Genomic DNA, 463,020 nt, shown 5'->3' on the forward strand with positions numbered 1-463,020 from the left:
TCCTCACCAAAATCCATCAAGGAAGCTCAGAGAAACGTCAGTAATTATTCCAAACTTTTAGAGCTAATAAATAGTGGAGCCAAAACTCGAAACCTAGGTTTTGCACTAAGTCAGAGTTGCTTTAATTATCCTCTACTGCTTAAACTGAGAAAATCGTTTTAGATCCTTATAATTTAAAAATTATAGCTGCCAATTCTCTTTTCATCAGATTCCTATCTCCTACCACGTGGCAGCCTTGAGGTATAGGTGATTATTGAACTTTAGTAGTTAAATAGAAACAAAATTAGGTCATCAAGTGACAGTGAGAAACTTGGGGCCGATTTGGGTTTTTTTTTTTTTTAAAAACGACACGCAGGCCGCCATCATATGCAAAGCACATTGGGAATTGTAGTCTTGGGCGTAGAGCGCTGTGGGCGGAGGAACTGGGACCCAATCAGCAGAAAGCCAACTTCCTTTCCAGCAAGCGATTGGCTGGAAGTCAGCAGCGCCCGCCCCGGGGCGCAGTCGCGCCGGCGCTGGTGAAAAGCACTTAGAAGCTGGCGGAGTGTGGGTACCTCTTGCGTTCCCGGGGACCGTCGTCCGTGATACAGCAGTGCGGCCATGGCAGAACCACAGCCCGCGTCCGGTGGCCTCACCGACGAGGCTGCCCTCAGCTGTTGCTCCGACCCGGACCCCAGCACCAAGGTGGGTGTAGAACCTAATTTTCCCGAGTCGGGGCCCCCTCTGCGTGGCGCGGCTGGGGCCCCCAGAGGGAGCAGTTCCCGGGCTCAACCAGGCCCGGCTTGGGCTGGATGATTCGAACTCTGTACTTGAATCTCATCCGGCCACCGCTGCAGCTCCGCCCGCGGCCGGGAAGAGGGCCAGGGGTGTCCCAACAGGAGATCAGAGAAAGGATCCGTTTAAGTTGTTTGAAAGACTGTGACCCTGCTTGCTTTGATTTGTTTGACTTGGGACAGTTACCTGAAACGTTGGCTCAGCCAGGATCAGAGACCTTGTCTGTGGTTTATGAGTGTTCCCCAGCCCCAGGTCAATAGCCCTGGCGGGTAAGGGCAGTTTCAGAACTCAAGTCTTGGTCGAAGGTTTCTACGTGCCGGCTCCTCCCAGCCTGGATGATTTTTCTTTTTCTTTTTTCTTTTTAAAAAATTATTTATTTTTATCTATTTGCGCCGTGTCTTAGATGTTGGCAGGCGAACTCCTAGTTGTGGCGTGTGGGATCCAGTTCTCTGACCAGGGATCTGTCGGGAGCCTGTTACGTTGAGAGTGCAGAATCTTAGCTACTGGATCACCAGGGAAGTCCCGGTCATTTTTCTGTAACTGCCTTGGCTCTGGGTTTAACTCCTCCAAATCAATCTGATGGCTCCTGACTTTAACCGCGCCCAGAATTTCGCTTTGGGTTGGCCTTTACAGTTGTTCACAGTGACAGTCCTCTGCCTGGGCTTAATGCCCCACAGGAGGGATGTTAGAATCCTGAAAGGGAATCATGGAAATTCCTTCACTAATCCTCTTATTGCAGCTGAGACCCATTGAGAGGAATGACTGGTTGCATAGGAAGGCTTTTCAGCTTGCTTAACGTGTTTGTACTGAGTCAGTGTAACTCACGCAGGTGTGGTGCCTACAGGCGTTATCAAGATCAGACAGGGCAGCCACTCCAGGGTTTGCTCCAGCATACTCAACACTGTCTGCAAATGCCTTTGTATGCATTCATTTGACTGGAAAAGCTCCAATTCCTTGAGGATTGAGTGTTTGCTTTGTACAGACCTTTAAGACAGTTGCTGACTTTATTCCCTGCTTGCTTTTTACATTCAGGGTGAAGAGTCAAACACTTCTAATTGCTCAAGCCTTTGACTAGCGCCTGATAATACTTAGCTTAGGAAAAATGTTAGTCACTGCAAGACTAAGGGGGAAGAAATAAATATATACATTTCCTCTCACACTTATCTTATTTTTATACTCTTTAATGCTAAATACCATGTTATTTCACATAATACCGATTGAGTTATTCAGTGTAAATTAATTATCCAGATAACTGGACATTTTATATACTGGACTGTTTAAAAAAAAAAGATTCCAAAGAGAGCTTGATGAAATTGATTGATACAATCCCTTGTGATCTTAATTGATGCATTCTCAATTTAAGTAGATTTCTCTTGATTTGAAGGAATTATTTTGGGGAATTAGTCATTTTCACTCTTGAAATGCCATATGGGGGACATAAAATGGACTGTGTAATATTAATAGTAGCTGGTATGTGTTGAGTTGTGCCAGGCCCTGGTTTGTTAAGTGTGTGTACTTAGTTGCTCAGTCATGTCCAACTCTTTGCGACCCCATGGACTGTAGCCCACCAGACTCCTCTATCCATGGGATTCTCAAGGCAATAATACTGAAGTGGATTGCCATCCCCTTCTCTGTTGTTAAGTACATTACTTCATTTAATCCTCACAACTGCGAGGAAGGCATACTCATTTCCATGTTACATATAAGTAGACAGTGGTACTGAGTAAATTGCCTAAGGAGAGCCCACACTCTAGTCCCCACCCTGTTCTGCGTCTAGATACTGACTATAGTGTTTTGAAACTTGGCACAAGGAAAGCGTAAATTCAGTGATGATTGATCATCTGACATATGTAAAGAGCATGATAGGTACCTTGGGGGATATTGAGATGAACAAAAAGATGAAGTTCCTTCCTGCACCAAACATACACCAACTGTAACATAAGGTGGAACTGGGATTATATATATTGGAATTATAAAGCACTGCGGGAGCACAGAAGATAGAGATTTTCAAGGGTTGCGTCTCTTGTTGTTCAGTTGCCAAATTGTATCTGACTCTTTCCAACCCCATGGACTATTGCACACCAGGCTTCCTTATCCTCTGCTATCTCCCAGAGATTGCCCAAATTTATGTTCATTTAGTTGTTGATGCTATCTAATTATCTTATCCTCTGCCACACACTTCTCCTTTGCATTCAGTCTTTCCCAGCATCAAGGTCTTTTCCAGAGAGTCAGCTCCTCCCATCACGTGGCCAAAGTATTGGAGCATGAGCTTCAGCATCAGTCCTTCCAATGAATAGTAAGGATTGGTTTCCTTTAGCATTGACTAATTTGATCTCCTTGCTGTCCAAGGAACTCTTACGTCTTCTCCAGCACCACAGTTTGAAAACATCAATTCTTCAACACTCAGCCTTCTTTAGAGTCCAACTCTCACAGCCGTATGTGACTACTATGGAAAAACCACAGCTTTGACTATACAGACCTTTGTTGGCAAAGTGATGTCTCTGCTATTTAATACGGTGTCTAGGTTTGTGGCACTAGTGGCAAAGAATCCGCCTGCCAGTGCAGGAGTCATAAAAAGACATGCGTTCATTCCCTGGGTCAGGAAGGTGCCTGCAGAAGGGCATGGCAACCCACTCCAGTATTCTTGCCTGGAGAATCCCATGGACAGAGGAGCCTGGTGGGCTACCGTCCATAGGATTGAAAAGAGTTGGACATGTTGAAGTGACTTAGCACGCACTAGGTTCATCATAGCTTTCCTTCCAAGGAAATGTCTTAATTTCATGGCTGCAGTCACTGTCCAGAGTGATTTTGGAGCCCAAGAAAATAAAATCTGTCACTGCTTCCACTTTGTCACCTTCTATTTGCCAAGAAGTAAGAAAGCTGAGCGCTGAAGAACTGATGCTTTTGAACTGTGGTGTTGGAAAAGACTCTTGAGAGTCCCTGGACTGCAAGGAGATCCAGCCAGTCCATTCTAAAGGAGATCAGCCCTGGGTGTTCTTTAGAAGGAATGATGCTAAAGCTGCAACTCCAGTACTTTGGCCACCTCATGGGAAGAGTTGACTCATTGGAAAAGACTTTGATGCTGGGAGGGATTGGGGGCAGGAGGAGAAGGGGATGACAGAGGATGAGATGGTTGGATGGCATCACTGACTCGATGGACTTGAGTTTGAGTGAACTCCAGGAGTTGGTGATGGACAGGGAGGTCTGGCGTGCTGTGACTCATGGGGTCGCAAAGAGTCAGACACAACTGAGCAACTGAACTGAACTGAACTGAACTGAACTGAACTGAACTGATGGGACCAGATTCCATGATGTTAGTTTTTTGAACGTTGAGTTTCAAGTCAGCTTTTTCACTCTCCTCTTTTTCATCCTCATCAAGAGGCTCTTTAGTTCTTTTTCACTTTCTGCCACTAGAATGGTATCATCTGCATATCTGAGTTTGTTAATATTTCTCCCAGCAATCTTGATTCCAACTTGGGATTCATCTAGCTTGGCATTTGACATGATGTACTCTGCATATAAGTCAACTAGGCAGAGTGACAATATACAGCCTTGTTTTACTCCTTTCCCAATTTGGAACCAGTCTGTTTTTCCATGTTCCATTCTAACGGTTGCTTCTTGACCCACACACAGGTTCCCCAAGAGTCAGGTAAGGTGGTCTGGTATTCCTATCTCTAAGAATTTTCCACAGTTTTTTGTGATCCACATAGTGAAAGGCTTTAGTGTAGTCAATGAAGCAGAAGTGGATGGATTTTTTTCTGGAATTCCCTTGCTTTTTCCATGATCCAGCGATTGTTGGCAATTTGATCTCTGGTTTCTCTGCCTTTTCTAAACCCAGCTGGTATGTCTCAAAGTTCTTGGGTTCCTGCTGAAGCCTATCTTGAAGGATTTTGAGCATAACTTTGCTAGCATGTGAAATGAGTGCAGTTGTATGGTGGTTTGAACATTCTTTGGCATTGCCCTTCTTGGGGATTGGAATGAAAACTCAGCTTTTCCAGTTCTGTGGCCACTGCTGAGTTTTCCAGATTTGCTGACATTTTGAGTGCATCATTTTAACAGCATCATCTTTTTGGATTTGTAATAGCTCAGCTAGAGTTCCATTGCTGCCACCTGCTTTGTTTGTAATAATGCCTCCTAAGGCCCACTTGACTTCACGCTCCAGGATGTCGGGCTGCAGGTGAGTAGCATCTCTAGTATGATGTATAACCAGGGTATTCGAGGCTGAAGACCTATATTTGAATCTCTAATTCTATCATTGGCCATAATCTTAGCAGGACACTTGGGCCGAGTTTGTAAAAGCAGCAGAAACAAAGCTGCTATAAGGATAAAATGTATCTATAATCTCTAAACTATGAAAAGCAATACAATTCAAGGTTGTATTTCAACTGTGGATATCAGGGAGTGAGTCAAGCAGAAGGTGGGGGTGAGCCTAGACCTTGAAAGGTAGATGGGATCCCAGCATCACACAGGAGATGGTTGCATGGGAGGGCTTCTAGGTGGAGGAGACATCTGAGCAAAACTGGTAAGGTGACAGAAAGATGCAGTGTGAAATGTGTTCTGGAGAAATGAGTTATGTGTTTTTGGTTCAAGTTATTTAAGCGGTGGTAGAGAAGACTGGAATGGTAGGTTGAAGCCAGATCTTGGAGAGAACCTAGAGTGTCACTTCTAAGAAAATTGGATTTCATATAGTTAGTGGGGAACCAGTGAGGGATTCAAATCTTTCTATAGAATAGATTGGAGAGATCTAAGTGTAGAGATGATGAGGACCCCTAAAAGGTGAGAAAAGTGACGAGGAGCTGGTTTGGAAAGGAGAGAGCCATGGTAGAAGGTCAGCTTGTTTGTTGATCATTTGCATCTTTGTCATAGAGGCAGACCAGAGAATACACAGCTACACCACATCCCGGGCAGACTTACTAACTTGCTTCAAAAAGCTGGTGCTTCTTCTATCCCCAAGTAGTGATCTCCTGACGTTCTTTTTACTGTCTCTGTCAGTCCTCTTTGATATAGTTACTTGATGTCCCTTCCCATCTGAGTGGAAGATGAGGAGGTCAGGGAATACTTTTAGTGTTGGTGACGCTTCACTTTAGTTCAGTTGCTCAGTTGTGTCCAACTCTTTGCAAACCCCATAGGCTGCAGCATGACAGGCCTCCCTGTCCATCACCAACTCCCAGAGTTGACTCAAACTCATGTCCATCGAGTCAGTGATGCCATCCAACCACCTCATCCTCTGTCGTTCCCTTCTTCTCCCACCTTCAATCTTTCCCAGCATCAGGGTCTTTTCCAATGAATCAGTTCTTCGCATCAGATGGCCAAAGTATTGGAGTTTCAGCTTCAGCATCAGTCCTTCCAAAGAATATTCAGGACTGATTTCCTTTAGGATGGACCTGTTGGATCTCCTTGCAGTCCAAGAGACGCTCAAGAGTCTTCTCCAACACCACAGTTCAAAAGCATCAATTCTTCGGCGCTCAGCTTTCTTTATAGTCCAACTCTCATATCCATACATGACTACTGGGAAAACCATAGCTTTGACTAGACAGACCTTTGTTGGCAAAGTAATGGCTCTCCTTTTTAGTATGCTGTCTAAGTTGGTCATAACTTTTCTTCCAAGGAGCAAGCGTCTTTTAATTTCATGGCTGCAGTCACCATCTGCAGTGATTTTGGAGCCCCCCAAAATAAAGTCTCTCACTGTTTCCATTGTTTCCCCATCTATTTGTCATGAAGTGATCGGGCCAGGTGCCATGAGCTTAGTTTTCTGAATGTTGAATTTTAAGCTAACTTTTTCACTCTCCTCTTTCACTTTCATCAAGAGGCTCTTTAGTTCTTCTTCGCTTTCTGCCATAAGGGTGGTGTCATCTGCATATCTGAGGTTATTGATATTTCTCCTGGCAGTCCTGATTCCAGCTTGTGCTTCATCCAGCCCACCGTTTCTCATGATGTATTCTGCATATAAGTTAAATAAGCAGGGTGACAATACACAGCCTTGATGTACTCCTTTCCTGATTTGGAACCAGTCTGTTGTTCCATGTCCAGTTCTAACTGTTGCTTCCTGACCTTCATACAGATTTCTCAAAAGGCAGGTCAAGTGGTCTGGTATTCCTTATCTCTTTAAGAGTTTTCCAGTTTGTTGTGATCCACGCAATCAAAGACTTTGGCATAGTCAATAAAGCAAAAGTAGATGTTTGTTCTGGAACTCTCTTGCTTTTTTGATGATCAAACGGATGTTGGCAATTTGATCTCTGGTTCCTCTGCCTTTTCTAAATCCATCTTGAACATCTGGAAGTTCATGGTTCATGTACTGCTGAAGCCTGACTTGGAGAATTTTGAGCATTGCTTTACTAGCATGTGAGATGAGTGCAATTGTGCGGTAGTTTGAGCATTCTTTGGCATTGCCTTTCTTTGGGATTAGAATGAAAACTGACCTTTTCCAGTCCTGTGGCCACTGCTGAGTTTTCCAAATTTGCTGGCATATTGAGTGCAGCACTTTGACAGCATCATCTTTTAGGATTTCAAATAGCTCAACTGAAATTTCATCACCTCCACTAGCTTTGTTTGTAGTGATGCTTCCTAAGGCCCACCTGACTTTGCAATCCAGGATGTCTGGCTCTAGGGGAATGATCATACATACCATCATGATTATCTGAGTCAGGAAGATCTTTTTTGCATAGTTCTTTGTATTCTTGCCACCTCTTCTTAATATCTTCTGCTTCTGTTAGGTCCATACCATTTCTGTTTTTTATTGATCCCATCTTTGCATGAAATGTTCCCTTGGTATCTCTAATTTTCTTGAAGAGATCTCTAGTCTTTCCCACTCTATTGTTTTCCTCTGTTTCTTTGCATTGATCACTGAGGAAGGCTTTCTTATGTCTCCTTGCTATTCTTTGGAACTCTGCACTCAAATGGGTATATCTTTCCTTTTCTCCTTTGCCTTTCGCTTCTCTTCTTTTCACAGCTATTTGTAATGCATAGTCAGACAACCATTTTGCTTTTTTGCATTTCTTTTCCATGGGGATGGTCTCTATCCCTGTCTCCTGTGCAATGTCACAAACCTCTGTCCTTAGTTCTTCAGGCACTCTGCTGTCAGATCTAATCCCTTGAATCTATTTGTCACTTTCACTGTATAATCTTAAGGGCTTTGATTTAGGTCATACCTGAATGGTCTAGTGGTTTTCCCTACTTTCTTTAAGTCTGAATTTTGCAATAAGGAGTTCATGATCTGAGCCACAGTCAGCTCCTGGTCTTGTTTTTGCTGACTGTGTAGAGCTTCTCCATCTTTGGCTGCAAAGAATTTAATCAATCTGATTTTGGTATTGACCATGTGTAGAGTCTTCTCTTGTTTTGTTGGAAGAGGGTGTTTGCTGTGAGCAGTGCTTTCTCTTGGCAAAACTTTATTAGCCTTTGCCCTGCTTCATTCTGTACTCCAAGGCCAAATTTGCCTGTTACTCCAGGTAATTCTTGACTTCCTACTTTCGCATTCCATTCCTGGCACCCCACTCCAGTACTCTTGCCTGGGAAATCCCATGGGCGGAGGAGCCTGGTACGCTGCAGTCCATGGGGTTGCGAAGAGTTGGACACAACTGAGCGACTTCCCCTTCTCTTTTCCCTTTCATGCGCTGGAGAAGGAAATGGCAACCCAGTCCAGTGTTCTTGCCTGGAGAATCCCAGGGACTGGGGAGCCTGGTGGGCTGCTGTCTGTGGGGTCGCACAGAGTCGGACATGACTGAAGTGACTTAACAGCAGCAGCCCCTATGATGAAAAGGATATCTTTTGGGGGTGTTAGTTCTAGAAGGTCTTGTAGGTCTTCATAGAACTGTTCAACTTCAGCTTCTTCAGCATTACTGGTCGGGGCATAAACTTGGATTACTGTGATATTGAATGGTTTGCTTTGGAAACGAACAGAGATCATTCTGTCATTTTTGTTGAGATTGCATCCAAGTACTGCATTTCAGACTGTTTGTTGACTGTGATGGCTACTCCATTTCTTCTAAGGGATTCTTGCCCACAGTAATCTCCTGTTTGACCACTTCCAATTTGCCATGATTCATGGACCTAACATTCCAGGTTCCTATGCGATATTGTTCTTTACAGCATTGGACTTAACTTCCATCACCAGTCATATCCACAACTGGGTGTTATTTTTGCTTTGGTTCTGTCTCTTCATTCTTTCTGGAGTTATTTCTCCCTTGACCTCCAGTGGCATATTGGGCATCTACCGACCTGGAGAGTTCATCTTTCAGTGTCCTATCTTTTTGCGTTTTCTTACTGTTCATGGGGTTCTCAAGGCAAACATACTGGTGACATTTATGTTGGGTTTTACTGAATACAAAGGAGGTAGCTAGGTAGAACTGGGTGCAGGGATTGAGGGAAGAAAAGCGGAAAGGAAAGAATAAGGACAGTGGCTAGATGGATGAATGGCTTTTCTCAGCAGAGAGAACTGTAGTTTATATAAAAACACAGTGACAATAGAGAACCAATGCGGGGACCTGCAAGTATACAATGAGACTGAAGTTATAAGGCAGTGGGAGTTAATGGTGAGGGACACAAAGCAATCATTGGGATTCTCAGAGAAAATATGAACATTCCCACTTGGTTCGTTTTTCTCATCCTGCGAAGATTTTTGTTTGGCAAATATATTTTAAATATATTTGTTTTTTCAAGTATATTTCTGTGTATAATTAAAAAGAAATATATATATACATTTATGGTGGGTGCATGCTCTCTTTTTTTTAACTGCCAAGAGTATGAAATCAGAACCATTTAAGATGACCAGTTTAGTGGAGTAATGACAAAAAATGAAGTTAGAGAAGTATGCAACAACTGTATGCGCTTGCTTTGGGGATTTTCTTCTTAAAGCTGTAAGGCACCATTGAAATTCTGATCTTTATCCCAGAAATGACACAACTGGGTTTTTATTATAGAAAGCTCAGTCTGGTAGCATTATCAGAATTCTGGATTGCATCACTCTGGATTGCATTTGGGTTTGAACTGTGGTGTTGGAGAAGACTCTTGAGAGTCCCTTGGACTGCAAGGAGATCCAACCAGTCCATTCTAAAGGAGATCAGCCCTGGGTATTCTTTGGAAGGAATGATGCTAAAGCTGCAACTCCAGTACTTTGACCACCTCATGGGAAGAGTTGACTCATTGGAAAAGACTCTGATGCTGGGAGGGATTGGGGGCAGGAGGAAAAGGTGATGAAAGAGGATGAGATGGCTGGATAGCATCACCGACTCGATGGAGATGAGTTTGAGTGAACTCCGGGAGATGGTGATAGACAGGGAGGCCTGGCATGGTGCGATTCATGGAGTCACAAAGAGTCGGACATGACTGAGCGACTGGACTGAACTGAACTGAAGCTCACAAGAAGCAGACAGACCTGGGAGGCTTCTCTTACTTTCAAAGTCTTTATTGAATTTGTTACAATGTTGGTTCTGTGTTTATGTTTTGGTTCTTTTGGCTGCAAGGCATGTGTAGTCCTAGCTTCCCAACCAGGAATCAAACTGTACCACCTGCACTGGAAAGCGAGCTCCTGACCAACTTGACCAGCAGGGAAGCCCCTCCAGGAGGTTTGGACAATCGTCCAGGCAGGAAGTAGTGAAGACAAGAACAAGGTGGTAGTGATCATTGGAGAGGCAAGGAGAAAGATTCCAGAGGGACTTGAGCAGTCAGGTGATCCAATCCAATCCAACGCTTGGATTGGGTTACAGAAGAAGTGGCAGAAAGAAACTAGGAAGATTCCATATGTCTGTCTTGGGCTAACAAGGGATTCTAGAGACATTCCCTGAGGGGGATGTATTAATAGTAGGAGTGTTTATCGGGGCTGTGATTAATTTGATATTTGACTCAGGTGGAAATGTTGAGTAGACAGATGAAGATGTACATCCAGAGCTGAGGTTAGAGGTATGGGCTGGGGAATACAGACTTGGGAATCGAAAGCAATCGTTGGTAGTAGAATAGTTGGGGTATATTTTATAATAATAACAAGAGCAATAGTAAGTGGAGTAACTTACTCTGAGACAGAACTCTGCTAAGCACTTACATGCATTTTCCCATTTATTTTCCAACTCAGCCCTAAGAGCTGAAAACCATTATTATTTCCATTCTAAAGATGTGAAAACTGGTGTTCAAGAAAAGTAATGATTTACTCAGGGTAACAGTGATAGAGCCAGCATTTGAACCACATTGCCTCTGAAGAATTTTTAATAATTCTTTCATACTTGTGTATGTTTTTCTCCCTTTGCATGAGATTGGAAAGGCCTCGTGATACTGAGGGCTTCCAGGATATTCCTGTTTCTCTTATTTGTTGTAAGAGTAGTTGGGTGCAGGTATGTTTACAAATACCATAGGCAATTTTAAAAATAAAACGAATTTCCTTTGTGTCTCCTAGCTGTTTTTGTCTTCCTTATTTGTAGATTAAATATACTTGCAGTATGTTGTTAGCTGTTGAGTGGGAAGAAGGAAAGAACCACATGAAATCAATTTAGATATGACAACTAGTGTAGAGGAAGTGGCTGAATGATCTTCCGGAACAACTGTTACTTTCTGACATAGGTTGAATCAGAGAAGTAATAGCAGGAAAAAGGTAGTAAAGAAAAAAATGTATCAGACCATACTGTATATCAACCATGTGCTCCAGCTGTCGCATAGTAAATAACCTTCCCCTCAAATACATTTCTTTTTCCAAAATGAACTTTCACAGAAGGCGATTGTGATTTTTTTTTTTTAAAGTCCGGAAAAAGCAAAACTTGATCCATTTCTAATTCATAGGCGATGTGACACCTAGGAGTCAAGTTAGGCTTTTTCCCTTGACAAGAATCTGACCTTTGGTTATCTCTAGCTCTGTTTCCCACGAAAATGCTATTTGCTACTTGGCAATATTGCTTTTGGTAGAAATAACTTGACTGGAAGGTTGCATCTGCAAAGGGAGAATGGTAAATATCTAATATAGCTTTGGGTTTGCCTGAATTCAGTGCCTCTTAAAACTGTCCCATGTGAAAATCCTGAAAGCTGTGCCTGTGGAGTTGCTACCAGAGATAGTGGCCTTTTGTGGCACACGGGGCTTCTACACCAGGGTGGCTCCCACCCCTGCCCTAATGTGGATCTTCTCCCTGCACCTGAGTGGTATAGATTCTTTTCCAAACTCTTGCTGCAAGAGACACCTAACACCGCTCTGTTGGTAAACTGTGTTTTCCTGACTGATAGCCTTCTAGCCTATAGTTGTCTTGTGACTCTGAATGCTTAGTTGAACCTGAAGAAGACCCTTTGCTGGGGGTGATGCATCACATTTGAAAATTCACTGGGAGAGAGAGTTGATAGGCTCCATGGAGAGTTGGCCTCGCTGTTACTAAGACCAGAACACACAGTTCAGACAAAAGTATAAAAATTTCTGAAAGTTTAGCTGATGCAAGATTGAAGCTTTTATCCTGAGGTTGCACCTGTTCGGTCACATCTTCAGGATCCACTTCTAATTTTAGTTCTCTTGTTATTTCCACCACATCTGCAGTTATTTCCTCCACTGAAGCCTTGAACCTCTCAAAGTCATCCGTGAGGGTTGCAATCAGCTTCTTTCAAACTCCTATTATTAATGTTGATATTCTGACCTCTTCCCATGAATCACAAATGTTCTAGATGGCATCTAGAATGGTGAAGCCTTTCCAGAAGTTTTTCAATTTACTTTGCCCAAATTCGTTAGAGGAATCATCTATGACAGCTATCGCCTTACAAAATGTATTTCTTAAAGAGTAAGTCTTGAGAATCAGAATTACTCCTTGATGTATGGACTGCAAGGATGGATGCTATGTTAGCAGGGATGGAAACAAAATTAATCTCATTGTTCACCTCTGTCAGAGCTCTTAGACGGCCAAGTGCATTTTCAATGAATGTATTAAAGGAATCTTATTTTTTTTTCCGAGCAGTAAGTCTCAACTGTGGGCTTAAAATATTCAGTAAACCATGTTGTAACCAGATATGCTATCATCCAGGCTTTATTGTTCATTTATAAAGACCACAGGCAGAGGAGATTCAGCATGATTCTTAAGAACCCTAGGATTTTCAGAATGATAATGAGCATTGGCTTCAACTTAAAGTAACTAGCTGTTTTTGCTCCTACAAGAGAATGAGCCTATCCTTTGAAACTTCAAACGCATTGACTTTTCTCCAATTGTGAACGTCCTAGATGGCATCTTCTTCCAATAGAAAGCTGTTTCATCCACATTGAAAGTCTGTTTAGTGCAGCCACCTTCGTTCATTATTTTAGTTAGATCTTCTGGATAACTCACTGCAGCTTCTACCTCAGCACTTGCTACTTTACCTTGTACTTTTATGTTATGGAACTAACTTCTTTACTTAAATTTCATAAACCAACCACTGATAGCTTCAGACTTTGCTTCTGTAGCTTCCTCACCTCTCTCTGCCCTCTAGAATGGGAGAGAGAGCCTTGCTCTGGATCAGGCTTTGGCTTGAGGGAATGTCGTGACTGGTTTGATCTTCTATCCAGATCTCTAAAACTTTCTCCATATCAGCGATAAGGCTGTTTTACTTTCTTATCATTTGTGTATTCACCGGAGTAGCACTATTAACTTCCTGAAAGAACTTTGTCTTCACAACTTAACTAATGCAGTGCAGGAGGCCTAGCTTTCAGTCTGTCTTAGGTTTTGACACACCTTCCTTGCTCAGCTTAATCATTTCTAGCTTTTGGTTTAAAATAAGAGGCGTGGAACTCTTCCTTTCATTTGAACTCTTAGAGACCATAGCACAGATATTAATTGATCTAATTTCAGTATCGTGTCTCAGGGAATAGGGAGCTGACTGTGGCTCAGATCATGAACTCCTTATTGCCAAATTCAGACTTAAATTGAGGAAAGTAAGGAAAACCGCTAGACCATTTAGGTATGACCTAAATCAGATCCCTTATGATTATACAGTGGAAGTGAGAAAGGGCCTAGATCTGATAGATAGAGTGCCTGATGAACTATGGAATGAGGTTCGTGACATTGTACAGGAGACAGGGATCAAGACCATCCCCATGGAAAAGAAATGTAAAAAACCAAAATGGCTGTCTGAGGAGGCCTTACAAATAGCTGTGAAAAGAAGAGAGGCAAAAAGCAAAGGAGAAAAGGAAAGATAAAAGCATCTGAATGCAGAGTTCCAAAGAATAGCAAGAAGAGATAAGAAAGCCTTCTTCAGCGATCAATGCAAAGAAATAGGGGAAAACAACAGAATGGGAAAGACTAGAGATCTCTTCAAGAATATTAGAGATACCAAGGGAACATTTCATGCAAAGATGGGCTTGATAAAGGACAGAAATGGTCTGGACCTAACAGCAGCAGAAGATATTAAGAAGAGGTGGCAAGAAAACACAGAATAACTGTACAAAAAAGATCTTCACTACCCGGATAATCACGATGGTGTGATCACTCATCTAGAGCCAGACATCCTGGAATGTGAAGTCAAGTGGGCCTTAGAAAGCATCACTACAAACAAAGCTAGTGGAGGTGATGGAATTCCAGTTGAGCTGTTTCAAATCCTGAAAGATGATGCTGTGAAAGTGCGGCACTCAATATGCCAGCAAATTTGGAAAACTCAGCAGTGGCCACAGGACTGGAAAAGGTCAGTTTTCATTCTAATCCCAAAGAAAGGCAATGCCAAAGAATGCTCAAACTACCGAACAGTTGCACTCATCTCACACACTAGTAAAGTAATGCTCAAAATTCTCCAAGCCAGGCTTCAACAGTATGTGAACTGTGAACTTCCAGATGTTCAAGCTGGATTTAGAAAAGGCAGAGGAACCAGAGATCAAATTGCCAACATCTGCTGGATCATGGAAAAAGCAAGTGAGTTCCAGAACAAACATCTATTTCTGCTTTATTGACTATGTCAAAGCCTTTGACTGTGTGGATCACAATAAACTGTGGAAAATTCTTCAAGAGATGGGAATACCAGACCACCTGACCTGCCTCTTGAGAAATCTGTATGCAGGTCAGGAAGCAACAGTTAGAACTGGACATGGAACAACAGACTGGTTCCAAATAGGAAAAGGAGTACATCAAAGCTGTATATTGTCACCCTGCTTATTTAACTTCTATGCAGAGTACATCATGAGAAACGCTGGACTGGAAGAAGCACAAGCTGGAACCAAGATTGCCAGGAGAAATATCAATAACCTCAGATATGCAGATGACACCACCCTTATGGCAGAAAGTGAAGAGGAACTAAAGAGCCTCTTGATGAAAGTGAAAGAGGAGAGTGAAAAAGCTGGCTTAAAGCTCAACATTCAGAAAATGAAGATCATGGCATCCGGTCCCATCACTTCATGGGAAATAGATGGGGAAACAGTGGAAACAATGTTAGACTTTATTTTTCTGGGCTCCAAAATCACTGCAGATGGTGACTGCAGCCATGAAATTAAAAGATGCTTACTCCTTGGAAGAGAAGTTATGACCAACCTAGATAGCATATTCAAAAGCAGAGACATTACTTTGCTGACTAAGGTCCGTCTAGTCAAAGCTGTGGTTTTTCCAGTGGTCATGTATGGATGTAAGAGTTGGGACTGTGAAGAAAGCTGAGCACCGAAGAATTGATGCTTTTGAACTGTGGTGTTGGAGAAGACTCTTGAGAGTCCCTTGGACTGCAAGGAGATCCAACCAGTCCATTCTGAAGGAGATCAGCCCTGGGTATTCTTTGGAAGGAATGATGCTAAAGCTGAAACTCCAGTACTTTGGCCACCTCATGGGAAGAGTTGACTCATTGGAAAAGACTGATGCTGGGAGGGATTGGGGGCAGGAGGAAAAGGGGATGGCAGAGGATGACATGGCTGGATGGTATCACTGACTTGATGGACGTGAGTCTGAGTGAAACCCGGGAGTTGGTGATGGACAGGGAGGCCTGGTGTGCTATGATTCATGGAGTCACAAAGAGTCGGACACGACTGAGCGACTGAACTGGACTGAACTGAGGATGGGGAAAGAGATGGGGCAGTGGTCTGTCAGTGGAGTAGTCAGAACACACAAATTTTTTCAGTTAAGTTTGTCATCTAATGTGGATGTGGTTCATGGCACCCCAAAACAGTCACAATAATAGCATCAAAGATCATTGATCACAGATCATCATAACAAATGTAATGAAAAAGTTTGAAGTATTATGAGAATTATCAAAATGTGATGAGGGATACAAAGTGAGCAAATGCTGTTGGAAAAGTATCACTGATAGACTTGTTGGACACAGGGTTGTTACAGACCTTCAATTTGAGGGGGAAAAAAAAACCAACCAGTATCTGTGAACCATAACAAAGTGGTGTGCAATAATACAAGATATGCTTATATGAAACAAAAATAGGAAGACTCTGAAAAGCAGAGAGAAGAAGGCAGACTGGGTAGGGACTTTGAAACCCTAGGAACATCATGACAGTAAGTTTCCTGGGTTTTCTCTCTGCCTCATATAGCCCAGACTTAGAGCTAAAGAAGCTAGTGATCTGGAAGTGCCAGTGGATGCACACACACAAGAAAGCCGAATGAATGCCTTCTCTCTCTACCCACAGGACCAGGAGATACACAGTATTTCCTGATAAGTCAGAAAACTTTTAGACCACAAGTGCTCTACTACAACCAAACCCCATAGAGAAAACAGTGGCCTCAGCCACACCTCTGCCAGCAGAGGCTGAGTGGGGAGTTTAGTCTTCCAGCCAACTGGCTATAATAAGGTGCTCAACCTCCCCGTGCTACGGTAGTATCAGAGAAGACTAAGTAGGGAGCGATGATTTCGTCTTGCCAGGCAGTAACAGTCTTTCCCCTCGTGCTGTTATCAGTGGAGAAATAGGGAAAACCTAGTATTCCACCCTGGCCCAGCAGTGGAAATATTTTAAGACAGTTATAAATCGGAGAGAGTAAAGGGATATAAGGAGAGATAAGGTTTCTATACCTCACTCAAACCATTATATGATGATGCCAAATGCTGTGGTAAGTTACAACTGATACAGATCAGTGGAAAAGAGTAGAACCCAGAAATAAACTCACTAATAAAAACCCAACAGATTTTTCACAGAGATGCCAAAGTAATTCAGTGGAGAAAGGATAGATTTTTTGAACAAATGGTACCGGAGCCATTGGACATTCATAGGTAAAAAGTGAAGCCCTATGTTTACGTCTTATGCCAAATAAAAGTCCGTTTAGAAGTGCTCAAAGGGACCTTGACCTTGATCCTTTGGTTCACTCCAGGCTCCACTTTTTATAGTTTTGTCAGGATTATATTGTAGGCACATAGTACATGTACTAGAAACATCCCTGATTGTACCTTTAACGTTTTTGCACAGTAGTTTTAAATTAATTAAATTTGGAGATTGCCCTCTCCCACTCCTGCAAAAGACTGATTATTTGTATTATTCTTTTTGTAAGGCAAAGGAGCAAATCTTTGTTGCTTAGCAGTCAAGCCAGAAAGCCTGAAACTTTTTGAGCATAAAGGACATCTTTTACTGTTCTGAGTTTAGAGCATAATGAGGGAAAGACATCCCTGAGGGCTCAGTGGTAAAGAATCCACCTGCAATGGAAGCAATTAGGATTCGCTCCCTAGGTCAGGAAGATCCCCTGGAGAAGGAGATGGCAACCTACTCCGGTATTCTTGCCTGGGAAATCCAAAAGACAGAGGAGCCTGTCAGGCTGTAGTCCATGGAGTTGCAAAAGGGTTGGACACGACTTAGCAACTGAACAACCAAAGGGAGAGACAAAGTTAAAAACTGTCCCATGAGATAATACATCAACTTTTAGGCTTAAGTCTTTTTTAGACACAAGATATATTTATTTCGAACAGTATTTTAGAACAATAGCAATAAACAGTGATTTTTAGTAACTTTTAAAGAAACTTTTTTCCAGAATCATTTGAGTGTTTATCAGAAGTAACAGAGTGGTTTAACATTCTGTTACAGAGAGTTAACAGAATGTTTTGGTGATAAAAAGAAAACTGTTACCTTGGCATAGAATAACTAAATCATTTTATAAAAAGCAAACCCTGCTTGTTTTTTTAAAATATCATCCAAATAATACTTTGGCAGCAAAGGATTTATATGCCTTTATTTTTATGAATAAATCCACTAACATTGCTGGGAGAAATATCAATAACCTCAGATATGCAGATGACACCACCCTTATGGCAGAAAGTGAAGAGGAACTAAAAAGCCTCTTGATGAAAGTGAAAGAGGAGGGTGAAAAAGTTGGCTTAAAGCTCAGCATTCAGAAAAATGGCATCCAGTCCCATCACTTCATGGCAAATAGATGGGGAAACAGTGTCAGACTTAATATTTTTGGGCTCCAGAATCACTGCAGATGGTGATTGCAGCCATGAAATTAAAAGACGCTTACTCCTTGGAAGAAAAGTTATGACCAACCTAGATAGCATATTCAAAAGCAGAGACATTACTTTGCCAACAAAGGTCCATCTAGTCAAGGTTATGGTTTTTCCAGTGGTCATGTATGGATGTGAGAGTTGGACTGTGAAGAAAGCTGAGCGCCAAAGAATTGATGCTTTTGAACTGTGGTGTTGGAGTGGACTCTTGAGAGTCCCTTGGACTGCAAGGAGATCCAAGCAGTCCATTCTGAAGGAGATCAGCCCTGGGTGTTCTTTGGGAGGAATGATGCTAAAGCTGAAACTCCAGTACTTTGGCCACCTGATGCGAAGAGTTGACTCATTGGAAAAGACTTTGATGCTGGGAGGGATTGGGGGCAGGAGGAGAAGGGGACGACAGAGGATGAGATGGCTGGATGGCATCACCAACTTGATGGACATGAGTTTGGGTGAACTCCGGGATTTGGTGATAGACAGGGAGGCCTGGCGTGCTGTGATTCATGGGGTCACAAAGAGTCGGGCATGACAGCGACTGAACTGAACTGAACATTGAATATATTCAATGTTAGTCTTTGTTTTTGTTAATCTTTTTGCCATATATAGACTTTTGTTTAAGGTTAAATGATTTTGGAATTTATATTACTCTGTGTTTTCTTAGAAATAATGTATTTATCTTATTAAGTCTTCTCAATCAGAAAAGTGGTGTTATCTTTCCATTTTCTAAACTGTTTTTGCCATCTTTATTGAGATAAAATTGACATAACATGGATGTCATAATATCATATGTATGTCCACATACTTCTAAAACAGCATTTTAAATGTCTTCATAAATTCTATTATGCCTGTGTTAAAGAAGGAGATGCAAGTTCAGTCCCTGGGTTGGGAAGATCCCCTAGAGAAGGAAATGGCAGCCCACTGCAGTATTTTTGCCTGGGAAACCCCACGGACAGAGTGGCCTGGTGGGCTACAGTCCATGGGGTTGCAGAGAGTCTAACACGACTTCGCTGCTAAGCAACAACAACTGGTGTATTTAACTATCGCTTCATTGTTAGAGGCACTTTAGCAAGATGGCTGAAAGCAAGGAATTTGGAACCAAACTGTTTGCCAGTTACTTTCTCAATAGTAAAATGGAGATGGTATAATATATATATATATTATATATATAATATATATATATCATAAGGAGGGTTATGAAGATCATATAAGTTAATTTCTGTAAATCATTTAGAACAGTATTTGGCACACAGTTACTATGTAAATGCTGTGATGAATGTCTTTATACATAAATCTTTGTCAAAGTTTCTAATTATTTCCTTTGATAGATTTTTAGAAGGGCAATATCTTGATCAATGAGTATGAACTCTTTAGGATTCTTGAGATCCAGATTGCTGCTTAAAAAGATTTTAGATAGAATACAAATAGGGATAGGATAAACAGGGTTGTTGAACTTGTTTTACAGAACTTGGCACAAAATCTATAGAAAAGAAAAAAATTTAAAAAACCCGACTCTTTGACCGAGCTACACAAATTTGAGCCTAGCTTTTATGGACTGAACAGAAGCAATAATAAAGCCGTGATGGACTAAGGGATTGCAGTGGTGGACTGTTGGTATCTTGTTACAGAAAGCAAAGCTAATGTTGGTAACAAGTAGTAAAAATTAAAGGTGTTTAATACATACTGTTTCCCCTTAGGATTTTCTCTTGCAGCAGACTATGCTGCGAATTAAGGATCCTAAGAAGTCACTGGATTTTTATACGAGAATTCTTGGAATGACGTAAGTAAACTGTTGGTACCTGTGATGTTTAAATACATAGCTTTGCAAATATAGGCAGTGTTTTCAGATCTATTTTAAAAATAGATTAAAGTTTGCTTCAAAGGTCACCAAAGTGTTTTGGCCAGGAGTCTGGGACTAGGCTTGACTGGCCAGGGCTTTCGTCAGGTTCCTCTCCTCTCTCCCAGCCAGGTTCACTGGGCAGCAAGACGCCAATGCTTGCATTTTCTCTTAACTCCCTTCTCAGTGAGAGCTGCCAGTTTAATCCTTAATGTGCACAGACCATTTTGATGTTATGGCCACTCTTAGCCTCTTGTTTTCTTCAGAAAAGATATAGCTATAAAGACACATTATTTAGAAAATTTAGTGAGTTTACCTAAAGTTGACCATCTGTCCCATTTTATAGAATATGTTCTCTTTTTCCAAATAAGTAATATTCACTGATAAGATACCTTTAACATATTTGCTTTTCTCGATTTGTTTCCTTAAATAATATGAAGGTTTTTATTTATTTCTGGTAGTATAGATACATGCAGAATAAAATAATCTTTAATTTACTGCCTATATAACCTTCATTAAGAGAAAACATCAAGTAATACAGTATATGTCTATATTTAGAAAATCTGACTGCTTCCGAGAAATACAAAGTGAAAAATGACAGCCTCCCTCTCCTAGTTCTCTTCAAAGATAACTGCTGTTAACAGTTTCTTGTCATTCTTTCCAGAAAAAGTGGTTTTGCACATAGCTGTCAGTAAAGAATCTGCCTGCAATGCAGGAGACCTGGGTTAGATTCCTGGGTCGGGAAGATCCCCTGGAGAAGGAAATGGCAACCCACTTCAGTATACCTGCCTGGAGAATGCCATGGACAGAGGAGCCTGGCAGTCTGCTGTTCATGGGGTCACAAGAGTCGGACACAACTTAGCTACTAAAGCACCATGACAGGTTTAAAGGACATAATGAAACAAATGTATCGAATGTCTGCTATTTGCCAGGCCCTTTATATGTTCTTTTCATTCAGTCTTCACAATAGGCTTATGAGATAGCTTATATTTCCATTTTTCATGGAAAGGAAGAAACCAAAGCTTAAAGGCATTAACTTACGGCACCAAATCCCACAGTGGGAACTTTGGCAGATTTGGAATTTGAATCCAGGTCCAAACAACTCCAATGTTGATATTATTTTTAAAGAGTCCCAAATAGAGGACTCAGATGGTGAAGAATCTGCCTGCAATGCAGGAGACCCAGGTTCAATCCCTGGGTTGGGAAGATCCCCTGGAGAAGGAAATGGCAATCCATTCCAGCATTCTTGCCTGGAGAATTTCCTGGACAGAGGAGGCTGGTGGCTACAGTCCATGGGGTTGCAAAGAGTTGGACACTACTGAGCGACTAACACAAGTACAACTTGATGTTATAGTGAAAGAATGCTGTGCTGGGGAAAGCAGTGTACAACATATTCAAGTGTTCCATTTGATTGGTCTGTAAGAGCTTAGGCAGTCTGCTTTGGTAGGTGCAGAGATAGTTTTTTGTGATTGGAGTATTTGAGTTGTTTGACACTTCATCATAAACATGTTTGAGCAAGAGTTATTTGTGATGAGTCATTGGGTAGATCTCAGTGAACCAAGGCATATTACATAGCAGTAATAAGTAGAAGATTTGGAACAGAACTCTAGAAACTTTTTATTTGCTATGCTTCAGTCATTCCTTCTTATTGGTGTTGAATGAGGTCATCTTTGAGCGTTTAGTAAGTAAGTGAAGTCGCTCAGTCGTGTTCGACTCTTTGCGACCCCGTGGACTGTAGCCTGCCAGGCTCCTCCCTCCATGGGATTCTCCAGGCAAGAGTACTGGAGTGGGTTGCCATTTCCTTCTCCAGGGGATCTTCCCGACCCAGGGATCGAACCCGGGTCTCCTGCATTCCCGGCAGACGCTTTAACCTCTGAGCCACCAGGGAAGCCCATTTAATCCTCTGTAATCTAAAGAAAACTATACTGTGTGTATCCTCGTTCCACCCTACTCCTTGCAAAATAGCGTCACACTCTAAGTTCATTTTAGAAGCCACGGCTTTGTTGGATCTTCTTCAGAACCTCAGGATGTAGAATTCATGCACTGACTGTCACAATCAGTCTCTCCTTTTCCACTGCTCTTTTCAACCTACGAAAGAATCTTAAGTCTTCTCTGTTGTAGGATAATTGTCACCCTCCGTTCTCTTGCGGTCCATCCCATCATTGTGACTGTACAGATAGACCCCAGTTGCTAACCTCCCATTCTCCAGCTTCTGCTGTGCGTGCCGGTGAAACTGCCCTCACAGGACCTTTCTGTATCTACTCACCTCTCCTCAAACTTAATCCTGTCTGACCTTTCTGCAGTATTTGATACTGTCAACCACTGTGTTATTGACATTCATGTCTTCTGTGGTATTAATCTGTTCTCTCTTAACACCTATCCTCAACTTATCTTCCTAGGAGTTTTGGCACAGTAAGAACTCAATAAATTTATTTTTTTAACCGAATGCCGTATATCTGAAAGGTGTGAGACATTATATTTTTCACTGAAAAAATTTTCTTTTGAAGATGTCTTTTGACACTTATAAACAGGTACCATAAATCCAGCTGATTTTCACTGTATTTGAAGAACTGATGAATTACAAGTTTACATTTAATTTTTTTAATTTCATTGATATTTACAGATAAGTTTTTTAATTAGACCTTTTTATTGATTTTCCTTGCTTTTTCTATTAAAACAGGATCACTGTGTACTGTTCTTATTCTCAGTAGAACTTGAATATTGTCACGTTGATTTTAGTATTAATCGACTTTTCCTGTAAGTTGAGTCAGGCTTGTGTAATTTCAGACTACTCCAGAAACTTGATTTCCCCACTATGAAATTTTCACTCTACTTCTTGGCTTATGAGGATAAAAATGACATCCCGAAAGATAAAGATGAAAAAGTAGCATGGGTATTCTCCAGAAAAGCTACACTTGAACTGACACAGTAAGTATGAGTCTTTATTTTGTTTATATATTCTACATTTTTTTTAGAAGCTTTTTTTTTTAACTTTTCCCTCTTACCAGTTTAATTCAGACTGGGTCTTATCTAACCACTTTCCATTTGTAACGATATCTTTGAGTATTTTTTCATGGATCTTTGTATTGTTCTTGTGGCACAAGTAGGGCAAATGAGATCATTTGCAGAGACTGTAATAATGAAATGGCAAGATGTTTGTCAAACTGTAGCTAATGAATGTTTGGATACTACAGCTGAGATTGTCATATTTCTGTTCGATTCTTTATGCTGCTTTTGTGCAGTCTTGAAAAATTAACACAACAGATTTGTTTCAGGGTGTGCTATTTCCCGTGTCTCCTGAATCGGAACAGCCCTGGAGTCAGACAGACCTGGCCTGAGTCTTGCCTCTGAAGATAGCTCTGTGACCCTGATCAAGTTATACCACCTCCCTGCGTGGCAGTCTCATTTGTAAAATGGAGATACTCAGATCTAACCCACGTAGCTGTTTTGAGGGCTTCATGAAATAGAAAGTGCATAGCACAATGAATGGTAGTTGCTATTATTATCATTTTATTCATATCCAGATGCCTAGTTTTATTGTCTCCTTAGTCTAGTTTATCATTCTTTGCCTATTTGCTCTTTCTGTTGTTGAAAACTTAACGTATACAGTAGCAAGAGATTAGACCAAATATATTAAGTAGCATATATACATGGAAAGATTTCAAAGATTGTTGCAGCTTTCTTTTCAGAATTTCTGTTCTCCAGGTCACTTAGAATTATGTTTTCTCTCCATCTGTAGCAATTGGGGCACGGAAGATGATGAGACCCAGAGTTACCACAGTGGCAATTCAGACCCTCGAGGATTTGGTATGTTTGCCTATTTGTGTGTAATACACTTTTATGGTTTTGTGATTTTGCATTGGGTACCTATTTATGGTTATAAGCAATCTAAAACATTACTTTTTAGATTTTTGTTAGTATGGCTATTTTTATTTTCCACATGTAAGTTGTGTCCAGCTCTTTGCAACTCTGTGGACTAGAACCCTATGGAATTAGAGGACTAATTCCTCTGTCTGTGGAATTCTCCAGGCAAGAATACTGGAGTAGGTAACCATTCCCTTCTCCAGGGCATCTTCCCAACCCAAGGATTGAACTTGTGTCCCTGCATTAACAGGCAGATTCTTTATCATCTGAGCCACCAGGGAAGCCTACTTTTATTTAGGAGTATAATTTCATCATGTCAGTCTAAACTTTACGTTTACTCTCTCACCATGGTTTCATTTTTCAGTCTCAGTACTATATTTCCAGTAGACTTTTAAATTAAAGAAACAAAACAAAAAATGATGGTTAATAATAATCCTAATTTCCGCTAGCATACACTTCTGCCTTAATCTAAAATCTCTCAATCAAATGCCAGGATTATCAGTTTAAATGGACTGGTATATAGTCATTATCAACAATTAGCTTATTAAGCATGAATAAATGGATATATATATTTTTTTAACTTTATTTTACTTTACAATACTGTATTGGTTTTGCCATACATTGACATGAATCCACCACGGGTGTATACAAGCTCCCAATCCTGAATCCCCCTCCCACCTCCCACTGAATATTGTTTTTTTAAGTAGGTTATTCTTAACAGATTGAACTATTTATGAGCAAATATTGGGCTTATGTCAAATAATTTATAATTCAGAGCAACTAATTATTATACCCAGCCACTTAGATTCTTGTTCTTTAATATTTTATAGGTTTTTATAGGTTTTGAACCAACTTGATTCAGTCTGTTTACAGATGCCTTGTGTTTTGAAATTAACCAGTTTTGGAAGCCACCTGTGGCACACGGATACCCTGTTGTAATTTTTCCTTCTTTCTCTCTGCCTTGTTTTGGGGGCGGTTTTACCTAAGGTCACATTGGAATTGCTGTTCCCGACGTTCACGGTGCTTGTAAAAGATTTGAAGAGCTGGGAGTCAGATTTGTGAAGAAGCCTAATGACGGTGAGTCTGCTGCTTGTTTTCCCAGGCCTCTTTAGCTCTCTAACACCTACTAAGCACTCACAGAGGATCCTGCTGCAGTTAAACCTTTTGGTTGCAAGTGACTCTGAATCCTACTCCAACCAGCTTAAGGAAAGAAGAGAAATGATTGGAAGCACACCGAGTTATCTTAGGAAACTGAAAGGCAAACTCGAGGGTGGCTTCACATGGGACTAATTGCAGGATCTGGAGAGCCATCCAAGACCGAGGCCGCCTCTCCACTCTTCAACCCTGCCCTTTTCTCGGTGACCACCGGCTTTTACTATCTCAGGTCTAGTTAGCCACCCAAAACCTAAGTTCCTTAAAGTCTGTTTCTTCTGCTGTTAATGTAACTACAGCAAGTCTGTTCAGTTCATAATTGTCTGGTGTTTCTTTTTCATCCTTGTATAACTTTTGCCTGTCCTTATGATTTAGGTATGTCTCTTGACAATAGTATGTATCTGGATTTTGTTGGGTTTACATGTATTATAATTATTTTATTTAGATCTATTTTTGCCATCCTAATTTATTTTTTAAATTTTTCATTTGGAATATTTCACTGTTTCATTTCCATCCTTTTTTTTTTTTTCCAACTAGATTTGATATCCAAAAATCATTCTCCCCAGTAAGACAAGAACTTGTTCCCTTCTACCTCCATTATCTTACTGTACCCAGGCTGGGATAGTATTGATTTATTTTTCTTTTTTCTTTGGCTTGTTTTTTAAGATAATAAATATGTAAAGGTGTATATTTTTTCTCCATGTATCTTGCTGTAACATCTTTTGGATCTTTCTGTCCCTTTATTAAGAACCTCAACCAAAACTGCTTTCAAAGGGTTTGTGAGGCAGAACTCTTGAGGCATTCCATGTACCCCAGAACCACGCCTTTATATATATAAATGACAGTTTTGTTGTCTATAAAACCTTAGGTTTATTTTCCTTCAGTCTTGAAAATACAACTCTGTTGCCTTATTTTTCCCATCCAGTGTTGCTGCTGAAAAATCTGCTGATTTATGTTCCTTTGTATACTTTCTTCTGTTTTGTCCTAGAAGCTTTTTATATTTGTTTTCTTTGTCCTTAATTTCCTTCTGAGATTTCTTCAAACTGGCATACCAATTAGCTAAGTTTTCTTCAGATGTATCTGTTCTTATATTCGTCTTTGGTATTCTCATCTATTGTATTATTTCAGCTATTATAATTTTGATTTCTAATTTTTGCTGACTTCCTTTTATATTGTTCAGCTGGTAAAGAACCCAGCTGCAGTGCAGGAGACCCCAGTTCGATTCCTGTGTCTGGAAGATCCCCTGGAGAAGGGATAGGCTACCCACTCCAGTATTCTTGGGCTCCCCTGGTGGCTCAGAGAGTAAAGAATACGCCTGCAGTGCGGGAGACCTGGGTTCGACTCCTGAGTTGGGAAGATCCCCTGGAGAAGGGAATGGCTACCCAATCCAATATTCTTGCCTGGAGAATTCCATGGACAGAGGAGCCTCGAAGGCTACAGTCCATGGGGTCACAAAAAGTCGGACACGACTGAGCAACTTTCACTTCACTTCATTATAATTTTGACTTCTAATTTTTGCTGACTTTCTTTAATATTTTCTTATTCTTATTTCATATTGGTTATATTTAATATTCCTCATTGCTTTTACATATTTCAATAGTTCTTGGTCCATTGATCTCATATTTGTTCTTCAGTTAGAATTTATAATCCATTGTTTGTTAAATAGTCATATTCCTCAAATTCTTATTATTTTGATCTCAGAGATTTGGGGGGGTTTGTTTTTGTTTTTGTTTTTTACTGAAACTATTAGCTATTCCAGCCATCAGTTCAGTTCAGTTCAGTTCAGTCGCTCTGTCGTCCCCTTTTCCTCCTGCCATCAGGCAGTGTGAATGGGGGGAGACCAGACCTTGGTTCTTAAAATTCCAAATGATCTCAGGGACATGTGCAGGGCAGAGAGAGAAAATAAGAGTTAAGACAAATACTTCACATTCTGTAGTCATATCCTTTTCCCCCTTTGTCCCTGATGTAGTATTTGTAGGAGATGCTTCTGGTATTGTTTTTCCCTAACCCTGGTTGTGTGGCAAGTGTAACTTCTGGGAGATCAGTTGCTCCCCACCTGTTTTTCTGCCCTTACCCACTCCTGAGGACATCTGAACCAGTCGTTCGAACCCCCCGCACTGTGGGAGTAGGTGCTGAGGCCCAAGGCACTGGGAGCAACTAATTCAGCATCTTGGTACCAAAATAAATTTCTGAGGTCACACTTTTTCCATTTAGGCAAACAGCTCTACCACTAGACCTGTTAACCTCTCAGTCGCAGTTATGAGGTCCTGGGAGAAAGAATCTGATTGGCACAGCTTGGGTTATACAGAATAGTGTATGGCCAAGCATCTGGGTCCCTTGGCTGGCTAGATGCGCCATGCTACCGCCTTCCTTGAGCATCTATTTACTTTTTCCTCTTTAAGACAGTTTCTGTGACTACTCAACTAGTTGCATGAAGTTACATTGTGCAGGTGAAGTAGATACCTGATACCTACAAGATACAGCCAGTCCCACTGTTTATTTCAGGATAGTTGGTTTACAGCTACGTGTAGAAGATAAAATGTATCATTCTGAAAATCATGCATCTGGGCCACACCAATAGATTTTTTGAAGTTAAAACTATAAATGAAATAATGTAATTAACTAAAATGCAAAATAAAATTTGAATTAATAAATGTTATTTAAAATTTTTAAGTATATATATATTTTAGGTCTCTCAAATAATGAAAATTATTTTGTTTTACAGGTAAAATGAAAGGCCTGGCATTTATTCAAGATCCTGATGGTTACTGGATTGAAATTTTGAATCCAAACACAATGATAACTATTATTTAGTTCTGTGAGAATGTGGATTTGAAATTTCAGTGGAGACATTGTAGAAGGTAAAACAGGAAATCATGTGATTCAAGATATTCAGATAACAGAAGCATCCAGGACTGATGGATCCTTGTCCCAACTCAGATTATTCTCAAATCTATCTCCCTTTCCTTTTTCAGCTGTTTCCCACTAACTGTTCAGTCATCCTAGTTTTAATGTAGTGCCTTGTCTTATGTCCTTGAATATAGTTGTATAACTTTACTTTTTTAGGCAATAATTAGAACAGTTCCCTTCAGAGGCTGCATTTGCCTTCCATCTCCTGAAGAGATACAAGTCTACAAGTCTGCCTTTGAACCATCATTTAAAATAAAAAAAACACTGAACATGTTTTTGTTATGGTTACCTTCTGGGGTTTCAGTTCCTCAGAAGTAACTTTTGACAATGAGAAGTTAAAATCCCTGAGCAAAAATGAAGCTTCACGTATATTTCAAATAGTATAAAGTTTGTTTTACAAAAGAGAAGTGACTCTCGGGAGAAATTTAGAATCATGCTGACACGGATGCAGATAGAAACACTAATTTCTTCTTTAGAGAGTACTCTGAAAGTTCAAGGACTAGCCTCTTTGGGGATGGGGAGGAGGATGGGAGTATTAAATACTGGTCATGCAGACACAAACTAGACTGTCACGTACTTTATCTCACTTAATCCTCCACAGTGTCCTGTGAGATAGAAAGTAGGCTAACATGCAAAATTAATGGATCCAAGGCAATATAAATGGATTCAAGTACTCAAGATCTCATCACCATCATCATCATCACTTTTAGTATTTCGCTGTACCTCACATCTCCTTCATTAGTCTTCTTTGTAAAAACCTTTGGTGAGTTTGAGCATTGCCCTCTCAGCTCTGGAGCCTTGAGTACCATGGTGAGGAGGAAGCAGAGGAGGAAGTCAGGAGCGCACGGCTGCTCTGGGAATGCCCGGCTGTCCCTGTGCAGGTGGTGCTTGTGTTACTTGTGAAGAGCCCCTACCCCAAGGTCTTCCGCAAGCCAGTAATCATGTAGGACACATTACGTTCAGTGATAACATAACTTAGTTATCGGAAATCAGCTCAGTGGTCTTCCTTGCCATGACTGATGGGTTTTTAAAACCAAACTGATGTTGAAAATTTCTTATGGCACAGATAATAAGAACATCCAGTTTGTGGCTTAACTCCATTTGGATTTTTTGTGTGTGTGCAGACACTGTTGGAAGACCTTTGGATAGGCCATGCCAACTGTGCTTACGCTGTTGGAAGCATTTTATATTTCCTTTTTTGGATGGAATTGGTTTATGTGAGCTATTTGAACAAGTGGCAATACTCACAGACTGAAATAAAATAAAAATCTAGATAAGACTATGCTTAATTTGTAAACTTCTATCTTGTACATTCTTTCTTAAAAAAAAAAGAAAAACTGCCCTTGAGAAGTACTACAAGGATTTGAAGGGGCTTGCAGACTCATCGAGAACTGGGAATAGTTTGTAATTCTCTACATCCAGCAAAGCACACAGTTTCTATGAATAATGAAGAGTGAGGAAGATGAGAAGAGGAAAGGAGATAAGGGTGAAGGATTTTGATAGAAAAAATGCAGAGGAGGAGAAAGGTGAAATGTCAAAAGTGAGTTGTGGTTAAGCAATGCTAGTACATTTTGGGTTAATGGGTTATTAGATTCATAAATAAGCCTCTAGTGGGAGGGTTATTAGATTCATAAATTTAATCATTTAAACCTTACTCCCACTGAAAGAAGCCTTCTCTGCCTGCTAAGTAAAACTTGCCAAAAAGATAGCCCTTGCTTATTCTTGAAGTCCATCCTTAGATGTGTTGAAAAAATATGTGTTGTATCACCAGGCTTTGCTAGGGATTAGGAAAACTCACTTCTAAATTAATTTACCTGAGCAGTGGTGACATGAAAGGATGAATTAGAGCACAAGAAATGTTCTTGCTTTCCATGATTGGACAGCAAGACTGTATAGCTCACTGTCAATGTGAAATAAATCAGTCTCTCAGGAACCCTACACAGCTAAGTCTGGGACTCAGTTATAACACAGATGGTCTGAATAGGAGCTGATGGCTGAGAGAAAATCACTTAGAGCTTCCCCATGTAGCATTCTCACCAGGACTGTGTACAGTGTATGTAACTATTCCTTAGCAACACCACTGCTTATGAAGAGGTCTGTATCAGTAGACATGCATACTGCTGACAATAAGAAAAGACCCAACTCTGTTGGATGTAACAAACACTTCAGAGGTACTGGAATGAGTTGAGAGAGGGTTCAGAAATAACAAGTATCGTGGTTTTCTCCTATCTTTCCCAAACTGTCATTCTCAGCAATTTAGGGAGGGGGGGATGTGAATAATACTTGTGATCAAAAAACCCCTTCTGTGATTCCAGGTGTCATTGTATAAATAATGTTCAGTGAAAGAAAATAACCTTTTCTTCTTGGTGTCTGTAATGAGTGTAAAACCTTTCTCAAAGCTCATCAACAGAATCATCTTGTCTCAAAACTGGGATCAGGTCACTCGCCTGGCTCTGATGATTGGCAGAGGGAATGAAGCCATTCTGACTTGGATTAGTCATATTTATCTGAGTTACCTGCATTAGGGTGGACACTGCATCAAACTGAGACTTCAGAATGCAGGAGCAAATGGGGGCTTCTGAAGAGGCAAACAGAAACTGCAACAGGGTGAGATTTCATATTCAGAACTTGGTGCAAGGGTGCTCATAGAAATCATAAGGCATGTTCTGCCCTCAAAGAACTTGTTCTGAGATTACAGTTCTCAACTATATCAGACTTAGCAGATCCTCATTATAACATGGGAACATTTATAACATCTATTACACCACTATCCTGAAACAAAATGCATATATAATGTAAACCTATATACACAATTTCAGAAAGGATTAAGCCAGTGCCTTTATTGTAATAAAAAATAAATCAATTTGTAATAAAATGTGCATTTCGGAGTGTAAATGCCCAGATACTACCACACTAAGAAACAATGGAGGAGTCAAGTGCTTTCTCTTATGTATACAAGTGTATGTGTGCTCAGTTGCTCAGTCGTGTCCTCCTCTACAGCCCCATGGACTGTAGCCCACCAGCTCCTCTATCCATGAAACTTTCCAGGTGACAATACTGGAGTGGGTTACCATTTCCTACTGCAGGGGATCTTCCCAACCCAGGGATGGAACCCATGTCTCTTGCATCTCCTGTATTGGCAGGTGGATTCTTTACCACTACTACATAGAAGAAGTAAAATGGTTTAATAGCGCACTGGTAACTCTATTGGTACTTTAAAATAGAGACTGAATTCATGACTTCTGAAGAGCTCTGTTACAACTTTTAAATGCATATTTATAACAGGTATGTTTTATTGGTCACTCAAATTGAGTGATGGTAACTGTTGGAAACATCATTTTCCAAAATGGTGATCAATTCTTGTGGAAGTTTTGAATAAAAGAATAATATTCCTTCTGTTTATGAGATAGTTTTGTCTCTAGTGAATATTAAGATTAGGTATACAAGTAAGAAATTCTAGGCTCAGATGATAAAAGCAGGTGTTATAATTTTTTAGTTGACGTAAGTTTAAGGTGTGCAGTATGTTGATTTGATATTTATGTTTGCAATATTACCACCACAGGCTTAGCTGACACTTCTGTCGTCACATAATTACCTCTTCTTTTTTGTGATGGGAATAATTAAGATCTAGCCTCTGCCTAGAAATAAACAAGAAAGAAAAACCTGCAAGAAAACAGAAACACTGAGGCTGAACAATATGCTACTCAGTAACCAGTGAGTCACTAAAGAAATCAAAGAGGTAGACATTTGGAGACAAGTGAAAATGGAAACAACAATAACAGCAAAAGCAGTTCTAAGAGGGAAGTTGATGGTGATACAAGCCAGCCTACCTCAGGAAACTAGAACTCTCCGTCTTAACCTTACACCTAAAGGAATGAGAAGAAAGAACAAGCAAAACCATCCTTGGCTAGCACTTCTGCTGGTACAGGTGGCAAACTTGGTGGAGTGACCCATACTGTCACCTCTGAGAGGTCTGAGCACCTGGACAACATGTTCTTTTCAGACCAGCCAGGGTTGCTGCACTTGTCCATCTACCCTTAAACCTGGGCATGCAAATACCAGCAGGCACCTAAGGGGGTCACGGGGATGCTAAGGAGCAGTACTCCCATTGTATAGCAGCAGCCCTACTTCGTAATGATAAGGGTCACTTACTAACACCAGAATGCTAATGATTCTTCTTGCCCAAAGTAACAGGGCAGCAGCCACAACTTAAAATTAATGGGATTAATCCCAAAGCAATCTACAGATTCAATTAAAAATCTATCAAAATTTTAATGACTTTCTTTTTTCAGAAATAGAAAAATTCAAACTAAAATTCACATGGAATCTCAAGGAAACCCGAATAGCCAAAACAATTTTGAAAAAGAATAAAATTGGAGGACTCATACATTCTGATTTCAAAACTTACCACACAGCTTCAGTGATCAAAACAGCATGGTACTGGCATGAAGACAGACACAGACCAATGAGTTTGTTCCTGGGCATTGAGCCTCACACATATGTTCAGATGATTTTTGATGAGGATACCAAGACAATTCAATGGGGAAAGGAAAATGTTTTCAACAAATAGTGCTGGTAAAACTGGGTATCCACACAAAAGAGGGACGTGTAGTGTAGGTGGATCTTTATCTTACACCATCTATAAAAATTAACTCAAAATGGATCAAAGGTCTAAATGTAAAAGCTGAAAGTATAAAACTCAGAAGAAAACATGAGAAAAGGCTGCATGACCTTGGATTTAGCAATAATTTCTTAGCTATGACACCAAGAAACACAGGCAACAAAAGGAAAAAAGTCAACAAATTGTTACTTCACTAAAATTTAAAACATTTAAATTTAAATTTTAAAGGATGCTATCGACAGAGTCTAAAGGCAACCCATAGAATGGGAAAACATACTTGCAAATCAGATTTGATATAATATTCAGAACATATGAAGAACCACATGCAACAACAACAAAAACAACCCAGCTTTAAAATGAGCAGAGGATTGCAAGTCAAAAGGGCAGTGAGATACCATCCATACCCATTAAGATGGCTGTTGTTTACTGGCTAAGTTGTGCCTGACTCTTTCGATCCCATGGCCTGTAGCCCGCCAGGTCCCTCTGTCCATGGAATTTCACAGGTAACAGTTCCGGAGTGAGTTGCCATTTCTTTCTCCAAGGGATCTTCCCTACCCAGGGATTGAACCTGAGTCTCCTGCATTGGCAGGTGAATTCTTTACTGCTGAGCCACCAGGGAAGTATGTAAAATTAAAAACAAAAACAGAAAATAACAAATGTTTTAGGGAAAGCCTGAATGTTTACATTTTGGATTAATACTTTTATTACAAGTAACTTCATTTGTACATGCAGTTTATCCTAATAGGTCACTAGTTATCATATTTAAATTCTATAAATGTTAACATTATGGATTAATATAAAGGTGAAGGTTGCTCAGTTGTGTCTGACGCTTTGCGACCCCATGGACTATACAATCCTTGGAATTCTCCAGGCCAGGATACTGGAGTGGGTAGCCTTTCCCTTCTCCAGTGGATCTTCCCAACCCAGGGATCAAACCCAGGTCTCCCGCATTGTAGGCGGATTCTTTACCAACAAAGCTATCAGGGAAGCCCTAATATAATATATACTATAAGAATTCAGAAGCTTTTTTTCTCACTAAATCAGAATCAGGAATGAACACTGAGCTTTCAGGCTCTGCAGGTGATTTTTATGTGTCATTGAGTAAATAAAAATCAGTTTTAAAGATGTTTGGGAGTTCCCTGGTGGCCTTGTGGTTAGGATTCTGGCTTTCACTGCCACAGGCCAGGTATTGCTGGCGGGAATGTAAAACAGTGCAGCTGCTGTGGAAATTAACTAAACAATTACCATATGTTCAGCAATTCTGCTTTTGGATATATATATACCCAAAAGAACTGAAAACAGACTCAAACTGATACTTGTACACCAAGGCTTGTTGGCAGCATTATTCATGATGAGTTTGAGCAGACTATAGGAGACAGTGAAGGACAGGGAAGCCTGGCATGCTTCAGTCCATGGGGCCGCGGAGCTGGACACGACTGAGCAAGTGAACAACAAGAGGTGGAAACAACCCAAATGTCCACTGATGGATGAATAAGTAAAATGTGATATAGGCATACAATGGAATGTTATTCAGACTTGAAAAGGAACGAAATTCTGAAACATGATACAATATGGATGAACCTTGAAGACACTGGACTGAGAAAAGTCAGGCAAAAAGAAAAGTACAGTGTGATTCCATTTATATGAGATACCTAGAATAAATTCACAGAGACTGAAAGAATGGTGGTTTCCAAGGACTGGCGGGCAGAGGAAATGGGGAGTGATTGTTTAATTGATGGAGAGTTTGGGAAGAAGGAAAAGTTTTGGAGATGGATGATGGTAATGGTTTTACAACAGTGGAAATGCACTTAAAGCCATTGAACTGTATACTTAAAAATGGTTAAAAGGAAAGACTTTGTTTTCGTATATTTTACCACAATAAAAGAAATGAATGTGTGCTCTGGTGAAAGTGTCCCACTTTTTAGAAGAAGGACCTCTAGACAAGCAGAACCTGGAGTTATCCAAGTGAATAACTGGGAGCAATGATGCTAAGAGGGGCTGCTCATATTTCCCCCCTTGGTTCCTGAACCCATATGATACCTTTTGGGAGTAGAGTGCTAGTAATGATAATTGACAGGGTATATCATGTGTCCTGGCAGTTGGCATCTCATCATTACAGGGTATCATCTCCAAGCTGGTACCTCAGCTGCACCTTCAGAAGACCATTTCATCACTGTCTCAGAGCAGCATCTTCTGATGGTGCAGTAAGTGACAGGTCCAGTGGGTCCCATGGTCATGTGCCTACTGCCGTACTTACTATGCTCTAAAACAGGCCCCTTGGGCTGCCATCACCAGGAGAAGGACATGCTCCAGAGAACCATCGACCTTCCAGTGGGGATCTTAGAATGGGACAGTTAGAGCAGAGAGAGTGTCATCCCAGTTGTTCCACAGCCTGAAGCAGAGTGATCTGCTTACGCAGCTGATTGCGTAAGCTAGAAATAAATCCTTATTGTATGCAACTGAGACTTACTTCATGTGTGTTACACAGAATTTTGTGGCAATAGCTGGTTGACACACTTCTATCTATCCTCCCCAAATTTCTTAGTTTATCTTGTTCTTTGTTCTAACTTCTTAACTGGAATGACTGGTTTGCTTATTGAAACTATTTTTAAAGCTCAAAAGTGCATTTTAAAATGTTATTTTTTCCCTCAGAATTGTTTTGGCAGCATGCCCCACAGTTCTTGCTATGTAGGCTCTCATTGTTATTATTTTGCTATCTTTTGATGTGAATTTTGTGTCCAGTGAATGTGAACTGTATTGTTCCTTTTTGAAGTTTACTATAATTTTCTTTGTGAACAAGCATGCGCTTGATTTTGTGAATATTCCTTGGACAAGAACAGTATCTTCTGTTGTGGGATATTCAGTACAGTTCAGTCACTCAGTCGTGTCTGACTCTTTGCAACCCCATGAACCGCAGCACGCCAGGCCTCCCGGTCCATCACCGACTCCCAGAGTCCACCCAAACCCATGTCCATTGAGTCGGTGATGCCATCCAACCATCTTATCCTCCATCGTCCCCTTCTCCTCCTGCCCCCAATCCCTCCCAGCATCAGGTCTTTTCAAATGAGTCAGCTCTTCACATCAGGTGGCCAAAGTACTGGAGTTTCAGCTTCAACATCAGTCCTTCCAATGAACACCCAGGACTGATATCCTTTAGGATGGACTGGTTGGATCTCCTTGCAGTCCAAGAGACTCTCAACAGTCTTCTCCAACACCACAGTTCAAAAGCATCAATGCTTCGGCGCTCAGCTTTCCTCACAGTCCAACTCTCACATCCATACATGACCACTGGAAAAACCATAGCCTTGACTAGATGGACCTTTGTTGGCAAAGTAATGTCTCTGCTTTTCAATATGCTATCTAGGTTGGTCATAACTTTCCTTCCACGGAGTAAGCGTCTTTTAATTTCATGGCTGCAATCACCATCTGCAGTGATTTTGGAGCCCCAAAAATAAAGTCAGCCACTGTTTCCCCGTCTATTTCCCATGAAGTGATGGGACCAGATGCCATGATCTTAGTTTTCTGAATGTTGAGCTTCAAGCCAACTTTAAAGTTCTGTTTAAAATTGTTGAGATCAAACTCACAGAGTTTCAGCTAAAAATCCTCCACAGCAGCTGTTATCTGTTCCTCTTTTTCCCTTCTTCTCCCTCTTCTCTCTCCTGCTCCCCCTTTCTGAATTCCATTATAGGAAAATTAATATTGCTACCTCTGCTTTCTTTTTGTTTGCATTTACCTGAAAATTTTGCTCTTCTGTTTTTTTTCAAATTTTTCAATTTTATTATCTTTAGCAAGTCAAACAATATATATACAAAAACGTTTCCTTCCCCAGCCACATCCATTTGAAAGAAATTTGTGTTAAAAAGTTGGTGATATTTATCCTTCAACCTTAGCCTCTAAGTTCATAAATCTGTATAAATATGTTGTAGTAGACCAAATAATGGCCCTCAACATGTCCAGATACTAATCTCTGGAGCCTGTGAATGTCACCTTATATGGGAAAAGGGTCACAGTACCGGTGATTCAGTTAGGAATCTTGAGATGAGGTTATCTTGGATTATCTGGATGTGCCCTAAATGCAACCATACGTGTCCTAAGAAGGAGACCGATGGAAATTTACTACAGAAGTGAAAAAGATGATGTGAAAATGACTGTGGGGATTGGTGTGATGTGACTGTAAGCCAAGGAATGCTGTCTGCCACCAGAAGTGGAAAATATAAGGAACATTTTCCTCTAACTATTCAAGTGAGTGTGGCTCTACCCATATGTTGATTTTAACTCAGCAGCACTGATTTTGGACTTCTGGCCTCCAGAAGTCTAAGAGAATAGAATAAACATGTACTGTTTTAAGCCATCTTTCTGCTGCTGTAATTTTTACAGCAGCAATAGAAAGCTAATATGTAAGTTTAAAAAATTTCCCCCTTTTTAATATTTTTGATAAATATGACATCATATTCTTATGGTGCTCTAGAATAACTTTTTATCCCTCTTAATAATTATATAAAAATAATGTATCAATTATATCTTCAAAGGTCAATATCTATAGATGCCATTCTTTTCAATAACCAAGTAATAGTCCATAGTATGCTCAGTGGTAAAGAATCTGCCTGCCAATGCAGGAGACGTAGGTTCAGTCAAGATCCCCTGGAGAAGGAAATGGCAATCCTCTTCAGTATTTTTGCTTGGGCAATGCCATGGACAAAGGAGCCTGGTGGGCAATAGTGTGTGAGGTCACAAAGAGTTGGATACAACTTAGTGATCAAACAACAACAACAGTCCATAGTATAGATGTTTTATAATTCATTCAAACGTTCTAGACTTTCTAGTTTCCAGTTTCCCATTGTAAATAGTGCTGCAGGAAATGTATGTATGTGTTTTATATGTTGGAATTTTTCTTGAGGGGAGAGGACAGTAGACTCCTATGAGGATCTATAGATAAGTATTAAATTTTAATAGGAGTCAACAGTTTACTTTCCAGGAAGGTTGTAACACTTCCCATCTGATCTGAATTTTCCTTTTTATGAGTGACGATGACTGTTTTTTTCATATTTTTTGGCAATTTGTATTTCCTATTTTATGCAATGCTTGTTTAGTTCCTTTGCTCCTGTTTCCTTTGGATTATTTTCCTGAACTCATGTGTCATGAGTTTTAGAAATATTTCTCTTTTGATTGAACTGTGATTTTTACTCCCCTTTCATTATATTGGGGGAGTGTTCCATTCTTGCCCACTCACATCTAAAGAAGCCTGAGAACCTAAAATACTTTCCTCTCTATGCTTTAATCAAGAAATCACCTGTAAGTTCCTCTAGTATTTTAGAACAGATACCTCTCCCTTATCTCTCATTCTAAATTTATCATTGTCTGCCTGATGGCTCTCAATGGCTTCATCTGCACAGACACTGAAAGAATATACATACTATCAGTTAGTATGGGTGAGGTTACACTGCAGAAGCAAATGATCCCCCAAATCTCAGTGGCTTATAAGATTTATCTCGCCCTCTCACTGCATATCCACCGATTCTCTCAGGCTCAGCTAATGGTGCAGCTGCACAACAGGCAACTTCTGGTGTCAGTGGAATCAATGGCTTCTCCAAGAGCTGCCTTTATTGAGAGGTACACAAGGGGCCTTTCAGGCAGCTGCCAGACTGAACATTCTTCTCCCCAGATTCAGAAAGAGGCACATTTCCTTCAAGGCCACTGGCTTCCTAGTCTTTCTCTGGCATAGTAACATCATACACAGATGTGACTCTGTGTCTATGTCGTAATGCCCTACACCAGCCTCTAAAGAAAGAACCTTAAGCCTTGGATGAGATCTGTTTCAGGAAGAAGAGAAGGATGTTTAATTCTCTCTGCAGGATCAAACGTCCAGGTAATTAAGGATGTTTGTCCAGAAAACGCTAACTCAGCATTCTGTTCTTGGTCATTTTACCTTGGCTTCTTTCTCCAAACCAAGTAAATTTTCCCCAAAAGTTCATCCTAGTCCTTTACGTCTTTGCCATTCGCCACCCTGCTGTGTGTTTCTGGAGGTCTCATCTCGCTCGTAGTTTGATCACCGTGCTTCCTTTACCATCACGGGGTAATCATTAGTGCGGCTCATGAGTGTCTGGTTCTCTGCTCTGGTCACACAGTAGCATGCATGTCCAGACTTCCGTAAGGTTTGGTTCTGTGACTAATTCGGACATGAATTGTCAGTAGAAGTGGTGACTGTCACTTTGAGGGTAAAGAATTTAATTGCTAGTGTAAGCCTTATGCTGCTGCTGCTGCTGCTGCTGCTGCTAAGTCGCTTCAGTCGTGTCTGACTCTGTGCGACCCCATAGACGGCAGCCCACCAGGCTCCCCCATCCCTGGGATTCTCTAGGCAAGAATACTGGAGTGGGTTGCCATTTCCTTCTCCAATGCATGAAAGTGAAAAGTCAAAGTGAAGTCGCCCAGTCGTGTCCTGAACTCTTCGCGACCCCATGGACTGCAGCCCACCAGGCTCCTCCGTCCATGGGATTTTCCAGGCAAGAGTACTGGAGTGGGGTGCCATTGCCTTCTCCAAGCCTTATATTTCAGGGTTATTTTTTGCTGTTGCATAGGATAGCCTATCTTGACTGAAACTATTACATACCTTTTTAGGTATTTAAAATATACATGACAAATTAGAGGCATTTAAAATAATATAAGTCTTCAGACACATAATGGGTAGAAAATGCTCCGTAACTCAAGGTACAAATGTAGTCCCGACACTCGTGTTGCTCTAACTCAAATTTAAATTGTTTCAAGCACCCAGATGCCGATTAGGTAGGAAGTTCAGAATCACTCTGTTGAGCTATTCCCACTTACCCTACATTGACTTTTCTCAGTGTAGTTTATACACCCTCTGTATCAAATCACCTGGGTTATTCGTTAAAAATAGACTCCCACATTACCCATCAAATTGGAATCTGGCAGGACTCAAGGTGCCCCCATGTCATTCTTTTGTCTATTTGTTGGTTGCACGGGGTCTCGGCTGCTGCATACGGGCTTTCTCTAGCTGCAGCAAGAAGGGGCTGCACTCTAATTGCAGTGCATGGGCTTCTCACGGCAGTGGCTTCTCTTGTTGCCAAGCAGGGGCTCACATGCGCTTCATTAGTTGTGGTGTGTGGGCTCAATAGTTGTGGCCCACTGGGCTGAGTTGCCCTGTGGTATACAGGATGTTAGTTCCTGGACCAGGGATCAAGCCAGTGTTCCCTGCGTTGGCAGGCCGATTCTTATCCACTGGATTACCAGGGAAGTCCCTCTTAATGCACTCTTAATGCATACTTCACACATGATCTTTCTTAGGCTGAAATCACCTTGCTCTACCTCATGGTTCCCACACAACTTCTGCTGCTGCTGCTAAGTTGCTTCAGTCGTGGCCGACTCTGTGCGACCCCATAGACGGTAGCCCACCAGGCTCTCCCGTCCCTGGGATTCTCCAGGCACACAACTTCTAGAGCAGCATTATCCAATAGGACCTTCTTCATTGATAGAAATGTACTTTACACGTACTATCCAATATAGTAACCACTAACCTCACTCAGCTCCTCAGGGGTGACTAGTATGACTGAGAAACTGATGTTTTAATTCAACTTAAATAGCCACATGTAGCTACAAGCTACCGCATTAGACAGCACAGTTCTGGACTGTTAGCCCTTGAGAGCAGGAACTGTATCTTCAGTCTCTGCATCTTCTTTTTGCCTGACACAGGATAACCCAGTAAAGAAAAACTGAAATACGGCTACACTACTCCCATTTATTTTTTGAGTTTCCTGGTATATTAAGAAAAGAAATGCCAAAACAGGATTACAAAAGTGTTTTCTGGACATTCTAAATCTTTACTTACAAAGCAGCTTTATTGTCCTTTCTCAAGATAAACACAGGATTAAAATACTAAATCATAGACACATTGGTGTCTGAGAACAATACCCAATAGTCATGGGGGTACTCAATTACCTTTCTACCTTTGATTTAGCAAATATAAAATATGTATTAAGACAATGATGAATCTTGCTTAGGATCTTTCCATGTACCTTCAGTTGAAGTGTATGTATACAAATATGTATACCAGTGTATACAAATCAGATCGCTAATACATTAGATAGAAAAGGGTTTAAAACAAAGAATATGCTTTAGATATAGGACAGCGAGTTCTTTACATCATGGCCTACTAGAACACTGTACTGAGAAAGGCTATGAGAAAAGTGTTTGGAGATTTGGGGACTTGAAGTATCTCATTTATGATTGTCAGCCATTCCTTTATCTGTTAATACCTCCCTCAGAAGAACAAAAGCAGAGTTAAAAGTGACATTCTTTAGATTTATAATAATATTAAAACTTCTTTGAAAATAATGTATTGTTCTGGTTGTTTAGTTAGTGTAAAACCCTGGACACGTTATAAACAAAATATTCTTATCAGCATGGAAGGGTTCATAGTTTTTATTTACTTTTTATTGGAGGGTAATTGCTTTACAATGGTCTATTGGTTTCTGCCAGACAACAACATGAATCAGCAATAAGTATACATACATCCCTTCCCTCTAGTCTCGCTCCCCCCGCCCCCATCCCACCCCTCTAGGTTATCACAGAGGCCAGGCTGAGCTCCCTTTGTGGTACAGCAGCTCCTCACTAGTTATCTGTTTTACACATGGTAGTACACATAGTCCCAGCCTCTCCTCCCCCGGCTGTGCCCACAAGTCTGTTCTCTATGTCTGCATCTCTATTCCTGCCCTGAAAACATGCCTATAAGCACCATTTTCTAGATGCCATATATATGCGTTAACATATGATATTTGTTTTTCTATTTCTGACTTCCCTCTGTATAACAGGCTCTAGAGTCTTCCTAATTCAAAAAGACACATGTACCCCTGTGTTCACTGCAGCACCGTTTATAAGCGAGGACATGGAAGCAACCTAGATATCCATTGACAGGCGAGTGGATAAAGATGTAGCGCATACATACAATGGAATGTTACTCAGCATAAAAAGGAACAAATTTGGGTCCATAAGTTTTAACTCTTGCCTGAAGTAAGGATTCAGTTCAGTTCAGTCGCTCAGTCGTGTCCAACTCTTGGTGACCCCATGGACTGCAGTACGCCAGCATTCCCTGTCCATCACCAACTCCCAGAGCTTACTCAAACTCATGTCCATTGAATTGGTGATGCCATCCAACCATCTAAAAGGTAGTCTTTATTAAGCATAAGTATCACTCATTTCCCTAGCTTTTCTATGATCCACCTGAGTTGCCCAGGGCAATTATACACACAATCCAGAAAATTACAGATAAATCTGAGTAAGAGAAAACCCAAATTTAAACAGAAGATAAGGACCAGGGAGTAAATTAGAACGCAGATGTGTAGGCCACAGTTCCTATGCAAGCACTAAAGCTGAGCTAAGAATGGACTTGGAGCTTCATGACAGGGAAAGTGAAGAGAAACATATCTAGTTATATTACCTACTTGCCTGTGAGGAAAACACATCACTTACTCAAGGGTTACCAGCATTTCCTGACACTTGGCTCTGAAAGAAAATTCTCCTGTGGGGTTTTCCATAAGGGACATAAATACTGAGTGCACGATAGCTCTGCAGCAAATGCAACAGTGCGCTTTGCAGAACTGTTTCTTTTAGAAGTCCTTAATGTATGCAGAAGCCGCAGTATTCAAAAGATAAGTCCGTAAAACACTCCTGGTAAGGGGGTGAGAAATATTTCTGTGTGTATGACCTCAGGACAACATGGTCAGGGATGCAGTTTTCTGATGGACCAGCTAATACCCAGGCTGACTAAAAGCAAATACATATTGTTCAGTAATCTGATCAGCAGATGGTGGGTGGGTGACAGCATTTTGTGCACAGTGAGTCATCCCCTTGAGATTCTCACCTAAATAAGAACATTCCTTTCTTCATGGGGATGGACAGAGGGAGCACCTGAAGGCAGTCTAGAATTTTCTTTAAAAAACACACAAAAAATACAAACCCAGTTCTTCAAAATAAGAAGAATGAAGGATTCAAGTTTGTGAAGTTCTATCTAACAGAGCAGAGGGTCTGCAAACTCACAGACAAGTCATTTGTTCTTTTAACCCATGTTCACATTAGTTACCAATATTAAGAGATGAATAAATTAAAAACCTGGCAACCCAAGATGTTCACATACCACTCAGCAACAATCTGCCGGCTGGGGGTAGAGCGTTTGCCCACTCTTTAGGCATCTGAACTGTTGGAGGATGAAGATTTGGATTGAAAAATGTTCAAAGAAGAAATTATCAGCTGTTCACTCTGGCTATAGAAAAATCTGAATAATACTCCCATGAAATGTGTGGCTTTTAGCAAAGTATCAATAACTGGTCAGTAAATCTACCTGGAAGAATTCCTTGTAAAACACACCTTTAAGTAAAGAAATGAATCTGGAATTGAGTTACTGGATCTAAGTCAGTTAAATTGCAAGACATGTACCAAAATACCTACTTTAGTTTTAGAATAAGTGATCTTCATCCATTTCTGATAAATGCTAAACCACAAAATCAGCTGTACATTAAAGTTAATTATAATAAGATGTCAGCATTAAGGAAGATGACTGACTTCCTTATCTCTAAAGCAAGGCAGAATATGTTCAAATAATCCAAAAGTGGTTTCAAGTTATTTAGATATGTTAAAAATAAGGAGGGTCACAACTTGAAATACTTTCTGATTTGTCTGAACACCAATTCTATTGATCTGGACTTTCAAGATCACAGAAGTCCTGGTTTCATAGGGACTAGGATTCTACATTGAATTCATGGAAGTTAATCTGAAACTACTTCTTATCCACAGATTCAAAGTCTGAGAAAGCATGCAAAGATGCAACCTTTCTTTTAAAAACAAGGTTTACTTTTTCTAATTATAAAATAAATGTATAATATCAATAATCTAGAAAATGCAGAAGAATTTAGATTTCCCCCAGCTTTTAATTTTGAAAAATTTCAAACCAACAGAATGTAGACATGCAAGCCAAGAGTCTTTCCAGTTACTAATGCTGAGCCACAAATTTCTCAGAGCTTCTTGGCAGTCAGAGTGAAATAAGGAAACAGCCAGTTATGTAATACACATCACCTATAATCAGAAAACATATCAGTTCCTCAAGGGTAGTCAATCGTTTCATGGCATTTGGCTGAGAGTGAAAAATTCTCTTATGGTCTTTTAATGAGGGATACACAGCAATATCACACACAATAAGCCTATAATTACTGCACTAGAGAGTTCTTTAAAGTATATCTAGAACCTCTCAATGTTAGCAGAGGATGCATGATATGAAGGAAGGCAGCAATCTGGGGGTTAAGAGCATGGACTCTAGAACCCAACTATCTCGGTTTGCATCCGTCTCCATCACTATTGTGTTACCTTGAGTAAATTACTTAATCTTTCTATGCCTTAGTTTCCTGATTATAAAGCACTGTGATTAATAATATCACCTGCCTCAAAGGGTTATTATGAAACTTAAGTGATTTAATGCCCAGAACTACCTAAAACTACCTGGCCCACAGGAAGCCAGGTCATCATCAGTATTACAGTAAATGCTAAAATAAAGGAGTGCATACTGTGTAACAGTGGGCTTCCCTGGTGGCTCAGTGGTGAAGAACCTGCCTGCCAATGCAGGAACTGTGGGTTTGATCCCTGGGTCGGGAAGATCCCCTGGAATAGGAAATGGCAACCCACTCCAGTATTCTGGCCTGGGAAATCCCATGGACAGAGGAGCCTGGTGGGTTACAGTCCATGCGGTCACAAAGAGTCAGACACAACTTAGCAACCAAACAACAACACCATGATGTAATAATACAGAGAAAGGACACTTAGACTAAATAATGGCCAGAGGGAAGGTTTCCTAAAGAGAGGATGCCTGGTCGATTACATAACTGCTGTTAGCAAGACCCTGGCCCAGTTACTTAAACTTTGTATCCTTGCCTGCTAAAACAGAGATATAATATCAGTTTTGATACAATAAGCTGAAGTTTGTGAGAGTTAAATGAGATAGTATATGAGGATTAGATGAGCAAATGGAACAGTGTGGCATGTATAACAGATAAATATTTTCACTTAAATCTGGTGGAAAAGTAAATAAATTACTCTTGCATTCAATTTTTACACGTCTGTTTCTCCAATTAAACGGTATACCTAAGTTCAGAAGTAATTGTACATAAATATTCATTCCAATCACAACAAAGCTATCTAGAAGTAATGTTAAATGATCAGTGATGGATTAGCACAATTCCTCTTTCTTTTTTTTTTTTAATCACCATGGAAATGTCTTATGGTTCTGGTTATGTCATTTCTGAGGGACACTGTCCACCTGAGAGTAGGTAAATGTAACACCTTGATTTCCATTTGGCAAAAATTATTGCTCCCTCATCTGTATTACTTTATATATCCCTCATGTCACTTCATACAGAATTCTAATATAGTATGTAGTATACTGTGTCACAACCCAGATAATCACGATGGTGTGATCACTCACCTAGAGCCAGACATCCTGGAATGTGAAGTCAAGTGGGCCTTAGAAAGCATCACTACGAACAAAACTAGTGGAGGTGATGGAATTCCAGTTGAGCTATTTTGAATCCTGAGAGATGATGCTGTGAAAGTGCTGCACTCAATATGCCAGCAAATTTGGAAAACTCAGCAGTGGCCACAGGACTGGAAAAGGTCAGTTTTCATTCCAGTCCCAAAGAAAGGCAATGCCAAAGACTGCTCGAAGTACCACACAATTGCACCCATCTCACACACTAGTAAAAGTAATGCTCAAAATTCTCCAAGCCAGGCTTCAGCAATACGCGAACCGTGAACTTCCAGATGTTCAAGCTGGTTTTAGAAAAGGCAGAGGAGCAAATTGCCAACATCCGCTGGATCGTGGAAAAAGCAAGAGAGTTCAGAACAAACATCTATTTCTGCTTTATTGACTATGCCAAAGCTTCTGATTGTGCAGATCACAATAAACTGTGGAAAATTCTGAAAGAGATGGGAATAGCAGACTACCTGACCTGCCTCTTGAGAAACCTATATGCAGGTCAGGAGGCAACAGTTAGAACTGGACATGGAACAACAGACTGGTTCCAAATAGGAAAAGGAGTACATCAAGGCTGTATACTGTCACCCTGCTTATTTAACTTCTATGCAGAGTACATCATGAGAAACGCTGGACTGGAAGAAGCACGAGCTAGAACTAAGATTGGCGGGAGAAATATCAATAACCTCGGATATGCAGGTGACACCACCCTTATGGCAGAAAGTGAAGAGGAACTCAAAAGCCTCTTGATGAAAGTGAAAGAGGAGAGTGAAAAAGTTGGCTTAAAGCTCAACATTCAGAAAATGAAGATCATGGCATCCGGTCCCATTACTTCATGGCAAATAGATGGGGAAACAGTGGAAACAGTGTCAGACTTTATTTTTTTGAGCTCCAAAATCACTGCAGATGGTGATTGCAGCCATGAAATTAAAAGACACTTACTCATTGGAAGGAAAGTTATGACCAACCTAGATAGCATATTCAAAAGCAGAGACATTACTTTGCCAACAAAGGTCTGTCTAGTCAAGGCTATGGTTTTTCCAGTGGTCATGTATGGATGTGAGAGTTGGACTGTGAAGAAGGCTGAGCGATGAAGAATTGATGCTTTCGAACTGTGATGTTGGAGAAGACTCTTGAGAGTCCCTTGGACTGCAAGGAGATCCAACCAGTCCATTCTAAAGGAGATCAACCCTGGGATTTCTTTGGAAGGACTGATGCTAAAGCTCAAACTCGAACACTTTGGCCACCTGATGCGAAGAGTTGACTCACTGGAAAAGACTGTGATGCTGGGAGGGATTGGGGGCAGGAGGAGAAGGGGATGACAGAGGATGAGATGGCTGGATGGCATCACTGACTCGATGCACATGAGTTTGGATGAACTCCAGGAGTTGGTGATGGACAGGGAGGCCTGGCGTGCTGCAATTCATGGGGTTGCAAAGAGTCAGACATGACTGAGCAACTGAACTGAACTGAACTTACTGATACTGTGTTAGAGTCACAGTTCATTCAATTTATACCTTGATTTGTTTTAAAAAGAACTATGGCAATTCGTTACCTACTTTTATGTTTATCTTCCTTCCAAAACTGTGAGTTTCTTGAGTAACTGTATCATATCCATATCCATAGTTTCTGGTCATAAGCTGAAAGATAACATACTGATTCTCACTGTGTGGTGAAATGAGGATTTGAAGTGTGCTGTTATAAGCAAATAAGTCTAATATGAAGTTAAGGGGACTCTCTGGGAATCTATGTGAAGATCACAGACATCTCCTTTGGTATATGGGAAACCAAAGTGTGGAATAGTTAAGTGATTTGCCAAAGGTTACTTAGCTAGTTAACGGCCAGAACCAAGACTGGAATCTCAAACTCCCATCAACTAGTCCAGATGGCAACCCACTATACTGACCTGCCTTTCAGACCCCAACAATTTAGGACATATATCTCTACTACCTCACTCAGCTGCAGTTGTTGCTCACCAATCACTCTTGTGTTGCTAATCCAGTCAGTGCTTTCCAGCCCTTCATATGCTTGCCCTGTTTGTGGTCTCTGACTCTGCTGAAACCATCTTGCAATTCTTTCCCACCTGAGCTTCAGAGGCACTACACTCACCTAGTTCTTTTATCTCTCTGGCCATTCTTCCTCAGACTTTGTGCGCTTCCATTCATCTGCCACAGCCTTAGTGCTTCCTGGGGATCTATCCTTGGTCCTCTTTATCGTTTCTTCTCTGTTTTGATTGATCTCATCCAACCCCTGGACTTAAATTACCAAATTATAAATTAACATCCTGTAAATTTATTTTAACTCAGCTTGTCTCCTCACTCACAAATCTGTGTAATAAACTGTTGATTGGATTTTTATTTCCCTCTGGATGTGAAGGTTCCCTCCATTAAGTCACAGTCACATTGCAGTCATCTCTGAAAGAACCTAATCAATTGCATTCTTTAAATGAAAGAGAATGTAGCAGGGGACCAACTGTCTATCTTTATTATGGAATGTATTCATTTCCTATTGCTGTTTTAACAACTTACTACAGAGTTGGTGGCTTAAAACAACATAAATTTATTATCTTACAGTTCTGGAGATCAGAAATCTAAAAATCGAGGCATTGGGAGGGCTGTGTTCTCTCTGAGGGCTCTGGGGAAGAATCTTTCCTTGCCTCTTCCAGCTTCCAGAGGCCGCCTGCATTCCTTGGCTCCATCTTCAAAGCTGGCAGTGCAGATTCTTATCCTCTTTCTCTCTGACCTCTGCTTCCATCCTCATCTCTCACTCTCTGACTCTGACCCTCCTGCCTCCAGCCCAGCCAGATAATCCAAGATAATCTCCCCATCACAGATCCTTAATATAACCCATCTGCAGGACTTCCCTGGGTGGTCCAGTGGTTAAGACTTCATGCTCCCAGTGCAGGGGGAGCAGGTTTAATCCCTGGAACTAAATCCTGAGTGATGTGTGGTGCAGCCAAAACAAACAAAAACCCAAGCCAAAATAGCAAAACAAACAAAAAGCAACTAAACAAACAAACAAAACCCTTCAAAGTCCCTTTTGGCACGTAAGGTAACATTCACAGCTTCTGGAGATAAGGGCATGAAAATCTTTCAGGACCTGTAATTCTGTACACTACAACTGAAAAAACTGGAATTGAATATTACCTGTGGACAGAGAGCTTCATAATGCTAAACTCTTGAATTAACTCTGCGGCTCTGGACCAAGCACCCTCAACCCCACCCCCAGGCTTCACTCCTGATGAATCAGAGAAGTACACAAAGATAGTTCCCTGATGGAAGCTTTCCTTAAAGAGGGGGAAAAAAATGGATGGGCTACACATATCCAGTTTCTCCTTTTAAATTCACCAATCAGGAAGCCACTGCTCCAGTGAGGAGTGAGCTAAGGCAGGTGCAGTGACATCTGTTAATAAAATATGTAATATGTGTATGAGTGTAGAATATTTCCCCAACAAACATGCCCATTTTTTAATACATCATTGTGCATGCCTGCATGCTAAGTCACTTCAGTCGTGTTGGACTCTTTGTGACCCAATACACCATAGCCTGCTAGGCTCCTGGAGAATCCCACAGAATACATCATCATACCCTACAAATCCGATCTTCCTACTGGCGGTGTCATCAGCATTATATGATTTCCTGGATTACAAACTGGTGGATGACCCAGATTCATTTTTCTTCACTTCTTGTTAAATGTTTCCACCACCTACCCCAGACATTCTAGAAACTTGGCCTACTCATTTATCCCACAGTCAGTGCTGTCAATGCTACCACCTTAACAGTGCTCACATCTGTCCCTTCCTTTACATTTCCTCTGCCAAAACTTTGGTTAAGGCTCTGATCACTTCTTATCTGGGGTACAGCAATGGCCTCATAACTGATCTCCCTGCCTCCAGTCTACTTTCACTTCCATACCTTTACTCAGGAAGCTTCCTTTGGCTGGAATTATGTCCTTTCTAGTCACTCTCTCCAAAGCCCCACACCCCAGACCTCCAGTAAGCCCAAGGGTCAAGCAGAACTGACCGTCCATCATTCCCGATAAGACTTGATACTAGGTTTCCCTGACTCCACAGTCTAGGCTCTTAACTGCTCTTGGTTGACTGCCTTCCTTATAATAAAGATACTTTAAAGTCTAGTGAGCTTTATACTTTAAAACGCACTTTTGCATGCATTATTTTGTTTTGGCCGCACAATTCTACAACGTAGGTAAGACAAGTATTGTTATCCTCACTTATAAAACGAAGAAACAAGAGTCGGAGGAATTCAAGGCCGGGTCCATCGCACGTTGCTGCGGAGTTAACGAGTGTCACTAGGCATTCTTTCACATTAACCTGCACTCAGACCCAAAGGTCCCGGTTCCTGGAAAAGCCTTCCTGTACTTATCAAAAGTAGCCGATGGGATCAGCTCCAGACGTGACAGCAGTCTGGAGACCCTGCCGTCTACCCTACAGGCGCCCGGGCGACCACGACGGGGACCACCCCGTTTGTAGTGACGCGATCGGTGACGCCATACAGTGACGTGAAGTGACGTAACGCACCGGGAGCCAGGTGCCGGCAGGGCAGCCACACCCTGGAGCCCTTTGATCCGGAAAGGCAGCGTGTCGGGCGGCTGCGGGAAAACCGCAAAAGCCGCGGGACGCGACCTCCCGGCCCTGAACCAGTGTAACCAGCCGGCCAGCCGCCGATCGGTTGCTACGTGACGCAAGCGCGCAGAGGCGCGTGCGCGGCCACGGCGGTGTGCGTGAGAGCGGACGCGCGCCGCGGCGGCGGCGGCGGCGGCGGCGGCGAGGACGGCGGCGACGGCAGCGGCCGAGGGGGCGGTGGCTACGAGGAGGGTGCGGAGCGGGCGGAAGAGGTGTCCGTGTGGGCCGTGAGGTCGCAGAGGAACATCGTGGGGGTGAGTAGCCGCGGCCTCGCGGGGGAGGTGGGGCCCGGCCGCACCTGCTGCGCGGGCCCGGGGCGCGGGGACGCGCGCCCCTCCGCGCTCCTCAGCCGCCTACTCCGGGGCGCGGGGAAGGGGCGCCGACGGGGGCTGATGAGGGTCAGTTCCTGGGCGCGGGCGCTCCGGAAACCGGCAGCCTGCGGCCGGCGGAGGCTTTAGTTCTGGAAGCGTCTGGGGCGTCTGGGGGGCCTCAGGGCGGCACTGCCAGGCTCCCGGGCCGAGGAATCTGAAGCCCGAGAAGTCCGGCTCCCTGAGCAGCCTCGCATCCTGTCTGAGACGAGGCTGCGCGAGACTGAAGGCGAGGAGGAACCGGGAACGCAGTGGTTGGTGTTCGGATAAGTTGGGCCCTGCTGGGGCCCCTCAACGCCCCTGCCCTGGCCGGGCTCCGAGGAGGAGCCGGTTGTTATGGAGAGAGTTGTGAATCAGTGCCCGCCCGCCGCGTCAGACACACCCACGACCGGGGGCAGGAGATCTGTCACTGTGGAGAGGGGGCGGGCAACTTGTTGCCTGGTGTTTCCAACTTCAGGAGTTGTGTGCACGTGTTTGATGCACGCTGAAAGCTTTGTCGGCGCTTAGCATTTTATCACGCTGTTGCTACAGATTTTGAGGCCAAGGGGTGGATAGACATCCTTAGTTCTTCCTCCAAATAAATCAGCTGTTTTATTTCCCTCAACCGTGTTGTACTTCTGTCATTATTAGGGCCAAGTAACTGTGGAGGCGCTGCCTTTTATTTTCTTTAAAAGAAGTACAGGCTTGGTATTTACTAGGCAGAAAACACAGATTCTGTTCAGCGTGTGGCCTGGAAATGTTGATGGTCGGATAAGCCTGATTGGGTGCCGCTTATCATCAGCCCAGTGCTTTCTTAGTGCCTTGGACTCCCTCGCCTAGTGACCATGCTCAGGAGAAAGTATTGGAGGTAGGGAGGAAGTCAGTCTTTTCTGATCGTTGATGAAGGCAGTGCCTAGAAACGGTGGAAAGGTAGGCTGTACTGAAATTTAATCATGATTTGTGCAAGAAAATTGAAGACAATAACTTGTAACTTCTCATTCAGTTCGAAAAGTCTGTGATTCAGTTTCGCAACTGAGGATCTGTAATGTTTGTCACTTGAAGTTCTTATCTTGGAGCCAGTGATAACCTTGCTCTGTAGCTCTTCAAGTACTGAGACTTCAATATTTTTTGTGCTCTGGACAATAGTAGCTTTTAGGACAGGATCACATTTGTTTCCTTCAGGGCCATGTCTCCAGCACCTGCAAAAGTGCTTGCCACAGAGAGTAGACACAGTAGATATTTATTATATGTGACGCTGTGGAAAAGTTGTGTATCAGTGCTTAGCAAGCGTTTAGCTCAGTCCTTCAAGTAGTTAATACATATGCTGCCTGTGCCCAATATTATGCTATATGTGGGAGGAGGATTGTGGGATTACAAATGACATTGAAAGACCTGGCTTTTTCCCCTTAAGAGTGAAAACAGTATAGCTGGGAAAATAAAGCATATTATATAAAATAATTATGAAACCAGATGAGGCAGTCTGTAAACAGGTACTCTGTGAGGTGCTATACTTTAAGTACAGTACAAACTTAGAAAAGATTGATCTCATCTTTGGAAAAAGTGGAAACTTTCTTTTAGAGATAAGTCATATGTTTGAGAAAATAGTGTGAATTTGGTCACCGGGGGAATATATTGCAGCGACTTATATGTCCCATGATAGGGGATAATTGGAGAGAGAAGGTTTAGCAGGTTCGGGAGGGAAAGTGTTAAGACTCAGGCAGGCTTATCAGCATCCCACTGATAAACAGAGCCTGCTTCCTGGGAGGGATGGGAGTTGTGTTACTCAGAGTAGAGTCTTAGACAAGAATAAGTGTTATCCTTACTTAAAATGAAAGGATATTATAGTTGAACCAAAAGCAGGTATACCTCTGATTTCAGTACTAATTTGAATAAATGCCTCACTACTGTGCGCTTACCTTATGTATTTAGTCAGCAGTGCATGCCCTCGTTTCTAAAATCTACCTGATGTTGCTGGGGCCGTTCTATTGGAAATGTACTGAAATGATGTACCCAAAGCAATTATCCAGCTACTCTCAGTGACACAGTTTTCCTTGGGATTATCTCTTATAGCGGTCTGTGATGTTTGTAGTTCCTGCTGATCCTGTAAAATATACAAATCATGTTAGCTGGGAAAGGAGTCTATTTGAAGGATACTCAAAAATATTGACAAAAAGATTTTGAGAAAATTGCAGATGCTGCTGCTAAATATTGAACCTTCACTCTTTATCTTTTGTTGTAATGTGAGCTTTCTTTTGAGTGTTGCATAAACCTGAACTTGAATTGCTAACCTGTGTAATGTTGCAACACCAAATGTTGCATTATTTAACAACTCAGCAAATACTTATCGGGTAATGGCTATGGCTGGGCACTGTGTTGGGTGCAGGGACAGTGAAGGAAACACAGTATACCTGAAATATCAAGTGTTATCAGAGGAGACAGACATTAGCCATGACATGTCACAATAAGAGCTCACTGTTTTTGGAATAAATAAAATGCTGAAGGAATAGATTACTTTGGCTGGGGAAATAAATTGATAGAGTCAGGGAAAACTTTAAAAATGATGGAACTTAGCCCTGAAGGTTAATTAATATTTTGCCACATGGAAAAGGAAAAACAATCATTCCGGGCAGAGGGGAGAGTATAAGCAGAATTGCCAAAGATTAAAATTAAGTGGTAAAACTTTGAGTTCTTTTTTGTAGGCTTCTTGTATGACAGAAGTGATGAGACAGGAAAGGTATGGTTGGAGCCAAATCATGAGGAAGTCTTTTATTCAAAAAAGCCTAGGCCTGCCAGCACTAATCCTGTGTTGGTGATAAGAGAATGGTGGAAGATAGAATAATCAGATCAGAAAGTGAAGAGGCAGTTCATGTGCAGAGTTGCTTTAGAGTGGAGAGGCAGGGAAACCAATTAGGATGTAGGTCAGAGGTGCCCATATCTTGAAGAGGGACAGTGGGAATGGACAGCTTGTAAAGATATTTTAGATGTTAAAATCTGTGAATGTTATGGACAGCTAGAGGTGAGAGAGACTGAGAGGTCAAAAGTGGCACTGATGATTATGAGGACATTAGATTAGAAAACACAGGAGGAGGAACAGATTTACAATGGAGGGAAGAAATGATGGCATGTTAATTTTAAGGCCTCTGTGTGGAGTTTAGAGAGGTCCATTAGCTAACTGGAAGTTCTACTCCAGAGTTTATCAGACTTTAGAAGTAATTGTCATATAACTGACAGCTTCCAAGGCTACCGTGTAGTAGCATTCTAGGACTTAATATAGTCTTTGGAGTTAGGAAAACCCAAAGTCAAATGCTTATGCCTCTGTTGATTAGATTGAGTAACCTTAGACGACTTACTTAGCATCTCTAAACCTATGTTTTTTTTTTCCCCCTGAAAAGTGGGGTTAATAATACTTGAATTGTTTTGGCAATTAAGATAGTATGTACACAACAGGACAGTGCTTGGACAATAAATGCTTAATAAATGACAGCTGTTGCTGTTAGTTGTTGTAATAGTTACAGCTGCAGAGATAGTGGAAGAAGATAATCCTACCCAGAAAAGTTGAGAATGAGAACTGGAAAGAACATGGAGTGGAACTTTTGGATGGTTTCTCAAACTTGAGCATTCATCAGAAATACCTGGAGGCTTTGGTAAAACACAGATTTCTTGGTGTCCCACCTCCACAGTTTCTGATTCAGTAAATCTGGCAGGGGCTCTTGAATTTGCGTTTTGAATAAGTTCCCATGTGATGGTAATATTGTTATTCCCGAGAACCACTGATTTAGAGGATTGGTGAAGGAAGAGGGGCCAGCATAGAGGCTAACGAATAGATTGAGGTTGATGGAGGATTCAGAGAAAGTTTAGAGCAAAATAAGGAAGTAAGAGCCTGGAGAACCACCATTCTGCTTTCCAGTTCCATGAACTTCAACTCATTCTTATTTCTGTTTCATCCAGAGTTTGGTATCATGCTTGGCACATAACATTGTTTGAACGAACCTTTGAAGCGTCTTAACAATGTCCTTGTGGGTGATTGCAAGTACTAACATTCCTTCATCCTCTTATATCTCTGCAGTTTCACTGAGAAGATACTGTTTCTAATTTTATAGAGACACATAAACACAATAGCTGCAGAAAATTTCTTTCAGATAGATGAGGCATAACTAGGTGCTTTTGACTCTGAATTAGATGCCCCCGCCCTCTTCTAAATGTCAGAGAGCCCAGTTAGAAAATAATTGTCAATAACAAGTGCCAAGACTCTGCTCAATGTTATGGGGCATCCTGGGGGGGAGGGAAGTTTGGGGGAGAATGGATACAAGATATGTACGGCTGAGCTCCCATCACTGTTCACCTAAACTGTGACAACATTGTTAATCAGCTATACCCCAATACAAAATAAAAATTTTATTTTAAAAAGTCTGAACATTCTGTCTTAAAAATATGCCAAGATTATAATCTGTATCTTTTATTAGGTACTTTGAAGGTTTATAGAATAAGAAAATAATATACTTTGTGTACCTGGGATGTTTACAATAGGATGGGCAAAACTCAAAGGAAAGAAACAGAATGAAATAAAATCACAGAAATGTGGATGGAGGGGTACAGGAACATAAGGACTTCTTTCTTTGCTGATGTACTTTGGGCCTTACATGTCTTGTGTACTCATCTAGCACAAATGTTAGTGCTAATACCATAGATGTTAGTCCTACATCTATGATAGGAAGTTATGAGGGAGTTCTTCTGTTTTGCTGTTGTCATTTGGTTGCTCACTTGTGTCCAACTCTTTGCGACCCCATGAGCTATACTATGCCAGGCCTCCCTGTCCTTCTCCGTCTCCCGGAGTTTGCTCAAACTCATGTCCATTGAGTTGGTGATAGCATCTAGCCATCTCATCCTCTGTTGTCCCCTTCTCCTTCTGCCTGCAATCTTTTCCAGCATCATGGTCTTCTCTAGTGACTCGGTTCTTCGCATGAGGTGGCCAAAGTATTGGAGCTTTAGCAGCAGTACTTCCAATATTCAGGGTAGATTTCCATTGATTGACTGGTTTGATCTCCTTGCTGTCCAAGGGACTCTCAAGAGTCTCCTCCAACACCACAGTTCAAAAGCATCAATTCTTCAGTGCTCAGCCTTCTTTATGGTCCAACTCTCACATCCATACATGACTACTGGAAAAAATATAGCTTTGGCTATATGGAACTTTGTTGGCAAAATGATGTCTCTGCTTTTGACTATGTTGTCTAGGTTTGTTATTGCTTTTCTTCCAAGGCGCAAGTGTCTTGTAATTTCATTGCTGCAGTCACCATTCATAGTGATTTTTAGCCCAAGAAAATAAAGTCTGTCACTGTTTCCACTGTTTCCCCATCTATTTGCCATGAAGTGATGGGACCGGATGCCATGATATTCATTTTTTAAATATTGAGTTTCAAGCCAGCTTTTTCATTCTCCTCTTTCACTTTCATCAAGAGGCTCTTTAGTTCCTCTTCACTTTCTGCCATTAGCATGGTGTCATCTGCATATCTGAAGTTATTGATATTTCTCCCAGCAGTCTTGATTCCAGGTTGTGCTTCATCCAGCCTGGTGTTTCGCATGATGTATTCTGCATAGAAGTTAAATAAGCAGGGTGACAATATACAGCCTTGATGTACTCCTTCCCCAATTTTGAACCAGTTCATTGTCCCATGTCTGGTTCTAACTGTTGCTTGACCTGCATACAGGTTTCTCAGGAGGCAGGTAAGGTGGTCTGGTATTCTCATCTGCGTTCCAAGATATGCAGATGATACCACCCTAATGGCAGAAAGTGAAGAAGAACTAAAGAGCCTCTTGATGAGATGGCTGGATGGCATCACTGACTCAATGGACATGAATTTGGGCAAACTCTGGGAGGTAGTGAAGGACAGGGAAGCCTGGTGTGCTGCAGTCCATGGGGTCACAAAGAGTCAGACATGACTGAGTGACTGAACAACAACAAATCTGCATGTCTGAAGTTGTTGATATTTCTCCTGACAATCTTGATTCCAACTTGTGATTCATCCAGCCCAGCATTTTGCCTGGTGTACTCTGCACAGAAGTTAAATACACAGGGTGACAATATACAGCCTTGCTATACTACTTTCCTAATTTTGAACCAGTCCATTGTTCCATGTGTGGTTCTAACTGTTGGTTCTTGATCTGCATACAGGTTTCTCAGGAAGCAGGTAAGATGGTCTGGTATTTCCATCTCTATAATAATTTTCTAGAGTTTATTGTGATCCACACAGTCAAAGGCTTTAACATAGTCAATGAGGAAGAAGTAGATGTTTTTCTGGAGTGCGCTTGCTTTTTCTATGATCCAACAGATGTTGGCAATTTGATCTCTGGTTCCTCTATGTTTTCTAAATCTAGCTTATATGTCTGGAAGTTCTCAGTTCACATACTGTTGAATCCTAGCTTGAAGGATTTTGAGCATTACCTTGCTAGCATGTGAAATGAGTACAATTGTATGGTAGTTTGAACATTCTTTGACATTGCCCTTCTTTGGGATTGGAATGAAAACTGCTGTATAAGGAAATCAGACAATAGTTGTGCAAAGATAGAAACACATTGAAAAGAGATTTCAGGAGTTAAATTGTAGCTAGACCTGTTAGCTACTCAGCATGCCTCATTTGGCTCTTGTTCACTCAATTTATTCTTTCTACTAACATTCATTCATTAAGTATATACTACGTGCCAGAGACTGTGCAGAGTGCTACACATAGAGTAATGCTAATTGCTCTGGTTATCCAACACTGGCTTCTGTTAGGGATCTGGTGGCTCCGCGGTAAAGAATCTGCCTGCAATGTGGGAGACTTGCATTTGATCCCTTAGTTGGGAAGAACCCCTGGAGGAGGAAATGGCAACCCACTCCAGTATTCTTGCCTGGAGAATCCCATGGACAGAGGAACCTGGCAGGCTACAGTCCACAGGGTCACAAAGAGTCCAACGTGACTGAAGCGACTTGTCAGGGCATGATATATACCTTTGTGAAAGGAAGATCTGATGCCTGAATTTTACAATCTTAAGACTATATTGTTATGAGTAGACATTAAGAATATCCGTTGGAAGGACTGATGCTGAAGCAGAAACTCCAACACTTTTGCTACCTGATGCAAAGAGCTGACTCATTGGAAAAGACCCCAATGCTGGGAAAGATTGAGGGCAAGAGTAGAAGGGGCTGACAGAGGATGAGATGGTTGGATGGCATCACCAGCTCAATGGACATGAGTTTGAGCAAACTCCAGGAGATAGTGAAGGACAGGGAAGCCTGGCATGCTGCAGTCCATGGGATTGCAAAGAGTTGGACATGACTGAGTGACTGAACAACAGCAAATATTAATATGAGTAGACACTGAGGACTTGAAGATAAATTTTTTCAGCCCTATGTATGCTAGAGCCATGAGAGAATATAGAGATATACAGAAAATTTTTAAAATTTTATTTATTTTTATTTTTGGCTGCGCTGGGTTTCATTGCTTTGTGCGGGCTTTCTCTACTACTGTGTTGTAGTATGCCGGCTTCTCATTGCGGTGGCCTCTCTTGTTGTGAAGCATGGGCTTTGGTCGTTACAGCACACAGGCTTAGTAGTTGCAGCGTGCAGGCTCTAGGGCATGCAGACTTAAGTGGTTTTGGCACAGGGTCTCATTAGTTGGGGCTCTTGGGCTCTTGAGTGCTGGCTCAGTACTGTGGTGCTCAGGCTTGGTTGCTCTGCGGCATGTGGAATTTTCCCAGAGCAGGGATTGAACCTGTGTCCCCTGCGTTGTCAGGCAGATTCTTACCACTGTGCCACCTGGGAAGTCCAGAAAATTTTTTTAAAGCAATCAAATAATATATAATTTGGTAGAGGAGAAAAACATTTCTCTCAGTTCATGAACTGAGAATTCCAGATGTTCAAGCTAAATTTACAAAAGGCAGAAGAACCAGAGATCAAATTGCCAGTGTCCGTTGGATCATTGAAAAAGCAAGAGAATACCAGAAAAACATCTGTTTCATTGACTATGCTAAAGCCTTTGACTACTTCCTGGCGGCGGCGGCGCGGGGCCTTGCTTCCGATTTCCGCTGCGGCGCGCGCTCGGCTCTCAGGCGGTTCGGTATCATGGCGGCTACGGCCACGATGGCGACCTCGGGTTCGGCGCGGAAGCGGCTGCTCAAAGAAGAAGACATGACCAAAGTGGAATTCGAGACTAGCGAGGAGGTGGACGTGACCCCCACGTTCGACACCATGGGCCTGCGAGAGGACTTGCTGCGCGGCATCTATGCCTACGGTTTTGAAAAACCATCAGCAATCCAGCAGCGAGCTATTAAGCAGATAATTAAAGGAAGAGATGTCATTGCGCAATCCCAGTCTGGTACAGGCAAAACAGCCACCTTCAGTATTTCTGTCCTCCAGTGTTTGGATATTCAGGTTCGTGAAACCCAAGCTTTGATCTTGGCTCCAACAAGAGAGTTAGCTGTACAGATCCAGAAGGGCCTGCTTGCTTTGGGTGACTACATGAATGTCCAGTGCCATGCCTGCATCGGGGGCACCAATGTGGGGGAGGACATCAGGAAATTGGACTACGGACAGCACGTTGTCGCCGGCACACCTGGGCGTGTCCTTGATATGATTCGTCGCAGGAGTTTGAGGACACGTGCTATCAAGATGTTGGTTTTGGATGAGGCTGATGAAATGTTGGATAAAGGTTTCAAAGAGCAGATCTACGACGTGTACAGGTGCTTGCCCCCAGCCACACAGGTGGTGCTCATCAGCGCCACACTGCCCCATGAGATCCTCGAGATGACCAACAAGTTCATGACCGACCCCATCCGCATCTTGGCAAAACGTGATGAACTGACTCTTGAAGGCATCAAGCAGTTTTTTGTGGCTGTGGAACGGGAAGAGTGGAAGTTTGACACCCTGTGTGACCTCTACGACACGCTGACCATCACACAGGCTGTCATCTTCTGTAACACCAAGAGGAAGGTTGACTGGCTGACGGAGAAGATGAGGGAAGCTAACTTTACAGTGTCGTCCATGCACGGGGACATGCCCCAGAAGGAGCGAGAGTCCATCATGAAGGAGTTCCGGTCAGGTGCCAGCCGAGTGCTCATTTCTACAGACGTCTGGGCCCGGGGGCTGGACGTGCCCCAGGTGTCCCTTATCATTAACTATGACCTGCCCAACAACAGAGAGCTGTACATACACAGAATTGGGCGATCCGGTCGATATGGCCGAAAGGGTGTGGCCATTAATTTTGTAAAGAATGATGATATCCGCATCCTCAGAGACATCGAGCAGTACTACTCCACTCAGATTGATGAGATGCCCATGAACGTTGCTGATCTGATCTGAAAAATCTGCTCACTGGAGCCTCTTCATCTATTTTGTATCACTTTGGAAATATTTAGAGGCGGTTTCTATTTAACGGGGTTTGTGCGAACTCTATTCTTAAACCACCTCTCTCCCCACCACCTCACCCCAGAACGAACTCTGGAGATGGGGCTACCTTTTCTTACCCACGTGTAAATAATGCATTGCTTTCTTTTTCATTAAAAATTTAAAACTTTTTTCCCATTAAAAAAAAAAAAATAAAGCCTTTGACTGTGTGGATTACAACAAACTGTGAAAAATTTTTAGAGATGGGACTACCAGACCACCTTACCTGTCTCCTGAGAGACCTGTATGCAGGTCAAGAAGGAACAGTTAGAATCAAACATGGAACAACAGACTGGTTCAAAATTGGGTAAGGAGTACCTCAAGGCTGTATGTTGTCACCCTGCTTATTTAACTTATATGCAGAGTACATCATGCGAAATGCCAGGCTGGATGAAGCACAAGCTGGAATCAAGATTGCTGGGAGAAATATCAATAACCTCAGATATGCAGATGACACCATGCTAATGGCAGAAAGTGAAGAGGAACTAAAGAGATTCTTAATGAAAGTGAAAGAGGAAAGTGAAAAAGCTGGCTTGAAACTCAACATTCAAAAAATGACTAGTGGCATTCGTTCCCATCAAGTGAGTGAAAGTTGCTCAGTTGTGTCCGACTCTTTGAGACCCCATGGACTACACAATCCATACAATTCTCTAGGCCAGAAAACTGGAGTGGGTGGCCTTTCTTTTCTCCAGGGGATCTTCCCAACCCAGGGATCGAACTCAGGTCTCCCGGATTGCAAGCAGATTCTTTACCAATTGAGCCACAGGGGGAGCCTTGTCGGTCCCATCACTTCATGGCAAATAGATGGGGAAACAGTGACAGACTTTATTTGTCCACAGCCATGAAATTTAAAAGGCGTTCATTGGAAGAAGAACAATGACAAACCTAGACAGTATATTAAAAAGCAGAGACATTACTTTGCCAACAAAGGTCTGTCTAGTTTTTTCAGTTTTTCCAGTAGTCATGTATGGATGTGAGAGTTGGATCATAAAGAAGGCTGAGTGCTGAAGAATTGATGCGTTTGAACCGTGGTGCTGGAGAAGACTCTTGAGAGTCCCTTGGAGATCCAACCAGACCATCCTAAAGGAGATCAGTCCTAGGTGTTCATTGGAAGGACTGATGTTGAAGCTGAAACTCCAATACTTTGGCCACCTGATGGAAGAACTGACTCATTGGAAAAGACTCTGATGCTGGGAAAGACTGAAGGCAGGAGGAGAAGGGGACGACAGAGGATGAGGGCTGGATGGTATCATCAACTCGATGGACGTGGATTTAAGCAAGCTCCCTGTACCTCCCTGGTGGCTCAGATGGTAAAGTGTCTGCCTACAATGTGGGAGACCTGGGTTCAATCCCTGGGTCGGGACGATCTCCTGGAGGAGGAAACGGTAATCCACTCCAGTATTCTTGCCTGGAAAATCCCATAGATGGAGGAGCCTGATAGGCTACAGTCCATGGGGTTGGGAAGAGTCAAACATGACTAAGCGACTGAACAACAAAATAGAATATGATATGTTATATAAATATTGATCACAGTCTAGGTTCTCTAATATTTGAACACCCGAGTGTTCAGTTTCAATTTCAGCTTGTAAGCTTTTATAATATTCCAGAAACTATAGTGTGTCATAAATCCTTATTAATCTCCTGGGCTACCTTTTGGGTCTTTATGTGACACAGGAAATATTCTGGCAGTCTGTGTCCTTGTTTTCTTGGTTTGGAAATATAGTTGCTTCTGCTGCTGCTGCTAAGTCACTTCAGTCACATCTGACTCTGTGTGACCCCATAGATGGCAGCCCACCAGGCTCCCCCGTCCCTGGGATTCTCCAGGCAAGAACACTGGAGTGGGTTGCCATTTCCTTCTCCAGTGCATGAAAGTGAAGAGTGAAAGTGAAGTCGCTCAGTCGTGTCCGACTGTTTACGACCCCAGTGTAGCCACCAGGCTCCTCCATCCATGGGATTTTCCAGGCAAGAATACTGGAGTGGGGTGCCATTGCCTTCTCCGTTGGAAATGTAGTGCATATAAGCAAGAACAGTCAGCCACTGTTTATCAAGTGGTTGCATTATGCTAGGCCTTTTCTACTCATAATTGGATATTATCCTCATTTTATTAATTAGGCAGCTGAGTTTCAGAATGGGGAGAACAGTTTGCCTGTGTTTGTTACCAGTGAGGTGGGACAAGTTTGCAGCCCCATGCTTGGTCTCCACAGCCGCGCTTTTCAGTGCCGTCAGCGTGGGACCCTAGCAGGGAAATAACTAGACGAAGAAATCCAATCTTGTGTCTGCTGATTTGGGGGAAGTTGTTTGAGAAGTAAGACTTTAAATAACTGCCTGAATGATTGAAGCAATTTGATAATATTGTTAGAAATGGAGAGGAAAATGAGGTAGACAATTAAAGGCCCCCATGCGGATTTTCCTGTGTAGACCTGCTTTATTTGACCCAAAAGTTTTTGGTTGACTGACAGGTTATTTTACATAAACATTCAGATTTCCCATTCTCTATGCATAGGTGCAGTCTTCTGGAGGAAGAGTTGTACTTTTCCAAGCTAATGACATTTAAAGTAAATTCAGAACTCCTTTTTTATCACTTAGTGAAAAATGTCTTGGTGCTTCACCCCAAATTGAAATTTCTCAGCTAATCGTCTTTCTTTCCACACCACTTATTCCTTTCACTCACTCAAGTGTTTATTTTTTAAATCTATTTACAAGCTAGATACTTGTGTATATATTCTACTTCTGGTTTGATGTTCTTATTCTGATACCTTTTGAGTCCAATTTTATACATTCCTGGGAATAGTGACTATAATTATCTTTGTAAAGCATAGTTGATTTCCACCAATGTCATAATAAACTTTTAAGTAAAGTTAAAATTATAAAAATGGACAAATATTAAACCCTGTATTTGTTATCTATTGCTGTGTGACAAACTGGGGCTTTCCTGGTGGCTCAGCTGTAAAGAATCTGCCTGCAGTACAGGAGATGCAGGTTTGATCCCTGGGTCTGGAAGGCCCCGAGGAGGAGGAAATGGCAATACATGCCAGTATTTGTGCCTGAAAAATCCCAAGTATTCGTGCCTGAAAAATTCCATGGAGAGGAGCCTGGGGTTGCACAGTTGGACAGGACTGAAGCGACTGAACATGACATGTAACAAATTACCTCTAAATTTAGCAGCTTAAAATGACAAATATTTCTTATCTAACAGTACCTATGGGTGAGAAATTTAGCTGGCTGGATTCTGACTCAATTGTAGACATTCTGTGACAGGTCATCTAAAGACTTGAAAGGGGCTGGAGGATCTGCCTCCATGATGGCTGCAGCCTCAGGTCTTTGTAGGGCTGCTTGATTATCCTCACAGCATATCAGCTGGCTTTACCCAGAGTAAGTGATACAAGAGGAAACCACATGCCTTATATACCCTATCTTGACGACACAGTGCCACAACATTCTCTTTGTTGTAAGTGGGTCACTGAGTCCAACCCACATTCAAGGAAAGCCTTTTAGGCTCCACCGTTTTGGGGAGGATGTAAAAAGTTTGTAGACATGTTTTGAAACAACCATGGATCTGTCATATGAAGTCGTTTTCTCAGCTGAAATTGATTACCTTTGTTGTAGCACGTGCTGTAGTGTTTCTGACTTGTGTATTCACGGTATTTTCTGGAAGGATGCTTTGGAGAAAAGGTATTTTTTGAAATGTGAAGCAAGGTTTTATAAATTAAGTTTCGTTGGTGATTTTTCTTTTTTTTTCCCCTGAATTTCTTTTTTTTAAGTTAATTTATCTATTTGACTGTGCTGCATCTTAGTTGTGGCATGTGGAATCTAATTCCCTGAGCAGGGGTTGAACCCAGGCCCCCTGCATTGGGAGTGTGGAGCCTTAGCCACTGGACCACCAAGGAAGTCCCTACAGTAGCCATTTGACTTTCAGAAGGCCTTCCTGGCCTTTCAGCTTATGAATTGCCCTATGTGAAGCATGGGGGCTGCTGCTTGGGGAGGCCCAGGCCCCATGGGCATAAGTTGTAGGTAGCAAGGTGACCCATCTGTATCATCCAGAACTGAGCTGGCACCATTGTGCCCCAGGCCAGGACAGTGTCCCCTGCCCACTGTTGGATATTTTCAAAATTTTTGCATCTTATTAGCTTTATTTCTAACATAGCTGGAATCTATTCCAATTAAGAGGTTATTAATGGCTTTGATAAGAACGGTTTCAGTGGAGCAGTGGGCTGACAATGAGACTTTAGTGGATTCAGGAGTGAATTGCAGGTTAGGAAGAGGTGACCGCGGGTAAAGATAATCTTATGAAAAGTTGAGTAAATACTGGAAAAGGAATTAGAAACTATGTGTAAAGTACAGTATTGAAAAACTGACATAAGATTTCCCTGGTGGTGCCGTAGATGGGAATCCACCTGCCAGTGCAGTAGACGTGGGTTTCACCCCTGGTCTGGGGAGATTCCACATGCTGCAGGCAGCTAAAACCTGTGTACCACCACTACTGAAGCCCAAGTGCCCAGAGCCTGTGCTCTGCCTCGGGAGAAGCCACCACAGCACGCAGCCCGTGCACCACGACCAGAGAGGAGCCCCTGCTCACCGCAGCTAGAGAAAGCCCGTGTGCAGCAATGAAGACCCAGCACAACCAAAAAATAATTTCAAAAAACTGGCCTATATGCTGTCCACCTTTGCTAAGCTGATATGGGCTCAGTCCAGCAAGCTGAAAGTATTTTAAACCGTTGAGGGGTATAGGCTTAACTCCTGAGGCTTGGAGTCAGCTGCTTCCTCTGCAGCCTCCTAGTGAGTCCTTCTGTTCATGAATGAAATATACAGTTTGCTCTAATTTGTATATCAATGCAGTATACCTTGGAGAAGGCAGTGGCACCCCACTCCAGTACTCTTGCCTGGAAAATCCCATGGACGGAGGAGCCTGGTGGGCTACAGTCCATGGGGTCACTAAGAGTCAGACACGGCTGAGTGACTCCACTTTCACTTTTCACTTTCATGCATTGGAGAAGGAAATGGCAACCCACTCCAGTGTTCCTGCCTGGAGAATCCCAGGGACGGGGGAGCCTGGTGGGCTGCCGTCTATGGTAGGCTGCCGTCTATGGGGTTGCACAGAGTTGGACGCAACTGAAGCGACTTAGCAGCAGCAGCAGTATACCTGTCAGAAGATCATTGCCAAATGTACATCATCCTAAATGATGTTTTGGTTAAAAAAAATAAAAAATGTGATAGGGCAAATTAGTGGAGGAAGCCCAGGGCAAGAAAAGGATAGTTATGGGGTATTACATGTCAAGCATATACTGTATCCTTCATGTGTTTTATATTATTTCACTGCATCTTCGTACTACCAGGGTTGTGGTTATCCCCATTTTCTGGTTGAGGAGATTTAGAACCCATAGCCTTATCTCCCCTTACCTTATCCTAGTTTCTGCCACTGGTGGCTGTAAGCTTGGACAGTTTCCTCAGTTTCCTCATTTGTAAAAAACCATGGTTATGATCCTTAAGTCCTTTCTAGCTCTAGGCTCCTGGGAATCTGTAAATGGTTACTAAATAGTGTTGCTATTGGTTATGAAAAAAGGCTATGCAGGGTATTTCCCCCTCTCAGTGAATTAATAACTTAGTGGTAACACTGTCCGGTTGTCCAGACTAAAAAATTTATTTTCCCATCACACAGTGTGTACCCATTATGTATGTGGCCTTAGAAGGCTACTGTAAAATAAATTAAGTAAATGGGCTCGGTGACAGGCTCTCCATCAGTTGTTACTAGCCCTGGGCACAGAGGCTCAGAGCTACCTGCGAGACTGTGACGATTTTAAAGTGTGTTATAGGTTAAGTACTAAGTATTTTTATTAATTTAGAGAGTATTTGGCATGTGGCCTTTAAAAATTACATTATTATGTTATCATAAATCTTGATTAAGGCAACAAAATGTATTTACTATGGCCAGCTTCACAGCTGGGGTGAAATATTTTATAGTGTGTATAATGAGCCGCTAGATGATGGTGAGTCTCTGTTCACATCTGAAAAACGAGAGTTGGGAAATTAATTAGAAGCTTTAAAAGTCTATTTAAGTGTGAAAATTAATTTCAAATAACAGTATCACGTGCCCAGTGAGTACTAAATAATTGAGAAGGAGGAGGGATAAAAGGAAATTTTGAGGCTTTCAAACCTTCTTAAGTCCGTTTTGGGAAAAGGTTAGAACAACGATATTATGCTACTGTGATTTTCAGAGACATCCTTTACAACATGATGTGTAAAGAAACAAAATTAGCAAGTAGTAAGCATTTTAAGATTAAATATCCTAATTTTGAGTCAGTGTGTTCTAGATACAGTGTCCTGGCAAGCAGAAGCTATGGTTATGGACTCTCTCCTCAGAAGGCATTATGAAAATTTATAGAGACAGTTTGGTTTTCTAATTTGGTTGAAATGCATATTATTTTATTATAAATTATTAAAAAATCTCTCCTTTGTAGCTAATGTATTTTTTATAAGTAACTAGTAGGTTCTCAATCTATGAATTTTATTACAGAACAGTAGGCAATATAGCAAAATTTTTATTATAAAAAGTGGGTGTTGAGTCTGATAGGGTTGATGGCCACTGCATTAGTTTTCTGTTGATGTGCCACGAACTTAGAGCTTGAAACTGCAGCCCCTCATGATAATTTCTGTAGTCAGAAGTCCAGGCATGGGATAGCTATATTCTCTGCTCTGGGTCTTACCAGGCTGAATTTGAGGGGACTGCAGGGGCTGTGGTCTCATCTGAGATTCGGGGTCCTCCACCAGGCTCTTTGGTTGTTCGCAGAATGACTGAGGTCCTCATTTTCTTACTGGCTGTCTGCTGGGGGTCCCTCTCAGCTCCTAGAGGCCACTTTCAGGTCTTAACTACAGGGCTCTCTCACAACCTGACAACTTCTTCAAAGCCAGCAGGAGAACCTCTCCAGTTGACTGGAGTGTCTCATATAAGGTTGCCTGATTACAGGATTGACTATAACTATGCCAAAGCCCTGTGGTCTGAGGGAGCTTATCGTGTGCCAAGGAACGTTAGGGAAATGACTGTGGAGTCAGAAGGGAGCCAAACTCCATAAGCCTCCAAGGCCTAGTTAAGTGTTTTTCCTTCTCTTGTATTTAGAGGCTTGGGAAGCCACTGAAGGTATTTAAGTGGGGATGAGAGTCATGGAGGGGTTGAGGGAAAGAGTTCATAATCAGTTTTAGAATGTGACATTCAGTCTGGTTGCTGTATGGAGACAGTTTGGAGTAAAAACAGAGAGATGGGTTAGAAAGATGGTCTGAGTGAGAGGCAGGGTGGTATGGACTAGAATGAAGTTGCCAAGAAGTAAATGAGTTTGAGAGCTCATTTAGGAGGTAAAATTAAAAGGCTTGCTGAGATTAGGTATGGGAGGTAAGGTTGAAGTAGATGTCATTCTAGTTTCCATAATTGGGTTCACAGAGCTGGGGAACATTGTAGGGCAGGTTTTTTAGTGGCAGAGATGTGTAGGGAGGACAAAGTGAATTTTGAAGTACTTTTGAGGTAACCAAGTAGAGAGATAAACTAGGCAGTGGGCTGTTGAGATCTGGAATTCAGGGAAGAGAGATGTTAATATCTATATGGCCTTTTTTTGTTAATTTTGAGGGCTTAAATATGCTAGAAACTGTATTAGCTACTGGGAATGTAAAGAGGACTAAGACATTAATTCAGTATTTGTTGCATGAATTCGTTATTACTCTCTGGAAGTTTGCTTACTAATAAGACAAATCACTAACAAGATCACTGGATGCTGTTGATGGGGCAGTGATGGAGGAAAACAAGCTGATTTCAAAGCACATAAGAGAGACACCTGACGCAGACTGGCAGTATCAGTGGAGGCTGTTGCTGAAGGGTGTGAGGTCTCTTCCTGAACCTCGAAGAGCAGGCGAATTTAGCCAGATGAGGAGAATATAAGAATTTCCAGTAGTAAAAGCTTGATTGTATGAGAGAAGACAATGAAATCTCAGAAGAGCCAACAGTTCCAAATCCCTGGTTTTCACTATAGGCTGGACAAGTGGTGGTAAGGCAGCGTCTGTGCTTAAGTTGGGTGTTTATGTGGTGGTCTGGACCTCTGATGTAGCTGGCTTTGCTCTGCAACCATTTTGGGAAGAGAGAAGAGTGTTCAGTAGTTGGAACAGACTTCAGAGAACTTTAACCCTTTCTTCTCATTTACGAGTGAGGTTACCAGTAGCCAAGGAGTATACTTGGCTGCTACCTTGTTAGCAAATCTGTCTCCCGGTGTCCAAGCTGAGCTTCATCAAACTGCTGCAGTAATGGCCATGCCCTTTTAATTGTGTGTTTCCATGTCCTCTGACACATTCATGTGGAAGAAAGTGTACTGGAAATACTCAGATGTGGCCGCTGAGTAGTGTGGGTCTCTATGGGTGCTGTGTCTTTGGAAGAGAAACGTGAAATTCTCTCTGGACTGTCTGTGTTTGTGCCCTCTTTCCATTTTTTTATCCACTTGTCTCTGTCCTTTTCCCCCCTCATGTATTAGCGAATAATAATAATAGTATAGTGGAGTGATAATAGTGGTTAATACTGAACATTTATTATGTGTCAGGCACCATAGTGATTGTTTTACCTTACTTAATTCTACCAGCAGTCCTGTAAGATATAGTACTTTAGTACCACCACATTTTATAGAAGAAAACATGGAGGCTTAGAAAAACAAGGCTTAGAAACCCACTGTGTCAAGGGTTATACAGTAATAAGTATAACTGGTGCCACGATTTGAATTCGGGCAGTGTGACTCTGGATACTTTTTACTCCCTTTTCTAATACAATTTATAAGCAGTTCTGCCAGGAGAAACATGATGGGAGCTACAAATGCAAGCTATGTTTGTAATTGAAGCTTTTTAATAGTCATGATGAAGGAAAGAAAAACAGGTCAAATTAATTTAGAGATATTTTTATTAAGCCTAGTATATCTAAAGTATTGTCATTTCAACATCTCAGTGTGAAAAAATAAGTAAGATGTTTTCATAAGTCTTTGAAATACAGTGTTTATTTTATAGCATGTCTCAACTTGGACTAGCCATGAATTCAAGGGTTCAGTGACTAGGTACCATTTTGGCTAGTGCAACTCCAAGGGGGCAGGAGAGTGCATGAAAATTCTGTCCTGCTGAGTGGAGAGAGGGAGAACCTGCTGAAAAATCTGCAGATGAAACCAATGAAGAAGGCAGAGTGGTAATTCCTGAGTCTTATCCAGCAAGCACAGGCAAGTGGAGAAAAATTTTCTCTCCTATCGCCCTGAAGCTAAATGAGGTATCTTTTTTCTTCCCACATTGAGACTCAGCATTTTTGTATAGTGTTATGGGTAGTTTCCAGAGTGGTCTGATCCTTAAGTACTTTTGGGAATAAAGATGCATTTGTGACTGGCCACCAGATGTTGGAATGTTGTTTCTGTGGGAAACACTTAAGAATTCTAAAACCTATACATTACTTGTTTTTGGAATGTCATCTTCTGTTAATTGTGAAAGGGGTAAGATTGGAGAACAAACGGTAGTGATCACTTGCTGTGTGATTGCTTTAAGTTACAGGTGTTACAGCACAGGAGAAAAGCAATTAGCTCTTCAAGTTTGTATTTATGGGTAATGCTCATCACCTGTTACTTTCTTGACCCTGTAGCTAGGCGACACCCAATTGCTTGTTGAGTTGAATATTAGCTGAGAAGCAAATATACCTGGAACTGAGCTGTGTGAATCATTTCCTTTGTGAACTTTTCATTCTTAAACACTTGCTTTCCTTCAGTCCTTCCCCTTAGAAAAAGCAACACGGGCTTATCCCAACAAGCTAAATAATACTGGCATGTAGAAAGAACAGTCCTATCCTTCCTCTGTTCTGAGAGTGCAGACCTGTGCACTACAAAGCACGTCAGCTGGTGTTCTACGTTTTTGTGGATGGAAAAATAAAATAGTGATATAGCAAAGATTTTTTACCGGAATGTTAACTCTCAGGACTATACTGTTGTTAATGCTTGTTTACATTCTTGAAGTATCTATAGAGTTTGCAATAGAAAAACCATAAATCACAAGACGCTTAGGAAGAGAACACCAAGAAAGGTGCTGCATAATAATTGTGTTTTAAGTTTTAAAATACTTGAAAAATATGAGAAACATCATGCAAAGTGTGATACGGAATATAGCCTTGATTAGCGAAGTGGAAATTTGGAAACCAAACACCTGTTGAATATTAGAGGGGGGCAGAACGTCTTAATGAAAACATTTGGTTGTAAACTGTTGAGAGAGATTTTTAAGATGAGCACATGTATTTTTATAATCAGCTCCTGAGAGTGACTTGGAGTCCCAAGTTTCTGTCTCCAACCTGTGTGGTTCATTTCATTCCAGTGTGACATTTGTTTGTTGAATACTGTCCTTGTGGGATGCGAGAAAGACCCAGTCACTGCCCTCCAGGATTTTGTTTCGGCTTATTTTAGCTATTAAAAATCTCTTATGTACTAAAAATCTGTTCCATCAGTGTTTGCTCTTTTCTTCTCAAGTTACCTCTCAGAAAATATAGCAGGTCAGAGATCATCTATATCAGTGTTTTCATCCTTTTGTTTGGTGGTGGGGGAAGGGGGGAGGCTTCCTTTAGATAAACAGATATTTCATCAGTTTTTAAAGGTTCCACTTCTTAAAATTTTTTGAAATATTTAAATAAAAGGTAAATTGATTCTTATTTTAAAAGAAGGAAATACCACAACAATGTAAAGCTGTTGTACTCCAATAAAAAAAAAAAAGGCTACTCTTCAGAAGTGCATTGAGTTTAAACATAAACTTTCCTATTTATTCCCTTCCGTCCCCTAAGTCCCACCCCATCCTGGGAGGTTACTTACTGCTGTTAGTAGTTGGTGTGTGGCCTTACAGTTCTTTTTTCCAGTATGTGTATTTACTTAATTCATTCAGTAGATATTTAAGTGCCTTATTAAATGTATACATACACTTACATATGTTTATGTAGTTGAATCCTATTGAACTAAAGCCTGTCCTCTTTACTTACTGTGTTATGGAGTTCCGGTCAGAACCTTTGATTTGTTCCCTTCTTCTTAATGGCTGTATTGTATGAATGCATTGCAATTTATCACCCTTCCTTCCCCTCACCTGTCTGCTATTGCAAGCAATGCTGAATTAAATATTCTAGAAGCACAGTTGCTGGATTATAGGAAATATATATTTAAAAATTTGACAGATTGTGCTAAGCTAACCTCTAAAAAGCTGAACCAGTTATCCTTCCAATAGTCACGTGAGGTCACTGATCCTACACATATGATTTAGTTACATAGAGATTTAAGACTTGAAGGGACCACAGGATGTGGCCTAACTCCATCCGCTCCTTTTCTAAGACAGAAGATGAACCTCAGAAACTCGAAATGATTTGCCCAGATTTTACCCAGCAGAACTGTGTCCCAGTCCCTGATCTGTGTTCTCTTGAAGGCCTCTTAGTTTAGACAGATTTTATAGTGCGAGATTCTACCATGCTGCTTGTCTGTTTCTGTTTCTTTTCTGTTGTTACTCAAAGCACGCTTCCTTTTCAGGTTCACAGCCTTTGCCATCTTGTCTACATGGAACAGCTTTCATTTAATATCCTTAAAAAGCTGCCTTCTTCCATTATTTAAAGCCCTCCTTCTCCACAGGGCATATGGGTTACTTTAGATTTACCCATAGGCATAGCACAATGAAGGAAGTATTTTATGAACATTCCTTATCAGCAGCTGACGCCACCCTGTTAGCCAAGTAAAACATAAGCTTCTTTTATAAACTTGGAGAAGGAAATAGATTGCAGGCATTTGTCTATTGCAGGATTTCTGCTACATTTGATCATTTTATGTTTTTCAGATAATATGATGGCATTAAACTAAATGAACTCCATCTTAACATTATAAGTTTTATTAATTGCAGTTTATTTTTTCTCTTAGAAATAGCAATAAGAAAGTAGTCTATTTATATAAAGTATAACTAGCATCTCCTCCTCTTGTGTTAATATAATTATTTCTGATTATATTCCTAAACATGCCTACATTGGAGGCTTGCTTCTCTTATAAAGGCATGGTCCTGGTAGCTTTTCTTGATGGTCTATGAAAATTTGTGTCAGTGACATCCCAAGTTGGTACTGTGGTTGAGCTGGTCACATACCAAGATTATGACTTTAGGTAAAAAATCAACTGATAGAATTCTAAGAAACAGAGAAGAGCCTTGATGCATATTTTGATGACGATAAAAGAGGCAGAATTCAGTATTAGATGTGAATTAAATTTGGCCTATGAATATTGTTCAGAACTGAGAATAGCAGTCTAATCATAAGCTTATCAATTATTCAGTAGCATCTTGGGGGTATTAGTGCACAGAATACAGAAAGCTACTACCCTTTAGAGTTTTTGTTCTGAGACAGAAGGGGAGAAGCAGGCATTATTCTCTTCTAATGCATTTTATTCTTCCACAGGTGGGTGGAGTTTACATGTGCACCAGAGGAGTGCACATACAGGCAGGCCACATGGTTGTATTTTCACGGGGGTTTGTGGAAGATCTGGGGTGGGATTAAGTTTGGATCATGAAAGATGACAGTTTTACAGGAGAAGTCCATTTTTCCCCTAATTGTAAGAGATGTGGATTTCTTGAACTCTCTGCCTAAATTTTTTGTTCCTAAAATGAGTCGTTTTCTTGATGTGTGCTGTTCATCCCCTTATTCTGTGTATATGCTATACATTTGGCTTTGGCTGTAGAAGGGCTTCCCTGGTGGCTCAGCTGGCAGAGAATGCGCCTGCAATGTGGGAGACCTGGATTCGGTCCCTGGGTTGGGAAGGTCTGCTGGAGAAGGGAATGGCTACCCACTCCAGTATTCTGGCCAGGAGAATTCCATGGACTGTATAGTTCATGGGGTCACAAAGAGTTGGACAGGACTGAGTAACTTTCACTTTGACTTGGCCTAAGCCATAGATTTGGGTCAGTGGGTCTTATTTTGGACAGTAACTACTAGACTACATGAGGATAGTTATCTCTGAGTTTTATTCTTTCTTTTCATTGCAGTAGAGAATGGTATGTTGGAGGAACAAAGACAATGCTCATAAAACCAAAGGGAAGGAATTATTTGTGGGGAGGGGGGAGGGCAAAAGGAAGACTAGTATAATTTGTGAACGTGTCCTTTAGATTATGTGCTAGAATGGCAACAAATAAATTTGTAAATCAAGATTTGTAGGTGGACTGATTTCTCAGTTGATCTTTTTTTATTTCAGTTTTCTCAGAAGATAGCCAGGATAGCAGGGTTTAACAAACTGCATCAGAGTATGCACAGCAGAACATTTTTATAACATCTACAATGAAAAGCCAATTTCCTTTACCCAGATGATAATCCAAATGTTCACAGTAGCTTCACTACAAGGAAATTAAATTGTTGCAATTGATGATTCCACTGCTTTAATGGGAGTTCATGCTATAATAACCTTTATTAATTAGGAAAATATCATATAATTTAAATCTGAGCAAGAATATTACAGACCCATAAAGTGCCACTGAAGAAATTTAAAAGAAATGGCTGTCCTGTATTTTCAAATATTATTACAACTAATAACCTCTGTACTCATTATGACTTTTTCATTTTTTTTTTTTAGGCTCTTGGTGCATTTATTTTTCTGTTCCTAGCGTACAGTTCATATAATTTTCAATAGACTTGAGATCAGTAAGACTGATAACCCCAAAAATGATAATTATATAAACTCTGAGATCTATAAATGATAGCCAGTTGGAGTCTGTGACTTGTCATTTCTATCTTACAGAGGGTTGTCTTATAGGGAGTTACACAGCGGCACGAACAAGAGCTGAGAGACCAAGGGTAGGTTGGTGACTGAATAATGTAGGTCTTTGGGTAATAGGTTAATAAAATCTGGTGGTGAGTTTCTGTACCTTTGAAGCATAAACTCAAGAAGGTACTCTGTAGGGAAGAAAGAAGAAACAAGCTTCAATATTTGGGGAAATATAATATAATAATATTAATGGAATGAAACTCACTTGGGTCACTTGTTATTTTGTTTTAGGATACCTGATTTGAATGCTTTTGTTTGAAGGTGTTGGGGAAAGATTGTTTTAATTAGAGACTGGATTTAGAGAAACTGAAGTACTGAATAGAAAATAATAATACTGCAAATTATTGTATATATTGGGCCATATTTGCTTTGGGAGTCTCAGATATTTTGTGATTGAATAATAGAGTAGCTTCTCGCAGCCACCACAGAATTAGATGTCATTGCCAAACTAAGCCAGGAGCATTGCCCAGTCGAGGAAAATGCTTCTTAAAATATGGCCCAAGGTCACTGGTAGGCCTTGATGAGAAAATACTGGCAAATGTCAGGAGATCTCATAGTCTTTTGTCTATATATCCTTTGGCACCTTGTTAATGACCATACAAGGGAAGCATTAAGAATATGCACAATGTGGCATTCATAAATCCATGTTAGCATAATACTAGAGTTCATAAAAGATTCTGATTTGGTGTTCTACTAAGAAGTCTAACTTAAGCAGTCTGTAGCAGCATTATAGAACTCCTTTTCCACATGTGAACATGCATAAGTTAGTTATTTTATATTTTTGAAAAGATACATATCACTGTTGAGTTGGTTGTATTTTTCAAGTTATTTCTGTTCTTCCCCTATAAGTTACTGTTTAGTCTTGTTATTATCAATTTAATTTGTTACAAGTTGTTTAGCTAGTTAACTATAGTGTATATTGATGCATATTTGTATTAATATTCTTGGTCTGTAATTTTTCAGTAGAGTTTTAAAACATTGTAGTTAAAAAAGTTGGATTAAAAAATGACACTGCCTTTTTTTTTTTTTTTAACACCATAGCATATTTTACCTGTCTGAATAGAGTATTTAAAAAAAAAAATTCGAGAACTGCTAGTCTGAGGAGCTAATTAGCAGGCCTAGTAGTCAGAGAGAGAATTATTTCTGACTTCTTTGGTATTACTACAGCATAGCTCTAGTAAGTTCAGAACTTTGACAGACTTTGGTTTAAATATGTTATTTATTGTCTGTGTCCTTGGACTTGTTGCCTAATCTTGTCTGTCCTTCAGTTTTTCCTGTTAAATAAAAGAACAGTATGTGCTTAATCCACTTATTTCAATACTGGGTAGCATGGTATGTGTAAAATGCTAAGGACTCTGCCTAGCTTATACTTAAGTCCTCAGTATTATTTGTTATTGTTCAGTCCTGTCCTACTTTTTTGTGACCACAGTGACTATAACCAGCCAGGCTCCTCTGTCCTTGGGATTTCCCCAGCAAGAATACTGGAGTAGATTGCCATTTCCTTTTCTAAGGGATCTTCCCGACCCGGGGATGGAACCTATATCTCCTGCATTGCAGGTAGATTTTTTTCTTTTTAACCACTGAGCTACCTGGTATAGATAACCATTATTATTAGGTAAGAAGTACTTTCTGTGTCCCTTGGGAGAAAAACTGTGACCAACCTAGATAGTATATTGAAAAGCAGAGACATTACTTTGCCAACAAAGGTCCGCCTAGTCAAGGCTATGGTTTTTCCAGTGGTCATGTATGGATGTGAGAGTTGGACTGTGAAGAAGGCTGAGCACCAAAGAATTGATGCGTTTGAACTGTGGTGTTGGAGAAGACTCTTGAGAGTCTCTTGGACTGCAAGGAGATCCAAGCAGTCCATTCTGAAGGAGATCAGCCCTGGGTGTTGTTTGGAAGGAATGATGCTAAAGCTGAAACTCCAGTACTTTGGCCACCTGATGTGAAGAGTTGACTCATTGGAAAAGACTGTGATGCTGGGATGGATTGGGGGCAGGAGGAGAAGGGGACGACAGAGGATGAGATGGCTGGATGGCATCACTGACTCCATCTACTTGAGTCTGAGTGAACTCCGGGAGTTGGTGATAGACAGGGGGCCTGGCGTGCCTGTGATTCGTGGGGTCGCAAAGAGTCAGACACGACTGAGCAACTGAACTGAACTTTCTGTGTCCCTACTACAAAATTGTTAATTTGTTACTATTTAATGGATTGTTACTTTGCTTTAATTTTCTGCCTTTAAAATATATACCTATATACATATATCAGAGTATGCCTGATTTACTATATGTTGTGTTAGTTTCAGGTGTACAGCAAAGTGATTCAGCTGTATATTTACATATATTTATTATTTTTCAGATTCTTTACCCTATAGGTTATTACAGAATATGGAGTAGGGTTCCCTGTGCTCTACAATAGGTCCTTGTTGGTTATCTATTTTATGTATAGTAGTGTGTGTGTGTGTATGTTAATCTCAAGTTCCTAATTTATCCCTTCTCCCTCACATTTCTGCTTTGATAACCATAAGTTTGCTTTCAGAATCTGGGAGTCTTTTTGTAAATAGGTTCATTTGTAAAAATTAAATTGCACGATACCAGATGATATTTGTTTCTCTCTGACTTACTCTTAGTGTGATCATCTCTAGGTCCACCCATGTTGCTGCAAATGGCATTATTTTGTCCTTATGGCTGAATAATGTTCCATTGTGTATATGTACCACATCTTCTTCATCCATTCCTCTGTCAATGGACATTTCGTTGCTTCCATGACTTGACTAGCTTCCCTGGTGGCTCAGAGGTTAAAGCGTCTATCTCCAATGCGGGAGACCTGGGTTCAATCCCTGGGTTGGGAAGATCCCCTGGAGAAGGAAATGGCAACCCACTCCAGTATTCTTGCCTGGAGAATCCCATGGACGGAGGAGCATGGTAGGCTACAGTCCACGGGGTCACAAAGAGTCGGACACGACTGAGCGACTTCACCTTCACCTTCATGTCTTGACTAATGAAAATAGTGCTTCAGTGAACTTTGGGATGCATATATGTTTCCAAAGTATGGTTTTCTCCAGATATATGCCCAGTAGTGGGATTGCTGGATCATTTGGTAGTTCTGTTTTTAGCTTTTCCTTTATTTTTAAGGAACCTCTGTACTGTTCTCCAAGGTGGTTGTACCAATTTGCATTGCCACCAGCAGTGTAGGAGGGTTCTCTTTTCTCTACCCCCTCTCTAACATTTATTGTTTGTAGACTTTTTGATGATGGTCATTCTGACTGATGTGAGGTTAATGCCTCACTTTTGCATTTCTGTAAAAATTAATGGTGTTGAACATCTTTTCATATACTTGGGCCATCTGTATGTTGTCTTTGGAGAAATGCCTATTCTTCTGTCCTTTTTTTTAGATTGAGTTGTTTTTTGACAAAGAGCTGCATGAACTGTTTATATAGTTTGGAGGTTAATCCCTTGTTGGTTGCTTCGTTTACAGATATGTTCTCCTAGTCTGTTGGTTGTCTTTTTTTTTTGTTCATGATTTCCTTTGCTCTGCAAAAGCTATAAAATTTAATTAGGTCCCATTTGTTTGTTTCTGTTTTTATTTTCATTACTCTGAAAGGTGAATCAGAAAAGACATTGCTACCATTTATGTCAAAGAGTGTTCTGCCTGTTTTCCTCTAAGAGTTGTATAGTGTCCAGCCTTAACATTTACGTCTTTGATCAATTTTGAGTATATTTTTGTGTATAATGTTAGAGAATTTTCTAATTTCATTCTTTTACCTGTAACTGTCTAGTTTTTTAAGCATTGCTTATCTTATTGAAGAGACCACCTTTTCTCCACTGTATATTCTTGCCTCTTTTGTCATAGATTAATTGACCTTAGGTGCATGGGTTTATTTCTGGGCTTTCTATGCTGTTTCATTGATCTATATTTCTGTTTTTATTCCAGTACTGTACTGTTTTGGTTACTGTAGCTTTGTAGTATAGTCTGAAGTCATTTTAATGCCTTTAATATGAAAGTTTGTTGTTAATAATAGAATATGTTTCAAATGATCTTGCTAATTTCAAAATTGATGGCTACTTTTATTGAAATATATTTGACATATAACTATAAATTCAAGATGTACAACATGTTGATTTGCTATATTTATAAATTATAATTTGATTGCCATGATACAATAATTAGGACCTCTGTCATGTTACGTAATTATTTCTTTTTAGTGGTTAGAATAATTAAGCTTTAGTTTCTTAGCAAGTTTGACTATAATACAACATTGTTGTCTGTGTTCACTATACTGTGTATTAGCTGTCTAGGACTTATTGGGAGACAGGTCACCTTATAAAATCTGATTACTAGGAGTAGAGTTGTCATAATGGCTATTTTCTTGTTGTCTGCTTGTGTTGGCAATGTTATATTATCTTCAATCAGTGGTTTCCTTGTAGGAACCTTTTAAAATTCACTTGTCATTTTGTAAGCAATAACTTAAACTATATAATTTTTGGTAAATTCAAGTAGCCGGCCCAGGCAAACCTGATATTTCCCTTGAACAAAGGAGGACAGTTCCTTTTAGCTCATTTTTCTAGGTTAAAAATATATATCAGTGTAAGTGTTAAGAGGGGCTTCCCAGGTGCCTTAGTGGATAAAGAATCCGCCTGCAATGCAGGAGATGCAGGCAGATGTGAGTTCAGTCCCTGGGTTGGAAGCTCCCTTGGAAGAGGGAATAACAACCCACTCCAGTGTTCCTCCCTGGAGAATCCCATGGACAGAGGAGCCTGGTGGACTACAGTCCATGGGGTTGCAAAGAGTGGACACGACTGAAGTGACTGAGCACGCATGCAAGTGTTAAGATTTTTCCCCAATTTCCGTGGTTTGTATTCCACTCCCCCTAGGGTGTGAATGCCCCATTTTAGAGAGCAGTTAGCTCGTTATTTGAATATTAACCCTTATTCTGATACGAGTATAACAATTTTTTGTATATGTTTTGGTACGGTACCTATGGAAGATAACTGTCTTTGACTTTCTACAGATCATAAACTCACGGCTAGTTCTAGTGTTGACTTTACTTGTCATCTGGTCCTACTTTCCTCAGTGGACAGTGAGTTCTTCAAAGGTAGCAACTTTCTTTTATTAATCTTTGTGTTTGTATCACCTAGCACTGTATTGTAGTGAGAGCTCAATAAATCTCTTGTGGAATGAATCATATATAGCTCCAGAAACTAGTTTGTCCTTTGGCAAACAAGTGGTAAATACATGTGGTAATTGGTAAATGGAATTACATACACTCTCCATAAAATGATCTCATCAAATATTTTATGATACAGTTCCTTAGTGTTCCAAGCTGAGAATATCTATAAATATTTATTTACAAACATATAAAATGATAGAGTGACAAGAATTTGGAGCTGGACTGGATGTTAAAAACCATTTAATTTTTCCCAAAGAAAGACATGTCAGGAATCCCAAGACAAGAAGATGCCCATGAACTCCAGTCATATTTCTCACTGTAGCACTTTACTGCCTGATGCTGCTCTTCTGCAAGGTTTAGAAATGGATCTGCAGAATATCAGAATCAAGGTTACACCTACCAGGATTGCCAGTCTACACCTGTTTATTCAGACTGTTGAATGACAAGGGTAGAGTATATATCAAAAGAAGTGGGGCCTCCTTCCCATGAGAAACGAGAATGTGATTTTTTGTGAGTGTTTTAAGATGCAGACAGGACATCGTTTATCTCCCCAAGCGATATTAATTTAAAGTTTAAGGATTACTACTTCAAATTACACACCACATGGGTACTAAGCACAGAAAGAAATTGCTAAACCATATGCTTGTAAATACCATCTCTTTCCTCAAGAGAAAAATCATTTATATTTTGCAATTAAAGAACAGGTCTCTTTTCTCATAAAATTCTTTCAGTCAAGAAATACATGGGCACAGAGGGCTTCCCAGGGGAGATTTATACAGCAGTTCAAGGACTCTTTGGCGTCTCCACCTGGTGGAACTTTGGTCTTTGTCTATTTCCTGACTAGACTCTGGAGAGTAAACTTTAAGTTCAAAAATTATAGTAAACCCTTGTTAAAGAGAAGTTTGTAAACAGTTCTGTTGGAAGTGACTTTAAGTAACGAAGTTGATATTTAGGTCAGTTTAGTTTTTTCACAATTACAGCATTACAACATTGGGAACTACATATGGTGCTCTTGCTTTATTGGCGGACATTGTTTCCTATTTTGGTGACAACAAATGCATGTGGGTTTTTTATTGCATAATAAATAGTCAATAACCCTGAGAATTTTAATACTGCAGCTTTAGCAGTTTGTTTTTTTTTTTAATTCTGATGTGTTTGAATCCAGGAAAGTTTAACCAATCACACAAAATACGATAGTTTCTATACCACCATCCCTGGTACATGAATTCATATGAAGTCTCAGAACCCTCAACTAGTAATTGATCATGATATCACGAATGGTACCATTTCCTCTCTTAGAGTAAGTCTGTTCCCCTTGCCTTCCTACTCGTCTCTTTCCTCTTACCTTGAAGGAACAGCTTGAGTGAATAGATTACCCTCCTCTATTCCTGTGAACGTAAGCAAGTTTAGACTCTGGGACTGTTAACCGGAACAAATTTCAGGCCACTTTGTTTACATCCAAGAAAATATGCTGTAAATTGAGAAAAGTCATACTGAAAATCTCTGAAGGTGAAGATGTTTATAGTAGGCTATGCTACCCAGGTATCTGATATTCATTACTTTTTACCTATCTTAGTGTAAATGAACTTTTTGTCCTTGACTTCAAATTGTTAATTATTTTTTACTTGTAGTGTAATATATAATCCTTCTGTTGACCATTCTGTCTTAGTCATTAAGTCGGGTACTACTGGATTTAGCAAACTAAAACACTTGCTGTCTTATTAAAAAAACCAGTTTAATTTGTGATTTTAGTGGCTAAATTTATTGAAATATTTGTGTATAGTTTTATTACAATAGAACATGCTTGTTATAAAAATTTTAAACATTACAGAAATAGGTTTTATGCTGTGTACAATTTTCTCCATAGCCCAATGGTTAATCCATTGGGTTAACCCTTGTTAACCCTTGTTTGGTGTGTGCTTTTTATGTGTTTAACAAAATAAGGTTATATTATTGTTTTGCAGCTTGCCTTTTTGCATGTAAACATATATTTGATTTTTCAATGTCAATAAGGTATTTAACTTTATTTTTAAAAATCATTGTACAGTATTCCATTGTATAGGCTTATCATTGTTTATCCAGTTCCCACTAAATGGGCATTTAAGGGTTGTTTTTTTTTTTGGTTTTACTGTTACAGAAAACCCACACACCCACCCACCCACCCCCCCCCCACACACACCCACCCACCCACCCCCCCCCCACACACACACACCCACCCACCCACCCACCCACCACCTGTGTCTGTTGTTGGTATCGTTCACTTGCTAAGCGGTGTCTGACTCTTTGCAGCCCTGCAGACTGTAGCACATCGGGCTCCTCTGTCTTCTACTGTCTCCCTGAGTTTGCTCCAATTCATGGCCATTGAGTCAGTGCTGCTGTCTAACCGTCTCATCCTCTGCTTCCCCCTTCTGCTTTTGCCTTCAGTCTTTCCTGGGATACTGAATACCTCTGTATATTTGGGTTTATTTCTGGACTAATGTTTTAGTGTTTAATTTTATGTTTAAATTTAATGTTTAATGTTTTAATGTGTTAATTACATTGCTTAATTGTTCTAATTTATGATTTGCTTTCTCATCCAGTACCCTGGCCTCCTTTTATTGCTCTTCTTTTTTAGAGTATATGTGAAATCACATATTTATTCTTTCAGATTAACTTCTTTACCCCAATTTACTTTAAAAACTCAGTTGTGGTTCTGATCATTATTACTTTTAATTCCTGTATTAATTAGAACATTCTCTCAGCTTTAAAAATCTCTTGTAAATATAAAATTATCGTTTTCCTTCTCAGTTTACTAATATGTGTGCCCATTTGTCAAATTATTGTTTTTAACTGTATCCCTACCAAGAACATTTTGGTGAATTCTGTTTTCTGCTGCTAAAGCTTTGTTTTTGTTAACAATATGAAGGACAAGAAAATATCAAATATTCTTTTCTATAGGGTGAGTTAGAGATGAAGTAAAAGAAAGTGAAGTCACTCAGTCATGTCCGACTCTTTGTGACCCCATGGACTATAGCCCACCAGTCTCCTCCGTCCATGGGATTCTCCAGGCACAAATACTGGAGTGGGTTGCCATTTCCTTCTCCAGGGGATCTTCCCGACCCAGGGATCGAACCCAGGTCTTCCGCATTGCGAGTAGACACTTTAACCTCTGAGCCACATCTCCAAACATTGTATGCCTTTTCATTTATTTTTCTTAAATCCCTCAGAAGAGTTTTATAACTTCCTTTACATGTTCTATGAGTTTATTCCTAGATATTACAGTTATAGATTGCAGATCTTTCCCTTCATATTTTCTATCTGGTTGTCTCATATTTTCTATCTGGTTGTTTTGGACATGAAAGACTACTATATATTTTCATATGCAGTCGCCTATTGAACAATACAATGGTTGGGGTGCCTACCCTCCGCACAGTGCAAAATTCAAATGTGGTTAGTCTTCCATGTGTGAGGTTCCTCTGTATCCTCTGTTCCTATCCATCTGTTGGGACTCATGCAGTTGTGGCTCATGTAGTACTGTGGCATTTTATTGAAAAAATCCAAGTATAAGTGGACTCATGCAGTTTAAACACATGTTCAGGGGTCAGCTATAATAATTTATGTGGTCACCTTGGTGAACCTTGCTTATTTTCTCACATCTTTTTCAGTTGATCTCACAGATTTTTTTCATGTAGGCAATGAGATTATCAGCAAATAGTGATTACTTTGCTTATTTGTTTCCTAATCCATTTACCTTTAACTTTCTTAATTGCATTGTCTTTTGCCTCTGAAAAATATTAATAATGGTGAATAGATATCCTTGTCTTATTTCCAAACTTTCTAAGGATGTTTCTAGTGTTTTTATTATTAATAGTTTCTTATATCTATTATCCCTGGAGAAGCAATGGCTACCCACTCCAGTATTCTAACCTGGAGAGTCCCATGGACAAAAGAGCCTGGTGGGCTACAGTCCATGGGGTCACAAAGAGTTAGACACGACTGAGTGACTAAACACACATATCTATTATAGTTAGGATGTGTGTGTATAAGGTTAAGAAAATACTCATTTGTCCCTATTCAATTAAGACTTTAAAAATAAACTTCTTAATGATTGTTTAAAAGGGGATTTTAGCTTTTATTGAGCTAATACATGATTTTTTCTCCTTTAATCTTTTGATGACAGTTATTTTTGCTAATATTCATATCTTTCTTGGAATTGACCAACTTTGTAATGGCTCATTTTGCTTAATTCTGTTTTCCAATATTATACATAGGATTTTTTCATTTTTACTAATTTCTGAGAGTGTGATGTGATCACATCTTCGTGTCAGGGTTAAATTGGCTTCATAAGAAGAGGTAGAAAACTCATGTGCACAGGAATAGGTTAAATAACACTGTAATCATCTGATCCTTAAAGTTTTGAAGAAACCTGTCTATGAAACGGTTCGGATCTAGCATATTGGGAGGTCAGGGGTCAGGGATTAATTTAGGCAGATGGGGTAGGTTATTTACTTAGTATCGCTTGCTCCTATCCAAATCTGAGGTTCAGTCAGTCTATCAGATAGGTTTTAGGCTCCTTGTTTTCAGTGCTCGTCTATACCAACACCTCTCATTTAGCACCCTGAGTGCTGCGTCTCTCGGAAGCTCCTCGGTGGGCAATGTGCTGTCATAGCTTCCTGGGGGAATTTAATTTAGCACATGCAGTGTAACTCCATTGGGAGAGGGGCCTTGAAAGTTTGCGTCTAGGTTCCCCCGGACTTTGCCATGTGTACTTTTTCAAAACCTTTGCTGATTTTGCTTTGCCTTTTTTTTTTTTTTTTTGCTGTAATAAATCACAGTCATAAGTCCATCCATATGCTGAGTCATGAGAGTCATTTCATATGACAGGACAAAACAGTGGTATTAAAATGTGGTGGCAGAGTTCTAAAATACAACTTTAAAAAAATGTACTATATCTTTGTCCTTATAGGTATGGAAATAATCTCATGGAAGTTAGAACACTTGTCAAAGACCACATATGTTGTTAGTAGCAGAATAAGTATTAGCATTAAAGTATAAGAAATATGTCAGTAAATAGTTTTACTCCATGAGCTTTAATTTTTTATTTATTTATCAAATTTAAATTGATGTTTTAAAATGCTAACTTTATTGATATGTGGCTTTTAAAACATGCTTTTTTTAAATAGTTTTTTATTTTTTTAATTTTAAAATCTTTAATTCTTACATGCGTTCCCAAACATGAACCCCCCTCCCACCTCCCTCCCCACAACATCCCTTTATGGCAAGTGGATGGACCCAAGCTGTCACTTCATGGATAAGCTAGGGCATTGGGTGACAATATTTTCTGCATACAAGCTGTGGCACTTGTAACTGGGTTAGCATCATTTGCCTCTTTGCAGTAAGATTAAAAATGGAATCGTATCCTAAATAAATTTTCTTAGCAGAAATATTGTTTGCGTATTTATGTACCTGAGAAGGGATGTTAACCTAGAACAGTAGAGTCTAAATAAATGAGTGTTTTCTAGGCTGAGCATTAGAATCACTTCAGATAGTGGCCAACTGCATCAGAATTTCTGGTGAGTGGAGCTCAAGCATCTTTGTGTTTTAAGCTCCTCAGTGATTCCTGTTGTGGCAAGCTTCATTGAGAATCACTGGTCTAATTAAAATTATTTCTGTATGCCAATGAAAATTATTGTTCTGTTAAAATTTCTTTACTAAGTGTCTGTTTCGTATACACGACGGTCTTTGCTTCATGCCTCCAGTTGGAAAAGCATAATTAGAATGTAAATTTAGCAAAAGGAAATTTTACATATTAAGAAGTACAAATCTGGAGAACTTATTAAAATAGATATTTATATATGTAGCATTAAAGTTTATTATGTATCAATTGAGGAATTATAAATTTACCTTTGAGCTAGTTAACCAAGAATCTATCATTGTCCATCAGGAGTTATTAATCATTTGAGTCTCACAGATAACCTAGATAAAATTTTAAGATAATATACCAGAGAACATACTCATTGGGTATGTACATGGCATCCTTTCTGGTAGGGAAAACATCTGTTTTGTTTGGAGTCGTGCATCATCATTGAACTACTGGATAGTGTTGTGACAGTTCTGGTTGAAGGAGAATGGGATTTTGAAATCAGGTATCAGTGAGTTTTAGAATTTCATGACTGACATAGGAAATGATCGTGATATTTTGAACATTGTTTGGATAACCAAGCCAGAAATCAAAGCAAAGAGCAAAAACAGTCTGATCCTTTATGTAGAATATAGCCAGTTGTTGATCATTTCTTAGAGCAGGGATGGCAAACTGTAATCTGAGGGTTAAATCCAGCCCTTCTCTGTAAATAGTTTTATTGGAGCAAAGCCATGTTCATTCATTTACTTGCTGTCTATGGCTACTCATGATAGGGTTGAATGGTTGTGACAGAGGCTATTTGGCCTGCAAAGCCTAAAATGTTTACTCTCTGACCCTTTGCAAAAAGTTTGCCAACTTCTGTGTTAGACTGTTGTATCATATATTAAGGGATTGAATTCCACATGTTCTGGGGACACTCCTAAATGGATCCTTTTAAGCCGAATTTGGTCCTAAAAACAGAGGTGACTGGAGATGATCCACTTTTTAGGGCTTTCAAATGCAGGTTGCGGTTGAGGGAGAGGGATTTGCCCTGAGAATGAGTATGCTGCTAGCCCTCTGATAGTCCTACGAGGGGCCAGGAGCTTCTTTTACTTATCTGGGGTGGGTGTTTCCTTGCCTAACTCAACCTCTGTGTTCTTCTACGTCACATTCCTTGCTGCCGTTGCCTCGGTTGGGAGTGGGCATGGAGTAGCAGGTAGCTGGGAAAACTGGACTGTGAGGGTGTTCCACTACAGTCTCTGGGGATAAAGGCAATTTTTTCACATAGCTTGTTTTATCTTTTAGTTTTAAAAATATTTTTATTTATTCTTGGCTGTGCTGGGTCTTCGGTGCTGTGTGGGCTTTTTTCTAGCTGCAGTGAGTGGGGCTGCTCTCTAGTTGTGGTGCTCGGGCTTCTCACTGTGGTGGCTTCCCTTGGTGCGGGGCACAGGCTCTAGGGCACGTGTGCTTCAGTAGTTGTGGTGCTTGGGCTCTAGAGCACAGGCGCAGTAGTCATGGGCACGGGCTCACGTTGCCCTGTGGCAAGTGGGATCTTCCAGGACCAGGGATCGAACAAGCGTCTCCCGCACCAGCAGGTGGATTCTTTACCTCTGAGCCACCAGGAAAGCATCACATACCGTGTTGACAATGAACCTGAATGTGGAAGTGTAAAGGTTAGGAGTGGCTTAATCTTTAATCCTGTTACAAGCGGAGAGTTCAAGAAGGTGTGGAGGAGGGTCTAGTGGAGACAGAATATCTGACTCAATTCTAGTTTCAGGTACGACACCTCTGAGCTGTCTCACCTCCGAGCTGTCAGCCACATCGTCACTTCAGACACCTGCACTCTAGTGAGGGCTTTCATCCACTTGCTGGGTTACTTATATCTGGGAAATACAGTAGATATTTAAGAATATATCCATTTTTAGCTTTCGAAGATAATTACTCCCCTTTCTAATATGTAAAGCTGTTAAACAAGTTTTAAGCTTTTGATTTTCAGTTGCATTTGTAGGAAAGAAAAGCAAGGAAGTGAGATTAAATGTAGTGATGTTGTGATAAACACAGGCTACCTGCTTATCAGGGATAAAAGTTTGAACTGGAAGTTAACAATCTTCAGAAAAATACTGGAATTTTTCTTTCTTAGAGGGAAATTACATGTTTACTACAAGCTTCCATTAATAAATGTCCATTTATTTTTGTGGCTTCAGAAGATTATAATCTTTTAATAAAATACTTAAGATGGTTTCAGATCAAAACTTCTGTAATTATTTGAAATTGGATTTAGTTTATTCTGTTTGTGATTTAGGTCTAGATCTATGCCTGAATGAGTTTTCCACTGGGTCTAGCTAGTTATACCCACCTTAGTAAATACAGCTATGCTAAAAGAAGAACTCTTCTGGTTGTTGATTTTCTTTTTCCTGAGATACTGAGAAATAACGGACCTAAACGCAGTTTGAACACAGTTTTCTAGATTGTGATGGATCCAAGTGCTGTTAATGTTTGAAGATCCTGAGTTTTAGTGTGATAAGGTGGTGAGGATAGTGGAGTTAATGGAAATAGGCTGAACTACTTCCCAGAATAGATGGGTTAATAGAGATACCAATGATGATGATAAAATCACTCTCTTTTGTGATTTTTTAGAAAATACATTTTTACCCATCTGTGTTTATAGTATGTGGTTTTTGAAGTGTACTCCTCGTCTCTCACTAACTCTCATCCCTTCTTTGTATAATAGATCAACGACTATCACCTCTTCTACAAGATGAGTAACAGCCACCCTCTTCGCCCCTTTACTGCAGTGGGGGAGATTGACCATGTGCACATTTTGTCTGAACATATTGGTGCCTTGTTGATTGGGGAAGAATATGGTGACGTCACATTTGTTGTGGAAAAGAAACGTTTTCCTGCCCACAGGGTAATTTTAGCAGCAAGGTGCCAATATTTTCGGTAAGTGTATATTACTTTTTGAAGATACAAGCCACTTGTAGAAAACACTGGTATTTTCCACTCTATGAAAAATATGTAACAAAACAACAAATTCTAGCAGTCATTCAGTTGAACATCTATAAGCATTTCATCTTTGTTGACTTTTTGTTATATTTTTGAAAATACCTTTTCCTTTCAGGAGTCATCATCTTAGGGTTGGAAGGCTTCTCAGGCTGGACTGTACCCCATCAACCATCTTCCAGGTTCTCAACAATATTTCTCAGGCTGAGTCTTTTTTTCCCTTACCCTCTCCTCACAGTTGATGACTAATGGAACTTAAACTGATTTATTGGCAGACAGTCCTCTTGTTGTATAGGCAGAATGACCTTTGGACTTGCCAATGAACATGTATACCTCTTAGTTTCAGATCACTGAGGTCCAGGACCTATATGTAACCAAACAGATCTATCTCTGAGACATGTAATTTGACAACCCCAAAGTAAAGGAAACTTAAATATTTACTGAGACCAAGTTTCATAGTTATATTAGCGCTAAAACTAAACAAAATGTTAATTTATGTAGAAAGCATGCTTGTACTTATACGTAGCTATTGTATGTTACTTAGACCCCTAATTTCCAGGGTTATAAATATTAAACTGAGGTCTAATTACTCTCTGTGTTACCTAATGTTAGTTAAAAGGGAATCATTACTGAATTATTGACTGATGATATATCCTTGAAAAAAGCTGTAGAGTCCATATCCATGAGATCGTGGATTTGTCTGTGAAACTTGATATCTAAAAATTGAGATGTGGAAGGCATGAAGAAAATTTCACTTACCTTTTAGTGAAAACTGCAGTCTGATATTATTTATGATTATAATTAATTGAGAAGCAAAATGTACACCTGGAGTCACACACATTGTAGTAGAGTATATTTCTTGGCAATATTTACTATTTAGCTAGAACTCTTACTACAGTGCTTTATAAACATGTTTAGAACATTCTATCTTGTACATATAAAATGCCAACATAGAGGGAGCCAGGAGCTTAGAGATGAGAGGAATGTGTTAAGAGTTCTAGCTAACATGGTCCCGTCGCGGTGAGGCAGCTCGCCTTGGTCTGGTCATTATTTTTGCCAGTCTGTCCTCTGTATACTTTTGTTTTCCCTTTTCTTTCTTCCATTTGTTACTGTTAAAGTGTCTTATGAGAGTCCAGTCTTTATTAACTTAGAACTTTTCAGCCTTAGGTTTGGTATTTATTACTATTATATATCTTTCCTCTTTCAAAAGAATTTGAGACAACTGTATCTGGGCATCTTTTAGGTGATCAGTATATTCTTAAACTCAAGTATCCTTAGACATTTGAAGAGCATATTGAATGAATGGAATATACTCCCCTCACTTACTGACCTTGTTCTTGCAGTCTCTTTGTGGGTATTGGACCTTTATAATATCTGGTGGCTCGCTGGGTTAAACTCAGTCATTACCAATGCCAGCTTAGACTGATTCTCATTGCTGATACTGTTCTTGTGCAAAGGAAGGTTAACTGTTAGCCATCTGGAGAGGTCTTATGAGTGTGGTCATAGAGCCTATCAATTTCCAGATAAGGACAAGCTAACTGTACCAGAGGGACCCTTCTACAGTTTGGGGGTTCATATTTGAGACTTCCCAGGAGTCCGTGTCAAAACCACTTTTAAAGCATTGAGAATTCAAGTAAGTACCATGGATCACACTGGAGTGAGAATAGGTCTTGGCAAGATCTCCCCAGGAAGGTGTTCTTTAATCTGTTAATAGTAACTTTAAGGTCATTGATTGGATGTGTTCTGGATTAATGGAAACCTTCACAGGTGTTTATAGGCAGAGTATAACCCAGTGAAGAAGTATGCTCAAAATATCCATGAATCTTTTGGTGGGTAGTTTCAGCTGTTTCTTTGAGACAAACAAGAATGTCCTGTCCTGCTTGTCTGGGGGAGGGAGGGAGGAGTTCTAGGCAAGCTTGAGGGGACACTTGGAAATGCTCATCCTGCCCTGAGAATCACAGGAGTGAGGGGATCTCTCTTTGCCCCTTACTCTCTTGCTCTCGCTTTGTCACATTTTCTTTCTCACCCATTTCATTACTCTTCCTTTTCTGCGCTGTTTCTTTGTTCTTTGCTGATGGATTGGAAGCTTTAATTGGTTCATATTATTTCCCCTAGAGTAATAGAGGTAGAAGTTCAAATTTATTACCTGACTGGATTGTCTGCTTTTTTATTATTTAGATGAACAGATAAACAATAATGTGGGGATTTTGTCTTAATCTGAAAAATACTGAAAGACAAAATAGAAAAGTCAGATCATCTATAATCCCATCATGAATTTCATTTTAAATTTATAAACTGACAAATGAAGACCCTTTCCTCCCAGACATCTTTTTCCATTCCCTAGAGACAACCACTGTTAACAGTTTAATATGTATCTCTTCTCAATATAAATAGATGTATCTATATATACCTTTGTGCATACAAATGTAAGTATGTGGTATACACTTTTTTTCTGTGCTACACGTAAGGATTGCAACCTGACTTACCAGCTATGTCCTAACATCTTTCCAAGACGGTATATATTACTGTCCCTTGATCTTTCTAATGGCTGCATAGAACATATATATCATAGTTTTTTCCAACCATGTTCCACTTAATGGACATTTAAGGTTTTTTCCATTGTTTCAAGATACCTTGTTATACATTTATTTTTATCTTGCTGTGTTATTGAGTCCTAAAAGTGAGATTACTCAGCTGAAGGGTATGCACATTTTAGATTTGAATAGATATTACTTAAATTCTTTTCCAAAAAGGGGTCTCCATTTATACTCTTAAAATAGTGCACGAGAAAACCTCTTTTCCCTCTAGAGTAATAGAGGTAGAAATTCAAATGTATTACCTGACTGGATTGTCTGCTTTTTTATTACTTAGATGAACAGATAAGCAATAATGTGGGGATTTTGTTTTATTCTTAAAAATACTGAAAGTATTAACAGGTTTCTAATTTCTGCCAGTCTGATGGGAAGAATAGCACCTGATTATATTTAATTGTTTTCTTCTGATTATATCTTTTCCTATGGAGCTTTACTTTTTTAAACTACCTTCTTGACCTTTAACAGGTTTATGTTGATTTCACTGTTCCTCTCAAAAGAGCACTTTCATCTTTCTAATTAATGAATGTCTATTTTATTTCTTGAGCTCTTAAGATTGTTCATTAGTTGTGTATAGAATTAATTCAAAATAGTTTTAAAATTATTTCTCTTGCTTTATAGATCTATTTTAAGTGATTACTATGTATTTCTTCACCTGAATGTTTGTCACTAAACACATTTATGGTTTTTTTTTTATTATGCTGATAACCTTTATTTCATAATTTTGTAGCAAATCCTACTTGAAGTTTTCCTTATGCATTTCTCCTCTGATGTGCAGAGCATTACTGTATGGTGGAATGCGAGAATCTCAGCCTGAAGCCGAAATCCCTCTTCAAGACACCACTGCAGAAGCATTCACAATGCTGCTTAAGTACATCTACACTGGGCGGGCGACGCTGACAGATGAGAAGGAGGAGGTGCTGCTGGACTTTTTGAGCCTGGCTCATAAATACGGATTTCCGGAGCTGGAGGATTCCACCTCTGAGTACCTCTGCACCATACTTAACATTCAGAATGTCTGTATGACTTTTGATGTTGCCAGTCTCTACTCACTTCCCAAGTTAACTTGCATGTGCTGCATGTTTATGGACAGAAATGCTCAGGAGGTACTCTTAAGCGAAGGCTTCCTCTCCCTTTCTAAGGTGTGTCATTGTCTCCAAGTAATTTACAGGCAATATGCATTGTTTTATTTGTATCTATAGAGAAAAAATATAGCAGTGGACTAAGAATAAAAAGAAAAGCTACTAGTGTGGAAGAGGTGGTCTGTCTAGCTATCTGCCTCTGACTACTGAGACTCTAGATCACATAAGAGGGAGGCAGATTGCTGCTGCTTTCTTTTAAGGTTCTTCTGGTAAGTTCTGTGTGCAAGAGACTCTGCCGCGGGGTGGTGGTTCTCAATGTAATGATGTCAAATAGACTCTCTCGTGGCTTTGCATACTGTTTTTTGGTTTTGTATCAGTATTTCTCTGACAGAGAGTGCAACTGATGATTCCTTATTTATGAGGGGGGAAGTTCATAAAGGAGATAATGATGTATTGTTGTTCAGTTGCTGAGTCATGTCTGACTCTTTGTGACCCCATGGACTGCAGCACACCAGGCTTACCTGTCCTTCACTGTCTCCTGGAATTTGCACAGACACATGTCCATTGACATGAGTGATGCCATCCAACCATGTTGCCCCTTTTTCTTCCTTCCCTTAATCTTTTCCAGTATCAGGGTCTTTTCTAATGAGTTGGCTCTTGGCATCATGTGGCCAAAGTATTGGAGGTTCGGCATCAGGCCTTCCAATGAATATTCAGGGTTGGTTTCCTTTAGGATTGACTGGTTTGATCTTGCAGTCCAAGAGACTCTCAAGAATCTTCTCTAGCACCACAGTTCAAAAGCATCAGTTCTTTGGTGCTCAGCCTTCTTATGATCTTTAAGTCACTGTTTTTTTGTTTGTTTGTTTGTTTTCCTCTTTTGGCACAGAATTCACTATTGTGCAATGTTTTATACCATATAATAGCTAGAATAAAACTGTTTTTCCCCAGTCTTCCTTTGAACCCTGGTGGTTGTCTTTCCTTTCCCTTTCTGTGTCGCCCCTAGGACCTGAACATTTTGAATGGGAAAACCTATTTGAAAAACTACATGTCTTGTTTTGTGTGTAACTATGATTTTTACTTAATTTTTAGAGGCAAGGATCTTATAGGGTTACACCAGTGTTGCTGGAAGTAATTTTAGGAACATGAGAACTGAAAATATGGTAGAGCAGTAATACTGTGGAACAAAAGATTTTGAATTTTTTAATTGTTAATAACTTTAATATTTATTGAATATTTTCTAGAAGAAAAGTCTTTTGCTGAGTCCTGAGTTATTTCATTTTTTTTTTTCTTTGTTTTACTTTACAATACCGTATTGGTTTTGCCATACATCAACATGAATCCACCATGGGTGTACACGTGTTCCCAATCTTGAACCCCCCTCCTACCTCCCTCCCTATACCATCCTTCTGGGTTATCCCAGTGCACCAGCCCCAAGCATCCTGTATCCTGCATCGAACCTAGATTTTGAATTTTAAATAGCTAGATGTATCTTACTGACTTAGAGAAGTAAATTCTGCTAAAGAACGTGTACAGAGCAACAGCTTCTCACATTGCCATTTTTCTTGTTATTTTATTAAAGATAGGTGCACATGTGTTGAAAAGACTAGGTACCAGTGCCTATAGCTGTTCACACAGCCATAATGGGCAAGAGCATATGGCACAAAGAATAAGGAAAGAAGATGGTCAAGAAGAGTTAATTGCTTAAATATAAGTGATACTTGCAGTTCAGTAAAGTTTTACTTATTGATCATACACATGGTTGAGCTCCATAATAACTGGAAATTTTTCCTTTTTATCCTTTTCAGACAGCACTTTTGAACATCGTATTAAGAGATTCATTTGCAGCTCCTGAAAAAGATATTTTCCTAGCCTTGTTAAATTGGTGTAAGCATAATTCAAATGAGAATCATGCTGAAATCATGCAGGCTGTGCGTTTGCCTCTGATGAGCCTCACTGAACTTCTGAATGTCGTGAGGCCTTCGGGACTGTTGTCTCCTGATGCCATCCTGGATGCTATTAAAGTTCGATCAGAGAGCCGGGACATGGACCTCAATTATAGAGGCATGCTCAGTAAGTACCTGTTTATGCCAATCTCACCACAAAGTTTTGTTTGTATCCTATGATAGTCTCAGCGACAAACTCTAGCTACCAAACCGTAGTTCAGGTGTACGTGTGTCGGTCTGAGGATTAGTGCCCTGCTTCCTGTGGATTGCCTTCCTGTCCTTCTCCTGCTAACTCCTCCTCACATTGCTTGGCCTTTGTAGACCACAAAATATGTATTTCTTGCCATTTCTGGACAGACTTCTCTAGTGCTCCCTAGAATGTCAGAAGTTTTATACTTTTTGTGAGGAGTTTCTTCTCATGTTAAGATCTTTCCTCCTTTCCTCCATCGAATCAGTACCGAATACATGCTGTATACTTATTATTTCAGGAACATGGAGATTTTAAATATTAATAACTAATAATGGCTAACATTTATATAGCATTTCCAATACTTACATGGTTTTTTCCTGATAAATAAAAATAATAGCAGTGAACACAACATTTAAAACTAACATTTCTCAACATTCAACACACTTGAGTAGTCTGTAGCAGATGCTTGATGAATTAATGCAAGAAGAACTGACTAGAAGCAGTGGAAACATATTACTGCTGTATAGAAAGCAGTCAAAGCCGGTGATAAAAGAATTGAAACCTGGGCTAGAGTGTAGAGAAAGAAATGAAAATCTAAAGTCTAAGACTCGGAGAAGACCTTTGGCCAGGGGTCCAAAGGTACAGAGGGAAGAATTAAAGGTAGGAAGAAAACTGGGGTAGAGTTACAGAAGAGAGAGCATTTCTATGGAGAAGGGTGGTCAGTGGTATCTGGTGGTGCTGGGAGGACAAGAAGAAGAAGAATTGAAAGAAAATTTTTGGATATCAATTGTGTGGATATAAATTGGTAGTAGTCTGGACAGAAGCTTAACTATACAGAGAATTAGGCCATAGGTTTGAAAATATAGTAAATACCATGTATGACTACCCGGTGTGTATGTTGGAGTAAAGGTAGTAGAGAAATAGTATGGCAGCTAGAGGGAGCAGGCCAGGAAAGATCGGGTAAGAAATTAGAGGTGCTGGAAGATGGTACTGGTGAAGGGTCAGCCTTTGATAAAGGATGGGAGGAGGGAGAGGGGAGAAGTAACAAGAGGAGTAATATAGTTTTAGCCTTTATAAATCTTCATGGTTGGATCCTTTCTTATATAAGCACCTTTTCCCCCCTTTTTGTCCTAGTTTTGACTGAGGTGTTGATAGGGCCCCAGGCCCAGTTTCATTATTGCTGTAGGTAGACTTGGGACATGGCTGCAGAAGTGAGGAAATGCCTTGGACGTTTCATGTAGTTACTGGAAGCCTGGAATTGATCAGCTGGTCAGTATAGGTGTCAGACCTGGGTTACAATAGGCCCATGAAATTACCAAGAAAGAGGGTGACCAACCAGTTGAGGAGCATTCAGTTTCAAAATGATATACTGCTTATAAATGTTAAATTCTTCATTTTGGAATAATTCAGTGGGAGCTCAGGGAGGAGATTATTCAAATGCTTAGGAATCTTCTAACTTATAAACTTGAAAAATGACTTAAGTAGCAGACTCTTTTTCTGATTTTTTCATTATATGAATAGTAAAATTAATAATAGAAATACTGAGCATTTCACTTTCCTCTCAGATCCTAAAATATAGGTTAGTTATTTTCTAAGTAAATGTTATTCAGACATTCATTTTATTTTTTAAAAATCCAGTTTCTTCACTGTTTGGGGAAAAGAGGTCTAAAAATTCAGGACTGTTCCTGAGCTGATGATCTAGAAAGACAATTCTGCTTATTTTGAAATTATTGTTGAGGTTTGTTTGTTTCTTTGTTCTTCCCTGGGTATAGGTTCGGAGTCTTCGAGGACTTCCCATGAAACATTGAGAGGTTCTATCTTGGGGCTAGGGAATTAGTATCTAGGGGCACAAATACTAACTCGTTTTTTTAGTTCATTAATATTGGTTACTGCATGGTTTAATGCTTATGGTTGCATATCAAATTAAAGCAATTTCCACCCACCCCTTCCAAAACAAAGGATCCAAAGGATGTTTTTTTTAACTTACCAGTGATCTGTCTTTTTGAGAATGTGCTGTAGATGTAGTTGTGTACATATGTAATGATGAGCATCAGTCTGTATATCTGCGGAAAGGAAATTTTTTTTTGGAAATTAACTTTCTAATTAATTTTTTTCCTTAGGATATTTAAACTACTTGTGCTCAGACCATTCCTTAATACTTAGTTTTGTCCTAGCTGTGGAGCTATTTCTTCCTTGAAAGTTAGTGCTTTTTCTCTTCCGACTGAGTTATTCTTTGTTTTGTGTATCTCAGGTTTTAGGCTTTGGGAAATAGAACAGTAATTTCTTGTTTCTTCATGCTTATAACAGATAGCACATCACAACTTCTGTCCTTAAGATGTTTTTTATTGGCTAAAAGTCGATGTGCTTTCTTGGCCTGCTAATTTATGGTATTGGTTTGTGTTTGGGTGTGTGTGTGTTTAAATCTGTGCTGTAGGTACATGGTACCACACACCTATGCCCATAGTTTTCAATAACTAGACTGAGGGGGCTTGTCACTGTGAAACTATAATTGTTGCTTTTCTTGCCTACATTCCTATTCAGAGTGAGCTTCTTGAGGAGTGTAATTATATTTTTCCTCCTGTCTTCTCCCAGCACCTAGCACAGTGTCTGAATCTAGACTTTTCCAAATAAATGAATGGCTGAATCCATCAGTTGTTTCTAAACTAGAATTTAAAATTTCTCTCATCTATCACATAAAGACAGTAATAAAAATGAACCTTTAATAGTTTGAAAATTCTTTGACTCTGTTAGTATTGCCTTCCCAGTTGTCGTTTTCAGTATCTTCATCTGTAAACTAGGGGGTTCACGAGTCATCTACTGAGGTTCCTCCACAGATGCATTTCGTGTCTGTTAGGCACTCTTGTCTCCAGTAGATGGTGCACTGCTGAAGGGCTGGAGGGCTGAGTCCAGCACAGTGAACAGCACCCAGAAAGCAGCTTAGGAATTTATTTTTTCCTTTAAATTAATTGGACAACGATCCCTTTCAGTTCTTGAGTGTTTTTATTCTGTGATCTTTGTAAGTAACTTGCCTAGAGTTCGAGGGAAAACAATGCCTGAGCTAGAACCAAAGTGCTCATCTGACTCATGAGGCCAGTACTCCTTGACAGTCACCTGCTGGGTTATTTTCTGTTCCTGTTTGGTGTGTTTGAATATAAGTACTGTTAGATGTGAAGACAGGCCTGCAGGAAGTGTAGATAATGAGGAAGGTTAAGGTAAGGAGTGATCAGGAAAGTCATCTGTAATGCTTCGCTTGCTGGCAGGGAGGGTCTATACATTTTTCAGGGAAGTCAGGTAGGGGAGTAGAGTGTGATTTAGGGGACAGAACTGGGTAAAGAGATTGCAGGGTGCAGAGAACTAAATGTGGATCCAAATGATCCATCAGGGGTTAACAGCCATCTCAGCCTAGATGCAACAGAGAGTTCAATAAAGGATGATTAAGAACATGAAGCAATTAAAGAAAAACACACAAGATAATTAACCTAGTACCATTCAGATTTTGGCACTGTGTAGCTAGGGGCTGGTCCTGCTCCATTTCTTCTTAGTTTTTCTTTCTAATAATTGACTTTTTTCTGCTTAACTGTGGAACTTTAGAGTTTCATTTTCTTTCCTTATTATTTGTAAAATGCATCAAAAATTAGAAATGTAAAGAGAACGATTATTGTTGTCTACCACTTACTCCTTGGAAGAAAAGTTATGACAAACCTAGATAGCATATTCAAAAGCAGAGACATTACTTTGCCAACAAAGGTCTGTCTAGTCAAGGCTATGGTTTTTCCAGTGGTCATGTATGGATGTGAGAGTTGGACTGTGAAGAAAGCTGAGTGCCAAAGAATTGATGCTTTTGAACTGTGGTGTTGGAGAAAACTCTTGAGAGTCCCTTGGACTGCAAGGAGATCCAACCAGTCCATTCTAAAGGAGATCAGCCCTGGGATTTCTTTGGAAGGAATGATGCTAAAGCTGAAACTCCAGTACTTTGGCCACCTGATGCGAAGAGTTGACTCATTGGAAAAGACTCTGATGCTGGGAAGGACTGGGGGCAGGAGGGAAAGGGGACGACAGAGGATGAGATGGTTGGATGGCATCACCGACTCGATGGACCTGAGCCTGAGTTTGAGTGAACTCCGGGAGATGGTGATGGACAAGGAGGCCTGGCGTGCTGCAATTCAGTTCAGTTCAGTTCAGTTGCTCAGTCATGTCCGACTCTGAACTGAACTGTCTTATTTAATCTCTACTACCCTAGTTTTTTGAGAGCTCTTTTATCTACTGATAGGCAAATAATAGGCAGTAAGAGTATTTGTGGCTTGAATTATTTTGTTATGACTTGAACTTTTTTTGGTGATCATTTTCCCTTTTAAATTCATCATTTAACTATGGATTCTGGGGAAAAAAATAATTGGAGTTGTATTTTTAATCCTGTGAGATACTCAGCTTATAGTTACCATGAGAGAATTTCCATTTTTGTAAATGTCCCCAATTTTGAAGTGAAAGATACAGGGAATCTATATCAAGAACAGTTAGGTAAGTTCTCAAGTCCTCTTGAAATAAACCTCAGAAGAGAACTTAGAATTGTGGTCGAAATTTTATTTCCATTTTAGACATTCAGCTATGGCCACTCAAAACTCTTGTGCCTTATATGTTATTCTTTGCTTGATAAATTTTAGAAGTGAAAAGCTTATGTTTAGAGAAAATCAAAGGATAGCAGCAGGCTCTACATCTGAAGCTTGAGTGGCCCCTTTGTCTTGGTCTTGACTAGTGGTGGAAATAGATGGGGAAACAGTGGAAACAGTGTCAGACTTTATTTTTTGGGCTCCAAAAACACTGCAGATGGTGATTGCAGCCATGAAATTAAAAGACGCTTACTCCTTGGAAGAAAAGTTATGACCAACCTAGATAGCATATTCAAAACCAGAGACATTACTTTGCCGACTAAAGTCGGTCTAGTCAAGGCTATGGTTTTTCCTGTGGTCACGTATGGATGTGAGAGTTGGACTGTGAAGAAGGCTGAGCGCCAAAGAATTGATGCTTTTGAACTATGGTGTTGGAGAAGACTCTTGAGAGTCCCTTGGACTGCAAGGAGATCCAAGCAGTCCATTCTGAAGGAGATCAGCCCTGGGATTTCTTTGGAAGGAATGATGCTAAAGCTGACACTCCAGTACTTTGGCCACCTGATGTGAAGAGTTGACTCATTGGAAAAGACTCTGATGCTGGGAGGGATTGGGGGCAGGAGGAGAAGGGGATGACAGAGGATGAGATGGCTGGATGGCATCACTGACTCAATGGACGTGAGTCTGAGTGTACTCTAGGAGTTGGTGATGGACAGGGAGGCCTGGCGTGCTGTGATTCTTGGGGTCGCAAAGAGTCGAACACGACTGAGCGACTGAACTGAACTGAGTGGTGTCAGAGCTGGAGGATATGCTTCCAGTGGTCAGCAGCCGCAGACTTTGGACACCCACAGTAAGTAAGGGAACAGAAGTTTGTTTTCACCAAGTAATGACACATCAGTGATACCTGAAAATCACAGATTTGAAGGCTTTGTTTGCTTGCTTTATAAAATGCTTCATCTCAAGATTGGAGGCCTCAGCTTCTCTCTGTTTGGTTCACTGAGGGACCCCCAGTGTCTCACATGGTACAGAATGGGTCCTTAGTAAATGTTTTTTGACTAATTGAATGCTTATACTTATATAGTACTTTAGTATATATTTGCAGTATGATTTTTAGAGTAGCTCTGTGGGTGGGTTGGGTAAAATTTTTATTGGTTTTAGATGAGAAAACAGATTCAGAGAGACTGAGAGACCTCATCAGGGATAGTAAGTGGTAGAGCCTGAGTCTCAAACTTAGATTTTCTCATTTTAAGTCCAACTTTAAAAAAACAACAAAGTTTTATCAGACTGTTTCTTTCCTTTGGGACTAAGTAACCTTAGAAGGAAGAGCTAGTAAGGGGGGGCGGGGAAATATGGTCTTCCTGTGAGAAACCCTTTATGATGGTAGTAGCAGGGCAGGGGCCCTGGTAAACAGACCACCTGTGTTCCAGTAACACCTCTGCTCCTTGCTGACTGTATAGCCTTGGGCAACAAAGTCCACCTAACCCTTCTCTGCTCTACTTCCCCATGTGCGAAATGAATGTAATAGGAGTCCTACACTCAAAGGATTATTATGAGAACTAGGTCAAAGGAATTGATAATGTTTGTTAGATAAATGAAAAATAAATATGAACACTATGTGTGATTTCCATGAGCTAATAGAACTTTTTTGTTGTTCAGTCATTAAGTTGTGTCCAACTCTTTGTGACCCCATGGATTGCAGCATACCAGGCTCCTCTGTCCTCCACTAATAGAATTTAGGAAGTTATAAACTGAAACTGTCTCTTGGACAGGGAGATCAAACTAGTCAATACTAAGGGAGTGCAACCCTGAATATTCACTGGAAGGACTGATGTTGAAGCTCTAGTATTTTGGTCATCTGATGCAAACAGATGACTCCTTGTAACAGTCCCTGATGCTGGGAAAGATTGAGGACAGAAGGAGAAGAGGGCATTTAGAGGATGAGATGGCTGGATGGCAGCACCGATGCAATGAGCATGAACTTAGGCAAGCTCATGGTGAGGGACAGGGAGGCCTGGCATGCTGCAGTCCATGGGGTCACAGAGAGTCAGACACGACTGGGCAACTGAACAACAACAAACTGAAACTGAGCACATAAGCCTCTGGTGGTAAGAAGTTGATCATGACTAGGTTTTATTTTCATTTGGTTTGGTTTCTGAGTTGCCTTAGTCTTTTGCAGGTTAACTAAATTCAACCCAAACCCTATTTTTCAGGTGCATTTTTTATCAGCTGGAGCCACTCTCTTTACCTGTCTTCATTTGAAAAAAAAAGTTTTTAAATCTGCATTTTCCTAGAAATCTGCGATGATAAATTGCTCCTTTTCCCTAAGAGCCTAATTATAGCTCATACTTTCACCTAGTCAGATATATATATTCTGTGAGAATTCAGCATTTATTTATACCATCTGTAAACTTGGCCAGTGCTCTTATTGTGTGCTTTTTTACACGTTTTGTAAAAATAATGGCAGTTTTTTAGAGTTTAGTCTGTGCTTTGCAAAGATCTTCTCATTTAATTCTTAAAACACCTGTGGGATAGATGATGCCCTATTGAGAAACTGAAGTTCAGAGAATGTGACTTCCCCAAAGTGACACATCTGGTGAAAGATGGCAGCATTATTTAAACCCTGACTTTGAAGCTCAAGATCTTAACATCTATTTTATGTTGCCTCTTATCACTCCATGGAGAGAGTGTCAGTATTAGAATGTTAGTACCTGGAAGACTAGTTTCCAGATCTGTGAAGCAAAATTCACATAGAAAACTTCAGAGTCTTAGGAACAATTGACTCTTAGTACATCTAGTGTTGGAGAGGGGAAGAGGAGGGTTAGTTATAATCATAATATTAATTTTGATGACAGACTGAATTTTTATTTTTGAAAGTATATCTTCTTTTAAACATAGTTTTGTTTTTTAAATAATTGATTCAGCACGTCCTTGTATGACCAACAGCTCTGCTGTATTGGAAATGTTCTCTTTCTGTTTTGTCAGAAATTGAACCTATTTGCTTTGCTTTTATATTTTGTGCTCAGGTCCAGGTGGCAGGTATAGGTCATTTTACATGCTGTTTTTATGAAGTAGATATTAAAGCTTCTAATCGAATGAATTCAGCAGAGCTGATTTGTTTGTCCTAGAACACAGTTTCTCCTAGTATTTACCACTTTTTCTTAGTCAGAACTAGTCCCAGGCACTTAGTGGCTACGGTGGTGTCATTAAATTTCAACTATGATGGTATCTTAAACCTCACAGACATTCCATATCTCCTGTCTCTTGTTACATTAAATGCATATACTAGAATCAACTAGAATTTTAATCCTTTCCCTCCAAAATGGAAAATTTAACAAGTAACTGTTGTGCTTTTTCTATTTTTCACTTAGTACCAGAAGAAAACATTGCAACTATGAAGTATGGAGCCCAGGTTGTGAAAGGGGAGCTGAAATCTGCCTTATTAGATGGTGACACTCAGAACTATGATTTGGATCATGGATTTTCTAGGCACCCAATTGATGATGACTGTCGTTCTGGCATTGAGATTAAGCTAGGTCAGCCGTCCATTATCAATCATATACGGATCCTCCTGTGGGACCGAGATAGCCGGTAAGTCATTAGCATGACTTGGAGAGAAACTGACATATTTGATTGAGATGGCCTAACTTTGTGGTCATCAGCTTTGGTTTTACAAATTTGATGTTTTATATCTTTGTCATCATTTTGCTGTTTCTCTTGAAGTTCAGTTTTAGGGGAGGAATTAAGTGCATTTCTTTAAAACAACATTTTTTGTTTCTTTTCTGCATATAAAAGTAATGAACATGTGTTTATTGTGGAAAACAGAAAATACAGAAAAGCCCAAAGAAGAAAATAAAAATTACTAGTAATCTCACTGCCTATTATTAATCTTTGTACTAATCTAACTAGCATTTTTTGTTATGCATAGTGATATAAACACACATAAACACACACAAAAAGAAACCTGTAAAACCACACATAGTTTTACAAAATAAAGATCAGATATATACAAAAAGTAACTTCACTTTTTAATGAAAACATTGTGAATATTCTATGCTTTTAAAATGTTACTTAAAAAAATTTTTTTTTAGGGACTTCCCTGGTTTTCCAGTGGCTAGGACTCTGAGCTCCCAATACAGGGGACCTGGGTACAGTCTCTGGTCAGGGAACTAGATCCCACATGTTGCCACTATAAGTTTGCATGCCACACTGAAGATCCTACATGCTGCAATAGAGATTGAAGATCCTGTTTGCTGCAGCTAAGATCCAGCGCAGCCAAAATAAATAAATAAATTAAAAAATTTTATTGAAGTATAGTTTATTTACAATATTGTTTTTAATTTCTGCTGTACAGCAAAGTGATTCAGTTATATATATATACACACATACACACACATATATTTTTTTTCATATTCTTTTCCATTACAGTTTATCATAGGATATTGACTATAATTCCCTGTACTATACAGTAGGTCCTTATTTATCCATGTAAAATGTTACTTTTAATGATTGTTTGGTATTTCCCACCATTTGGGTTACCACTATTTATTTACTTGATTGATTACTTTTAGATATTAGAAAAACTTTAAAAATCTATTTTATACTATGGATAAAGAAAAAATTGTCTTTTAGTGTGGATAAATATCATTATCAAAACAAAATTGTGAAAAAGATTTGGTGGGGTCCAGCCTAGAAACTCACCAGTTTCGAAAGTTGACCTTTCTTTCTAGCCACTCTGGTTTTCACGCACTGTGGTGTCTGGGTTCAGCTATGATGGCAGAAGTACCAGAGCAGTAGGGTGACTAAGAACTGAACGGTCTCCCTCATTACTGCTTATCTTTAACCTAAACGCTACATACCCAGATACTGGTGTGCAGTCTCTGAGGCCCTACTCATGTTTTTTACGTCTAGGCAAGAAGGACTTAATAGTAAGGATGATGAAACCCTGCAGATCTTGCTGGTTAATTCATTTTTCTTGTTAGCACCACTGACCACCACACTGGGCTTTCAGGCCATTTGAACCAAGTGTGAGGGAAGCTTTATGAAGGGAGAGCCAGCATTTCCCATGTGTGTGGATATTGGAGGTTATCTCTTGGTTATCTGTTCCCTTTATATTAAGAATATATTTCCTGATATGTATCTTATTGGATATAATATGATGTTTATTTGGCAAAATGGAACACATTCATGTATTATTTCCATGAATCTCTGATTAATAATAGTAGTAGGTACTGTTCTAGAAGTTTTACATATATTCATTCATTTAATTAATAATTAAATTAGTATAAAAATAATAGAAAAAGGTTAGCACATTTGAAGGTAGTTATCATCATTTCCAGGATGTTAAATATTTATAGGCCACTTTGTTTTAGTATGTGCGTTACATTCACAGGGGACTTTACCATGTACCAGTTGTTATCTCACAGAAGTTGTTATCATTCTAAGCAAAGGTGAAAAATTCAGAATCTTAAGCCAAAAAGATTCTGACATGTGTTGTAAAATTATATCCTACATTGCTGATAACCCAGAGAGGTTCAATAAAAGGTTATAACCAGTTTGAGACTGAGCGATAAAATGAATGGGAGTGAGGGGAGCAGAAAATGAGGGGATGACACCAAATAAGCTGAGCTTTTCTGGTCACAACTGTTGGTTGCAGGCTGACATTTATGGTCACCTAAATCTTCCGAGATTGTTCCCGTTGATATTACAGTACAAGTAATAACTGCATCTCAAATTTAAATTTGGCTTATGACAGGGGAATATAGATTTGTCCAGGATGGGACCAGCATGTAATGGTCCAGGGTAGCTGACCAGGGGAGGATGATAGGCTGTTTTCATTACTGGCAGATTATTAGCTGCCAAATTTTAAGTTGTATGGAAAAGAAACACGTAATATCTCTTCACCCATGTCATTTATTGTTCTGCAGGCTGTGTTTGTGTGTGGGATGGTAGGAGGCTGGGAGGGATCAGGAGATAAGCTGGCCTCAGTGAGGAAATGTTCAGAGTTGCCTTTCCTCCTGAGAGAGTAGGGCTGAGCACGCAGGCCGATGAAGGCAGAAGGAGAAAGCACCCTTCTCTATTTTCTGTCCTCTCTCTGTCATGGCTTTATTAATCTGCAAATATGGTGTGTGCAGGGCATCCTGGTTCTGTTATGTCTTCTATACCTGATAACATGCCAAGCACCATGCTAGACCCTGAAAATATGCAGATAAATATGGCATGGTACATGTTCTTAAGCAACTTGAGACTTTCCCTGGTGGCTCAGCAATAAAGAATCTGCCTGCGATGCAGGAGACTCAAGTTCAGTCCCTTTGTCAGGAAGATCTTCTGAAGAAGGAAATGGCAACCCACTCCAGTATTCTTGCCTGGGAAATCCTATGGACAGCGGAGCCTGGTGAGCTACAGTCCATGAGTCACAAAAGAGTTGGACATGACTTGGTGACTAAGCAACATGTTCTTAAGCAGCTTGAGACCTAGTAAGGCAGACAGACACGCAAAGAGGTAACTTCAATACATATTGTAAATGCTGTGTTAGGGAAATCTATATAAATTTCATCATGAGAGTTTGGTCATTGTTCAGAAAACCTAATTCATGAGTAGTATATTTTTTGTACCTTTTAACATTTTATTAAAATACCACTTGTTATTTTAATATGGTCCTTTTTTTTTCTGCCTTTTTCCTTTTGATTCATAGGTCTTATTCATACTTCATTGAAGTGTCAATGGATGAACTTGACTGGATCAGAGTGATTGATCATTCGCAGTATTTGTGTCGTTCCTGGCAAAAGTTATATTTTCCAGCCCGTGTCTGCAGGTAGTTCTCATGGCTTATAAATGATACTGATGTTTGTCTAAAGAGATATGAATGTTGAGAAACAGATTTTGTTTTCTGTCTCATAGAAGAAAAGTTTTTCAGGGTATCAGCTACCAAATGCATTCCAACTAAAACACTTAGGAAAACTGTGGAAAATTAACATCTTAATATTTATAGTGTCCTGTGAAACTGTTTTGTACCATGTTTATGTAGTAGACCTGTAAATGGATAAGAAGGGACACTGAGATGTGGAAATGCTTTTTAAATTCCATGCTATACCTTGAAAGCAGAGCTATTGTTAGTGGGTGCGTTCTTTCCACAAAAGCCAGGAAAGATATTTTTGGAGGCTTCCCTGGCAGTCCTCAGGGCCAGGAGATTTTTGGATGCCTTCGTGTATGTTCTGAGTATCTTTGTTCTTTTTCTAGGTCAGTGAATATCAGTGGGATTTGACAGAGCAGGTGTTTCTAAGTGGGGTTGTGTCTGGGGCAAAGGTGGCTGAGCTGGTGGGGTTCTAGACTCACACCCTCCCTTCAACCAGAGCACCTTAAGTATTATTGTTGTTATGTATTTTAGCTCCATGTAAGTTTGTTTTTTTAAAAAGTATTGATAAACTATTCTAATGTTTCATATTCTTACTTTAGGTATGAGCCATCTTTAAAGCTTTCTTTCTGAAATTCTGTAAAACCAGGATGAATGATGAATTGAGGAATTGGGAAAAGCGGTTAAAGACCCCTGAAATTCTATTGTTGTTGTTTTTTTCTGTTGTGCTTTTCCCCTTGGAAATTGCCCTTCAGATATCACCCTAACTCAAGAGATCAAAGGCAGAAAGTGATTGGTTTATTTAGTTAGGTGTGACAAGAAGAGAAGGGAAGGGATATGGTGGGTATAAGCCAGGGAGCATGTGGAGCAGGCCTCCTTACCCCCAACCCTAACTCCCCTCCACACTCTTACTCATGTTCCCGACTGACATCCAGTGTGGCTGAGTTGGGGCAGATGGGGCTGCCCCACAGCATTTACTCTCTTGGTCAGAAGATACCCTTATACTTATTTAATGTATGATCTAACAGCATCAGGCTGAATTCTTACTCCCACCACAGGAACACCACAAAACCTTTCAGCCTCTGGTACTGTAACAAATGTTGCCTACTTTTTTTTTTTTTCCTTAATGGGTATGACCAGACACATTATTGTTACCCAAGAATCCTCTTGTGTGGAAATGAAGAAAATCAATTTCATTTCCCCAAAGAGGAAGTAAAGTGTCTCAGGTCTGGCAGTTGCTCTTTTATCAGAGGGGTTTTGAATGTATTAAAATGAGAGGGACAAGAAATTGAGTGAAGATTCTGTGTCTCAGAACTGCCTAGGGATACTTTGAGAGTGACAGAGGTGCCCCGAAGTGGAGGACGGGATTGAGTCTGCATCAACTCACATTATTATGGTTGTATCAGGTTAAAAAATAAGCAGTGTAACAACCAGAATGTCTGATGTGATCCAAAGGACTCTGTGTTTGTATTTAATTTGAAACCCTAGAAACATGACTCCCAGGACGAATTGCTGTGCCTGTGATAGCAGCTGGGACAAAGGCATGTGCTTTACTCACCTGAAAACTCCTGCCTTGAGGAGGGAGACATGTGCCCTCAGTCATGATCTGTGGCTTTTAGAAAATGTCATTCTCTTGTTCACTAATGGACATTATTTATACTCCCTTTTCCTTATTTTGTCTCTTCTCTGTGGCCTTGCCTTTGTTTTGGTTTTGTGTGCTATAGAGCCTGGCTGTATTTGCGATGCTAATTTTTGTCCTGTTATAGCCACCTCCCAATGCTGGTAGAGAAAACCTGAGCAAAGGTGGTGTTAGAGATAGTGATAACAAGAAAAGGAGGGAGTCCTGTATGCATTTTAGTGAGAAAAATATTTTAATATTTATAACCACTTTAACTTATTATATATTTTTAAAATATTTATTTATTTGGTTGTGCTGAGTCTTGGTTGCAGCACATGGGATCTTTAGTTGCAGCATGTGGGATCCAAGTCCCTGAGCAGGGATCAAACCTGGGCCCCCTGCATTGGGAATGCAGAATCTTAGCCGGTGGAAGAAGTCCCCTAACTTACCATATTACTTAATACATTCCATCATAAGCTCTGCCTTTTGTGACAGTTTGGAATTTTGGTAGTATTTTAAAATGAACTTAGGGAGCCCCTATTGATTATCCAAAGATGCCTTGTGCTTGGTGTTTCTTATCTTCACAACCATTTATTGACTACCTAACTTCACAATCATTTATTGTTCTTGCCTGGAGAATCCCGGGGACAGAGGAGCCTGGTAGGAGGCTGTCTCTGGGGTCGCACAGAGTCAGACATGACTGAACTGACTTAGCAGCAGCAGCAGCAGCAAGCAATGTTCTAAATACACTTCTTCCAGAGACTTTACTGGGCACATATACATTCTTTCTTTAGCACGTAAGTGTTCAGTTTGCATTATGTTAGTTAATTTGCACATTTGTATGTCACCTTTGTTCTTCAGCATCTTTTACATGTTTGTCTTATTTCTGATACCAAATTATAAGCTCTTGGGAGTAAGGACTATGGATTCTAATCTTTTAGTATTCTTGTATGGTATTCAGGCTATGTAGGTATGCAGTAGGTACTCTGCAAATGCTAGCACGAGTTTGGGGTCAAGACACTGACCAGGTAATGACAAGAGATTAATTCAATATTAATATGTATATATTTTCATTGGTGTTTTTTACCCATGTCTTTGTTAAAATGTATATCTGTGCTGGAAAACTTTGGATTGGTAAATGCTATGACAGCAATGTAAGGAAGTGGTCTGCTCTTTCTTTCTGGGCCCTTTTCAGGAATGCATGGTTGGGATAAGTGGACTGCTCAATGTAGCCAAAAGCTTAGACTAAGCACAGTCCCACTAGCCCCCAGCTGGAGATGAAGAAAAGTGACTTGTCAGTTCTCGTACAGTTTTCCATATGGTTCAGTTCAGTTGCTCAGTTGTGTCTGCCTCTTTGTGACCCCATGGACTGAAGCACTCCAGGCTTCCCTGTCTTTCACCAACCCTCAGAGCTTGCTCAAACTCATGTCCATCAAGTCGGTGATGCCATCCAACCATCTCATCCTCTGTTGTCCCCTTCTCCTTCTGCCTTCAATCTTGCCCAGCATCAGGGTCTTTTCCAATGAGTCAGCTCTTCGCATCAGGTGGCCAAAGTATTGGAATTTCAGCTTCAACATTGGTCCTTCCAATGAAACTCAGGACTGGTCTCCTTTAGGATGGGCTGGTTGGATCTCCTTGCAGTTCAAGGGACTCTCAAGAGTCTTCTCCAACACCACAGTTCAAAAGCATCAATTCTTCGGCGCTCAGCTTTCTTCACAGTCCAACTCTCACATCCATACATGACTACTGGAAAATCCATAGCCTAGACTAGACAGACCTTTGTTGCCAAAGTAATGTCTCTGCTTTTTAATATGCTGTCTAAGTTTGTCATAGCTTTTCTTCCTAGGAGCAAGTGTCTTTTAATTTCATGGCTACAGTCACCATCTGCATTGATTCTGGAGCCCCAAAAAAGTCAGTCACTGTTTCCCCATCTATTTGCCATGAAGTGATGGGACCAGATACCATGATCTTAGTTTTTGAATGTTGAATTTTAAGCCAACTTTTTCACTCTTCTCTCTCATTTTCATCAAGAGGCTCTTTAGTTCCTCTTCACTTTCTGCCATAAGGGTGGTATCATCTGCCTATCTGAGGTTATTGATATTTTTCCCAACAATCTTGATTTTATCTTGTGCTTCATCCAGCCCAGCATTTCACATGATGTACTCTGCATATAAGTTAAATAAGCAGGGTGACAATATACAGCCTTGATGTACTACTTTCCTGATCTGGAACCAGTCCATTGTTCCATGTCCAGTTCTAACTGTTGCTTCTTGACCTGCATACAGATTTCTCAGGAGGCAGGTATGGTGGTCTGGTATTCCCATCTCTTTAAGAATTTTCCACAGTTTGTTGTGATCCACACGGTCAAAAGCTTTGGCATAGTCAATAAAGCAGAAGTATATGTTTTTCTGGAATTCTCTTGCTTTTTCTATGATCCAGCGGGTGTTGCCAATTTGATATCTGGCTCCTCTGCCTTTTCTAAATCCGGCTTGAGCATCTGGAAGTTCTCGGTTCACGTACTATCATTACTTTGCTAGCATGTGAGATAAGTGCAATTGTGCGGTAGTTTGAACATTCTTTGGCATTGCCTTTCTTTGGGATTGGCATGAAAACTGACCTTTTCCAGTCCTGTGGCCACTGCTGAGTTTTCCAAATTTGCTGGCATATTGAGTGCAGCACTGTAACAGCATCATCTTTTAGGATTTGAAATAGCTCAGCTGGAATTCCATCACCTCCACCTGCTTTGTTTGCAGTGATGCTTCCTAAGGCCCACTTGACCTGTTACTCCCAGGATGTCTGGCGCTAGGTGAGTGATCACACCATCATGGTTATCTGGGTCATGAAGATCTTTTTTGTGTAGTTCTGTGTACTTTTGCCACCTCTTCTTAACATTTTTTGCTTCTGTTAGGTCCATACCATTTCTGTCTTTTATTGTGCCCATCTTTGCATGCAATTTTACCTGATATCTCTAATTTTCTTGAAGAGATCTCTAGTCTTTTCCATTCTGTTTTTTTCCTCTGTTTCTTTGCACTGATCGCTGAGGAAGGCTTTCTTATTTCTCCTTGCTATTCATTGGAACTCTCCATTCAGATGGATATATCTTTCTTTTTCTCCTTTGCCTTTTGCTTCTCTTTTTTTCTCAGCTATTTATAAGGCCTCCTCAGACAACCTTTTGCCTTTTTGCATCTTTTTTTTCTTGGAGATGGTTATGATCACACCCTCCTGTACCATGTCATGAACCTCCGTCCATAGTTCTTCAGGCACTCTTATCTGTTTTATATGGTACTCAGAACCATCTTCTATCTTATCAGCTTTGTCTTTTTCAGGAAAAGACAATTTCTGCCATACCCATAAATTTCCCTACCTTTGCATTGTCTTCTTGGCTTCCTAGGAAACTCTCTTCAAGCCCTTGCATAGAGTTTTTAGATGGTGGAGCCTGGAACTGAACAAAAAACACTATTAAGAAGTGGAAATACTGAGTGCCCTGGAGATGCTTTAAAATTTTTTTTCTGGCTATTTCTCAACATGGTGCTAGTATATTGGCAGCTGTGTAATGTTGCTGAAATATGAGAAGACTTGGAAACATGGATGTGAATGTGTGTAGAGGTAGCCTGCATGTGGCTGGTAGCTAAAATTACTAGAGCCATTTTGGGGTAAAACCTGAGAGTTGAAGGAGAAGAATTAGTTGGCTTGAAAGCCAAGTTCTTAACAATGTACCTGTTGAAAGAGGAAAGGAAAGAATGGGTGGCAGATAGGTTTATTGCTGGTGCTGATTAGAGAAGTGAGAGGAGAATGCAGAGGAGCCAGAAAGGGTATTGAACAGGGTGCAACCTGACAGTTCAGAACATGACAGGAGGGTTGAACCCAGTTAACACTAAACTGGGCTTCTTCCTTTCCTTTTGTTTTTAACTATCAAAATGGAAATGTCATTTTATGACATTTTAATTATTAAATTATAATATACTGTTAGTTGCTCAGTTGTGCCTGATTCTTTGCAACCCCATTGACTGTAGCCCACCAGACTCCTCTGCCCGTGGAATTCTTCAGGCAAGAATACTGGAATAGGTAGCCATCCCCTTCTCTTTGACCTTCCTGCCCCAGGGATCGAACCTGCGTCTCTTGCAGGTGGATTCTTTACTGTCTGAGCCACTAGAGAAGCCCAAATTATAGTATAGTATACATTTCAAATATTGATGAAGCCTGCCCTCTGATAAGGCTGTACTCAGTTTCTACCAATAGCACATAGACATGCCCCTTCTCTGAGCCCTCACCAATGCAAGCATTGTCAACATTTGCCAATGTGATTTAAGATTTGTAAAAAAATTGCCTTATTTTAATTTGGATTACCTTTATCATCAGTGAAGTAGGATATCTTATAGTACTTGACATTGATTATTTCTCATTTATGAAAAGCCTATTTTTGTCTTCTGTATATTTTTCTTCCGGTGTAATTATCTTTTTGTTTTTGGCTTGTGAGAACTTTATGTTGATACATACATCTTGATATATATGTATAATATAATGTATATGTGTGGTATATATAGTTATACTTATTTGTATATGTATGTTTTATATGATTATACTTTTGCCTATCATGTATATTTTATTAGTTTTTACTATTTTATTAGTACTTTTTATCACATGGAATTTTATGTTTAAAAAAAGTAATCAACTCTGTCCCATCTTTTTTTATGGTTTCTGGTAATCTGATATTATGTTTAGAAGGGTGTTCCTCACTCCAGCGTTAGAATGTTATATTTTTAGGTTTTCTGCTTGTTATTTTTATCCTTATATCTAAATATTTAGTCCAGCCAGAATATTTTTCATGTATATTTTCAGATAGGGAAAGTCAGCTGACTAAGACCATTTATTCAATAATTGTTCTTACCACACTGGTATGAACAGCCATATTTGTCATGTGCTAAATTCTAACATATACTCTACTCCGTTCATTGATTTCTTTGACTGTTAATGGAAGTGTTTTAATCATTGTGGTTTTCCCTTCCCTCCTTTTTCTTCTTTTCTTAGAACTAGAGATAATAATGTGCCAAATGTGTCATGGAAAAAAGGGTGTCGTAGAGCATCTGCTGGCCTTGTCTCTTAGTCTCACTGGTCAGAGTAGAGGTCACAAATGATGAAAAACATCTCACTAGAATGGTTCTGCTTTCACATACAATAAGACATTTAGGTGTGCTTCACCAGCTAAGAAAATAGATTTTTCTTTATTTATTCATCTGTATTTTCATCCATTACTTACTCATTTCATAAATAACCTCCTACTTTGGGCTGTGCATTGTAGTAAGAACTGAGGCTGTAACACTGATGAAGACTGCCAAGGTTTCTACTCTCATAGAACTTGGGAGGAACAGATATATACTGTAAGAAAACATCTGGTAATTTTAAGTGTTGTTAAAATGGTACTGTGATGTTGACCAGGGTCTAGGAAGTGAGTGGTTATTTAAAATAGGAGATTGTTGAAAGCCCAAGAGGGGAGCTGGGTGTTTCAAGCAGAGATTTAAGAGGATGATATTCTCTGGTTTTTGTTGTAGATGTTTGGGCTTTCTTTGGTGTGCACTGAATGTTATTCAGGAGTAACTGGTCTACTGTAGGAGACCTCATTAGATGAATACTAAAACTGTGCTGCTTCTTGGTTTAGGGCACTTTAATCTCTTTTATTGCTACCATACATTCCGAGTCCCCTCTCATCCCTGCCATCATTAGATGCAGCATAATTTTTTCTACCCATTTTCATTAGATTATAGTACCTAACAGTGCTATAGATCTACAAGACATAAAATAAATTAGAAAATAAACATTGCTATTTATGGAAGCGTCCTTTCCCTACCATATTAGCATTGTACAAAAGCATGTGCGTCTTCCATTTTTCTCTTTTGTTCTCCCCCAACCTCATACCTGGGCACTGGTGTATTTATTTACTTTTAAAGGCAGACAAGTTTACATTAATCAGTGGTTCTCATCAGGATGCTTTAAAATCATACCTAGAATTATGCTGAGCCTTTATTTATATGATTCATGTCTTCAGAATTCAAGAAATGCCTTATTCAGATGTAAAGGAAGAAGGAACAGTTTCAGTTTTTAAAGGTAATCATTTTAGTTCATGCTTTAATAATAATTTAGTTTGAATTGTACCTCCACCTACAACTCTGATATCATAAATGAACTAATACAGAGTGACCTGCAAGCAGAGGAACATTCTAAGAGTGCAAAGCAAAATGTAGCCACATGGTGTCACTAAATCATAACAGTTTTACTTGGGGCTGAAGAGAGATTAAAATTGCTTTTTTTAAAAACCGTATTTAAATATAAATTGTTCTGAAGTCTGTGATTTGTGAAATAACATGTGAAGCTATTTGTACTATTTAAGTCTCTCTACTCATGTGGAGCATTAATTATGCCTGAAGTCCGCAGAGGTACATTCAGGTGCTAGCCAGCCCTTGACTCGTCATCTGCCAAATATAGCAGATATGTGGGCTTCTGTAGTACATCTATTCAGTTTCATACAAATAAGTTCTTTTTTTATCTTCCTTTCAAATTTTGAAATAAATAGAAGAATAACTCAAAGGAAATAGATCCATTAAATATTTATAAGGAATCAGGGAGCAGAAGAAAGAAGTGAAGGAAAGAGAGAGAGGGTTACAGGACCTCAGAGGAGAGACAGGAGAACAGTCTGACATTTATTGAGTGTCTGTTGTGGGCCAGACACGTACTGCTCCTTTATCACTGATTCTCATGATAGCTTGAGGAGAGGAACACCACTAACTACCATAATTGTACGAATGTGGAAACTGAGCCTCAGAGAAGTTTAATATGCAGGTCTGCCGGATTACTGTTAACCTCCCAGTCTAACATTGCCTCTGCGGACTGGGGTGGAGAAGTAGCCCTGCTTAAGGGTAGGGGAGACACGGAGCCCTGGACAAGCTCTTGCTGCCTGTTTGGCAGGAGCAGTGTCCAGGAGTGCTGGAATAGAGGGCCTGGGGTGGCCATAGTCCCCGTCATGACAAGGGTACTGAGGAGGAGGAGGAGGAGGCAGAACAATTTCCTTAAAATGCCCTAAAGGGAGTGTGGCAATCCTTTATGTATGTTTTGTCAGTTTTTCAATAGACCTTTGAATTTTCCTGCCCCTTAGTTCTCCACGAGATGATTTTAGGCTTTATTATTATGGAGTGCAGCTGATGTTCTTAACTCTTGTTTGCTTCAGCTGTGTTTAGAAACAAGTTTCGTATATTACAGAATTTCTCTTCACAAGATCTTTTTACATCTTGAACTGTTTCTTTTTTAGTAGATTAATTTTATGTTATTTTCACTTAGGATCCTCTTATTAGGCCAAAAATATTTCCCACCGTGTTTTGTATTCAGTAAGACCTTTGAGACATGGCTATTTGTGCTTAAGTTTTTCAATTGAATCTAGGCTTTTTGTTTTTGTTTTATTTAGTTTAAAGGATAATAACATGTTGAGCTGCTTTTGTGTATAGTGGAGCAGTTGAAACATGAGAAAATAGAACAGGAAAGTACTGAATTTTCCTTTGAATTTTATCTTATAATTTTAGAGTATAAATTAGCATCTTTTGATAAGTGTGAGATGATGTTAATAACACCAATGACCTGTCATTACTACCGCAAACAGCCATTGTCTGTGTTTTATTCTGGAAGGGCAAGAACTATATTTGGTAGTACTACAGTTGCTTCCCAAGCAATTTCAGGATTAAGTTCAGATAGTACCTCCCTAGCTGATCATTAAACATCTTTTTCTCCCCTTGTTTTCCCTCTGCTTGTTGTACTGTGCTTAGTCGCTCAGTCGTGTCTGACTCTCCACGACCGCATGGACTTTAACAGCCCGCCAGGCTCCTCTGTCCATGGGGATTCTCTAGGCAAGAATACTCGAGTGGGTTCTATGCCCTCTTCCAGGGGATCATCCCAACCCAGGGATTGAACTCAGGTCTTCCACATTGCAGGTGGATTCTTTACCATGTGAGCCACCAGGGAAGTCCTTCCCTCTTCTTAATTATACTCTATTACTTATAGGACTTACTCATCAGACATTCATCCAGCAAACATATTTATTGAATACCTGTTATATCACAGGCACTTAGTTTGGGTTCCAGCATAAAAGGGTGAACAAGACACAGTTGCTGCTCTCACAAACTTCATGATATAATAAGAGTGACAACTTTCTGATGAAGGATAAAGTAAAATGTGATTGGTACAATAATAGGTGTGTGTATATATATGTGTGTGTATATATATATATATATATGTTATTCTAGAACATAGTCATGGGAGGTCCTACAGAAAAGAGAATTTGGACAAAGGGATCAAGAAATTGAACAGGAAAAAGTATGGGAGAAAGGATGCTCTTTGTTCTTTTGCCAAAGGCAGAGTCTTCAGTGGACTTGGTCAAATCTAAACTCTTCACCCGTAGCTCTGCATCGCTGGGCCCTTCTGCCTCTCTAGCTTCTTTTTGGTTCTTAGTATAAATTCCGATTTTGGTCTCACCAGTCTAAATCATCTATTTAATGGGAGTTCCCTGGCAGTCCAGTGGTTTGGACTCTGAACTTTCACTGTTGAGGGCCTGGGTTCAGTCCCTGGTTGGGGAACTAAGATCCCACAAGTCATGCAGTAAGGCCAAAAAAAAAAAATTATGAATATGCCATCTGCTTATGCCTTCTGCCTATACATGAGACTATACATGACTGACACTTCTCTTTTCATGTGACCCTGTATAACTGTTTCAGGTATCTGGAACTTGGTTTCATTTAGTTTTTGTTTTGTTTTTTATTTCTTTCAATAAGACTAGAAGATTCCCTATGAAGAACCATAAACTAGATTAATTTTCACAAAGAATATTCAAAGAATAGTAAAAATCCCCAAGAAGTGAAGGAAAAAGAATCCCTCTTTTGGAGCCAGGATTTGAGTCAGTGTGTCTTTTACTTAGAAAAATAAGGCACTTTTGTAGGTACTTTGTGTTGGGTATATGCTGTCTATAAGGAAGTTGACATGAGTATACCAGTTTTCCAATTTGAGATCTCCTTTTGGAATATACTGGGCTTGGCCAGAAAGTTCGTTTGTTTGTAAAAACCTGAGCAAACCTTTTGGCCAACCCAGTATTTTGGCACTGTACTTTGCCCACACTTATTTATGGGACTTAGGAAATCCTGAGTCAGGAACGCAGGTATTGAACTGTTGCGCATGGGACTGGGGGTCTGTCAAGGAGAAAACAAGGAAGGAATAGAAGACAAAGTTATCTGGGACTTTGCTGCTACTGCTGCTAAGTCGCTTCAGTCGTGTCTGACTCTGTGCGACCCCAGAGACGGCAGCCCACCAGGCTCCCCCGTCCCTGGGATTCTCCAGGCAAGAACACTGGGGTGGGTTGCCATTTCCTTCTCCAAAGCATGAAAGTGAAAAGTGAAAGTGAAGTTGCTCAGTCGTGTCCAACTCCTAGCGACCCCATGGACTGCAGCCTACCAGGCTCCTCCATCCATGGGATTTTCCAGGCAAGAGTACTGGAGTGGGGTGCCATTGCCTTCTCCACATCTGGGACTTTAGTCTCCTTTATATGAGCCGGGTGCCTCCAGCATAGGAAACAGAGGCAAAGGTGAGCTATAGAAATGAGAGCAGAACCCCAGTAATTAATGGAAATGGTGGGGAAGTGGTTCTAGGACCTCCATCCCAGCGTCTGGAGTGAATGAGGAAATAGTGAACTTTCACTCACTTTTCTTTTTGGAAGTTCGAGAAGAAGGAAGGACTGCTAGATCTTAGAGGTTAAAAACAAACAAACATGGGCATGGGCTTATTTGTGAATTACATAGTTGTTTTCCAATCCTATTTACTTTGGAAATGGTCATCTAAAGAAGATACTGGTTAAGTAGTTAATAATTCTCTCAGTGGAGAATTATCCCTATGTATATTTAAATTTTACTCCACATTGCCTAGCATTGATTGCTCTGACCTTTCATAACATTTATAGCTTGAATCACCTAATTTTGCCATTAATTACATAGTAGATCTTATATGCCCCTCTAATTTTTTTTTTTTACGGTTCCTGGACCTCACTGTATATTCCTTTGGTAGTATTTGCTTATCAGATATCTTGTTGAATCCTTTTAGCCCTCTAACATCCCTGAATTTAGGTGGCTGGAAAATAGTCATTTTTTTTCTGGAGAAATCCTTGTAACATTTTTTCCCCAGTGTTAGAAGGAGATACTAGGAAATGAAAATATTTTATTCTTTTTGCAGAAAATATGCTTAAAGAGAACTGTATGTACATGTCTCATGGTTAATAAAATCATCAGAGCTTTATCAGTCATCATTATAAATGGTACAGGTTCTCTGGATCAGGGTGCTTTCTGTGGATACAAGGTTAGCTCAAGGGACACTGGACCAGAAGTGAAACCAGATTGCTTGTCGGCTGCCAGAAATTCTGGGCAGAGTGCCAGACTTGGTTCACCTTTAAAAATTCATCTCCCAGTATGAAAATAGAGGGCTTGATCCCTGCAAGGAGTAGTGGTAGCATGAATACTTGGACTTCCTTTGGCCCAAAGTACTTTCATTGATGCTAGGAAAGGTGGGGGGACTGATTGGTGTGGACCAGCAGCTTTGACCTCATTTAAGAGCTGCAATATTTTCTCTAGCAGCCTTACTTCATTATGTTTCAAATTATAATTTCATAAGTTATAATTGTACTTCCAAATAATGTGGGTCATATATACACATTGAATGTGTTCTGCCTGATAGGAAGCTGTAGGTTTAACTTCTAATAGTCATAGAAATTCTATGCACATTATGAAGCTATTAGGTTGTAACAGCTGTTTTAGTTCATTTCACCCTGCAAAAGAAATGTGATGCAGGCTAAAATGATCAGTAATTATGTATTTTGAAAGCGAAACCTCCAGTTACAGAAAGAGCTAATTTACACATTAGATACTGATAAAACTAGAGTAAGCTATGAGTTTCAAAGTTAGTGTTATCTCCTGCCTAGGACTATGAAAGAGAATCTGTACCAAAAGACAGTTTTTTCCTCTTTGAAATGCTCTTTTACATTGCCTATTGTAATTTTGAAGTTGCAAATCAACTGTAATGAAGAACTGTTTGATATCTTTCTAAAGAAAAAAATTAGAGGAATGTTAGAGGGAGTAGGATTTAGAAGGATTTCACTTTATTTCTGTTGATCAGGGCCTACCATCTGCCTTCCATTTAATGTTGTAGAAGCATGCATGCGTTTCCCAGTTCTGAACAGATGATGTGCATGATTTGTTGAGATATATGTGTATTCTGGATGTGTGTGTGTATATATACCTACGGTGCTTAAAATCACACTTGAAGTGTAAAACAGATAATGAGTCTCCATTTTGGCCTAATTTGCATATTCATCTCTTATACACAAAACAAAAGTCTACAATGATACTGATTTTCTTTTCTACTTTAGAATCAGCACTAACCAGCTGTCAACAAATATTTTGATTAAACAGTCTTCTTTATTGGGGAATTTTGGGGCACATTCTTTATATAAACACATTGTTTTCTTTGATTTCAAGGGACTTATTTTCAGTATGATTCATAGATGCATCACACCGGTAAGCTGTCATGCACAAAAATGTATTTTTCTCTGTAAACTTCCTTTTTACCATTGATTTCTCTAGGGCAAAAATATGGCTCAGAACAGAATATTCTACCTTAGGATATTTGCCCATAATAAAGGTGGTAAATAAATGTATAGGCCTGCTTTAAGTAAACTGAAAAATTTAAAGTAAAAGCTTCACAAACTGGACTTCTCCAGGAGATTAAATTTTAAAGATAATTTAACAGTTCCTGTTATACATCTAAGACGTGATTGGACTACAGAAATTTTGTTCGTATTTTGACATGTATTCTAGTCTTTCTTCTCTGTGTAACCATACATAAATATGTTATTTATAAAAATGGTATCATGTAGCACATATTATTTTGAAACCCGGCACATATGTACATTCATTGTGGCTATTGTTCTATGTCAGGACATAAGTATCTGCTTTATTCTTTTTAACAATAGCACAGTATTCTAAATAAACTATTGTTTACCTAAAGTCCACTATTGAGGGACTGTAAGAATTTTTTTGGTTTTACTATTATAGAATAATATAGTCTCTGCATGCATTATCTCTTAACATAAGCAGAGTCAGAAGATATTACCATCTTAAAATATGACACATATTGGTAAATGACATACAAAGCATTATACCAGTTTATCTTGACCAGTCGTTTGATAGTACCTATTTCCCTACATCTTTGTCAACAATGAGTATTATTATTTTAAAGTTTTTTATCAAACTGACAAGTAAATGATAGTCTCACATTTATTTTATGGTACAGATTTTTGATGATTTATAAAATTAAACAACTGTGCATCTGTTTGACAAGCGTACATATTTTCATAGAAAAGATGAGATTTGAGTTGATCTGAAGGTGAAAGTGAAGTCGCTCAGTCATGTCTGACTCTTTGCGACTCCATGGACTGTCACCTACCAGGCTCCTCAGGCGACAGTTCATGGAGTTTTTCAGGCAAGAGTACTGGAATGGGTTGCCATTTCATTCTCCAGGGGATCTTCCTGACCCAGGGATCGAACCTGGGTCTCCCACATTGCAGGCAGACGCTTTACCATCTGAGCCACAGGGAAGCCTGAAAGGATGAGTTTTATTAATTTTTTTCCTCTGGCTGCGGTGAGCAGGGTCTACTGTTTGTTGTGATGCACGGGCTTCTCATTGTGGTGGCTTCTCTTGTTGCCAAGCACAGGCTCTAGGCATGCAGGCTCAGTAGTTGTGGAGCATGGGCTTGCTTGCTCTGAGGCATGTGGAATCTTCCTGGACCAGGGATTGAGTCTGTGTCCCTGCATTGGCAGGCGGATTCTTAACCACTCTGCCACCAAGAAAGTCCCATGAGTTGAGTTTTGATTGGGTACTTTTAGAGGATTTTTCTCATGAGATCATCTGGGAAAGTGATTCTCAGTGAGGGGTGATTTTTGTTCCTCAGAGGACATTTGGTAATGTCTGGAGACATTTTTCTGGAAGAAAAATGGAAATAGTGACAGAAACAGTTCTTGGGCTCCACAATCACTGCAGATGGTGAGGACAGCCATGAAATTAAAAGACACTAGCTCCTTGAAAGAAAAGCTATGACCAACCTAGACAACATATTAAATAAAAAGCAGAGACATCACTTTGCCAACAAAGGTCTGTCTAGTCAAAGCTATGGTTTTTCCAGTGGTCATGTATGGTTGTGAGAGTTGGACCATAAAGAAAGCTGAGCACTGAAGAATTGATGTTTTTGAACTGTGGTGTTGCAGAAGACTCTTGAGAGTCCCTTGGACTGCAAGGAGATCCAACCAGTCCATCTTAAAGAAAATCAGTCCTGAGTATTCGTTGGTAGGACTGATGCTGAAGCTGAAGCTCCAATACTTTGGCCACGTGATACAAAGAACTGACTCATTGGAAAAGACCCTGATGCTGGGCAAGATTGAAGGCAGGAGGAGAAGGGGACGACAGAGGACGAGATGGTTGGATGGCGTCACCGACTCTATGGACATGAGTTGGGGCAAGCTCTGAGGGTTGGTAATGGATAGGGAAGCCTGGCGGGGTGCATGCAGTCCATGGGGTCGCAAAGAGTTGGACACAACTGAGCGACTGAGCTGACTGACTGACCAGTATTCTTGCCTGGAAAATCCCATGGACAGAGGAACCTGGCGGGCTCCAGTTCATAGGGTCTCAAAGAATTGGACATTACTGAGCTGCTGCTGGCATTGGTAGCCTGTCAGGGTCCTCTGTCCATGGTATTCTCCAGGCAAGAATACTGGAGTGTGTTGTCATTCCCCTCTCCAGGGGATCTTCCCAACCCAGAGATCAAACCTGGGTTTCCTGCATTGCAGGCAGATTCTTTACCATCTGAGCCACCAGAGAAGCCCAGGATAAAGTCAAGGATGCTGCTAAACATCCTACAATGTACATAACAGCCTCCTACAGCAATGAGTTATCCAGGTGAAAATGTCAGTAGTGTCAAGGGTGAGAAACCCTGATTTAAGAGAAGGTTGTAGTAATTTTATATGTAAAGAGGGCTTGAATTGTTTTTGGTTAAAATGGAGAAAAAGAATCACTGTGAAAGACATTTAAAAGGAAAAATAGTCAAATTGATGCCTGATTGGATACAGAGAGGGAAAACAAGAAATTGAGTCACAAAGTTTAGAAGCTAGATGGCTGGGATGTGGGATGGCATTAGTGGAGAGAAGTTGTGAGAGAGCCAGTTTGAACTAGTTACTTAGGAAGTAAATGGTGACACTCTGCTATTTCATCTACTTTGCTTTCATACAGTGAGATTTTTAGTTTACACTTGGTGCCAGGATTGTTTTGGATTTTTGAATTAAAAAATCACTAACTAGTACCAAACATTTCGTTGCGAACAATTTCTTCTTTCTGAAATGTGCTTCTTTCATCTGTCCTACTATTTTGTCCCTTTCTAAAGTGCTGTTTCCTCCAGGAAATCTTTGATCTCTCCAAATGAAATAAAAATGCTTTTTCTTTATTTATTCAAAAAATACTTACCAAGTGCCTGCTATGTGCTAGGCAGGCAATGTGCTAGGCACTGGAATTGCAGTGGAAAGCTTTAACCACATGTCCTCTTCCCTTATGGAGTTTAAAGCATACTAGAAGAGTCAGATATTAAACAAAATAATTACAAGTAAAGGAAGAATCATAGGTTCTAATATTAAAAAATGCAAAGAAGGAAAAATACAAGTGAGCATTAGTGCCAAAGCAGAAGAATACAATTTCAACTGGACAGTCAGGGAAGACCTTTTAGGGAGGTGATGTTTAAGTAAAGACCTGAGTGATGACTAGGAATTAATCAGATAAAGGCAAGAGGGGAATGCGGGAAAAGTAATTGGAGTAGAGACAAATAGAAAACCCTTGAGGAGAGAAATACCTTGGTCTGAATAAGGATATGAAAAGAAATTTGTATGGCCGAAGAGCAGTGGTGAGATAGAGGGGAGGGTGGGTAATGACCAGATTGTTTAGGCCTGGAGGACCCTGTTAAAGAGGTTGATCTCTGGGTTAGGGTGGATGGTAATAAAGGCAGGGAGATGAGTAGGAGGCCTTTGTTATAGTTCAGGAGGTAAGGTGGTTACTTGTATAAGGATGGTGCCAGGAGAATTAGAAGTGGATGAATTTAAGATATGTTTTCCAGCTTGTGAGACTTCCAAGGAGTGATGTATAGATACAGGCTTGGAACTAAAAAGGAGGTCTAGATTGGGAATAGAAACATGAGAGTTGTCTTAGAGGATGGTATTTGAAGTTGCGGGCGGAGTTGGTTAGATTCAAATGAGATAGAATGTAGTTGTATGAAGAAGGAGAAGAAAAGAGGACCTCGAACTGAGTCCAAGGTGCCCTTGAATTTGATCAAGTAGAAGTCAATGAAGTAAATGGGGAAGGAGCAGCCAGCAAGAGAAGGACAAGCAGGAAAGTGTGGTTTCAAGAAGGAGGGGACAGGTCAGTAATGCCAGATGTTGCTGCAAGACCAAGTGGATGAGGAATGGAAAGTATCAATTGGCCTTGGCAGCATAGAGTGCACAGTTTACCTTAGAGAAAGCAGTTTTACAGACATAGTATGATGCAGTAGGGGCAGAAACAAGATTAGGATTGTAATTTATAGTAAAATTAAAATGCATATATGTGTTCTAGCAGCAATCATCTTTTTGGTAAAATTTATTCAGAGGAAGGATGTACATAAGGAAAGTTAGTGCAGAGTTATCTGTAAATTTTAAAAGTTGTAAACTACCAAAATGTCCATCAAAAGGGGAGTTCAGTAAAATTAGAAATTAAAATCCTTCTATGAATTATCCTAGAAAGATTTCCATAAACATTGTTAGATGAAAACATGATTGAGATAATGCTTTTTTTTGTCAGTGAACTACCATATATACATAGATATGTAAATATAAATGTTTATATGAATTTGTATGAGTATAGAGAATGGTATGGAAGGATGCACATCAAACTTCAATATTGATTCTTCAGGAAAATGAAGTTGGAGTAAGGAAAGTAGAAAGATCTATTCAATTTTTATTTATCTTTTGTTATACTTGCTGTAATGCCATTTTTTTTTTTAAATTAAAAAGATTGAGGATTAAACTTTTTAAAGAAGAACTCCAGGAGATGAGGAAATGGAGAAAGAAAATTGAGTAACTTAAGAAACTTTGCTGGGAAGGTATATAAAGATACAGGATGGTGTGTTTTTAAGAATGAGAGGTGCTAAAGCTTGTTTAAATGTTGAATAAAAGGATCCAGGAGAGAGAAATTGAAGAGGCAGAGAAAAAGATAGTCTATGAAATGGGACACCTTAATTATGTGTGATGGGAGGAAAGAAAAAAGACTAATCTGGTTTTATACTGTGAGTGCCAGTGGGGTGGCTTCTGTTTTCTTTAGGATGAATGAAACAGAGTCATCAGCTGAGAGTGAGAGGGAAGTTGGGAGTCTGAATAGAGTGGAGAAAAGTGGGAACTAGGTGTTGCAGCAGTGGGAGAGTAAGCTTTCTAGGGAAGTACTGTGCCATGCGAGGTCTGGTTGACTGCCTATTTGAGATTGGGCAGCGTGAGTCCATCTGCCTTGTTGTGTGGTTTTCTCTGGTGCAGTTCAGCTTCTTAAGTTCAGAGAAGTAAGTAGTCGAGGAATAGGTGGGAGTTTGGCTAGTCCAGCGCGTTGGAAGATGGGAGGGGCAGGAAAGTGGAGAGGATTTGCAAAGACCCAAAAGAAAAGTCTAGAGGTAATTACCCCTGGGACACTAGTAATAATTGCCCACATCCAGGTACTGTTTTCTGTTTTTGTCTTATGTTGACCGCACTGCCTTGACCACCACTGGCTGGTGGGCTGTAGTTTGTGAGGTCGAAGAGAGCCGAACGTGACTGAGCATGTGAGTGGGCACAGTCCCATGCGCACGCCTGCGCGTGCACACACACACACACACACACACACACAACCCCTCTTTTGCCGTGACTGTTAACTATGAACAAGATGTAGCTATTTTCTAGTTTTCTTGAAAACAGATCCTGGGGCTTATCTTAAAATATAAAACTTATGTAAACCTGTGTGTGTGCCCAGGATCTGGAAAGAAAGCAAACTAAGAAAAAGCAGTAGGTTTAATTGAAGCTGAGAATGTGACCTAGATGGTTCTTGTTGCCATTGCCCACATCATACCTAGAAAGATGGTGTGTTTTTTTACAAACTTTTCTATGGCTTGGTCAATTGAGAGATTATTTTGAACCTTGTCATTGGACAGTACTCATTATGTGACTGTCATCCCATTGGTTTTTATCAGTTTGTTATTTGTGTTGTCATCTTAGAGAAGACATGACCAGTAGATGTGACATCCTAGGAACAGATCTCAGGAATGTGTTTTATGGCTACCATAACAAAATGTACCCTGCAGAATCTGAGTCTGAAGGACTCTGACTTACATATTGATCTTTGGAGGTTTGTGGTTTGTTTTCTTTTCAAATACAAATTGTAGATGTCTTATTTTTAAAATGACATTATCTGAGAAGTGTTGGCGATCAGATGGCTGCCTTCTGAGTACTGAGTGCTTTTACATAAATTATTTTATGTCCTTAAACAACTTAAAGAAAAAATTAAATTCTTAAAACATCTCTTGGAGATAGGTTTGATTATTCTCATTTTACAGAGCCTCAGAAAGGTTAAGTACTTTTCCAAAGATCTCAAAACCAGAAAGGCCTAGAATTCTAGCTAGATATGTCTAGCTTTAAAGACAGTTATATCGTATCATATAATGTCACTGAGAAAGAACCCATTCATGTATCTAAATAACGTCTTCCCTCTTCCCTTGTAAGGCTTAGCAGATGTGTGCTCGGGGCTGGGACCTCACTGTTTCTGAGAAGCCTTGTTTATCATACTGCCTTTATCAAGTGTTTCTGACAAAGTCCACATGATGATATCCTAACCTTGTCTTTGCAGACAGCTAGAGCATCATCAGAGACTTTTTGGAGGCTGTATACTGTCATGCTGTCAAATGCGTGGAAAAAGAAGGGAAGTTATTGTTTATTAGCTTAGATATGGTTTACAGCACAGGCAATACCCACAGTTTTCCACACATTTTGCATATTTCATTTGGTCTTATTTGGAAGCTAAGCATTTATTGCCCAGCTATTGTATTTCACAAATGAGGAAAGTAAGACTTGGATAGCGTAATGAACTTAGAGTTACGCAACATCTGGGATTGAAATCCAAGTCTGTTTGACTCTGAAGTTTTGTGCTTTTTTAAAAACACACAGTGCTGTCTTTTCCAACTCTGCTTATCATCTTGTGGCATTATCTTTATTTTTTTGTGAGGTTTCAAAGATATTTAAAAATTGTTTTATTCTGGACTTCAGGATTCTGAAGTAATAGCTCTTACTGAAGGGTGATAAAAACACATACACATACACTTTATAGGATAAGGAAAATATTCATATGTTATATATATTTTAATCTTATAAAAACACTTGGTAGCCTCAGTAGATCTAGATTCTGGCAGCTGCCAGATATACATTTGGATGCTTAAATTGATAAGTCAAGATTTTAATTTTGCTCCTATGGTTAGTGAATGGTGTCAGATTAAACTTATTTCCAGAGAGTGAGATGCATCCTGGTATCATTTTATCTAGTCTGTTTATACTGTGATTACAGGGTATGCAGACAGGCAATATTAAAATGTTAGGATGTGCTTCTAGTCCCCTGAGAAACATTTCTAGTTCCCAAACATTTCTATGATGGCCGTGGTCCTTCATATATGGGATGCCCTTATTATCTGAATATTTTTTATTTCATGCTGTGTAGTCACAAAGATTGCATAGGGAAGCAGAAGTTACCATAATGTAAAAATATTTCCTGATTAATTGTCCACATGTAAATTTAGTTCCCACTCAAACACTCATCCTGGATAAATACTATCCCTTGCCCATCCTATTAGTTATAATGTGTCACCTATTGTTAAAAAGATGTAAAATTATTGTATTCAACTGTAAAGTCAATGGCAGATTTTGCAAAAATTCTGGAGATAAAAATTTAATGAAACCAAGAAGAGTGATGTCGAAGAATTATTGCCAAACTTGCAGGCAGAGCCAGTGGCAATGCAATTCTGACAGCATTAGCCAGTGAACAACTGAGGTAGAGAAAATCCACCGGAATAATGACATGTTATTTCAAAAGAAGGATCTGATTATTAAAAATTAGAGGAAACTTGATGATGTCCGGGTATTTTTGGAAGAATCTCTCTCACTGTAATTGTGCTAGTGCTAATTAGATAAATAGAGTGTCTGATGTCAGATCAGTATTACTCACCTGCTACTGCTGCTGTGACTACTACTTTGGTTATTACAGTAGTTGCATTTATTATTCAAATTTTATTAAATTGAAGATAAAATACACTAATATTTGATATTTCAATTTTTTACCTTAATGAAAACATTTCCCTCCCCACATTCACTGTGAGACTTTGGTCCCTATTGTAAGTGAATAGATTAACAATCCTTTTCAGATAATTGCTATCCTCACATAATGAGACCTTTCTGTAATGGTTATATACTTTATGTGTTTGTGTGTTGTTCCTCTCTTAGTTATGCTGTTAGTGAGCAGCAGTTACAAAAACTGTTGTGGTGAGTTAGCTGTGGGGTTGACTCATCCTGAGTAATATTGTCTTTTAACCAGTAATTCAAAGAAACAGAACTCAGGTGAGCAGTTGTCTCTTCTAAGCAGAATGGCCAACAAGCAGATTACAGTTCTATCTTGGAGAAAGGATTTCAGGTCACTCATTGAATTGAAAAGCATTACATAAATAAAAACTTCCAGTTGGGGATGGTTGAGGGGAATGCAGTAGTATTGTTTTTGAAGTCTTTTTTTTTTTTTCTGTTCAGTAACATTGCCCATAGCTTTAATGTTCCTCAGATTTGAAGATGAATACATTTTGCAGCTTCCTAATCCGTATGAAAAGGAAAACGTGCTTGTAATAACTTTACCAGCCTTAATTTGGCCCATTGGTAAACTTGGCAGGCTCAGCTGCAGCAGCCAGAGTGGAATCTAATGTCCCCTCTGGCTGCTTTCACCACAGCCAAGGTTCTAGATGCCCATTATTTCTGGAGATGATGTTCCTTCTTGGTGTTTTTTTAATCTTGGAGTCTGCAGAATACCTCAAGGTAGTGTCAGTGTCAGAGAATTAAGTATTTTCTGGATTCTGAAACATGTAAACAACATATATTAGTTTAAATTATAATGCATAGTTGGTTTTCTGGTAACCTCTAACAACGTGCAGACCCTTTTCTAAGCAGAATCAGAAGGCTGGTTTTTTTTTTTTTTTGAGACCTATAAAGTAATGATACCTTACAGCCATTCTCCAAATAGAGCTCATTCATTATGACCCCCATTTACATTCCTGCTTCCCTTGAACTTAGGCCAGAATATTTATCTGTGCAATTTAAGTAGCAACATGTTAGTTAAGTGCTTGATTTAAAGTAGCTGCCATTTCAATTTATTTTTCCTTTATTGGGAAATTTCTTCCCTTTGAAGAGGGGTTGAATTCATCATTGTGTGATTTAGATAAGTTACTTGATCTGGGGACAAAACGTTGCAGGATTTGTGGAGTTGTCTATGGTACCTGTGTGAGAGACACGTCATGAATCTCTTAATAGTTGTGAAATTGCTTTTCATGAAATGTGTGATGTGTGACTGGCTCCTTCTCCTTTTTATGGCAAATCATGTAGCTCATATATCATGCCAGCCATAAATCTCAATTCATATTTGTCCAAGGATTTTACTCTGAGATTCACCTTCTTAGAGCTGAAAAGGTTCAATACCATATGGTTTCTTTTTATTAGTATGATTAAGAATGTATTTTCATCAAACTATACTGTCTGTTATGAAGAGAAAACAGGTAGATACATTGATATATTCTCCTCATTTTTTTTCTTCTTAACCTCCATCCAATTAGCTTATAAGCATAAATCTCTTAGATTGAGTTATTTAGAAAATAAAAAAATTTATGTATTGAAAGACTGGCTCCTTCAGGGCAGAATTTAGCCTTCTTTTTGTCCCACATATAGCTTGTATTATATCACATATATAGTAATGCTTCAGAAAATGTGTTGAAGTTATCTGTAACTACAGTGTTGTATGTAATATAAAATTACAGAAATATATTATCTGGTTGAAATTACATTTAGCAGACTGAATAATTGATGGTTTCTCATTCCTGGTCCAGTGCCTGGCCCAGAGTTGACATTCAGTGACTGTTTGTTGACTTAGCTCGTTAATTAATTGATTGATTCTTGGGATAATTTAGTCTGATGACTAAATGAGATTTATGAACAGTCATGTAACCTTTATTATGATAATGTATTTTAATAATCCTGCAAGAACAGAATTTGAAGCAAGTTTCCTTTGTAGTAACTTTACAGTATTTATAAGGGTATGAAATATTTTTAAACACAATTTTTTAAAAATTACTATTTGTTTATTCTTAAATATTTATTTATTTATTTGGCTGCACTGGGTCTTCGTTGCAGCATGTGAACTTTTAGCTGTGGCATGTGGGAAATATTCCCTGACCAGGGATCAAACCCAGACGCTCTGCATTGGGAGCACAGTCTTACCAACTGGACCACCAGGAAAGTCCCTAAAATTTGCTATTTAAACTTCTACTGAGTTTTGCTTTTTTTTTTTTTTCTCTCGTTCTTTCCAGTGAAGCTCATGGGTGATATTCTTCCTACTTAGATCTCTTTGTTTTTAAGTGACCCTTCAAGTTTACATATGTATAATCCAGAGGTCTTTTGAAGTTCCTTCTGGTTCTTGCAGTTTAGGTAAGGGTGCTCAACCCCCACTCAGTTCTATGGTCTTGAAGAGTCCAAAACTTCTGTGCTATTTGGGAAATCTGAGTCCCAGGACTTAATTCTTTATAGCTCCTCTGCCTCTCATTTCTTTTCTTCTTATGTGCTAATTTTGTGTTATATCATGGTGTCCCAGATATAAAACTCAAGACAGCTTCCAGTTCCTCCAGAAGAGTCCTTTCCAACCGGAGCTTTAGAGACTAATGTGGACTTTCTGGGAGAGAGAAGGAAGGGCTTAACATTATCCATCCCATTATCAATGCCTTAAAAAAATCTGTATTAGACGTTATTTTTCATTTGTTCACTGACACATATTCAACAAGCCAGGCACTGTGCCAGGCACTGGGTAGTCAGAGATGAGTGAAAAATAGACAGGTTCCTGTTTTCATGGGCCGAAGATCCCCCAGAGAAGGAGGCGGCAACCCACTTGCCTGGAAAATTCCATGGACAGAGGAGCCTGGCAGGCTGTAGTGCATGGGGTTGCAAAGATTCAGACACAGCTGAGCAACAGAGTGCACGCGTAGACCAGTAGGGGTGCCAGGTAATCAAGCAGGCATACAAATTGATGTAGAATTCTAACTGTGATAAGTACTATGTAAAAGAGGTACACAGTCCTGGAGAGAACATTTAACGGAGAGCTTTGACCTTTTGGGGAATGGGGGTGGGTGAAGATTAGAAGGAGGCATGTGGCCAAGTAGGGTGTAGGAGTGAGGAGAGGCACAGGTGAGTTTCTAGAGTATCTTCTCCATAGGGCTGCCATCTGTATTTCCTCTTGGTCACTTCTGTCTCTAGGAGCCCAGTCTGGTTGGCTGTCTTCTCCTCCAGGATTTTCCCTTAGAATTTCCAAGTTCTTCTCCCACTCTTAGGCACAGAACTTCTTCTAATCTTCAGATCCTATTAAAAACTTCAATAATTTTTATACATTAACACTCCATGTTCCTGCCAAGATTTCACCTCTGTCTAGATAAGGGAACTATTCTTTTTTAAAATTTTTATTTATTTTTTAATTGAAGGATAGTTGCTTTACAGAATTTTGTTTGTTTCTGCCAACCATCAACATGAATCAACATATGCAACCAATACATATGTACTGTCCCTCTTGAACCTCCCTCCCCTCTCCCTCCTCATCCCACCCCTGTAGGTTGTTATAGAGCCCCAGTTTGAGTTTAGATTGAGGGAACTGTTCTTAAACTATATGTTGGCAGCATCATTATTCATTCATTTTTTCATTCATTCAGCAAATATTTACTGGACACCTGTCCTCTGAAAGCAAGAGAACTTCACCACACCTGACTGATGATGGAGCATTCCCCTTCCCTTTGAAACTTTTCTGGACTAGTTTGAACAACCTGAGCATTGTAAACATTAAGGATTCAGCAAAGTGCAGATTGCACAAAAATGTCTGTCTTAATGGAGATTATATTCTAATGGGGAGAGACAGACAATAAACAAAATAAATAAAGCAGGGAAGAGGGACTAGGATATTTATGGGGTGGGATTTGCAGCTTCAAACAGGCGAGGCCTCATTATACAGGTGACATGTAAGTAATGACCTGAAGAAGATTAGGGAACAAACCAGTGTGGTTGGAGTGCTCCTGGCTGAAGGAATGATAACTGACCCTGACGTGGGGACATGCCTGGCGTGCTCCACAGATGGGAAGGAGGCCACTTGAACTGTAGCAGAATGGAAAGTAGTCTATGGGATCGGATTGTTTGGGCTTGGAGTGAGATGGGGGAGCCATTGGAGGGTGGTGAGCTGAGCAGCCATGTGGCCTGATTGGCCTAACTGCTGATTGGGGAGGGTGGTGAGCTGAGCAGCCATGTGATCTGATTGATCTAACTGCTGAGTGGGGCGTAGGCGGAAGAGGTGTAACAGAATGTAGGCAAGAGGTGGTGGCAGTCTCTTGGATGAGAGTAGAAGCAGTGAAATGAGGGAAAATGCTTGAAGTTCTGATATATTTGAAGGGAGAGCTAATGGCATTGGCTGGAAGATACGCATGGGATAAGAAAGGAGTCACAGGTGGCACCAAGGTTTTTGGCCTGAAGAACTAAAGGGATGGAATTGCAGTGACTGAGATAGGACCGTGCAAGATAGGTTTTAGAGTAGCTCTAAAACATTTTAGATATGAGATGCCTATTAGATGTCTTAAGTGGAAATGCTGAAGAGGCAGTTGAATATGTGTCTGAAGTCTAAGGTAGAAATCCTGGCCAGATATATTAAACTAGGAGTTACCAGCATGAGATGTGTCTCAAAGCTGTGAGACTGGATGAAACCCCAGCATTGAGGCTGAGGTTAGGAGAAGGGTCTGGTACCTCAGACCAAGGAGGAGCTGCCAGTGATGGGGGAGCAAAGTCAGGGGAAGGTGGTGACTCGGAAGCCAAGGAATAGAGTGACCCATTGTGTGGTGCTGCCAAGGGTTCACGTTTGATCAGGCCTGATAATTGACAGTTTAGCAACATGGAGATCGTGAATGCCCTTGTGGAGCAGTCTTAGATGAGTGGTGGGGTGGAAACCTGATTGGATTAGAGAAGGAAGAATTGAAAACAGGATATATCAACATTTTTGAGAAGCTTAGCTGTGAAAGAAAGAAGTAAGGCAGTGGTTCCCTACTTTCTGGAGGCTTCGCTACACAGTCACTTCTGGTATCATCTGTCTGGGGAAGTTACTTTTGCAGAAACCTACTTACTACCAGTAAGGTTTTTTTCCCTCCTGACAGCTGTCATTTTGAGTTGCTTTCCTTCTTTGCTCTGACAGTGCCTAAGTTAGGACCTACTAAAATCTTGCTTTCTTTCTGATCCTCAAATATGATGCAAAAGTATTGAGCCAGCCTCTGTTTGAGGACACATACTGTCCTCCATAGCAGGTTAACAGGAGGGTGAGTTTGGAGACACATTTCCTAAGACTTGAGGCAGGCAGTGCTGTGTGCACAAAGAAGGCTAGCTCGTATTTCTCGAGTGCTTCTTCCGTGGCAGCACAGCCTTCCTGTTTTACATCATTATCCGTTTAACTGTAATAGCTACTTGGGGTGATAGAGCTTCATAAAGAAAATCTTATAGGTAAATAACTGGGATTTGTGACAACCCTCTTAGTATTGTGTTTTATCTTACCAACTTTGATAGCTCATTGGAATATCCATGGATGTTTTATGAATGACTATGAAGTGCTAGGCACATTTATGGAACCAGGCATTAAAAGAAGTCACACTGTAGGTTGCTTTTAAAAAAATATTATGAACTTCTGGTTGAGAAGATAACTTTTTTCTTTTTCTTAACTGAGAGGCTAGATTTTGGGAAAAACAGCCTAATCCAATGAAAATCCTCCAAAAGATCTTAAATCCTTAGAATTTACACATCCCTTTTACCCATGGGTTCTGTTGTCCTTTTCTGCAGTTATTGATTTTTCCTGGTGCCTTTTCTATAACGTCTGCCTGGCCATATCCATTCCTTATGGATTTATTGCTCATCTTTTTACCCTGCTCTCTTTAGAGGAATACTATATCAAACTTTTATCCCTTCCATCAGATTACAACAATTTAAAGGTAGATTGTGCTCCTGGCCTAAACATGTTGACAATGACCCTTAACAATATTTGAATTATGGTGTGGTTTTCAGGTAAGCATTTTAGTTGACTGTTTTCTTTTTATGTGTGGACCTTCTTCTTTTCTCATTTACATATCTCTAGGGAAAGATAAATGCCTGAATTGGGCAAAAAAGAAATTTTGCTTTGAAATTGCTCTTTTTTAAGATGTCATCTAGGAATGCACTATTTAAAAATTTTGAACTTTATAGGCACATTTTCAAAGAAGAAGGGAAATACTTTTAAAAAATGTGTTGGCAAAACCTGAAAAGAAAGCTCTTAAAAAAGGACTCCAGCCTGACAAGAGGAAAGGAAGAAATGATTACTGATTATTTCAATTTCCAGTAAATTACAAAGCATACATAATAGGCTTCGAAGAGAGAGGATTCCTATGGCATACTTCATGATGCCTTTACAGATAAGTGTGAAAATGAAAGGGAAATTAATTGTTTCAGCTTGGCAAATCTATACCATTTTGGTGGAGTGAAAATGAATGAAATTAATTCTGTCACTCTTTACTGAAAATAACACATATTTTTGATGTGTTTCTGAAGGAGTGTACTTATAGATTTGCTACAAGGAAACTTAATACTGAGTCAGAGGTAACTAAATAATTATCAGAAAGTAAGAGGGATAATAGTATTTCATATAATTTACACTACAAAATTTGGAAATTACCTGTGGCTAGGAATGATTTTTTTAAACTCCTTAGACCTTCCCCCCATAATATTATTAATAAAACAAAAAGTCCTTGCCATTAGGAGCTTATATTCTGGAGGAGGAGATGTAAAATGGTGCAACTGCCACAGAAAACAGTCTGGCTGTTCCTCAAAAAGTTAAACATACTTAAACATATAAAGCTTTTTATTTAAAAACTTTGGTTTAAAAATATATATAAAAGTTAAACATAAACCCAAAAAGTTAAACCATATGATCCAGCAGTTCTGCTGGATCGGTTCATCTGCTGGTGGACAAATAAACAAACTATGGTCTGTACATACAGTAGACTACTATTAAGCCTTAAAAAGGGATGAAATTCTGATACATGTTACAACATGGATGAACTTTAAAAACAATATGTTTAGTGAAATAAGCCAGATACAACAGGAAAATGTTGTATTATTCACTTACATGAATACCTGGAATAGGCAAATTCTTAGAGATAAAAGCAGCATAGAGGTTATGAAAGCCTCAATTGGTGGAGTATGGGGAGTTATTGTTTAATGGTTCACTATGTTAAGAATGGGTTGCTATTAGTTAAGAATGCGTTTTAGTGCAAATCATAGGAAACCCTGTGAACCACAACTTAAATAATTGGGGTGCTTATTCTCTTTAATAGTGAATCTTGAGGTTGGCAGTCCTGTGTACAGTTCAGTAATGCCTTCTGGAGCCAGGCTGTTTCTTCCTTTCCATTCTGATATCCTTAGAATGTTGGCATCATCCTCATGCTCATCTCTGCTGGACACCAAGGCCCTTGTCTGTATTCTAGGCAGGAAGGAGGAGGAAGATGAGCAGGAAGGAGTAGCATCTATGTTACCTGTATCAGGAAAGCTCACTGGCTAGAGCCTTTGTGTCACCCTACACTTCTTTTTCTTATATGCCACATCTAATCCATCAGCAAATCCTTTTGGTCCTCCCCTTAAAATATATCCAGAATTGGAACCACTTTTTGCCATATCTGCTGTATGTACCATGATCCAGGCTATCACCGTCTCCTAGATTGTTATACTGGTCTAATACCTCATCTCCCTGCCTCCGCTCTTATAGTTCTATAATCTGTTCTCAGTCCCTGGAATGCCTTTTTTTTTTTTTTAAACGCATAATTCACATACCCCCCAATTCACCCTTTTACAGTATACAGTTCAGTGACTTTTAGTCCACAGCATCATGTAAGCCCAAAGAAATATTTACTGTTGAAATATAAGTCAAAATCTTCTCAAAACCTTCTAATAAATCGTCATCTCATTCAGGATAAAAGTCAAAGTTCTTGAGCAGTCTGCAAGGCCCTGCATGATCTAGGTCCCCATGCTTATCAGACCTAATCCCCTACAGCTCTCTGCCCTCATCTTTCTGCCTCACCCACATGGGCCTTCTTGCTCTTCCACACCAGACAAGCTCCTGCTTTGAGATCCTGTGCGCTTGCTGTTCCCTCTGCCTGGAATGCTTCCTTTCTCACCTCCTTCTGCTCTTTCCTCAAATGTTACCCTTTCAGCAGGCCCTTTCCTGACCATTTTGTTTAACATTGCAGCTCACCTCTCTGTACACACACAGACACACTCACATACTTACTGACACATGGTCACCACATTCCTTATGGCCCTTTCCCACTGTTTTTCTTTAGTCTTCATCACCTTCTAATACAATGTATAATTTACTGACATATTTGTTTATTTTCTGTCTTTCCCTACTTAATTATAAACTCCTTGAGGGCAGGATTTTTTCCACTGTTTGATCTCAGCACCTTGAATAATTGTAGTATATGCTTGTTGAATGACTGAACCGTGATATATGGCACCCCAAGCTGCAAAAGAAGCTAGCCTTTAGATTAGTAGACGGTTGGGGATGGGTGTTGACTGAGCCCATTTAAAGTTGCGAGAGCTATTATAGTATTATTTATTTGATGTATATTTACTATTAATGCTAAGCAGTGTGGTTACAATGGCAAATAAGACATTTGTGGTTCCTGTTGTGATGGCGTTTACATTCTAGAAGGGTGATATATATAATAGGTAAATGAACAAGATAATATTAAAAAAAAAGTAGTGGTTGCTGTGAAGAAAATAAGACTGCCTTGTAGAAAATGAAGGTGTGTTGTGGGGAGACACTGCTTTATATTCTGTGGTCAGAGAAGACTTTTTTAGTAGGTGACATTGAGCTGAAACCTGAATGACAAGGAGGAAGCAGCCAGGTAGATATCTATGAGAAGTGTCTTCCAAGCTTGGGAATAGGAAAGTGAAAGAGAATAGTGCAGATGAAACCTGGTGAGTGAGGGGAGTGGCAGGAGATGAAATTGGACAGGTTAGATCATATAGGGCCTTTTAGGTGATGGTAAGCTTTTAGGTTTTTAAGTCAGTTGGAAGTCATGAGAAAGTTTAACCAGGCAAGAGATATGATCTGATTCACATTTTGAAATGGGTTCACATACTCATTTGCCTTCAGTGGTGGTATAAAAGTATATAGCAGACCCATATAAGCAAAAATACTAAAGCTATGTTGATAAATGTCAGTTTTCCTTTGGCCTCAGTGTTGGGAGACCGTGAAGAGGGGACCAGCAAAGAAACTAGAGGGCAGAGTTGTTCCTTTCCTGAGCCCACCTAATGTAGACCAAGTGGAATTATGTACCTACCCAGTGTTGTTGCCAGATTTTTTAGTTTTCCAAGAGAAGCTAGGAATCCAAATTGTTTTGTTAAATATTAAAATTTGTAAATGTTAACAGCTGATCCAAATAGCTTATGAAAATACAGCAAGCCAAACAGAGCAGTCTTGCAGGTAGGATAGGATTCTGTAGATGACAGTTGGCAGTCTCTAGATTAGGATGATGACAGTGGAGATGCTGAAGAGCAGGCCTGATTGAGATGTTTTGAAGGTAGTATCATTAAACATGATGATAGAGTGGCTGTGGAAGATGCAGGAAAGAGGAAGGCCTCGTTTTAGCACTGTATTTCTGCATGAATAGCTGGGTGAGTGGTGCTCCATCTGCCAAGGTAGGGAAATCTGAGGAAAGGCAGATTGTGCATGCAGTGAAGAGCGAACATTCAGTATTGAGTCTTTTCAGGTTTGAGACGCCTGTGAGTCATCCAAATGGAGATTTCCAGAAAAAGCTGGATGCAGAGGACTGGCACATGGAACACAGATTTGGATTGGAGATAAATTGGTAATTACTGACACATAAAAGCTATGGGAGCCAATGAGCTCTGCTGGGGTGAAGGATTGAGACAGAGCAGAGAAGAGGGCATGTGTCCGGCCTTAGAGCCATAACTATTCTCTTGTTAATCGTCTCTGTGCTCCCTTTCTGTATACGCTATGTATAAACTTATGGGTTAAACATGTAGTTAAATTTATATGTCTCCTACTTGAGAAAATAAATTCTGCTTTTATCTGTTTTAGTGATAGTGATCCTAGGAACCCCAGGAATTCTAGGAGGAATTACTCATATACAACTAGAAGAAATGTTTGGTTTTATATTAAACTTGCTAGAAGAGAAAGAAAGCAGGGCTTTGGCTAGTTTCAAGTGGAGGTTTCAGGGTTGGGGTCAATTCCAGAATGAAAATTTTACAGTTGGCCTTTATGTCTATGCTCCACTTACAAAATTCCCCTTCTTGAGTTCTTCCTTCTTTCCTGTTCTTCCTCCCACCTTCCTCAGATATTTGAGCACCTACTATATGCAAAGCATTGTACAAGCATAGGTAATATAATAGTAAAAGCAAACCAAAAAACTGTGAAACTATCTAATGTATGTTCAGGCATTCTATTATTCTGACATCCATTTTGTGACTTTTCCTGCTTTTTATATGGGAGGGGTAGTCTGGGAAGTCTGAAAATAAAAATCAGAATAAATATGAATAATTCACCAGAGGCTACCAGAAACATTGTCATTAAGTTTCTATTTACCACTTCACCTTTGCCCAACATTAAGGCAGGTATTGTATTTTATTGGTTTGCTGTCCTTCTGATCCAGCTGTGAATGTATGTGAAAGAGAAGGGCCTGCTCGGTAAAGGCCAGGTGAGGGCGATGCTGTGTGCAGTGTTGCCGCTCCGGCATTGGGCATCATCGGTCACAGCAGGAGACACATCGCAGCGCTGCTTTGCTTTGGAGTTAAATTCAGAGAAGTGAGTTTTATTTTTAAAAAATCTGTGCTTTAATCCTTTAGGTATCTTAAAACTTGCTTCCAGTGAGGCACCACCAAAGCTCTCTTGCTAGTGGGCCTGTCTTTGGTGTCCAGAGAGAGCAGTGTTTTCTTGAGGTAGACTTTTTTATTTTATAAATCTTTATAAAGTTAGCCCTTTGGGTTGACCTTCAGGTATAAGCCATATGGCTTTTGTTTAGTGCTTTAAAAAAGAACAAAAGCAAATCTGAACAGAGCCTGGCTTTTCTTCTTGTTAGAATTTTGTATCTGCTTTTATATCATATGAACGCCTGGAGGCATCTTAAGATGGACATGATTTTATAAATCTTAAATAAAAAATAAATGCTTTATAGGTTTGGGATTTGAAAGTGTGCAACATGCTGTAAGTCAGTGAATCTGTTGTAATACAATAAGGTTTATTGTAATACAAATCTATTTTTCAAAAATACGGCCCCTGGATTACTAGCATAATCCATAAAATGGGCCCCACTGTGGAGCATTTCATGTTAATTTATTATGCCTCCAGTGTATGTCTTATTACTTAGCTCTTATTAAATGCTAGAAATTTCTTAGGCATTGAACAAAATCAGAAGATGGAATTTGACCCAAGTCAAAAGGTTTCTAGACACACAGGCCCAGGAGAGAAACAGTGGAGGGAGAAGGCCTTCTTTTCCGTGCACCTCCTGTTCTGGTGCTGACACCCCAGCTACACTAGTGGCTTCTGAGGGATTTCAGGTCCATTTTGAACTTTGGAGCACGCATAGCAGTGCACATGGTCCATGTGTCCTGGTCTTTGTTGGTATTAATAACCTGTAAGAGTAAAGCACTTGTTGGCATGTCTCATTGCTTGTGATGTTAATTTGATCTCTTGTATTATACGCTGTCTGCCAGGTTTCTTACATTGTAAAGTTATTATTTTTTCTTACTAATTGATAAATATCTTGTACTGAAATACTTTAAAAAATAGAACAAAGCACTAATAGTATTAACATCTTTGTCCTTCAGTCTGTGAGAAACCTTTAAGGCTGGTAGTCCAACCACCAAGGGGTGTCTAGAAATATTTATTTCCCTGAGCTTGTGAACTCTAATATAGCACAGATTTTCTCTTTAGCTATATCTCTATAAGTCTAATTCCATACAGAGCCTAATACAGAATCGTGTTTTAAAATATCTTATTTTTAATATCTGTAGTCAAGTCTCATTTATCTCTTATAATTGGTCTGCTTTCCATTTTATTTGTGGTGTGTTTTTATACCCACATTGAATTGGTCCAACCACCCGTTATGCTCCTGTCATTTGGCTCATACCCAGAGAATGTAAGTCATTTTTCATATTATCCTGAGAAAAAGATAATCAAATAAATCTCTTTAAAAAAATTAATAGATATTTCAAAGCCAACTAGAAGTGATTTGCAGAATGTTTTTGATCATCTGTTCTTCTGCCTTCAGTTAACATAAATAATCAAAGTTGGCTGTGGCACAGTATAATTTTTGAATGGAACAGTCGTCATGTGGTTGTAAATTCTTTGAAGACCAGCCATCTGTCCTAAAGGAATTCAGGCACCAGAGTCTCAGATTCTTCACTTCTACCCATCTTGGAAATTAGTGTTAACCCTGAGTTCATTTGGTTAGAGGAATACATATTTTAAATAAGGATGATGTTGGTAATATTCAGTTAAGATGTGAACAGTTAGAAGTACATTAGTTGTTGACATTAATAGTTGATATCAGTTAAATGTGATACAAATGATTAGAGAGTTGGTAAACAAAAGCCCCTAAAGTTAGTAAATTTAGATTAAAAAGTGATATAGCTAATAACTATGGATATTAAAATTACTCCTGCTTATATATAAGAAATGTTAAAAAAAAATGTGATGTAGATAATACTTGTCACTCCTAAAATGGACTTGGATTTCAGAGTTAAAATCAGAATGAATACTTTATCATCTCTCGACTCCTCCCACTCTCATTTATTTTTTACATTAGCGTTGACAATACATGTGCTCCTCAGAAACCCCTTAATTTCCCTGAAGTATTTATAGTTTTCTTGTGTTTTGAGTTTAATACTATGGACTCAGTCATTGCTTTTTTTAATCTTAAGAAACCAATGAATTCCTTGGCATCAAGTATGTGGGAGTAGATACATACTGGGTGACATTCTCTGCTAAAGGTGTACCTAAGTGCTATGAATTTACATAGAGTGGTTATATGGTCTAATATGCAGTTCTGATGTTTAATTTTGTCCATATCTCTATCAATAAGAGTGCAGATTAAGCTGTTGTATCAGAGAGACCCAGTGACTTTGATAAATTTTGTTCTATCACTTAACAGTCCAGGGCTGATAGGCGCTATTCCTTATGGCCTCATGGGATGCAAGCTGGCAAAGTGGCTCTGCCAGCCTTTGGATGTGACTTCTGTGATTCCTCTGGTGAACTCCATGGTAGCAGAGGAGTGTACACCCAGTGTATAAAGACCAAAGCTTTGAAGTATAATTCATTGCTTTCATTCACATTCTGTTGGTGAGAACTTAGCTACTGATTGTACCTACCGGCAAGGGAAGCTGGAAAATGTAGTCTCAATTAGGTTGCTGTGTATCAGCTAAAATTTGCTGAAGGATGAAGAACAAGTTTTGAAGGTGTACTACTTCATTTTATTTTTTTAATTTATTTAAAATTATATTTACTGACTGGCTGATTTCTGGCTGTGCTGGGTATTCATTGCTGCACAGGCTTTTCTCTAGTTGTAGTGAGTGGGGGCTACTCTCTAGTTGAGGTGCACAGGCTTCTCATTGTGGAGCACAGGCTCTAGGTACACCCAGGCTCAGTCGTTGGGGTACATGGGCTTAATTGCTCCGCAGCATCTGGGTTCTTTCCTGACTAGGGATCAAACCCATGTCTCCTGAATTGGCAGGTGGATTCCTAACTACTGGGCCAACAGGAAAGTCCTGCCACTTCATTTTATATCTAATGTTTTCTTTGTTCATAACATAAAATTCAGTGTCAGTTTAAAGTGAAGCACTTTCCCTCACCTCTCACCCATTCCCACCTCTCAAAAAGAATAAAGAAAGAGATCTGCTTGCCCTTTTGTTGAGATGGAAGATTAACTTGATACATTAGATCTGCAAAATCAGAAGATATTGATAGAATCACTCTTGGCCCTGCAGAAGTCTTTGATAATATTTATATATTTTTTAAAAATACGTCTATCAGAAGGCCTGTTGACCACTTGCGAAAGGATAATAAAAATAAATTTACTGAAGTGAGCATGTCTAAGCCCTTTTAGGTGAGTGGTTGTTTCTAGTGCCAGTAGTAAGACTGGTATAGTTTGATGCTTTTGTTCATTTGAATCCTGCCTCTCTGTTTTGGAGCACAGACTCATTAAACACCTTTCTGATTTCCAGGCAGGTCTCCATACATAGAGAAAATGCACCAGTCATGCAGTCCGTAGATATTTCTGATTGCTATAAAAATGATTTCTCATGATTAAAAAAAGTAGTTGGAAATCATAGTGATATATTCCCTCCTTCTCTAGGAAATTAGTTTCTGATTATGATTTTGACTTATATTGAAGTGGCTTATCTACAGGGATGGGAATGTGCTTATTGTGCCACCATATATTATTTCACCCGTGTGACAAAATACTTTTATTGTAAATGAGTAAATCATTCTGGACTTCCCTGGTGGCTCAGGCAGCCTGCAATGCAGGAGACCCAGGTTCAGTTCCTGGGTTGGGAAGATTCCCTGGAGAAGGGAATAGCAACCCACTCCAGGATTCTGGCCTGGAGAATCCCATGGACAGAGGAGCCTGGTGGGCTGTAGTCCATGGAATCAGAAAGAGTGGGACAGGACTGAGCGACTAACACACAAAAATCATTCTGGTGACTACTTCAGTCTTAATTTCACAAAGGATGAGTTGATTTCTAAGTACTTGGTTTCCTGGACAGTGACAAGATACAGGTTTAGCTGGCTTGCTCTTGTTTGATACCTACTGCCACTCCATATAGAGACAGGAAAGGAGGGATGAATTGTTCTGATCTCTGTTGATTCATGTCTTCATTACGAGTCTTGAAAATTTTAGCTAGAGGGCAGAAACTACCTCTTTGTGGTTTATTTTATCATATTTATCAAGCAAGAGTGGCTTTAAGAAATAGCTGAAAAATTTGCCTAAATACTATCAAAACGAATATCAGCTCTGCCAAAACTAGTTTCCGAATGGGTGGAACTTCTGAAAATGTGTACATTTTTCAGAAGACTCATAATGTTGGACTTAATGGAATGTAGCTCTGCATAAAAATTATGTTCTGTAGGAGACAACTTAGATAATTTTGTGGTCAAGGTAGCTAATCCATTTATTAAATAAACATTGATTTAAGCATTGTTATGTGCTCACTATTCTAATAAGAATCTGTTTCTCTAGTTTCAGGCAAGACTATATAATTTTTCCTAGGCATTTTTTATTCTTGGAAATCCTAAAGAGAAGAAAATTTTCAGCCTGTCTTATAACATTTCATGATGTATAATCATTTAGAAGTTTTTTCCTGACATTCTATCTTTATGATTTTGTTTTACCATAGGGAAATGAAAAACCCCCTAACAGCCAGCTTAAAAAAAATAATAAACCCTCTATTCTTGGAAATAGTTTAAAGTTACTTCTCAGACTTTAAAATCTCGGCTAGATACTCTTATTTCTGTCCATTCTTATATTTTTCATTTAACAAATCTATAAGCTAATATTTATTGATAGTGATTAGTAGCTGGAGAAACCTCAGTAGTGAAGGTTTACCTAAGTGATTAATCTAGCTGAAGGAAAAGACTTAAATATGTCTTGTCATCTCCTCATAATTGAATAGATGTCTCAAAGTAGCTTATTGATAAATGAGCAGTACAGACAAAACTGCTAAGGAATTCCAGATAGGCAGCAGAACACAGACTTTGAAACCACGAGGCCTGGATGTCATTTGTGGGCCTGCCGCTCACGAGCTGTAAGTCTAGACGATTGCCTAGTTTTCCTGTGCCCCAGTTTCCCCATATGTTAGATACAGATAATAATGGTATCCATCTTACAGCATTATTGTAAGATTTGGATTAATTCGTATATATAAAGTGTTTAGAACAGTGCCTGGTACATAGAAAGCATGATGTAATAATAATAGTAAAAAACACTGTATACCTAAGTGCTGTTGGAAGATTGTGTGGGAGGTTAAGCTAAGATTTGAGGCAGAGATGGAATTTGGGTAATTTATAGGAGTGAAGGGGCTTGTGCAGGCAAGCTGGGAGAGTATGAGATGTGTAGCAGACGCTGACCAGAATGGCTGTGAGTTCAGAGTCGTCTGAAACATAAGGGTTTCAGTGCTGGGAAGAGAGGCAGTCTTAGGCCCAGCTCTCAGAGACTTTCAGTGTTATTGTCAGGAATTTGGATTTAATCTTTGTAGGTGGTAGGTGCATGAGTGGTAACAGGCATTTTAAAACCTTTTTATGAAGTAGTTTGCTGGGTTGGTGGAGACAGATGGAGAGTGGTGGCAGGTGACATTGTAGCCAGTGCACGGGCCTGAAGTGGGGCGGATACAGAAAAATGGTGCGAGAGAGATGTTTCTAAGAGACGTCACTGTGGAAAATTGAAAGGCTTTGCCTGCCCTTATTTTTTGAGAAGTTTTCTCTTATCTAGTATGTATTCTCCCTTCATTTGTTATCTTTAACTACAGAGGGAAAGTCAGATTAAGAAGTAGTCTATGGGTAAAAAATCACATTTTTCAGGTGGCATGCTTAGATTGAAAGTCCAATTGGAAATGCCTGACAGGCAGTTGGAAATGGACTGAAACTCAGGGGAGAAGTCGAAACTGGAGTTAGAAATACAACAGTCATCTCATTAGAGCTAGTGTTTGAGCAACGGGGAAAGTCAAGATCTTTGAGACAGAGAATAGGAAGAGCTGGACCTCCTGCTTGAGGAACATCTGCCGTAAGGGAATTTGATGGAACAGCCAAAGAACTGTGAGAAAACCACGATGGTGTTAACAACTTGCATTAAAGAAGAGAAGAGAGTTTGCAAGCTGACTGCATAGTCAGCAGTGTTAGAAGTTGCAGAACAAACGGAAGGAGGCCTAAAACAGTTATTGTATGGCAGTAAGAAGGCCATTAGGAATCATGGTAAGTAACGTTTCGGTGGAGTTTAAGAAATCAGATTTTAGGACTTTTCTTTGAGAAGTATGGATGTTAAAGGAAGAAGAAATATATGGTGACTCTACCCAATGGCTCAGCTGGTAAAGAATGAAGAACCTGCCTGCTAGTTCAGGAGACACAAGAGACGGGGATTCAATCCCCAGGTTGGGAAGATCCCCTGGAGAAGGAAATGGCAACCCACTCCAATATTCTTGCCTGGAAAATTCCATGGACAGAATAGCCCATGGGGTTGCAAAGAGTCAGACCCCGAGTAGGTACGAATGAAGATTTTCAGGCAGAGCAAGAAACCAGTGGAGAGGGAAAGATTAAAGATTTGGGGGAAGAAGGTGGAGTGGACTGGTGGGGAGGTGGAATGAGCTGGCGAGGAGCTGGAGCCAGTGGGAAAGATCAGGTGAAGCCTGTGGCTTAGCTTCAGAAAAGAGGAGGCCCGCATTCTTGGGCAGTGGCGTCTTGTGCCTGGGGCAGTGCTAGACACTTAGAAGGTATTTGGAAATATATATAAAGGTGTGACTGAAAGGAAGAAGGCAGAGGCAGTGAAAACGGGTTAGTCTGTGCGAAGTAAAGTGAAGTGAAGTCGCTCAGTCGTGTCCGACTCTTTGAGATCCCATGAACTGTAGTCTACCAGGCTTCTCTGTCCATGGAATTTTCCAGGCAAGAGTACTGGAGTGGGTTGCCATTTACTGCCTGATGAGTAAAATTCTGTTATTAACGTAGGGAACAAGATCATCAGACAAGGTGTTGATGAGGATGATAACCATATGGTTCAAGCTCCATTTTAAGTGTTTTGCATGTGTTATCTGATTTATTTTTCAAATAAACCTCTATGTACTATTTTCCCGCTTACTAGGTGGAGAAATTAAGACAAGAAAGATTAATTTGTCCAAAAACATACATTTTGTAAGGGCATATTGGGGGTTTGAACGAACATCGCCTGACTTCATAGGTCATGATCTTAACTATTGGGCTCCCGCTTCCCAAGCCTTGAGGAATGAATGGAAGAGTTCAAACATTCATGAGATTCAGAACATTTATGATAGAAATGGTGCCTGGGAAGCAAGTCATAAGATATAGTTTAAAAAATCTTTTTTAATAGCAATGAATTTTTTAAAAATTACTTGTTGGTTGTTCTAAAAGTAACATATGCTAATTAAAACCTGGAAAATAAAGTATATTTTAACATTAATAGTCCCAAACCGAGAGATAACCAATGTTGACAATTTTTAATATTTTCTTGTAGCTTTTTTCTAAGATTATATTATGTATGTATGTAGGTATTATATATATATGTTATATTATTCTAACATATTATATATAATTTTGTGGGATTTTCATTTAAATTTTTATTATTACTTCATAGTATCAAATATACCATAACTTTCACCATTTCTCTTTTGTTGATGATCAAGTCATTTTTGTATTTTGTCCTGGTTCTTCCTGCATGTTTGTTTTCTGAACAGTTTTCCTCCATGCCTTGGGAAATATGACCACAGATATCTCCTGCGGTATAGCTCACAGCATTGCCAGCATTGGGACTTTGGTTTTTCTCCCCCCCAAAAATTTTCAAACAAAAGGCTTTGCTATATAAGTATGTTATTACGTTTGCTTTATCACATATCTGTTTATCAGTCCTGCTATGCATCTTTTAAAAATCCATTTCAAAGTAAATTGCAGACATTAGTAGACTTCCCCGTAAATACTTCAGCATGCTTATTATCAACTTAGAATTCACCATTTTAAAAAGCGTGTTTCCTTTTGATGTAAAATCTACATTCAAAGAAATATACAAATCTTTAAGTTTACATTTGCTGACTTTTGATAAATCCATACAACCTGGAATGCTCAACCGTTTATCACTTTTTATGATCTTAAGATTTAAAGATATCCCAGGAAATTGCTCTGACTAGCCCACCTTGGGTTTGACACTCTGACATCACAAAATGAGGGGAGCAACATTTTGAAGATATAAGAGGATGCTGGGCAGATAGAACTAAAGATACCTACTGGAGAGAGCTTACACTAATGGAATTTAGACAGCATGTCTTTATGCTGGGCAAAAAGCATGTAGGTTGGTTTTGTTTCCTTTAGAATGCTGCCTCTAATCTCTCACAGTAATGATTTTTTGTTCTATGTACTTGTGGTTCATCATTTTTTTCTTTAATTGATGTATCACATGTTTTGCATGTCTTAAAAAAAAAAACAGATCATAAACTCCTGAGGGCAAAGACCACTTTTTTTTTTTCAAATCTCAGTTTATTCCTTATATAATGGCATTGATGGTAGATACTCAAATTCTTCTCCAACCAGCCATATTCTCTATGCACCAGTGAAGGTGCTTTTAGCTGCAAGTAATAGTAACCTTCACTCAAAGAGGCTAAATAATCAGGAAGTATACTTCCGTATGTAAAACTAGATATTGGTCAGCTTCAGAGTTGGTTAATTTGTGGCTTAATGACATTGTCAAGAACCTAGAATTTTTCTGTCTGGGCTCTGCATCATTTCTGTGTCAGTTTTGTCCTTAGACTATATTCTTTCACAGTCCTAGGGTGACTGTTACGTGTCCATGTCCAGGCATTAAATCTAAATGCAATAATAATATTTGTTCCCTTCTGTCCCTCAAGAGTCAAGAAACCTTTCCTAAAATCCCTCTAGTTGACCTCCATATTTTACTGGCTAGAACTCATTGATGGTAACAAACTCAAATCAGTCACTTGTGAAGATAATGGAATCATGGTGACTTCTGATCAAAATTTACCCATTTATAGGTCATCTCTCCCCTTTCACATGGGAGAGGAGTGGACACTGATGCAATCAGGACTCTTAGAAAGAAAGAAGGAAGGAAAGGAAAGAAGGTGGATTGATTGTGTAGGCAACAGGTAGCACCTATTACACAGCATTATTACTTAATGAAAATGCCTGATCTTGTCCTCTGAAGTTGGTGGTCGTTGGACACAGTGGGAAAAAAACAACAACCTGTATTTGATTCTCGTTGCTGTCTGAATGCTTTCTCTGTTGGTGACATTTGATACTATATATTGACCCCAATCTTTTACATTTTAGGCACTTCAGTTTTTTTCCACTTCTTCCTGGGATCCTGGGATTTATCAGTCTTTATCTCTTACTGTATTTTGAAAATGTGCATTTTCACTGTTGCATCTTAATTTCATCTGACATTAGTTTCTATAAGACTAATATCTAAGCCTGGGTTCTCTGACATACAGACCCTGAGACAAGGATTAAAGTGCAGATTAGATCTGAAAGCTGCAGGTCAGATCTTTTGCAGGGCAAAAGGAAAAGAAACAAGGAATGATGCAAAGAAATTGATTTGATACAGAACTAGCTCTTGCTTCACAACAAGCTGTGAAAAGAAATAGCAGGTCTTTCAGCAGGTGTGTTCACTTGCCTACAGGATTTCTCTGTAATGGTTGCAGTGAGGAATTACATTTGAGTAGTCGGAGAAGGCAATGGCACCCCACTCCAGTACTCTTGCCTGGAAAATCCATGGACGGAGGAGCCTGGGGGGCTGCGGTCCATGGGGTCACTAAGAGTCCGACACGACTGAGCTACTTCACTTTCGCTTTTTACTTTCAAGCATTGGAGAAGGAAATGGCAACCCACTCCAATATTCTTGCCTGGAGAATCCCAGGGACGGTGGAGCCTGGCAGGCTGCCGTCTATGGGGTCGCACAGAGTTGGACACGACTGAAGCGACTTAGCAGCAGCAGCAGCAGTCCTTAGAAAAGAGAAAGAAAAGGGCGGGGCAGGGGGCGGGGATTTATCTGCCTGGTTTCTTCCTGTCTCCTGTCCTGGCTGATGGAGATTTATCCCATGGGGAGCTAACTCCTCTGTGCTCCCAAGCATCATCCAGACCCTTTGCAGACACTCAGGATGCTAGATCCATGCCCTCAGTGTGCATTTCATCTAAGTCCAAAGTGACTTGGATGAGGTACCAACGGAGAAAGAAAAAGACACACATAGAGGTGGTTGCAGATATCTGAGAAAGTATACAAGTTTGTGTCCCATTATACCTAAGAAGGTTGAACTTTTTTGTCATAACATTACTTTGGTATTTAGTAACTTGGAAACATTAGTTTCAGAAAATAAGCCAGAGACTCCTTTTACTATTCAAGGGGCTATAAAGCTTAAGATCATCACCTTATGAAATGTTTTACTTTTCTCTGGTCTGGGAATCTCTTGTAGGAAGTGTTGGCAGTGTTTCAAAGCCAACCATTTGGCTTTGAACACATGGTATTGGTGGTTGTGGATCTAGGTCAACATTGACATCTCTGTAGTCATCTCGAAATATGATATGGCTGAGTGGAATGGCTCTGGGCACTCTTGGATTGTCCAGTCTTTCCAAGTTTATCGAGATTGATGGGTTCTTTGGATCTCCAGACACTTGGACATCATTCGAGTATTGGCTTTGAGTTCTAGGTGTTCTTACCAGGGCAGCTTCTTTTCAAAGAGAGCAATTTTTGCTTTTTGTTCAGGGTGCAGAGAAAAAAAAATCCTGTTGAATTGGTGGCAGAAGAGGCACAATCTGATGGGATGAAGGAAAGAGTATCTTTCCTGGGTTGCTTTGGTCTCTGCATTCTTCATGTGTTTCTTTTGTTTTATTGGGTTAAGATCTCTTTGTTTTTTCCCATTAATATGCTTTACTTAAATCACTATGATTGCTTAACAGGTATTATAGAGTAATGGTAGCTGTTTTGGTGTGGGAGCTTACAGGATGAGTTTGTCAGAGATGAATGTAATTGGATGCATCTAATAAGCCTGAGGATAGTTCCTGCTTCTGTGTCGTCATAGGAACTGAGGCAAGCATTTGGCCATTCCCGGCATGTCGCTAGCTGAGTGCTCTTGATCCATTCTGAATTGCCTAAAGTGAGTGGCACTGGCATGAAACTGTGGCACAACATAGCGCATTGAACTGCACTGAAAGCATGAGAATGTTTCACCAGTCTTTGGTTTGTGCTGAGGGCTTCCCAGGTGGCACTAGTGGTAAAGAGCCTGCCTGCTGATGCAGGAGACGCAGTAGATGCGGGCTCAGTCCCTCTGTTGGGAAGACACCCTGGAGGAGGGCATGGCAGTCCACTCCCGTATTCTTGCCTGGAGAACCCCATGGGCAGAGGAGCCCGGCAGGTTCCACAGGATTGAAAAGACTGAGCAAGTAACACTTTCATCCAGATTTTTGAAAGTGTTCTGAAAGGATCTGTGTTCTTTCATCAGACTTCAGTGTCTTGACTTAACCTAGGGACTTAAAGTGACCTTAAAACACACAGGTCTACATATATCTACTTGACCCTCTTCTTCCTGTTTTAAAAATTAATGAAATGACTACCATGTGCCTTATTTAAGATAACCTGAAAATAAAAACTCCGCAGCCCCGCTCACCACCATTTCCTAGTCCAGAGGAGATGATGGTCTCTCTTCCATTCACCTCGGATACTTCTTACTTGCTGTGAGTTGTGAGGCTACTTGTAAGGCTGATGTAAGGTGGGATATTTTCTCCTTTTTGATGCTCTGCTTATGAGCTAGAGTCATAAAAATTCAAGAATTGTGCCAAATGTTCTTTTGTTGATGACTGTGATTTAGTCTGTTATGTAACTGTAATGTATAATTTACACATCCTGAAGATCATCAGTCTCTGTGCAGAGCGACTATATTTAACCCTCACTTCTTTGGAAAAAGAGAACATTACCAATTATCTTTGAAACTATATTTGTGAGACAATGCACATTGATCCACCCTCTGTCTCCATTTTTAATTTTTGGTGTGTTAAGTAGTACTTTATGGTTTATTCTGTGCTTTAATGTATAAAGGCTCAGAGGAGAAAGAGAGAACTTAGTGCTAGTGACTGTATCTTGAGGCTTCCATGGCTTCTATTGTCTAAGACAACGGACAGTAATATCCCTGTCATCTCTATTAATATGCAGGTCCAGAAAGAACAAAAGGGTACATTTCTTTCCACTATTATCTTTTTGTTGCAGAAGGGGAGTGGAAAGAGAGGATTTTGAAATATTTAATAGTGAATAGTTAGTAGTAAGAAAAAAACACTTCCTTTTCCAATAATGTGATGCTAGTAGTGCTTGTATCATTTGAAGAGTTTTTGAGAAAGAAAATGGTTAATTTTGGTTTTCTTTTATCTTAACCTCTGTAAGTTAAGTCCAGTTTTAAGCTCAAATCCCATAACAGTGTCTTTTAAATAAATTCGTGTATTTACCACCAAACATTTTGCCTCATTGCCCTGCCTCAGGCTCTGTTTATATGAAGTTGTCGATGTGAAAGGAAATGTTGACTGTGTTCACACAGGACTGTGTTCCCTTAAGAAAGAAAGCCTTGAATGAGAAAATGATGTTCTCATTAAATCAGCTCTTTAAGAGTAGGTGGGAGGAATTGCTATCGATCTAATGGATTTAATAGTTCATATACAAAGTCTGTGGAATAGAAGTAATATTCTGCAGCTGAGTAACTGTAGATTAATCCATCTTCAGACAGAATTCTGGAAGCATCTGTAAAACTGGAAAATTACATTTCTCTTCCCTTTTTCAGGTACAACTGGACTAAATGTATTTCCCAAATAATTTAGAATCAAATTATATCCACATAAGTAGGTCTACAAAAAATTATATGAAAAATTGAAATAAAATCATAAAGTATAAATGTTAGATTCTTCTTGGCTACATTTATTTTGGTGCCAGTTTGTTTGGAAGGGCTGCAGTGTTGAAGGGTAACCAGAGGTCACTTGTAGAAAGTCTTTGTTCCTTGGGTGATTCTCTAATAAGTTAGTGGTGGTCAGTTTTATGAAGTAGCCCTTTTAAGAGGGGTGGTGAAGTCAGACATTTAAGCTTCTCTTCATGCTCTCCCTTTGACCCTTTTAAAACCCCTTTCTTTTATTCTACTCACTGAAAACACATCACTGAGCCCTCCTTCTTTGTCAGAAAAGGCCAGTCCATCCTTTCCCCCTTCCTGCCCTAACCTTTAATGAGTAGTTTGTTCTGTGAAGATATGTGGGCTCCCAAGACATGTGAGAATTTTGATAGATATAAGTGACATTCTATGGATGGAAATGAGGAAGACTTTGTTCATGTTTCATTCTCATATGAAGTACATGTTCCTTTTATGTTTTACACCTACAAGATATTCAGTTTAGGTAGCATATACTGTTTGCAGGTTCTTGAGGAAATAAAAAGTAAAGTAATAACAATAATCATAATAGTAACAACTACATCTCTGCTTATTAGCAGTGAAACCAATGCAGAAGGAATTGGGACTTTTAGTAAATTTACAAGTAAAAGAAGAAGAGACTCATTATTAAGAATAACAGCAGTACCATGTGTTTCTGTAGAACATTGCCATTTACTCTTCACCTGAGTTTAGTATGACCTTATATGATAGCAGAGGAGTGCATTGCTTGGACTCCCATTGTTTCTTTAGCTTTAAGATCTCTGGATCTAAATCTTCACACCAGCAATTTTAATTAGCATTGTTGCTGTGCTGTGTTATCAAACTGCTTGAGTAGTCAGATAGTCTATTAGTGGCAGCTGTTCTTCACGTTTAATCTTTTCCCTCTTCTGCTTCTTTCATCACTGTCAACTTTCCAGCTTGCATACTAGAGCATATGTAGCCATCTTTATTTACTTTTGTTCCATGCTAGCATTTGCCTTCTACTAAATGAGGTTGTCCTTTATGAGACAGCTGGTAATTTATTTCTACAGTCAAGGCTCATATACTGCATTTCAGAACTTGGGATATGTTAGTAAGGCTTCAAAAATGAAAATATCATCTGAATGAACATTGCACTGATGGTGAGCTACAGACAACACTCCCCCACCCCCGCCAAAAAAAAAGCCGATACCTGAATGTCTAGTACTTGTGTTTGTCTGTCCCATCTCTCCTGATAGTTTTACAATTAATAGTAGACTGTGAGAATGGCTATAAGCAGATACATATGTGTGTGTCTTCATATTAATCTCTTTCTCCAAAGCAGAATCATTCCTTAGGGTCATTTTTATGAGCAGTACTCCTAATTTGATTTTACATCAGTCCAAGGTGCATTTTTTCTCTTCCATCTACATCAGAGTTGTTGAAAGCATCATTGAACTTTTAAACCAAGTTAGGAGCACTGCTTAAAACATGCTTTTATTAAATCAACCTGATAAGAGAAATTCTATAAGCCAGATAAACTCTAAGGTTCCCAGGGCTCTAATGGGGTCCACAGTTAGCTATTAGGTTAAGGGTGGGATAGTTTGACTTCCTCAGAGTTTATACTTGGAGTGTATAATTCAACCTAGTCAGAAACCACTGCAGTTAATAATGTAGCTTTTTGACTGGCTCTTTGTTATATTTTTGTAATTTGGGGGTTTTAGACTATGCACACTCTAAAATCTTATCTTTACATGTATAATAATGCTAAACTTCAGCATTAGGGTACATGGAAATACTTAAATTCTATCAGTATAGTAGCTAATTAAATGTATTTCTATAAAGAATAGTTTACAATGGCATGGGTTCATTTTTAAAATCCACCCCTTCAGAGTTAAAAATTTACTTGTTAAAGGTAATGACGATGTCTCCTAACATTTATTGAACGGTTGATGATTGCCTCTAAAAGGATTATGTTTGTTTCTGGCAAAGGGTCAGGTAACTCTCAACAGCACCTCTGATAGAGAATCTGGTGAAGATTTTGCGGAGCATATTACATGCAGCTGTTAAAGAGGATTAATTTCAGTGTAGTAAGCAGACTCCCAGCTTTCGCTTTGCTCTGGAGGCGGTGGAGAGGGAGCTTGCATCCCTCTTCTTCAGCTGGCCACAGTGCTCTGGAAGAGTGAACTCCGTCTGCTCATCTCATTTGATGGCAGCTAACTGAGAGTTGCCATGTGGTGTTTGGTGTGCACACGTTCTACAGACACTCTGCAATGGAAAGGGTGATGGGATCCACATCGTCTCTTGCCTTCTATAAAACTTAGTGGTAGTTTTCCATTGCCCTGTGGATCAAGTGCCAAACGTCCACTCTGAGCTTTGAAAAGGACCTTAGACCATTTCCTTTACCTTCCCTCTGTGTGCCCACGTTTAGGTTAATTTTTTTCCAGAATTGCACCTTATGCCCTTCCTGTACTCTTTACTCTTCCATGTGAAAATGTTCCAGATGTGACAAGTGAATGGTTTCCCTTCATACTTTGAATTGTGTGTAATGAATATGTAATTAATCATCATCATTCAAATGGGATTCAAATTCAACCAGTCCATTCTGAAGGAGATCAGCCCTGGGATTTCTTTGGAAGGAATGATGCTAAAGCTGAAACTCCAGTACTTTGGCCACCTGATGCGAAGAGTTGACTCATTGGAAAAGACTGTGATGCTGGGAGGGATTGGGGGCAGGAGGAGAAGGGGACGACAGAGGATGAGATGGCTGGATGGCATCACTGACTTGATGGACGTGAGTCTGAGTAAACTCCGGGAGTTGGTAATGGACAGGGAGGCCTGGCGTGCTGCGATTCATGGGGTCGCAAAGAGTCGGACATGACTGAGTGACTGAACTGAACTGATGGAAGAAGAACACAGGGAAGGAAATTCACAGAATATTTTACAAAGAAGATAATGCGTATCTAGGTCTTCATGGATGAGTAGGAATTTTCCAGGTGTATTTTGGGCAGAGGGGGTAGTATACATGAAAAGTTTTGACATCTTACATTTGCAGCAACATGGATGGACCTAGAGATGATCCATACTAAGCAAAGTAAGTCAGAAAGAAAAAGGAAACACCATGTGATATCACTTACATGTGAAATCTATAATAGCAATGAACATATTTATGAAACAGAAACAGACTCACAGGCATAGAGAACAACCTATGGTTGCCACGGGGTCGAGGAGGGAAGGATTGAGAGTTGGGGACTAGCCAACTATCATACATGGTGGATAAACAACAAGGTCCTAAGGTCATACTCCATAGCAGAGGCAACCACATTCCATATCATGTGATAAACCATAATGCAAAAGAATATGAAAAAGTCTATATGTATAACTGAGTCACTTTGCTATACAGCAGAAATTAACATAACATTGTAAATCAACTACACTAAAATTTTAAAACAAGAAAAAAAATTTATGGCCTCATAAAGCAACATGACATGTTTAGGAAACATTGCTGGCCTCTACTGTATGCATGCTTGTTAGGTGCTGGTGCTGGGAGGCTATATCACCGATAGGATTTATATGACAGGCTTTGAGCTGCAGAGGCCAAGCCCATGTGGTTCTTTTAGAATGCTCAATACTAGCACATTACCAGCTGGTTTAGGCACTTGGTAAATATTTTTTTCTGATGAAACATGAGGCTCAGAGTAGCTGGCTTTCTTTGATCAGGGGAAGAAGAAAATGTGAGTAATTCCTTTAAGGGCCATATTCATTCATCATTCATCAGGCATTCATTCAGCAAATATATACTGAGGCTGCTGCACTCAGAGCAACAAGGGAGATATAAAGATGTTTCTACCCTGTTTGTGCAGTGCTTCTTCTCCAAATTCAGGATTTTATTAGATTTTTCTTTTGAGAAGTGTTAATTCTATGCCATTTTATTGTGTTTTATGCATACTTGCTACTAAAGCACTGTGTAGTTATTGCTTTCTCTGGAAGGTTCAGCACTATTTTAACCTACTCCACTGCTATATTTCAGGAGTTCTCACTGCATTTTGAGGAAAGTGCAGGTGCTCAAATAGCTGGCATTTTTCTACATTTTTGTGCCTTTCTAGCCAGTATTTATAAGGTCAAGAGGGCAGATCATGTGGTGTTAGAGATATGAAAGCTGATTTGTACAGAACTTTTTAGGTCTAATGTATCTTAGCTGCCATTCTTTACAGTTGATGCAAAGAGGACATAGTTTAACTGTAGCGAAGTAAAGCAGAAAAAACTTGAAAGCAGAGTAGAAGCTTTACTGTTTCTTTTTCTTGGGCTGTATGGTTTGTGGGATCAAAGTTCCCTGACCAGATGTTCAACCTGGGCCTACAGCAGTAAAAAGCACTGAGTCTTAACCACTAGACCACAGGGAATTCCTGAGACTTTGTTTTTAAAGATTGCACTCTTGCTAATATGTCATTTTTACTAGTGTGGGGAAGGTTCTTGAGGATTCCTTTAAATTCATTCAGTCCTTCTCTTCCTTCCACCCACTGCCCTGTTCCTTTCTCTGCTTTATCGCGTATTTGAGTAACTTCGGTGTGTCAGCAGTGTGCCAGGAATTACACACTAGTTTACAGTGCATCCTGGGCATTGGTTTACAACAGCACACACTGTGTTCTGTTTCCTCAGGGAGAGCTCTTGACAGCAGTCCTTCTCAATGCCGGCTGTATATTAGCCATACACGGAAGCCCTGAAGTACAGATGCTGGGGTCCCTGCCCTGGAGATTCTGATTCAGTGGTTCTCAGATGAGTAGGTAGGATTGCAGACAGGTTAATACATATACATACATGCACACATACATACATATATGTATTCAGGGCTTTGTCAGCCAGGTTAAGAAACTTGAATTTTATCCTAAAGACAGTTGAAGCCATTGATATATTTTAAATAGTGGATATCGTATTGAGTTTATTTTATATAGGCACTCCTGCTGCTCTCTGGAGAGTGCCTTTGAAGGAGTTAAGAACAGAATTTGAAGACTTTTACAGCAGTCTATGCAAGAAATGCCATGGGTTGAATCAAGGTAGTGGCAGTGGAGATTCAGAGAAGTGGGCAATTTAAAGAAATGTTCAGTTGTTAGAATATTCTGACCTTGGTTTAAAGTATATGTGTTGAGAGAGTAAGGTGAGAGATATCAGTGTGTAAAGACTCTGCTCTTGGCTTAGAGTCTTGGATACCATTCACTAAGATGGGAATACAGGAGAATGGGCAGATAGAGCAGGGAAAGATCATCAGTTTAGTTTAAATATACTGAGTTTGAGGTGCCATTTGATATCTCTACTTGGGTATATCTAGGCATTTACGAGTAGAATCTGGGCTAAAGATACAGATTTGGAAGCCGTTTGCATTTGTAAGAAGGTAACTGAAATCATATGAGTGCATGAGATGATTCAGTGTTTGTAGAGAGGGTTGGGCATCTGGGTTAGAACTCTTATGGATAGCAACATTTTAGGAAAGAGGGGGAAGGGACTCCTTAGAAGGATATTGAAAACGCATATATGTGGAATTTAGAAAGATGGTAGTGATAACCCTGTGTGTGAGACAGCAAAAGAGACACAGATGTATAGAACACTCTTTTGGACTCTGTGGGAGAGGGTGAGGGTGGGATGATTTGGGAGAATGGCATTGAAACATGTATATTATCATATGTGAAAGAAATCGTCAATCCAGGTTCGACGCAGGACACAGGATGCTTGGGGCTGGTGCACTGGGATGACCCAGAGGGATGGTGTGAGGAGGAAGGCAGGAGAGGGATTCAGGATGGGGAACACGTGTACACCCGTGGTGGATTCATGTCGATGTATGGCAAAACCAATACAATATTGTAAAGTAATTAGCCTCCAATTAATAAATTTATATTAAAAGAAGGATATTGAAAAGGAGTGGTAAAGGTGGGAGGAATAGCAAGAGGGTGAATTGTCATACAAGCCAGGAGAACTTTTTAAGAAGGAAGGAGTGATCAACAAGGTTTAATGTCATAAGATCAATAAGAAATTTTTATTTGCTTTAACAACAAGAGTGTTCTGTCAGAAGGAAGAGCAGTCTCATGGCATGGAGAGAAGCGGGTTGAAGGGTGTGAGGTCAAAGAATCACGGGGAAAATAAAACCATGCTGCACACTGTAAACTAGTATAGTGTTGTATATCAGTTATATCTCAATGAAACTAAAGAAAAATCATGAGTTGACAGTTGTTTTAAGAAGTTTGAGACAATCGAGATAGGATGGACAGATTGTAACCAGGGGCATAGGGGTTGAAGGAGAATTGTTGAGACAGGAGAAATTTAATTATCCTGTTGATTCCCTCCTAGAGTGATCATTTATTAAAGACCTTCTGTGAGCCAAACTCTGCTCTATGCTGAGAATAGCTCTTAATTCTAGCGGAATAGCTACTTAATAATTGAATAACAAATAATAATGGGAAGCACTACGAAGGAAATAAGCAGGATACTGTGGCTGAAAGTAACAGTGAGACCTATATAAGATAGTGTGGTCAGGAAAGGGCTCTTTGAGGAGGTGTCATTTTAAATTTAAATCTTGAGCCTTAGAGACAAGATGATGGAGAAAGGCTTGAGCTCACTCCCTCTCATGAAATCACACAACTAACTGCTAAACAACCATGGACAAAAAATTGAGATCTGAAGAATGAGAAGACAAGGAGTAAAGAGCCTAGGAAACAGTATTTCATTCAGAGAGAGCATTATGTGTGTAGGTCCTAGGATAGAAGCACCTTGGTGTGTTCTAGAAACCATCAGGGACAGAAAGTTTTTGTGGCCACAGTGAGGTGAGCTGGAACAGAGCATGGGTGTGGTCATGTATACATGGTTCTAGTGTGTGTTTTATTCAAGAACAGTGGGTAGCCACTGGAAGATTTTAAGCAAAATAACACCATCTGATTTAAATTCTAAGAACTTCACAATGGTTGTTTCGTGGATAATGGGTTACTAATGAGGGTGGGACAAGAACAGAAGCAGGGAAGTAACTTAGTGGCTACTTGGCTCAGGAGGGAGAGAGAAGCGGGTAGCTAGTGAAATATAGTGTGAAGATAGAATCAACATGTTGTGGCTAATGATTGCTAAAAAGTTCGAGGAATGGTGAAGAGGGGCTGCTTTGGTATCTGGTTAGTATCTGCATAAATGTAACACAGTTGACTCAGGTGGGAGACTGGAAAGGTCCCCAGATTTTCAGCGTGGGTTGGAGCTGGGAGGACATGCAGAATCAAAATCTCCTATTTTATACATGCTTAAATGTGTTTGTTTGCATAAGAGAGATTTTAACTGAGCAACTGAATTAGATTATGTGGAGGTTAGAGGAGAGGTTTGGTCTAATGTTTAAAATTATTTGGTGTATAGGTGTGTTTCAGGCCACAAGAGTGGACATATTCACCTGAGAGAGGATGTAGAGCCAAACTCTGAGCAATGACAGTATTTAGAAGTCAAAAAGAGGAGACAGAGCTTGCAAAGAGAATTGAGACAACAGCCAGTGAAGTAGGAACTTGGGAGAAGGTGGTATCGTGGCGGCTAGGAAGGGTTCAGGGAATGAAGGCAGTAAGCAACTCTGTTAAGTGGTTTGAGTAAGGTCAGGAAAGGGGCTATGGCTTTGGCATCACCTAGGTTAATGGTTATCACTGCAGGATCATGTTCAGTATTGTGGTAGCGTTAGAAGATGAGTGAAAGCAAGTGAGGAAGTAGAGCTCTCCTGATTGCACTAAATCTGTTAGAATCTCTGTAATTCATTCTTTAAGGGCTCTGTGATGGCCCATGGTATGTTCTATCATAATTTATTCAAGCTTTCACTATTGATGAGTATTTGCTTTGTTTTCTCTTTTGCCTTTGAAAATAGGCTATAATGAACATTCTGTACTTCCCCAACCTACATGGTGTGTGTGTGTGTGTCCATCTTTGGTTGTTTAGTAGCTAAGTTGTGTCTGACTCTTTGCCAACCCCATAGACAGTAGCCTACTGCCAGGCTCCTCTGTCCATGAGATTTCCCAGGCAAGAATATTGAAGTGGGTTGTCATTTTCTTCTCCAGGGGATCTTCCCCACTCAGGGACAGAACTTGTGTCTCCTACACTGGCAGGCGAATTCTTTACCACTGAGCCACCAGGGAAGTTGTATCCATCTTTATATGTTGGTATTTTATGTAATTTTTGCTGGTATTGCTAATTTCTCAAAAGACTGTAAAAATTCACATTTCACCTGTTCTTTCTGAGAGAGTGATAATGCAGTGAGAGGGAAGATGCACAGTCCTTGAATAGGGAAGAGGAGGTGGGGTCTAAGGTGCACATAAAAGGACTGGACTTTGATAAGGAAAGGAATACTTTTTCCACTGTAACAGGGAGGAAGGAGAAGATTACTTAGTTGTCCATAATTTTGTAGTTTTGGTGGTAATAACATGAGACATTCTGTAGTCTCAGTGAAATAGGATATAAAATCATCAGTTGAAAGGAGGAACTTGGAAAGCTCAAAGTGTGAAATCAATGCTAGAAAGTCAAAAAGGGTGTAGGATTGCTGGGCCATGTTGAATTTAAAATGCAGTCACAATGTGTGATTTTCTCTAGCTGTATACTGTGATGTGGGTTTGTACTCAGATAAAGTGGATACTTTGCATCACTAGGGCTAGAGTTTGCTAATAAACAAGTGTGACTGGGCAGAGGGCAAAGGGAGTAAGAGAACTCTGCAAGGGAATGATTGTATTATACATAGACTGCAAATCTAAGCTGAACAAAGAGGGACAGAAAGAGGCTGTAGGATTGTGACAGCATCATTAGGTTAGAAGGTTCAATGAGGAGTGAAGTGAAGTGAAGTCGCTCAGTCGTGTCCGACTCTTTTGCGACCCCATGGACTGTAGCCTACCAGGCTCCTCTGTCCATGGGATATTCCAGGCAATAGTCCTGGAGTGGATTGCCATTTCCTTCTCCAGAGGATCTTCCCGACCCAGGGATCGAACCCGGGTCTCCTGCATGGTAGACAGACGCTTTACCGTCTGAGCCACCAGGGAAGTCAGGAGGAAGAATTTTTAACAACAGAGATACTAAAACTAATAACGGGAAGGATGGGGTGGAGTGTTGGAATGTGGGATGTGTGAATTTAGAATTTTGGCATGGATAAGGGTTTCTGTTGACCAATTCAAGGAGTTGCCCGTGGATTTGGATCACTGAGATACAGTGGAAGAAGGGTTCATGAAAGAAGTTACCAAGGATCTGGGAGGCCAAGTTATGTTTGCATAGTGTGCATTTTTGTTGGCAAATGATGACAGGAGTGGGAGTGGAAGGGAAGAATCGGGAGTGCAGGTTTCCATGCGGGTGGAATGAGGGTGGAGACGGTAGATGATGGTGCAGCCAACGAGCGGGTGGGCTTGAGGTCTGCAAGAACATGGAGATTTGGAGACATGGGCAGAGTGCAAGAGGCCTGCTGGGAGGGTACTGGGGAGCAGACATAACTGCCTCCGCTACTCCTGGCCTTGGCATTTATGGGACAGCGGAATTGAGAGAAAAATAGTCACTTCTTGAGAGGGCTGCTGGGGAAGCATATTTATATGCTGGTGTTAAGGGAGTGAGGGAGAGGTTGGAAAGGGAAAGGCTGGCTAGTAGAGCTTCCTGACAGGGGAGACTCGATTGGCTGTAGAGTCTTAGTGGAGGGTTACCCTTGGCTGCCTCATAAAGGGAAGAAGGATGGGCAGCCCAGCTAGAATTGGGTGGCCAGAGGCCGGTCCTCCTCTCTCTCCTGTGCAGAAGGCAGCAAGAACAGCTGCTGAGGAGATGGAAGAGGAATGGAGAAGATTTCAAATAACAGCTGTGGAGAGAAGAAGTGACATGGAGAAGGGTCGTCAAGAGATGTTTGAGGGCTCAACTGGAGATGGAGATCATTAGGCATAAACTTCTCCCTTCCTGCCTCTCCCATTGCATATGCAATATCTATTTTCTTTTATTCCCACCAGCCTGAATTCATTACTTTCTCATCTGTGTTTCAATAGTATTAAACACCTGCTTTGATATCTCTTATCACAGTGTGTTACATTGCTTTACTTGTTTTACCTTTTAGAGTGTAAGTTCGTAGACTGTGTCCTAGGTTGTCTCATTTATCTCCTCTTCATGTCATCTGGAATATAATAAGTGGTCAGTTAATGTCATTGAATTGAATCAAATTACAAAAATATGGTTATTTTATTTTCTAAAAGTTCTTTTTCACTGATATGACACTGAATATTCTAAACAACTGGCTGGTTTTTTTGGGTACAGTGTGCTCACTAAGGGTAAACTGTCCTGTTTCCATTTCATGCAAGAGCAATACTTGTGCAGAAGATTACTGTATCCCACTCATCTCTACAGATTTGGCATGAACTTATTTGCCTTTGGAATTTCTGTCAGCAGAATCTTTGTTTGCCTCATTATTGACCTGACCAGTTGGCTGTTAGGGTGTTCTTTGAGAATGCAGTGAATGGCATAGTCTTCTGAGTCAATGGTGCTGTGCTAACATTCTTTCCCTTCGGAGTAAATGGTATTATGTTGTGTTAATTAAAAGCTGTGGCTTGACATGGAGAAGAGAGCTTTTCTTATAAAAAGAACTTAATAAGCAAAATAAAAAAGTCACCTTGCTTTCAAAATATTGGAAATACTGTACTGACATAAAGACTATACAACCATAGAAGAAGTGAAGTCGCTCAGTCGTGTCCGACTCTTTGTGACCCCATGGACTGTAGCCTACAAAGCTCCTCTACAAAATTCCATGGAATTTTCCAGGCAAGAGTACTGGAGTGGGTTGCCATTTCCTTCTCCAGGGGATCTTCCCCACCCAGGGATTAAACCTGGGTCTCCTGCATGGCAGGCAGACGCTTTACTGTCTGAGCCATCAGGAAAAATATTAATTTGCGCATTAATGTGCTCATATTATTTTGTGGGTAGGAAAATGAAGGTACATAAAGTATTATTCATATTCCATGTCAGTAGTAACAACTATGGAAGGAGGCTTCCTTAGGTTCCCTCTAAGATAGAATTATAGAATCTCATATTAGACAGTAACATGGAGAGCAGATGGTCCAGACACCCTGAACATTTGAATCCTCCTTCAATATCCTCAATGGTTAGATGTTGAGTGTCTGCTTGTATACCTGTAGGGATCAGCAGTTTTCCTGAGAGCAGAAACTAGGTTCTGCATTGACACCACAGCATTGCTAACTCTGTAACAGTAGTTCTCAAACTTTTCTTTCCAAGAGCCCTTTATACTCTTAAAAATTATTAAGGATTTCAAAGAGCTTTTGCATGTGCAGAGTATACACACCAGTGATTATTTACTATTTAAAAATTTAATATTGAATGCCTTACATGTCAGTGTAAATGCCATTTTTATTGAAAAATAACTCTTTTCCAAAACAGAACAAATTTGATGAGGAAAGCGGCCTTGCAAATGTTCCTAATAGCTGCCACAGTAAATAAAAATGGCGGGGTCCTCATATGTATCACTCATTCAATCTGTTGTAATCTCACAGGTCATGTAGCCTCTGTACATACATGGGAGGCAAATAACTGCTTAGAATTAACAAGTTTTGACCTCAGGGACCCCTACGAGTCTCCAGACCGTACTTAGAGGACCACTGCTGTCTTGTACACCAAGAGATGGGACAGATCGATGAACTAAACTAGAGACTGGAATGAAAGGAAAAAATACATACAAAAGGGGCTAAAAAATACCATCAAATGTTGAGTGCCTACCATGTGCCTGATTGTAAAACACTGAAAATTCTAACACTTAGATCAGTTGTTCCCTGTCTTTTTCAATATGAAGATACTCTTTGACTTCAAAAAATATTTCAGGATTGTAAATTAGCCATTTTACTTATAGAATCCATTCTTTGAGAAAATGACAAAAAGCTACTTTGAATTTAGTTACCCTTTGTAAGTAAGAAATTGCTGTTTTCATCATCACGCCAGTGTCTGTGGACATTTGAAAGCCAGTACTGTGTCTGTGTTCCTATATAGTTGATCCTCAGGTCCATGAGGATTTAAAAAGCCTTGTGCCTGGCCTATGTAGCTGCGCCCGCCACATATGATCCATGGGCTGGGAGCCACGGTTCTCTGTGGTATTTTTCCCCCTGAGAAATCGTTCATTAGTTCTTGTTGAAGCCACTAAGACTTGGTACCTCAGTTAAGATAACTGGGTGTCATTAAAAAAAAAAAAAGCCAAGACAAATAGATGTGTGTGCTTCTGGGGCCTGCGGTTCTTTTCACCTGTACTTTTCTTGCTAAGAGCAATAGATGGGCAGTGGCAGCCTGAGCCCATCTCCCCTGTCCTGTAAGATGGTGCTGGGAGCTAGTGGAAGAGAATTGTGTTGAGAGAGTTAATACTGAGTTAGAGAAAAGTGGAAGAGTGGTAATAGTGCAATGGGAGGAGTGAGAAATTAAATGGTATCTTTTTAGAAGTCTGCCTTATTGCGGTCTGCATTGCTCCTTGGGGATTTTTCTACTGAGTACAAGAAAATCAGCAAGCACTTCCTGAAAAACCCAGATGAAATTACTGCCATAAATTTTTATTTTTTTTTCATGGCATAAAACCCTTAATTTAGATGGGGAGGGTTTATTACCCGTGTTTTCTTGGCATGGCTAAGTTCAATTAATTTCAGATGACAAGCTCACCCCCACCCTTTGCCTTTTTCTGCACCCCACCCCCCTTCATATGTGGAAAGTACAATTTGTTATTGGTTTGCCTTTGGCTCTAGAGACCTCATTAAGGGCCCGAGAAAGGGATTTTATCTCTCTGTCTTTGACACCTTTCTGTTTTCTGCAGGATTCAGACCATTTGCATTGTCACATGGAAAGTATGTATGGTGTATGTGTGAAGGGGAGGTTAGTGGATAAAACTGGCAGTGTTTATACCTTTTAAATATTGCAAGTTACGAAACTTGTTACCAGTGTTCAACTAAGATAGGGACCTCAGCCTTAGACGTGGTCTCCGAAAGGAATGTGGGCACATTTAGACAGGAAAACTTACTTAGCTGTCCTGACAGTTCATATGTGACATACCTGGCTGCTTGAAAGCAGGAACAGGATGTCGACAGAATACTGTATTTACTCACACTGCCTGCTGCACCTTCTTGTTCCTATCAGAATACTGTGAGCATATCTTGCAAACAAGGGAAATAATCTGTGGTGTTTTGTTTTGTCTTTCTCTGCATGGTAATATAGAGTCTATTGTAGTGTGAATAAAAGGAGTCACAGGAGATTCATTACTGTTTGTGAAGTGTACTGTCTGTGTCTTTTGGTGTGTGATTCTTTATTTTACTTACAAAGCAGATATAAAAATTAGAATTGAGGTGATAGAGAATATATCCTGCATAAATAATCAATTCAAACAAAAGTTTTACCATTATAACACATGAATACCCTGTTTCAGAGGTTGGAGATTAGAATCCTGTTACATTAAATGCTTGACAATTAATTAGCTATTGTCTATAAAGTTCCCAGGATGACAAGTTACTTAAATACTATTATTAGGAGTAGCTGAATTAGTAATAATAATGCTCAAGTGCCACTGGTAACAATGAGGAGAATTTAAAAATAAAGATAAAGGCGTGTGATCATAGCCGAAGTGATTTGTGTGCTGAATGCAGAGCAGGCAGTCCCTGTGCGCAGTGTTTTCTGAGACTGCAGCGTGGAATGTGCAGCACTTGGCACAGTGTTCTGAGGAGGGTGAGACAAAAGTGCTTAATTTGTTAATATTTTTTCTCTGCTTTTTGTGTATTGCTTAACCCCTTGTCAAAATAGTGTTCACGTAGGAAAATGAAAGAGAAGAAAGCTGACAGAAAAGAGGCTCGGCAGAAGGCCAAATGTAAAAGATGAACCCCGTGTCGTTGCTGACAGGCATTGTTTAGATTCCAAATATGCTAGATCATTCATTAGTGTGTGTGTATGTTTCAAAATATGGTACATAATTGGTATGAGAAAAACGTGTGGGGACTTCACTTGCTTGTACAGGTTTTTGTTCTGTGGAGCTTATATCCTTAGGGTCCCATCCGTTTTGGATGTAATTTTGTGAGAAAATCAACATGGAACCAAGAACTGGCCCAAGCTAGTAATGGGAGAAAATTACCAAAGGTAGTAGTGATAGGCACGAATCCTTATTATGTAGAGTGAAGCTTACAAGAGGGAAAGGTGTGGGGCTTCTTGATTTTTGGAATCAAAGATTTAAAAAATCGGGTGGTGTGCAGGAGCAGTGGTGCTCGTCAGCTGATTCCCAGTATTGGCCTCTGCTGCTGGCTCTGAGCAGAAAGGATATGTGGCCCTTCCTGGCCAGTGCGCTTGGTCCAGCCCTTTGTGGTCTGCTTCCTGCTTGCTCTGTTGTTGTTTTTTGGTGCTTGGGGGGCAGGTGCTAGATAACAGAGCAAAATAGAAAGCATTTAAAAATATATGTGTACTTCTAAATAGTGACAGAAATTCAGCTTATGTTCCACAGACCTGTTTAGCACGATCTGCTATTTAGAAGTATGTGTTGCATTCTCTTCTGCATGAGTATGGAGTGTGGATGACTAACTAGTCCTGGTGTTCTGCTGCTGCTGCTGCTGCTGCTAAGTCGCTTCAGTTGTGTCCGACTCTGTGCAACTTCATAGACGGCAGCCCACCAGGCTCCCCCATCCATGGGATTCTCCAGGCAAGAACACTGGAGTGGCTTGCCATTTCCTTCTCCAGTGCAGGAAAGTGAAAAGTGAAAGTGAAGTCACTCAGTTGTGTCCGACTCTTCGTGACCCCATGGACTGCAGCCTACCAGGCTCCTCCGTCCATGAAATTTTCCAGGCAAGAGTACTGGAGTGGCTTTCCATTGCCTTCTCCTCTGGTGTTCTGACCAATCCTTAATACTTCATATGAGTCCTGGGAAAACTTCATTGTGGAAGAAACTGGGATAGGTTGAATTTGGTTTTAGATCTTATAGACAGGTGCCTTTGGCAGCCAAATTCATACAGATGACCAGATTTCATGCTCTTATATTTAATACTTTGTTGGGAGTAACTCCATTGTTTATCTTACTGAAGATTTTTATTAATTTGAAAGTAACTTTATAGTCAATGTTTCTGTAAGGCCAACAAAATTTCGGAAAAACGGTGTTAAAACTAAGGGACACCTCAGCCTTAAATCTGTTTGTTATCAGCATATCTGATGCGTGTTATCCTCGTTGGCTGCCTCTTTCTGTAAACCTAGCTGTTGCCACCTCGCTTGGTTGCTTAGTTTGACTCTAGTCAAGCTTGTTTAATTAAGACTTGAAAAAACACCTCCATCCTGCTCAGACTTGGAAGAATAGCCAAGTCTGGAGCTTTTGCTTGCTGTCACGGTTGCTCAGCTAGTTGGTTGGAGCAACAAGGTTTGGAGAGCCTCTAGTGCGTGATGATTTTCATTGTAATAGGTCTGATTGTAAGCAGTAGTCGTAGTACAGACGATAGTTCTTTCCTACTGAATATCTCATTGTTTTCACTCTTCCCCCCTCTCCCCTTCCCTCTTTTTCTTTCCCTCCTCTTTTCTGAGAAACCTGAAGAAAGGAACCCCATGCTGCTGCCATGTTTGGGGTCCAGGAATCTGAGTCATTTTGAAGAGCTAGCTAGTTCTAACACTATCCTTAGGAATTATCTTGCTGAATATAGCATCTTTTGTGATGGGTGAAATGATAAAAGAGGGAATGTAACTTGGAAAAAAAAAATTTGGGGGGCCTCCATTAGAGAATATAAATCTCAAATCACTATAAAGTTCAGATAATATTTCATCCAGAAATTGTGACAGCAATGGGAGGTGGGAAAAGTTCCCTCCTTGTGTCCGTTTTGAGAAATACAGTGTTTTTTATTTGGTACAGTTGCATATTCATTTCTAACAGACTGCATCTTAAAAGGATTGGACTTTTATAGATTCTATGAATATTCAGAGAGTCACCAAAACCAATTCTGTCCTTTACCTTCAGCATCCAGACCCATCTGTCATTTGCTTGTTAGAGAGTCCTAGCTCTGCACTGTGAGATTTCCCTGTTAAGAAAATGATATTTCCCACGTGAATGGGAAGAACACACTGGTACCTTTACTGCCATGATTGAAAGTTTCCACCCACAGGGTAATTGTTGGAGTGTGTGTGTATCTGTATTGCCAGGCCCTGCCCACTCTGGGATCTGGCATCAACTCTCCTAAGCTTTTAGGCATTGTTTAGGACATTGATGCAGAAGTGGAAGGCATAATAGCTATTGCCACTAGTAAGTCATCAGGGTATTTGGCAAGCTGGCAAAAGCTAGAAGCCTTATCCATTTGCATTTTAATTGGCGTGACCAGTAGCCTAAAGCCTGAATTTTAAAAATTGTCCCTTGGGCCCTTTCTCCCTTTCACCCTCTCATTTTCCTGAAGCTGATTTGCATCTTTAAAAAGAAAATCTCACCATTTAAAAACTCATGCCCTTTTTGATAAACTCAGAACTCATGCACCTCTGTTAATAGTATTTTAAATATCCATTAAAAGGTAAGGATTTTAACAAAAGATCCGGGACAATGGCAGTCTTAGAAGGATGCCCCCCCCCCCCCCGCCTTTTTTTTTTTTTTTTTTTACTGCAGTCTTGTGAGATCAGTGTGAAAGTGGGGTCTGTTTGCTTGCCACAAGCATTTTTCCTCTTCTTGCTAGTGACAGAGCACAGCACAGATCACTCACATCAGGCTTATTTTCATGATCACAAAGGGCAAGAGAGCCTTCTTCGCAAATATAGTCTATTTTATTGTAATTCTTTTTTTATTATAATTCTGAAAGTGCATGTTCAGACTACACACAGGCCCATCTTCCCTGGAAAAGATTTGGTATCACTCTCATACCATCTCCCACCACCTTACTGCTTAAAGTACTTAACTATGAAGAGAGAAACAGATGAAAGTAATTAAGATGGGATAAGTAAGACATTCTTATTCATGAGCACATCCCCGTCTCTCAGCTACCAGCCCCGTGGGGGCTCTGTTATCGCTCCCCATCTTTGCTGCCCTAACCACGCCCAGATCTGCCTGCATGGTCATCAGTGTGACTCCACATCTCCTAACCCTGGTTCTGGTTCTCCTGGACCTAAGGAAACGACCTAGGGAGAAAGGTCTTCTGTGTTCTTTCCGTGGAGGGAAGGGCATTCCTCGAGGATCTCTTAGAGTCCTGGGCACTGGGCTGACTGTTCTACTTGCATCATGACACTGAATCCTCAGAAGGTCCCTGTGAAATGGAAACAATTGTCCCCATTTAGCAGATAAACCAAGGCACGGGGATGTTTCCCTGCACTGCTGCATGATGATGGAGTGGAAAATCCCAAACCCAAAGTCGGCTCTGCTTACATTATACAGAGTTGCTTTCTTGGTTCCAATGAAATGAATGATCCTTTCAAAAAGATGTTCAAACTTTTCTGGTCTTTGGGTAAGCAGAAGAAGAAAAAAATTTAATTAGATAAGCATTATCATTTTTTAAAAATAACTACCTTATTCCACCTAGTAACTATTAATATTTGCTATAGGATCTAAGGCAATGCTATTGAAAAACAAGAAAATTATGATCATTTAACTCATTTTCAGTTGTTATAAATAGAAGTAAGCCTTTTCATATGAGAGATCAATGTTTTCAAGAATGGAAGTATTATAGATTGGCCTAAGGAAGCCTTTTTTGATAACCCTTAGATATTCTTTCCCCAGTTTTTCAGAATAGTATTTGGAGCCCTTAATTTTGGATTCTAATAGGAGTTGTAGTGATAAAAAAAAACTAATTTATATATAGAGAATCTTTTATACTGTTATTAAAAACAAAAGTATTTCCATGTAGAAAAAAATGAGTTAAAAGGCATTTCAAAATTGGCGAGTTCAAAATTAAAATTTCCATATGTACTCATTGTATTGTGTAACAGGCAAAAAGAGAGTTCATTGTTCATAATGTCACTCCAGAGCTTAGATTATAACATAAAAATTAATACTACTCTAGTGCTGACATTCCTGCCATTATTCTAGACTTACAGGAAACCATTTCGTTCATCACTGCAGCCATGTCTGCCATGTAAGGTTTTGCTGTGTTTTCCTTTTTTTTTTTTTTAACTCTACAGAATGTTTCTTAGGAACAAATTAGATTAAAAAAAAACAACAACAACACTTCAAATTAGGTGAGGAGAATTATCAGTGGATAAATGACTTGGTGTTGAAAATATGTTTAGATTAACAGTTGCATTTAAAAGAAGAAGAAGGAACAAAAGTTATATTATTGTTCAAAAATGAAAAGATTGGCTACTGAACTTTGGCCTTTGGAAATGGCATTTTGAACCCTGGACCACTAGAGGGCGCTGTGCTACTGCAAACCACTTAATTTAAGCCCAAAGTCATCAAATCTCTTCATTTGTTCTTCTCACTAAAAAGATAAAGGATTTATATTCTTGTAATGCCAAGTCAGTTCATACTTAACATTCAGCCTTTAGCTGTAGAAACTTGTTTGAATGACAGTAATGGCTTCATTTCAAGTTATTTAAATGTTTAATGCTGTGTAATTTACTCAAATGTGTATAATCCTTTATTTAACTAGATGAAAATAATATACTGTTAACATTGTTTTAAGCATTAATTAATGTGACTAATTGAAGTTAAAAACACTGAAACCAATTTCCGTGTTTTTTTGCATGATCAAACTGTAGAGAGGCTTCCCTCTGGCCCAGGCTGACCTGGGTTCAGTGCTCTTCTCCCCTCAGCCCAGCTCCTGGCCCCCTGCGTACTTCACCGTCTCCCTGCTGTTTCTGTAGTTCATCTGATGTTAGTATACGGACTACTACAGTTGGTAGCAAAACTGGTGAACTGTAGATTAGTTTTCCTCCACAAACTTGTCATGCATTATGATAGGAGCTTCTTAGCATTGTTTCATTGTTCCAAAATGAATGTAATAATGATTAAAATCACTAAATTTCTTAAAAGAAGGGGGAAAATGAAAGTAGGTGTTGTTGACATCACTAATCCTGGCATTAGGTGGGAACTCATTTTTATCAGGAAATGGTGGAACCGCAGAATTCCTGCCTGAAGACCCCATCAGCATAGCTATTGTTGCCACTGACTCTTAATAATAACGAAAAAGGAAACCAAGAGCCCCTGCTGTTTTCAAAGCTTTAGTCTGGTCTCTGAAATCAGATGAGTATGAGTCAAAACCAGGTAACACCTTTATGGCAGCTTGCTTGTACTGCTGTGATGTGTTATATTAAAACAGCCCATTACAGTTCTCTGTTTGTAGGCATAAATAATTCTTTCTCATTAAACATTGCTCCTCCAGGGTGACTGAGAAAGGAACAATTTCATCCATTGTAATTGTTGATACATGTCCTTTATTCAAAGTAATTGTTAGGTCACAGAATGCTTTGTTATTATTTCTGTACTCTGAAAGTTTTGTCTATAACCTGGGCAGTATTTTAAGAGTTAAAATGCAGAAGTATTTCATTCTTTTTAGATTAAATTTTAGATGAGAATTGTTGCCTTGGGGGGAAAAATGTCTTGGTTTTAAAAACACATCTATAAAAGAATTTATCAGCTCCTTCTCATAGTATTTATATCATCATGTAATGCTTCATATGCAGTGGCACTATTTTATTTTATATATAAAGTCTTAAATTGAAAGCTTAAATTTAATTTCATGAACAAAATGCAATCATATTTAATTTTATCAGCAAAGTGCAAAGTGCACATTGGCTCTGGTTTATTTGTTTACTAACAATTTTTTAAAGAATTTATATGTTTCTGAGATACCATAATTTTCCTTATCATAATTACATGTATGTAAATATCAATATATGTCTGTATGTGTTTTAAATATTTGTATTTGTATACACATGCATGATCGTTATCTCAGTTGGGCTAAACAAAATAATTGAGACAAAAATTCTTCTTAAATATATGTTATATAGCAATTTTAAGAGATAGCTTATGAAATCAGTGAATAACAGTAATGTAAGTTTTTGAATTATTATTTTATTTGCATCATTCTTTCCTTAAATCCATGAGTGACTAGAACGTTCAGTACTTTATAAAGACCTCTTCATTTGATCCTTACAAACATTGTATTAGGGAGTGGATGTAAATATCAGCCCCACTTTACACTGAAGGAAATGGAGCCATCAGAACATTAAAGTTCCTTTCCCAAGATCACTGCAGTGGCATGGCCTAAAGCTAGGGTCGAGCTCAGTTTCTTGCTCTTTCCGTCCTCTGTCCTTCATCTGAAGGCCACTATGAACCCTGAACAGAGAGACTTGTGCAGGAAGGCTGGCCTTGTTTCCCTGAGTGTTCTAGACTGGCTTAAGGCAGTTTTTGTGTGTCTATTTTCTCATCTCTAAAATGGGATCTAATTAGTCTTTTTTCAGTCTTGTTCAAGACAGGGTAAAGACTAATGGAGTTTTAATTTACTGAGAATTTTGAACCTGGGGTTAAAATGCTATTTACAGTGTAGTTCTTACTGTTCTGTGTTTTTAGAAGGGCGAAATGGCCCTTTTCCTTTACAGGAAAGACAATAGACAAGCTTGAAGAGCGAAGGAAACAGATGGTGAGGCATCCCCCATCATTGAAACACAAGGAAGTATCTCTTAAATTATTCTTTTTTAATTTCTTATTTACCGCCAAAAGCATCTATCCTGAGTGTTAACTTTTTTTATTTTTGGAGGCCTTTGTTTGTTTGTTTTAAAGCAGTTTTAATTTTACAACAAAATTGACAAGGAGGTGCAGAAATTCCCCTTCCCTCACGTGCACAGCTCTTGTCAAGAGTGGTACCTTTCTTTTTTTTTAAACCAAGGATGAACTGCATAACATATCATAATCACCAAGGTCCCCGGTTCATCTTAGGGTTCACTTGAATGAAGTGAGTAGTGTTGCATGTTCAGTGGGTTTGGACAAAAGTATAATGACATGTATCTATCCTTACAATGTCATTCAAAGTATCTTCACTGCTCATACAAACTTCTGTATTCTGTGTATTCATCTCCCCACAAACTCCTGGAAGTCATTGATCTTTTTATTGTCTCCATAGTTTTGCTTTTTCCAGAATGGAAATAATAGTTTTTGATATAAGAATAGTAGCCAAAATTTTATTTACTTTGTAAAGTAGGTAAGATCTCTTAGAACTATTATTCCAAATAGTTGGAATCTATTTTTCTTTTTTTTCCCTTTCTCCTTGAAAAGAGAGGTTCAAAGCCTTTATAATACCACTCATAGTTCACCCACGTGTGGACCGGACAGGCTCTAGGTTGCAAGCCCCTTCCCACAAATAAATACTGTAGCTTTTCTTTAATTATTCCTAATAAACCTTTTTGGGCTGGGTTCAGGACTTGGAATTTGTTTTTCTTCTTCATTGCCTCCTAGCTTTGCCATTTCTTCTCTTCCCACTTGAGGATGAGATGACTTCTTTTTTTTTTAATGTACTTATTGGTATATGATAATAGATAGGCTCATTTCTTTAAGAGATGCAGTGTTATCAGTGTTTGACTGCTAAGATTAAATTAAACCATAAATTAGGACATAGCATTTCCTAAAGACATTTTATGTTTTAATCAGTACTAAGATGAGAAAGATAAATAACTACTAAAGTAGCAATAAAGTAAAGAAGATGAACCAGTGTTATTACTTAATATTATGCAAGAAAAAAATTATTATTTGTTAGGTACATGTGAGTAAATACTAGTTACCAAAAGAAGGTAAGGACTTCATTGTGTCTTGTGTGACAGACTCAGGACTTGGTTGGCAGCACCCACAACACTGCTCCTGTTATTTAACCAATCTTCTTCCTTTCCTGCCAGCATCACAGCATTTCAGGGCATGTATTGTTTTTCACAGTATTGCATTTGCAGGGACTTCGAGAAACGAGATAATACGTTGATATCCACTATACCCCTGCCCATGGGCTTCCCAGGTGGCTCAGTGGTAAAGAATCTGTCTGTAGTGCAAGAGATGCAGGTTCAATCCCTGGATCGGGAAGAACCCCTGAAGTAGGAAGTGACAGCCCACTCCAGTATTCTTGCCTGGGAAATCCTATGGATGGAGCAGCCTCATGGGCTACAGTCCAGGGGATCACCAAGAGTTGAAGAGGACTTAGCAACTAAACAACAACAGCCCTGCCTGCCTGTTCTTGAGGCCATTTCCTCTCATTGCTTGAGTTTCACACTCTTGTTCCTTCTCCTTTCTGTGATCCCATTCATACCTGGCCTTGAAGAGCTCTGCTAGCAGTGACCTTCATAATACCTTCTCCTTTACCTTGAAACTTTCACCACCACTTTTTCTCATCCAAGTCCCTTTTAGGGTTTTGTCTTCTGGCTTTTCTGCTCTCACCCAACATTTACAGTCCCCAGCTAGCTCAGAGGAAGCAACAGTGAGGTCACTTGGTGCCTTCTCTGGGAAAGATCTGTGCACTAGTGGTAAGCCCTGAATTTTCAGCTTTGGTTCCCTCTGCCTTTGACCCTGAAGATCATGCTGAATTCCTGAAAGAATTTCTGTAACCGACAGGACATGCCAACTATTAATATCTTTCACCTTTTCACTCTCCTCATGGACAGCTCTCTCTGGGCTGTGGCTCCTAGCTAGCCCTCTACATCTAATGCCATGTGTCAAATGAGCGTGAACCTTAGAACTGGTCTTCTGAAATTGTAGTGTCCTTTCATTTTGCAGGAGAGGTGCATGCTGCTCAGAGAGACTGAGTTTTGTCTAAGGACGCAGCAGGTGTGGAGCAGACTCAGGCCTAGCATCCTGGCCTCCTGAGTCTTCGTCCATCCTGTAGTGTTTCCACTACATGTCCCTTCCTTTTGGCCACCAACAGGCAGAACTTCTGCTGGCTCACACTGGCTGCTTTTCAGAGACTAATGAATCACTAGCCAGCTCCAGGAGATCATCTCTTGTATGACCCACATTGGCTTTGGACTATTACTGATCTTTTTCAAAATCACAAGAAAAGCAGGGGGGTTTATTAGATAAAAATGTTATATTTCTGAAATTAAAACGACAAAATTAAAAGGTAAATGGAAAAATTGAAAAAATACAAAATTTATATCAGGGAAAACGTTTAGAATCTTTGCTATTTGATTCTCAAAAGGCTCAGATGAGCACCTCAGAAGAAAAGTGGAAATAGGATATATGAAAATGGGAATAGATCATTCACAAAAACTGGCCAAAAATTTTATATATATGTCCTGGTGAAAAAAGGTCAATCTCATTGTGAAGCAAAGAGAAACCACTTGTGTTTATCAAATGGGAAGGTATTTTGAATTATGCTCATGGACATGTTGATAAGGGTGAGGTTAAATATTCTCTCATACATGTTGGTTCTGAAAGGATTAATTAGTTACAGCAATACATACATACATATGTACAGTGGAATTGTACAATAATTAAAACTGTTTTAGGAGAATTTTATATGACACAAAAATGCTCACAGGTTGACTTGTAACAAGTTAAGTGGAAAAAAGGTACTAAAATAAACTATATTCTAATTTTTTAAGTGACATATATGTATATGCATTTTTTAAAAGCTATAAGAAAATACACCAAATGTTAAAAGTATTTATCATCAAATGGAAGGATTATGAGTGATTATTCTTTTCTTTAAGTTTTTTGCATATTCTGTAATTTGTACTATTTTTGAAATTAAAATTTTTAATTAAAATAGAAATTAAAAGATTTTTTAATTAAAAAAAAGAAACATTTTTTGTAAGAGGGATGGGGGCCTCACCTTCAGATCACACATTCTTTGCAGATCTGCTGGTTCTCATCTGACCTTTTAAAAAGCTGTCTCCAGCTCCTTGCCTGGCAAAGAATGTGTCTGTAGTGAAGTAAAGGCCATGTGGCATGGAGAGACTAGACCCAGCCTCAGAACCAGGACAAACCACTCTGTTTTGTATGCACAGCATGGCCTGAGGAAGCCACTGCCCCATCCCTTCCCCTGGGGCCTTCTTCATTTACAGGGTGAAGGTATTGGCTCCTGGTATCTGTAAGACCCCATCCTGTTGTAAAATGGGATCATTCTTCAGCACTCTCCTTTCCTTCTTGTTATTGTTGTTTAGTCACTAAGTCATGTCCAACTCTTTGTGACCCCATGGACTGTAGCCCGCCAGACTCTTCTGTCCATGGAATTTCCCAGGCAAGAATACTGGAGTGAGTTGCTGTTTCCTTCTCCAGGGGATCTTCCTCCTTAGTCCTCTTATATCATTACATTGATCTTAGGCTGAGATGCCAGACCCACTTTACGATCTGACTCTGGGAAGTTTTATTATCTCTGGTAAAACAAACAAACAAGCAAACCCTCCAAAGATACTTTCTAAAACCTTTAGGTAGTTGCTTTTTCTTAGCAGGTATTTTATTGTCTATTACAGCTATTTCACACTTGTGCATCCATTTTTAGGCTCTAGACCAGCAGTCAGCAAGCATTTTGCTAAAGGACCAGAGAGTATTTTAGGCTTTGTGGGCCACACAGTCTCTGTGACATGTTCTTCTTCTCCCCCGCCCCACTTTTTTTTTCTTTTAAACAACCCTTTTAAAAGATGTAAAATTCATTCTTTGCTCACAGGCCATAATCTGCTGACCTCTGTTCATAACTGTAGAGGAACAAAAAATTATTTTGTCATACCTTGTCATACAAGCATACTTGTAAACTTATTTTTCTCTCTTCATTTTCTAAGACAGTTCTTCAGACTGTAAATAAAGTAATCCTTCAGGATGACAAAAGTGAATTTATGTAATGGGTGACCAAAAGCACATTATTTTGTCTAGTTCATCAAATGTTGATGTAACCAAAAGCTCTAAGATGGAATCTTCATTGTTTTAAGTTGTTCTTTATATTATTCCTGAAAATATCTTCAAATGCTCGATTTGGGTGAAGATTTTAAGAAAACCAATCCTCATACTTTTAGCAGAGCTGCATCCAGTACTTTAAACTCTCCCTTATGAACACAGTGGTCACACACAGGCATTGGGAAAAGAAAATTTTCATTCTCCCTGGAGAATGAAAATAGAATGTTTCCTCATTAATTCTAGTTCTGTTAACCTTTTGCCATAAGTCTGATTTCCCTGTGCACTAGTAATTTTTATGTTTCAACTTTCCCCTTCCCGTGATTTTCTGTAGTTGAGGAGCTGCACACCATATCCTAACTGAGGACTGCCTCATCGTTTCACTCCTCCATTTAATAAAGTTTACAGAGTACCTATCATGTGCTAAACACTGTGCCTGGAGCTAGACATGCAGCTTGAGTAAGACCAGGTCCTTGTCCTTGTCAAGCATAAGTTCTATCAGGAGAGGTAAATAAATGAGATGTAAAGAAATAAATATGACACTTGCTGGTAGTATTTGAAGAAATTGGTGAGGAGTGGTGAGCTAGCAGCTGACTGAGTTGATGAAGGGAAATTTGGGTAGGAGGATCAGGGAAGGTCTCTGAGAAAGTCAGTTGAGCTGAGACTTGATGTAACAGAAGTTTACCATGTGGAGAGCTACGAGAAGAGTCCTCTAGGCTAATGAACAGCACTAGTAAATTCTATGAAGTGGGAGCTAGCTTGGGGTGTTTGAGGAACAGAGGAAAAGGCAATGTAAGTTTAAAATCTGGTGATGGGTAGTCTGAGGGTATTGGGAGAAGGTATGGCTATCCGTGAGGGCAGAGAGGTAGACAGGAGCCAGAACCACAGACCCAGGTGATACAGAACTTATTCTAACAATGATGGAAAGCCATTGAAGGGTTTAAGTCAGGGGTGAAATAACCTGGATATATGTATGTTCTGTGAGAATGGGCTGTGGGGGGACAGGGATGAGGCAGGCAAGGAGAAGCAAACAGAGAAAACTGTGAAGGAGCTGCCAGTATAGCAGGAGGAAAACAAGGAGAGAGTTTCCATGGAAGCCTGAAGAAGACAGCCTCTCAGTATGGGCAGCGGGGAGATGAGAGTGGGCAGTAGATGCTACGCAAGACAGATAAGAGCAGAAAAGTGACCAGACCTACTGGTCTGGAGCTTACTGGTGACCTTACTGGGAGCCAGTTTGGTGGAGTAGTGGGAGGAGAGTATGGAGGGTGAGTTCATAGGGATGGCAGTAAATGTACAAGATGAGAAGTGTGTCACTGGGAAGAGAGGCAGAGAAATGGCAAAAAGGCTAGGGGGACTCAAGGTCAAGGGAGGATGATATTAAGGTATGTTTGTATGCACATTGGAATGACTCCACAGGAAAGGAGGATTTGATAATGCCGGAGAGTGGGTCATTACAGGACTGTGTTCCTGATGTGAGAGAGGCTGGGCCCTGGGGCTCAAGTGGAAGGTTAGCTTTAAGTAGGAACAAGGTTACTTCATTTGCTGCAGAGTATGTAGACTGACTGGGACAAAATGGAAATATTACCTTCATGTTCACAGTCCTTGCATTTCATTTGATCTTTGTGGTATATTATGGCCCTCTAGTTCTTTTTGTGTTACTATGCTGATTGATTTGTGCAATATATTTTTTCTCTCTCTCCAGGCCATGTATCTCACATACAGATCTGTTTACATGTCTGTCTCTTCCACTAAACTGGCATCTCTTCAACAAGGGTGGTTATCTTTGTATCTCCAGACACAGCTCAGTGTTTGGCAAGAACTGAGTTGAAGGAATGACAGCTACATCAGTACAAAGGACTCGTGTAACAGCTACACAAACATGCAGTAGAAAGGAAAGTAATTTGAGAGCATGAATAAAATTAGATGTTTGCATTACTTAGAAGAATTAAGATGGGTTCTCTTATTTAAGTTGAATAGTTACTGATTACCAGAACTAAGGAGTAGCTAAGGGTAAAAAAAAGACCTTCTCACTACCACATGGAAGAAGGTAGGATTTTTTAAAAATTCTTTTTAGAATGTTTTTAAGAATTTAAAGTATAGTTGATTTACAATGTTGTGTTAATTGCTGCTGTACTGCAAAGTGAATCAGTTACACATACATATATATATATACACACACTCTTTTTTGTATTTGTTTCCATTATGGTTTATTATGAGATATTGAGTTATAGTTCCCTGTGTTATAGTGTAGGACCTTGCTGTTTATCCGTCCTATATATAATTGTTTGCATCTGCTAATCCCAGACTCCCAGTCCCTCCCCCTTTACCCGTCCTCCCCTTGGCAACTCACTCTCTATATCTGTCATTCTGTTTCATACATAAGTTCATTTGTGTCATATTTTAGAGTCTATATATAAACAGTATCATATGATGTTTGTCTTTCTGACTTCACTTAGTATGACCATCTCTGGGTCCATCCCTGTTGCTGCAAATGGCATTATTCCATTCTTTTCTATGGCTCAGTAGTGTTTCATCCCATTGTGCTGCATCAGGAAGTGGTGTTTTAACAAACATCCCTTTGAGCAGGGATGATTTAGTGTCTGGCATGCTGTGGTAGAAAGCACAGTTCCAGCTTCAAGAGAAAGTGATATTCAGTATCATTTATATGAGAAAGGCAAATTCCAGAATGGTCAGCATTCTTGTGGGGATGCCAGTAGCAGGGGATGTTTTGTGTTTAGAACAAGAGTAAATGTGCAAGAGGTGAGACCTAAGCAGATTTATGCTCAGATGAGTGAGAAAAACCTTACAGAAAATTTCAGTTTAGCATGTGTAGCTCTTTCCCAAATGCTTTCTACTTGGATTGGGGAAAAAGACACAACAAAACAAAATAGTTAACTTTCCCCTTCAGCATTATACAGCACATCCTAAATGAAACATGACTTTCTGAGTTACAAGCTGCCCCTGGCAAAGAGGCTGGTTGTAAGAGCATAATCTCAATGTGTGCCCTGAAATTAATGTTCTGTGGGCGCTCCAGATTTGTGTGACGTACTGTAAGTTATATCCAACCCAACTGTTCTTCTCACTGCCTGCATTAAGTATCATGAAATGAGTTGGCCTGAAAGGAACCATCTGAATAAAGAAGCTTTTATGCCTTTGTAACTCCTTACTGCATGACCCCAGGTCCCCGCTGTTGGTATTAGGAGCTTTCTCTTCCACTTTTCACTCTCTTGTCTTTAATGGACGGACAGAATCCACATCAGGTGCTCTCCCTCGCTGTCAGCTTCCAGGTGCTGCTCTTTCCATTGTGGGGGGAGGAGGCAGGCACTGGCTTCTCTGTCATGTCTCTTCTCTTCCCAGGATGTCAGCTGGAGAAAGGTCACAGTCAGAGCTGCCCACCCCACAGAGTTCATTTTCTGCAGATTCATTAAAATGCTGCCTTCATCTTTCCCCTGGATTTTTACTTTTCAAAACGCTTTTTGTGGCACAGCCTCATTTTATTTTATGTTGAGCTGACAACCTAACATCTCGACAAGTATCAGCTGGGAATACAGTTCTTCCCTCACTGTGCTGTGCCATCTTGCCAAGTTCTGTCTTTGTTACTCAGCTTTCATTCAGAAAGGAATTTGAATGATACGCACTATGGTTGTCTCCTTAAAGAAAGCTAGATTCTTGCACACCTTGGGAAAGTATTTATGTGTGAATGGTGCCATTCCTATTCTCTCTTCTTTCCCTTTCACATGTCATCATGGGGTCATCTCATGTTAGAATTAAATCTTCCAGCTCTGCCTCTCCCTACTCAGTGGGATTTTACCCAAGGGGCCCTTGGCTTCTGTCTTTATTTCTTCTTACCTGAGAGAAGCTGATAGTTTTGAGTCTAGGCATAAGGCTACTGATGTAAGAGAAGAGAATTTTTACACTGCAGAAGATGCTTAGATGCTGGTTTACTTCTCCAGCGGGATTTTGAACAAGCATGGATTCGGAAATGAAAGTTCTTTTCTGGGCTGAGTTGATGGAGCAGTCATGGTGGCATCAGTGGCCCCCCACTACACCCATGTGGTTCAGAAAAGGTGTTTCCTTTTATAGCAGTGATTCAAGTCTCAATTTGATTTTTTAAATGGTGGAAAGCTGAAGAAATGGGATTTTTTTCTCTAAAAGATTTTAATAGCTTTGCGATTGAACTTACAGCTTAATCATTGCTTCACATTTGTCACATAAACAATTTATGTTTTTACAAATACGAAGGACAGTATTTGCCTTATGTTTTCTGCTTTCTGTCCTTTTGATTTTTTCCCCATTATGTTGTGAATTATCAGATAAACTTAAATAGGCAAGTCAATGCTAGGCTAACCATAGTTTGAGTAACCCTGCGTGTGTGGCGGCCTGGGGGTGGGTGAGGCAGGACCGAATGGGTTGTGTGTCTGAAATGTGATTTTGTTGATGTGTTGCACACTGGCCCCCTGTCAGCCTCTGCTTACTTTTCATTGCACATTTAGAAACTGTCTTATAGCCAGAACAAAGCCCAAGGAAAGCTCCACTCTTACAGTTTTGGTCGTGTTCTTGTAGTTTCCATCTGATAACAACATGGTTTAGAGAGAACTTTTTGAGCTTCTTGAGAACTCCTGAGACTCCTGTTTTGTCTTTGCCTGCAGCCAAGATAATTGAAGCATTGTCAGTCTATTTCAGGGGCACAACTTCAGGTGGAATGTGATACTATTTGGGATGCTCAGATAGACCAAAGGGAACATACCTTGTAACTCTTCTTGCAGCGGTAATTCCAGTTCTATGTATGATGAAAAAATGAAATGGAATTTCAGCCCATGAGACATATACAAAGGCAACTTAGTCATTAACAGTAGCAGCATCTCATAATTTCCAAAGTTTTCTCTGATTTTTAGTGTGTTGATTGTTCATTCCCTTCTTCAGGGAAATCAGGAAATCAGCCTTTCCCTGCAGTGGCTAAATAGATTCACACAGAGTTTGAAGGTGAATAAGGAAGATCTGAGCCCATCCAGAAGATTAAGGACCCACATTTCTTCCCTCCTTTATTCTTCTGCTTTGTCTGCTTGTCTACCTTTCTTCTCAGTGAAGAGACACCAGAGGTGGTCCTCTACGCAGAGTATGGGAATAAACAGAGTCAGATTCAGTGATGCAGAAAGGGGAGAAAGTGGGTGTAAATCAAAGATGAAACTTGGTGCCATCCTCACTGCCAGCCACGTAATTCTCTTAAAAAAATGGGAGACAGAATAGAGCGCGTCAAATCATGCTAATAGACTACTTATCAAGCATCCACATGCCCAGAGATGCCTAAAAGACCAGTAAATGGAGGTGTCAGATGATATATGTGGGTAAATTAATATGATATTCAAATCAAAAAGTAGACAAAATATTTTAGAGTGGTCAGCCTCACAAAAGCAAAGCACTTACAAATACATAACCTTCCTCTGCACACAGCCCCTCTCTCACACATACACAGGCACAAGCAGAGGCTGGGGGTAAACTTTTTGAACTTCTGACCCCTACTTAGCAGAACGCATTTGAGGGAACAGAGAGGAAACAGTTTATTGAGCACATGGTACTTCCTGTTAGGCACTTGCATGCACTTCTCATTTAGTCCTGTGTAGTGTTCCTGTGCAGCAAGGGTGTTCTCATTTTTAAAGATGAAGAAATTGAAGCTCAGAAAGGTCACACCGTTAAAAAAAAAAAAGAAATTGTGGGACTAGGTTTCCAAACCAGGTCTGTGTGACTCCAAAGACCTTGAGTGGATGGATTCTCTTTCTGCTAAATCAGGCTGCCTCACTGGAAAATTACTGATGTCTTTACTCCATGTATTTATATCATCTTTGCTGGGTTTGAGTCAGGTTAGTGCTTCTGAAATGACTCTGGGATGAGGACCTCCTGTCGAGGCTTTACAAAAAAACCAAATATCCCCAGTTAGTATTGCTTTCTTCCTCACTTTCTTAACTATAATCAGCATTGATTCTTTCTTATTCCCTGATAGTATTAAGTTATGATAACATTAAGGGGACAGAAAATAAAATCAGCAAATATAGATACTGCTTAGTAGATCAGTAAAATGTGACAGTTGGCAGCAGTTAAAGAAAATCTTATCTAAAAAGTATGGACATAAATACAAAGCACAGGATTAAAGGCATTTCAGATAAAGATAACTTTGTTTGCTAAACAAGCTTTTTAGGTGTAAGTGAAAATACAGTCTTGCTTCTGAGCATCTTATTATAAGCATGAGTCTGCCCTTGGCGTGACTATCCGATTTTATTCAGATCTTACATCTAGCACCTAGTTGGTACTAGGTAAAGGTTATGTTGGAGAAGACTCTTGAGAGTCCCTTGGACTGCAAAGAGATCCAACCAGTTCATTCTGAAGGAGATCAGCCCTGGGATTTCTTTGGAAGGGATGATGCTGAAGCCAAAACTCCAGTACTTTGGCCACTTCATGCAAAGAGTTGACTCATTGGAAAAGACTCTGATGCTGGGAGGGATTGGGGGCAGGAGGAGAAGGGGACAACAGAGGATGAGATGGCTGGATGGCATCACTGACTCGATGGACGTGAATCTGAGTGAACTCCAGGAGTTGGTGATGGACAGGGAGGCCTGACATGCTGCGATTCATGGGGTTGCAAAGAGTCGGACACGACTGAGTGACTGAACTGAACTGAAAGGTTATGTTTTGGACTGAATGTTATGTCTTCGTAAAATTCATATGTTGAAGCCATGCCCCCTTATGTGCTGGTATTTGGAAATGGGACCTTTGGAGGTATTAGGTTTAGATGAGGTCCTGAGGGTGGAATCAGTGTCTGGATAAGAAAAAGAGAAGAGATCAGCACCCCCGACTCCTTACCCTGCAACTTGAGGACACAGTGAGCCAGGAACCAAACTGACTAGCACCTTGATCTTGGGCTTCCTGGCCCCCAGAACTGTGAGAAATAAATATTTGTTCAAGCCACCCAGTCTATAACTTGTTATGGCAGCTGAGCTAAGACAGGCTAGACGAAATGAGTCTATCTCTGTAATAAAGAGACCATTCGACGACTTCATTTTGCTGCTGTTCCTTTTTACCTGTGATTTGCTGTACTCTCCTCTAATTTTGACTGTCATCCTCAGTGATTAGAGGACAAAAGCACAGATTAAGATTTCTCTTTTCCTTCCTCCAACTTCTGCCTCAGTGGAATTCATGCCATTTCAGGAACTCTTCCATTTTAGGAAAGACATCTGTCTTTGTGTGTATCCCTGGTCCTCACCCGTCCCAGGGGTCCTCTCACCTAAGCCTGGAGGTCGTTGGCAGCACCCTTCATAGTGGTATTCCTGCCCTTCCCTCCCTGGGCACATGTTAAAAATCAGTTAACAAAAGTTTCCATTTAAAAGCTCCAAGGGAAAATTAGGTAGAGTAATAACATTTTCATATGATTATTTGCCATATTGGCATTGAGGTAGAGAAATCTGTTAGAAAAACTGCTTGCTCTTTTCCCATGTGTCCATATTGAATAATATAGAGCTAGATACGCTCTCTCTATTCTGAAGCTGTCATGAGCTGTAATAACTGGTTTGACACTTATTATCTTTTTTAATGCAAAGAGGAAATTGTCAGAGTTTGCAACAGTAAAATAGATCCTTTGTTATTTGTATTATTTTCACTTGAAAGTACTTTTTACTCTCTTTGTCTTGATAAAACTGAAGTTTATGTGGTAAAAGATGCTGGTATGACATGAAACGCCAGAATTTGGACAGTATCAGAGCAGAGCAGAAGTCAAATGAATCACTAATTGGTATTTTTTAGAACCAGTGTTTATAAGCAAAGCTGTCAGCTTAAATCACAGCCTAACCTCATAGGATCTTAGTGCTTCATCAGAATAATTATTCATCAGTGCCTTTAATATTTCTCTCTGGAATGGTTAAAAGCATCCTCTCCATGCTGGTTCATGAGCACATATCACACAGCCTGGTTTCATTCAGGCCTGTGTTCATTCATCGTAGGAAGAAAGATGTACACTGAATCATGCTTTTAATTTTATATCCCTGGGAGGAATTAATGATCAGATTATTCTGGCCTTTGTGCTGTGCTGCCTTGAAAACAATTCTGAAGTGCCTAATGGTTAAGCTTAAAAGCTACCTTCATTTACTTTCAATGAACCTTTGATATTCAACAGTTATATTAAACAGAGTGAAAAACACAATGGCAGTCCCAAATTCATTTTCTCTAGCCAGTCAAATGAACATTCAGAAACTCAGATGGACAGTTCCAAACTTGTTTGCCGGTTTACATTCTTTGAAGAGTTAAAGGGCTCTTGATGGTCACTGCCCTAGGATGGTCTGGGGAGATGGCCACTGAACGTGAGCCATTGCATTGCCAGGCCTGACTCTGCCACTGCCCCTGCCTCTCCCACAGAGCTGCAGATAGTCTCTCGGTACTTTTAGAAGTCATTTTTATCTTTTATTAATTTCGGTGGTTGAGTTAGACCTTACCGTAGGTCTCTTCTCTGCCCTAGACATGTGTGATTTACAGGAGAAAGTATGGTGGCAGCTTTTGGCCAAGAAGCAGCAGGGACTCAGGAGATCACAGCCATACTGGTCTTCTGAGAGCCGAGTAATGAGCCAAGTAATATATAGAATAACTTCATTCTGAGCAATCAGCAAATATTAAATGCCTCTGTTGATGATGCTGCACTTGGTGCTAGGGGAAGGACAAGGAAATGAAATCATAGTCAGTTTGACAGATAAGTGAGAGCTAAAGGCACAGAAAATAAATTGATGCGTCAAGGCAGCATACGTCCTGTCAGTTGAGTGCCTTGTGCGGTAAGTGTGGAGAGCAGGAGTGGAAGTAGTCAGGGAGGTGCTCACAGCCTCAGCTGCAGCGTGTAAGTGTGCTGTGTGTAGACCGCACATGAGGACTGGATGGCAGCAGGGAGCTAGCTGAAGTGTCTTCCTGTAAGTGTAGCCATTACTAGGAGATTTTTCTGAGAATAAACGTATTATTATTGTAGAAAATTTGGAAACTAGAAAAACATATTAAGATCACCTATAACTTCCCAATCCACAGATCACTACTTTGATCTTTGATCTATTTCTTTCTAGTCATGTGTGTTATGACCTGAGGTTTATTTTTTAAAAGAAATATTACACGTGTTTTATATCCTGCTTTCTTTGCATGTTGCATTGCTTTCCCCCACATTATTAAATATTCCTTGAAAACATTTTCAAGGCTGCGTGTTATTTCATTACACAGATGTTCCAACATCTAGGTACATGTAGCTTGTTTTGTTTTAATATTGTAAATAGTACTTTGATGAATACTTTTATATAAAATTTTGCTCGATCTTATATATAAATTATCTGATTATTTGAGATTTCAGAAAGTTATATTTCAACTTTTATAGAATTTTCTGTGGCAGTTGAGTTTGAACTTTAGATAGTATCCAGTTTCTTTCTTTCTTTTTTTTTTTATGTTGACTGAAAAATCTGACTCTAGAAAAGAAATGTAATTATATCTTAGAAAAAGACTGGAGGATGCCTCTGTCCTGGGACAGGTAGAAATATCATACAAGAAGACTATACGAACTGGTGCTTATATCTGTTGATTCATTCATTCATTCATGTATACGAACAGGGGGCTTTGCCAGACTCTGGGAATGAGGATGGCTTGGATTAGTTTGAGTCACTGTTGGCTCTCTCTGGAACTACTGCAGTACTTTCCTAACTAGTTTCCCCATTTATATTTTTGTTCCTCTTTATTTCCCCACCCAGCAGCTACAGGGTTCTTTGCAAGACCATAAATCAGGTTATGCACATAACCCTGTACAGCTCCGATTATACCCAAGATAAAGTCCAACATCTTAATATGGCAGCTGTACTGCCCATTTATTACCTCCAGCCTTACCGGCTCTTTTTGCATTTTCTAAAATGTGCTGAGCTCTGTCCTCTCTGAGGATTTTGCCCCCATTGTGCCTCTCTTCCCAGAGTCCTCTTACCCCGGTCTTCCCTTGCCTACCTCAGACTTACACTTTAGTCTCACCTCAATTTTCACTGACTGAGAAAACCCTTTTGACAGCCACTCACCCTTATCTTAACTAAGTCATCCACAGAACCCAGGTCTTTTTCTTTAAAGCACTTGTCACAATTTGTAATGAGACCTTTATTTGTGTATTTATTTCATGTACGACTTCACTGAACTGTAAGCTCCGTAAGGGCAGGGACCACGACTTTCTTGCTCACTTTTACCCAGTACCTGTCACTGTCCTTGTCTTGTGGTAGAGGTGAAAGAATAAATGAAAAGTAGAGCTTATAATCTTTCTCAGCTTCCATATTAGCTCTGAAGGGAAGAGAAGAGGAGGAAGCAGAAGTGATGCATGAGGACTTTGGGTGGTCGGTAGGTTAAAGATGTGATTGACAGAAATGGCTAGGCTAAGTCAAATTAGGAGAGAAATGATGGAGCCAATATTAGGGATGTGTAACTTAAGGATGAAAGTGGAATATGTGAGGTAATCCACTGGAAAAATCCAGCAGGTCAGCACCAGTCTTTGTGTCTTAATAAAGTAAAGCCTTATTCCATACCTATTGTTTATTTTTTATTTTGAGATATTATTTGTGAATCAGATAACTCTTTTCTTTTTATAATTGATGCCTTTAAAAAAAAAACCCTTCTAAATTGTAGAGGGAAAAATAGGGTAAAGCCATCATTTTGTCTTATTTGTGCCATCCCTGTTACTGAAGCCCTGACACTTAACCTGTTCTGTTTAGAGGAGAAAACGAGATTGGAACTTTACTCCTTGTTCCTTGCACCAGCCATTACTATCAACTCCCACCTCAGTTATTTTGGAAAAAATAAACCTAAATTACAAATTTGGGGAGTTTCAACATTGTTCACATACTTACTGGGATCTAACCATAGTATCAGGCTTGTAATGTTAGATTTTGAATATAGTGTTTAAAGTCTTGGTATTTTGCAGAATTGCAAGATAAATTTAAGTTGGAAGCTGCTTTTTCTTAAATAATAGACATATTCTTAGCCCTGTGAAATGTGAGTAATGCAAGAATGGGCTTGATTATATGACTTGAGCAGGATTATCGATCTTGGAAAGCGAAACCTAGATGTAATCTCATTTGTTCACATTACAGATCTAGCATATTTTTAGAAAATGAAAAGACGAACCAGACCCCATCTCATATAGGTGCCTTTTGGTCTTGTGTCTGTAGAGGTTGTAAAACTTGTTCTTGGGCTGGATGGTTATTTTTTGTTTTCAAGGTTGAGGCTACCCTTCAGATAATAGTCAGGTACAATCTTGAGGTCATACATAATTTTTTAAAAGTTGTTTAAAAGACCATGCACTGTCTTGCTGCTTGGGCGCCTCTCTATGACGGTGCCGAGCTCTCCTTTTCAGTAACCAACTCAGCCTGACACAGTTGTACTGGCTGCTTAATGCTCTGTAAAATGTTATTTAAATATTTCTAACTTATTGTTTCATGCTGGGTTTTATGGAACATAAATTTCTATTTAGGCCACTAATTTACAGTAGAAGTTTGTTACTAATATCACTGCAGGCTCCATCCATCTAAAAATATTGCTCATAACCTACGCTAAAAATATGTTATATATTTGCACTGTATGTAAACAGCGTTGTGTTTTATTAGTGTGCAGAGCTTTGTCTGTGGAAATGTTGATATTGCAGCATATATTTAGAAGGGATAGGAACTCAAGTGCGGTAGAAAGAGTATAGAAAAGTGAAATCCCTGCAGGATGGGATTTATGGAATTTTCAAGGCGCTTTGCAGAATATCTGCATACACTACCTATGTTTTGTTTTGTTTTGTTTTTTATAAGGCATCACCATCCTATATAATTGACTTTTTTATTAAGATTATAAATTTAAACAAGTAATCTGAATGGTTTTACCAGGTGATATACAGTTCAGTCTGTACAAAAATACAGGGAAATGAAGGAGAAGGGCCCAGAAAAGAAGGGTTGGCAACTCGTTTTGGAGTCTCGGTGGTGCTGAAGGCAGAGAACTAGAGGGGCTGTGGAAAAGTGCCACCTTTTTAAAGTAAAAGGCTTTAAATTAAAATCTGTTGAGCTAAACACACAGGACGGGGTTCTCAGAGGCTCAAACAATGCTAGTTTCATGAAGAATAACCAAAGGCTGCACCAGGACAGTGCAATTTAGGAGCGCACGCACAGACACCACATCTGACCAGGAACTTCGTGAAACATCTCCAGCCACGAGATCTACCTTTTCTACAAAGATAAAGTGAAATCTTGCAGAATGTTCCGGGAAGCTCTGTTTGTTTCATGTGTTCTCCATATTGCTAAGTGGTTTATAGAGGGTTGAAACCGCAAATATATTCAGTTCCAGAGAGGCTTTAATGACCATGTTTTTACCTTCAAAAATATTTATTAAATGGACTAGAAATAATATGTTGGATCCTCTTTCTGGTAGTGGAGAAATGTAATTCCAAAGAATAACATTTTTGTTTTCTTAAGTGTCCTTGAGCTGGAGGAGATGATTTGGGGAATAAGAGGTTTAAGACTTTGGAAGAGTTCATTTGGATCATTTTGAGGAACCTTTAGTTCGTACAAGTCCTGTAGAGTGGTTACCTGAAAGAATTCAGCCTGAGCTCTAATCCAGTTCTTCCCTAGAAATATTGAGGGAGAGAAAGTAGGTTCATTATGACTGAATCCCAGTTAAACAAGTTAGTTTTGTTCCTGATATCCTGATGGGTCTGATTCTCCTGGTGAGACAACCTGTGTGCCATCTTCACTCATCTTCCTCCCTTTGATAGCAGCAGAGCAACTGGGCATCATCTGGGGAACTCAGAGTTGGCACTTGGTGTCCAGTTGAAAAGATGGTTGTGTCTCAAAACTAGACTGATGTAAGTGCCCACTAAGCCACAAGAACTGAAGTTTTTTAAAATCATCTTTCAAGGGTATGTGAGATTTGATAACCAGGTTAATTATTGGGAAATCTTTCAACTTGTTTAAAGTACATTTGCAGAAAACTAAGGCCATTGGTTTTGCCTCTAAAATAGTGATGCTGTGGTGAGAAGTTTAGCATCGTGTACTTACATGGCTCCCCAGAGTGTCAAACGCCATCATCTGTGATGGAGAATTTTTACAAACAACTCCCAAAGAGTTTTAATGTAGCAAATGAATCTTGGAAAACTGCTGTTTCTAATTTACTACCTTGTTCAGTGCATGTTAAAGAAGAAGCAGTGAATCATATAATTAAATATGATTTTTAAGGCCTCTGAGGTGGCACTTACTAATTGATACTCACTGGCATTTTGCTTGGCCTGTTGGACTGAGGCAGGAGGTCTTCAAAAGCTCATCTCTTATCTCTTACGAAGCAGACTGAGTGTGAAGGATGCTGTATTAGCAGCCGGCTGCTCACCATGCTTTCAAATGGCTCAGGCTGCCCTGCTGTCACCACTTGTCTCTACATGGACGCAGACTCCACCCATTCCCCTCCTGTTGGTTGTGTTTTATTTAGAAACTTCAAAAATGTTCACATTAAAATGACAAAGCTTTTTTCAAGAGCTGACCACTAGGTTATTAAGAAAAAATGAGATAGAATCTGAGTAATAAAAGTTTTTCAAAAAGGACCCTTTTCCTGAGTTCACAATAAAATGAACACTCCCTAACCAACATTTATATCCATAGACATGGCATTGCCTGCAACTCCCTGAGCTATAATCCACCCGATCTTCAACCTGTGCTTTCATTTTCAAGACCAAGACATCCTTTGGGTACATGGAGATTCTGTGGCCAGGACCATGGCTGCCCTCCCATCTAAGCTTAGGCCTGCGCTTGGCAGGTTGATAAATGTGAAAATTGAACTGCATTTCGTGGCCAGGTTCTTCACTTTGTCATTTTTTTTCCGCCCCTGGTTATTTCTTCTGTTCTTACAGAAAGGAAAGCAAAGCCCATTTAACAACTGTAAAGCACACAGTCCATAGAGACCTTAAAGATTACTGGCAACAAAACATATTTATGTCTTTAATAAGGAATTGAAATTTACCACTCACTAGATAAATTTTCCCTCTCTGTTCTTTCTCTTGAAATCATTGGTATGGGGTGAAACAATTTGCTTTCCGGCTATTAAATTAATGTTCTTTGATTTCTGAGGTAATGCTGCAGTATTTCCTGCCAATAATAAAATTTTGAGGTAATTCTAAGTTCTGGTGTATATGGACAGCTTTGAGTTAAATATTAAATTATTTTGTGTGATTTCCAAGTGTCTGAAGACTAAAAGACTACATCATATGTGTTGAACGTAACTGGGTATGAGAGTTTGTTGAAAGGGCAAAGATGTGGCTGTAGAGAACAGGTGATATAGTTGAAGGTAAAAACTGAGTGATTATTTGTCAATTCTAAATTAAAATCACTGATGAAATGATCATGTTGCTTGGCTGATGGTCTTCTAGCAAAGTCTTTCTTAAAAGATGAGGTAGTTGTGATGCCACAAATCAGACAGGATATTTAAAGAGTGGGCTTCGTGACACCTCCTGATCACCCTTTTCCATAATCCTCGGGATACATGGTCAAGCAGGTCTCAGAGCCTTTGTTTGGAGATGAGAGATCATGAAGCACTGTTGAAAGTCAGTGGAGCATGATGAGCTGCGCCATCCACTCCTTTGCCTTATACTTCTGGCTCCTCATCAAGCATTTCTGAATAAGCTGCCTTTTTTTTTTTTAATGCAGCTTTGGTTTTCTAAAAGTGTACAAGCAGGAATAGTAGTAAAAAATGATATTTTATTTTATCAAAAAGAATGATACTTTATTTCCTTATTAAGGGGTGGGTGTTTTTTTTGTTTGTTTGTTTGTTTGTTTTGCTTTGATAATCTTCTGAGTCTCAAATTCATCCTTGGGATTTCTCCTGTAGAGTAAGATGTAGTTAAATCTTTTGGATGGTTACAAGGTAGGAGATAAAGAATCTGCCTGAAATGCAAGAGACCTGGGTTCAATCCCTGGGTCAGGAAGATCCCCTGGACAAGGGAATGGCAACCCACTCCAATATTCTTGCCTGGAGAGTTCCATGGATAGAGGAACCTGGTGGGGTATAGTCCATAGGGTCGCAAAGCATTGGACACTTTCACTTACTCAAAGCTCGGAGAAGTTTTGGTTCTGAGAGATAGTCAAATAATCTTTGAAGAAGAATATAGAAACTACCTGAAGAAGAATATAGAAACTACCTATAAACTCTTCTTACAAATGCTCTTTTATTAAAATTTTACATACAAAGGTGCTACTCATTCATTGGTCATTCTCCAAATGTTTGGGTACTTCTCTGGGCTTACAGTGGTATACTGCCGTGGTACAGTATTCAATCTCTTCAAGACAAATTTTAAAATACTATCCTAGGGAAACTGAATTGCAGAGGAGAATGAAACATGATTCCTGCCTTTAAGGAGCTTACAATTTGATAGGTACAAAATAACTCTAATAAAGGTAGTATGTGTTAAGTGAGAAATAAGTATGGAATACTGTAGGAACCCAGTATTTGTAGGGATCATCAGAGAAGGCTTCCGAAAATATATTTATACTAGGTCTCTGTCTGAAAAGTCCTGGGCATCTTTAAAGGCTTAATATAAATATTAGGAAGCCTTCCCTAATTATCCCTGCACTTGTCCTTTTCTACCAATGTGAAACTCTCTAAATGGAAGATCATGGAGAGTGGATACATAGGAGTCAAAGATGATCAAGTTAAGCTTGGGAAATTTAGGAAAATTGTGGAGCCACACCAGAGAAGTCAAGAGAAGGGAGAATAAGGCTTTTCTGATGAGTTGCTGAATCTCTTGGATATGCTGGCGCTGAAGTACAAGCTATCAAAGTGGCTTTGTCCAGCAGGCGAGTGAGTGTGGAGTGGAATTTCATAGGGTAGATTAGGTTTTCAGTTGACCCTGCACAAGCTGTGGATGTGGATGGAAGAGACTGCCTGTCAAATTCTTGTAACTCTAACCTTCCAATGTTTAAGTTAAACTGTCCCAAACATTCTTGACTAATATCTGAGTTGGTGTTATGGCCTGATATTCTGTTGATAGGTTGGAGGTAATTTCTGTGATTTCTGCCTTGGGTTTATAACTGGGGAATTTGTAAACAGAGATGCTAATTGGAGCTACATAAATTTAGAAACAGATAAATAGTTTTATATTTGTTCTTGTGAAAAAGACAGGCATTTTCTTCCCTAGGTCTAGGGGAAGAAACTTTGAGGTGTAAGAAGGGCCTGATGGTTTCTGGAAACCAAAGCTAAAACGGACAAAAATAAAATGAGATCCTTGTTTTCTGTAGCTTTCTTTCTTTGTGTGGTTTTGGGAAACTATCTTAATAACTTTTTCTGACTCTGTAATCTTTCTTTTTTTCTTAATTCAAGACCACAAATAGGGAAAACTGTTCTTTGCATTTTGATTTAATTAGCCGTCTCATCAGCACATTCTAATGGAAGTGTTCCCTGATTTATTGACTGAAATTTATGGATTCTATATGTATGTTTGGTTATGCATAAATTTGTTGCTGTTCTTGAACTTTGGTGTTTTTATTTATCAGTAATACAGCTCACCTACATATTAGGAGTGTTACAGATTTCCAGGATATTTTCATTTCTTTAAAATATGATTGACAGGAATTTCTTCCTATCTCTGTTCATTCAGTGTGACCTTTCTTTTCGGTCTTAGTACTACCCTACCACACACCTTTGCCTTTGGCTTTTGGAGAGTGAGTTTTGTGGTTTTAAAATACTAAGCCATTTATGAAGAGAGTATATACCCTCAATTAAAATACTTTATCCATTTTCATAACTGAATTGTATCTATAGAAAAATATTTTGAAGTTATAATTCAGGATCATAAACAGACCAACAAAAAGTAAAAAAAAACACTTTGCCTTATTCAAGAATGAAAAGAAAGTGTAGAACTCAGAGTTTTAATCAACTTGAAAGAGGCTGACATTGCTATAGATTCCACAGATGTTACAAGAATAAAAGCAGGGTTTTATTCACAGTTTTGTGCTAAAAAATAGGCAATTTAGTTGAAATGGACAAATTTATTGAAAGAAAGAATCTACCTGTATCTCTCAGGAAGAAATAAATGATCAGAATAGCCACTGAAATGCTAGGCCCAAATGGCTTTACTGGTGATTTCTACCACATTTTTTGAGGAAGAAATGATACAGATTCTACATAAACTTTTCTAGAAAAACTGGAACAAATGGAATATATCCCAATTCATTCTGTGAGGCCTATTACCAAAATAGATGAAGATACTGCATAAACATAATAAGAAAACTACAAACCAATATCTAGTTTTCCCATATAGAACACAGATAAAAAGTTCTTAACATTTTAGCAAATTGAGTCCAACAATCCATTAGAAGAATAATATAACATAATCAAGTAAGGAATGCAAGCCTAGTGTAACATTCAGAAATCGATTAAATATAATTCACCATGTTAACAAACTAAAATTGAAAAATCATCTGATCATTTCCATAGAGGCAGAAAAGATTTTGCAAAGTCTTAACATCCATTCCTAATACTTCTAGCAAACTAGGACTAGAAGAAAACTTTTTCAAACTGATGAAGGACTGCTATGGAAAGTCAAGAGCTAACATGATACTTAATGGTGAAAGACTGAATGCTTTCTCCTGACATCAGGAATAAGTCAGCGATGTCCATTCTCATGATTCCCATTTAGCACTGTGCTGGAAGTTCTACCTAGTACAGTAAGGCAAAAAGAGAAACAAAAGGCATTCAGAATGGAAAAGAAGAAGTAAAACCATTTTTATTCTCAGATGACATCATCATCTATGTTGGCATCATCTGGCACCACCAACTCAGTGAACATGAGTTTGAGCAAACTCTGGGAGATAGTGAAGGAAAAGGAAGCCTGACTTGCTGCATTTCATGGAGTTGCAAAGAGTCAGACAAGACTTAGCAACTGAACAACAACATGTGGAAAAATCCAATGAAATCTACAAAAGAAGTCACTAAAACTGAATTTAGCAAGGGTGCAAGATACAATATCATTGTACAAAAGTCAACTGTATTTCTATATAATATCTACAAATAGAAAACTGTGTTTCTATATAAAATCTATTTCTATAATTGGCAATAACAAATTTAAAACAATACCATTTACAATAGCATCAAAATTTCAAATACTTAGTGGGGAAATGACAAAAGATATATAAGACACTGAAAACTACAAAACATTGCTGAAAAAAATTAAAGACCTAAATAAATGGAGAGATAATACTGTGTTTACAGGTCAGAAGATTCAATATTGTTAGGATGTCAGTTTTCAAATTGATCAGTAGACTCAAACACAATCCCAATTAAAACCCCAGCAGGACTTTTGAAGAAATTCTAAAATTCATATGGAAATGTGAAGCTATATTAATCAAAACAGCTTTGAAAAAGAGCAAAATTGGAGACCTAACACTACCTGATTTGAAGACTTACTGTAAATTGAGAGAGTATGATATTGGTGTAAAAACTGACAGACCAAATCTGTCAAAAGAGAAAGTCTGGAAGTAAACCCATGTAATTATGGATAGCTTATTTTCAACAGAGCTGCAAAAGCAGTTCAGTGGAGAGGGGAAAGTCTTTTCAACAAATGATGTTGAAACAAATGGATATCCATATGCAAGAAAAAGCCCCAACACTTCATTTCATACCTTGTATAACAGAAAAAAATTGACTCAAAGGATCATTGATCTAACTAGAAAACTTCTAGAAGAAATCATAACCATTGTGATCTTGGCTCAGGCAAAGGTTTTTATTAATGAATTAGACTTTTTTTAAATGTAAAAACTTTGGCTCCTCTAAAGACACTGCTTAGACAATGAAAAGATGAGCCATAAACTCAAAGTTGCAAATTGTGTATCTGATTTGCATTCAGAGTATATAAAAAATGCTTGTAACTCAATAACTGAAACAAACAAAAAACCTTAGTGTAAAAGGACAAAGATTTCAATAGGTAGTTCACCAAGCAGGATTTGCGAATGGCAGATAAGCCCATGGAAAAAATGCTTACTATCATTAATCATTAGGAAAGTGCAAATTAAAACCAAAATGAGATTGAAAAGATTGATCATAATGAGTGCTGATGAAAATGTGAAGGAACTGTAACTCTTACACTGTCCTACTCTGCTGCTAAGAGTATAAGTTGGTATAACTATAATGGAAAAGTTTGGCAATTCCTAAATTGGCAGCCTTTAAAAGTGTTAACCATGCACCAACCATATGATTCAAACATTCCACAAATAGATATTTACCCAAGAAAAATGAAAGCATATTTCCATACAAAGACTACAAGCGAATTTTCGTAGAGGCTTCATTTGTATTATCAAAACTTGGAAACTACCCTAATGTTTATCAACAGATAAATGGAGAAATAAATTATAATGCATCTGTGCAGTGGAGTACTACTCAGGGATAAAAAAGAATGAACTGTTGTTACATGTAACAACAAGGATGGACCTAAGAATAATTATGTTGAGTGTGTTAAAAGATAAACTGAGGTACATTAAAATTTGAAAAGTTATTGAGCAAACATAAGGTCCAGTTGAGTAGTGTCAAACCAAAAGTGGTTAGGATTGCTCCACCAGCAGGAGCTGGGGCAAGGTTTTTCTAGAGGATACATGGAAGCAGAGCAAGGAAATGATTTGATTGGCTCTAGCTTAAGTGGCTATATTTTCTGGGAAAGCCTAGTACACTCTTTGTAATTGGTGGTTGTTCTTTGGGACATGAACAAGCAAAATAAGCCAAATAAAAGTACATATTGTATAATTCCATTTATATAAAATTTAGAAAACTCAAAATAATCGATGGTATCAAAAAGAAATATAGTTTGGGAACAGAACTATGAGGGGAGAAATGGAACAGTAGGATTACAAAGGGGTCCAAGAAAACTTTGTGGGACAGTGTTCATTATCTTGATTATAGTGATGGTTTCATACATCAAATTATCAATTTTACACTGCAGAAGTATGCAATTTGTTTCCATTAAACTTCAGTCAAGCTGTTAAAAGTAAAACTTATTTTCCTTTAAAAGGGGAATGGAATTATGAAGCTCAGAGTTTTTACTAACCTGGATGAGATTTTTAGGACTTGAGTGTGACTTCAGCTTGCCTGAGGTATTCAACAACCCAAAACCTGTGGGACACTATAAAAGCAGTGCCAAGAGGAAAGTTCATAGCACTACAGGCATACCTCAAGAAACAAGAAAAAAGTCAAATAAATAACCTAACTCTACACCTAAAGCAACTAGAAAAGGAAGAATTGGAGAACCCCAGAGTTAGTAGAAGGAAAGAAATCTTAAAAATTAGGGCAGAAATAATTGCAAAAGAAGCAAAAGAGACCATAGCAAAAATCAACAAAGCCAAAAGCTGGTTCTTTGAAAGGATAAATAAAATTGACAGACCATTAGCCAGACTCATCAAGAAGCAAAGAGAAAAATCAAATCAATAAAATTAGAAATGAAAATGGAGAGATCACAACACACAATGGAGACAATGAGATATGTGGCTGTAAAGCTTCCTGTGTTATTTGCTTTACTCCAGAAGGTGAGCAGAGAGAGCGTGAAGGACCCAGTCAGGGATAGGGAAGTGATTTCCGAAAGCACCAAATTTAATTACTTTTATAGTTAGGTGACAAAAATGAAAGGTTTCATTCATAACCAACATCCAGCTTTAAACAAACAAAAAAAAAAGCCTCAACTATGAAATAATTAGTAACTAATTCCAAGGATTGGCTTGGTGTCTATATGTATATGAGGAAGCAGTTCTTGTTTGTTATAAATTCACTAGCTATTAGTTTAAAGTGCCCCATTGGTTTTATGTTACACTAGTAAATTCTTTTTCTTTTCTCTTAGAAGGAGAAATAAAGACGCAACTGCAGTGTGCATAATGATGTTCAGACTAATGTTGTTACCAGCCAAAAAACAAATACCAATGTGTTGTCAGCTTCCTGGGTAGAAATGACATAAGGGGCAGACTGGTTTTATCATCTCTCAGATCCAACTGTTTGATGATTGCTGAGATATTACTAAGCTGGAAAGGAAGAAGACACAAAACTTAAACATACAGGGTAAAGCATGTAGAAATGAGATCGTTTTCATTTTCTTGCTGGATAAAATTTAGATGCAGACCCTTGGAAGTTGAGTGTTTTAATGAGAAGTCTCTTAACTATATTTTAAAAGTGTAACCAAACAGATCATCTCTCTGAAGATTATCTCTCTGACTATCTCTCTGAATCACGTTAGCATTTACTCTATTAAATAGGCTATTTCGGTAGTTGGGACTTTTAGCTGATACCTATTATCATAAGCTAGCTTGAAATGATCTCCTAAAGATGATGAAACAAATGAGACCATGCAAAGCTATAACTCTGTCCATGGAGTGCTTCAAGCTGCAATATGCAAAGCAACTCAGGAGGAAACAATAGCAAATAAAATGGCTCTTTTAAGATCAAAGACAACATGCGAACCTCTACTTTTAAAGAATTCATCTTTGCAAGTAACTATACTTTCAAGTTAAATATATATCTGCACAATGTGAAATGGATTCTGTGACCAAAATTAGCCACTGAACTTACCTCCTCCAGATTGTCTATAATTTTAAATGTGATTTTCAACCATGAAGGTGTATTAATAAGAGTAGGCTCAGCTATGTGGCAACAACAAAATCGGTCTCAGTAACAGTACATATGGGGAAGCCTGGCACGCTGCAGTCCAGACCTTTTTTCAGGTCACAAAGAGTTGGACACGACTGAGTGACTGAACTGAACTGTGCATCACAAATATCTGGTTTTTGTTGATGTTACACATCCACCATAGCTCAGATATCCTGTCTCACATAGCGTCTCCCTTGGTGGCTCAGATGGATAAGACTCCGCCCACAGTGCGGGAGCCCTGGGTTTGATCCCTGGATGGGGAAGATCCCCTGAAGAAGGGAACGGCGACCTGCTCTGGTATTCTGGCCTGAAGAATTCCATGGACCTGGCGGGCTACAGTCCATGGGGTCGCAAAGAGTCAGACATGACTGAGCAACTTTTCACTTTCACTTTAGTGTCTCCAGTACTGAGACTGATGGGAGCTCCACTCTTGTAACTGTACCAGCTGGAACATGTGGCCTCCTTGGTCATTGCAGAGGGAAGGGAGAGCTGGAGAGCCACACACAATAGCCTTTTTTTAGCATAAAAGTGACATGCTCTTTCAGTCACAGTACATTGACCAGAGCAGGGGTATGGCTCCATTTAACTGCACAGTAGTTGGAGAATTGGTGGGGAGTCCATGGATATTGAGTCAAATGTCCTTGCCTCGGAAGGATGATCAAATTTTTACATAACATGAGTTCCACTTGGCCTGGCACCTTTGAAATAATACCCTTAATAGAACATTTAATGTTAAATAATTAAAGTATCCAACTGATAAAGATGCTTGTAAGAAGGCCTTTTTATCTCACATAAATTTTTTATGCATTCTCATTTGTTAATAAGGAAGGGGGAGAGAGAATCAATAAATTCTTTAGTTTACCATTATTCATATAAATAGTAAATTGCCAGTTTCTGCTTTCTAAATAATCAAAATGACCTTACTTCCAGACCACAAAGTGAGATTGGGAATATGTGGCTACAGTAAAAACTTGAAATGTATTTTGAAAACAGCTAGAGTGATTGCAGGCATCTTTAGTTAGGAGTTTCTCGTGCTAGGGATCTCTCAGTCCCAGTTTTTGCTGAGTTGTAATGACAACAGACTGGTTCCAAATAGGAAAAGGAGTATGTCAGGCTATATATTGTCACCCTGCTTATTTAACTTTTATGCAGAGTACATCATGAGAAACGCTGGGCTGGAAGAAACACAAGCTGGAATCAAGATTGCCGGGAGAAATATCAATAACCTCAGATATGCAGATGACACCACCCTTATGGCAGAAAGTGAAGAGGAACTCAAAAGCTTCTTGATGAAAGTGAAAGTGGAGAGTGAAAAAGTTGGCTTAAAGTTCAGCATTCAGAAAACGAAGATCATGGCATCCGGTCCCATCACTTCATGGGAAATAGATGGGGAAACAGTGTCAGACTTTATTTTGGGGGGCTCCAAAATCACTGCAGATGTTTACTGCAGCCATGAAATTAAAAGACGCTTACTCCTTGGAAGAAAAGTTATGACCAACCTAGATAGCATATTGAAGAGCAGAGACATTACTTTGCCAACAAAGGTCTGTCTAGTCAAGGCTGTGGTTTTTCCAGTGGTCATGTATGGATGTGAGAGTTGGACTGTGAAGAAAGCTGAGCACCAAAGAATTGATGCGTTTGAACTGTGGTGTTGGAGAAGACTCTTGAGAGTCCCTTGGACTGCAAGGAGATCCAACCAGTCCATTCTAAAGGAGATCAGTTCTGGGTGTTCTTTGGAAGGAATGATGCTAAAGCTGAAATTCCAGTACTTTGACCACCTCATGCGAAGAGTTGATTCATTGGAAAAGACTCTGATGCTGGGAGGGACTGGGGGCAGGAGGAAAAGGGGACAACAGAGGATGAGATGGCTGGATGGCATCACCGACTCGATGGACGTGAGTTTGAGTGAACTCCGGGAGATGGTGATAGACAGGGAGGCCTGGCGTGTTGCAATTCATGAGGTCGCAAAGAGTCGGACATGACTGAGCAACTGAACTGAATGTGCCTTTTACCTCTAATGAAGTTAAACCGTTGAGGAAGATAATGTTTATCATGATAGAATTATCTTGACCTTTTATTTAGGCTGTTCCCTGAGTCTTTTGAGGGGACAAATCAAATATGAGAGGAATCTAGGGTAGCAGCAACAGGTACTGTTAGAGTCTCTTTGCATTCATAGGAATGCCAAGAAGATTATTTATATCAGGCCATCAAATCCAAAGATACTCAGTATCAGTATCAGTATCAGCCCAGTCATCTGACCTATTAACTTGTTAACTCAAAGGGAAAGAGCTCATTATTATTTTGCAGATAGGAAACAAAACAAAACAAAACAGTGGAAAAGAGAATCCTCACAAAAATTCCTATTAAAAATCAGTATCTTTTACTTGAAAACAAGTATTTTAATCTGCTGTTCTGAAGAGCCCCTTTTTGCTTGAGATGCTGGTTGTCCATCATGTACACGGCAAAACCTGGTACTTGAAGCTTCCACTCTGGGACTACAATCTCCTTGCTGCTTAGCTTCTTCAGTCATGTTCTCTGTGTGACCCTGAGGACTGCAGCCGGCCGGGCTCCTCTGTCCATGGGATTCTCTAGGTAAGAGTACTAGAGTGGGTTGCCATGCTCTCCTCCAGAAGATCTTCCCAACCCAGGGATTAAACCGTGGTCTCCTGCATTTGCAGGAGCCACTGGGGAATCTGCCACAATCTCCTTAGAGTTGCTCATCTTGCCTACCCCAGTATACCTTAGACATCCTGATGTCATCTTCCCTCATATATTATGAGCTCCACAAACACTTACTAAGCACTTGGTAAGTTTCAGGCAGCAGGATTTATTGAATATAGTTTTGAAGAAGACATGGCCTGTGTACTTGAGGAACTTATAGACCAGTTAGGGGAGAGAGATTGGTAAACTGATATTTCATTATGATGTGGAAGTACTTAAGGGCTTTATTCCAAATGCCCCTCTTTACCTATACTCTCCTTTCTCATACAAGTACATGCTCCTAACAAATTTATCACTATGGTCTCTTTATTGTGCGCCAGCTGTTGACTTGAAGTCTCTGTGTAGGTATCTTTTAGATATCTCAACTTGGTATGTCCCACATAGAACTCCTGATTTTCACGCCTATAATCAGTGCATCTCTGCCAGTAAATGGCACTGTTATCCATCTATCATCTTATCTTGGATCTAAAGCCTTGGAGTCATCTTTGATTCTTCCCCTATTCTTATTCTTCATATTTCAGCCCATTGGAGAATCCTGTTTGTTTCAACTCTAAAATATATCTTGAATCTTATCTACTGTGGTCATTTTGCACCGCCACCACCCTAGTTAATGCCAACATCATTTCTTACCTGGACTGTAGTGACCTATAACTGGTTTCCTTGTTATCCCTCCAATTAATTCTTCGTGCAGTAGCCAGACAAATCTTAAAATGGAGGAAGATTGAATTGCCTTCTTTGCTTAAAACCTTTCAGTGGTATCTTACCATAAAACTTCTCTGAGGCCTGTAAGACTTCACATGGTTTGGTCTCTGCCTCTGCTTCTTCATCTTCATGTTATGCTCCATTCTGCCTCCCTCAGTGGGTTTTTAGCCATGATGGTCTACCTTCTTTTCCTTGAACTTGCCAAGCTCCTTCTCACCAAAGGATGCTGGCCTTGGTTTTCTCTCTGCCTGTTTGTTCTTTACTTTGGCTTCTTATTTGGATCTCAGGTCAAATGTCACACATTCTCAGAAAGCCTTTCCTGATAACCCACTCTTTATCATATCACTTTATTTATTTCCTTCAAAGTGGTTATTATAATACCATGTCAGATAATTTAATGAAAGATTATGACAAACCGAATGAGGGGAATGATAAATAAAACAACTGATATTGTTTTACACATCTGAGAAGATGTGTGGGAAAAAAAACTATACAGAGGGGAGAAAAAAAATGTACAAGTCATGTATGTGGCACAGGACCTGTATCCAGAATATATAAAGAATTCTAAAAGCTCAACAATAAGGAAACAGACAACCCAATAAAAAAAAAACATGAAAATTTAAATAAGTGCTTCATCAGAGAAAATATCCTGATGACAGATAAGCACATGAAAAGATGCTCAGCATCATTAGTCATTAAGAAAATGCAATTTAACAAAAACCAAAATAAGATATCTTTACACACCTATTAAAATGATTTTTTTTAAAGCAACAAATGAAAAAAATGGACACTAGGAAATCCTGGAAAGGGTGGGGAGCATCTGGAATTCTCATTCATTACTGGTTGGAATGCAAAATGGCATGATCATTTTGGAGAAAGAGTTTGGCAGTTCCTTATAAAGTTAAATATACACTTACATATGACCTTGCCATTCCACACAAAAATCTGAATAAGAATTTTTATGCCAACTTTATTAATAATTTATAAAGCTTGTATATAACCCACCAATCCCTTCAGTTGGTGAATGAATAGATAAATCAGGGTGCATCCATGTTATGGTCTGCTATTTGGCAGTGAAAAAGGAACAGGTTAAAATAGACACAGCAGCATGGATAAATCTCAGATGCATTTTGCTAAGTGAAAGAAACAAGATTCAGAAGGCTACTTACTGTGCGGTTGCATTCATATGTCATTCTATAGGCAGCAAAGCTATATGGCGATGGAAAACAGATCAATGGTTGGGGAAGGGTTTCACTGCAGAGTCAGCACAAGGGCATGCGTTGGGGGTGAGAGAACTATTCTGTGATTGCTGTGGTGGCAGTTTTTTTATTTTTTATCTCAGTTTTATTTATTTATTTTACGTTACAATATTGTATTGATTTGCCGTACATTGACATGAATCTGCCATGGGTGTGCATGTGTTTCCCATCCTGACCTCCCTCCCCATCCCATCCCTCTGGGTCATCCCAGTGCACCAGCCCCGAGTACCCTGTATCATGCATCAAACCTGGACTGGCGATTCGTTTCACATATGATAATATACATGTTTCAGTGCCATTCTCCCATATCATCCTGCTCTCGCCCTCTCCCACAGAGTCCAAAAGAGTGTTCTATACATCTGTGTCTCTTTTGCTGTCTCACATACAGGGTTATCGTTACCATCTTTCTAAATCCCATATATATGCATTAGTATACTGTATTGGTGTTTCTCTTTCTGACTTACTTCACTAAATTCATAGAACAGCACACCAAAACCACTGAATTTAATTGTCTCTGAACTTCAAAATAAACTTAGGAAAGATCATGGACTTTACTCTGTAAGTACTGGGTAAACCCTGATTTTGTGTTTTGTTTCATCATGCTGGTTCTTTTACTACCAGACCAACAATATTCAGTTTTTATCTTTTTTCCAGAAAAGAGGTATCTGGTTCCAGGAAGTGTTGGTTTCCCTCAGGCAGCCTGTTTGACAGTGACATTCTTTGAGCTGGTGGTGCTGTATTGATTCTTCGCATTTTCAATTAGCTTTTGTTAAATAAATGAGGTTTTTATTTTCTTACCATGAATTTGCATTATTTCCAGGATTTAATTTTCAATTTTATAGAAATGATGCTTTTTAAAACTGCTTGTGGAAAGATATTGTTTACACATATTTTTCTAAGAGTGGCATGGTTTTCAGTGCTTTATGATAAACCCAGCATTCTGTATGTGAACTGTAAACTCTTTCACTTCAAAAGTAGATTAAGAAGGTACATAATACAGTGTTTTCCCCAATTTTTAACACTCTGTGCTCATCTCTAATAAAACAGCTGTGTCCACCAGAGGATAAGAACATTGAGTTAACATTTATCAGACCATGTTTTGTATGCTAACTTCATTATATGTTGTCACAATCCATTGTGTAAATGTTAGGTTAATTACTTGAAACCAGACCTACTTGCTTGAAGAATTTCCATTTTGAAGTACATTGGAGTCATAAGTCACTGCACCTTTTGATCTCCTTTGAAAACTTCCCAGCATTTATTTTTTTATTATCTCCCTCAACAAAGGGAAACCACTTTTTAAAAAAAATTATAAATTTATTTATTTTAATTGGAGGCTAATTACTTTACAATATTGTATTGGTTTTGCCATACATCAACATGAATCCGCCACGGTTATACAAGTGTTCCCCATCCTGAACCCGCCTCCCACTTCCCTCCCCGTACCATCCCTCTGGGTCATCCCAGTGCACCAGCCCCAAGCATCCTGTATCATGCATCGAACCTGGACTGGCGATTCAGGAAAACCACTTTTTGTCCTGCTGATGTGTGACGTGGTGTGTATAGCCCTGTTTGATGAGTCTGTAGAATACAGGATTGAATTTGGAATGCATCCCCAACATTCCTGCACCGTTTGAAACTTACCCCATTTTCTGATGTCTTCTCTTTTCCAAAAAGCAACTTGATTTATTTATGTGACAGTTACTGCAGTCGTAGCATTTTAATTTCCTCTATCATCTTCTCTCTCCATTTGGGATGATATGCAATATGCAGGGGGACATTTGATGTTCCAGTGGATATCATAAGAGAATGTTGAAGAGCTAAGTAGTGAACATTCTTCATGCAGAACCTATTCATCTGACTGTCCTCAATCACAGGGTGGTACTGTAGCTACATCCTCATCTACATCATAGCATTTCTTTTAAAACTCGTCATTTAAAACCCATAAAACCAAATATTTAAAAGCACTCTGGATGTTTACTTTGCTGAGCCTTACTGTTGATTTTGTTGTTTTATGGAATGCTATAGAGGACTCCATTGTTAATCACGTCCTAACCCTATAAAATATGTAACAAGCTGCTGAACAGAATGATGACAGCAGACAGAGAAGGGAGTTTCATTTGAATTCATGCAAATGTAGAGGTTTCCCAGAAAGCCATTTTTAAAGTATGAGCCACATTTTTAAAATAAAACAAAGAATAACGCTTTGGAGTAGAAATCTGTAATGAAACCCATAATAGCTGAAAGGGTACAATAAATTCTGCGGGGAGAGCCTTCCATTTTCTGTTCCTTTTCAAATTCTAATACTAAACTCTATTAGCAGTCAGTATAAAATAATGAGACATGAAGCCCTGCTGGTATAAAACTATTACTAATCTGTTACTTTGCATAAATTTTCACTCAGATGATTGTCTGTGGTCGTTTTAGGAAGGACCTGCTATACGCTTTCCAGCTAAACAGATGAGACCTATTAACCATCTCCTTTGAATGAATGGTGTTGGAATTTGCCGGCATTGCACTTTTTACAAGTTGGGAAAAGAAAGGGATTACAAGCAAGGAACACAAGGGTATTTACTCCAATCAGAGATCGATGTTCTTATGTGAATATGTTAATTGAAGTCCTTTTCATTAGTTTTAGTGCTACATTAAGGAAAAGCAGAAAGACCTTTTTACTCTTATTTTAAAGATCTGTATATTGTAAAGTGTTTACCTTCCTCTATCTCGGTCACATCATTGTTTTATTTCTAATAATTACAAAAAGAAATTTATCATTTCCTCTCCCACAGACTCTGATCTTTCTCTGGTTTTTCCTGTTTCAGGTCATGTTGTTTCTTGGTCAGACAGACTAATAATTTAAATGAGCTTTGATTCTTTTTCTCTTATTTCACATGTTTAAACAGAGGCCAAGTTCTTTTGATTCATCTTTCATAATTTCTCTCATATCTGTCTCTCTTTCATTCCCACTGCCGGCATCCTAGCGCAGGCCATTATGGACTCATGACTAAATTATTACATCTTTAATTGGTTTCCCAACCTCTAGTTAATTCCCTTCCAATTCATCCTGTATGTTACCAGTAGATTTATCTTACTGGAACGTGGCTTTTCTTACCCTTATTAATTTGGAAGTTTAGAAGTGATTGTAAAAATAATTGAAATAGTATTATGAAGAGATGGCATAGTGTAGGTATGTTGGCTTTGGAACCAAACAAACTTTGGTTGGAATCTCAAATTAATTCCTTAGCAGTGTATGACCTTAGAGATTTTTTGGGTCTCAAGGCCTTCAACTAAAAATAGTGAAAATAGTATCATGGTTATTGATGTTATACGTGAAGTACCTAGATTAGTGGGCTCAATTAGTGATAGTTATTGTTAGTAGTAGTAGTATTGTTATCTTTAGGACAAAATGGAGAAAGGGAACAGGGTTTATAAGATGGAACTGACAGTGATGCTCCCGATTAGAAGGCATAAAGGGACAAGAGCCCTTTTACAGTGGCAGATGCTTCTGAAAGTAAGAAAAATTAAAAACCTTTTATTTCTTAAAATGTTTACATTCTTATATGTATTTAGGGCTCCACTCCTTAAATAGACCACAGAATGTAAATTTTCAGATACATGAACTAAGACTTTGCAAACCCAAGGATTGAAGGCCATTGGTTTTCGTGATTAAAAGCTTAATGCTCTCTTTCCAGATGGCAGCTTCATAGAGAGCAATCAGTGCCAAACGGGAACAAAAAAGAGAGATAGATGTGAGGAAAATTATCAAAGATGAATCAGGAGAACTTTACGGCCAATGTCAGGAGTAAACTATGGCAGAAAAATGGAGACAGAGGGTAGTAGACCTTTTATCTAGTAAGTTTAGGCTGAGAAGAAGGAATAAAATAGGCCTCTGGCTGTAGTGTCCCTGGCAACAGGGATAAGGGACGGCTTTTCCACCACAAGCTGGTGACATAAAGTGTTAAGAAGATAGAAGGGTCAATCCCATTCACCATTGCAACAAAAAGAATTAAATATCTAGCAATAAACTTACCTAAGGAGACAAAAGAACTGTATACAGAAAATTATAAGACACTAATGAAAGAAATCAAAGATGATATGAACAGAGAGATATTCCACGTTCCTGGGTAGGAAGAATCAATATTGTGAAAATGACTATACTGCGAAACGCAGTCTACAGATTAAATGCGATCCCTATCAAATTACCAAGGACATTTTTCACAGAATTAAAACAAAAAATTTCACAATTCATGTGGAAATACAAAAGACCCCAAATAGCAAAAGCAGTCTTGAGAAAGAAGAATGGAGCTGGAGGAATCAACCTTCCTTACTTCAGATTATACTACAAAGCTACAGTCATCAAGACAGTATGGTACTGGCACAAAAACAGATATATAGACCAATGGAACAAACCAATAGACTCAGAAATAAACCCATACACCTACCTTATTTTTGACAGAGGAGACAATAGTGTACAGTGGGGCAAAGACAGTCTCTTCATTAAATAGTGCTGGGAAAACTGGACAGCTACATGGAAAAGTATGAAAGAAAGAACACTTCCTAATACCATACACAAAGATAAGCTCAAAATGGATTAAAGACCTAAATGAAAGACCAGGAACTATAAAACTCTTAGAGGAAAATGTAGGCAATACACTCAGTGACATAAATCAAAGCAAGATCCTCTATGACCCACCTCCTAGAGTAACAGAAATAAAGACAAAAGTAAACAAGTGGGATCTGATTAAGCTTAAAAGCTTTTGCACAGCAAAGGAAACTATAAGCAAGGTGAAAAGACAACCCTCAGAATGGGAGAAAATAATAGCAAATGAAACAACTGACAAAGGATTAATATTCAGAATATACAAGCAGCTCATACAGCTCAATACCAGAAAAACAACCCAATCAAAAAGTGGGGAAAAGACCTGAACAGAGTTCTCCAAAGATGACATACAGATGGCTAACAAACACATGAAAAGATGTTCAACGTTGCTGATTATTAGAGAAATGCAGATCAAAACTACAATGAGATATCACCTCACACCAGTCAGAATGGCCATCATTAAAAAGTCTACAAACAGTAAATGCTGGAGAAGGTGTGGAGAAAAAGAATGCTCTTGCACTGTTGGTGGAAATATAAATTGATACAGTCACTCTAGAAGATGGTAGGGACATTCCTTAAAAAACTAGGAATAAAACCACCATATGACCCAGCAATCCCACTCCTAGGCATATACTCTGAGGAAACCAACATTGAAAAAGACACATGTATCCCAGTGTTCATTGCAGCACTATTTACAAGAGCTACAATATGGAAGCAACCTAGATGTCCATCGACAGATGAATGGATAAGGAAGTTGTGGTACATACACACAATGGAATATTACTCAGCCATAAAAAGGAATGCATTTGAGTCAGTTCTGATGAGGTGGATGAACCTAGAACCTATTACACAGAGTGAAGTGAGTCAGAAGAGAAAGATAAATATTGTGTTCTAAGGCATATATACAGAATCTAGAAAAATGGTACTGAAGAATTTATTTACAGGGCAGCAATGGAGAAACAGACATGGAGAATAGACTTATGGACATGGGGAGAGGAGGGGAGGAGAGGGTGAGATGTATCGAAGGAGTAACATGGAAATTTACATTACCATATGCAAAATAGATAGCCAACGGGAATTCGCTGTATGGCTCAGGAAACTCATATAGGGCTCTGTATCAACCTAGAGGGATAGGATATATATATAGCTATGGCTGATTCATGTTGAGGTTTGATAGAAAACAACAAAATTCTGTCAAGCAATGATCCTTCAATAAAAAAATTTAAATAAAAATAATGTCTCTACATATTCACTAATTTTTTACAAAAAGGGAACCAGTGTGGAGGATAAGTGTGGAAATAGGACCTCTATGAGCTGGAAAGATTAATGATACTGTTCTTTACATTGTTTTTTTGCATGACACTTGTGCTGCTTTGGGGGCACTTCATGTGTGGTCATCATCCTTGTATCACACAAATGGAGCTGGCTTCTTCCTTTGCCTCTCTTCTGCATCTCTTTATTGTTGTCATCTTTGAGGAATCTCACAGTGCTTGCCACTTTCAAACATTTGAGAAAACACATTTTAAGGCCAGTCGGAGTTAAAAGAAATGGTAGCAGTTGCTAAATGAGACAACTTTTTTTTTTTAATAATCCCTTGTTACTTAAACACCCAGAAAGAAAATGGCAATCATCAATTAGTTCACTTCAAGGTTTATCAGACCTTTTGGTCTGTTTAAGCACTGGGCTAGGAAGGACCATGATCTCCAGAAGCATGTGTCTGCCTTCACAGAGCTACACTTAAGTAAACACAATATACCCACAATACAAGACATTCATTCAGCAGATGTCTGTTAAATTTATGGTTATAACACTGTGTGCCAATTTCTGTGCTAGGTAATGAGGGTGAAAGAGGGAATGAGACAGAGGCTGTGTTTATAGTGTATAGATATATATTAACTCCAGTTTATATCAGGTTCCTTTGGTACAGTACAAAGCAGCCATATAGTTTAGAGTTATCAGGGATCACACATGTGGTTGGAAACTCAGAAAAGAAATCATTTATCATTTATTCAAGCTGGATCTTGAAAAGGTGGGTAGGCTTTCAATAAAGTAAAAGGAGGAGTTAGTGAAACTTGAGTGAGATATTAACAAAAATAAATGATCAAAACAGGGAAACCATTTGCAGGGCCCAAGTGTTATTAGAGAATAAGTGATGGATGAAGCTTCAGCAGTCACCTAGTTTAGTTCTCAGTCTTGAGTGCACCTCACAGTTATCTGGAGAGCTTGTTAAAATGCATATTCCCAGGTACTTCCCCCTCTGAGTCATGAAACAAAAACAGTGGTTCTAGAGAATGCATTGTTTCCTGAAATCCTATTATTTTCTGTTTAATAATTATCTCAGGTGGTTCTGATTCTGTTTGTACTTGAAATACACTTGGAGAAACACTGACTTGGTCCTGAACATTCAATCACTGCTTAAACTCCTCTCTAAGCATCTAAGTGTTATCCACTCTGCATGAATTGGGACTCTGTCTTCTCCCACTGCCTGGTCTGTCTTTGAATAGCTCTGCTAAGAAAGCTCTTGCCTTTTTTATTTTTTTTTAAGCTTTTGCTTTTAATTGAGGTGAAATTTCTTCATATGTTCTGTTGCTTTTAGCCCCTCCTGCATCAGGCCACAGAAGACAGTCATAGGCCTTTTCCTAAATGAGAGCCCTTCAAGCATTGGAAGATTCTCTTCTGCGGGCTGAACACATCCAGGTCCTCATTGGTTTGGTTTTGAGTCCTTTCTCTGTTCTGGATGCTTGCCTCTGAATGCATTCCAGTATCTCTGTGACCTTTGTAAAGTGTTGCGCCCAGAACTAAACATTATTACTGCACGGTCTCTGAGTTGTGAGTGAATAGTACCCAAATGAGCCATGTGGTTTTATCAATTATTTCCTCATATGGTCCTCATAAATATTGTAATGGAAACATGGAGACAAAGAGTTGATTGGAATAACCTTTATGAAGAGCTTATGTACCGCTGAGAAAAGGAAGGGACTGGAACTGCTTGTGTGCTTGGTAGTTGATAGCTTCTAAATTAGGGGACATAGAGTGAGGGAGCCCTTTTATCCTCCCGTGCTTAATTTTACCCTCCACCTTGGCTTATAAAAATATGCATCTCTTATCTTCTTCTCTTATGTTTTTCTCTCTCCCCTTCTCTTTTTTTTCTTTCCTTTACTTGTGTGTTAAAAATTTTGATATGTCAGGTTAGAGAGTTTATCTGAGCATTTATTCCCTCCAGGTTTTTTTGGGTAGGGCAAATGCAGTACAGTCCTGGAGAATCTGGGCAGCAGAGGCGGAACTTTGGCTGAGGGACAGAGTAAAGTCAGCCGTTTCCACCCCTTGTCTTCCTCTTGTGGGGCCCTTGACACTCCTCTGGTTGCTACAGAACATTCTTAGGCTTGGGCTCTGGGGTTAAGTTAACCAGAGCTGAAGCTGAACAAGCTGAATTTAAATCATAAATCACCTTTTAGAGGGTTGTGTAAATGTAGGTCTCTGGGTCTCTCCTAAAGCTATTGAACCAGGACTGAAGAGTGTTCATGTATCTTCCTGTGGGTTTCATTCTCCAGTGGCTACAGTTTTAACTTGAATTTTTTGAAAATCCACCAACTACTTTGAGTTTACCCCCAGAAAAACTTAACTGTGATTTTTTTCAAGATAAGGCATATTCCTAATATGACAAAGTATACCATATAGCCTTCTTCTAATAAGAGGCTGATGGGTAGGGCAAAGAGAAGGGGGAGATGTGTTTTTGTCTTTTTCTGTAGGAAGTCTTGTAATAATTTTTCTTGTTTTGTAATCTTACTTATTCAGAAAAGATGTCTAGTCATTAGGTCCTTTGGGTCAAAGTTCAGTGTGTGACTGGGCAAGATCATACGTTGATGTCCTTGAACTTTTCCACTTTCTTGCCATTTAACAACATGCGGAATTGTTGATGACCACTAGAACACTTGTTTCTTCTCCTGCTGGTATTTTTCTTCTAGAATAAGGATGCCAGTGGGCTTTACATGAACCCAAGCCACTTTCCAAATACTACGAGCGTTTTAGTTTCTTTTTTACTTTGCTGAATAATTTGCAACATCTTTTGTTTGTTGCTTGTTATACCAGATGATTGAAAAGTCCCTGGAGTCTCCTATTTTTCTCATCCCAAAATTGACAGCTGAGTCGTGACAAATGGCTATATACACTGACCCAAATTCCTTGTCTCTAATTGATGGGTCATATATACTTCCATTAACAAAGCAGCAGGCCTTTTCGGAGTCTTTACTGCAGCATTTCCTCTTAGTGCTAATCGACTTTTATAGAGCTTGATATATTTTCATTTACTTAAAAAAAAAAAACTGCGGTTCTCTTGGCAAAAATTCGAGCAATGACAGTTCTTTTAACGAGTTGTAAAATTGCCATTAATAAAGAAGAAAAATATGAATTACATGGGGAAGAGTTATTGTTGTTGTTGTTTTTTAAAGAAGGATTTTTTTTTTTTTTTTTTTTTTTTTAAGGATAATTCAGTACTCTTGCTTGGCAAATCCCATGGATGGTGGAGCCTGGTAGGCTGCGGTCCATTGGGGTCACTAGAAGTCGGTGACTTCACTTTCACTTTTCACTTTCATGCACTGGAGAAGGAAATGGCAACCCACTCCAGTGTTCTTGCCTGGAGAATCCCAGGGACGGGGGAGCCTGGTGGGCTGCCATCTATGGGGTCGCACAGAGTTGGACACAACTGAAGTGACTTAGCAGCAGCAAGCTTTCTAATTGTCCTGGTGCTCAGGAATTTTTGCCGTCCCTATTTTAATTTGCCTAAATTGGTACGCAGGATTTGACCTACGACTTGTCAGAATGTGTTGGGGAGATTGATTCTGCCCTGCCTAGCTATTTAGTATAGTGAACATTTGCTATGGCATCAAACAGATCTGGGTTCATATTCAACTGTGTGACTTTGAGTACTACTCTGAGCCTCAGTTTCCTTATCTGTAACATAAAATGGCTAATACTAGGCCTACCTCATAGAGTCCAGGATTAATTGAAATCATACATGCAAAGATGTGCTCAGTGCCTGGTGTACATGTGGCAGTCAGTGAATGCAGGTGTCAGAGGTGAGCAAGAGTGTCCCATGAAGAGTCCACCTCACCTCTTGCTGAGAAGACAGGTAGTAAGCAAATTCTTATAAGAGCAGTCATGAAATGTTAATTACCTAAGCAGTGGGTGAAGAACAGGATGCATTTTTAAGGAGGATGTGTTTCTGTGGTCAGTCTCTGGTGCAGGTTCACTATGACTGAGCATGTTGTATCTTCTGCTAGATAGATGATGCCCAGGTACCTGATTCATGTGGGTGAGGTCCTCACCATTCAGGTGTCTTGCTTTTGTTTTGCTCTAATGTTCTACCCTTGGCTTCAGTGAGAGCTTTCCTGGGAGGACCAGTAAGTCCTCTGTCAGGCGGGAGAGGAGTTTTATTACTGACATTTAAATATACTTTCTCAACTACTACCTAGATTGTGTGCTTCTAGAACAGTTTTTCAGTTTTTTTTTCCTCTTCAGCAATACACATATATAAATATGTATGTGTATGTATGTCTATATATCCATACACATACTTAATAAATTTTATTAGCTGAAAGGCAGCACATGGTCTTTTGTCCCTCCTGATATATCCATCTCACCAGATTATATGGTAACTATGTCAATACAAATGTCTTCTGGAATTATAAATTCCATGCATTCATTTCAAGATCTGCTGATGATAGAATTTATTTCAATATGTAGTCATTCAGTGTGCTTTTTCTGTTCAAGTGTGTATATTTAAAGAAAAATAAAAACTTTGATGTGGATAACCCCCAAAGAAGATTTTTTAAAATATCTAGTTTAAGAAAGTTTTTTTAATAGGCAGACACATTCTCACTCCTTCCACATAGATGCAAGACCAGCCTAGACTCAGCTAAAGTGCTTTATGTATTTGCTTTTTGGTTCATAGAGGATATTTGTCTGTAATGTCAGGCCTTCAGTCTCTGTTGGTATTCCTCATGGAGACTTGAATCTATTTTTCTCTGATTAAGTCAGTATAGGAGTGTTGTCCAGTCTTGTTTGGGAAATTGTTTATGTCGCCCTCTGTGTCACAAGGTCCTATCACCACAATCCATTTGCCTGCTAAATAAATATTTGCTTGACATACAAAGCAGAAATCAAGATGATTCTGTCTGGCTTGAGCTCCTTACAATGTTCTGTTTGTTTTTTTTAAAGCCTTGCTACTTCTGTTTCTACATCTCAAGTGAGACTGTTCTGTGTTACTCCCTCCACCTTTCCTTCAGGAAAGGTGCGTCTGTTGCTGAGCAGAGCACATAGGGTGAAAATTCTGACGGCATCATATTAGCATGGGTATCTTTTCTCTAGGAACTCAGTACTTTTTTCTTTTATACATACAGCAAGACTCTTACTGTATGAGTTCAGGTCTATTACAGACTAAATCCTGCCCCAACAGAAAAAGAGAGTCTAACAAAAAAAGCCTGCTCTCCAACCAGCTTTATGAAAGGGCCATGGTTTTGTAATATATATTTCTGTACATTCTAATACAGAGAAGCCATTCTTTCTTGCCATGATTTTGCTTGGGCCCTTCAAATAGGAACTTTGGCCTTCTCTGAGGAATTTTGTAGATGAAGCTTCATGCTTAAAGGAGTGTCTGGTTTACCTCTTAGCTATAATTTTGGGCTGTGTGATTGTATGTCTTATTTTAGTTCATGCCATATGTAAAATTGAACTGTTGATAACATCTACTTCCTAGGTTGTTGTCAGGAATAACAAGACACTACATGGAAATCATTCTGAATAGTATCTGGCATATAGTAAAAACTCAGTAAATGTTAGCTGTTGTTTTCTTCCCTGGATCCCCCAGGATGGACATGATAGGTTTTCCTCTCTGTAACTCTCTATAACATCTAAGATAGGATTCTCTGTTCAGAAGCCTCTGGCAACCACCTTTTCCCCTAAAAAAAATTGTGAGAATTGGTAAAGAAATGGGGAGGAGCTAGATACATCCAAAGGAACCATTAGCACCCAAGAAAAATGGAAACCAACCTCTAACCTGACCCCTTTAGAGTTGTGGGCAGTGCCACAGCACTTTGGGCCTGGGGTCACATCACCAAGAGTAATGCTCCCCAAGAGGTTTTTCTTTTACTGTAGTGTTAGTTCTGAGTTCTGCAGAATAGTGGTTTTTAACCCTCAGGGTTATAATTCTCTTTATTGCCTTCATAGGCAGTCACTAAGCTTCTCCACTTCTCCACAGGGTGTTTCTGGGGATCATATGATAAAAAGGATTATAGTTTTCTATAGGAAAAATATATGTGTAAATTACTTTGCTAATTTAGACCAGCATCAAAAAATTCTAGATTTGGTCAAAGCTATTGGTAAATTGAAAAAGCAAAGCACATCAAATAAAACATTTTTAGGCTCTTGAAATTGCTGAAAGTCATGATTTTGAGGTTGCAGAAGGGCTTATAAATGATCTAGTCTAACCCACTCATTTTACATTTAATAAAGAAGTCCAGAGATGCTGATGGTTTTCAGAATTTATACAGCTGGTTAAGGGAAGAACCAGGAGTGGAACCCAGATCTCCTGGCTCCCTGATCAGTGTTCTATTATATCACATTATCCTTTAAAAGTTTATAAAATATGCATAAATGTTTGATTAGTATGTGTGGTATGGAGACCCTGATGCACTATAAAGCAGACATTCTACACATTAAACATGTGTCTACTATGCCATAAATTTGACACAACCTAATACTGATATGTTAGCTATAATATTCAATAAACATATCATTAACACTAATGGTGCTTGTCTTTTTATAATTTAGAAGGGACTTGATGGGAGGAATTTAGATAGCTTGTTCAACAAAGTTTGTCACTTTACAGAAATATTAAGAAAGTCGTCCAGAAGTTTTCCTAGTCTCTTTTAAACTTCTTCCTCCTGTCATACCGCACCTGCAACCTGCCCTTGTCAAGATCACCGATTATGTCTACAGTGCCGAGCCCAGTGGTCTGTTCTGAGTCCCTGTCCGTGTCACCAGTTCCTCCTGTCTCCCTGACCTCTAAAATTGAAGTGCCCTGGACTCTGTCCATGACCCTCTGTTCTTCTCTGTTTGCCATACTCACACTCATCCGTGCTTCAGGGGTGTAAACCATTTCTAGGCTCCCAAATTTATATATTGAGCCCAGAGTTCTCTGTTGAACTCCAGACTCATAAATTCAACTGCTCACCTGACACCTTTACTTGAATGTCTAATAGACATCTGAAATGTAACATAAACAAAGTCACAGTCCTGGGCTGGCTGCTAGAGTCCCCCTTCTGCAGTCTTTCGTGTTTCAGTAGATAGCAGGTCCATCCTTTGGCTCAGGCCAAAAACCTTGACATCATCTAGTCCGTTAGTGAGTCCTATTAGTTCTACTTTCAGAGTAATTCCTGAACTGATCTTTGCTCACTATTTAGACAGCCCTCACTCCGTAGAGTAGCCCCAAGGCCCCACAGATATGGTGCTCATTACCTCTTGGGCTTTGTTTTTGGGTTTTTTTTGGAGGGGGGTGCTTTGTTTTTTCCTATTCTTTTCCTTATTTTCTCTACTCCAGCCACACTGACCTCTCTTCTGTCCTTGAACACACAGGCGCTCTTGCCTCAGGACCTTTGAATTTGTTCTTCCCTCTGCTAGAAACTTTTTCCTCCAGATATCTGCATGGCTCATTTCTTTACCCCGAGTCTTCACTCATATGCCATTTTTTTCAGTTAGACCTTCTCTGACTACCCGATTTTGTAAATTGCCAAATGCCTACGTACTTTACTGTTTTGTTTTTTTCCATAGCTTTCATCACCACATACTGTGTATGTTTACTAGTTTATTTTGTCTTTTTAAAATTTGTTATATGTTTCCCACTAAAATGAAGCTTCCCAAGATCTATACTATATAGGACACAGAGTTGGTGCTCAGTAAACACATTTGGACTGTTGAAATAATGAAGGCCCACTCTTCCTTTGTAGGTTTCAGAGGAAAGAATCTGTTTATCTAATTGAGGCTTAAATGACCCAAAGACTTATTTCCTAGTAGTATTTCTACTTGAAAATATTGTCTTATTGGTAGTTTGTGGGAGATGTTTTGAGTAGTGCTTTTCACTTGCTCTGCTCTGAACTTGTGGCCTGTCATTCTCATAGCCCTGCTGAAGAAGTGGAGTTATATACTAGCCATCTTAGTTCTGAAGGGTTGCTAGCTGCCAGTCTGTACCTTATAGTGAGATGGTGACCATCATCTCCCTACTTCAACCTTTTCTCTCGGAACACAGGTTTTATACGTACTAACTTGCTCTAGAGTGATGAGACAGTAGTAGCACTCGTGTGTGTTTGGGGGGGGTGGGCCACGCTTGCAGAATCTTAGATCCCCCACCAGAGACTGAACCTAGGCCCTGGCAGTGAAAGCACCGAGTCCTTACACTGGACCTCCAGGGAATTCCTAGTGGTAGCATTCTTAAAGTCACGTCTTTCTACAATTTTAGAACATCAGGATCAGTGCTGTGGACGTAGGTGAAAATATCCTCCCTTCTCTGTCCCCAGAGACTACTGGGCTTTGAAGCTGGTGGGTTTTGTTTATATTAGAATTTCAGCTCTAACATTCATCCAGCTGTGTGGCTTTGAAAAGATTTCTTAAAATCTGAGACTGGGTCTGACATATCACCCTTTAACGCGGGTTGCTTCCCTTTGCCTTTTCTGCTTCCCTCTTTTCTTTGTATCCCTCTCCAGAGAAGAGACTTAATTGCTTGATTTTTCAAATCTTATATACAGAGATCCCTATTTGAAAACTGTCCCATGCTTTAAATTTGTATTCAGGGTTAATCTTGTACGTTTCAGTATGATCTTTCTCCCTTAATTGTTATTAATGAAACCATCTTCTGTATGTGAACTATGTACTGAACAAAAGCCTAGAATCTTCACTTCACAAGCATTGCAAAGTAAGACAGATATGTCTTGGATATAAGATTAAAGATGACTGCATCAGAAAACATGTGGAAAGAGTAACAGCTTTCATAGTCCTTCTCAAAATGTCTTTCTTTTTCAATGAAATAACAGTAAACCCAGAAAAGGACAGATATTATTTTCATACTTCTTTTCAGTGACTAGTAGTAAAAATTAATAACAATGGGAAAAGAACATGAATCCAAATAAGATATTTGCATCTTTCTATATTTCTTCTTCTTCAAGCTGTTGGGAGCTGACAAATACAACGGTTGATAAACCTCAGAGTCTGGAAACCAGGGGCAAGATAACTGATTAGAACCCCCTTCCCTCTTGGAAGGACTGACTAGTTGCTGTCACCCTCCCACGGCTACTCTAGGGCAGTGGGGCACATCCAGGGGCACCTTGTCATTAATGTCCTTGTTCTTCCCCCTTTATCTGTGTGTCACCGTGACCTTTCAGTCTTAAAACATACACAGGTTGTCATTATAGACTCTGCATTTATATACTCCTAGTCCTTAAACCTTGGATTTATTGTAATTTGTTTTAACTGATACGTTACTGTGGTATACATTATCAGCTGTATGATGTACTATCGTTTTTTAAAATTCTAATTTATTTTAGGCTGTGCTGGGTCTTGGTTGCTGCTTATACTTTTCTCTAGTTGTGCGAGCAGGGGTTACTCCTTGTTGAAGTGTGTAGGCTTCTCATTGTGGTGGCTTCTCTTGTTGCAGAGCACGGGCTCCAGGACACGTGGGTTTCAGAAGTTGCGGCACGTGGGCTCAGTAGTTGCAGCTCCTCGGCTCTAGGGCACAGGCTTAATAGTTGTGGCACGTGGACTTAGTTGCTTCATGGCATGTGGGAGCAAATCACTGATCAGGGATCGAACCCACTTCCCCATAGGTGAACTGTTTACCACTGAGCCACTAGGGAAGCTCCCATCAGCTGCTTTTGATACCATGTTTGAGTCTGCATCTTTAGGAGGATAGAAGAAACTGGCATGCTTTAGGTATCATAGGAAGTTAAGAGAAAAGCTAGATGCTTGAGGAGGGTGCCACATGTGTATTCCTATGACTGCAGCTATCGCTGTAGACTTATAATTCATAGCACTTCCTGTTTACAGCTACTGCAAGGGGTTCACTCTGTGACTTGAATAATGCCAACAGCTGACTCTCACAGAGAGGTTTTGGTTCTTGCCAAGGGAAGAGTACAGGGCTAGGGAGCAAGGCATACAAAACTGTCTTGCTCGCTTTTCTTAAGTGAAAACTCCATGAATGAAAATGTTGATGTTAAAATATATACAAATTAGAATTTGGATGGCTATTGCCTCATTAGTTTCATTTATAAGATTCTGTAGCCTTTCCTTGAAGTCTTGGACAGTAAAATATTAGCGGGGTGGGGGATGAGTGGGAGATTTGGATTAAGGTGGAAAATTGGAGTTTGTCGTTTTGAATGTTCCTCACTCTGCTACTTCTGTTAGCTATAGCAGGAATCCTTAACTCTTAGCTTCATTTTTTTAAACCTTTTAATAAAATTGAGTCTCTTATTTATCTACTTTTTAATCTTATTTCTCAGTACTAGGAAGAGATTCTGTATAACTTTCGGGTTTAAGATATCTAAAAGATGTATGGCATTAAATGATTTTGTTCCAAATTGTTAACTTTATAATTGGAATGTTAATATTGAAAGTTCTCTTAGATTTGTGTTTTTAACAGAATATTCTTATGCCTCAATATCTTATTAGAAAGACAGAGATCTATGGGGTGCTTCTGTTCTAAAGGTCAGTTGTTTTTGTTTGTTACAGTGTTCAAGATTTTTTTCTTTCTGTAAGATAAAATTTAGCAATCTTCTGTGTCTCATTCTTGTTAAAGGCTTAGAGGAAAACTGTGAACAACCTGAGTGTTTGTCTGGGCTCACAGAGAGCCAAAGGAACATATCTCTTGGGTTGTAACAAAACAAGTCAAACCTGTATTAAGCGTTATATGTATTCCTAGAAACTGGGACACAGAATTACAGCATATTTCCTATTCTCTGAGAGTTTTCTATGTAGATGTGTGGATATTGTTTCTATGTGTTAGTTGCTCAGTCATGTCCAACTCTATGACCCCATGGACTGTAGCCCACCAGGCTCCTCTGTCTGTGGGATTCTCCAGACAAGAATACTGGAGTGGGTTGCCGTTGCCTTCTCCAGAGGATCTTCCTGACCCAGTTATTGAACCCAGGTCTCCCACATTGCCTCTATATCCTTATCTTTTATCTATATTGTGTTATCTGTATATATGTATCTATCTATACATACACACATATGCATATATACATCCATGAAACAACTGAAATGAAATTTGATGTGTAATCACACACTGTCTCAATACAGACTATTACTAGAGAGAGTTCTTTGAATTTGGATGCACTCATTGTGCTTGAGTGCCAAGTACTCTCTGTTCCAGTCACTGAGGATACACAGCAGTGAACCAACAGAGATGGTCCCCGTTGTTGTGGAGCATATATTTTCTGGTGGAGGAAAGACAGACAATACAAGTAAATATGACAGTTTCATATATGAACACTGCAAGAAAATATTGGTAAAACATGGTAGAGAAGTGGGAAACTTTAAATTGGGTAGTCAGAGAAGATAAAATTTGAGCTGAGGCTTGAGTGACAGGAAGGGATCAGTAAGTAAAAATCTCAGGGTGAGGCATTTCAGGCAGGAGTACCCTTGAAAAGTCACAATGTTAGGATGAGCTCGGTGTGTTCAGAACCAGAAAGAAGGCCATGTGGCGAGACGGAGGGTGGTAGTACGTGAAGTTGGAGATATGGCAAGTTGTCCGCCCGATCATGCAGAGTCCCAGAGTGAGATGGATGGCTATTAGAATATTTTAAAGACCCCGCCCCCCAAAAGTTTTTTCTTTTGTTGTAGTGGACATAGAGACAAGAGTAGAAGCAGAGAGACCGTAGCCTGGAGGAGAAGTGATGGCAGTGGGGCCTTGGGTGCTAGTTATGGAAATAGAATGCTATGACTAGTCTGATTCAAGATATATTCAGAATTCGTTAATAGAGTAGATACAGAGAAGGGAGAAGAGAAGTTTTTGGTTTGAGCATGTGGATAAATGATAGTGAGAAGGACCATGGGGAGAAGCAGGTTTGAAGAATGGAAATCAGAAGGTTTTGTTTTAGTCAAGTTGATTTGGAAATATGTGGTTCTGACACTTTCTAGTTGTGATGGCTATTGAACAAATGGTTTCAGTGTCCTCATCTGTAAAATGGTGATGGTAACCAAACCTATGCCATATGACTGATGTAAAATTTTAATTAATTAATATCCCTGAGGCACTTAAAATAGGATTCAGTTCAGCTCAGTTCAGTCACTCAGTCGTGTCCGACTCTTTCTGACCCCATGAACTGCAGCACGCCAGGCCTCCCTGTCCATCACCAACTCCTGGAGTCCACCCACACCCATGTCCATTGTGTCGGTGATGCCACCCAACTATCTCATCCTCTATCGTCCCCTTCTCCTCCTGCCCTCAATCTTTCCCAGCATCAGGGTCTTTTCCAATGAGTCAACTCTTTGCATGAGGTGGCCAAAGTACTGGAGTTTCAGCTTTAGCATCATTCCTTCCAAAGAACACCCAGAACTGATCTCCTTTAGAATGGACTGGTTGGATCTCCTTGCAGTCCAAGGGACTCTCAAGAGTCTTCTCCAACACCACAGTTCAAAAGCATCAATTCTTTGGCACTCAGCTTTCTTCACAGTCCAAATCTCACATCCATACATGACCACTGGAAAAACCATAGCCTTGACTAGATGGACCTTTGTTGATAAAGTAATGTCTCTGCTTTTTAATATGCTGTCTAGGTTGGTCATAGCTTGCCTTCCAAGGAGTAAGTGTCTTTTAATTTCATGGCTGCAGTCACCATCTGCAGTGATTTTGGAGCCCAGAAAAATAAAGTCAGCCACTGTTTCTACTGTTTCCCCATCTATTTGCCATGAAGTGATGGGACCAGATGTCATGATCTTAGTTTCCTGAATGTAGAGCTTTAAGCCAACTTTTTCACTCTCCTCTTTCACTTTCATCAAGAGGCTCTTTAGTTCTTCTTCGCTTTCTGCCGTAAGGGTGGTGTCATCTGCATATCTGAGGTTATTGTTTTTTCTCCCGGCAATCTTGATTCCAGATTGTGCTTCTTCAGCCCAGCGTTTCTCATGATGTACTCTGCGTATAAGTTAAATAAGCAGGGTGACAATATACAACCTTGATGTACTCCTTTTCCTATTTGGAACCAGTCTGTTGTTCCATGTCCATTTCTAACTGTTGCTTCCTGACCTGCATATAGGTTTCTTAAGAGGCAGGTCAGGTGGTCTGGTATTCCCGTCTCTCTCAGGATTGGATACACACTAATTTCTCAGTCAGTGTTAGTTAGCTATTGCTACTGTTGCTGCTGCTGCTTAGTTGCTTCAGTCATGTCCAACTCTCTGTGACCCCATGGACTGTAGGCTGCCACGCTCCTCTGTCCATGGGATTCCCCAGGCAAGAATACTAGAATGAGTTTCCATTCCCTTCTCCAGGGATCTTCCCATCTGAGGAATTGAACCAGGGTCTTGCAGGCAGATTCTTTACCGCTGAGCCATCAGGGAAGCTGTTATTAATATTATTATCAATAATATTAGTAATAGTATATATCCAAGTGAGATTTTGAATAGGTAATGGGATATATAAGTCTGGAGCTCAGGATAGAAGCAAGGATTAGATATTAACTTTGGTAGTTACAAGCATATTGGTGGATATATAAAACCATTGGACTAGATGAGGCTGCTGATGGAGAGAGGGGGAAAAAAGGGTAGAAACTGAAGAATGGGCCCTCTGGTATTTAGAGGTCAAGAAGAGGCTGAGTCTGCAGAGAACAAAGAAGGAGCTGTTGAGACTGGAGAGAAACCTGAAGAGTGTGGCATCTTGGAAGCAAAGTATAGAAAACATTAAAAGAGAAAAAGTTGACCATACCAAATGATGCTGAAAGTAAAATAGGAGTAAAAAGGAGGACAAACCTGACCATTGGATTTGATAAAGGTAAATTGATGGTAACCTTGACAAGCCATTTCAGTGGAAAGGTGGAAATGAAGCCCCAATTGGAGTGGTTAGAAAGAATGGGGAGGGAAGAAATGGGGCAGTAACCAGAGAGGGATAGGGGGTGGGGGATGTCTTGGGAAGGTTATTTTAATATGGGAGTATTAAGGTACATTTGTATGCTAATTGGAATGATTCAGTAGAGAGGGAGAATTTTATGATATAAGAGAGAAAGGGAATAATTATAAGAACAAAGTCCTTGAATATTCAAAAAAGGGTATGATCCAACAGAGTCACTGAAAGAGAGCAGAGATACTTCTTCCATTGTAAATGGCCAGAAGTCAGAGTATGGACACAAAAGTCAGATGGCAGATTTTGAGATGGAGTGGTGGTAATTTTTAATTTTCATACTTTGTAAAACAAAGAATAAGGTGAAGTCATTAGAGAATAAGATATGTAGGAGGACTTGAAGTATTTATTCATAGTGAGTTGAAAAGTGAAAGTGAAAGTAGCTCAGTCTTTGCAACCCCGTGAAATATACAGCTCATGGACTTCTCCAGGCCAGAATACTGGAGTGGGTAGCTGTTCCCTTCTCCAGGGGATCTTCCCAACCCAGGGATCAAACCCAGGTGAGAGGATCTAAACAAATGCTATAGGCAACACAAATCAGTTTTTAAAAAATTCAGAACCACATTCTGAACTATAAGGAAAAGAGAAGGAAGAGAGAGTCCTCATATAGCAAAGAAGGTATGACACTGTTTGCTACCAGTGATAAAACAGAATTGTTAAACTTTTATCTTTTTTCTTTAGTTTTATTTTAAACTCCTTTGGTAAGGAGTTTGGCCTTTAAACAGGAAAGGGAAAAAAACAAACATTTTTGAGAAGAAGTTGAAGCTCAGGGTGGGTAAGAGAGTCAAAGGAAAAGCAAGGATATAGCTACTGCTTTAAAATAGTTGTACACTCAGGCTCTTGCTAAATTACATCCCTGGGAACCCAGAGGACTTTCAGATCTGATTTTGGAATTTTCACTCACCATGATTGCTAGCTTGATGGCTAATACTACAGGTGATTTTTTTTTCCTTCCAAAAGGAGCAATTCTATATACAAATAGCAATAGGCCTGATTTTTATCCTTGGCAAAACTCTAGAACTAGCAATTAACCTGATGGTTTATGAGCATTTAGGGAAAAATGCATAGTTCTAATAGCCAGTTTGAGTTGTGTAAAAATAAGTCATTCCCAACTAAATGGATTTTCTGTTAGAGTTTGTAAGAAAATCAGGGTAGGCTATAAAAAACAGTGTATCTGGAGTTCGGCAAAATTTTGGTGGTGTTTTTATGACATTTTTCAGATAAAACAAAGGATGAGTTAACATTTAAGACCGTATTTGTGCAAGGCACTTGATAAAAGGGTGCAATTACATTCAGAGTGCTGGCTTCTGAATCAGTGACCCCCACTTGATGCTGGTTTCTGGTGACAGAAATATCACAGGATTCTGCTCGAAGCTTTGTCCTTAATAAAGGTCTTCAGAAACCTAGGTGGAAACACAGTGGACTCATGGAGAGGACTCATGCAGTAGATGACAGAGTCAGAGGACTGTATCACCTATGACTAGATATGCTCAGCCACTAAGTCGTGTCCAACTCTCTGTGTGGCTCCCCTGTCCATGGGATGCTTCAGGCAAGAAGAGTGCGTTGTCATTTCCTTCTCCCGGGGATCTTCCCAACCCAGGGGTCAAACCCAGGTCTCCTGCATTGGAGGCAGATTCTTTCCTGACTGAGCTATGAGGGATTTGTGTTATTTAAGTCATATAGTAAGCATTCGTAAATTCATTCATTTATTGGTAATTGTTGAGATCTTTGTGTCAAATATTTCTCTTGGTGGTAGAAATACATAGGAAAGCAAAGAGAAGTGAGTCATAGCTTTCAAAGAGCTTCAGTTTAGTTCAGTTGCTCAGTTCAGTGTCTTGACTCTGCTACCCCATGGAATGTGCCTTAAATGTGTTAATAAAGCAGGTTTTAACACAGAGGAGCATACAGAAGTTTGGGGCCTAAGGAAGGGAGTGTCAGTTCAACGAAGGGCTGTTCCAGGCTGTGTAGAAGAGCTGTCACTTCAAGTTCCTCCACCCCTTTTTAAAAGTCCTCTATAGAAGTACCTCTTGATAGTTAAATATCAGAAATTTATCTCAGCAATTTTTGCAACCCCATCTGTCCTTTTCTGCCCATCCTCACCCCCACTACCCTCACCAAAGCACCATTCCTAGAACCTCTAACCTTGAGAGCAACTGTGCTTTGTTCCTCACAACTTTGAAGAGAGCTAGTTACCTCTTTTTATGCAAATATGGAAAAGTACCTTCACTTATGCAAATATTGAACATTAGCACTTGCTAGTGCCTAGGAACAGCATTCCCTCAGTTACATTCACTCTTCTGGAGTAACAAGCTATGAAGGTTAAGTGAACAGGAACAGTTTAATCTTGTAATAAAATAAAACTTACTCTAGTTAATGCAAAACACGCATTAGTTATAATAATAATAACATACCTTATCATTACTGTGTTGCATTGTAATTAGTCAAATAGAGAGTGGTTGACCTAAGAGAATGCAATTAGCATTTCTTTTATACATAAAAGTAGGTCTTTGTGGGTTTTCTCTTCTTTTTGTTAGTCTTCTATACCTACAATTATCTTTACTGTTGACAGTTTTTCTTGAGACCAATATAATGTAATCTTTTTGTACACTCATAAACATGCACACAAATACTTTGACACAAAGGTTAGAAAAACAAAGTTTTGGTGCTGCTAGCAGTCTAGAATTCCCTCTGCTCACTTCTAGAGAGTGTATTCTGCTTGGACAATCCGTGCATGTATGACTGTTCTTGCTTTCCTAGTGTGCACTTTTCCCAACTCTGACTGTACACTAATAATTTAGGGAGCTTTTACAAAATTCTGATGTCTAGATCTTACCACCTCTCACCTCACTGAGAGTCTGACTAAATTGGCGGGGGGGTTGGGGGGGGCTGCCATCAGTATTTTTTTCACAGTTCTTCAGGTAATTTTAATATGCAGCTTGAGCTGAGCATCAACTGTGCATAAAGGTACAGTGTTCCAGGAGCATCATTGTGACCTTCGTGGGGCTGCTGTAGAGAGGGCATGCTAGGCTAGCCTGGCAGGTGTAGGAGGCAAAGAGGAGAGAGACTTCACCCAGCAATCTGGGAATACCAGGAACTGTGACATTAAGGGAGTGCTGCCTAGTTCAGGCATTGTACCACATCTGACATTTTTCATTATTTACTGCTACACCTGGAAATAGGCTTGTAGCAGCTTCAGAAAACTCCTTCCAGAGGTCCATCCTGACCCTGCTTTTATAAAGGCGCCATGAATAATACTAGATACAGCTTCTGGTTTGGACTTGCCATTAAATACAATGTGATTGCAAGGAGCAGTCTGGAATTCCCTCTCCCATTCACCAGCTTGGATATACCTTTCACGTAGAATCTCAGAGCTTAGAAGAAGCTTGAAGGGATGATAAGTCATCCTCATTTTTAGATGAAAGAGTGAAACCTCTAGAAATTTAGTGTACTGCCTAATGTCATACTAATGTTGCGTTAGAATGAAAATGAAAACCCACTTCTCTTGGCTGCAGGTTCATTGCTTTTTCTAGATATCATGTTGTCTTCTAGTATATACTTTTGAATATTTCCAGTAGAAAATATCTCTATATCTTGAAGATGGATTAACCTTTTGTAACTCATTCTGATTCAAGCCCAGGAGGATGGGAAACCTATCTAATACTTGTGGTCCATAATTGACAGAAAATTTACAGTGAGCTGGAACTTTGTCATTGAACCAATTGTTGGGCAATATTACATTTTTTTCATGTATTGCAGAGAATTTCTCAACTGCTTCAGAATTTCTTGCTTATAAACTGAACAGTATGACCTTGTGGGATGAATTTTGAATGGACTATGCCATCTGCTTGCTGATGCCTGAAGTTCCTTTAAAGGAGTCAAAGATTTTCATTCCACAATTAGAAGTAAAAGCCTTAAAATGCAAATGCCTTTGAGACATAATCCATTGAAATTCATTCACTCATTCACAAGTCAATCAGTGAGTATAAAAATAATACTAATGGCTCTCACTTACTTAGTTCCTCTTAAGTGTCTAGCTCCTAGATGCTTTGCATACTCAACATCAGTAATTTATACAAAAAGTTGTGTTATTTTTCTGTAAGGAAACCAAGCTTCTGAAAGATCAAGTAACTTGTCCAAGGTCATGCAGCCAGTAAATGAAAGTGCTGAACACGGCATAGACCCTGTCATGAACAATTGAAAAATATATTCATTTACTCATCTTAGATGTATAAGCCAACAGGTCTGGATTAAATTTTTAAGATTCCAAAAACATTCTTTTAACCCTTTGATTATCAGATTTATACTTTCTTATTATATGATTAAATACAGAATCCAAATACTAATTTTTATCCTTTGATTTCAAGTATTCTAAGTGTTGTTAACCAGGTTGGCTTTAATTGCCGAAATGAACATGGGGAGTTAATGTATGATAACTTGTTTGGCATTAGTGTGTGTGTCCTTTGGTCATCTTCTGGTAATTGACAAAAGAAATAATGGATTTTGATAAAATTACTTAAACCCCTAAAGGATATCAAGGCATATTTATGCCTAGAAAACCCTGTGTAAAATAATTAGGTGGGCAAGTCATGATGTCTTAGAAAGGTTTGCATATGAGTATTATCATCTTAAATGCATTTTTTTAAAACTGAAGCTCTAGTCTTAGAATATTGAATCCCTATTCAACAAGGGATAGTAGTGCCACATTCTTATTTCATTTAGAACATTTGTTCTTAGCAATAACAGGCGTGATATTCACTTTTTAGAAGAAATATTTTGTGATGGCTCTTACCATCTTGAAATAAAATTTTTAGAAAACATAACCTACCCACATAAAAAAATTTTAACTATATTAATATAAACATAACCTACCCACATAAAAAAGTTTTACCAAGTTAATATAAACCCAGCTGTTTTTTTAGTGGAATTTAATAGGTTGATTCCAAAGTTAATAAAGTAATATAAAGAGCCAAAAATAACCAAGTCACCTATGAGGGAGATCAGGGTGGAAAAACTTGCTTTACTAACAGTCATATCTCGAAGGGGCATATGAGTGGTTTCTGGGATGCTGGATAGGGGTTGTTTTACAGCTGTCTTCTGGAAGATAAAAGTACTCCCGCCAATTTCTAGAATGCCTTCTAGAGTGGTACCAACCCCCACTGAAAACCTCTGATTTAGAAAATTAACTTGATGGAAAGGTTTTACAGCTGTATTTTATAGCACTGGTGTTTTCTTTAACCAATTGAGTTGTTTCTTAATTAGTTATTGTAAGTCCCTCAGACCGCATTCTGAGACCATTGCCTCCAATCCCTAATAGAAACTGAGAGCAACTGATCATTATTTACAGAGGCAAACATGCATATTTTGGGCCAACCTTTTCTGTATCTTAATGTACTTTATTTCTTTTGCTTTTTGGACATAATCTGCACCTGCTATAATGAACTTAATTATTTATTCTGTTGGGAGTTTAGCTTTAGTCAGACCTTCTAGCATCTAGCTAATGCCTTACTGTTTGGTGTCATCTCTGAATTCAGTGGAGTCTACTTGTCTTCCATTTACATGGTCATGATGCAAATGTTGAACATGTAAAATTTTATAACTGACCATATTACTATGAACCACTTAAATCCTTTGCCTCCATCCTGAGGCCAACATACAGAAGCAGACATCTTTGAGATGGACTGTCCTATCTATAATGCTGCTAGGAGATACATGTGTGTGTGTGTGTGTGTGTGTGTGTATGTATTGTTAAAGAGATAAAGTTTAAAAACAAGATATATGTTCAAAACTGAGTGAATAAAATAATCTTGCAATCTAAATAATCCTTTATGACATAATAAAAGGAAATAGTAATCTTAAAACTTTCATTGATCTTATCACTGCTTTACTATATTCAACAGTTATAAGATCTTTTTAAAATTTTGTGCTTTTCTTGTGTAACATTTTCTTAAACCTTTTCCTGTAGGGGTCGCTGGTACCAGTTCTAATGGTTGCATGGTACTCCATCTTTTTGATAAAACCCTACTGTTGACCTCTTGGTAATTTTGGATTTAACAAGTCAGAAGCGTTCACAAAGACCTGTGATCCAGGAATTTTTCTGAGACTGAGTTTGGGTCCCTGCTAGTGTTGTTTCACAGGCGACCAGGGAGCTTCTAGCTGGTCAGTGAGCAGAGTCCTCCTCCCAACATTGCACTGGCGTGCAACCTGTTGTTTTCTTCTGATCCTCTTGTGCAGGGTTGCTCTTATAAAGTGATTAAAGAAAAAAGCCCTCAGAGAGTCATATAAGTTTCTGGATACTGTCAGCCTAGTCATGGTGTTCCCGGAATCATGTTCACCTTAGTGGCAAAACTGGTTGTATTAGTCTTAAAATAGTTACCTTCTACTTATAGAATAATTAAAAACTTAGAAAGATTAGTTTTTTTCCCCACATTTTGCTGGGGAAATGAGATGTTGTCATTGGTTTTTCAGAATGTGTAAACTTATGAATATCTTGGGATGAAGCAATTTTTACTATTTCGATTCTACTGTGCTTTATTTATATTCCCTTATTGTTTGGTATTTAATTTGTAGAGAAGGAAAATTGCTTTGAGCATCTTGAAAAGTGTTCAAATGTTTTCTCTTAATATTTTCTAAGCCAGTATTTTGGAGTCTTCCAAAATAAGCATTTTCTCTCCTTTGCTGAACTAGATCATTCTCTTTATTATTTTAATCACCATTAATTTGAAATTTCAGACCAAGTAAAAGGGACTAATCAGGGGGTCTCATAAATGTGAAGCATTTCCCAATTATAAGCACTTCCTTTTTTGGTAACAGTTTTATTGAGATGTAATTCACATACCATACAACTCACCCATTTAAAGTGTACAATTCATTGATTTAAATAAATTCACAGAGTTGTGCAGCCATCACCACAGTTAATTTTAGAACATTTTCATTGTCTCCCAAAGAACCATATGCTCTTTAGCTGTCTTCTTCCCCATTTTTGCATCCCTTCCGGCTTTAGGCACCACTAATTTTCTGTCTCTAAAGCTTTGCCTATCCTGAATGTTTTATATAAATGGAATCATAAAATATGTGTTATTTTGTGATTGACTTCTTTCACTTAGCATAACTTTTTCAAGGTTCATCCATATTGTACATGATACATGTATGAATAGTACTTCATTCCTTTTTATGGTCAAAGAATATTCCATTATATAGTTAAACATATAGCCACATTTTGTCTACGTATTCATCATTTGAAAGTAGAGTTCTTCAAGAACTTGAAATCCCTAGAATTGACCAGTAATTACTTGGTAATAAGAATGGATATGGGAAGCTTTGTCCATAACAAGCCTCCAACAAGAGTAATCAATAAATGGAAAGGGTGTCCTGACCATTTTCTGTAGCCCTTCTTGGAATAGAGATTGCAGGTAAAAATTAAATCTACTCAGAACCCACCCCAAACAGAATCCCTCTTGGGCCATCAAGATGGTGGGTGGGGGGAGAGAACATGGGGCTTTATCATGTTGGAACTCAACCAGGTATAATCTCAGTAGATCTTAAATAAAAGGCAGGGTCACCACCTAAAAATATTATGAAATACATATATTAAAAGGGTAACAGTATTTTGTTGTTTAGTCGCTATGTTGTGTCTGGTTCTTTTGCAACCCCGTGGACTGTAGCTCGCCAGGCTCTTCTGTCCATGGGATTTTCCAGGCAAGAATACTGGAGTAGGTTGCCATTTCTTTCCCCAGGGGATCTTCCCGACCCCATGAATAGAACCCACGTTTCCTGCTTGGCAGGTGGATTCTTCTTTACCACTGAGCCACCAGGGAAGTCCTAACAGTGGTTTTAAAATAGATAAATGTCTGTCTTCTTCCCACTCTTTTCCCTACTGCTCTTTAGGGGTGGGAGTGGGAGGTGTTAGGAGTGATGGAGATGGAGAAGAGAAAAGGACCAAAATACACTTGGGAAGATAAGTCCAGACTGTCTGATTTATATGTGGATAGTCTTATATACAATTAGGCCAATTTCTGCATCTGGGCCTTAACATATTTACATGGTAGTTGTGCAACCCTGAACATATTTCTCCCTATACTTAGAGTCAGAAAGAGTGATTTTGTGTAATTTATTTCCCTTGGAAGACTCATCTCATACCAACACTTTTGTTTCATCAAGATCCTTTAAATTTTTCCCTTAAATTTTCAGTGCAGTTAAATCTGACTCTTTATGGGCCATAAGCAAAGACATAAATGATAATAGAAAAAAACATCCTTCAATTATAGCAGGCAAGAGTTCTAGGGTACGTTGTTCAGCTGCTTTCTTTTCCCATGGTAGAAAGCTGATAAATGTCTTAAAAGGTTTTCCATTTTTTTCATCTTCCCCTGTGGGAGAAAAAACGTAAGCTGTGATGATCAGTTACCCAAAACAAATGTTACTCATTGTGGGAAAATGAAAAAGTCAACTAAAACTAATATTTGCATACTTATTTATTCAACAAATGTTTGAATACCACTTATTTGTCAATACCTTTCAGATGCTCAGGGACAAAGACAAAGTTTTACCCTCAAAGAGGTTCCATTCTTTGCAGAGTGTATAGATTAAAAACCAGTCAATCTTTACATTTCAATGAGATACGTACAACAAGAGTGTCCCAGGCAGTGTGAGAGACCAGAGGGGATGCCTAACTCAGCTCGGTGAGGCTAACTCAGACACTGCCTCCTAGGAGCTGCCCTTATGTAGAGATGAGGTGCTTGATCAAAGGGCAGAACCTGGGTGTTACAGAGTAACAGGGGGTGAGAGAACATGGCTCCTAAGTCTTGGGCAGACCAGTTATTTGATACCGTTTCAGAAATAAATTGTTTAATGGTACTTTAGAGATGCTGAGGGGTATGGAGGAAAAGGGCTTAGTTCTCTAGTGATGAGGTCCTAGGTTGCAGAGGCTCCCTCCACTCCTACCCCCTCCCCCCAGCAACGTACTAAGTCCTATAGTTAAAGGCGCAGACCTTTCTTAAATGGCAGTTCAACACCTACCCATGCCACCCAGGAATCTTGACTTTTATTTCTCCTCAGTCTCCCCACATGCCAGGGTTTTCCTTCCAACCTCACGTATTACTTGGTACTTTGAAATACTGTTCAGCGTAGTTTCCTCCGTCTCTTTACATTCCTAGCAATGTTTTGTTGTTGTTCAGTTTTAAGTCGTGCCCGACTCTTTGTGACCCCGTGAACTCCAGCACACCACACTTTCCTGTCCTTCACTATCTGCCGGAGTTTGCTCAAACTCTTGTCCATTGAGTCAGTGATGCCGTCCAACCATTTTATCCTCTGTCACCCCTTCACCTCTTGCCTTCCATCTTTGTAGCAATGTTTAGCTTTCAGCAATGTTTCATATAGTCAATCTCAGGGCTTCCCAGGAGGCACAGTGGTAAAAAAAAAATCCACCTGCCGATGCAGGAGATGCAAGAGATGTGGGTTTAATCCCTGGATTGGGAAGATCCCCTAGAATAGGAAATGGCAACTCGCTCCAGTATTCTTGCCTGGAAAATTCCATGGACAGAGGAGCCTGGGGGGCTACAGTCCATGGGGTCTCAAAGAGCCGGACACGTTTGAGCAATAGAACACAGCACACACACAGTCAATCTCTGTTCTGATAGTGCTTTAGAGGCTTTGCTAGGGGTGTTTGAACTTGTTCCTGAAGTCATTGAGGAGAAGTTTGAAGAAATACGATCAGGAGAGTATGCTTTTTTTATTTTTATTTTTTGAGAACTCCACTGGTAGATAGCAAGTATCAATGGACAGGTGTGAAGTTGATGAAGGTACCACACTAAAAGCAAAAAAACCAGTGGACACTGTGATCATAGTCTAGATAAAATGGGATGAGTTTGTGGTAATGGGGATGAAAAAGATGAACTGAAAGTTGTTTAGGTGATAAATTCAGTAATACTTAGAGAATGATTGGCTAGAAGTGGAGAGTAATTCTCCACCTCCTGCCTTGGGTGCTGGATCAATTTCCTGTTGCTGCTATAACAAGTTATCACAAATTTAGTGGCTCAAAAGCAGCACAGATTTATTGTCTCACAGTTTCAGAAGTCAGAAATCTGAAGTGGGTCTCACTGAGGTAAGTCACCACTACTGCATTCCTTCCTGGAGGCTCTATGCGAAAAAACTTTTGGTTTTTTTTTTGGTCTTTTTCCAGATTCTAGACTGCCCACATTCCTTGACTCATGGTCTCCTTCAAGTTCAATGCCAGCAATGGCTGGTGGATTCTTTCTTATATTATTAATCTATCCCTCTGACTCCAGATCTCTGCTTTCCTCTTCCACACTTAAAAATCTTGTAATTACTCTTATATATAAAGTAGATAATCAGCAGACCTACTGTATAGAACAAGGAACTCTATTAAATACTTTGTAATAACCTGTGTGGGAAAAGAATCTGAAAAAGAATCGATATATATATAGCTAAATCACTTTGCTGTACACCTGAAACTAACACATTATAAATCAGTTATAACCCAATATAAAAAATGAAAAAAAAGTCTTGTAATTACATTGGTCCCATCCAGATAATCCAGAGTCATGGCCTCACCTCAAGGTCAGTTTTTGTAGCACCGTTAATTCCCCTTTGCCAGCAACGTTGTCTATTTTCAGGTTCTGGGGATTAGGACACGGACATCTTTGGCGTGGGGGTCTCTGCTCTGCTTACCACATAGAGTCTATGAAGATAGTGGTGCCATTGCCATGTTAAGAAAAGGAAAAATTTGGAGTGGGAGCATTGAATTTATCATTTCTATCTTGGATGTTTGGATTTTAAAGTACCTGTGGAACCTTCCAGAAGATATATCCAGTGGGCAGTTGAAAGTGTGGGTCTTCATGAAACTTAGTAGTTACTAATTTCAGTGTTGTTCATTTAAGGAAGCTAACTGAAGTAATGATTACAGATAAGATTGCCTGGGATAAGTACACAGAGTAAAAACAAGAGAAGGCCAGGTGGGACTCTTGAGTAACACCTGTGTTTAAGGGACAAAATAAAGGAAAAGGATCATACACGGAATGGAAAGGTACAACAAAGTGGAGGAAGAAACAAGAAGAATGAAAGGAAAGAATGGTGTCACAGAAGCATGCACAGCAGTCAGCAGGACTAAAAACTCTGAACAGATCTAGTGGCGTGGTGAGGGCAGCAGGCCGTGGCAGCACACTGAGGAATAACTGGGGAGACGGAAAGTGGAGACTGATGGGAAGGTAAGGAAAGAGAAAGGGCAGTAGCCAGAGGTTATAAGCTTGAGAAAAGGTTTTTTAAAATAATAATAATAATAAATGGTTGGGGGGAAATGATGAGTTCAGATCAGCAGGGCCCTGTGACTTGTATCCTTTGTTATTCAAAGAATTAGTAAAATGTATTGATAGAGCAACTATTACTTACTATTTTTGAGATGCTGTGAAGTACAAAAGACAGCTGTAGAAAACTAGACAATAGCTTCTGGATGACCCTGGTAATTACAGATGTCTTCCTATTCCAGATAGCAAGGAAGATATTAAAACATATCATCAAACAATTCACTTAAAATGAGCACCTAGACAAACACTAGGCCCTGAATAGCAATGACTGTGTTTTTGCAAATGGTAAATTTTGTCAGTTGTTAAGTCTCCTTTAGTGATAGACAGGCCATGAATAAAAAGAGGAGATAATAAATGTAACACCTAAACCTTGATGAAACTTGGGGGGTATTCTGTATTGTATAAATGTTAAATATACATATTTTTGGCTTAGCAGCTACATTAATAATATTAGTTTCTTTGTCTGGTAAGTTTGTCTATGAGACAGGCATTGTGCAGAACACTACAAATATCACATTGTTCAATCTTCACAACAGCCCCATCAAGTAAATACTGTAGCATTATTCCCAGTTTATGAATGGGGAACTTCTAAAAGGTCACATAGTAAGTCAGTGGGACAGAGAGACTGAATCAGCCATCAAAGGAGCTGGCTTTTAATCTGAATTCTAATTTTAAAAAATTCCAGTTCCAGAGCAAGTTCCAGAATAAGATGGTGTACTACTCTTTTTCTTTACTTTTTTTAAAAAGAGAATGAGATTCCAGAATGCCTATACAGGAAAATGACATGTAAAACTAAGATATCACACTGTGCACCAATCACCGTCACATTCTCAGAAAATTATGTCCCTTTGGATTGCTGTGTTTTGACAAATGATGATCTAGAGAAGAACAAACCAGACCATTAGTTAGTTAAAAAGTAACCCCCCTGGGGATTTCCCTGGTGTTCCAGTGGTTAAAGGATCTGCCTTGTAGTGCTGGGGACTCCGGTTCGATCCCTGGTTGGAGAACAAAGTGCCGCAGAGCAACGAAGCTGTCACACTGTAACGAGAATCTGTGCAGTGCCATGAACGATCCCTCACGATGCAACAGAGATCCTGTGTGCTGCAACTAAGACCGAACGCAGCCAAATAAATACTTTTTTTCTTTATTAAAAAGCAACCCTCCTGAAAAATCCAGAATAGCGCTTACAAACTACAGGTCTAAACAGTGGAATTTTTCCTTGCCTGTATAGTAGAAAGAAATCTTAATTGGATTTCAGCTCTCAGAGATTGGAGAATTTCCCATAAAAGTACAAATCATCAGCTGCTCTTGAGAAATAGGAAGCCTTACTGACACCAGCTCCACATTTGCCCTTGGTTCGGTGGGTATAAGCGCATGGTCTCCAATATGCCCTCGTGCTCCATCCATGCAACCCATGTGGAAATCTCAGTTTGCCATTCTTACTTTAAGCCATGTGGCTGGAGAGGAGTGGGGAGAAAAAAATGCTTTTTAAAAGAGGGATGTTGTTGTCCTCCTGGTGAGTTTAGTTAAGGAAAAAAAAGTGCGGGGAAGGGAAGGAGAGAGAGAGGATTGAGGAGGGAAGGTAGAAACTTAATTCAAATCAAAATAAGAGTTTGGTAGGAAGATATCATTTTGTTAGGACTAGGATTAGCAGCAGGGCTATACATCGAACAGCTCTGATTTGTATAGCCCATGGGAAAGTTGCCCCTTGGGGTTGTACACACCCATCATATACAACTATATGCAGTGGGCTGGATTGGTGATTTCTAAGGCAAGTCACAGAATTGCCAACTGAGAAGTTTTTGATATAGCTTGTTTATATATATTATATATATATATATTTATATGCTGCTGAATCCATAATACACTGTCACATAGTAGGAGGTCCTCATCCCCGCCATCAAATGACCCTTCAAATGCAGTACTTAACTGCAACACATGAGAGGCCTGTTTCCCCACAACTGTGCCAGTTGAGGATGTTTTTCAGACTTTTGGAAATTTAGCTGATGAGAGATCTTTATTTTTCTTATTGTGGTGGAGGGGAAATTGAACATATTTTTCATGTTCTGGGGAGGCTTGGCGATTCTTTTTTTTGCAGACTCTGCTCAATTCTGTCTCCCAGTTTTCTACATGAGTTTTAGTCTTTATTTTTAGAACTTCTTTGAATATTAGGAATATTAACATCTGTGTATAATAGCTGTAGATATTTTTTCTCAGTTTGTTATTTGGACTTTTGGTTTGCGTATGGAATTTTTTTATTATGTAGAATTTTGTTTACTTTTTATATAGTCAAATTTGCCAGTATTTTTCCTTTATACTTCTGGATTGTAGTTACATTTCTTCTCACCCAAATGTAGAGGCATTTATCTGTTTTTCCCCCTGGTTCTTCCTGTCTTTTCATTTTTTAAATATTTAAATCTGATTCATTAGGATTTGTACTTGTGTATGTGGTGAAGAATGTTAACTCAATGCCACTTACTAAAAAGTGAGTCTTTTCCAACTCCTGATCTGTTAACTATACTGTATAATATACATATATTTTCATATGCAAAATTTATTTTTTATTTTGGATTTTCTACTCTGTTCCATTGAGCTATTTATTCATGTGCCGATATCATATTATTTTAAAGAAGCTTTATAATACGTTTGAATATCTGCTCTTCTATTTCAAGATTTTCCTGGCTGTATTTTCTTGATTACCCTTCCAAATTCACCTAATAATCAACTTGTCTAAGTTGAGGGTTGGAGAGAGGGTGAGAAGGGTTGAGATGTTGTTAAGAATTCGGAGTGTGCTTAGTTGCTCAGTCATGTCGGACTTTTTACTACCCTCTGGACAGTAGCCTACCAGGCTCCTCTGTCCATGGGATTTTTCAGGCAAGAATACCAGAATGGGTTGCCATTTCCTTCTCTAGGGGATCTTCTCCACACAGGGATTGAACCAGCATCTCTCCTGTGTCCTCTGCATTGCAGGTGGATTCCTTACCTGCTGAGCCATCGGGGAAGCTCAAGAATTGGGAGTAGTGGTACCCTATAATTTTGAGTCTTCATCTCTAAAAATAGAGTATGTCTTAACATTTGTTCAGGGCTCCCCAGGTGGCGCTAGTGGTAAAGAACCTGCCTGCCATTGCAGAAGACATAGGAGACGCTAGTTGAATCCCTGGGTGGGGAAGATCCCCTGGAGAAGGAAATGGCAACCCATTCCAGTATTCTTGCCTAGAGAATCACATGAACAGAGAATCACATGGCAGGCTACAGTACATGGGGTTGCAAACGAGAGACACGACTAAAGCAACTTAGCATGCACACATTTGTCTACAGTAAAGTCTACTTTAGTTCCATGTTCTTTCTTACACATGTTGCTCCTCCATTCGGGCCAGGCTGAATTTGAAGAACTTAGGTGGCCAACAGTTAGGATGTAGGCAGAGAGAGGTTAACTGAAGAACTCTGCTGGGAACCATATTCATTAATCATATATGATTTCATGAAATGACCTTTTCATTGTTGATTACTATTGGATCTTTAAGTTAGTCAATCAAAGACATTTTCTGAAGAACTTCCTCGTTGAAAACATTTAATTTGTAGTGGATATATGACCAGGTAACATTTTAATGTTTTCTTAGCAATTAAAAAATGAGGACTATATGTTTTTAAATCCTTTCTAGCACAATTTTTCATTTTCATGGAATATAGTGGTTCATTTTTGAGAGTGTTTCACTGATTAAATTTTTATTTTTAATTCCGAGATAAGAATATAGTTGCTTTGGACTTTATCAAGAATACAAAAATATTAAAATAAAACCATTTTTTTTTTAACTCATCAGTTTCATAGAGCAAAGAAAGTAACAGTGTTTGTTAATAAAAACTCATTAATGTGCTATAGCCCAGAAAATGTAATAGTTTAGCCTGAGAACTTAATAATTATGAAACTGGACTCACTATAAGGAGATAACTAGATGAATTAACCTGAGTTATGTCTTGCTTTGAGTTTTATTCTCAGGAAATCATGCATACATATAACCACCTGTAATGTTACATATTCTAGAAATTCTTAATCAAAAAAAGTAAGCAGGATTTATGAGCATCTTTTTCTAAATTTAAGGGATGTTTTTTATATATAGTTTTTAAAAAGCCTGCTGACTATACTGTCTTATGCATTGTTTTTTTTTCAAAGTTAGCTAACTTGTATAAAACCTTTATGGACAGTTTCAGGAAAGTGATGCCATAGTGTTGCAGATTAAGCTTGCTTAAGGAATTAAGGTAATTCACTTTACTCTATAGGCCACCAGCTCTTTTTCTATTGTATGGTTGTCTAGATATCTATTTTTCTTTAGTACCAGTACCTATAGTATTGAGAGTACCAGAAAGAATAGAATTTCATATCATTTTCCCTTTTGATACTGCTTTGGGCTGTGTGTGTGCTGAGAATGAACTGCAGATAGTGGGTGGTAGTAGAAATGCTCCTACCTTTAGCTTTAGCTTCAGTGAGAGAGCAGTAAAGACAGAAGTAATTTGGAAGTCCTATTGTCAGCAAGACTTAGGAAATAAACCTGTTGCTTCGTTTCCACATATGTCTCTCCTTATGGATTCTACACAGAAGCTGCTTTCTTTGGAGTATTTATAGCTTGTGTGTTAAATGGTTTTTCAGAAAATTTTCTTGTTAACCCAATAGGAAGACATAATGGTCCTCCATGACTGTGTCTCTTAACACAGGACAAAAATGTGAGTGCAGTTGTCTTAGAATTATTTCATCCAAGTGGAAGAAAAAAAAAACAAAACTTTGGTGGGCTCATGTCCCTGTCTGTATTACAAAGCTTTGGATTCTTTAACCTTCAATGCATTGAACCTTTGAGCATTATAATAAGTGGGCAAAAGGAATAAGAGGATGTGAGAACATTAAAAAAAAAAGTTGGAAAATGTATAGGATGTTGCATTGTCACTCAGATGACATCACTACCTTGACTAAACAGAATGCGTTAGAAGGAACGGCCTTCAGAGAGAGATGTTCCTGTTGGCAGCAACATAGTTGACTCCTATCTATGGGCTACCACAGGGAAACATGTTCACTCACTATTGAGATGTCAGAATTTTAGATCATGGTGCAAGTGTAAATAAGTAAAAAAGACTGACTTTTAGGTTATATATTAGCTTTTTTATTGGGACTCCTTTCCTGGGGTGTAAAAATCTGTTGTCTCCAAAAAGAAAACAGAAAGCAGCTTTTCTTTGATCATGCATCTGAGTGGGCCCATTCAGGTCTTTGAATGCAAGGATTCTTGAATCAATACAGATGGGTAGGCAAGCATCAGGGAATTTGTTAGTCTTCTAATTGAATCTAGTTTTGATAATTATTTGCATAGTTTTTTTTAAAATTTTTTTATTGAAGGATAATTGCTATACAGAATTTTGTTGTTTTCTGTCAGACCTCAACATGAATCAGCCACAGGTATACATATATCCCCTCCCTTTTGAACCTGCCTCCCATCTCCCTCCCCATCCTACCCCTCTAGGTTGATACAGAGCCCCTGTTTGAGTTTCCTGAGCCATAGATATGCCAAATTCCTGTTGGCTATCTGTTTTACATAACAGTAACAGTTTCCATGTTACTCTTTCCATACATCTCACCCTCTCCTCCCCTCTCCCCATGTCCATAAGTCTATTCTCCATGTCTTGTTTCTCCATTGCTGCCTTGTAAATAAATTCTTTAGTACCATTTTTCTAGATTCCATATATATACCTTAGAAGATGATATTTATCTTTCTCTTCTAACTTACTTCACTCTGTATAATAGGTTCTAGGTTCATCCACCTCATCAGAACTGACTCAAATATGTTCCTTTTTATGACTGAGTAATATTCCATTGTGTATATGTACCACAACTTCCTTATCCATTCGTCTGTCGATGGACATCTAGGTTGCTTCCATGTTCTAGCTCGTGTAAATAATGCTGCAATGAACTTGGGATACATATGTCTTTTTCAATGTTGGTTTCCTCCAGGTATATGCCTAGGAGTGGGATTGCTGGGTCATATGGTAGTTTTATTCCTAGTTTTTTAGGGAATCTCCATACTGTCTTCCAGAGTGGCTGTATCAATTTACATTCCCACCAACAGTGCAAGAGCATTCCCTTTTCTCCACACTCTCTCCAGCATTTATTATTTGTAGACTTTTTGATGATGGCCATTCTGACTGGGGTGAAGTGATATCTCATTGTAGTTTTGATTTGCATTTCTCTAATACTGAACACCACCCTTATGGCAGAAAGTGAAGAGGAACTCAAAAGCCTCTTGATGAAAGTGAAAGAGGAGAGGGAAAAAGTTGGCCTAAAGCCCAGCATTCAGAAAATGAAGATCATGGCATCCGGTCCCATCACTTCATGGGAAATAGATGGGGAAACAGTGGAAACAGTGTCAGACTTTATTTGGGGGGCTCCAAAATCACTGCAGATGGTGATTGCAGCCATGAAATTAAAAGACGATTACTCCTTGGAAGAAAAGTTATGACCAACCTAGATAGTATATTCAAAAGCAGAGACGTTACTGTGCCGACTAAGGTCCATCTAGAGAAGGCTATGGTTTTTCCAGTGGTCATGTATGGATGTGAGAGTTGGACTGTGAAGAAGGCTGAGCACCAAAGAATTGATGCTTTTGAACTGTGGTGTTAGAGAAGACTCTTGAGCGTCCCTTGGACTGCAAGGAGACCAACCAGTCCATTCTGAAGGAGATCAGCCCTGGATGTTCTTTGGAAGGAATGATGCCAAAGCTGAAACTCCAGTACTTTGGCCACCTCATGCAAAGAGTTGACTCATTGGAAAAGACTCTGATACTGGGAGGGATGGGGGACAGGAGGAGAAGGGGACGACCGAGGATGAGATGGCTGGATGGCATCACTGACTCGATGGACGTGAATCTGAGTGAACTCCGGGAGTTGGTGATGGACAGGGAGGCCTGGTGTGCTGCAATTCATGGGGTCACAAAGAGTCAGACATGACCGAGCAACTGAACTGAACTGAATACTCAACAGTGTTGAACATCTTTTCATGTGTTTGTTAGCCATCAGTATGTCTTCTTTGGAGAAATGTCTGTTTAGGTCTTTTTCCCACTTTTTGATTGGGTTGTTTGCTTTTCTGGCATTGAGTTGTATGAGCTGCTTGTATATTTTGGAAATTAATCCTTTGTCAGTTGTTTCATTTGCTGTTATTTTCTCCCATTCTGAGGGTTGTCTTTTGACCTTGCTTATAGTTTCCTTTGCTGTGGCAAAAGCTTTTAAGCTTAATCAGGTCCCACTTGTTTACTTTTGTTTTTATTTCCATTACTCCAGGAGGTGGGTCATAGAGGATCTTGCTTTGATTTATGTCATCGAGTGTTCTGCCTATGTTTCCTCTAAGAATTTTATAGTTTCTGGTCTTATATTTAGGTCTTTAATCCATTTTGAGTTTATCTTTGTGTATGGTGTTAGGAAGTGTTCTAATTTCATACTTTTTCATACTTTTACATTCTTTCTTCCTTTTGGTTTCTGCCCTCCTAAGGTTGGTCCAGTGGGTTGTGTAAGCTTCATATATGATGAGATTTGTGCTGAGTTTTTGTTTGTTTGTTTTTCCTCTGATGGGCAAGGCTGAGTGAGGTGGTAATCCTGTCTGCTGATGATTGGGTTTGTATTTTTGTTTTGTTTGTTGTTTAGATGAGGTGTCCTGCACAGGGTGCTACTGGTGGTTGGTTGATGCTGGGTCTTGTATTCAAGTGGTTTCGTTTGTGTGAGTTCTCACTGTTTGACACTCTCTAGGGTTAGTTCTCTGGTAGTCTGGGGTCTTGGAGTCAGTGCTCCCACTCCAAAGACTCGGGGGTTGATCTCTGGTCAGGAACAAAGGTTCCACAAGTGAGATTAAAACAAATATCCAAAAAGGAGAAATTCAAAGATGAACCCCAGACAAATGGCAGTTACAAAATCAAGCAAATAATAATTAAAATAATGGAATATACATATACATCCATGAGCAAAGTCAAAACAGTCCATCAAAAGTAAAGTACAGTAGATTGACCTGATGAAGAAAGGAAATGAAAAATTATCTTTACCAGTTAAGAACAAAACTAAAGCACAAACTGGAGAACAAAACTAAAGCACAAACTGGAAAACAAAACTAAGGCAAGGTGCCAACTGGGGACCAAAGCAATGAAAATAAAACTAACAAATATGTTGAGAGGAAAGAAAGAAAAGAAAGAAAGAATAGCTACGCAAAGTTAAATAGAGGTAGATAAAGATTATGCTAAAGATTAACTGCAAGGGGAAAAGAACAGTAGGAAAAGCAAACAAAAGAATAAATGTAGAAAAAAATAATAGGTTTAAAAAATTAAAATTTAAAAAGAGAAAAGAAAAAAAAAAGGAAAACTCCACAGAACTGCAAAGGCCCAGTGTAGAGGCAAAGGTTTATAACAATATAAAAAATGTGACTGAGGGGGAAAAAGAAAAGCTCAAAAGCTTAATTGGATTTCATAGTGTCAATAAAATCAACAACTACAACATAGGGGAAAGAAGGAAAAAAAAAATCCAGATGATTCTACAGAACAAATCAGAAAATAAGAAAAATAAATGTTTTTCTTGAGTCATTACTGTCAGAGTCCTTTCCCTTGATGGGAGTCACAGTCCAGCTTACCTCCCTGATGCCCTCCAATACTGTGCTGATCTCTGGACCTGCTGTGGGGGCAGCTAAGATTCTGATCTGGTCCTACTCCTATGTGTTCTTGCCTCCAATGTCCACAGCTATCAGAACCAGTGCATTTTCTTTTGTGGGAGCTCTCCATGACCTTTTATGTATTCCATAGACATAGAGTCTGTCTAGTTGATCCTGGGGATTTAATCTGCAGCTTGTACAGCTGGTGGGAAGGTTTTGGGGTCTTCTTCCTTAGCCACACTGCTCCTGGGTTTCAACTGTGGTTTTATTTCCACCTCTGCATGCGGGTCATCCACTATGGTTTGCTCCTGAGGCTGCCCTGCAGGACTTGGGTTTGCCCCTGTGAGGGCCAGGTGTGGAGGTGGCACAGCTGCTTGGGTCACAGGGGTTCTGGCAGCACCAGGTACTCAGGGGAGTTGGCGGCTAGGGCAGCAGGAAATACAGTGCTCTAGAAGGGTATGGCAACCAGCATTGGCCAATACCCTCCAGTATTCTTGCCTGGAGAATCCCCCCTCCCTGCCAGAGAATCCTGGCAGCCCACAGTCTACAGGGTCACAAAGAGTCAGACAGGACTGAAGAGACCCTGTGCACATAGATGCAAGACTTTTTTGCCTGTGGCACCTCTGCCCCAGTGAGAGTTGAGTGTGAAGGTGGCACAGTTCCTTGGCTTATGGGGGACCCTGGTGGTGCCAAGTGTGTAGGGCCGTGACTGCCTCCGCCTCAGGAGTTATGGCCCTATCGGAGTCTTTTTTCAAGCCTCTCGTAGCTGGTGATCAGAAGGCCTCTTTGGCCAGTCTTTCTCCATAGCTCTGCCTGTTCAGGCACATAGAGGGTTCCCTTGCCTGGGGTCCTTCACTGTTCTATTTGCATAGTTTTTTAAGGTTTCCTATTAATTATCTTTGTAACCATGAAGATAGGAAAGCCTGTTTGTGCAGAGATCCTGGGAAAATAAAACATTATTTTGCTTTTTGTTGAAAATACTCCTTTTACTGATTTCATCCTGCATATTTCCCCAATTTAGCCACCCAGACTACCTCCCTTTGTTTAAAGCAAGCACATTGAGAAAATGACTTTTAAGTTCATGGCCAGAATTGTTCAAAACCTCCACCAGGTGACCCAAGGGGACAGTGCAGATTGCACACAGAAAGAACTGAGGTTTGTCTGCTCCTTGTACTGAGTCATGCACAGCCAGGCTGGTGCACTAGCATCAGAAAGGGTAAACATACCAGATAATTAATTGATCTTGAACACAAAATTTTGAAGAACCAGAATTCAGAATTGATCCCCCACCAAAGGAACTTCCTCTCTTACTGCTCAGAAATTTTTTGGGCTCATTCTGAAAGCTGCCATTTGAATTGGACTGGGAACAAATGTGGAAATGTACTGAAAACAACTCATTGCCTAATCTCTAGCAATTTCATTTTATTATGTGATCAACAGATGTGTTGCAAGTTAGATTCAAAATGAAAATAAAAGTTTAAACAGTCAAAGTGTGGTCACTAAATCATTTTCCAGACCTGTAGGGAAATAAAATTAAAATCTGAGAAATATTCAGATGCAACATAAATTTTTTTCACTTTATTCCAAACAAATGGGTTTTATTTTTTAATTAATTTTTATTGGAGTGTGTGTGTGTGTGTACCACATCATCTTTATGCCTTCCTCTGTTGATGGACGTTTAGGTTGTTTCCATGTCCTGGCTATTGTCAGTAGTGCTGCAGTGAACATTGGGGTGGATGTATCTTTTTGAATTATGGTTTTATCTGGGCAATATAGATTATTATTCTGTTCTTTGTTCACTCTCATCTCTGTCACCTCAGTTATCTTCACATGGTTATTTACAAAAGTAGTCAGATAGCAGGAATAATACAGAGAATTTGGACTCTGAAGACTTCATTTCTGGATCTGGCTCTGCCACTTAACTAGTTGCGTGAATCTTTCTCAGACTGTTCCTTGAGCTTCCTTGGGCAAGGTGATAAAAGTACCTGTCCTGCCTCCCTGGCCAGGATGATTATTATCTTCAGATGATACAATACATTTAGAAACTTTAACTTCCACCAGTGTCATTTCTTTTAATGAGATCACACATCCAGCATCAGCCCTTTAACCTTTTGACAGCGTTTCTGAGGGTGAGTATATCAGAAAATTGTTTTCCTAGTCCTTCTTCGACCACTAAATTCTCTGGAATGGGTGTGCCAAGTCCTTACTGTAAGAAAACTTAATTCCCTGATCTAAGCAGCCTTTCCAAGTGCCAATTCTGACAAGAAATGGAATGGAATGGTAATGTATGTATATTCCTATACAGTGTGATGTAGGGCTTGCTTATACTTGTTCGTAGCCAGTAGAGTTTGGAGATTATTTTAAAAATCAATTCTCAGACTGCAGATCAAAATTTCAACAGGGTACTTATAACTTGGCAAAGAATCTGCCTTTAGGCTGTGCCGATGCTCTTTACAGTTACTCTTTTCTGGGGCTCTGAAATGGTAGAGCTGTGTTGAAGCCAGTGATTTGTAAGAGGATGCTACATCCCCCACCCACAGAGACACAAAGAATTTCTTTCCCTGTCTTCCCAGCCCTTAACCTAAGGACCTGTGAACACCCAGTGCATGTAATTTCAGATTCTGGGTTAAGAGGCCTAAAATTTAGCACACTTGACAGATAGTTTACTAGTATTTCTCTCTGCTGGACCCATAACCCTGTGGCATTCTTGCCACTATTACTGAACTATGAAACACCCACACTGCATCCCACTCCCCAAAATCTTTGCCAAGCTCTTAACTCCCCACAAGAGGGTTTAAAATTTTTTAATTTACAACTGTTGCACATATGTGGCATGTAAAATTAGTCTAAATGTTGAATTGCTTAGTAGGTTAAAAATCACTAAAATATTTATGATTAAAATGGAAACGCAAGTAGGCTTTATGGCTACTTTTCCTGATAATATTGGCTTCTATTTATATGAAGATATTCAGCTTTTAGAAATTATAGACAAATCTTGATAAAATAATTGAAGTTGTCAAAACAATGTCTCATTCACCCTGGAAATACAACCTATCTGTGTTTTCTTTCTTTTTTTAACATCAGAATCAGTAACATAATTAATGTGTTTTTAGTTTACTTCTCTTTATAGCTTCAATATTGGATCAGAGGTTAAGCTTCTGGATTTGAATCTGATTTTTCAGACTTCTGGCTTCTGGAAAGTTTTTATGTGCTGATGCAGGTTTGCTGTTTTTAGGTCATGGTGATTTGGCTTTTCTAGAAGCTATTCTTTTTCTAAGTGACTGACAGGAATCATTACTCTCTATGGCAAGAAACCAGAAGTTGGCAGGAGCCCTACAACGACTGTCCAATTGGATTTATTTTTTTAACTATTGTGCCAATTTCCAAATTATCTTCAGTTATAGGGCATCTGTTTTCTTCAAAAGGTTCAAAGTGGGTAATACACATCTAGTGACAGCCCTGCCCAGGTCAGTTGAGAGGGGCTAGGCCCTTCTTCTGACAAAGACTTTCTCTTTAGCACTCTGGACAGAAGCCAGAGATCACAGTACAATTTAGAATTGCACAAACCAAAGCCTCAACTATCAGGCAGTTTTGTATTTGTTCCTGAAACTCTCACATTATGACTTTGATTCCTCTTGATTGTTTAGAGGTATGAATCTGACAAGGATCACTTGGTAACGATGGACAGTAAGCACTCAAAGCCTTGGTGATTATAGCCATGTTTCCTGCCTGAGCTGCTTCCTAGTATGAACTTTAAAATACTGAAAAGAAAAGGGCCAGAGCTTTAATCTGAAGGGATTTCTGAATTTGCCTCTTTTCTGAGAGAATTGATTGAGGTAGAAAGTGTCTCAAGTGAGGGCTGCTCTGAAGCTGAGCTCTACCTTTTCACCTCTGTGGGGCACTTTAAACCATCCCCCATCTCTCCCCTGCTTTGCTGGCCAGGGCCAATTTGATAATAGCTAGCCCAGAATGAAACACATCTGTTTATTTTCTCATATTGGCTGGTAACAACCAGAAATGCTTTTGCTTGTTTGAGCTTTGCCCTCCCCAGAATCTTGGTATTTGTTTTGAATTTGGTTTTTGGCAGAATGAGATCCCATGCATGCCAGGCAGGCTCAGGAGTGTGTGTTTAGTAGTGTAGGATTTTGTTTTCTTTTTTTATTGACTTGCTTTGGGCTAAAGCTTTCTGTTTTTAAATATCTGACTCTTCTTCCATTGTCCTAGCTGTGCTGTAAGTAATGAATGCATCCTCTGCTTTGGAACTCTGCCGGAGAAGATGCAAATTTGTCTACCCTGTTTCTTTATCGAGTTTACCCAACTGGGCCTACTGCTGCTTTAAAATATTCAGTTCAGTTCAGTCACTCAGTCGTGTCCGACTCTTTGCGACCCCACGAATTGCAGCATGCCAGGCCTCCCTGTCCATCACCAACTCCTGGAGTTTACCCAAACTCCTGTGCATCGAGTCAGTGATGCGATCCGGCCATCTCATCCTCTGTCGTCCCCTTCTCCTCCTGCCCCCAATCCCTCCCATCATCAGGGTCTTTTCCAGTGAGTCAACTCTTTGCATGAGGTGGCCAAAGTATTGGAGTTTCAGCTTCAGCATCAGTCCTTCCAATGAACACCCAGGACTGGTCTCCTTTAAGATGGACTGGTTGGATCTCCTTGCAGTCCAAGGGACTCTCAAGAGTCTTCTCCAACACCACAGTTCAAAAGCATCAATTCTTCGGCGCTCAGCTTTCTTCACAGTCCAACTCTCACATCCATACATGACCACAGGAAAAACCATAGCCTTGACTAGACGGACCTTTGTTTGCAAAGTAATATCTCTGCTTTTGAATATGCTGTCTAGGTTGGTCATAACTTTTCTTCCAAGGAGTAAGTGTCTTTTAATTTCATGGCTGCAGTCACCATCTGTGATTTTGGAGCCCAAAAATGGTCACAGAGTTAGCAAATATTAGAGCCAGGATTTACATCCAGGCACCTTAGCCCTTAGAGTCTGTGCTTTGTGAGACTATGCTACTTCTCACAAGATGTAGTACAAGGTAGCTTATGGCAAGAACCTCATTGATGAAAAGACCGTGTAATTGCCTAAAGGATGCATACTCGGCTACAAACAACCCTATCTAGAATTTGTTTCCTGTTGGAAGGATTTGGCTTGCTTGATGTTAGAGGGAGTCCATATTTGATGTTTATCAATGAAATGAAAATGAATCTTGTTGATGTTCATTTGAGCTTTGGCAAACTAATTTATTGTTTCATTTAAGTGGGGTTCACTTTAGAAAATAAGCTGGATTCATCCTAAAGTCTTAAAAAAATAAAACACACTTAGACTATTTCTTTTCACTTTTTCATTTAATTAATTTCAGACAGGAAGCAAAAGGTTTCTCAAGAGGCAGGTCAGGTGGTCTGGTATTCCCATCTCTTTCAGAACTTTCCAGTTTATTGTGATCCACACAGTCAAAGGCTTTGGCATAGTCAATAAAGCAGAAATAGATGTTTTTCTGGACCTCTCTTGCTTTTTTGATGATCCAGCAGATGTTGGCAATTTGATCTGTGGTTCCTCTGCGTTTTCTAAAACCAGCTTGAACATTAGCTACCTTTTTAAAAAATATCTTCTTGTTGAGATATGATTCGCGCACCATGAAGCTCGTCATTTTCATAAGGTTGTGCAGCCTTTACTACTGTCTAACGTGGCGTTTTCATCACTCCCAAGACAAACCCCCCAACCGTAAGCAGTCACTCCCTTCTACCCCTCCACCCAATCCCTGGCAACAACTGTACCACTCTAAATCTCTATGTGTTTGTTTTTTCTAGACATGTCATACAAATGCAATCATGTAATATATGGCTTTTGTGTTTGATTTCTTTTATTTGACGTAATGTGTTTGTGGTTCATCTGTGTTATGTTATGTTTCAGTACTTTGTTCTTTTTTACATATGAATAATGTTCCATGGTATAGATATACAGTATTTTGTTTGTCCGTTCATCAATTTTTGGATATCTGGTTTCTTTTCATCATTTAACTATTATAAATAATGCTACTCTCAGTTTTTATGTACAACTTTTTGTGTGCACATATGAACTGCACAGTCATACACTGACTCTGTGTTTAACTTTTTAAGGAACTTCCAGACTATTTTTCACCATTGTACCATTTTGTATTTCTACCTTCGGTGTGTAGTGGTTCTGATTTTTCTACATTCATGGTTTTAGAATTTTTGATTTTAGATATGCTTGTAGGCATGAAGTGGTATATTGTAGTTTGATTTGCAGTTATGATGTTGAGCGTCTTTTCATATGCTTCTTGGGTACTTGTATATCTTCTTTGGCGAAGTATCTTATTCAGATCCTTTGCCCATTTTTTAATTGAGTTATTTGTTGTTTATCTGTCCACTGGGTTATTTGTCTTTTATTATTTAATTATGAGAGCTGTTTACATATTCTAGATACTACGCCCTAATCTGAGAGATGATATAGAAATATTTTCTTCCATTCTGTAGGTTGTCCTTTACTTTTTTGATAATGTCCTTCGAAATACTAAAGCGTATTTTGCTAAAGTCCAAATTGTCAATTCTTTTTTGGTTGCTTGTGCTTCAGATTTCATATCTAAGAAACTATTGCCTAATCCAAGGCCACCAATATATATACCTTGGTTTTCTTCCAAGACTTTTATAGTTACAGCTCTTATGTTTAGGCTTTTGATCCATTTTGAGTTTTTTTTTTTTGTGGTGTGAGGTAGGATTCTAAATTCATTTTCCTGCATGTGGATATTAGTTGTCCCAGCACCATTTGTTGAAAAGATTATTCTTTCCTCCACTGAACTGTCTTGGCACCCTTGTTGAAAATCAATTGACTGTAGATGCATGGGTTTATTTTTGGATTGTATTCTACTACATTGGTATATTTGTCTATCCTTATGCCAGAACCACACCATCTTGACTACTGTGGTTTTATAGTAAGTTTTAAAATCGGGAAGTTGGAGTCCTCTACTCCACCCACCCCCTAAGATTCTTTTGGCTATTTTGAATCCTTTCCATATGAATTTTAGAATCAGATTGTTAGTTTCTACAAAGAAGCCAGCTAGGATTTTGAAAGAGATTGCACTGAATCTGTAAATCTCTTTAGAGAGTATTGTCATCAAAACAATATCAAATCATCTATTTCATGAACACAGGATATTTTTCCATTTATTTAGATCATCTTTAATTTCTTTAGATAATATCTTGTGGTTTTCAGTGTATAAATCTTAAGATCAGTTTCAATGGAGCAAGGGAGGAAAAGGGTAGATTAGAGAAGCTAAGTCTGAAACGAAGTGGAAAGAGTGTGTATGAACTGTGAATTTAAGAAAAATAAGGAGGGGGGATGATTGCTTACAAAGTGAATAGGGTAACAACAGATGTGTGGTTTCAGGATCTGATCTGAGAAGAAGTGGCTTGTGGAGAGAGAGCTGTTAAAGATTCTCGTTGTTGTTGTGCAGTCACTTAGTCGTGTCGGACTCTTTGCAACCCCCTGGACTGCAGCACACTAGGCTTCCCTTTCCTTCTCCATTTCCTGGAGCTTGCTCAAACTCACATCCATTGAGTCGGTAATGCCATCTGACCATCTCATCCTCTATTGTCCCCATCTCTTCCTGCCTTCAATCTTTCCCAGCATCAGGGTCTTTACCAGTGAGTTGGCACTTCACATCAGGTGACCAACATATTGGAGCTTCAGCATCAGTCCTTCCAATGAATATTCAGGATTGATTTCCTTTAGGATTGACTGGTTTGATCTCCTTGCAATCCAAGGGACTTTCGAGAGTCTCCTCCAATACCACATTCAAAAGCATCAGTTCTTTGACACACAGCCTTCTTTATGGTCCAACTTTCACATCCATACATGACTACTGGAAAAACCAGAGCTTTGACTAGATGGACTTTTGTTGTCTAAATAATGTCTCTGCTTTTTAATATGCTGTTTAGGTTTATCATAGCTTTTCTTGCGAGGAGCAAGCATCTTTTAATTTCATGGCTACAGTCACCAGCTTCAGTGATTTTGGAGCCCATGAAAATGAAGTCTGTCACTGTTTCCATTGTTTCCTCATCTATTTGCCATGAAGTGGTTGGGACCAAATGCCATGATCTAAAGATTCTAGAGAGAAGTAGTATCTGATAGGACAGATGGAGAAAAGAATTGGTGAAGGAAGCAGGACAGTGTGGGATCAGGAACAGAAGTGGAGAGGTAGTCATTGAAAAGGAAAAGTGACAGGAATTGGGAAATACAGTGCAAAGGAGGAGAATTAGAAGACACAGTGTCTGATGGCCCCCATTTTCCTCATAAACTAGGAGGTAGAGTCACCTCTGAGAGTGAATTGGGCAAGTGTTGGGTAGAGTGCTTTAGGAGAGGGTTAAAGGGTTGGAATGGTCCCTACAATGGAGAAAAACCTAGGGGGAAGAGGAGCTGCTGAATAACTCTAATGGCCTCAGTATAACTAAGAGGTACAGTAATATATTTTTTCTCACTTATATACAATTAATCCACATGTGTGATATACTTTATAATTTATAGTGCTTTTACATATGCTGAATTATTCTGTCTTCCAGTAACTCTGTGAAACAGACAGATGCCTTAATGCATTGATTATCACACCTTCCTTTGTCTTTTCTTCTTTCTCCTTTTTCTTGCGGAGAAAGTTGTCAATCATTGTACGGGTATTTATTATCCACGATATGCCAGGCACTGTGGATTCAACAGCAGATGACATAGATGCAGTGCTACCCTCACCAGAATTAAAGTCTAGTTGGGGAAGCAGACAAAAAGCAATTACTGTACAAGTATGATAAGTATCAAAATGAGGGAAATGTAGGGTTTTATGAGATCGCATGGGAAGGGTACTGTATCAGCTAGAACTCAGTTGCATATAGCAAAAAAACAAAAATGTTACGGATTTAACCACACTGACTCTTTTGTGACCCCATGCACTGTAGCCCACCAGTCTTCTCTGTCCATGAGATTTTATAGGCACAAATGCTGGAGTGGGTTACCATTTCCTTCTCCGGGGGACCTTCCCGATCCAGGGATTCAACCTGTATCTCGTTTATTGGCATGTGAATTCTTTACCACTGAGCCACCAGGGAAGCCCACACAAGAGTAATATCCTCATGTAAAGACAGGTTGAATATAGGCCTGGGACTATATAGTAGTCCCTGGGAACTGCTATGGTAATTCCACAAAAATGTGAAAATTGGTTCCTTTTTTCTGTTCTGCCATCATTCATACTAGCTTCTGTTTTCAAGATTGCCTCCTTGTCCAAGATGGCTTCTGGAACTTCCAACTATCATGACAGAATTCCAGATAGCAGGATGAAAGAAGAGAATAAGTGCAAAAGAATGTATTTCTTAGCTGAGTCAGCAACTTTTAAGAAACCTTCTTGAGTATCTGGCACAATCCTCCTTCCTTACATCTCTTTGGTCAGAACATATTCAAATGGCTACTCCTTGCTACCTGCAAGGGAGTTTGGAAATTGTGTTTTGTTTTTTTTTTCCCCCCAGGTAGGCAGCTATGTGCAAAGCTTAAAAAATAAAATGAAGGTTATTTTACTAAGAAGAGAAAATAGACTCTGGGGTGGGCAGTTCAGTTTTTGCTGTAGGTAATCAAACACATCCAGAGTGGTTGGTGAACATATAATAGGGAATTAAAGTTATTTACTAGCTCACTGGTAACCTCACTTTACTAACGGGAACTCACACTCAGGAAGGTTAAGTATTAGGTTGGTGCAAAAGTAATTGCAGTTTCGGGTTGTGAATTTTAAAGCATTATAACTAGGCTCAAACACATCTTTATTGATCAAAATAAGAACCATTACAATCAACACATTTTTGCCAACAAGAAATAAGTTTGTTTATTTCTGTAGCTTAAAAATCCATGCTTTGGGTTTCGATGAACTCTTGGAAAGCATTTTCTGCATCGTGCAGGTTGTGGAGGTGTGTTCCCTGCAAATAGTTGTCGAGATGCTTGAAGAAGTGGTAGTCATTTGGCGAGAGGCCAGGTGAATATGGCAGATGAGGCAAAACTTCATAGCCAAATTTGTTTAACTCTTGAAGTGTTGATTGTGCAACGTGTGGTCAGGCGTTGTCATGGAGAAGGATAGGGCCTTTTCTGTTATCCAGTGCCAGCTGCAGGCATTGCAGTTTTTGTTATATCCCATCAGTTTGTTGAGTATACCTCTCAGATTTAATGGTTTTGCCAAGATTCAGAAAGCTGTAGTGGATCAGATGGGCAACCAGATCACCAAAAAGTGACCATGAGCTTTTTTTGGTGCAAATTAGGCTTTGGGAAGTGCTTTGGAGCTTCTTCTTGGTCCAGCCACTCAGCTGGTCATTGCTTATTGTTGTATAAAATCCACTTTTTGTTGCATATCACAATCCAACTGAGAAATAGTTTCTTGATGTTTCATAGAAGAAGAGAAAACAAAACTTGAAAATTACTTTTTATTAAAAAAAATTTTCAGTCAGCTCATGAGATACCCACTTATCAAGCTTTTTCACCTTTCCAGTTTGCTGCAAATGCTGAACAACTACAGAATGGTCAATGATGAGTTCTTGGGCAATTTCTTGTGTAGTTGTAAGAGGATCAGCTTCTATGATTGTTCTCATTTGGTCGTTGTCAGCTTCTGATGGCCAGCCAGTACTACGCTGTTCATCTTCAAGGCTCTTGTTTTCATTGCAAAACTTCTTGAACCACCACTGCACTCTCTATTCATTAGCAGTTCCTGGGCCAAATGCGTTGTTGATGTTGTGAGTTGTCTCCATGTTTTAGGACCCATTTTGAACTCAAATAAGGAAATCACTTGAATTTGCTTTTTGTCTTATGTCATTTCCACAGTCCAAAATACCTATAAAATAAACAAGTAGTAAGTCATTAGCAAAAAATACATAAAGCAAGAAATGTGCATTAAAATGATGTATAGCAGACCACATTTATTAAGAATGTATTCCAAAATCAAATGGCAAATTTCAACAATACAAAAACTGCAGTTATGTTTGCACCAACCTAATTGTACAGTCCACAGAATCAGTTGGTAGCATAGCAAAACTAGAGTCATCATAGTCTCATATCCAGCATTCTTTCTGTTGCACCATTGCTTTTCATTTTAATATATGCATATAGTATTTATAGTTCAACTAATAGGCGATTTTAAGATTTAGAGCTTTACTTCCAGATATTCTAAATATTCTGTATTTGGGTAGTATTACATAAAGTCCAGAAAGATTTGAGAAGTCAGTGGGATTTAGATATGGTCCATTGAAAAGTTTTTTATAATGGGTTTAATTTAGTTTTTATTCAGACACTCATTTGGCTTTTGAAACATAGTCATTTCTCAGTGTTGTACAAAGTGTTTACAAATTTTTCCCACCTTAGGACCTGCTATTGTATTATAAGGAACACTGGTGAAGGCTGTTGTTAGATTCCATTTATTTGAAAAGCAAACCTTTCCCTAGTAAAAACAAATGTTTTTCCATCTTAGCATTGTGAAATGTATTTCATCGTAGAAGGTCTCAGTGGAATGAAAGTAATATGATGACTAGGACTCTGAACTCAGAGGAGCAGGGAGTTTGTGACTCTGGACAAGTCACTGTCCTAGCTGTAAAATAAAATACCTTTTAAAAAGTGGATATGAGAATAAATTAGGAAAAAATAATAATTTCTTAGACTTGTATAGTTGAAATAAGCAGATTATTAAGCTGCCTTTCAACCATTGGATTGATTTTCTTCTCCATTATCACAGCTAACTTGTTTTGTGGTTTCCTCCTTTTCCTGACATGTTTACCTATGAGGGAAGGGTAAAGTGGACAATGGAGTCATTAAGGGTTGAAGAGCAGTGTGTGGAGGATGGTGAGAGGGCCTGGAGGAGGCCTTTGCTGGATAATCAGCCTGTGACTTTCATTACCTCTTTTTAGTTTGAGTTGTTCAATGACAACAAGAGAGTATTCTTTTTCCTGGCATTTTGTCTGAATATGTGATATGCTGCTGCAAAATGAACAGTAATAGTTCCTTGGTATAGCCTCATATCCCTGGCATTCAGTCTTAACATGCTTATTATTATCTGAGAGTGAGTGAATGAGAAAGGAGGATGGGGGAAGGAGAGCGAGAAGAAAGACTTGTAATACTGGCTCAACAACTTTAAACTTTTCTTACCAAATCTTTTAACTATAGACGGTAGATCTTAAAGCCTAGAGAAGTCATCGAATTCAGGGGTTTTCAGATTATGCTCCGTGGAACCCAGTGATAATGTCAGGGCCAAGTGAATGAGGGCTTCTTTCAGTTAAGAGCATGTACCTTAAAGAATATTATAAAAATCAAATGTCACTCCCCTACCTAAAAATTTTCAGGACTCCTCTTTGCCCATTGAATAAAGTCCAAGGTCCTTAGCGTAAAACACAAAACTCTTCATGATCTGCCCACTCTATGCCTACGTGGTTGCTCCCATTCCATTCCTCATCGTCTGTATTTCAGGCTCCTGCTGTTTCCCTGAACTTGTCTGGCTGTTTCACAACTCTCTGCATTTGTACTTGGTATTTCTTCTACACAGGATGTACTTTCTCTGTCCTGCATTCTTCTTTGCTCCCATCTCAGTTACCCCCAGACTTGAATAGTCCCCCAACCCTATCCCATCGCTCACTGTCCTTTGATCCTGCTCTGTTTTTGGTATGCTGCTAAGTCACTTCGGTCATGTCCGACTCTGTGCGACCCCATAGACGGCAGCCTACCAGGCTCCCCCGTCCCTGGGATTCTCCAGGCAAGAACATTGGAGTGGCTTGCCATTTCCTTCTCCAATGCATGAAAGTGAAAGGGAAGTCATTCAGTTGTGTCCGACCCTTAGCATGGACTGCAGCCTACCAGGCTTCTCCATCCGTGGGATTTTTCAGGCAAGAGTACTGGAGTGTGGTGCCACTGCCTTCTCAGGTTTTTGGTACAACACGAGTTATAAGCTAGAACAATATTTTTAATGTGTTTGCTTATTTGTGCTCTCCTTTTCTCACTCTGTGTACTCTCCCCTGGCAATCTCATGGGCTCAAGTGGCATCATTCGAGAAAAGACTTTATCTCCTGCTTAGATCTTTCTCATGCACATCCCACAAGTACACTGGCCACTGCAAAGCTTCCTCAGAGTGATATGTAGCACCCCAGCTCGCAACAAAATACTTCAAGCTGATTAATTTTACATTCCCCCATGGTGGTCTTCCTGCATTCCCATCTCAGGAAAAGACTGCTCAGTTGCCCCGTCCCAAAAGCTGGGCAGCACCTTTCATTCCTCCCTCTTCCCCATCCAGTTGTTTCAATTATGGCAACTCTTCCTCATGAAATTCTTTTCTAAATCCACCCTCTTTTCTACATATCCATTGCAATAACTCACTGTTCTTTTCTTGACTAAATTATGTATTGTATTATTCTCGGTTCTCTAGAACAGTGCTATCCAATAGAAATATATTATTTTAAATTTTCTAGTAGGTACATTAAAAAAGGCAAAAAGAAACAAGTAAAATTAATTTTAGCAATGTGTTTTACTTAAGCCATTATATCCAAAATATAATCAACTCAACATGTAATCAATATTTGAAACCATTTATTATATTTTAACACACGTACAAAAACTCTACACATTTAATGTATACAACTTGATGAGTTTGTAAATAAATTTATATATGCCCATGAAGCCAAAAATCTATGCTATGAACCTATCCATCATTTCAAAAGTTTTCTCCTGTACTCTTTATTATTATTATTGTTGTTGTTTTTAACTGTTATGATGGTGATAATGATCAGAACACTTAAGATAACTCTCTCTAGCAAATATTTATGTATAGCAATACAGTATTGTTAACTATAGGCACCATACTATACAGTAGATCTCTAGGTTTTATTTATCTTGTATAAACTTTGTACCCCTTGACTGATACTGCCTCATTTCCCCTCCCCTGGCAACTACTATTTTACTCTCTCTGTCTTCGTGAGTTTGACTGTTTTAGATTCCTCATATGATTGATATGATGTAGTATTTGTCCTTCTTAGCCTAGTGTCCTCTATGTTCATCCATGTTGTCACAAATAACAATATCAATTATTATCAAATAACAAGTTCAAAGATCAGTGTGAATTTTATACTTGCAGCATATCTCAATTTGGACTAGTCACATTTCTACCAGCTATGGCTAGTGGCTACTATATTCAACATCATAACTATAAAATACAGAATCTGAAGCAAGGATTAGAGTCCTGACATTGTCTTTGGTCGGTTCTAGCCCAGAATGGTGAGGGCAAAGGTCAGGTAAGGAAAAATGATGATGTAGTGTAGCGTGCTGGCTGCTGTGTGCTGTGTGTGCTGAGTTGCTCAGTGGTGTCCGTCTTTTTGACCCCATGGACTGTAGCCCACCAGATTTCTCTGACCATGGGGATTCTCCAGACAGGAATACTGGAGTGGGTATTCATGCCCTCCTCCAGGGGATCTTCCCTACCCAGGGAACAAACCCAGGGTTCCTGCATTGCAGGTGGATTCTTTACCATCAGAGCCACCAGAGAAGCCCAAGAATACTGGAGTGGGTAGCCTTATCTCTTCTTCAGGGGATCTTCCCAACCCAGGAATTGAACCAGGGTCTCCTGCATTGCAGGCAGGTTCGGTACCAGCTGAGCTACCGGGGATGCCCGCCATGCTGGCCACCTCACCACCACTGTAGGGACGCACAGCGGACTGTCCAGCAAGCGCAGCTTCCCCCCCTCTTCTGTTTCCCATTAGTCTGAGCTCACCCCGTGGGAAGCTAATTCCTCTGCGCTCCCTCTGCCCCCTTGACAATTGTTCAGAAAGCAGTATGCTGTTTTATCCAATTCCACAGGGTGTAATGCAACATGGGTTAATGAGAAAGTTGAAGGTCTTTGAGAGAATCCTTGAATCAATTCAATAAAAATAAATTAATTTAAAAAAGAATTGTAGTAAAACGATGATAAAAAATAAATTTGCATCAACATGTGACTGAGCATTTTGACTGGTTTTATCTTCTCTTCAGTCTATTTTCCATTCTATAGCCATGTGTTCTTGTGAAATGCAAACCTATCATTCTCCTGTTTCAAAACCTCCAGTGACTCCTCACTGTGTCCAAGATTAAGTCCAATACCCATCTTGTTCAAAGATTTACTTGATCTGGCCCTGCCTACCTGTCTAGCTTCTGGTCTCAAGGTCCTCCCTCCTGTCTTAAATACTATGTGTGTTACTTACCTGCTGGATAACAAATTACCCCAAACGTTGTGACTTAACAATAAATATTTATTACCTTACAGTTTTAATGGGTTAGGAATTTGGGTTATTTTAGGCCTGAGTTCTCTCCATATTGGCTTCTCTAGAGGACTGCTGCAGTGGCCTCATTGCATGGTGGCCGTCTTCCCCCAGAGACAGAGATCCAAGAGGGAGCAAAGCGGAAGCCACCATGTTTTCTTCCTTTTTTTAACCTCGTCTCAGAAATATATACCATTATTTTCATGACTCCATATTGAAATGGGAGGAGATCTACACAAAAACATGACTAGCAGAAGACAGCCGTCAGAGGCCATGCTGGAGGCTGGGTACAAACATATGTAGCATTTCCTTAAGTCATTCTAGCGTGCCCTACTTGCATCTGGGCATTCCTACGTGTTATTCTCTATTACCCCAAAGAGTTCCCTCTCTGTTTCTCTCTTCCTTGTTTGCCTTTATAACTCTGATGTCGCTTACTGTGAGAAGTTCTTTTTTTTTTAACCCATAATATTCTGACCCTACCTGCCACCCATGGCTCCCTGCTATCAGACTGCCTTGTCCTCCCATCAGCTGTGCATTTTCATCCCAGTCGCCTGTTCCCTGGCTTGTCTCCTGCCTTAGATTCTGAGTTCATGAGGACAGAGACCATGTCTTTCTGGTCCACTGTTGTCTCTCCAGTGCCCAGCACAAGGCTTGGCAACACATTGTAGGTTCTCAGTAAATAGTTGTTGGTTGGGAAGATAAAGGAAGGGATGGGTGGATGATTGATGGACGATACAACAGACATCTTGTCTCTTTACTAGACTTTGAACTCTTGCAGAGGAGTGCTCTGGTCTTTTCATTTCTGAATCCCCAGGGCATGACATAGTGCCCAGCAGGTAATAGGCCCCTAATAAATGTCCTTTTCTCCTTCCTTCCTTTTTTCCCCTATTCTTTATGATGGAATAAAGATTTTGAGAGGTTCAGTGTCTCTACAGGTCTATTATTAGTGATAAATCTGATTATTTACAAAAATTTACCTCTTGATTACTTCCTATTTCAAATATTAACAATATTCCTCTTTATGTCAACAGTGCAGCAGCATTTCAGATAATTGATTTTTGTGTTTAATAACTATAATAGTGTTTATTAAGGCTGAGTGGGTGCCTTGAACATGGAAGGTGTTTTGTGAATGTTGAATAAATTCAATATATTGATAAGTGCGTTTTTACTGAGTATGGTAAAGCTTCAGATTGTATGAGAAGTGAATAGTTTTTCTTAGATCTTGATTCTGTTAACACAAGGAATTACTAACGTGTAAGTCTAAGTAAATTGATTCTGGATTTGAAATTTAGGAGAAAATTGACCTTGATTGTGTTTAAGGCCAGTTCTCTTCAGCTTCCCTGTTAGCTATATCGAAAGGCAGCAAGTGAGAGGAAGCTTGCCAACAATGCTGACTCTGCTTCCTCCCCAAAGAATGTGAAGAACTGAGATTAGTTACTAAGAACCCACTGGGAGGAAGTACACAAACATGTGGTTACTTGTTCCTTTCACTCTTTTCATTTTCTTTAAAAAATATCATATGTTTTTCTTTATTTTTATAATTTATAAGTCAATTCTGTTTTATAATTTTTATTTATTTTGGCTGTGCTGGCTCTTTCTTGCTGTGTGGGCTTTGGGGCTACTCTAGTTGTGGTGCGCAGGCTTATTGCCGTTGCTTCTCTTGGAGCGCGGGCTCTGGGGTGTGCAGACTTCGGTAGTTACAGCTCCCAGGCTCTAGAGCGGCGGCTCAGTAGTTGTGCTGCATGTGCTGGGTTGTTCTGCGGCTGTGGGATCGCCCTGGACCAGGGATCGAATCCATGTGTCCCGCATTGACAGGTGGATTCTTTACCACTGAGCCAACAGGGAAGCCCCATAAGTTAATTCTGTATTTACTTTTTTCATTTTCAAATTCCTTACTGGAGGTTCATTAAAAGGGCGTGTACTTTGTGATTGAACAGAACTACATTCAGATTCTGACTGCCACTTACTACTGGCTGTGTGTCATTGGACAAGTTACTTTATATTTCTGATTTTTTCGTTTTTAGTGTGTGAAATGAGAATAGAAATGACTTTTTATAAGATTAGCATCCAGTTTAGTAAGATATCTTACGTAAAGTGCCAAGTGTGGAATTTGTCCTTCATGCTCAGTCAAATTCAAGTAATACCTCTCTTCCCTAGGCTGTTTTGCATAGATTGAAGCAGTGCTTAGCAGTATGTTATGTAATCAGTCACATGACCCCAGAAATAAGAGACTCATTGATTCTGGCAGAAAAGTAGTTTCCTAGGCCATCTGACAGAACTGCCTGCTTTCTTCCTTAGTTTGCTTCCCAACCAACTGAAGTGGTACAGTATGCGTGTATTGTGCTTTTTCCTGTGTATGTTTTTTTCTCTCGTTTTTTTTCATTACCTTTCCCACCTTGTTTTCTTCTCCTTCCCTTTGGTGACAGTTGATATTTTTAGATCCCTGCTTACTTCCACACTTACTGGTATCACTAAGACTAGTTCCTCCCCGTCTGCCTTTACTGTGCTGTAGACTCTAGAGCCTCCCCCTGGGAACCCGTCGCTCCTAAGACTCATTGGTGGGATTAGTCACTCAAGGTTTTACTTGGTGCCCTGCCAGGTGGTGGGAGTTTGGATGATGTGTCCTTCTTTTTCTCCATATGATCTCCGGAGAGGTCTGTATGGGGGGAATGTCACGGGCCACACAAACAAACAGTCTGGGGTGTCCAAATCTTGAGTTGAGTGGCCTGTTAAAACAGGTCTGTGTCAGGAGTGATAAATAGTTTTTGTGGATTTTGAGCAAGTTGCCGATCGATCAGCTACCGTTTAATGAGAGAGAGACACTGTAAGAGGAGCAGAAGCCCAGCTGCCTGTTCGAGAGCCACCTGCCTTTTCTCTTTACTTCATTTTCTTGCTAATGAAGGAACCAATTGGTTTAGAGCGATCAATGCTGACCTATTTGGATCAGACATTGTTTTGGCATTGCCAAGGCAATTAAATTCAGCAGGGTGAGGATTAGAGCGAGAAAGGCTATGAAAAAGAAAAAAGAGAGAAACAAGAGACTTTTTATTCAGCAACAACCACTCTGGTGTTAGAGGTATAAAAAGGATTAGTTTAAAAAGAATCATTAGAGCATTTTCTTTCTTGGTAAAATAATCAGAAGGTTTGTTGACATTAGTTCTTAGATTTAGGAACATGGGAAGCTCTGCTTTGCTGATTTCACTTAAGGTACAAACCTTTATTATTGACCTCATTCCTATTTAAAGTTACGACTCATCCAGCAAGCCTGCTCTTAGAGACTGTCTGCTGTAGTAGGTACTGTGACCTATATGTGGTAGATTTTCCAAAGCAGCTCTGGTTTTAAATTGTCTGGCCCCTCACCATTCCATTTAGGTGATGTGATTCAGAAATTGTTCATCAGTCTGAACACTTGAAGACTTGATGGAGAGCATAGTATATAAAACCCCTGAGAATAGGGTACCTGAGCTAATCATCTTGGCACACACACTTCTAATTCTTTCAGCCAAGCATGGTGCCTTCCACTTAGATGCTCAATAAATATTTGAGTAAACTGACAGAGTGACTAACTCACTGCATAAGAAGTAGGGTCTTAAAAAAGACATAGAATCTGAAAACTTGGTGTTCTAGGGTTAGGGACGCAGTAGGAATAAGCACATAAAAGCAGCAATGAATAGAGTGAGTTAGGGAGACCATAGGTTCTTTATAGAGTGGAAGGCATATAATAAAGTGAGAGTTTCCAGACTTCGGGTTTCACCAACTTGTACAATTTCCAAAAGTAATTTTGCTAAGTAAAATGTTGATTGTCACCTTTGTCCCATAATACCAAAATATAGAGTGGATATACTTTTGGCCAAAAAAGGGCAATTCTTTAAATTACTTATATTTTGCTGTATTTTTAAAATTCTGTGTCATTCTTTTTGTTGTGTACTAGGGAAAGCCATTTATACAGACACAGGCCATGGCATCTAATGCTAATAGGGTGCTCCCTCAGAGTTGTCGCCAAGGTTGCCATTCATAGATAGCTGATGGTGTGCCAGGAAATGACTATAGCTTTGCTGCTACCACCTGTTCGTCAGGACCTTGAGCCAGCCATCAGCTTAAGCAGTGGCATCACTGGAGGTGATTCTCCATATGTTTCTCAGAGTTATATAACTACCTTGATTTGGAGGAGGTATCTAAGTGTCATCCACATCTGGTTGATCTTTGATTCCCCCACTGGTTTCTCATGCTTTTGGACTTGGTTTATATGTCATCCACAAGGAGCTAAATATCTTGGATAAGAGCTCATGTTTTTACTTCAGAATGTGCTCTGGGCTTTCCTTAGATAACTGCCTCTGAAATGGCCAGGGGACTTTATACCCCTTGCCTTGCAACTTCTTGATGATGCACACCATTAGTTTAAAAAAAAAATTGCACATCAAAAAAATGAACAATATCATTAGTCATTAAGGTAATGCTATTAATAAAACTACAGTGAGATACCACTTTATGCCCAATAGGATAGCTAGGATCAAAAAGTCTAATAACAACAAGTGTTAGCAAGGATTTAGAGACATCAGAACCCTCATAAACTGATGCCGGCAGTGTAAAAATGGTACGGCCACTTTGGAAAACAGTCTAACAGTTCCTCAGAAACTTAAATGTGGAGTTACATTATACTCAGCAATTCCACTTTTAGGTGTGTACCCAAGAGGAATGAAAACATATGTGCATATGAAAAATTGAACATAAATAATCAGAGCATTATTCACAGTAGCCAAACGGTGAAAAAAAAAGATGTCCATCAGCTGATGAATGGCTAAACAAAATATGGTATAGCTATGCAATGGAATGTTATTCAGCCATTAAAAGGAATCAAATGCTAATACATGTTATAACATAGATAAACCTTGAAAACATTATGCTAAGTGAAAGAAGCTAGTCACAAAAGATCACACATTATATGATTCCATTTATATGAAATGTCCAGAATAGGTGAATCTGTAAAGACAGAAAATAGTGACTGCTTAGGACTGAAGAGATGGGGAAGTAGGGAGTCTGATAGCTAAAATATATAAGCCCGCTCTCTGAGGTGATGAAAATGTTCTTAAAGTTTTTGTGATGATGATTGTACACCTCTGTGAATATACTATAAAGCATGGAATTGTATATGTTAAATGGGCAAATCATATCTTGCTATAGCTGTTAAAAAAGGATTTTTAAGTGGGCTCTCTTGATATATGTATTTATAAATTTTATACATGTACTCCTCTAGTATTATTACACTGTGTGTGTGCGTGCTCAGTCACGTCAGTTATGTCCAACTGTTTGCTATGTTGCGGAGTGCCACCCACCAGACTCCTCTGTCAATGGGAATTCTCCAGACTAGAATATTGGAGTGGATTGCCATGCCCTCCTTCAGGGGTTCTTCACTACTTGCACCACCTGGACAATTCAAAGTATACAGTAAAGTGAAAGTCTCTCAGTCTTCACGACCCCAGGGACTGTAGAGTCCTTAGAATTCTCCAGGCCAGAATACTGGAGTGGCTAGCCTTTCCGTTCTCCAGGGGATCTTCCTAACCCAGGGATCGAAGCCAGGTCTCCTACATTGCAGGCGGATTCTTTACCAACTGAGCCACAAGGGAAGCCCAAATTGAGTATACAGTAAAGGTATTAGTAATTTAAGTTCTAGTTATTTTCTTTTCTAACTAGTGAATCACAATCTTACAAGCCCCTGGAATGAATGTAGCTCAGTTTGAAAACCACTCTTTTTGACCACATAATAGAGATTAACATGTGTGAGGCAAGCCTGTGTAGGAAGGATGGATTTCTCAAATCCCAAGAGCCTGACATGATTGGACTGTGAAGGTATCTGGAGGTCTCTGCCTTTCAGGGAGAATGAAAGCCTTCTGTGTGCTTTTATCCCAGAATACTCAAATATGTGATGGTACCAGCAGAAAGGTATTTCTGATAATTCACTGTCCCATCAGAAAGAACTTTGAGTGGCATGTGATGACAATCAGTGATGGCCCTGTAACCTCATATTTTGTAATTACTCCTAAAATATATTCAGTATGTATGTGGGACCCTACAGAGAGAGAAAGAAAAGTATTCTATTCCCAACTGAGTGACATAAAGCTGCATTTTTATTAACAGCTTTGACTGACAACTATAAATCATAAATCACTAACGTGAAGCTTGAAGCACCAGAAGCAAGAGAGAAAATAGAACCTGTAAAATGTGCCATTGTGGTAGAGTTTAAAATTCATAGTGGCACGGGTTTTAAAGCTATCATATATACTAAATTAAGACATCTAATTTTTTATTCAGTTTTCTTTTTTCAGGTGAGCTAGTCTTGACCTTTTGTGCCATTTCTTTATATATCAGCTGACAATAATCAGTTTGGGTATTTCTGTATTTGAGTGATTGGTTCTAGGGAAAGGTGGTGAATAATTACTGCATATTTTCATATATCTTTGTATACTGTAAAGTGCAGGCTGTTGTGAATGAATGTGGACACCCAGCGACATCCAACATGGGGCTGTAAGTTTAGTGCAGGTGTTTAATACTTGTTTACTGGTGGTGATATTGATGTTAGAGAGTTGAAAGGAGTATTTTGAAATTTCCTAGCTCTGTTTGAAATGTACAGAGAACATGGTATTGCATTTGCTTGTTTTTTGGCACAATAATGTATCATTAACAATTTATTGTGGTGTGTCAAGCCATGAAACCGACCACATCTTGAGCATATTTCTCTGGCAGGCAGAGGTGCAGATTTTATGTATTGAGCTAAAGGAAATGAAATTTTCTCAGCAAGAGTAAGCAGAAAGAAATTTGGTTCTAGATATATGTCTTTAAAATGTGGAGAAAATAAGTTTAAAAGATTATTAAATCCTTACCTCTATTAATTAATCTCTATACTATAAATTATCACAGATTTCCTGCCAGTTAAAGACAGTGAAAAGACCAAATGGAGAATTTGGTACATTACATACTCCTAAAAAATTATTATTATACTATTGTCTTTTCCCCCTTTGTTTAAAAATCTTTTTAGCTAGTATAAAAACCTGCGGTCTAACACAGCTCAGATTCCCTTCTTGAGAAATGATAAGACAATGCATCATAAAACACAATTTATGTAACCCCTTTAAAAATGTAGCTTTTATGATGACATTTTAATATTTTAGAAGTCATGAAGGTTTAACATTAAGTTTCAGTTTAAATGATTCTCAAGTTTTAGGTATTAGTATTTATTAGAAACAGAGTCATTTCAAGGGTAAAGATTGGAAACAAAATAAGTGTTTTCATACATATACAAAAAACTACTGGCCAAAGGATTGATGGGGACTGCCTTTTTCAACACACTTCATTTGAAAAGGACCCTATCCAATCTCTAAACACTCTAAGTTCTGTTAGTATGTTACTTTTCAGTCAGTGTGAACTCTAGTAGTACTGTGAAGAGATAGGAAAAAGCTAATATATCATGTGCAGAAAATACACAATACTCACTATTCCAAAGCTCTTTGTTCCCTTTTCCTTGATGACAAACATAAAGCTGTAAAAGAAATCATTATAAAAGTATAAGTAAACTACAGTCCTAACAGCTAATATAGGTACTAAGTTATGCCATCTTCCTTTTTTCTTTTCTTAAGACACAAAACAAAACAACCCCTAATGTTGGAGAGGTGATACTGCTAATGTACAAGTTAAATAGAAGAGAGGCCCTAGTTACCAGCAACATGATCGGGCTCCAGCCAATTAAGCTGTGAAACTCAAAGCTGTTCTCCTAAAGAAGACTTGTTGTCAGGGCATTTATATTGGAAGCATTTTCTTGGCACAAAGTGCACATCTGAACATTTAAATCCAAATATGCTAACAGATGTCTCTTGAGCAAGAACATCATAAAACCAGATTTCACTTGAGTGAGGAAAATACTTTTTCCATCATTTAATGTTTTTCTCTTGGAGGTTACATTTCACTTTAGACAATGGCCCTGTGGACTGATTAGAAGGTGGAATTGGTACATCCCATCAGTGTGAGGTGAGCACATGCATTTCAAATCAAAGTGGCGCTACCTAGTTCTGAGAGCATAGACTACTAATGAAACGAACCATTATTTTCCTCTTTTGGTTTTCAGGCCTCTTTACCACAAATGTCTGACACTCTGTGAAGTCACTCTCTCTTTTATGGTTCTGCATAAATGTATTTGGCATCTAGGCAACTCCTTTTCCCAAGTATTTAGTGGAGTAGCTTATCTATTTGGATTTCTCCTCTGGGCACAGATAAAACAAAATGAATGATATATTTTTAGGAGTTTTTTCCCAAATCCATATGTTGTATCTTATGGCCTTATGTGTAATCAGTCACACTGACCAGATACCCACTAGTGAATAATCTATGTTAGATATATGATCCCATTATAAGCTTTTGTTTTATAATTCTAGGTTTAATAAAATCTCTCCCTACTACAAACAAATAGGTAAAGATTTTCACCCTGAAACACTACAGTAGTTGAAAAAGAAATGTGATTTGATTATTTAGCATGAAATTCCTAGTAAAGTGAATTCCAAGAGTAAATTCATGAATGCCTCTTTGTTCATTCCGTTCTTTCTTATTACATGATATAGAGTGTCACTTCAGAGGCACATCGGATGTATAGTTTGACCAAATGGAAACTCAAGACCGAAATGATCAGCAACATAGACTAGACTTTTTAGCAAATAAGAATAACTCAGAAAATATGTCCCCAATATATAATATTATACTTTTATTACATTTTAATAGTCAGAATATTAAAATTTGACCTAATAATGTCGGAACCAGAATTCTCAGCAGTGTCCCCTGTGAACACTGTATCTATCCCATGATATAGTGCATAGCAGGCACAATAATGCTACTATGAACGTTTTCAACTCCAGTCTGAGCTGGAACAGCTCATTTTTCTCTAATTCTGTATTCTTCCTTCCTTTGATATTTATTCCATTTAAATGGAAGATAATTTATCACAGATGTCATCATATGTTATTTTGGAGTCTTTCGTCTTATGAAATTTTGAGGTGGCAAAGTTGACATATACCTTAAATTTATCCTTACATGACGTGAAAATTTCTCAAATAGAATTGTTTCTTGAAACTCATATGTGGAACAGAACTACAATAGAACGTTTTTGCTTAAGGTTGTGAATGATAGCTTACCAAATAATATTATAAAGGTAAGAATTATGATATTATTTAATCTCTAATTGTTGGCCTGCCATTTAAAAAAATTTTATGGGGTATTTCAATTCAAAGCTTATGATGTTTTTCCTAAAGATATCTAGAAAATCTGTTCCTTTAAAATTTTTATACAATTTTTAAAGCTTAGTTTCTATTTACAGTTATTACAAAATGTTGGTTATATTCCCAATGTCTTACAATACCTCTTTAAGCCTGTGTCACACCCAGTAGCTTCTGCCCCCCACTCCCTACTTCTGTAGTGCCCCTCCCCCACTCCCATAGCCACTAGTCTGTTCTCTGTATCTGTGAGTCTGCAGCTTACATGTTATAGTCACTAGTTTATTGTATTTGTTTAAATTCCACATGTAAGTCATAGCATACAGAGTTTTTCTTTCTCTTTCTGACTTATTTCACTTAGCATGATGCCCTTCAACTCCATCCATACTGCTGTAAATAGCAGATTCTTGATCTTTTCTTATAGCTGTTGTATTCTGTTGTGTGTGTATATATACCACAGCTTCTTTATCCAGCCATCTGTTGATGGACACTGAAGTTGTTTCCATGTCTTGGCAATTGCCATGTCTTGGCAATTAATGCTGCTGTGAACGTTGGGGTTGCGTGTATCTTTTCAAATTATTGTTTTTATTTTATCAGATATATACCTAGGAGTAGAATTGCTGGGTCATATGATAGTTCTATTTTCAGGTTTTTGAGGAACTTCCATACTATTTCCCACAATGGCTGCACCAGTCTACATTCCCAGCAAAAGTGTGCGAGGGTTCCCTTTACACTTCCCTTTACACACCAGCATTTGTTATTTGTAAGACTTTTTGATGGTAGCCATTCTGACAGGTGTGTGGTGATCTCTCACTGTGGCTTTGGTTTGCCTTCCCTGATGATTAATGATGCTGAGCACATTTTCATGTGCTTGTTGGCCATCTGTATTTCCTCTTTGGAAAAATGTCTTTTCAGTCCTTCTGCCTATTTTTCAATCAGGTTGCTTGTCTTTTTGATGTTGAGTTGAATGAGCTGTTTATGTATGTTGGACATTAATCCCTTTTTGGTAATGTAATTTGCAAATATTTTCTTCCATGAAAAGGTTGTCTTTTCATTTTGTTGATGGTTTCCTTTGCTGTACAAAAGCTTTTAAATTTAATTAGGTCTCATTTATTTATATTTGCTTTTATTTCCTTTACTTTAGGAGAGGGATCCAAAAAACACTGTTTCTTAATATTTGCAATATTAATCTACTTCCCATTTATTTGACCATTCTGGTTTTTATTAATTAATTTTGTACATGAAATCAATAATAAAGTAATCATTATTATAGTTTTTTACTCTTAAGATTTCAATATCAAAATATAGAAGGAACTTTTCAAACCAAATTGTATCCATCCAGCATGCTTACCTCTATTTGAGAGCAAACAGTCAGATATTAACTGTAAGTTCAAACGGCCTACCTTGTTCATATTACTTTGGTTGTTAAATTTTATCGGAATCTACATGACATGTGATACTGATGGTGAATACATTCAGATGCCAAAAATGACACTGAAGCAGACCTTAGGCTTTTAACACCCTTCAAGCCTAAGGTTGAAGCCAAATAGCAGATAACTGAAGCCCTGAACTTTTAGGTTTTATATGGAACAAGTATATTTTTGTCAGTGTGTTTCATATAAGACCAAATTCCCCATGAAGCCTGGAGGCCTCCCTAGGAAGCCCTGGGAAACATCCTAGCATTGTTTTTCTATTGAATTGGCCACCACATCCAAGCATTATCGTCTTGTGACATTTGAAATCATTCAGGAGCTATTAAATATACACAGTCAAACTGTTTCCCTGTCTTCTGGGGCTTGAAAACACTGATTTTCCTTATCACTTATGTGACTCTTAGGAAATACTGGTTGCAAAGACCTGCTAATATGTATCTTTTGGAGATGGTTATTCCAGTTTGTAAATGCTAACTGGTCTAACTTCTGTGTGAGCTAAGCAGGCCTTTGCTGGTGAGATGCTTTTTGCAAATCCAAAAGAATATTTGCCAAAGACCTAGGCTCAAAGGAAAGATAAAAAGGAATTTATATCTGACAGCAGTCTTTGTGTCTTTTAATACCATTTTATTGAATTCTTCATACGGTGAAAACTACTCAGTGAGTCTAAAGATATACAAATTAGACCTGGAAAATCAAGCACATTTGATGTTATAGCACAGAAGCAGTAAAACTTTATATAATGCAGTGTGCTTTATTTTTATATCACCTAATTCACAGTATCACAAGACACTTTACAGAAAGAGTCAGTTGCAAGCTTAGAAGAAAAAGGAAACTTTAAAGGTGAGATTTAAGGACAGAATATACTCTAATTTTGCAACTGCGTCAGAGTCACTGTGACTTTTGTGCTGCCATTAAAATTATACTTGAGGTTTTTCCTCTGAGCCCTGAAATATCAGCTTGCCAAAGGGGGATATTGTATGACCAAGGAGGGTGCTGGGCCCCGTGCTTCTCACCAGTCGTCCAGTACAAAAGACATCGACTGCTACAGCTTAATCATTCACTCACAGTCCACGCTCCTGTTTGTCCTCCCAGTTATCAAGCCAGGCCTTCCACCAGACACCTGTTTATTTGTTTTTTCCTCTGTCTTCTGCTTTAGAGATTTTTATCATATGATCTTCTAACTAATCCTTGATTTTCTTCTTGCTATTAACAGTAAAAAACTAAAATCTGATTGAAGCTTTGAATATGTGTTTTGAGTTTCACTGTAGGGCAGTGGTTCTTAACCATGGCTGAATGTAAGAATCTCCTAGGGAGCTTTTAAAAATCCCAGGGCACTCCTGGGAGAAGGCAGTGGCACCCCACTCCAGTACTCTTGCCTGGAAAATCCCATGGACGGAGGAGCCTGGTAGGCTCCAGTCCATGGGGTCGCTAGGAGTCGGACATGACTGAGCGACTTCACTTTCACTTTTCACTTTCATGCATTGGAGAAGGCAATGGCAACCCACTCCAGTGTTCTTGCCTGGAGAATCCCAGGTATGGGGGAGCCTAGTGGGCTGCCATCTCTGGGGTCGCACAGAGTCGGACACGACTGAAGCGACGCAGCAGCAGCAGCAGCAGCAGGAGATGGGATCACCCACTGGATTGAGTGACAAGGAAGGAGTCTAGATACCTAACTGGTTAACATTAATAGTTTTCACCACATCCACACCTATCTTTCAGTTCTAGTTACAGAGGCATCAAGTCTCAGAGGTTTCTGAGACTTTTCAGAACTCTACAGCCTAACAGAGGTTTATTCTTGTCCTCCCCACTGCTAACCAGGAATCAGCTGAGAACTGATCTGTTAAGACAGTTCCCAGCCTTCAAAATTTTAATATCTTTTCTTCTTTTCTTCCTGTCTTTCAGCTTTGACATTTTTAAAAAAATCTTTTTATTGAAGTTTTAAGTGATTTCAGTGGGACTGAACTTTTGGTCAATGCTTATTTTCCACAGAGCTGTTATTCCACTATCTTCCATTGTTACTGTCCGAAGTCAGCTGTCAGTCTTGTGATCTAGCAAGCCTGTGCATCAATATGTCTGTTTTTTCTCTGGCTACTTTTCAGATCTACGTTTTGATTTTGATGTTCTTCTGTTTCACTGCTATGTATTTAGGTATGGATTTCTCTTTGCCCTGTTTGGTATTTATCTGAAGATTAATGTCTTTCAGTAGTTTGGAAAATGGTTATCTTATACCTAATTGAATATTGCCCCTCTCTCTTTCTTTATATTTCTTCTTTCTAGAGTCTTGATTAGATGTGTTTGGCTTCTTCACTCTGATTTTCGTATTTCCTAATCTTCATTTCTTTTTGTCTCTATACAACTTTCTGTGTAATTTCTTTAGCTCTATCTTCCTTTTTTAAAATTAATTTTCTCCAACTGTCTTTGATCTTCTGGTTAACTTAAATTCTTTAGATTTTTTTTTTTTTTACAGATTACATTTTTTAAAGTTTTTCTAAGAATTGTGAGTTTTCTTAAATATACTTTGTCAATTTTGATAGTCTTGTGTTTCCTTATCACACTTGCAGTCTCCTCTTTATTTAAACGTATTAAACATGTTCATTTATATTGTCCACATATTAGGTTAGTAACATCAGACTGTTGTTTCTGCTGACTCTGACTCACTGATGCTTTTTCCTCATGTATTTAGTGATTCTTTTTATCAACAGCTTGTATTCCTTGGAATTTTTTGTGAAAATTATTTAAGAACTACATGTAGGCATGTTTCTCCATGGATGAGCTGGTTAGCTTTTCTCTGGTTCTGAAGGACAGGCTACCAACCAGACATCGTTTAAAAGGTAACTTCTATTTTCAGGCTTTCCAGGTTACCTTGGTGGTGTGAATTCTGGCCTGAAACCTGGATGAGAGTATACTTGTGCTTAAGAATTTTTAAAGGCATTTTTTCCTTTTTCATTGTCTTTTAATATGTATGTAAAGAAAAGAGAGGAAAGAATAGTTTTTCTGTTCTACTAAGAATCAAGTTCCAGTTAATAAAGACTTTCTCCTGTTGCAAGACAGTTCTTACTTCCTTTTTTCATTCCTTCTCTCTGTTCTTTCTTTTTTTCCCTTTCCTCCCTTCCCTCCCTCTTCTTTTATTTTATTTTTTTTTTAAGTTAACCACTGTAAGTGTCACCCTTTGTGAGCTTGCGCTTTTGTTCAGAGGAGTCCCTGACTCAACAACTCACCCCATTCAAACCCTATGCTTTGTCTTCTTTCCCCATGTACACATGTGGCCTGCTAAAATCCAAACTGCTCCCAGGAATCAGCAAGTAACCCCAGGGTAGGATGATCATGTATCCAGTATACCTGGAAAAGTGTGAGTTTGTTATAGCTTAATTATTTCTACTTAAAAAATGTTCTGGTTTGGGTAATAAATTACATGGTCACCCTACCACAGGGCAAATATCAGCATGACAACTTGCTCATCCCTGGAAAGGATTCTTTTTTAAAGATTCTTGCCTCCAGTTATTTTCTGTACTTTACTGCCAGCTTAACCGTACTTCTGAAAGAATTAAAAAATATGTTTTATTCATTATTTTAGATATTCATCATGAGGAGGGATTTCTCCACACATATAGTCAGCTGTGTTGCTGGAAAGAGAAGTTATGCCTCTATCTTTTAAAAGATCTTCTCTAAGAAAGAATCTGAAGATTTCTTTTTTGATAGGAACTTACTGCATTCTTTCCTTTTATCACCCTATTGATTATATAACATTTCATAGATTAGAAAAATTAGTAATTCTGTTAAAATGAAAAATGTACTGTGTAGTAAATTAATGTTTTAGATAATATGATTATGAAAAAAGAGAGGAATATCTTAACAACCTTCTCAAATATTATAACTAGAAATTCCCAGGAGGGTCTAGAATTATTAAGGGGAATTAGAGATAGTTCTGGGTAAATCTAATAAAAGTGTGTGTGTATGTACATGGGCATGTTCTTAATTTGTATGAATCCAAAAGTGAAATACAAAGTAAACTGAGAAAAAACCAAAGTAGAGGTTAAATTTGTTCCTCATCTACAGGTAATAGATTGCTTTGGCCTCATCTATAACAGTGGTATACTATCATTGGTTTCTGATATTCTGAAGAGGTGCCATAATAAATAATGTCTGTCCCTTCATCCCTAAATAGACAGGATGTTTTCATTCTGTTATGAGTAATTGTTTCCAATGGGAACACTAGTACTAACCCCAGAATAGCTTCCTTGCTGTGTCTGACATGGTTTCTTCTGAAAAGAATATATTAGGCAGCAGTATATAGTTACATACTAAAATAGGTCTCCTATAAAGGAATAAGAAATTGTTATGTAAAGTGTTTACATTTCATTTATTTACATCAAAACAGAGTTGCATCACGTTCAACCAAAAATGTATATACTTTCTAAACAGAATAAGGTGGTTATAAAAAAATATATATAGAAGAGTCAATAACTGAACCTGATGAAATATTAGAGACCTCCTACATCAACCCAAGAAATTGGTTTAGATAAACCTAACTTCCCTCAAGAAACTTATCCTCTGCCTTGGAGAGTGGCCTTTAGCAAAAGGCAGGGTTGGGGAGTGGGTGTCAATGAGCAGAATAATGCACTTAAAGAAAATTATGACACACAGTATATTCAGATGGCAGTCATTGTAATTCTAATTATCCAGTGCATTCAGGGTACTGGATAGCTTTTTGTGATTATAACCACTCCAAGGACAAATATAAGGTAATAAGCATATAGAGCTATCAAGTACCCAGAGTGCATAGTCTAGATAAAATGAATGGTATCAGAATACATCAGCTTGTCTCCAGTTTTCTTTGTACACAATTGCAGTAAAATTTGATTTGCATTGAAGGGTGTTAGGAGGTTTCTTAGTGGTTAATGACTTACATAATGATTTTCTTTTTATCAGAGAGTTAACACAGTTCTTGATTCTGGATTTACAGTGATTTTGTTACAGCCTTCTTTTCATTTAACTTAAATGTCTATCTGCATACATTCCTTTATCATTTGAGATGTGTACATTTAAAAAATTAACCTCTGAACATAGTAGTTGTATTATTTAAACAGTGGGAAGGTTCTGGCATTGAGTATATAATTTCCTCCTCTTAGTTTAATTCGTATTTCTCAACTTCTTGTTTCCTACCATATTAACAGATATTGCCAAAGAAAAACTCTTCATCCTAGGAATACCCTTTAATATTAATTTGTAGAGAACAGGTACCCATTTAGTCAGCCCCTAGCTAACTGCATGTGCTTAACTCTTGCAGTCTTTCTGCTTGAACCATCCCTCTGAGCTTTTCTTCACATGCATTGTTGTTATTTAGTTGCTCAGTCCTGTCTGACTCCTTTGTGACCCCATGGACTGTAGCTTGGCAGGCTGCTCTGTCCCTGTGGTTTCCCAGGTAAAGAATACTGGAGTGGGTTGCCATTTCCTTCTCCAGGGGATCTTCCCCACCCAGGGATCAAATCCACGTCTCCTGCATTGGCAGGTGAATTCTTGACCACTTAGCCATCAGTGTGTGTGCTCAGTCTTGTCCGACTCTTTTGCAACCCCGTGGACTGTAGCCCATGAGGCTCCTCTGTCTGTGGAATTTTCCAGACAAGAATACTGCAGTGGGTTGCCACTTCTTCTCCAGGGGATCTTCCCCACCCAGGGATTGAACCTGGGTCTCCAGCATTGCAGGCAGATTCTTTACCACCTGAGTAACCAGGAATCTCCCTGCAGTGCAGGAGACTGGAGTTTGATCCTTGGGTTGGGGAGATCCCCTGGAGAAGGGAGTGACTACCCACTCCAGTATTCTTGCCTGGAGATTCCACAGACAGAGAAGCCTGGCGGGCTACAGCCCATAGGATCACAAGAGTTGGACATGACCGAGTGACTAACACTTCTTTACTTATTTCAGCCAGAGAAACCCATAAATTTTCTTCACTTTGCATAACATCTTACTTTTGTTTTTCAAAAAAAGGACTACTGCTTTGTGGATTCCCATGCTTGTTAAGTAGCAGGGGATAATTGGGAGTTTGCCTTTTGCCCCCAGCTCCTGAGTCTGCTTTCCAGTTGTATTGAGCAAGACATATAAGATTGCAGACTTGGTTTTAGTTTTCTTGCAGACTTTAGTTTTGTCATAGTTATTCCTACACAGTTTTTTTTTTTTTTTTTTTTTTTTTTTTGATTGGCTCAAGGTTAACTGTTTTGGGAAAGTAAGTCCACATTAACTGGAATTGCTCAGTGTGTGTGTGTCTGTGTCTGTGTGTGTGTCTGTGTCTGTGTGTGTGTGTCTGTGTGTGTGTGTCTGTGTGTGTCTGTGTGTGTGTGTCTGTGTGTGTGTCCATCCCTAGCAACTCAAGCATACCTGAAATTTTCAGTTTGCCCTTTCCCACAGACCTTGTAGTCTGTTCGATAATTCAATGGTTAAATTCCTCTGAGTAAGGAAAGGTCTGATATTGTGGCCAGAGTTCAAATATCTGGTAACCCTTCATGTTATGGTTAGCAGTCTTAGGCCACACTCTGGAAGACGTTGTTCTCAGCCTTAGCTCTCTGACTTAGGTGCTTGCCGACTTTCCATCCTCTGTTACTCAGTACAGTGATTAGCATGTGTTACTATTTGAACTTGCCTAGAAGATTGTAAGCACTTTCAGGGCACACACTTTCTAACTTATACTAAGACTTCTTAATGCCAGTCCTAGCATGATAGCATGCATCTTACGTTTGCTCAGTAAATACTTGATGCTAATAAAAAGCAGGCTACAAGCAATTTAGTTGTCCAAATAAGCCTTTTCACAGTTCTGTTGAACATGATTTTAACCAAATTTATGTTTCATTATTACAGCATCAGTGCTTTGCATTCTGAGAAAGAGCTTATGTGGACAACTCAACAGCATTTCTTCCACTGACTCTCCTGCTACTTATCTAGCCCTGGCACATCTCACTTCCCGACTACTCCTGCAGTCCTGCTTTTGTCAAGGGACTTAGAATCCCATAGATAGAAAGAATATTGAGACGTGGTTCAGTCCATAGCCTTATCTTAAAGACAAGAACATATAAAAGACAACTGTAAGCCTTTCTCCCCCTCAAATCTCCAGAGTGATGACTATCACATCTCAGCCACTCCTGGAGACGGCCTTGTGTTTTTTGCACATTGTGTTCCAAAGATCACTAAAATGTCACTGCTAACTCTGAATTCCTTTTCTTGTCGCTATAGTCAGGGAGAAAAGCCAGTGACTCTTTTCTAAGACTCAGTAGGTGTATCCATAGGTCTATCAGTGCTTTCAGGGCCACATAAAAGGCATTGATTTCATGCTGATTTCTGTGAAGTTTCTTTTTGTAGGTTTGTGTGAATGTGCATGCATGTGTGTGTGTGTGTGTTTGTGTGTTTGTGTATTGGGGGTGATATTTGTGTGCATGTGTGCATAATTTAAAAAATAATTTGTTTAAAATTGAAACATTTCATTAATTACTTTATTCATTCTGGTGATTATACTAAAACAAGAAGCCTCAGTAAGACAGTTCTCTTAATAGGATACAGTAAGTTTAAATGATTTATTAGATTTTAAAATGCTATTTATAATATTCTATACGCTTCTGAATATCAATAAATCTAGCTCTGAAGTTTACAGAACTTAGCTTTTCTGTGCTTTCTTCTCTTGTCCTTATGTAGCTTGAATGTTGATAAAAAACTTATTTTTCAGAAAGATGCTAAGCACTGAAGCATAGAAGATGCAACTGCTACTTGCTTTAATGTCCATATATTTCTTTTCCAGTTTTGATTTTTAGTATCAACTTTTTGGCCTGATTGTTAAACCAGTATTAAAAAGTTTACTTGTACTGCCCAACACTAAATATAGTAGGATTCTTCCCTGGAGTGCATATTTTATGGTCTCATTGAAACAGAAACAATCACAGTAAGTTTCCTTCAGGACAAGTTGTGTTTTTAAGTAATGTACTAATAATGTGGCAAACACAGTGATGACTTAATCGTGATTACTCTATTAGGTGAACTTAAAACCTACTAATGTCCGAAGTTTAATCACACATTTTACTCTTAATCCCTTGTGGCTATTTAGCTTCTTGAGAAGAGTAGCCAGCAAGGGCCAACACCATGGTCCTTGTCAAATGATGGTCTCCACACAGATAGCCAATGACCCTAAGGCTCCGGAGGCTTATTGAAGGACCTAATTCTACCCCTTCCCAAAGATAAAGAAATGCACACACATACACATGCATGCAAACTGTATAGAGAAACTAGAGGAAGAGGTGGAGAGAAACAAGGAAAAACAGGTAGAGAAGGAAGCCCAGCTTAGAGTTTTCATAGAATCTGACAGACCTTTGCTGTTTCTGTTTTATGATAGAGTAAGCGACTTCACTTTGACTTTTCACTTTCATGCATTGGAGAAGGAAATGGCACCCCACTCCAGTATTCTTGCCTAGAGAATGCCAGGGATAGGGGAGACTGGTGGGCTGCTGTCTATGGGGTCGCACAGAGTCGGACATGACTGAAGTGACTTAGCGGCGGCAGCAGCAGCAGCAGCAGCAGCAAGATGCTTTTAACTAGAGAACAAAGTGTTTGGATGTATCACAGATAGAAAGTGGTAGAAACCATGATAGGTTTGGGAAAATTGTGGGAAGGAAGACTGGAAAGAGGCTCCTGTGGCCTGAGTGGAGGGTACGGAAAGAAAAGCCGGGGGGAGTCTGAGCAGCCCTTCTAGGACTTTCTAGCGCCAGATGGTTATCCATGGTCTCAACTCTGAGAGTGCCAAGAATGTATTCTCTTAAAAAAAGGAAATAAATACAGAAAATGATAAATTTGTTTTTCTTGATAAAAAGGGGTTTTATCCTGTTTTGCTTCATACTTTTAAAGTGTTTTTTCTTTCCTTGAAGTTATCTGTAGATTGGTGGTGCAGGCTTTTCATCTAGTTGGTGTTGCCTATTTTGATTTGTAGAAAATGGGTTATGTCAGTCCACACCAGTCCACTAAACCCCCAGCTCTCCACTGCAGAAATAGCCTGAGAAAGTGACGAATTACTGTACCTCATCATACAGTGATTAGGCTTAGTGTCTTTTAATAATGAGTGTGACTCCACGTGGGAAGAGAATAGACTGGCAGTTTATACAGAGATATAATTTCCTAGGGATTTTGGTGATATTTAAATTTTAATCACTTTAGATTTGGAGCTATGAGTGAGCTGAAGATATATGGCTAAAGATTCTGTCACTCAAGGTCCAGAGATGCTTGTCTCTTTGTTGACACAAGTGACTGGATGGCCCAGGAGATGCTGAATTGTGTACATTGCATTTTTCTGTGGGATTCTCCGGGGAGAACATCTAATTGAACTTATTTCTTTTACACTGAGGTGTTGTGATTTGTTGTTGTTATTGTTAAGTCTGTGGATAAAACTGTCTTCTATTTTTTTCAGGTCATCCAAAACGATACACAAATCTCCCCTTCAGTTTCATAAAAATTAAAAATAGACATTGAGGCCATAGAAGGCACAAGGATTTTTAAATTTTATTAATTTTCCCAATTGTAATCACAGGTTAGATACTGATAACAGTTTGGAGACATGAAAGAAGATAAGCCCACATCATGTTTATTGGATTCACTGTGGGTGCATGCCTTATTTTGTGAGCTGACCTCGTTTACATTATTTTCAATGTGCTGGCGTGCAGAAAGATTGGGAAGCCGAGAGATTTATTATTTACAGAAGGTGGACAGTAGAGTCTATTGCTTTCGGAAAACACGCAGCTCAGAGCAGCAGCCGGTCTGACATTAATGAATCATGGCAATGACAGTGACCTTGAGAAGTCATCCATCTCATTCACCCCGTGTTTTTGCACAGGTCTGCATCTCTCAGACATCCCTGGGCAGAACTAACCTGTCTGCCACATGTTGGTCGAGATCCCTGGAAGGAGGGTCTTCCCTGGTCCTCCTGGCCAGTGAAGATCTGGTGATCCTGCGTGGTCTCAGCATCCCTCACAATCACGCTGGGCTGGTTTTATTCATTGCTACCTGATGAAACACCCTTCAGAGCTTAAATTTTTCTGTCGTTTGGAGCGAAAGCCCAAGTTAAACTCTAGCAAAATAAAAGATCTCATCTGTGCACAGTACATGAAATGGTAAATTGTCCCAGGCGGACTGGATCACCTTTCAGCGAACTAATACTGCCGAGATCCATTAAAGCAGTAGGGGGCTGCCAAGTACTCACATTCTAGACTCATCAACTTGTTTTTCTGCTGACCACTCAGTCAGTCAGCAAGAGCAATGTGATAAGTCCTAGATGATAAACATGGTTCTTTTTCAGAGACAGAATGGATCACAGCAGAGAAGAAAAAATGTTTCAGATGAGAAAAATAAATGCCAGAAGCAAGGTCCTTTTAGATGAGAGCAGGTCCTTTCAGATCCACGAGAGTCTCATATTCCATATAGAAATTTGGGTGTGAGGGCATTGAAAAAACGCCCCACACCAGGCCCTTAGTCTCAGACACCTGCATGTCTGCAGAACATCTCAGGGAAAACCCTTAACTCTGTGGCATGTTAAGGGCAAATTTCAGTACTTGTTTAATAGACTAGAGACATTTGTTGCAATGAAATGTAGATCTGCTGTTCGTGTGAATTTATCGTGCTGCTCTAGCGTCTTTATTATTTCCTATAAAATACAATCTGATTTAAAAATAACTGGTCCTGTGACACTTACAAGGTTGAATCTGATGGAATGTCCATTGCAGATAAATAGCCCTGTAAATAATTTATGTCTTTCATCTCTTACATGTGGATTCTCTTAGACCTACAGTAATTAGCAATAAGTTCTCGAGTAAACTAGTGAGTGAAAGTATCAGAAAGTCATGTAGGTTAGTGAGTTCTATTGATTCTTTAAAATAATTTTATAGTAATGACTATGGGAAAGAAGCCAGTGTTTTTCCAAGTCTGATTAATAGCTGATTTAATTCATAAGACTTAAAGCCCAAAGCAAAGATTCATTTGTTTTCAACTCTGTTTTATGTTTTTTGGAGCATTGAAGCTTGCATAGTTTATTTAAATGAGGTACATTTATGATTTTTAATATGTCTTCCCATTTACACAGAAAGCAATATGTTATATTCAAAAAGGCAGGATGAGTGAGTAGTCCTGGCTTTGAAACAAACAAAGGCAACCTGGATTCCATACTAGATGTCAGTTCTCTACTAACACTGACATAATCAAGTCCCTTAGATTGCAAATAATAGAAATCTACTCAGACTGGCTGAAACAGACTGGGAGTTTGCAATCAGGATACAGGGGTAGCTGATGGAACGAAGGAAAGAATTGTGGTCAGGCCTCACTAGAGACCAAAATAGGGACTCGAAAGTGGTTGTGAGCTGGTGTTATTTTTGTTGTCCTTCCAGGGGTGTATAGTCCCCTGTCTCCCTACTACTACTGTCTAGAGACTTTCTCTTCTTCTGTGACAATATACCACCAATCATGGTTGCCTTCATTTTAGATTTATATTACTTCTGATTTCAAGAAATACCAACCACCTAGCTGGAGCAGTAATTCCTAATTCCAAATTCCCAGAAACAGACTCAGTTTAGCTCACCTTCTCAGGTGGCCAAAGAGCTATGCCCAAGGGGACAAGGTAGTTCAGCACTGAAAGGGCTCTAGGGAGAAAGTGCCAATTTTGTCTAAGATATTTCTTGTTATCCCTCTTCCCTTACCTGCCTCTGCTTCTGTGAGTATTACAATACTCACATTTTTTAGAGCAGTCTACTTCCAAAGGTGCAGAAGAGAAAATACTGAAGGTGTTCCAGGCAGAGGAGGCTACGGGAAGGAGAAGCTGCACAGTGCGTTGAGGGAAATGCATCCAGTCGATCCTCATTGGGTGTCAAGGAAATGGCGCAGAGAGGAAACTTGAGGGGCCAGTGATTTTGAGGCCCTGCTGGGACTCTAGAACTTTATCTTGAAGGCCATGTGTGTGTTTTGTTTGTCTTTTATCCTGCCAGGGAGTTAGTTGGTCATCAAAAAGTTTAATCAGAAACTTACAGATTTTGTATTTTCAGAAGCGCAGGAATAGAAGCAGAGACATCACTTGAGTGTCTTAGGTGGGAGATGAGAGTCTGAACTCGGGCAGAGTGGTGAAAGAGAGGAGGACATATTTGAGAAATCTTGAGGAGGTAACAGTGGGCAGGACATGTTGTTGAATGCCTGTGAAAGGAGAAGAAAGAAATCAAAAATAGTGAATCTAGAAGCAGGCTTGAGTAGAAGATAGTGAATTCAGAATTGCACAATTGAGTTTGACGTGTCTGTGGGACATCTAAATAGATATTTCTAGCATCTGAGTCTGAAGCCTGATCAGGGCTCAAGGGATTAATTGGAATTCACAAATACTCAGATGTAGTTAGAAGGATGAGAATATATACAGTCACCCCAAGAGAGCATGCAGAGGGGTGTTTAGGTGAGGGCCCATTAACAGTCTCCAAAGGTTCTAATGAATGCTCTGATTGTGTATAAACTTTTATACAAATGTATTGGGAATGGGAATGAGGAAAGGGTCCACAGCTTTCCTCAGATTGTCAAAGAGGTCCGTGAGTCATAAAGCGGTTAAGGAGCTTAACATGCATTCTGGAAGGGAGCAATACTTTCTCCCAAAGGAGTGAAAGCTGGTTTTTAGGGGCCAAAAAATCTTACTCTTTTTATGTGTAAAATGTAGATATACATACACAACACAAGCATACACAGTATGCCTAGGTTATTAAAAATCATAGGGGCAATAAGAAAGAAAATGTCTTAAAAGACTCCTTAGGGAGGTGATAAAAAGGTGGGGATGAAAGGATGCAGAACAGTGGTGTGGCCTGAAAAGAGCAGTAGGTTTAAAGCCCAAGACAAAAAGAATCTGTAGTTTTTATTGCTGTACCACCTCTTCCTCCTTTCCAGTATCACATCACCATGACCACGCATATACTCAGTACATACTTTCTGAAAAATTATATTACACTGAGCTACGTTTACTTAGAGAAGGAAATGGCACCCCACTCCAGTACTCTTGCCTGGAAAATCCCATGGACGGAGGAGCCTGGTAGGCTACAATCTATGGAGTCACAAAGAGTTCGACACGACTGAGCGACTTCACTTTCCCGTGGACGGAGGAGCCTGGTAGGCTACAATCTATGGAGTCACAAAGAGTTGGACACGACTGAGTGACTTCACTTTTCACGTTTCACTTCACTAAGTGTACAGGGACTAAAGGGAAAACATGACATTTTTCAGAAAGAGGTCTTTTTTTTTTTGCCATATCTGCTGCAACATTCCTTCAAGATGGTGTACATAATAACTTATCTAATATCTGTTATTCTAATAACTGTTTAGAATAGAATATACTAATATCTAATAACTGTTATTCTAATATCTAGAATTAGAGGTACATTTTAAAAACCAATCTTTTACATTAATAGATGTACCTACTTACTCTGTTGGCTGACTGAGAAAGAAAGCACCATTTGTGGTCTGAGGCTGCTAGAAGCTTCCAAGAATTATTCTCCCTTGGGCCTTTTCTCCACCTCTTCTATAGCTGATAACTTCCTCCACTGAAGGTATCTGTTGAGCCCTCACTGTGTACATGACACCAGATCTAAGTGTTGAGTAGCTTTGGAGAATTCAAAGAGTATCCAGTACCTTCTTTGAGTAGTTTGTCTCCCCCCCACCCCCCGCTGCCCCCCACGAAGGAAAAGCAGCAGTTCCTTTCAAAGGCAAGCCGCTGCTGCAGTACAATGCCAGGAATCACTTTCTGAGTTCCTTCTCTCCAGGGAAAGCTAGGTCGCTATAAAGTATCAAGAGACTGCCACTTTACTATGTAATGTGCTATGTACATTTCTAGTCTTAATTCTTTTATGAATTGCTTATAAAAAAAAGATGGTCAAATTAACCAGATTTCACTAATCTTCCCATTCTTTTAATGTAAATTATTGGCCACCCTTGGGGCCAGAGCTGAGAGCAGCAACTTTTGGAAGGGGAAAGCAAGATCAGCAGGTTTCTGGCCGCTGTGGTTCAAGTCAGAAATCGTGTATCTGCATTAACTCTTGTTCTAAAGTGTTCACATTTTAAAACACCTGTGGGTGAAGGTATTCATAGGGTAAATGTCTGCTTTGTGCACCTCAAGAAAAAGAACTTGACCCTGTGAACCTGTGTTCATCTGGAAGCCTTATTGCTGAAAATGGAGCTGTCATCAGGCCTCTACCCTCAGGACACTGAGAGCGTGGCACGTGTGCTTACCTAACCAAGGACCAAATGCAGCCAAATTCCAATAGCAACAGTACAGGAATACTAGAAGAAACAGCATGTATCACTGCAGGGGAAGATCATCCTTCTTTCCATTCCTGGTGAATGGTTTTAAAGCTGAAAGTCTGTTTTTTCCCTTCTATTCTTTCAAAAAGGCTCATAAAATAGATCACTGTTACATTTATCATCCTTTTCTACTTTTTCTTTTTTTTTTTTTGGTAAAATCAATCACAGATGAATGCTTAAACTATTTAGGAACATTTTGATGTTTAGCAACCTCCAAAATACTCGATTTTAAATACGTCTTTTGTTTTCAATTCATAAACCAATAATTCAGAGGCCAGGCCTCTGCTTTACATATACTCTTCAGTTCTGCCATGTAATGAAGTGTACAGTATATACGTGCTTTGTATGATGTGCTTCGGGGACAGCTTTCCTTTTCAGACCTTGCTTTTTGTGTCAGCTGACTGGCACCCACAGTGCTAGGGAAATGGAGTGGTTCCTTGGTGACTCCCAATAGCTGTCAAGATTAATCTGTAGACAGAAAAAGATTTTCCTTGAAAGTAAGCTGGAGGAAACTGCCAAGCAATGGCTGCACATCATTCTAAGGAGACACTTGTTGCCATGATGGAGGCAAGGAACGGGGACGCTTATTTTGCAAATTTAAATTGTAAGCCTCTTCTCAACAAGTGAAAAATCAAATTGAGTGGGTTTTAAAAAAATATTTCACTTATAGACTTTTGTACATTTTGGTAAGTCAAGTCTATCCACTTATGAAGCAGGTCCTACTCTTTGAGTTCTGAAGAACTGAAGCTGGCATTTTTCTCATCCTTAACCACTAGAGACCCAGATGCCTTACAGCAGCAAAGATGAGACCCAGGGTTCCCCCTAACCGCTTCCTTTTGAGTGAGAGATATCCAGTTGGCATTGAGATGAAAATCTCTCTTTCCTGTTGTTTCTTCTGAACCTTATTTCTGGAAACCAGCAGTTTTCTAATTTATAAGCAGTCTTTTCTTCCATTTTTTTAAAGCAGAAATTAAAAAAAAAGCTCTATCTACAAATTGTTCATTAAGGAGCATTCAAAAATTTTACTTATGGGTTGAATTGGCCTTCAGGGATTGGTTCTTCAGTTGTGTGTGTATGCGCGCTCAGTCATGTCCAACTCTTTGTATCCCTGTGGACTGTAGCCCACTAGGCTCCTCTGTCTATGGAAGTTTCCAAACAAGAATACTGGAGTGAGTTGCCATTTCCTACTCCAGAAGATCTTCCCTACCCAGGGATTGAACCCATGTCTCTTGCATCTTTTGCACTGGCAGGCAGATTCTTTACCACTAGTACCACCTGGGAAGCCCTGTAATAGTAGCATGAATGGCATGATTATAAATGAGTCAGATATTTGTTACTTGTTTTCCTTCAGTTCTCATAGCTATGCAGATTAGCCCCCAGGTCTATGGCCTGACTTATGGACAAATGCAAGTTTAAGTTAAAAAAAAAAGGAGGTGAGGGCAACCTGTGGTTCAACAAGCCATCCCTGTCCCAGATTGGGCAAGCCAGTTATATGATACACTGAAACATAGCCTTCGTGACATACCTTTTTATTTCCCAGTTTGTGAGCTTGAGCAAGTTAGTTAAACACTATGAGTGTTCCTCAGTTTACTCATCTCTAAAATGGGGGTAGTGGTAGTGCTTTACTTTATAAGTGATGAGGATTTGATGAGTTAAAATGGGTTAAATGCTTAATACAGTGCCTGGCATATACTCAGTATTCAATAAATGTTAACTGCTTCCTTTTTTTCCTTGCTGTAATTATTATGTTGCTATTATTCAACATTAGCCTTGATGTTATAAGTGTTAGACTTTAGCACAGTCCTGAAAACACCTTTGGAGTCTGGAAACTGCTCAGTCTCTCAGTTTCTATTGTCAGAGGATTTCATTTTCTTAGGTCTTGGTTCATTTACACCAAGCTGGTACCTTACTGAATGATTTTGAGGAATCTCTGGGAGAAGTCATACAGCAGAGAGAATTCATCACTTCAAGATCCCCAGGGCCTTATCTTATTCATTAACCTATTTGGCTTACTTTTTCTCCAGTTTGTGGTATGTCAGTATTTTCATTTTATCCTGTTAGGAGAACCGGAAAAAAAAAAAAATAAGGTTAAAGGATTTGGTCTAGGTTACCTGGGTTTGGTAACAGAACTAGTCACAGAAACCATTCTGACTACTCTTCATGGTTGTGGTTTATTACATAAAGTCCTTCCACAGCTAAGGTACCATATGTGCCATCTCACATTAGCTACCAAGGTCAGCCAAGGAATATTGCAAAGTGTTTTTTTTTTTTAATCTCATGAGTTGAATTCCTTAAATGTTAAATCTAAATATTTTATCATAAATATTTAAAGCAAATAACCAATTTCCACTTAATCATAAAGCACAACTCTTGTTAGTCTGAAAGCATTTGCATGGAAAATTACACATCACTTTAATGTATTTTCTGTCTGCTTTTGTGTCCATATAAAAATAACAAGCCACAGATGCACAATGACATCATCATCACTGAACCAAAGAAGGAAGAAAGGGAAGTTACTTTGTGAGCTGAAGATGTAAACTGTTCCCTGTCAGGCTGTCAGTGCTTTACTTAGTCCTTTTAGGAGGGAGTCCCTGTGTGTAGAGTCAGCTGCAAGATCAAGGACAGTTGACACTCACTCCTCCCGCAAAGTGAGTCCAAAATTTAAACACAGTGTCCTTCAAATGTCCCTTGGCGTGAATGTAGGTGATTTTTTCCTTAACGCTACATTAGTTTCTCTAGTTCGTCCCACTCAGCTCCACTGCTTCTTCTCTAATGTTGTGTCCAATTTTAAACGGTTTGAATGATGGGCTTTCCATCTTTTGCCTGGCCAGTGTAACCCCAGAGTGCCTAAGATTCACATGGCCTTGTTACTCCCTGCGACAGTCATGCTGCAGCAGACCTGAGAAAGAAGTGGCACAGCTCACATGATTTTAATTGCTGCCTAATAGGCTATAGCAACCTGAGCATTTTATTAAGAGGGCATTTAAAATTAGCATTATTATTCTAGAAGATGCTTTCACATTGCAGTAAAAATCATGCTGAGAGAATGTCTGATGTGCAACCCAATTTTGCCATTTTCTTAATTTCTTCCCATTACTTCTAGTAATGTACCTCTCGAGCCATTTTATCCTCTTTGTACTTCTCTGATTATATAAATAATTTTATCTTCTTCCTTTCTGTTTTTCCCAGAGTATTCAGGATAAGCGTAATCATAATAATAGAATTGGGGATTATTACATGTAGACTTTTCAGAGTTAGGGTAACTTTAAAAAAAATAGATATTGATGTAAGCAATATACACCTTCTCATAGCAATAAGCAGGAGAGTTGTGTGTGTGTGTGTTTTAAACCTTTATCTTCTCTTAAATCATTCAGTTCTGTCATTTCCGGGCCACTCTCTCCTGTTACTGACACTCCTATGAGTGAAAACCAGATTTCAATATCATCATCTTTCTAGAGAGGAACTTTTATCTCTCCTCTGTGATGATATTTGAGCAACTCTGCCATCATACCATGGTTATTTAATTCTATTGTATTTATAAGCAATTCTCCAACCTGCTGACAGTTGTCACTTAGAAACCTTACTGGTGTTTTTCCTTTCTTCTCTATGCTCATCAAATCCTGCCACCGGGCACTGTCTGTGCACTGTCCCACCAGCATTTGGCTACCTTATAAACAGAAGTTAAAAAATAAGATGCACTGTTTAATTGAGGTTTTTATATACCAAGACATAAGCATCTAGTTTCATACTCTGTAAAACACCCGTGAAAGATTCTTTATCCTTTGCTCTTTGGGAGTAACTTATACTCCTCTAAAAAGTAATTGCACATAAATATTATTTGCTTTGATGAACTTTAACAGTCTTTTTAAATTCTTGTATTCTTAAGTACAGTTCTTACTACTGTTTGTTTATCCACGTTGAGTCATTCATTTAGATAACATTTGAGGACACTGTTGCATTCTACTGGGCACTATGCTGGGTGCTTTGAAAAAGAAAATAAGCAAGAAAAGGTCTCTATTTTCAGGAATATCAGAGTTCAATAGGGAAGGCCAAAAAGCAAACACTTAACTATCATACAACGTGTGTGTGTGCATGCTCATCTGTGTCTGACTCTCTGCGAACCTCATGGACTGTAGCCTGCCAGGCAAGAATACTGAAGGGGGTTGCCATTTCCTACTTCCAACCAGGGATCAAACCTGCATCTTTTGCATTGGCAGGCAGATTCTTTACCACTGCACCCCCTGGGAGTCATACAATGTGAGACATGCTCTAATAGAAGTTATGTGAACAATGGTGAGGGAGTAATTACTGCTTAAGATAAGTCAGTACTAATGGGAGACTACATGAAGCATGTGCCCTTTGAGTTGGGCTTTCCAGGAGAAGTAAGGGAATAAGGGGAGAAAGGTATGCCCAGGAGCAGAAACCATACCAGCAGGGCATAGAGACCTGATGTACACTGAGAAATAAACCATGAGTCAAACATAGGGCCTCTAGTTGAAATAGCTAGTGATGGAGCCAGAAAAATGAGTGGCAGTACACTGAAGTGGAATGCAGTAATCCGGAGCAGTGTTAACCCCAAGGTAGTTAACCTTTGCTCTTGAAACATGTGTTTTTATTTATGTATGACTATAGGTGTTTGTTATGATTTAGACTAATGGTTCCCACCCTGAGGTGTGCATTAAAATCTCTGCCTCATTCTGATTAGAATCTCCAGGGGTGGCATCCATATATTTTTAAGTTCCCTGGGTGATTCTGATGGGAAGCCAGGGTGGAGAACCATCAATTCAAACCCCCTCAGTGTTTAAACAGGTACCAGGAAGACCTTGTCTCACTGAAACTGGTAAGTGATACTCTTAAATCAGAAACCATTCATTCATTGGTAGGAAGAGCAGCCTTTACCCCTCTGCACAGAGTTCTTTCCCCTACAACTTGTCTTTAAACATGCTCAGATAACTTCCACCTACTAATGGGTAAAACAGATCCTTGTAGCATCATCTTGTTTTACTCTTCATAGCCAAGTCCTGTGCTTCCATTTTTAATTTCTGTTCTAGCCAAGTGCAATCTAGACTCAGTTCTACTGCCTAGCCCACAATCCTCCCAGACTTCCTGGGTGTTGCATTCCTGCATTTGTTCATGCTACTCTTCTCCCTGGATTTTTCTTCCATGCACATTTTTTTCTTGACATCCCCACTCATATTTCAGCACTGAGCATCACATCTGAGGTCTCCTGCATTATAGGTGATTCTTTACTGACTGAGCCACCAGGGAAGCCCCCACACCCAAGAAGCCTTCTCTAATCTTCCCAGTCTGGATTATGTGGCATTCCTTTGTGCTACTATGCTATTTTGTGTAGTACTTATAAAATAACATTTATTAATATATATTGTAATAACTGTCTGCATTAAAACAGTGAGCCTTTTAGGAATTGATTCATTCATATTTATTTCCATATCTAGTGGTTCACAGTATTCAGCATATAATAGTTCCTCAATTTAAAATATTGCTAAATTAATGATGTCAGATATAGTCATAAAAGTGAGTACCTGCTATTCGCTAGCGATTATGCCAATTACTGAGCACTTAGTATGTGCCTTGTCAGGTACTGACCAACCACTTAACACATGTATCATTTAACTCCCTGAAGTCAGGTCATGTTATTTTCCCTTTTATGGATGAGGAAACAGAGGCTTTGAGAAGTTAACTTTGAAAACTGAATTGCTCTTTTTGGTGTCTTTCTCAAATTGGAATTTCACATTTAACCTGAACTGAAGGACTTCTTTAATGTAGTCTGTAAATTTTCTAAAATGTAATACATAATCATCCAATTATATTTATTTTGTGAATTGGCAGTATTACCAGTTGTCTCTGGTGTTTATCAAAGGACTTTTTTTTAAAGATGGGATCCTAAGTGGCTTAACTAGTATTTTTTTTTTTTTCTTTTTGTCTAACATTTATACTTCTGCTAGCCTTTTCAGTGAAAATAGAGGAGCAACCATTTCTTCTGTTTGGGAATTAAGAGAGACCAAATGATTCAAATCAATAGACTATGCCACAGCCTCCAATTCCCCATCCTCTCTTCCTACCAAAGAATCTCTGGAGCCAATAGTTTGAACACCCTCCCTCAGAAACCTGCTCATAAATAGAAAAATTGGCTAGTTTGACTTTCCCCCTCTGCTCCTTTCTCCTCCTCCCTGCTAATGAGCAGTGAAATGGCCTAATGACTGGGACCAGAGGGAGGGGAGGGCAGAGAAGAAAGCCTGAGTAATCTGCACATGGAATTATCAGCCTCTGTGTAATCGAGTTTTCTTTGGCTTCCTTCATTTTGGAGTTTAGCATTTTAAAGATACTGAGGGATGCACTGTTTCTCCAGGCTCTGAGATGAGCTGTGTTTTCAGTTTCTGCCATGATCATTTGATCCACCTCTGTGGCTAGAAGACTTGTGCTTCTGATGGGGACTCCAGAAAGGAAGCTGGGAGGACTCTGAATGAATGACAAGGTTTTCTTTTCCACTGAGAGTCAAACACATAATGGCCTTTTCATGCCCTTGTCTGTTTGACTGTGTGTGATAGAGGCTGGAGAACATGTATGTGGCAGGAGCGGCCCTGGAAGATGAGGAGAATGCTGAGCAGAAAATGAATGCAGCTCAGGTTCACAGAGTCCTGGAAGGGGAAATAGCTGGTGGCGGTGGAGGGTGAACATCTGTCCTGGTTTGCCTGAGACTGATCTGCTTCTTGGACTGCGAGACTTTCAGTAGTAAAACCAGCACAGTCCTGGGCAAACAGGGATGGTTGGGCATCCTGTGTGCTTAACTTTCCTTATCTTCACAAAAAGTTCACAGTCAGTTGGAAATTATTTCCTATTACTTTAAATCCTAACTCACTGAATGAAAACAAACCAAACGTTGAGAATTTTCTTGGACTCCCTGGACTAAGCAGTAAACTTGAATGGTGCCTTGTTGAAAGCTTTCCTCCTGTTACATCTGCATCTTGTGCTCCAGTTGTCTGGTTTAGAACTCTTGGCCGCCCCACTCCCCATGCCTGTGAGGTATTTCTTTGTTCTTCCGCCCCTTCTTCTTTTGCTTCTGCTGCAATAACTGCACAGATTAAGGAGGATGTACAGTATGTACTTTCTGTTAGTTTGGCACTTGCGTCCCACAGCTCTGCTTCAATTCAGCTGGCTGGGCTGGGACTTTAGGGAGCCTCCAGGCGACCCACAGCTGAATCTATCAGGTCCCCTGCAGCAGCTGTTATCTGAGCTAACTGGGTCCTGTGACAGCAGCAGAGGAAGGGTGCAGCACGAATGTGCAGGAAGAGCACCAGACAGGCCTGTCTCTGCTCCAGAGAGTCTTAATCACTCCATCTGCATGTGGAGCATGGTGATTGTTCTGGAGAGAGTGGGAAGGGAGGAGATGGTGTTTTTCCACAGTTATTAAGATAAACAGAGCAGCCAATTCTGTCTGTGCAGCTGTTTCAGCGTGAGGATGAACGGAATTATTTTATTTTTACTCAGTGGGAATTAACACCCCCCTCTTTCTTTTTGAGAGAGGGAGACTATGGCTAACACAATAACTCAATGATTTGAATCTTTCTGCAGAATGGTGATAATTTATGTGACTGTCTGGACATATCCCTGTTTGGACATTTAATTAGTGAAAAACCAGTTCAGAAGATAAAATAGCTAAATAATCTGAGGGAACCATTTGAAGATGTGGTAGAAGGAATAGGACAAGGAAGGGGAGGGGATGGAGGAGCAGCTACAAGGTGACAGTGTTATTTCAAGACAAGAAAGAATAAGAATAAAGAGTTGTAGCCCTCAGGCTGAAGACAGGGAAGGAGATGAGGAAGAATGGTTATTATCTCTTGTGTTATTGTCCTAAGTACCAGACCGATTTAAAGGTTTACCCTTGTGGCCATAGCAGCTTGGAAGACCCAAGGTCTCAGACTCAGTGAGTGAGTCCAGCAAAGATCAAACCTCTATCCTTATAGGCATAATTACAGGCATGGACACACTTTGGTGAAAAATATTATACTTAAGCTTTCAGATGATGATGGCAGAATGAACACACATTGATTCTCACATCCTTCAGAACAAGATTCTACTAGAATGACAGTAAAGAAAAATTTAAAGTATTAATCTACAAAGATAGAAAAAAATGGGACGAGGAGATTAAAAACATGGAAGAAGTTGTAAAGCAGATGAACAATTGGTTAATGATTTAACAGGCTCGAGAAAACTGAGTCCAGGGCTTCCCTGGTGGCTCAGTGGTAAAGAGTCTGCCTGCCAGCGTAGGAGTCGGGGGCTTTGATCTCCAGTCTGGGAAGGTTCCACATGCCGTGGAGCGGCTAAGCCTGTGAGCCACAGCTGCTGAGCCAAGCAGCCACAACTACTGAAGCCTCAGCACCCTAGAGCCCATGCTCCGCAACAAGAGAAGCCGCTGCAACGAGAAGCGCATGCACCGCAGCTAGAGAGTAGCCCCACAGCCATAAGTAAAAAATGTAAATTAAAAAAGAAAAATGGAATCCTAAACTCCCAGAGCCTCAGAGGCTTAGAAATTAGGGGCACCAGGCGCCTTTGAAGCTATGATGAAGGAGGTAGGTAGGAAGGGGCTAAAATGAGGACAATTCGTTAACTGTGTGCTTATGGAACAGTTAAGAGCTCTGGCTTCTCTTCCCCACTTCATTCAACTTTGACTGCTTCTCTCCCACTCTGATAGAAAACTGGAAGATTATTTCTTCTCTTTTTTCCAATTCTGTTAAGATAAAACTGACATATAACATTGTGTAGGCTAAACGTGATGATACATAACATGGTGATTAAAAAAAACTTTTTATTTTACATAGTAGTATAGTTGATTAGGGCTTCCCTGGTAATTTAGTGGTAAAGAATCCGCCTGCCAAACAAGAGATGCAGGTTCGATCCCTGAGTTAGAAAGATCCCCTTAAGAAGGAAATGGCCACCTACTCCAGTATTCTTGTCTGGGAAATCCCATGGATGGGGAAGCCTGATGGGGCTGTAGTCAATGGGGTTGCAAAGAGTTGGACATGACTTAGTGGCTAAACAACAACAACATGGTTGGCTAACAGTGTTGTGTTAGTTTCAGGTACACAGCAAAGTGATTCAGTTATACACATACATGGTATCTATTCTTTTTCAAGTTCTTTTCCCATTTAGGTCATAACATGGTAATTTGACATAGATCTGTTGTGAAAGGATTACCATAATATGTTTATTTAACATTTCCATCACCTCAGAGAAGTATCTTTTTTTTAATGGTGAGAACACTTAAGATCTAGTCTATTAGCAACTTTCAAGTATATAATACAGTTGTTAGCTGTAGTCTCCATGCTGTATATTAGATCCCCAGAACTTATAACTGGAAATTTGTACCAGTTGACCAACATCTCCCCTTTTCTCTCACTTCCCAGCCCCTGGCAACTATCTTTCTAATCTATTTTTAAATAAGTTAGATCATACAGTGTTGTCTTTCTCTTTCTGACTTTGGAAATTTTTTCTTTGATGAAGATAAAACAGAAGGTCTCTAAACTGGGAAACCGGGCACAAGTGAGAAGGATCATACTGTAGGAAGTTGAGGTGGTCTGAGGCTTAGACTCCACCTTTCAGTGATACCTCCCCTACCACACACATATATTTTCCTTTTTCATCACTCTGAAACTCTGGTAGTCAAGCCCATATCTTCCAGGCATACGATTAGAAACATCTTTCTAGACTAATGATCAGTCCAAGAGAGAACTAAAGAATCTGAAAGTGAAAGTGAGGTTTTACTGACTGTTGACCCATTCAGGCAACTATATCTTCATAATTTCCTTTTATATGTCTGGGTTCCTTCCTGACAACCTCCTTGACAACCAGACATTCAAGGAAACTAATGAGAAACATGAAGACTAAAACAAATAGGAAAAAAACTATACAGGGAGATGAAAATGTTTAAAAAATTATTGCTATCTTCAGAGAGATTAGAGTAAATCTAGCAATCTTTAGACCAAGAAGCAGCCATAAAAAAGGAGCATTTGAAAAATATGAAATACATTTGGAAATTTAAAATATTAAAGCAGAAATGGAAAGCTTGGTAGAGTGCACAAATGATAAGGCTGAAGAACTCTCCCATAAAGTAGAACAAAATTACAAAAAAAAAAAAAAAAAAAAAAGATAAAGACAGCCACCATGTCCTGCTCGCCTTCTGCTGCACACAGCGGGGTGTTGCTCCAGGACCTTGCTTCAGACACCTCCTGCCCTACTTTAAATGATTTAAAACCCTCCTGTGGTCACCTCCTCATGCTTCACAGAGAGCAGAGCTGGTGCACGTGGTCAGTTCTAAGAAAGGCTGCATTCAACAAGAGCACCTAGGGAACCAGTTCTTAGTGACTCCACGTCTACTGAACTCAATGACTGCAGGACTCAAACTGTATAGAGAGCACCTGGGATACTGCTTGGCCTCTGACCCACTTGGAGACAATGACAATACAAATGACTCCAAGAGGATTTTTCAGAAAGGATGGGGGAAGAAGCCTCTTTGGGCAGGAAGATCTTTGGTTCCCCACCCATCATAGCATGTTGATACCTGCCGACCCCATCACTACCAATGCTAACCGTGCCTGCTCTGAAATATTGACTGACTTCTTGATACAACCTGATTCTTTCCATTAATTTGACCTGGGGTGGCTCAGATGGTAAAGTGTCTGCCTGCAATGTGGGAGACCTGGGTTCCATCCCTGGGTCAGGAAGATCCCCTGGAGAAGGAAATGGCAACCCACTCCAGTACTCTTGCCTGGAAAATTCCATGGATGGAGGAGCCTGGTAGGCTACAGTCATATAGGGTCACAAAGAGTCGGACACGACTGAGCGACTTCACTTTCACGTTTTGCTAATTTGACCCGAATGTTTTTCAGACCAGTAAAAGGACCCTTTTTCAATACATTGCACTCCTTCCCCTGATTCCTGGGTTTTGGCACCAATAAGAAACCATAAACTAATATGTTACTTGGTGGGATAAGCAACTCAGTTGATTGATGCACTAAAGTCCTCTAAATTTCAGTTTCAACCATAAAATGGAGATATTAATTCCTGCCCTCCAAGTTAGGAATTTATATATAGTTTGTGTATGGAGGGGAGTTATTGATGTAGAGTATAAGTTTTGAGTGTCCAAAAATTGATTCACAATTTTTAAAAGGTTATATTCCAATTATAGTTATTATAAAATACTGGCTATATTCCCTGTGTTGCACAATATATCCTTGTAGCTTATTTATTTTATACATAGTTTGTACCACTTAATCCCCTACCTCTATCTTGGCCCTCCCTCCCTCTCTCTTCCCACTGGTAACTACTAGTTTGTTCTCGATACAGTGAATCTGTTTCTGTATCTTTATATTGACTAGTTTATTGTTGCTTTTTAGATTCTACATGTAAGTGATATCATACAGTGTTTGTCTTCCTCTGATTTACTTCACTCAGCATAGTACCCTCCAACTCCATCCATGTTGTTGCAAACGGGAAATTTACATTCTTTTTTGTGATTAGTATTCCATTGTATGAATATGTATGTGTGTGTCTATCATGTCTTCTTTATTCACTCTTCTGTTGATGGACACTTAGGTTGCTTCTGTGTCTTGGCAATTGTAAGTGATGCTTCTGTGAACATTGGGGTGCATGTATCTTTTCAAATTAGTGTTTTCACTTCTTTCAAATATATACCCAGGAGTGAAATGTTTACATTAGAACAAAAGGTAGACTTATATGGAGTTAAAAAAAAAAAGATAAATAGAAGAAGTATAAAAGTACAGGTAAAGATAAGGAGGTCCAATATTTAAAACTAGGAGTTTCATAAAGAGAGATTTTAAAAAATCCAGGGGAAAAAGTCAATAATTTAAGAATATTTACTGAAACTGAAGTACATGGATTTCCAGATTGTGAAGGCCTTCTGAGTACCTGACCCAGTTGAAGATAATAGTCCCATGCTAAGTCATCATGAAATTTCATCATGTTAGGGAAGCAGAGAATACCTGCATGTTTCCAGAGCAGGACGTGGTTTTTTTTCATTTGAGCTATTTCAGTCCTAAAAGATGATGCTGTGAAAGTGCTGCACTCAATATGCCAGCAAATTTGGAAAACTCAGCAGTGGCCACAGGACTGGAAAAGGTCAGTTTTCACTCCAATCCCAAAGAAAGGCAATACCAAAGAATGCTCAAATGACCACACAATTGCACTCATCTCACATGCTAGCAAAATAATGATCAAAATTCTCCAAGCCAGTCTTCAACAGTATGTGAACCATGAACTTCCAGATGTACAAGCTGGTTTTAGAAAAGGCAGAGGAACCAGAGATCAACTTGGCAACATCTGCTGGATCTTTGAAAAAGCATGAGAGTTCCAGAAAAATATCTACTTCTGCTTTATTGACTACGCCAAAGCCTTTGACTGTGTGAATCACAACAAACTACGGAAAATTCTTAAAGGGATGGGAATACCAGGCCACCTGACCTGCCTCCTGATAAATCTGTATGCAGGTCAGAAAACAACAGAACTGAACATGGAACAACACAATGGTTCCAAATTGGGAAAGGAGCATGTCAAGGCTGTATATTGTCACCCTGCTTATTTAACTTATATGCAGAGTACATCATGAGAAACACTGGGCTGGAAGCAGCACAAGCTGGAAGCAAGATTGCCAGGAGAAATATCTATAACCTCAGATATGCAGATGACACCACCCTTATGGCAGAAAAGAAAGCAAAGAAGAACTAAAGAGCCTCTTGAGGAAAGTGAAAGAGTGAAAAAGTTGGCTTGAAGCTCAACATTCAGAAAACTAAGATCATGGCATCCAGTCCCATCACTTCATGGCAAATAGATGGGGAAATAGTGGAAACAGTGAGATGCTTTATTTTTCTGGGCTCCAAAATCACTGCAGATGGTGACTGCAGCCATGAAATTAAAAGACACTTGCTCTTTGGAAGAAAAGCTCTGACCAACCTAGACAGCATATTAAAAAGCAGAGACATTACTTTGCCAACAAAGGTCCATTTAGTCAAGGCTATGGTTTTTCCAGTGGTCATGTATGGATGTGGGAGTTGGACTATAAAGAAAGCTAAGCGCCGAAGAATTGATGCTTTTGAACTGTGGTGTTGGAGAAGCCTCTTGAGAGTCCCTTGGACTGCAAGGAGATCCAACCAGTCCATCCTAAAGGAGATCAGTCCTGAAAATTCATTAGAAGGACTGAAGCTGAAACTGCAATACTTTGGCCACCTGATGCGAAGAACTGATTCATTTGAAAAGAGCCTGATGCTGGGAACAGTTGAAGGCGGGAGGAGAAGGAAATGACAGAGGATGAGATGGTTGGATGACATCACTGACTCGATGGACATGAGTTTGAGTAAGCTCCAGGAGTTGGTGATGGACAGGGTGGCCTGGCGTGCTGCAGTCCATGGGGTCGCAGAGTTGGACACAACTGAGTGACTGAACTGAACTGAGGAATAAAATTTTCTTTTAAAAATTTAAAAGAAAAACAGTTAAAGCCAGTTTTGTTTTATTTTAATGAGAATTCCAAACACCACAGCAGTAGCAATGACTTTAGTCATATAATGGAATCCTCTTGTCTGTTAAAAAATAAATTCTCTCTTCCAAAGTGCACTTTTACCTTATGTGCATTTTACTCGTAAGTTTTTCTTTCCTTGAACTTCTGAGCCAAGTGTAAAGATTGACGTTTTCTTTCTGATCATGGACTTAACCCTAATGCTGTGCCAATAAGAAGCTTTGGGGAGGGAGAAAAAAAAAATCCTTGCCAAACTACTCCACTTCCCAACCTGCTTGCTAATCCAGTAGAAATATGGTTTGGGACAGGCTTCAAAACTTCATCAGTGCAGAGGACAAAAGGCATGAGTACAGGGAAATGTCTTTTAAAATGACTGGGCAAACCATTAGCTTTGAAGGTGTCCCATGTCTGCCCAGCCCCTATGACAAGCTGCAGGCTCTGTAGTTCACCAGCAGCACCACTTGGAGCATCTTGCTCTTTTGTTTTCTGTTTTGCTTGTGTGAAAGTTCTAACACGTTGCAGATTTTAACAGCAGAAATCTCTTAGTGCTGCAATTAGTATTCTTTCACGCTGTTTGGAAGCTGGAGTGTACAGGCTTCTACAGTGTAATCAACCATACACTTCTGGCTTTAACAAACCCTGAGACAACATACCACACCAGTTTTGGTGCCCAGGACAAAAGTGCTTCTCTGTCTCCTATTATCATTCGCTTTTCCTGTGCTGCTGGTGTGAGTGGTCTTTTCAAGTTTTCTGTAATATTATTTTTGTTTGCTTTGACTACTCTGCTTCTGATTGTTAGCTTTGTACGTAGTTATACTGATACCTGGATTATGTAAATCTGTGGATCGTTTTTTCTTTTTTCCTTTTCCCAGGTCGATTTCTCTAGGTAAAGGTCCAGAATTTCCCAAAGGGCAAAGGAGGGTCCCTGAAATTTTTTGTGAGCATCGAAGCAGTGTTGAAATAGTAGGTGGCAAGTGTGTGGCTTTTCTGGGTTGAGCTTGTTTTCTCCAAATACATTTCAGTTAGTTCTCTGTTAGCACCTGTTATTGCCTGGAACACAGGTTTCTTTGCATAGCTCATAAAGAATACAGAGGCTCTGATGGATGTGTGTTCTGTTGAGCTGTGACATCTCCAGCCTGCTTGTGTAAGTGTATAGGGTATGAGTTTTCCATGAATTGAAGTAATGCATGCAAGGCCTAGCATATGGGATGAGTTCTGAAGCTGGTTTTTGCTCTAATTCCAGTGCTAATTTCTCAGGGGTCTGGAGTGAAGCCCTGTGCCCTCCTTACTCCCTGTGCTGTCTTTAATTATTCTTTTGACTTGGGGCTCAGTTTTTACTTCCATCATTCTGACTATCTTAAGCAATTCTTGTCTTATTTCTCAGTATGTCAGATGTTTACATTCTTAGAAGGATTCTTAGATTTTTCCTCTGGGAGAGGTAAATTCTTTCTCTTTCTCTTTGCCTCTCTTCCTTCTGTGTTTAATCTTCTACTCTAAAAGGAAAAAAAGAACAGGCTTCTCCAACCCTTCAAATTATAAGTTACAATAAGTGGCGTATCCCCACCATAGTCTTAGGTTTTAAAAAAGAGAAACTTCCCTTACCCATCATGATCCTAAAGCAGGCTTGCTACAGGTCATAGCCACCAAATGAGTTCTTACAGATTCATAGGGAAACTAACAAATTTAATTTTCTTCTACTTTTTCTCTAGTGCACAATTCCATTAGACTCATTTGTCTACATTCTTGGAAATGCACAGCCTACTGGATAAACTGAAAAAGATAATGCAGCCATTTTAAAGACAAAACTGGTGAAATTCTCTTTTCTGCTCCCAGCATCTTGGTCTAAGGGAAAAGTTAATGAAAAAATGCAAATATTGAACTTTTGGTAATTCAGTTCTATTTCTTAAAATATGCTTTGTATTGGTTTCAAATTTTCATTGAGTAGTAAAATTGGTTAGCAGTACTCCCATATGAGACTTTGTTCACAGTAGCACATAACAGAGACAGAGAAGGGATTGGTTTATGCATATTCATGATCTTTCTCTTCCCTTCTCCTCCCTCTGCTTGCTCCTCCCTTTATCCCTCTTTTCTCTTTCTCCCTTCTTTCTTCCCTCCATACCTCTCTCTCTCATTCACTTTTTGTTTTATATCTTTCACTTGCCATCTTGTCTTTCTGTAATCCCTTGAAAATTTGCAGAGCTAATTCTCTGGGGGGAAAAAAGCAATAAAAAGAAAACTAAGCCATGAAATAAATAAGGCATTTCTTCCCATGGAATTCAAATCAGTTCCTCTTTCTAGTTCCTAAGAAATCTACTTAATTAGATGTTTGCCTGTATCCTGCTAAATATGTACAATACACTCATTTACAGTATATCCATGTTCTCAGGCAGAGCTAGTCATGCCTTCACTTTTGAGTCTTTTTTTATTCCTGGAGGGAAAGGTTTTTGTTAATATAACTGTTTATCCTTCCAGTTTAGCAAGTTTGTCTATGAAGTTGTATGCTAAATATCAGTAGATCACTTACCAACCAGTGGCTAATTATTTGATTTTTTAAATTTGTTTTTGTCTCCTGACCTGAAATGTAAATTCCATGGGAAATAGATTTTAACTGTAGTATCGAATCCCCTATCCCAGCACCCAGCAGGAGTAGCTGACGCATGCTCGGTTAATATTGATATTTGTTCGGTTAATATTGATATTTGTTGGATAAGACAGTGGTTGTGTGTGTGGGTTGCGGGGAAGGGATTATTTCTCTTTTAGCTGTTTGTTTTGTTTACAGGGAGGACTTTTAGAGTTCATGCTGCTAAATGAGCTATTTTAAGATTAGGCCACCATATGTGAATAGGTCAGCAGCTCTTATGTCTTTTTACTTACCATTGCTACCAATATGGAGCCTGAGACTGGGAGAAATTAAGGAACTTGCCCCCGATTTTATATCTAATGTATTGTGAAGCTCTGACTAGCACGTAGGTCATTCTTTCGGCTTAATCCTGTCAAAAATCATACAGTTTGATGGGTCTTAGTCTTAGCTTCTAAACTGCACTATGAACTTCTCCCGATGAAGGTTTATGTCCTGTCTTTGTGGTCCATTTCAAACAGTGTTTAGCAGAATTTCTTGTATCTAGCAAGTGTTTGTTAAATCTTGATCAATAGCAGATTTACCCAGTATACCTACAGGGGCTATTAACTGGTAAATGTGCAAGTAGAAACAAATTAAGCAAATTTACATATTATTATCATTTTCATATGATTTATGTAAATAAATATCATAGTTCTTTTGTGATATTAATTTCAAATATGTTTTCATAGATTGAAGGCAGTATGGTAGGTTTTAGTTTCTACATATGCAGAGATGGGGAAAAAAGCCTACTGTTCAAAGTGCACATTTCCCCCAAATAAAAAACAATGCTTAAATATTTATCTCTGATGTTGAAATGACTTTCTGTTTTGGGTTGCACTGGGTTATGATGTGTTAGTAGTTATTTACCAGTCTTATCCGCTCTGCATGCTTGATTCTATAAAGCATCAATTTTCTCTGGAAACAAAATGACTTCTTGTTTTGTTTGCCCTTCAGGTTGAGTAGTGGAGTTGCTAGAACATAACTGCTCCCTCTGCAGGGTTAATGGTCAGACAGTATCAGGGCTGTTCTCCAAGACAGTAGCCTCTGCTTAGGCTAACTCTGCAGAGTGCTTAACCTTTCAATAAGTCTTCCTCTCTCAAATAAGCAAATGCTGCTGGGACCCTTTGCTGAAGTCAGTGGAGGAGAATCTATAGCTCCACAGATCAGCCAGAGGGCAGGTTTTCTAAGAGTAGCAAATCTGTTCTGTTGCAACATGCTTTTTCTAGAAGCTTTTTGTCATTCTGGCAGCAAACTGTTTTCCACTTGCTGCCTTAGCAACAAAACCTGAAGTCACTTTCCCCTCCGGTCTGGGTTTGATTAGAAGAGCATTAACACTGTACCTAGAACTAGAAGAAAACATCATCCTGGGGAAACCCGCAGATGTTACCAGCTTCTTGGGCTGGAGAATTATTTATGTACATTCTTCATAGCTCCTTGCAAGGAAAGGTCAAATGGGAAATTGTGGAAATGGTGAATTCCAAACCTACATGGTCCTGAGTCCCTAGAAAATGCTGTAGCTAAAGTTCTTGTCAGGTTTCTGGCCACAGCAAAGGACAGTCTTCCTCTGCAAAATTCTCCACAGGGACCTCAGAGGAAGAGCCAAAATGTTAGGGGTTCCTTCTTGTGTTAAGGATCCCAGCCTTAGGCTACCTCTAGTTTTCTCCAGAGTCTTTGTTTAACCCAGGAATATAAAGTTCAATTTGAGAAGAAAATTTTGTTTACAAGAGAATAAAATTCTGATGGACTTTGGCTTTAGTTTATCCTTTGAGAGCTCATTTAAATGTTTTTTGCTGAATTCAATCTTATCTTGTAATAGAATCTGCTCAGTTCAGAAGTTAGGTGATCCTATAACTAGAGGCAAAGGTTAAGGATTAACTGTAACCACAAGTAGGCTAAAGACTAAGGAAACAAAGTATTCCAACAGGTTTAAAGTGAGGGGTGCAAGTTGCTGCTTTTTGTATTCAGTTTGTTAAAGATGTGTTGTTTGTGGCTTAGAAATGAAATATGGTAGCATCCTGACAAGAAATGATGGAAAGAAGATTAAGAATAGGAATTTGTAGTACCTCCCCAGAACAGGCAGGGAATACAATGAAATCTCCAAGGCAAAAATTTTCTAGGTCATGGTATTATGGTGTCTCTTTGTAAGAAGTGCTGTTTTTCTTGGTAAATTAAAACGCCAAACTTCCAGAGTTTGCACAAAAAAAAGAAACTCTTTCGTAGGCACAGGTAGCTGGACCAAATATGGGCAAAGGATTCTTTCCTTGTTTCTTTATGCAGAGCTTACTTAGGTCAAGAACATTTAAAATAGACTTTTCTAAAGACTAGGGGCTTAAAGCAGGAAGTGACATAGAGCCAGGTAATCTGCATTTGGAGTGCAGATTCTCTCCATGGCCCGTAACACCTATACTGTAGGGCCCTAAATGGACAGCTAATCCCGGCCTGTGCTCTTGAGGTCCATCTTTGGGCCTGGATGCACCACTTTAACACCCATAGTTAGGAATGCGCTCCCAGACACCAAACAGTCTCAAAGTCCAAAAGAAATTCTGCTTCCAAGGATATACTCTTTGCATTTCTGTTTAATGATACTGTACTCTGCCGTACCCTGCACTAGATACTTTAACTACTTACTTCATTTAAATATCATATAAGATTTGTGTATTGATCCATTTTATAGAGAAGGAAACTGTGATTCAAAAGGTTTAAAGCTTCTTTTCCCATAGCGACACAGCTAATTAAGTGATAGAGCTGGGCGACAAACCTGGTTCTGTTAGCCACTAAAGCTAGTACTTCAAAACTCTAGTGCTTCTCAGTTTTAGAGTGCTATCCATGGGGGGGTTTAGGTTTAATTTTATCAAAGAAGAATCTCTTTTCACCCACAATATTATAGCTCCTAGAAACTTCTGCACTGAAACAGCCTGTTTGGAACTGTTGAGGCCCCAGTCGTTGTGAGCAGGACTAGAAGACAGCTAACACAGGGAAGGGAGGAGACCGTTGGAAACAGACTGTGCACCAGAGCTTGTGTGGACAGCATTCATCTCCATCAGAAATGGCCAATCTGTTGCATATCTGCCTTCCTCATCCCTGTTTAAGTTTTAATTATCTTCCAACTGTCTGAGCTGCTGTTGAGGACCTCAGAGAGAACAAAGGATAGCTGTCATATTTTTCAGCAGCTTTCCTTTCTGCACACTGATGAAGTCACTAGCTGCCACTGCCCTTATCATCAGGTTAAATCAGAGTCTGAGTGTGCATTGGAGAGATGATATTGAAAGAAAAAAATTAAGCTTAAGTTTTACCTTTTACTCGAAATCTTTTGTGACAAAGAAAATTAGGATCTACTTCTTGTTAGGTGTCATAACCCAGAAGCAAGTTTTGTTTTTCAAAAAAAAAAAAAAAAGGTAGAGAGAACTCTCTCTCTCCCATCCCCAGCCCTTGGGTTTTCAATAGCTTGGATAGTTGTAACTGCTGCCTGCAGGTTGTTCCATTGTGCGCCTCATAAAGAAAATCTGCCTGTGATTGAGGATGGTACCTTGATGGTGCTTCCTCCTTCTCCCTCTGGACATTGCTCCTGGATCAGGGCACGCTTTCCCCTGAGCTGGACAGGGCCCCTGAGTTCTTAATGGAGAGCTCCAGGCTGCCCTACCACTCACTGAAGTTGGGGGATTAGTTAAAGCCTGTTTTCTATTTCTAGTCGAGATCTTCAGTGAAGGACAGAGTCCTCGGCTAAACGATTCCTTGCTGGAGAAAAGGAGCATGGCTTCTTTGCTGTGACTTTGTTACCATTTTTTAATGTGTATTTGAGTAAGGACTTTATGCCACTTTTGTAAATTAGGCTATAATTTTATGGAGACTTAGAGAGTATTGTAGAACTAGAATAATTAAAGTTGTTATGAGCATTACATATAACAGGCTAATCAAGAAGTGTGATGTACAGTGGTGAATTGCTAATTTGACCTCAGGATTCTGCAGCAGAGATAACATTATCTTCATTTATATAGAACTTTTTTTATCTGGAGGCATCTCTCAATGCTTTTGCAATCATATATATTATTTTATTAGCTATCACAAACACTATCATTAAGGCTGTAAAATATATTCCAGTACAGTTTTTTATTTTCAGTTTCCTATAATCGGGGGATGAGAGAGGGGAAAGTTCTTTAATTTCTCCCACTCCTGATATTTACACCAGGGTAAAATTTGGGAAATGACTGTTATCTAAACTTGGAGACTGGTTCCATATAATGTTTTAAAAAGAAAGAGAGTGAGGGAACATTAGTGCATCCCCTTAGGTCAGCCTGAACTGTTAACCTTAAGAACTGCCACTGGGGGAAGGTCCTATTAGTCCCTCCCTTTCTCCTCTATCTCCTCAGTATTAGGAAAGCTATCTCTCCTTTGAAAGATGTGACCTAGAGAACAGGAAAATGATCTGATCAAATTCCACCAAACCACATTCCCTCCAAGGTTGCAGATAGCAGCACTCACTGTCACGACCATGTGCGGTTGCAAATGCTCTGCTTGTTGAGTTCCTGTGGGTTTAAGGAAATGGATAAAGTTAGATTCAGGCCAAGGTGCCAGGCTTAACAACACCCCTTCCATTCCAGAAAGCCCAGAGAGATTGTTACTGCCAGGAGTAAAGAACAACACAATCTGTTCTACTCAGACCATTTAGAACTTATTTTAAGTGAACCCCATCCACCTACCCAAACCCAGTAAAGTCAACAACACCTTCTGTCTGCCCTGAAGGCTGGAGAGAACAGATCATAGCCAACCTCCTGCTTACCCAGAGGGCGATGGTGAGCACAGCAGTTGCCCTGACTCTCCACACAGAAAGAATGGTGTCTCCCTGCAGCGGGGATGGGAACACAGAGCAGCCAGTCCAGGAGAGGGCATTACTATTGGTTATGAAGATGAGCGATCAGCTCATGTCAAGGAGCAGATGGCTAAATGAGGTGCACAGGGATTGCAGTGAGATTCAGGCTTGAAGAAACAGGAGGGAAAATAGCTTATGACACAGAACCCCCAAATATAGCCTCTATAATGTGAATTTTTTTTAAATTGGCATTTACATTATACAGTTAACTTGGAGGGATGAGAAATGTAAGGAAATTACCAAATTAGTGAACAGCGATTAACTCAGAAGTAAAATTACATCATCTAAATGGAAGGTTGTTTTACACAGCGGAGGGAAGATATTACTAAAACCTTGCCCAGTCTGTCATCTGCTAATTGAAATCTGTTCGTTTAATACGCTGCATCCTTCAGAGCACATAGTTCATAATTTGGGAGAGCGTTATCAGTTCATCTGTTATTTTTTGCCTTGCCCTTCTTTTGAATTCCAGGATGTGTGTAGCACATTTCGTTCCCCATGGAATTGAGTGACACTCAGAAGAGTCCGTTTGTTCATTAACCTGTGAACTGTCAGGTCCCTTTGGAGAATGAAAGGGGCAAGTTGCTCCAAGATTAATGCTTGTTTGTCAGAGGTGAAGCCTCCAGGGAGACCCAGAGGGTGAATAGGCTGAGATGCTCGAGACCTGCCCCACGAAACTCTGCACTGTGTGCAGATGCCAGCTCCCTGCGGCCAGGAGGGAGGCTGCAGCGCAGGCTGGCTCACCTCTGCACATCACTTCCTCTGGCCAGGAGAAGGCATCCTAGCAGTCACGCTGGGGACTGGCGTAAGAATATAGGGTTCACATCCTAATGAGAATTTAGGAGCAACATTAAAATACAAGAAACTGTGAGTGGTTTTCAGTAGTTTCTGTGGATTTTTTTTTTTTTTTTTTACTCTAAATGAGAAAGCAGTATTGATTTCATGCATTTCATCCAATGGGTGAAAGATTTCATTGAGTTGGAAAGTATTTGATTTTGTGTGTGTTTGTGCACCTATGCACAGGCACGTTCCTAACCACAAGGTAAGGATAGAAGCTGTTATTCTCCATTGTAAATGTCTCATGGATGTAAAATTGTACTGACATTTGGGACTTGAGCTGAACAGCCCCTGGTTTGATTTTCTAGGTAAACCAAATCTAAGTTCTACTTCATTCTCTGGAAAGTGGTACCTCCCTAATTTTGCTGTAATTTTTCTAGACTCAGTTGGAGCTAGCCCTAAGGAGCAGGTACAGGGTCTGAAGCCTATTCAGAGTCTCTTTCAGTCCGTGCTCTGGTAGACTGTATGTTTACGTAGTGTATCTTTTTCTGTCATCCTTGGATTTGTTATGATGGAAGCTCATTTTCTTCAACAGATTTTCTTCTCTTTTTACCCCCAGGTATATTCGAATAGTTGGGACTCACAACACAGTGAATAAGATTTTTCACATTGTGGCTTTTGAATGTATGTTTACAAACAAAACCTTCACTCTGGAGAAGGGGCTGATAGGTAAGTGTTACAATTACATTTTTATGTATCACATAGCTGTGTTATCTTCAAATATTTTGTTATTCCCTTAACTCATCTTAATTCACCTGTTAATCAGCTTTGACTAAGAGCTCTGGTTGACTTGAATGCCTTATGGCTGAGTGACATAGAAAGGGCTTATATATTTTTAGAAATAGTCAAAATAATAATTCTAGTAAACTTAAAAGAGTGTAAATATTATACTAGTAGTTCAGAATTGGAAATGTTCTAGTGATTCATTCAGATTTGCTATGTGGGGAATGCTTGTGATAGTCAGGCACAGCCTCCTGTACCAAAAGGCTTTTCTATATTTAATGGTAGGTAAGATCAGGGAGGAAGTCAGTATAATATTGATCCAATGCTCCTACTTTACAAGGCTGTGCAGATATTTTGGCCTTTGATTTGATACGAACAGTGTGCTCAGCTATGAGAATATCTTCTTTTCATAGACACAGCAGTCCATATTTGCCCTTCTTTGTCAAATTCACCTCAAGAAAACGACTGCATGTAATTAAAATAAGACCAAAGTAACTAAATTACCGTAATGAAGATTATCTTGTGACCAGTTCGGCCTGGCTAATCTTTTGAAAGGACATTTTAAATTTCATTTAGGTGTTTGGTTGTTTTCTGTTGTGCTTTGTTTTTGCTTTTGTTTTAGGTAATGTTTAGTCTGGCTGTGTCTCTAGTCCATCTCAGGCCTTAACATTATGATACCATGAGTGGCTTTTTCTGTCTAGGCTGATTATTCTTCTTTTATCCATGCCCACAGGTTTTTGCTCATTTCCTACCAAGATCATATTTTGTAACTAACTAGATCCTTGAATCTGCACCTTTCCCGCAGCTTTCTTGGAAAAGAAACTCTCTTATGTTCAAGTAAAGGGATAAGATACCCATGGCTTGATATACCTAAAGTAGTTCTTTACCTTTACAAAGGACTCATTTCTCATCTCCTCCCCAAGTCCTGTTCATGCTGGGACACAGAACATATTGACAGTGTCCTAAAAACATGGTGAAAACTAGAATGAGAAAGATGAGGGTAGCTTACAAATGTTTACTAATTCTATGAATGGTCAAAAGTCTAAATTTTCATAACACTTTTTGTTTCCTAAACATAATCCTTTAGGGAAATTTGAGAGAGTAACACTAAAAAAGTAGCAAGAGTAGAAATTATTCCAACATACAGAGAAGTTTTAGAGCTCAACTAAAATAGTTTGGTTTTGACTTTGCAATGGGTGTAATTTTTAGAATTAAATATAAATGTTGATAAGCCTTGTGACTTTTTTTTGGAATTTAAAAAAATTTTAATTGGAGGCTAATTACTTTACAATATTGTGGTGGTTTTTGCCTTACATTCACATGAATCAGCCATGGGTATACATGTGTTCCCCATCCTGACCCTCCCTCCCACCTCCCTCCTTGTGACTTTGAAACCATTTGAAAGTTAATAGTGGGCATTACTTGATATTATCAAGGCTTTTAATTCTGTGAAGGGGCATAGAATTGTGATGATGGAGTGTTCTGGAAAGGCTACTCCTTTTTACTTGCTGCCCATGTTGTTGTATAGACCAGACCTCACTGTGCATGTGATTGTATAGTTAAGAGCATCCTTACTGAGAAGGATCTTACTAGGAACCAAATCACCTTTACAACCATAGGAGCTGTAGAGCATCTGGCTGCTCACTTCAGCCTGGTACACTGAATTTTGGGCATGTTGTATAGAAGGCCCCTTTCCCTTCTTACTGGAGGAAGGACAGGTTTGTAGGCACTGTAATTATCGAAGAAACAAATCTATCTGGCATGAAAGGCCACTGCAGGAGTGAAACTCAGAATCAGTTGTAGTGAGGGATGCTGTTGTTGGTCTATCTGTTTTGTCCAAACTGAGTCAGTCAGTATTAGCAGAAGCCATAATAGTCTCAGACATGTCAAGGGATAAAAGAAGACTGTAGAGAGGCTACAAGTATTTCTGGTGTCTGGTCAGACACTTTTTTCAAGTCCTCTTCTAAGATGCTCACAAGTTTGACTGTCAAGAGCACTGCAGTCACTTGCCTGTCGTCGTCCCTCCTCCAAATAGGAGCAGTGGTGCAGGCAGGCAGGTTGGTGTGTGTGCTCGTCAGCAGATGGCCTGCAGTGGGGTCCCCTCTGGCTCTGCTTTTACTATCTTCATGGCTCAAATTTGCCCCCATGCTGGGCAGACAGGGAGCTGGTTTAAGTCATGAGCGTGTGTAGGGTGATTCCATTATCCTTTTTCTGACATGGCAGCCGTGCCAGATTTGCAGGGACGTTTGAAACAGTAATGGCCAGCTTTCCCTGTCGGTGATCCAGGTGCATTTTTAGCTGCACACAGGCCTCAGCCACAGCCATTCTACAGGGACCTCCAAGAAAGAAGTGGTCCTTTAGTGAGGCCACAGTGTATGTCAGAATCCCCTGGAATTATTTTTAAATTGTAGTTGCCTACTGCTCCCTCTGTCCTATGAGATATGCTGTCCTCCCTTGAGAACCACTGATCCAATGCCAGGTTTTCATAGGGGAAAAACATAAAACTACAATAATGTCATCATGAATAACTAGTGGTATCTAGCTCTACCCTTACGTTTCGAGATTAAGAATTTCCATCATATTTCCTGACCTTTGTTTCATAGTTCAGGCTACTCTCATTAGAGTAGTATTCTCCTGCTGCTGAGTGTGCTCAGTCATGTCCAGCTGTTTGCAACACCATGGACTGTAGCCCACCAGGCTCCTCTGTCCATGGAATTTTCCAGGAAAGAATACCGGAGTGGGTTGCCACTTCCTTCTCAAGGGGATTTTCCTGACCCAGGGATAGAACCCATGTCTCTTGTGTCTCCTGCATTGACAGTCAGATTCTTAACCAACTAGCACTACCTGGGAAGTCCAGTATTCTCCTAAATTACTTTAAAGAAATACTTGTGTCAGAGACATTAGTTTATCAACAAAGATCCGTCTATTCAAGGCTATGGTTTTTCCAGTAGTCATGTATGGATGTGAGAGTTGGACCATAAAGAAAGCTGAACGCAGAAGAATTGATGCTTTTGAACTGTGATGCTGGAGAAGACTCTTGAGAGAGTCCTTGGACAGCAAGGAGGTCCAATCAGTCCACCCTAAAGGAGATCAGTCCTGGGTGTTCATTGGAAGGACTGATGTTGAAGCTGAAACTCCAATACTTTGGCCACCTGATGCAAAGAGCTGACTCATCTGAAAAGACCCTAATGCTGGGAAAGATTGAGGGCAGGAGGAGAAGGGGACGACAGAGAATGAGATAGTTGGATGGCATCACTGACTCAATGGACATGGGTTTGGGTGGACTCCAGGATTTGGTGATGGACAGGGAGGCCTGGCGTGTTGCGGTTCATGGGGTCGCAAAGAGTTGGACACAACTGAGTGACTGAACTGAACTGTGTCTTTTTAAATTAGATTTAATGTTATTATTTAAAATGTATAATGATGTCAGGAGAAACATGAATAAAAATAACCATACCAGCTTTGTAAGATTTTAGTCTTCCTTTTCCACCGAAGGGTTTTTTTCACATTTTTGTTGATAGCATGTCAAGCTTCATACTGCTTAATTTGCACAGACGCTTGGGGAGGCTTTGGAACCCTCTGGGTTCATGCATCCATGGGAATGGGCCCACCTTAAGTACATTGACCAGACCTGGGCATCAGACTCACAGCTCTTCTCCCACCTTATCTGCTGTTGCCACCACAGCCCTTTCTCATTTGGTGGCTGCTTCTGGGTAGTGCTGGGATGTATTCTTGCCTGGGAGAGTCTTGCCTCTTTGTTAGGAGGCATTTGTAGGAAATTCTAACCTCTTACTGCTAGTGCATAGAAGAAAGTTAGAATTGATATGACTGATGAATAGATATGAGTGCTATTTAAACATTAAACCTCCCAAAGAATGTATTTGCTTGCCTTGGCACTCCACTTTGTGATATGTCTGTGGCGTATGCCAAATCCCTCTAGTTTTTCATAACTTGCCAAAACTTCCTTTTCATTTAATCTTGTATTTAAATTCACTTCTTTGAATACCGTCTTAGTTGTTCAAGTAGAGGGAATAATACACACCACTCAGGTTAAAGAATTACTGACTCATAGACAACCTGGTCTTATCTGGATGCCACCTACTTCCTCCCCAGAAGATTATTTTGAAGCCAATTCCAGACACTCTATCATCTTATCCATAAATACTTCAGTATACATCTCTAAAAGTAAAGCCTTCCTTTTTGTGGCCATAATCACAATATCATTATAACACCCCCAAATTGAATCATTATTACTTTTGAGTATTAAATACCCAGTCAGTGTTCAGATGTTCATAATTGAATCAAAGTCTGGAGTGAGTTTATGTGTTTTTATAGGTTGTTTAAATCAGAATTCAATTAACGTCCATACTGTCAACAGGTAGCTCTTTTGACTCATAAATCTCTAAATCTGTAGCTTTCCTTACACATGTCTATCCCTGTCTTTTTCTTTTATTTTCGCTCTCTTTCTAATTATAATGTGTTTGTTGAAGAAACTAACTTTCTGTCCTGCAGAGTTTTAAACAGCCTAGGTTTTGATGATGAGATTCCCATAGTGACATTTAACATGCTCCTCTGTTGTATTTCTTCTGTTTAATCGTTCGATAGAGGCTAAATCTGATTCAGGATTTTTTTGGTGTTGTTTTCCATTTGTTTGTTTATAAAATGTTCTGTGGATGGTGGTCTATGTCTGTCAAGAAGCAGAGAGAAATCTTTGGTTGCCTCTCTCTTTTGGATAGTCACATCCACTCATGGCCATTAATATTTCCTAGATTCGTTCTTCCATAATTTGGAAGTGTAAAATGGTTCTCTTCTAATCCTGTCATTCCTCCTCTGTTTAATAACTAGAAAACCTTGCCTGAACACTCATTTGGTAATCCTAAAATGCAGTTTGCCCAGGAAAAGTAGGATAAATGTCATATTCCTTCTTCTTTTTTACCACTTTTCAAATTAAAGAGGTAGTTACCTAGCATCCTCCAAAGGTAACCAGTAAGATTTGTTTCTGGGGGTTTTGAGGGGGAGGAGGGAGGATGGAGAATATTTATCATTTTGAATTTATGAGATTAAAAAATTGGACAACTTTTAATCCCTTGGGTTATTTTTTATTGATATTCAGATTATCCACATCTTAAACTTCTTCATATTGGCTCTGAGTCTTTCCAACATGATCTCAGTAATACGCAGTAGTTCCTTGATTTCTGTCATGACAAAATGTACCAGCTTCATCTGTACATTTATTGTCTCTGATCTGGAATCAGCCATTTCTGCAGGAAGCCCTGGTTCTGTGAAATGGGAAATGACATTTGGAAACCTCAGCCTAATCAATTCCTATTGGGTGGTCACTATTCCTAGGCCTTTTCAGTAGACAGAATTAGGAAATGAGTACACATATGTTTATTTATCAATATTCAACAGGTAAATTATATCAAGTGTACATGCTGACATTTCTAATTAAAATTCGGTACACAAATCAATCTCCGGGAGTTGGTGATAAACAGGGAAGCCTGGCATGCCGCAGTCCATGGGTCACAAAGAGTTGGACACGACTGAGCGACTGAACTGAACTTAACTGAAACAAAGTTTTGTTTAACTTTTTGATCTTTCATCTTTTTTCCATACTGAAAATCTTGGCCTTTACTGATCAGTTCAGTCACTCAGTTGTGTCCTACTCTTTGCGACGCCATGAATCGCACCATGCCAGGCCTCCCTGTCCATCACCAACTCCCGGAGTTCACTCAGATTCATGTCCATCGAGTCAGTGATGCCATCCAGCCACCTCATCCTCGGTCATCCCCTTCTCTTCCTGCCCCCAATCCCTCCCAGCATCACAGTCTTTTCCAGTGAGTCAACTCTTTGCATGAGGTGGCCAAAGTACTGGAGTTTCAGCTTTAGCATCATTCCCTCCAAAGAAATCCCAGGGTTGATCTTCTTCAGAATGGACTGGTTGGATCTCCTTACAGTCCAAGGGACTCTCAAGAGTCTTCTCCAACACCACAGTTCAAAAGCATCAATTCTTCGGCGCTCAGCCTTCTTCACAGTCCAACTCACACATCCCTGGAAAAACCATAGCCTTGACTAGACGGACCTTAGTCGGCAGAGTAATGTCTCTGCTTTTGAATACGCTATCTAGGTTGGTCATAACTTTTCTTCCAAGGAGTAAGCGTCTTTTAATTTCATGGCTGCAGTCACCATCTGCAGTGATTTTGTAGCCCCCAAAAATAAAGTCTGACACTGTTTCCCCATCTATTTCCCATGAAGTGATTGGGACCGGATGCCATGATCTTCGTTTTCTGAATGTTGAGCTTCAAGCCAGCTTTTTTACTCTCCTCTTTCACTTTCATCAAGAGGCTTTTTAGTTCTTCTTCATTTTCTGCCATAAGGGTGGTATCTTCTGCCTATCTGAGGTTATTGATACTTCTCCCAGCAATCTTGATTCCAGCTTGTGTTTCTTCCAGTCCAGCGTTTCTCATGATGCACTCTGCATATAAGTTAAATAAGCAGGGTGACAATATACAGCCTTGACATACTCCTTTTCCTATTTGAAACCAGTCTGTGGTTCCATGTCCAGTTCGAACTATTGCTTTCTGACCTGCATATAGGTTTCTCAAAAGGCAGGTCAGGTGGTCTGGTATTCCCATCTCTTGAAGAATTTCCCACACTTGACTGTGATCCACACAGTCAAAGGCTTTGGCATAGTCAGTAAAGCAGAAGTAGATGTATTTCTGGAACTCTCTTGCTTTTTCCATGGTCCAGTGGATGTTGGCACTTTGATCTCTGCTTCCTCTGCCTTTTCTAAAACCAGCTTGAACATCAGGAAGTTCACGGTTCATGTATTGCTGAAGCCTGGCTTGGAGAATTTTGAGCGTTACTTTACTAGCATGTGAGATGAGTGCAATTGTGCAGTAGTTTGAGCATTCTTTGGCATTGCCTTTCTTTGGGATTGGCATGAAAACTGACCTTTTCCAGTCCTGTGGCCACTGCTGAGTTTTCCAAATTTGCTGGCATACTGAGTGCAGCACTTTCACAGCATCATCTTTCAGGCTTTGAAACAGCTCCACTGGAATGCCATCACCTCCACTAGCTTTGTTTGTAGTGATGCTTTCTAAGGCCCACTTGACTTCACATTCCAGGATGTCTGGCTCTAGATGAGTGATCACACCATCGTGATTATCCGGGTCGTGAAGATCTTTTTTGTACAGTTCTTCTGTGTATTCTTGCCACCTCTTCTTAATATTTTCTGCTTCTGTTAGGTCCATACCATTTCTGTCCTTTATCGAGCCCATCTTTGCCTGAAATGTTCCCTTGGTATCTCTAATTTTCTTGAAGAGATCTCTAGTCTTTCCCATTCTGTTGTTTTCCTCTATTTGTTTGCACTGATCGCTGAAGAAGGCTTTCTTATCTCTTCTTGCTATTCTTTGGAACTCTGCATTCAGATGCTTATATCTTTCCTTTTCTCCTTTGCTTTTCACTTCTCTTCTTTTCACAGCTATTTGTAAGGCCTCCCCAGACAGCCATTTTGCTTTTTTGCATTTCTTTTCCATGGGGGTGGTCTTGATCCCTGTCTCCTGTACAATGTCACGAACCTCATTCCATAGTTCATCAGGCACTCTATCAGATCTAGTCCCTTAAATCTATTTCTCACTTTCACTGTATAATCATAAGGGATTTGATTTAGGTCATACCTGAATGGTCGAGTGGTTTTCCCTACTTTCTTCAATTTAAGTCTCAATTTGGTAGTAAGGAGTTCATGATCTGAGCCACAGTCAGCTCCTGGTCTTGTTTTTGTTGACTGTGTAGAGGTTCTCCATCTTTGGCTGCAAAGAATATAATCAATCTGATTTTGGTGTTGACCATCTGGTGATGTCCATGTGTAGAGTCTTCTCTTGTGTTGTTGGAAGAGGGTGTTTGCTATGATCAGTGCATTTTCTTGACAAAACTCTATTAGTCTTTGCCCTGCTTCATTCCACATTCCAAGGCCAAATTTGCCTGTTACTCCAGGTGTTTCCTGACTTCCTACTTTTGCATTCCAGTCCCCTATAATGAAAAGGACATCTTTTTGGGGTGTTAGTTCTAAAAGGTCTTGGAGGTCTTCATAGAACCGTTCAACTTCAGCTTCTTCAGCATTACTGGTTGGGGTATAGACTTGGATTATTGTGATATTGAATGGTTTGCCTTGGAGACGAACAGAGATCATTCTGTTGTTTTTGAGACTGCATCCAAGTACTGCATTTCAGACTCTCCTGTTGACCATGATGGCTACTCCATTTCTTCTAAGGGATTCCTGCCCGCAGTAGTAGATATAATGGTCATCTGAGTTAAATTCACCCATTCCAGTCCATTTTAGTTCGCTGAGTCCTAGAATGTCGACGTTCACTCTTGCCATCTCTTGTTTGACCACTTCCAATTTGCCTTGATTCGTGGACCTGACATTCCAGGTTCCTATGCAATATTGCTCTTTACAGCATCGGACCTTGCTTCTATCACCAGTCACATCCACAGCTGGGTACTGTTTTTGCTTTGGCTCCGTCCCTTCATTCTTTCTGGAGTTATTTCTCCACTGATCTCCAGTAGCATATTGGGCACCTACTGACCTGGGGAGTTCCTCTTTCAGTATCCTATAATTTTCCTTTTCATACTGTTCATGGGGTTCTCAAGGCAAGAATACTGAAGTGGTTTGCCATTCCTTTCTCCAGTGGACCACATTCTGTCAGACCTCTCCACCACGACCCACCCTTCTTGGGTTGCCCCATGGGCATGGCTTAGTTTCATTGAGTTAGACAAGGCTGTGGTCCTAGTGTGATTAAACTGACTAGTTTTCTGTGAGTATGGTTTCAGCGTGTCTGCCCTCTGATGCCCTCTTGCAACACCTACCATCTTACTTGGGTTTCTCTTACCTTGGGCGTGGGATATCTCTTCACGGCTGCTCCAGCAAAGGGTACCCCTTGGATGAGGGGTATCTCCTCACCGCCGCCCTTCTTCAACGTGGGATAGCTCCTCTAGGCCCTCGTGCACCCGCGCAGCCACCGCTCCTTGGACGTGGGGTTGCTTCTCCCCGCTGCCGCCCCTGGCCTTGGGCGCGGGGTGGCTCCTCCCGGCCGCCACCCCTAACCTCGGACAAGGGGTAGCTCCTCTCGGCCGTTCCTGCGCCGTCGCAGCCTGGCACTCTCGGCCTCTGTCCCTGACCTGGGACGTGGGGTAACTCCCCTTGGCTGCCTCCCTTCGGGCATGGGGTCCTTCCGGCTTCTGCCCCTGATCTCAGACGTGGGGTAGCTCCCCTCGGCCACGCTTAGTGCACTGGTCACAGCCGCCTGCGCTTGGTGCGCCGGTCGCAGCCGCCTGCGCTTAGCGATAAAGCACAATATAATTCATTTGCTTTGTCTTCAGTACATACAAAATAATTGCAGAATTACATTATAGTACTGCTTTAAACCACATGATTTCTGAAAATAGCTCAAGATTTATGCAGTAACCTTTTGGGCCCTTAAGGTATATCCCATGAGAGATGTACAGTAAAATTACTGTGTTTTAAAGATACTTAGAATAATTCGTTCGATGGTCATATAGCTATTTCAGTGTACATATAGATTCATTTGTTGCATTTTGCTTTCAGTATTCAGTGATTGCCTTTAAATTTTTTTGTTTTATAATTGTGTAAAATATATACATAGTTCTAAAATCAAATATACAAAGCTGTTGTATGTATTTAGAGAAATTCAGTTTCTATTTCTGCCCCCTCTACTCCTGTAGGTAATCTCCTTTTCCCCTTTCTCTGGGGTTATCCTTTTTGGGGAAAAAAAAAAAAGGAGAATAAGTAAATATATATGTAACTTGTATTTTATATTCTCCCCAGCATTCTTAAATAAATGATAGCATGCTATATTCTATACATACTTCATTGTTTTACCTTGCTTTTTTTGTACTTAATGCTTTTCTAGGGCTAGCTGTATAGAAAGATATTATTTATTTCTTTTTAATAGCAGCATGGTCAAAAGGTAAATGCATGTATTTCTTTGTTAGATATTGCCAAATTCACCTCCATAGGGTGTATAACATTTTAAAATTCTCATTGGCAATAATGAGAATGAATAATGTCTGTTTCCCTCACAGCCTGCCAGTGGAGCATATTGTCAGACTTCTGGACTTTTGCCAGTTCGATAGGTGAGAAATGGTATCCCAGTACAGTTTTAACTACATTTCTCTTGCGAGAGAAATTGAGCATCTTTTTATATTTTTAGGGCCATTTGCATTTTTTTCTTTTAAATAGCTCTTCTCTTCATGTAAGTCTTACAGATGAATAGAGAATATGCTTTTTAGTAAAACCTGAGAGAATAGTAAGTACTTAACACTGATACTGGAGTGTGGTGCTTAGCATTGCATGAGTCTAGTTTCCCTTCTTAAGGTCTCCTGCTTCTCCTGGAAAGCATAAGCTCTCGCAAGTCCCTTTCCTTGGCTCTACCTGTGCTTAAGAGATGGTAACCAGAGCGTAGAGCTGTAGGCTCAAAATTCACGTCTTTTTTTTTTTTAAACCCTTTCAGGGAGTAAGAAAAAGCTTCCGTTACCAACTTTAGGCCATTAAGTGGTATCTTTGTGTCTACCAGCATGGGTTCAAAAGACTGGTGGCTTTTTTGTTCGACTTCTTGTTAGTAATTGAGGTGGGGCGACCAAACCAGGCAGCACAAGCGCAGGATCTGTGTTGCTGGAGCTCTGGGAACGCTCACTGCTGCTGCCACCAGGAACTGTGCTGTCTGAACAAGAACTCTGGCGCCCGTGTTCATCAGCCTCTGTGCTACCTGCGTGCTACCAGGAGCACCCTCCCATCTTCCATTCTCACCAGGTTCTTCTACTGGTAGAGCTTCAGCAAAAACAAAGCTACGGGGAGAAACCCACACCAGGCTGGCAAGTTTGGGGAGTGTAGTTTATGGAACTTTAGCCTCTGAGATACAGTGTAAAGCAAGGGAGGGAATGGAGCTGAAAGCAGATAGAGAGATGATGCGTGCAAAGGCAGAAAGTGTGAAAGGGGCTTCAGTCAACAGGAAACTTCCCATCTGACTCACAGTAGCTGGATAAGCCCGCTGGCAGGGCATAGAGACACGTGGAGACATAGAGACAAAGGCACAAGCAGAGTATGGAGAAAGGTTCAAGGTTTAGGAGGCGTGTGAAGGAACCCAGCATATTTTCTTGCCTAGTAAGGTAAGGTTTTATGAAGAATAGTGCTTTGAGCTGGGCCTGGAGGAATTTAGTAACTAAAGCAGAGCAATGCACATGTGCTGATTTACACAGCAACAAAATGGCTGCTATGTGTTCACAGCTGGAGGCAGGAAATAGAAAGTAGGTGGTCTGTAGTTGCTACTGTCATCTCAGAATACTCTGAAGCAGTGTGCTTAGAATTCTGTGAAGTCCTGGGAAAGTAAACAATTGGAAGTCTGCTGTAACAGGCTTTTACATCCACTGAACTGAGGATCTGACTTCCGCCCTTAAAAAAAAATGTGTCCTCTGGAGCAGAAACAGAGATTTGGGAGTGAGGGAATTCCAGAGGGTGGAGGTGTTAGAATGTGGCAAAGAAGCAAACTTGTTGGAATAGCAGAGGGGTCCTTAATTCAGAGAGTTTTCTAAAAATAGCACTATATAGAGTCTGGATTAGTCTAGACCAAGAGACTTTGCTTTTCCCAGCCTGTTTCTCTAATCAGATATTAAGGCTGGTTCTAATTGTCAGTGAAGCTTAACTTCTTTATCTACTGTAAATTACTTGGCATTAAGCAGACATTTATTAAGAGGCTGCCAAGTGTATTTGAGGCACTGGGGAGGGAAAGATACACAGGTGCAGTTTCTGCCTTGGAGGAGCGTTTGAGCTAATGAAGGAGAAAGACACTTAGAAGGTGACAACACAGTAAAATAAGTCATCTCTGGGAAGGGTTCAGCAGATGCTATAGGAACACTGGAACAGGAGTGCCTAACCTGAGTCTGGAGATGCTATCAGGGAAGACCTGCCTACAGAGGTGATGAAGCTCCTTAAATCTTCTTAAGGAAGAAGACAGAGTTGGGGGAGAGTCACATAAAAGGACCCATGTGTACACAGGCTTATTTATCTCTGACCCACTTCAAAGCCAATGCCCTTTCCAGTGGACCACTTTGCATCTGGTAGTGGAATAAGAATTAAGAGTTATTTGTAGTCTCTTACCCTTTCTTTGGAGAAGATAAGTATTATTTTCTCACAAAGTCTTAGAGTTTTAGAAGAATTCAAATAAAATAAACACCCCACAGTAATGCATGAAGAATGTAACAGTTTGTTTGCCTCCCACCCAGAGAGCTCGGGTTCTCAAACAAAAATGGGCTACCATTTTTTTATCTGGGGGAAAGAGTCAGGGATGATTAGAAAATGACCTTCTCACAGTCATTTAGGATTCTCAATTTGGTATGTGGTCCTTTGTGTACAATTAAGTTTCATTGTCTTTTAATACCTGTTCTTTTGTTGGTTTTTTGTTTGCGAATAAAAATTGCCTGAAAAAGTCTTTATTGCTCTTACTTTACAGAATTTACGTGTAAATTTAATCCTTTTCCTACTTTTTATAGAAGGAATATAGTAGTGTGTGTGCGCAGGGAAATGTAAATATGCACAACTTTTTTTTAAATGGGACATCGTGGAGCTTGTATCCAATATTATGCAGCAATATCACTTTCTCACAAACCACAGTTCTGCCTCACTGGTATTTTGAATAGCCGGGTTGTAAATAGGTGGGATCGTTCTCTGTTACTGACTGTGAAAGCTGTTTCGGCAGCTGCTGCTGCTGCTAAGTTGCTTCAGTCCTGTCCGACTCCATGTGACCCCATAGACGGCCTCCCACCAGGCTCCTCTGTCCCTGGGATTCTCCAAGCAAGAACACTGGAGTGGGTTGCCATTTCCTTCTCCAGTGCGTGAAAGTGAAGTTGCTCAGTCGTGTCCGACTCTTAGCGACCTCATGGACTGCAGCCTACCTGGCTCCTCCGTCTATGGGATTTTCCAGACAAAAGTACTGGAGTGGGGTGCCATTGCCTTCTCCGGTTCCAGCAGCTAAGGGGATGTAGAATCTAATTTTGTTGGTCTAGTTGCTTCCCTGGTAGCTCAGACGGTAAAGCGTCTGCCTACAATGCTGGAGACCTGGGTTCGATCCCTGGATCAGGAAGATCCCCTAGAGAAGGAAATGGCAACCCACTCCAGTATTCATGCCTGGAAAATCCCATGGACCAAGGAGCCTGGTGGGCAGTAGTCCATGGGGTCGCAAAGAGTCAGACATGACTGAGCGACTTCACTACAGTTGCTACCTCAGTACCCTAGTCTTCCACCCCATAACCAGGTAGGTAATTTTTTAACTTAATATTTTAAGTAGGTAATACAAATATGTATTCTTATTTCCCCGTTTTGTTAAACATAGCACATATTCATATATGTATGTTTTAAATTGGAGATCTTTCCTTACCAATACAAAAAAACTTTCTCATGCTTTATGTTTTTTACATTTGTGCAGCATTGGCTAGAGGTGCTATAATTTAATTTATTTAACCAGTCCCCTTTGATAGATATGTAGGTGTTTCCAGTCTTTTATTATCAATAACAATTCTGTAATGACCCATTTTATAAGTAGTGAGGTTTAATCAGAGATGGTTCCAATAAAGCCTAAAACAAACCAAAAAAATCCATCATTATTCCCAGGGCCAGCTATTTAATCTGCAAGGCACTATGCAGAATGAAAATATGGAGCCCCTTGCTCCAAGTGCAGGAAACAAGTGCATTTAAAAGTATTTTAACAAGAAAAAACATTTTTTCCCTTTCTTTTGCAATCTTCCGACCAGGCATATTGTTTTTATTTGCTGATTAATGTTCTAAGAAAAATAACTTTTATATTGTCAGCATGAATTTTATCTTTCATCTTTATATTGTGTAATGGTGGTTTTAAATGCAAATATAAGAGCATTATCTGCTATGCCAAATGACCAAAGTTACACAATTCATGTTTGATAGCTCACACATGTGTATGTATTACTTCTTAACCAGTAAATGGAAATTCTGCACAAAACTATATTGTTTTTGTTTCACTTCTTAATTCACACACATTTTACCAAAACTTTCTACCATTGACTTACTCGGTAAGCTTCCTTAATAAGGAAGAATGGAAACTAATACAATACTGTAAATCAACTACAATTAAAAAATAAAACAAGAAACTACTAAAGGGCGAAGAATATATGAGTTGCTCTATTTTTCAGCATATCATAATCTTTAGCATAAGCATCTGGCTAGTATAGGGAAATAACAAGAGTGAAAAAAGGATATGATAGAGTTCTTTGGTTGGTAGTGCTTTTTAAAAAGTTGACTTTTTTCCTGCATTGAGGCAAGTTCTGATTGGAAGAGTAAGTGGCCTCTCTGGGCCACTTTACTCAGGCACAGTAAATTTACTCAGGCACAGTCATGGCACCTTGACTTTGGCTTTGCTTTGAGTCTCGCTCAACCTCCATATGTTGTAAGTCCACTGGAATTCCGTACTTCTGGGGCTTGATAAACCTATACACAAATTGGGGCAGTGGCAAACTGTGGACCCATGTATGTTGCATATCTCCTCTGTTCACGGGCTTGCTCCATTGTCCCCTTAGACTTTATTTTAAAATTTCAAAGATAAGATTATGAGAATTTAAAGACAGGGGCCATGGAGCATTAAAGTAAATTTAGGTCCCTTCTGAGTGCAGGGCCTGTCTGAAAGAAAACGTTGCATGCCCATGAAGCTGCCCCTCATTACTATTTCTATTTAACATTGCTCTGTACTTTTGTGGGTGGGGAGAGGGGATAGAGGAGGAGGAGAAGAACAAGAAATATGCATGATAGACATTGGAGGAAAGGGACCGAATATCATTATTTATGATGTGATGTGATAATATACCCAAGGGAATGAACTGAAAAATTACTAAAACACAAGAACTCTAAGGAATGTAATCAGATATAATGGTATATACAAAATCAAGTTTTCTCAAATATCCACAATAACCAATTAGTTTAATGGAAAATTTTCATTCATAATAGCAGTAAAAACTGTATCACAGTTAGTAACAATTCAGGAGCCGTACTTTTGCTTTATACCTAGTCCATCCTTAGCCATATTAACAGGGATCGTCCATCCCTGAACCACCTGATGCCATTAGAGATGACACCACCCTTTTGGCAGAAAGTGAAGAGGAACTAAAAGCCTCTCGATGAAAGTGAAAGAGGAGAGTGAGAAAGTTGGCTTAAAGCTCAACATTCAGAAAACGAAGATCATGGCATCCGGTCCCATCACTTCATGGGAAATAGATGGGGAAACAATGGAAACAGTGTCAGACTTTATTTTTCTGGGCTCCAAAATCACTGCAGATGGTGACTGCAGCCATGAAATTAAAAGACGCTTACTCCTTGGAAGAAAAGTTATGACCAACCTAGATAGCATATTGAAAAGCAGAGACATTACTCTGCCGACTAAGGTCCGTCTAGTCAAGGCTATGGTTTTTCCAGTAGTCATGTATGGATGTGAGAGTTGGACTGTGAAGAAGGCTGAGCGCCGAAGAATTGATGCTTTTGAACTGTGGTGTTGGAGAAGACTCTTGAGAGTCCCTTGGACTACAAGGAGATCCAACCAGCCCATTCTGAAGGAGATCAGCCCTGGGTGTTCTTTGGAAGGAATGATGCTAAAGCTGAAACTCCAGTACTTTGGCCACCTCCTGCAAAGAGTTGACGCATTGGAAAAGACTGTGATGCTGGGAGGGATTGGGGGCAGGAGGAGAAGGGGATGACCGAGGATGAGATGGCTGGATGGCATCACTGACTCAATGGACGTGAATCTGAGTGACCTCTGGGAGTTGGTGATGGACAGGGAGGCCTGGCGTGCTGCGATTTATGGGGTCGCAAAGAGTCGGACACGACTGAGTGACTGAACTGAAGGGTCAAGAACAAAGATGAGAGGCAGAAGATGATGTGAGCTCGGAAATAGGATGGATGTGAGGTGAGCACGCTGGGGAAATCTGCTGAAAGTTGTTAACTCTTTTCCCCACAAACAGTATATACCTACCTAGGAATAAAGCTAAGAAATCCACAAGTTCTCATGTAAAGAAACCATAAATCTTTAAGAAACACTGAATAATGGAAAGCTATATTCCAGGATGGGAAACTTTAATATAGTGAACACATTGGTTCTTCCCATCTTAATCTACTAATTTAAGGCAGGATTATTTAGAATCTGTTGTGCTTTAAAAAACAGCAACAACAACAACAACTTTGACTAAGCTCTTTAAAATTTTCCCTAGAGAATAAATAAATGGAATTCCCTTTCCCCCAAAAAAATGAAGGGAAAAAGATGAAATGAGAAGCCTACTACCACTAGATATTAAAATCTGTACTACGTACTGAGGTAGTATGGCATTAATGCAAGAATAAACTGGTAGATTAAGCCATCATCCACACTCTGGATTTGATCTCTGTATACATATGAATATAAGGCAAGATTAAAGATGACATTTCACATCAATGGAGAATGGAAAGGTAATGTAGCAGATGGTGCTGAGACAGTTGACAATTGAAAACACATGAGATTTTCTTCATACTGTATACTAAACTAGTTTCCTGTTAAGATTCAGATTTTACGTTACTCCAAGAGAACTGTTGAGAACTAATAATAAGTATTTATCTGGTCCCAAGGTAAAGAACTACTTCTTCAGCATAAAAGCAAAGGCAGAAACTGTAAACAGAATTCAAAGGTGTTTGACAAACTGCAAAAAAATAATTGCAACTTATATGACAGTGAGTAATTGTCTTTAGTATATATGAGAAACTTCCCAACTAAGTAAGAAAAAATGTGAATCCCCGATAGGAAATGTATACAAACAGTAATTTATTTAAAAGAAAGAAAAACCTAATAGTCAATAAACTGAAAAAGGTTTGGCTTCATAATAATCAAAGAAATGGCAAACTGAATCATGATACCATTTTTGGACTTTTATTGGCAAATATTTGTAATTAAAAATGTTTTATTTACTTGAATAGTACAACTAAAATAAAATATTTCTATGTTTTAACTTGCATTAAATTAAAGTTTTACTAAATGGGTATCTTTTTATGTTTCTTGGATATTTGTTTTTTTTTAATTAATTAATGTCTTCATACTCTTTGTCACCATTTTGTTGCTTGTGTTGCTTATTATTAATTTGCAGATTATGGATATTCATGTTTGTCTTTTATATATGTTTTGAAAATATCTTCTCACAGACTGTTAGTTACTTTTAAACTTGTTTATGGTGTCCGTGTTGTACAAAAGCTTTTTTATTTTGATTTGGCCTTATCTGTCAGTCATTTCTTATCTGTCATCTGGATTTTGTGACTTGCTTAGAATCTTCCTCCTCAGTCCAAATTATAAAAATATGCTCTCCTGTAGCTGTGGTTGATCATCGTTTTCTTATATTCTTGTGTGTCTTTTTAGCATTTAGCTCTTTAATTCATTTAAATTTTATTCTGTGTATGGTCTGAGGTAGGGGTTTACCCTTATTTCTAAAATATGTAAACAGTTGTTTTGAATTGAAATTCTTTATTGATTATTTCATTCTTTTCATCATTGTTTAATTTACATATTTTAATTGGGGGATAATTACTTCACAGTCTTGTGATGGGTTTTGCCATACATCAACATGAATTTGCCACAGGTATACATGTGTCCCCCCATCCTGAACCCCCCTCTCACCTCCCTCCTCACCCTGTCCCTCTGGGTTGTCCCAGGGCACCTGCTTTGGGTATCCTGCTTCATGCGTTGAACTTGCACTGGTCATCTATTTTACATATGGTGGTGGCTGCTTAGTCACTCAGTTGTGTCCAACTCTTTTGACCCCATGGACTGTAGCCCACCAGGGTCCTCTGTCCAGGGGGATTCTCCAGGCAAGAATACTGGAGTGGGTTGCCATGCCCTCCTCCAGGGGGATCTTCCCAGCCCAGGGATTGAACTCAGATCTCCTGCACTGCAGATGGATTCTTTCCCATCTGAGCCACCAGGGAAGCCCTTACCTATGGTATTGTACATGTTTCTATGCTATTTTCTCAAATCACCCCACCCTTGCCTTCTCCCACTGAGTTCAAAAGTCTGTTCTTTACATCTCTTTCTCCTTTGCTGCCCTGCAGGTAGGATTGTTGTTACCGTCTTTTTAAATTACACATATATGTGTGTTAATATACAGTATTTGTCTTTCTCTTTCTGAGTTACTTCACTCTGTATAATAGGCTCCAGGTTCATCCACCTCATTAGAACTGATTCAGATGCATTCCTTTTTATAGCTGAGTAATATTTCATTGCATGTATGTACCACAACTTCCTTATCCATTCATCTGCTGGTGGACATCTAGGTTACTGCTGTGTCCTAGCTATTGTAAATAGTGCTGCAGTGAACATTGGGATACCTGTGTCCATGTGTCTGTTTCAGTTCTGGTTTCCTCAGGGTGTGTGGCCAGCAGTGGGATTGCTAGGTCATATGGCAGTTCTATTCCCAATTTTTTAAGAAATCTCCACAGTGGCTGTTCCAGAGTGCATTCCCACCAACAGTATAAGAGGGTTTCCTTGTCTCCACACCCTCTCCAGTATTTATTGTTTGTAGACTTTTTGAGATGTTCATTCTGACCAGTGTGAGATGATACCTCATTGTGGTCTGGATTTACATTTCTCTAATAATGAGTGATGTTGAACATCTTTTCATGTGTTTATTAGTCATCTGTATGCCATCTTTGGAGAAATGTCTGTTTAGGTCTTTTGCACACTTTGGGAAAAATAGCATGTAGCATGGATCTGTAAATCTCTTCTAGACTTTGTGTCACATCATTTAAAATACTGCTGTAAATTCACACTCATAACTATTCTTTTTCTCAATTTTCTAGGCTATTTTTTCAAATTTTCTTTTCCAATGAACTTGAAAATCAGCTTGTCAAGTATCATTTTAAAATCCTGTTGGCAAGGATGTTTTAAAAGAGAATACTTAGTATGAGTGAGGTTGTCACAAAATGGGCAGTGTCATATACTGCTGAGATTTGTTGTGTAAGTTTACTAGAAGGCAATTTGATGATATGTATTAAGTGTCTTAAAAATAGCCCTTGATCCTACTTCCGCCGTTAGTTTATCATAAGGAAATCTTCAGGAAGAGCATTGAGTTTTTTTTTACATTAATGTTCAGCATGGTGTTACTTATGATAAGCAAAAAATGGGGAAAACTACAAATGTCCAACAATAGGAGCATGATTAAATAAATTCTAGCACATTAACATATCAAAATTCCAGTATAAGCATTCATAATAAGGAAATAGCCATAATATAATGTAAAATACCCTTCGTCCAAGGTAAGGAGCAGCAGCTGCGCTTTGCTGGAGCAGCTGTGAAGAAATACCCCACGTCCAAGGTAAGAGATACCCAAGTAAGATGGTAGGTGTTGCAAGAGGGTATCAGAGGGCAGACACACTGAAACCAGAATCACAGAAAACTAGTCAATCTGGTCACACTAGGACCGCGGTCTTGTCTAATTCAGTGAAACTAAGCCACCCAGGATGGGGGCGGGTCGTGGTGGAGAGGTCTGACAGAATGTGGTCCACTGGAGAAGGGAATGGCAAACCACTTCAGTATTCTTGCCTTGAGAACCCCATGAACAGTATGAAAAGGCAAAATGATAGGATACTGAAAGAGGAACTCCCCAGGTCAGTAGGTGCCCAATATGCTACTGGAGATCAGCAGAAAAATAACTCCAGAAAGAATGAAGGGACGGAGCCAAAGCAAAAACAGTACCCAGCTGTGGATGTGACTGGTGATAGAAGCAAGGTCTGATGCTGTAAAGAGCAATATTGCATAGGAACCTGGAATGTCAGGTCCACGAATCAAGGCAAATTGGAAGTGGTCAAACAAGAGATGGCAAGAGTGAACGTCGACATTCTAGGACTCAGCGAACTAAAATGGACTGGAATGGGTGAATTTAACTCAGATGACCATTATATCTACTACTGCGGGCAGGAATCCCTTAGAAGAAATGGAGTAGCCATCATGGTCAACAGGAGAGTCTGAAATGCAGTACTTGGATGCAGTCTCAAAAACAACAGAATGATCTCTGTTCGTCTCCAAGGCAAACCATTCAATATCACAATAATCCAAGTCTATACCCCAACCAGTAATGCTGAAGAAGCTGAACGGTTCTATGAAGACTTCCAAGACCTTTTAGAACTAACACCCCAAAAAGATGTCCTTTTCATTATAGGGGACTGGAATGCAAAAGTAGGAAGTCAGGAAACACCTGGAGTAACAGGCAAATTTGGCCTTGGAATGTGGAATGAAGCAGGGCAAAGACTAATAGAGTTTTGTCAAGAAAATGCACTGATCATAGCAAACACCCTCTTCCAACAACACAAGAGAAGACTCTACACATGGACATCACCAGATGGTCAACACCAAAATCAGATTGATTATATTCTTTGCAGCCAAAGATGGAGAACCTCTACACAGTCAACAAAAACAAGACCAGGAGCTGACTGTGGCTCAGATCATGAACTCCTTACTACCAAATTGAGACTTAAATTGAAGAAAGTAGGGAAAACCACTCGACCATTCAGGTATGACCTAAATCAAATCCCTTATGATTATACAGTGAAAGTGAGAAATAGATTTAAGGGACTAGATCTGATAGAGTGCCTGATGAACTATGGAATGAGGTTCGTGACATTGTACAGGAGACAGGGATCAAGACCACCCCCATGGAAAAGAAATGCAAAAAAGCAAAATGGCTGTCTGGGGAGGCCTTACAAATAGCTGTGAAAAGAAGAGAAGTGAAAAGCAAAGGAGAAAAGGAAAGATATAAGCATCTGAATGCAGAGTTCCAAAGAATAGCAAGAAGAGATAAGAAAGCCTTCTTCAGCGATCAGTGCAAACAAATAGAGGAAAACAACAGAATGGGAAAGACTAGAGATCTCTTCAAGAAAATTAGAGATACCAAGGGAACATTTCAGGCAAAGATGGGCTCGATAAAGGACAGAAATGGTATGGACCTAACAGAAGCAGAAAATATTAAGAAGAGGTGGCAAGAATACACAGAAGAACTGTACAAAAAAGATCTTCACGACCCGGATAATCACGATGGTGTGATCACTCATCTAGAGCCAGACATCCTGGAATGTGAAGTCAAGTGGGCCTTAGAAAGCATCACTACAAACAAAGCTAGTGGAGGTGATGGCATTCCAGTGGAGCTGTTTCAAAGCCTGAAAGATGATGCTGTGAAAGTGCTGCACTCAGTATGCCAGCAAATTTGGAAAACTCAGCAGTGGCCACAGGACTGGAAAAGGTCAGTTTTCATGCCAATCCCAAAGAAAGGCAATGCCAAAGAATGCTCAAACTACTGCACAATTGCACTCATCTCACATGCTAGTAAAGTAACGCTCAAAATTCTCCAAGCCAGGCTTCAGCAATACATGAACCGTGAACTTCCTGATGTTCAAGCTGGTTTTAGAAAAGGCAGAGGAAGCAGAGATCAAAGTGCCAACATCCACTGGACCATGGAAAAAGCAAGAGAGTTCCAGAAATACATCTACTTCTGCTTTACTGACTATGCCAAAGCCTTTGACTGTGTGGATCACAGTCAAGTGTGGGAAATTCTTCAAGAGATGGGAATACCAGACCACCTGACCTGCCTTTTGAGAAACCTATATGCAGGTCAGAAAGCAATAGTTCGAACTGGACATGGAACCACAGACTGGTTCCAAATAGGAAAAGGAGTATGTCAAGGCTGTATATTGTCACTCTCCTCATTTAACTTATACGCAGAGTGCATCATGAGAAATGCTGGGCTGGAAGAAGCACAAGCTGAAGTCAAGATTGCTGGGAGAAATATCAATAACCTCAGATATGCAGATGACAGCACCATTATGCCAGAAAGTGAAGAGGAACTAAAAAGCCTCTTGATGAAAGTGAAAGTGGAGAGTGAAAAAGTTGGCTTAAAGCTCAACATTCAGAAAACGAAGATCATGGCATCCAGTCCCAATCACTTCATGGGAAATAGATGGGGAAAATAGTGGAAACAGTGTCAACCTTTATTTTGGGGGGCTACAAAGTCACTGCAGATGGTAACTGCAGCCATGAAATTAAAAGATGCTTACTCCTTGGATGGAAACTTATGACCAACCTAGATAGCATATTGAAAAGCAGAGACATTACTTTGCCAACAAAGGTCCGTCTAGTCAAGGCTATGGTTTTTCCATTGGTCACGTATGGATATGAGAGTTGGACTGTGAAGAAAGCTGAGTGCCGAAGAATTGATGCTTTTGAACTGTGGTGTTGGAGAAGACTCTTGAGAGTCCCTTGGACTGCAAGGAGATCCAACCAGTCCATTCTGAAGAAGTTCAGCCGTGAGATTTCTTTGGAAGGAATGATGCTCAAGCAGAAACTCCAGTACTTTTGCCACCTCATGTGAAGAGTTGACTCATTGGTAAAGACTTTGATGCTGAGAGGGATTGGGGGCAGGAGGAGAGGGAACAACAGTGGATGAGATGGCTGGATTGCATCACTGACTCAATGGACGTGAGTCTGAGTGACCTCCGGGAGTTGGTGTTGGACAGGGAGGCCTGTCGTGCTGCCATTCATGGGGTCGCAAAGAGTCGGGCACGACTGAGCAACTGAACTGAAGGTAAAATAGAAATGGGATACCATGTTTATGGCCAGATGGATGCTAGTATTTTTAAATTAAAGATAATATCTGTATTTTTATATGTGCATGTATTAATTTGCTAGGGCTGCCTTAAAAAAAAATACTGCATACTGTGTCGCTTAAACAACAGAAATTTATTTTCTCAAAGTTCTACAACTTGGAAGTCTAAGACCAAAGTGTCAGCAGGTTTGGTTTCTCCTCAGACCTCTCTCCTTGGCTTGCAGATGGCCATCTTCTCACTGAACCCCCACAGGGCTTTTTCTCCATGCACTCTTGTCCCTGAAGTCTCTTCGTCTTGTAATGACACCTGTCTTATTGGATCAGAGCCCCATCTTATGACTTCCTTTAATCTTATTTACCTCTTTAAAGGCCCTACCTCCAAATACAGTCACATTCTAAGGTACTGGAGATTAACATTTCAAAATGTGAATTTGGGAGGGATACACTTCAGTCTATAACGGTGCATTAAAAAAAGAAAATAAGGAAGACTATCACAATGTTAATAGAGGTTTTCTGGATGGTGGGATTCCAGGTAATTTTTATGTTTTTAATCATATTTTTCTTTATTTACATGTTTTCATCAGTGAATATGTGTTACTTTTGTAGTCAGAAGAAAATGTTTCTACTTCAAAGGAACCTATTTCCACACTGCATATGAAGAGACAAGGCGGAGTGTGTGGAGCCAATACCTAAGCCTTCCACACACCACAGGACTCACTTGCTCCCACGTGTAGCCACTAATGTCAGCAAAGTCCTGTTCCTGGGAAAGGTAGGGAGTGTAGTGATTCACCTGATGCTTCTATTGAGTAAATCAAAGGTCCTGGAGAATCTAGAAAAACGCCAAACCAAAAATATATATCGTATGGTCCCACTTATAAACAATTCTACATCTCAGAAACTTGTGTATAGTGACAGGAAGCAGATCCACAGTTTCTGGGGCTGGGGAGGAATTACAGAGAGGCATGAGGAGACTTCTGAGATTGAGGGAAAGGTTTGTTCTCTTGACTGTGCTAACAGTTTCGTGGGTGTGTACAGACGTCTAACACATATTGTATGTTTCAGATATGTGCAGTTTATTGTGTGTCAATTATATCCCAAGAAAAGATGTTTAAAAATGGAAAGAAAGATTTCAGTAGCCTTTTGGACATTATGGTATTACTTATTTGTTAAACTAGTGATGTGAAGGCTGTGGTTTTGTGAATCAAATGAAATCTTTGATGTTTGGAGGCTGTTGAAGCAAACTGCTGTATAAAATGTTTTGAGAGGGGGCCTTTAAACCCAATGGCCTATTCCTGCCCCATAATTCAGTGTAACAGTATGGGTGTGTCACTAATTTGAGTAAAATTAAGTGATTGTATGATGTCAGGTGCCTGGTAGGTGAACCAGTCTGGTGCACAGCGATCTTTTTGAATTTATTGGTTCATTAATATTGTGAAGATATGGGTATGTTTCTTTTATAGCTGCATTCGATACTTATCTTTTTAAGGACAGGAATCGGTTCAGTGCTACAAGAGAGAAATGTACTTAAAAATCACAACATTACCTGTGGTAAAATTATCATAAAAACTCCCTGGTACTCAAGCAGGGGATTGCTTCAATTCTGCCCTCATAATGACAGGAAATGGTTGTGGGTAAAGTTGTTTTCCATGAAGCTGTGATGAAATCAACTAAAATGGTAATAAAGTGGAGTGTAAAAGTGAGGGACTCAAGTGAGATGTAAAAGTGCAGAAGGTGTTAGAATGTTCAAATTAGGATCTTCAGGAAATGATTCTGTGAAATATTAAATATGAATTGATTGAGTTCTCAGCTCAGAACTGTCAGCAGTCAGGCAGCTGGCTATGGGAGTGGACTTTCCTAGGCACCGCACCCCACCCGCATCATGGCTGGGTGGCTTCCATTTCACTAACGATCAGAGAAGCCAGATAACAGAGAAACAGTCTTTTGTGGTGAATGATAATTTAGCAAAGGGTTTGGGGCCCCATTTTCCTTCCTTCTTGCTCAAAACCAAGGAACTTGTCACCCCAGGAGCATTATCGTATTTTTTTCCAATGATCCTTTGATGAATTAATGTTCAGTAGATGCCTGTTACAGACGATTGGAAGCACACCTCTGTAAAACCTCAGCGAGCTGTGGAAGCTCACTAAAATGTATATCATCAGAGGTATTTTTTATATTATAGACATAACTTTATACTGAGACTGTATTCCAAATGTCCCATCTGTTCCCTTCTTGCCTCCACTGCTGCCACCGCTCTCGTGCACACCACCCCCATCTCCTGCACTGTTGTCTGTCGCGCCTGCCTGCTTTGCAGCGTCCCTGCGTCTTCTCTAGTCCTTTCCATTGCTCTCCACACGCCTGTCGGAACACTCCTTTGCCTACAGTCACTTACAGCCTCTCCGTTGCTCTTAGGATCTCCACCCTGGCCCTCAAGGCCCTGTATAATCTGGGGCCTGTGTGTGCCTGCATCATCTTGTGCCGGTCCCTGTCTAGCCTTTTGTATTCACCATTCTCTCTGGAATGTCTCTTACCTAGTCCTCATTCTGACTCCCATCACACCCCACCTGCTTTGTCTCCTTAACCTCCTACTGATCCTTTAAATTTGTTTAAATGTCAGTTCTTAAGAAAAGATTTGCCTGACCTTATACCCTAGTTTGGGTTAAAGTCCTTTGTATGATGCTAATAAATCAGGGTTTTTTTTTCTTGAGTACTTAGCTTCATTTGTAATTCTTCACTTGTTCACATGGTTCCATAATCGAAGGGTCTGTTTTGTTCGCTGCTGTATTCCCAGCATGTGAAATCTCGATATTCAATAAATATTTACTGAATAGATACACAGTCCCATGGAAGGAAGAAATGATGTGTTGCCTTCTGAAGACCAGATCAATGCAGATTCTGGTTCTCACTCTGCTGCTGATTCACTGTGCAATAAAGAAGTCACAGTCTCTCTGAACTTCCAATTTCTCACCTATAAAATGAAAAACTAACCTAATGATACATTCTTTTGTTTTTAAACAGGTATCCTTTTGGTGTAGATAACCATGTTATATAATTTAGGTCATAATACGTCATCCTTAGTGATAAAAGCAAGGCCTTCTCTTTTATTTATGTTTCCTCGTCTTTGTTGAATCCCAATCCTGTTCCACTCTCATGGCCGTCTCTAATAAGTTTCGTTATGTCCTTGATGCGTATGTATATTTGGAAAAATCTGTAATGTTGGGGGAGGGAGGGGGTGTATATGTGTTTTAATCATAAATAATGTTTTATGCCATAAGTCTTATTCTTTTTCATACCTTTCTCACCCTAGTATTGTGAGTACTATGTATTCTATAGTATACTATAGTATTATGAATACTATGTATAAGTACTATGTATCACCTAGTATTATGAGTCCTATTGGTCCCATCACTTCATGGAAAATAGATGGGGAAACAGTGGAAACAGTGTCAGACTTTATTTTGGGGGACTCTAAAATCACTGCAGATGGTGACTGCAGCCATGAAATTAAAAGACGTTTACTCCTTGGAAGGAAAGTTATGACCAACCTAGATAGCATATTGAAAAGCAGAGACATTACTTTGCCGACTAAGGTCCGTCTAGTCAAGGCTATGGTTTTTCCAGTGGTCATGTATGGATGTGAGAGTTGGACTGTGAAGAAGGCTGAGCGCCGAAGAATTGATGCTTTTGAACTGTGGTGTTGGAGAAGACTCTTGAGAGTCCCGTGGACTACAAGGAGGTCCAACCAGTCCATTCTGAAGGAGATCAGTCCTGGGATTTCTTTGGAGGGAATGATGCTAAAGATGGAACTCCAGTACTTTGGCCACCTCCTGCAAAGAGTTGACTCATTGGAAAAGACTGTGATGCTGGGAGGGATTGGGGGCAGGAGGAGAAGGGGATGACCGAGGATGAGATGGCTGGATGGCATCACTGACTCGATGGACATGAGTCTGAGTGACCTCCGGGAATTGTTGATGGACAGGGAGGCCTGGCGTGCTGCGATTCATGGGGTCACAAAGAGTCGACATGACTGAGTGACTGAACTGAACTGAACTGATGAGCTGTACGTCATTGTTTCTTAAGGTTACTTAGTATTTCATCATAATAACTAAATATATTATTAGTGAATTTATAAAGTTCTTACTGTTTGCCAGACTCTTTTCTAAGCTCTTTACATATCATCATCTAGCCTTCATGGCACTCTTGTAAAGTAGGTACTGTTACTATCTCACCCATTCCATTCATTGCCCTGGTGGTGGAGACCTAGGTCACCTTCAGCTTCTTGCTCTCCAAAACAGTGCTGCAGGGAGTTCCCTTGTGTCTGTCTCCTTTGAACCTTTTTTCTGAGGCCTGTATTCTGTGTATGATCCCTGAGTACTAAAGCACGCACATCTGCAGCTTTGATCCATCCTGCCATGCTGCCTCCTGCAAGGCAGATGCCAGTTTACGCTCCCACCACCAGGAGTGCACGTCACAGTGCCTTTTCCTCTCTAAGTCCACATCCACACTTAACACATGTGTTCTACTCTTTGCCTTTATGATGGCCACAAAGGAGTATCTTGTTACTTTAATTTGCATTTCTCTAATTCCTAGTGATTTGAGGGGCCCTTGCTGCTGCTACCACCCTAGTGCAAGGCACCACCACCCCCCCCACCACTGCTCTAGTCTTTCTACTCATGGGTCTCCCCACATCCTCTCTTGTCCTCTATGCTCCAGCCAGAGTAATATTTTTAAAAATAATTTTATTTATTTATTTATGGCTGTTCTGGGCCTTCACTACGGCAAGGGCTTTTCTCGCCGGTAGTGAACGGGGGGCTCCTCTCCGTTACAGCGTGCAGTCTTCTCTTGTTTTGGAGCTTGGGGTCTAGGGCACGCAGCTTTCAGTAGTTGCAGCCCCCAGATTCTAGAGCACAGGCTCAGTAGTTGCAGTCCCTAGGCTTAGGTACTCGGCAGCATGTGGGATCTTCCCAGACTAGGGACTGAATTTGTGTCTCCTGCATAGGCAGGCAGATGCTTTACCACTGAGCAACCAGGGAAGCCTCAGCCAGAGCAATTTACTGGACCACTCCTTTGCTCACAATCACTCTTTAACCCACTGAAATAACACATGTTCTGATGATGACCCATACTTGTATGTCTAGGATAATTGCTTCTTAGACATGATGTATTTTCTAAATAATTATTGGATTTGTTGGCTAATATTTATTTTAGGGGTTTTACACCTATTTTCTTAGATAAAATGAGCCTATAAATTTCTTATCTTGTCTCTCAGTCATTTTATAACCAAAGTTATATTAAAATGACTCGAGAAGCTTTCTTTTTCTGTTTTCTCGATCAATATGTAATAAGATATAAATTACCTATGCTTTGAACTAAGTGGTCCTCAAGGTTCTTTGCTAACTATAAATTTGATGACTTGATGAGCTGTTGTAGCTGTGAGTTTCTTACCAGTGCTTCACTGGTTGTGTGGATTAGTCAAGTCAATTCATGTCTATTTAAGACCTCAGTGATGTCAGAAGGGATTAACCTACTATGGGCACAGAATGGTATGTTTCCCATCATGTGCCCACGGAAATGAGCTGAAACAGGAGTTCCATAGTCAACCGTATCTATTTTTATTCATTTGTTTTATGAAACTTTAGCCATAAATATTTGGGTGTATAAATTCTATCATGGATTTCAAGGAACTCTCCTGGCCTCCCTCCCACCCCAGCTGATTTCCTAGCCTTTCCCTTCCTTCCTCATAAAAACATGCTGCTTTATTCTACTTCCTTCTTTCTTTCCAGCTGTGCTCTTCTCCTTCCTGTCTGATTTTTATGACTCTAGAGGAGAATTGGATTCTTTGAGCCTAAAGACCAACAGATTGCCAGAAAGGTTGGTTTTGGTAAGATTGGAATACTGGGTTGTAGAGAGAAAGGGGGTTTGATCTCTGCAAATTTGGCAGGTGATAGAAAAGAAACTCCCATGCTAGTGTGTAGTTTCATGGCAGAGAGGTTCTGGGGTAGACACAGGCTCTGGGCGTCGACACCCAGTGGCTTCAAAGAACTTGGATGATGCAGTCTCATCAGTTTAAACTGCTTTGATAAGGTTTACGTCATGAGTCTCTGAATCTTGTTCTCAGAGTTAGGATGAAATCAGAATACGTGACATGGCTATTCAGACGTCTCCCATTCTTCTTAGTACATATTACTTGAAACTATAATAGTAATTGTCATTTCATTTTCTTTTTCTTTTTCATTTGGCTGAGGATGCAGCGCATGCAGAGATTGTCAGACAGTGGCTACCTGGCATCCACAGTCTATATAATGGCAGTTAAGCTGAGACCCCAAGACTGACAAACAAGCTATTAAGTCTAAAAGGCAGGATTTCTTATGGTAGATCAGTTATAATAATTTTATATCTCAGTATTTTACATATGTGATATTTAGTATAATAAACAATTAATTGCCTGCTTTTGACATTTGAAAGTTAATGTGAAGGGAGTTATAAAACAAACACTGTGAACATCACCTCCCAAAGTAGAGTGGTAAATGGCTATCGGCCTCTGGGAGGATACAACCTAATTATTCCTCACAGTGCACTCTGTACCTTTTTACCACCAGTTTGGGTTTCATTGTCTTTGATAAACAAGATAATTGATATAAATGAATGTGATCCTGTAAAATTGTTCCCCAATTGCAGGTTTTTATGCCGGAGGTATAATTTTCCTTATGGCACATTACTGTTAATCTTTAAATGGGTAGGTTGGTAATCTACCTTTCATAAGCAGACGTTAGATGAGTCTTTCCTTACCGGAGCTGATAAAAACATTGGGTGTATCAGGTCACAGGAAAAAAGGACTAATGGTCACATTAATGAGCAAGGACACATGGATTTTTGAGCAGGAGGTTTAGAGTCGGGAAAGTATGGGAACTATCTTGGAGGTGAAAGGAGATGCAGTCCTCCTCAGGAAGAGGACAGAGGCAGTGAAGCATGCGCTAGAAAGGAAGGCCTGGAGAGTGCACACTCAGTGTTCCCCTTCTTCCCCAGCCCTGGCTCTAATCATGGCAAATGCTGACTTGGCCACCCTGGCTGACCCTACAGGCAGAAGATCTCAAAGAAGCCCCAGTGTGCTTTTCCCTCTTACTTAGAGGAAAAGCACTGGGGCTTTGCTAAACCGCCATTTTGTTCCTTAAATGAATACTCTGCATTCTTAATTCTCTGTTGGAAGTCTGTATTTAGGAAATGTCAAGGGCCAATCAGGCAACACAAGCATGCAGGTAGGCACTCAGCAGGGAAGTCTGGGGCAAGTTCATTGGCAGTCTGCTTTGAGGAACCCATTTCTCTTTCTGTATAAAGTACAGCAAGGAAGAGTGAATGAAGAAAGTTGGCAGACGCATAGGAGAGAGTACAAAATGGCGTGGCCATAACTAATTTTGGGGGAGTGTACAACTTAGCACTCAGAGTCTTGGTGGTTTAAAAAAAGTTATAATTAAGAATTATTGATTTGTCTAGGGCACCAAATATTTAGTTTTAAAAACGAATTTAAACTCACAGCAAGGGAAACCATGGTGAAATGAGATTTCTCCCCAGATAGTTCTCTTTGGCAGTATTATCACAGCTTTTCAGACACCCAGGCTTGCTAAGGGTAGCTTGCTGTCCAGTTCAATGTCGTCTCTTCTCTGAACTGGTGCACTGCCTCCCTCCCCCTCTCTCACTCTTGAAAGGTTAGCCTTTCTTCAGAATAGTACAGGTTTTTCCAGCAACATCTGTCAACTTGGCAACAAGCACACCCTAAGGAAATTATAAACATTGAAGACCATCTAAATACTATAGGGAATCTCTCTCTCCTCTCCCCCCTGCTCCCCCTCCTGCTTTCACCCAAGAAGAGTAGGGTACCCACAAGGCATTTATCACTATCCATATCACTGATAAACTATAAACCTATTTGTGTCTGTTAAAAAAACCTATTTTTTTTTAACGCACTGTGATTTGTTCACTCAATTGTGATAACTCATCAAACCTCAAATTAGTGACCATCCTGGAAGGCAGGTTGTGGGCAGACCCTTTTGTTTAATGGAAAGAGACACCTAACCACTGTACTGTTAGTGCAAAGAGCCTTCTTTGCTCTAATAACTCCCATGATCTTGATCTGATTCAGGAGGTCAGAAATTGCTGTCCCCAGCAAATATCGACCAGAAGGAACTGCTTTCTTGGTTATTCTGAAACTGCCAGCTGTATATTACACTAGCAGGTGCTAATAGGTTTTTACTGGTCAGTAGAATTGTTATTGGCTCTCCCCTCCCCTGCCTCCTATCCTTTTACGATTACAGGGTAGCTCATGAGAATGAAAGTCTCCCTTGTGTGAAATACCCAGATTTCTGAAATGCTTGTCCCACCTACCCATACCATGTTGGGAAGAGCCTGACTCTTCATGGCTAGGGAAGTACCAAGTCTGGATATTGTGATTATTTGAAAATCTTGAGATGCTTTTATGAATGTGATCTAATATATTTTTCACTATTCCTAAGAAGGCAGAGAGAAGATGGGACTCTTTTCTCTGTGGGTAAAGAAATCAAGTTACAGGGTGGTTAAACGGCCTCCTTGAGAGTGCCTGGGAGACGGTTTACTTACCTGAGGTGAGCACTTCAGCTTCCTGCTTTCCGCTGGAGGTTCAAGCTGAAGGCAGGCAGGGTGGCACACATTTGCCCTCTCAGAGTTAAAGTATGTAGGCACGATGCAAAGAGAGCTAGAATTCAGAAACAAGATGCTTCCTAACTATCAGGTCCCAGAATATTCATAGTAAAATTCCGTTTAAAAATACTCATACCCATTTTTCATTTCCTGAAGCACTAAGTGTAAACCATTAAAAGAATAATTAACTGAGATTAATAGCAGAAGGTGCTTTTTAAGCTTTCTTTTAGTGTATTTTCCCTTTTAATGTATCTTCCCTAGTGGCTCAGATGATAAAAGCGTCTGCCTACAATGCAGGAGACTTGGGTTCAACCCCTGGATTGGGAAGATACCCTGGAGAAGGAAATGGCAACCCACTCCAGTACTGTTGCCTGGAAAATCCCATGGACAGAGAAGCCTGGTAGGCTACAGTCCACGGCGTCGCAAAGAGTCAGACACGACTGAGCGACTTCACTTTCTTTCTGTCGTTCTTTCTTTCTTAGTGTGTTTTCATCAGACACTGTAAGCTTCCTGGAAAACACTGCATGATTCTTCAATCTAGATTAACTTTGGTCTCCAGAGGTAGTATAAATTGTCCTTTTTCCTGAGTTTTTTTTTTTTTTTCCCCTCATAACTGCTTTACTTAGGAGTATGGGTAAAGTCATTCCAGGTCACTGGCAAGACTTTGATTGTCAGTCTTTGAAGCAAGGTAGACAGATTTCCCCAGGGACCCCCAGTTCACCTGTTGGGAAGCACAGCCTCAGTCTGACCCAGGGGATTGCTCAGCCCTATGCTGGCCCCTCAGGCTAAGAGTAGGGGAGCCCAGGGAGCAAGTTCTCCCTCAGGCATCCTGTAGGGTTTGATTACAGTCTCAGTTCTGAAAGCTCAGTATTCACAAGTTAAGATTCACCTTTACTCATATGTCTCTTCTAAATTCTAGTCTCACTCCCTTGAGATTCTCAGAGATTCCTTCTCGCACCACTCAATTCAGAATGGTTTGTGGGAACTAAAACATGTGAGAATTTGGTATGGTCTCCCACGTTTTTCTCTCTGCCTTCAAAATCTGTGGCAGGAAGTTTCTGCCAATATGTAATTATACTTGCCACAGATCTGATTGGGACATTGTCTATAAAATGTACAGAGTTCCTCTTAATGTTTAAATGCCTCACCGCTGATAACTATTGTTAGTAAAAATGCAGATTTTAATAGTTATTGATACATTTAGACCATCATTCAAGATGTTAAGACTCAAGAGTTATCCATTATTTTAGAATCATTCTGACTTAAAGTTTGAACCAGATACATCCTCCAGCTTAGAATAGAAAGAGGTTAACTACTACTTTGTTAAAATGATAGTTGAAAAAAACACAAACATTTCCTTGCAAATCACAACTTCTTTTGCGGACCTTAAAAAAAAAAAAACCGTTTTGCACATCCTATTTTCTGTGCTTAACATGAATGAGAAATATTCCCCCAAAACTGTGGTGACATCTCTGATCTTGAGTCACAAAACTGTTGTGGCATGACAAAACCTTTCAGCCAGTAGTGTGGAACAAAAATAACTGTTAATTTCAACATCTTTTAGGACATAAGAAAAAATAAATCCATGTAAAACTTTTATGATACTAGTCATAGAAAAAGATGCATTTCACATTATAATTTTTAAATTCTTTTGAGAAAGAGTTTCCAAAACTTGCAAGAACAATTCCAATGACTCTTTGCATGTTAGGTATTTTTCCCCATGTCAGCATGAATAACTTGTCCTGATGTAGGGGACAGATGTAGAATCTTATTTCTCTGACAGATTATTTCCAGAGAAAAGGAAAAAAATCACCCCACTGAGATATTGCCTGTTAGTTCAAACACAGAGTTGGATGTTTGAAATCTATTTTTTCTGGCATCTGGAAATTCCTTTGTCCTAAATTTAAAGGCGTTGCCTACAGAGTGAATCCCTCTCTGATATACTGCAGTGGTTACCGCTATTAAACATCCAGTGCTTGATTTTTTAATTTAATTAATTTATTTTAATTGGAGGATAATTACTGTACAATATTGTGGTGGCTTTTGCCATACATCGACGTGAATCAGCCACGGGAACACATGTGTCCCCCCATCCTGAACCCCTCCTTCTACTTCCCTCCCCACCCTATCACTCTGGGTTGTCCCAGAGCACCAGCTTTGAGTGCCCTGCTTCATGCGATGCTTGATCCTTTAAGGTCTTTTTGAATTGAAGATTTTCACAGCTAAAACCTCCAGCATGAATGCTGGAGTTTGAAAACTACACATAAGAGGGTAAACCTCTTAAGCAGTTAGATCTGGAACATGCTTTCCCTCAAAGGCTTTTCCGTGTAAGAGAGAAGTCACTGATCCTGGTGAACCTGCACACTTGGGAACCACTAGTCCACTGCATCTCACCTTTGCCCCTGGGAACAGCCACCTCTGATTTCTTACCTCCATTTTCTGGAAAACTGCCATGTTCTCAGAAATGTTCAGAGCTATAGCTTTCTAAAGTTAGAAAATTTGCATATTTTGGGAGGAAGGAGAGCCTTAAAGTTTGGAAGAGTGTTAACCTTTTCCTATTACTGGCTAAATAGGACCCAGCATGATTGTCAGAGTCTTTATAATTTCAAGATATGGTGTTATTTGGGAAACTTTTGGTTTTGTCACAATTGGAGCTGTAACAGGAATGATGAGAACACTGAGATTATACTAACTGAAACAGACAAAAATGAAAACAAAGAAAAAAAGAAGAGAGGCTGTGAGTAATGGGTCTCCGGCATTCAAAAGTCATGGTCTGTGTTCTTCCCATGCCCTTCCCCTGCAGACGTGACTGAATTCTTTGGAACTGTGTTAGGAAGCAACTTCCCACAGAGCTGGAAACTTGGAGGTAATTTGGGAAAAGAAAAATTTAAAGGCTTTTCTTCAACAATGTAATATAATATACTATGTGATTCAAAAATGATTTTTTGATTAAAACATAATTGATTTACTTCAAACTGGTTTTAGAAAAGGCTGAGGAACCAGAGATCAAATGGATCATCAAAAAAGCAAGAGAGTTCTAGGAAAACATCTATTTGCCAAAGCTTTTGATTGTGTGGATCACAATAAACTGTGGAAAATTCTGAAAGAAATGGGAATACCAGACCACCTGACCTACCTCTTGAGAAATCTGTAAGCAAGTCAGGAAGTGACAGTTAGAACAGGGCATGAAACAACAGACTGGTTCCAAATAGGAAAAGGAGTACATCAAGGCTGTATATTGTCACCCTGCTTATTTAACTTATATGCAGAGTACATCCTGAGAAACGCTGGGCTGGAAGAAGCACAAGCTAGAATCAAGATTGCTGGGAGAAATATCAGTAACCTCAGATATGCAGATGAAACCACCCTTATGGCAGAAAATGAAGAACTAAAGAGCCTCTTGATGAAAGTGAAAGAGGAGAGTGAAAAAGTTGGCTTAAAGCTCAACATTCAGAAAACTAAGATCATGACATCTGGTCCCATCACTTCATGGCAAATAGATGGGCAAACAGTGGAAACAGTGGCTGACTTTATTTTGGGGGGCTCCAAAATCACTGTAGATGGTGATTGCAGCCATGAAATTAAAAGATGCTTACTCCTTGGAAGGCAAGATATGACCAACCTAGATAGCATATTCAAAAGCAGAGACATTATTTTGCCAACAAAGGTCTGTCTAGTCGAGGCTATGGTTTTTCCAGTGGTCATGTATGGATGTGAGAGTTGGACTGTAAAGAAAGTTGAGCGCCGAAGAATTGCTGCTTTTGAACTGTGGTGTTGGAGAAGACTTTCGAGAGTCCCTTGGACCACAAGGAGATCCAACCAGTCCATTCTAAAGGAGATCAGTCCTGGATGTTCATTGGAAGGACTGATACTGGAGCTGAAACTGCAATACTTTGGCCACCTGATGCGAACAGCTGACTCATTGGGAAAGACCCTGATGCTGGGAAAGACTGAGGGCAGGAGAAGGGGACAACAGAGGATGAGAAGTTTAGATGGCATCACTGACTCAATGGACATGGGTTTGGGTAGACTCCAGGAGTTAGTGATGGACAGGGAGGCCTGGCGTGCTGCAGTTCATGGGATCGCAAAGAGTCAGACATGACTGAGCGACTAAACTGAACTGAACTGAATTTGTGCTGTATAGCAAAATAATTCAGTTATACACACACACACACACACACACACACATTCTTTTAAAATATTCTTTTCCATTATGGTTATCACAAGATACTGAATATACTTCCCTGTGCTATATATTCAGTAGGACCTTGTTGTTTATCCATCTATATATAATAGTGTACATATGCTAATGCAAACGCCTACTCCTTCCATCTCCCAGCCTCCCGCCCACCTGGCAGCCACACAAGTCTGTTCTCTGTGTCTATGAGTCTGTTTCTGTTTTATAAAAGTTCATGTGTCATATTTTAGATTGTACATATAAGTGATATCATATGGTATTTGTCTTTCTCTTTCTGACTTACTTTACTTAGTATGATAATCTCTCGTTCCGTCCGTGTTGCTGCATATGTGGCATTATTTCCTTTCTTTTTATAGTGAAGTAGTATTCCATTGTGTGCATGGTGCCACATCTTTATCTGTTCATCTGTTGGTGGATGTTTAGGTTGTTTCCATTCTTGGCTGTTGTGAATGGTGCTGCTGTGAACATAGGGTACATGTATCTTTTTAAATTATATTTTTATCCAGATATATGCCCAGAAGTGGGATTGCTGGATCATATGACAGCTCTGTTTTTAGTTTTTTGAGAAACCTCCATACTGTTTTCCATAGTTGAGTGCACCAAGAAAAGTGATTTTTTTTTTCACCTTGATAGATAAAACCAGGAATGAATGTAACTTAGTACCAGTGGTGAATACATTTTGGTAGCTTTTTGATAGTTTCTAAGAAAGACGGGCTTGTGCTCTAATTAGCTATTGTTCTTTTACAGCTGTTCAGACATAACAGCTGTGAATATTTTTTCCTTTAAAGTAAGTTGACAGAAGGTTGGATTGCAGTTTGTTTGAAAGCTTGCTTAGTCAGCAGCAGTTTCTATGTAGGCTTGGAGATAGGCCCCGCGCAGGGGCGGGGCGGGGGGGGGGGGGTCCCTTTTAAAAAAAAATATAGATCTGTAGGGGGGACTATCTAGATGTGACCTTAAGTTGATAGTCCTAGTTGCTTTTTGAAGGAAATACTTTGTATCTCTGAAAATCTTAGCACCGAGAAGAATCTAGCCTAAGACCATTAAGCCCTTGATGGCTGCACAAACCGCTGTGCTGTTAGAAAACAATTTATAATGAAAATAGCCAGGGAAACATTGAATGAAGCCCAACACAAGCACTATTTTTGAAGCTGACAATCCTCTGTAAGTGCCATTTCACTTTTAAAATCTGCTTCAAGTGGGTTTTTCTCCCCTATCTCTCAAAGGTGATCCCTGGAGATAGTTAAATAACATGTCAGTCTTATCTTTAAATATTGCTGGTACAGGTGGCCCTCAGGTCATGTCCTAGTGAAGTAATACTGCCTTTTAAAAAATTTATTACTCCTGAATTAAATTTACAGGCCGGCGGTTGGCCACCCCGGTGCTGTGTAACAACAGAGAACAGTAAAATTGTTTTCAGATCAGTTTTTCCCCAAGCCTGAGTCATCCCAATATTCTACACTTGCAGGATGTATACACTTTGTTAACATGCAATTTTTGCATTCAGAAGCAGCAAATTAAATTTGTCTGAACAGAATTGCTGTGTGCACAGAGGGGGAAAAGTAATTTCTGCCTAGGCACTTCCCTTTTGCCTTTGCTCCTAGCACAGACTATTGTAAGAGGTACACAGCTGAAGGATAGCAAAGGAAGACCGGCAAGAGACAGACACAAGACACTGGATTTTGGCAGTATGGTTTTGTAAACAAAGTGACACAAATTGGGGCAGAAATTCCAGTGGGACAAGGGAGGAAACTGGAAGACTGGAAATACAGCACAAAGCTGAGTCCCATCCAGATGGTGTTTTTAACAAATTTATCAGATGCATGTGAAAGATGGTAATGAACACTCAAATGGGGAGTGGCCTGGCCCCTCTGGGAAGGGAAACTGTACGGCACCTTCTGTGTGTTGCAGTCAGTTAGAGTCACTCTCTAATTTTTCCCAGGAAAAAAGATCATGGACCTTATTCAAATCATTGACTTATTATTAGGCAGTCCAACTAGGCAGGCTGAGGTTTGTGTTTCTGGGAAGAAAAATAAATAACCGAATTATTTCCTGCTGAAATGAAGGAAGTGGCCCATATTAGTAATCCCAGCAGTGACATTTAGGACATCTCTTCTGTAAGAACTCCTATAGTGTGACTAGAGCAGACAGCAGTACCATCAGGCATAGAGGAGCTTCTGTAATCTTTAAAAGTCACGTTACTATATACATTTTTCCTCTTCCCCCCGTTTCCCCCAAAACAGTTTCCTTATCAGAAAATATTTTAGTCTACCACGAGTGACCAGACTTTCTATATGTGGGATAAACTTTTAGGGGAAAAGAAGTTGAAAGAGCTGAGGTGTATATAGTGCTTATAAAGCAGCTCCTCTGTAGTAGGCATATTTGTTTTCTTTTTAATGTTTAGGTCAAGACCCAGAGATTGATCATACTTTAATTTTCTAAGAAAACTTTCCCTGAGAAAGCACTTTTTCTGCTTTATTCAGGAACTTTTAGATTTTCTAGCTTTTGGTAAGGAGCTATGTTAAGCAAGGTTAAGTGCCATAACCTACATAAGGCATCCTTTTCCAGCTCTGATTCATTCATTCAGCAGATATTTATTTAATACCTACTGTATGCTAGGCCCTCTTTTTTGTCAGTTGGGAATACAAAAGGGAAAAGAAAGAAAAGTTCCTGCCCTTATGAGACTCAGATGCTGAATCTGTTAGATCAGATTGAAGTACTGATTTGGATATTAAGAATGGACACAGCACTGAAACTATGGTCTCATCCTGGTTATTTACAGAAAGTCGCTATCCATGGGCTTTGTGCTCAAGTCCCTACTCTCTCTTCTTTCCACCTGTTGGCATCATTTTGTCGTTATATTGTTAATTTGACTGATTATTTTAAAAATAGGAATAAGAATTAAGAAAAGTGGTGATCTTCAGATTTTCTACCTTACGAAGTAAATACAGTTGCTCATCAAGTTGCTAGTAGAGTTCTAGCAAAAGCACTTTCTTGAAAGTAAACATGGGAGTTGGGGTAGATTTCATAATACAGTTCATCTCAGTGTATTACATGTTACATGCGTCTGTGTTGGGCACCCTTTGTAGACTCAGACTTTGACTGGAAGTATTAATGAGTAATTATGTCAAGATTAAAGTAGAGGGACATCCCTGGTGGTCCAGTAGTTAAGACTCTGAGCTTCCAATGCTGGGGGTGCAGATTTGATTCTTTCTTGGTCAGGGGACCAAAATCCCACATGTGCTGGTATGGTCAAAAATAAATAAACTGAGTTTAACATTTTTAAAAAAGAGTATCAAAGTGGAAACCATAGAATACTCTTCTCCAGAACACAGATGTAAGATTTTTTGTTAAGGCAAAGTTCTTTAATGTAGCATATATTAGACAACCTTAAGATTCCAGAGGGTCAAAGGGGGTGGTATTACTAGGGCAGTTTTGCTTAGATAAATATTGAAGACTGAAAGAATCTTCTTTAGTAAATATTTATAAATATGTCTTTAGAAAAGGAGGTCTGAGTGCTTTTCCCAGCTTTGTTTCCCAAAGAGCTAGAACCGTGTCACTAACGATTTTATGATTATCTCTGATGCTGCTGTGCTAATTGACTACTAGTTAAAATCAGATCATCTAGGGATAAAACTGTGAAGCAGTAAGATAGCTTAGGAGGAAATTGACAGACTCATGGAGAATCAACAAGGACAGCTATTAAGACCTAGTAGATACTATAGAGCACATCAGTATTCTAAAGAATTCTGAAAGATTTACCCTTTCAAGCCCCCTGAATTGCTTTCCATTTTTCTGGTTTTCATAAGAAGTGTTAAAATATATGGAATTAAAGAAAAACACCAGTATTATATGTTTGTGAAAGAACATAAAGAATATATCTGTAAAGTTTGGAGAGCAACAACATTTACATGCTCACCAGCTTGAGAAATAGAACATTACCAAATCTTTTTTTTTTTTTTGATGTGGACCAGTTTTGAAGCCTGTATTGAATTCATTATAATACTGCTTCTGTTTTATATTTTGGTTTTTTGGCCGAGAGGCTTATGGGATCTTAGCTCCCCAACCAGGAGTCGAATCCATGCCCACTGGCCCAGCACTAGCAAACTTGTGAAGTCCTTTGTGTGTTCCTCCCCATTGCATCCCTGCTGTCTTCCTATCCATAGGCCACCATTCACCTGAATTTGTGTTTACTACTTCCTAGCTCTCCTTTCTAATCTTACCACATAGGTGAGATTCACTAGGTATCTATCATTAAACAACAGAAGTAGAATTAACACCCTTTGTGTTTTTCTGACTTGCTTTTCTTAACCAACTTTCTTTGTAAGGTTGACCCTTGCTGATATGTAGGGCTACAGTTCACTTATTTTCAATACTGGGTAGTTTTTGTTTGATAATAAAATTTTACCTGTCAGTGCACAGGTTGAATAGTAGATGGAATATATCTGGAGAAGTGTAGGGAACACAAATAGTAATTTTAATAAATTTCCCAGAATGCTTCAAAAACAAGAGGGGAAAAAATGAAAGGAAGGTTAAGAAACAGATAGAATAGAATGGGAAGTCCCAACAGAGGTCTAATGGGAATTCTAGAAAAGGGAAAAACAGAAAATGAGGGAGAATCAGTACTCATAGAAACAATGGTGAAAAATGTTCCAGACTTGATAAAGCCATAAATGCTTATATTCAGTCCTGAGCAGGATAAATTTAGTCTACATAGAGATACAACGTGGAGCTTCCCAGGTGACTGAGAGGTAAAGAATCCTGCAGGAACCTCAGGAGACATGGGTTCAATCCCTGGATTGGGAAGACCCCCTGGAGGAGGAAATGGCAACCCACTCTAGTATTCTTGCTAGGATAATCCCACGGACAGAGGAGTCTGGCAGGATACAATCCATGGGGTCATAGAGAGTCAGATACAGCTGAAGCAACAGAGCATGTATGCATGCATAACATAAATTACAAAACACCAAGATCAAAAAGAAAACCTTAAAATTAACTATAGAGAAAAAAATTACAGCTGTTAGAAGGATGGCAGACTGTAACAGACATAACAGTAGAAGCCGAAGACTATGCAAAAGTATCTTCAAAATACTGAGGAAAAACAACTTGTCACTTAGAGTTCTGTATCCAACTAAACTATCTCTCGAGTGGTGGCAAAATATACTTTCAAACAAAGACTTTGCTGATGGATGTGTCTTAAAAGGAAGTTGAACCAGGAAGAAAGGAGGGTTAGGATTGAATAAATTGATGAATGTGAATAAGTAAGTTTTGACTATATAAGATCATAATGACTGATTTTGAGAGTATAAAGGTAGAAGTGAAATTTTAGGTAAGAATAACAAGCTAAGAGGCAGATGATTTGTATGAAAATGTGTTAATATCTTTTATATTGTTCAGGAGAAGGGAACATGTGATTTTTAGCTTTAGTCATTTTTAAGTCTGGCATGCATATCTAAATTTTAGTAAAAGAATAGAGACAGAATGCAGCACTTGAACAGAACCATCTTTTAGGATTTTTAAATAGCTCAGCTGGAATTCTGTCCCTTCCACTAGCTTTGTAGTAATGCTTTCTGAGGCCCACTTGACTTCACACTCCAGGATGTCTGGCTCTGTGTGAGTGACAGCACCATTGTGGTTACCTGGGTCATTAAGATCTTTTGTGTGTAGTTGTTCTGTGTATTTTTGCCACGTCTTCTTAATCTTTTCTGCTTCTGTTAGGTCCTTACCTTTTCTGTCCTTTATCATGCCCATCCTTGTATGAAGTGTTCCCCTGATATTTCCAATTTTCTTGAAGAGATCTCTTATCTTTCCCATTCTCTTGTTTTCCTCTACTTATTTGCATTGTTTATTAAAGAAGACCTCATCTCTCTTTGTTGTTCTCTGGAATTCCACATTTAGTTGGGTATATCTTTCCCTGTTCCTCCCTTGCTTTTTGCTTCTCTTCTTTTCTCAGCTGTTTGTAAAGCCTCCTCAGACAACCACTTTGCCTGCTCCCATTTCGTTTTCTTGGGGATGGTTTTGGTCACTGCCTCCTGTACAGTGTTAGGAAGCTCTGTCCATAGTTCTTCAGGCAATGTGTCTACCAGATCTAAGCCCTTGAATATATATGTCACTTAGTGTCTAAAAAAACCACATAGAAATAGAATAAAGGAATTTCAGTCCATTAGAAAATAGGAACAGAGCGGATGGAGAGGTGGGAGAAGCAGCAAAGGAAAAGTCTTGTTAAGTAGAAGTAAAAGTGAGTTAGTATACACCTTGGAAATAGCAATTAATATAAGTCATATAAATCTGCCAGTTAAAAGACAAAGGACGCTGAATTTTTCAAAAATCTAATTATATGTTATTCACAAGAGATCAGAAAAAGAGAAGAGTGATGCTGGGATATAGTAGACAAAATGAAGGTGCTATATTTATTTGACATCAGACAATGTGGATTTTAGGGCAAAGGCATTACTTGAAATAAAGAATGACAATGCACCACGATGAAAGGTTCAGTCTACCAATTGGATATAATTCTAAAATGATATATATGAAGTGACGTGGCCTCAAAATATATAAAGCAAAGATTGACAGAATTACAAGGAGAAATTGACAGATCTATAGTCATAGTGGAAAATTTAAATAAACCTCTCCCATTAATTAGTAAGCATATAAGTGATCTGAACAGCACAGTAAGTTTGATATAGTAGATCTGCATAGAACCATACATCTCCCAAATTACAGAATACACATTCTCCTCAGGCACATGTAAAATATTAATAAGACTCATGTACTAGACCACAAAAAAGCACGTCTCATCAAATTCTCCAAAGACTCTGTATCATACAGAATATACTTTTTGTATCCATATTGCAATGTAATTAATTTGAAAAGTTAAAAAATCCTTCTTATGAATAATTTATGGATCAAAGAAAACTCCTAATGGAAATTAGAAAATACTTAGATGCAATCAGCTTTTAAAACACTTTGTATCAGAAAACACTCAAATGGAGGGACATTCTACACCATGCCTGACCAATACTATTCAAAACACTATATCAAAATTTAAAGATAAAGATAAAGCAGGATTTAGAGGTAAAATATTAGCTTTAAATGCATTTATCAGAAAAAAAGAAAAAAATTAATTAGTTAAGCATTTGCTTCAAATATTTGGAAAAAATAGAATAAATCCAAAGGAACAGAAGGAAGAAATAATAAAAAGAACTGATTTAGTGAACTATGAAATAAAGAATCAACAAAATAAAAAACTGATTTCTTGAAAACACTAATAACATGTATAGAACTGATCAAATAAAGAAAAGGAACAAATGAAATACTTGGAATGATAATGAGAACATACTGTGAAAAGTTTTATGCTGCTATGTTTGAAAACTTAAACAAAATGAAAAATTTTCCTGAAGGAACCAAGACTAACTGAGGTTAATTTTGAAGGAAATAAGAAGGGGAAGGAGAAGTATTCATTTTGTCAGATTTTATGATACTGTAAAATTTTAGTCATTAAAACAGCATGGTAAAGGCACAAGGCTAGGCAAATTAAGGAAACAGAGTACAGACCTTAAGAGATTCGGATATTATGAAAACCTTATATATGACTAAAGTAACATAAATTAGTGGGGGAAGGGACGAACTGTTCATTAAATGGTGCTGGGGAGATCGGCTAACCTTATGAATAAAAGATGAAAGTAGATCCGTATTTCATAGGATACCAAAAATAAATCCTAAGTAGATTAAAGAACCAAACATGAAAAACGAAATTTGAAAACTTTTAGAAGAAAATATAGGAAGATATCTTTATAAATTTGGGGTAGGAAAGAATTTATAAACATGAAAGGGAAAGCACAAATCACGTAGAGGAAAAGATTAAATATTTCAACTCAATACATTAACCAAGAAAGGACTGACATCCTGCCAGTGAAGTGACTCATAGCCACAAGTACAATTCCATTTGTGTGTGTGTGTGTGTGTGTGTAAATATATACATGTATATGTCTTATGTATTCCTTGAAGAAACTCTTACCTATGTATACAAGAAGGCACCTTTGTTTGTAATCACAAAGAAAACAATGGTAACAATCTAAATGTTCCTTTGGTATATTTGTACACTGAAATATTTTATGTACTTTATACCAGTGAACTAGATTTATCTCTCTATTGAATGTTCCTGCATCCTGGTTTACTGTTTATGGTAGATTTCAATATTGTTGACCACACATTCCCTTTCTTCTGCTCACATAGCAAGTTAGTTCTCTCCCACCTGCTTTGAAGTTAGGTAAGACTCAGTGACTTGCCTTAGTCAACAAAATGTGAGCAAAGTGATGTGTATTGCTTTGGGGAGGAGTTTTCAGAGCCACTGCCCAGTTCACTCTCTTCTCACTGCTGCTGTGATTGAATAAGCACACACAAAAAAACCAGTGCAAAGCTTCCGTCACGAGGAAGCTGTGTAGTGCAGTGCTGAGTGCCACCTTGCTGATCATCACTGAGGGCATATTGTGGGTGAAAAGAAAATGTGTGCTGTTTAAGCGACTGGGAGAATGGGGGCTGTCTTGTTACTGCAGCCTGAGCTACCCACAGTGTGATTTTATGTCTCAGCTCAGTTTACTGTGCATCTTGTGCCGCTTCCTTTAGTTCTGTCTTCCAAACCACAGAGTACTTCTCTTTCTCTGTGAGGTGGAAGTCCTTACTAAGTCTCTAAATATAGTCCTTTATTTCTTCTCCTTTCACAGTCAGATGGGGGCTTTTCTCTAAGCCCCTCTCTGCTAGGAAACCATCCTCAGAGATTATTTCACCAGCATTTTTACTTGTTGCTTTGGAGTTAAGCTTCATACTCAAGGGATTCATGGCCAGAAAACCCATCCTCTCTCACTCCCTTCTTCCCTTTCTCTCTTCCTTATCTGTGGATGGCTGTCCTCATCTGCAGAGAGTACAGCAAGCAGTGAAGGTGTATGAGATGAGGGCTTGAAAACAGGTCTCCCCAACTTTGGAAAGTGTATGCATTGCTTAGAAGGGACATGGAAGATGATTTACTCCCCATCACTATGCAGTTAGAAATGTTTTGGCATGATAGTAGTACTATTCACCCTCTCTCTTTGCATAGAGTATAATATACTGAAAAGTACAGTGTATATCTAATAAGCAATTGTCTTGTTTTACAATCTACTTTAAAATTACATAAAGTAAGCTACATAGCTTGAATGCAAGTAGCTAAGGTTAATTGTAGATTTTGGTTAAATACATTAAATATTCTGAGGAAAATTCCAACACTAGTAAACGCACAAAAACGGTTCCAGTGGACTTAAAAGACCCTTCATCTTTCACCATTCTCTTCTCAGTGTTTACAGAATCGACATCATTTTTTGAACAGCTATCATTTAGTGGAAACCCTAGACTTTTATAAATGAACAGGTTGATGTAGACTTGAAACATATATAGAGACATGAAATCAAAACAGAACTGATGTTTCAAAATGCAGCAGTTCTTGAACAAAGAGATGAGCATATGTGTTGAAATGCTCAGGATAGTAAACAAACAAGGGAAACACATCATGGCTGAAGACAACTGTATATTCTGAAAAGGGATTGGTTCCATGTTCTGGATTGTTTTCCTACATTATGAATTCTAAAATACTGAAAATATATATATATATATTATATAATGCGTCTTTAAACAAATGTGCTACATTTATTAAGTGAAATAAATATATACAGGTTCTAGGCCCCACTTCAGACTTCCCAACCTGGGGATCTGGCAAAGGGACTGGGAATCCCCAGGGAATCTGATGTTGAAGATTCCAGTGGGATTTGATTACAGAACTTTCACAGAACTGGGGGAAACAGAGACTCTTGGAGGGCACAAAGAAAACCTTGTGTGAACCAGGGCCCAGGGGAAAGGAGCAGTGAGCCCCCAGGAGACTGAGCCACCCCAGCCTGTGAATGTCTGAAAGTCTGCTGTGGAGGTGTGGGTCGACAGTGGCCTGCCGTGTAGACAGGGCGCTGGCAGCGCAGTCCTGGGAGGTGCGTGCTGGCCTGAGTCCCCTTGAAGGCCACCATTAGCCCTGCCACAGTGCCAGGACTGGGTTGTCTCAGGCCAAACAACTAACAGGGAGGGAGCACAGCCCCACCCATCAGCAGACAGTTGGATTAAAGGTTTACTGAGCATGGCTCTGCCAGCCAGAGTAAGACCCAGTATTCTCCACAGCCAGCCCCCCCTATCAGGAAGCTTGCATTAGCCTCTTATCTTCATCCATCAGAGGGCAGATAGACAAAGTAAGAACTACAGACCCACAGCCTCCAGAACAAAAACCACAATCACAGAAAGCTAACCAAAATGATCACATGGATCATAGCCTTGTCACAGTGAAGGGGCTTGTGTAACTCAATGAAGCTATAAGCCATGCTGTGCAGGGCCACCCAACATGTATGGGTCATGGTGGAGAGCTGTGACAAAAATGTGGTCCATTGGAGAAGGGAATGGCAAACCACTTCAGTGTTCTTGCCTCAAGAACCCCATAAACAGTATGAAAAAACAAAAAGATATGACACTGGAAGACGAACCCCCTAAGTCAGAATGTGTCCAATATGGTACTGGGCAAAAGCGGAGAAATAGCTCCAGGAAGAGGGCTGGGCCACAACAGAAATGATGCCCAGTTGTGGATGTGTCTGGTGGTGAAAGTAAAGTCTGATGCTGTAAACAACAATATTGCACAGAAACCTGGAATGTTAGATCCATGAATCAAATTAGATGTAGTCATGCAGGAGATGGCAAGATTGAATGTAGACATCCTAGGAGTCAGTGAATTTAAATGGATGAGAATGGGTGAATTTAATTCAGGTGACCTACTGTGGGCAAGAATCCCTTAGAAGAGATGGAGTAGCTCTCATAGTCAGCAGAGGAGTCCAAAATGCAGTACTTGGGTGCAACCTCGAAAACAGCAGAATGATGTTGGTTCATTTCCAAGGTAAACCATTCAACATCAGAGTAATCCAGGACTGTGTCCCAACCACTGATGCTGAAGAAGCTGAAGTTGACTGGTTCTATGAAGCCCTACAAGACCTTCTAGAACTAACACCAAAAAACAGATGTTCTTTTTATCATAGGGGATTGGAATGCAAAAGTAAGAAGTCAAGAGATACCTGGCATGTAATAGGCAAGTTTGGCCTTAGAGTACAAAATGAAGCAGGGCAAAGGCTAACAGAGTTTTGTCAAGACAACACACTGCTCGTAGCAAAGACCCTTTTTCAATAACACAAGAGACAACTCTGCACAAGGACATCACCAAATGTTCAATACCAAAATCAGATTAATTATAATCTTTGCAGCTGAAGATGGAGAAGCTCTATACAGTCAGCAAAAACAAGACCTGGAGCTGACTGTGGCTCAGATCAGGAGCTCCTTATTGCAAAATTCAGGCTTAAATTGAAGAAAGTAGGGAAAACCACTAGGCCATTCAGCTATGACTTAAATCAAATCCCTGCTGATTATACAATGGAGATGAGGAATGGATTCAAGGGATTACATCTGGTAGATAGGGTGCCTAAAGAACTATGGACAGAGGTTCCTAACAGGAGGCAGTGACCAAAACCATCCCCAAGTAAAAGAAATATGAGAAAGCCAAGGTGGTTGTCTGAGGAGGCTTTACAAAATAGCTGAGGAAAGAAGAGAAGCGAAAGGCAAAGGAGAAAGGGAAAGATGTACCCGACTGAATGCAGAGTTCCAGAGAACAAGAAGAGATAAGAAGTCCTTCTTCAGTGAACAATGCAAAGAAACAAACGAAAATAATGGAATGGGAAAGACTAGACATCTCTTCAAGAAAATTGGAGGTATCAAGGGAACATTTCATGCAAGGATGGGCAAGATAAAGAACAGAAATGGTAAGGACCTAACAAAAGCAGAAAAGATTAAAAAGGGGTGGCAAGAATACACAGAAGAGTTGTACAAAAAATCCAGATAACCACAATGTTGTGGTCACTTACCTAGAGCCAGACATCCTGGAGTGTAAAGTCAAGTGGACCTTAGAAAGCATTACTATAAACAAAGCTAGTGGAGGTGATGGAATTCCAGCTGAGCTATTTAAAATCCTTAAAGATGGTGCTGTTAAAGTGCTCATTCAACATGTCAGCAAATTTTTTAAAAACTCAACAGTGGTCACGGGACTGGAAAAGGTCAGTTTTCATTCCAGTCCCTAAGAAAGGCAATGCCAAACAATGTTCAAACTACTGTACAACTGTGCTCATTTCACATCCTAGCAAGGTAATGCTAGGCTAAAAATCCTTCAAGCTAGGCTTCAGGAGTACTTGAATCGAGAACTTCCAGATGTACAAGCTGGGTTCAGAAAAGGCAGAGGAACCAGAGATCACAACATCTGTTGGATCATAGAGAAAGCAAGGGAATTCCAGAGAAACATCTACTTCTGCTTCATTGACTATGCTACAGCCTTTGACTGTGTAGAGCACAACAAACTGTGGGAAATTCTTAAAGAAATGGGAATACCAGACCACTTTACCTGTCTCCTGAGAAACCTGTATGCAGGTCAAGAAGCAACAGTTAGAACCAGACATGAAACAACAAACTGGTTGGGAAATGGGAACAAAGTACATCAAGGCTGCATATTGTCATCCTGCTTATTTAACTCATATGCAGAGTACATCATGCAAAATGCCAGGCTGGATGAATCACAAATGAGAGTCAAGATTGCCAGGAGAAATATTAATAACATCAGATACGTAGACGATACCACTCTAATAGCAGAAAGTGAAGAGGAACTAAAGAGCCTCTTGATAAGGGTGAAAGAGGAGAGTGAAAAAGCTGGCTTAAAGTTCAGCATTCAAAAAACTAAAATCGTGGCATCCAGTCCCAACACTTCATGGCAAATAGATGGGGAAAAAAATGGAAACAGTGACAGACTAGTTTCTTGGGCTCCAGAATCACTGTAGACAGTGGTTGCAGTCATGTAAGTAAAAGATGCTTCTCCCTTGAAAGAAACACTATGACAAACCTAGACAGCATATTAAAAAGCAGAGACATCACTTTGCCACAGTGGTCCATATCAGTTCAGTTCAGTCGCTCAGCTGTGTCTAACTCTTTGCGACCCTGTGAATCACAGCATGCCAGGCCTCCCTGTCCATCACCAACTCCTGGAGTTTACCCAAACTCATGTCCATTGAGTCGGTGATGCCATCCAGCCACGTCATCCTCTGTCATCCCCTTCTTCTCCTGCCTTCAGTCTTTCCCAGCATCAGGGTCTTTTCAAATGAGTCAGTTCTTTGCATAGGTGGCCAAAGTATTGGAGCTTCAGCTTCAACATCAGTCCTTCCAATGAACATCCAGGACTGATCTCCTTTAGGATGGACCGGTTGGATCTCCTTGCAGTCCAAGGGACTCTCAAGAGTCTTCTCCAACACCACAGTTCGATAGTTATATATGGATGTGAGAACTGGACCAAGCTGAGCCACAGAAAATTGATGCTTTCAAATTGTGATGCAAGGAGATCACACCAGTCAATTCTAAAGGAAATCAACCCTGAATATTCATTGGAAGGACTGATGCTGAAGCTGAAGCTCCAATATTTTGGCCTCCTAATGCGAATAGCCAGCTCACTGGAAAAAACCCTGATTTGGGGAAAGACTGAAGGCAGAAGGAGAAAGGGATGACAGAGGATGAGATGGTTGGATGGCATCACCGATTCAATGGACATGAGTTTGAGCAAACTCCGGGATATACTGAAGGACAGGGAAACCTGGCGTGCTGCAGTCCATAGGGTCGCAAAGAGTTGGACACGACTTAGCGACTGAACAACAACAACAATAAATGTGAATAGTTTAGAGACTATTAATAAAACAAGTGCCCGTGTACTATTAATAAAACAAGTGCCCGTGTACCTATTGCCTCACTTGAGAATAGAATAAGACCAGAAGTTGAAGCCCTTCCAAGATTTCATCTTGGAAATGAAATCAATTAATGTTTAGACACATTGGTAGGGGTCCCTCGAAGATTTCATATTCCTCTTTCACATATAAGTGAGCATAAATTTTGTGTAATAATTCCCTAGATTTGCTTTTTATTTTACATTTATATATGCACCCCTAAACAAGTTGTATTTTTAGTTTCGCCATTTTAAAAAACTTTGTGTAAATGAAATCCTACACTGTGTTTTTCTGCGCCTTGCTTTTTTCACTCAGCATTGCTTTTTGATTCATCCATTTGGATATAGCTGTGGCTTATTAATCTCAACCACTGTGTGGTTTCCCATTGTAGTAATATTTTGCAGTGTTTGTATCCATTCTATATTTTATAGGGTATCATGTTTCTTTATAATAAAATTCTTTAGTGTTAATTGTCACATATGATTTGGTTTGTTTCAGCCTTAGGTTCAACTTTTTAAAAAACTGTTTGGCATGTGTTTTAAATGTGTTCATATCTTGAGGTAGTCAGTATGCTCTAATTTTTGTTTTATCGTTGATAATAATTAATTAATTTTGTTTGTAGAAAACTGTTGGGGTATATTTGGCTTCTTGATGCTGAATCTTGTGTTGGATTCACAGTTCCCATGGAGAATGTTGCAACAATCGCTGATTGTGCCAGTGTGATTGAAGGAGTCAGTCGGAGCCGAAATGCCTTGCTGAATGGGGACACTAAGAACTACGACTGGGATTCTGGTTATACGTGTCATCAGCTAGGAAGTGGTGCGATTGTGGTTCAGCTGGCACAGCCCTACATGATCGGGTCAATACGGTAAGAGGATTCCCTTTCATTTATTACTTTTTAAATGGAAGACACATGTGTAAATTGTGTTTTGGTACATTGGTGATCCCAGTAACTTCAGTGAAGATCCTCCTCTGTTCTTGCCTCTAAATGTTGAGAGGAGGAGGTGGAAAGGGAGGGACAAAGTTATACAAGGTGCTTGTTTGGATTTTCTGATGGTGAGATGCCGCAAAATTAGGCTTGTGGAGGGTCTAGATGCAATTTGTGGAGGGAAAGGACTAGGTCTCTCCCTGGATATGGCTTACCTTTGACTCATGTCTCAGTTTGTTCTGGTTAGGGACTTAGAGGATAATGTCCAAACAGGCTATATGGAATCAAAACTCATTTTCAACTCTAGTAAATGACTTTATGTATGAACCAAACTTATCTGAGCATGAAACCTGGTACTAAAAGACCTTTTTAATAATCTTCATGTCTGGACTTTTGGTTGTTGTTTTCATTTTGTTTTGGTTTGCCTTAAGAAGGGAACTTGAATCCAATATTGCTTGATTTGTAGGACCATGTGATTTTTAAAATATAAGACTGGTGACATCCCCCAGAGGATATACTTTAGTTCAAGAGCCATCTGGATCTTGAATAGGCTTCCCTTTTTTTTTTTAAGTTCTAAGAGGTCTCTGAAAGATTGTTGTGTGTGTCTGTGTGTTTGTGTATACACACACAATATTAATATACTTATTTATATATAAAACACAAGAATATTTTACCCTGTATCTTAACCTTCCAGAGGTGGAGATGTTGGTGAAACGTGACTGCCTTCCCCCACATTGTTCTCCACCACAGCTGCCTTATGGTTTCCTGTTCTCATTTTATTTTAAAGTTAAAATTTTGTAATGAAAGAAATAGCACAAAAAATAAGATGTTGTTGTTGCTCAGTCGCCCAGTCGTGTCTGACTCTTCGTGGCCTCATGGACTGCTGCACGCCAGGCCTCCCTGTCCCTCACATCTCTCAAAGCTTGCCCAAGCTCGTGCTCATTGCATCAGTGTTGCCATCCAGCCATCTCACCCTCTGACTCCTTCTTCACCTTCTGTCCTCAGTCTTTCCCAGCATCAGGGACTTTTCCAACGATTCAGCCATTCACATCAGATAACCTAAATACTGGAGCTTCAGCTTTACCATCAGTCCTTCCAATGAGTATTCAGGGTTGATTTCCCTTAAGATAGACTGGTTTGATCTCCTTGCTGTCCAGGGGACTTTCAGGAGTCTTCTCCAATACCACAGTTCAAAGGCATTAATCCTTCAGCACTCTGCCTTCTTGACTGTCCAGCTCACACAACCGTACATGGCCACTGGGAAGACCATAGCCTTGACTGTACAGATCTTTGTCATCAGAGTAATGTTTCTGCTTTTCAACACTGTCTGGGTTTGTCATAGCTTTTTTGCCATGAAGCAGTTGCCTTCTGATTTCATGGCTGCAGAGTCCAAGAAGAGGAAATTTGTCACTACTTCCACCTTTTCCCCTTCTATTTAGCATGAAGTAATGGGGCCAAATGCCCCCTTTTTTAATATTTAGTTTTAAGTAAGCTCTTTCACTCTCTACCTTTACCCTCATCAAGAGGCTCTTTAGTTCCTGTTTGCTTCCTGCCGTTAGAGTGGTATCATCTGCATATCTGAGGTGTTTGATATTTCTCCTGCCCATCTTGATTCCAGCTTGTAACTCATCCAGCCTGGCATATCTCATGATGTACTCAGCTTATAGGTTAAACAAATGGGGTGACAGCAGTCACCCCTGTTGTACTTGTTTTTCAACCTGAACCAATCAGTTGTTCCATACAGGGTTCCAACTGTTGCTTCTTGACCACATACAGGTTTCTCAGGAGACAGGTAAGATGTTCTGGTATTCCCATCTCTTTAAGAGCGTTCCACAGTTTCTTATGTTCCACACAGTCAGAGGCTTTAGCCTAGTCAGTGAAACAGAGGAAGATGTTTTTCTGGAATCCCCTTGTTTTCTTTATGATCCAGCAAATGTTGGCAATTTGATCTCTGGTTCCTACTTCTTTTCTAAACCCAGCTTGGACATCTAGAAGTTCTTGATTTGCATAATACTGAAGCCTGGCATGCAAGATTTTAAGCATGACCTTACTAGCATGGGAAATGAGTGCAACTGTCCAATGGTTAGCACATTCTGTAGTACTACCCTTCTTGGGAATCGGGATGAGGATTGACCTTTTCCAGTCCTGCGGCCACTGCTGGGTCTTCCAGATTTGCTGACATAGTGAATGCAGCACGCTGATGGCATCATCCTTTAGGGTTTTGAATAGTTCTACTGGAATTCCATCATATCCACTACTTTATTAACAGCAGTGCTTCCTAAGGCCCAGTTGACTTCACGCTCCAGAATGTCTGGCTCTGAGTGACTGACCACACCCTCGTAGCAATCTGTTTCATGAAGACCTTTTTCGTACAGTTCTCCCATGTATTCTTTCCGTCTCTTCTTGCCCGCTCGAGTGTCTGCTAGGTCTTTACCATTCCTGCCCCTTATTGTGCCCATCTTTCCGGGAAACGTTCCCAGTCATCTTACTGTTTCCTGTTCTCGTTTTAAAATTAGCGTTTGTAGAGAAAGAAATAGCACAAAAAATAAGGCAGTAGGGTTCTAATAGGCAAAGGCTTATTGATGTTCAAGCTAATAAGTACAGAAGTTAGTCTGCTTGTCAATTCCTGAGGTACACTGACAATTGATGCTAAATTTCTTGAAGAATTCATTCTGTTAATTTCTTCATTTAAATTGTAAGCCTCTTTTCATAAAGGGTCATGTGCAGGCTGAGTACTCTGGGCAACAAATCACAGATAGAAAAGCTGTGAATTTGTCCTGCAGGCCCAAGAGCTCACATTGTGCTTCAGAAGGGGAGGGAGACAAGCCACATTCAGTCTGGACAAAATAGAAGTACAAATAAACTTCTCAGCAAACAACACCCCCTCCTTCCTTTTTCTCAGCTTCATGCATTAACTAAAGTAATCATGAGCCACTTATTTAATAAGTCATTCTAGAATCCTTGTCATAAATGGTGTGAAACTTATCTGCATATTTCCCATTACAGTCTTTTCCTCTGTACTTTAAAAATCTGGAAAACAGTTGTCCTTCTCTTGTTTTATAGTCTCCACAATTTCTTGAAGATTACCAATCGTGTCTCTGAGATTACATCTGCAATTTCTTTCAGCAGGCTTGTTGTGTAACTCATCTGACCAAGAGACTTGAAATCATCTAAATTGACTGGATACTCTCTCTCTTTCATTTCACTATTTGGGACTTCAATTTTCTCTTTATTATGTTTGTTCTGCCATTTCTAATTTGAAGATCTGTCTTCTTGCCAACAAAGATAGAAGCAAACTGGCTGCTTAGCAGCTCTGCCCATTCTCTTTTAATGTTCCCTGTATTCTGTCTGCTTACCTGGTACCACACATCTCCCTGCCGCCTAACACTGGTCCATGTGCATCTGAAAGCAAATGTCAGAAATGGAGTCCCATTCTTCTCTTTCCCTGTTCAGGGTGCCTCATACTGTGATTTTCTCATCTCATCTGGTATATCCCACCCAGCCATCCATCCACTGAGCCAAAACATGGGACTCTTCTGGATTCCTTCCTTTCCCTCACCTCCCCCACAGAACAGTCAGCTGTCAGTACCAGCTCCTGTATATCTCACAGATCCTTCCTGTCTTCCCCACCCCAACTACCATCACCGTAGCTGCACCTTTGTAAGTTCTCTTCTCTGTCTAGCTCTCCCTTCCCTACCTGCAACCACCTCCCACACCATTAACACAAGTCTCATGTGGTCCTGCCCCTTCCTGAGAGGATTCATGGCTGTTACTTGCCTTCAGGAGAAAGTTCAGACAAAGGCATTAAGAACTTGTGGCTCCCTTCTGTCTGTACAGCCTGTCTCCTGCCTCTCCTCCCACCCCCACACGTAATATCTCAGCCTATCCAGCTACTTGAAGTTTTGCATGTCACCCTCTCTTTTCCTCCAATTCTTTGAACATGCTGTTCTCATTGCGTGTGTATCTCACTGTCTTCTCATCACTTCTTCTTACCTGGCTCTAGGACCCCTTTAAGACCTCACTCCTTTGGGAATGCGTCCCTAACCTTCTGTCATCTCCTGGGCTGCTTCAGACCTCCCTAGTCAGTGTATTCTGTGTGTAATTCCTCCCAGGGCATTTGTCATGTTCGTATTATAATTGTTTACTTACTGCCTCCTCCCAGTCTCATCTGATATATAAAGCCTGTGGCAGCTCAGAATAAGTGTTCCTTGACAAACTGAATGTGCAGATGAGGTAATCCGTCAATAAAAAAGGAGGATTATAGCAGATATAGTGGGAGATCTAGGATTTTAGATCCAGCAGGGACTTCATGAGGTTGTTACCAAGGTGACAACTCAGAGAGAGACAAACAGGCTTTTTGTGTGGCAAGGCTACCTTGGCTTCTAGCTCTGCTCAAAGAATCACAGATGTTGAATCTAACTCCAGAAAAAGGTGTCACTGGAGCTTAAGAGAGAGATGAGAGAACAGTCCCATTTGGTTTTCTTTAAAAGTGAAATGAAAATGGTTCTCCCAAACAATTTTTCTTTTCCTGACTCAGAGGGAGTTGGTGAACATGAGTACAACCGAAGGCAGAATTGTGTATGTCAGCACTGTGTGAAGCCTCCATCATCCTTAAGCCCGGCTATTGCTTTTGCAGAGAGAAAATCCATGCAATTGAAGCCCCAAGTAACTGGCTGAACACTCAAAGAGACACGTCTCTAGGAAACTAACATTATGTTGTCAGGAATTGCATTTACCTCTTCTGTGACATGATCAAGAAAAGGAAAGGGAAAAGGATTTCTCCACTGCCAATGCCTGTGGGCAACGGTGGATATCTTGGCAGGCCATGGTTAGCAGCATCTGATGTGTCCAGATAGCTGCTTATTGACAAATGACAGGTTGATCAGTTAGTGACCTTTGACCCCCGGCTTCTGCTGTCGGTGATGACTCAGTTGCTCTCCTAGTCACTGTGTCCACAGAAGCCCAGTGATTCTGAATCACACCTAAAGGGAGAGCATTCCAAAGCTGGGTGACCAGCATTTTCCCCAGCCAAGAGGGAGGAGTCTGGCAGTCCTGGAACCTCTTCCTCTGGGGGTCCAATCACATGGTACACTAACGGTAAAATTTCAGGTTTCTTTGGCGATGGTGAACACAGAGGCAAAGGTCTCAAACATAGGATTATCTTGATCATTACATTCTTTATTCCTAAGAAAGGACAGAGTTACCGCGTGGATAAGATTTCTCTTGCTCGTGTGTTTTCATCCATATAGGCTGTTTCTTCCTTTCCTGAGGGTTTCCACTGTAGCTGGGTAGACAAGCAGAGCTTCTTTCTTGGCAGACAATGACCAAGGCTAACCACCATCTGTGAGACCCTAATCCTGCTAGTGCATCTGCTACAGTAAGTACCCTTGTGGGTCCTGAAAAGGCAGACCTGGAAACATGATCTCTGATTGTCTCCTGCCTCCATTTTCTTTCATTCACTCAACAAACATTTATTGAGCCTTGTACTCTATGCCAGGCACTGTTTAAGCCCTGGGGATACAGCACTGAATACAGAAAACAAATATCAGTGCTCTCGCAGAACTGACGGTCTTGTTGGGGGGAGGCAGGCAGTGGTGGATAACCAGTAAACAGCACTATTTGTAATGTGTCAGATATTTCAGAGATGGAACCATCAGGAGGGAGGACTTGGATGTGGAGATAGTGCAGTTTTAGATTGGGTGGTCGGGGAGGCCTCACCTTGCAGAACCGGAAGGCTGGGAAGGCAAACCGCTTGGGGACCGGGGGATGAGCCTCACAGGCAGAAAGCCAGGGCCCTGCTGCACGCATGTGAGCGCAGAACAGGCGAGGCAGGTTCAGGAGCGGCAGAGAGGCCAGGGTGGCTGGAGCAGAGTGATGGAGGGAGAGCCACAGGTGAGGGGCGGAAGGGGGTGTTCAGGGTGGCAGCCCTAAGATGTCTTGTCACTGTTCCTGTTAATATGTTCAGTCACCAGCTCCCAGAACCATTCCACCTTCCGCCATAAACCCATCCCAGTGTTTGTTAGCACTGTTAGAGGAGAGGTTTCTTCACTAAGGAGGGGAGGGCAGAGCTGGGGAGCCCTCATGCCTTTAGAAGCTACCTTCTTTATTCCTGACCGGCCTTTGTCCAACCAGCTCCCAGGAAAGAAACAGGAGGCTAGGATGCCTTGAGTTTATATGAAACTTTCTCCCCATCCTTGGCATTTATTTCTCATCCCCAAGAGCCAGAGCAGGCAGTTTAACTTGGAAATAAAGGTGTTTGTCTTTGTTGTTGCTAGGTTTACAGGCGCAATAAAAGTTATTCATTTTGAGAGGAAATGAGAGAAATTGCCTGGAATGTGCCTTAAAAGTGGGTAACTGAGTAGTAATTATATCATTTTCATGCCATTTTAAAAACATTAAGATTTAAATAACAGGAAATCTTCAGAGGCCTGACCGCATAAAAAGACTAAGGTAGAGTCATAGTAACTAACCAAATCTACCTGATGTCTTATAGTCCCTCTGTTGCCTAAGGTTAAAACTTACTGTCTTTCTGCTTGCTAATCATGATGTCCTTTTAAGTGTTTTGAGGTTAGTATGAGAAATCACATATGCTGCACATTAAGCATGCCTGTCGCCCAATCTTTTTCAGCTAATAAATGACAGCACTTTGTTTGAAACCCTAATTATAAGATAGTTAATTAAATTAACAATTCTTACATTAGCTTGAAAATGATGGTTCTGTAATTGATATGAGCAATACTGTAAGTAAAATACCCGTAATGCTTTAACTAACCTAATTGTAAGTAGGCTGTTGAAAGATTGAAACAGCGCAGATAGATGAAGCTAAATAAACCTACAGCCTTCCTGGGTATTATGAGGATTAAGGAGTTAATGACACAAAAATATTTTTAGTTCCTCAGTTGGAAAATGTTATATGAATATAGTATGTTAGAACAAAATGAATCTAGCCCAAAGTATGCTCTTGGTGGATAGTCATAATCTCTTTAGTTTGTGGGGATGAGTCTTTTACTTTGCAATAAGGAAAAAAAAAAACAATTCTGCCACTTAAAAAGTTAATCTGCCACAGAACTTCTGAACCACAAATTAGTTCATGCCTTGCAGTTATTAAGCATGGATAAAACAAAACAATAGCAAGTTGATCCTTGAAAAAAACACCTAGATATGCCACTGTGGTCCTTATTCATCCCAGCATATTTTTCCTTCCTTTTGAGCTTTTAAGTCCATGCTCAGTTCAACTGGCCTTTCACTGTTGTGTGACTGCAGTCATTCCGGGTTATCTATTCAGGCTATAAATTAGAAATCCAATTTCTTACTGCAATTTTTTCCTTCTTACCGCTGCTGACCACCCCACAAAACTATTGCTCATCCACTTCCCTCCCACAGGACAGGCACAGAAAAAAAGAAGAACCACAAACCATACCATTTTTGCCCCTTTCAGTAGCTCCAAATGAACGCCTAGTGCAATAAGGGTAGGGAGAGAAACTGAACCAGTGACTCAAGTGATGCTTTATAGTTACATGAATATTTTCTACATGTGTGCTGCCCTCAAGTTCTCGTAGTCCCACAGATAATCTCAAGTTGAAGATAGTGATTGTAGTGTTGAGATGAACTTGGGTCATTGCAGCAATTTCCAAGTGCCTGGTACAGTACTCCATGCTGTGAGTACTCAATAAACACTCATTGACTGAGCTGACAACATAGTATGTTAGTGCAGCTAAAGGGAGTCCTATCTATCAACTAAATTGGACATCATATTTGCTCAGTGTGTCTGTTCTAAGCATATGTGAGGGAGCTGCTAAAGATCTGGCATCTCCCGCAGATGACTAAGATGAAGCTCTGGTGTTAGGCGCCGACATGAGCACAGGTGCGGACGGCTGCTTCGCGTTTCACACTGCTTCCATTTCATTCTGTCTGAGTGCTACACAGGCAAGCATACTTTTATTTACATTAGGAAAACCTTCTTTGTGACCTAGAGAGCTAAAAATTTCCTTTTTATAGTCTAAAGAATACAACAAACATCTAAAAATATGACTCTTCTGGCTTGGATTAAGATTGCCTATAATTCTAGTCAAAATGGAAAAGATATTTTACAAAATTTGCTTCATATCAGTCATGCTGAATGTCGTCTGTCACAGCCCTGAACCAAAGAATTCTTCCTTGTCTTGCTGATCCATGATTTATTTACCAAGCATTGTTTCTCTCACAGCCTATCTGCATTGCACTAAAGTCTTCAAATATCACCCTCAGACCTCAGAACTCTGATTCCCAGAACAATTGTTGAATAAAAAATTTTATCTGTGGTTCCCAGTAGATGTTAGAGTCTGAACCATGTGAACACTAAGGGGACCAGAAATCCTGGAGCCTAGAAATGATAGCAGAGTTTGGGGGAACAGTAAATATGTCTCAGCTAGATTCATCCTAGAGGTATTTTAAGACCAGAAAATATTACTATGGCAACTCAGTTGCTTGTTAAAAATACAGGAAGGGGACTAGAATTCAGATATTCTTTGGAAAAACAGGAAAGGTTAAATCCTCCCCCCCAAAAAGTGTGTGTATGTGTGTTTGTTTGTTTATGTTTGATGTATCTCGCATGTCAACCATTTATCTCCCTTGTGCGATTAGAGAACTTAACAACTAGTCATCATAAACTATAGCTGAATACATGAAAAGAAAAATCCTTTCAGTTTTCAGAGATTAACCCATCAATAAGACATTTTTACAGAGGATATCAATCCCATTGGACCCAGTATTTTATGTGCAAATATATGTTTAGTAATTATCCAGAACTGTTATTTGAGACCCCTCTAAAACAACTACTTTGCCAGTAGTGCTTTAAACAATCATTTTAATAACTGGAACCGTTCACCTTGGAAGATCAAATGAAGGGAAAGCATCAACCTACTCCTTCTGTGGTTTGAGTCTGGCGATCTTTTAAAGGCTGCTTCCCACAGGGTTGGGCATGCGGGGTCACAGAAATGGGGCTGTTCTCATGAAGGCTAGCAGAAGTACAGGGCTTTCAGCAAACTGACCAGAATTTCTACAAATTTAATACATCAAACTGCTGAAATCTGTCTTTTGAGTATTAAGTAAATGAAGCTGTTTTGAAATCTGATGAAGGATCACCTTCATTTAAGAAATTACTCCTTGAATTAATATAACACAGTAATCTATCTTTTAAAACCTTTAGTCCTCAGGTACTCTCAAATCAGATTTCCCAGCCACCTCCAGGAGCACAAATTTGTCACCTTGTGAAGATGCTTTCGGTGATCTCGGTAGCACCTGGTGTCTGTCTGTCTCTCCCCCCACCCCCCTCTCATCTTTACGCTTTGTAACCTGGTAACCACAGAGGCACTGGACCATAACATCCTTTTATCTCTGGTTAGGAACAAGCAGAAGCACAGAGATCAAGAACAACTGTTCCACCTCCCCATCTTCTCCATCCATCCACATCCATTGTGCATCCTTCTCTTAAAAAGAGTGATTATGATGACAGGCTGGTTGGTGCCCTTAAAGGACTACTTTCAGCAACTTGCCTGGACACTCAGGGCCTTAGGTGGGGCTAAGAAATCTTTTTTTTTTTTTCCTGCTGTGTTAGGTTTCATGGGGTCGCCAAGAGTCAGACAGGACTGAGCAACTGAACTGAACTACCTCTTTCAACAATGTATCAGATTCAGTATAAGGGCTATTGGTTACATAGATAAATGCAGAGTGTGCTTTTTCTTCTGCCTGGATTTTCTTTCTTGTGCCCTTAAGAGCAAGTGGTAAGGATCCTCTTTCTTCCTTTTACCTTATGATGTCTGAAACTGTGTCCCTCAATGATTATGACATTACCAGCCTTGCCGCATTATCCTTTTACTGTAACCAAATACCAGTCAAGACTGTTTCGATTTTCCATACAATTTAATGGTCCTTTTAGTTGTTGTGTCTTTCAGTAGCTCTGGAGGTTTAGCTGCTTCAGTGTCTCCATTGAAAATGTGGAGAGACTGCAGCATAACTTGAGATCCTTTTCTTTTCTCCACCGTGAACATGGCAGTTACAGTTTTTTTTCACAATCCTACAGAGCCTCTTATGGCCTTAAAAAGAAACTGAGAGAAGGCATTGTATCTTCTGGTTCAGCCCACCCTCATTTCCTGAGGTAAATTATAGAAATTTTTTCATTAAGTATTGTGGCTCAGACTTGACAACATTTATTTTTATTCCTAGCCCTTGTGTGCTCCAAAGAAGCTTGCATTTGGCTTCAAATAACAAAGAAACTGATTAAGAAAGACTATTTATTTATGGCTGCACCATGCTGCTTGTGGGATCTTAGTTCCCCGACCAAGGATTGAACCTGGGCCCTTAGCAGTGGAAATGTGGCATACTGACCACTGAACCACCAGCGAATTCCCAAGAAAGACTTTTTTTTTTAAATGTTTGCTTTTTAAAAATTATTTGGTTTTGTTTTGCTTTTGTTTATCTGTTTGGTTCTCACATAAGAAGTATATGGGTGGGTGGCTGCTAGTATTGGTTCTGCAGTTCAGTGAGCTTTTTGATTCTCTTGGTCTTTTCCCATTGAATTTTCGCCTCAGAGAAACAAGACAGCTGCTACAGCTTTAACTACCACGTCTGCATTTAGGCAGGAAGGAGAAGAACAAAGGGAAACACAAACTTTTACGTGTGGAGAACCCTGACAGTCACGTCTATCTCTTTTTATTAGGAAAAGCCAAAGCTTTATTTGAAGCCCCACCTAGCCAACTGCCACTTAGTTATTAGATAGAACTGTCATGCCATCAGCCCTAGCACAGCTGGCAAAGAAGTTGAGGGTCATAGCAAGGAGTTGGCTCATCCAGTCAACAACTCTGCTGCAGACCCCTACCTCCTGCTTGACTTTTCACATCTGCTTTGGGATTTTTATAAATCTCCATATTTCATATGCTTGGTTATTTTTTAAAAAACAGCTTTATTGAGATATTCATATAATGTATAATTTGCCCATTTAAAGTATATAATTCAGTTTTTTTTTTTCCTATTTACTTTCTAAAATGCCCACAGCTTCTGGATGTATCTAAAACAGTAAATATGATAATTTTACTTTATATTATTCGCAGTTTCAGAAATGTTCTGTAAATAAAAAGCCTATATCTGCTTACTGGGTAATTCTCATCCAAAATGAGAAGCATTACTGCTTATGGATATTTGATTTCTTATTCATGAAATTTACCTCTTGGAAAAAACTAAGTTTCTGTTACAAACTATTACCAGCATTTAATTTACTGCAATTGGTCTTCATGTTTTACCAGCACAGTGAAAGTGGATGTACTTAATAAAATTTGGGAAGCAGGCAAGATCCTAAGTGCCCTTAAAAGGAAAATACATTTTATTTGGTGTGGTTTTATTCTAGCTAAGTGTATTTTAAACATTTCTGAATTTTTTTAAAAGTTGGCAGTCCATATGGAATCTGTTAACCAGACATATTTGATTAACCAAAATACCTGTTTACCTGTACCTCAGGTTAGAGAGACTTGACTTTTTTTCTGTACATATAAAATTCTAAACCAGAACTTCACTGCATATCCATGTTATTTTGTAATGGTAGGTTAATTATGTCAAAAGTCCTGCTAGAGATAACATTTTCAGTTTTTAACATCTGGTGTTTAAAAAGTCAGGCCCATCAGCCCTAGAGTGAAAAGATACATTAAAACACCTCTGACTTTCCAAGGGAATATTGGACAATAACTGTCTTACCACATCTAGTCTTCTTCTAAGTTCTTGGAATGTGGTGTTTGTAAGATTACAGTGAAAATTCTGGTTTTTGGAACTTTTGAAATGAGAAGTACAGTAAGTAGAGAGTGGTTGTAGCAATACTACAATTCTGTCTTGGGAGAAAAAATTAAAATACCCTCTTCTTTCCCTACCATGGTTTCTTGTGCCTTCCCCATCCCTGTTTTACTCCTCCCCCAAGTGGCGGTCTTAGTCAGAGCCTGTAGTCCCTTTCCAGGGGAGACACAGATCAGATGTGTGAGTTTGCAGGAGTGAGACGGGCCACAGTTCAGCGGAAGCACTGCTTGTGTATCTTGTCTTCCCCTGGGTCCTGAGTGGCATGGCCAGGGCTAATTCTGCTAATCTGTCTCTCCTCTCTGTTCCTACCTCTTCTCCATCTCTCTCTCCTCTCCTCTATCTTCACAACAAGCAGACACAATCTGTCTTCTCCTTGGACTTTCTTATTTCCTTTTTTATCTTTTAGAGTGGACAGGGTAAAGGTTACTACCTCAGCCCAGGGGTAGTTCAGGGCTAGGCAGCAGGGGACCATGATCTGTGCCGTACCCACTCTGCCTCGGTGGTACTGGAAGGTGTATTAAGTTGATCCGTCCTCCATTTGGAAGTGGTAAGAAGCAAGTTTTGTGAGTGGAAGAAGGGACAGAACAGACCTCCTAACTTGCTTTGGGTGAAGCTATTTAGGCATAACCAACTTGAGTATGCCATGCCATGTCTTACATCTCTTGCATTAGAGTTTGGGGCCAAAATTCTACTAGCAATAAAGTGTCCCTTTGCTTCCCACTTGCTGAGACTTTCCTTGGTGGGTGGTTACCTCAGGAACCTTGTGGGAGAGGGTAGTTGTGACCTAAGATAATAGACCTTGTTCCTGAGTCCCTTAGACACATATCATTTAATTGTCCCCTAATGTCTCATGCAAGCCCTTGTCAACTGTTTTCTCAATATCTAACTTCTGTAATCACTTCATCTCTGAGGATTAAAGTTGTGTTCCAGCTCTTTTCCACCCTATGGACTATAGCCCACCAGGCTCTTCTGTCCGTGGAATTCTCCCAAGCCAGAATCTTGGAGTGGGTAGCCATTCCCTTCTCCAGGGGCCTGACCCAAGGATCAAACTCAGGTTCGATCTGCATTTCAGGCAGCTTCTTTACCATCTGAGCCACCTGGGAAGCTGAATAATAAAGCGTCTATAACCAAATAGTATACTTATTATGAAGTTCATAATAGCCCTGTTAGAAATAGATGAAGCATTATCTGTAAAGAATTGTTTGAGAATTAACAGTAACCCAGTGAATAATATCTTGTTGATAATAGCATTCTTGGTAGAAAGGTAAAATTGCTTTGTCATGATTGTGTTTGCTGTAGTGGGATTTTAGCTGTGTATTTTAGTCTCAGAGAAATGTAAAGAATTTATGGATATTATTTGGAACTTTTGGGGAAGAACATTGAAATAGAGCCCATCCCTTAAAAATTAGAGAGTCCCTTGGACTACAAGGAGATCCAACCAGTCCATCCTAAAGGAAATCAGTCCTGAATATTCATTGGAAGGACTGATGCTGAAGCTGAAGCTCCAGTACTTTGGCCACCTGATGGGAAGAACTGACTCATTGGAAAAGACCCTGCTGCTGGGAAAGACTGAAGGCAGGAGGAGAAGGGGACGACAGTGGATGAGATGGTTGGATGGCATCACTGACTCAGTGGACATGTCTGAGTAAGCTCTGGGAGTTGGTGGTGAACAGGGAAGCCTGGCGTGCTGCAGTCCATGGAGTCGCAGTCAGATGCAACTGAGTGACTGAAGTGAACTGATTTTAAATTATTTTCATTAAAGATTCCAAATGAGTAGCTGTGTTAAAAACACTAAGCACTATAAGGTTTTTATTGTTCTGTGGTCATAGACTGCCCTGGTCAGCTATCTTGTAAGATGCTTTTTATAATCCCAGGAGACAGCACTGGAGAGACAGCAAGGGGATAGAACCTTACAGATTCGTTTTCTCCTGGTGACTGGTAAACAGCCCTGTCTGTCTAATTGGTGTGGTTTAGTCTGTGGTGTCATCGTCCTGAGATAGTAGTGTTTTACTGCTGTCACATTAGCTGCCGTATTGTTGACCATATAACTTTTGTGTGTTACCTATTGACTTTAATGCTCAAAATCCTCCAAGCCAGGCTTCAACAGTGCATGAACCATGAACTTCCAGATGTTCAAGCTAGATTTAGAAAAGGCAGAGGAACCAGAGATCAAATTGCCAACATCCACTGGATCATCGAGAAAGTATGAGAGTTCCAGAAAAACATCTACTTCTGCTTTATTGACTACATCAAAGCCTTTGACTGTGTGGATCACAACAAACTGTGGAAAATTCTGAAAGAGATGGGAATATCAGACCACCTGACCTGCCTCCTGAGAAATCTGTATGCAAGTCAAGAAGCAACAGTTAGAACTGGACATGGGACAACAAACTGGTTCCACATCAGGAAAGGAGTATGTCAAGGCTGTATATTGTCACCCTGCTTATTTAACTTATATGCAGAGTACATCATGTGAAATGCCAGAGAAATATCAATAACCTCAGATATGCAGATTGACACCACCCTCATGGCAGAAAGTGAAGAACTAAAGAGCCTCTTGTTGAAAGTGAAAGAGAAGAGTAAAAGAGTCGGCTTAAAACTCAACATTCAGAAAACTAAGATCATGGCATCCGGTCCCATCACTTCATGGCAAATAAATGGGGAAACAATGGAAACAATGAGAGCCTTTATTTTGGGGGGCTCCAAAATTACTGCAGATGGTGACTGCAGCCATGAAATTAAAAGACACTTGCTCCTTGGAAGAAAAGCTCTGACCAACCTAGACAGCATATTAAAAAGCAGAGACATTGCTTTGCCAACAAAGATCCATCTAGTCAAAGATATGGTTTTTCCAGTAGTTGTGTATGGATGTGAGAGTTGGGCTATAAAGAAATTGAGTGCCAAAGAATTGATGCTTTTGAATTGTGGGGTTGGAGAAGACTTTTGAGGGTCCCTTGGACTGCAAGGAGATCCAACCAGTCCATCCTAAAGGAGATCAGTCCTGGGTGTTCATTGGAAGGACTGATGCTGAAGCTGAAACTCCCAATACTTTGGCCACCTGATGTGAAGAACTGACCTCTAGAAAAGACCCTGATGCTGGGGAAGATTGAAGGTGGATGGAGAAGGGGTCAACAGAAGATGAGATGGTTGGATGGCATCACCGACTCAGTGGACATGAGTTTGAGTACGCTCCAGGAGTTGGTGATGGACAGGGAGGCCTGGTGTGCTGCGATTCGTGGGGTCGCAAAGAGTCAGACACGACTGAGCACCTGGACTGAACTGAACTATTGACTTTAACTGTCTCTATAACTTCTTCACCCTACTCTGCTGCCCCCATGCTGTTCCATCGAGATCTGGAGGGTCTCGGTCAAGTGTGTGTTTTGCTTGCACTTATCTTTAGTTTGAGAATGTAGCACCTAGGCCCTTCATCAGTTCAGGGAACAGAGAGACTTGGGAACGGTTTTCATTTTTAATTGGAATCTCCCTCCTTCCCTCCCTCTCTCCCTCCCTCCTTCCTTTATTCCTTCCTTTCCTTCTTTCCTTCCTTTACTCTTAGCAGAAATACCAGAAATTTGGGGTGAAAAACAAGCTAAGAATTCTCTGTACAGTTGTCACAGTAATAGTGGTGGGATTAGGACTAGCAGAATCTAACAGCTCGTGTAGAATTTGCTACATGAAAATCTACTGAAAAGTTTGAACAGAAGAAAGGGATTTTAGATGTTTCTGGACTAAACTCAGCCTTAAGCTATACCTTTATTTCTTGCTTTGGTGCCATAGCTCTTTATTGCTCCATATGAAGAGCTTTAGTTTTCTCTTCCTAGCACTAGCAAACTTGTTTTCATAAAGCACCAGATAGTAATTTTAGGATTTGTATGCTATAGTCTCTGTCCCAGCTGCTCCACTTTGGTGAGAGGGCACGCTGTGTTCCAATAAAACTTTATTTACAAAAAGAGGCAGCCACAGGCGTTGTTTACCAGTGCTCTTATCTATTCGGCTCCATTTCTCACTAACAGCTCTAGTCCATACAGGTAGAAGTGAAGAATTAGGGAAGCCATTTGCCCTTCATGGTTTCAAAAAGTGTGAATGATAATAGTTATTACTCCTTGGAAGAAAAGTTATGACCAACCTAGATAGCATATTCAAAAGCAGATTCATTACTTTGCTGACTAAGGTCCGTCTAGTCAAGGCTATGGTTTTCCCAGTAGTCATGTATGGATGTGAGAGTTGGACTGTGAAGAAGGCTGAGCGCTGAAGAATTGATGCTTTTGAAGTGTGGTGTTGGAGAAGACTCTTGAGAGTCCCTTGGACTGCAAGGAGGTCCAACCAGTCCATTCTGAAGGAGATCAACCCTGGGATTTCTTTGGAAGGAATGATGCTAAAGCTGAAACTCCAGTACTTTGGCCACCTGATGTGAAGAGTTGACTCATTGGAAAAGACTCTGATGCTGGGAGAGATTGGGGGCAGGAGGAGAGGGGGACGATAGAGGATGAGATGGCTGGATGGCATCACTGACTCAATGGACGTGAATCTGAGTGAACTCTGGGAGTTGGTGATGGACAGGGAGGCCTAGCGTGCTGCAATTCATGGGGTCGCAAAGAGTCGGACACGACTGAGCGACTGAACTGAACTGAATATAAGGCTGTTATTTAAAGATATGAGCATTAATATCAGCATTTAGTTTGGGGTCACAGTATACACCATGCATGACCCAGTGATTTTTCCTACTGTGTTTTAAGGGGGCTGAGCCTTGGCGACCACAGGAGAAAGTCTGGCAGATGAGGCCCCACCGCTGACCTTGGTAGAGTGGTTCTGCTTTTACCTGTTATGAATATTGAGGTTCTTCTTAGACGTTTGTAAAAGGGGTTCTGCTACTAAAGCATATTTTTAAAAATATTGGTTTACATTTTACGTACACCTTTTTTTTATGGATACTTTATAAGAAGTACCGAAGGATTTATCATTGTGTTACTTTAGGAACCACAGATCATCCAAATTAGACTCTGTCTCCCTCTCTTCCCTTACCCGCACACCTCGTTTAACAGATTATACATGTGAGAAGATGAGGTTTCAAGATAGCCACAGAGTTTGGCCTCTGGGCCCGTCTGCTGTGCCACTGCTACATCCTGCCTTGGATCATCCTTGTGTGCATCAGAGGCTGAAGGAGAGCTAGTGGAGCCCTTTGTGGTCCAAATAGGCTGAGGGACAACTTGATATCCAGAGTGTCGCAGAAGCTACCGTTTCCTTCCTCCTTACTCATTCCTTCTCTCTTTGACCTGACAGGATCCCCCAACCTCCTGGATGCCCTAAACTATTCGAGTTTGAACTGTGCTTACAGCTAGAATGGTTCCAGCCCTAGCTCCTTTGAAGTTACCCCCAGGGATGTCTCCCAGCCCCTGACATGTAAACACTGTCTGAAGAGTGTTACTTGTAACAGTTTCCTGTGTGCCTCTGACAGGCTGCCTCAGCCAGGTCCCCTCTGCCCTCAGCATGAACCGCAGTGTTGACTCCTGGGGATTCAGTCCCAGAGTCCTGAGGAGGGTCCTGAGAAGCCTGGGATCTCACCACTGTGGGCACAATTCCTTCCTCCCCTGGTTTGTGAGGTTCTTAATCTTTTCTGCCTGTTTCCTTCTGAATGTGTCAGGGCAGTGAGACAGAGTGGGGTATTGTGTGTGTGTGCAGGGGTATATTCACACGCCCATATGGCTGCATTGGTGCTTGCGTGGTACCAGACCTGCTTTCTCAGGGTGCCTGGTGTACCCTATCAGCCAAACAGAAAGGAACAAGGGGTCCAATAGATAGGGCTTTGGGGCACAGGGGAGGTACATGTTTGTTTTTCTTAATGAGGAAGGATAAGCCAGAAGAACAAAAGAAACAGTTTAATTCACATAGTATTCTAATGAAGCCTCATGCTGTGCTTGAGTCCAAGTGACAAGTATGGCTGCAGAGGGCCTTAGACAGATGTGAGTGATTTATTCATCTCTGCCTCCTTCACTCAGATTTTCTCCTTTCAGCCATCCAATATCCATCACCGATTTCTGTGCAGGAGTTTACCCTGGTAGCTTGCCTGGAATACGTTTTGAAGGATTAGCGTACATGGCATGGAGGCTGGCCCCTGTACCCAGCATACTCTGGTGAATATTCATGTCAGCACCTGAGAGGGTTATTTCTAAAAAGGCAGCTCGTGCAGAATGCATTCCAAAGAGGGAGTGTTTTTCTCTTGTCTGACGATCCTTCAACCAAATAAACATGGGAGGGAGGGGGAAGCCACACTGTAGTTCCGGTGAGTATTTATGAGACAGAAGCTGCAACCTCACATCCCTCCCCATTGGAGCCTCACCCGGGCCCCCCCACTCTGGGGAAACAGCAGAAGTGATTCCAGAAAAGAAAATGACAACTGCCCATTTAGCCTTTTGTCCCAACACCCACACTAGTTTAATGTAATTATGGCTGTTTAGCAGTTAGAAAAGTTAGAGTTATTAACATTCAGTTGAAAGCGCTTGAATTAAAACTTATGATCTCAGCTTTGAAGACCTGGATCAAGAAAACTGTACTGAGTGGCCAGTGATCAAAAGAATTCCATTGAAAAACATAATTATCCATTTTTCCCCTCTAGCCGTTATGAAAGATTACATAAAATCTCACCTTTCTTCTTGCTTTTCACCATTCTTCAAAAGATTTATCACACAGTTACTTATTAAACTAATTGATTATCTTTTGTTTGTAAGTACTTATCATTGTTAGGATTCTCACTCTTACATATTTGTGAAGAAGATGTCATTATTCTCATTAATGTTGTCTTTATTTTAATGGTATGTCATGTACCCCAAAGAGGATTATGATTTGTGAGATACCTCAAACTTCAAATAGAATAATCTTACTCTAAGTGTTTAAATTTTATAGTAGTTGTAACTTATTATAGTTTTATTTTTCTGTTTTAGAAGGTCTTTTCCATGTGAAAGCCTTTACAGAAGAATTTTGTGATGGAAGTTCATTAGCGATGAGACCTAAATGGAGGAAATTTAGATAGAGAAAATATGAGGGAGAGCACAGGCAAGCACTCCACTGTGTAGGAGTAAATATGAGAATAAGTAGGAAATTGGGGGAAGCGACAGAAGGAAGGCAGCCACTTAGCAGAGAGAGGATGTGAAGGTGGAGTGAGCCAGGGCCTGTGCTGCTTCTGCAGAAGGATTGGACACACAAACGTTTTAAAATCATTTTCAGCAAGAGCTCAGGACTTTGTAGATTGTGCCCTGTGGGAAAGAGAAGAGAACTCAAAGCTGGGGCAAAGATTGAAACCCAGATCTGATTTGGGTGAAAGGTCGGGCTGATAAGAAAGAGAGCCAGCATGGGAAGACAGTGCTGGCAGTGTTCAGAGTGCCCAGAGAAGAGCTTTGGGGAGAGCAAGTGTAGAGATTACATGACTGGATGGGAAGAGTTCCGCCTTGTAGTTCACCCCTGCCGGAATATTCTCTCGCCTGTAACATTCAGAGTTGAGCCTTCCCACCTTGCTTTGCCCTTCCATTCTCTCCCTTGATCACCAGGTTGAGAGAATACAAAGATCTGCCTGTAGCTAAACTGTGAGTTCGCCACAGACAGGAATTCCTATGATCACCTGACCCAAGGGACTGAAAAGGAGCTGTGGAGCTTATTAAATATCTCTTTGGCTCTGCCTCTTGGTGCTTCATAGGCTGTGCGCATGTGGGCACATATTAACATGTGGTCATAGGAGGGGCAGGAGAGAGAGCTCAGAAGATGAAATCATAGTCAAAGTTGATACATTTCATAAATGACCTCTCAACCAAGACTCTCCAAAGTGGTGTGGGGGTGGAGGGCTGGCTGGCATATGTGCGGATTGAAATGTAACTCAGGCTACAGATCCTTGAAAGATGTGCTGGTAACTCATCCTGTGAGAAAAGAGATTTATCTGTAGTTCCGTCTCCTTTCCATCGCCCTGTCCTGTCCCCGTGTCCTCCTCCAGTTTAACTCAGTGGAGCTGACGCTGTGTAAGGCACTGTGCTGGGAACCATGTACCATGCGTGGTCCTGGTTCTAGAAGCACGGTCAGGGCAGTTCCTCCTGACTGGACTTGGTCCTGAAAGCCAAAGGGAGTGTGGGACGGGGATTGGGTGGTGGTACGTAGGGCACCTGGAACTCAGTGACTTTCCTTTCCCACCACACTGGGGCCACTTAATTCCACTGGAGTCAGAAATGTAAGTAAAGATCCAAGAAGGAAAATCCCCTACAACTCAGCTGGTAGATTAGTGAGCTTGGAGCTCTAATTTAAGATACCGGTCCCTTCTCACCCTCCTAGTAATTTCATAGAAGGGCGGGTAGGGAAAGAAAAGCTCACACAAGTGCATACTGCCTTTAGCTGTTAAGGGAAGAAACTGATTCTTGTCTTTTGAAATCCCAACAGCCCCTCATGGCAAATGGAGCTGAAATGGAGCTGGGCTTGATCCCTAGGGAGCTAAGTCCTGTGGTCAGGACAGGACCTCTCCATTTCTACCTCTCCCACATCCTTTTTGGATCCTGCTGGTGAGCCAGATTGGGCCAATCTCACTGACTGTGTCTATACGTCATGATGAGGATGCTGCTGAGATCAAGACAGCTGGCCTTGCTGCAGAGAGGGGAATTGATGATGCCAAATTTAAACATAGGGAAAGATCTGTAAAGGCCGCGTATCTGCTTAGCATGTCACTGCTTGAAAAGGTCTGCAACATAATGAGACTTCACCTTTTAAAATATAACAAAACCATTTGAAATGGTTCCCAGTATTTTTGATGCCAGTATCTTGCTTAAGAAAGGGGGCTATATTGAATAGAGTCACCTTAGAAAATAGAAGAAAACAGCTTTTCTTCTCTAGGGCTGTTTGGCCTGGAAAAAATTTTCTCATATATCCACATCGAAAGCATACAGTGAAAGAATTTGCATCAAATTGGACTGTGTAGGATGAAATCTAAGCCTTGGCTAAAACTTACTTATTAATAAAGGGTTTGCCAAGTGATTGAATAATCTGTAAAAGATTGCTTGGGCAGTATTTAGCCCATGTTAAAAAAAATTAACCAAGTAAGTTAGAAAAATAGATTTGCATTGAAAGCAGGAAATGTGCTGATTATAAATTGTTTTTTTTTCCAAAATGTGATAATATATGCAAAAACATTTTGAAGCCATTGAGATCTGTGTGAATGTGAGGTGAGATTATGATTAGCTGTTCACCATTCGTTCCACACTCAGTATTTATTAAATGTTGCAGCTGCAGCCATACTGTCTGGTAGTTTGCTGTTATCTTTTATGTCATCACCTAAAACTTGAAATTAAAAATGTAATCCCTCCAAGGAGTGAAATGATGTTCTAAATTAGCTGTTAACAATTGGTAGTTTTGCATTGTCTCAAAGTTGTGGCCCATCCAGCTTTCCGTCTAGCTGTATCCTGCAGGTGTATTCTGCATTTCAGATCACTTCCCTGGGTTATACTGAAGAGGATATAGCATTTAATGAGAGGAAGGCCCCTCCTTTTATTTCCCCCTTTCTCAGTGAACTAACTTACACGGTGGAGCCCGAGTATATATGTGTCTCCTCACCTTTCCTCACCCCGGAGCTTCAGTGACTAAACACAGAAGCTGCCATACCAGACAGCCAAGGGCTTATGCTTACCTTTTCCCACACCAACTGCAAGATAAGATTATGAGCCAGTGTCATGATTTCTTCCTCTCTTAGAGAACTCACCCTCTTAAGACGTATGAGAGACTAAACAATGTCAGACAGTACGTGCACACTCTGATGTCCTCTGACTAGGGTATTTCCCAAGTTCCCCTTCCATCTGGTGAGCAGTCTGCATTTTCTTCTCATGCCCTCTTGGCCCTGCGAGGTTGTGGCCCACATAGAGGCGGGGACCCGTGGTGGTTCCTCCCTGGGAGTTTCCGTGTCTGAATCTGCAGGACAGCTACCTGGTCTGCTCCACGTGCTTTGGTAGGGCGCTGGCTCTTGGCTCCAGGCTCCCGCTGGTAATCTCATGTTGGCCCTGCAGCCAGCTGGCAGCTCTTCTCAGCTTGACCTCGCTCCTCACCTGAGGAAGAATCTGCACAATTGAACTTTCTGACAGCTGGCAATAGGAGCCCTCTCATCTTGGGGAAAAATCCCAGTTTCTCACCAGTAAAGTTGTTCCTCTGAAGCTGTGCTCATTCCTTCTGGCAGCTGTGACAGGCCCTCTCCTGCCTCTCAGTAGCAGAGCTTATAACAGAGCCTCAAACATGATGTTTGTCTTTCTGCTCCTCATTCAGAAGAGCGACAGAAAGCACTGAATGAAATTGTCTCTTGTGACCAGAACTCCACCACACCTCTCTCCTTTACCCTTGTGTCCGTCACATCTCTCCTGCTTCATGATCGAACCCGGGTCTCTTGCATTGCAGGCGATTCTTCACTGTCTGAGCCACCAGGGAAGCCCTTCATGAGCTCTCCTCCGCCTCCCTCTATTCTGGCAGGTGGTCAGCCCCCTCTGACTCCAGGTAACTCCTCAGCGGCCTCAAGTGGCAAACACTCGCACTGCACTTCACTGCTCTGATCCTGCACTATCTCTTCCTTGTCACTGACACCCTTGCTTTCTCCTCTCCTGCCCTCTCAGTGCCACTGCTGGAGAGAGTTATAAACCACACTGACTGGTCCGTCTTTGCAAGGCCACTCCCTGCAGCACGGCAGGCCTCATGGAACCTGTTCTGAAGCCCATTCTGCCTTTTCTCCCACACTGCAGTCCTCCCACTCTTGGCTTCAACAGAGGCTCTGCTTTCATGTTTCAATGAAAAGGTTGCTGTCCAGAGTGAGCCTCCTCACCATCCCAGTTCTTCACCTCGTCATCTCTCTGGTCCCATAGCCATCACGTTGTCATTGTCATCCTCATCATCAGAACGTCTCGTTTCTGCCTCGTGCACTCAGCTAGGAGCTTATCTTAGGCCCTTTTGTTTCCAAGTTACAGAAACCAGATGAAGATGGCTTAAGCCTTAAATGGTGAGTTTATTAAAGTGGTTGGGAAATTTCTCATGGAACACTAGGGCAGGAACTCCAGTGGCCCCCACTGGGGCACTGGGGACTAAAATCAGATGTTGGTCATCCTGCAAGGAGGCCAGACAACCCTTCCTGGGCCATACCATCTTGTTTGCTTCTCACTGCAGATGACTTTCTTTACTTCTTTGAGCTTCTGATGAAAGAGGGTCCCTCCAGAATGTCTGCATTTTTATCATCATTTTAAATGAACAGCACCAATTATGGTAAAATCTTACATAATTGTAAATTTTGTGTATGAAATCTGATTGGCTCAGCAAGGGTCAGATGCCTTCCTGTAACAGCTGTGTCTACAGAGCTCAGGAACCCACTACATATACCTTAAGGTTGGGCCAGAATCTGTTCTCAAAGAGGGGAGTTACTGGGACTTCCCTGGCTGTCCATTGTTTAAGACTCCGCACTTCCATTACAAGGAGGACAGGTTCAGTCCTTGGTCAGGGAACTAAGATCCTACATCCCACATGGCATGGCCAATAAATAAATAAAATTTTTTTAAAAAAAGAAGAGTTACTATGTAATGGATAGGTATGCAAAAAAAAAAAAAGACAAAACCCAAACCCTGTTCTGCATAGACTTGCAAAAAATTGCAAAATGTTAGAACTGGAAGAGCCCTTAGAAACCATCAGATGTAGACCTTTCATTTTACAAGGGATGAAACTGAAGTACAAGTTAAGTGACTTGCCTAGTGTCACTTAGTCAATACTCAATAAATATTTGTTGAATTGTTAATGGAAGACAGTTATTTCTGAAGAACTTAATTTCTGAGGATTTTAACAAAGAATAGTCTGTACAGATTTTTGAGGTCAGAAGTACCTTTCATTTTGTCTGAGAGATTGGAAATGGATCTGATGATAAATTATTGTTCTATGGCTAATACCATGGCAGTTGATCTTTCCTTAGTTGTCTGTTTTCACCCAAATGGGAAAACTCGGCAAGAACAACTGTCTTGACCCCTGGCCTTCCAGTGGAGTCTCCCACAAATGATGGACAGCTAGAAGGAGGCAAAACAGATACTTGCTGCTGATCCGAAAGATCATTTCAGTGGAGAACCTGTTGATCTCCACTGTTAAACCTCAGCCATTGTTCACAATCTGGCACAGAATTAATCCCTTAAGAAAGGGATGAAAAAAGTGCCGCTCAGCACAACATAGTTTGTCATCACATGCATAATGCAGACTTTCCAATTAGAATGCTATAATTTGGAAACTTTCTTCACAGACTGATTAGAGAGCAATTATTTTAAAGAAGGGAAAACTCAGTCCACTGGGTTTGCCTCAAGTCACTTCTGACTCAAGCCGCAAAGACAAGAGTTTTGAAAACATATTCGCTATTGAATTTCGTATCAAAACACTAGCAAGGAGAGCAATTAGTTGCTGTAAACTGACCCCCAGTAATCAATGGTATGCAGCCAGCCAGAGCATTTATGGAAGACGTAAGCGAAATCACATCTGTTAATCAATTTTTTAAAAACGCCCAGCACTTCACTGTTTTTCAGGGAAATTCCACAATGAGAATAAGGAAGACAGAGGAGACAGCATTTAATATCACCAGGCATTTCATGCTGTGCTCATTAGGTAGAGGGGTTTGTGGCCACAGCTTAAACACAAACTCGATCTGCATCGATAGATCTTGGCCAGCAGCTGCCTTTATGCAGCTCCTTTTGAAAATGGCTTCTGATGTATGGGCGGGGGCGTGCAGATGTCAGGGGTATGTTTAAGGATCTGCTCTCAATTAGAGTCAGAGGGAGTGTGTCTGTCCTGGGCCAGCTCACGTGGCAGACCTTATCTGGCAGATTACAAATCGGAAATATTGCTGTGTTGTTGCAGGTGCAAAGATACAGGAACAGACTTTGCTGGCAGGGAAAGAAGTGACGGGAGTTGGTGGGCTTTACCGTTGTGCCTTATTAGAACTAAAATTTCTCTCCATGGGAAAAAAAAAGAGAAATGGAGCCAATTTTTCCTTTAGAGTCTTTAAGCTATGCTTGCTTCCCCGCCCCCGCTTAGTTGAATCAACAGAAGGGTTTTCATTCCTGGCTAAGCCTACCTTCTAAGCAAATATGCATCTGGGCACATAAAATAAATACCTCTTATATCGAGAACAAACTTGTGGCTGCCAGTGGGAGAATGGGGAAAGGGAGGGACAATATAGGGGGAGAGGATTTTTTAAAGGGTTATTTTGGGATTATATGAAATTGTGTATGTGGAACTTTTGAAAATTGTAGAGCACTATAGAATTTAAGAGGCTTTCCAGGTAGCTCAGTGGTGAAGAATCTGCTTGCCAATGCAGGAGACACGGATTTGATCCCTAGATTGGGAAGATGCCCTGGAGAAGGAAATGGCAACCCACTCCAGTATTCTTGCCTGGAAAATTCCATGGACAGAGGCACCTGGTGGGCTACAGTCCATGGGTCACAAAGAGTTGGAGGCGACTGAGCAGATAGACCCATAGAATTTAAAGAATGTTTTCATTTAGTTAAAAAAAGAAGAATCTCTCTTTAAAACTCCTAAGTGTAGGTGAAGACAACCTAAGATCCATCAATGTCCCTATTCCACCCTGACCCCACATTTTTAGCCTCCAGGGACTCTTAATAGAGGACTAGTGAGGAGATGTCTCAACCAGTATGTGCACTTGGCTGCTGTTCAGAAAAAAGAATTTAGGCCAGGAGAGATGATTGAGGTAAAGATCGATAAAGTAGGCTAATAAAAATTAATATCATCAGCATCCAAACTGTGATAGGCACTGGATTAATATCCTTTAAATATAAAGGGCATCTTGTAAGTCATTAACAAATGAATAAATATAAGTAGAAAATGGGTAAAAATGTTCAAGTTCAATGATAAGTAAAAAGCTGCACATTAAAGTAATGAAATATATTTCATCTATCAAATTGGCAGTATTTTAAAAGATAATACACAATATTGGTGATGATGTACGGAAGCAAAGCATTTTTATACACTGCTGGTAGTATGAGTATAAATTGGTACAGCCTGTCATTAGGGGCGAGAGGACAGGTATCCAGCTATTTTATAATACATGTCAAGGTCTATTAAACCCTGTTGCAGGAGTTTTACTTATAGCAACTTTCAAAGACAATAATCATAGATCTAGCTTAAGAATGTTCATCACAGAGGTTTCATAACAGTACAATATTGTCAACTACCTAAATGTCCAACAATAAGAGAACTATTTAGATAAATTCTGGGGCATCCATACAGTAAAATTCTATGAAATCAGTACATAAGATGAGGGGAAATATTTGATGATACCCAAAAAAAGTAAAAAAAAATATTCATAATAGATCATTAAGCAAAGAAGCCGTTTTTACCATGAGTGTGTTTACAAAATTACTGGATTTATGGGTGATCTTCATGTTACATTGAAAGAAATTGGAAGACTTCCATTGTGGCTCAGCTGGTAAAGAATCCGCCTGCAATGTGGGAGACCTGGGTTCGATCCCTGGGTTAGGAAGGTCCCCTGAAGAAGATAAGGGTTACCCACTCCAGTATTCTTGGGCTTTCCTTGTGGCTCAGCTTGTAAAGAATCTGCCTGCAATGTGGGAAACCTGGGTTCAATCCCTGGGTTGGGAAGATGCCCTGGAGAAAGGAAAGGCTGCCTACTCCAGTATTCTGGCCTGGAGAATCCCATGGACTGTATTGTCCATGGAATACACGTACACGACTGAATGACTTTCACTTTCACTTTCATAGAATAAGTTACTGTAAGACACGATATGCACAACTTTAAAATTCTTTTAATCTGCTATTACTTTAAGAATCTCTGCTAGAGCATTTATGAAACTTACATATAATTGGTTTTCCTTTTATCTTCTCTGTATCCTATATCCTTGGGGCAATCTTTTTCTGTGAAATAGTTCAAGATCTGGTTAGAGTCTAACCCAAAAGGGACTGATTATTTTCATTTGGATGTACTGGTAGAAACACTAACTCATGATTATCCAGAAGGATATGGATTATGTTAAGCCTAGCTCTCCATAAATAACCAAAATTCCATTGGGAAAGCAGCCTCAACAGCATCTCTCAAAAAGCCTGTGACCAGGGCTGTTAAATAAAGTGAATGTTAATTATTTTGAAGGTTTTTCCCCCCCTGGTTTTAATCTACTCTGGCAGAGTTATGAATGATTTCAGCCCAGAACATATATGGAACATATGCTATATAAACAGAGCCCACATGTTTGGAGTAGAATTTTTTTTTAAAGAGAGAGATCAACCATCTTTCTAATAGGCTCATATTCATCTTGAGAGCAGACAAACATAGAAGCAAAAAGTACATTTTTAAAAGTTACTCAATATAAATTATAATAACACAGACTAACTGCATAAAAGTACTGAGACACTAGAGTAATATTTGAGGAAATGACTAATGAGAGAAATGATTCACTTTCTTATCAAGCATGCTGGTTTAATCTACAAGTAAAATTATTGGACCCTGAAAACAAGAGGGTAGATTCCAGTCTGATTGATTCAGAGTACTTTGAGAGATTAAATAACTCAGATGAGCTCAAGAGAATCGGTAGTATTTACAGTATTACACATCTGTTTATGCTTTCCAAAATCTTTTAACAGTTTTCTCTACTTAAAAGATGGATTCTATCATGTTAAATAATATGGATTTCATCATTGATAGCAAACAAAATCACAACTGAAAGCAAGGAACAGAGGGTAAGAGGAAAGGGGAACACAGCGGCACTTCTCATCTTCAGTAATAGCTTTACAGGTGGCACCAAAGGTGACCCTGACCTCGTGCAGAGGACTTGCATGGATGGCAATTGCAGGATTAAGAGGAAGCAATACAGACTGCCTTTGTAGAGTGATAGGCTGTAAGTTGCCAGTTATGCCCCACACACATAAACTCGGAGTGAAGAAAACATTTGACAGACTACAGAAGAGGGCTTTTGTTAGGACACCAGGTTGGAACCATCACCGAGTTTGGACAAATTCCCTATCAGCTTTTAAGCCTCACTTTCACTATATATCATTTGATGAGAACAATAATGCTTGCTAAGAGGATGTTTGCAAGGATATAATGTTATGTAAAACATTTACTATAGGGCGTGGTACACAGTAAGCATTAAAGAAATGTACCATTATAATGATAATGATCATTGTTGTAGTTGTTACAAATAATGTATTTGCCCAGCAGATATTCATGGAGTGCAGGCACTGTGTGAGATGCTATGCCAGGTCCTGAGTGTGGAAAACTAGTAAGACATAGACGCTGTGTTTAGGGAGCTCACTCTGTTCTAGCTAGTGGAGGAGACAAGTGTGCATGCCCAGCTGTAAAACAGTAAGATAGGTATCTTGTATGGGAAGGACTTCTGAGGCTGAAATGATAGAAAACAGTGGTCTCTCACCAGAGCCGCACTGTCGGAGACAAAATGCTGGACTGCACTCTAATGCGTATTATACTATTTAGAGTCTTTTTTATTCTGTTGTTTTAAACTGAGGAATAACACACATATATTACACAAAACTTTTATAAATAGCTTGATGAATATGAATATTTGCATGTGTATATACCCATGTAGCTATCACTAGATCAAAATTATCCCATTTTCAGTATCTTAGAAGGCTCCTTCACCCATTCACGGTCATTCCTTCCCCAAGAGGTAGCTACCGTTCTGACTCTTGTCATCGTAGATATATCTTGTTTCTTTTGAGCTTCTGGTAAACGGGATCACATAGTCAATGCTTTTGGTTCTTATCTGAGCCAAGAAGGGGTATAGGAACAGGACCAACATAATCTTTAAGAAACAAAGATTTCCTGATGAACATATGTTTGCCTGTATCTCCCAATCAGGTTATCTTACCAAAGCTATGCAGGAAGTCTGGAATGTGAAGGAATCTGAAACATAATTAAGGTCATTGGGACATGCTAGTAAGTACTGCTTAGAATACCCATTAGAAAGCACAGGTTTCCCCATAAACAGTGGTCTCAAGAATGTTACCTTTGTTCAGCCCAGACAACTGGAGATGAGGGCTGAAAGAAGCACGAAGGAGGATTTGGGGAAGTCTCCCTGATCAGCTCATGTGAAGATCTTTGCCACATGGGGGACAGAGGCTGCCTGGTTGGGTGCCTTGTGAAATAAATATCTAAAGAAACAAGCCTCTCCCTGCAGACTGACTCTGCCTTTCATCATACTTTTGTTGGGGATTCACTTTCTTTCCTTGGTCCTGAAAGTGTGTGGGGCAGGAGAGACCAGTTAGAAGGACAGAGAAGACATGAATCCCCTCACGCCTACAGCCTAAGGAAAGAGCCAGGCAGAGTGCTGACCACCTTCTTGTGTCTCCCTCTGCTCAGGCTGTTGCTGTGGGACTGTGACGACCGGAGCTACAGCTACTACGTCGAGGTCTCCACCGACCAGCAGCAGTGGGCCATGGTGGCCGACAGAACCAAAGTCTCCTGCAAGTAAGTGCCAGTCTCTCAGGGATATATGCTGCTTTAGAAGACAGTCTTTCCACTAGACTCAGAAAGCTCCAGTGAAAAGTCAGATCTGGAATCATCGAATTATATTCTTGCTTGGAGGTGAAAGCATTCTAAAGATCCTTTACTTCAGTTTTGACTATTAAATACTTGTATGAAAATTTATATGACCAAAGAAGTGGTCCTTATTTTGTGGTTTGAACTTGACTTTTTAAAATGGCACGTACCTAAGCAGGGACAAGAAAGATACTTTCCACATGCAGTTCTCTCTCAGTTCCTCCCCCACATCCCACGCTAGCCCTTTGGGACTTTTTTCTTCCTTAGAGATTTTTGCTGATGCTTCAAGGATTCTGGGACTCTCACCTCTTCCCCACCCTCATGTCTTTCTCAGGGTTACCTTTAAATATTTATCTCATCTCCATGTTAGTTACACTGTTGCCTAAACTAAGGAAAGTTTGTACCTTAGGTCTCCGTGGGAAACAGACAATGCGTATAGCATCTGGGCTCTGTCTGACCTTACCTGGTTGTGGGGGATGCCGGGCGGAAGGGTTCTGAGTTCTGACCAGCCTAGAACCATGTAAATGTAACTACTACTCAGATGGAGATTAGCATATTTGCAGCATCCCAGAAGGTTCCCTCATACCTTTTCCCAGTCATTACCTGAAAAGAACGCAGTGCCTTTTTGTGTGGAGACCAGTGCTCTTGGAGGCAAGATAAAGCCAGCAGCTGATATTTCTTCTTTTTTATTTTAATTGCAATATGACTCACATACCATAGAATTCACCCTTTAAAATTGTGCAGTTCAGTGGTTTTCCATGTGTTCAGGGTTGTGCCATCATCACTATGGCTGTCTAATGTTCCAAAACACTTTCATCACCCCAAAAAGAAACCTCCTCCCACTAGCAGTCACCCCATTTCCCTCCACCTCCCGCAGCCCCAGTACTTTCTGTCACTATGGATCTGTATATTCTGGACATTTCATATAAATGGAGTCATATAGTATGTGACCTTTTGTTCCAGGCTTCTCTCACTTAGTATAATGTTTCAGGTTTCACTCATGTTATAGTATGTGTCAGTACTTCATTCCTTTTTATGACTGAATAGTATTCCATAACATGGGAATATATAAATAACACAGTTTGTGTATCCATTTATCAATTGGTGAACATTTGAATTTTTCTAATTTTTGGCTATTATGAATATTGCTGCTATGAACATTCCTGTACAAGTATTTGTGTGAACATGTGTTTTCAGCTGTCTTATGAATATACCTACAAGTAGAATTGCTGGATCTTATAGTAATTCTGTGTTAAAGATTTTGAGGAACTGCCAACCTTTTCCACAGAAGCTGCACCATTTTGCATCCCTGCCAGCAGCGTATCAAGGTTCAGTTTCCCACGTTCTTGCCAGTGCCCGATACTGTCTGTTTGTTGTTCATAGCCATTCTAGTGGGGTGGCATCTCCTTGAGGTTTTGATTTGCATTTTCCTAATGGCTGATGATGTTGGACATCTTTTCAAGATTTTATAATAGTATTAATGATGGCTTGTTTGCACCATTATTATATATTAATTATATAGAACACGTGTACTGGTTAGAGTAACACTTGCTACTGTGACAAATAGTGGTTTCAGTATGTCAGCAGCTTAACACAGCAGTGTACTTCTCAGTCAGGAGTGTTCCTGGCTGTCAAGTGACTCTTCACAGATGATTGAGGGACCCAGGTATCTTCCTTCTTGTGGTTCTGCCATCACTGAAGGCCTCATCAGCATCATCTGCTTCTGGCTGGCAGATGGGGAAAGAACAGAGAGACGGTAACCCTGGCTCTGAAAGCCTTGACCTGGGTGTGGTGAACATCACTTCCACTTCCATTTCATCAAGGAGAGCTGGTCAGGTGCTACTCTAGATGCTAGTAGGACTGGGAAAAGTAGTCAGCTCCTGGCTGAGCAGCTGCTTCTCAGGGGAGCACACATCTTGTGGCCATCTCTATGATAGCATAAGAAAACTCACAGTTATTTAGTAACTAGCATTTCTTCACTGCATGTGTTTTACCTTATTTTGTCCTGAATATAAATCACCTTGTGTGGGATATTGTCCCGATTTTATAAAAGAGAAAAGGAAGATCTCTTTCACCTGGATCATGTTGCTGCCTTGAACCCAAAGCATTGCTAAACCAAGCTAGATGATGAAAATTGTAAACTGAAGTGATTCATTTATTTCCAAGCTCCCAGAACCCTTTTTGTACACCAGAAAGGCCTTCAAGGCCCATGAACCACCACCAGTGTTATCTTTCCAGAGTCATTGCTGCTGGGTATACAGCTCACAGACCAGGCGCTCTGCTTCCTCATCTTTTACACATCTCCCTGGTTATAGTCACCCATCTCTTCAGTCATTTTATGTGTTACAAATTGGATTCCTCATCTCTTTTGTGTCCCCCTTTTGAAGATGTTATACAGTTGGGTTTTCAACAAGAACTGGTTGACTAACTACTGACAAGGTACATATCATAATGATTTTGTATTTATTTAAATGGTTTTCCTTGACTCTCTCATTCGATCCGCTCCCAGTAGTCTTGCATTAAATCATGAGCATCTGTTTTTCCTCCTTTTAATTTTTGGTTTCCATTAGTTGGTGGAGTTCAATAATTTTAATGTTTTTTCCCTTGTATTTTAGCACTTAGATGCTATAACAGTAAGTGTTTTAAAGACTAATAAATAAATAATATATAAGAACAAGAGTAATAGCAAGAAGGCAAGTGTCTGTTAACCCTCTAGGAATCAGTGGAGTCAAAGATTATGATTTCATGTTTATAGACGTTACCTGAGCCTGTTGTGCCTTCCGTTTTTGAGTAAGGTCCTAAGGGATATAGTAGCAGATACGCAGATGATAAAAGAAGAAAGCCTTTCCTTTTGAACTAATGTACTCTAGAGCAGTCCTCAAGAGAGGATCCTATTAGCTTCAAAAATTATAGCCTGGGTGATTTTTCTTTTCTTTTTTTTCAGTGAAATAAAGTATGTGAGTAACATAAATGAAATTCTATGGGACCTTTAGAGATCATAGCCCTGCCTCTTGATAGCATTCTGCCTAGTCAGGGAATCAGGGGACAGATTTTTGCTGTCCTCCAAAAAAGACTAGGAAATGAGATTCTCCGATGTCTCCTTGTAAGTTCCTGCTCCTGGAGTAGGATAGTTTCTTTTTTCTTTTTTTTCCTGTCCTTTCTGCTACAGTTGGAACTCTCACGATAAAAGCTTATTTTTTATCATAGATAGTTCTGGTGGGTTTTTTAGTTTTGTTTTTGTTTTGGCTGTTCCACGTCTTTGTTGAGGGCTGTGGGATCTTTAGTTGTGGCATGCGGAATCTAGTTCCCTGACCAAGGATCGAACCCGGGCACCCTGCACTGAGAGTGTGGAGTCTTCACTGCTGGACCACCAGGGAAATCCCAGTAATTCTGTTTTCATATTGACTGCCATGGAGTTTTTCCCAGCTTTTTGAGACATACTTGGTATATAATACTGTATAAGGTTAGGGTGTACAACACAATGTATATGTTGTGAAACGGTCATCACAATAAGATTACCATGTATCACCTCACCTAGTTACAATTTCATTTCTTGTGGTGAGAACTTTTAAGATCTCTCTTAGTGACTTTGAAATATGCAATGCAGCAGTGTTCACTATAGTCATCATGCTGTACATTACACCCCCAGAACTTATCTTATAACTGGACATTTGTACTGTTCAACTATCTTCAGCCATTTCCCTCAGCCCCCAGTCACTGGCAACCATCAATCTGTTCTGTTTCTATGAGTTTGTTTTCTTAGATTTCACATATAAGTGAGGTCATAAAATATTTGTCTGTCCCTGTTTAAGTTATTTCACTTAGAATAATGCCCTCAAGGTTTATCCATGTTTTCATAAAGATATTGGCTGATTTTATAAAATTACTTTTTATTCTTTTTTCATATAACCTATTCCTGTACCTTTTAACCTTATTCCACTTTTTAATCTTTGATTCCTTTTCTCTATTGGCTTCTAAATTGCTGAACCCTAAATTTGTGTCAGCATATTAAAAAGCAAATTAAAAAGCAAAGACATTACTTTGTCAACAAAGATCCATCTAGTCAAGGCTATGGTTTTTCCAGTGGTCATGTATGGAAGTGAGAGTTGGACTGTGAAGAAGGCTGAGTGCTGAAGAATTGATGCTTTTGAACGGTGGTGTTGGAGAAGACTCTTGAGAGTCCCTTGGATTGCAAGGAGATCCAACCAGTCCATCCTAAAGGAGATCAGTCCTGGGTGTTCATTGGAAGGACTAATATTGAAGCTGAAACTATGATACTTTGGCCACCTGATGCGAAGAGATGACTCATTTGAAAAGACCCTGATGCTGGGAAAGATTGAGGGCAGGAGGAGAAGGGGACGACAGAGGATGAGATGGCTGGATGACATCACCAACTCAATGGACGTGGGTTTGGGTGAACTCCGGGAGTTGGTGATGGACAGGGAGGCCTGGCATGCTGCAGTCCATGGGGTCGCAGAGAGTCGGACACGACTGAGCGACTGAACTGAACTGAAATTTGTGTCAGTACAGTAAAATACTAACATCAGGTTTTATTTTTCTATTATAAATGTAAAACCTGCCCATGGAAAGTTACTTTCAACTATACAAAAAGATATAAGTGAAGAATAAATATTTACCCTCCCATCTTGTTTCATTCCTTAGCAGTAGCTACTTTTGACTTTTTTTTTTAGTCTTTATAACTTCTAAATTATAAGTAATACTTTTATATCTCTGCTTATTAGTTTAGCTAATTCACTGACTCCTTGGTATAAAAAATGAATTTAGCCTACTTAACCACTCCTCATTTTTTGTTAATTATGCTTTTCTTTCTTGTTCTTTCATTGCTGTTTAGTCACTAAGTCATATCTGACTCTTTGTGACCCCGTGGACTGCAGCACACCAGGCTCCCCTGTCCTTCGCTATCTCCCTGAGTTTACTCAGACTCATGTCCATTGAGTCAGTGATGCCATCCAACCATCTGATCCTCTGTCATCCCCTTCTCCTCTTGCCCTCAATCTTTCCCAGGATTAGGATCTTTTCCAATGAGTCAGCTCTTTGCATCAGGTGGCCAAAGTCTTGGAGCTTCAGCTTCAGTGTCAGTCCTTCCAATGAATATTGGAAGTGAGAACCCCACTACTGTTACTTCTTTTAAAATTAGACAAAATGGTTAAACCTTTATTTTTGATCCATCAATTGTAGATAGTATTTCTTGACTCCCTACTATTTAGTGAAGAAATTACCATGACTGTGTTTCCCTCTGTCTCTCCCCATCAGTTAACTATCCCACCTCATTGAAATTGTGAGATTGATGGTATTATTTTCTGGTTTTTGACCTATTTAAATCTTCCATGTGTTGGCTATAAACTGATTCTGAAAAGGGAAAACCACTCAGAACTCACTGTAACATTATGATTATATAAACATTGTTCACTATAAACCTAGTAATTCATTGGCTCTGTAAGGAAAGAAATGCTGTTCCATGTCACTAGACCTGTGTCACTCTTGGAAGAGTTGTACTATGTTCAAATCACAGATTCAATTTTATTACAAGTGCCCAGAATTATTCCATAAATGATAAATAAGTAGCTTTATGATAGCCTGCTTTTTGTTTTCCTAGAGTTCCTAATTGCTTCTTTTTCTTGTTACAGAATCTTCTGAAGCATATTTTTGTTCATTATTTCATTATTTTCCTGTTTTTAAATTGAAGTATAGTTGATGTACAATATTACGTAAGTTACAGGTATATAGTATAGTGATTGCCAATTTTTAAAGGTTTTACTCCGTTTGCAATTATAAAATATTGGCTGTACTCCCAGCATTGTACAGTATATCCTTACAGCTTGTCTTGTGCAGGATGGTTTGTACCTCTTAGTACCCCTATATTGCCCCTCCTCACACACTTGTCATGACTAGTTCTCTGTATCTGTGAATCTGTTTTTTTCCCTTTTATTAGTTTGTTGTATTTTTTTAGGTTCCACATGTAAGTGATAACATACAGTATTTGTCTTTCCTTGTCTGACTTATTTCATTTAGCATAATATCTTCAAGACTATCTGTGCTGTTGCAAATGGCAATATTTCTTTTTTATGACCAAGTATATTGTATATGTGTACACACACACACACACACACACACACACACACACAGCTTCTGTATCTATTCGTCTGTTGGTGGACACAGGCTGTTTCCGTATCTTAGCAATAGTAAATAATGCTGCTATGAACATTGGGGTGCATGCATCTTTTCAAATTAGTGGTTTTGTTTTTATATATATGCACCCAGGAATGAGATTGCTGGGTCACGTGGTAGTTCTGTTTTTAGCTTTTTAAGACATTGCTGTACTGTTTTCCACAGTGGGCGCACCTATTTACGTTCCCATCATTAGTTAATTTTTGAACAGACTGCTTCTGAGGCCTACTCTACAACTGTGATCATTTGTTTTTCTTTTTGTAGAATTTAGGTAAAGGAGTAATAAGACCCTTTATCCTTCGTAGGAGATATTGTCCTTTGGCCCAGTTACCTTTCTAGATCTCTTCCCCTGAAAACCTGAGAGAAATGGAATGTTGGCTGTATTATCAGGCAGCATTGCTTATGAATAAAATCACCATTGATTGGTAAATTGCCTCTAGCCTGGGAGAACTCCTAGCTATGGTTTTTCCAATAGTCACGTATGGATGTGAGAGTTGGACTGTTAAGAAAGCTGAGTGCCGAAGAACTGATGCTTTTGAACTATAGTGTTGAAGACTCTTGAAAGTCCCTTGGACTGCAAGGAGATCCAACCAGTCTGTCCTAAAGGAAATCAGTCCTGAATATTCATTGAAAGGACTGATGTTGAAGCTGAAACTCCAATACTTAGGCCACCTGATGCAAAGAACTGACTCATTGGAAAAGACCCTGATTCCGGGAAAGATTGAAGGTGGGAAGAGAAGGAGACAACAGAGGATGAGATGGTTGGATGGCATCACTGACTCAATGGACATGAGTTTGAGCAAGCTCCAGGAGTTGGTGATGGACAGGGAGGCCTGGTGTGCTGCAGTCCACGGGGTCACAAAGAGTCGGACATGACTGAGCAACTGAACTGAACTAGGAGAACTTTAAAATATCTGGTTGGAAGTCATAGCTTTGGGTTTCCTGACTGTGATGAGTTGTGATTAGATGTGTCCCTTGTGAAAGTTCTGGGCTCTGTGTTTATGGAGCTTTTCCAAGAGAGATTCGTTTCATTTTGAAATATGAGGCTTCTAGACCAGAGTGGCTTCACTCTTGCTCAGTACAAGTTTTATGTGCTCATCTGAGCTGTCACCTGCACGCCAGCAGGAATGGCTCTTGTACAGTTGTGTGGACTGCTGCAAGGACTCCCCCTGAGGAGAAATGCCTGCGGCTACCCTAAGTAAAAAATTCCTGTTCTTACTCCTGGGTGAATTTGAAGGCAAATAAACTGTGGAAAATTCTTCAAGAGATGGGAATACCAGACCACCTGACCTGCCTCTTGAGAAACCTGTATGCAGGTCAGGAAGCAACAGTTAGAACTGGACATGGAACAACAGACTGGTTCCAAATAGGAAAAGGAGTACATCAAGGCTGTATATTTAACTTATATGCAGAGTACATCATGAGAAACGCTGGGCTGGAAGAAGCACAAGCTGAAATCAAGATTGCCCGGAGAAATATCAATAACCTCAGATATGCAGATGACACCACCCTTATGGCAGAAAGTGAAGAGGAACTAAAAGCCTCTTGAAAGTGAAAGAGGAGAGCGAAAAAGTTGGCTTAAAGCCCAACATTCAGAAAACGAAGATCGTGGCATCCGGTCCCATCACTTCATGGGAAATAGATGGGGAAACAGTGGAAACAGTGTCAGACTTTATCTTTTGGGGCTCCAAAATCACTGCAGATGGTGATTGGAGCCATGAAATTAAAAGACGCTTACTCCTTGGAAGAAAAGTTGTGACCAACCTAGATAGCATATTGAAGAGCAGAGACATTACTTTGCCAACAAAGGTCCGTCTAGTCAAGGCTATGGTTTTTCCAGTGGTCATGTATGGATGTGAGAGTTGGACTGTGAAGAAGGTTGAGCGCCGAAGAATTGATGCTTTTGAAGTGTGGTGTTGGAGAAGACTCTTGAGAGTCCCTTGGACTGCAAGGAGATCCAACCAGTCCATTCTAAAAGAGATCAGCCCTGGGGGTTCTTTGGAAGGAATGATACTAAAGCTGAAGCTCCAGTACTTTGGCCACCTGATGCGAAGAGTTGACGCATTGGAAAAGACTCTGATGCTGGGAGGGATTGGGGGCAGGAGGAAAAGGGGATGACAGAGGATGAGATAGCTAGATGGCATCAGTGACTCGATGGACATGAGTCTGAGTGAACTCTGGGAGATGATGATGGACAGGGAGGCCTGGCGTGCTACGATTCATGGGGTCACAAAGAGTCGGACACGACTGAGCGACTGAACTGAACTGATGAATTGATTGGGTCTTAGTTAAGAAGCTCCCTCATGAGCACTACACAGAGTAAATCTATAGGTACTTTTTTCAGAAAGGATATGTGGAAAGCAAATTTTCAGAATACTTGCTGCCTGAATCATAGTTTGACTGGGTATAGTGTTCAATTCCTTCATAAATTTGAAAGCTTGGATTTATTGCCATCTAGCTTAAATCATGGCATCTGGTCCCATCACTTCATGGGAAATAGATGGGGAAACAGTGGAAACAGTGTCAGACTATTTTTTTGGGCTCCAAAATCACTGCAGATGGTGATTGGAGCCATGAAATTAAAAGACGCTTACTCCTTGGAAGGAAAGTTATGACCAACCTAGATAGCATATTGAAGAGCAGAGACATTACTTTGCCAACAAAGGTCCATCTAGTCAAGGCTGTGGTTTTTCCAGTGGTCATGTATGGATGTGAGAGTTGGACTGTGAAGAAAGCTGAGCGCCAAAAAATTGATGCTTTTGAACTGTGATGTTGGAGAAGACTCTTGGGGGTCCCTTGGACTGCAAGGAGATCCAACCAGTCTGTTCTGAAGGAGATCAGTCCTGGGTCTTCTTTGGAAGGAATGATGCCAAAGCTGAAACTCCAGTATTTTGGCCACCTCATGCAAAGAGTTGACTCATTGGAAAAGACTGATGCTGGGAGGGATTGGGGGCAGGAGGAGAAGGGGACGACAGAGGATGAGATGGCTGGGTGGCATCACTGACTCGATGGACGTGAATCTGAGTGAACTCTGGGAGATGGTGATGGACAAGGAGGCCTGGTGTGCTGCGATTCATGGAGTCGCAAAGAGTCGGACACGACTGAGTAACTGAACTGAACTGAGCATCTAATGTTGCTGATGAGAAAAATCTGATATAATCATATTCTTATTCTTTGTAGTAATTTATTTTTCCCCATAGATACCTTTAGGATCTTCTCTTCATCTCTGAAGGTCTTAAATTTCACAATGGTATATATGGCCGAGTGTAAATCACTTTTCTTCCATCCTGCTCAGTTGGCTGCTGTATGGAAATCTGCCTAATTCCTCTCAGATTTATGAATAATATTTCATCCACCTACCATTTTCTAGAAATTCAACAAAATCTTGATTTGCCAATAGCCTTCCTTTCAGTTTGCAACACTATTATGAATGTATTCCCTTTGTATTTCTTTGATGTCTCTTCATTGGTTTCCAGGAAGGAAGCAAGGTAAATATGCCTATAATGTCAGCTGTATTGAACTTGAATTCCCGAAAGCTCTACCACATGGGCTGCTGATATTCCCCAGGGACTCCATTCCTTTCCTTTCCTTGCTTGTGCTTGGCTTCACTTTTCTCATCTTATGCAGCCTTCTTGCTTCCTGCAGAGCTTGAGCTTCTTTCATATTGACCTCATTTGTATTCATTTTTTAAGCATTTCTTCCCTTTGTCACGGCCCCAATCGTGTCTGCCAAAATGTTAGTGATCTCGGCCATCATCTAAGACTGTGCCTTTGGCAAACATTTTGGCAAATATAAAAGATTAGATATAGAAGATTGGGTATTACTGAAAATTTTCTTTTTCTGCTTGAGAATTCTGTCGTCCTAATCTGAAACTACCTAGCATCTCTAGAGTTTAGCCTCATTTTCTCATAAACTATCTGTGCCTACCAGATATACTACCCATATTTCCTTTTGAATAAGTTTTCTTCCTTAGCTTAAATGTTCATTAAAAATGATGTTGTGAAGAGTTTTTAGGGAATTTTATGATGGTCCAGTGGTTAGGACTGTGCACTCTCACTGCCGAGGGCCTGGGTTCGATCTCTACTCAGGGAACCAAGATCCTGCATGGTGCAACCAAAAAAAAAAAAAAGAGTTTTTAATAATTTGGGGCTTCCCTGGTGGCTCAGAGGTTAAAGCGTCTGCCTGCAGTGCGGGAGACCAGGGTTCAATCCCTGGGTTGTGAAGATTCCCCTGGAGAAGGAAATGGCCACCCCCTCCAGTATTCTTGCCTGGAGAATCCCATGGACAGAGAAGCCTGATGGGCTACAGTCCGCGGGGTCGCAAAGAGTCGGACACGACTGAGAGACTTCACTTTCACTTTCACTTTAATAACTTAAACTACTCATTCAAGATTTTTAAAACAGAACTGAAAATTATAGAAATATTACCACAAGTAGGAAAAAAACTATGGAAGAAGAAACCCAGAAGGAGACATGCTAGAACGCTAATAAGGTTGACTTTGTATATTAGGGTTAGGGGAATTATTTCTAGTTCCCTACGTTTCTGATCAATTTACATGTACTTCTCTTAAAATAAATAAAAAATCTTTATTTTAAAAGTATTTTTTCTAGCTACAGCCATAATGTTTTGTAGAGATTTATCCTTGCTATTATTTGAGTAGCATATGCTGGCAGAGTAGTGTGGTTTATTCACTGTCAACAATAAATTAAAGAAATTAAATAAGTGCTGCACATAGCAATATCCTACTAGCCTTTCAGAACCTTGAGGCCACTTACCCTAAGCACAAGTGTTTCCCTGAAAAGGACACCTGAGCCCCCTTTTCCTTATGCTTCTCCCCTTGGTCCTCTCAGAGCCCAGCTCTCCAAGAGTACTTCCTTCTGTCTTTCCTCAGTACTTTAGAAGTCCCTGTCCACTTGAGTCTCCCCACTCAGTGGGGTCGGGCCTGCTTGGAGCAGCGCCTGGGGTCAGGCAGTTTCTGTAGCATCCTAACTTTGAAGCAGTTTCTTCCCTGGGCCTTCCCTGAGGAGCACATTGACTGTGCCACCTGCCGAGGCCTCTCTGGGGACAGCTGCTCTGCTCCCTGCACTTCAGCCTGACCGCATTCTTATCTGCCAAGCAGCATGTCCCCTTGCTGAATGTACTGGCATTCAGTGCTGGGGAGGGCCAACATTCTGTTCTGGGGTGTGTTTCTGTAACTGGTGCTATTTATTCAGTAGGAATCTCAGGAGCAGGAGTCATGTTTCTTCCTCTAAGTGCTGCAGTGGTTGAAGACAACGGGATAAATTCAAGATGGAGAGTTATAGCCTCAGTAAACTCTGCCAAAGTGTAGCAAGATTGAAACACGGGACATTTAAACCTAGACTCTTTATTTACCTTGCCTGCATCATCTTTGCCATTTTTAGTGATAAAGTTGAAAAAGCTTCCTTGCCACCAGCTTTGTTTCTTAGGCTGACACTTCACAAAACAAAAATCTCAAGTTGGTTCCAGGAGGGCGCTGCTAACCATGTGATTTGGGGGCTGTGTGTCGAGGGCTTGGAGTCACTAATGTGATGCAATAGAAAGAAAGTAGGTCTTAACAGAGGAAATAACTTCACCATTGAGACTGCTGATGAGAAGTTCCTGGTTAGTGTCAAGTTTTAGTTTCCAGGATGGGTTTGCAGTTTTTGGCTATGGCACAGGTCCTGTGTTGAAATGTTACCATTTCTTGGGAGTCTGCTGGGGTAATGGGCCGACAGCCCTCCTCAGAGCCCCTCCCTGCGAGGTTGGAGGGCTGTGCTTGCTGCTCCTTGAAGTATGAGCCAATTAATGGGCTCTGGTTGTGTAATTGTCACTTCTAAATGTTCGATGGAGATTTTATTTTTCTCTTCTCGTACTTAATTCCATTTTTCTACACAGCATTTGACAGCAATGAGAAAAGCTAGTCATGTTCTTTCCTGTGTTTTTTTAAAAGGGCAAACATTGCTGTTACTTTTGTCAAGAGTTTTAGAACTTGAATGATAGAGAAACATGTACCTGTAAAAAGAATGGCAAAAAAATGAGAAAACAATGGAATTCAGATAAAACACAGAGGACAAGTCTGGATCGAGGCAGACCCCCATGTTCACAATAAGATATCAGAGCCTACCCCTAGAAGGCATCTACCTGTCAGACCAGACTTGGAGACACTTGTTGATCAAGCTTTTGTTTGTGGGTTTATGAGTAGCAGGATTCAATGAGTATTTTGGAATAAAGAACATCAAAAGGGAGTCAGGCACTCCTCCCTGCACACCCAAAGAAGGGACTTACCTCTGTGTATTGCAGAAAGTTTTTAAGGAAAAATTTACTCCTATGTTGGAAGCCATATAGAAAGTAGATTTCAATGCTCAGTATGTGAACTGAGTTATAAGTTTAGAGCTGTCTGCAGCTTCTGTGGACTGCCAGTGGAAAGGCTCCATCCCACCCAGACCATTTGATAGGTGATGGCTCTGGAAAGAAGTGCAGTCTCCTCGGATAACCAGTGATCAGCCGGGAGAAACTGAGAGCTCTCTTCCCTCTCCCTTGCTTACCCAGGAGCCATGTTATTCTGGGAGGATAATAATTTTTCCATGCCTTTTATGAAAAAATAAAAAGGCATACGTCAGTAAAACTTTATCAGTGAGCTGCATGGACACACTTAAAATGCACATAATCAGAAAGATTTTTCATTTTTTGGAAATTGCTTTCATATTAATATTAAATTTCTAATGACGAAGATCAGTCAAGACCACCTAGGCCAACTACCATCCCCTCTCTTCTCTCTACTTTGCTCTGTTAACTGACCCACCCGCCCCCGCCGACAGTCTCTCTGTACCCTTTCTTAAGTTGACCTCACTCACTGTCACCACAGTGGCATTTTCCAAGCACAACTCTTGCCCTATATCTGCTTAGAACCCCTCGCTGGCTTCCCATTGCCCTCTGGATGGAGTCCATGGTTCTTCATGTGACCTTGAGGCCATCACACCCTGGCCCCCTCCTGCCTCTCCAGACTTAGTCTTCATTCCCCTCCTTGTGCTCCCTGTTTATACCATCCTCACTTCCTCTCATATTCCAGCTCGAGTCATGCTCTGTCCTCCCACAGGGCATTTGCAGGTGCCAGCGGCTTCTCTCTGGAGCCCGCTCCCCTGCTGTGTATCTGTAACCCTTATTATCCTTTTGTTCTCAGTTCAAGGCTGCTTTCTGAGAAACTGCCCTGACCACCTGTCACGACCATTGCTTTGCTCTTCCCTCTCATAGAACCCAGCTTTTTTCCTTCACATGACAACTACAGTTTGCACTGACACTGCTTAGCAAGCTTCCTGCTGCTGTTCTTTCCCCGCTAGAGTGTAAGCTCCAGCAGAGCGGGGATCTGGCCTGTTTTGCTTGCTCTAGCCATGGTCTCTTAGCAAGGACCTAGCGCTTGCGCTGTGAACAGAGGAGTGGATGAGGGCCACCGCTCTGTCTGCAGTCACGCATGCACGCTGGCTGCTTTTGCCCTGCTTCTGTCCAGAGCTCTTGTCATCATAGGGCTCGGTCAGGCCCTCTGTCCATCCCAGCTCAAATGCTGTCACACAGAACTAGGAGGAGTTTGTGGGAGAGAACAGAAGTTGCTTGTCGCCCTGATACTGTAATCCTTGTGGACTAGGAATGTGTCTTCCCAGCTTTCCTTTATTAACCCATTATTGATCTGTCATCCTTGATTCATTTATAGTCTTATTCCAGAGATTCAGTCATTGCCAGAGGTTTAGTTTTCTCTGGTCTTCACCATCTATCCTTGCCCCTCAAGTTAGTCACTATATCCCCCAGTAACAGTTTATCACTTTAGATTGGTTACTGGCTGGAAGTCCATTACATTTATTTTTAAATATTCTTAGAGTAAAGTTTTTCTTTATGGAGGGGTTGAGTGCTTTAAAAACCATTTGCCAGTTGTGCCCCTTTCACTTTGGAAATTGATTTGATTTAAAATCCCAAGTTTGTCAGGTTAATATGTTTCAGTTGTTTCTCTGGACTTTCAGAATAAAAGGTTAAAAAAGAGGGAAAGAAAAAAAAAAAAAACCTGCATTATCTCTGGGGAGGAACTCAAAACCACTTGCAAGGCCTTGTCTCTCCCAGCAGGGTAGAGTCTTCCACAGAACAGGTCTCGCTCTGGAATCCTGGCACTCTGGATCCCTCCCAGAGTTTTAGGATGGCTTGAAGAGGGTCCAGAGAGGTCCTTGGGATACACCCCTTACCATGAGCAACCCTAGATTATTAACCCCTTCTCTCAGATAGGCGTTGCCAATAAAGCAGTGCAGTCTGCCCTCCTACCCTGGGCCCCTAGTCAGAGTCACATAACCCTGAGTAGGCAAGCAAACTATGCACCTAGAGATGCCGGAATAGCAGTTGCCGCAGAAATCCATTCGTTAAAATGAATGGTCAGCATGTGATCTGCTAAAAAGGAAAGCAGAGCCTGTTTGTTGGTCAGTGAACAAAGGCAGCAGGAAGGAAAGTCAGTGTTGTTTTGACTGCATCTTCTTAGAGTGACCTGGGTCAGAATAAGAAGCCGTGATGATGATCATGCCCTGATCAACGCTACCTCAGCTCAGTCCCAGGTGCTCAAAGGCTGATGTTTTCTCCCTAGGGTAAAGAAAGAAGAGAGAGAAAGTGTTCCCGTTAATTCAGGGGTCCAGCATGCACACGGAATTAACTTACAGAACTAAAAGGGCACTCTTCCTACTATCTGATTTATTCTCTTGGCTCAGGGGTCTTTTCCATTCATATGTTCTCTTAAATGTTGGCCCTTTCTAGAATGGCTTCTCTAACTTGATTTGTCGAAAACTAGGTTCGTCTGCATCTTTCCCCATAAAAGCAGCTCCTCTCTTGATGTCCCTGCTCGAATTGGTGGTTATACAGCTTCTCCTGGGCACCTCTTACCCCTCTGACTCTTCCTCTCCTTTGCCTTCCACAGCCAGTCAGGTACCATGTCTTTTGTTTTATATCATTTCTGCTTTTATTTCTATTCCCTGTGTTCCCTCCATCTTTATTCAGACCCTCATACCTCTCCCAGAATATTATATTGGCCTCCAGTGGCGTTCCCTCAGTCTATATTCTGTTTGTACCTGTTGCTGTTCTCTGGTGTCTGGAATACTGTTGCTGGGTTATCCTGGCTGTGGTGTCTTATTTCCTTGTACAGGCACCTCCAGTGGTCAACTGAGAAACCCTCAGGTCCTTGCTTGGGTCATCGTCTATCTCCACATGACCAGTTCTCCCCAAACTGCTTGGTTTCAACTATCTATCCTACTGTTAGACCTCACGTCCAGATTTCAAGTATATAAATAAATACTACATCTCTCTGACTCTCACCAAACTTTCTAATCTTTATCACTTTAATTCTCTCCTTACAGGTATCCTACTTTACTTTTAGTCTGGCCCAATTACTGTTGCCAAATGAGTCCATGTTTTAGATCAGCTAATTATCTGTATTTCTGCTGGCTAATCTTCAAGTCTCTGCCCGTCCTCTGTTCCCCTTAAGACCCAGCCAGAAATGCTGTGAGTTCTTCCTTGATCTTTCTCCTCCCAAATACAAGTAATTTGCTCTATTATCTGAATATTCACTGTAATCTGTTTACATCTAAGTTAATAACATTCACTTTTTCTTGGATCCATTTCAGAGAAGGGAGGAAATAAGGGGCTAGGCTGGGAGAAAGTTTGCTTTTTACCAATCCAGCCATTTTTCAAGGGGCTATGCCCCCCCACTCCCATGCTGCCTTGGAAGGACAAGCCAGATTTTTTTCAGAATAGCCTCTGCTTAATAGATCTACAATCAAATGCATAGCCCAACTGACTTTGATTGAGTCATATGTATTGAGTGACCCTAGTAAATAGAGGCAACATTGTGAAGGAAAATGCTGAGGAACCAGGAAGATGTTTCTCCTCTGAAGGAACCTACAGACTCTACACAACTTTCAAACATTTAGGAACCATCATAACACACACACACACACACACACACACACACACACACACACACACACACAGTATAAAATACAAAACAGGATCCTGGAGTTCTAAAATATTGTGACTCAAAATACCTTGGAATTCATAGTCCAGACCTCTCAGTTTGTTTATGCGGCTCTGAGACAGAAGGCACAAGTACATTTCCAAGTCCTCATCTAATGAGAGAGTCCAGATTAGAAACTGGATCTCCTGATTCTGAATCCCCTTTTCCCTGGAATTTTGCACTGCCTATAAGACCACAGTAAAAAAAAACAAAAACAAAAAAGAGAAGGGCTGTAAGCATATAGACATGATCAGAATGTGGTGTAGGGTTAGGTAATTTTTCTGGAAAAAAGCATCTGAGCCTGGCCACCTACTATTGGCCTGCATTATAGCTGGGAAAACTGGTTACTTCCCAACCAAAGGGACCTGTGAGCTTCAGATTTTAAAATCAGACATACAGGTCAGAAATAGACTCTTTAAGAAGGCAGGATGAAGACTATAGATTACAAACAAGTCCACTTATATTTCCACATAATTTCCTACTTTACTGTCACTGTGACTTCCTCCACACAGTATTAATTTGACCAGCCTATTAGCTGTATCATAATTCATACTTTAAAACTTGGTTTTAAAATTATAGTCTCTAAACCAGATTACCTAGGGCTTCATTATCCAGGTTTAGAGTTATTAGCCTCTGTTTTTCTTCCCTTTTCCTTCCCATTGCCTACTTTAAAAAATCATTACATTGTTCATTAGACCATTTATAAGATTATTTCCTTCTACCAAAAGAGACTTGCATTTGTGTTTTTCCTCTGTTTTAAGCCAAGATCCATAAAGCATATTTTCCCCTCAGTTGACATTTTCTTTTCATGATCCCTTGAAATGGAATGTAAGTGAATTTCACCATGGTGGTTATAAATTACATACTGAGTATCAGTAATAAACATTTCTTACAAAGTTTAAAGTGTAGTTTCAGAGTGGTGATCATCTGGAATTGCACACATTTACCAGATGTTTTGGAGGGAGTTAGTGAGTGCTTTTTGCTCATACACTTTTCACCTCTTGATCCAAATTTATGCAGTGGTTCACAGCCCACATTAAAAAAAAAACCTAACATGAGCAAAAGAACGTTTGTGTTCTTAGTGATGTGGCTGCACAGTTTTGAAAGGAAGGTGTGGTGAGTAGTCACCTTCATCCTTCTACCTCCAGGCAGGGTTGCACAGTAAACTTGTCCCAGAATCCTGGTGACTTTCCTGTCTTGAGAAACACTGGATAATAGCCCTTGCTTCCTCTCCTCTGGTTCTCAAAGCCTTCAGTGTACATTTCATGCTGGGGGGATGCTCAGGCAAAGGAGGGTAGCGCATGTTGGTGCTGCCACTGTCAGATGAAAGTAACTTGTTTATATTGTTCCCGTTTCCTTCCTGGTTCTCTAGGGAGTTCCCGAATTCTCTGTAGGATTTGGCAGTGGATATATAGGCTTAATAGAAACTCAGACTGCTGGAGCTTTGAAATGTATGGTCTTTCCTCTAGGGTGTGCTGGGGAAGGGGAAGGAGGGGCTCGTGGAAGCTTGGTTATTTGTTTCACATTTCTGAATCTTTTCATTTTTCCTAAATTAAAATAAAAATCCAAACCTATACTAATTTAATGGTGAGACCCCAAGTTTAAACTCCCAAGAGGGTATGACCCCAAAGTTCATGTTCTCATGTTCTCACAGCACCAGCGGGCCCCTGTGCCGTGGCCTCTGCCTGTTCGTAGGGGCTTCTGCAGACCTCGGGTGCACAGCCATGTGGCTGGGTTGCCCTGTGGGGACAGAGGGCCACAGGAACAGTTAGTGATCAAGTTTTCAGTGAGACGTGGCGCATGCTGTGGTCCACAATTGCAGATGCCTTCAATTTGGGATCTCTAGTCTGGCTTTGAAATATATACCTTCACATTGCATTAATATCATAGTCATACATTAATATTAATTAACTTTATAAATTTCTGAGGAGATGAGGAGGGAGGCCAGGGCACAGTCTTCTAAGTCATTCCTTTTTGTGGATGGAACAACTGATAGTGTCAGGCACTATTTCCTTAAGTCACTTCCTTATCTAAAGTTATCATTCAACTCATATTGATTGAATCATTTCCCTGCTAAACACTCCCCCCCCCCCCCAATTCATGGGGCATAGGCCCATGTTAACTCAAAAACATATGATTGATCCATCCATCACTTAGGGGACATATTTTTGCCACCGCTCTAGGTCAGGAGCTGTACTAGGCGCTTCCCTTCCCTCATGGGCTTGTTAGCTAAGCTTTCCCAGTCGGCTCAGAACCAGTAGTAACTGAGGGGCCTGATCCAAATGTAAATAGAGGCATTTGTGGATTCTGACATACTTAGCTAGACCAACTCTTCTCTGAGTGAGTCAGTGGGGATGACATTTATGGGAGCGAGCAGTATGCTAAATCTGGAAACACGTACTACACAGACAGGAGTGAGCTCGGCCTTGGTGGATAAGTAAAGATCACTCCTTCTGCCTTCAGCATGCCAGAGGGAAGTTCAAGTGTGCCTTTGAGCAGAGAAGATCTTCCTGGGGATGGCAGGATTGCAGCCTGCACACTCAGCCCATCCACTCCTTTGTTACCTTTGTGCTGGAAACAATAACCTCAGCCACAGGGAGCCCTGACACTTTGAGCATGTTTTGTTGCAGGCTGTGCCAGGGCTCCGGCTGCCCTCTCTGATGATAAGTGTGATGTTCAGTTTGTAATGAGCACTTGCAGCTTCTGTAAACTGTGTAATACCATATAATAAGCAGTAATTTTCCACTTATCCTTAATAACAGGAGTTTTCTGCTTGGCTTTTAGTGATAGCCAAAATGTGGGTGGTTTTTTTTCCCCCCTTCACCAGTATGATGAATTTCCAGAGTCATCTTTTTTTTTCACAAGATAGATTGACAAGTTGTTTTCCAAGTGTGTCCAAAATGTGTAATAGCTAATCTTGCCTTTAAAAAAGTCAAAGTCAAATAAAATGGTGCTGAAGTAGCCATTTATAATAAAATGGCTATATACATTCCTAAGCTCGTTTTAGCTGTCTCCTGGCTGTGCTCTTCCTCAGGGGATTAGTAGCTTGAAGCTTAGCCCAATAGCTTGGATGATAAAACTGCCAAGTCTCAAGTTATTGTTTTAAATTTCCTGTAAGAGATTGTATCTTAAGTATAAAGTGAACTTGCCCTAGATAACTTTGGTGTCCTTCCTGGAGAGAGAGAGATGGCTATTATGCTGTGTACTCTTCTTCCCTGAGTCACACACTCAAGACTGGTGGGAGTTCTTGCTCTGATTTTTTTTTTAATCATTGGGAAATAATTCCAGAAAAGAAACAGACACAGCTTTACATTGTAAGCCTTCTTACCTCCGTTTAAAATCATCCTTTGATGACTTTCCCTTGATGCTCGGAATGCCGTAAAATTCAGTGGGGGTTGTTGTTGTTGTTGTTGTTGTTGGGTTTTTTTGTAATACATTAAGGTTGCTTTTTCATCAGACTGCCTTCTCCCTTTCTGAGATATAGCTGGCATTATCTATTCATTCATTTATTTCTGTAGGCCTCTTGGTAACCACTTACCCCTATCAGATGGTTTGAGCAAGACCAGCAGCTGTTGATTTTGTGATATCAGGGAAGTGTTATAAATCATGTTGATGGGAGCCTTGATACTTCCATGATCACTGGGCACTGCCATTTATCTGTCACAGAGCTGGCCTTCCCACAGATTTCTTACCTGAGACTTCGGTGTGTCTGACTTGCTAAAACTAAGATGTCAGTGAACGGTGGCAAGTAAGATGCAGAAGTTGCTTGAGCTGACCTCACCTTTAAAGGATGATTGTGCCTTTTTGGCACAAAAGGTTGGATTTGTTCATCAGAATGATAGATTGATCCTCTGTGTGCAGAACTCTGTGTGGAGTTATAAAGAAAAGAGAAGATGGACCACTTGTCTGAAGTCGCTAGTTCAGAAACAACATACATATCAAAAGACTCTCTTGTCAGCTGACTACTACCAAGTGTTACCTAAAAAGCAAACTGAGGTTGAGTAACTGTTTGCTTCCCCATGTCTGTGTAAAACTTCATTTAAATCACAGAAGCAGTGTGCAGTTTATGAAGAAAGTTTATTAGAACTTTCAGCAAGCAAGTCACACTTCTGCACAGTTAGACTGCAGACCAGCCGGGGTTTGGGTGATGTGTGCTCAGGCAGAGGCCAGGCTTTCTGCAGATGCTGGCAAGTCTAGTGCTGCTCGGAAAAGGTGCTTCTCGCCCATCTGACACACCTGTACTCATAGCTCTTTGTTTCTCAGATGTGGGTCCAGATATGCTGTTTCAGTGACTCTGGGGAGCTATTGTTTTGTCTTCTTCCTCCCTCAGGCCCTTCCACTGAAAGGCTGTCCTGCAGGTGGAACTGAATTGACTCTGCACAAGAAATGCCCTGACTCAAGTGAAAGCATACTTTTAATCAAACACCAATAGAAAAAGCCATTTTCTAGTGAAATCTCTGGAGCCGTGGTATCACTGGTGCCCACATTCTCTAGTTCTTTACTGGGATTTGATATCTACCCCAGCAGGTTGTCCTTGGGGTTTACTTACATCAGTGTAATTAAATTAGAATTTGTAGTCTTATGATACTTCTACTTAGGAATTTTACTTGGAGACCTGTCACTGCAGATCGAACATCGTGGGCTGGCAGTCAGTCATGATGAGAATGAGGGTCTTGTCTTCAAAGCAGAGGTGGTCTGCTCTGCATTTGACTTGAATGTTATTGTTTAGCTTCTGTTAGGATGTTGAGTCTTTGGCTGTCAGATTTGGGCGTAGCTTCTCAAATTGTATGAAATGATGTCACAGACCAGTGTTCTCCTTTAGAAATGTATACATCACATAATTTATGAATTTTAGTGCAATGAAAAGTAAAGTAATGGGGGAAAGCTATGGATTGAATTTTCAAGGAGGGAACCCAGCAGTTGTACCAGTGTTGCCAATTCCTCGTTTCTATGCTGTTTGGGCGGAGAAGGCAATGGCCTGGAGAATCCCAGGGACAGGGGAGCCTGGTGGGCTGCCGTCTGTGGGGTTGCGCAGAGTCGGACACAACTAAAGCAACTTAGCAGCAGCAGCAGCATGCTCTTTGGGAAGGGGGCTGAGGGGGAAAAGCACATGACAGAGAATGGGGAAGAGGGTGTAAGGAAGGAATATAAAAGCTATCATCATAGTTATTACTTCTTAAATGAGGCGTTCCTTTCCTCTAAGAAATATCTAACTTAAGTTCTTCTTGAGAAATGAGGATTCTGGCTACAAGGAGTCCGGAATCTGAGGTTCCAGGCTCTGAAGTCTTGTCCTGTGCAGCACCATTATGCCAAGTGCCCAGGCGATTGCCCCTTCCCCCTCTAGCCAGGGGTCTTTCAGTGTCATTTTGCTCAAGGGTACTGTGGGCAGCACTGTGTATCAGTATCATTGGTTTCCTTGTGTGGTTTATTTAAGCATTTGAGAATATTCTGAGAAGGGATTCGTAGTTCACCAGACTGCCAGAGAGATCCATGGTGCAAAAAGGAAAGGTCTAAGTGTGAAATGAATACTTAGATATTCAGAACCTTCAGATGATGTGGAATTTCAAAAAACAGGAAGCATGGCTTTACAGACATCTTTGTTACAGCATTTTTCCCTTACCTGATTTCTACGTGATCTCCTGTGACCTTGTCCATCTGGGGCACACTATTGGTCTGGGGCCATTTGCCGCCAAGATGAGCTTGTCAGCTCATCTTTTGTCACTGACCTTCTCATCTTATACCTTGAAGTGTGGTGACCTCAGTTGTTACGCTTCAGCCAGGGGTGCTGGGAGCCAAAGAAGCTCTCTGCAGTGGAACCCTAGCCCTCCTCCCCTGGCTCAAATTTCAGCAGCACTTCTCTCTCTCTCTGAAGTGGCATTTACACAGAAATCCTGAAGGTTTGTTCTAGGAGATCAAGGCTGGGAAAAGGTGGCAGCCCCAGGCTTCCCTTCAGCCCTTTCTCTGACCCTCCAGGCCAACCTGCCTTCTTCCAGGACTCATAGGGTATCTACCCATGGGAAGCCTGTGCAGACCTTTATCTTTATGAAGTGCAGCTCACTTTATGAAGTGCAGTTAGCCCTCAAACAGCATGGGGGTTGATCCACTTGTAACTTACGGTCAGCCTTCTGTACCCACAGCTCCTACACATCCATGGATTCAACCCACTCCAGACCATGTAGCACAGTGATTTTACTATGGAAAAATATCCGCATATAAGTGCACTCTTGTAGTTTAAACCCCGCATTGTTCAAAGGTCAGTTGTATCTACTATGAGGTTGGTGCTGTGCTAGACAAAAATCTACCAGACCACAAAGTTCAAGAGCCTGTGGGCATGGACTGATGTTTGCAGTGTGGCTGCCGTGGGTGACTGCCCCACCCCAAGGAGGGTTGACCCTGATGGAGGGGAAAAACACAGCCATGGATGTGAGAGTCTGGTTTGGAATTGCTTGTTTTAAATATAAAATGGTTTCAAGCTCAACCTTTATCTTAGTGATTATGTTCTTAAACTATTACCAGTATCTTGCCAGAAAGAACAGTGTGCAGTATGGCAACATTAACTGCACATGAATGAAGTAAAACAGGCAAAAAAAAAAGCCCCTGGACTAGAAACCAGGAGATCTGGCTCTCAGCCCTGATTCTGTCACCAAGGGGAGAGTGTCCTTCAGCAGGTCCTTCAGTTTTCCTGTGTCTCTGCCTCCACAGCTGGGGAACACCATCCCTCAAACAGGGCTCAGTGCTGGACTCCCAGGGTGGCTTTTATTAAAATAGTACAGGTTATTGTTTTATTACCAGTAAAAGTGTGAAAGTTATGGAAAACATAAAATCCACCATACCTTTCCAAAGCTCCTTCTGACATTTATGTTTGTGGTTCTAAAGTTCTCCCAGAAATGGTTACTGGTTGGACAGGTATAGAGATACTGACATACATGTGTGCTGTACACACAAACCATGTGCGTCAGCTTCTGACTGTTACTTATGAGGTAGAATCAACCCTGTAGCTGCTTCTCTGCATTTCATTAGGCCTAGACTCTGGATTTATCGCATATACCTGGGCCCAGGCGGCTGTAAGGACCCCCATCTCTAGAGAAAACCTTGCAACCTCATACAGTCTTACTGGGAAGTGGGAAAATAATATTAACAAGTTGAAATGTATTAAATACTTTTGAGCTTCCTGGAGATGTAGACTGTAATGTGTATTATTAAATTATATTTGAACTGTGGTCATGTGGGACAACCAACCGAGGCACTGAAACCCAGATCAGATGAGTCGGTGTTGAAAGAAGGGTCACCTTGTAGTCCTAAAATCACTGAGTACATATCTGCCTGGAAACCTTTTCCTAGTGAACTGTTAACATCCATTAAACGTTAGGTGTGCATTAAAAATGTCTTAATATTTGTATTTTTAGCATGGATACAGTGGTATCAGTTAAAATAATCAGCCCTTGCCTGTAATCTAAAAGTCTTATCTCTTTACTCTTACGTTTTTAGAAGGCAGATGTTTTAAAACTGATTTGAAAATCAAATTTGCCCTTCAGTGATTTCATTTGGAAGAAACATAGAAGTAAACATTATAAAGAAGGCTTTTCAGTACATTATGCATGCAAATGTGGCAGCCAAATTCAGGTTCACAAGTGAAGGCGGATGACTGTTCTGGTTGAGAAAGGTTGAGTTGTTTAAATGAATACAAAGGTCATCGACCCTCAGATTGTGCTTTTTTGTCATTTAGTAGAAAGGCTATTGCCTCATGTTTAACTCCACCTGCCAAAAAGTAAGACTTGAAAGGCTGGGGCTGGCAGAGTGAGGCCCCATTGATAGTGCAGTAGCTACTGAAACACTCGTGAGTGGGGCCCCATTGACAGTGCAGTGGCTGCTGAACCACTCATGAGTGAGGCCCCATTGATGGTGCAGTGGCTGCTGAACCACTCGTGAGTGAGGCCCCATTGATGGCGCAGTGGCTACTGAAACACTCGTGAGTGGGGCCCCATTGACAGTGCAGTGGCTGCTGAACCACTCGTGAGTGAGGCCCCATTGACGGTGCAGTGGCTGCTGAACCACTCGTGAGTGAGGCCCCATTGATGGTGCAGTGGCTGCTGAACCACTCGTGAGTGGGGCCGCATTGATGGTGCAGTGGCTACTGAACCCCTCGTGAGTGAGGCCCCACTGATGGTGCAGTGGCTGCTGAACCACTCGTGAGTGGGGCCCCATTGATGGTGCAGTGGCTGCTGAACCACTCATGGTGTGCTCCCATTCAGCCCCTGCTCTCTGCCTAGTGCTCTGTTGGATGCAACAGAGCGGGGTTTTAGGTGGGGTTAGGGTCTTCCCAGAATATACCCCATGACTGGTGTGGGAAATCTGGAGGCTGCAGTCATAGAAGTTAAATATATGCTGCAAAGACAATCTCTGATGTATTTACAGGTTTGTCTGATACCCCTCAAGAGTCAGGGACTGTGTCTTTGAATCACCAACACAGGGGAGAGCCTGACATGGAGCAGGAGCTTAGAAATGATCCATATATAAATGAATGAATGAATTTATGAATGAATGAGTAGTTATACTTTGGGAGTTATATTATTGCTTAATGGAATTGTAACAGATTGTTAAGACTTATAGTGAATTAAATAAAGGTTATCATTGTGGCAGAGCAGAAAAAAGAGATTTAGAATAATCCAAGCCAAATTCTTGCTGTTTGTCCTGAAGATCAGAAACTTGAACAGGCAGCATGGAGGTCTGCAGATCTGGAGAGAAGAGGTCTCCCAGCTCTGGAAGTGTGACCACCCTGCCGAAAATCTGCATTAAACCCCAGTTGGCCCAGCTCCACAGTGGGCGGATTAAGGGAGAGATTGGTGTCCCCAGTGAGCAGAGCATCTCCTGGGAAGGGCTTGCTGGAGTGGGCAGGACTCAACCTGAGCTTTAGGAGGAAGCCATACCTCTTTATGGGATTCTAATCCAGGTTCCTGCAGAGAGACTTATTTTAAAAGGCCTCATTAAAGGAACTGCAGCCAGGAGAGTCCAGTGGCAGCCAGGACCCTTCTAGGAAGAGTTTTGTGCTACACTATGTCTTTATTGTATCTTTTATCTCAATTCTGTTGAAGAATCTTTATTTATCTTGGGTTTCCTGGGGAATGGGCTGAAAACTTTTGGGGGCTGTTGTCTAGTTTCCCACCTCCTTCCCTGCTGGAAGCGTTCAGATTGGCAAGAGGCCTGTGCTCTTCATGGTCCCTTGCTGCTTGTCCTTTTAGCACTCTCTTCAGCCCAAGCAGGCAAGATTGTGGGTGCCTCTTGTTTTGAACTGCTGATGGCTCTCAGAATTTTTTCTAGGTGTATTCTGAATACATCTAGCTGAAGTTATTTATGTATCTGTCTCTAATTATTAGAAAGTATAAAAGGGCCTTCTTCCAACAAATATTTGAATACCCATTGCACGTGAGGCACAGAGTTGTTGTTATATTGCTACTCATCGTCCTGTTTCCAGGCTCAGGTTGAGAGTTCACTGAACTCTTTCCTGCATCCTGTAAAGTAGATTTCTTATGTCATCGGCCTCCCTAAGAAGCCCTTGGGAGGCAAGACTCTCCACAGCCTCAACAGGCAAATGAGAAGATCAGCTTTCACAAAAACAGTAAGAGAGGTTCTCTGGCTTAAGGACTTTGTCATTGGGTGGATTTTTTTTTTTTTAAGTTTTTTATTTTTTTAATTTTAAAATCTTTAATTCTTACATGTGTTCCCAAACATGAACCCCCCTCCCACCTCCCTCCCCATAACATCTCTGTGGGTCATCCCCATGCACCAGCCCCAAGCATGCTGTATCCTGCGTCAGACATAGACTAGCGATTCAATTCTTACATGATAGTATACATGATAGAATGCCATTCTCCCATATCATCCCACCCTCTCCCTCTCCCTCTGAGTCCAACAGTCTGTTATACCCAGCTGCGTCTTTTTTCCTGTCTTGCATACAGGGTCGTCATTGCCGTCTTTCTAAATTCCATATATATGTGTTAGTATACTGTATTGGTGTTTTTCTTTCTGGCTTACTTCTTAAAAAAGGTGTGCATATACATTATGGAATATTATTCAGCCATAAGAAAGGTTATTCTGTCAGTTGTGACAGTGGATAGATGTTGAACACATTATGCTGTGAGATAAGTCAGACAGAAAGACAAGTTCTTTGTGATCCACCCAGATACGGAATCTAAAAAAAACAAACCTGTAAAACAAACAGACAAAAAACCAGATAGTAAAATGGTGGTTACCAAGGGATTGAGGGTGGAGGATAAGATAAATGGTGTTTAAGGGTATAAACTTTTAATGAACAGTAAATAAGCCATAGAGATCCAGTGCGCAGTATAATGAATATAAACAATAATATTGTGCTTAATTATGTAATGTGATAAGTATTGCCATAAAGGCAATCATGTTACAATAAATAAATGCATCAAAGTAACATACTTTAAACGTACACAGTGTTACATGTCACATTTATTCAATTAAAAATATATTGTTAAGAGAACTTTCATTCAGGAGAAAAAGGGAATGGGGTGGGAGATGTAGGGGTATGGCGGACTAATATAGACAGGGGAGACTGTGCCAGCCCCACTACTGTGCCTTTGTCTCTCACTGTTGCTTGCTACGGCTCTTTCTCTGGACAGTCTGTGCTTTCTCATCTTTGTGACGTTTCCATATGGTGGGACCACTCCCTGGAATGCTAGTCTTTATTGTCCCTCCCCAACCCCTGCCCCTTCTCTGACTGGAGAAGAATTCTAGGTCATTCTTTATGTCCAGCTCACTGTAATCTCTGAATGTTATCCTGAGCTTTCCAGACCAAACTCAGAAGAGGTAGAATCCCTAACCCAGGCTAAATGTGAGAAAGCCTGTCCGCCCTTCCTCAATCAGTGCTGAAACTGGACTCAACAGACGTGGCAAGGGAGGGGAGGATTCAGGCCTGGTGAGATGACAGAACGACTTAAGGATTCGAGAGAGACCATTTTAATTCTCACCTCTTCTTAGGGATGAGGGAGAAACAGAATCTCGTCTGTTCACTACTACGTTCCTGCCACCTGGCTGAAGCTCAGTACATGGTAGTGTGTTAATGTGCATGAGTGATCTGGGAGGTCGTCTGTTTCCTAATTTAGAACTTAAAAATCATGGAGTTCAAGGGACTCATGGGTAGCACAATCATTAGAAATTATGGGACCCAGAAACTCCACTCACAGATATATCTACCCAAGATAAATGAAAACATACGTACACCTTGAAAACTTGTATATGAATGTTCACCTCTTTCTTATTCCTCAAGGCTCTCTCCTCACAGATCTGTGGCTGGACCAGCGTTTACTGCTTTAACACATGGTTAATTTACAAACAAATCCAGAGAGTTCATTGTGGAGTTTTGAGGTGTGAGGAGAGCAAAGCCCAGACCAGAGGGCACTGCTGTCAGACTGAAAGCACTGATCCCACCTTCTGCACGTGGGGACACGGTGGGAAGGGGAGCCAGTGCAGCTTCAGTGGCCCTTGATGGGCCGTCAGCACCTTTTAGAGTTGGCTTTCTGTTTTGGCCACTAGGTCAACAGTAGAAGTCCCTACTGTAAATCAGATCTTACACCAGCATTGTAATGGGGTACTAAGTCAGTAAAATTCAGATATTGAGGTCAGAATGATCCTTGTCCCTATTGTTATACTGGAAAATATCTAAGTGTATATAAATGTAAGTGTTAGAGACATTTACATGAACTTGACCTGACTGAACCACAACTCTGATGAATGGCTCTTTTGATAATGAAAGCAATCTAATCCTACAACCACAAAGCTGCATATGAGATGTTGATTCTGTACCAGCATCACAGAGGTCTCTCATAGTACATGGTTTTTGAATAGCATGTCTGTGTTATCCTACATAATGCATTTTTACTACCAGTTATTGTCTGACTTGATTCAGTGCTAGTAATTCAGTTTGATTATTTGATGACATCATAAATATTAATTACAAAGTTGATTATAGTAATGGTGAAAGAATGGAACCAAGGACCACTTTTATTATGGCAAGTGAAGTCATAGCAAATATATTTGGCTTCTCCTGATTCTATAACTCATACCGTTTTTCATTCATCCAAGAAATAAATTGAGCACCTACTAAGTGTTAGACACTGAACAAGGCAGACAAAATCTCTAGTTTCGTCAAGTTTACGCTCTAGTTGGGGGAAACCAGCAGTAACAAGTAAGTTCTCACTACTGATAAGTGCTGTGAAGAAAATGGCACAAGGTAGTAGGTGGATAGTGACGTCTGTGATCTGCAAGAAGCAGCTACTTGAGGTCAGGACAGCCACTCTGAAAAAGTGACATTTGAGCTTAATGATATAGAAGCCAGCTTTACAAAAGCTGGGGGGAAGAGAATTTAAGATAGAGGTAAGGCTATAAAAATGGAATGGGCTTGGTGTGTATACAGAACAGAAAGATGGCTAGTGCTGCTGAAGCTTGGAGGAGGAATTGGAGATGGAGAGACTCATGAATCTCAGATTGTATATGATCTTTAGGTCTTGTTAAGGAGGCTGATTTTGATTCTAAGAGTAATGGGGAGCTGTTAGAGGGTTTTAAGCAAGGGAATGATGCAAACTGATTTCTGCTTTTTCAAGATCACTCTGGTTGCTGTGTGGAGAATGACTTGGAGGGAGGTAAATAACGGAGTGGGAGGACCAGTAAGGAGGCTGGTGCTATAACCCTGATAAGAGAATACAGGGTCTTGGACTGGGATGGTGATGCTGGAGATGGTAAAAGTGGTTGGCTTTGGAAAACATACTGCTGATGGACTGGACTGGAGACCAGGGTAGGGATGGGGGAGAGGAAAGAAAGAGGCCTTGATGCAGAACTTCTGGCTCTGTCCTTGGTCCTGGACATTTCAGCACTTTGCTGTTTCTATCATGCCCTGAAAGAAGACAGAAGGCCTTCTTCCTGGGTTTCTAAAGCTAGGAGGGATGACAACTGCAATAGATGACAAACGTGAGATACAAAATGATCTCTCTAGCCTCTAATGTGGGACCAAACCAACAGGATGGGACTTAATGGGGATAAATGTGATGTCCTCCACTTAGGCTCAGAAAATCAATTGTGTAAGTACAGTATGGGGGCAGTCAAGCTTGAGAGAAGTTCATGTGAAAAAGTGCTGTGGTTTTAATTGGCCACAAACTCAGTATGAGGTAATGATTAGGATGAGGCTGCTGCAGACCGTAGGCAGTCTCAATGTACCCTGACTGCGTAGCACCCATATGCCCACACCACCTTCCTCTCGTGCCCCGTACTGGTCGGGGTGTGTTAATGCTTAAAGGAGTACACTGAAGGGGGACCAGGTGATAAGAGTTTGGGAAGCTATTTCATGGGGGGAATCAACTGAAGGAACAAGGGGTAGAATAAGACCAGGTAAGACAATACTAAGGGAGTTGTGAGGTCATAATAAGTATCTTGAAATATGTGCAGAGCTTTTTTGTGGGAAAGAAGCCCTGATTCTATTAACCCTGGAGGTGGGCACTTAACTATTTTATTCTTACAACAGTAAGTAGAGTGGTTTGGTAGTAAGAGAGACTAAAGACAGGAAAGCCCGGGAGCAACGGTGAGAGACGAGAGGCCATCAGCGTCTGAGCAGAGCCATTGCAGTGGGGACGTGAAGTCTTCCGGCTGGGAACCTGAAGTGGGGCGGCCCCCTTGAGGGAAGACAGAAAAACCCTGTAGCTCTGTGTCCTGGTGCCCGGGCAGCCAGCCAGCAGGGTGGACAGCCAATGGCCAGAGGGTGATGCAGAGGGACTTCTGGGGGAAGTCCCACACATCATTCCTGAAGCACCGGTGGCAAAAGAACTCGCTCTTCTCCAGTCTGTCCGCCCATCAGACTCGAGGTGCCTGGGTTCTCAGCATGGGGAGGCTGCCAGCCCCACACCACCTGCCCCCTTACGCTGTCACCCACAGCTCTGTCAGCAGGAGGAATCACGCCCTCGTTTTCCATGGACACAGAGCTGTGAGCCTCTGCAGACGTGTCTGTGGCCTCTTCTGAAGCTCTCCCACTGGCTCCTCAACCAGTAACTCAGCCACCCCGGGGCCCGCCAGCCCCGCTGCCCTGGCTGCCTTGTGCCTTGGATCGCTTTCCTTCACTCCTGCCCGTCAGAGCAAAGGGGACAAGGACAGTAACTGGTGGGGAGCCGGGTGTCTTCATTGTGTGGCTCTCTATTCTTCATGTTTTTGAAAGGCACATTGTTTAGGCCTCCAGGAATCTTTGGATTTGACATCTGAAGGATATAACTCTGAACCACATAATAAATATGTGCTCTTGAAACAACATTAAATGGCAGCACTAATGACTTCTGCCAGGACTTCAAAGCACAAGCCCCAGAAGTGGCTTCCTTTGGAGAGCAATCAGAATCCCAGAACTCTAGAAACTTGGAGAGAGGAAGCGTCTGACCGCCTCTCTAGACACTGCTCTGCGTCTCCTTGCACACAGCATTTGGTCTCCCTGGGAGGCGAGCCTGGGGCACCTGGCGGATGAGAAGGCCACTCCAGGACACCCTTGTTAAGTGGTGACACTCACACTGTCCGACCTCTGCTTGTTTCAGCCATAAAATCCTGGGTCAGATTGTGATTAGAAAGTCTATTGCTTGCAAAGCAACCCTGCCGTCTCTAGGTCTTTGTTTTATTCGGGGCTGCTCTGTCAGCTGTGGGCTCGCCTTTGATGGGGCACAGCGGTGTTTTTCATGTCGAACTAGTGTTTTAATGTTTGTGAGAGACTGTGGTTAATTGGATCCCCATGGTACCACAAATGGCTTTAGAAGCCTCTTGTGTCTGGGGGGCTAATTCTGGGACTGCGTGTGCATGCGTGCATACCCATGTACCCTCACACCTGAGCAGGCACCATGAGAGTTTTAAGTGTTCCTTGACCCACATCTCAGGTTTGAGAATTTTTAATACTTGTTTTTTCCAAAGTCTAAAATCATGGCATCTCCCCTAGATTTGTAACCTTTCTCCTCTCACCCTTGTTCATTGCCTGTGTTGTTCTGGGGCCAGTTGAAGCAGCCCAGCCAGACTCATCGTGAGTATGTCTGATCGCCACACGTGGGTATGTTACACACGTCCACTGTCTTGTGGGCCACTGTGTTCCTCCAGCCCCTGCTTGCTGACTTTCCTTTTGCAGGGTTGCAGCAACAACAAGGCCCCCACGTGCTCCTCTCTGGTTTTCTGCTCAGTGGCTGTGAAAGCATCCAGGGGCCTGCCTGCTGCTCGTCCAGAGAAGGGCAGCCACAGGCAGTTCCTTATGCACAGGCTGCCATTCTTTGGATCCTGCAGTCTGATCACCGAGGTGCGGATCAGCATCTTATCAGTTCTCCACAAGAGACAGGGTCTTGCACTCTCAAGCCCTCTCTGACACCTGAGGTAAACCTCTTTCTCATAACCTGAACAAGCCTAACATTCCTTTGCACAGAGCAGTGAGGGCATGTTAAAGAAGTTGCTTTTATAAGGGGAGCAGCGTGTACAGAAATAGTTCAGTATACCTCGGGGCAAGACAGTTCAGTTCAGTCACTCAGTCATGTCCGACCCTTTGCAACCCCATGGATTGCAGCACGCCAGGCTTCCCTGTCCTTCACCAATTGCCAAAGCTTGCTCACACTCATGTCCATTCAGTCGGTGACACCATCCAACCATCTCATCCTCTGTCGGGCAAGACAGGCTGTTAGGATCTGGGATGCCTGGGAAGTGGAGAAGTTAATCAATCCATGTCTGACCTTTAGCCTCCTACTCCTTCCTTGCCAGTGGACTGTGCTCACTGATTGCGTTCCTACTCCTTCCTTGCCAGGGGACTGTGCTCACTGATTGTATGTGCATGTATCTTGTTAGTCTTCTCTTGTTATCTGTGTGTCCTATCTGCCTCCGGTGGATTGGTGTCCTGGAGGTACTCTCTTGGTGGTAAAACTCTAAACAAAGATAAGACATCATTAGGAGCGTCCCTGGTGGTCCAGTGGTTAAGATTCTGTGCTTCCACCACAGGGGACGCAGGTTGGCCCTCTGGTCAGGAAACTAAGACCGTGCACCGTAGACCTCTTCAACTAGAGCATAGATTCCTGAAGCCAAGGTTGCATTCTCATAGAGTCCCTGAGCTCCCTGCTCTTTGCCTGGCTGGTTAAATGACCATTTCCAGCCACGCTCGAGTTGTTCTCTGCTATTCTCTCCTGGCACTGTGTTCCATTCCTTCCTAACAAGCTGTCACAGCGTATAATTCTGTGTTATTTGTAATTAACTTTTTTATGTATGTCTTTTCCAGTAGACTTTAAGTTCTGTAACAGTAGGGAACCCTGTCTGCTTTGTTCATATGTACATTCCTAGCATCCGTATGATGCTTGGTACAGATTAATATTTTTTGAGTGACTAAAGGAATGGTTCCCCAAGAGGACATCAAGTTAAGGGCCAGAGAATGTCTCTGTTTTCGTAGATCTTACCAGCTGGGGCCGTCCTTGGCCTTCACCTTCATGTTCTGCTGGGCTAGCTTCCTAATGTACCCTGAGCATTCAGCCTCCCCCCATTACCTCTGAATGTGACTGCTAGTGACTTAACTCAGATGAATCTCAGAGACACTGGGGCCCAGCACTGGGCAAGAGATGGCAGCTACCTGAGCTGATTTGTTCCTGTCCCATTTGTCTGTGGAAGGAGGGATGGATGACTTTAGGGCTCCAGATGCAGAGAAGAAGGTAAGTGGACTTCTGACCAAGTGTGTAAGGACAAATGCAGGGGCCCCCCGGGGGCACACAGAGGAAGCACCTGCTTTCATATCTTCTGTCCCTGGTGGTGATGTGTCCATCTCATAGGAGAGCCCATTAAAACAGTCACTATGAACAGCAGAAATTCCATCAGAAGTTAGTTACCTTAAACTAAATGTGACTTTCCGACCCACATTTATGGATTTACACTAATTAGATTGTGGGATTGCAGCATCACATTTGTCTATTACCTTGAAATTACAATTTCATTCTAAATAACCAAGCCTTGTAAACAGTGTAAGCACCACCTGACACACATTCTGAAACAAGCCCCGTGTTAAGCTGCATGTGTTTAGTGGGCAGTATTTGAAGAACTCTAATTGAATATATGAATCATCAAAATCAGAAATGGAAAAAACAATGTTAGCTTTTCCTTGAACCAGCTACACACTGGTCTGTGGCTCAGTGGTGACCATTCTCTCTCCTGCACACCTTTGTCTTATATAAGCTCTTTCTGTTACGTTCCTGGCATCCCCCCACCCCTGTTCAGATCTTCTGGTGCAGAGTTTCTCCATTGCTACTGTTTATATATCATGTGTACTTTGGCTGGTAGTCTCTAAAAACCTTTGTGTTTCATCCAACATTGATTTTGCCCCAAAGCTCCTCTTTCCCCAAGCAGTGGTGCTGATTTTGACAGTCCTTTTTTTCCTCGTCTTTATGAGATGGCCCTCATCCAGAAGTGTGCTCATGGCCCTGTCCAAGATTAGGAATCCTTGGCTAGGGGCCTGCCAGCTGAGCCAGGCAGACAGATAAATTCCAGAAGAGGAATGACAACATAGAAAAGGAGGCTGTACAGCCATGAGACTCAAATAAATCTTATTACTGAATTATCCATATCTCAGAATCGTTAAGAAGTCGCATTGGAAGAAGTAAGACCAAGACAGGGATTTCCAGAGTAAGAAGAGAAATGGGGAAAATTTGGGGAAGATGTTGAAGCTGGATGTAACACATTTTAAAAAAAAGGAAAAGAAGAAAGAGGAAAAACAAAGGGAATAAAGAAAATGTTTGGCTGAAACGGGTAAGAATGAGCTGGAGGTGTGTGACAAGGTGAGGGCGGACCTGTGGTTGGTGAGGAATTGGGTAGGAAGAAAGATGACTGAGCATCTAAATTCATCCAATTCCTGTGTAGGCATATCTCCCCCTGCTTAGAAGAGTGATGGCTTGGCACTGTAGTGTGGTAGGGAGATTGTTGTGACAATCTACAAATCTTCCTCCAAACTCAGGGTTAGAATCTCATTTCTTTTGGCTTGCCCACATGAGATCTATTTAAAAAAAAAAAGAAAAAAACAAAACACACACACAGAGAATACGTAAATAAAGCAGTGGGAGAAAAACTGGAATGGGAAGCCAGAAAGAACACCTGTGGCCACATGGCCTACTCTTGATATGTGTCTGTGTAACACGCCTAGCTCTAATGTCTATTTGGTGTGTGTCTGTGTAACACGCCTAACTCTAATGTCTGTTCACATTTGCTAGGTGGGCTTTTCCTGGGAGAGACAGAGATTCTTCAGCTAGAGCCTTTTCAGCTCATGGTACCCCCACAGGATTGCATGCTTAATCTCATTCTGTCCACAATTAAAATTAGAGTTCTCTTGTTAAGTAAATAAACTGAATGAATTGTCCGTGCTAATTTAGCCCTTTCTCCCATCATCAGTGTGATGTTTACTTTTATTAATACTTGTAAGTGTTGTATTTGAGTGGCTACCAGCTCTGTTTTTCAGACAAATCTTACAGTTCAGTGTCAAATGTATCTGATTCATGGTAAGTGCTTAGGCCTTCTCAGGGCTTCATTTCTTCAGAACAATGAGTAATTATTCCAGCTCCTCCCTGCCCTGTGGGGATATTTGGACCGTAAATGAGATCACATCTCTGACAGCACTGCCTACTCTTCAGAGGAGATCCGCACTGTTGTTGTTAGGTTAATATTGTTCTTTCCCAGAGTGCACCCCACCTAATACTTGCGGCGCCACCGTCTCTTGGGGCTTCCACCGGCAAAAAGATTGCAGTGGCGCTGTGCTCAGGTTTCCTGTGGCATTCTGTGGGCAGGACTCTGTGGTACTCCTGGCCTGTATGTCTGTGCACTGAGCTCTTGGGTGTCTGAGACTGAAGGGGAGAAGATGCCAGTGGCCTTCTAGGGGGAGGCTCTGGACTGGGGGCGGCTGGGTGATTACAGGAAGGCAAGTGCTGATTTACCTGTTTGCCAGTTTATTTTCTTTGGGGAGGCAGCATTTCAATTTACTGCATTCCTTGGAGGTTTGACATATCAATTAGATGTTATCGACAGTAATAGAGGGGCAGTTGCTGTAAATGTGAAGTTTTTACTGGTAGGCCATGAAATGACACCCCAAGGGACTGTAACAGAGGGCGTGATAAATATCGTGTTACCTGCACACGGGCAGAGGGACTGATTAACAGGGGAGGGTGATTCTATCTCCTGCACTAAAATGTTATTTATTCATTTGCTGTCAATCAAACCTTCTGTTCTAATTGGCTAAAAGGTTAAATCATCAAGATCTGCTCATAAACCAAGTTAAGGTAGGAAGAAAAGCGGTGTTAAATCATAATCAGTAGCTTGTTTATTTACTGCATTATCACATCTGCGTGACCTTGCGGAGCCTTTCTGTCTCCTCTAGTTACAGTAGCAACCCTGAGCAGGGACTTGCACCTGGGTGGAGGTTGCAGGGAAGTGGGAGACGGTTGCTATGCCCAGTGGTATACCTGGAATCTGAAGAAGGCCACAGTGGTGCTCCATGCAACACAGCCTGGGCGTAATTAGACCATGGCTGTTCTTCCTCCTGCACCCTAATGTATGGCTCTCGTATTGCACGACACTTGTAAAAGGAAGAATTATTTGTTGAAAAGACAAATATATTTCCACACTAACAGTTTTATAAAGATGTCAGTGAATAAGTATAGGCATCATTAAATCACATTTTAAAGGCAGGTTTCTCATTGTGATAAATCTGCATTATCAAGTCTCATTTCTGAAATGAATCATACATGGTAAAACTTTATGAGAGTTGAGTAAAGGATCCCTTGTTGGCTAGTACAAGTGTATATTGTCAAACCGTGCAGAAGGATAGCTTCAGACCCCAGAGAGAACGCTGATGGGGTTCCACCCGTTTCTTAGAAGCAGTATTTCAAGTGCAAGATACTTTGGGCTGGTAAGGAGCTTTTCTCACTGCCAAAGCAGCTTATTCAAAGACAGCCAAGAGTATACTCCCTTTCAGAGGATCTTTCTCCTCTCAGCTTGGCGCTGAACACAACTTGCTCTTCAGCAGGGCTGGAAAGCCCAATCTCCCAGAACCACAGGGCCAAGCAAGGTGGGTGCCCCCCACCCCTGGATACTGCACCCAACAGCACATGTGCATGTCCCACCCCCACCACCGACCTGCCCAGAGCCAGACACTGCAGCCTTCAACGCAGACTGCTTTTCCTTCATCTAGATGTTTAATAAAGTCACAATCACAGTTGTCATTTTCAGTATTTCAAGCACAAAGAGCCGTGCTAACTTGTGAATCTGACATACCATATTACCGTGTTAAATACCATTGACATGCCATGTTAAAAATAATTTAGCCAAAGAGGGTCTAATTGTCTACTCTTTGGAGAGCACCTCTGAGATGACAGGGTAGCAGAATGCCTTCCTCAGTTTGGGTATTATTTGTATTTGTGAATGTATTTTAGGTTACCGTGTTTGTGGAAAATATAACAAGTGTTTAACAGTGGCTCTCATGGCAGAAACAGCCAACATTATCTGCTTTCTCATCTTGTGTGACTGCTGAGTTAATTTCCCCCTTAGTAACACTCACCCATCTCAAAACCACCTGGTCTTATTTATTCTCAGTGGATAATACAACTTTGTGGCTATGTTGTTCCACAGTCAAGTTGCATGTGAGATGCATGAGGGACTCCTAGTTGGTCTGACAAAACTGAAACAGTTTCAAGGCAGAGAATTAATGAGAAAGACATGTTAAGAAGCTGGTCTTGGGTGGCTGGCTGATTTAGTAAGGAGGGAACATTTAGTCTAAGGAGGAAAAAGTAGTAAAGGAATGGCCTCATTTTCCTTCTGAAGGAATAGACTGGCCAGCACTTGGATGTGTGTTGCTTTTTGCTAGACCTACACCAGGAGCTAGTCAGTCATCAGTAACTGTCGGTATTGCCAGACCTGGTCACAGTCTATCTAGATGGGCACTCACAAACAAACAAACAAACCATGACAGAGTGGGGTTCTGTCTAGAAAGCCAGACCCAACAAGTGGATTGTTTTTCCCCAATCAGACACAGTGCCATAGAGAACTATAAGAGAAATTACATTTTGTATACATCCAATGATTATGCATTGGGATTTGAGAATAAAACATCAGGATGGTGTCAAGAGGACAGCAGGTATTTCCTTTATAAAGTTGCTTAGTCATAGCTTCAGGTGGCTGTCTTTTCTGTGAGCTTCTGTCCATACTCACCCTCAGTCTCAGGTTAGAGCCCAGGCAGTTGCTGGCAGACATTCCAAACCAGGAATTTTAGGACCTGAACATGGGCCCAGCCTACCTTGATGGAACAGACTATTTGGGAACGTCGCTGTAACAGGACTGGGTGGAAATCGGCAGGTCCAACGGCTTGTTCTAGACCAAAGTCAATCAGCACAGCTTAGGGAGTGTCCCAGCCAGGTGACAGCAGGGACCCAGCCTTGGAAACTGGGATTCAGAAACAGACTGTGGCCCTAGGAGGGCTGGAAAGGTTAGGGCAAGTCTTTAGGGCTTTAGGGAGAGAAAGTTGTTGGGTATTAATAGGATAGGGGTTGGGGCCATATTCAGCACATAACCTGTTTTTATGTGGCCACTAAGCTAAGAATAGTTTTTACATTGTAAAAGGATTGTAAAAAATAAAGCCTATGTGACAAGGAGCTGTGTGGTCTAAAATATTGATATTTACTGTCTGACCTTTTACAGTAAAAGTTTGCTGACCCTGGAGGAGTTAGGCATAGACCATAATGTAGAATAATTTCTGGAACCAGAGGTATGACATGCTTTTTGAATTACCCGGAATAAAGTGAGGGCCAGATTCTAGTGCCCAGATACACAAGAGCAGGATCCAGAACATGGCTTACCTAGCAGTTGAGTGATTTCCCGTGTTCCCCCTTGCTGGGGTAAGATTGGTCCGGGGCCCAGGTAGAATCCACAGGTAAGAGAGGGTTGGGGGGCTGTGCAGGAAATCGGTCATGGGCACAGCTGGTGGCAGCAGCAGATACCTGACATTTCTAGTGACAGTTTGCCAAGTGCTCTGCCAGCCTTTGCCTCATTTGACTTTCCTGACTACCTGTAGGTTAGGTGTTCTCCAGGTGGGACAGCAAGGACTTCAGAGAGCAGGTGACTTGCCTAAGGCAGAACCCGAGCCCAGATCCAAATACTGTGGCTCCTATATGGTGGGGTTCCTGCCTCACCCCAGCTCCTCTCCCTCGGTCACCCTGGGCAAGCAGACCCCTCCACCCAGCCAGGGTATCTGTGGAGCATTTTTGAAAGCTGGGTTTGGAACCTCCCTCTCACAATATCCCTGCCATTTCAATCTCCCATCCTCACTGACATACCTCCCAAGTCTTCCTGATTCCCTTATTCTAAAACCTTCCAAGATTTTTCCAGCTTATGCTTCCTACCTGCTGGAACATAAGCTCATCCTCCTTGTTATAGAGCAGAATGGTCGGTCTCAAAGTGTGGTACCTGGGCAGTAAGCATCGCCTGGGAACATGTTAGAAATACAAAGTCTCAGGTCTCACCCCAGACCTCCTGAATCAGAAACTTGGGGAGTAGGTGCTGGCTGTCTGTGCCAGCATTCCCTCCAGGCGATGCTGGGGAGCTCAAGTTGGAGACGCAGGGAGAGCACATCACAACACACCGAAGAATCACCCTGGACACAACAACCCTATGGACTAGAACATCGCCTCTGTTCTCTCGAAGGTAGTTCCTGTATTTTTCACTGACCGTGACAGGGCTAGTGACAGCGCAGGTCATTGTGCTCCAGCTCTGTTACGAGGCCCATGAGAATTTCACTGCTGAGCACCCCCACACTGGGGGAAAATCATAAGAGTCTGGGAACATGCCACATAAACCTAATACTACCAGACTTGGGGGGGGGGGGGGGTCCCAACATCCAGGTCTTCAGAGGGAACCTGCATTTCCCAAATTCTGCATTTGTGTAGAATGCACACTAGTGTATCTAGCCAGACTTATATAATTTGCTATGAAAAGGGGTCCCAGCCAGGGGTTCTCAGAAACACTCTGCAGAGCCTGCACCAGTCTTCTGCATCCCAGATCCACTGGCTAATGGCACGTTTTGACTCAAAGTTGGGAGTCATGATCTTCCCAACAAACATTATGAAACTGACAATAAGAAAATCGTAAAAGCTAAGATGTATCTCCCAAAGGTACAGCCAACACTCATCACTGGCACTGAGTCCACAGGTGGCACAGTGTCAGTTTCGTTGTTAATTGAGTACAGGTCCCTCCCGTGATGTTCTGTCACATCCAGAAATGGTTCCAAAAGGACATTTGCCGTCTTCAGTTAGAGATGAGTAACAGTCCTTCACGAGGAGCAAAGGGTGAGAATAAAGATATCCTCCCCAGAGCCTTAAAGTCGATACCCCTCGAGGAGTCTTCTTCCTGGAGCTGTCTCTAGGCAAGGGCTGGGATTATTAGTGGTGGTGATACTAGGTTTTGGTTGTTGTTCATCTCTAGTTTAAAGGCTTTTTAGTACAGAGTTTCAGATCTAGAGATCTGCTGACTTGATGGAAAAAAAAACAGCTGAATAACAGAACAGCTGAAATTTCATCCATTTCTACATCTCACACACCACAGCCCTTCAGGACTGCCCAGCAGGACACCAGTGTGAGCCTGATGGGGGCTGAGCCACAACAAAGCGGGGAGATGAGTAAAAATCATCTAGCAATTTTAGGAAAATCTACTTTGGGCTTTCACACACTTGGTTGAACTTTTCAAAAATATTGAATAAACCACTTGCCAGTTGAGATTACCAGCAGCTCTATTTGACAGTCCTTGACATAAAGCCAATGGGCACGCGCGACGTCATCCGGCTCAGGGCCTTGGTTAGCAGCTGCTGGGGAGCTGAGGGCGCTCCTGGGCCTGGCCCATGATTCCTGTTCCTGGGTGCTGTGCACTCGAGCATTGCTAAACTGTTTGCCTAGCGAGCCCAGGGGCGGACATGAAGCCTGCCTGTACATCTCCATCACTCAGAGCGCTCTTTATGTTCCGATCTCCAGGAACACAAATAATATTCTTTCTAAGCCGCTCCAAAATACAAGTGATAGAAAATATCATGGAAAAGGTGAACTGCCAGACAGTAAGCCCTCATGACCAAGAGCTTATTCATAAAATGATGACAAATTTATTACACACACTCACGGCCAGCTTTGTGAGATTAATAGCTGATCTATCTGATTTTAAAGCCTGACAGTGGAATCAGAAAGAGTTACTAGTTAGTTTTCTCACCCATCTCCTTCACCCAGCAGCCTTCTTCCCCAAGAAATAATACAGAAAAATAAGCTGATTTAGCTTCGGCAACAGTTTTACAGTATTTTATGGCAGGAGATTTCCATGTGCCAAGGATAACTTTTAACCTTGTTGAATGCAATTTGACTTCTTGGCATCTGCCTTCAACTCTGCAAAACCCTTAGGGCAGGGTACTAGCATGGTGAATAACTAGGGATAGATTGAAACACAACCTGAAAGGAAGCCATATTTTTGTGTGTCTCATGGCTGCCTGTTTACTGTGAAGTAGTAAAGAAGTCATTGTCTGATGTCTTAGCCTTGGGGGCATGAACAGAATTCAAAGCAGGTGTAAAGAAATACACTGCATCAAATCTTAGGCATGCAAACACACACAAGCACAGCCTAGGTTCAGAAAATAGGAGGAAATTTCTGAGGTTGCTGGTTGAAGGGGAGTCAGGATTTGCCACAAACAGCAAGGTACCTCTCATGCAGTTTCTTTCTTCCTGAGCCTAATTGAAAAGATATAACAATAACCCCTGGCCTGCCGTATATCTGGCCTCTCTCTGCCGAGCTGAATCCTCCTACCTGGCCTCGCACCTGATTGTTGTGTCAGAAATTTTCTGAATTATTCAGTGTATGCACTTATCACATGCCCTGCTTGTCTCCTGTCCTGTCTCCTCGTCTACCACACTGAATTTCCCGGAGCTCACGGCTGCCTCTTCCTACGGCACCAGCATAATGATGCCCAGTGGCCTAGCTGAAGGTGCTGAGATGGGTGGAGCAAAGTCATGGGAAAGTTCATTCTTGCCTGGGTCTAGGCCACTGTACAACAGGAATTTGGGAAGGGGTCAGAGACCTCTTTGGGAAGGACTCAAAACCAGCCCTGGAGAGCAGGGCACCTGCAAGGGAACACTCGCCCCTTCTAAGTCTTAAGAGAGGTCTAGGCCAGCAAAGGCTGGGCCTGGAAAGTTACCAACACCAAGTTGAAGGTGGCAGTGATTTTTTATTTTTTAATCAAGAAAGTGTTGGAAAAGAGGAAGAGATGATTTTTTTTTTTTTTAACTCAACTTTTTTCCCTCAGAAAATGTCCCTGAAGGAAGATTGTTACATGCACGAACTGCCTTACATTCATTCAGGTCATTCCCTGTCTTGCTTTAATTGTGTGAAATGTGGCAGTTTATGCAAGTTCCAGAAGAGACCTTTATGGGGCCAGTCACGAATACTTGTCACCTTTTCATTATAGAACTCACATGCAGAGATTCCCAGCGATAAATGGCTCTAGGCTAATCTTGGGCAGCTCCATGCTAGGAGCTATAGTTTTCATCAAAAAGAAACTTACACACACACACACACACACTCTGGAGATTTTTTAAGCTCTCTCCAGTGCTCCCAATTTCTTATCTGTTCAGTTGCAAATATCAAAGCCCTTAATGGCTGAAGAGGGAGAGTCTATTTTTAAGTTTTTACTGAATAATCTCCCCTCACTCCCTCCCACTGTGAGGTGCTGCACGAATTTGGCATGTCATAAGAGCTGGAAGCCCTAAGGGGCTTAGTGTAATTTTTAGGTATGAAACTGGTCAGGTTTGATTCAGGGACTGTCTGGCGGTCCTTCTGGAGGGCCGCTGGCTGGCTTTGCTCTGTGTACTGTCGTGGGTTTCTGAGGTCAGGGCCAGGTTTTGTTCTGCATACCCAGGCTTTTGGCATGAATTTCCATAAAAGCAGACTTTATTAAACCTAAAATTCAGGGGGCATTTAGCCCTCGTTGTGTTCTAAATCCCTTTGGTATTTAAAACACTAGGAAATGAAATTGCCAAATTCTTAACATATGAAAATCGGCTCCTGCCCACGCCTGGTCCTCACGTCTCCAGCGCACACCTCGGGGCGGGTGCTGTGGTGGGACATGTGGAGGTGGCTGTGGTCACCCAGAGCCTGGAGGAGGCAGCACTGTTCTTGGAGGCAATAGGCCTCTTCAGAGTGATTCCACCTTAGAGGCTGGAAGGAGCCACTGGCGTCATTAAATCAGTACTTGTGCTGAGCATCGTGCTTGCCCGGGACAGGGAATCCTCTGGGGAACAGTGAGCCAGATCTGCCCTCCCCTCCAGCCCCCAGGGCTGCCTGCTGGCAGAAAGTGTGGCCAAGCCACCAACTCCTCCGTCCTTTCAGAGGAGACCCAGCCCCAGGTGGTGATTGTATTCCAGGCAAATTTCAGCAAAATTTCCAAGCACCTGATATGGGTACTGAGAGATCAAAAGTAGGAACATCCCTAATGAACAGCGTGAAGCAAATCAAGGTACTGGAGCTGGTGCAGGGTCCCAAGGGAGGAGAGGCGAGTCCTCCCCACCCTACCACAGGCCCAGCCGAGCCTGGTCCAGTCCATTCTGGAAAGGAGCAGCACAGAGTGTGGAACCCCAGCTGCATGGAGACCCCTCGCTCCTCTGCTCTCCTCACCTCCAGGGCAGGGCCACGTGGGTGTGTCTCTTTACCCCACCAAGGACAGGACCCCACAGCTTCTCCTGCTCACCACGCCAACTGGCTTCTCATTTGCCTGTGGGCAGCGTGCTGACTTCCCTTCTGCCCATTAGCCACTCACAGTGGACCTCGGCACCCCAGAGGTGCATTGGTGGACTCTGCCCAGGGATGGCAAAACCTTGGTCTCAACACTGCCTGGCTTCTGGAGTCTGCTCAAGTGTTTATTTCCACAAGGACACGTGGCCTCCCACTGTGGGAGCCAGAGTCCCCTTGTTAACTCACAAACACAGCCCTGGTCAGCTGCCTCCTGCCAGTGCCCCCAGTGTAGGGACAGTTTGCTGGCATTTATTCATCAGAGGGGGAAGAAAGAGATGTTTGTTTGTAATGTGGAATAATGAATTTTGTCTGAAGAAGATGAATAAGTGATCTTCAGTTAATGGCTAATTCTTCAATATCAGACAAACCTGAGCCACAGTGACTTTTTAATACAAAAGTCTTATTACTGGAGCCTTCTAGAACTCCAGAGAAATGGATGGAACTTGGAGAATTTGTGGGTGAGGACCTCCCAGTCTCCACACCACGTCTTATGAGTCGGTTTGCTGAGCTGATTTCAAGCTCTAGATCTCTGCCTTCTGAGCGAGATAGTCTTGGGTGCTTAGCTATTTCTGAACCTATTTCTTATTCCCTTATTTGTTCATAAATCTCCTTAGAGATGTGAACCTTGCAGCATAAAATCGTGGTACCTAAAAAGCTCAGCTCTGTTGGTCAGCTTCCTCAGAAAAACCCATGAACTAAGGCTGCTGAGGAACACCTTTCGCCCTGAGAATGGGGCAGGGAGGGGCATGTTAGACCTGGACCCCAATGGCAGGTGACTCAGGTGTTCGGGAGGGTCGGTAGGGACTCCTGACTCTGTGCAGCCGTCAGCTGAAGTCACACTCTCCCTTGGAGAAGCCCGGCTCGCTCTCCTCCTGACGGTCTCCTAGAGGAGGCAGATAACAGGCAGGGGTAAAGGTCTTTAATTATAAGATTCAAGTGTGACAGAAACCCTATTAGAAAGAACACATCTCTTCCAAAGACTTCCCAGACATTTAGAAGTTTCAACAGAGTTTAAATTTTCGAGGGAAACCATTAAACCTTATAAGAAGGAAATGCCAGACCAAGAGGGTCCTTTGTAGACAATAATTTGATTGATGAGGCCTCCCCTGTTTCTACACCACACAAAAGCTCTTGCCCAGATGCAGATATATGTGTGCGCACACGCATAGAAACAGACAGCAGATCCCACCACCAGTTGTGTACAAACATGGATAAAGAGGCAGGAGGAAACATGCATTTTCTTTTTTTCTGCATGAGACTCAAAACCACTGCATCTCTGGCACAGCTGCTTTGCAAGAGAGAGAGAAAAGCACTTGGCCCCAGAGTCTGTTTATGTGTTTGAGCCGAGAAAGCGACTTTTGTTGCGAGGAGCTCTAAGTGAGACAGACAGAGTCAGAGAATAAGAGAGAGAGAGATAATTATCTAAATTATGTTCGTGCTATTATCGAAGACGAATATAGTTAAAATGTAATTAAATATGACGGGCTAGCAGGATGTAAGGCAAGCTTTGGAATGCTAATCATCAATTACTGCATCCCCTTAGGGGAATCAAGGAGAGCTGCATGGCAAAGAGAGGGAGCGGGGAGCTTGGGGATGGGGCTGAGTGAGATGTGCATGAAAACAGCCCCCCTCATCCGTCTCCCCCACACTCTGGTTCAGACACTCCTCAGAGGTCCCAGGACACACACCTTTCTGTAGCTTCCACAGGGCTAGAAGCTTTCAGCTCAACTCTTAGGAGGAGCTGACAGGAAAGTCTTGACCTTCTCTTTGAGAGGAAACTTCTCTTAAAGGGAAAATTAGGCTCTGAGCAGGGATAGTAAAGCCAAGACCTGCTCAGGTTAAAGCTTTAAATGCAAGTGCATTCACTAGAGAGGCCTAAGACCCACCTTGGCCAGGAAGTGTAAAATGCACACCTACCCACCCCCCCCACCCCCCCTGCAGCGCACCCCTGGTCCAGAAGTCCCTGGGGCAGGAGGAGCTAGAGGAAGACTGCTCTGGACTGTAATTGGGACAGGTGACACCCCGTCATCCTAGCAAACTGCTCCCTGCCAGACACCCCAGCCCGCAGAGGGGCTCCACCGCAGCTGAACACAGGCTCACGCAGGGCCCACCCCCTGGAGAGTTTTAACTGGTCTGGGGTGTGGCCTGTGACATGGAAGTTTCCTAAGCCCCATGGGTTACCCCAGCGTGCAGCCAGGATTGAGAACCCATTGGTCTCACTGGAACCTGACTTCTGTTAAGCTGGGCACAGAGGGCAGGCATCCAGCACTGGAGACCATGTCAGCTGCAGGGTCTCTCCATGAACCCCACTCAGAACTATGTTGAGGCCAAGAAGAGAACAGTGTAAGATGATACATAGACTTTTTTTTTTTAACAGAAACATAATTTGTGTATACAAGCTAGAAATTGAGTTCCCTCTGTTTAACACTCCCTGAGCTTTATGTAAGGCTGGGGTAGAACGCTGGCTACCTCCTGGGATTGGGGGGGCCGATGGGAGTGAGCGAGGTGGACACGGCCAGGGCAGAGCCCCCCAGGCGTGAGGGCGACACCCCAGGGGAGCGGCCGAGGCCATTACATCCACCTCGGTGCCTTCGTTTTCGCCACACGACCCCAGGAGTTTTATTTTTTAAAAGTATCTATTTATCTGACTGCCTGGGGTCTTAGTTGAGGCATGTGGGATCTAGATCCCTAACCAGAGATTGAACCTGGTTCCCCCTGCATTGGAAGTGTGGAGTCCCAGCCGCTGGGCCACTAGGGAAGTCTCCAGGAATTTGTATTTTTGTGTGACATATTCTAATTTTTAAACAGCAACTGAAGTTTTAAAAACTACTCTGTAAACCAGCAAGGTGTGTCTGTGAGCCTCCCCTCTGTGACCCGACCAGCCTGTGACCAAAGGGGCACTGGTCCCCGGGGGCTCCTGACAGGCTGTGTCCCTGCCCCCTCAGGGCTTCAGTCGGTTAGACGGCCTTGGTGCCGTTCTTCCTAAGCCTGGCACATAGAGGGCTGTCGATAAGTAGCTGCTGAATGCAGGGACAGACAGAGCGAATGGCAAAAGCCTAGAATCCCCTCTAGGTCGGGGCAGCAAGTCGGCCATAAAATCCAGTTAAACGTCCTGCTAGACAAAAGCATGTACTGCCAGGTGCCAGATGGGTCACTGAGGCCTGCAACGAGGAAGGCGTCAGTATAGCCTGGGCAAGAGAGGGGGCGGCAGGCCGGGAGCCAGGGGGCGTGCTCCAGGGCCCAGTCTCAAGGCAGTGATGCCGCCAGGGTTCCCACCTCACCACATCATGGAAGACACGCCCACCCTCACCTGCCTGGTCCACCTCCCTCACGGCACATCTTTAGATGTGGCTAAAGAGATGAGCGTGGTCCTTAGCTCATGGCAGCCGGGCAGCAGACTAAGAACAGCATGCTCGGGGGGAGGAGGGACAGCAGGCCGCTGTGGGGTCAGCTTGAGAGGCACACCCCACCCGGCAGAGGTCTTCAGGCCCCGTTCAGCACCTGGAGGCTCACCCACACCTTCAGCACCGCCCAGCTCTGTGCCCACGGCTGGAGGGGGTGCCACTGTGGATGCTCAGTTGACAGGGGACAACTTCAGTATTTCCTTCCTTTTCGAGAATCTTTTCTGAAGGTTTACCTTTGCCTTCCAGCCCTGCTCGCGCAGGTTGTAAATAAAATGCTCCCCACATACCCTTCCCACTCCTCACCACCACAGGCTTCTCTCCTGCTCTTGGCTCTGCTCTTTTTTTTTTTTTTTTTTCTTTCCACTTTTGAACCTTAACATTTTTTTATCAAAGATATACATGTTCAGTTTTCAAAGTCAAGTAGGCGCACAAGGCTTACAATAAATGAGCAATAATCCCCTGCTTCACTCTTTCCCAGCCCAGACCCTGTTCATTTTGAAAAACAATACGTTCAAAGAAAGTATATTTAATATGGTTTAAAAATATAAAACTATAAACAGTGAAATGTCTCCTTCCTACCCACCTCTTCATCCGGAGGTGACAGTTTATGTATAAACATATAAAAATGTGTGTTTTCCCATTTTTTTTTAATACAAATCTTTCTGCACCTTGGAGGTCTCTTGAGTTTCTCCCTCCCCGTCTCTCCTGCTGCGCAGTCTGCGGTGGTAAGGACAGAGATGCACCACAGTCTCCTTAACCAGGCCCGAGTGATGCACGCTTCAGCTGGTTCTGTTCTCCTGCGGGGCAAACGGTACTGCAGCGCCAGCTCTACACCTGCCATGCTCCTGTGCTGGGAGCACTTCTGAGTTGAAGCTTTTGAAAAATCTCATGTGGTTCTGGCTGCCACACCGTCCTCCCCTCCAGAAGCATTTAGAGCTTTCTCCTTCATTGTAGCGGCCACTCAGTGGCCTCTAGCTTAGAAACGTACGTCCTTCGTATCTGGGAAAATTTCTTGTGTTATTCTTACATTTTATAACTTGCGTCTTTTCTGCTATTTTTCTCTGAAACATTTGCTAATTGGATAGTGAACCTCTTGGTTTAATCATCTCATTCTCTTATCCTTTTTCTTCTATTTTCTCTTTGTCATTTTGCTTGGTATTCTAGGAAATTTCCTCGACTTGAGTTTCTGTTTTGTTGAATTACTTCTTTCAATTTATAATTTTAATTTGCAAGATCATTTTCTTATTTTCCAGGTGTTTCTTTTTCCCATTATTTTATTCTTATTTCAAGGGTGTGATAATGTTTCCTTTTACCTTTCTAGGGGTAATATAAGTTCTTTTCTGAAGTTTTACTCTGCTTTCTAAACTTCATCTGTATCCTCTGAGTTATTTTTCTTTTCCATTTGTGTTTGGTCTCTTATCGTTCATGTTAGAGTCTTTGGTGATCTTTGCAGTGAAGCGTTAGGCACTGAGAAAGCTGTCAGAAAGCTTTTTCTGTGCGGGGGTTTGTGGACTTGATTCAGGGTTATCAGACCTGGCTCAGGCATTTCACTGGGAGACCCCTGTCCGCTCATTCTGATCTAGCCTTCTGGGCACCGTCTGTTCCTTCTCATGGAAGTGCTCTTCAGGTCCACTGTGTGAGTCTCGGCCCACTTGTGACTTCACCAGAGAACTTCTTTAAAGATATTATCTAAAGCTATGTGGTCCTCTCCGTTTACTTACACTGCTTTATTTTTTTTTCCATAGCCCTTCTTTAACTCTTCTATTTCTTTATTTCTTTTGTTTGTCTCTCTCTCCCCTACTAGAAGCTAAGCTTCTTGAGGGCAGAGTTGAAAACAGGGCCTTCCTCATTAAGCTCTCAAGCAGTATTAACAGAAGCAAGCATGGAGGGACAGAGGGGAGCAAGGTAGGGGTCAGTATTTCTAGCTCTTTCCTCTTGGACTGGTCAGAGTCTCAGAGGGATCCTCCAGTCCCCTGCCTGTGGGTTAGGCCTGAATCACGGTGGCCTGAAAGCCACGAGTGGGAAGGGGGCTGGAAGTCATGCCGTCTAGGGTGTTCACTCGTGTGTGTTCCTTGCGCTCAGCCCCTGAAGGGCCCACCCTCTGCTGTGCCTGGTGTCCCGGAGTCTAGACCCGCTCTGTTAAAGGACTCCAGAGTGAAATCACTATCTCTTGCTGAGGTGGAAAAGGGCTCATCTCCGCTGTGTAGGAAGAAGAAAAGGGGGGTTGGGGAGCCCACCTCCTCCTTTTACTTGTTTTCAGCCAGCCCCCTGCCTGCCCCCATCTTCAGTAGTGGCTAGTGACTCAGGACATGAGCCTTTCCGGGGCCTGCAGTGTGAATCCACTTGCTTCCTGAGTGTTTCTCTCTGAGGTGTTGGCAAAGAAAGATGGTGACATCTTTTGTGCTTTCTTTTGCTTGTTTTATGCTCATGTGTGTATGTGTGTGTGTATTAGAACACATACATGTGATGTGAAACATACATGCAATTTCCTAACTGCCCTTTGAGTGGAGAAAGCAAAGGTTAACCCACTTATTCAATTTGCTGTGTTTAATTGCCAGTCTGGCCCTGGCCAAACACTCCTGGCCCTCTCCCCGGTGTCCACCAGTTCTGCTACAGAAAAATTCTGACATTCTCTTTCTCATTAGAGCACAAGTGGCAAAATCACGTAATTTTTCAGAGCTGAAAAGACCAGGCACCCTTGGCATAGGATCTGCAGGATCCCGAGAGAAGACAGGACGAGGCTGAGGGTGCAGAGGCCATCTCGGCCGAGCCCTTTGGGCCTGTGTGGTACCCAGAGCTGCCCTCACAAACCCCGCTCTCACCACTGACAGCCACACCGTCCTCTCCCACCTGGCAGCTCCCTGTCCTCTGCTTGCTTTGGACAAAGACCCAGCTGTCCAGAGACCTGGCACACCCCCCGGAGGGACTGACTCCACTTTCCCCCTAGTTTTAATATTCCTAGTTTAGTTAATTTCACCTCTGACTTAATTCTTTGTCACATTAAACACAGACACCATTTTAATCCCTTCCTTCCTTCCTTCCTTTGCTTCTTTTTATTTCAAGAACTATTTAAAATGCAGAAAAGAATAAAAACTATCATAACATTCATTCACATACTCACCCCTGGAATTGACTGTAGTTAATATTTTTCACATACACTTTGTCTTTTTATTTTCATCAAAGAAATGAAACATTGCAATTGGTGTTGAAGTGTCCTTTGTTCCCCATCAGCAAAGCCCACTCCTCACCCTCTCCTGAGAGACAGCTGCTCTCATGAATTCAGCATATCTCCTTCTCCAGAATAATCACAGCATACTTTACGAGCATGTACAGTTTTCGTGAGTAACATGTGCACAGCGATTGTGAAGCCCCCTGTAAACCACACCATGGTCTGCAGTCAGAAGGGCCACTTTTTCACTCTCCTTGTTAACAGACCACCTACCATATTTCAGTGACAGCCCCAGGATTTTATATGCGTTATAGTATTTAATCCTCATTCCTCAAGCAGCAGCTTTAAAGAGACTGTTTTAAATCACTTGTTTTTCTGGCTTGTTTAATTACTACTATGGCAACAACAACATTTTTTTCCTTCCTTTTTTAAACTTCATATACATAATATTTCAGCCTCATTATGGGTTAAAGTGAGTTTTATGGGTGGGTCTTGGAACTCAGTCAGAATGTATGGCTTTATTTCTCTGAAAAAACTGCTTCCAAACTTTAAACAGCCAATTACCAGGGAGGTTTTGGAACACCAACAGGTTATGAGTTGGGACCGTAGTACAGTTTGCATTGTCCTCTGATTATGGAGGGACCGCTGGTCTCCCCTGAGAGATCGTGAACGTCATCAGGGCAGCACTCCGTCTGGCATGTTTCCCGTAACACCCAGCCTCAAGCGTCCTTTCACCAAATATTTGCTTAATTCCTTCAAAGCCTAGCTACCTTGTCTGCCTCCAAGTAATGGGTATAATGGGTGCTGATGGAGTGTGGTGGGAATCTCTGCAGTAGTCACTAAATCAACACCAGCAAACTTGGTGACTCACGGGGGGTGGGGGCGGATCCCTGGGAAACGGTGTGTCTTGTCCAGGTTTATGTGGCCGGCAGGTAATTACAGTAGTAATAACAATATCAGCTCTTTTTCTTAGAACCTAGTGTATGCCAGTACTGTTCGAAGTGTTTTACATTTGTTAATGTATTTAATCTTTACACACACAAAAATTTAGATAGTTTTGTCTATTATCTTCATTTTAAGAGAGGAGACTAAAGCCCAGAAAGGTTAAATAGCTTGTCTGAGGTCACAGAGCTGGCTAAAAGTTCAAACCCAGGAGCCTGCCTCCACAGCCCATGCTGCCAACCGCTTTGCCATCCTCCCTGTGGCTCACGAAAGGCCATGATTAAAACCGGCTGTCTTGACTGTCACCCAGTGAGTCTCTCAACCGGAAATATTTTACATAATAATCCAGTGCTGGCATTTTCACTTGCTTCACATCACGTGATCTGTGTTAAAGGCTTGGATAGTAGGCAAGCTAGAAACTTTTTCTGATATACATTCTACCAAACTAAATAGTACAAAGAGTGCAGAAGTTTACAACTAATGTCTCTTGAAGTTCTTCCATCCAAACAGTATTTTGGCAAACATGCTTGTAGACCTCTCTCTTAGAATACATGTGTGTATGCTGCTGCTAAGTCGCTTCAGTCGTGTCCGACTCTGTGCGACCCCATAGACGGCAGCCCACCAGGCTCCCCCGCCCCTGGGATTCTCCAGGCAAGAACACTGGAGTGGGTTGCCATTTCCTTCTCCAATGCATGAAAGTGAAAAGTGAAAGTGAAGTCGCTCAGTCATATCCAACTCTGAGCGACCCCATGGACTGCAGCCTACCAGGCTTCGTCCATGGGATTTTCCAGGCAAGAGTACTGGAGTGGGGTGCCATTGCCTTCTCCACATATGTGTATAGATATTTACAATTTAGCATAATTGGGACCTCATTCTAGATGCCTTTTCGTGATGGAGGGCGTGGTATTATTTCCATCAGCATTGGACAGATGAGGAAACTACAGCTCAGCGAGGGGTTGTGATTTGTCTGCTACAGAGCTGGCAAGTGCCAGGTTTGGGATGTCACTCCTGTGTGGGTTTTTCTGTTTGGGGTAAGTGCTCAGAGCAAAGGCCGTGCGTATTTTTCGACACTGGTAGTTCCTGTTCAGACACGTCCTCCCAGCACCCAGCCTTGGCTCTGAACTGAGTAATGATGTTGCTCTGTAGTCTTCCTGGGAGTGCTGCCTACTACAGAGGAGATGCGGAGTCCTGGACAAGCAGGGGTCTTCATACCGCTCGCTAGCTCAGTAAGAAAGGCGCTGAGCTTCTGCATAGACCAAGCGGCGGTGGCGGCGCCTGGCTCTGTGACGCGTGAGCCTCCTCGGGGTGGCGCTGTGACTACGCATGTGGCTCCGACACGCCGATGACCGTCCCCCTGCCGCCTGGTCATTCCCCGCTGGGCACGCGGAGAGCCGTTTCGAAGACATTTGGGGGAAATGGAAGTTGGTACTCGAGAGGGAGAGATGCTTATTACCTCATCCTGACTGGCTTCCCTTTCTGCTCGTGCTTTGGTCTTAGGGCTGTCATCCAGTTTGCTGAAGATGAAATCATCTGTTCACCTCTCGGGCTGTGTTAGTGAAAATGAACTCTAATATGATTAGATATTAATGCAGTGCAGTGGAGGATTGGTATTAAATTGAGGCCTTCTGATCTTGTTACTCCAGCAGTGCTCCCTCCTGCTCAGGCTGTGGCCCTGCCAGCCCTGCTACCCCCACAGAGGGTGGGGGGCCAGGGCCTGAGTCCCCAGGAGGCTGGACGGGAGATGGAGTTGAGGGGGTGACAGTGGGATGATGAGTGGGGTTCAGGCCCAGCTCCCCCCAGGATGCCCCACAGTGAGCCCTCACTCCCTTCAGGGCCGCAGCCTCTACCCCACACAGTAGGGCAGGGTAGGGGTGGGGTCGTCCAGGGGGCAGGGGCACAATGCCAGGCCTGCCTGCACTCTCAGAGCCCTGAGCATGTTGTTGAAGACTGTGAGCTTACGAGAGTCAGGTTTTACCTTCCTGTCCAGAAGCACTGGACTAAAAAGCTAAGAAGAATCTTCTCTGTCTCCTCCACTCCCAGCCCCCTCTCCATCCCAATACCTTTTGTGAAACTGGCTGAACCTAATATCAGAGCTATGGTTTTCCCAGTAGTCATGTATAGATGTGAGAGTTGGACCATAAGGAAAGCTGAGCACCAAAGAATTGATGCTTTTGAACTGTGGCGCTGGAGAAGACTCTTGAGAGTCCCTTGGACTGCAAGGTGATCAAACCAGTCCATCCTAAAGGGAATCAGTCCTGAATATTCATTGGAAGGACTGATGCTGAAGCTGAAGCTCTAATACTTTGGCCACCTGATGCGAAGAACTGACTCATTGGAAAAGACCATGATGCTGGGAAAGATTGAGGGCAGGAGGAGAAGGGGATGACAGAGGATGAGACGGTTGGATGGCATCACTGACTCAATGGACATGAGTTTGAGCAAGCTCAGGAGTCAGTGATGGACAGGGAGGCCTGGCGTGCTGCAGTCCATGGGGTCGCAAAGTCCATGGTTGTCACTGGTTGAGTCACTCGCCCTAGCTCTGTCTCCCTTTCCTGGAGTAGGGGTCTGAGAAGTGCGGTGGACCAGCTCTGGTGTGTGCTGGCTGGGGTTCTGATGCCTGTGCGATGTGAACCCCTAGCTTCCCCTACCTGCTGGAGGAAGAACGCAAGTCTGTGCTCAGCCCCCGTGCTTAGTGCTGAAATGAACCCGAGGCCTGTCGGAGCCCAGGTCCAATGTTGAAGCCCCATGGGGCCTTCCTCACAGGCCCACCCTGGGCTTGGGCTTTCCAAGGGAGCTGTATGGGTCTGGGAACAAAACACTGAGAAAATGGGCCAGGAATACAGACCCTGGGGATGGTCAGATGGCATCACCTTCATGTATGAATAGCCTTTCTACAGACAGAGTGATTTTTCTTATGCTGTTTGCAGAAAACTACTTCCAGAGGCACAGACTTTGCACATAGGATGGTAACGACTTTTTAATGACCTCAAGGGGCCTGGTGTCCAGGCAGCAGTGAATCAGTCTCTGTGGGCAGCTCATGGTGAAGGGGAAGATGGAACACCTGAAAGCAAAGGGGGAAAAACAAGCCATAAATACGTGTATTTTCTTTGGTAGCATTACTCGGTAATTAGACAGTTACAGGAAACAGCGTCCCAGCAGCTGGCGGCTCCGCTATGTGTGCGGAGGGCTGCGGCAGCCGCGAGCACCTCACGCTGGTTTTGAAAGCATGAGTGGAGTTGGCAGCCGCGGATGCCCAGTGCCTCGTTCCTCCGACAAGCCGGGAGCGGTAAACCAGGAGCAGACCACTTACTCTCGGGGGAGAGAGACTAGGGGCCTGTTCCGCTGGCCCAGCCCCTGCCAATCCGTGAGGAGGGGCGTTTAAAATCCCGGGGCTGCTTTTGAGCCCACCCACCCAAAGACTAAACTGTTTAGGGGATGCGTTGGGAAGCAGAAAAAGACGGCTGAAAGGAAAGTGGAGAAACTTGCCTTTTCTTCCCCAGGTGCCACCACCACTTGCATGGGGCGGGTGGGGGTCAGACATGGGAGCCCAGGGCTCGCACGGCAGTGAATGCCCCCCTCCCAGCCTGCAGTGCTGGGCCCAGCCGCCCTGCCCTTGGCCTGCATGCCCTGCTTCAGCTCCTCCTCCAGGACCCTCCCAGGAAGTCCCTGTGCCCACCTGTGTGCGGCCATTCAGCCTACAGCCCTCTGAGGGCAGTCCCATCGCGGCCCTGTTGCTTCCTGAGCCCCACCTGCCTTGGTCCCTCCCCCGTGTGGCCATCATGAGCCCCGCCCGCCTTAATCCCTCCCCCGTGTGGCCATCATGAGCCCCGCCCACCTTGGTCCCTCCCCCGTGTGGCCATCATGAGCCCTGCCCGCCTTGATCCCTCCCCCGTGTGGCCATCATGAGCCCTGCCCGCCTTGATCCCTCCCCCATGTGGACATCATGAGCCCTGCCCGCCTTGATCCCTCCCCCATGTGGCCACAGTCTTGTCACTACGTGTAGGGTCTGCCTCTCATGCTTGCTTGTGTCGCGCCTTCACAGAAGGGCAGCACCTCCTGTGCTGAGATTGTGGGGCACCGTGTACCCCTGTCCCCACTCCACACAGTGGGTGGAGACCCCCGCCCCCTCCACATCCTGGGCTCCACTGGGCCGAGCCGCCAGCAGGGTCACAGGATGGTGTAACCAAGCAGTGCTTATGTTTCTCCTCACAGGTCCTGGCAGTCGGTAACTTTTGAAAGACGTCCAGCATCCTTCATCCGAATCGTTGGAACACACAACACGGCAAACGAGGTAAGGGTCCCCTTTGGTGAAAGACACAGTGGTATTTCCTGCCGTCTGGGTGATGCCTCGGCCCAAGTGAACTGGAGCTGTTCAGTGACCTGTTGTTCAGACAGCTTGCTTGGTACAGGAAGGAGGAGCCCTGCTCTCTCACAGGGGAACTGTTGTTACCATTTCTGGGTGTCTGTTCACCACGAGTAGCAGGCAGCCCCTGCAGCTTCACTTCCTCCCCTGTGCAGAGACCTGGAGAGTCCTCTCCCCTCCCAGGCGCCAGCTCTCTCAGGGTCCCTGGGCCCCTGAGTGTGGTGTGTGAGGAACCCCAGCTCCACGGGGCAGCCAAGACGCACAGTTGCAGGTTTTCTCTGTCTACCCAGTCCTGCGCCGGCCTGCACATAGTGCTTGTGGGCGAGCCTCTTCCTCCCTGGCCTGTTCCTCGCCTGGGCCTGGGCCTTGTTTCTGGGACAGCAGCTGTTCTTTTGGGCCATACCGTCTGGGTGTCCCTCCACCTGAGGAATTCATGAGGGAAGAGTGGGTGGGTTATTCTCTCAAGTTTGGGCTCCCAAGGCCAGGGTGGCCAGCAAGTGAGGTTCCTGGGCCTCAAACATGCTGTCTTCTCTGGCTGGAAATGGCTCTGGAGGACGCAGTGGGTTCCTTCAGATGAGAGAGGGGTGGGCAGTGCCTGCAATGCCTTGAGGGCCCAAGGGAGGGCGCTGTGAGCGACAGCACAGGACCCGAGTGCAAACCAGGACAGTGCCAGACCCCTGGGACTGCCTCCCCCAACAGCGTGCGTCCCTCTGGGCTCCAAGAGCCACCTCGGGGCCCATTCACACCACTTAGGGTGAAAAGACGTCTGTCTCCATTTTGAGTGCAAAATAATCCATCTGTAAGTTAATTGCTTAGCCTCTGTTCCTCAGGTGGGCATAGAGTAAGCGCTGGCAGTGAGAGGTTGGAGTTGGCAGGTGGCCATGCCACAGGTCCATCTGCTCATCACGCTCTTGCTTTTACACAGTCAGATGTGCTTAGCGCACACCCTGAAGGCCTGACCACTGGTTAAAGACCACAGTCGTAAGAAACAGTAAGGTTGGAGCTCAAGAGGTAAATGAAAGGCATAAAAATAGTAACCATTCTGCAGTTTCACTCCTGCGTAAACCTTCTCAGATCTGTACGGGACCAGTGTCCTAGGCGTGTGGCCAGGGCTGTTGTGTGGGGCTCCATACCCGGAAGGGGCTCTGTGCTTGGGGTTTAATGCTCTCCAGCATCTTCTTGAAATTCTTAGTAATCTTATCTTTGGATTTTCTTTTTAAGGGAAGAACATCCACCGGGGGCTCCCTGCAGGCCAGCCTTTGCCCCTTCTCCCTCCCTAGGAAGGGTTCTCAGCTACCCACCCTGACCCCTGGTGCCTGGACCCATGCAGCCTCCTCAGCCTGCCCTGTGACCACTGCCACTCCCAGTGGGACCCCCACACATTTGTGAGGAGAGTCAGGATCTGGTGTGGGTCCCCTGTGCAAGTCACAGGGTGGAGCCCTGTGTGCCCTGAGGACCTGCCCTGACCTAACACTGTCCCCCGAGCTGGAGCGAGCACAGCATCAGATAGCAGATGAGCACCCTGGGGCACGTCAGGAGAGACCCTGGGAGAGCAGGAAAAGCTTTCTCTCTGCCTTCTGAAGGAGAGACGCTACATTTCCATTTTCCACTGAGCCCCACATGTTACACAGTGGGCCCTGGATCGTGCATTATTTGTCAGATGAGAGTTCTCCAAGGCACATCAAGGTGCTTCTGGTTCTTTGAAAAGCATTTTAAGCAGTGAAAATATTGTGATAATGTATATTCATTTTGCCTTTGTATTTATTTAGAATGAAAATGATACACGCCCACAATATATTTCTTGCAGAGAAGAGCTTAGAAACAGAAGCATGGAACTTTTGCTTACCTTTTTATTTCAAAACAAACCTGAAAATTATAAAATAAAGAAGGCCATTGATAGTTTTTAAAGCGCAAAATTAATTCTAAACATCAGGTCATAAAAACACTTTTTTATTCTTTGAAGATGTAACAGAAGTATAAATTTGAATCTGCATTTTAATAGATATTTGAGCTCCAAACAAAACATCATAGTTTTAAAATTTTACCAATAATTCTCAATTTTTCTAACCACTTAAATTACATGTATATTACTAAATTAGAAAACAATTTGAACGTATCTTTACTTAATAGTATATAAGGCTAAAATTAAGTATTTTTATTTGCAATCCCTTGTTTCTTATATAATGCATTTTTTAAAGGCCATTTTATTTTCGTTAGTTACTGAATGGGACTTTGTAATTGTCATTTAACAGTAGAAGGAATTCTTAAGTCAGAGAAGGCTGAGAAGCACTGGAGCAAGTCAGATCAGGGTCTCCTTCCAGGTCTTGACCTCAAGGCCCTCACCTCAGTGACCAGAGGAATAATTTCCCCTTACAGAACTCAAAAGCTGGCATGCCAGATCTCTCCCCGATGAGTTTACAAAAATATCTGCAAGGAGCCCCAGCTACTTGGGACCTGCCAGTTTGGAGACTGGAGTCCCCAGTTTGAATGGGTTGACTTAGGTCACTAATTAAGTGATGACCCCGTTATATCTGGCTGATGAGCAACTTGCTCAGCTGCTTTATCGAGTGAGATATTGATCAGGAAGAAAAACCTCAGTGTGGTGTTGCCAACCTGGGAACATCTCAAATCATAAAATAAACAATGACCGGGATCATAAGGCAAGATCCATAAACTGTGTCATTCTCAGAGCAAACAAGAAGGCACAAGAGTTGATTTCACGGAGTATCAGGAATGTAGCACGGCCTCAAAGAGAACGTTCTTTACTGCAGGATACTGGTATTGGGCGTCATATCCCCCTCCTTGGACATGGGCAGGAATGTGTGCAGAGTCAGAGGAGTGAGGGAAGGAGGGTGACTGGGGAGGGTCGGTCAGGACTCCTCGAGGGACTTTGATGGCACAGCCAGTAGGGAAAGCAGGCAGGGGTCCAGGACAAGCCTGGTCCCGAGTCCCATGTAGCCAGAACCACGCCATGAGAAGACAGGGGTCAGGGCGCCTCTTCCTTACAGTGGAGGACGGGGGGGAAGGCAGGCCAGGATTCTTTAGTCTGTCCTGGCTTATCTGCCAAGGGGCATCAGTAGCCTGCATTGACTCAGAGCCAGGACCTGTTTCCCTTTAGATAGTGAATGTTAGCAGCCCACAGACTGTGTGAATTTCAAGAAGTATAGGTGGAGTTGGTTTCTATCATGAGAGGTAAGATGGTGTATGCAGACAGGGAAAGAAGCATGCCAGTTCTGCCAGGTAAAACTGTTTGCTGCAGGCGCTGCCCTGTGCGGAGAGGGTGTCAGAGCAGAGCCAGGCGGGGAAGTGCGGCTTAGCACCCCTGTGAGTTAAAGAGCATTCGGCAGGAGGGCAGGCTGTCTGGGCAGAAGGTGGGAAGGTGGCGCATGTACGTGGCTGTACCTGCTGGCAACTCCGGGGATGTGGCAACAGAAAGGGTCCAGAGCTAAAGTACTCGGGGATTTCTTGCCCGACGTGGCCACGTGTCTGTGTTGCTCTAGTTAGCCCGGCTTCTCCACATTAGGCTCAACATCTGGCCGCAAGCTGATTCCCGCCCCCCACCCCAACCCCCAACCCCAACCCCTCCACCAGGGCCAGCTCTCGGGTGATGGCCACCAGGCAGGCTGCAGGCATTCAGATTTCCTGATCACCTGTCCAGGCACGCTTCTGGTTTCCTCAGCATTTCACACCTCTCCTTTGGGAAACACATGTCTGCTGCTGGCATCTGTCTCTCATCTTCCTTTGTGAGCACCAGGCAATGAATTCATTTAATTTTTTAGCTACATTTACGACTTCTGTCAATAAATTCCCTTAATGTTTACCTGTCGAAGACAGTACCACTTGGCTCCAGTGACCTCCTGCTCCTTGTCTGCTCAGCATTTCCTTGTCGTCTATCTCAACTTCTCAGAACCTTTTTCCTTTCATTGCCCACCAGGGAGCCTGTCATCTTGCACCTCCTCCTTGGTTCTGCCCCTGGACACGCCCCTCCCTCTGCCACTCGGAGGCGGCTATCCCGTCCTCCTCTCAACGCTCAGCACTAGACAGCAGGCACATGTCGGTTTGTCTGTCAACGAGTCCCCCAACCTGCTCTCCTTCAGTTATTTTCATTCATCTGATTCCCCCTGGTGCCTAGAGCCGAAAAGGTCTCCCTGGCTTTTTCCTTCACCCCTTTCTACTGGTCTAGTCGCCAGTGCAGCTGCATGGTCCTTCCAGCCCAGCTGCCTTGACTGCTGCCTGACTCTGAGCTACTTGGGAGGCAGACGTGGCTCTCCTGCCCGCAGGAGGTTAGAAGCGGCCTTGTGGGCAGGACCACAAACATCCTGACGGATCTGAACTTTCCACTCATACCCATGCAGCAGCCGGGCTGGTTCTGACGCGGTGTCTCTCGCAAACCTTTCATTCGCATTCAGCTGGGCGCCGCAGAAAAGCAGCAAAGGCACACTGCTTTGTCCTTAAGGAGGCTGTCGGTCTGCCAGCCTGTTTCTTCTTATGCCTGTTTCACTTATGCCCGTTTCTTATTTTGACTTTGATGAAGGCTGGTTGGAGAGCAGGTTGTGGAGTGATTTTTCAGGAGGTAGAGACCTCAGGGGCATAAGCAGCCCCACGGGCTAGAAAGGATTTATAGGAAAAGCTTCCTTTCTGCAGTATGGAACGACCAAGTTCCTGCTCACAAGAACCCACAGGAAAGAAAGCCTTTGCCGAGTCAGTAACAGAGAGTGAGAACGAGGTGGACAGTCTGTAGGCAGCTCTCAGGGCTCCAGTTATGTGTTGAATATATGTAGCTAAGGAAAGAGGCTGTGTGGTAATTTTTTTCCTATGTCCCGGCCCTAACTTGGGCCCGGCACGTGTGCGCACAGAGTACCTGCTTCCTGAGTGAGCGGATGAATGATTCAGTCTGTCCATCCATCGCTCCCTCTCCCCATCAGGCAGCCAAATAAGGGAAAAGGTTCAGTGAAACAACTTCTCATCCCCGCAGTCCATGGGGATGAACATCGCAGCGTATCCAAAGATAGAAGCCAGCACAGAAGAATCCGTGTAGTGGGGTGACATTCGTACAGATGTCAGAAACTAAGCTATGACATCTAAGGATGTGCACACAGAAAAGAAGTGATTGTTATTAAAGGCAGGCTGTGGTTTTAATAGCAGGGCAGGGGCTCAGATCAGGAAGGGACCATACAGTGCTGGCAGTGTTTCTGGTTCTTGACCCGCGTGCGGTTTACATAGCTGGAGTTCACTATATAGTTATTCAACAAGCTGTACATTTGAATTTTATGCACCTTTTAGTGCATAGTTTTCACAGTAAAAAATGTTCTGTTTTAAGCAAAAGGGATAAATTGATGAAGAAACCAAAGCTGAACAATGTTAAGTGATTTGTAAGAGTTTGAATTCAGGCAGTTTGGCTCTTAACATCCAGGGTGCTCTGTCTCCCAAAAAGGTATAATGTTGGGTTGGCCAAAAAAGTTCATTCAGCTTCCCCATGACTTTAGTAGTGCTTATTTGTCTTTCACTTCATTCAGAACAGTTTGGTTAGATATTATTGTGACAGCTGTCATATCAGCGTGCTTTTTAAAAAGTTTATCAAAATTGTGTAACCATTTTTGTGTAAGCATTTTAATATTGAAGATGAAAGAAAAAAGCAACGTTTTTGGCATATTATGCTCTATTATTTCAAGAAAGGTAAAAAGACAGCTGAAGCATGAGAGAAGATTTGTGCAGTGTGTGGAAAAGGCGCTGTGACTGAACAGATGTGCCAGACGTGGCTTGTGAAGTTTCTCGCTGGATGATGCTCCATGGTCAAGTAGACCCGTTGAAGTTGACAGCAATCAAATTGAGACATTAATTGAGAACAGTCAATGTTATACCACGAGAGAAAGCTGGCATACTCAAAATATCCAAATCAAGCACTGAAAATCATTTGCACCAGTTTGGTTACATTCCTCGCTTTGATGTTTGGGTTCCACATAAGTTAAGTGAAAAAAACTGTCTTGACCTTATTTCCGCATGTGATTCTCTATTTTAATGTAATGAAAACATTTTGTTTTTAAAACAAATTGTGACAGGCGGTGAAAAGCGGATACTGTACAATAATGTGGAACAGAAGAGCTTATGGGCAAATGAAATGAACCACTGCCAACCAAAGGCCGGTCTTCATCCAAAGAAGGTGAAGTTATGCATATGTTGGGATTGGAAGGGAGTCCTCTGTTGGGAGCCACTTCCAGAAAAGGAGCTCATAATTAAAACAATTAATTCCAACAAATACAGCTCCCAGTTAGACCAACTGAAACCAGCACTCAATGAAAGGCGTCCAGAAGTAGTCAATAGGAAACACATTATCTTCCATCAGGACAAGCAAACCGCAAGTCTCTTTAATGAACAGGCAAAAACTCATTGACTGGGGCGTCCTTGGCTGGAACATCCACTATACATACCAGATTTCTATTTATTTTGCCCTTTATAAAATTCTCTTAATGGAAAAAGTTTCAGTTCCCTAGAAGACTGTAAAAGATACCTGCAACAATTCTTTGCTCAAAAAGATTAAAAGTTTTGGGAAGGTGGAATTATGAAGTTGCCTGAAAAATGGCAGAAGGTAGTGGAACAAAACAGTGAACATGTTCACTAAAGTTCTTGGTGAAAATGCAAAATGTCTTGTATATTTACATAAAAACCTGAAGGAACTTTCTGGCCAACCCAATAAATAGTAAAGCCACAGAAAAGAGCCCAGCTCTGCCCTGGCTAGGCCATCAGATCAGATGTTGGTGAGCAGGTGGTTCCTGTGGGCAAGCTTTGTGCAGCCTGGGCTCGAACCAGGAGAGAAACCCAGGCAAGGGCCCTTCCCTAGAGGGGCTGTAGCTTCACCACCTGACAGAAGTCAACCCACAGGAAGAGCACCTGAACCTGGGCTGGGGGCGGGGGTGATGTGAAGCGCAGGAGCCTGAGCTCCTGCACTTGGGCAGAGGCAGTGGCGGCAGGTGGGCATGGCCCTGGATGGGCAGACAGTGCTGAGGCTGTGCAGTGGAGGCTTTGGGAGGGTGGAGGGTGCAGATTCCTCCCGGCCCCTGGGAACCAGCTGCAGGAGGGTCCACACTGCCGACACCAGCAGGGTGGAGAGTCTGTAAGTGGCTGCTTGAGCTGCCCTGCAGGACCAGTCAGCGCCGAGCCTGGAGTGAGGCAGAATTTATTTACAGCCTCTGTCGGGCCCGTGAGTGGCTGTGGGCTCCCAGTGCCATCCTTGTTCCCATAGCAACATGTGGCTCTAGTGAAGAAAAAAACAAAAAGAAGGAAACAGATTCTGGTTTTTGTTTGTTTTTTTTTTTTTAAAAAAAAGGCTCCCTCCTGGCCTGGTGACAATTCAGTTCAGTCGCTCAGTCATGTCCAGCTCTTTGTGACCTTATGGACTGCAGCATGCCAGTCTTCCCTGTCCATCATGAACTCCCGGAGCCTACTCAAACTCAAGTCCATCAAGTCAGTGATGCCGGTGACAATTATTTCTCAGGCCCTGCCCCCCGGTTCTGGTCACTCCCTCGAGGATTCCCTCCCAGGCAGCATCCGCCAAAGGATGCCGTCTGAGAAACAGCCTCAACACACAGGGCAGGGAGGTGGGGGATGAGCCCAGGAGGGGAGAGAAATGGGAAGGAAAGAAGGGGGTCCCTTTTCCAGTGTGAACCAGGAGACCTCAGCATTGGTGCCAGCCTTGCCCCCAACCAGCTTGGGGGGCAGTATCACCTGGAAATATCACCTCACCTCCCTGGCTCTCAGGACACTTGTCTTTAAAATAACGAGAGTGGACTAGATCTTAAAGGGTCCTTCCCAGTGAGACAGAAAAAAAAAAATCAGAAAAATACTTAATTTATAGTACAATTATACAAGACCTTTCATAGACATCTTTATATTTAAATGTCTTTTAGGAAAGATTTTATTGGAAAACAAAGGAAAGTGACACAACAGTGAGCGCGTCATTGTTGCAAACGCTCCACAAGCCTTATGGCCGTTGCAGTGGAGCAGTTCAGCTCCAAAGGCCCGGCCTGGGAGGGTGCCCGCAGTGAGCAGGGGGGGCTGGGGGCCACTGGGCGGCGAGACGGACGAAGACCCCAGGTCGTGAGCATGACGTCCAGCCGTGCCTTGCTGCGGAGCCTGTGACGAGGAGTCAGGCCTGAGATCTCCATGGAGCCGGTGCTCTTCAAGACAGAGCAGATACATCTGGATGAAGTGAACAACTGCCCTGGGCGGTAGGGCCTCTAGAGCAGCCTCTAGGGGAGAGCGGAGGGCCCCAGTAAGGCCGTGTCTGCCAGTTCCCCCTGGGAACTAGAGCATTTCTCCTTTTTTGCCTTAGTTTCCCAGATTAATTAAGAGAAAGAATCTCTCTCCTGGGAGCTCTGGAGTACGCACACAGGAAAACCAGAGGTCAGGGATTCCAGGGCTGCCAGAGGTGACATGTTTTGGAAAGGCTTTTCTCCAGAACCTTCCAGGCAGTAGAGTTCCAGATACTTGTGAGTGCCTGGGCTTATGGGAAGATGGCAAAGTGACATTGGAAAGTTAAAAAAAGCCATTGCCATATAGAAGCAGTGTCATCAAGAAGCTTACTCTCATGCCTAGGAGGAATAAATACTTGTGCAAAACTATTCGGTATCCTATCACCCCAAAGCAATGCTAAAAAGTTGTTGCTCACAACCTGGAAATATCTTGCTATGAAATGGGAGAAATATAGCAAGAAATATCTTGCTATAACTGGTCTAACTGAAAACCATGTTTTGGGCTGTTCAGATGTATATACATGATACTCTGATTTTAAAGTGCCATGTTTTATTGGAAATACTTGGTCTTCATTTTTAAGGGAACAAAGATAAAACATCTCTATAGTCTAGACAGACTTGGAACTTCTGTTCCTGAGACAAGTGTAAGAAGATGTAATTGTCAGCATCACCAAGCTCAGTAGGGTTTGCTGAGCACTGAGTGTGTGCCATGCTGCCATACACACGTTGCGAAAGGAGAGAGGAAGTCTTCAGGGTGTGTAATTCAGAAGCCAGATCTCTGTGTCTGACTTACGGGCAGACAGCATTGAGAGGTAGGTGTCTACTTATAAAGATACGTCACCTCGTAAATGTAAGTTGAAAGCTTGGCTCAGAAATCCTATTTGTATTGGTTGGTATGAAAGAAGTCTGTGAAAATTACTCAAGAGAAGCCTGAAAAGCAAGGTAGAGTCATTGATCAACATTTATTAAATTTTCATGATTTCTGCTACAGTTCACAGTGGGTTCTGCTACAGTTCACAAGTGGACTCTTAGGCCAACTTCGGAAAATTAACAGAGGCCTCTCTCTGCTTTTAAAAGCCTTGGGGACCTCCCCAGGGGAACAGTGGATAAGAATCCACCTGCCAGTTTAGGGGACAGAGGTTCAGTCCCTGGTCCAGGAAGATTCCACCTGCTGCAGAGCAACTAGGCACGCAAGCCAGAACTGCTGAGCCTGCTCTCCAGCTCCCGCACCCCACAGAAGAGAAGCTGCCAACTGCAGCGAGGAGCCCTGTGCACCGTAACTACGGAAAGTCCATGCACAGCACCAAAGACTCAGTACAGCCAAATAAATATTAAAATTTTTTTTAAAATGTCAGGGGAAATGGCGTTTGTTAAAATGTCTCAAAAAAAAAAAAAAAACCACCTTGAAGACATGTTGAACAGAGTGCTTGGGGAATGACTGTAATGAAAAGCAGCAAAGAGTGGCCAACAAAGGAACTCCCTGGGTCACCAAGGAGGGGCCACACATACATGTGCAGCCTCTCCAGGGCTCCCAGAGAAAAGAGGACCCCAGACTGTCTCCAGCATGTCGAGAATCACAGCTTCCAGAGAGGAAAGGAAAGAGATAATAAACAGCAGCCACAAAAAAGGACACGCGGATGGTGACTCGGGCTGTGTCAGCCTCATACACACGACTACATTCCAGATTAACCAGCTTCTCCCGGGGGACAGATCCAGAGGCCTCCAAGCTGGTTTAGCAAAGGTGCCCCTTCGTGAGCAGCAGCCATCAAACTGCTAATGGGAGGCCTGACTCCTGAAAAGGGGAGGGAGGGTGACTGGGCGACGGGGATAATGGTTCTGCATAAATCCGAGCACAGCTCTGCGCCTCATTCACTTTGTCACAGCTTTTCCAAGGGCGGGGGTCGCAGTCTTGAGAAGGTTCAGAGGGAAGAAATGGAATCACACAAGCTTCTGAGTGAAAAGACACTCAGGACCTGGCTGTTCCTCTGAGAGGGAGGCCCCAGGTATGGCGGGACAGGTCCCTCGCAGCACTGACAACTCCTCCGGGCAACAGAGACCCTGCAGTGTCTGCGTGAGGAGAGCGCAGCGTCCCCATGCGCCCACTGGCACACCTCTGCTGCTGGTGCCTGGGGGCCTGGGGTCCTGAGGGAAGAGCCCCGGCCTTGAGCCAGACAGTGGCAGTGAGTGTGGACACCGCGACGCTTACCGCCTCTGTGGCGTCCGGGCCTGGCCCGGGTGTCGGCTTCCCACCGTTGCCGTGCGGGCTCAAGGCTGGTGGGTTGAATTATTGACTGAGACCGCTGAGCCAGCACATTGTACAGAGGGGGGCGGTGAGGCCCAGGCCTTCATCTGGATGTCCTCCCTGTGCCTTCTGCCCAGGGCCACTCCCACCCCGGCTGCGAGGCTGGGTTTTGCACACCTTCCTCCCGACCTTCAGGCAGGGTCACACTCACAGGTTGTGTCTTCCTGCTCACTCGCTGCCCCGTTGTCTGAGGGAGGAGCTGTCCTGGCACCCAGAGGGCACAGGAGCAGGAGTGACCCCACCCCGAGGTGCACCCCCTCCTGCTCCTGGGCTGCGTCCCTCTGCGTGGGGTCCTGACAGCGGGGGCTGCGTGGCCTGGCCAGCGTTCGTGCTCAGTGAGGTCACTGAGGTTTGAAAAGCTGTGGAAGGACGATCAGAGGCCGAGTCCAGGTCTGGTGCTCGGGAGCCTGGGGGCACCACGGTCCTCCCAGGGGGACTCTAGCCTGTCCTCCTAGGGGGGACCCCAGCCTCTGTCTTCCCAGGGGGTCCCCAGCCTCTTTCCTCCCGGGGGGTCACCCAGCCCTGTCCCCCCAGGGGAGTCCCCAGCCTCTGTCCCCCCAGGGGAGTCCCCAGCCTCTGTCCTCCCAGGGGTCCCCAGCCTCTGTCTTCCCAAGGGGGTTCTCTGTCAGTCTTACCAAGCCTGTTAACCAGGTGCTGTAGTTTATCCTTTTAAAATGCTTCTTTCCTGATTGTCCCCCATTGCTGTGTTCTACCTCAGAGGATTTCAAGTTTAAGGGTTTGCTGTCATCTGCTTGCTTTCTTCAGACCCTTGTATTATTTGTCACCACAAACATATTCCTTCTGTGATATTTTTAATTGAAGCAACACTTAAGTGTTTTAAGTGTCTCCTCTGTCCAGAGGCCCTGGCTGCCCGCCCGGGTCCAGGCCAGGCCCCCAGCAAGCCCTCTGAGGCACAGCCTCTTGCTCCACCGTCCCTGCAGCCCACCTCCTCGGCTCCCTTCCTGTGCCATCATGTGGGGCTGGGGCGCCCACAGGGGACCCCTCTGACCAGACCTGCCTCATCCTTCCAGGCCCAGCTCTGGAGGCCTGCCCCACCCCACACCCTCCTGGCTCCCTGCATGGTCAGAGCCTGTCCTCAGTCAGTGTGGGGTGCGCCCTCCCAGGGGCCAGGACTCACCAGAGGGGTACAGGAGGTGCCTCAGTTTGGGGTGACCGCGTGCGTGCACTCGGACCTCCTGAGCCCTGTGGACCCCTCTCCCGTTTGGGTCCCGACCACCCCCGGTGTCCAGCACCCCCCGCCCCCTAGCCTGGCACCTGGGGGTGCCGATCCCGCCCCACTCGCCGCCGTGAGCCCGCTGGCTCCGTCCCCGCTGCCCCCTCTACCTCTGCACGCGTCTTTCTGTTTGTAAAACACCCTTTGCACTTGGACTCTTCCCCACAGAGTTTGTGACTGTATAGCTGTTTCTTGTGTGTTGCCTAAGAGTCGGCAGAGCCCGCTGGGTGCTGGAGATGCTCAGGAGCCCGCATCAGAGTTAGTTGGTCCCTTGGTGACACCCTGGGACTCCAGGGTCACAGCCTGAAGCGCAGCTCTGACCGGCCCTGGTTCCTCATGGTCGCTGTGGAGACTCCGCCAGGCCAGGCCTCGGGGGCTCCGGTTCCCGGACTCAGGGCAGAGCCTGCACTGAGCTCCGCGCGGTCAGGGAAACGAGTGGGCCTGATTCCCGGGAGCCGCCACCGGACGCTGAAACGGCCCATTGGGTGTGTTGGGAATGACAGCCATTTGCATTACTCTTTCAGAACAGGTAGGTGGGTGGGCTAGAGACAGTTCAGTCTCGTGGGTAGAGAGAAGCTCTGGACCGTCCTCCGGGCTTCTCGCGCCCGGCGCCCCCAGGCCAGTGCCGCCCACGGGTCCCTTCCTCAGGTGGCGGCCAGGCAGGCAGCGGCCGCCGCGGTCTTCTTTACTTTTCACTTCCGAGTTTTTACTGATTTGTTGATTCCTGTGTGAGGCCCTGAGCGGGAGAAAGGAGAGCCACGCCTGGGTCCTTGAGTCGGACGGGAACTGACGGCTCAGGGCGCGGGCGGGAGGAGGAGCCTCAGCCCCGCAGGCGGCCCAGGAGCGGAGAGACCGAAGGGAGGCCGCGAGGGCGCGGAGGGAAAGCCCGCCGCCTGGGGCTGGCGACGGCCGGGCAGCGCCGGGCAGCCTGGGGTGTCACCAGGGGGACGCCTCCTGCGGGGAGCGGGGTGGGGCACGCGGGGCTCGCGTCAGAACCGGGCGGCATCGCAAAGCCCGTTCAGAGCGGCGGAGCCACGGGCACCGGGGAAGACTCGGTCGTGTTGAGAAACAGAAGGATGTGTGTTCGCTTGCAGGGAGGTCTGAGAGAGGACCCACTGATGGGGCGGGGGTGTTACGGAAGCAGAGGTGTGTTCTGGGGGGTCATCTCCACGGCTCCATCATGTCTTTGCTCATAAAGCAAGAGACTGTCAGTTACCCACTAGGAAATGGTTCTGTCACTTCAGAAGCTAGAAGAAGGTGGAGCTGATGGAGAGTAGATTAATAGTTGCTACTTAGAAGAGGATTTTCAGATTGACCCCAGGTAGCTCAGGTAAGAGCCAGTGGCCCTGTAGACAGTTTTTAAATCCCCTGAAAAGGCCCTCCCATCAGGCTGCTGACAGGTAAGCACCTGCCGACGGGCCCAAGTCGGTAGATTTGCTCAGGGAAGAAAAAAGGGAGAAAGAAAAAGGAAGGAGAGAACTGGGCGCTGATCCCGGCCAGCGACGGCCGCAGGGGTCCACAGGAGTCAGCCCCAGCCTGAGCTCTAGAGAGAGATGGGGGCTCACGGTGAGAAGAAGCAGGCTCTGCTGCACAGAGAGCCCGGCCCAGTCAGTCCCACGCTAGAGTCTGAGGCAGGACTTGAAACAGTGGTAGACAAATGAATCGAAGTGGGAATATGGAAAAAAATAGTGATGCAGGGAGGTAAGTGCGGAATTTATATTTTAAGTATAATTTCCCAGTTGATATTACATTTGTCTTCTCCTCTGTGAACCTGATTCTGCAGGAGAGTGCACATGTATGCATACATTGTGGATGTGTGTCTGCACATGGTGTGGATGTGTGTGGTGTGTGTGCACAGTGCGTGTGTGCACAGTGCGTGTGCTTGAGCTGTGAGGTCACAGAGCTCCCAGAAGGGGCACCCCCACCCCCAGCTCTCTGCACCCCTGAGCCCCCTGCAGTCTCCTCCGCCTGGTCCTTCCTCAGGGAGGGTGGCCCATGGCCAGCCTGGCCTGCTTCCTGCCTACTCCCAGAACTCCAGTGCGTCTCCTCTACAGCCCAGCCTTTATCCAGGACTCAGGAAGCGGGCCAGATCCAAGTTCAGTGGCTCCTCTCTAGCCAGTAGGCCCCTCAGAAGGAAAGGGTGCACCCAACCCAAGCAGAGTGAGGCTTGAGCTCTCTGGGAACATGGGGTGGCCAGGGCTGGGAGTCTGTGCCATCTCTCACGGCTGTCCACACAGGCCCAGGCACCCGGCAGTCCTTTCCAAGCAATCACTGCACGGTGGTTACACGCTTCTATAAATCAGTGACAGCTTGACTACAGCTCGCATCGTCTTGTATCTAGGACCCTGGGCTGCTTTAGAAGTCTGGAGACCCAAGGGAGCAAATCCGCGGGGTGCGGTAGCACGGTGTGAGAACCAGGCCCTGCAGGCGTTTGTCCAGGGTGCTGTGGTTCTAGCAGCGGGTCTTCTGTCTCCTGGTTCCCCAGCCATGGTGACCTCTGGCTCCCTCAGCCTCAGCTCCTGTCCTGTTATTGGCCCAGCGCACCAGTGTCTCCAAGGCTGTCTGGTGCCGTCAGGCCCCTCCATAACTGGCACTCACCCCTAAATCCCACTCCAGCTTTCTGCTCCGGAGCCTCACCCACCACACTGTCACCTCTCCTCACAGTTGGCTGCTTGAAACTTCTCAGACATCACTTGGCTGGCTGTCTCCTCCCCAGCGTCTTTACCCATTATTATTCCCCTTGCCCGGAACACGTCTAACCCTATAATGTTCTTGCCTTCCCTCCAAGTCTGTTAACTTCTATTTTGTTTTAATTTTATTGAGGTACAGTTGATTCGCAATGTTGTATAAATTTCTTATGAACAGCAGAATGACTCCAGTTGTATACATATGTATATATATTCATTTTCTCATATCCTTTTCCATTGTGGTTTGTCAGATGCTGAATACAGCTCCGCGCTGTAGAGTAGCACCTTGCTGTGTATCTGCTCTGCTCTTTGCACCTGCTCACCCAGAACTCTCAGCCCTTCCCACCCCTGCCTCTCCTCTCCTCCCTAGGCAGCCACAAGTCTGTTCTCTCTGAGTCTGGTTTTGTTTCATAGATATGTTGATTTGTATATTTTGGATTCCACATGTAAGGGATACCATGTGGTATCCCTCTCTTCCTGGCTTGCTTTACTTAGGCTGTTAATCTCTAGATCCATGTTGCTGCGGATCTGCCTGTAGATTGTGGTGGGGTGGGAGGGGGCAGCCACATGGCTTGCAGGATCTTAGTTCCTTGACCAGGGATCACACCTGCACCCTCAGCAGTGACAGTGTGGAGCCCTAACCACTTGGCTGCCAGGGGCTCCTGCTTGTCACCTTTTAAAAGGGCTCTCCTGAGGGCTTAGTCTCCTAAGTTCTGTGAGCAATGGCCTTCAAACAAGTTGTTTTTATTGTTGTTGCTCCGTTGTGTCCACTCTTTGCAACCCCATGGGCTGATCTTTTCCAGTCGTGTCATGTCAGGCTTCCCTGTCCTTCACTATCTCCCAGAGTTTTCTCAAACTCCTGTCCATTGAGTTGATGATGCCATCCAACCATCTCATCCTTTGTTGCCCTCTTCTCCTCCTGCCCTCAACCTTTCCCAGCATCACAGTCTTTTCCAGTGAGTCAGCTCTTCGTATCAGGTGGCCAAAGTATTGGAGCATCATCATCAGTCCTTCCAGTGAATATTCAGGACTGATTTCCTTTTCAGTTGACTGGTTTGATCTCCTTGCTGTCCAAGGGACTCTCAAGAGTCTTCTCCAGCACTACAGTTTGAAAGCATTAATTCTTTGGTGCTCAGCCTTCTTAATGGCCCAACTCTCACATCCATACATGACTACTGGAGAAACCATAATTTTGACTATATGGACCTTTATTGGCAAAGTGATGTCTCTGCTTTTTAATACACTAAGTTTGTCATAGCTTTTCTCACAAGGAGCAAGCATCTTTTAATTTCACAGTGGCAGTCACTGTCCACAGTGATTTTGGAGTCCAAGAAAATAAAGTCTCTCACTGTTTCCATTGTTTCCCCTTCTGTTTGCCGTGAAGTGATGGGACCAGATGCCATGATCTTAGTTTTTCATGTTGAGTTTTAAGCCAGCTTTTCCACTTTCCTCTTTCACCTTCCATCAAGAAGCTCTTCAGTTCTTCACTTTCTGCTCTAAGGGTGGTGTCATTTGCATGTCTGAAGTTATTGATATTTCTCCCAGCGACCTGGATTCCAGCTTGTGATTCATCCAGCCCAGCATTTTGTAGGATGTATTCTGCATATAAGTTAAATAAGCAGGGTGACAATATACAGCCCTGATGTACTCCTTTCCCAGTTTGGAATCAGTTCATTGTTCCACATCCGGTTCTGACTGTTGCTTCTTGACCAGCACACAGATTTCTCAGGAGGCAGGTAAGGTGGTCTGGTATTCCCATCTCTTGAAGAATTTCCCACAGTTTATTGTGATCCACACAGTCAAAGGCTTTAGCATAGTCAGTAAAGCAGATGGTTTTCTGGAATTCCCTTGCTTTTTCTATGATCCAGTGGATGTTGGCAATTTGACCTCTGGTTCCTCTGCCTTTTCTCAATCCATCTTGTACATCTGGACGTTCTTGGTTCACATATTGTTGAAGCCTAGCTTGAAGGATTTTGAGCATTACCTTGCTAGCTTGTGAAATGAGTGCAATTGTGCAGTACTTTGAACATTCTTTGGCATTGCCCTTCTTCTGGATTGGAATGAAAATTGATCTTTTCCAGTCGTGTGGCCACTGCTGAGTTTTCTGAATTTGCTGGCATATTGAGTGCAGGACTTTAACAGCATCATCTTTTTAAGATTTGAAATAGTTCAGCTGGAATTCCATCACCTCCACTAGCTTTGTTCATAGTGATGCTTCCTAAGGCCTACTTGACTTCCCACTCCAAGATGTCTGGCCCTAGGTGAGTGACCACACCATCATGGTTATTCTAGTCATTAAGACTTTCTTTGTACAGTTCTTCTGTCTGCATATCCCCTAAAAGAGCTTTGGGGAAAAAAGTATAATTTTTTGAACATTTTAAGTAAAACATTTGTTAATAAGTTTAAATATAATTATTTGTGTTAATATGATAAAGGAAAAAACAAACATTTTAAAAGGTGGAAGATGATGACTAATTATTAGGAATACATAGTTGATGACATGATTTACTAAGATAGATTTTAACCAACTCGTTGAATTAAGGGACACCAAATCTGAAAATAACTGTGAAATCATTCATGGGTTTTAGCCAGTGTATTTTGAGAATGTCTTCATAATTCTGGAAAAATTCCAGTTACATTTAGAAGAATTACATGAGTCACATATACAGTTCAGTTCTAAGTTCAGAACATCTCCCCCAGGCCACGCTTCCCCCACTTGGGGACCAGGAGCCGCCAGGGTCCTCACTTACAGTGGGGGTGCGTGCTTACCCAGGGCTTGGCATGCCCCAGTGGCACCCAGCAGGGCAGCTCAGGGCTGTGCTTTCCTCTCAGGATGTGGGCGAAGGTGTCAGGATTCAGTCACTTCTCAGGCAGTTTTGGAAAATACAAAATTTGAGGATCTGGAAATTGATTCCCAAGAAGCCAGCATGCTTCTTGGAAAGTAGATGTGTGTTCCCCAGACTGAAGACCCCACTGCAGAGAGTGTGATTCTGCTCTGCAGAGAGCTCAGGACAGGGAGCAGGGATCCCAGGAGGATATGGTCGTTACACACTGGAACAAAGACTTCCCGTGTGCGCCAGGGAAGGCCCCTCTGCAGACCCTGCTCTGAGGGGGGCTGCCCCTGCTGCCCCAGCTCGTGCCCAACCGTCCCTCCTGCGCTGGACGTGAGGCTCCCGCCACCCCAGCCATGCTGCATTTGCTCAAGGTCAGGGCCAAGGCTCACGCTTGCTCGCCGAGCTCTGTGCGGAACCCACCTGTCTGCCCAGTGGTGCTTCCTCAGTGAATCACACGAGAGTCACCCAGCATCTCCTGGGTACTGTGGGAGGCCCGCTCCTCCACGTGAGGGCATCTGCTCCCAGTTGGCCCAAGGCCCGTCAGGTTGAAGTTCCCTCCGCAGCACCGCTGCCCAAAGGATGAATTCATACCAAGAACGTGTTCCTTCCTGAGGCCACGGCATGAGGTCAGCCGGCTCCCTGGTCCCTTGGAGATCCCCTGGGGTAGTGCCCTGCTGGACTTTATGGCAGTACAATTCCCATGCCATACAACTCACTTATTTAAAGCATACAATTCATTGGTTTCTAGTATTTTCAGAGTCTTGCAGCCATCGCCACCACCATCAACCCCACTAGCTTCTAACCCAACTGCCTGATATAAGAATTAGTTAAAGAGAAAGAAAAGCTCATGAGACCAAAGAAACCCAAAACAGAGAAGTGCGGTGGGAACATTTTCTAGGAATCCACACCACGCTGCCTGTAACTCTTAGACCATCAGCCCACTTTTACCCTGAAACACGCTCCAGCCTTCTGGTTGTTCCTGTCTGTGCCTGCAGCAGGGGGCAGAGGACCCTCTCTGACTCCCCTGGGGACCGTGACCTGACTCGTCACAGCCTGGGTGGGACACTGGCCTGCACTCACCGCCTCTCCTCTCTCACAGGTGTTCCACTGTGTCCACTTTGAGTGTCCCGAGCAGCAGAGTGCCCAGAAGGACAGCAGCGACGAGCCCGGGGCAGGCGGCGCCAGTGCGGCCGGGCAGCAGCTTGACCCCCACGCCCTGCAGGCCCCCAGCAGCAGCTCCCTGCCTTCCAGCCCGGGCTCCAACTCGCGCTCACCCAACCCGCAGCACCAATAAAGGAAGCGCACGTGTGGAGTGACGCGGTGGCCAGGTGGCGCGGGAGCCGTGTCCCCCACCCGAGCAGGGGTCCCTGTGGACTCCCCCCACACCCTCCCCCACAGGAGCAGGCCTGGCCGTAGAAAGGGACGCAGAACGGGTTTCCTCCCAAGGACACAAAGGGGCTGCTCTGTTCTCCTCAATTTGTTCAAATCAGGCTGGTCTCCAGAGGGAGAGAGTGGGTCTTCAATCTTCATCAAGTCCTCCGTTAACACCCTACCTCTCTAATCTCACCCGCAGAGGGCACAGAAGGAAGTAATAGGCAGGCCCGGGTCAGCATACAGAAACGGCACGTGGACACGGGCCTGGAAGGGGCTGTGTTGGGCCTTCACCCAGAGGCGCCCTGAGGAAGGAGGTTTCAGTGTGTTTACTTTTATGGAACACATTGCCCTGGCAACCAAATGGTTTTTTATTTCTTTTAGTTACTCTCCATTTGCTGAATCATAGGTATTCCAGATCTTTTTGAAAGGCTCAAACCACAAATCACTTGTTTTAAACCCTTTTGATGCTGTAATTTTCCTTCTTCAGTTCTGAACAGTGGAGTGTGGGTTAGAGCGGAAAAATAGCATGCGCGTCTCCTCAGGGAGGGATGGGGGCAGGGCTTCGAGGCCTGACAGGGAAGATCCCTTGAGGAAGTTCAACAAAATACACAATGAACAAATCAATCTGCGGACACTGGAGTTACTAATCACTCAGAGTGCCAGGTTATTAACCTGTCATTCCTGAAATGAATCCCGCCTTTAAGCTTGGGAGGCCGACAAGGAAACAGTGATTATGCCACCAGCTAATTTAACGTTCAGAAGTATGCAGAGATAAACCTGCCCCAGCTTCTGGCTAGGCTGGACCTGCCCTGATGCCATGCTAGTGGAGTGTGCGGGGACGGCCGTCCTGCCGGTCAGGGTCTGGAATGCAAGAGGGGCCTCTCCCGCCTGCTGGTAACCAGTGGTTGCTGCTTTTCCCCCAGACCATAACACTCAGCCAGGGATTGGGTTGGCGGGGGAAACCAGTTCTAAGCAGCTTTCCTCTTAATCCTCACTGAAACCATCTAATCTGTCCCGCGTGTTTGATGTCCGCCCAGCGCTAACCGCCCTGTGAAGGCCCCTCCCCAGGTTCTCCCGGTGGCTGGCTGCAGCGCTCAGGCCCTCCGCACAGGTGGGCACGGTCTGTCTGAAGCACACATTGGTCGTGGGTGTGCAGAGAGCCAGTGGGTCGGCTCTTTCTTCCCAGTGTGACACAGATGTGAGTGGCCTATTGGTCCTGGAGGAGCAGGGTCGCTTCAAGCTGCATGAATAAACCAGATGGTTGTCTTTCTGCGGCCCCCTCAGTGCCCTTGACTCTGATCTCTGCATCCCCCCGTGTGGGGTGAGTGGAACCCCTGGGTTGGGGGGCAGCTGTTCACCATGGGAGGAGGGCTCTGGTAACAAATGGGGCCGCTCGCTTGCTCACCATGGGTGGGTGACCACCTCCCTCAGCATCCAGCTTCCGGTTGCCAATTAAGAGCCTGGAATTCTTGTCCACTCAGCACCTCCTCCGGCGGCGCGTTCACTGCCGACAGGGAAACAGGCGGAGCAGGGGACTCAGGAGTGGGCAAGGTTCAGGTCCTTTGCAGGTAGCACCTGTTCACGGGCTTACTCATGGAGTTACTGTCCAGAGAGGAGTCCCAGCCTGGAGGCCGGCACTGCTGACCTGGGGAAGGTCTGGAGCCTTCTGAGCCGTGGCCCTGCAGCATCCCTCTGCGTCCAGGCACGGGACAAACGCCGCCTGGCCGCTCAGCTGCCAACCAGGAGGCATGGACCGTGCCTGGCTGGCCAGCGGCTCAGCCCTTCTCTCTCGTCCCCGGTGAATTCTCTCCACCCTGAGGTCTGTCTGGAGAACAGAACTGTCTCCCTGCTCCTGCAGCAGTTCACTCACCCTTGTTATCACGTAAAGGGAAGGAAGGGACGGTGAGGCTGCCCCTCCCCGGCAGCTGCCTCTCAGGGCCCCTGATGGTCTGGAAGCCTGTTCTGGATGTTGATGAAGCTCAGCAGGGCACTCCAGTCTGCCTCCGGCCACTAGGCAGGGGCTCCACCTTCCCTGATGAGCCTTCTGGTTTGGGGGATGGGAGGCAGTCAACAAATCCATAGGGGACTGACATCTCCAGAGCCCTGGCCCGTCCTACAGAGGACTCCCCCCACCCACCCCGCCGGGAGCCAAATGGACCAAAATGGCCCCCAAACTCGGAGAAACCAAAGGAGCTGAGGGGGAGTGCAGAGGCTGAGACCCAGCTCCAGGGAGCCCCACCAGACCCCTCCGCGCAGCAGAGGGTAGAGGCCGAGTCCCTGGGGAGCTGTGGGCGCCAGGCTGCAGGTTTGGCCAGGCCGGGAGGGGGCAGCAGCAGAGGAGGGCCGGCGGCTCATCTGCACGGTGCGGGGTTGAGGAGGTTGGGGCAGATGGACGGCTGCCTGTGGCCTCTGGCCCGTTGTTGGAAACACTACCTTTGTAACCAGGTCACGAGACAGAACGAGCAGAGCCTCTTGCCCTTCACTTCAGATAAAGCTCTGTGCAGAGTAAGAGGCAGACTTCTTTGAGGGAAAGCTTTGTTCAGTCACCTCCTGGAGCTCCTTGGACGGCGGGCAGGGCACGTGCCACATGTGCCCCAGTCGAGGCCGGGTGCCAAGCACTCGAAACTTGAAACACACAGACTTGTCTTCCCATATTCTTTTCCGGTGTTGTTCTGGTTTTAGTTAGAACCATGAGCCCATGATGGATGTGGGACTCTTCTCAATTGCTCTTTAAATAATCACTTTTTAAATCTTAGTAAATGAAGTATGTTGATTCCTGACAAATAAATTAAAAGTGTTTTATCCCTAGAAGAGTTGGGAAAAAGAGAATTATTTTCAGCAAGAGTGGGATGTGTTTGTTAGACGGAGTCCTTGGCCAAGAAAAAAGCAGCTTCTGAATTGTGCAAAAATTGCTCAGGAGTTATGCTGCCCCCCCAATTGTCAAACCACTGTGCAGACAGTGCCGACCCAACTTCACCTTTTTTTTTTAATTTAGAAGATAACAGAATTGTAATCACTTATTCTTTCTAGAGCCACGGGGAAAGGGAGGTCTTATCTGTGATAAAAAGCAGAGCATCCTGTGTGCGGAGGCCAGCTGGTAATAAAGGGAGCGTTCCCCAGTGCGGCTTCAATTAAGAACCTCCCTTCGGACAGAGAAGAAAAGGTGTCAAAGGAGGAAAACAAAATTAAATATGTCTCCTTCTAGGAGTTTTTCCTCATTAGTGGTTTGCTTTTTGTGTTTTTTCCTGGTGCGATTTCACTCGCATCTTCCATGTGGGTGGCCGGCTCCTCTGGGTGCGGCTGGGGCGGTGGCCAGGCAGGTGGTGGTGGCCGTGGGCAGCGGTACAGGCCACGCTCTGTTTACTTCTGTGGCTACAGCCATCGATTCTGCGTTGTTTGACAGTGGCTCCGGTGGGAGTCCAGTGCTCCTTAGCAGCCTGAGGGATGTAAAATGCAGTCGGCGGTTTTTATTGTAGCAGAAGTTGTCCTGGGCCTGGTGTCCACTCAGGAGTCACAGGAGGAGCTGGGAAAGGACAGACAGGGCAGCCGGGACGCACCTGCTTCTCCTCCCGGAAGCTGACCTGGTCACACCTGGGTGACTGGACAGGATCCTAAGGCCCCGGCGTTTTGCAGGAAATGAAAGAGTGGTGCGGGGACTCGCAGGAGAGTAAGCCAGCTTCTGGTATACCCCAGCCCTGCCCTGCGTAGGGGTGGAGAGAGGAGAGGACATGCTGATCCTGCTGGTGTCCGTGAGACGGGCCACACCTCAGCAGAGCCGAGGGCCTGCACGCCCACCACACAGCCTGGGGCCCTGCAGTCAGGACCCTCTGCTGAACCGACGCGGCTGGGAGCTGCCCCCACTGCAGAGGTGAGCACAGGTGGCACTGCTGAAAATCACTCTTTTTAAAGTACTTATTTTTAAAAAATGCTAAAGAAAGAATGTTCATGGAATAACCTAGCGGAGGGGTGGGGGTGCCCTCCCTCTCGTCTGGCTCTGAGCTGGGCTAGTCACTCACTTCCCCTGTGACCGACTATCCAGACGGGCCCAGCCTTGTGTCCCTGTCCTCTGCCAGCTGGAAGGCAGACTTGGGAAGGGGCTCCCTGACCCCAAGTGACTTTCTGCTTTAAAAAAAAAAAAAAAAACCTCACCGCCCCCCCGCCCCGCCCGGGCCCCAAGAGGGCTCATGGCCTGAAGACTTCCTTCATCCCCCTCATCGAGACGGGGGTCTCAAGCGTTTACCATTTGCATCCTGCGTCTTTACAGCCCTGAGCCCAGGGTAGACAAGGCTGCCCCACCCACCCCCACTACCGTCTCCCCTTGGTGTCCCTGCAGCTGGGATAGCTGAAGCTGCCGCCTGAGAGCCAGCTCCAGGAGGGGCCAAGGCCCGTCAGGTGGGAGCAGAACCCCGGGGCTTGGGTTCCCTTGGCTACCCAGGAACACTGCTGACACGCTTACAGCCTGTCACCAGGTGAGCCTCCTCCTCGAGCAGCAGTGGGGTGGACAGGACAGGTTCGGCCAGCCCAAGGTCTCCGTGCTGCTCATGGCAAGAGGTGGCTTCCGCTTTCCACCCTGTATTCAGGTGGCAGGCTGTCCTCCCCGATGGCTGCTTCTAGCCCTGGCTTCCTGGTTTACCCCCAGCAGCTAACGGGGTTTCCCAAGACCTGCCTGGGCCCTGACAGTGAAGAGGAGATGCTGTGGGTGGGGACCGCAGGAAGCTCCGAGCGCTGACCAGCTAGGGCCTCAGGCAGGGCTCCCCAGGTCTCAGCGCCAGGCTGCCTTCTGTGAAAGGCAGTGCTAGCTCCCAGAGGGACCTGGAAGCGCCAGAAACCTGCCGTCAGGCTCTCCCAGCTGAGGTCCTGAGGCTACACCCCTCAGCCCCCGCAGAGAAGCTGGCAGAGGGGGAGGTGAGGCACAGACTCGGCCTCTGGGCTGGGGTGTGGGCAGGGGGTTCAGCAGAGAACTCAGCCCTCCTTTGTCTTGGGTTTCTGGGTCTGTGAAGGTTGCTGAGGGCTTCTGGGGCCTCTCTGGGTGGGGAACTGCTTTTCTGAGCCATCTGTAAAGGAGGACTTGGTCCAGAAGCCTGACGGTTCATTTGTGGGCAGAATGCAAGCTTTGTTTTGCACAACAGCCTAGGTGAGCAAATATACAAGTGTGCATTCACAAGTCCTGAGTTCACAGCTGTGAGACGTGACGTGGGCTCTCTTCAGAAACGATGCGGATTCCTGTGGATTGTGGGCCCTCACCCAGGGCTCCGTGCCGTCTTCACCTCTGGGCAGACAGCATCCGGGCACGCCTGTCCCGTGAGCCAAGTGAGCCCGCTGTGGAACTTACCCTGGGACCATCAGGAGGGGTGCTGGCCCAGGTGGCCACCACAGCTCTGCAGCACCTTCCCAGAATGCCTCCAGGCTCCTGGGCGCTGCAGACGCGGTCACAGCCTCCACCCTGTGCCGGCCTAGTCCTGCTTAAAGCCTGTGAGGTGACTTACAATCAGATGCTGGTCATCTCCAGGGCTGTGCCTGGGGGAGGTTTGGGTCTCCGATGTGCCGGGATCCAGGCACACCCACCCCCACACCCCTGGGGGCCCTCAGGACTGGCGCTCACTTCCTCCTGTCTCCCCCCAGGTACGTACCCTTGGTGCCAGCAAAGGCCGGCTCACCAGATGCACCTCCACCCCAGGGTCACCTGAGGCAGAGCCACCTGACAGAACCCGGCGCAGCAGCTGCGGAGCCTGGACTCTGAGGGACAAGTGAGCCCCCCACAGAGCCTCCACCTCGTTCGCCCTCCGGCTGGGGGGTACCTTTTACCATTTTCCTGGTCATCCAGGTGGCACTTACGAAAATCGGCGAAACAGAGAAATCCAGGCTATCATACGATTGGTTTAATTTTTTTTTCAGCAGGAGAAAAAGAATAAAGTTACAAGATTCTTTTAATATTTTCACAAGGTTAAAACTAAAACTGGGCTCTAGGCTATGTGTGTGAGTAAATCTAGAACACAAAAGGGTTAAATAAGATTTTTCTCTTTTAAAGATACAAGAATTTAAGCTTTCCTTACATTTAACAAACTTCACAGAACAGATACTGCAGGGGAACAAGCCCTCCCCACCCCCCAGCTCTGCCATCAGGAAGCGACCAGGGGCTGCGAGCCCTGTGCGCGCCGGCTCTCCAGAGCCCGCGTCCCGGGGCCACCAGCAGCAGCAGCGGGGCCGGGAGGGTGCCTGGTGGCCGTTTCCGAGATTGGAGCTGGGCGGGGCGCCGAGGCGGGCCACATCACTGAGGATGGCCAGGTACTGGCCAGAGGGCCGTGGCTTGACAACAGTGGTAAACGTGGGCAGGCCTGGCCTCTCAGCCCTGGGCTGCCCAAGAGCAAGACCCTGGTCTGGGTCCTGAAGCAAGAATTAAGGCTGGAGATTTTGCAGCGGATTCCACTCTGGTTGGGAGGGGGTGCCTTGGGGGCAGGGTGTAGGGGGAAGAGCATGATTTCTTATTTCAGTTTTTGGACCAAAAACATCTATAGTTGCAGATATTTACTGTTAATTTGTGGACAGAGCTGAGTGATCATTTGCTGTGGTAAGAAAGGGTTAAGTTGCTGGGTTCAACTCTCCCAGTAGCCTGTGCGTGGGCTGCTCTCAACGGCCTGGGTCCGACGGGGCTCGGGGCGTCCAGACCCCTGCTCAGGCTTTCAAGGGCCCCTTCTTCCCTCCCACCTGCCCCCCAACCTGACTGGTGAGCACTTCCTAACAGAGGCCAAACAGGCCCGCCCCGCCTGGCCTGAGCTACCACCTCCACTCCGCCCCTCTGCCCTCTGGAGAGGCGCACGCTGAGCCACACGCCCTCCCCGCCCGCCCACGAACCATGCTCTACACAGACCCACCTCTGTCCCGGCGACAGGCGC

The 463,020-nt window shown here is 41.2% G+C and overlaps 3 protein-coding genes across 6 annotated transcripts; all 3 read left to right on the top strand.

Moving 5' to 3' along the window:
• The first annotated feature begins 523 nt into the window (after window positions 1-523).
• GLO1 (glyoxalase I) lies at window positions 524-29,145 on the top strand. The gene is made up of 6 exons (XM_052648402.1): window positions 524-684; window positions 19,791-19,873; window positions 22,718-22,858; window positions 23,670-23,737; window positions 24,782-24,871; window positions 27,672-29,145. Exons 1-6 carry the CDS (start codon window positions 601-603, stop codon window positions 27,758-27,760), a joined length of 555 nt encoding a protein of 184 aa, XP_052504362.1. The 5' UTR covers window positions 524-600; the 3' UTR covers window positions 27,761-29,145.
• Window positions 29,146-49,778: 20,633 nt separating this feature from the next.
• On the top strand, window positions 49,779-459,284 carry BTBD9 (BTB domain containing 9). Of its 4 annotated transcripts, none has more exons than XM_052649113.1 (11): window positions 49,789-49,902; window positions 86,719-86,930; window positions 90,360-90,723; window positions 92,469-92,733; window positions 100,769-100,988; window positions 104,092-104,211; window positions 302,625-302,734; window positions 352,886-353,075; window positions 382,324-382,431; window positions 437,297-437,375; window positions 455,853-459,284. In XM_052649113.1, exons 2-11 carry the CDS (start codon window positions 86,746-86,748, stop codon window positions 456,045-456,047), a joined length of 1,836 nt encoding a protein of 611 aa, XP_052505073.1. In that variant the 5' UTR covers window positions 49,789-49,902; window positions 86,719-86,745; the 3' UTR covers window positions 456,048-459,284. The 4 variants fall into 4 exon arrangements, with proteins under 4 accessions (XP_052505075.1, XP_052505073.1, XP_052505072.1 ...); XM_052649112.1 differs by lacking the exon at window positions 49,789-49,902 and adding an exon at window positions 49,950-50,046; XM_052649114.1 differs by lacking the exon at window positions 49,789-49,902 and adding an exon at window positions 50,182-50,270.
• On the top strand, window positions 58,050-59,509 carry LOC128056353 (eukaryotic initiation factor 4A-III-like). The gene has a single exon (XM_052649116.1). The coding sequence runs from the start codon at window positions 58,094-58,096 to the stop codon at window positions 59,327-59,329; it is 1,236 nt and encodes a 411-aa protein (XP_052505076.1). The 5' UTR covers window positions 58,050-58,093; the 3' UTR covers window positions 59,330-59,509.
• Window positions 459,285-463,020: the final 3,736 nt, after the last annotated feature.

The sequence above is a fragment of the Budorcas taxicolor genome, chromosome 11 (genome assembly GCF_023091745.1).
Source record: "Budorcas taxicolor isolate Tak-1 chromosome 11, Takin1.1, whole genome shotgun sequence".
Taxonomy (NCBI): Eukaryota; Metazoa; Chordata; class Mammalia; order Artiodactyla; family Bovidae; genus Budorcas; species Budorcas taxicolor.

What these genes read in the sequence shown, in the direction of transcription:
- LOC128056353 (XM_052649116.1), top strand. Translation starts at nt 58,094, where the DNA reads ATGGCGGCTACGGCCACGATGGCGACCTCGGGTTCGGCGCGGAAGCGG.
- GLO1 (XM_052648402.1), top strand. Translation starts at nt 601, where the DNA reads ATGGCAGAACCACAGCCCGCGTCCGGTGGCCTCACCGACGAGGCTGCC. An exon ending in ACGAGAATTCTTGGAATGAC is followed by an intron (nt 19,874 to 22,717) that starts GTAAGTAAACTG and finishes GTGTAATTTCAG; the next exon opens with ACTACTCCAGAAACTTGATT. An exon ending in GCTACACTTGAACTGACACA is followed by an intron (nt 22,859 to 23,669) that starts GTAAGTATGAGT and finishes CTCCATCTGTAG; the next exon opens with CAATTGGGGCACGGAAGATG.
- BTBD9 (XM_052649112.1), top strand. An exon ending in CAATTATAGAGGCATGCTCA is followed by an intron (nt 92,734 to 100,768) that starts GTAAGTACCTGT and finishes TTTTTCACTTAG; the next exon opens with TACCAGAAGAAAACATTGCA. An exon ending in TTTCCAGCCCGTGTCTGCAG is followed by an intron (nt 104,212 to 302,624) that starts GTAGTTCTCATG and finishes TTTTACCCCCAG; the next exon opens with GTATATTCGAATAGTTGGGA.